Below are 576,716 nucleotides of genomic sequence, written 5' to 3'. Positions count from 1 at the left end.
ACAAGGTGACTGCCATGGTTGTCATGTTACTTGCTTTTTAAAACATCCTCTCAAACATTTGTTTTAAAACTGCACTTTCTGATTTCAGATCACAATTAATAAACGTGCAAAATAAAAAGTTACTATCCTTACACTTCCTCTCATTTACATCAGAAGCTGGTGGTTTCATGCCTCAGGGCGGCACAATATTGAGGAACATGTGCATTGTCAGTCAGATCAAATATTGAGCTAAACCTATTTAGATGAACCTAAAAAAAAATCTATGGTAATATTCATGGAAAAGCAGAAGGATTTCCAAAAGTTTGTGCCAATATTCTTTCTTCAATTAAAATCATTAATATACTAGTCATCCGCTTTTTAAAAATCATTTATTGTCAGGATATGGGCAGACCTAGTTTATTCTCTAACTTAGAGATAGCAAAATTTTCAGATGCTGGAATTAGGGACAACACAGTGTAGAGCTGGAGGAACACATCAGGCCAGCAGGCAGCATCAGAGGAGCAGGAAAGTTGATGTTTCAGGTCAGGACTGTGTTGTCCCTTATTCCCTCGCTGCCTAAGGAGAGTGATAATGGTGCTCCTTCATGGACATTTTGAGTCCTATCTCTGATGGCGCTCCAACTATGGTATTAGGTGGAGACATCCAGGGTATTGAATCAGCAAGCAAGGAATGACAATGTATACCCAAATTTGCATGATATGTGACCTAGTCATGGATTCAGACCTGATAGTGCTTCCATTATGTTGCTGCTCTTTTCCTTCTTGTTAACAAAAGTTACAGGATTGGGATACGTATAACAGTGAGTGGTGTAGTGCATCCTGTAAATAGTATGTCCAGGAGTTAGCTGTGGGAAATGCAGGGTTACAGGGATAGGGTGAGGTCTGGGTGGGATGCTGTTCAGAGGGCTGGTGTAAACTTGATGGGCTGAATGGCTTGTCTCCATACTATAGGGATTCTCTGATTCAGATTGAGAGTGACATGCCTCAAAAGTAATTCATTGGTTAGGAAATACTTTGGAACAGCTGGGTGATGTTACTGGATGCCAAATCAATGCACTTGGCTTGTTTTGTCCTAATAAATGATTGAGATCAGATTTTATTATTTTACACTTTATTAGAAGACCTCATTAATAGTTTTTTGTTTCTTGGTGACTCTATGTTTAAAGGACGCATACAGAAGTAATTACAAAGGGTCATGAACAGAGTTACCCACCATAATGAAGGAGTTTAGGCATACTACAGGCTCAAGTAAACAACACATTAGCAGCATCTATACTGGAATAAATGTTGCAATGGACCTAACGTCGTTGGTAGTGTGTTATCAAGCACTGTTAGTATTGATCAAGAAATGCTTACTCACGTCATGACGGGCAAGTTGTTACCTTAACACACCAGAGCAATGACTTGGTACTCAACGCAATGTCAGACTGTACAATAAATTTCAAGCTTATGGTGCAATTGTGATCGTAATTCCATTCTGCAGTTTTGAAAGCTGTCGATAGGTTTCACCCAACCATCGCAAATCTATCTTGCTTATCAAGCGAGAAGAACAAGAAACCAATTGGGAGGTGCTGAAAAGTGGAAATTCAGAATGTTATCAAGGCATTGCTAAAAAGAAAATGGACAGTTCCTCTGGGACATTAAATGGATGGCAATTACATTTTGTAAGCATATTCTATGTGGCAGATTCAAACACAGCGAAGATTTCTAGGATGGGAAGAGGAAACATTTTCGGGGTTTACCAAAGCATGACCTGAAGTTGTGTTGTTGCAACATAAGAATGTGTGAGATAGGTGAGGGAGAATACCACTTCACCTATTGAACCAGCTGCACCATGGTCCCAGTTGATCTCAAGTTCAACTTCATCTTCTAGCTGCCCCTCATATCCCTTGATTCCCTGGATGATGAAAAATCTTGTGTCTCAATATATTTGAAAATGGCCAACTACAACTCTCTGGTGCATAGAATTTGAAAGAATCACAGAAGTTTTAGTAAGCAAATATTTCCTAAATGACCCTTCCTCTAGGTTCCCCAGCCAGAGGAAACGACTCCACAATGTCTTCCTTGTCTCCCTTCATCCCAAATGCTTCAATGAGATCATCTCTTGTTCCTTTTTAATATCAGAGAATATAAATCCAATCTACTCAGTCCCTCATTATAGGAAGACTGTTTCATTTAGTGACCAGTTTAATACCTGTTCTCTGTACATCCTCCAATGCAAGTATATCGTTTTTATTTAGAAATGGAGAATAAATGTTGTACGCAGTATTTCAAGTATGGTCTCTTCAAAGTCATTAGAAGTGTAGCAAGACTTCTTTGTCCTTATATTCCAATCTCCTTACAAAAAGGACATCCACTTTCTTTCCTGTTGTTTCACATTCTTGCATGCTAATTTTTTGTGTTCCATGTACCAAATGTCCAAGTTTTTGGAACATTATCTCCAAGTTTTTCTCTTACTTTAATATTACTAATTAATTATTTCTCATGCACAATACTAGATCTAAAATAATTTTCACTCTAGAGTAGACTATCTTTTGTAGTGTTGCTCAATTTTTGATTCTGGACTGAAATGGAAAAAAAAGACTGCTTTAAAACAAAGGATTGCCACACTTTTAAAAATCATTGCAAGTTGTGTTTGTACTCCTGCTTTGTTTGAATCATAGAGGTGGCTCGTTGTAGATAGACTGGCACCAGGAGTTGTGCATAAGGTGAGATTTGGCTGGGAACAGGTTGATGATTGATTTGTGGGGTTCTGACCAGATGCAGGTACATCAGTCTGGCAACAACTATCTGAGATAATGGGAACTGCAGATGCTGGAGAATTCCAAGATAATAAAATGGGAGGCTGGATGAACACAGCAGGCCAAGCAGCACAAAAGCTGACGTTTCGGGCCTAGACCCTTCATCAGAGAGGGGGATGGGGGGAGGGAACTGGAATAAATAGGGAGAGAGGGGGAGGCAGACCGAAGATGGAGAGTAAAGAAGATAGGTGGAGAGAGTATAGGTGGGGAGGTAGGGAGGGGATAGGTCAGTCCAGGGAAGACGGACAGGTCAAGGAGGTGGGATGAGGTTAGTAGGTAGATGGGGGTGCGGCTTGGGGTGGGAGGAAGGGATGGGTGAGAGGAAGAACCGGTTAGGGAGGCAGAGACAGGTTGGACTGGTTTTGGGATGCAGTGGGTGGGGGGGAAGAGCTGGGCTGGCTGTGTGGTGCAGTGGGGGGAGGGGACGAACTGGGCTGGTTTAGGGATGCAGTTGGGGAAGGGGAGATTTTGAAACTGGTGAAGTCCACATTGATACCATTAGGCTGCAGGGTTCCCAGGCGGAATATGAGTTGCTGTTCCTGCAACCTTCGGGTGGCATCATTGTGGCAGTGCAGGAGGCCCATGATGGACATGTCATCTAAAGAATGGGAGGGGGAGTGGAAATGGTTTGCGACTGGGAGGTGCAGTTGTTTGTTGCGAACTGAGCGGAGGTGTTCTGCAAAGCGGTCTCCAAGCCTCCGCTTGGTTTCCCCAATGTAGAGGAAGCCACACCGGGTACAGTGGATGCAGTATACCACATTGGCAGATGTGCAGGTGAACCTCTGCTTAATGTGGAATGTCATCTTGGGGCCTGGGATAGGGGTGAGGGAGGAGGTGTGGGGGCAAGTGTAGCATTTCCTGCGGTTGCAGGGGAAGGTGCCGGGTGTGGTGGGGTTGGAGGGCAGTGTGGAGCGAACAAGGGAGTCACGGAGAGAGTGGTCTCTCCGGAAAGCAGACGGGGTGGGGATGGAAAAATGTCTTGGGTGGTGGGGTCGGATTGTAAATGGCGGAAGTGTCGGAGGATGATGCGTTGTATCCGGAGGTTGGTAGGGTGGTGTGTGAGAATGAGGGGGATCCTCTTTGGGCGGTTGTGGCGGGAGCGGGGTGTGAGGGATGTGTTGCGGGAAATACGGGAGACGCGGTCAAGGGCGTTCTCGATCACTGTGGGGGGAAAGTTGCGGTCCTTAAAGAACTTGGACATCTGGGATGTGCGGGAGTGGAACGTCTTATCGTGGGAGCAGATGCGGCGGAGGCAGAGGAATTGGGAATAGGGGATGGAATTTTTGCAGGAGGGTGGGTCGGAGGAGGTGTATTCTAGGGAGCTGTGGGAGTCGGTGGGCTTGAAATGGACATCAGTTACAAGCTGGTTGCCTGAGATGGAGACTGAGAGGTCCAGGAAGGTGAGGGATGTGCTGGAGATGGCCCAGGTGAACTGAAGGTTGGGGTGGAAGGTGTTGGTGAAGTAGATGAACTGTTCGAGCTCCTCTGGGGAGCAAGAGGTGGCGCCGATACAGTCATCAATGTACCGGAGGAAGAGGTGGGGTTTGGGGCCTGTGTAGGTGCGGAAGAGGGACTGTTCCACGTAACCTACAAAGAGGCAGGCATAGCTGGGGCCCATGCGGGTGCCCATGGCCACCCACTTAGTCTGTAGGAAGTGGGAGGAGTCAAAAGAGAAGTTGTTGAGGGTGAGGACGAGTTCAGCTAGGCGGATGAGGGCGTCGGTGGAGGGGGACTGGTCGGGCCTGCGGGACAGGAAGAAGCGGAGGGCCTTGAGGCCATCTGCATGTGGAATGCAGGTGTATAGGGACTGGATGTCCATGGTGAAGATGAGGTGTTGGGGGCCAGGGAATTGGAAGTCCTGGAGGAGGTGGAGGGCGTGGGTGGTGTCACGGACGTAGGTGGGGAGTTCCTGGACCAAAGGGGAGAAAATGGAGTCTAGATAGGTGGAGATGAGTTCGGTGGGGCAGGAGCAGCAACTACTATCTGATTGGCTCCTGAATAGCTGAACATTTTGTGGGTGCTCACAGTACTGACAGAAGCCTTCAGAGAGCTGCAAGGGCAGATGGTTCGTCTTTCTCTACAGTAAAGTTCACAAAGCCTGAAGAAAACCAATCTATTTTCTCTCAGTAGTTGCTGAAAACTGTGGCCTTTAACCAGTAACTAAGAGACTTTGCAGTTAGTGTCCTAATCATCTGAGCCTCCTGCAGATAAGTGAAGAGAACCTGAAGAAGAGAGGATGAAGAACAGAAAATCCTGACAAGCAGAAAGATCATCGTAGTGAACTCTGTGGACTGAGGTAATTGAAATGCCTCCCCAGCATTTTTTCTGCTTCATCCATAATATCATCTTTTTGTCTGTTTGTGATATGTGGTAAAGGTGATCGTAAGTGAGTTTGACTTGAATTAGTCAACCTAATGCTGATAGTTCACATTTAATTACCTGTGGTTACAATCAATATTTTTGTAATAAATGGTCATTCTTGTTAAGTGCACAGATGATACTTGCTGTTAGCCTGAGTCTAGCTGACAGGGAAATTGGGGACTTAGAGTACTTTGACCAAATTTAGTGCTTTTGTGATGATTTTGGAAATAGTGGGGCTTGATTTGCAATGCAGTGTCCCAGTGATCTGCGACACTAGTTTATTCCGTAGTATAAGAAGTAACATGTACTGTGGACAAAGGTAGATATACTGCAGGTAGATATTAGGCAAGCAGATAAAGGTATCACATCAAATATTATTGCAGAAATTACATACTGATGGTGTAGATGGTAATGTATTGCCACAGAGATAGATTGGCTAATGTAGGGTTCTGATTTGCAATCAGTAATTTGCTGATTTTAGGTGGTTTGAATACATTTAGGTCCCTGGATATAGACACTGGACTTACTTAGGAATGTGAAATGAAGAAGGCAGTACACAGGTGATTCAGGGCAAAATAATCTCAGTTTATTAAAAATACAAAACATAAGTATATTAGAAGAAGTATAGGTAAATGCAGTAAACAGTGAAATTAATACAAACAATTACGTAAAGGACAGTAATACAGTTAAGAATACTATCAGCTAGATTGAACACTATTAGAACTCAAAACAAGGGTTTTAATCACAGAAACTTTAATCAGGCTTCCTACCCGTGGAGTTCCTGCACTGTCACCGCTCACCTTTCCTTCCCTGCTACCTGAGTTGGAAACTTTTAGAGTCTCAGGAGTTTAAGCTCAGCACTGAAGGAAACACGATTTTGAAGTACAGCTGGCTGTTCCCGCTTGCCGTACCCAAAGCCAAGATGAAGACTCCGGACTGTAAAGGCCTTCAATCTGTGTTGAATCTATTGATGCGGTAGGATGCCTGGTGGATCTGGATGAACACAGTAGGCCAAGCAGCATCTCAGGAGCACAAAAGCTGACATTTCAGGCCTTGACCCTTCATCAGAGAGGGGGATGGGGAGAGGGCTCTGGAATAAATAGGGAGAGAGGGGGAGGCGGACAGAAGATGGAGAGAAAAGAAGATAGGTGGAGAGGAGAGTATAGGTGGGGAGGTAGGGAGGTAGGGAGGGGGTAGGTCAGTCCAGGCAAGATGGACAGGTCAAGCAGGCGGGATGAGGTTAGTAGGTAGGAAATTGAGGTGCGGCTTGAGGTGGGAGGAGGGGATAGGTGAGAGGAAGAACAGGTTAGGGAGGCAGAGACAAGCTGGACTGGTTTAAGGATGCAGTGGGGGGAGGGGAGATTTTGAAGCTGGTGAAGTCCACATTGATACCATTCGGCTGCAGGGTTCCCAGGCGGAATATGAGCTGCTGTTCCTGCAACCTTTGGGTGGCATCCTTGTGGCACTGCAGGAGGCTCATGATGGACATGTCGTCTGAGGAACGGGAGAGGGAGTTAAAATGGTTCGCGACTGGGAGGTGCTTCACACTTTGTTACCTTGGATTCTCTAGCATCTGCAGTTCCCATTATTTCTTATGCCTGGCGGATCTATTGGGTAAGTACTCGGTTTCCCTCACTTTCTGGTGGTTTTGCAGGCCCGATTTTCACCTCAGCATGTCTCTGAGGTTTTGTGGTGTCAGTCAGGTCAGTGATTTTTCGGAGTTTGTCGGTTCTCGGATCTGCTGGTCGTGGTTATTTGTTGTTGTTTTGCCTGGTTCAGAACAGGCTTGTGTCAATAGCCCTTGGAATTGCTGTCAGGGATTGCTGCTGGTATTTCTTCTGGAGTTTGCTGCCTGAGGTGAGGCCTGCAATTGTAGCGATTGTGGGTCCTTTATGTTTGCGCCAGGTCTGTGCTCACTATTGTGTTTCTGACATTCCTTTTGAAGTCAGTTAGTTTCCTGATCGGACCCTGGAAAACATACTACACAGTCGCCCTTCAGTTGTCGTCTGGCTCAGCCCCATATTAGATCAATCCAACAGCTTACAGCTTGCACAAACTTTAGCCCTAAACTCTAAATGAACAATATGCACTCAAAGTGTACAATGCCACTCCACAGGTGGCCTGGTTAGAACCTAACAGTTCTGTGCTTCCTGCAGCCTCTGGGCAGCCTGTAACCTGGGGACCACAGGGTCCTCAACCTCTCGGCTCGAAGGGTTCAACGTGGGGCTCCCTCTTTACTTAATGGCACCCGCCCCCCATCCCAGACAATAGGAGGGATAGTCTGGCCTGAGGGGCTCTTGGCTGCCCCTTGCCCTGTGGGCCGATGGCTACTCCCTTAGGCTTCTCCACTGTTTATGGCTGCTGCCTGGCTTGTGACCTCCCCCCAGAAGCTCTCCCCATTCTGGGCCAGCTGCTTGACCTGTAGCTTGTGGCCTGCCCTGGGGGCTAATGGGAATCTCCTGAGTCCTAAACTATGGGTGGGTTAACCTGCCCTGTGGGGCAGCTCAGCAGCCTGCAGGACTTGGTGAGGGTGAGGGCTCCCCTGGGGGCTGTCCACAGTCCAGGGCCGTTGCTTGGAGTTCTGCCCACTTATCATGGCCCACAGCTCCCAGTTACCTTGTTATTATGTGTGGGCACTCTACAGTCTCTTTCCCAGTCAGCATTCCCAGAAGAAAGTTAAGGATGGGGATCCTGTGCATCGATTGCCATCGGGTATGGGGCCATTGCTACCCTTTCAACCCCCTCACCCACCCCCATCCTTGCCAGCTGCTGTCGGGCCTGAGCAACACGGGTTCCAGCAGGTATCTATATGGTCGTCTTCCTTGGCTGTGTGCCAGCCAGGTGGTTACTCTCAGCTCAGGGTATGGTCGTTCCTCTTTCCCCTGCCTGTACGGTCAACCCAGGAACTTCCCTTGCTGCCGACCCATCTACACCTTCTTTGGGTTCACCTTGAATCCTTTCAGCTTTAGTCACAGGCTGGGTTTCTGGTGTGGGGCAGTGGGGGCTCTCAAACTCGCTGCCATGGCTACCATCGTTACCCATGTGAGTGCGGCCTGGAGCAGCTCCATAAACCACTCAAAGGAGTTGGGGAGCCTTTCACTACCAGACCTGGTTCCTCTACAGGCACATCTCCTCACTCTTCTTCCATGGGTTAGGGCAATCCCTTATCCAGTGCCCCCTCCTCCTGCACGCAGCGCAGATGCACTTCTTATCGTGAGGGCTACCTCCCTCCTGGTGCCTCTCTGGGTGGGCTTCAGCTCAGGCTGACATTGGGTGGCCCTTCCTTCCTCTGGCCGTTCCTAAATGCTAGGGACAGCTGCCTCACTCCTGTTTTCTCGGTAGTCTGGAGGTCTTTGGGGTCGAATCAAAGCTCAGCTTTGGTTTACAACATTGGTAGGCTGCTGCCCACCAGGATGCAGAGCCAGCGGGTCCAGCTGGCCCACCGGAGGTTATCCCGGTCAAAGTGCCTCCACAGGCTCTCGTGTAACCAGGCCACAGCCTATCCACAAATGCCTGTGGGATTTCCCCTGTGATCTGTAGGGTATTCTCCACTTGAGGGAACGGGCTTCCATCATCGATGTCCATGGCTTCCAGCATGTCTTCCTGGTTGGTGGCGAACATATTCTGCCCCTTCTTGCTGTCAGCCCAGAGGGCTTTCTACAGCTTCCTGTCCAGCAAGAACAGCAGCAACTTGGCCGTCTTGGAATTGTCAGAGCCATTTACTTCTCCTGCCTGTTCCACTTCCATGAAGTGCACAGATGGGTCTCCTATATCTGTCAGCTTCTCCAGGTGTGCTGCCATCATCCTGAGCCACTGGATTCCATGTGGAAACAAAATGTGCACCATGGCCCCTACCCTTCTAGTGCTGGCCCTGCTCCCCCATCTACCTACTGCCGGACCAGGACTAATCCCAGCACCACAGGGTGGCAATCCAGTGATTTCCCCTTGCCCTGCAATCTATTCAATCTCCCTGCTGCCACACTGCCTGCCACCATCCTCCAACACCAAAGGCTGACCGAGTGTCCCTGACTGCCCCATCATCCAGTCCTGCCTCACCCCCTTGCCCTTCCCTGCCTGCCTGGTCCCCACCCAGGCTTATCTGGCCTGGGTCACAGCTAGGCTTAGTTTACTGATCAGTTCCTGGCAGTAACCGTGGTCTCCCTTCTGATACTCCTCACTGCAGGCCACGTTGTAGACTGCCTGGATGTCCCTTAGTTTCTCAACCTGTACTGTAACTTGCATCCCCAGATGGCGATTTTTCTCTTTCAGTGCCTTGGCTTCAGTAATCTGACACCGCTGGCTTCATTCCTATGTCTTTCCCCTGTTTGCTACCTCTCTTGCCTCTCTCGCTGCAGGTCTGTGTACAGCATTTCTCCTGACCTGGTCCTCATGCTAGAGCCTTCCTCTGACTCCCTTAACTCTGCTTTCAGTTCCTTGACTTTCTTATCCAGTCCCCAGATCTGTCATTGAAGACAGAGGAGCCGGATTGCCTTCTGTATGGAACATTTACGCTCCTTGCTGTCAGTCCACTGGGCTGCTGCTTCCCCTGGATGCTCAGCTTGCAACACATCAAGGGCCCCTTTCTTAGATATATTCACCTTTTTAAACACATAGTGGGTGATCCTCTCCTCCATCAGAGACTTTGCTTCTGAAACACCATCCACCACCTCACATTCCCTCTGCTGGTGCGCTGCCCCGGTCACCATTCTTTGGAGTCTGGTTTGCAGTCAGCATTTTTTCTGATTTTTAGGTGGTTCAAATCACCTCCAGCTCCCTGGTTCTGGAATTATTTAGGAAATGTGAAATGAAGAAGGCATTAAAGAGTTCTTTTCAGGGCAAAAGAATCTCTACGTTTATTTACAACTCAAAAGGAAAGCATACTAAAAGAAATATAGGTAAATGCAGTAAACAGTCAAATTAATACAACCAATTATACACAGGACAGTAATACTATTAAATATACTATTAGCTAGTTTGAACACTATTAGAACTTAAATCACAGAAACTTTTATGAAACTCCTGACTCATGGGGTCTCATGCACTATCACAACTCTCCTTCCTCCCAGCTAGCTAAGTAAGAAACTTTGGGGTCTCGGGATCTCCATGGAAAAAAAAACACTATTTTGTACGGCTGTTCCCGCTTGCCATACCTGATGCCTGGCAGGAGACTTCGGATTCCACTGGCCTTCAGTTTGTGTTGAGTCTGATGATGCGGTAGGACGTGTAGTGGATCTATCGGGTAAGTACTCAGTTTTCATTACTTTCTGGTGGTTTTGTGGGCCTGGTTTTCACCTCAGCATTTGCCTGATGCCTTGTGGTGCCAGTCAGGTCAGTGGCTTTTGGAGCTTTTCAGTTCTTGGATCTGCAGGTCATGGTTGGTTGTTGTTGTTTCCCCTGGTTTGGAACAGGCTTGTGTTGGTCGCTCTTGGAATTGCTGTTGGGATCCCCCTTCTGGAGACAGCTCTTGGAAATGGCCATTGGAATTAGCAGTTGGGATTCTTCTTTTGAGATTGTTCTTTGTTACACTGCTGGGAATAACTCCTTGAGATCCCTCTTCTGGAGACATCATCTTGGAACACTCCCAGAGATCACTGCCTTAGGTGAGGTTGGGGCCTGCAGTTATACTGATTGTGGACCCCTTATCTTTGTGCCAGATCTGTGCTCGCTCTTGTGTTACTGGTGTTCGTTGTGAAGTCAATTGGTTTGTTAAGAGTATATATGAATGGATTTTGATTGAAGTTTAATTCCCGGTATCTCTGCAAATGGATTTTGATTGAGGTTAAATGCTCGGTATCCGTCTAGGCCCCAGACTGTCTGTGCTGAGTAGCCTGAGTTGTAAAAGTTAGTCCTGCTCTAGAATGTTAGATTTGGTTGATCGTTCTCCGAGAGTGGTGGTATAACTTGGAATTCCAGGCTGAAATCATTCTGGCTGTCTTGTGTGTTTACTTGAGCCTGGGACTTTGTCCAGTATTTTAGGTGTTAGTAAAGTCCAGGGGTCTTGTCCAGTATTTTAAATGATGGGGATTTTTGTTCAATCCTACAGTAACTAACAGGAAGCAAAGAAGGTAGTTAGATGTAGTGACTTTCAATTGTGTTGTTTTCATTATGATGGGCTTTACTCTCTGATGCACAATTGACATTAAAATTTTTGTTCCTTCTTGTCCTACTCTGTATTACAACTGTAAAAATGATCAGTTGATGGAAGTCTTGTCCATTACACCAGAGACTGCTCGTAGACTAAAAATGGTTTTTAAAATTACAAATACTGACTTAAAACGGCTGCTGTTATCATTTGTACAGATTGATGTAAGTTCAGGGAACTGACATAGAATTTTTATTCATTCATGAGATATGGGTGCTGCATTTATTGTTCATTCCTAACGGCCCTTGGGAAGTTAATGGTGAGTTTTTTTTATTGAACTGCTGTCCTCCTTTTGATATAGGTACGCCTTCAATGTTGATGGGGAGGGAATTCCAGGAATTTGACCCAGCAAATTGAAGGAGCAGTAATATATTTCCGAATCAGGATGACACGTGGCCTGGAGGGGAACCTGCAGGTGGTGGTAGTCCACATATGAGATTTCCTTGCATTTTCACCAGGAACAAGGGGGAGGTAATGGCCTAATGGTGCTGTTGCTAGACTATTAATCCAGAGATCCAGGTAGTGTTCTGGGAATGTGGGTTAAAATCTTGTCACAGCAATCTGAATTCAATAAAAATCTGGAATTAGGGATCTAATGATGACCATAAAGCCACTACTGATTTTTGGAAAAACTCATCTGATGCACTAATGTCCTTCAAGGCAAGGAATTGCCATTCTTACCTGACATCATCTACATATATCTCCAGACACACAAAAATGTGATTGACTCTTAATAGTCCATTGGGCAATTATGGGTGGGTAATAAATGCTGGCCAACCAGCAATGCCCTCCATGAATGAATAAAAAAGGACCAAAGTCTTTCAATTCTCTTTTCTCCACAGGAGACAGCAAAACCCCTGACAGTTGGGGTAGCCAGCGAATTCATTCAAACTAAATCAGCAGGAGTAGCAAAGAGGCCACTCATTGAGTGAGATCCAGAAACCCAAGATGTGGCTGAAATCCAAAGTAAAGCATCAGAAATAGTCAGGGCAGATCCAAAAAAGATTAAAAATTCCAGAGCTAGGTCAATAATCCCAAAAGAGAGCCAGAAAGGGCCAGCAAAGGTGACAAGGGATGACAGGCTAGAGCCAAGGATCTGGTTATCAGATGGCTTCATGATAAAATTACAAAAGGATTAGTGGAGCTTCCAAAAATGTCATGAGGAAATGCAGGTGAAGTGGAAGAACCACTTGTGAGTTAAACACAGAATTACTCATTGAGGAATCCAAGAAACAGGACTCTGATTCACCAGTCAAATCTAATTGATGTAAAGTTAAATAGGCCATTCTGGACCGTTGAATGTTATTTATCTTCTTCCTACACTGCTGGACCTTCTTCCAGACAGCTGAGACAGCACTAAGCTGAGTGGCAACCTCAGACCAGGGTGGCGGAGTCTGGGCTTGCAGCCTTCTCTGCCAATCCATGGAAAGAGGACAGCTCTCCTGTGCACCAACATATCGACCAGGAGCTCCAGGTTGCTGTTAGTAGCATGAGGTGTCAGTTTCCCTTTATCTGCCATGTCTAGGGCAAATATCACATAATGTGTCAGGCAGCTTCAGAATAACAGGGCTTGCCCGGATGCAGAATGACTTTTTAAAGATCGTGCCAGTCCACTAAAGAATATCCCAGCAGTAGTGGGTTATTCCGGGTATGACAAGTGATAGAATCAAGTTAGCATCACATGAGAGGATCTGTATTGACACAGGGTAAGTAGTTAATGAGGTGAGCTTGAGATGTTGCTCACTCGGCCTCCTGGAGACAAAGTCTCCACAAAACTTGGTCCAGTTGACAAATTGCCAAGAAACATAAGATTCAGGTCCTATCCTTTAAAATTGACATTAGTGCCTAGCACAAAAGTAACCTGGGATAACAGACATACACTGAGTTTGCAATTAGCTTAAAATGGATCAACCTAATATTTTCTGGCTAGTTTAGGGGCTAGGTAATGACTCTATTATGCATTTTAACTTTGATGCTATCAATGAGGTACCAGAGTAACAAATTTTTGGGGGAAGCAGAAAAAAATCATGGAACAACTTCTAAGTTTCTGTGTTTAACTTCTTGTGGTGCATGGCATTGTTGTCCAATTTATTCCATAATAACAGAGAGCACTGATAACTTCACCATTACATCTACTGCAAAACCCAGGTCATTAGGCAGCATCAACACAAAGTGCAAGTTTTGAATGAGTTGAACCAGCTCAAAAACTGATATAACCCATTATTAAATCTACCTGTTTTCCAGTTCCATTTAAATCTATGGCAGTACCAACTCAGAACCTTCAAATACAGGTGGCAGATCTATAATGTCAGTTTTATGCCAAACTTTAGAATGCAACATGTATCAAGGAAAGTGCCACAGTTGCTGCACAAACAGGTGGCTGAAACAGCTATCGTTTCATCCTCATCCCAGTTTGGTTTGGAACCCAATGCATGAAGTAATGAAGATCACAGAAGGGCCTGTATTCCATTTGCCTCTCATTCTATCAGAAGGTAATGATGCAAAGATGAGTAGATTTTAAGAACTAGGCAATTGAAGGTAGTTAGGAAAAACATAACCTCTGTAAATGCTAAATATCTCTGGAACTGTCACTGACTTAATTTCTCAGATTCTGGCATTTGTACAAATGTACAACAGCCATTCCCCATGAAGAGAAACAATTTTTCATGATTAATGGATTCCAAATGTACAGTCAGTTCATCCTTAGTACCAAGTGAATACATTAACATTCTACAGTGCTTGCAATTGCCCATCTTCATCACTGAACAACCTGCTGTAGAATCCCTGTACAGTTCGGTGCTGCCTTGTTGCACTGACAAGCTTTTACATTATCTCATCATTGAGGCCAAGACTGATCAAAGGAATATTACACACTGACAGGTGCATTCATTCTGTCAATTAAATCAGACGGTTAAGTCAAAATTTGCCCCAAATCTCTCTTGTTTGTGATATCCATATTGGCATTCCTTGGCTGAAGTTCAGTGACAATTGGCAGCAGGCCCAACTCATATAGAGTTGTTTTCCTGTATTTTGCCAGCAAAATTTCCAGGAGCATGTAGTATTAAGCACAGATGTTGCAAGGGACCTTCTGTAGCAAACTCTTAAAGACCAACAACAATACATTCATGGCCTCTTTCAACAATGGTTAATGGCCTGCCCAGACATGTGTTCCTGAAAAAGGCCTAATTTGAACAAGAATTAAAGTGATTTGTTAATTTAGTTTTGTTGCCCTAAATTGAAATAGTATCTTCAATAAAGCAATTGTCCTTAAATTTGCAGCAGCAGGGTTTTACCAAGTCCATGTAGTTGCGGATAGAGTAGGATGACAAGGAAAATTAGATAAAATGCGTTCCCATCTCCTCGCATTTGCTGGAAGTGTTTTTTTCTGTGCACTGACAACATTCTATGCAACAGTGGTCAGAAGCCAATGTTCATATAACAGGCATTTTCTGAGGGCAGTGCAATATCACCAGTGTAGCATGTGGTTCCAACAGTGTTTTCAGTTTGTCAACTTACAGCAGGTGAGTGCAGAGTTGGAGATTGGAGCACTATGAAAATAATATACAATCTGTACACTGAAAGAACAAACCAGCAAGGCTGAGATTGCACTTGTAAGATCATCTCCTGGAGAATGACCTGGCAGGGGATACCATGGGCAGCACTGGTGGTGAGGAAATGTTTGCAATTTTGTGGTTATATTTAATCTCATCCTCTCATCCCTTTCAGCTCAGAAGCTCTCCCTCCATTAGCAGACATGGTGAAGGTTGCTGACTGCTCATGCCAGCCCATGGCCTGAATCACTTGCCCAACTCCTTAACCCGCCTGCCATCTCCAAATGTTCAGTCGAGATGCCCATTCAGTTGGATTACTCCTGGAAGATTGTATTGGGAGTTCTGTTGTTGCAACAAAAGGGTTTACACCTCAAATCTGGTTGGCTATTTCAAAAATATCTAACATGGGAAAGTGAGCTCTTTATCTCTTTTAAAAAAAAGCTTGTAATATTGTGAAACAAAATTTCAGCTAGAATATAGAACTGTTGTCCTAATAAAAAGAAAGCCAAACAATCACTGTCTGCTTAATTCTCATCAAGTGGCAGCAAATGTTTTTACATTCTCATGGCCTTGAAGTGCTTTCTGAATGTTGCACTTTGTCTTTTTTCCTGTAACTATTCATAAATGTTTCATTTTTCTTAAGTTTTTAACATTTTTTTTTGTTTCTACAAAGTGTATGCAATGCATCTGCACAACCTTTTGCACCCAGGGTATGTATTACACAGTGAGTTTTAATAATTGTGCAATTGAATGAAGAGTTATGTTTCCTTTACTCCAGAAACACACCTCTACAAAATGTCAAAAGAACACTATACATGATAGTATTGGGAATGCCTCCATTTACAATGCTAGCCACTTCTACGGCCTCTCCACGTACAACTTCCCATTTAGTAGTTTCTGGGTCAGGTTATGGGCATTTTTATGTTGTGTATTCTAAAAATCCTTTTTATGTCCACCCTTTATAAATGAAGTATCTGTTCTATTATGTTTCACCTCGCACTTCATCCGTTTCTCAGGATTCTTTTCGAATTGTGTGTGTTTAATTCAGAAAGTGCCATTCGGATATAAAATTCTATTCTTAAAAGAGGCTGGCAGTGATACAGATTATTGCATGCTTACATTAATAAATACAATGGAATTATTTCTGTTTTATACGCATCCTTGAAAGATTTAAATACTTATAACTGCCACTAATGAAATAAACAACTAAGGTTAGATTTTCCCGAAATGGGGAAGGAGGGATAGTGATGGCTGTGGAAAGTGGGATTACCTTTGTCTCTTGAATTTATTCTGAAGGGCAAAGCAGTTACACATATAATTTTCCATACAGACAGCCAATTGATGATCAGAGAGCTGGTTCACTGTTTAAGTAAGCATTCTAGGAAGACTGTTAAAACTAAATGGAGCAGTAGGCTGTAGATAAGTAATACAGAGGGTGCTTTAAAGTGGGGTAGCACCTCTCCAATATTTATAACTTGTTCATTGAAAATTGGTTTCAGAACCAGGCCACTAGTATAGGGGAGGGGATGGGAAAGTGTCGGAGGTGAGGAGTCCCTCTACAGGGTCACATGCAGCTGCTCCTGCACACATGCAGGTGGGGGGAGGGGTCTTTAGTCCAGTTTGGAGCGCCAGCCTCCTGGCTTATCACTGGATACTCCAGGCACCTAACCTGCTGGGAAACTGGAAGCAGACTGGAAAATTCCAATTGGCATCTTTTACTTGGCCTCAGTTGTGCTACTAACATAATCATAAATCATATCAGAAACCAGCCTACGTTTTACAGGCATTGAGACCCCGGTCCAATGTTGCAGATATGACCTGGGGATGGGATGCATGGTACTCCCTGGAAGACCAATATTAGCCTTATGTGTTTTTTGCCACATAGGGTATGGAAGGTTTGAGTTAGGCTGGAGAGGCTAGGACTTTTTTAACTGGAGCATAGGATGTTGAGAGGTGACTTTATAGAAGTTTATAAAATAATGAGGGGTATAGATAGCGTTAACAGTTTTTGTCTTTTTCCTAAGATGGAGAATTGCAAAACTAAGGGGCAGATTTATAAAGGTGAAAGAAAAGAGATTTAAAAGAGACATGAGGGGCAACTTTTTTTACACTAAGTGTGGTTCATATGTGGAATGAACTTCCCATGGAAGTGGTGGATATCAGTACAATTACAGCTTGAAAATACATTTGGATAAGTACATGAATTAAGAAAGGATTAGAAGGATATGGGCTAGGAGCAGGCACATGGGACTTGTTTAGTTTGGGATTATGTTCCACATGGACTGGTTAGACCAAAGAGTCTGCATCTGTGGTGTATGACTCTATGACTGTATATGCCAGTACATGGTAGTGTTTAAGAGTTGATTGAACTAGTTTGCATCCACCAATCTCCCTTTGTGTGTGCTTTGTCTTTGGTCTATCTAGTGATTAGTATTGAAGGATACACAGACTATGCATTGTCTTTAGGTAACAAAAAAGGTTTACTGCATGAGAGCAGTAAGTACCACTACATTAAGAAAGCATAAGTACTAGCAGGTTAGGGAGAAGTGGTACATCTGCTCTCTTTAGAGGTAAAAATAGAACTTACCACCAGCTGCAGATTGTGTGTGGCATCTGGAGAACAGGGAAGAACCAATGTAACATGAACATTAACCCTTTCAGGACCATTATGTTAAAAACCAAATGGAGTTAGGGAACTGAACTGTTAGTTGGTGGAAATGATTTTCAATTTCACCCTTCTTGTGTCCTAGTTTTGGCTAAGGCAAATATAAACTTTTTTTTTAAAATCAGAGACTGCCATGCATAAATTGATGTTTTGGCATTCAGTAATACTGTGTAAAGAACCCCAACTGACAGCACCACAATAAAAGAATGATTTATATTTATACAGTGCTCTTGACAACACTTAAAGTCCCCGAATACTTTACAGCCAATGAAGTGTCAGTGCTGTGGTTAAGTGGGATATCTAATTGCCAGGGCATTGTCTGTAAACAGCGACATGATTATGACAAACAATTTGTTTTCAGTGATGTTATCTGACAAATAAATATTGGCAAGAAATCTGAGGAGAAATTCTCAATTTTTCCAAGAATAGCACCATGGAATTTTTTATTTCCGTCAGAGATAGCAAACAATTCCAGCTTCAATGTCAGACTTTCCAGCCACAAGTCTTGCTGAAACTAGTTGAATTTGTAACCATCTGTATCATTGCATCTGATATCCATGCCATGTCTTGCATGATCACAACATGTGGTGACATGATTAAATGTTTACTTACAGTGGAGCTATAGCATAGTTTTGAACCACTCTGATGAATGTTTTGATTTAGAATAACATAGAACGAAATAGAATGTAGATTCAATCCCAATGTTTGACAATTCAATATTTAACTGCATGTTATCTAACTCATTGCTTTTATTAAAGTACCTCATTTTTTTCTCCACATCTCTCTTCTCTCCTGTCAAGTGTATCTTCTTATCCTGAAAGGATTTATATTAAAACATAATAAAGAAATTCAGTGATATCACATATGATACAATAAACAGATACTCTGACTTCAAAGATTCCTGTAAAGGTTAGGCAAACCAGTTTGTATTCTATGAATTCCTTGAAAAACACTCTTGAATTTTTTAGCTCCAATTTTAATAAAGCCCTTCTGACAGGAAGGTTTTTGTTCACAGTGCAGTTTCCTGTTAATATCTTAACTGATCAGTTTTACATTACATCCTAGACTGGCAAGGACATCATGAGTATTTTAAAATCAGGCCTCCATAAGACTAAAATGGCATTTGACCACAATGCCATTTTAGCTGTAAATCTCAGAAGCCTTGCCGAGTATTTGATATGCCCCTAATATTAAAAAGCGATGCACTTGATCGTTACAGAGACAGTGTTTAAAAGGCTGTTCAATCACAAGTAAATAGATCGTAGGAGCTTTTGCCTGGTTTCCAGGAATAATTCCAGTTTCTTTGTTGCTCCTTTTGTCCTTTGGTTTTGACATGACGCAATCTGTTGTCTGCTTATTATTATAGGTTACTTTATTACTGATTTCAGTCGGTTGGTGAAACACTCGAAGATGAAGGAGCCCAGACATTGACTGCACCTTTCACAAGGTAGAAGGCACTTTCTAAAGTGACTACAATACAAGTAATTCGCTCACCTTCTGCTCTGAAGACAAGTATGGGATGAGGAGCCGTGGCAACAAAGTGAAAGGATAATATTTGTTTGTGTGAAAAGATGTAGAATTTTTTGTTGGATATATAGTTTTTAGATTTTCAAGCACAATGCAGCATGGTCATTGACCTCATGGAGAAGACAGGAAAGGAACATTTGGAGGCTTTAACGACTGGTGACAAGATGTATGACACATCAGATTCTAATGACCACATTTTTTAAGTGATTGAGGCTGAAGAGATACATCCGCACATTAAATAGGTTTTTGCGGAGAATTGGCAAAACGTGTGTGCGTCTGGGTGAGTTACGAGGATCTGGGGCAATTGGAAAAGCAGCCTGTCACTCAAGTGGAAATGAATATCAGGAATTTAAAATAGCATAGAATTCACATCTTGGGTCTTTAATTATGGCGTCCACTTCATCTTTTACAAATTGCCCATTTACTGTTTGCTCTGAGGAAGACAATCTATTCATTTCCTCATATAATATCTCAATTCTATTCAATTTTGCATTGACACAAATAGGTTATTTCAATATTGCCTGAAATAACGGTAGAAACGTTAGTCAATTTCTAGAGAAAGTCAGCAGCATCTGTGAAGAGAAAACATGTTAATGTTTTGAGCCTAGTGACCTTTCTTCAGAACTGACAGCAGCAAGGAAAAAGGTGGTATTTATGTTGTGCTGAAAGCAACCCATTTCATGACAGGACCTGAGGTATGGGGGTGAATAATGCCCATGAGATACGTGACAACAACAAAGATAGGGTCCCTCTGGTCCTCACTTTCCACCTCACCAGTCTCTACTTTCAAAGGATTGTAAGCTGCTATTTCTGCCACCTCCAAATGGTAGATATATTCCCCTCCCCTTCTTTGTCAACATTCTGCAGGAACTGTTCCATTCAGGACACCTTGGTCCACTCCCTCTCTATTCCCAAACTTCCCACCGGCATCTTCCTGTGCAATTGCAGGTTAATCCTTACCTGGTTACTTCCTCCCTCCACACTATCCAAGGCTCCAGACATATCAGCTAGGTAAAGTAGTAATTTACCTGCACTCTCACAATCTAGTTTACTGTATTTGCTGCTCACAGTGCAGTCTCCTCTGCACTGGGGAGATGTAACAAAGACTGAGTGACTGCTTTGTTGGACACATACACTCTGTCTGTAATAATGACCCTGAGCTACCAATGCTCTGCCACCTCAACACACCACCTTGATCCCTGGCCAAAATTTCTATCTCAGATGTGCTGCTGTGCTCCAATGAAAGCAGGAAGAACAGCACCTCGTCTTCCGTTTGTCTTATTACAATCTTTATAACTCAGTATCAGCTTAATCATTTTAAGTTCTGATCACCTCCTTTCATGATGATTACCCAACCTCAAAATCCAGAGTGCTATCATGAAACGGGTTTCTTTCAGCACAATGAACTCATTTTACATTTACTCATAACTCCCATTATCACCTATCTAGCTTCTCCTTCCTCAGCTTACTATCAACAATCCTTTTGTCTGTCCACTTTGCTGTCTCTCTTTCCCCCTCTCACTCTCTATCTCTCTGGACTCCCTCTCCAACTATCCCCTGACACTTCCACCAATCCTCCTCAATCCTTCACCATCACCCTGTCATCAGCTTAAATATCACCTTTTCCTGGCTGCTGTCGGTTCCGAAGAATGGTCACTAGACTCAAAGCAGTAATGCTTTTTTCTTCACAAGCACTACCAGACCAGCTCTGTTTCTCCAGCAATTGCAGCTTTTGTTTGTTTCAGATCTTCAACATCCACAGTTTTTGTTTTATTTTAAGTCAAATTCACAGGTTATAGTGCATTATTTATGGCTAGATCAGTGCTGTGATTCCAGTTGTACAAAATTGTACAAAACCTTTTGACTTTCCTAACGAGTGATCCTCAGTATTCAAAGTAGACAGCAGGTAAATGAAGCCCTCAGTTACATTTGGAAATCATTCAGTGCAAGTTCTATACAAAGTATCTGGATGTGGAAATGAGCTCCATCCAAAGCATAAGCCTTACCAATAGAATCTGGCCATTGTAAATGCAGATCTTCAGAACCAAGTGATAGAGTCTTCAATTGTTTATTTTGAGATGATAAATGTGTCACTGAGTCTTTAGAAGGTGTACTAAGCGTGTATGCAGCAAATTTTGTGTCTCTCCACAGATGAATAGAGGGTTTGCACTATAGCCCCAGTGCTGGAAGTTGGCTGCAAAAAGGCTGTGGCTTGTCCTTCATTTGAATAAAAAGGACCATTGTTGCTGTGGTAGATCAAAACCTGCATTCAATAGATGGGGCTTGTCAAAAGAAACTCATGTCTTGTAGATCTTGCTCAAGAAAATTTCTCCAAATAGGATGATAATATGAATGTAGGTGGATTGAACAAGCTAGTCTTAGTAGTAATTGAATGAAGGATGGAGTCAATCGCACAAGAAGGAAAAGAATGGGAAATGAATCCAGAGTTTCCTGTGTGACCAAAAACATTGTTATGAAAATGTCTCATCCTGAATAATAATTCAGAGGATAATTGATTGGATATATACATATATCTCAGACTTTCTGGAAAGAATGCTTTGCAAAACAAAGCAGACTGGCTAATGCAAGGAAAATGTTGCAGTTGTGAAAAAAAACACAAGATATTCAACTGATATCGCTATGTCTATAGTACTTTCAGAGCGAGGTCCCATGACCCAGTTTGAGCGTGTAATAGAGGAGACATTGAAGGGAGCGTTCCAGATGGCCACTATATTTAAATGGAATTCTGATGAAGAAGTAGAGACCTCTTCACAGACCTGCAGATGAAGAGTCGGATGGTGGTTCACCAGATAGTGTGCTATCTAAAACATCATCAGGAGAGATGAATGATGGCCTATGAAATATGTACAGCATGGCATGTATGGATCTGGAAGAGTTACACATGTGTAAGTCAAAGTTTTTACTGGCCAGGTCTTCACAACAATATGGTACAGTTTTGTAAAATGTGCCATAGCTGCCAAATCGTGAGAAAGCCTGTCAAACTGACACCTCCAATTCCCATACCATCTTTGAGGAACTATTTGGTAGATTATTGGTAGGCTGTGTGCAATCATTACCATCTCAAAATATGACACCACTCTTATGAATATGGTTACTTGACCTCCCAAAGGTCAATCCCTTGAGAACAATTTCTGCCAAGGTAGTGGTAGGGAATTTAAACTGGTGTGGATTATCATTTGGGATCCAGTTAGAGTAACGTTCCAATTTTGTACATAAAAGTTTGCAGGATGTGTTCAGATGTGTGTGTGCAACATAATTAAAACTCTTAGCGTACGATTCAAAAGTCCAAGGGTCTTTGGAACAGTATAATCAAACCTTCAAGATGATGCTCAGCACAAACTGTCATGAATATCCCCATGATTAGACCAAATGTTGGAATTGCTTTTGTTTGCCACTCAGGATGCACTGAATGAGTTGAGCACTTTCAGTCCTTTTGAATTAATTTATAGACATGTTGTAAGAGGCCCTCTGAAATTAATGGCAAGTATTTGGAACAGAGCAACAAACTTTCTTTCAAAATGAAAGCAAAATGATCTGGATACTAGAAACCTGAAATTTAAAAAAAACACAAAAAAATGCTGGTGAAAGTCAAATATGGCAGCATCTGTGGAGACAGAAGCAGAGTTAATGTTACAAGTCAATACGGCATCTTCAGAACTTCAGATGAATCTTCCACATTAGATTACAAATCCATGTTCTGGGAGCTGCTCACCAAGAGCCTGAAAAGTTATTCTGGAACCTCTTCAAGCTTCACAAATAACCATAAAGAAATGGGCACACACGCATTGATAAGAACCATTCATTTCAACACAGGTGGTGATGTATTTGTATTACTGCCTTTACAGGCTGAAAGTACAGTTCAAAAGAAAAATATAGAGTGGTCAAAAGGTTTAGCAAAGTAAATTATTTAATTGACACCCTAGAAAAATAATCAGCTGTGACACAAAACAATGTCACTACTGAGTGAGATATTGATGATGAGGCAGAAGGAAGCCTGTAGAATTCCCAAATTGAACCTCCTGTAGTTTTGTTAACTAACACAGAACTGTTAGGAAAGTTAAACACCCTGCTGTCATATTTAGATTAGGACAGTGAGTAAACTTAACGTGGTTACCCACAATAAGGAATCTGTCAAGACAAAGCGGAAAGCCTAACATGAAGTGGATGCAGCATAAAAGAGCATAACCACCTAGCCGAACCCAGTCAAAACAACTGGAGTTTCCCGGTCATGTTAGTGTTTAAGCCTTCAACCAGATTCTGCATAGATGACAACGGTGAATGCAGTAACAAATGTAGATTCTATAGAATTTCTTGCTTGAAAGATTATGTTGACAGAGTTGGTAGTGTCATATTTTTTACCATAATAGGTTTTTTTTAAAAAAAGATATTGGCAGATTCCTTTAACATCCCAAGGTAGAGAAGTATCTACTGCAAAACCTTATAGAGAAGTATCAGCTTTTGTCCCATCAGAGAATCTTTTCCAATGCTGAATGATGTCATTTAGGCTAATAAAAATATCCTGGCAATTTTCTAGATACTGATGAACCAAATAGTAACCAGTGTTCCTGATGGTTTGGTTAACCTTGATGATATGGCAATATCCAATGATGTTTGGAAGGATGCTCCTGAATAACTAGAGACTCTGCTTAGACAATTACAGTGGGTTGATTTGGTGACAAATCTTGCCAAACGTGAGTCTGCAAAAAGTGAAGAACTGACCAAGGCAGATTGTAGGGTAAGGACAAGTGCAGCCACAACTACAAAAGTACACACATTGGAGTTCATTGTCCCTAAGACCAAACCAGAAATATTGAGGTCTTGGAAATTTGTGGTTTCTACAAGTTTTTACTGAATTTCCTCAGTATAACTGTTCCATTGACATATTTGCTGTAAAAGGAATTAAAGGCAGCATAGCCAGAGAGTGCAAAGACTTGTTTGAGAGATTAAGATCAACTTTAAATCAATAAATCAGTGTTCACTGCCCCAAATTTCAATGTCAGTCTGTCCTCCTAGGTAGGAACTGATGCTGGTGTAGAACATTCCGAGTGGTGTAGAACATTATCCCTCTACCCACAGATGTGTCTATGATCAAAAGAATAAATGGCGCTTAACATAGTGTGAACATTAACTCCTTCAGAATCATTATCTTATATAAGACATACCCCAAAGTTAACACTTCAGGCAAACATGCATGTAAGTATTTTACTTTTATCATTGCCCCATTTTGCTGCTAGTCTCTGACTTCACAAATGCAAGCCACCTGGACAGAACGTATTCTCTTCAGATTTGTGAGTGTGACACATCTCTCACTTGAGGATCTTTAACTTTGGATCTAATTTGTGAATTATTTCACCACTAGGTGTCCTTATATGTCTTGAATCTTCTTTGCATAGGATATGGTCCTTTGTAGACCTTGTCGTTCATCCATTTCCTTATCTTAAGGATCCTTAAGCTTCAGAATTCCCATCACAGATGAACTCCTTTGTTTATTCAGATATTTGCCACATAGCATTATCTGGGGTAACTTAAAGTGATGAACATCCATCATGGAAGACAGCTGCTCTGCTGAAACAAGTCTTTTCTTCCTTGCCAAATGCCATATTTCTGGACCAGGTAATACATAGAACATTACAGCACAGTACAGGCCCTTCGGCCCTCAATGTTGTGCCAACCTGTCATTCCGATCTGAAGCCCATCTAACCTACACTATTCCATGTACGTCCATATGCTTATCCAATGACGACTTAAATGTACCTAAAGTTGGCGAATCTACTACCGTTGCAGGCAAAGCGTTCCATTCCCTTACTACTCTCTGAGTAAAGAAACCACCTCTGACATCTGTCCTTTATCTTTCACCCCTGAATTTAAAGCTATGCCCCCTCGTGCTCGCCGTCACCATCCTAGGAAAAAGGCTCTCCCTATCCACTCTATCTAACCCTCTGATTATTTTATATGTTTCAATTAAGTCACCCCTCAACCTGCTTCTCTCTAATGAAAACAGCATCAAGTCCCTCAGCCTTTCCTCATAAGACCTTCCCTCCATACCAGGCAACATCCTAGTAAATCTCTTCTGCACCCTTTCCAAAGCTTCCACATCCTTCTTATAATGCGGTGACCAGAACTGTACGCAATACTCCAAGTGCGGCCGCACCAGAGTTTTGTACAGCTGCAGCATAACCTCTTGGTTCCGGAACTCGATCCCTCTATTAATAAAAGCTAAAACATTGTATGCCTTCTTATCAGCCCTGTCAACCTGGGTGGCAACTTTCAAGGATCTGTGTACATGGACACCGAAATCTCTCTACTCATCTACACTACCAAGAATCTTACCATTAGCCCAGTACTTTGCCTTCCGGTTACTCCTACCAAAGTGTATCACCTCACACTTGTCTGCATTAAACTCCACTTGCCACCTCTCAGCCCAGTTCTGCAGCTTATCTTTGTCTCTCTGCAACCTACAGCATCCTTCGTCACTATCCACAACTCCACTGACCTTAGTGTCGTTTGCAAATTTACTAACCCATCCTTCTACGCCCTCATCCAGGTCATTTACAAAAATGACAAACAGCTGTGGACCCAACACCGACCCTTGCGGTACACCACTAGTAACTGGATTCCAGGATGAACATTTCCCATCAACTACCACCCTCTGTCTTCTTTCAGCAAGCCAATTTCCGATCCAAACTGCTATATCTCCCACAATCCCATTCCTCCACGTTTTGTACAATAGCCTACTGTGGGGAACCTTATCGAGCGCCTTGCTGAAATCCAGGTACACCACATCTACCGGTTTACTCTCATCTGCTTGTTTGGTCACCTTCTCAAAGAACTCAATAAGATTTGTGAGGCACGACCTTCCCTTCACAAAACCGTGCTGACTATCCCTAATCAATTTATTCTTTATGTTTGGAATAATTACTGTCTTTTCACAGTCCCCATGTGGATAAATCAGATTGTTTTTTTCATCTTCGTCATACCCTAAATCTGTAGGATGTTGGTCTGGCTCTCATGGAGTCAGATGTAATTGATGTTCTTTAGTCTGTTGATCAGGTTTGGTGTTTAATCATCTCCTGCAGTTACTTGATTGTGAGCTGGACTTTCTCACAACCTCAGTTGTCTTAGTGCAGAGAGCACAGCAATCTTGCAGTATCTTTGACACTGGTATTGAAGATTCTGGTATAGCAGTTTGTTCACCTACTTTTTGTTGTCTGAACCATCAAAGGGTCTTGAATGAGATCAAGTGTTTTGTACTGCCCATTCTTAATCTCAATATGTGTTTCTTCCTGCAGACCTTACTGAGTTTCATCTACTGATATGTCTTCACTGGTGACAGGCATATTTTCCAAAGGAGATAATCCTGTACAACTGTAAATTTCACAATGAGTTGTGAGATCTTCAATGTCTTTTGAGATCCCTGCCCACCACATCACAGTTTAACCCCTGGCATACATGCCTGGCAATATTGAAATGTTATTTTGAATACATTTTCCTAAAGGGAAAATAGAATAACTATTGTTTTCTCTGTGCCCATCCAGAAGTGGCTATGAAATGGCATGAGGTGAATCAAGGATCCACAGCCTCCTGGAGTAAGGGAGGAGGGATGGAACTGAAGAACAGTCACATTGAGAAGATCAAAGTTTCTATATTTTCAACAATAGCCTCTTCCTCCTAAAGGGGGAGGCTTAATAGACTGGGAGTTATTTTCCCAGGAGCGTCGGAGGCTGAGGGGTGACCTTGCAGAGGTTTATAAAATCATGAGGAGCATGGATAGGGAAAATAGACATGGTCTTTTCCCCAGGGTGGGGTAATCCAAACCTAGATGCAATAAGTTAAAGGTGAAAGGGGAAAGATTTAAAAATGACCCAAGGGGCAATTTTTTCACACAGAGAGTGCTGCATGTATAGAACGAGTTGCCAAAGGAAGTGGAGGAGACTGGTACATTTACTTCATTTAAAAGGCATCTGGATGGGTGCATGAATAGGAAGGGTTTAGAGGGATTTGGGCCAAATGTTGGCAAATGGGACTAGATTTATTTAGGATATTTGGTCGGCACGGACAAGTTGTATGTATATCTCTATGACTCTATTATTCTAATTCATTGTGGTTGTGCTTTGAAAGAAGCCCCAAGGGCAGGACATTGCTCCATCGCTCTGAACTTGCTGTGCCCTCTTTCTGCTCTGTACCAGCTATTTCAACCTTGTCAACAAACTATGAGCAAAAAAGAAGTAATAGAAAGGATATTGATTCTTCTGTGCTATCTACATTGTTGTGGGTGCTGTAATTTCTATTCCACTTGCAGAGCTATCATTCTCTTTAGTGTTTCTTGCAATGAAAAGCTCCTCAGGATAAAATTAATGCTTACATGGCCTGAATTTCTGTGATGAGCATAGACACAATTCAGCCAAAACATGATTAGTTGTGCCTCCTGACATTCTGCAGAGCTGATTGAAACACTCTATTTGCATATCCATTAGAGGATTTATCGGTGCAAATCCCGTGTAAATTGGGAGTGGTCTGCTGGGATGTTTGGAAATTACAGTGTAGCTTTTAATATGTCACTTCTGGCTGAAAATTGCAGCCACAGACTTGGAGAGCAACAAATAAGTGATAAGTGATAATGTTCTTAGCTCACTGAATTCATTCTGTTAGCTTTGCTTAGATGCCTCATGAGAGTTTTGGTGTCACTTTCAAGAATGCCTTTCACGGATTTATATGTCAAAGGATGTAAAAATAAAAGAAAATAGCATGGTGCAAAGTTATAAAAGAACAGCCCATAATTTCAACAAGACAAGATTACAAGTTTTCTGCTCTGTGTTTTTGTGATTGAACTGTGCTTGGTCTCTCAAAGCAGCGCTACTTGAGCCCATGGACCTTTCTGCAAGTCTTCGATTACAATTTGATCTATATGCACACATTATCTCACATGAGTCAGAGCTTCTGCTCCCCTAACCTACTCTACTTAATCATGTGACTCTGACAGTATCATTATCATTATGTATACTTTTGGTGAGAGTCCCATTACACTGCACTTTACTCACTGAAACACTGTAGGCGACAGTCAAACTGTCATCCGAAGGATTCGAAAAAGGCAAATGTTGGCTTTGCTTTGCCAGCAATACAAACATCTCATAAAAGAGTAAATAGTAAAAATACTCCCACAAAGGCACAAACAAAGCTTGAAGCATTTGGGCCACTCAAGGCATGTCCATCCAGTAGAGATTATGAAGTAGCCTGAGATGTATGCAGGATCTACCACTTGCTCGGAGGAAGGGCCGCACAGATTGAGCTGATAAACAGTCCTGTTGAGTAGGTCAAACTTCTCTACTTTCCACAATAGTTACTTGCTCCCTGTACTCAGTTGCATCTCAGCAAAGCTAACAGAATGAATTCAGTGAGCTAAGAATATTATCACTTATTTGTTGCTTTCCAAGTTTGTAGCTGCAATTTTCGTAATAAGATTGACATAATAAAAGCTGCACAGTATTTTCCAAACATCCCAGCACCACTCCCAATTTACACAGGATTTGCACCAATAAATCATCAAATGAAAACGCAAATATAGTGTTTCAATCAGCTCATCAGACCCTCGAGGACTGTAATTTTAAAGAAAATAAACTGTAGGCCCCAAGAGCAGGTCATGGCCCCATCACTTTCAACTTTCACGAGGAATCCTCACAAACTGTCTACCACACTGTGAAACTGGAGATGGCACTTGCAGTAATGTCTGGTGCCATTTGAACAATCAGATTCCTTATCAGTGCCATAAAATGTTCAGGGTAAGCAAGACAATATTGAATCCATTATCTGCCAACTTTAAAATCCTGACACCAGCATATTTTGTCCCATTCAACAATTGCTTAAGTTAGCGCTTAAGCAAACACTAACTCGCGATCCTATAATGTGAACACCCATTTCCACCAATGGGAATTGTTTCAATACATAATATTTAAAAGCCCTCCCTCAATCATTTCTTACTTCAGCCATTCAACAAGTACACATCCCCCAGTTGCTAGCCTCCCTCCAAGTCACTTAATCATATTTTGGGAAATACTTGCACACAATTCCCATAAGATGCAGACTACTGGATGAAATTATCTCCAATGCAGACCATGGAGCAGATGAGGAGAAACTCTGACCCAGTCCTGGAACATGATGAGATTTGGAGCACAGTCTGCAAGATACATTGTTGCACAACCTTATGAGCACATCACCACAAACTTCTATCACCTTTTCTGTCACTGTATTCCAAATCGGTAATGTCCTCTAACTTTACACTTCCTTTCTGGATATTTATCAAACAGATGTGAAGATAATGTAAACAGTTAAAAAAAGCACAGAAATTTATAGGGAAGCTGAGTGACATGAGCTATGGTGAGATTTGAGGAAGAATTGTATAAGAAGTCTGATGAGGCCTCTCTCAATGTTGGGAGCATCTTGCTCCATCTTTTATGCTTTTTTACAAGAGGCAAGGCAAGATTCTTGCTGGGCAGCAGCAAGTTGCCGATTAAGCTGGATTATTGTTTGTTTTGTGCCTTGTTGACAGCCCAACTTTCGTATTAATATTCAGCTTGCTATCTTTCCAAACCCATCTAACAAGCTAGATGTCAAAAAAAAACTTGACATAGAAACCAGAGCACATACTTGGCAGTTTCAGCTTATTACTTGTTCTGATTGCCTTGCAGCTCAGGGCATAATCCACAAGCACCAGCCACATGTGACCCAAATTCATTGATATCAGCATGTGGTTTTTGCCAACTCTTTACAGGTGTCATGGCACCATACTGATAAATTTGTAGGTAACTTAGGAAACAGAAAGTCATACTGCAGGGCACACCAGAAATGAGAATTGAAACAGTGAAAGTGGGAAAGTGTGTGTGCATGGATAGGCTCAAGCTCAAGGATTGGACCATGTTGCGTCTCAGGGCTGTTCACTTGTTCTCTTCATGTTTGGTCATGTAGCATCGATCCGCATGTTCGCAGCATCCCTGCCTTGAATGGCCCTGCCTTCATGTTGATGTATTGATGTTTTAGTCACAACCCAAGATTATCACAACTTCTGATTTAAAGCAGATTCCCAAACGTATTTGGTGCAAGATCTAAGAACCTGCTTTACTCCTGTTTCCATTTTAGGTCATTTCCTTTAGGTCCTCAACCCTGCCAATTAGGGCATGCTGGTCACTGTGGCTGCCTACCAAAGGTGGGAAAAGATGGATGCAGGAGGACCAGGAGTGATGGCAAATTCAGGAGCAGCAGAAGACCCCCTTGGAGGATTAGGTGCCTCCAGCTTAGGGAGAGGTCAGAGCTACAGGGTCCATCAAGATGTCTTGCAGTGCTGACATGCCAATGCTGTTCTGGGTGCACAGTTGCCTTTTTAAGATTCTACAGGCACAACAGATGCTAGTCCTTAGTCAAATATCTGCTGAGTGGTACATTGTTCTGGGCACCACTGATGGTAGAACGGGCCCGAAATGGACATGAGCAACTCCATTAGGACAGTATATGTTGTTATGTGGTGAATGTGGTAACATATGGTGTGAAAACGCATGCGACCTCTCAACAGAAATCCTCCATAAAGCTCAATGCAACTGGGACTGTTCCAAAGATGATAAAAGGGTAATGACTTCATCATCCAATTTTGTATTACTACCTGAGCTAAATCTCTACTACTCTCCAATGTAGTAACATCAGGAAAACTTTCTCTTTACCGCACCAATCAATAGAACACACAACAGCTTCATCGTCAGCTACAAGTTCATTCCCTTAAATGCACTTAAGGACTAATCTCTGCCTTTGCCTCAGAACCTCATACTACAGTTCTTGTGGCAATAAAGGAGAGGCAATTTTGTCCCTATCAGGCTGCAAGATCTGACAGTTGCCATTAAATCTAGATGTGAATGAAACCTCTGGCCCACCAATAAATAAGCGGTCATGCACTGTGTGCTCCAGGAAGATGATCTCCTATCATTGGATGCTAAAGGTTTTGATGGTGCCATTTACTGTGCTCACAAGAGGCCTCCATTTGGAGCTTGCTTTCTCAGAAATTTGTGGCTCCTTTGCAGATGATGGTATCTTGCCACTTTCTGCAGGTCAGAAAGTCTCTCGCATATCACTGCGGTGATGTCAGATGGGTAATACTGCCTATTCTTTGACAATAACTGTAATCAACTCAAAGTCACTTGCAACTGCTTTTTTCTCCTGCATTATTGTCACCTAAACATAACACTGGTAGATCCTGATACTTACTCACACTTTTAGAAAGTGGCAGGGCTCGAAGCTTTCCCAATTCTTAAGATTCCACACCTGTCACTTTCATGTGCTCCTCCTCCTGTAATTTGCATTTCACCCCATGCTATTGCTTCAGACTCATTAGCTGAAAGCTCTAGGGTGCTAATAATGGTGTTTCAGCATGGGACAAATGAAATGATTTTGCAGGTTTTTATATCTCAGAAATAATGTACAAAATCAAAAGCGCGGCATTTTAAAATGTATTCATAAGCAAGGGCTTCCAAAACAAGAGAAATATGACTATGTTAGTGCAGAAAGATATGAGTAACCTTAGGTTCTGTTGCCATAATTTCAGTATCTACTAAAAACATAAAGAATCTGAGCAACTGAAGGCTGCTTTATTGGTAGCAATACAACAAGGTGTCCTTGTCAATTGCCTTTACAATTTCTATCCTCATCTCTTCAGAGTTGGTAAGTTGTTTCAGTAATACTGGGTCATCTCCTGTCCTGGTTCCCTTCGTTAATCTTGTGGACACGATCTCTTGCCGCTAAGTTATGCTCTTTCGGTGTATTCTGTTATAATGTGTTGTTTTTGGTATCTTTTTCCAGTTCTCTTTTAAATGGCATAACAATCCATGCCTCAGCAACTATTTGTCATGAAACAGAAGGGCATGGTCGCACAGTGCTTAGTACTGCTGCCTTACAGTGCTAGGGACCTGAGTTCAATTTCACTCCTGGGTGACTATCTGTGTGGAGTTTGCATGTTCTCCTTATATCCAATGTAGTCATAGCATTAAGTGCCTGTCATTATTGACAGTTTCAGGATTTATTTTAATAGAGATCTTGATTTTTTTTTCTTTTGTTTTTACCAGTCATTTTAGAGAATATTTTTGCTGTAGTAATAACAGAGTCATCACAGAAATGGAAAATACCAAATTATTAAAAGATTGAGTTTTGCAGTCATCACAGTACTTTGTGACAATTGCAATACTGACGGTTAATTGGACGATATTCTAAAAAGAGATCTGAGAAATATTGAGAAAATAAGCACAGGAACATACTTAATGAACAAAGTGGAATTGTTACAAATAATCAATTACCAGCTTATGCATTTCAAACATATTGCGTAAATATGAGTGTAATGGAACATTTTAACAAATCTTGAGTTGGTTTCAGAACAATGTAAAGTTACAAGTTGACCAAATACCTCATATATTTCTAAAACATTATGGTGAAATCTCAATAAATCTACTTGTCATAGTACTAGAAAATATCCATTCACTAGGAAATTTTAGAAATCAATGATATTTCATTGGAATTGCTGTTTATTTAAAGTGGGGTTAACAGTTATTAATGAAAGGAAGAACTAGTATCCAAAACCCAAACATTTTTAAAAGGCAATTCTGTTCCTAAATGTGACTTCATAATACAGCAGTTTATCCTTTGCCACCAATAGTTTAATTGCTGGTTTAGAAAGCAATTTGTTTTGAATGTAAGACAGTCGGGTCAGAAGGGCGGAAGGTTAACTGTTATATATGCTATGAATCCGGTAATTTCAGTTTTGACCTTAGCAAGGTCTGCAATTTGCCTTTGATTCAGTCAGACTGGATTATGTCTCAGTTTCTGTTGTCTACCCTGTAAACTAACTTGAAAGAAGCTCTAATTCTGCCTTTGCTCACCATTGCTGAAAGAAAAGCAAAGCTAAAGAGCTGCACCAACTTCTAATCATTAAATGTCAATTATATACTTCAAAATTACTAACCACTGGTGCTTATATGTGACTACAAAAGAAGACAATGTCATAGAATCAAACAGGGGAGTTTTAACAGGCAAGAATGGGTGGGCTAAGGTCAACTGTTGCCCATGATCTTTCCGTCCATTTGTGTTGCTCCCTGTAGATGTAGGAAGCTCACCAGCACCTTCTCCAGGGTAACCAGGGATGGTCAATAAATGTCCACATCCTGTGAATGTTTAAAAGCAGGACTGGCACATTGCATATTTCTATTTAGCCCAAGAAATAGCTGTTCATCTCTATTCATTTTTTTAACATTTCTTGGCAAATGTTGTATAATTGTACCTCTTGTCCTTTTAAACTTATTCTTCAAATTTGCTGGAAAGCCTATTTTGTAACACTTTATCAAACACTTTTTGAAAGTTCATATGCACAACATCATTTGCAACAGCTTCAATAATGTACTACTTCAAATAATTCAATCAAGTTAGTTAACACAATTTGCATTTAACAAATCTATGCTGGCTTTCATTTATTAAATCATATCATCTGAATGCCAATTAATTTTGTCCTAGCTTATTGTCTCTAAAGGTTTTTCTGTTACTGAGAGTGGGCTCACTGTAGCTATAGTATCTGAAATTTCCACCTCTATTTCCCTTGGCAACCACGGATGCATCCTGACCAGATCTCTCTACTTTGAATACAGCCAAACTTTTAAGTGCCTCCTTTTTGTTTTTAACCTTTTAAATTTTTCTATTATGTCATCTTTCCCAGTGGCATTAGCAGTATCATTTTTGTCCTTGCAAATTTCATAGCAATGACTGTAACAACGCTTGTCTATCTTCTCATCTATCAAATCCACCAGGACAACTTCATTTCTACACTCCATTGTGTCATCTGTATCCTGTTCTCCAATGGGATCATGAAAGTAGTCAAATCATCAGTGTCCTGAATTGTTGCCTCTCTCATTGATATTTACAGTACTGAAAAGTGGCAGTCCTGGAGCATTCTCGCATTAACTAATTGCAAGATGGTTACCACTTATTATTGTTACCAAGAAGCTTCATATTGAATTTTGCTTGGCATCTTACGTTTTGAATTATTGTGGCAAATATTGATTTATTTCATGTTTTGTAGACATACCTGGTGTGATTTCTTTGAAAGAAGTCATTGAAATTTCACTGTAGGCATGGCTGTATTTTTTAAAATCGAGGTTTCCTATAAATCATATTACTGGTAATAATTCTTCATTTTGCTGTAGAACCCTGCTGGGGCTATTTATAAATAGTGACCGGCTTGGAAAGCTTCTTGTTTTGTGTGGTTCAGTCAAAGGCAAGTTTACTAAAAACAAGTGTATTTAGAGGAAATCCTGCAAAGAACAAGCTGCCCAGTTGATTGTTCTCATTTCTGTGAAGAAAACCCACTTATTGAATTCAGTGAGAAAGAGTGATTGGAAAAAAAAAGTTTCAAGATTGTATTTCCTAAGCAAGCTGTGTTTAAAAAGATTTCTGACGCAGCCATGCAAGATTAATGACTTGACCAGAATACTACAACAACAGACTCTGGAACATTCTAGACTATTGGGCAGAGTCGATAAAATGTGCAGCTGGAAGGGCAAAGCAGGTCAGACAGCAGAGGAGCAGGAAAAATGATGTTTCAGGTCCGGACCCCATTACTTTTGTCAGAAAGAATGTCTCTGCAGAAAAATCTGGACTTTGTTTTTCCTCTTTTGCTGAAGTGTTTGTGTGTATTTAGGATATTCGAGGCATAGGCATATCGACTTCCATAATAGTGACTTTAAATGACAACCAATTATTCAATCTCCATTGAATAAATTTTATTTTGATAATAGACCAATAATTGTGTTCATTGAGAACCATGGTTGATAGCTCTGACTGTTTGGAACCTGAGATAGTAAGATATTTAATTAGGTAACTTAATAACTGGAAGTAAAGTTATTTATTTTTCATGCCCCATGGTGTAATGAAATTAGAACTATTAAAACACTCCTCCAGCCTTACTCATAAGACTACCATCCTGAATTCTCTGTGGCTGCAGGGTGACAATTGTTCTTTGATGAGTGGCAAATGACCAAATCAAATTTCAGTATCATGCTAGTTGGTATGTTTGAGTGATTTGATGTTCGTGTCTCATCAGATATTTATGGGGCATGTAGGGGACTACCATATACACACCTTTCTCAGCATGAAGTGCTACATGGGACAGACTGGGAGCTGCTGGAGGTGCAGCACTTCCCCCTAAAGATCATACAGCTTCCATAGCCGTACCTCCTGTGCCCATACAGATTTGAGTTATGTGCCCAGTGGGTCCATTGGGTCCACTAGGAAATATAGACCATTGAAAGATTTGGTCATCCATCTAACTAGTTTCATCTAATACTTGTCAATCATATACTTGCTCAAATATTTATCCAAACCTCTCTTAACATTTTCCACACCATTGGTCTTTTAGCTCTGTACACTCCAATGTCCTGTTGTTCTAGAATGTGCCTTTCACAAATATATTTCTGCTGATTTAATTTTAGCAAGCACTTTAAATCAACCTGGACTTAGACTGTTCTTGAAAATGCCTCACTTTGCCCTGTGTGAGATCCTCTTAAATTACTGTGCGACATTGCACGATGAATCACCTTTGGTAAACGGTCTCCTCCTTTTGACTTGAATGCTGCTTGATGTATTTGAAATGAGAATCCAAATATGATGAGGACCTGTGATCTGATATGCTACATTGTGTCATTGATGTTGCTTTTCATTTATTAAATGAAGATGGAGCTCACTAAAGAGGAAGCTGGGAAATAATCAGATAGTCCAGGGCACAAGAGAGGGCTCAGTGCTTAACAGCTGTAATAACTTGCAGCATGCACTAATCACATCGATTCTGCCAGGGATCAGGTGTGGAACTTCAGCAATAACAAGAGTAGAATAATTATACCGCCATATCTTTATAACCTAAATCCCAGAGTAACTTCTATATATGGCATGTTGTTGTGTGTTTCAGAGATTTCCTGAAATGTTAAATCGTTGAACTGGGAAAATTCTCAGCTTTATAGTGCTGGCCAGTTAGAAAGAAATAAAGCCTGAAAACCTCCAGTGACAGTTCTAATGTCTTTGTTAATTATGAATTATATGTAAATGTTCAGGCACACAGAAAGGTTACTAGGGTGCTAAAGGACATAATTAATAATTCTCAAAAAGTCTAAAATAATTATGGAGATTGTATGTTCACATTATGGAATAAAAAATGGATTGCACAGCCGATTACTTATGGATATATCTCATCTCTTACAAACTTTTATCCTTTCCTTTTAGGATACAAATTTTGCTTTAATTTATCTTACTTAACTATTTTCTGTGAATAAATGCAACAACAAAATAAGTAGGTAGTGGGGTTGATCAAGAACATGTTTTTTGTCTCTCTGTAACAGTACCATCATATAACTGTTTCTCTTCTTCCGTGGAACACATATTTAAATGACTGACTACGATCTTATTGCAGCATTACTGAGAAGGCAGGCTTGCTCTTTACTTATCTTGTCCTTTTACATTCCAAGAAAATCTAAACTCACATTTGGAGCAGTGATGAGAACCTTTACGAAATATTTTCAAAGAGTTAGGCTCCTAGAACCAGGTGTGTAATTAGTTCAGGTATTCACTCCACTGACACATCGGTCTCTGTTGACTGAACATTTCATCACTTTGAATTGCAGCAGCTTTGTGAACACTATTTTCGAAGGACTGTCATAAATACATTACCTGTGTATAAACTGCAGGGATGTTGTGGTGTTATTAGAGTCAATACTGACTTTTTGTGGCGGATTAGGGGCACATAAATGATGAAAGCCACTTTGTAATTCTTTTTTCTTTCAAAGTGTTTCTCACAAATTTTCACTTCTCCTATTTACAGGATTCTGTCTCCCTGCAGCTATATTTTCTGCATTCCTCAGATCCTGTCCTTATCACAAGATATCCCAGTCATAGAGTTGATAAAGCCTCTCATACATATCTAAGTAAAATGCAGCAGTGAGACTTCAATCTACCTCCATAGACCTAAATTTCACAGTGACTCACAATCAAATGGTGCCATTGAAAAAGAACAATGTTCCCTGTTTGGTTTGTCCAAAGACTGAGCGCAGGTTTACATAATGCAAAAATAAACAGAATAGCAGATGCTAAAAATCAGAAATAAAAACAGAAATTGCTGGAGGAACTCAACAGGTTTGGCAGCATATGTGCTGAGGAAGCAGAGTTAACCTTTCAAATCAAGTGACTGTTCTTCATAAGAAATTTCTGGTTTTATTTAACATATACCTGCAATGCTGCTTCATAAGTCCAGCACTTTGAGACCTACTGCACAAACATATCAGAAGACAAATGGTGAGAACATGTATCACCTTAAGGGAATAGTATTAACGCTTTGCAACAGAACTAAAAGTTTACTAGAAATTTCATTAAACTTTTATTTCATTATTGAAACACTGCCACAGAATGGTTGAGGCAAATATGGCTAGCGGGACCTCATAGAATAGGAGTTCCCTGACTGGGGATATGAACCTGGTTCAATCAGGGGCCGCTGGCCGACAATAAAAGGGGGAGTGTCAAAGATATTGCCACTCTGATTGCAGACTTGGATTGAGTCAAGGACTGTTCATGCGTAAATAAAGAGTCACTCAGTGATGGGATACTGGCTTCTATAGAGTTAATTCAGATGGATAAATATTTGAAGCAGAAAATAATGTTAAAGCCAGAGAGAGTATTATTTATTGCAAGAGGAATTGAATGTATAAGTAGTGAGGTTACACCTCAGTTATACAGGGCAATGGTGAGACCACATCAAGAGAGAGCTGTGTCAAGTACAAGTGTCTGTATTTGCAGAATAGCATAAGCAGTTGCAAGCATTTCAAAGAAGGCTTACTAGATTAATACCTAGAACTAGTAGATTGCTTCATGAAAAAACCTAGACTTGGATTTGTTGGTGTTTAGAATAGTAAGGGGTGGTTTAATTGAAATATATAAGATGCTGAGGGGTTTTGATAGAGGAACACAGTAAGAATGTTTTCACTTCAGGGAGACTGTGAAATGATCAGTCACTGTTTAAAACGAAGGGATCACTCACTGAAAACAAGTGAGGTGAAATTGTATCTCTCATACTTACAAGCCTTTAGAACTGTCTGCCTCAAAAGACAAAGGAAACTGATTCCTTGAATAGTTTTTAAGGCAAGGATGGATTGATTACTGATAAGCATGAATGTGAAAAGCTATCACAGGACAGGCAGTAGTGTAGATCTGAGGTTATAATCAGATCTGCTGTGGTCTTATTAAATGGGAGAGCAGCCACGAGGGGCCAAATTGCCAACTCCTTCTCATAACTGATTTGCTTATATCAGAGTATGCATAGATCCAAAAGATTTTGACAAAGCTTTAAAGAGGATTCAGTACCCCAGGGAAATCACTGAGAGATTTTGCCGCAACTTGCCAAGGCAAATATATTCACCACCTTCCCATGTGAAGTTTGGTTTCTGGCAAGTGAAATGAAATGAAAGCAGCTACTTTGTAACTACATTTTCGACACCATTTGAGAGATTGAGATGGTTTTACAAGCCATTTATCATTTCCATTCCTGCTGAAGTGTATCAATAAAGACATTACAAGATAGTGATATTCCTGGAGTGAAAGCTATTGTGGATGATCTGCTCATATCTGCGTGTGGCAACAGAATGGAAGAAGCCATCGTAGACCACAATCAGAACCTAGCAAGATTAGAGAAATATTTCCAGATAATACTGAAGCTGAGCAAAGAGATGCAATTGAATTTACATAAAACAAACCACAGAGGTTGTATGCGAGCGAAGGGACTTCACCCAACTCTGACACCGTGAGAGTTGTAGCACAAATGCAGTTAATAGTGTAATGGTTTGCTGGATTCATGAAATATTTAGCAAAGTTCTTGTCTAATTTGTCATCAGTGTGTGAATCTCAATGCAAGCTTACATTGGTATTAGGGCACAGAACAAGAAGCAGTTTTTACTAGAATCAAACAATTAGTGATGACAACAATTGTACTGGTGGGCTACAATATCAAAGTTGAAGTCAGCTTGCAATGTGACATCAGTACGAAAGGACTTGGAGCTACCCTGATGAAGTAAGGACAAGCAGTTGTATTCGCACCTGGGGACCATTAATGCAATCTGAATGATGCTATGTTCAGTGTGAAAAAGACTATCTGGTAGCAGTCTCCATTTGTGAGCATTTTAGTCAAAAGCTATTTTGTAAAAACAAATTGACATGGAATCCAAAACACTAGCCATTTCATAGTATCTTCCTCAAACCACTCTGACTTGCTGCAAAACATTTGCAAAGAATCTTACTTAATTTACAGACATAACATGTGGATGTGATATACGAGTAGAAGGAGCAGATGTATGTTTCTGACACATTCTCAAGAGAAGCATTTGCTATAACAAAGACTGGGGAAACTGAGTCACAGTGTGAAATCTTCCAAATTCATAAAGAAGAAATAGCCCAATATGCCTGGGAATTCATCAACCTAACAGATCCAACAGAGACAGAGACATTGAAACTGTCTTCCTCAAATCAAGCATACTACGCTACAAGATGCAACTCTCAGGATTCTAAATACCAGCATAATACTTAAAGTCCAGCTAGATATCAGGTCAAACACTAATAGTCAGATGCTGCCTTAAACTGTACATGCAGTCAAAGGGATTCAAAACGGAATGCTTCTCAGTCCGCATAGGTGGCACGCCTGATACTTCATTACAAATGCAAATACATATTCATAAATCTACTGCTATTTTAGAAACAAATTGCAGCATTTACTCATCATTAGCCTCAACCTGTCGTAGGTCTGTCGAAGGGCATGCTTCGCTTTCCCAAAGCCCAGTGTAACTTATCACTTTCTCATTGATCACTATTTGACCATCACATACAGGGAGCCATCAAATAGTTGAAAAATATTCATTTATATACAGTAACAGCAAAGAATCAAAAGAAGAGTGGAAGCTCCAATTCCTTCTGGGAACAGATAGTGACTGATTACATCTCAAGCACCACCAAATTCACAGTCAATGAACGATCACTGCACCAGGCTCCCACCTCCTGGAACTAGGTGCCACTTAAGTAATTTCTGGCTTGTTGTGCTTGACATTACAGCACTTTATCATGCATGAAGTAATGTTCCTCCTGTTCACTATCGCCATTCTCCTCAGAAAACTGTTGCCACTCTCTCAGCTCTTCAGGGTCCATCACATCACCTTTCTGCCTGTTCTAGTTCTGTAGAATACAGCATTCTAGGTCTCTGCATTGTATTCTGTCTGGCTTGTCCTACAAGACACCCTCAGACCAATCCAAGTGTCAGAACATGACCTTCAGCAGACCTATCATTGGCTCCAATGACAGCCTTGGTCAAAGACTGGGCTGCACTGTATCCGTGCTTGGCCTCAGTTGGAGCTGGCATAACAGAGACATCTACCACAATTGGAAAGAGAACCCTTTTCTCCCAGTAACCATTTTTTGGTTGGAATCGAACTTGGGTCCCTGGTGCTATGAGGCAGCAGTGCTAAGCACTGAGCAAGGTGCCGCCCTTTGTGGTTTGCTGACCAGATATCCTAAATAAATCTAGTAACAAATTTGAAATCAACCCATTCAGGTGTGCTATATTATATGTCTCTGGAACAGATGGGACTTGAACCCAAGCTTTCTAGTCCAAACGTAGGGACACTAGCTATTCACTATTCCAATATTTGTAATCAAACTGTTCAGAAATGTTTTTACTCACCTCTGGAGAAGGTGGGACTTGAGCCCAGGCCTCCTTGTCCAAGGGTAGAGATGCTACCACTGTGCCACAAGACGGGCCCTAATATTCAGTCTTACAGCTCTTTCCACACACTGAAGCCACCTGGTTCCCCCTATTTATCTACTCAGTCAATTAATGAACAAATTGACAAATCAACCAACTGTTGAGCTTCTTGCAATATTAACAGCTGCAGCCACCATCTTGACCACCAGCCTCTGCCAATGTGAAAATGGGGACCAGTAAATGAGAAATGATTACAAAAAAAGTCTTAGTTTTAAACGATGGTTTTTGAGAATTTCTTTTTCGATGTGGCATTGCAGAAGTGTTTATAAAAAGTGCAGGTCTAAGCATCTGAAACCTCTGTGATCAATTGTATGACCAAGGAAAGGGGAGGCTGGCAAGGTCACAGGCAGCTGAATGGAACCTGGAGGATTGGGATTTAGAACGGGAGAAACATAAACAGTGGTGGGGGAAAGCCTTGAAGGGTCTTGCAGACAAGAATTATAAATGTAATTAGCCAAACCCTCAATATTGGTTGTGGAGTGCTTAGCAAATGGGGGGATTTTGATTAAAAATATCAGATGAGTATAAACAGGTTGCATAATCGGAGACTGCTTATTTTACATCCCTGCTAACGTTGAAGGTTCTGCCTAATATGTTGAGGAATGGAGTAATATAAATCAATGCAATACAGTGATTAAAAATACAGAAATTAAAGCCTATTTTAATACAATATAATGCAAGCTTTCTCTTTGATGCTAATACTTACAATAATAAACTAATGACTCAACTACAAATGGTTGAGTGCTGTTCAATCATAAATTATGTCAATGGACCAGTCTTGACATAACTATAAAGAACATGTACTTGTAAAAATAAATGGTATACATGACAGAGTTGTAGTCAGAGGTAGAGAATAGAACTTATAAAGTGAGGGTATAATCTAGATGAGTAAATGAATCGGCTAATTCTGGAAATGCCACAAATTATGAGGAAAATGTCATCTCAGGGTTATATCTAGTCAAGATGTAAAAATGTCACTTTTATGTGCTGTTACAATTTTGTCACATTTGTACAAATGTAGCGTTGTAATCCCCAATTAATCAGAGCTCCTGTGTTAATTCTATATAAAATGTAAAAAGAAATACCAACATGCAAAAGTTACACAGGATTAAAAAAAGTGATTGATAGAAACTTATTCCAAACAACAGAGAAAATTTATGGGCCTTGAAATTGCACTGTGGGATACAGGCATGCAAATCCTTCGTACACACATATGAGTTTCCTTGCTGTTCTGTTATAGAGCTGTTAAACCATTTATCTTAAATAGATTAACACCTCTATTTATCTTAAATGTGTTAAATGCTTCTATTAAAACAGTAGAAGGAGGAATGTCCTGCACATACATTAATAGTTCATGCACAATAAACCACAGTGTAATTTCAAGGCCATAGTAATTAAAAGAAAACACCAATCTGGGCTGTAAATTGATTAAAAGTTAAGTGACACTACACTTGCTGCACAACTATAGCCTTAACACATCATTAATATCAATAAGAGCCCAGGAACACCAAAGATGCTGTTTGAAATAGTACATAACCAAGGTATACTACCAGCCTTGTGTGTCCTCCAATCAGGGAAAGCTACGTTATGAAGAAGGATTACTGGTCCAAAAATGCTGCCAGACCTGGTGAGTTTTTCCAGCAACTTCTGTTTAGTTTCTGCTTTTCAGCATTACAGTTCTTTTGGAATTTTTTTCTGAGATTGCTGTTTGCATTTTAATTTTAAGATGATCCATTTTTGTATATTAGAAGTAAGGAACTTCTTAATTTTCATTTCAAAAAAGTCTACAAAGCAAATATGGTTACTTCTCTTGGCCTTTTCGATCCAAAATAACCTGCTTTACTACCTCGATTATTCTTCCAGATTATAATCACAGATTCATAGTCATTAGAATATTTACACTGATGATGCTGTCTAAATTGGCTTTTGGAAATGTGTCAGAAATAAAGAAAAGAAATGTTTTTCTCAATTATTTAAATTATTGATAAAATTGTAAACAATTATTTGGTATCAAATTAATAGTCACATGGGAAAAGGTGGGTTGATTAGAATGAGCGAGAATGGACTTCTAAAAACTAATAATGTTTACTGGAAGTTTTTGAAGAGGTAACCGAAAGGATCAATGATGATAATGTTAGATGAAGTGGTCAAGAGGACAGACAGCATGCTTGCTTTAATCGGCGAGGACATCAAATATAAAAGTTGGCAAGTTATGTTATAGCTGTAAAACTATAGTCAGGCCACATTTGGAATACTGGGTGCAGTTTTCGTTGCCACACTACCAAAAGGATGTGGATGCTTTGGACAGGGCGCAGAAAAGGTTTACCAAGATGTTGCCTGGTCTGGAAGGGTTTAGTAATGAGGAAAGGTTGGATAAACTCAGATTGTTTTCACTGGAAAGACAGTGGCTGAGGAACAACTTGATAGAGTTCTACAAAATTATGAAAGGCATAGATAGGGTGCATAGTCGGAGACATTTTCCCAGGGTGGAAAGGTCAACTACCAGAGGGCACAGATTCAAGGTGAGGCGGGGAGGAGTTTATGGGAGAAGTGCAAAGAACATTTTTCACAGACGGTGGTGGGTGCCTGGAATGTGCTGCCAGTGGAGGTGGTAGAAGCAGGCACAGTGCCAATGCTTAAGACATATCCTGATAGAGACATGAATGGAAGTCAAACAGAGGGATAGAAACCATGGATGGGCAATAAGTTGTGGGTCTAAATAAGGATTAGAATAAGCACAGACTTGGGTGGTGCCAAAGGGCCTGTTCCTGTGAGGTACTATATTGCAATATATTGTTGTATTGTGGTATACCTGGACATCCAGAAGTGTCCAAAATTGATACAGTACCACACAGCAGACCCAAGAGTAACGTTACAGCTTATGGAATATAATAGATACAAAATTAGCTGAGTGATCAGAATCGGACAGTAACGTTAATTGGATAATTTTCATGCTGGAGGGAAGTTTGTAGTGGAGTTCCTCAGTGTTCGGTATTGGGATCCTTGCTTTTCCTGCACTATATTAATGAGCTAGATCTTGGCGCACAGAAGACAATTTCAAAGTTTGCAGATGGTACAAAACTTTGAAGGATGTAAACTGTGAGGGGGATAGTGTGGAACTTTAAAAGAACATAGGCAAATTGATAGATCAGCAAATAGGTGGCAGACAAAATTCAAAGTGGAGAAATGTAAGATATATTTGGTAGGAACAATATGGGCAGGCAATTAAAAAAAAATCAAGGGTACAATTCAAAAGGTTGTGCAGGAGCAGACAGACCTTAGCGCATAAGCCATTAAAGATGACAGGGCAAGGAAGGAGCAATTAGTAAAGAACATAGTATCATGGGCTTTATTAATAGGGTCATAGAGTACAAGTGTAAAGATAATGAACTTGTATGAGATATTGGTTAGACCTCAGCTCGAGTATTTGGTATAGATCAGGGTGCCATGCTGTTGGACAAATGTGAGCATGTAGGATAGAGTGCAAGAGAGATTTACAAGAGTAGTTTGAGTGATAAGAAATTTTACTTATGAACATGAAGAGGAGAAGTTGGGCCTATTCACTTTGGAGAGAAAAAGGCTAGGGGAGATCTGATAGAAGTTTTTAAAATCATGGGGTGTCTGGATAGAGTAGTTAGGGAGAAACTGTTCCTGATTTTTAATAAAATCAACAATGAGAGAGGAGAGTTTGAAAGTGATTTGCAAAAGAAGCAAAAATGGTGAGAGTGAAACCTTTTTCACATAACCGGTGTGGATCTAGAAAGTACTGCCTGGATGTATGGTGGAGGTAGGTTCAATTGAAACATTCAAGAGGGCATTTGCTCTATTTCAGGAGGCAAGAGTGGGGACAGACCACGTTTCAGGCACTGGTGGCTTAGGGAGGCAGTGCGTCCATTCGAGTCAGAGGTTTGCATCTCTCACGTGCGAAACCTAATGTGTGCAGAGTACACTTGGTCCAAGCAGTTTTGAATTTTGTGTATTTGCAGGAAAAGTCAGGATATTCCTTTGGAAAGCCAAGGCACCACTGTGGAATTAACAGTACACTTGTATTCACTGACCCAAAGTGGCACAAACTTAATTCGACCTGTCTGCCTTTAATCAAAGAGACCATGGGTGTTCTCAAAGGGAAATTATTTTCAGGCCCTATATACTCTTATGGCTGTGTGCTAAGAACTTTGACCTTGTGAAGGGCTCATTATGTCCTGTGGGAAAGAAGAAACAAGATGGGCAAGACACATCCTGACAGAGATGCCACACAAAGTCAACATGCGCAGGCAGAGGCCGGAGGAGAGCAGAGGACAGGAAGAAGAGAATGCACAACAAATATCAGGAAGGAGGAGAGGAAGAGATGAATGGCATCTAGACAAGTGGATAGGTAGAGATGGAGATGGAGCCCAGAGAGATATGAAAGGGTAGGTAAACAAGGAGATAACTGATAGCTGGCCAGGAAATAAGAAAAGCTGAGTAAATGATAAAAAGTGACAAGAGTAGGAGAAAATGGGTGAGCTGTGCTGTATGCGACCCTAATGATGTCATAATGGACCTAGGAGTTAAAATATCATTGGGGATGGGCATATTCATAGATCCTCTTGCTCCAGTGAGTTGCTTAAATTCCACCATCATTCGCAACTGGATGTGGCAGGACTGCAGAACTTAGATCAGATCCATTGTTTGTGGAATATCTTATATTCCTGAACACCACATGGATGCTCAGTCTTGAGCTGCAAATGTATTCAAAATCTAGGGGGAAGGGTCACCGAACCCGAAATGTTAACTTTGATTTCTCTTCACAGAGGATGCCAGACTGGCTGAGATTTTCCAGCAACTTCTGTTGTTGTGTTCAAAATTTATCCCATACAGCATGGTGGTAATGCCTCACAATACTGAAGGACAGCATTCTTAATGTGAGGACAAGACTATTTCTCCACAATGACTGTGGAGGTCACTCCTGTTGATATCCCATCCTTTCCTCGCTGCTCTTGTGTTCGACATTTTGTAAATGACAAAGTTAAGCTACATTAGTCATGTATAAACCACATTACACTGCTCTCATTCATACGTGTGTGCTTACATGCACAAAATGCTTCATCAGTGAACACTGCAAATGATGGAATGGAGAGAATAGCTCTGTTGCTGTTGCTGTTTGCCATGTATGGTGGGACTGTGGATGCTAGGTGGCCTGTTGTCCTCAGTGTCCACAAACAACCCAACTGCTTTCCTCCCTCTAAGTCAGACCTATGTCATTATATAGACATGGGGGACTTGGACATGGGTCCACAGTAATGGGGACATTCTAATAGATAAGAGACAGTGAATGGGATCAATCATCTATTGAGTCTAGACAGCATAATGTCTTTACCAGGTAGTGGAGAAAAGGTGATTTCATTTCTGTGGCTGTGTTTTGAGAAAGATCTCAGTGGATCAGGGCAGCAGACCTTGATTTGGCAGCTGGAATGACACAGAGAATGACACAAGCAATACACAGAGAAAAAATGAGCTATGAAGGAAAACTTGCCAAAAATATAAAGGAGGATAGTAAAAACTTTTTTTAGGTATGTGAAAAGAAAAAAAATGGTTAAGACTAAAATTGGGCCCTTGAAGACAGAAACGGGTGAATTTATTATGGGGAACAAGGAAATGGCAGAGAGTTGAATAGGTACTTTGGATCTGTCTTCACTAGGGAAGACACAAGCAATCTCCCAGATGCAATAGTGGCTGAAGGACCGAGGGTAATGGATGAACTGAAGGGAATTTATATTAGGCAGGAAATGGTGTTGGATAGACTGTTAGGTCTGAAGGCCGATATGTCCCTGGGACCTGATGGTCTACATCCCAGGGTACTTAAGGAGGTGGCTCTAGAAATTGTGGACACGTTGGTAATTATTTTCCAAGGTTCTATAAATTCAGGATCAGTTCCTGCGGATTGGACGGTGGCTAATGTTGTCCCACTTTTCAAGAAAGGAGGGAGAGAGAAAACAGGAAATTATAGACTGGTTAGCCTGACATCAGTGGTGGGAAAGATGCTGGCGTCAATTATAAAAGATGAAATTATGACTCATTTGGATAGCAGTAATAGAATAGGTCAGAGTCAGCATGGATTTACGAAGGGGAAATCGTGCTTGACTAATCTTCTGGAATTTTTTGAGGGTGTATCTATGAAGATGGATAAGGGAGAACCAGTGGATGTAGTGCACCTGGGCTTTCAGAAAGCCTTTGATAAAGACCTGCATAGGAGATTGGTGAACAAGGTTAGGGCACATGGTATTGGGGGCAAAATACTGAGTTGGATTGAAAATTGGCTGGCTGACAGGAAGCAAAGAGTAGTGATAAACGGGTCCCTTTCGGAATGGCAGGCAGTGACCAGTGGGGTACCACAAGGTTCGGTGCTGGGACCGCAGCTATTTACAATATGCATTAATGATATAGATGAAGGCATTAAAAGTAATATTAGCAAATTTGCTGATGACACAAAGTTAGGTGGCAATGTGAAATGTGAGGAGGATGTTATGAGAATACAGGGTGACTTGGACAGGCTAGGTGAGTGGACGGATGCATGGCAGATGTAGTTTAATGTGGGTAAATATGTAGTTATCCACTTTGGTGGCAAGAACAGGAAGGCAGATTACTATCTCAATGGAGTCAAGTTAGGTAAAGGGGAAGCACAACGAGATCTAGGTGTTTTTGTACATCAGTCAACGAAAGCAAGCATGCAGGTACAGCAGGCAGTGAAGAAAGCTAATAGCATGCTGGCTTTCATCACAAGAGGAATTGAATATAGGAGCAAAGAGGTCCTTCTGCAGCTGTACAGGGCCCTGATGAGACCACACCTGGAGTATTGTGTGCAGTTTTGGTCTCCAAATTTGAGGAAGGACATTCTTGCTATTGAGGGAGTGCAGCGTAGGTTCACGAGGTCAATTCCCAGAATGGCCGGACTATCGTATGTTGAAAGATTGGAGCGACTGGGCTTGTATACTCTTGAGTTTAGAAGGATGAGAGGGGATCTGATTGAGGCATATAAGATTATTAAGGGATTGGACACTCTGGAGGCAGGAAGCATGATTCCGCTGATGGGTGAGTCCAGGACCAGAGGACACAGTTTAAAAATAAGGGGTAGGCCATTTAGAACAGAGTTGAGGAAAAACTTCTTCACCCAGACAGTGGTGGATATATGGAATGCTCTACCCAGAAGGCAGTGGAGGCCAACTCTCTGGATAGTTTCAAGAAAGAGATAGTTAGAGCTCTTAAAGATAGTGGAATCAAGGGTTATGGGGATAAGACAGGAATAGGATACTAATTGTGGATGATCAGCCGTGATCATAATGAATGGTGGTGCTGGCTCGAAGGGCCGAATGGCCTACTCCAGCACCTATTGTCTATTGTCTATTTCCCTCAGGGAAACCCCATGATGGACCATCTATTCCAGAGATGGATATTCAATTTACAGCTGCAGATTTATGTTATTTACACATATTTGCAGCTTTGACATTCACCTAATGACTCAAAGTTTTATCCCACAAGGCACAGGCAGTCTATCATTGAAGAACAACCTCTCAAACAGGCCTTTCAAAAGGGCAACATTTTCTGTTTGTGTCCAAGTTGTCCTGCCCATGCCATATCCACCTCCAACTCAAGACTATTTCTGGATCACCCAGCCTGATTTCAAATCCAAGTGACCCACCAGAGTCTAAAATCAGAAGTTCAAATAGATATTTATAAAGGAAATCTCCTAACCCTGCACATGAATATCATTCATGCTGGTTCCATCTCCCTTTCAAAAAGTGCATTCCAGATAATAGATACTTGCCGAATTTTTTAAAAATCCCCTTGTCACCTTTGGTTGTTTTGTCAATAAACTTTAAACCTGTACCCTCTAGTTTGTAATAGTTTGACTGTTAGAACAATGAAATGGAAATATATGCTAAGCCACTATCTTGTAGTAAATCTTTGTTTAAGTGGCATTCTTTGAGTCTTTTCCAAATGTAGAATTAGATAAACTTGTCTTTCACTTAACATTACAATCAGCTCAACTCAAGTCAATTATGTGAACCGTTCAATATATCTATACAGCATTTGAACAATTGCTGGGACTTAGTAAACATAATCAGCCAGATTTAAAAGTAACAAATTTGTTCAGTTATTTGAATTACTTTGAATTACTTGCTATAATGTTGATTTTATTTACATTGTAAAAATTAAAAAATGCACAAAACCATTGCTTTCAATGCAACATGGTTTTACCATCATTAGTTGTTAAGCTATTCTTGTTAATTGAGTAAATATTGCTATACTATTGTGTTTTTGGGGTTTTCCCATGTCACCATAGAATCTTCAAGCAGTGACCAATCCTTGGAGCTATTGATAGTCTGAGGCTTGGAAGTGCCAAAATACTCTAGTGTAAACTAGTACAACACAACTTTTGAAAATATTAGCTTATTTAGCTATGAAGTACTAACAATCACCATTAGTGTGAAAGGTGGATTTGAAAGGATTTTTAGGATGATTCTGAAATGTATCTCCTCTGCTTATGTTATCCTCTGCTCCATTACCACAAGAGGTAAAGACCCAAATTTCTCCTCAAGACAGCATCCTGCACAATAGCAGAAGTGCTGAAGCCTCAAGCGTGATTCAAAAGTCCCTCCTTTACCCAAACAACAATGAGAATGTGATAAACTGGGATTTTTTCATTGAAGCAAAGGAGGTTGAGATAAACCTTATAAAGGTTTATAAAATCATGATGGGCATAGATAAGGTGAATAGTAAAGATTATTTCCCTAGAGTAGGAGAATTCAAATCAGGGTATAATTTTAAGGTGAAAGGAGAAAGATTTAAAAGGGACCTGAGGGGCAATCTTTTCACACCCAAGCTGGTTCATATGTGGAATGAACTGCCAGAGGAAGTGGTAGATGTGAGTATAATTACACCTTTTAAGAAACATTTGGACAGGTATGTGAGTAGGAAAGGTTTAGACGGATATGGGCCAAGCGCAGGCAAATGGGACCAGTGTTTAATTTGGAAAACTTGATTGACATGGACAAATTGGACTGAAGAACTTGTTTCTGTGCTGTATGACTCTATGAGTAACAACTAAAGCAGCCATCCTGTCACAGTCAGGAACAGAAATATTGCACATCATTTTTACAGAGTGCAACACTTGTAGGAATCGAAAAAATAAGAGCCGCACACAATGTAGCCGCTAGGCTTGCTTTGCTATTCAATAATATTATAACTGTTTGTCTACCTTCTACTTGCCTTATCCCATATCTTTTGATTCATTTCTGTTCCTCTGTACATTGTCGTACCCAGTTGCATATTTGTGACTTTCAGTTATTAATGAGTAAGATTAGCATTTCTGTCCTGGTGCATTTGGGGACTATGACAGGGAAGATGGAAAGGCAGCATCTGTGAAATCATTTCTATAAATATTCTTCAATTCAACATGGCGAATTAAAAATGTCACTCTGGGTCTTGTGTGGATGCCAATTTATACTTATAATTGCCAATGCGGAAAAAGTTATTTCCATAGGTCAAATGGTTTACTTAATACTAATGAAGATGATAATTCAAAGATGTAACAAAGTCATAGAAATGTTGATGTTAACATAATTTGACAATTTTCAGTCAGAAATTGACAGATTACTTAAAAAAAATAGTAAAACAATGTAAAGTTATATTTTAAGTTATAGCATCGGAGAAAGACTGGGATCATGTGAAGAATAGGAAAGTGGAGGAGAGTGAAAATGAAATAAGAAAAAAACCCTCCCTTAGCATACAATTCCAAACGCTCAGAATTACTTGCACTCTTTCAATTCTGGTATCTTTAGTATCCTCAATTTTAAACATTGCATTCTTAAAGCTGCGTTTATAGGCTGCAAATCATAAGCTCTGTCATCCTCACCCTAAATCTCTTCACCTCTCTTTCCAATTGATTTTCCTCCCTTGGGCTACTCCTTAAAATCTGCTTCTTTTGTTGAACTTTTGTTAATTTGACATTGTACAACAGAGGATCATGAAAAAAATTATGAAAAAGAAGGAAATTGTTTGTTCAATGAGCCTACACCAGCTATTGTGGAGAAAACAGTCATCCTCCTTCTCCATCCATACAGTCCTGAACATTTACGTCCATGAACTGCCGGTCTAATTTTCTTACAAAGTCATTGGTCGACTTTGCTTCCACCACCTTTGTGAGCAAAAAGTTACAAATCTTTACCACCCACTGTATTAGGAAGTCTTTTCCCCACATCCACTGCAACTCTTGCCCAGAATTATATACATGCCACTCTGTCCTTGGACCATCAATTATTGGGAACAACTTTCCTGTATAACTTATCAGGTATAATCCTGTAAAGCTCAATCAAATTTTCTCTCAATTTGCTTTGCTGCAAGGAGAATAAATATAACTTCTCCAACTTAATATCCTAAAATCCTCCCATTCCTGAAATCATTTTATTGAATTTTCTTCACATCCTTTAAAATCTCCTCACGTCCTTCCTCAAGTATGATGATCAGACTGGACACAGTATTCTAGATATTCCCCAATCAGAGCTTAATTCAGGTTCAGCATAAATTCCCTGATTTTTCCTCAGTGCCTTTATTTTATAAAAGCCAAGATTCCACATTCTTTGCTAAAACACTTTCAAGGTGCTTGCCACCTTCAAAGATCTGTGGGCATGCAACCTACTGGATTTGGCCTGGTGCACACTTGAAAATTTCACCTGATATGCATTGTACATCTCTTTTATTTCGTTTTAATATAATTTCTCTGTTCCTTGTCATCTAAGTTGCTCGAGTTTTAATTCGCCTACCTTTTACTTTTTTTGGCTGTAACTCGCCTGTACCTGAGAATTCTGTTTTTTTCAGATTGACCATTATTCAGTAACAGTCTTTCCTGTCTGCTTTGAATTCAATATTTCCCTGGCTAGGTCACTTCTAGACCTATTAAAATTATGCCTATTTCAATTCACACAGTGAACTTTGGGTGCTCTCTTGTTTTAATTACTCATGAAAACTTACGATAAGACAACCACTCTTATCCAAATGGTTTCCCATTGACCCTTGGTCAATTTAGCTCACCTCATCGCTAAGCACCAGATCCAGGGGGGCCTCCTTTCTACTTAAACAGCAAACATTCAATTGAACATTCTTGACTCGAATGTCTTTTTTCAATTCTTCCTCCTTAACACTATTTACTTTAACATTATCCCAACTGATCTTTGGGTAGTTGAGGTCCCCAAGTATCACACTACTCCTCAGTTCTTGCTCATCTGTGATTTTCAACAGATTTGCTCATTTATATTATTCTCCCACTATCTGGAGACCTATAGTATACACTTAATTGCATGATCATACTGTCTTTGAATCTCAACTTGAACCAAATAGAATTTGTCTTTGCTGTCATAAGAGCAACCCCTCTTTTCAATGTTATAATGTCTTCTCTAAGCAGTACTGCAATCTCAACATTGTTTTTTTCTTCTCTCTCTTTATCTTTTCAGAAGACTTCATATGCTTCAATGCATTCATTCCCCACCATTTTAGACCAAATTTCCATTATTGCTATTATATCGTCACACTAAATAATGAGTTTTGAGAAGATTTGTAGCTCAGGTTGAGGTTCTGGATTTGAGTTTGCTCGCTGAGCTGCAAGGATCGTTTTCAGACGTTTCGTCACCTTTTTTTTATTTGAAAAAAATATACTTTATTCGTAAGATGTACAAAAAATAAAACATATTTATACACCTACCCAGTCATGCAAGCCGCTCCGGGTTACCCAGGGGGTACATACACCAACTAAAGGAAAAAAACAAAGAAGGAAAAAAAAACAAAGCAAAGAAACCACCCCGGCAGTCGTCACCCCGCACAGTCCCCGTTGGCCCCCTGACCAGTTGGGGAAGGCGCCAGCTGGGCCCGGTTACCAAATAGGGTTCTTTTTTCTATTCTGGACGAGGGGTTTCATACGGTGGTCTTTCCCCACCGTGCCTTGGCGGCGGCTGCCCCAAGCTTTAGCGCGTCCCTCAGCACGTAGTCCTGGATCTTGGGGTGTGCCAGTCTGCAACACTCGGTCGGGGTCAGTTCTTTCAGCTGGCAGACCAGCAAGTTGCGGGCAGACCAAAGAGCGTCTTTCACCGCATTGATGGTCCTCCAGGCGCAGTTGATGTTGGTCTCAGTGTGCGTCCCGTGAAACAGCCTGTAGAGCACCGAGTCCCGTGTCACGGAGCTGCTCGGGACGAACCTCGACAAATACCACTGTATCCCCCTCCAGACCTCCTGCGCATAGGCACACTCCAGAAGGAGGTGATCGACAGTCTCGTCCCCCCCGCAGCCACCTCGAGGGCAGCGTGCAGTGGTGCAGAGATTCCGGGCATGCATAAAGGATCTCACTGGCAGAGCCCCTCTCACCGCCAGCCAAGCAATGTCCTTGTGCTTGTTTCAAACTTCTGGCGATGAGGCATTCTGCCAAACGACTTTGGCAGTCTGCGTGGGGAACCACACGACGGGATCCACCCTCTCCTTTTCCCGAAGGGTCCGGAGGATACTACGTGCTGACCACTGCCTGACGGCCTTGTGGTCAAAGGTGTTTCCTTTCAAAAATTTCTCCACGAAGGACAGGTGGTACGGAACGGTCCAACTACTCGGAGCGTTCCGCGGCAACGAGGCCAGGCCCATCCTTCGCAACACCGGGGACAGGTAGAACCTCAGTAAGTAGTGACACTTGGTGTTTGCATACTAAGGATCTACGCACAGCTTGATGCAGCCGCACACAAAGGTAGCCGCCAGGGCGAGGGTAGCGTTTGGTACGTCCTTTCCCCCATTTCCCAGGTCTTTGTACATGGTGTTCCTGTGGACCCGGTCCATCCTCGACCCCCAAATGAAGTGGAAGATGGCCCAGGTGACTACAGCGGCGCAGGTCCAGAGAATAGGCCAGGCCTGCGCCACATACAACAGTACCGAAAGCCCCTCGCACCTGACAACCAGGTTCTTACCCGCGATGGAGAGGGACTGGAGCGTCCAGCTGCGCAGCTTCTGCTTCAATTTGGTGATACGCTCCTCCCAAGTCTTAGTGCACGCCCCAGCTCCACCAAACCAAACACCCAGCACCTTCAGGTAGTCTGTCCTGACGGTGAAGGAGCGGTCGTCCCAGTTCCCGAAGAACATGACCTCGCTCTTACCCCTATTGACTTTGGCACCCGAGGCCAGTTCAAACTGGCCGCAGATGTCCAATAGTCTACTCACCGACCGACGATCGGTGCAGAAGACAGCGACATCGTCCATGTACAGGGAGGTCTTGACCTGAAGGCCTCCGCTGCCTGGGATAGTCACGCCCTTCAGGCTCACGTCCTTCCTGATGGATGCGGCAAAGGGCTCCACACAGCACACGAACAAGGCAGGAGAGAGTGGGCAGCCCTGCCTGACTCCAGATCTAACAGGAAAACTGTCTGATTCCCACCCGTTGATCGAGACTGCGCTAACGATGTTGGCGTAGAGCAGCCGGATCCAATTGCGGATGCCCTCACTGAACCCCAATTTGGAGAGGACGTCCCTCATGTAAGCATGAGAGACCCTGTCGAAGGCCTTCTCCTGGTCCAGGCTGACAAGGCAGGTGTCCACCCGCCTGTCCTGTACGTAGGCGATCGTGTCCCTGATGAGCGCAAGGCTCTCAGCAATCTTCCTGCCCGGCACAGCACAGGTTTGGTCAGGGTGAATCACTGACTCCAGGACAGACCTGACCCGTTTGGCTATGACCTTGGCCAGGATTTTGTAGTCCACGTTCAATAGTGAAATGGGACGCCAATTCTTAATTTCTTCCCTCTTCCCCTTCCTCCTGTAAATGAGGGTGATGATGCCCTTCCTCATGGACTTGCACATTTCCCCTGCCCGAAGCGCACTATCATACACCTCCAGCAGGTCCTGGCCGACCAGGCCCCACAGAGCGGAATACAGCTCGACCGGTAAGCCGTCGCTTCCGGAGTCCTATTCCTCTCCGAGGACTTGGGGGCTCTGGTCAGCTCGTCCAGGGATATCAGCCGGTCCAGCCACTCCCTCGTGCCGTCGCCTAAGACCTCCGTCATAGACGACAAGAACGACTCGGAGGCCGTGCTGTCCGTGGGCTTCGTGTCGTACAGTCCGGCATAGAAGGATCTGCTGATCCTCAAAATGTCGGGCCGAGACGACGTCACCGAGCCGTCGGCCTCCTTCAGCCAGCTAAGCAGAGAGCTCTCTTTGTGCACCTTCTGAAAGAAGAAACGCGAGCACGTCTCGGCCTGCTCCACGGAGCGGACCCTGGACCGGAAGATTATCCGGGACGCCTCCGCGGCGAAGAGTGAGGCTTGCTGGCCCCTCACCTCACGGAGGTCCTCCGTGACATCAACCCCCATCAACTGCAGAAGGAGCAGGTTCTGCACCCTTTTCTGGACTCGTGGCAGCTTTCCCCGCCTCTCTCTTGCCTTCTGAACACCCTTGAGGACAAAGAACATCTTGATGTTCTCCTTCACCGTCTCCAACCAGTCGCCAAGAGACTCAAAGAGGGGTTTCACGGTTCTCCAACCGGCGTACTCCCTCTTAAGTTCCTCGACGTTCTCTGGGGTCAACAGAGTCGTGTTGAGCTTCCACGTTCCCTTGCCGGCCTTCTGGTCGTCCTGTAAGTGACAGTCGGCCTGCAGGAGGCAGTGGTCAGAGAAGAACACCGGCTCGACACCGGTGGACCTGACCGAGAACGCCTGTGACACAAACAGGAAGTCTATCCTTGAGTGGATAGACCCATCTGGCCGCGACCCAGTGTACCTCTGCTGCGCTCTGTCTGCAGGGGTGCTGAAGACATCGAGCAGCTTGGCGTCCTTCACCATGCCCATCAGGAATCTGGATGTGACGTCCAGTTGACTCCCCCAAGCCGCTGTCCCCACGCCGGATCTTCCATCTGCATTGATGATGCAGTTGAAGTCTCCGCCTAGGATGACCGGCCTGGACGTAGCCAGCAGGGGTGGAAGCCGCTGCAGGACGGCCAACCGCTCACTCCGTACCGCTGGGGCGTACACGTTGATCAGCCTCAGGGGAGCGTTCCTGTAGGTGACGTCAGCCACTAGGAGGCGCCCCCACCCCCCACCACCTCCTGAACTTGAGAGATGGTGAAGTTGCGCCCCCGCAGCAGAATAGCCAGGCCCGAGGAGCGACAGTCGTTACCCCCAGACCAGATTGAAGGCCCACAGATCCAGGCGCCGGACCATTTCCCGTACCTGCCGTGGTGCGGTATCCCGCACTCCTGCAGAAACAGGAGGTCCGCCTCGAGGGTGGTCAGGTAGGCCAACGTGGATACACATCTTGCGGTGGGCCTGACACTGCGCACATTAATGCTCGCAACTCGTACCCCATTGTGGGCAGTGACCGCAGTACCCTCCCCAAGTCCAAGGTCCAGCCCCTCCATCTGTCCCTTCATGCCTATTGCCTGGGCTAACTGCTGGACGCTCTCCGGGCTCAGGAAACCGTCCGTGCTGCCTTCCGGGTGGCATCCCCCTGTCAGGGGTGCGGAGGCAGGAGGGTCCAGCTCCGGGTCAGGCAGGGGACGCGCTGTTTCCTCCTTCCCACCTGGAAGTTCCGGGGGGCCCTCCAGTGCCCCAGCGGCACTTGACTGGGTGTCGGAGGGAGCCTCAGGACCCTCCCGTCACCTGGAAGCGGGGTGCTGTTTTCCTTCTCCCTCGAGATCTTTAACGTCTGCTTCGGGTGGGCCCTCTCCGAATCCCCCTCGTCAGAGGAGCTCTTATAGCCCCCCTGTAGCTGCCTAATCCCGCCTGATGGTTGCGGTTCCTGGGCCCGTCGACGCACCTTCCTCCTCGCTTTCCGGACTGTTGTCCACTCCCCTGGGTTGCCTGTCGCTGCCTCCATCGACTCCGGGTTGTCGGGGGGGAGCGGAGCCTGCAGGGGTGCTTTGCTGGCCTCGGGCCCATCCTGCGGGACTGGGCCCTCCTGCTCATTAGTGGGGTCCTTGCTGGGCCCTGGTGCCTTCCTCTCCTCCGGGGACGCTGGCCCCGCATTGACCCTGCCGGCGACCTGGGCGTAGGTGGTCCCCCGCTGCGGGCATGCCCTATAGAGGTGGCCCGCTTCCGCACAAAGGTTGCAGCTTTTCTCTTGTGGGCAATCCTTTGCAAGGTGCCCCTCTTCCCTGCAGATGGTGGCTTTGTAGTCGGCCGCCACGTGACCTGACCTACCACAGGCATGGCAGACTTTAGGTTGCCCTGCATAGGTCAGGTAGCCCTTGCTCCCGCCGATCGCGAAGCTGGACGGTGGGTGTACGACATTCCCGTCCGCGCCCATCCTCAGCGTCACCTTGACCTGCCTCTTACTCGTTCAGATGCCAAAGGGGTCCATGATGTCAGTTAGGTCCCCTTCCACCTTCACGTACCTTCCGAGGAAGGTCAGGACATCAACTGCTGGCACATGCGGGTTGTACATATGTACAGTCACCATACGGCTCCTCTGCGCTGGCATCACAAACAGTGGGACAGCGGTCAATACAGAGAGGGGGCACTCACCTCCTTTCTCCTTGAAAACCTCCAGGAAGCACTCGCAAAGCTTGGCACTCCGGAAGATCACGTCGTAAAAACCTCCTCCGGGGAAATCCTGCAGGCAGTAAATGTCCGCAGCAGCGAACCCACAACAGTCCAACAGGACCCTCTTCACGAAGAAGGTGCGGTCCACAGGTGCACCTTCATCCACCTTCTTTACAGAAACACGGATGGTGTTCCGGACCCCCTGACCTGGGGCACGAGCACTTGCCGCAGCCATCGTTGCAGGTTGGCTGCTCCCCTGAACCAGCGTTAGGCCGAAGCCAGCATTAAGATCCACTGGTCGCAAGGGTGCACAGCCAACCCGACGTCCTCCTTTCACCTCCAAGACAGCACTCTCGTCCTCTCAGTCCACAAGAGAGTGGGTCTTTATTGTGTTCGAGATGTAAGCTGGTTCACTGAGCTTGCCGGTTTGTTCCCAGATGTTTCGTCACATTTTTTTTTTATTTGAAAAAATATACTTTATTCATAGAATGTACAAAAAAAAACACCTACCCAGTCATGCAAGCCACTCCGGGTTACCCGGGGGTACATACACCAACTGAAGGAAAAAAAACAAAACAGAGAAAAAAAAACAAAGCAAAGAAACCGCCCCGGCAGTCGTCACCCCGCACAGTCCCATATGGCCCCCTGACTTGTTGGGGAAGGCGCCAGCTGGGCCCAGTTACCAGATAGGGTTCTTTTCCCTTTTCTGGACGAGGGAGCTCATAGGGTGGTCTTGCCCACCGCGCCTTGGCGGCGGCTGCCCCAAGCTTTAGCGCGTCCCTCAGCACGTAGCCCTGGACCTTGGAGTGCGCCAGTCTGCAACACTCGGTCGGGGTCAGTTCTTTCAGCTGGCAGACCAGCAAGTTGCGGGCAGACCAAAGAGCGTCTTTCACCGCATTGATGGTCCTCCAGGCGCAGTTGATGTTGGTCTCGGTGTGCGTCCCCGGAAACAGCCCGTAGAGCACGGAGTCCCGCGTGACGGAACTGCTCGGGACGAACCTCGACAAATACCACTGTATCCCCCTCCAGACCTCCTGTGCATAGGCACACTCCAGAAGGAGGTGATCGACAGTCTCGTCCCCCCCGCAGCCACCTCGCGGGCAGCGTGCAGTGGTGCAGAGATTCCGGGCATGCATAAAGGATCTCATTGGCAGAGCCCCTCTCACCGCCAGCCAAGCAATGTCCTTGTGCTTGTTTCAAACTTCTGGCGATGAGGCATTCTGCCAAACGACTTTGGCAGTCTGCGTGGGGAACCACACGACGGGATCCACCCTCTCCCTTTCCCGAAGGCTCCGGAGGATACTACGTGCTGACCACTGCCTGACGGCCTTGTGGTCAAAGGTGTTTCCTTTCAACAATTTCTCCACGAAGGACAGGTGGTACGGAACGGTCCAACTACTCGGAGCGTTCCGCGGCAACGAGGCCAGGCCCATCCTTCGCAACACCGGGGACAGGTAGAACCTCAGTAAGTAGTGACACTTGGTGTTTGCGTACTGAGGATCTACGCACAGCTTGATGCAGCCACACACAAAGGTAGCCGTCAGGGTGAGGGTGGCGTTCGGTACGTCCTTTCCCCCATTTCCCAGGTCTTTGTACATGGTGTTCCTGTGGACCCGGTCCATCCTCGACCCCCAAATGAAGTGGAAGATGGCCCGGGTGACTGCAGCGGCGCAGGTCCAGGTAATAGGCCAGGCCTGCGCCACATACAACAGTACCGAAAGCCCCTCGCACCTGACAACCAGGTTCTTACCCGCGATGGAGAGGGACCGGAGCGTCCACCTGCCCAGCTTCTGCTTAAATTTGGCGATACGCTCCTCCCAAGTCTTAGTGCATGCCGCAGCTCCACCAAACCAAACACCCAGCACCTTCAGGTAGTCTGTCCTGACGGTGAAGGGGATGAAGGAGCGGTCGTCCCAGTTCCCGAAGAACATGACCTCGCTCTTACCCCTATTGACTTTGGCACCCGAGGCCAGTTCAAACTGGCCGCAGATGTCCAACAGCCTACTCACCGACCGACGATCGGTGCAGAAGACGGCGACATCGTCCATGTACAGGGAGGTCTTGACCTGAAGGCCTCCGCTGCCTGGGATAGTCACGCCCTTCAGGCTCACGTCCTTCCTGATGGAGGCAGCGAAGGGCTCCACACAGCACACGAATAAGGCAGGAGAGAGCGGGCAGCCCTGCCTGACTCCAGATCTAACAGGAAAACTGTCTGATTCCCACCCGTTGATCGAGACTGCGCTAACGATGTTGGCGTAGAGCAGCCGGATCCAATTGCGGATGCCCTCCCCGAACCCCAATTTGGAGAGGACGTCCCTCGTGTAAGCATGAGAGACCCTGTCGAAGGCCTTCTCCTGGTCCAGGCTGACAAGGCAGGTGTCCACCCGCCTGTCCTGTACGTAGGCGATCGTATCCCTGATGAGCGCAAGGCTCTCAGCGATCTTCCTGCCCGGCACAGCACAGGTTTGGTCAGGGTGAATCACTGACTCCAGGACAGACCTGACCCGGTTGGCAATGACCTTGGCAAGGATTTTGTAGTCCACGTTCAAAAGTGAAATGGGACGCCAATTCTTAATTTCTTCCCTCTCCCCCTTCCTCTTGTAAATGAGAGTGATGATGCCCTTCCTCATGGACTTGCACATTTCCCCTGCCCGAAGCGCACTATCGTACACCTCCAGCAGGTCCTGGCCGACCAGGCCCCACAGAGCGGAATACAGCTCGACCGGTAAGCCGTCGCTTCCGGGAGTCCTATTCCTCTGCAAGGACTTGAGGGCTCTGGCCAGCTCGTCCAGGGATATCGGCCGGTCCAGCCACTCCCTCGTGCCGTCGTCTAAGACCTCCGTGATAGACGACAGGAACGACTCGGAGGCCGTGCTGTCCGTGGGCTTCGTGTCGTACAGTCCGGCACAGAAGGATCAAAACGTCGGGCCGAGACGACGTCACCGAGCCGTCGTCCTCCTTCAGCCGGCTAAGCACAGAGCTCTCTTTGTGCACCTTCTGAAAGAAGAAACGCGAGCATGTCTCGTCCTGCTCCACGGAGCGGACCCTGGACCGGAAGATTATCGTGGAGGCCTCCGCGGTGAAGAGTGAGGCTTGCTGGCCCCTCACCTCGCGGAGGTCCTCCGTGACATCGACCCCCATCAACTGCAGAAGGAGCAGGTTCTGCACCCTTTTCTGGAGTCGCGACAGCCTTCCCCGCCAGTCTCTCGCCTTCTGAACACCCTTGAGGACAAAGAACCTCTTGATGTTCTCCTTCACCGTCTCCCACCAGTCGCCTGGAGACTCAAAGAGGGGTTTCACGGTTCTCCAACCGGCGTACTCCCTCTTAAGTTCCTCGACGTTCTCTGGGGTCAACAGAGTCGTCTTGAGCTTCCACATCCCCTTGCCGGCCGGCTGGTCGTCCTGTAAGTGACAGTCGGCCAACAGGAGGCAGTGGTCAGAGAAGAACACCGGCTCGACACCGGTGGACCTGACCGAGAACGTCCGTGACACAAACAGCAAGTCTATCCTTGAGCGGATCGACCCGTCTGGCCGTGACCCAGTGTCCCTCTGCTGCGCTCCGTCTGCAGGGGTGCTGACGACGTCGAGCAGCTTGGCGTCCTTCACCGTGCCCATCAGGAATCTGGACGTGACGTCCAGTTGAATCCCCCCACCCGCTGTCCCCACGCCGGATCTTCCATCTGCAACAATGATGCAGTTGAAGTCTCCGCCTAGGATGACCGGCCTGGACGTAGCCAGCAGGGGTGGAAGCCGCTGCAGGACGGCCAACCGCTCACTCCGTACCGCTGGGGCGTACACGTTGATCAGCCTCAGGGGAGCATTCCTGTAGGTGATGTCAGCCACTAGGAGGCGCCCCCCCACCACCTCCTGAACTTGAGAGATGGTGAAGTTGCGCCCCTGCAGCAGAATAGCCAGGCCCAAGGAGCGACAGTCGTTACTCCCCGACCAGATCGAAGGCCCACAGGTCCAGGCGCCGGACCATTTCCCATACCTGCCGAGGTGCCGTATCCCGCACTCCTGCAGAAACAGGAGGTCCGCCTTGATGGTGGTCAGGTAGGCCAACGTGGACACACATCTCGCGGTTGACTTGACGCTGCACACATTAATGCTCGCAATTCGTACCCCATTGTGAGGCAGGAGGGTCCGGCTCCGGGTCAGGCTGGGGACGCGCTGTTTCCTCCTTCCCACCTGGAAGTTCCGGGGGGCCCTCCAGTGCTCCAGCGGCACTTGACTGGGTGTCGGAGTGAGCCTCAGGATGCCTCCCGTCACCTGGAAGCGGGGTGCTGCTTTCCTTCCCCCTCGAGACCTTTAACTTCTGCTTCGGGTGGGCCCTCTCCGAATCCTCCTCGTCAGAGGAGCTCTTATAGCCCGCCTGTAGCTGCCTCCTCCCGCCTGATTGTTGCGGTTCCTGGGCCCGTCGACGCACCTTCCTCCTCGCTTTCCGGACTGTTGTCCACTCCCCTGGGTCGCCTGTCGCCGCCTCCATTGGCTCCGGGCTGTCGGGGGGGAGCGGAGCCTGCAGGGGCACTTTGCTGGCCTCGGGCCCATCCTGCAGGGCTGGGCCCTCCTGCACATTAGTGGGGTCCTTGCTGGGCCCTGGTGCCTTCCTCTCCTCCGGGGGGGCTAGCCCCGCATTTCCCCTGCCGGCGACCTGGGCGTAGGTGGTACCCCACTGCGGGCATGCCCTATAGAAGTGGCCCGCTCCCCCGCAAAGGTTGCAGTTTCTCTCTCGTGGGCAATCCTTTGCAAGCTGTCCCTCCTCCCCGCAGTTCCTGCAGATGGTGGCTTTGCAGTCGGCCGCCATGTGACCTGACCTACCACAGGCATGGCAGACTTTAGGTTGCCCTGCATAGGTCAGGTAGCCCCTGCTCCCGCCGATCGCGAAGCTGGAAGGTGGGTGTGCGACATTCCCGTCTGCGCCCATCCTCAGCGTCACCTTGACCTGCCTCTTACTCGTCCAGATGCCAAAGGGGTCAACGATGTCAGTTAGGTCCCCTTCCACGTTCACGTACCTTCCAAGGAAGGTCAGGACATCAACTGCTGGCACATGCGGGTTGTACATATGTACAGTCACCATACAGCTCCTCTGCGCTGGCATCACAAATAGTGGGACAGCGGTCAATACAGAGAGGGGGGCCTCACCTCCTTTCTCCTTGAAAACCTCCAGGAAGCGCTCGCAAAGCTTGGCACTCCGGAAGATCACATCGTAAAAACCTCCTCCGGGGAAATCCTGCAGGCAGTAAATGTCCGCAGCAGCGAGCCCACAACAGTCCAACAGGACCCTCTTCACGAAGAAGGTGCGGTCCACAGGTGCACCTTCATCCACCTTCTTTACAGAAACACGGATGGTGTTCCGGACCCCCTGACTTGGGGCACGAGCACTTGCCGCAGCCATCGTTGCAGGTTGGCTGCTCCCCTGAACCAGCGTTAGGCCGAAGCCAGCATTAAGATCCACTGGTCGCAAGGGTGCACAGCCAACCCGACGTCCTCCTTTCACCTCCAAGATAGCACTCTCGTCCTCTCGGTCCACAAGAGAGTGGGTCTTTATTGTGTTCGAAATGTAAGCTAGTTCACTGAGCTTGCCGGTTTGTTTCCAGATGTTTCGTCACCATTCTAGGTAACATCAACAGTGAGCCTCCGACGAAGCACTGGTGTTATGTCCCACTTTCTATTTATCTGTTTAGGTTTCCTTGGGTTGGTGATGTCATTTCCTGTGTTGGTGATGTCATTTCCTGTTCTTTTTCTCAGGGGATGGTAGATTGGCTCCAAATCAATGTGTTTGTTGATGGAGTTCCGGTTGGAATGCCATGCCTCTAGGAATTCTCGTGCGTGTCTCTGTTTGGCTTGTCCTAGGATGGATGTGTTGTCCCAATCAAAGTGGTGTCCTTCCTCATCTGTATGTAAGGATACTAGTGTTAGTGGGTCATGTCGTTTTGTGGCTAGTTGATGTTCATGTATTCTGGTGGCTAGCTTTCTGCCAGTTTGTCCAATGTAGTGTTTGTCACAGTTCTTGCAAGGTGTTTTGTAGATGTTTTCTTGATTAACCACTGCTATTTTGTTGTAGCTGGCACTGAATCAAGATTTGATTTCCTTTTACAAGCGCATAAGAGGAAAAGCAACAGCTCAACACCTAGCAGACCAAAATGCTAATTACTAATTTCTTTTGTCTTCACTATATTTGATGCAGACTGACATTTATGAAAACTAGTATAGTGGATTCACGTACTCCACAGCAGTCAGGGTTGACCATTACTGAGCTCATAAAATGGCTGACAACTGCCCCTGACAAATCTGCAGAACATGGCTGACTGTAGGTAGAAAGCCTTGAATAAAATATTTTCTTTATTTAGTCTCAGCCAGTCAAACAATAGCAAAGAGATAATGGGAACTGCAGATGCTGGAGAATCAGAGATAACAAAGTGCTGAGCTGGATGAACACAGCAGGCCAAGCAGCATCGTAGGAGCACAAGATGTCTAATCAAGGTTACTGACTGGGATGGAATGTACAGCTGCAATTTTTTTACATAGGTTACAAAATTTTATTATAAGTAGTTGTTTTTCTTGAATTATTTGATGAACCTGTTAAAATACTAACAGTAGGTTTTAGTTAAGATTCTTTAGATACTCATAGATATAGATTCCATAATAGCTGTAGATCCTCATATATTTTTCAAAAAAAAATCAAAAAAGATTCAGGAAGTAGAAGTGCCCCACTTCCCTGCTTCCACCCTCTCCCCCCTCCATTATTATTAAAATCTGTGAAAACACCATGACCATGGGTGCATCACCAGCCTGTCCATCTCTCTAAAGATACCGTACCAGAGAACCAATCACAGAAGATAGCCCAGCACCACTGACCAAATGTATCAAAAGTGGGACACATGCGCTCTAAGTTTTAATTGTATACAATCTGAAGTTTTTGTGTGCCTTACTGTGAAGGAGATCTGAAGCTGTCACAAAGTTGTACCAAAAATGAAGTTGCATCTGAATCTGTCACCAAACTCCGACTTTCATTGGAAAATATGAGATCTAACAACAGCTTTTCATTCAGACCATCTTTACATTGGCTAATAGGAAAATATGCTTCACACTACAGTTTGGGTGCTAACACCTAATACAGGACAACTGTTATGTGGCAAGGTCTCCATAGCATGTGTTAGACCCTCTCGGCACAGTGCTGCACCCATCACATTCACAAATAATTATTTTAAGAACACCTATAAACACAGTAACAGGACACTACTGAGAAAAAAAAGATGCTGGAGTGTGTGATTCACAGGTGCTGCAATACAGTAAACTTCCTCTTTGTTGTTTTGGCAATCTTCATTTAATGAAATGTCTTTAATGTGGTGCAACATCTCCTTTGTAAAAAGGGTATTTTTAGAAGTATTCAAATGATTGAATACATTAACCACTGAGGATTAGATAGTTTAAATTCAATTATTTGGAACTTGTCAGTAAATCAGTGAATGTCAGCTAACTCCTGTTTTAACAATACTAATCAATCTGGAAAGATAGCATGGCGCTACACCGGAGAAATGCATACAGTGAAGAGCAGGCTGCTCTTTTCTTACTGCGTGCAGTACTTTATATTTAACCATGCTAACTTCCTTCTGCCATTGCTCTGCTCACTCACACAATTTATCCAATTTATTTGTTAGATCCTTAACTATTTCCACAGTTACAAGTGGTCCCATCTAGTTTGGTATCATCTGTGATTTAACCCCATCCACAGAGCTTGTGAAACCAAGTAGCTAATGTAAAATAGAAACAGTAAAGGTTGTGCAATAAGTCTCAAGGCAGCACCACCTCTTCATCAACATTCTCTTAACTAACCATTGCATCAAAATAATCAGTTAATCCTCTTTTCCATCCAACATTTTTGTTTGAATCCCGTTATTCTAAACTTAAGTAGTAACATTTCATGTAGAATGACTGCTGTGCAAATTCTCATGCTGCCTGGTGTAGAATACTCTCAAATAATTTTTGTAAGCCTAGAAACTCCAAATTGTTAGATTTGCCATACTGCATTTGGAAAATTGTTTCTTTAAAAACATAGACAAATCTTGCAAGACAAATCCTCTTTCAAAGCTCTTGCTGCCTAATTTCTAATATTTTGCCACCATACTGACATAATTGTCTTTAGCAATTTTGATCACTGACGTAAACAAAATACCACATTGTTATTTAAATGAAAATTTATCAAGACAGATTGACACTGAACTCTTCTGAGTTCAGTCACCTTGCCAAACTTGCAACAATTTTATTTTCAGAAAAATTGAGCTCTCAGTTCTAGCAGAGTTTGGAACTGTTTATGTTATCTATTTGTCAGTCATGAGTTAACCCTTTGCCCCAGAAATAAAAAAAACTACGAGCTTGTTGTGATCTTGCCACTGAGGCACACATGCTAAGTCATATTTTTTATCATGTACTTCTCTACATGGAACATACATTATCTGTGACATTTATATTTACAGTGACATTGCATCCTGTTTGGGAGAATGTCGCCTCAATTTGCACAGCTCTTCACTTTTATTTTCAAATGGACTAGCTGATATCTCTAGGTTCCCCAAGATTCACTCAGATAAAGCAAACTCACTGGATTGCTGGCCCTTTTTAAAAAAAATTCGCTTGTGGAACATGGGTGTCACTGGCTGGCCAGCATTTCTTGCCCATTCCTAGTTGCCCTTGAGAAGGTGATGGTGAGCCTCCTTCTTGAACCACTACAGTCCATGTGACATGAGTCAGTTTCGGTACTTGGCTGGATGGCTGCTTTGCGATGTCATTTATAACTTAAACTCATTCCTTCATCCAAATGGCAAAACTGTGGTTCCCCCATTTTCTTTTGGGCCCACAATCCTAATGTGTAGCTCATGCTTTTACACATTAAAGAATGCAGTCGATTAAAACAGACCTGCAAATCGGCAACCGGTTACACTACTTAAGTACAAAAGTGTACTGGCATGTACGCTTTTCCACAGAATACGAACAAAGTAAAATTAATTGAGGAACAAACTTTCGATCTGATCCCATCAGCTTCCCACCGGGCAAGTTAGGTTTAAATGAGGCTAATGTTTCTCTTCTGATATGTATGTCTGGAGACATTGAAAGAAAGAGTCTCAAACAGTCTCTCATATTAGTTCTACTTCCAGCCTATCTATCCCCCTAAGGATGCTTCAGAAGATGCTGAAACAGTAGAGATTCATTTTCAATCAAATTTCTGATGTCAAAACAAAAGCTGTGATTACTACACAGGGGAGGACCTATTACTGACTATTTGGAGGTGCATGATATTCCTTTCACGTCAAGCCAAAAGAATTTACATCCTTGGTCTGAAAATAAGTTGCAGATTGCAAAGGCCCCACAGGAGTTTCTTGTACGAACGTTAAAAATCGCAAGGGTTGTTACTCTTAAAAGTCAGCACTTTGTTTGATGAAAATCCCACATTGAGAGATTTAAGTGAAAGGTATATTCAGAGGATAAGAATTCAAATTCAAGAAAATGTCTTCCATCAAACTAGCCAAAGTAATAGTCTGTAGAAAGAGTTCATAGAATGGAACAGCACAGAATGAGGCCTTTTAGCTCATTTGTTTTTTGAAGAGTTTACTCCCTTGCTTGTTCCACGTAGCCTTCTGAGTTATTACTTTTCAAATATATACTATACCATATTAGTAAATTTTGTTTGGAGCCTGGGACAGCTTCAACATGCTTCCTGAAGTGTGGCCCCCAGAAAGTAATACAATACTCTGACTTAGACCTACAGAATGATTTTTAGGTGTTTATCAGCACCCTTCTGTGTCTCTATTTATTAAGCAAAGGACCTTGTGTTTTTTATAAAGGTGTTACCAACTCACTCCACCACCTTAAAAGATCTGTGCCTGCGAACTCCCAGCTTCTCTGTTCCTATAATCCTCAAAATTATACCACTTAATTTATATTTTCTCCTTATTTACCCCATTTCTTTATACTCCTTTACATTACATTTCATCTGCAGTTAAACAGTTGAGCATTTTGAAAAGTATCAAATTTTGGATTTCCAGCAGCCAAAGACTAGCTCCAACTTTGAATTTAAGAAGTCCAATTACTTTTGAATGAATGATTTACTGTAGTTTTTAGCAGTTTTACATCCAGATGTCTATTGCCCTTACAAATGTTCATGTTCTAAATGAGCTCAAAGTGGTTTAATTGAATCTATTCCAATTCCAATCTCTTTCCTACTTACTTCTCCTTCATTCTCCAGAGACTGTGGCATTTTCAATTGTGGGCAAACATGAAACCAAAGTAAATTTTTGAGCAAAACAAATGGCACTGGAAGAGCAAAGTGAAAGGATGAGCTATTACATGGATGTTGTAATCACAAAACTGGTGGAGAAAGCAATGCAATTTTAAAATGCCATCTAATTTAAAGGGCTAAATTTTAACTGAGTAAATTAGATGTGTTTGAGCAGAATTGGAGTGTTAACTTCTCAAAAAATGTGGTTGTTAACTCAAATCATGAGATCTCCAACCTCTTCACATGCTAGGATTGACAAACTGTTCCATTGCCCCACTCCTCAATTACTCCCTTCCCTTTATTTCCCCCAATCTATGGCACTCCCTTTACCAATTATGCCTCTAAATCCTGGTTAGCATGCCCATTCAAGCTGAACTCTTGCTCCAGACTTGGACTAAACCTGCTGCTCTGGCTGTTAATCATGGGCACCTAATTGTAGGCCTGGACCTCACTGTCAGATTGGGCCTCTCGGCTGGGTTTCAGACACGAGAGCATAATTCCTTCCCTAATAGTATTGTGGGTCAACCAACAGCAGGAGGACTGCAGTGATTCAAGAAGGCAGCTCACTAACACCTTATTAAGGGCAAATAGGAACAGGCAAATAAAAAAAAACAAAAGAACTGTGGATGCTGTAAATAAGGAACAAAAACAAAGTTACTGGAAAAGCTCAGCAGGGCTGGCAGCACCTGTGGAGGAGTTAACGTTTCGGGTCCGGTGACCCTTCCTCAGAACAGGCAAATAAACGCTGGTCAGCCGGTGATGCCCGCATCCCACAAATTATTGTTTAGAAGTAAGGAATTCCCAAAAGATGAGCTGTTCCCCACCGCCATGCCCCCTCGATTTTCCGACTGCTTCCTGTGGGTCAAGTCAGTGTAAGTTCTGTACACAGCCTTCCAACCCCAGCGAACATGCCTCCTCAGAAGCAGAAGCTCGCTTGATGTTATATTGACATTTCAAAACAGGTATTATTAATGGAGTAAGGGACAGAATGAAGGTCCTTCTTCCAGGGGACGGCGGCAGGAGGCCATTCCATGAAACCGTCTGGCCTGGACCAAGATAACAGTGAATTGTGCCAATGCCCCTCATGAACACACCTGGCATTGGTGCCACAAGAAGGTGAATAGTCTCCTGTACTTTTAGCCTAACTGGCACCATCTTCTCTGTGCAAGCCTCACATTCACATAGGCATCACTGAGTCTACTGCACAGGGGTATCACACTGGAACAAAAACAGAAGTTGCTGGAAGAGCTCAGCAGGTCTGGCAGCATTAGTGAAGACAAAATCAGAGTTAACATTTTGGGTCTGGTGACCCTTCCTCAGAGCTGACATGGGTTATGCCTTTTTATTTTCATAAATGTTGCCAGATCTGCTGATTCTTCCCTGCAACTTCTGTTTTTGTTCCTGATTTACAGCATCTGTAGTTTGTTTTGTTTATTACTCAGGGTACTCAGCTTGAAAGCCTCAGCATCATACATATGATACACACTCAAATCATCGTTCTCAAACTATTAACCCTTCCTGGGTATTGCATCTCCTACTCATGGGATGGTTCACCATCTCATATGGTTATGCTTTCTCCCAAATTAGGCTAGCACCCAATGCCATCATATTCAATCCTCTTTATCTTATTGCAGAAAAAGCTGGTGTAGAAACACACAGAGAGGACCAAAACTGGTGGCAAGGAGCTGGACGTAACTATCCTCAACCCTCTGAGCTAAGGCCAAGACCAGGATTATTCCTGTGGGAATGAGAAGACAGGAATGGACCAGGAACCAAAAAAATTACATTCTGCTCTTGTTGGATGGGCCAAAAATACATACATTGATCTGCGTAAGTCTTTGTGCTTCTTCACAACCTGATACTTGCTCTTTTCTTCTGTAGGCCCTAATGGCACACAGGAGACAGCTGAGCAAAAGAGGCTACAGCCTGACCCCTCTGAGGAGGAAGCCTGTAAACCCCTAGAGGATGCCTGCCCCTTCCACCAGTACTGTGACAATCACCTTGCTGGGTACCCTGGTTAGATTAGACTCAAGGACACAATCTGATGAGCAACACATCAGTGATACATGTCCACAGCCAGTGGAGGAAGAAACAGCTGAGGTCTCTGACACTCCGAAGACTGCCAGAGACCAGGCACCTGCTCAGCTCCATTCAAAAGACATGCCCCATGTCAGCTCTAGAAGGCCTCCTTCCAACCTTAAAGCCAGCTAACTGTCCTCAACTGGCTGATACTGCTGGGTGGGAGAGTCAGGAACCTGGCATGAAGAGTCAAGTGCTTATGTTGGGTTCCTGTCCTTGGACAGAAAATACAATCCACTATTCTATTATGGAAATGCTTGCAGATTGAGCCTGCAGTAGTTACTATCCATTGATCAATTAAGTGCAAGGAAGTCCTTGTTTCAAGCATTGTTAATGTATAACTTGTGCTGCGTAGGTTATGCACAAAGTTTGACAATATTGTAATAGGGTAGTATATATCAAATAATCACTAAACCAGACCTAAAATGCTACAGATTTTGAAGTTAACAGTTCAGTGTCAATATGGAAAAAATGGCCACAGAAGCAAAGCACGACATCTGCTGCACATCAGTAACAAGCGCAGGAAGTCAAAAAATACTGAAGTTTAAAGTTTAAAAAATACAGAAGCTCCAAATGTTTAACCTTGAGGTTTCAAATTGGCTATTTTTTAAAAAAATGTTAACAAGTCTTCTGCAAGTCAGAAGCCAGGAAACAGTCCAGCCTTCATACTTTCCAATGTAGACTCACCATGTCCCTCAATCCTTGGAGAACAGCAAATGCAGCCGTGTTTCCTCATTCACATATCTCTCTCAGAAATTCTTCCAAGCTGGTAGATCTAAATGGATCATTGGAAAATTGACATTTCTCTCTACAAACTGCTGCTTTTTCAAGAGTTCATAACTAAGGTTTGTTTGCATCTCGCCGCGCAAGCTGAGACCCTTATTACCATAATGGCTTAATTTGTACAGTGAGGAAAAAAAGGAACATTTTAACCATGATGTTTTCAAAATATTGGCAGAGAAGGTACTGTGATTGAAAGGCTACTTCTGAATGTTTGTGAAATTCTCTCTACATATGATTCTATTATCCAGAGACAGTTTCTACCAATTCCTCTCTGATGAAGGGTCTAGGCCCGAAACAGCAGCTTTTGTGCTCCTGAGATGCTGCTTGGCCTGCTGTGTTCATCCAGCTCCACACTTTATTATCTTGGATTCTCCAGCATCTGCAGTTCCCATTATCACTTCTACCAATTCCTGTTTGGTTGTGAGTACAGGCTTGACTACAGACAGTAACTTGCTTTTTCGTTGAAATCCTGTGAAATTTGGGGAGGCAGTGGCCTAGTGGTATAATTGCTGGACTGTTAGTCCAGAGATCCAGGTAATATTCCAGGGACCCATGTTCAAATCTGACTAAGCAATTTGAATTCCAGATTTTTAGTGAATTAGGAGTCTAGTAAGGACGGTGGATCTATTGCCAATTGTCAGAAAAAACTCACTTGGTTCACTAATGTCATTTAGGGAAGGAAAATGCTATCCTTTCCTGGTCTGGCCTACATATAACTCTAGATCCTCAGCAACGTGGATGACACTTAACTGCCTGCTGGACTGTTAGGGATGGTCAATAAATACTGGCCTAGCCAACAACACCCTCATCCCCTGAATTAATTTTTTAAAAATGAAGAGAGCACAAAACATAGTTATTCCATCATAAATTCAAATGTATAGTCAATAGTCCAAGATTATTATATCCACTTTGTATTATTATAATAGGTTGTTATCCCAGTGACTATAATTTCAAACAGCTACTCTCATATTATTGTCAAACTTGAGGTTAATAAAATTTTATTGTTTAAATATATCTGTCAATCATTTGGAACCAGATCAATATTTCATTATATAAATAATTGTTAAATCAAACCAATAATCAAGCAAAGCAAGAATACAAAGTAAAGTGCAGACCTTGGCTCCGTACAGCAAGCAAACAAACCCAACTTTTTTCCTCAATTATTCATACATTGCATCCCAATTTTGACAGTCATAGACCTCTGGCTGAAATCAATAACCCACAATTTGTAGTACTGGAACATAAGGTGTCAATGAAAAATGAAATACTCATCATAAAAGTATGAGAAAAACTATAAATGCTCAAGCACAAACTTTTTCTTAACAGGTAGAAAAATGTTGGAAATGGTCAGCAGTTTGATTGACAACTAAAAAAGATGGACAGATGAATGAGGGATTCTCAATCAGACTGACTGTTAATCATAAGAAATGAAATGCTCTGGTTTGTTATAGATTGTGTCATGCAATGACTGATTTACTTTGTTTTAAACTAGCCAGACATATGGTGCTACCACATTGTCAATTTAATGTAAAGATAACAATGCAGTATAACAATGCTGTAAATCTTTATATATAATGAGCAATAGTAAACAATACATATAAAGGAAATTCACAAGGCTAATTGAACTGTTAGAGAAAATAACTGCTCCATATAGTCTTGCCTTATAAGGTAAGATGTCATGGCTAAGAGCCTAACCTCACAGCTGTTCAGTCTGTATACTGTTCTGGAGGTCAAAGTATGTCAAAATCCCTGTACAAGGTAACTTGTTTCCAGTAACCTCCAGAGCTGCTACTGTCCACACAGTCAGAACAGATCAGTTTTCTGACACTCTCCAAAAATCCCCTGCTATGTGCTGTCATACACCTTATGATCCTTTCTAACAGGTGCATTCATATCAGTGGGAAATATTGCACCAGACCACAACCCAACATGTCATTATTTTATCCAGGAATTAATCAAATTGGTCAAACTTTGAAAACAACGTAGATTTTTCTCAAGCATTATTTCAGTTAAATCTAGCAAATTGCAAGAGCAATATTTTGCATTGAAAAAATCATTGTGGTTAAAAATCTATGAAAATGATTAATTTCGATGGAAAAATCTCATCTTAGGAAACCTTATATTTGCCCCCTTTGAGTGTTCCCAAATCTGTCTTTGTTAAGCATTAGGAGAGGTTTCTGGAATTCAGCATTGTTAGACATGTTTAGGACTGCAAGCGGCATTTCATATCTATTCTTTTTTAATTTTTAATGCTGTGAAATATTGATGGCAAGAATAGAGACACTAACAGTGGTATCACTGAGAAAAAGACACCAAACATTTGCAGAATTCAATGCAACTGTTTTACACGGAAACTTTGTCTAATATACTTGCTTAATGTAAGTGCTAAATTATACATCATTATTAGATACTGTTTTATTTGTTCATAATCTTTGACCATGTACTATATTGCTGTGTTTTTCATGTAAAAATCAAAAATAGTTAGTAAAAACAGACCAATCACAACACACACTGTTCAAGCAATACTGTTATTGCAATATAAATGATCATTATAGTAATTTGAAATAATTTTTCAGAAGCAGAACAGCATAATTAATGCTGTAATGGCCATATATTGGATTATCCTGACATATTTTGCTGTCTAAGAGTTAGATTTAATATCAGCGAATATTATTTAATCTTAGTGAACTATTAAAAAGGAAGGTCTTTACTCAAAGAAGGATCATTTGTCTGAAACAACCATCCAGATGGGTTAATAGAGGTTAGAATACTTAAAGGCTATTAAAAAAAATTGTTGAATGTCATGATGAAAGATTTAGAATAAAAGAGGAATGAACTTTAATAGGTTTAAGAGGCATTCTGACATTTTTGCACTTTCAAGAAAATAAATAAATATTAGTGTGTGTTACCCCATGTAGTTTCGACACAGCTAGATCCATTAAAGATGCCAGCTGCCACTGTCCACATTGGCACATTTCAGACCTCTCTGACTAATTGGTCTGCAATCAGTCAATGATATCCAATGTGATTTTTCAAGTCAGATTTGCTTTGATCAGAATGACACCTCATTTATTGGGTTTCCAATCAAGCAACAGAGAAGAACAAGAGAGTTATAATGAATATTGTTGCCATTGTCGCATTCCCTGTATCTGGTAATCTGTAGACTGTATAAATGTATTCAATTGCTGAAACTGTGCAGGACAACATTATTAAGGAAAGATTCCCATCTATTCATACACAGGTGACAAAAAAAAGTGATATATGTGCCAGTTAACCTGGCACCTCCCATGGCTCAATTATCCTTGCCAATTCTGAACTGAGCAGGAGGTTATAGATGGAAAACTAATTGATGAGCCTCTTTGGTCTTTCCTCTCATGGCATTCTTTATGACAGATTACGGAGGCTGCAGTATGTCACTGTGGCACCTGACACCAATTCCAAATCTGTAATACCAAAGACAAGAGAGGCATAATTGTCCATGTTTTACTGCAGAGCATAGCGAAAGACTGTACATTTGGCCTGTGAAAGATAAAATTCAGCTGTTTTGATTTTACAGGGGCAGATGGCATACAGTAAGAGAAAATTATTGCCAGTTGCATTCTGCACAGAATGCTAATTTTCTGAGGTACTATTGCTGACCCAGAGATGGGAAAAGGTGTGTGCATAGCAAAGATAGACAATAGATATAATGCACTTAACTGCACACACATTTTTTAATAGCAAGATTTATGCAGTTTTAAAATATTAAACCTTGCAAGGGAACAAGGACAGAGTATGTGCACATCCATTTAGCTACAGAGAGGGAAAAATGGGTATTCTTAAGAATGAAAAGCAGTATAAAGGGAAAGAAAAAGTGTTATTGTCACCTAGAAATTGATTTTGCACACAACTGTATAAGAAACAGCTGGACAAGCCCAAATATTGCTAACATCAGCAGCAGTATATTTTGTATGCAACAACTGTACAGCATCATCATCATTGGCCATTCCTTGTAGACAAGGATGACTCTTTTCCACTCTCAGGGTGAGTCTGTAGGTAACTGTACAGTCCGATGCAGCTTCCCCAGACTCTGCCAAACTTGGGACAGGTAGTGGTCATGGGAGAGGGTGGGTGGGGCATTGGTGTGGCAGTACGCTCCTTATGCTATTTTCACCTGGTTTTGGTTTCTCCCCGATGGAAAGTCTCAAGATGCTCAACAGCTTCCCAATTGCTCCTCCTCCACTTTGGCTGGTCTTGGGACAGTGATTCCCAGGTATCTGTTGGAATGCTGCACTTTGCCAGAAAGGCCTTGGGGGTATCACTGGCGTGCTTCCTCTGCCCCACCTGGAGCTCGCCTGCCTTATCAAAACTGGGATTAGAATGCCTGCTTGTGGAGTCTCCTGTTGGTATATGGATAACATGCCCACCCCATCGTAGCCAATCGAGGGTGGTCAGTGACTCAGTGCTGGGGATATTGGCCTGGTTGAGGATGTTGGTGTTGGTGCATCTGTCTTCCCAGCAGATTCCAAGGGTCATGAGCCAGCCTGCGGTGGTGGTACAGTTCCAGCACCTTGAGATATCTGCTAATAAATAGTACAGCAAACTGACCATTGGACCTATACATACAAGATCAATCAGAGCTCTGATGAAAGATCAAAGAACTGTTACATTAACTTTTGCTACTTTTTGCACAGATTGTGCCTGATTAGATGAGCATTTCCAGCATTTACTGCTTTTATTTCAGATTTCCAGTGTCTCCAGTATTTTATTTTAGCAACAAGTCAGATACATTTTCACCAGAAACTTGTGCAAAAGACAGTGTTTTTAAGATAATGGTTCTGAAAGGGTTAACGTGTATATTGTTCTACCCATTCTCCTAATGCTGCGCACGGTCTGTGGGCAGAGACAAGGGTCACTGGACCGGAAACATTAACTCTGATTTTTTATTCTCAGATGCTGTCAGATCTCCTGAGCTTTTCCAGCAACTTCTGTTTTTATTGTTGATAGAGATAAGGAGTTGTACTCTAGTTTTCACAGGAAGCAGGTGTATTTTTACCAACTCCAAAAAAGGTCCCAATAGTATGTCTGACCAAATATAGCTGTATTTATTGGTATCAATGAAAAAAAAACCTTATTATCTAAAAATAGTGCCTCTTCTGTAGATTGACTATGGTGGTTATCATCTGCCAAAAATTACTGTATAGGTCAAAGACAAAGATTAAGGAACGACTTCAAACAGCCTTCAACTAGTAATGCAGATGGATGGAGATGGTAAATAGCACAAGGTGCCAGCAGTGGCCATTTGACATAATACAACAGACAGTAGGCTATAGGTTTACGTTGTAATTTTGCTGGGAAATGCAAGTGGATCTTTGCATTCATTCGATGTGAAAGCTTTAAGGCAGTATATGAACTAGAATTGCATTATAAATAAAGGTGCAAAAGGTGCTCCTATGGGAGCCATAAATAACTTGCCACATTTTTGAAAATCCAATAGTCAATGTATTAATCATGGTTAATTGTATGCAAATAGTGTGATTCAACAAAATAGACTGGACTGAAACCGTGGTGGCTAGGAGGGGGTGGGGGGGCATGTGTTTATAATATGTATCCTCGTAAACAAAAGTTTAAAGACACTTTGAAAGATTGGATCCAGTTCTGAACTTCGGCAGCTAACCTTGGGATTTAACAAATTAGAAACCAGGAAGCAATGTTATAATTTTTTTTGCTAGTTACTTAAAGGGATGAAGGATTGGGTAATCACAAATAAATATTCAGCCATTTATAGATAGCTATCTAACTGCTACAGCTGACACTATCGCACTATCTTTGAAAAAAGACAGAAGCTTACCTGCTCTGTATTAAAAGTTAATTCCAAGGGTTACTTCATCAGCCTTCGCTAGTTAGTCATGTTTTACTATGAAACTGTGCAAACAGCATAGCACTGACTATGGACTGTGCACCTTTCGTTTCATTTAACATTCTTTCTCTGTTCATGTTCATGTAGCTCCACTTGATAAAGGGACTGGAATGGCTGAAACAATCCTGACCATTCTGTCAATTTAAAAATGGCACTTACAACATGATGAGTTGATAAAGATGGATATTTTAAGGAGTTGGTTAGTTAGTGAAATCTGCAGTGGGAAAGGCCTTGTGTGTGATTGCAGATATCTAGACACACCACTTGCTCCCAATTGTGGGTGTTATAATTGCAACTGAGCACAAGTAATAAGCAAAAGGACAAGCTGCTGGCATGGCGGGGGGGGGGGGGGGGGGGGTGGTAAAGAGTAGTCAGCATGAAGTCTATGTAATGAAGATCTTCTAGAAGAACTTCTCTTAGCTCCACCTAAGTTGTCTGTGCATCATCTGGTTTTTTGCAAATGAAGTCCTCACAGTACTCTGCCACTTCTTGCAGTGAGAGCTGAATGAGGATCACACTGCAGTGGTTGTAAAGTTGACAATGGTCCTGAATTGCTTTGGTGTCATGATATTTAAAAGCTGCAGCAAGTGCCATAACAGGCATCTCCCAGTTCACCATCCATTGCTACAATGGAGAGATGACAGACATTCTATGTTAGGATAGGAGAACTCGTTGTATTCCCTCGGAATTGAAAACAAACCAACGGAGCACACATATATTAAACACTGTTTCAACAGCCTGTTCATGGTGGAAGTAAAAAAAAACTCCATGGTACCAAACCAAGAATAGCTCTCCTGATAACCGGGCCAACTATTAAACCTCACTCAATGTGATTTAAATACATTTATCTCATTGCTATTTCTGGAGTTTTGCTAAGTACAAATTGAGTACTGCATTTTCACATATCATAACACTGACTATATTTGCAAGGTCATTAATTAGTTCTGAGATTATGAAAAGCAAAGTTTAAACACTGATTCAAACCTTTGAAATGGACTTGTATGTTTTTCGTTTAATGGTATGCTTAGTTCAATTCAGTCTTTCACCAGAATCTGCATCCTTTTTGTGTAATCCTCACTGAGTGTTATCCTCTGAAGAATCTAAATTACACCATTTAGAGCCATTTTGAAATGCTGTGATGATGGCAACTGGAAATCATCCAAGGAATGTTTGTAAGGAAAATAGAAGTGAAGGTTAAGACCTTTCTTCATCGCTACCATCTTTTAATTAAGAACATAATTTCAGGTCTATACCGCAACTGCATCATGCCAAACACGTGCGATCAGTGATTTTACCTGAACTGTTTTAAATCACATTATTTCAGATTTTTACACATTCTTGAGAAACAGAACGTCTTAAAATGCATATGTTTTTACTTGATTTAGAAAATATTTACAAACATATTAGCATATGAGCTTAGAGATGGCTTTTAAAATTTAGGCTGATTTCCAACACTTTGTCTCATGTTCACAGATAAGAATTATATACAGTAATGTGCCTTAGGTTAATAACTACTTTTTAATTACAGTACAACCATTGTAGGGGATCACACGAATGTTCATTAAACTTTGTCTCTTTTGACTGACAGAAAATATCATGACCTGGATTTTGCAGTAACAATTACGATGAAATTGTCAGCATTTGCAACTTACAATCTCTGAAAATGACAACAATTTCAAGAATCCATACATGTGCAGTTGAAAGGTATTTCATTAATTCTGTGCTTCTCCACAAGGAGCTCAGTTTAAGACTTGACATTTTTTTCTCCTGAACCCAAGTAAACCCATGTTAGAAGCTCCAAACTGATAGAATGTGGGACCACAATTTTAAACTTAATAGGCCATTCACGACAGATATCATTTCCCCCTGAATAGGAAGTGTGGGGCAGGTGAAGTGATGCTGAGGATTGTTAAACAAGATAATGGTTCTTAAAGAGTCAGATCTGAAGATGTCATTAAGCTCCATCCAATCCAATTTATGCATAAGAACTTAGGTGGGGAAAGTCAGAATAGTTTGGAAGTTTGAACAAGGAAACCCTACCATCTAGGTTTCCTTGGAGTCTCTGTAATCTGTGTAAAAATGTCCATTATAGCAAAGCAACTTGCATCTGATTGCTATCATGCAATCAAGTGATAAAGCAAACAGCCTCTTTTTGTTACAATACCTAGTGTTTCTCCTCTACCCATTTGACAAAGCAAGCATTGTAGATACCCACTTAAGAGAAGGTTAGTGGTAACAAATCTACCTTGTGGTGACAGAGTCTAGCAACCTCATGCAACATGGTGGGAATGAGGGTCTTCTGAAGATTTGATTTAGAAGAAGCATCACAACACCGTATGCAAAGGTATGGATTGTCATTGGATTTAGCTGTAACAGAATGAATTCCAATAAACCCAGAAGAAATTTCCAACGGTAGCTTTAAACGTGACCTGGGGAGACAATGAGTCATAATAGGAGCTGACTAATCAAGCAGCTACCAGAGAAACCTCTGCCAAAATTTGCCAGGGGAAAATTTACAGTTAATTCTAAAAATACTTCAGATCCTGTAAGAGAAGCACAAAAGCCAATGTAGATACTACATGGAGCTGCCACAGTCTACTTGAGCAGTTACAGATTGCATTGGGTGCTGATTGACTTTAAGTTGAGATTCAAGAGCAAATCACAGTGAGCATTGCCACGACAGCAGCCAGATACTACAAACCATGTCCACAGAAGGAAATTCAAGGGCCATAGAAGTAATTTAAATCAAGCCTACAGCTCTGGGAGTGTGATAATTAAAATGATAATGGAGCAATTTAAAAGCCTAAGCAGAGAATGTCTAACATAAGAATAAAGTAAGGAGACGATTAAGGCCACAATAAGAGCAACAGATCCATAATTGGAGCCATGGCTAAAGCAGGAAGAATTTATGAAGGCCTCAGAAAAAGTAAATTCATTTGGGAGCTGCTGCTGTGAGACAACAGGCATTATTAGGAACACTACAGATAGCATAAATCATCTAGGTAAAGCTGTTCAACAAATGGGATTCATCTTTAAGGCTACAGGGTTTATTTAATCAAGCCATTAAAGAGGATGGAAATCATTTACTAGGCCACAAAAGTGGGAGTCCTTCATTTTTTCCACAAAATTTAGGGAAGCCCTCCAGTACAGCTGTGCAACAAAGCAATTTGGGAATACTGCACAGTTAAAAGACTTAAAAGCCTGGTAGAAGTGTGACACTACCAAATTGCATGCTTTGTGAAGTCAGAAACTTGGGCGAGAGTGGGATAATGGGGTAGTGGTACGTGTAATTGTAAGCATGCAATTATTAATATAAACAATTGGAGGGATATCATTGTACAATATAGTTCTGAAAGTATTAAAGCTGAAGGCTGCATTAAGATCCACCCAATCTTATTATGCCATAAAGATTTTGGTGGGAAAAGGTGGAACAGCTCTAGATCCTGAAGGAGGCACACCTCCCATTTGGGACTTGCTATAAACTTTGTTACAATGTAACTTGTATCCATTTGCTATCATGCAATAAACTACATTTTGTCTAAGATGAGAGCTTCTTCTTGTTAAACCATCTAGTAATTATCCTCTATCAGAAGAGACAAATCAGGCCCTGTAAATCCAAAAATAAAAGAACAATGGTGACAGAAAATCTACTCTTCAGTAACCAAGATTCCATCTAGCTTATACTAATGGTGTTAGCAGTGAGCATTCAAAATTCAGTTTAACTGTACCATTATGACAGAACTTGTTGCTTAAATACCTGCTATATTTCATTTTTTTTTTCTTGCCACTGGTATCTTCGTTGGCAATGGAATTCAAAGTCAGTAAGAACCATGCCTGGGAAAACAATTTTGAAATGCAGAGATGACCTGCAGTGGAGACAGGATACATATGACAAGTTGTTCTTAAAATATTACCCATTACAAGTGGTACAATCGTGATTGATGACTTTAATATGCCTTCATTGCAATAATTGATTATAGGAGTCTATCATTAAAAGATAAATGACTATTAAATTGGCCAGCATTCTTCCTATGCATTACAATATTTTATGAAGTGGATTAAATGCTCTTATGCATTTGATAGTTTGATGAATCGGATTTAAGTGGATCATATTGACATTCTGGTTTGGGGTATACATGCAGTTAATGTCCAAACATCTCACGCGTCTTTTCCAAAATCTGAACAAACGGTAAATACATTTGATTGAAAATCCATTAAGCCATTGAAAAAGAGAGAAGATGGCTGGAGATCTGATCAGACAACTTCAAAGATTCCAATGTATTGTGTTGTGTAGGATCTGTTTATTCAGTCATACAATACAATTCAATTTAGAACATATGGCTGAGTTATAAACATCACAAATTAATTCAATTCATTAAAAGTTGTCTACACAACTGTTGGGATGATTGAATGCTGTGCTTGGCTAAGTTTCATGATCAGATTGTGGGATTAAATATTTTGAAGAGGATTTTTAGTGACTGTTTTGGCTACTTTGACAGATTGAAGAACACCTGAGATGAAAGGGGACATTCACAAAGAATATTTCAATGGCTGTTGCGAGATTGACGGTTTTCCAAGCTTCTAAAATGTATGTGTTTTTTTCCATTGGTGCATGAATGACTTTTTTTTGTTATTTCCTGGAATTTTAAATAATTTTGACTGTCATTATATGGACCACCTGTTCACTATGTAGCATATACTGGACGACAGAACAACAGAAACAACACAATTAGATAGAAGGGTTGTGGATGATATTGCTAATGCTGGGGCATGGAGGATTATGAGGATATAGGGAGACAGAATATAGGATACAGCAGGGAACATATAAAATTCATGGAGATCAATGGCAATTGGGTGGAAGAGGTAAGTGCTCCAGAGCAATAACAACCATTGTTGGTTGTTGGTTATACCAGTGTTCCAATAAATGAATGTAAGCCTCCTAACTTTGCCAGCCTCAACTTTTACTCACCTCATTTCTACCTTAGTCATGTGTTAGGAGACGCCGGTCATGACTCCAGCCCAACCCTCAATCTGGAAAACAAAGCTTCCCAGTAAACAGGCTGACAATCAGAATGCAATATTGGGAAATTTCCTGACTTATGTTTCTGACTCAAAGGGGAGGTCTTGCCCTAAATCTCCCTCAGTATTGCACTAAGAGTTTTATTTTGTGCTATTAATCTTGCTATAAAAGCCCTTGAAAAAGTTATACTTTGTTGATTGAGGTACCTTTGGATATTTAAACGTGTATTTAGCCTTAGTCACTGCTGAACAGCCTCATTCGTTCTAAGGAGATCATTTATAGTTGTAGTGCGTTAAATTTCTCATTATGGTAAAAGCATTCAGATACTTTTTTCTGAAAAAAAGGGAGAATTTCCCCATTTTCAGTTGAAATGTTTTTGAGTTGCTGAGGTTCATGACACCTATTCTGCCCATGGCTTAGAGCAATATTGAACATTTCTTCCACCCCTCACCTAATTCATTATGGAAAAGGCTTTCATGTGCCTTTCTCAGGAATTCAGTGGCAGAAGAGGCAGAAGCGCTTGTCACTGTCAGGCTCCTCCAAGATGGACACCTGTGGCACACCACTTCAGTTTCTGCTGCAAGCCAGGAACTAGCCTTTAAACTGTTGCACTTGACTGTTATCACTGAAAACATGGCTCAGAGGAAAGAATCATAGAAGCACAGACGATAGCAGCAGGAATTGGCCATTTGAACCCTCAAGCCTGCTCTGTCATTCAATATGACCATGGCTGAAAGTCAAGTTCAACACCCTCCCCGTATATCCTTTGATTCCTTCAGCCACAACAGCTATATCTACCTCCTTCTTGAAAACACACAATGTTTTGGCCTCAACCCCAAATTAATTCCATGGGCTCACCACTCTCCGGGTGAAGAAATTCCTCCTCATCTCAGTCCGTTATCCTTAAATAATGACCCTTGCTTCTGGACTCCCATCTTCTGATGTCTAAACTGTCTAGTCAGAATTTTATAGGTTTCCCTGAGATTCCTCGCGCACCCCCCCCCCCCCCCGCCACCCCCACCACAGTATTCTAAAGTCCAGTGAATATAATCCTAACTGAACCAATCTCTTCTCATACATCAGTCCTGCCATCCTGGAATTAATGTGATAAACCCTTAATGCAGTCCCTATGTAGCAGGAATATCCTTCTTGAAATAAGGGGAACAAAACTGTACACAATATTTCAGGTGTAGCCTGACCAAAATGCATGTATAATTGCAGTAGGACACCCTTGTTCTTGTACCCTAATCCTCTCACTATGAAGGCCAACATACAATTTGCCACCTTTACTGTCTGCTATACCCTAAAACCAAAGAGCCATAGAACTAAAACTGAAACTAAATAAACAGGAAGAAAGGAGGAGAACACACTCCCATCTACATCAATGGAACTGAGGTTGAGAGAGTGAAGAGCATCAAGTTCTTCAGAGTGACAATAACCGACGACCTGCCCTGGACTTCCCACATAGATGTGACAGTCACAAAGGCACAACAGTGCCCCTTTTTCCTCAGGCGGCTCAGGAAATTTGGCATGTCCCGAAGGACCCTCACCTATTTCTATAGATACACCACTGAACGTGTACTGTCCAGGTGCATAATGGCCTGGTTTGGCAACTACTCTACCCAGAACTGTTAAGAAGCTACGGAAGATGGTGTCCATAGGCCAGAAGATCATGGAAGCCAACTTTCCATTTATGGACTCTATTTACACCGCTCACTGCTGTGGAAAGGCGGCCAACCTCAAAGACTCATCACACCCTGGTAATGATCTCCTACAACCTCTTATGTCAGGCAGGAGATACAAAACCCTGAACACACAGCCGAGCAGGTTCAGGAACAGCTTCTTTCTGGCTGTTACGTTCAATGGACTTCAGCTTCAAACAATGTAACCTGTACGCCTCTAAATCTTTTTGATCTGTACATCCTTTGTTTGCTGTGACCTGCCTGTACTGCTCGTTAACAAAGCTTTTCACTGTATTTCGGTACATGTGACAATAAATCAATCCGCACATTTACTTTCAGTAACCGGTGCATGAGAACACCCCAGTCTCACTAAACATATCCCTCTTGCAATTTACAGCTATCCAAATCATAACTTGCCTTTGTATTTTTGCTACCAAAGTGGATAACCTCCCTCATTATACTGCATCTGCCATGCATTTGCCCACTCACTCAGGCTGTCCAAATGGCACTGCAACATTCTGCATCCTCCTCACAGCTTATCCTTCTATCCATTTTTGTGTTTTTTGTAAATTTTGAAATATTACTTTTAGCCCCTTCATCTAAATGAATAACATATATGTTGTGAATAGCTGGGATCTTAGTACATATCTCTGCATCACCGCCTGCCTTTCAGAAAAAGACCCATTTATTCCCACTCTGTTTCCAGCCTGCTAACCAACCCCCTTCCATCTCAATACACCATCTAATCCCATGAGCTTTAAATTTACTCATTAATCTCTGAAGTGGGACTATGTTAGAAAACCTTCCAAATGTCCAAATAAACCAATTCACTAGCTCCACTGATTCATACTATTAGTTACAAACTCAAAGAAGTTCATTAGATTTGTCAAGCTTGATTTCCCTTCTTTAAATCTTTTTGAATATGTTTGATTCTCAGTTTTCTAAACCCTCTGCTATAAAATCCTTGATAATGGATCCCAGCATCTTCCCCAATGCCAATGTCAGACTCATGTGTCTAATTCCCTGAGGGAAGTTCAGTCCCTGGAGATGCTAATGGACGGACGGTTCAAGAGGAATCCTTTTTCCCCCACTGGTCACCACCAGATCAAGTGACTCAGAAGCCAAACCGCAGCCTGCATCAGTCTGTATCGAGTGGAACTGGATATTCCAACAAATCAGGAAGTAATTCAATGATTTTCTGTGCTCCATCTGGATAACTGCCAATATCATCTCAACTGCTAGCTCATACTCATAGAACCACCATTCATTCAAACTCTGTCACTAACACACAAATCTCACCAAGGCTTATGGATTACTACATTCACTACTGCACCACTCATGACTCTCATTCACCACAGGATTCCAAACTACTAACCCTTCTGGGCCTCTAATTCCTACTCACTCTCTGGGGTCTCTTCACACTTCTCCTATATCCACAATAACTACTAACTGCTCTTCCATCCACTTCAGATGGATTCAATCCCTCTGTCACTTTTTCCTGCAATGAGGCATACAAAGGACCAGACTAAGAGGGCCAAGACCAATACTCGGGGCTTAGGTTCAGACTCCTCACTCCCTAACAACAGAAAATACCAGATATGGCCAGAGAAAGCCATGAATGATCACGTGGGCAAGGAAAGAATTCAATCATTAATGAATCCAGTGAGATTCATCATTCTGTGTAGTGCTGCTGTTCCATTACCATCAATGCTAACCACTCGTAAACTGTACAAGCTTTTACCCCTCATTGACAACAAATTTTCTCTTTGTCTTATGCAGACACTTGAAGCACTCAGTGCAACTTCACCAAAAAAAAGGCCAGCAGCTAATATCCTCAGATCCACGTCCACTTCTGAGTATGATGTCAGTAAACTGTGGATGCACAAGCAAGCCCCTCACCTGCGGCTCCACCAACTCTGAGAATTTCCCATCAGAGCGTTCTCTATCTAGATTAGACCCAGGAGCACAATCTTGTGAGGTAGTTACAGCCACATTCTGGCAACTGTTCATGAGAGAAACACACTAGGTCATTCACATTTGGAAGTCTGCCAGAGACGTGGCAACTGCTCAGCCCGAAACAGAAAATGGTCCTATATTCTCGGCCATTAACAACTTCAGCAAACTACGCAGACAGTTACAGGAATAGCAGACAGCTTTGACAGAGACACTTGGTAAATTGGAACAAAGGATGGAGGAGTCAAACAATGTTAGAACATAGAACATAGCACAGTACAGGCCCTTCAGCCCTCAATGTTGTGCCGACCTGTCAATGTTATCAGCACTATACTGGCTCTGGCTTGTACGTATCTGGTTGCCTCCAAGAATGTGTTAGCAACAGCCATGGAGACGAAAGGTAATGTGCATGGACATGCACTCCACCGCTCTAGCCATAGGTGGTCAGGGTCAATGTCAAGGCAAGAGAGAAATGGGGGATCCTGACCAGGCCTGTATGGATATTACATATATATGTGAAAATAAAGAGTGTTAAAGTATTGAACAGAGAGAGAGAGAGAGCGCTCGAGGCAGAGCACGAGAGAGTGCGCCTTAGTTTGGGATCAGTCACTGGGTCAAAACCCTGGAATTCCCTCCCTAATGGAATTGTGGGTCACCTCACAGCAGGTAGACAGCAGTGGTGCAAAAGGACAGCTCAACACTACCTTCTCAAGGGCCACTAGGGATGGGCAATAAATGCTGACCAGACCCACATCCTGCGAATAAATAGAAAAAAAACCATGGGGAAGAGGATTAAGCAGATATTTGAAAATGAAAAATCATGCAACATGACCAGAACTCACTGAAGTCATCTAGCATTGCTTTGTTCCATGTTTTGTGTGTCTCATTGGAAGGGTGGGACATGAAAACTTGCTCCATAGCGGTGTCACATTTGATCAGGTTGATTGACAATATCTGCACCTTATATGAAATACTTTTACTTGGTAATCTGAAGAAAACTTAATAGCTCAACTATCTAAAATTTTTGCCTTCGCCAATGGAGTACTCACAGTGGAGTCGGAGTCTGATTTAAATTGAACTGCCTTTCATTTGGTTTCCCATGATCAAGAAATCATGCAAATAAGCATGAACTTGCAACCAATGATAGAGGGTAATTTTATTTTGGAGTACTTCTTAAGAGTCGGCAGGGTGTGAGGTACTGCCTCAGCACCTCAAGCTTCTCTGCCACTGTCACAATTAACAAAGTGTCCTTGCAACCCTCAATCATCTCCTGCCCCATGATCAGTAAAAGCCTCTCCCTTCCCCTTCCTTCCCTACTAAAAGCTTCCTCGCAATCACACTGCCCCGTTCTGACCCCATGCTGCAGGCTCTCCCACCCAAAGGCTAATCTGTAACAAAAGCAGCTGAGTATAAAATAGAAAAAACAATGCACCACCATGACATCTTGCCATTAAAAATGGCAGTAGCACCCTCCTGGGATAAGCGTGCTCCTCAGCCATTCTGCTCCCATTAAATATCAGACCCTCATGGAACACAGACACAAAATAGCAATTCTAAAATTATTATATTTTTAAATACTAAAAACAACTCTGCTGCTTTTCCTCCCAATGCAACAAAGAAATTATTTTCGCCTGTACACTTGCTTCTCTGTATACGCAGAGTTGCCATTTCTTTAAACAGGACAGAAGTACTCAAACCTGAAGTAGTTCAACTGGCTCCAAATTGGAAGAAAACTCAATTTTGTTATTTATTCTTTACAAGTAAGGATTACTTAAGACTTGGTCTTTTGTTATCGAACAATACAATTTTGGATGAATTCATTGCAGAAGAATAACCTATTTTGGCTGTCTTTGGGTAGAAGGCTCTTGTGGTGCTATGAGAGTGTCTGTACTGCTAAACCAGAAGGCTTGGGTTCAAATCCAACTTGCTCCAGAGTGGTGTCACATTTGATCAGGTTGATTGACAATATCTGCACCTTATATGAAATGCTTTTACTTGGTAATCTGAAGAAAACTTAATAGCTCAACTATCTAAAATTTTTGCCTTCGCCAATGGTACTGAAAAATTGAGTATGTAGAATTACAACACTTAAAAACACAGGTGGATTTTTAAAATTAGATCTGATAAAGTTAGAAATTCCATCTACCTGACTTTCTTGGGAATGCACATAAATGCAACTACTCAAAGTTGCTATTCACTGGACTCCACTTAAATATATTTAAACGTTAAATTAGTAATAGTAATTAAGTAGTCATACAGTACAGTACTTAATTACTATTATTAATTTAATGTATAAATATATTTAAGTAGAATCCAGTGAGTAGCAACTTTGAGTAGTTGCATTTACTGGACTGGAGGGCTGTCTTACGAGGAGAGGTTGACTGAGCTCGGACTTTTCTCTCTGGAGAGAAGGAGGAAGAGAGGTGACCTGATTGAGGTGTACAAGGTAATGAGAGGCATGGATAGAGTCGATAGCCAGAGACTTTTCCCCAGGGCAGGATTGACTGCCACGAGGGGGTCATAGTTTTAAGGTGTTAGGAGTAAGGTATAGAGGAGACGTCAGAGGGAGGTTCTTCACCCAGAGAGTTGTGAGCGCATGGAATAGTTTACCAGTGGCAGTCGTGGAAGCGGAGTCATTAATGACATTTAAGCGACTGCTGGACACGCCCATGGACAGCAGTGAATTCCGTGGAATGTAGGTTAGGTTATTTCATTTTTGGATTAGGATTATTCCACGGCACAACATCGTGGGCCGAAGGGCCTGTACTGTGCTGTACTTTTCTATATTCTATTCAGACAGCATAGAAACAGACCCTTTGGGCCAACTAGTCCAGACTGACCATGTTCCCAAACTAAACTAGTCCCACTTGTCTGTATTTGACCTGTATCCGTCCAAACCTTTCCTATCCATGTGTCATCCAAATGTGTCTTTTAAACATTGTAACTGTACCTCCAACATTTTCTCTGGCAGTTTATTCTGCACATGAACCACTGTAAAAAAATAGTTGTCCCTCGTGTCCTTTTTTGAATCTTTCACCTCTCACCGTAAAAATATATCGCCTCGTTTTAAACTCATGCACCCTCGGGAAAAGACTCTTGTCATTCACCTTATCTGTGTTCCTCATGATTTTATAAAACTCCATTAGGTCACCCCCCAACCTCCTTCGCTCCATTGAAGAAAGTCCCAGCTGGATCAAGACCCAGCTTATCCAGCCTACTTCTATATCCTAAACCCTCCAACCCTAACAACATATTGGTAAATCTTTTCTGAACCCTCTCCAATTTAATAATATCCTTCCTATAGCAGGAACCACTCAGGTCCTAAACTCTTTACAGCATTGGTTCAAACATGGAAAAAAGAGCTTAATTCCACAGGTAAAACAAGAGCAACTGCTCTTGATATCAGGCCACATTTGACCAAGTGTGGCATCAAGAATTAGCAAAACCAAAGTCAATGGACATTAGGGGAAAAGCTCCATTGGTTCAAAGTCATACCAAGCACAAAGGAAGATAATTGTTGATGTTGGAAGTCAGTCACCTCTGCTCCAGAACATTGCTGCAAAGTTAGAGTCATAGTGTCATATAACATGGAAACTGACTCTTTGGTCCAACTGGTCCATGCCGACCCTATTCCCAAACTAAACTAGTCTCACCTGCCTGCATTTGTCCTATATCCCTCCAAACCTTTCCAATCCATGTAGTCATACAAATGTCTTTTAAACAATGTAACTACACTTGCGTCCACCACTTTGTCTGGCAGTTCATTTCAAACACAAACTACTCAATGTAAAAAAGTTGTCCCTCGTGTCCTTTTTAAATCATTTTCCTCTCACCTTAAAAATATGCCCCTAGTTTCAAAAGATCCTTATCATTCACTTTATCTATGCCCCTCATGTTTTATAAATCTCAATAAGGTTACCCCTCAACCTCCTACATTTCAGCCTTTCTGGTTTACTTTTAGATCTCAAACCCACTATTCCCAGCAACATCCTGTAAATCTTTTCTGAATTCTCTCCAGTTTAACGATATCCTTCCATTAAAACAGAGATCAGAACTGCACACAGTACTCCAGAAGAGGCCTCAGCAACATCCTGCATAACCTCAACATAATGTCCCAACTCCTATAATCAACTGTCTGAGCAATGAAGGCAAACATTATAGGAGCCTTTTTAACCATTTAAGTTCCTAAGAGTAGTGGCTAATAGCCCAGCTATCTTCAGCTGTTTCATCAATGACCATCCCTCCATCAGGTAGGAGCAAATTACTGCCCATGCTGGAATGCTAGAGATCACATTGGAACAGACTGCATCCTTGGAGAGAGAGCAAGCTAACGTTTTGAGTCTAGATGACTCTTCACATTACTATCCCTACCTCTGCTGCAGAGGTTCACAGTAACATCTTTGAACAGGTTGATTACAAAGATATTTTTTAAAAAGTTCAGAACACTCCGAATCAAATAGCTGTTGCATTGGAATCACACTCACAGCTAAATGTTCCCTTTAAACAGGCTATCCTCCACAATGCGTCCAAATAAATGGAAGAATTAATGTAACTGAAGCTTATATGTACATCCATTTGCTTTCCTCTTCAAAATATTCTGTGGGCAATCTCAGAAGCAGAACAGGACATTGAGGTGGGGCTCAGTGCCATTCCAGAGATGGAAGGGAATGTTATACTGTTACACATAGCAACACTAAAATCAAATGGAAAAAGAAATGAATGTTTTAAAATAAGGCGAAAAATCAGCTCCGTGGGCTCTGATTGCTAGTCACTGGCACAAGGACATAACCGACTTGGGATGGCATCACAAACAAAACAGAATAAAAGGCAAAGCGATCGTATTGCTGAATCCCGGAAGGGCGCTGGGAAGTGGTCACAGGTGATTGTCATGTGTGATAATTATTATTGCTGTACACCTGCTCCTCCGCACTAATTAACTTTGGATATGCAAATCCTATTGCATCATGCCCCTGCTCTCCTCCCCTACAGATAAGAAGATGTTCATCTGCTGGATTTAATTAAGATAATGAACGGCAGGCCCACTGTGGCTTGGCAGGGAAGGGGGAAGCTGTGACTGACCTTTTCTCCCAAAACATTGACATTTTCCTCTCTTCTGAGTGCTCTGAGTCACCTCAGTGACTCAGATGCTGATAGGAATGGATTGATGAGGTGTCATTAGAGGAAAACACCATGACACCCGTGTTTGCTTGGAGACTACCGCAGGTGTTCTGACAAGGACACGAGTGTTTGCTGCTATTTGCCAAACAATTCTCTTGATTCAGTAAAGTTTGATAATTACAGAAAGGTCTTGCAAGAGAGATGCGTTTCAATAATGTTTTCTGCTGAAAAGACAAGGGCACAGCATTTCCTCTGCAGCTCAGAGACCCCAGAAATGGGTAAATGAGGAGCGCACAAAATTCATTTATGGCTATCACTGAATGGTAAAAAAAGAGGCAGTAATAAGAACAGCTTTTAACCGAAGCATCAGGGAGTTTGCATCATAATTTGAATCATTACAAACCAATTCTGTATGCACTTAGAAAGATGTTAGTGGTAGTGCAGAGGAATGTAACATGTCTTTTGAAACCAAAATTAGGCTGTGTTACAGTCGGAAAAAATCCTTAGGAAATTAATGTACATTCAGAAGTTGTCCCAAATACCAGGTCTTTATTAGAATCTTTGTTATGATCTTTTCAACCAGCTGGATTAAGCATAATTTTACATATGTGCACCTGTGTTTCATTGTATTAAAAGTTTTAGTGACTTAGGATAATATGTCTGGTAGCTTTATTTCCTGAATATTACAGTTTTGATGTCAATAAACACCACTGTAATATTTAGAAAATAAAACCTTGAATTCCACATTTCTTAACTTATATAAAAAAATGCAACTAAAGCTTTCACGCTAAATAACATTTCAAGTAAAATCTCTTCATCAGGATGTTGCACTCGATTGTAATTTCACATAATATCCTGTAGGGATAATATAAACTGATCAGGTCATTTAACTTGGGGCAAAGTCTCTCAATGTAACTCTGGCCCATGTCATGAACTGTATTTGTTGGCACACGTCTAAGTCCTGAAACAAACTCTAATGACAAATAATGACTTTTAACAAAATGCTGAAAACTCTCAGCAGTATAATTTTATTCTTACTTATTTTGTGTAACATTCTCCTTATTGTCAGGATTTAGAGAAAGAAACAACTTCCACTGAGGACTGGCAACTTGGAATCGATGTTAATCTGCAAAATGTTTCTGAAGATCCTGGATAATGATCTGATTGGTTTAAATATTTGAAATGTGAGAATGGAAGAGTCTTTTGTGTATTTGTTATATTTGAGCCATGGCAAGTACGTGTATGTGGAAGATTTAATTACAATATTAAGTAAGTGGGTTAATCCATGATAAAGAAGGAATTCTACACAGTTTGCACAAGGACTAACTTATTAGACTGAACGACCTTTTTCATTTTATTATTTCTTGAGCTATATTTAAATGTCTTCAAGAGGATTCAACTGTGCATTAAATTTAATGGAGCTAACATTTCTGGGGAATCACAGCTTAAATCTAGTGAAAGAGTAACAGAACACCCTGAAAACTGACAAAAGCCTGAGTTTGCATATTATTCAGAAGCTCTTAATTTATCTTCTAGGAGTTGGAACCTCTGTCTGCCCCTTTACAGTATAAAATTAATCAAATTGAGAAGCTAGGAATAGAGAATCCTTACATGAGGTTCTCACTGCTTTTGAATAAACTAAATTTCTTTATGAAGGTCAGTACATTGGGTGCTGAGAGATATACAAATTTCAGGTCCCAAATACAGGTCCTACCACTCCAGTTCAGGACAGAAAAGTGACCTGAGCCACCAAGAAAAAGCTGCATCATTTTCAGTAAAAGAAGCTGAGGACGAGTTTTTCCTCTCCTGGAGTTAGAGAGGAAGGTGGTGAAAACAGCAGATAATTGAGCAAGTTGGTGAGATGGATATTCACCTCCCTTCTCACCCGGTCACCAATTAAATGCTAGGCAAGAACATCATTAACAAGTCAATTGGTGGCTGCTTAAAGGCCTCAATACACATCCAGTCTTATTACTGGTCTTCCCGACTGGTGAAAACAGTGTATGGGCTCCTGATTAGGAATCCTGGCAGACCTGCCCATTGGATGGTGAGTGGGGGTTCTCATTTTCCTCAGCCTCAGCCCAGTCATAGCAAGGATGTGGGGACATGTTGTGGGGGCAGGGGTCAGGGAATGGGGTAGGAGTTGCATGGCTGCCAAAAGCCATACCTTGCACTTGCCTCCAAATCTCCTAACTCAGATTCTCCTGTGAACCTCGCCCACAAGGCCCAAAATGACTTACCTTCAGCTATTGGAACCCTTGATGCCTAAGCCTCCAGTGAAGATCTCTAGAAGCCATAGCTGGCATCTAATTGAAGGGCTCCTTACAACACCTACCACTCACAAGAAGCTCACCAGTCCACTCCGAGCATTCTTATCAGAGCTCAATTTGGCAAGCTTCCTCTCTCAAGATGGCGGTGAGTCAGTCACTATTGAATTTACCTACTTCCCCCAACATTTGGCTGGAAAATGGAAAATCATGGTATTGCAGAGAACAATAGAGAAGGCCAAGGGCATGGTAGACTTTAGAAGGGAACCGGGCCAATTCTGCTCTCCCCATGCTATGCAAACGCTGGATGCTCAGGTGAGCACTGAAGATGAATCGGCAATAGCATTTAGGTACCCCATACAGGTGTGATCCTGAACTTAACTGCTAGGACCCAAAATATTTTAGTACTATTCAGTTGTATAATTCAATAACAAAATACTAAAGATGCTGCAAATTTTATCATAAAATGTGGGAAACATCAGATATGGCAGCATCGATACAGAAACAAATAGGAGCTTTGGTCAGAACTACTCTGTATTATGGTTACTTTGAAATTAATTGTCAATAGCCATTCTAAAAGGAGATCAACTTAAATTCACTTTCAAATCTATTTGATTTGGAAACTTCCAATTCCTTCAAGAGATTTGCACAATTGCTGAGCATTTCCAGTAGTTTCTGTATTTTTGTGACAGCTCTATCGTAATTAGGTTGTGAAGGAGATGAGACAGTTTATTCAGTCAATCTGAAATCAGAAATTAACAATTAATAGTTGTCTATCTTTTCAAATATTCTATTGATTCAAGTAATCAAGCGAAAATGTCATGCTGAAAATGCTAAACATCAATCACTGCAATTATTATTATAACAGCAATTTCTGAGTGATCTTTAGCTGAGTTAATCAGTGAATTGCCCAGTGCAAACCCAAAATGATACAGAGCAGAAAGCTCTTGGTTTATTATAGTAAGTTAGATGATTTTAGTTGGGTTGGCAGTGGGGAATCTTCTTCAGTGCTCTTCATTTTTAAAAAAAGGGTAAAACAAATTAACTAGAATTCTTACTCTTGATTAATATTAATTCTCATTGGAAAGCCTTTGTGTGCAGAATTCACAAGAAAAAAATAGTTTAGGCTTGGCTGTGAACACTGTTGAAGCTTCAAACAGTTATGGCTGGAGAATTGGAGGGGAGTTGGATGTTTGAACATGCACACAGAAAAACTTCATCAGTATATAATCTTAAACAAATGCTATTGTTTCTATCAGGAAGACAGACATTAATAAAATATGCCTTGAAGGAATGAAGAATCTCCAGATCAAATGAAATTTGAAAATGAAACTGAATTAAAACTGACACCTTTTCAAAATGACTGCAAATAATTATTTTCTGATCAAATGTAATGCAATAAGCAAAAGAACTGCAGCAAGTTATGTTGGTCAAATGTGGTGAAATGTTGTGCTTCTGGTGATCACTTGTTTAAAAAAACCTGACATTTTGGCACCAGTGTATCATTGTCACATCATCACCTGTATACTTTCATAGCTCACCTTATATGATTACCCAGGCTCCATGACAGTTTTAATATATTGTGTCAAATGGCTACAGAGTTCTGTGTTGACAGATTGCATAGCAAATTAACAAAGCAGCTATATAGGCACAAAATCTCAAATTAGATGGTGGAAAGTAATGCAATCTGTTTGCTCTTTGGGAAAATAAAGATTTTGTGTCTATAGTCATTGACATTTATATCTAAAGTCCTTTGATCCAGGGCAAAGTATCTCTTTGCTGAGACTTTTGTCTTTTGCAATATTATTTATGGAGTAGATTGAAATCATATTATAGGTACAGCATTCATTTTAAAGTTCTAAAGTCAACTCTGGCTTAAATATAGAAAAATATTCTTAATTTGACTTTAAAGATCTCTAATTCTCATTTGGAAAAAAAAAACAAATTCCCCATTTCACTGACTCCATGCTGTTTATTCTAACAAATGGTAATTCAGTTGATACCACAAATAAACAAAAGAAAAACAAAGTTGTTGTTTTGATCTAGGATTATTTTTAAAATTCAAGTGTAATAGTCTTAAGTACTAAGCTGTGGGAAGATTGATATGGCTACTCCCAACCCTAGCTAGTTTGAATTTGTTAGGTAAAAGCAACTGAATGGTTCTATGATAAGAAAGAAAAATACAAGGCAATGATCTGCTATAGCTCCTGATTTATATCAGCTTCACATAATCGAATGAGCACAATTCTATATGTAACATTATGTAAGGAGATTTTTATTTCTCTCGCGAGAAATCAGAACTTTTTCTTCATACTTTTTCAAAGCAGTCTTCACAAAACTAAAATAAAAAAATCAGAGTCATTGACAATTTCTGGTAAAATGAGAAAAACAAAAGGGAGAAATGTTGATAAAATAACAGCGATCATTTAGGTTTAACAATATTCTATGTGGTTTCTTTGATTTCTTACACATGGTGGAACTGCTCAATTAAAGTATTGGAAGCTTCTCAAGGAAGGGGTGTTTTAGTTTGTATTAACAGAATTGTATATTTTTAACATAACAAATAAAAATTGAAAATTAAACAGCTGCTACAGCAATACATTTACAGGATCCACAAGAAAAGGAAACCATGATTTCAGTATTAAAACAATGTGTCCATGCTGAACGTTAGAACGTAAATCAACAGTTTACAAATTGACATTACTTACTGCACATTGATTCTGAACATCTAAAATCATATTAATGATTACTTAACTATTCAATAGCTTTTCTAATGTTATATTTCATGTACAGAAAGAATATTACAGCACAGAACATGCCCTTCAGCCTATGATAATATTTTGCCATTGACAATGCTCACTGTTTTAAAACTTCTCTGTGCTCTTTAAAAAAATCTGCTTTTGAAAGATTTATATAATTGCTTTGAAAAGAATGAGTTTACTTCTGCACCCATTTACAGTTGAGGATATTACATTCTAACCATTCCCTACAAAAGGTATTTGTCCATCTACCCTCTTAAATCTTTGCAATTATCTTAAATTTGTGCTTTTTCATTTCTGTATTGTAAACCAGTTGACGCAGTCAATCATTATTTATCTTTTTGTAGCTCTTCATTACCTTGTACACCTCCTTCTCAGTTCCCGCGACAAAAAAATTTACATATGTCTTCCTTCATAATGGTGACACATCACCTGACACAATTGTTTTTCTCTTAAAAAGACAGTGTGATCAAGAATAATCTTGTAAAAGAAATCAAATGGTTAAAAATAATTCTGATTGGTATTTCACATAGATTTAGAGAGATATGATTTATATTTCCTCTGGTAGATGAGGGAAAGGCAGAATCTATACTTTAAAGTCCTGGAGATGATAAAGAGAAGACCCATGCAGTCAGATGACTGCTTTCTGAGGAAAGACTATAAATGACAGAAGTCTGAAGGAAGGGATTAGTGAAGGTTTCTTTATTGAAGTTTGAAATAGTAAGTGATGAAGGATATTTAAACCACAAGAATAGGGGGAGAAAAACATAAATGCTCAAGGTGGTACAAGACATATTTTGGATCAAAGTCACAGGGTTGTTGTTCCTGTCCCCACGTAAAGAATGTTCAACATGTCCAGGCAATAACAAAGTTCCATGCAATGAACTAAAACTGTTATACAATGTGCTGTGGATACAGTAGGTTCGCTTTGATAGAAATGATCTATTTCATTACGAGATAATGTTGAAAGGAGGCAAACATTTATTTCACTGTCAAAATGCACTAACATTCTGGGCTACCAAGATTAAGATACCCTACAATCTCAACTTCTCCTGTTCCTTTGCATGCTATTGGTCTTTTTGAAGCTATCTGCACCTTGTTAGCATGTGTAGTATAATCACAATCTGTGCATGTACACAATACTAACATTTCTTTGCTCCAATTCTTTTTGTTGCTCTTCATCAGAGCTTAGTGCCTTTTCTTGGGGATCACCGCAGTTTATGATTAATTTTTGCTTCCTTCTATTTCAGTTGGTTTTCCTACTCATTACCATACTGAGTTTATTAGTGAATGCTGTTCATGATTTTACCCTGTCATATGTTCCATAGGTACAGTAAATATCACTTATCTTGTAATTAATATGCATATCCTCTGCACTAATTAAACTATGGACCCCCAACCAGCTGAGCTTTCCTACTCATTCCAGCTTATCCCAATAATGGACTTACAGTAATCCAAAACTACCTTTTGAATATTGTTCATAAAACAAGCAGAATGACTTTTAACATCTGTGATGACTGTAATAATATTTGTGGAACTTGTTAATAACCAAGAACATTATGAATTGTGCGAATGTTAATTAAACTTTGAATCCATTTGGAGACACTTCTTAGAAAAAGATGGTTCTATGATGTCTGAAAAAAAAATGTCATTTTGCTTCCTGTAGTTCCTGGCTTTTGTTTGGGGGGAATAAATCAGCAAGAATGTCTGCCCAGAAATAGCTCTATAGCAATCCTGATCCTCTTGGAAACATTATTCTTAACATGCAAGCTGCATTCATTTATGCAGTCCAATGTGCATTCGGGCAGTCTGACATTATCTTTTAGTTTTGAAGTGGAATTCAGGTAAACTCAGCTCCCAACTGCCTGTATTAAAACCTCCCTAAATATTGTCAACTTGGCAAGTATATAGTGCAGCACCTGCTATATTCAGTTCCACAATCCCAAAGTGCCTGTTTCTAATTAAGCTTTTACAGGTAAGTTAAAGTGTTCATAACCACAGCCACAATTACTATGGTGATAATTTTGCCATTACAAAAGCTTCCATTTAAATTGGGGAAACAGCTTCAGGCATCTGCCACATGATATTGTCCTTTTAAATATGTCAGAAATGTTTTTTTTTCCCAAGGAACAGAAGCAGCAGTGCTGCCACCACACCATTCAATCACATTCTTAATGTGTTTTTTTTCTAAGGATGCAGGTATTCCTTCCATCTATAGGTTAGTTCACTTCATGAGGAGACAAAGGCAGGAATAAAGTAAAAAGGCACAATGCTCTGATACTGCCACTAGTCTATGCTGTTGTACAAAATATTATTTCAAGTCTTCAAACATTGTTTCGAAAACTTGCCCATTTCATTTTGTTTCAAAATGCAACACAGCCTAGAATGAAAAAAAAGTAGTGCGATGCAAAACTCCCAGGCTTCTCACACAGCAGCAGAATCTTGTTGAGGAAGAGACCTAGCCACTGTCCTTCCGGGAAGCTCGCTAATTTAAAAGCCAATCACCCATGCAGATGCCAGTGCTGGAGTTTAACCTGGCATCAAGATCCTGAGGGGATCACCTTGACAATTTGCCCACCAGAGGCTGGCAGCTTTTTTTCTGCTCAGCAGTGCTACTAGGGAGGTTGTGGCAATTCTAGAGGCACAGGCATTGGAGTCTGACGATCACACTACAACCTAGGTTTTGGAGTCAGAGTGTCATGCAGCGCAGAAACAGACCCCTTCAATTCAACCAGTCCACACCGACCATGTTCCCAAACCTTTCCAATTCGTGTACTTATCCAAAGTCTTAGGTTGTTCAGTCCTTAGAGTCAACTGGTCGTTTTTAAACTTGAGGGTCACCGTGTCTCAGGTGAAGGGGGAGATTGAGACACCAGTACCTTCATGGTGACCTCAGCTGTTATTGAAATGTTAACTCTATTAACCTCTCCACAGACATTGCTAGACCTTCTGTTTTTATTGCCATCTTCCCATTTGCTTCTCAATGTCTCTGTGCCACTTCATGTTGTCCAACACATGATGCCATTATCCTCCCCACTTCCCAATAGTCCAACTCACTCCTGGTCTGACTCATTTTATAAAGATGATCAAAAAACACCAAAGCTTGAGGCACACCAGCCCCAACCCATCCTACAATCCTTACCTACAAGTGGTCACCGTTTTCAATCAAGGATAATTATTTTATCAAATTCCCACTTTTTCATCCAATGTAATCAAGCATTCATTCAACTAATTTCCTACTGTCCATGGGGACAGTCTTTGTCTTTAATGTGGAACAGTGTGGAGATCACATGTGAGTAATTTGGGGGGGGGTGGGGGGGGAGAGACAGCAGGGTTGTAGGATGGGTATGGGGTGGAGTGTTTGGTTTGTTGGGGTATGGGGGAAATCAGCAACAAGGGCAGCAGGGTGGCTGTCAGGGTGCCCACATGGCCTCCTGTTGTCAAGCTCCTTGATTAAGCACAATCCGAGGGCACTGCATCATGGAAGTAGCAAGCCGACCGGATGATCGTACAAGGCACATGGTGACAGGTCCCTCTGAAGTGAGGTTAATACCAGTGGAGAAGGAATGAGGCTCTGAAGTGGTCATTAATTGGCTCTCATGGTCCACAAGTGGAGGAGCGACAGGGAAGTTGACCATGGGCCTTACTGGCAAACTAATTCTGGCTGAGGTAAGAACTTGGCAAGATACGAATGTGTTCACAAGCAGCCTAATTATATCCCCTCTCCACCTCCAAACTCACCACTACTAACAGCTGAAGATATGATCTAGCATTTTCCACTGGCAGAACAAACTCACTTCTCCTCCCTAGTCACAGTAATTAAAAGAGAACCATCCTTACAATCCACCAATGCACCTCTTATAAACAAATTAGGGTTGCAGTAGCAACAGGTCAAAGAACAAACCATTGGTTTGGCATCCCAATGGTGCATGTTTTAGTGCAGGAACCTACAATGCCAACACAATTAGCAGGCTGTGCTATTTCAGTCCTTGCATCATAGATGTTCATACTGGAGACAGCCAATATTGTTCAACAGCATTTCTAATTGTTATCATGCAAGTAGTCAAAACTCAAATTCTTCCCTTGCCCACCCATTCAAGGAATAATTACCATTCATTTTCTTTATTAGACGATTACTTAAATCTTGAAAAATCTAAAAAAAAATTCTTGCTATACTTCTGTGTTCACTCAGTTTACAAATAATTATGTTTTTTAACCTACTTCAGCCACTAGGCAAGAATTAAACATTGACCATCTCAGGTTTAAGAAGGTTTCCGCAATATTTGTTTTGTACTTCCCTAACTCACATTGCCCATATTGGCGCTGTGTACATATGTGTTTTGGCTTTTTCCTATAATCTAGATATTGGATGGGTGGTGTACTGCTCAATTATTATCAAACACAGCTTACACAAAGCACAAATAAGGGTATCTATCTTCTATTTGTTAAGTAACAAATGAATTATTGAATACACCATAAATCCCTAGTTTAAAGGTGTTCAATATTCTACTGATAGAACTTATTGTAGTACCTTCTGTCACAAAGCACTTATTTAAATTTCATTTTCATAATATAATCCAATTTTAAAAATATTTTCAGTAAGCATCATTACAGTGGTGTTTTACACAATTTACTCTTAGCAAAAGTAAAAAAAGACTGAATGGTGACAACCAGTTATGAAATAGAAAGCGGGACATAACACCAGCGCTTCGTCGGAGGCTCACTGATGATGTTACCTAGAATGGTGATGAAACGTCTGAAAACTAACCTTCCAGCTCAGCGAGCAAACTCACATCCAGAACCAGTTATGAATCTGCTTATTGTCACAACATAGGGAACACAAGCATGCATCACAGTTGAGGCAATTTAAAGAGAGATACATAATCCTACAAATCAGATAACTCAAACTACCAGAATTCTTCCATAAATTCCTCAACAATATTATGACTTGTACCTGCCACCTACTCATAAACATTAGGAAGAATAACCAAGCAATTCACATACTTTGTAAGGCATGATTGTTTAAATCTTATTGCGCTTTGGAGGTGATTTTCAACTTTGTTTCAGAGCTTTCCTTTATAAAAGGTTGAGAAACATGCACAGGAAAGATAGAGATTAAATTGTCACATATTACCTCGTCTTTGCCTTCGGTGTCATTGTCAAAGCTGAATGTACCAGCACTTTCCTTAGGATAGGCCAGCAAGTCAGTAACAGCAGAATTGTGTGTCACATGGTAAATGAGAAGAACTGCAGAGCAAAAGGTTGCTGCTGTCAGATAGGGGTCACAAAACAACAGGAGATAAAAATAACAATATTGCCCTCTACATACAGATGTGAGGAGCAAAGTTCAGAGGAACAACTGACTATACCAGTTGGTACAACAAAACCTTGATAAATGTCTACGCTTGTAGCTGTGGACTCAGAAGTTAACATGTATTTTATAAGAAAAGTGTTATGGAGCTGACCTGGCAGAAGCAAAAGTGGACAGGCTGATGTGTTAGATGGGGACAGCTCTAAAATAATTGCCATTATAGTGTTATAATTAAAAAATCAGTCAGTTCTAGCAAGTTGATTCCAAACAATATTCAGCTCCTTTCTGGGAATAAAAGGAGTCACCTTAACATTTAAAAAAAATTGAATGATAAGAGGTTGGAGGAAATTAAAAATCTAATAAGAGCCACATTTAAAATGATAAAGTTGCTTTTAATGTCAATAGCAATTCCATTACCTTTCAGAATGTGACACCTTCAATTGGTCAGGAATGAAAACTTACATCAGAAATTCACAAAGTTAAGACTGGCATAGCTAGTGGAGGATAATTCATGGATTCTTTGAATTGCTTGTGTTTGATTCTCAGGATTTATTTTAGTAAAAGCCCTACACCCTTACAACACCTTCAGGAGATCAACACTATCCACAGTGCGCCTGGCAATATTTGATAACTGAGATAACAAGGTGTAGAGCTGGATGAACACAGCAGGTCAAGCAGCATCAGAGGAGCAGGAAAGCTGACGTTTCAGGCTGGACCCTTCTTCAGAAATGGGGGAAGGGGAAGGAGGTTCTGAAATAAATAGGGAGAGAGGGGAGGCAGATAGAAGATGGATAGAGGAGCAGATAGGTGGAGAGAAAACAGGCAGATCAAAGTGGGGATGGTGCCAGTAAAGGTGAGGAGTTAGGGAGGAGATAGGTCAATCCAGTGAGGGCGGTCAGGTCAAGGGGGTGGGATGAGATTATCTCCGCCCTAACTCCCCACCTACACTCACCTTTACTGGCTCCATCCCTGCCTCTTTGATTTATCTGTCTCTCTCCACCTATCTTCTCCTCTATCCATTTTCTATCTGCCTCCCCTCTATTTATTTCCGAATCCCCTTCTTCCCCATTTCTGAAGAAAAGTCGCTTGGCCTGCTGTATTCGTCCAGGTCTACGCCTTGTTAACTCAGATTCTCCAGCATCTGCAGTTCCTACTATCTCTGAAACAATATTTGTTAACTCTTCTATTCTTGTTTGGTGAAAAAAATCGTTATTACATTAAAGGCACCCAATGCAGCTGCGACAGTTACCAAGGCAGAGCTAATTTCATGTTTATCCAAAAATGATCCAACTGAATAAAAACAAAATACTGCCGACGCTGGAGATGTGAAATAACAATTCTGCACGTCTGGCAGCATCTGCGGAGAGAGAATCAGAGTTAATGTATCAATCTACTATCACTTCTTCAGAACGTAAATCAATTCTGCGTCTTACGGGTCTCAACATTTTTTTCCCTCTCCCTCCATTAATGATCGAACCAAACTCTTGGAAACATTCTCATTAACCAAAATAAAAAGCAGAGTAGTCCTTACTGCCCTCAGTATGACTCTGGCTTTGCACAACCATTTCACCTAACTCACCTGACTATCTACAACAGCACTGTGTTGCATTCACTCATCGGAGCCGCTGCAACTCTGAGCAGTGTCCCTAACCGACGAGAAGTCAAATTTCACCTCCTAATTGCACAGTCGAAGAAATTGACTTCCTAATGTGATGGTTTCGTTACTTTATGTTTCAGTAGCCTAGGTTGAAACCAACGTCAAAACGCTTTTCATCTGCCGTTTTGAGGTGGGGTTTGAAAACTGTGGACAGCAAAGAGTATTCTTTCTGGCCCTTCTCTCTACTTAAGTGATTCTCCCCGTTCTAAGAATCGTAAATGCACCCCCTTTATTTTACAGTGCAGGAGTCTCCTTGGAAACAATACATTGTTGCTGACCGCGAGGTGTGTAGATTATTCAAGGCAATAAAAATGCACGTTTCAAAACCGATTCCGTTAACTGAATTGGTCATAATTGGTCAGATTTGTGTACTCTTCCTAAAAGAGATGCGCTGCACCCTGGCCGAAAGCTGATTGTAGATGCATCCAATAGTATTTAGACATTCTTCTGAAAAGAAAAGCCACATCAATGCTCTGTGTGGTTCTTTTATCTTATCTTTTATTTTGCATTTTGTTTTGCTGGCTGCCAAGAGACATGTGGCCGCGTAGCAGAATAATGAAGTTGTCTTTAATTTAGTTATACTTTATTAATGTCAAAGATGCTCACCCATTAATCAATTAAAAACACGGCTGTGCAGGAAAAAAAGCTTCACTGCGCTTCCTTTAGTAATAAGATCACATGCATTTTAAAAAGGAGTGCGATTATCGCAATGTGTTTCTGAATTGAAGTTAAAAAATGTAAAACTGATTTTCATTCCAAAACTAATTAATATGCTAAATTATTCAAATTAGATTGTAATTAAGCATCCACTCTGTAGAAAACCTTTTCATGATAATTTATGATAAAATTGGTAGTAGCGATGCTTGAGATTAATTTTTTTTTGCGAAGCTTAGTTCCTGTCATGAATGCAAAAAAGCACCTGAACAAATATTTTTAAACACCTAATTTCATTTCGCATTCTAATTATGTCGTTATTTTTTTCTCTAACAAACACCTCCACTGAAATGGAGGAGCAGCAGGCTGAACTCACAGGAAATTCTACCCAGGCTGCGAATGACTTTCTCTGGCGTCGTCTTGTTTTGTCACTTTTGCTTCTACAAGCTGCCATTTCTTTCTCAGCGGTCTCCTCTCAAGTTGCTCGCTGCTAACTTCCCGCGCAGACATTCTTTCAAGCCACTTCGACGTTGCCCTTAAGCTGAATAAAAGTTTACATCACGGTGTTAACATCACTTAAGGGTTGTCCACGCAGCTTTTAGAATTTCACGCACGAACAACTAAGATTTTCTTTTAAAATAAGAAAAGGTGAGATAGTTATTTCCTGGTAAATGTTCTAAATCCAAAATACAATTTCCAACCAAAATGTTTACTTCATACACCTTGCTCTTATGCCAATGCTCCTGTGCGTCATTCCTTTTGAATATGACTTTTTACATTATTGTTCACGCATACAGAATAGCACTTAAGTTCCGGTGAACATGTACATTTAGATTTCAAAACTTCACTAATTCCCCATGCCTTGAGTCTTGATATTAATATTCCATAATTTTACTCCATAACTTCATAGTTTTGCACTAATATTCCATACCACGATTTTAACATTACATAAATTTAGACTGAAGTTTTTGTACATTCATAGTAATGTCTTAAATGCAGTAGCGCATTTTCAATTCACTTTGTAATCTTGTTTGTGGATTCAGTACTACACAAAATAGGACAGGTAAATATGCAAGTTTTTTTTCCAGATCAAGATATAGTTTTTTTGCAGCTCTCTATTGGAATATAATTGTATTTGGGTTAGAAGGATGAAAAATATCCAGATAACCTTTTAATTTAAGGACAATGTTAACCAATGCTGGGAGAACTCTGCTGCTGTTTAAATATTGTGCAGGAAACTTTCACATCCAACTGAGGTTGAAAGACAGCACCTCAGGTGGTGCACCACCCCCTCCGTACTGCACTGAAGCATCAGCCTAGATCTGCTTAACTTGGACGTTAGTGTTAAAATGGTGACAACAAATTATAAGATAATAAAATGTGAGGCTGGATGAACACAGCAGGCCAAGCAGCATCTCAGGAGCACAAAAGCTGACGTTTCGGGCCTAGACCCTTCTTCAGAAATGAAAAATTCATCTAGGCCCAAAATGTCAGCCTTCTTGCTCCCCTGCTGTGTTCATCCAGCTCTACACCTTGTTATCTCAGATTCTCCAGCATCTCAGTTCCTACTATCTTGCTAATTTGCTGTAACTCATTTTGTACCACACCCTATGACAAATATCTACCACCAAATGTTTTGGAGTGGCACTTGACTTTCAGACTTAGAGATAGGAGTGTTCCAGTTAAGCACAAGCTGAAACAAGATTAGAAACCTTAATATGTGGTGGTCCAATTTACCCTATTGTGACACCTTTCTAAGCTGAACAATTTATGTGTATTAGCAATAACAATGCTGCAAAGTACAGTTGGGGCTTCCAGCCATTCCAGATTCTTTCATTGCAAACCACGGCTTAAACTCAGTTCAGGTTCAAACTGAATCCAACGCAATTCTGCTGTGCTTAGGCATCACTGTGCACTGTTACATTGGTGCTCCAGAAGGAAATAGTTCCACACACGATTAGAAGATTACAAGAAACTTCTCTACAGTGGAGCTGACGCATAAAAGGATTATTTTTCCCCTTTTAAGGAGCTTACTTTGGTTAAATTGAATTTTATAAAATTTTTATTTTGCAATTGTTAATTTCAGATTGTTGTTAAATTTCCTCGAGCACTAATCACTTTTTAAAAAAATATAAATTAACCTATGTTTTCCCTCATCAATCAGTTCAGAGATGTTATCACATATCTCTGAAGCAGGTGGGACTTGAACCAAGGACTCTCAGTCCAGAGGTAGGAACATTATCTCTGCACCACAAAAAGAGACCTACACTTTGTTATTTTGCCCAAGTGACAGTTGATGACATACGAGCATGGACAGCAAGGGTCATCAAGTTGGTCCTTGATCGGAGTCCTGGAGAACATTTCTTGTCAAATCTAAACAAGCACACAAAACAATGAATCAAACCCAGTGCATCAATATCAACAGGCCGAATGGTTGATCACAATTAGTCTTACTGATGATAGAATGCAGATAAAGACAGATTCATACAAATAACAAATAACATTTTATTTTATTTTACGCTACAACCCAGATTACTTTGGCTGGTTCTTGCGAATTAATTGGCTGTCCTAGTGGGACAAGTAATTGTGTTACAGAGCACAAGCCATTCAACTCCTGGAGAGCTCCAGTCGGCTTCTGGTGTTAGCAGCCATCGAGGATTTCACAGGTCAGGCTTTCGATCGATACAGCTAAAAGCTGCAGGGACTATAATGTCGACAGTCGACTTCAGAAAACGCGGTAAGTGCCAGCTTGTTCCCTCTCGCACAGCCGCTGAAGACAGCTTAATTAACCCTTGGAAAATACAATTTATCCAGAGGCTCAATGGGGCTGTAATAGCTGGACTGATGGCTTGAAGATCTGTCAGGTCTGAATTCTCTACTTCCTGCTTTAACAGGTTACAGTTAAGATGCAAAGACTTGTTTTCGGTAATGTGCGTACATTGCCTCCTACAGAGAGTACTAGTGAAAATCACGGGGGAAAGAACTTAAAAGATTTCACGTGCAATGTCTGCAGAAGTCTGGCCTAACAGTTGCACTGTTCGCTCATGTCCTGCGCTGTGTGTGAGGGAATGCCATTTACTACTGTTCAGTATTCTTTCAGCCTTCCCCTTCCTGAGGTGCTCCCTTGTTAGTTGTCTATTTTTACTGTCTTTTAATACCCTGCAGCTAACCTGGAAAGAGACAAGGTCGGGGTTTGGCAGACCACACCACATAAAAAGAGCAAATATTTTCCCTACGTTGTGAATATTTTAAGACTAAGATGATGACTGAATTTTGTTCTGTAGATGCTAGATTCATTGTGGGTTCAAACTGCAATTTCTGACTAACAATTTAGTCACTAAAAAGAGGGTTCAAATCTGGATCACCAGTTCATTTTCACTTGTTGCAGGATAAAACTGTGCTAGAAGAGTTTAACATCATCACAAGCAACAGCTGCCCAGAGGCTTGTGAATACTACTTAAAATGCATGCCAGTACATTTAAAGACGTTCCAAGGCGTTTTGTTGACTGCCAAAGTTTAAGGTAACACCTTTGTCCCAACTGTGTTTGGGAGTAAGCATCCATTGACATTAGATTTCAAGTACTGTTTAAAGGGATACTCAGCCTATGTAGGCAAAGTTACCACTTCACAGTCATTATTGCTGCAGCTGAGGAAAGAACTTTTGAAACTCATGAAGAGACTTTCTGGTAAGACTTCATCAGCACCTAAACAACATTTCTGCTGGAAATTTTCTGAGGAATTTCCCTAAAAACGTGAAGTGCTGTGTTACTACACCTTATTAAGCATTTTATAGGCATCATCATGAGAAAGGGAATGCCCCTTTGTCATGGGCATTTTGTTAAGGAGTGCTCTTAACCTGAATGCAAAATGGAAGGAGGACATGAGGCCAGCCAGAACAGTGCCTGCAAAAGAGCATGGTGCATCCTTAATAGGTACATGACATCACTCCTTCTCTGGACTTTCACCATCAGGCTTATGGGGCATAAGCAGCCTTCAATCCTGAAACACTCCAAAATGAGTGTCTATGTGCCATTCTGAGAAATTCCATACCTTCAGTGGAAGAAGGTCACATATACTATCTAATAGAAACTTACAAGATAATGTATGGTTTAGAAGGGGTGGACGCTAGGAAGTTGTTTCCGTTAGGCGGGGAGACTAGGACCCATGGGCACAGCTTTAAAATTAGAGGGGGTAAATTTAAAACGGAAATGAGACAACATTTCTTCAGCCAGAGAGTGGTGGGCTTGCGGAATTCATTACCACGGAGTGCAATGGAGGCAGGGACGTTGGACACCTTCAAGGCAGAGATCGACAAATTCTTGATCTCAGAAGGAATCAAGGGCTACGGGGAGAGTGCAGGGAAGTGGAGTTGAAATGCCTATCAGCCATGATTTAAATGGCAGAGTGGACTTGATGGGCCGAATGGCCTTACTTCCACTCCTATATCTTATGTTCTTATACTGCTACATGAAAATTGCCTCAAAGCAGCTCTAGGGCACTAAATCTATACATTCCTGGATTACCTCCTATAGGCATGTTTCAAATTCTGGTAATCAGTAGTTGGGGTGAAAATAATATGTTAAACCCAGACATTTGTGTAAATTGGCCTTGGCAGCACTACACTCATTCGGGACCTGTTTTTAACCCTCGGGACAAAATAACCCCCATTTCTGTTTCATGAGAACAGCAGATGATTTGTACAGTATCCTTTAACATGTGACTTTTTTTAAGAATTAAAATTGCATTGAAATATCAGTGGATGATTGGAAGGAAAACCAGAAAATACATTGTTTTTCTCTGAAGATTTATATCCTTAATGATTTTCCGCAAGTGTTTAAGTATTGGACTGATTCCAGGGATGTTAGGTCTGATGTATGAGGAGAGATTGACTAGGTTGGGATTGCTTTCACTAGACTTCATACGAATGAGGGGGGATCCCATAGAGACTTATAAAATTCTGACAGGACTGGACAGGGTAGATGCAGGGAGGATGTTCATGATGGTGGGTGTGTCCAGAACCATGGGTGACAGTATGAGGATTCAGGGTAAACGATTTAGGACGGAGAAGAATGATGACCCTGTGGAATTCATTACCACATGAAGTAGTTGATGCCAAAACATTGAATGTATTCAAGAAGCAATTAGATATAGCACTTCGGACAAATGGGATCAAAGATTATGGGGAGAAAGCGGGATCAGGTTATTGAGTTGGACAATCAGCCACAATCGGGAAGAATGGTGGAGCAGGCTCAAAGGGCCGAAGGACCTCTTCCTGCTTCTATCTTCTATGTTTTTATGTTTCTATTATAGTAAAATTGTTCATGAAGTCTCGTTCAGCAGAGTTACAAAACTAAGACATGAAGGAGTTAAGAACTTGCAGTCTTACATATAATACAATGCAATATTTGATGTATACCTCTGCAAACTGCTGAACTGTAAGAGTGAACAAGCTGCAAACACTCCATTCATATTCTTGTATTTTTCCCATTCAAAATAATAGATATTCAGCTCAAGTTCCTCTTACTTTTGAATTGCTGCCAAGGTTCTGAGAATATAGTTGCATAAAGTTGAATACTTTTGCTACATAGAACAAGTCTCCTGGGTGGATTTTTATCTTCACTGCCCAGTCAGTAATCTGGCAGAGTAAGGTAGAAGTCTGTGACTGAAACCACCAAATGTTCTTATCATTGTTTTCAATGGAATGAGGATAGGTGCAGGCTCCACAATGGTTGGGAGATTCACTGTACCAAAGCACTAAGTACTGAAGACTCTTTATTCCAAGCCCCATCCTTTTTTCCAGATATCTAAGCAAGTACAATACCATTGTATCTCACCTTAACGTTTTGCCTGACTCTAAGATAAGCAGCAGTTTACACGTCTAGTCCTTCATCAAGATGAGCAAGTGTAATCTTCTATGTTTATTGAATCCATATTGTGTGGAAGCAGGCCATTCAGTCCTTACCCTCCAAAGAGCATTCTACCCAGCCCCACTCCATCCCTGTAACCCTGCACTTCCCTAGAAACTATGGGCAATTTGGTGCAAGCGATCTACCTAACCTGCACATGGTTCAACTGTGGGAGAAAAGCAGAGGAAACCCACACAGTGGCCTGAGGCTGGAATCAAACCTAGTTCCCTGGTGCTAACCACTGAGCTACAGTGCTACCCCGTACCATCTAACTCAAACTTGTAACTTCCTAAATCGCTTCTCCTTACATCTCTCTATACCTACCTCCTCAAAATCTCTTGCTGTGCTTTCACTTACCTCCAAAAGCGCTCCTCTGCCCCCACAAGATCTACATCTTGAGACAGCTAATTATTGTAAACATGTTATATAAATGCAGCTTAATTTTGAGGATTGAAACCATTACTGTCCATTACACATGTTCAATCTGTTGAATTTTCACTGCACAGCAGTTTCCTTCTTCAGCCAGGAATGCTGGTCCAAATATATATCCCATCATGTCGTCAGCATTACCTGGTACGTGGTGAATAGGATGTGCACATCCAACAATTTCTCATGTCTCTTTTGTATTGAATGCTTTGTACAGATCCATGGTAAATAATCAGGCATATTTTCTATCATAAAATACTGATGTATCAAATATATTGTCACTACATAAGGGCTGTATTCTAGTCAATCAGGAATTCGTGCTACATTCAGTTGAAAATCACAGTTCTTTTTAAGACTGGGTGTAAGACAGTGAAAGAAATCTGATTTCAGAAGTCAAATTGAAAGTACTATTTGAATGTGTAAGTTGTGCATATCTCCTTAATAGGTTTTTAATACTGCGTATACTATGTGTTAACACGTTATTGTTTAACGTATAAAATGTCAGATGTGAGAAATATACTAACTTCAGTCTTTCAAAGATTTGGGTTTAGAGTACATGCAAAGACTTTGGCACCATGCCCCAAAGGAGCACAAAGAGGATTTTCTATAAAATCCAATTCATTTGTGTAATTTCAACAATCTTTAGATCTGTTGATTAATGTGCAAGAATTATCAAACATAAATCCTATGCATCCGCATTCGCCTTTTCTAATTTTTTACTCTTGACTTTGTAACAAATTTAACACTCGTTTCTCGTGGATCAAAAATATTTTGAGTTTAAAGTGTAGTACTATTTAAAATTGTTGATATATTAACGAGCTTTGAAGTGTTATTGATAGCCGCTGTGTCTTATAGTGCTCTGGGCACCGGCTTGAGAAAATGAAGACATTCTTGAATGCTTTGCAATTGTTACTTTTTTGCTCTGCAACTGAAGGGAATTAAAGAGTACTAACATGATGATGATTGCTGGTCTTAGACCTGTCTAAAGTTTAAAAAAAGAATTCATTCCAAATCGATTAACGATAATTTCTATATACATTTCAGCAAGACTGGACTCCTCTTCAAATTTCTGTCTTACAGAAATTTAATTATTCAATTCAGTGCAGAATGGCAAAAGCTGTTAAGTGGTTGAAAGATAGACATTGACATTATTTTTCAATAAAATTGAAGTGTTTAACTTGCATAAAGAGCCCAGATGTGACAAACACAAAGCACATGCAATTAACAGCTTTTACTATTTAACTTGTTTATCTAAATGCTTAAGCAAATTTCTTGCTAAGACATTGCTGAATATAACAAGTCATATTTATGGAATTAATAGAGCCATTTTCAATTTTAGTGAACTAGCTTAAATTGATGGTAGCAGCGGGAAGACGGTGTCTGGCCATTTCTATCTAATTCACAATGCTCCTCAGGCCACCTTAACAAGGACCTTACGATTTCAGGAGGCAGGTGACTCTGGACATGCAACTCGCAATTCTGAGTGTACTTCCTTATATCATAACATATGGGCATTGTTTGCAAACATTCTGTTTTGAATATATGGAAAGTATCTATAAAATTTGGAAATAAGTCATCTGGATATTTAGATATACAAGAACAAAACCTAAGGGTGGGGTGGTTAAGGTAGCAAAGCCTAAGTCAGAGGGATAGGATCTGTGAAATTTCTCTCCCTAAAACTCTGTTTTTCAGTGTTACATTTGCTATTTTGCTTCTAAAATGATGTCCACAGTGTATGCAGATACTTCTGATACAAGCCATGGAGGATTGTATTTTGGGATGGGTGCAAGTGAATTTTCAGGGACAGTCGTTGTGAAGTATACTGTGCAGGTAGAACTTGAAGTTAATTGGCATGTAATGCTGATTGGATCATAGCACTGTGATTTTAGAACTTAGCATTTCAGTTATTGCCCAGCCAAACCTAACAGAGCTGAGCATGTGTTCAGTAGCAGAATGAATCCCCCACCAGTGAGCTGGCATCTGCGCTATCCTTGCCCCCTGCTCTAGCAGCAGGCTACCTGTGCCCTGTGTCGCATGATGTGCAGATCCACCTCAAAGCAATCCTTTAAGGTAGCAATTCTCAAAGTGCATCTGCACATCCCAGCGTGTCCATGGAAGTCTAACTCGGGATTCAATAAATAATGTGAAGCACAAGCAGGAACCCGGAGTTCAGTTCAACCACCAAATTCATGGAGCTAAATGACTAACTGTCTCCCTTAGGAGGGGAATGCACCAGAAGAGATAAATTCTGCAGTAAGAAGAAGGCACACATATTTCATTGATAGCTGTAGTTCCCCTGTTTTCTTGAAAGTATTATTAAGGCATTGTTTCCGTGCATCTGGTTCATTTTCTGAATACAGTACTGAATTCTAATTTAGATGGAAAGGTTTTTTGATTACCACTATATTTGAAAAGTTTGAAAATCACTGGTCAATATACTTGAACATATATTCTGCGCTCTTAATCATTGGCAGGAGGTAATTGAATTGTTTTCCGAACAATATCTAGGTCTTCTAGGCCCTTGGCACTAACCTTCATGGTGATCTGGTACCCCTGCTTCCATAAATTGTATTTTGGAGGGTGATCCGGCACATAATGATCATTGTCATTCCTTCCATCCAGTTCCAGCACCAAGTACTCAAGTACAGTTATGGCTAAAATCTTGCAGCCTTTCTTCAGCATATGATGCCAATACTGAGTGTTTCACATGTCAAAATCATTTTAAAATACCTTCTGGTATTTGCTCACCAGATTGTACAAATCCCACTGAAGAAATGCACACTGAGTTTAATTAATATAGACCAACTTTCACAACTTTTCACCCTCTACGTGGGGGTGCAGCCAAACAACGGTATACTTTGCATTGGTTGCAGGCTACAATAATTTAAATTATAATGAAATTGGCATGCTACCTGTATTGAAAGTAATGGACACAGTGTAACACCACACTGCAATCATTGCACCTATTTCTCAATCCCTTTTACGGCCAAACAGTTAAACTGGTAAAGTAAGGTTTCCCACAGGCAATGCAAAATTATAATTAACATAGTTTATCAGCATGCTTCAGTGTAGTATGGATAAATATTTTCTAAAATGTGCTAATTCAACAGATTGTTAGCATTTTCCTGAATCATACTCTACAATAGGTAAAAACCTTCCATTTTTATTAGCATGTTGAAGGTACAAACTAGCAAATGAGTTTAAGCTGCAGAGAAATGGCCTGTCAATGTAATTACCAGAAAAGATCAAATTCCTGCACTCGCCTATTGCAATTTCAACCTATTGTCAATATCATCAGCTTTTGCTGAATTTGCAATTTCCCGCAACAACTTTAAATTAGCCACTAACTTTTGCAATTTTTAAAATTAATATTAAAGTACTGTTCTATCCTTGAATATCTGCATGAAGGGATAATTACCCTTTATCCATTGGCTTTCCTCATTGAAGCACAAGAGGTGAGGAATTGAAATAATTTATCTCTGAAATAATTTATACTCAGTTTTTGGATCCAACAAGTTCCTTTAGAGCTTCAAGTTGCAGCCATGATATGGGAATAAACTTGTCAGGAATATTGTACCAGGTGCCATCATGGTGAAGGTGTTAGCATACATGCGGTGAATGGGCACTGAAGTTATGCAAAGCATACAGATCAAATTATTAACCAGTGTCTCACACTGAATTGATGCCTGTGATGCTGTTTTGCAGCGTACCACTCCAGCTAATACCTTCTCTTACTCCATACAGATGAAAATTGTTCATCAGGAGGAAGGAATCCCCCACCAATAAAAGGATTATCAACGTTTCACAGTCCATCTGCTGATAGATTTTATTTTGGCCTTTGCTTGAATTCTGTATGTGTTTGAAGCTGTTTAAAGTTATAAACTTCTACAGAGAATGAGCTGCTGATGCGTTTTTTTTATCCTTCCATGTGATGTGGCCATCACTAGCAAGGCCAGCATTTATTCTCCATCCCGAACGGTTGTGGAGAAAGTGCTGGTGAGCTGGTGTCTTGTACTTTCTCAGTTCTTGAGTTGAAGTGGTGGTGTTCCCATGCAACTGCTGCTCTTGTTCTTCTAGTTGGTGGAGATTGCAGGTTTGGAAAATGCTGCTGAACAAGGCTTGTCGAGTTGTTTCAGTGCAATGTGCATACGATACAGACTGCTGTCACCACGTTGCATTGGGGGTGGAGGGGGATTGAATGTTTAAGGTGGTGAATGGGGTACTGATCAAGTGGGCAGCTTGATGATTTTGAACTTCTTCGCTGCTACTGATACTACACTCATTCAAATAAGTGCTGAGTATCCCAGCACATTTCTGACTTATAAAGGCAGATTATGGGAGCCAAGAAGTGATTACTCAGAATGATGCACAATTCCTATCCTTTGACTTGATTTTGAAAGCACATCTTTTGTCTGGTTGGTGCAGCTCAATTTTTATCAGCAATGGGAACTGGACTACTGAGCTGCACCAACCAGAATGAATGGGATCCTCCAGGATGTTGATAGTGGGGACTTCAGCAATGATAATTTTGCCAACTATTAAGCAATATGTTTAGATATTTTGTTGTTGAAGAATGTCATTGCCTGGCACCTTTGTGGTGAAAATATTACTTATTATTTAAAACCCTTGCATATGTTCCAGATCATGCAGCACATGAACACAGAGCACTTCAATATCCAAAGAGTCACCAGTGATCCAGAAAATAATGCAATCATTAGCAAACATAAGTACAACTGACCTTCTGATGGAGGGTTGGTCATTGATAGAGTAGCTAAAAATAGTTGAACCTAGGCTACTACTCTGAGGATATTTTTGCTGAGCTTGAGATCTTTTTCTGAAATGAGTTACTTCCAGGCACAGATACGCTTGTAAGCAATCCTCTTACAGTATGAATTGAATGGTATCAACAAACAGAGGCAAATCAAAAATACATGTGTCATGAGTGTTGTTCAATCTGTTTGTGTGATGTGGTTTCAATAGACAGCAATGTGTAGAATCTATGAGATCCACGTGTCATGTTTGCAGTAAAGTGTGTGAGGGTGATCTGAGGACAGGTGTGAGGCCAGATTGTTGGTGGTTAAAAATATTGGGGGCTGAGAAGTGACCTTATAGAGGTTTATAAAATGACGGACATGGATAGGGTGAATAGAGAAGATCTTTGCTCTGGCCTGGAGAAGGCCAAAACTAGACAGCATATGCTTGATGTGAAAGGGAGAGATTTAAAAGGGACTTAAGGGGCAACTTTTCTTCATACAGAGTGTGGTACATGTGTGGAATCAACTGCCAGACGAAGTGAGGGAGGCTAGTATCATTACAGCATTTAATTGGCATCTGGATGGGTGTATGAATAGCAATGGTTTAGAGGAATGTAGGCTAAATGCTGGCAAGTGGGACTAGATTAGTTTAGGTTATCTGGTTGACATGGATGATATTGACCGAAGGGCCTGTTTCCAAACTGTACAGCTCTATGAGTGGTCAGGTAAAGTGAGGAGTGTCAGACTCCAGTGGTGGACTTAGTTTGAAATTACATCTGAAGATGCACTCACTGGTGTTTTACTCATGGTCAAGGTCAATGAACATCTTGCAGCAATGTATCCAGGACCACAGGGTTGGATTCCTGGCATTGATCTCCATGGCTACCTGCTGCTGCTGCCTTCTGTCAGAAAGGTCTCTTGCTTTTGTTTCAGAAAAGTCAGCAACATCTCCATTCTGGATAATTATCCAGTGGTGGATAGTGACATAAATATTGGGTGAAGGCAGAATCACAGTCAATGTGGTCACTGAAAGTATGTGAACAAGCACCTTCAGGAGTGAAGTGATGGCCAGAAAGCACAGCAAAACAATGTCAACTGCTTATTTGTCATTTTAAATGCAAGCATTAACTTAACTTATGCAAGTTGTGATTAGACTAAACCATGAATCTAAATTGAATTGAGGTGATTCCTGTCTCTGCATGTTGTTACAGTTCGGAAGGTCATCAACAGAAAAAAAAGTAAAATCCCTTGCAAAGATTTCGCTAAAATGATTGAACCCAGAATGTAATGCAGAAACCTGCTGTGAAAAAGCAAGATAGCTTTCAGAAAGAATATTGAACATTGTTAGAGAAGAAAAATTAATGAATCAAATATTTCAGACTGCAACAAATTTACTTTGGAATTGAAATAAATGATAACTTACATCAAGCAGATGGACCTTTTTTGTTTGGCAGATGGCCATCTTTTTACGCTGAACCAAACAATCTTGTTTGAATCTGATAAGGAAAACAGCTCAACTGCATTCCAATGAGGTGCAAATTGTGCAACATGTACTGAAGGCACTGAAAGTAAAACCTACCATGCATTAAACCTAGATGTCTTTTCAATACATATGAAATTATCCTGATGCTTTTGTAGTCCTATTCCTGAGAAAGCCATGGTGATGACTGCATTCGTCACAAAATAAAAGGAAGTGCAATGAAAATTTGTAGTGGCATGCAATATGAGACTGAAACAGAAATAACCTAGAACAGTTTAATTTGTTAGCTGCAAATAATAGTTTTTGCTATCACTTGTAATCTTGTTCATATACATTAAAGAATAATAGCTAGGTGGTAGAATAATAGCAATACACCATGTAAAATCGCAAATCCTTAATTTTAATTTGCCTATTGTGTTGTGTCATTCTGTGATATTATGAATAAAGCAAATAGATGCATTTGTTTTACATAGGACTTTCTAACATGCAAACAACAAGCTGATTGGCACATCATTGAATGCAGCTATTGGCTTTAAATCTGATCGGTTGTTTCTAACAAAGCTATTTTCAAACAGTTTACCATTGCAGGTTTCATCCATGGTCTTCCAAAAGGAAGCTGACAATGTTTTAAAAATAAACAATGAATCGGCAAGCATAAACAAAAACAGAAATTGCTGGATAACACAGCAGGTCTGGCAACACCTGAGGAGAGAAAGTGGGGTCAACATTTTGTGTCCAGTGACCCTTCAGAACATAATGTTCAAACCCTTCAGCACAATGTATTGAAAAGTGTGCACAAATATATTACTGTGCTGTACACACTAGCATTAGCAATACAGTGAAGCCTGTCTTAAGAAATCCCCACAACTCCTCATCCCCTGTATAAGCTGATAATATCACTCTAAATACAAAAAAAATGTTTTGGTACATTGCGTGTTAGACCCGAACTAGATCTAGACAGATAAGAATGAAAGAATTTTCTTCCTTCTTGTCAAGAAAAGGGCTAATTGAAATAAGTTTGAACAGGCTCAATCTTTGTTTCTCATAGACATGAGCCCAAAGCACTCGACATGTCACACTCGACATTTGCTGTCTAGAACGTACTTTCTAAAATAAATTATAAGTATATAATAACAAAGCCAAAGCCTAATTATCAAATTTATACAGAAATTGTAACTAAAGCACATGCTAGATATTAATTTTGGAATTTACCAAAAAGGCCCGGTGTTATAAATAAGTAATAGAGTCATGAAAGATTTATATTCTTACTAAACCCCTGAGAGAACGAGAGAGAGAGAAATCTGATCTTCACACACCAGTGTCAGAGATTGTTTGTTTACCCTTGTCAATATGCATTATGTTCAAAGCCCTGTACTTGCATTTCCCCACACTGTGAAGAATTCCTGAGGTAGATTGGTTAAACTTGAAGCATGTGCCATACATTAAGAATTTTATGCATAGTCCACTTCTAAGGATTTTTTTGCGAAGTACCAAATTTACCTATAAGGTGTCTGTTCTGCCTGGATTTCCTGGTGATAGTCCTGTTACAAACTTAGGGTCAACTCAATTATTTTGGAAGGCAAGGTATTAGCAGTCTCTTTTATCAATGAATTGTATGTTCCTTATGATTGGAAGTTTACCTTATTGTGTTCTCACACGAAACCGGAACAAGTAATTATAATTAGTAGGAAATGAGTGACCCTTTGATTTAAGAAGCTTTCATAAAACTCTCTAAGTGGTGTGCCATGGTGGGCTTGTTTTGTGACACTTACATTGGTCACGATAACTATGTTTAGGCTAAAAGTACAAGAATTGCTGCTCCTATATGTTAGACAAATTTCTGCCCAAGTGTTTGTTTTTATTTTTTGGTTTAAGTAACAGCAAATCTTGTTTATATTGTCAATAAAACCTAGGATTTGATATTTTAATTTTCACTGATGTAATTACCTAGATGTGCAGCCAAAGAATGAATTTTCCAGTGGGTAAGAGGAGCTTAACTTTGGACTAATATTGTAGTCTAATATTGTAGACTAATATTGTATGATACCTATGCTCTCTGCATACCATCCAGTGCAACCTTTCATGAGGCAACTCCCTAAGTGCTCACCTCTGTGCCCAGAGAGCTGCTTTGATGTTGGTAAGGTAATCTCTTTGGAACAAAATGGCCCATAATTTGGCCCTTAATTGTTCTACTAGGTTGCCTGCCTCTGGCCAAAGGACAGCAATCCGATCGACAGAATATCCTCAGGGAAGTACCCCACCAAAGTGAGAACACACTGGGAATCCACCCTGATAAAACTACCCCCATTTTGGCTGCATGGGATTGAGACAGTCCAGCCCAAGGTGGTGCAATTTTATAGAAAGTACTGGTTCATATTCAATGATTTTCAACACAACCAAAATGAGGAAAGACGTTAGATGTTCCCTTTTTCAGAATTCTTTGAGGTTGCCAGTTGTGCACTATTGAATCATTTCTCAGCTGCATATTAAAACTGTCAATTCAGGTTCAACCGCAAGTACATTAAATTAACTTTCAACCCTCCTTCTGCCCCACCTCAGGCTTATTCTGTGGTAGACAGGGAGAGGAATTCAACCAATGAGCTGTTTCACTGCTTCCCCACTCATTCTCAAAATATATGCAGAGGATGTTTGATGCTGGAACAGGCTTTAGAAGCATAATTTTAATAGAAATGGGCAATTTTGGTGGGTTTCATGGGAAGGTTTCTCTCAGTGAGTCCTTGGGAAATTCCTCATACAATTTTCCAAACTCACCTCATTTCTTAGGCACCACAATCTTATGGCACCCCATTCAGATATTCTCCCACTCACCACAGGCAGAAATGTTGACTATAGCCAGGATCTCCTGAGATTCTTGGCAATGGTGCCATCTTTAAAGCCCCCGTGTACCTGCTGAAGCACTGCCAGTCCACTGCTGCCAAGCAAGGTTCCTTTCAAAGTCCCCAAGCATGTTGGACATAGTGAATTTGGCAACCTGCTTTTCTGACCAGGATATGGTCAGAAGAAATGCCCGAGACCTAATAGAAAGAGAGAACAGATGATAGTTACAATAATGATTAACTGTGTGTGAATTGGTCATAAACAATAGGGAGTTAATAATCATAGGGTGTTTTAAAGAGTATGGTTAACTGAAATAAGGCCGTCACTGAAACTGTGGACTTGCACTCTGTTTAAATAGTTATCCTCTAATGTATAACACTGGTGCTGCTGGTGGACAGAGGGGTGTGTGTGGCCACTGACCATGGAGTGTGTACTGGGATGTTGGTGAGTGATGGTAGTCCAGAGGACCAAGTAGCTGGCATAAGCCTGACTTTCACGTCAAGAATTACTGCCATCTCATTTCCATCTAGTGGGTGGGAGAATGGGAATCTGCATATCATTGAGGCAATTTGAAGTCATAAGGCACACCAATGTATGAAAATAGACCTTTCACCATTTAATAGCAGGAATCTCATCTCACCATTTACTGTGATTGAAAATAGGACATTTTGCTCTCAACATTGGAAAGCTCCCTACTACTGATTTTGTGCAGTTCTCCCAACTTTCCTGCCACCGTTCAATTCATTCAATGGGTGAAAAATTCAGCTCATATGTTACCTGCTCAATGCATATTCAATATAATTCTTTCTGCAGTTTGGAAGAGTGAATTAAAGCATGATAACGGTTGGTCATTATTTATCTCTGGACATTTGAACTTTTTATTTACAGAATCCCTACAATGTGGAAACAGGCCTTTCAGCCCAACAAGTCCACACCAAACCTCAGAGCATCCCACACAGACTGATCCCTCGATAAGCCACCTAATCCACCCATCCCTATGGACAGTTTAGCATGGCCAATTCACCTTGCCTGCACATTTTTGGACTGTGGGAGGAAATCGGAGCACTCACACAGACACAGGGAGAATGTGTAAACTCTATGCAGACAGCCACCGGAGGCTGGAATTGAACCCAGTTTCCTGGTACTGTAAGGCAGCAGAGCGAATCACTGAGCCACCATGCTGCAAATTTTTAATGATGGTCTCAGATCATTTTTATTTACATTTTGAAACAATTCACAACCCACTCTGTCTGTTATAACTGCTTTTAATGGTGCTCTGAAAATGGATCTTTGTTGAGTTCCTCAATGGAAATTGTGCATCCATTTTATACTGAACCTTAAATGAAGGAATCAAGGCTTAACTCACAGTCATCAAAAAGCAATCATTACTCACCCTCTGAGCTGTCTGATTCTTATTGAATCTAGGGGAGCTCTGTGAGTCAAACAAAAGTTTACTAACTTCATTGGCCTCAGTAATAATCAAATCGAAGCCAGAAGACTTCATTATGGGTTTGTCCATGCCAGAAAGCCAATACTAATGACACTGTGGTCAATATGAGATGAAAGTTGGCTGCATCAATCTACAATTACCCATCAATCTATTCTTTGTTGCCTTTAACCTGCAATGAACAGAGGACAAGATCTCTTAATATTAGCAAAATAAATCCAAAAAATTCTTTAACAGCAAGTGTTTATCAAGAAAAACAAATTTAGAAATACATTTTTCTATTTCATTGCTTTTCCTATCCCAAGTCATCTTGCAATTTAAGAGAAAAAAAACAAAGTAATTTTCTGCAAATAATCAGTGTGCTTCCTTATATAGACATGTGAAATTCAAGCCAAATAAAAAGCCCTTAAAAAGTGCGTAATCACGGCCCACTTTTCACCAATATTGGCTGCAATATCAGTACATTGTTAAGTATGTGAGCCTTGAGTGGGATTTACAAATGGTTCAGCTGTCTGTGCACTAGATGGCAGGTTGGTACTGTGTAACCACTTTAAAGTGAGCTTAGCATTGTGCAGACAAATTTTGTTCTGTATATATTCCTTTCATGATTAAATATAATAGGGAACCAGCAACAGGACTTTGCTGCTGAAGTTCTTTAGATCTGTTACTTCAAACCAGAAGCCTATTTTATAGCAGATTTTTTTCAGTGTGATTTAAAGTGTTAAATATCCATCTGTCCAGTTTTCAGAACTTAACTGCATAACAATAATCAAGACTGAACACTTTAATCACAATGTAATAAATTGGATACTTCCATATGAATTTGACACTGCTTAAACATTTTCAAAATCATGTGGCAGTGCACAATTTATTGAAACATCTAGGAAAATTAAAAATAGTTGTTTTTTTAAAGACAGCATCTACTTTATAATTTACTACCACATGATACAAGGTTGATAGAACTAACTTCTCAAATCCCTCTTCACAATACACTAATAAAGTCTCAGTTGTATTTTGCCAAGCTGCCCCCATTTAGCTGAAAGCGAGATTCAAGGGAACATATTACTGCCTGCTACTAATTAAATGACCATTGGTGGGGCTGTGTCAAATGAAGGGTAGTGACCAAGAACCATAAATAGAAATAGCTGGAAAAGCTCAGCAGGCTGGCAGCATCTGTGAAGAGAAATCACAGTTAATGTTTCAGATCGAGTGATCTTTCATCAGAGCTGAGGACCTCGGTGACCTAAAGCTCTGTTCAAAGCACAGGTCAGGCAGTTTAGCAGTGCTGCTGCTAGCAGTGAACATTTCTGAGATTGTAGCTGCAGGGACTGAATGCCTCAATGGTTGGGAGCCTTTTGAAGAACTTTAAGCAGGGTTTGGTGTGTTCTGGACCAAACACGTAAGTGCTAGAAATAGGGGGATAAGTTGCTGTTGAATGCCAAGGTACCATTGCTGCAAATGTGGCTGTTGTTGCTGGAAAACCCATTTATGGGCCAAGGAATGTCCCGAATGGATGGCACCTACACTCCTGGGAGGCTGCAGGTTCCCTCCTAATATCAGCAGACAGTTCCAACATTGCTAAAATGTCTTCAGCTGCAGGAATTGACCCTTAATTGCCCTTCAAGTAGCCAAAGAGCAGGAAGCCAATCCATCAACTTCCCTGCTCCTGTCAACATGGCATGGCATGGCAGCAATGCACCATCCTGAACACTTTTCCTTGTCACTTTGTGAGACTTAACATTTCTTAGTCCATTTTCAAAGGGCTGATAAATAATTCAGCTCTGGTATCTTTCACACACCTCTATACACGCAGTTGCCTTTTCTTGAGCTACTTCTTTTGTTTTTGTGGTCTGAAGTGGAACAAACACCTCCATCAAAGGTTAAAAAAAAGGTTGTTTCTCTCTGTAAGCAATGGTTTTCTAACAAAAGAAAAACACAAACCACAAATTTCTGAGGATTGCTCCTCATGAGAGTTCAAGGTGAAGTTTTGCACTGATAGGGAATATGTAAAATCCATGAAAAAAGTCTTACTTTCTTCATTGGATCTAGTGAAGGGCACAGAAGGCATTTGAACAACAGGGAAGCCTTCTTTGAGGACTGCCATCTTGTACTAAGGATTTATACTTTTTCAATACATATTAAATAGGGCCGTTACTCTATTAAAGAAACTTACTATCAAGACGGTGCTTCCGTGAAACTGCATGATTTGAATGTGTAGGAACTGTCAAAAACTGGCAATAGTAGGTGAAATCTCACCACCCAGCTATGGGAGATCAGTTTAATATCCTGTATACTTTTATTTAGTACAGGTATAATTTCTCACTTATTTAGACCATATAGGTCTAGTATTCTTACTGACTGTGCTAATTTTAAAGACAAAAGGACTAGCACCTCTTAATTATACAAGCTCGGACTGGGCAGACATTCTAATCCCATCAGGAGTAACAGCCAGCCTTTAGTAAGTGCTTAAACTATCTCCTGCTTCCCCAGGACAGAGGTCATGCAAACGTGTGTACAATAGGTACAACTGTGTGACACTATAGTGTTAAAATTTTCATTTCTGTACAAACTGTATAAAAGAGGCAACTATAAAAGTGTGCTTTGGATTATGTCACCTCTTTGAACTATACCACTGTGGGTGCTCCATAAAGGGGCTATTTTTCACCACTTACCGATCTCAGTTGCTATTGAACATGATCCACACGGAAAGCAAGGTTACCAACAAAGCTATGGTTTGAAATGTCAAAGAAAAAGCCGAGAAGTACAGAACTCAGAGGACAATTACAAGGGGACAACTTCAAGTCATGGATGACACACATTTTGGAAGTGTTGTGAACTTTGAGGAGGGTGGTAATGCACTTCAAGGGAACACACTGGCTGGAGACTGTAGAAAGCTATGAAGCAGAGGGATTTCATATTCCTTGTCTATGAATAAAGTTCAGCATGTAATGGGGAGGCAAATGGAGTGATGGAGGAAATTAAGGATTAGCCCATCTGAGGTTTAAACTTTCTGCATAATTGTCGTGAATGTCTGTGCACTGCCACTTCCTTTTAAGTTCCTGATCCACTTTCCCCATATACTTCCCACCTGGAAAACATAACATTTGGGCCCTTGGTTCAGTTTTAGCTGCAGGATTGTGTCCAATTGTGGGAACCACCCTTTAGGAATGATATGAAAGCAGTTGAGAGGGTTTAGAAAAGATTTGTGAGAATGATTCCATAGATAAGGAACTTGAGTTATGTAGACACATTGATGAAGGTGGAGCTGTTCTTAGGAAAGGGAAAATTTGAAAGAGATTTGACAGTATTATTCAAAATCATAGACAGAAGTAGGGTGGTTGGAAATGAGAACAGCTGTCAGAGGCAGGTCCTTCCTGATGCTTGCTGCATTATTTAGTCAAAGAGAGCTGTTGAACAAGGAACTCCCAGATATAAACAAACATGACAGGCCTCCTGCAGCTGCGGTTTGAACACCATGCAGAGATTTAAGGAGGCTCTTATGTGGATATTCATTGAGAGTAAAGGGGTGGTGGTCATGGTGGGGCTGTAGTGAAGGTTGGAATACCTTGCTTTATACCTGCCCACCCAATCAAACAGCACTGTTTCCAGCTCAAAACCCATGTCCAAAGAAGCATTAATTTCTGTCCCATGTTGGATCTAGACAGAGACTTACCAATACTTCCCAGTCCTATGTGGAAAATGGCTAGCGGGATCCACTACTTATCTCAGTCCATCACAATACCTTTCACTCCAGCTCAGATAATGCCCTGCTGGTAATCTGTCAGGTTTTCCTTGATTGGCCCTTTCTTTTTCACCACCCTGTTGATGTTCACTCTGCTATCACACTGGTAGGATGTACGTATGGGATGCAGAAAGTGTAACCTGCCGCAGTCAGTCATTTCTCCATCACAATATTCTGTCGGTGCCTCCAGCAACAAGCTGTCCCCATTGGGTGGATAGCGGAGAACCAGAGGACACTGATCTAAGGTGAATGGCAAATAAATTGATTGATTGTTGTCACATGCATTGAGAACCAAAGACGTTGTAAAGAAAAACATTTTCTCACAGCCTATGGTTAGAGGTGGAATACACTACTTGAGAGTATGGTGGAGGCGGTTTCAGTTGTGGCTTTCAAAAGAGAATGAGAGTTGGAGAAATGTTACAGCATGGGTAAATGCCCTCCAACTCATTAGTTCAGTTTTAGCTGCAGGATTGTGTCCAATTGTGGGAACCACCCTTTAGGAGTGATGTGAAAGTAGTTGAGGGTGTTTTGGAAAGATTTGTGAGAATGATTCGATGGATATGGAACTAGCGTTATATAGATACATTGCCCTGCCCCTGATGTTCATCAGAATCTTTTTCTTTATTCATTCACCAGATGAGGGTGTCACTGGTTAGGCAGCATTTATTGCCCATCCCTAATTACCCAAAGGCAGTTAAGGGTCTATCACACTGTTGTGGGTCTGGAGTCACGTGTAGGCCAGACCAGGTAAGGATGGCAGTTTCCTTCCCTAAAGGACATGAGTGAACCAGATGGGTTTTTCCCCCCAACAATTGACAGTTGATTCATGGTCATCATTAGATTCTTAATTCCAGATTATTTTTTTGAATTGAATTCAAATTCCACCATCTGCCATGGTAGGATTTGAACCTGGGTCCCTAGAATGTTATTTGGGTCTCTGGATTAACAGCCCAGCAATAATACCACCAGGCCATCGCCTCCCACCTATCTGATCTATCTGTTCCAAATCCCATTTTCCAGCACTTGATCAATAGCCCTGTTTGTTGTGGCATTTCAAGTGTTCATCTAAATGGTTCCTAAATATCATAAGGGTTCCTACGTCAACCACCCTTTTAGGCAGTGAGTTCCAGATACCCACAAGCCTCTGGGTTAAAAATGCTCTAAACTTCTTGCTTCACGATAAACAGGCTCCCCCCGCCCCTCACTGTTATTGACCCCTGTACTAAGAGGAAACATTTCTCGCAAACTAACCTGTCTATGCCCTCATAATGTACTCCCCAAGCCATCTCTGCTCTGAGCAATGAAACCCAGCCTATCTCCCATTATAGCTGAGTTGCTCCAGCCCAGGCAGCATCCTGGTGAACTTCCTCTGCACCTTCTCTAGTGTGATCACATCCTTCCTTTAGTGTGGTGACCAGAACTGCAGACAGTACTTCAGCAGTGGCCTAACTAACATTGTGTACTGCTTCATCATTACCTCCATGCTCTTATATGCAATGCCTTGATAAAAATGGTAAGTATCCCACATGTCTCTGAACTAACTCATCCATTGGTCCTGCTGGCTTCAAGGATCTAGGGACACACACACCAAGGAACCTCTGATCTTTGGTATTTCCTCGGGCCCAAGGTATTTGCTTGGCTTGTTAATAATCCAAAAATGCATCACTTCACTCTTTTCAGGAGTAAACTCCATTTGCCACTGTTCAGCCCATCTGACCAGCCCATTTCTATCACCATGCAATGTAAGGCTTTCCAACTCACTAAAAATAAATAATTAAGGGCTATGAGGAGGTGGCTAGGAAGTGAGGAAGTGGCTGATGCATATATCCTGGCCTAAATGGTCTCTTTCTGTCATTCTACAATTCAGTACCAAGACAAGCAACTCAAACCCTAATGAAATAAATTTGATGTTCATTATTATCTAGGAAATCTGTGCACTGCTAAGTTTTTTTTTGTTTAGTTTATTTGTAATTTTTTTTGTTTGGTTATTGGACAGAAGTTATTGAATATGCTCATTCTCCCAAGGTTGCATTGAACTGTCAAGAAGGAAATTAGCAATACCTAATATTATGGGTGCTCATTCTTTTGTACTTTGTTGGTCAGTTCATCAATGGCTTGTTTCTTTATCAAACCTACAATGGCATAACAGTACAGGTAAATATAGCATGTGGTAGCACAGTGTTTATGTTGCTGGGCTAGTAATCCAGAAGCCTGTGCTCAAAGAAGGAAAGCCAGTAAAAGTGGTGAATGAGACACACTGGTCTGACTCATTCTGTATGCTTCAAAATGGAAATCTAGTACATAAGAACCGGGAGCAAAAGAGAGCAATTTTCTGAAGAAGGGCTCAGACCAGAGTCATCATCTTTCCTGCTCCTCTGATGGTGCCTGGCCTGCTGTGTTCATCCAGGTCCACACTGTGTTATCCTTGACTCCAGCAGCGGCAGTTCCTACTATCTCCAATTCAGCTCCATGTCTGCTCCAACATTTAATCTGCTTATCTTATCTCAGCCTCACCTCCACTTTACTGCCTACTCTCCATTATTCTGTTACTAATTAAAACTCTCTCTACTGCTTAAATGTATTCAATGTCCCAGCATTCAGTGGACTCTGGAGTGGTGAATTCTACAGATTAATGACCCTTTGAGAGAAGTAATTTCTCCTCATCTCTGTTTTTAATCTACCATCCTGTAGCCTAAAACAATGACCTCTCATTCAATAATGTTAATCCTGTCAGCATCTTATGTATTTCATTTAGGCCTCTTGTCCTTCTAAATTCAAGCATGTGTAGGCCAGAACTGCTCAATCTCATAAAATGAACCCCTCGTCTCTGGAATTAATCTAGTGAATTTTCTCTGAAATGCCTCCAATTAAATCTTTCCTCAAATAAGGGCCCCAAAACTAGCCCCACAAATATATTGAATAAAAACATTATGTAGAATCCCTACAGTGTGGATGCAGGCATTTCAGCTCATCACATCCACACTGATGGTGTGAAAAACATCCCACCCAAACCATGTAACCCTGCATTCCCCATGGCTCCACATCCATGGACACTATGGGCAATTTAGCTTGGCTGATCCAACTAAGCTGCACATCTTTGCAATGTGGGAGGAAACTGGAGCACCCAGAGAAAACACACACAAACACGGGGAGAACATGCAAACTCCACACTGTTATCTGAGGCTGGAATTGAACCCGGGTTTCTAGCACTGAGAGGCACTAACTACTGAGCCACTGTGCCACCCCCAGTAGTATGCTCATTTCCAAGTATTGCTTTTTCTTATTGTACTGTTCTCTCAGAAATTCTGACACTTTGAGAGTTTAATTTAGTTTAAAAATCTGGAAGTAAGAAGATCATGTCAATAAAAGTGGTCATGAAGGTATCAGATTGTCATTGAAATCCCAGTAAAATCACTAATGTGCTTCAGGGGAATGAAATCTGTAGTCATTGGTATGACCTAGTAATGTTAATGTACAGGATAATATTCTTCCTGTCATTAAAATACCTGCATCTGGTAGTTATTTTCATTTCTAGGAGTGTTTTTTGTGAATAACTAATTTCACTGAGGTATATACTTTGCTGGGTCAATTGCACACAACGGCATAGCCTTATTCGGACCCAGTAGCCAAATATGTTCATGTCTGGAGTGGAAAAATAGTCAACAAAAGCAATGCTGTAAGACTGTGACATACTTTCTAAGTTTAATCCTTTGCTGCATGATCATGTTCCCACCACCTATGGCAAAATGAGCACTTGTTGATCCTTCCTTTACGCCTCTCTAGTTCCTGTCCATACCATTGCTGCAGTGCAGGCTGGAAGGGAAGTATGACTAAGCTTCAACATTTTAATTGTTAATTGGTGTTCAATGAACCATTAACAAGCCCCAAAAAACATCAAAGCTGCCTCAGTACATTAATATTAGTTCAAGCGGTTTCATCCTGAGTAGAATTTTGCTTCATTAATGCTACCCTGCCAAATTATTTCACATTAATTCAAATGCTCTAAATTAATGCAAAGAGGAATTTTAACTCCATCACGGTTTAATTTGAAAATTGAACAGTGCTGACAAGCCAGCTATGTATTGCAGTTGCAAGGAACGGCCCCAAACACACATCAGTATACATTGTTAAAAGGATAATAAAAGCTATGATAAAGGTCATAAAGTATCAATGTTAGCCAAGGTTGAACGTGAACATGACAGTGGTTCATAATGAGGACATAAGTCTGCGAGTTGTTTTGAATCTGAAAAGCCCAACTTCTCTCGGTTCTTTTAGCAACTTTTTAAGAAAGAGAACTACCAGACTCTGCTTATCATCTAATGTGGACCTGCATGGTTAAAGCGAAATACACCTCCCAACAACATGCAGTTGCCAATAAATACAGTGCACTGAATTTACTTCTCCCTGGCGAGGCATGCCTAATGATGAGAAAGGTGAGAGAAACTGGTAAGAATGAAAAGAAATTAAATTCTCAAGGGGGAAACTTTTCCCCCACAGCTTCAGAATCTCATCATTGATATGTGGTGAATTTACTTCCATGAATCTGTTCGTTAAACCCACAACTCACTTTACCTACACCATTTTTAATTCTTCTCTTTATCAGTAAGAAACTAGATGGTATAAATTCCTGACGCCTAAATCGGAGCAAGGGCAGATCACTTTGCTTGTCATAGTCATCAAACAAGTGGTACTCCACAGTAACGTCCCTGCATGTTCCAAGTTGGCTGGACAGTGGATCATAGGGGGTGGCACAGTGCCTCAGTGGTTGGCACTGCTGTTTCACAGCGTCAGGGACCAGTGTCCACTTTCACCCTCCAATGACTGTCTGCGTGGAGTTTGCACGTTCTCCCTGTGTCTGCAAGGGTTTCCTCTGGGTGCTCCGGTTTCCTCCTGCAGCTCATAGAAATGCAGGTTAGGTGGATCAGCCATGCTAAATTGCTCACAATTTCCAGGGGTGTGCAGGCCAGGTGGAGTAGGCTTACAGGGAGAGTGTAGTGGGGTGGGTCTGGGTGGGATGCTGTTTGGAAGGTCGGTGTGGACTTTATGAACCGAATGGCCTGTTTCAACACTGGAGGGATTCTATGATAACACCAGATTCAGGTTTTAAGTGCAGTAGGTGATTTTTGAAAAGGAGACATACAAGCCAAAAAGATGACTAAGAATGTAAATGCAGAGGCTCCTGAATAATTGGTTCAGTGGGTAAACCCCTATGTGGATTATATGAAGTCTTGGGAGAAACTATAGACAGTCACATCTGAAAAACATAAAGCAAACTTTATAGAACAACATTTCATAAGGGAGAGGATGCCATTTAAAAACTGAACAGTGAACTCCTGTGGCTTCAGAGATGGTAGAATTGATCAGATTCCTCAGCAGAAAAGTCTCTCCTGTGAGTTGTGTCCCAGACTATGAACATGATACAAGTTGAAAGAAAGGCCGAATGTTTTGGATGAAAGACTTCCTTGTAGTTTACCCTTAAAGGAATATACAAGAAGGGGATTAAAAAACACTAACAGATAGTTCTGTTATAATGCATATTTCGTTAATGCAAATTGGCTGTGATGCAGTTGATGAAGAGTGGATGCTGTTTGGATAATACAAACTTTCTGCTGCACATGTACAGCAATTTCTCTATAATGCGATTTTCTATGACACGAGGGTGCAACCATCTTGGTACAGGAGAACTACCCCTAAACCTCTTCATTTTTGTGTGCTAGAGTGCTGGAATACTTGTACGTTGTCTTGAGGTTCAGGTTCCACTGTGCTAAAATGTGCTGTGAATTGAGGTCATTCTGCCCAAACTGTGACCAAAGGGAAGAAATTCCAAACAGAACAATTCATCAGTTTTTTTTTCTTCAGCTGTGTTTACTCTGAGTATGATTGATTTTTACAGTAAACCAATAAGGTTTAGAGATATTAAACAACACTGGACTGACTTTTTGTTTTGGAATGGGAAAGAGAGTTGGAATGGTTCCCGGTGCCACACTCACAGGGGAAATAGTCTTTGAGATTTCAACAAATGAACTGCTTAATTGGGACAGAGATGATTTCCTTAACTGATTCAGAGTGTGTTGGCTTTTGTTCCTAACTTCCCTGTTCATCGGATTTACTCTAGATATCAGTAACCCAAGACATTCCCAACAATGGGGTATACCCCAACAGTTCATTTTTAGAGCAAGGTATATTACAAAATACTGCAATAGCAATTCATTACAAAATTGCCTGCACAATACTTACAATCAAAAGTGACCCCATTTAACGTGGGCTTGTCAAGGATCAGACTGAAGCAGGTGATCAGCCTCCTCTGTCCCACCTTCCAGTTAACTCCTGTTCCTGAGCTAGTTATCACTCCGGGGCACATTCTTCTTATATGCCTTTTCATGCAAGAAGCCTGCGAGATCAATCCTTGACACTGTGTAGTCTTCAGCAATTGATCAGTGTAAAAACAGGCAAATGTCACAAATCCAAACTATTTAAGGAGGTCATGGATAGTTTAGACATCCAACGTTTTAAATCAAGTGCGTACTGACCCAGGGAGACCCTGAAGAACATGCTGAGGGCTTATTTCCAGGATTACCCAGATGATTGGGCGGCACGGTGGCTCAGTGGTTAACACTGTAGCTTCTCAGCTCCAGGGACCCGGGTTCGATTCCAGCCTCTGGCGACTGTTTGTATGGAGTTTGCACATTCTACGTGTGTCAGTGTGGGTGTGCTCCGGTTTCCTCCCACAGTCCAAAGACATCCAGGCTAGGTGGATTGGCCAAGCTAAATTGCCTGTAGTGTTCAGGGCTGTGTGGGTTATGGGGGAATGGGTCTGGGTGGAATGCTTCAAGGGGTGGTGTGGACTTGTTGGGCCAAATGGCCTGTTTCCACACTGTGTCGGGAATCTAATCTAATCTACCACTGTCTGTTCATTGTTCACTCACTAGGACATCTGCTTGTTTTCTGTAGAAGGAGGCCTATCTCTTAGTTTTGACAAACCTTGACTCTAGGCTATACTGCTCCCATAAACTATTTCCTTGCAGCTTTTATGTCGTCCAATCAACAGTAGGATATTTACACAGCACACGATGCAGTCAATTGCACTTCATTTTGCATGTGGTCACATCTCACACCTGATGCCCTGCATCTGGTTTTAACAGAGATTGTCTAGACAATGTGTCACCCTGTTGAGTTACAACACTTAAACTAAACACTCATAACCCTTCAGAAAATACAGAAATCAAATTAGACACATCCCAATGATTTTTAAAGATTAGGTCACCATCCAACTGACTGACCTTTCAATAAAATAGTCTTCAAATGTCTTTTTTCTAATATCAGCTGACCCAGCAAATTTAGGGTTACCAACTTGAAACAGCGGGTGGGTTCTCTGAGCTGGACACTTCACCGTGTCGGTAATCCCTCCACCAGTTTTCTAAATATTTCAGTAAGAAACAAAAAAAGCTGCCAGGCCAGCACTGTGATGAACGAAGCCTTCTACAGAGATAATGGGAACTGCAGATGCTGGAGAATTCCAAGATAATAAAATGTGTGGCTGGATGAACGCAGCAGGCCAAGCAGCATCTCAGGAGCACAAAAGCTGACGTTTCGGGCCTAGACCCTTCATCAGAGAGGGGGATGGGGAGAGGGAGCTGGAATAAATAGGGAGAGAGGGGGAGGCGGACCGAAGATGGAGAGTAAAGAAGATAGGTGGAGAGAGTATAGGTGGGGAGGTAGGGAGGGGATAGGTCAGCCCAGGGAAGACGGACAGGTCAAGGAGGTGGGATGAGGTTAGTAGGTAGGAGATGGAGGTGCGGCTTGGGGTGGGAGGAAGGGATGGGTGAGAGGAAGAACCGGTTAGGGAGGCAGAGACAGGTTGGACTGGTTTTGGGATGCAGTGGGTGGGGGGGAAGAGCTGGGCTGGTTGTGTGGTGCAGTGGGGGGAGGGAACGAACGAGGCTGGTTTAGGGATGCAGTAGGGGAAGGGGAGATTTTGAAACTGGTGAAGTCCACATTGATACCATATGGCTGCAGGGTTCCCAGGCGGAATATGAGTTGCTGTTCCTGCAACCTTCGGGTGGCATCATTGTGGCACTGCAGGAGGCCCATGATGGACATGTCATCTAGAGAATGGGAGGGGGAGTGGAAATGGTTTGCGACTGGGAGGTGCAGTTGTTTGTTGCGAACTGAGCGGAGGTGTTCTGCAAAGCGGTCTCCAAGCCTCCGCTTGGTTTCCCCAATGTAGAGGAAGCCGCACCGGGTACAATGGATGCAGTATACCACATTGGCAGATGTGCAGGTGAACCTCTGCTTAATGTGGAATGTCATCTTGGGGCCTGGGATAGGGGTGAGGCAGGAGGTGTGGGGACAAGTGTAGCATTTCCTGCGGTTGCAGGGGAAGGTGCCGGGTGTGGTGGGGTTGGAGGGCAGTGTGGAGCGAACAAGAGAGTCACGGAGAGAGTGGTCTCTCCGGAAAGCAGACAGGGGTGGGGATGGAAAAATGTCTTGGGTGGTGGGGTCGGATTGTAAATGGCGGAAGTGTCGGATGATGATGCGTTGTATCCGGAGGTTGGTAGGGTGGTGTGTGAGAACGAGGGGGATCCTCTTAGGGCGGTTGTGGCGGGGGCGGGGTGAGAGGGATGTGTTGCGGGAAATACGGGAGACGCGGTCAAGGGCGTTCTCGATCACTGTGGGGGGAAAGTTCCGCCTGGGAACCCTGAAGCCATATGGTATCAATGTGGACTTCACCAGTTTCAAAATCTCCCCTTCCCCTACTGCATCCCTAAACCAGCCTAGTTCGTCCCCTCCCCCCACTGCACCACACAACCAGCCCAGCTCTTCCCCCCCACCCACTGCATCCCAAAACCAGTCTAACCTGTCTCTGCCTCCCTAACCGGTTCTTCCTCTCACCCATCCCTTCCTCCCACACCAAGCCGCACCCCCAGCTACCTACTAACCTCATCCCACCTCCTTGACCTGTCCGTCTTCCCTGGACTGACCTATCCCCTCCCTACCTCCCCACCTATACTCTCTCCACCTATCTTCTTTACTCTCCATCTTCGGTCCGCCTCCCCCTCTCTCCCTATTTATTCCAGCTCCCTCTCCCCATCCCCCTCTCTGATGAAGGGTCTAGGCCCGAAAGGTCAGCTTTTGTGCTCCTGAGATGCTGCTTGGCATGCTGTGTTCATCCAGCCTCACATTTTATTATCTTGGAAGCCTTCTACAGGTTTGGTTGCACCTGCACCGAAACAGGGCTTGTAGGTGAATGGAGTGCTGCCGCTGACTCTATCACTAGGCAGTTAAACTGCCCCCCACCTCTGCTCCAAAAGAGGAAACTGGAGATTGATTCAAAAATCCCAATTTTTTTTTAACTGGACTTACTGCAGCTCTTGTTGAGTTGAATTATCAATCAACCCCATCAAAACAGACTTGCCATCACCTGCCAATATGCTGGATACCTGACTCCATCTTTGCCCCTGATCCTACCTCAGTGACAATGGCTCAGTGCCTGGAAAAGGTTTGGGAAATTGGCATGTGGTCAGTACCAGCATTTTTGGGCCCTGGCCAACTCCAATCCTGATCTTCAATGGATCTCTAAAACTCAGGCTGATGACTTTATTTCGACAGATAAAAAACAATACATGAATGACCTTTAAGGTCTTTCTTTTACCTGGGATTCTCAAGATTCAGTTTATAAACATATTGATTAAACGTGACTGGTGTGGCTTAACAAAAGTTTAATAATGTGGCTCTTAGTGTTATCAGGCAAAATGTCCAAACTGCAGACTACACAGTTATGTAAAACCTGACTTAAATGAAATAATAATTTTATAATTAGTATTTGTTATCTTAAGATTTATTTTGTTTCAAAAAGATTTTCATTGTTGGGAAGTGAGTGAATAGAAAACAAGAGAAATTTGATTGTATTCATGATAAAAATGGAAGTGATATCTGTATAACATCCCTGCAAAATCAGACTGAATTACAGGTTATTATAAAGTCCAATTTCTGTTTGCTAAGTTCCTGCATTTTGACTGGAAAGGTATATATTTTATCCTGCTTACACAAAAAACAGATTTTGAAAAATATCTCTTTGGAGAAGACAGGAGAAACTTCACCATAAAAAATCAATTTAAAAGTATATAAGGCAATTTCTATGGCCCAGTAAAATATAGTAGTTTATTGTGGCAATATTAACTGTTCTTTTGCTTTGCTAACCTTTCAGGATGTGGTACTGGCTTCTTAAAAGCCATCTCAGAAAATATAACACAGCTGAGAGATATTTTTCTAATTTACTGAATAAAATTCTTTACTTGGTGTACTTTAATCATATTTTGTATTTTGTATTTTGATTAAAGTAATTTAAAGTAGCTGATGTTTTCTGAAGGCTTTGACACTTAAAGATTCAATTCATTATAAGCAACTCAATACAGTGAATAACTAACTTCAATGATAAAGAAGCCGTGTGAGACTTTTCATACAATCCCGATTTGTAACCTGTATTTATAGAATCAATATACATCACGTGACTGTAATGAACAATTGCTGATAAAAGTCACATAAACTTCATGGTTGAACGTTCGGTTTCAGGAATAATTAAGAATAAGTAATCTTTATATAATATTAACATTGTATATATAAAATTGATTATATGATGTATAATCCCTAATTTAACTTTAACAGTTGCTACATGGGGTATGCAGGGCTTGAAAATGCCAACAGTGAAAGGGACATGAGAGCTGTTGGCTCTTATAGGTCAGGGATTTTATTGCAATCTTTGAGACTCAGGAGGAGCCGATATGTTCTCCACAGTTGGCCAAGGAACTTAGGAACTTCCAGCCTCCTTTATCTGCCCTCTTAATTGACAGTCTCTCTCTCTCTCTGTCTCTCTCTCTTTCTCCTTCTCTCTCCCTTTGACAAACTCAAATAGTAACCTTCTTCCTGAGCCCCTGAACTGCAACCTATCCAGGTATATCATACTCAAGACTCCGATAGAAGAGAACAAGAGCCAAAATAATAAGAGTTGAATGAAGGTACACAGGCTATCAATCTTGCTTTTCCATTCAAACAATTGTGGCTGATCTTCTAATTCGGCACCGATCCTCAATACTTTTGATTCCCCTAGTATCTAAAAATCTGTTAAATGTCTATCTTGAAAACATTCACATAACTGAGAACAAGACAGGACAAAGAATTCCAAATACTCGCAACCCTTCAAGTGAAGTAATTTCTTCCCATTTTGGTCCTGAATGACCAATTTCTTATCCTGAAATTACAGGCTGACTATTTCCAATCCTGAGGAGATATGGTTGGAGGCAAGTCTGAGAGAAAGTTTTGTGAATCTTCATTTGAGGTGGATTCCCAAAGGAACTTGTTCCAAGTAATCTTGCTGGATTGGCTTCCAGCTGGAAGGACAGGGGTCCATTCACTCAGTAGTGCCAGATAGCAAATTGAGTTTGATTAAGCCCTACTTGAGATCAAATTGGTGACACCCACAGTTATAACCAGAATACTTAACGTAACTAAATTTGATTTGATTGTCCCTTCTTTCATGTAATGGTTGTGCTTAAATGACATAAAGATATCTATACCTATTTTTCTGAAGAGGAGATTTTCTGAAGGAAACACGATTGTTTGGAAGACAGCCCATCTCTTAAGACCCACATAGATAAGGTCTGTATCTTAAGGTTGCCCAACCTGGAAATATGTTTAATGCAATGTTCATTATGAAACAGAAGAGCAGGATTCTTCCCACGAAATGGAGGTAGGTCTTTTAATCTGTTAGCACTGGAGTTAGGCTGCCTCTGTTTCCACTTCAGATCTCCATTAACAACCAACAAAACCATCTCCAGGCCAGTTGAGGCCCTGACACCCAAAAGAACCACTTCTTGGCAGGCTGATGGCAGAGGTGGCTTTATGATCTGGAATTAGTGGGAGACTACAGCCTTTTTTGCCCTGTTTATAGTGAATGTTTCTAACTTGCTTTGTATCATCAAAAAACTTGCATTCATTATAGTTGGTCTTTTCGTTTAAGCCATTAATATAGCTTGGAAATAACTGGGGCTCCAGCACTGATCCTTTGGCACACTGCCTCAAAAGCCTGTCAAGCTGAAAATGAACAATTTGTCACTATTTTCTGCCCTTTAACCAACTCATGATCATAAGTTTATCCTTACCTTATGATCATCTATCTTGTGTAGCAATTTTTTTTGAGTGGCACCTTGAGTGCCTTTTGAAAATCTAAATATGCGATATTCATTAGTTCCACTTCAGTTATCCTACTCATTATATCCTCAGCAAATTGATAGATTGGGAGCATATGATTTTCTTTCATAAACTATCTTTGCTCTGTCTAATCGTAAAATTTCCTAAGTCCCCAGTTACGACTTCCTTAGTAACAGGGCTTTTTTGATAACAGATGTAACTAACAGGCCCATAATACTCTGTTTTTTCTCCCTCCCTCCTTTCTTTAAAGCAGTGTCATGTGTCTACTTTGCATTGGGGTTATTCAAGAAACTGGGGCATTTTGAAAGATCACAATCCTTATGTCCAGTATCTCTTCTCTCATTTCTTTTAAACTCCTAGGATGCAGACTTCATGTCCAAAAGGATTTGTCAGTTATAGCCCTGATAATTTCTTCAGTTTTTTTTAGTGATTTTTGTGTCTTCTATGGTGAAGCCAGACAAAGGTTTGATTAATGTTTCTGCCATTTCTCCTGTCTCAGCCTCCGAGGGACCCATGTTTACTTTTACACTTACCTTCCATTTTACGTACGTGCAGGAATTGCAACAAAAAAACATTATTTTTAAAAAACTGTTAAGTTCTCCCTCTTAATCAATTTCTTGGTCATTCTTGGATTCTAAAACTCTTCTAAACCTAATCTTACTATTATTCTTTGCAACATTGTATGCTTTTTTTATTCAGTCATTTGGTAGGACAGAGCTTGAATATTTATGAAGAGAGATGCATTGCTGAAGCTTTTTATGTCACACTCATCAGGACTTACACAAAAATGCTAAATTTCAAAGCAAACAATCATACTAATTTATAACTTAGGACAAAACTGTGCTGTTTGGCAGGTTACTGTTGATTGTGGACTCGGCTATTGTCAAGGGGAAAACAGGGCAACCATAGGCTCTATATGCTCTGGGTGATTCAGAAAAGGCACAAGGCTTGAACATATTCCTTTTGTTTGCAGAGAACTGATCCTTCAGGATGCATGTATATCACTTCCAGTATGTGTAAATGAAGCATGTTTCAAACTCAACTGATTATCTTAAATGGATTACTAGTGTATGCAGTGGTGCAAGACAAATGGGCATAATGATAGGCTGAGTGAACTGAACCACATGCTCCATCAGTAATAGTTGGGGTCCAAACTATAGTCAACCAATCCACATTTGCAAAACAGAACATCTACAGTTAAATGTGATGCTGTGTTTGAGCAACACTTGCTGAACAATCACTAATAGCTGTACCAAGGAATTTTTAATAATCAGTAAAACTTGCAACGTGATACATTTATACATGCTAGAACTAACATAAATAAACTAGACAGGGATTCATCTCTCAAATCAAAAGCAATATATTTAAGCCTTGCTACTTTTCTAAAAAAAAAGTACCCAGAAGTTGTAGGAGCCATTTAGTTACATTTCTTTTGCTAGGGCCACACCTTGGCCGATCAGAATTGAATTGTTACTGGTGGCACTATAACTCAGCGGTTAGTTAACAATGCCTTAGACCTGGCTTTGATTCCGGTCTTAGGTGACTGTGTGGAATTTACACATTCTCCCTGTGTCTGCTTGTGTTTCATCCCGCAGCCCAAAGATGTGCAGGTTAGATGGATTGGCCATGTTAAATTTCCCTGTAATGTTTAAAAATGTGCAGGCTAGGTGGATTAGCCACTCAGCAGCCTTTTTCTCCTGTAGTAGAAATTGTTGCAGTCATCTGGAAGTTGGCATTCTTGTGCGTTGTCCTCATGACAAAATTTCTCTCTTTTCGGCAAGATTCTTTTGATCTAACATTGTCCTTAACCTCTTTAATTAGCCATGAATGGACCACCTTTTACATGGACATTTTATTTCTGAATGGAAAGGTTATTCATTGAAAATGATATAAACATTCATAATAAGATCCTGTCATTAAATTCGGCAGAAACCCTCCAAGCCCCTGGCCTTACCTAGATTCCCAACTCAAAAAGAAAATCACCCTCACCAAAAAATTACATTCTCTTCACAGTCCTGTAAATAACAGGATTCTCTAAAGCGCTGCAGCTATCTGTGTTATAAAAATTGGGCAAAGGCATGCTGAATAGCTTCCAAACACTTTCACCAAATTACAATAAATATAGTGTAGCAACAAACTTACTGTCAATGAATGTAAGTATTTTAAAGGTTATTTTCAAGGCACTTGTTCATTTAGGGACAAAATAAGCATAATAACTATTATTATCAGTCAGTTTCGGTAATCTGTCAATGCTTTTCTACAGTTGCAAGCAAAAATGTTTTATATTGTTTTGACAAAAGCTTTGGAACTGATCATCAGACTAGTTGTTTTTAAACAAGCAGTTGGGAACAGGATTTTTTATGTATAGCAGCAAGTGGTGGAAAAGGGGCATGTTTCACAGCACTAAAATTAACAGCAGGACAGAACCCCCTTCTGACTGAATTTCCACAAATTAAGCTACGTGTGAGCCAAGTCCTTAGGAGAGGTAGATTGTTAATTTCAGTTTGTAAGTAGCGCATTAAGGGGCATTTTAGCATTGGCTTTAGGATATAACTGTGTGTGCACTTGTTCCCAGGTTTCCTAGGACACCCAGTGAAAACAAAATGAGAGCACAGTGGTAACCGAGAGGATTGGAGAAATGACAATTATAAGTTCCCATAAGTAATCTCTGCTGCCTTACCTGTGTAAATGGCTATACCCCGCAGCACATGTTCTGTAAGGTGGCTTTTTGGAGGTTTCTAAATTGGATTTATGGTATGCAACTAAGACCAGTGTGCATGTCATTTATATATAAGGCATGGACCTCAGAAGAGGACCAAAATGACAGGGACCCCCAAAAACACTAACAGCAGAACGTATGCAGCAGGACCACCACCCACACCACTGATAGAAACAGCAGCAATCTTTTCTGCAAAAGAGGATCATAATAGGAGCACAGAGTACAAAAACAAATGGGTTAATTTGAACTTGAATGAGACAGTAGTTTATCAGAGTATTTGTCCAGTTCCGGCGCCACACTTTTGGAAAGGATGTGAAGCATTGGAAGTAGTGAAGAAGAGATTGGTCCAAGCTTGAGGAATTGGGAAATTAAAATAATCGGAAAGGTGGGACTGTTTCCCTTGGAGAACAGAAGTTAAGAGAAGTGCTGATTAAAATATTTGAAATCACAAGGTCTGGACAGAATAAATAGGAGAAAATGTCCCCACTCAGAAAAGGATCATGAAGAAGAAAAAAGGAAAAGTTCCCTAACTCAATGAATATTTAGAGTCTGAAATGCATTGCCTGAGAACGTCGAGGAAACAGATTCAATCAAGATACTCAAAAGGATGCTAGATGGTTATTAGAAAAGGAACAATATGTGTGGTCGAGGAGGAAGGTAGGAGCATGGGACTAAGTGAGACACTAAACTTGACCAGTGCAGACACAATGGGCTGAATGGCCTCATTCCGTGCTGTAACATTTCTGTGATTCTGAGAAACAAAGAACGGAAGGCGTAAACAGAAAAGATTAGCTCCCCCTCCATCAATCTACAGATAATGTGCACCACAGAAAAGACCTCAATACAACTGTGCACAAAATTTCCAAGTAGTTCACTGATGTTTTCATCCTGTGGCAGTTTACTCCATGATCTCTTCACATCTTGGAGTAGACAGTCGGAGAGAAGAAGGGATACCCATTTAAATTTTGGTTGCTGACAATGAAAGTCATGGTGAAAAATAAATCTCTCGCTGAGGGAGTCATTGTATGTTGCTTGAAACTTAAAGAGAAATTTAGCAATCTAACATTGGTGAGGATCACAGCGTGGATGCCATCATACAACAGGTGAAGGATTGGTGTTGAATTTTCTTAGGCAGGCACTTATGAGGAGGACACCCCATTGTCCCCCCTAGTTGACAAAGATCTTTTGTGACTTTTAAGAAGTTCGTACATAGAATCTGCTGCAGTTCTCTGCACTTTGCTTGAGTTTGTCTTGTTGCAAAGATCATGTCCACTGAGCCACCTTATGGCTGTTACAACTTACAAACTGGGCTCCTGACCCATTTGTGGTTTCAACCACAGTGGTTTGCTTTCTCATGGTGGTATTGGGTCTTTAGTGCAATTTGTGATGCATGAACCAGTGTAAGAGGAATCCTGAAAGGGTAGGTTTCTTCTGAAATCTCTCACCACCAGACAAAATGGTATGTGGGAGGAAATCCCTGTTAAAATGGGTTGCTAGGTTGGGGACAGCTCTATATTTTGTACACAAGATACAATCCTGAATGCAAAATGGCCAGAGGATAATGGCACAGGATTAGGAATACTTCATTCTGTATTGATGACCAACAATGAACAGATTCATTTGGACTGAAACAGCTGCTCTCGGGGAAAAAGCTCTAAATGAAACATTTATTCTGTGATCCACTCTTTCAGTTGCACAATGCTTATTTATACATGGTAAAGAGGTATCAAGTGCTTCTTGTTTTTTCTCTTGATACTTTAAATTGGCTGGATTATTAACACTTTTACGGGGCTGTTGTAAAAGTAGCACATTACTAAATTTATCTTTAAAGTCTTTTCTGTATATGCCTTGATTATAACACAATTTATTGATTCTGAACAGATTATATACTGGGAGAATGACCTATGAAATGCAAGATACTGGCTTGGAGAGTAGGAGGGGACAAGTGTGGGTAAAGGGGCACATATAGGGTCTGAGGAGCCAGTGCAATGCATAGAGGGACATGAAGTGGCTTAGACAGAGCATGAGTTGGGTACGAGGCATGAGGTGATATGAGGGGTAAGGGCTAAAGGACTGATTTTTGACTTATTGATTTTATTATAAGGCCCAGAGCAACAAGTCAAGACCACATAGACGAACACACACACACACACACACACACACACACACACACACACACACACACACACACACACACATTCATATTTGACAGTTACTGAAAATGAGCTAACATGAGATGAGTTTTTGATGCGATGTGGCTGTGTGCTGCCTAATTGTGTAACCAGGCAGATGGGAGGTTCCCATTTCTCCATCTCTGATGGTCAGACTCTACTCATCTTCCGTAAATAGTAATAATAAGATTGATACAGGAGCAAAGCCGTTATTTCTTCAGTTGTTTTGTGCTATCAGCTTCTGCAAGGAGGGAAAAGGAGATCGAGAAATGAGAATTATGGTGTATAGCATTTAATGGATGAATGTCAACATTTGTTGAGAGTGAAAATGAGGGAAATGCATGGTATTGCCTTCAATGATGAATGAAAGAACAGCTAGGGATGTGAGGAAGTGCACAGACAGACAGGTTGTACCTGCAAGGTAATTTGCTGTGAGGAGTGATGAGTTGGAATTGCCTTCGCAAGCCTGAATATGGGGATTTGCTTCTTTGTTCTTCTGAAGTGTGACGCTATTACACACTTCTGGACATTTTTTGTTGAAATCACCATGCAATCTCTCATGTCAGAGTGAGGAGATTAAGGTGATAAGGTTATCAGGTTGTAATTGAATGTTATATTGCATTTACTTTTCTCAACCTGTTTGTAGGTCATTAAACCACTCAGATGCTAGATGTAGAAGCATTTCTGCACTTTCCTGATGCTGCCTTCTTTGTTCACATCTAGCCATCTCTTCTTGGTTTCACTGGCAGGCTTCTTCCCCCCATCAGCAAGAAATATCATCTCCATTGAAAACCTTTGTAGCCCCCAGCGTCGCATTGAGGTATCAGTAAATTGCAGCGTAGATGTGAAACATTGGCACTCCATTCTGATAGGTCCTTAATAGCTTTTCCCACCTTCAGAATTTAGAAACCATCATGGCAATGTTCCTTTAAATTTTCATTGGCTGTCCCTCGATTCGAGGATGGTATCAATTCAGGGTTATGGTTTTCTGCTATGGGTCCTCATGGGACCAAACAGGCTGATTTATGAGCCACATATCTTCGGGACAGCACCATTAGATATGAATTGCTGAATTTGGTAACTTTTTACTTTGCTTCTCTGCTATTGTTTTGCCTTCATCATTAAGGCTTATGGACTCAAACATGATTCAGCTTGAGAGACAGGTTGTCTCATTTTTCATAAAACCCGGAAAAACTGTGGATGCTGTAAATCAGGAACAAAACCTGGTTGTGAGGAAGGGCCACTGGACTCGAAAAGTCAACTCTGTTTTTTTTCTTCACAGTTGCTGCCAGACCTGCTGAGCTTTACCAGCAACTTTTTTGTCCCATTTTTCATGATTGGTAACCAGCTTCTCCCAGGAAAACATCAGAGTATCACTATAATGTTTTCTTTGTTCTTTCCAGGGAATTATACCCATTTGAGAGTTGAGAAAACAGGACCTGGCAGGAGGGATGCTTTTCAGCCAGCAGATCAGTATTGCCGGAGAGCTGACTTCAAGGATGCTAATGTTTGTTGCGCAATCATTCCCTGTTCATCCCAGAAAATGTGGTGGAGGTATTTCTGGTAGAATGTCACTGATACACAGTCCAGGTCTAATTGCAGTATGAGAGTATGGTGGTGACAACTGTTCTGTACAATGGGATTGATGGTGACTTGCAGAGGTCTTTGTTTACATGTATTACTGTAGTGTCTAGAAGGCTAAGCAAAGCACAGCTGAACTGTTGAATCCCTTTGTCAATGGTGGCCTCTGAGAAAGGTACCTTCCATTGGAAATTATTCAACACATATGGGAGTTGGAATATTTGACTGACCTGGACTGGTTTGATATTTATGCTTGTTTTGACAATGTTCAAGGACAGGCAGAGTCTCTTGAATGCAGAATTGAAGACATCAAGAATGGCTTTCAAAACAGGTGCAGAGAGGGCAATGTTACCACAGGCGTCTGCATACAGTAGGTCATAGATATCTATGGTGGTTAGTTCTGTTTTGGCATGGAGGTGATTGAGATTGAAGAGCTTTTCATCAGGTATTGAATACTCACATCAGAGCGCAGTTGATCTTTGATGGGGTGAATAACTACTGTCAAGGAGATTATAAATAGTATGAAGGTTAACAGTCATGCTTGTGCACTTGTCTGGAATTTGAAAGTGTTGGTTTCAGATCTCTGATTCAACGCAATTGCAGTCATATCAATGTGTAGCAGCAGCAGGATGAGTTTTCTTGGACACCCAAATTGAAGGAGAACATTATTCCAAGTCTCACAAGCCTCTGAATCAGATGCTTTGGCCAGGTTGACGAGCGCAGTGAAGAGCTCCTGGATAAGTATTAGAGTTAAAGTTGATTCATATGCACTATCACCATTCAACCTCATCGTTTTGGAAGCCCAGAAATCAGATGCATATTACTGTATCTGGGTAAAAAAGCCACGGTTAGTTCTTTTGCATCCAATTCTGGGCTTCCTGCATGTGAGCAGAATACTCCCTCGAAACCTCAAGTGCACCTTCAAATTAAAATTCTCCTTTGGTGTGAAGTTTTCTATATGTACCAGAAAGGAAGCTCATTAATCCTACGATTACAGTGAAGATTCTGCTTGGAGGAAGCATCGATTGCGAGGTAAGGGCACAACGGTCTAGTGCGAAAATATAGGAAGCATGATTTGTAAGTTTGTGGATGACACTGAAATTGGCAGCATAACAGACAATGAAGATGGTTTTCTAAGACTACAACGGAATCTTGATCAGGTGGGCCAATGGGCCAAGGAGCGGCAGATGGAGTTTAATTTGAACAAATGTAAGGTGTTGCACTTTGGTAAGATAACTTAGTGGAAGTCTAACACAGTTAATGGTAGGACCCTGGGGAGAGTTGTCAAACAGAGAGACCTAAGTGTACAGGATTTTTGAAGGTGGTGTCGCGGGTAGACAGGGTGGTGAAGAAGGCATTTAGTATGCTTGTCTTCATTGGTCAAAGCATTGAATATAGGAGTTCAAACATCATGTTGTGGCTGTACAGGACATTGGTGAGGCCACTTTTGGCGTGCTGTGTACAATTCTGGGTACCGTGCAAAAGGAAGGATATTATTCGACTGGGAAGAATACAGAAAATATTTACAAGGTTGTTACCAGGACTACTAGATAGCTTGAATTATAAGGAGAGGCTGGATAAAAGTTGGGACTTTTTTTCCCTTGAGCATAGGAGGTTGTGGAGTGATCTTATTGAGGTTTATAAAATCATGAGGGGCATAGAGGAGGTAAATAGTAAAGGTCTTTTCCCTAGGAAGGGGAATTCAAAACTAGAAGGTGTAGGATTAAGGTGATAATGGGAAAAAATTTAAAAGGGGCCTGAAGGGTCACACAGAGGTTGATGAATGTAAATAATGAATTGCCAGAGGAAATGGTGGATGCAGACATAGTTACAATATTCAACAACATTTGGACAGGTGCATGAATAGGAAAGGTTCAGTGGAATATGGGCCAAACATAGGCTAATGGGATTAGTTTCATTTGGGAAACTTGGTCAGTATGGACAAATTGGACCTAAGGGTCTGTTTCCATGCTATGTAATTATAATACCAAAATCTTGAAAATATTTGAGTGAATGAAAGAGAACTTTGACAATCTAGGCAATAGGGGAGACTGAAAGGGAAAAGTCACTGTAGGTTTACTGATAGTAACAAAGAACATTTTAACAATTTGAGATGCAACCATGTGATTTAGGATTGGGTAGTAAAATCACACGCATTAATTTGAACATGATTGGATGATATGGTTGTATGTACCAACTTGGAATGTGAACTGTGTAAAATCAATTGGGTACACAATTGAGAAGAGAAAATGTATAAGTTGTAACTTATCTGTAAAAATAGCATGAAGCTTTTGTTCTTGAAATAAATTTTGACCTGTGCACCATTTTCTTGAAGTGTATGTCTCCAAAGCAGGCAGGAATAAACATTTTAATAAAGAAACAATTTCATCTGCACTAAGAGGAAATAAAAACGGTTAAACTCACCCTTTCAATTTACTTCACACAGAGAATGGATGTAGCCAAAGAGCTACCACCTGACAGCCACAGCCATTACAGTGTACATAATGAACATCATCCCACAATTATATGCACATACCTGCAATTAAATCACAGCATCAACTCATCACAACAATACCAAAAATATCACATAAAGCTGCTTGGGTAGATTTGGAGCTGGAAAGATGCTTTAATATCATCTCTAATTACTAATGGATGACCACAGATTAATAAATTCAAATATTACAATTTATCAGGATGACTCTAACCCTAATGAGAGCATAACAATGAGGGGTTTGCAATTTAGTAGCGAACCTTTGTAAAACTAATGATAGTGTTTTTTTTACCTCAAGATCTACCATCATTTTCTGATACTACTGCTATTCTACAGCATCACAGATAACAGGGGGAAAAATGAACACAATCTACCACAAAGAAGTTCAAACCCCTGTTTATTTGTGAATCAACATGGCAACATTAGTTTTTGCATACTCCTTTGTCAGATTGGCACCAAGTGAACTAAGACTCTAGGTAAACATAGGTATTTGCTGACTAATTTGCAATGTGCCATGTGTTTCAAAGTAGATGAACTGTCCCACTGCTGACCAACTTACGTTCATAAAAACCCCCCACTCACATGAATAATCAGTATTCAGGCTAGAATACTAATCAGTTGAACATATATATGTAGTATTAAGTAAGCTGTGAGTATCTTGCTAACTATTGTTTGGGCAGGAGATTTAAGTCCATTATTTGCCACATATAAACATTTTCTGCAGACTGTATGATAGGTGAAAAGCTTATTTAATGATTGAGCAGAAGTGTCCAAATTAAATGCTTGCTGAAGAAAAAAAGACAAAGAGCATACTGTACTTGAAGGAATTCTCATGACTGAGTGGAGCTTCAGTAAATATATTTCATATGAGACATTATTCTAATACTTGCACATCATGGGGATTTCGAAGCTCCCTTTGCTGTTAATTTGATATGCTTCACCTGCATTCACAAAGATTCTGATTCATCCCTGACAAATTCAAATACTACCTGTCTTGTGCATCCAGTACCAATGAGTTGCTGATCTAGCATAGACATGATAGCTTGCCATGATGCTTGTAGTCTTAAGACTTCTTGCCATTGAAATTTAATTGCCATGATATCCCTTTGCTTTACCCATGACTGCAATATTGCCAGCAATGCAGATACAATCAGATGCATTCTCAGTAATCCTGTCCATGGGGTGACCTGGTGACTCAGTGGTTAGGACTGCTGCCTCACAGTACCAGGGGCCCAGATTCAATTCCAGCCTCGGGAATTGTCTGTGTGGAGTTTGCACATTCTCCGTGTCTGTGTGGGGTTCCTCTGGGTGCCCTGGTTCCCTCCCCCAATCTAAAGATGTGCAAGTCTTTCCAATTGTGCACCAAACCCAACTAAAAGGAGAAATGACCTTCAGGAGCTGATAAAATTTGTTCTTTGGGCTTCCCGTTTGACACATTCTCTCCTCCTGCCGGTCCAATATCAGCAGTGATGGGATGAGGCCATTAAGTGGACATTAATTTCCCACTTACATGCCTTAATTGGTGTTGGCCACCCCTAGTCCATGTGCTGCATGGTGATTAAATGCCCCTCCCCTTCCTAGGTCCAAACTCACCACATTCTACCCAATGCATACAAAAGCAAGGAAGTTATGACGCTTCTTTGCAACACAATGGGTTCACCTTAATGGGATTACTTTATTCAAGTTTTGACATTCAGCTTTGGTAAGGATGCAAAGACATTGTGAGAATGACCTCTAGAGATCAGCATCTTCAGTCATGAAGGCATATTGGTAAAATTGGGACTGATTTCTTTAGAGGAGATGGTAAAGAGAGATGGGATATAAATGTTCAAAATGATAAGGGGACTGGACAGAGTAAATGGGGAAAAAAATGTTTCCTCAAGAGAGGATTTGAGAATCAGAGGGCACCAGTTCAAAGGAGAATGACAAAAGAACCAGACGAGGCATGAGCAAAGGTCTTTTATGAAGTGCGTAGTAAGAATCTGGAATTCGCAGCCTGGGAGTAGGGGAATTAGGTAATTAAGTAAAGAGGAAGAAAACTACATAACTATGGGAAATAGGAGGGAGAGTGTGACAATGAGAACTGCAGATGCTGGAGAATCCATCCCCCTATCTGATGAAGGGTCTAGGCCCGAAACAGCAGCTTTTGTGCTCCTGAGATGCTGCTTGGCCTGCTGTGTTCATCCAGCCTCACATTTTATTATCTTAGGAGGGAGAGTGTGACTAGTTCAGTAGATCTTCAAGAGAGCTAGGATGTATACAACAGGCTAAGTGGCCACTTCCAGTTCTGTACCATTCTATGATTCTAAAATAAGTTCTAACTGAATTTAGTTTCAGAAAATGGTCAACTGTCACGTCAATATTCTGTTTTGGCTAACGGAAGAAACTATTTCAACATTCTCACAGAATAGCCAACAAGCATTATTTTAAATATTGGTTTTGTGGTTGACCTGATGGCATCAAAAGGAAAATAAAGCGATTGGATTGATTTTAACTGATGATAGGGAGGTTGGCGAGAGAAACAGTTAATTTCGTTCAGGACTCTTCATTGGAGTCCAGCTGACTTTATCTGCCGGGACTTGTGAATGTGTTGCTAGGCTCTTGTGGGGCAGTGAGAATGAGCTTGTCTGTAGACCAGGAGTCCCAGGCTCAAGCTCCACTTGCTCGTGGAGGTGTATAATAACATCTGTGAATGGGTAGACTGGAAAATACATGAATGTGGCAGCAAGTTATATCAAGAAGTGTAAGTTTTATCCAGACTTCATAGATAAGGAGGATGACAGGGACTGCAGAGGTCTGCACCTTCCTTGCAGAATGTCAAGGGAAATCTTTGCAATTCCTCGTGGCCCTCCTGAAAGTCCTTTGACAGACTGAAGAGGGCTTGGTTGTTACCTGACAACTTTATTTGGTGAACTATCTATGAAGGTGTTAGGAATAGGTTAATTTGCTGTCAGAATCCCATGTGCATCAAAGTCTTATATACATTTAATAGTGAGACTGCCTCCCTTGTTTTCTGCCAAAGCCAGCATCATTAAAATGGCAAATCAGCAGGAACAGAGTGAGAAACGAAGCTGCTCCATTTTAACTGCACCCCTGTTCCTTTGCTGCCGATGGGAGGTGGGGAACAGTAATCAATTAGAAGATTGTGCACAGATGTCTTGCAGACTGTGAAAAAACTGCAATGCTTGTTTAAAGCAAAGAATAGCACAGATTATGTTATTATATTACCTTGTTCAGTGATAATCATCAGGCACAGAGGAATATTATAAACATTCACCTGTGCCCTTGACTACAGATTCAACTATTCCAAAGTTTACCGAGTCAGCCTTTCAACTTGTTCCCTGAAAATGCTTAAGCATATGCATAACTCAATTTGCCATATCGTAACTCACATTAAGAACCATTCACTGATCACCCCTCTGTTGCAATGGCTCTCAGTTTTGCATTATCTTTAACTTAAAACATTTTATCTTTGTTTTCTAATGTCTCTATGGCTCTTCCAGTATTATAATCTCTACCAGTCCCAGATCGTTCCAAGAACAGTGCATTCCTCTAAATCAGCAATCATGTGTATCCCTAAAGCTTTTTACTTTTACTTATCTCCTCATTTAAAATCCTCCTTATAAGTTATTTCTTTGACCAAGAGATAAACACAGAGTGCTGGAGAAGCTCAGCAGATCTGGCATCATCCATGAAGAGAGAAACAGAGTTATATTTCAAGTCCACTGTGACTCTTCTTCAGTTCTCTAGCATTCTGTGTGTTTGTTTCAGATTTCTAGCATCTGCAGTATTTTGCTTTTCTTTGACCAAGAATTGGATCGCATCCAGTAATATTGCCTTAGGTTCTACCCCAGTTCAGCAATATATCGCAAAAATAAAGAGAAAAGAGTGTAGCGTTTTTGAGATGTATTGTGTTTTGCGCAGGGGTAATGACACATTTTCTCATTTGCAGTTAATGTGATTTATTGAGATTCACAGCAGCTGGTCCAGCAAGACTAAGAGCAACTTTTCTCTCACAATCTTCTACTCTTCCCCTCAGCAATTAAGCAAACGATCTTCGCAGCTCCCTTTTTGTTGACTTGCGTGGCAGGGAAGGCTGAAGTGCTCAGTACTGCCAGAATGTGCCAGTGTTTACGCTGCTGGCACCATACTTCAAACCCAGCTGCATAGCTCTTCAGATGGTGCAAGCCAGGCCTTAGTCCTTTCACTGTGGCACATGACCATTATCACTGAGGATATGGCTCAGAAAGGCCAGCTAACTTTGCAGATAGGAAGCTGGAGGTGCTGGTGGACAGGGCTGGGAGAGGAGGACTGTACCTTTCTCCCTAGACCACCAAAGGAAGGCTATTCCACCAGGCACAGCCAGCCTGATCACATATAGCAGCTTAGGTCAATGCTGTGACCCAAGATAAAGAGAACGCACTGCAGAGGAGCATGAAGCTAATTGATCTTCTGAGCTCTGTGATAGTAAATGCCACAGTCTTCTCTCAGCTATCTCACATTTTACAAGGCTGTCACTCATTTGAACGCTGCCACTGCACAAGCCTCTCACCAGGATTCATGAACTACAACTCTCATTGATAACATCATTGGTTGATTCCCTCTCTTTTTCTGAACTAGAAAAATTTCTCAATTTTGCTTCCAATTCCTACCCTACCCTCACCTGGTCCATCTCCACCTCTTCCCTTCTCTCCCTTGACATCTCCAGTTCCATTTTTGGGGAATGGTTGGCCACTGATATATAAATGCACAACTTCCGCAGTAACCTCAACTATACATCCCCACAACCTGCTTTCTGTTAGATTCCATCCCATTCTCCCACATCTGTTTGAATGAAGCCACCTTCCACAGGAGGTGACGGCCCTCAAATGTCCACCTTTCTCCTTGATTTTCCTCAACCAACAATTCTCTGCAACCATAGTCAACAGGGCCTTTAGCCATGTCTGACCTATTTCCTACACTTCTGCCTTCATTCTTTTCCTTCCATCCCACAACAATGATAGGCTCCCTCTGGTCCTCACTTAACTGCCCACCTATCCAAAAGAATGTATGCCAGAATTTCTGTTACTTCTAGTAGAATGCTGCCATCAGAGACATATTCCCCACTCCTCCCTTGTCAGGAAGCCACATGGACCAGTCCCTCTGGGATATTCTGGTTCACTCATACTTCATTCCCAAAATCTCCTTGCACTCCTACGTAACCTTCCCATGCAATCACAGAAGATGTAATGCCTACACATTTATCGTCTAAGGCCCCAGACATACCTTCCAAGTGAAGCAGCGATTTACCTGTACTTCACTCAATCTAGTCTACTTTATTCAATGCTCACAATGTAGTCTCCTCTACGCCGGGGTGATAAAACACAGGCTGGGTGACCATTTGCGGAACACCTTCGTTCTGCCCACAAAAATGACCCCGAGCTTCCAGTTGCCTGCTACTCCAACACACTACCATGTGGCTGTGCCAACATTTCTGTCACAGATCTGCATTATTCCAGTGAGCCTCAGCGCAAGCTTGACGAACAACATCTAATTTTACACTTGGGTCCCTGCAGCCTACATAACTCAATATCGACTTCAATAACTTTTAATCCTTCTTATTCAGTTAATTCCCTCTGTTCACCAATGCAGATACCAATAACATCCAACGAACTTTTAGCAAGTAGAATCCAGTGTTGGAGACCCTTAGCTCTGCCTCTAACTCAAGGAAGAAGCCATTGAACCCTCTGGGGATGCATCGGCAAGACTTAAACCTTCAACTGCACCCTTCACAAGTCACCAGATCAGCTACTTTCACCTTGGTGGCTATTCTTTCTACATGAGATTTGGGAGCACAAGCCAGTGAGCACTTCACTGATGTAGCTCAGCTGGCTGAGGAAGAAATACCCTTGGGTCCCTGACCCTACCAAAGACCAGGCATCAGCTAAGCTGCTGGCAGAAGATGATGATCACATGAACTTGGCCATCACTGACTTCACCAAAATGCACAGAAACTCATGAACAGCAGGTAGGTTTATCAGAGACAGTTGATAAACTACATCAAAGGATGGAAGAGTCCACCAGTACTATCAGTACTCTGCTGAGTCTGGCAAATATGTGTTTGGCTCCTGGAGAAATTGGAGACTGCTGTGGAGACCCAATGCAGGAAAGCTTAATGTCTGCTGCATATATGTTTATTGACCTATAGACCATTGCTCTAGCTATCTATGGCAAAGGGAGAGAGAGACAACTGACCTCAAAATCACCCCCAGAAGACAGGATGGTGCTAGCAGGCACTCATAGAGTTCAAGACTGACAGACAGGGTCCCCACCAGCTTCTTCTAGGGACACTCCAGAGATGCCCCAAACCTCCAAGTCCCTACTCCTGCCTGAGATTTCAAAGTCTGCAGTTGTCGAAGGTGAGAAGGGTGTTACTAGATCTGGGCAGGACACACTCAGGTGGCCTGGTCCCCCTACAAACATAGGAATGCACAAAATAGGAGCAGAAGTAGACCATTCGGTCCTTCAAGCCTGCTTCAACATTTCAATAAGATTGTTGTTTATCTGCTTGTTTGTCGAATTCTACATTCCCACCTACTCCTGATAACTCTTCATTCCCCCGCTTAACAAGAATGTCTTCACCTCTGAATATTTTAAAACAATGACCCCATCTCCACCACCTTCTGAGGTAGAGTTCCAAATTCACACAACTCTGAGAGAAAGGATTTCTGCCCAATTTTGCCCTGAAAAAGTGACCCTTAATGTTAAAACAGTGCCCCCTTGTTGCGGACTCACACACAAGTATAAACATCCTTTCCATGTCCACTCTGACAAGAACATTCAGGATTTTGTCCACCTCAATCAAGTCGCCCCTCACTCTAAATTCCAGTGAAAACCAGCCTAACCTCACTCGTCCATGTATTAAACCTTTTCTGAATCACCTCCAGTACATTTCCATTCTTACTCTAATATGGAAAGCAAAATTGCTCACAGTATTCTAAATGTGATGTCACAAATACCCTGTATAAATTAAGTATAGCATTCTTACTTTAATGTTCAATATTTCTAATAATAAAAGAATAGCTTGCAATAGCCTTTGTGATTACATGCTGTACTTTCAAACGTTTTGTGATTCGTGCACCAGAACCCCTAAATCCCTCTGCAGAATTCTGCAGTCATTCTCTAGTTAAACAGTGTTCAGTTTTTTTTAAATTCTTTCTGCCAAAGTGAACAACTTGACATTTGAGCATATTATATTCCATCTGCCAGATTTTTGCCAACAGATGGAGTATGATGTGGGAAAATGTGAAGTTATCCATCTGCAACTTTATTTGTTCTTCACACTATACTTCCTTGTCTGTCTTGGTGCCGTCCTTTGCTTCCCTTGTCTAAGTATTCATGTAAATTGTAGAAGCTTGAGGCTCCAGCACAAACCCCTACGGAACTCCATGCATCAAATTCTGCCATTCTGCCAAAGACCCATTGTGTACTTTGTTCTGCCAGTCAGCTGATCTTCCAAACAAGCTAATCTGTTACCACCTATACCAGGAACTTTAATTTTCTGCAATTACCTTTGTGCCACCTTACCCAATGCCCTCTGGAAATCCAAGCGTAGCAGAGTATGTTCAACAGGCTTGCCTTTATCGTCAGTATTTGTTGCTCCTTCAAGGAACTCCAATAAAATGGTTAAGCATGATTTTACTTTAACAAAACTCTGTTAACTTTTCAACTGCCTTGATTTTTTTCTGAGTGTATTATTTCTTTCATCAGCAATTCAAACACCTTCCCCAAAACAGGCATCAAGCTAACTGGCCAGGGTTTCCTGGTTCTGCCACCCTCCCTCCTTGAATAGTTGGGTTATGTTTGCTAATTTCCAGCGTTATGCAACCATTCTGGAATATAACAGTGCTTGAAAAATTAACACCAGCAGTTCCATCAGTTTGTGCAGTACTGCTTATCTTGTGATTATCATTTCAACAAATTCCTCCCTTATTCCACCCCCCGATTTACAGATAATACCAGAATGTTCCTTGAACCCTCTGTTGTGAAGACAAAAGGAAAATATTTGCTCTTTTTATCTACTATTTCCTTTCATTGTACTGTTAACTCTTCATACTCACTTTACAGAGGACCAACACTCACTCTAGTTTCTCTTTTCATGACCTGTTGAAAGTCTTGCTATCCTTTGTTACATTCTGAGCTAGCTTTCTTCCAGAATTAGTGATGATTCTCTGCATGTCTGTAGGGAAGTATCCATTCTGTCACCTTTTCAAGGCAACACACTGCCATTCAAGGCTGCGAGATGTACAATGAGCAGTTCACATGTCCATTCTCCCTCATAGCTCAGACACATACCAAGAGGCAGTGCTCTTCCCAGTAATTCTCACTGGGTGAACAGTGTCCTAAAAGATGCTCAAACATTTCAGGACAACTTAGCAACCTACATGTCCTCTGAAACCTCAAGGTTACCCGATGATGGAGGGGTGAAAAGGAAATCCCCTGGATTCCTCTCAAACTGCTAGCTATCAGGAGAGACTTCACTGCACAACACTCCGGTATGATATACTGACAGATCAGATCAACTAACATTTGCACCATGTGATATTACTTACACTGTCTCACTTACTACTGCTTTTTCTTAACATTCAGTAAGATATATAGTGAGTAGGTACTTGAAAATGAGATAACACAAAGATATTAACCGCATAATGAAATGATAAAATATTCTGATCTGCAGAAATAACACGGTCTAAATTTTCTTTGCACTGAGCAAAGACTAGCTGTTTAATTGTCTAAAATTCTGTTAGTAATATGGAGAAGTCTTACTCATCCCGGAAGCTGACTGCAATGAGGTTCTCCCTACTTTCTCAAGTTTGACAAGGCATTTTTCTATCACGGTCTCCATCGTGTCCTGATGCTTACCTTCATCCTGAAAAGATTGCTGTCAATTCCTGATGTCTCTTTCATCCATGCTACACTTGTGAAAGTCACAGCATGCCACACTGAGTTGGCACACTTTTCCAGACTCTTCACTTACTAAAGTGGGTCAGGCATTGAAGCCTCCTCTGAAGGAAGCCTTGTGTCCATTCCACTATGGACCTGAACACAAACCACCTTGTATCTTATTACTGCAACAGTCTGAGGGTTTTGCGAGAGCCCTGTTTGGAGCAGGTCACCCTGGTCTCCCGGTTGCTGTGCTGTATGTGTCTCTAAAAGGAGTTCTGAGATATGTGACAATCAATTATATACTGCAGAACAAATTTTTCATGCTTCAGAGAGGGAGTAGAATTCTACCTGTAAACCAACAAGATAGCATTCCAGTTGAAAGCCTGGAAGGATGCTGCATTTTGCAAGTTCTCTTGTGTGTAAGAGTCAGGGCAGCTCCCAAGATATCTGCCACAGACTTCCAAGGCATAGCTTCAATAGCCATAGGTAATTGGAACACTGATGAAATGCAAGCCTTTTATTTTGAGAAACTTTGCAAATGGTGATAAACCATTCTTAAAAGAATGTGGATGCAGTTGATACTGTCCTGGACCTGGGGGAAACCAGTGTTGATGGAGAGTCTCAGTGGCCAAATTGCTTGATTCACATGAAAGCAGAAGGAACTGGGGAGCTATGCTTGAAAGAAAATGACTTCAGTGATCTCTCAGATGTATTTGAGATGGAGGATTGGGGGATACCGCATGGGTTTTTGCTGTTCCCCAAAATGTGCTGCTGGGTTGTAGCTGTTAGCTGGATGGCCACAGGGTAGGATTACCACATAGCCCTACTAAGAACAAGCTGTCCTCTAGATAGTGAGACTGTTCACAGGTAATAACCTGGAACACCCTAAAACAAAACAGTGCTTGTACTGACTTCTAAAGAGTTGGAGAAAATGACAGCAGGAATATGAGATCTCATCATACACCTCCATCTCTTTCGGTGGATCTTCACCTGCTTCTTCTTCCTGTGGACACTGTGTAACACCTTCTGTAGTTTACTGTTCTCATTGACCTTGCTGACAAACTTGTAATTGCTTTCTCTCTCTGCAACGTCTTTGCATTTGAACCGGGGCACAAGGATTCCACTTACAACAAGGTCTACTTTAGATAACTAACCATTAGATGCATGTGCAGATAATCTTTAGACATCAGAAGGATAGCGGACTCCTACTGAAGGAATTCCTGGGTACTCACATCTATCACAAAAGAAGAAGTGTTGTGTAATTCCCCTACAGAATGGCATGTTGGCATGGCAGTGAGATCAATGCAGCGCCTCCAAAAGGAGTTCTGAGATATGTGACAATCAACTAAATACTGCAGAACAAATTTTTCATGCTTCAGTGAGGGAGTAGAATTCTACTTGTAAACCAACAAGATAGCATTCCAGTTGAAAGACAAACACATCCTTGCAAATCACAGACGACACTCTTGTATGTTTCAGAGATAATGGGAACTGCAGATGCTGGAGATTCCAAGATAATAAAATGTGAGGCTGGATGAACACAGCAGGCCAAGCAGCATCTCAGGAGCACAAAAGCTGACGTTTCGGGCCTAGACCCTTCATCAGAGAGGGGGATGGGGAGAGGGAACTGGAATAAATAGGGAGAGAGGGGGAGGCGGACCGAAGATGGAGAGTAAAGAAGATAGGTGGGGAGGGTGTAGGTGGGGAGGTAGGGAGGGGATAGGTCAGTCCAGGGAAGACGGACAGGTCAAGGAGGTGGGATGAGGTTAGTAGGTAGCTGGGGGTGCGGCTTGGGGTGGGAGGAAGGGATGGGTGAGAGGAAGAACCGGTTAGGGAGGCAGAGACAGGTTGGACTGGTTTTGGGATGCAGTGGGTGGGGGGGAAGAGCTGGGCTGGTTGTGTGGTGCAGTGGGGGGAGGGGATGAACTGGGCTGGTTTAGGGATGCAGTGGGGGAAGGGGAGATTTTGAAACTGGTGAAGTCCACATTGATACCATATGGCTGCAGGGTTCCCAGGCGGAATATGAGTTGCTGTTCCTGCAACCTTCGGGTGGCATCATTGTGGCAGTGCAGGAGGCCCATGATGGACATGTCATCAAGAGAATGGGAGGGGGAGTGGAAATGGTTTGCGACTGGGAGGTGCAGTTGTTTGTTGCGAACTGAGCGGAGGTGTTCTGCAAAGCGGTCCCCAAGCCTCCGCTTGGTTTCCCCAATGTAGAGAAAGCCGCACCGGGTACAGTGGATGCAGTATACCACATTGGCAGATGTGCAGGTGAACCTCTGCTTAATGTGGAATGTCATCTTGGGGCCTGGGATGGGGGTGAGGGAGGAGGTGTGGGGACAAGTGTAGCATTTCCTGCGGTTGCAGGGGAAGGTGCCGGGTGTGGTGGGGTTGGAGGGCAGTGTGGAGCGAACAAGGGAGTCACGGAGAGAGTGGTCTCTCCGGAAAGCAGACAGGGGTGGGGATGGAAAAATGTCTTGGGTGGTGGGGTCGGATTGTAAATGGCGGAAGTGTCGGAGGATAATGCGTTGTATCCGGAGGTTGGTAGGGTGGTGTGTGAGAACGAGGGGGATCCTCTTGGGGCGGTTGTGGCGGGGGCGGGGTGTGAGGGATGTGTCGCGGGAAATGCGGGAGACGCGGTCAAGGGCGTTCTCAATCACCGTGGGGAGAAAGTTGCGGTCCTTAAAGAAGTTGGACATCTGGGATGTGCGGGAGTGGAATGTCTTATCGTGGGAGCAGATGCGGCGGAGGCGGAGGAATTGGGAATAGGGGATGGAATTTTTGCAGGAGGGTGGGTGGGAGGAGGTGTATTCTAGGTAGCTGTGGGAGTCGGTGGGCTTGAAATGGACATCAGTTACAAGCTGGTTGCCTGAGATGGAGACTGAGAGGTCCAGGAAGGTGAGGGATGTGCTGGAGATGGCCCAGGTGAACTGAAGGTTGGGGTGGAAGGTGTTGGTGAAGTGGATGAACTGTTCGAGCTCCTCTGGGGAGCAAGAGGCGGCGCCGATACAGTCATCAATGTACCGGAGGAAGAGGTGGGGTTTGGGGCCTGTGTAGGTTCAGAAGATGGACTCTTCCACGTAACCTACAAAAGGCCCTCCGCTTCTTCCTGTCCCGCAGGCCTGACCAGGCCCCCTCCACCGACACTCTCATCCGCCTAGCGGAACTCGTCCTCACACTCAACAACTTCTCTTTTGACTCCTCCCACTTCCTACAGACTAAGGGGGTGGCCATGGGCACCCGCACGGGCCCCAGCTATGCCTGCCTCTTTGTAGGTTACGTGGAACAGTCCATCTTCCGCACCTACACAGGCCCCAAACCCCACCTCTTCCTCCGGTACATTGATGACTGTATCGGCGCCGCCTCTTGCTCCCCAGAGGAGCTCGAACAGTTCATCCACTTCACCAACACCTTTCACCCCAACCTTCAGTTCACCTGGGCCATCTCCAGCACATCCCTCACCTTCCTGGACCTCTCAGTCTCCATCTCAGGCAACCAGCTTGTAACTGATGTCCATTTCAAGCCCACCGACTCCCACAGCTACCTAGAATACACCTCCTCCCACCCACCCTCCTGCAAAAATTCCATCCCCTATTCCCAATTCCTCCGCCTCCGCCGCATCTGCTCCCACGATAAGACATTCCACTCCCGCACATCCCAGATGTCCAACTTCTTTAAGGACCGCAACTTCCCCCCCACGGTGATTGAGAACGCCCTTGACCGCGTCTCCCGCATTTCCCGCGACACATCCCTCACACCCCGCCCCCGCCACAACCGCCCCAAGAGGATCCCCCTCGTTCTCACACACCACCCTACCAACCTCCGGATACAACGCATTATCCTCCGACACTTCCGCCATTTACAATCCGACCCCACCACCCAAGACATTTTTCCATCCCCACCCCTGTCTGCTTTCCGGAGAGACCACTCTCTCCGTGACTCCCTTGTTCGCTCCACACTGCCCTCCAACCCCACCACACCCGGCACCTTCCCCTGCAACCGCAGGAAATGCTACACTTGTCCCCACACCTCCTCCCTCACCCCCATCCCAGGCCCCAAGATGACATTCCACATTAAGCAGAGGTTCACCTGCACATCTGCCAATGTGGTATACTGCATCCACTGTACCCGGTGCGGCTTTCTCTACATTGGGGAAACCAAGCGGAGGCTTGGGGACCGCTTTGCAGAACACCTCCGCTCAGTTCGCAACAAACAACTGCACCTCCCAGTCGCAAACCATTTCCACTCCCCCTCCCATTCTCTTGATGACATGTCCATCATGGGCCTCCTGCACTGCCACAATGATGCCACCCGAAGGTTGCAGGAACAGCAACTCATATTCCGCCTGGGAACCCTGCAGCCATATGGTATCAATGTGGACTTCACCAGTTTCAAAATCTCCCCTTCCCCCACTGCATCCCTAAACCAGCCCAGTTCATCCCCTCCCCCCACTGCACCACACAACCAGCCCAGCTCTTCCCCCCCACCCACTGCATCCCAAAACCAGTCCAACCTGTCTCTGCCTCCCTAACCGGTTCTTCCTCTCACCCATCCCTTCCTCCCACCCCAAGCCGCACCCCCATCTACCTACTAAGCTCATCCCACCTCCTTGACCTGTCCGTCTTCCCTGGACTGACCTATCCCCTCCCTACCTCCCCACCTACACCCTCTCCACCTATCTTCTTTACTCTCCATCTTCGGTCCGCCTCCCCCTCTCTCCCTATTTATTCCAGTTCCCTCCCCCCATCCCCCTCTCTGATGAAGGGTCTAGGCCCGAAACGTCAGCTTTTGTGCTCCTGAGATGCTGCTTGGCCTGCTGTGTTCATCCAGCCTCACATTTTATTATCTATACTCTTGTATGTTTATAGCTCAGTGTGCAATTGTGGCAGCTACAAAACGTTGTCTTCCGGTCCCAGCTATGCAATGTTCTGATGCGAAATATTCAGATGTGCTTTTAAGTATGTTTATCTGAACACATCTGCTTGGATGGCATGACACAGAAGCAGTTAGTGCCTACAATGTAAGGATGAGGATTGCTTGAGACCACAGCTCTTATTGTGCAGTGTTGAACCTGAAGTGAGATAGTGGCATTACTGAATCATGGCTATCATGATTATTGTAAAATTGACCCTCATGGAGCCTGAACGTACAAGAATTTTGCTCTACCCCCAAGGTAATAAAAAATCCCCACCCACGGCTTGCAGTGTCAGCCATTTTGTGCAGTTGAACTTCAGAGATGGCACAGTTTCAACTATGCATTTTGAGACAGAGTTGCAGGCTCTGCCTGAGATGCAAGTTGGTTTCCCATCCTTTATGTTCCCTTTTCTATTGATGCCCTTGTGGACTTTCAGCTTCCCTTCCACTTCTGTCAAGCTCCATATCTGTACCTATAAATGCCTCCACATCTTTCGGTCAGAACGGCTACTCTCTTTTTGTCTGTGTATTGCTTTCTGTTCGCGTTAGCTTGAAATTGCAAATTAAATTGAAATTGCTGAAATCAATATCTTACTGTGTCAGTCCTGAACTTTGGCTTTGACTACCAACACCATTCAATGGTTGGGACTGTGACATTGCTTGATTAGCCTGACTCACTTTGTGTAACGAGTGGATTCTACACTACCATGAAAATTCGAGTTTTTTTTTTACTTTGATTTTTTTTTCTCTCTGGTGCTCCTGAGACTGTAGGAAGGAATTACAGTCCCATGTAAGATTCCTTGTGCTCTCTTTTTGTCAAATCCCCTGTTTAAGCCAGTGATCTACATGACACTGATGGAGTCCTTCTCCAATCTTATCTAGATATGTGAATGCTTCTAGAGTCTTTACAACAATTTCTCATCTCATGCAAACATCTCATTATCATCCATGTTTTCTCACCATGATCTTCTGACCAGCACTAAACTCAATGTTTGATGTCTGGTGTATCATAACTCGTTTTCACCGTGTCTTGTTTTCTCTGACAAGAAAAACAACTAAACCCTGTCCTAGGAACTTTAGACTGTGACTTGTAGGGTGAGCAACCTTTTGTTGATTATGCAGTTATTCTGTAAGAGAAAAGAAAATTCTCCGGCTGGCGAAAAAAATAACTGTTTAGTTTGTTCCTTAGTAAATACTTCCAGAAATCTGTCTCCTTTTGCAGAGCCATTTTCATTTTACTGGGTAGTATCATAGCATAAAAGAGTATGTTTGAGTCCATTCTTATTTAGAAATGTTTTAAAGTCTTCCAAGTAAAATGTGGACTGATAAACATACAAATTGAAACACTTTACAACTTATCACCAACTCTTCAATATTTCTATCTCACTTTAACATTTAAAAATGACTCTTACCACTGCTTTCATACAAACAAACCCCACATGTTCTTATCAATGAAGTTCCTCTAAGAACCTCTCTAACACCTGACAGAGTAATGACTCGTTACCCCATAGGGTACAGCTGTTGTGTACAGTCTTTTCATTTTTATTATATATACACCTCCAAATTCTCATCAGCACAGTCTTTAGGTTAGCCATTCAGGATAAAATTGATCATTTTGCTGAGTACCACATCCTTGTGTGTGCGATTATTAATTTTTCAGGCAGAAACTGGAACGTCACTTGTGTATGTAAAATAATTTACATGTAACTCAAATGAATCCAGTTGTCATGAGAAAACTAAAAAAAAATGTGGCCCACATTTGCATGATTTTCTGACTTGACATTTAGTGGATGTGAGTTTGCTCGCTGAGCTGCAAGGTTAGTTTTCAGACATATCGTCAATTTGTTTTATTTGAAAAAATATACTTTATTCGTAAGATATACAAAAAAAAACATATTTACACACCTACCCAGTCATGCAAGCCGCTCCAGGTTACCCAGGGGGTACATACATCAACTAAAGGGAAAAAACAAAGAAGGAAAAAAAAACAAAGAAAAGAAAATACCTTGGCAGTCGTCACCCCGCACAATCCCCGTTGGCCCCCTGACCAGTTGGGGAAGGTGCCAGCTGGGCCCAGTTACCAGATAGGGTTCTTTTTTCTATTCTGGACAAGGGGCTTCATACGATGGTCTTTCCCCACCGCGCCTTGGCGGCGGCTGCCCCAAGCTTTAGCGCGTCCCTCAGCACATAGTCCTGGACCTTGGACTGCGCCAGTCTGCAACACTCGGTCGGGGTCAGTTCTTTCAGCTGGCAGACCAGCAAGTTGTGGGCAGACCAAAGAGCGTCTTTCACCGCATTGATGGTCCTCCAGGTGCAGTTGATGTTGGTCTCGGTGTGCGTCCCCGGAAACAGCCCGTAGAGCACGGAGTCCCGCGTCACAGAGCTGCTCGGGATGAACCTCGACAAATACCACTGCATCCCCGTCCAGACCTCCTGCGCATTGGCACACTCCAGAAGGAGGTGATCGACAGTCTCGTCCCCCCCGCAGCCACCTCGAGGGCAGCGTGCGGTGGTGCAGAGATTCCGGGCATGCATAAAGGATCTCACTGGCAGAGCCCCTCTCACCGGCAGCCAAGCAATGTCCTAGTGCTTGTTTGAAAGTTCTGGCGATGAGGCATTCTGCCAAATGACTTTGGCAGTCTGCGTGGGGAACCACACGACGGGATCCACCCTCTCCTTTTCCCGAAGGGTCCCGAGGATACTACGTGCTAACCACCGCCTGACGGCCTTGTGGTCAAAGGTGTTTCCTTTCAAAAATTTCTCCACGAAGGACAGGTGGGACGGAACGGTCCAACTACTCGGAGCGTTCCGCGGCAACGAGGCCAGGCCCATCCTTCGCAACACTGGGGACAGGTAGAACCTCAGTAAGTAGTGACACTTGGTGTTTGCGTACTGAGGATCTACGCACAGCTTGATGCAGCCGCACACAAAGGTAGCCGTCAGGGCGAGGGTGGCGTTCAGTACGCCCTTTCCCCCATTTTCCAGGTCTTTGTACATGGTGTCCCTGCGGACCTGGTCCATCCTTGACCCCCAAATGAAGTGGAAGATGGCCCGGGTGACTGCAGCGGCGCAGGCCCAGGGAATAGGCCAGGCCTGCGCCACATACAACAGTACCGAAAGCCCCTCGCACCTGACAACCAGGTTCTCACCCGCGATGGAGAGGGACCGGAGCGGCCACCTGCCCAGCTTCTGCTTCAATTTGGTGATACGCTCCTCCCAAGTCTTAGTGCACGCCCCAGCTCCACCAAACCAAACACCCAGCACCTTCAGGTAGTCTGTCCTGACGGTGAAGGGGATGAAGGAGTGGTCGTCCCAGTTCCCAAAGAACATGACCTCGCTCTTACCCCTATTGACTTCGGCACCCCAGGCCAGTTCAAACTGGCCGCAGATGTCCAATAGTCTACTCACCGACCGACGATCGGTGCAGAAGACGGCGACATCGTCCATGTACAGGGAGGTCTTGACCTGAAGGCCTCCGCTGCCTGGGATAGTCATGCCCTTCAGGCTCACGTCCTTCCTGATGGATGCGGCGAAGGGCTCCACACAGCACACGAATAAGGCAGGAGATAGCGGGCAGCCCTGCCTGACTCCAGATCTAACAGGAAAACTGTCTGATTCCCACCCGTTGATCGAGACTGCGCTAACGATGTTGGCGTAGAGCAGCCGGATCCAATTGCGATGCCCTCCCCAAACCCCAATTTGGAGAGGACATCCCTCATGTAAGCATGAGAGACCCTGTCGAAGGCCTTCTCCTGGTCCAGGCTGATGAGGCAGGTGTCCACCCGCCTGTCCTGTACGTAGGCGATCGTATCCCTAATGAGCGCGTGGCTCTCAGCGATCTTCCTGTCCGGCACAGCACAGGTTGGGTCAGGGTGAATCACCGACTCCAGGGCAGACATGACCCGGTTGGCTATGACCTTTGCCAGGATTTTGTAGTCCACGTTCAATTGTGAAATGGGACGCCAATTCTTAATTTCTTCCCTCTCCCCCTTCCTCTTGTAAATGAGGGTGATGATGGCCTTCCTCATGGACTTGCACATTTCCCCTGCCCGAAGCGCACTATCCACTCCCTCGTGCCGTCGTCTAAGACCTCCGTGATAGACGACAGGAACGACTCGGAGGCCGTGCTGTCCGTGGGCTTCGTGTCGTACAGTCCAGCATAGAAGGATCTGCTGATCCTCAAAATGTCGGGCCGAGACGACGTCACCGAGCCGTCGTCCTCCTTCAGCCGGCTAAGCACAAAGCTCTCTTTGTGCACCTTCTGAAAGAAGAAACGCGAGCATGTCTCGTCCTGCTCCACGGAGCGGACCCTGGACTGGAAGATTATCCTGGAGGCCTCCGCGGCGAAGAGTGAGGCTAGCTGGCCCCTCACCTCGCGGAGGTCCTCCGTGACATCGACCCCCATCAACTGCAGAAGGAGCAGGTTCTGCACCCTTTTCTGGAGTCGCGACAGCTTTCCCCGCCTCTCTCTTGCCTTCCGAACACCCTTGAGGACAACGAACCTCTTGATGTTCTCCTTCACTGTCTCCCACCAGTTGCCCGGAGACTCAAAGAGGGATTTGACGGTTCTCCAACCGGCGTGCTCCCTCTTAAGCTCCTCGACGTTCTCTGGGGTCAACAGAGTCGTGTTGAGCTTCCACGTCCCCTTGCCGGCTGGCCGGTCGTCCTGTAAGTGACAGTCGGCCAGCAGGAGGCAGTGGTCAGAGAAGAACACCGGCTCGACGCTGGTGGACCTGACCGAGAACGCCCGTGACACAATCAGAAAGTCTATCCTTGAGCGGATAGACCCGTCTGGCCGCAACCAGGTGTACCTCTGCTGCGCTCCGTCTGCAGGGGTGCTGAAGACATCGAGCAGCTTGGCGTCCTTCATCGTGCCCATCAGGAATCTGGACGTGACGTCCAGTTGTCTACCCCCACCCGCTGTCCCCACGCCGGATCTTCCATCTGCATCGATGATGCAGTTGAAGTCTCCGCCTAGGATGACCGGCCTGGACGTAGCCAGCAGGGGTGGAAGCCGCTGCAGGATGGCCAACCGCTCATTCCGTACTGCTGGGGCATACGCGTTGATCAGCCTCAGGGGAGCGTTCCTGTAGGTGACGCCAGCCACTAGGAGGCGCCCCGCCCCACCACCTCCTGAACTTGAGGGATGGTGAAGTCTCACCCCCGCAGCAGAATAGCCAGGCCCAAGGAGCGACAGTCGTTACCCCCCGACCAGATCGAAGGCCCACAGGCCCAGGCGCCGGACCATTTCCCGTACCTGCCGAGGTGCCGTATCCCGCACTCCTGCAGAAACAGGAGGTCCGCCTTGATGGTGGTCAGATAGGCCAATGTGTATACACATCTTGCAGTGGACTTGACACTGCGCACATTAATGCTCACAACACGTACCCCCATTGTGGGCAGTGACCACAGTACCCTCCCCAAGTCCAAGGTCCAGCCCCTCCATCTGTCCCTTCATGCCCATTGCCTGGGCTAACTGCTGGACGCTCTCCAGGCTCAGGAAACCGTCCGTGCTGCCTTCCGGGTGGCATCCCCCCGTCAGGGGCGCGGAGGCAGGAGGGTCTGGCTCTGGGTTAGGCTGGGGACGCGCTGTTTCCTCCTTCCCGCCTGGAAGTTCCGGGGGGCCCTCCAGTGCCCCAGTGGCACCTGACTGGGTGTCGGAGGGAGCCTCAGGACGCCTCCTGTCACCTGGAAGCGGGGTGCTGCTTTCCTTCTCCCTCGAGATCTTTAGCTTCTGCTTTGGGCGGGCCCTCTCCGAATCCCCCTCGTCAAAGGAGCTCTTATAGCCCCCCTGCAGCTTCCTCTTCCCACCTGATGGTTGCGGTTCCTGGGCCCGTCGATGCACCTTCCTCCTCGCTTTCCAGACCGTCGTCCACTCCCCTGGGTCGCCTGTCGCCACCTCCATCAACTCCGGGTTGTCGGGGGGGAGCAGAGCCTGCAGGAGCGCTTTGCTGGCCTCGGGCCCATCCTGCGGGGCTGGGCCCTCCTGCATGGCCTGGCCCTCCTGCACATTAGTGGGGTCCTTGCTGGGTCCTGGTGCCTTCCTCTCCTCCGGGGGGGTGCTGGCCCCACATTGCCCCTGCTGGCGACCTGGTCGTAGGTGGTCCCCCGCTGCGGGCATGCCCTATAGAGGTGGCCTGCTTCCCCGCAAGGTTTGCAGCGTTTCTCTTGTGGGCAATCGTTTTCAAGGTGTCCCTCCTTCCTGCAGTTCCTGCAGATGGTGGCTTTGCAGTCGGCCGCCACGTGACCGGACCTACCACAGGCATGGTAGACTTTAGGTTGCCCTGCATTGGTCAGGTAGCCCTTGCTCCCGCCGATCGCGAAGCTGGACGGTGGGTGTACGACATTCCCGTCTGCGCCCATCCTCAGCGTCACCTTGACCTGCCTCTTACTGGTCCAGATGCCAAAGGGGTCCATGATGTCAGTTAGGTCCCCTTCCACCTCCACGTACCTTGACCTGCCTCTTACTGGTACAGATGCCAAAGGGGTCCATGATGTCAGTTAGGTCCCCTTCCACCTTCACGTACCTTCCAAGGAAGGTCAGGACATCAGCTGCTGGCACATGCGGGTTGTACATGTGTACAGTCACCATACGGCTCCTCTGCGCTGGCATCACGAACAGCGGGACAGCGGTCAATACAGAGAGGGGGCCCTCACCTCCTTTCTCCTTGAAAACCTCCAGGAAGCGCTCGCAAAGCTTGGCACTCCTGAAGGTCACATCGTAAAAACCTCCTCCGGGGAAATCCTGCAGGCAGTAAATGTCCGCAGCAGCGAACCCACAACAGCCCAACAGGACCCTCTTCACAAAGAAGGTGCGGTCCACAGGTGCACCTTCATCCACCTTCTTTACGGAAACACGGATGGTGTTCCGGACCCCCTGACCTGGGACACGAGCGCTTGCCGCAGCCATCGTTGCAGGTTGGCTGCTCCCCTGAACCAGCGTTAGGCCGGAGCCAGCATTAAGATCCACTGGTCGCAAGGGTGCACAGCCAGCCCGACGTCCTCCTTTCACCTCCAAGACAGCACTCTCCTCCTCTCGGTCCACAAGAGAGTGGGTCTTTATTTTGTTCCAGATGTAAGCTGGTTCACTGAGCTTGAAGGTTTGTTCCCAGATGTTTCATCACCAGTCTAGGTAACATCGTCAGTGAGCCTCCGACGAAGCGCTGGTGTTTTGTCCCACTTTCTATTTATCTGTTTAGGTTTCCTTGGGTTGGTGATGTCATTTCCTGTGTTGGTGGTGTCATTTCCTGTTCTTTTTCTCAGGCGATGGTAGATTGGCTCCAAATCAATGTGTTTTTTGATGGAGTTCCAGTTGGAATGCCATGCTTCTAGGAATTCTCGTGCGTGTCTCTGTTTGGCTTGTCCTAGGATGGATGTGTTGTCCTTCCTTATCTGTATGTAAGGATACGAGTGATAGTGGGTCATGTCGTTTTGTGGCTAGTTGATGTTCATGTATCCTGGTGGCTAGCTTTCTGCCTGTTTGTCCAATGTAGTGTTTGTCACAGTTCTTGCAAGGTATTTTTTTTTCTTCTCAAAACTCGCTTGACATTTAGTATTACACTGGTGACAAATAGTTAGTATCACTTGGTGCTCTTTGTTTACAAGACCACTTTGTGCTGTCTTAGCACTTGAACAGATCTACTTTTAAATAAGTTAACTCAGTTTGACTGCAATTCCTCAAGACAATTACCTGTCAAGATGACTTAGTTGCCTCCTAGTACCACTATGGCAAACAATGGGTTCATCATACTTTTCTTATTCATTCATGGGATGTGGGCATCGCTGGCTGGGCCAGCATTTATTCCCCATTCCAGTTGTTTTTGAGAAGGTGGTGGTGAGCAATCTTCCTGAACTGCTGCAGCCCACACACTTTTAGATATCTCCACAATGATTTTAGAGAAGGAATTGCGGGATTTTGACCCAGCGAAAATGAAGGAATGACGATATATTTCCAAGTCAGGATGGTAAGAGTGGCTTGGAGGGGAACTTGCAGGTGGTGGTGTTCCCATGCACCTTCTACCTTTTCCTTTTAAAAAGAAATGGTCATGGGTCAAATGGATGCAGTCTAAGGAATATTGAATTTTTGCATGGCACACATGGCTGCTACAGAGTATCAGTGGTAAAGGGGGTAGCAATTTTGGATGTGGTGCCAGTCAAGCATTCAGCTTTGTCCTGGATGGTATCAAGCTTCTTGAGTGTTGTTGAAATTCCACTCATCCAGAAAAGTCCAAAGTAATCTCTCACAATCCTGATTTGAGGCATATCGATTGTGGACAAACTTTGGGGAAATAAGAGATAAGTTATTTGCTGCAGGACTCCTAGACTCTGACTTCTTGTTAAAGCCACTGTATTTTTATGGCTAGTGTAGTTTAGTTTCTGGGCAATGGTGATCCCAAGGATGTTGATAGTGGGGCTGTTTCCACCCTGTGGTATATTGTTATTGGAATAATTAGTCAGTTTCAACTAGTTTTTCACAAGTGACTTTGTTATATCAGGAGGAGAATACAAGAAATCACAAACATGATAACTTAAGTTCTGAATCTTGACATCCATTTTTACCATAAGTACTGGAACTGTATCTGCAGCTCATTTGCTCTCACCTTCCATGTGCAGTTTTTCTTGTTTTCTGACTGACCGTAACTCAATCTTCCTGACAGATGTAGAAAGCGAAGCCAATGCTAGCAATTATGTGTGCATTTGAGGAATTCTATACTCCTAAAGTAGGTTTCGATCTACCACAATATTGATCTGGTGCAGGGCTGTAATCTGTGGTTTTGCCACAGCCTGTATACTATAGGACATGACCAACTTAGACATAGCAATAGTTGGTAGCTAATATGACAACCACAACATCTACATTTCAAACTCCAGAATGTGAATTTTGCTGTGTTGTATGAAATAGCTCCACAGAGGCTGGTGTCCTGTCATCAAGTCACCCTTTATTTACATGTGGAGTGTCCTTGCCACTGATCCAGCTTCCGCAGAACCAGCTCTCAGAGTGAACAGAACCTCTGACAGTCCTGTTCATATCGGTCAGCCAAGGTTCCATGATTGGGACTGTTAATCTGGTCGAATCAGGGAACTTATACTATGAGGTCCATCTATCTGACTTCATTATAATCATTACAGTCTGGACCACTAAAATCTACCGCTCATTAAGCTGATTCCTTTGTGAATTGTAACAATCCATATATGTCATTTCTTCAGGCTGTGGCCTGACCACGCCCTCCCTTCACATTACTTAATTGCCTTTGATCAAAACATAAGTTTAGATTCTATTGTTATTTTGGCCTCCTACATACATACATCCAAGCTGTTTTCCATTTTCAGGCCATGCCTACAGTGACAGGAGTGTCTCTTGAAACGAGAGACCTGCAAACATTTGTAGCAGTCTCACTTAGCAACTGTTTCCATTGATTGAACATAATTCCCAACGCAGTCTCATTTGAAGTTGTGCCGTAAGATGAATCCATAAAATCACTGATTTCAGAGGAGCTTATAGTGCTGGGGTCTTCTGGGAAACCCTGGTTAGACAGCAAAAAGCATCTGGCCCCATCAGCAGGAGAAAATCATTTACTTTACCCTCATCCCTTATTTTATTTATTTTCACCAAATGTTTGTAATTACATCGGTCTTCTGTTCAGGTTGAACCCTCACCCCCACCCCCACCCCACTGTCCCTAATTACGTCTTCAGTGTCATATTTCAGTGTACTCTCTGCCGACTTGCTGTGTATCTGAATGCACTACATACACTGGATTGTCAAATTAATCAAACTTTCTCAAAATCAACAGGGGTTGCAAAAATGTGTCATGTTCTTCAGTCCTTAAATTTTTCAAATGTATTGTAATAATTCCATTCCATCCTTGGCACCATCCTTTTTATTGCATGTTGCATTGAGAGTAACTCACCACATGGTTTCCAGTAGTCAATCATGATTGAACTAACTTTATTACTAACACCACCCACGGAGAGGACTGTATAGCAAAATGCTCAGAGCTTGCAATATATGACTAGGTGTACAGCATATTTTAAGAAATAACTTTAAAAAGATATGAAAAAGCATTGTTTTGGAAAAGGTTGCTTTTTTGCAACTGATGAAACACCATTGGTGCAAACCTGTTGAATTAAATGGGTCCAAAAGATATCCATATCAAATGTTCTGAAAGGGTAACTCTAAATGATTCGTTCCAGATCTGCAGCAAATTAATATATGGAGATCAAGGGTAAACTCATCAGTCTTTTAAAAAAGCATTGCTATCAGAAATATCAGGCTTCCAAGCAATACAAAGCATGGCAATAAGTTTTCCAGATTAATAGCACTATGTGGCTTGATGTTCACCGTGTGCTATTATTAATGAACTAATTTATCACTTCACCACAAATAGCAAACAATCTACTCCATATTTCATTCTTTTGTTTTCTTCTAAAGACAATAACTCATATTCGGATAGAGCAACAGCTTCTCAGCACCTTACCCAAGTGGCTGAATATGTGACCTTAGGTAGAGAACATCAGCAAACTATTTGACTGGATGGGTCGTCACAGCTGAGTATGAGGCTGTTCTCACTTGTCTTGTATGCTCAATCATTCTCCATTGCAAGTCACAGAATAAAGCTCAAAGACAGGAACTCTGGTTAAATGAGCATTTAGACAGCCAAGATATACACCATTTCTCAGCATTTGAAACTAAACCATCATTTTAAATTTCTGCATGAAATTATGAACCCTGAAATTTAAATTGATTTAAAAAATTGACCATGCCTTATACCAAATGAAATTTTTATAGTTTAATGATATGAAGATACGTCAAAGGAAATAAAATGTGAGGGTAGACTAGATGGATCAAGGACCTTCTCCTGATGTATGTTCATACATAACTATGCTTATAAATTATTGATGGTGTAATCAGCTGAGCTCTTTGTATAACATTATTTTGTGTTTTAACGTAAGTATTAACCAATAGGCCATAAATGGATCAATGCCACCACTAAAATAGCACAGAGTGATGTAATTCATAAGCAGAATGCATTTGCCTGCAGCATAACTTATAGGGTAAGTGTTACTGAATTGTGTACTTAAAATGTCTAACAGACTCTCAGCTGTTTGGCAGAGAGATGCCAGTATTATTTATACTAAATAGACCACTTCTAAAGACAGAAAAGTGACTGGACCTAAAACATTAACTCTGCTTTCTCTCCAGAGATACTGCTAGACTTGCTGGAATTGCTGCTGTAATTTTTGTTTTTGTTTTTGTTTCAGATTTTCAGCATCTACATTGCTTTGTTTTGCTTTAGCCCTTCAAGACATTGCAAATGTGTAATATTGTAATAGCAATCAGATGATTGTATCCCTAAGAACATTGCATCCCTGGTTACCTACATTCCAACCATGATTAGAATTCTAATGTACCTCACTGTCTGTAAAGCACTTTGTGACATCCTACACTTGTGACACGTGATTGCAAGTTTTTCTTTCTTACAAAGAACATTGTTACCAGTATAGATATTCCTAAAGAAAAACAACACAAGCCAGGTTATTTCACAAAAATATCATAGCCTGTGTCTTTCTCAATCTGAAACTTTCCACTTGGCTTTGTATTATCAGAAAACTTACATATGTTAATCTGTTTCTTAGCCCAAGGCATTAACGTAGATTGTAAATAACTAAGGTCCCAGAGGGAGTGAAAATCCAAGATAACAAAGAGATGCTGCTTGGCCTGCTGTGTTCATCCAGTTTAAACACTTTGTTATCTTGGATTCTCCAGCATCTGCAGTTCCCATTATCACTGATACAATTTTAACCTCACTGCGAAGCCTCTTCCAGGGATGCCTAACCTGAAGAAGTTACCCTCCTCCCTCCGGACCAACCTCAGGGAATCTCTCTCCCACTGCAACTCTCTTGTCCTCTCCACCTATCTTCTTTCTCTCCATCTTCGGTCCGCCTCCCCCTCTCTCCCTATTTATTCCAGAACCCTCTCCCCATCCCTCTCTCTGATGAAGGGTCTAGGCCCGAAACGTCAGCTTTTGTGCTCCTGAGATGTTGCTTGGCCTGCTGTGTTCATCCAGCTTCACACTTTGTTATCTAAGGTCCCAGTATGGACTGTTGCAGTTGTCCACTATTCACGGAATGCCAACCTAAACATGTCACATTTATCTCTACTGTGTACTTCCAGTCCATTAACCAATTCTCTATCCATGCTAATATGGCACCTCCAATTTCTTAGCCCTGAGCATGTGAAAGGTTAATATTAATGATAACTTACCAAATGCCTTCCAGCACTCTAAAGTATCCATCATTCCCCTTTATCTATCCTTCCAGTTATATTCTCAAAAACACTTAAATCAGTTTGGCAAGCAGGATTTACTTTTGTAAAATGATGCGCACTTATTCTCATAATGCTATGCATTTCTAGGGATATTGAGAGATTTTCTTCATAACAAATTCCTGTACATTCCTGATGACAGATATCAGGCTAACTGGCCTATTGTTTTAGAGATAATGGGAACTGCAGATGCTGGAGATTCCAAGATAATAAAATGTGAGGCTGGATGAACACAGCAGGCCAAGCAGCATCTCAGGAGCACAAAAGCTGACGTTTCGGGCCTAGACCCTTCATCAGAGACCTCTCTGATGAAGGGTCTAGGCCCGAAACGTCAGCTTTTGTGCTCCTGAGATGCTGCTTGGCCTGCTGTGTTCATCCAGCCTCACATTTTATTATCTTGGCCTATTGTTTTGTTATTTTTAGATAAGTGTTACATTTGATAAATCACCATTTTCAGGGACCATTCCAGAATCTGAGAAATTTTAGAATGTCAAATCCAGCACATTGCTTTGCAATCCCTTTCACAGTCCCTAGGACTTAGGTCATCAGACTATGGGGATTTATTGGATTATAGTCCCTTGAATTTCTCCAGTTTCTCTGTAGACATTAATTGCTTTAATTTACTCACTGATGATTTCTTTGATTTTTTTGGTGTATGTAACTTGCATTTTCTACAGTGCAGACAGACAAAATAAAATTTGTTCAATCTCTTATTTTCCTCATGTCCATGATGATTTCAACTTTCTCTGCTCCTGAGAGACCAATATTTAATTTAGCTACTCGCTTACTTTATACACAAACATACAAAATCTTACTGAGATAATGAAATGTGAGGCTGGATGAACACAACAGGCCCAGCAGCATCTCAGGAGCACAAAAGCTGACGTTTCGGGCCTAGACCCTTCATCAGAGAGGGGGATGCGGTGAGGGTTCTGGAATAAATAGGGAGACGGGGGAGGCAGACCGAAGATGGAGAGAAAAGAAGATAGATGGAGAGGAGAGTATACGTGGGAAGGTAGGGAGGAAATAGGTCAGTCCAGGGAAGACGGACAGGTCAAGGAGGTGGGATGAGGTTAGTAGGTAGGAGATGGAGGTGCGGCTTGGGGTGGGAGGAAGGGATGGGTGAGAGGAAGAACAGGTTAGGGAGTCAGAGACAGGTTGGACTGGTTTTGGGATGCAGTGGGTGGGGGGGAAGAGCTGGGCTGGTTGTGTGGTGCAGTGGGGAGAGGGGACGAACTGGGCTGGTTTTGGGATGTGGTGCAGTGGGGGGAGGGGACGAACTGGGCTGGTTTTGGGACTGTGTTGTTTTTATTTCTGACCAATACTTTCCTTTCCCCTACTTTATTGTTACTATTTGCTAGTTTCTAAAATACTCCCAATCTTCAAATTTAAATCAAATCTTTGCAACATTGTAAGCCTCTTTTGACCTAATATTAACAATAAACTCCTTGGTAATGGCTCTTTATCACAGATTTTGGTTAACAGTAGAATGTGTTTTTGTAGAACGTTTTGAATTATTTCTTTACGTGTTTCCCACTGTTTATTTAACACCAATACACTTTTAGTCAAATGCTGGCACAACCACACCCATGTGTAATAATATCCTTTTGTTATCTAAATGTAACACAAATGAGGCACATTGCTTCTGTTTACTTGAAGGCCACTGTTAGGTTTATTTAAAGCTAAACTGATATACACAGATTAAAATCCAAACAGACTCTCTTGCCTTGGGTGCTGCACAGCAGACAACATGTGGCTTGTAGTAACGTGTGGGTACTTGACTCATATGCATGTTGATTTCTCATAAGGAATATCATAACAAAGGTGGTTTTTTAAAAAGCGCCATTTTTACTGCAAAAATAGCTCTTGGTTTTTTTGATTTATTGTCACATGCATTGTACTTGTATGGTGCAAGTGAAAACAAATAAATATTGGGCAATAGCAAAATTTGTTAAAGAGATGTATGGATGTGAAAATTTAAGTATATAAAATTTAAGAGGGTCCATTTATCCATTCTGTGATTTGAGAACTTTTCCAGATCTTAGGGTGTAACTTTCAGCAAATGTTTATTTAGTCCTTGTCTATTGATTTGCAGGCAGGCCACTTTGTTGATTGTTGTCCTCTGGAACATTCTTTCATGTTTACTGTGCACAATTGGCATATTTTACACTTTCCTTAATTGGCTTCTGTTCCTAAGAGTTGCTTTGCTCGGTGTTGTGATTTCATAAAACCTGGTCTCACTGTGTACTTGGAAATTTCTGCAGGTAATCAACTTCCCATTCCAGCATGTTTGTCTTATACATTATGAGATAGCCTGGCATCTGAATGCCAGTCACGTATCTTCATCCTTGTTTTAAGAACTGTATCATCCACCTCATAATTGTGTGTCTCGGCAGAAGTTTTTCTCACTTGCCTTCCAAATACGATCTCTGCTGGCAATGGTAATGTTTTATCTAGTAGAGTCAACAAGGCAAAACAAAAACCTTGTTTCATCATCTTACATTCAGGGCCAGCCATTTCACAGTACAGACCATTACCCAGATCAAATGGTCTCTGTGTGAATGTGGTGAGGAAAACACATGTCATACTTATCTCTGAAATCCTGCCCATGTGCCGCAGCCCATTGTTAAAAATGATTTCGTCAGGTATACCAAATAGATGGCTATGATATTCAATGTGCCTGCCACAGATGGGCTTGAAGTGTTCGTTCCCTGGTGATTTTGGATGAGGGGACTGATGGAGTCTGGTGTAGGTATAGAAGGTCTGTACTTTGCTGTTGCTGGTGCCTCTGGAATGCCACACATACCCTCATTAATTCTGATGTCACACTTAATCTCTGGCAATGGATGCTATCACATGCAAGTTGTCTCATCAACTCCATCCCATATTTGTTCTGAGGTAGTTGTGACAATACTGTGGGCACAAGTACTTGAAGAAGACACATTTTGAGACACTGACGTCATCTCTTTAAGGCCATAAGTATCTGGAATGTATGTGGCAGGTTTTTCAATCGCATCACACCATCCTCCAGATATTTTTAAAATCAACTAATTCAGAGACATTATTACTTTCAGAAGGTGGGGCTTGAACCCAGCCTTCCTGGCTCGGAGGTAGGGCCACTAACACTGTGCCACAAGAGATGTGAGGACCGATGAATACTCTGGACTTGGCCAGCAATGGCGTTTCAGGAGTGCATACATGGTACTAACCCTCAGGCCACCCTTCAATGATAACATTCCACAATGTTTTCAGTTATGAATCGTGAGCTGTTTCCACTTGACAGTAAAGGTGGTTATTTTTATGCTAACCAAAGTTCAATAAATTTAGGTAGAAATGTGTCAAAATCGATGTTCCTGCAGTTGACTTGTAGATCCAGTGGAGTGTCTACATCTTGTTGGATTCTGTCATCTGTTTGGTTCCTCTGAGGTGACCATTTTGGTACTAGGTTTATAGCAAATGGAATAGGATTTATATATTTTCACCAGCACTTTTTGTAGTTCAGTAGTGCAATTATCAGTAGTTTGTACCAAGTCATTTCTAATAGATTGTAATTGATGAGCAATTCACTGTGCATACAGAATTTTGTGTTATCAAATACGTGAGCAAGTTTTTCATATTATGGTGCTGTGATTGAATTACACCCAAAATAGACTTTTTGATCCAAATGTAATTGGCTAACTATCTTGCATGATGTATGTTCTTAGCCTTTTCTGAAAAACCTTGACTTTCAAGATTGTCATAGAATCGAATCCTTATTGTAAAATACCTACAGTGTGCAAACTGGCCCTTCGGCCCAATAGGTCCACACCGAACCTCGTTACCTGTTCCCCTGTAACTCACCTAATCTACACATCCATGAACACTTTGGGAAATTTAGCATGGACAATTTCTCTAACCTGCACATCTTTGGACTGTGGGAGTAAACTGGAGCAGTCGGAGGAAACCCACACGGACATGGGGAGAATGTGCAAACTCCGCATACATAGTCACCCAAGGCTAGAGGTGAACCTGGGTCTATGGCACTATAGGGCAGCAATGCTAACCACTGTGCCACCATGCCACCATTGTCTTCTTCCTTGCTTGGTAGTACTGCTTTCTAGTAGTAATTTTTGCTGATTGTGCTTGTTTGATAATTCTGCCATATGCATGGTCATCTTTGATTGTATTTTGGGAGCCAGGTCTCTTGCAAAAAAGTGGGCCCAGTGCCCTCTTGTACAACACATCTAATACAGATCTTGGAGTGCAGAACAGCTTCACAGTGGGTGGGATTGTACATGCTACACCATTTGATTTCTCTTCTGAGTCCTAACTAGTGTCGAGAATGTTTGCAGTACTTCATATATGCAGATCTTGTCGTCCAGCTGCGACAATTTAGCATTTCCTGCCGTCTGCTAGCAGTGAATCAATTCTGTGACCTTTCTTTGTTTCCAAGAGGACTTTCTGCAACATTTTAACAAGTGTTGACACAACTACCATCTCTATTGTGCATTCCAAAAGCTTAGCTTCTGCAAAAATCATACAGTATTATTTTCCCTCGACGCGCTATCTTCTGACAAATTGATCCATTGATTCCTATGGTTTTTGTTTGAGGGACATTGATTGTAAAGTTGATTGTAAAGTTGACTCTTGTATGCAGCTAGTTTTCTCTGATTTTACATCTTTGCACGGTCTTTATGAGCTTCTTCAAGTAAACTAGAAGTCTTGATTCTGTGCAACTCCACAAAAATAACTACAATTAGGAGCTTCACAGCTTGCTTATCTGGCTCTGCACTTGCGTGTTCTCAGAAGTGTAACTGCATCCTTTGTTTAAAAAGTTTGAATTTGGGTAGTAGGTCTGTAGCTTTCCAGTTTTTTTTCCCCTTCATTAACAGGACAAGGTGGTCACTGGCTTGGCGGTATTTATTGTCAATTGTTTGGCAGTTCAGAGTCAACCACATTGCTAACATTAGTGAACCAGGTAGGGTTTTCCCCAACAATTGACAATGGATTCATGGTCATCATTAGATTTTTAATTCCAGATATTTTATTGAATTCAAATTCCACCATGGTGGGATTCAAACCTGGATCCCCAGAATGTTATCTAAGTGTCTGGATTAACAGTTCAGCGATGATACCACTAGGCCATTCCCTCCCCTTGTTACCCCCTACTGTAGTAGTGCGCTAGAAATCAACCTGTGCTTTCTGAGAATTATCACAGATTGAACATTTTTTAAAGTACATTGGCAAATTGGGAAATTCTATATTTCAAACCCAAGTTTACAGAAAACATGACTATATGTTGTACTTGAATACTATTCATTGCAAGTAAATAGATTCAAACTGCAAATAAATAAGTATCAACCGTAAGCTCATAATTCCAGTAGTTCAAAACTAAAAGGCACACACATGTGCACGTGCACACGGATGTTGTCAGCAGAGAGAAAGAACAGAAAGGCAATTCAGTGATGCTGGTCCACGGGGTTTGCTAAGTTGATTTTTTTGCTGATCAGAACACTGCTTCTTAATCTTCCTTCTCCAGGTGCTTTCAGTTTTTTGCAGAGAGTACCGGATGATCAGTTCCCATTTATAATGGTCTCTGACTTACTAATTTAAAAGGTCACAGCTAATACCAATTGATAGGAAATAAACTAGCTATCTTCAAGCTTGAGACATGTTTTACTGCAGAGCCAAAACAATTTCTTCCCTTCAAGGTCTGATGGCTTTGATCCAAGCATTCACACCCGCAAACTGTTCAGCCAGTTGATAGAAAATCACATACTTGTTTGCAGCCGGGAAGCTTTTGACATCAAAAATTAGTCAAAATTTCACAGACTCATCAGCTATATGTTGCTAGCAGTATCCCCATTCATGCACACCCTTGGCTTGAGCACATCCTTAAGTAGGCTTTCCCATTTCTTGAAACAACAGATGCATTAATAACACTTACAATGAACGTCAGGTAACTTGCTTTTAGAACATGCAGCAATCCTTCAACACTGCTTGGTTTATAAGCAAATCCTTTTCCCAGCCCAGTCTGCAATCAAAAATATGGAAAAATAAAAATATATGATCCTTGCAGTTCATAGTTGGTGATTTGGTATTCATTCTTTAGCTGTTCTTTTATCTTGCACTTTCATATTTGATTTAATGCATTCTTTCTGAGGTTCCACACTGTATTTTAGGATTTTTTAAATTTGTTTGCAGGACATGAGGGTCATTGTCTAGGCCAGCATTTGTTGCTCATCTCTAATTGCCCAGAGGGCAGTTAAAAGTCAATCACATTGCCTGTGGATCTGGAGTTACGTGTAAACTCGAACTAGGTAAGGACAGCCATTTCTTTCCCTGAAGGACAAGAGTGATCCAGATGGAAATCCCCCCCCCAATGATCAACAACAGCTTCATGGTCATCATTTGACTCTCAATTGCAGATTTTTATTGAATTCAAATTTCACCACCCACTAATGGGATTTGAATTCAGATACCCAGAATATTACCTGGGCCTCAAATTAACAGTCTAATGATAATACCACTCAGCTATTACCTTTCCTCAAGCTTTCCCAAGTTCGGTTGTGGGGGAGTATAGTCGAGAATTTTCTGTTGCATTTTTCACTTGAGCCTTCTTAATGTTGTATTGAAGTTTGGGGACACTGTTTTCAAGCCATTAGATAAGAGCTAACAGTGAGCTGCTCGGAGATGAGACGGATAATTGAACCCATCATTTTTACAAAGTTTCCCATTTATTCTCTCAGATATCTGACAAATATACAGAGGAAAAAGATCCCTTCGTTTTCTACCCTGTTTAGGTATGGCTTATAAGTTGTTTTAGGGCTTGTTCTCTTGGCTGAAAATATTGCTGAATTTAGCATGTTTTTTAGTTTAAATTTAGGCATAATTTCTCTTAGTTCAGCATAGGGCTGACACTTGACAGTCCTATAAAATTTAGAATAGGTTCAGATCAGCTGGCTGCCCACCTGAAACCAGCCAAACTGGAGCATCTTGCAGATTATCAAGAAATCTTATTTTCTTCTGTGAAAACTTATGGATTGCTGCTGTATTTTGTTTACTACCACTTCCCCTGCTTTCTTCTTTGTTTGATTTTAGAAGAGAATCACACTGTGAGCAGGTAATGATGCTATATTACCTAAATGCAACAACTATTGTGCCTGACTTCTGTTTGCTTGAAGATCTCTAGTGAGTTTATTTACAGCTAAATTGACAGATACAATAATCTCCAAACAATTTGTACCTCAAATGCTGCAGAGCAGGGATCAACTGACCTCTGGCCAAGTGACATACCTGGTACTTGGTGAATTTGCATCCTGCTTTCTTAAAGCAACATAACCCGAAATGTGACAAAACAATTATCCTCATTTAAGATTTTAACTTTCTTGGTTTTGATCAATGTGTCACTTTCAAATTTAATGCACAATTCAATTTTACTAAAATTACTATTTCCTAGTGGATGTTTTTTACTATGGCGTCACTAATTAACTTTGCATCTTTGCACAATACTAGCCCTAAAATAAATGTACTCAAACCTTCCTTGAGCAATATGTTGTGGAAACAATCACAAAAGCATTCTACAAACTCATCTTTCAGATCACCCTTGCCAATTTGATTAATCAGTCTATATGAAAATTAAAGTCCCCTGCAACAATTACATTGCCTTTGTCACAAGCTCCAATAATTTCTTATTAAGTGCTCTACCTAACAATATAAATACTGCTGAGTATATAACCTATTTCCATCAGCATTCTGATCTTTGCTAATCCTAATTTCCACCTTTTTAATGATTCTGCTTGTCCATTTTCTTAGCCAAAATCCTTCATTAATCAGACACCCTTAATTATCAGGACTAACCTGTTTCACCCCCCACCTCCCATACTGTCTGCCTTTTTTTTAACTATTGTATGCACTCGAATATATATTTTCCAACCCTGATCAGCCTGTAGCCATGTGTCCGTATTGGCCATTTATTGTAAATTATTTATTTCCAATTGTGCCACTAGTTCAACTATCTTGTACAGAGTACCTACATATTTGGATAAACTGACTTCAATTTTATTGTTTTCCTATGATCTCCTGCATGTATTTTTTGTATGCAGTATTAGAACTCACTGTACCTTTTTCTGTGACTACCTTCATCCACATCAATGACCTTTTCTATTAGTCCAGTGTTTATCATTGGACTTCTAAAACCTCCCTCCCTTTGAACACTCCTCCCATTTATTTGAAGCTATTTTGTCCAACCTTTTCCATATTTGCTAGCACACTTTCAAAAACTCTGTATTCCTGTCACAATCCAATTACCATTATCTGGACTTACCTTGCATAGTTCCATTCTCCCTTCTGTTTAACCTTCCCAATCTGCTATTATGCAAACCTTACTCCCACTTCCTTTGATATTTGTTTAAACTCTGCTCTGAAACAATAATTATAGAATTGCCAGGACACTGGTTCCAGTGTATTTTAAGTGAAGACTGTCCCAGTGATACAATTCTCTCTTTACCCAATATTGATTCCAAATTCAGTGAATTTCTCTCACAATAATCTTTGATGCATATATTCAACTCCCTGAATTTATTCCCCTTATATAAATTCGCTTGTGGCTTAATTAGTCATCCAGAGAATCATTACATTTGTGGTCCTGCTTTAGCCACTTGTTGCTAAATACAGGCAGTCCCCAGCTTGTGAACAGGTTCTGTTCTTTTCTCTCACAATTCCATCCGTACACAAGTCAGAACACAATGTAGGATGATATAAATTAGTGGTTTGTAAGTGCGGGAAACATTCACATCTCAGATCTTCAAAGTGACACTCCTGTATGGGATCACATTCATAAATACACGCCTTCAGAAGTTGGACATTTATAAATCTGACACCTTCTGTATTCCTCAGCAGAACACCTTTCTTCAGTTGCTAATTTCATTTGTACTGAAGTGAAGTATGAAATTGGATCCTTCCCGTCCCACTTCTGTTCCAACTGAAAAATAATACATCTTTATTACCACACAGGGTACACTGCCTTCAGGCAGTCAGCAGGACTCATGCTGTCAGCTGCAGACAAGAGTATCTATGCCCCCAGCCACATTAAATTTTATTCCCTTCACTTGAATGGTTACTTACTACGGAGCTGCGGTCAGTAATCTCCCTTCAGTACTGCTCTCATTCACACAAGCTACAAGAGCCTTGAACCTGTTAGACAATTGCAAGGACTGAGGCTCCACCAACTCTACTGAGTCCCCATAAGCATCTCAGTCACAGAAAGCCCCACCTATCCCTAATCATACATCTTATATAATGATTACTACCTTCCAGAAAACAAAACAAAACGTGTCCAGATAACATTCTTCTCCCTTTTGCACTATATTGTTTGAAAGTCAGACACCAGCTTATCTGCTCCTAGCTGAAATTCCTCAAACTTCAGACACTTAAACAGATGTTGTTACTATGGATTACACAGATGCCCACCAGCCCCCATACACAATAGCTGAAACAAATCCATTGCCCAGTCTTCTTTGGGTTTTATTTAACAAATTAGGTTTCAATTCTTACTCAAATGTTTTCTGTAGCTAACTAATGTAACTAGTCAAACTATAACTTTCATGCCAGAGTTATAACTTCCCAATATCAGTTTAAAATACATGGATAAATTAAGTAGATAAAATATAATAACTCAAATATTCACCAGTTGCTCACAGAAGCAACTGCTGACTGATAAACTAAGTGTAAACACAACAATTCCTTTCCCATCTAACTTCCCAAGTTGGAGCTCATTTCTCTTAGCTCTCAAAACGTGTCATTTCCACTTATGCTCCCGTTATGAAAAGGCAGAAGTGGGCTCATAGATTCTTGAAAACAATTCTTCTATTAACGTTCCTGGCAGTTTAATGTGCAGAGGTGGGAACTTAAAATTGACTAATCTGTTTAATCCTCACACTTGAAACAACTGATAATACGTTTTTTTTCATAAGTGGATTTCAACCACCTTCAAAAACATTCTTACTTTGAAAGGAAATATGACTAAATGTTACCATGACTTGATGTGTGATTATGATGTTCAAACATAAGCCATTCCAGCATGGCTTGGAAAGAGTGGAACATGAGAAACCTAAATCAAATGCATAGACGAAATTAAACTCTCTTTCTCATTCCAGTTCAGCGGAAATGTCAAATAGTGAGAGGAAAGGACTCTTGAACAAAATGGTGTTTGAGTCTATTTTAATTTCAATTCTCAGAACAATTTTAAAGTAGCTACTAAAGTAGCTCTTCTTGTAATGAAACGACTGCAGGCAATCCTGCCATTGGCATTCCAAGCACTGAGAATCGAGCTCCACATTTATGTTCAGAATCCTGGGTGATATTAACAGACATTCTTAATTATGGCACACTTACAATCAACTTCCAAGTTTCCTTGCAACTTAGAACAGATATTGTTCTACAACAGATTATTCTACCATCCTTTTCATTTGAGAAGATTGAAGTGAGCTATTTGTGCAGGTTCTTCCTGAAAAAGGATGGGATTGATTTATGGTGGCTTTGCTGTTCATCTGTTTCAGAACTAGTTGTCATTTTATTTTCAAAAATGACTGCTTTTGCCATGCATTGTAAGTATTAGTAGCAAGAGCTAAACTAACCACAAATTGAAAACAAATCAGTCTACTATTGGCTGCTAATATAATGGTGAAACCAGAAGTGTTGAGTATTTGATTCAATTTGAGCTGCTCTTGAGGTCTCTAACTTCGGAGTTGCTTTGTCAACTCAATTCACTCTATATGATGTCACGAAATGACTAAAATGGATACTGTAAAGGCTGTGGGCCCTTACAATATTTCATGAATAGTACTGAAAATGTGTTCCAGAACTAGCCCCATCCCTAGCTATGTCATTTCAGTACTGTTACAACAATGGCATCTGTCTCACAATGAGAAACATTGCCTAGGTAAGTTCTGTCCATAAAAGCAGGACAAATTCAACCTGGACAGTTACTGTCCATCACTCTACTCTCAATCATTGTCGATGGTGACTCCCATTACATTGCACTTGGCAGCTTTGGCACTTACTGAACAACAGTGTCCACACTGACACTCAGTTTGAGTCCCACCAGGCCCACTCAGCTTCTGACTTCATAACAAACTTAGTTTCAACATGGTCAAAAGAGATGAACTCAGAAGGGAAGTATGGGTGACCTTGACATCAAGGCAATCTTTGAATCAGTGCGACATCGAGGAACCATAACACAACTCCAGAGAGAATCAGGGAAAAAGTTTCCATTGCTTGGAATCCTACTTGGCACAAATGAAGTATGTTGTACAGTAGGGTCTAGACAACATTTAGACTTGTGCCAATAAATGGCAAAAAAAACATACCACATAACTGCCACACAATGTCCATCTCAAACAAGAAAGAATCCAACCTTCTCCTCCCGACAGTGCAATCACTGAATACAATACAATGAACACTTTCAGAGTTACCATTGACCAGAGACTAAACTGGATCAGCCATGTATATAAATACCATGACAAGAACAGTAAGTCAGACACTAGGAATTCTGTAGCAAAAAGCTCATGTCCTAAATCCCCAAACCTGTCCACAAGGCACGTCAGGAATGTGATGCAATACTTGCCATTTGCCTGAATGGGTGCACCTCATAAACCTCAAAAGGCATGGCACCATCCAGAACAAATCAACCCAATTGATGGACTCCTCATCTGCCACCTTAAACACTCACTCTATTCACCACCAACACCATAAGACCATAAGACATACGAGCATAAAATAGGCCATTCAGGCCATAGAGTCTGCTCTGCCATTCAATCATGACTGATTAGTCCCTAAACCCCATTCTCTTGCTTTCTCCCCATAACCCTTGATCCCCTTGATAATCAAGAACCTATCTATCTCAGTCTTAAATGTACTCAATGATCTTTCCTCCACAGCCTCCTGTGGCAGTGAATTCCATAGATCACCACACTCTGGCTGAAGAAGTTTCTCCTTATCTCCGTTCTACAAGGTCTTACCTTTACTATAAGGCTGTGCCATTAGGTCCTAGTCTCTCCTATAAATTAAAGCATTTTCCCAACATCCACTCTGTCCAAGCCATTCAGTATTCTCTAAGTTTCAATTAGATCCCCCCTCATCCTTGTAAATTCCAATGAGTATAGTCCCAGAGTCCTCAAACGTTCCTCATATGTTAAGCTTCAGTCCCCAGTATGTACCAGTTTCAAATTGTACTGAGATACTTCACAAGTTTCTGAGATAGCACCTTCTGAATCTACGACACATCATCGAGGAAGACAAAGGGAGCAGATGCTTTGGAACATCACCAACTGCTGATTCCCTTCCAAGCCATTGACCATGCTGACTTGAAAATCAATCGCCATTCCTTCAGCGTCACTGTCAAAATCTTGGGACTATCTCCCTAATAGCACAATGGGCATCCCCATTCTAAGAACTGCAGCAATTCGAGGAGTTAGCTCACCACCACTCTCTCAAAGCAATTAAAGACGGTAAAGCATTCTGCCTTAGCCAGCTATGTCCGTATCCTATCAATCAATAAAATACCAAAAAAAAGCACCGAAACATGTCAGTTGCCGGTGTGGAGTCATTGTCCTTCAGATTATAATAGTTGTTGGAATTTTAAAAAATGTAATATTTATTATTTTCCCCTTTCTTTTGTCTTTCTCTTAAGGCCATTTTCCCTCTCGACAATCTGGATCTATGGCAGAAATAGGGTAAGTCCGATAGTGCTCATTACTTTTTATGCATAAATCAGACAGCAAGTTGAGAGAAATGCAGTTAAATACAAAATCCAAATTGGTTCAAGATGTCGTGCTCTGACATTGCCAAAAATGACCAGAATCTTCTGGCCCCCTATTTAGAAGTATTAAATGATGTGGACTTCTTATACACACATGGTAACTACAGACTAACCTTGCCTCAAGGTTAAGTATTGGACATTTTCAGTTCAAGTATCATTATTAGCCATATGTTGTTACTTGCTATCAAACAACATCTTTAGCACTGAAAAATTACTTTATCAAATATCAAACCCACATTCCTTCAGATTTTGATTTCAGTTTAATTTTTTTTCTTTTCTATTGTCTCTTCCTCTTGCTCCCATCTTTCTTTCTCTCTCTTTAGATCCTAATTTGATGTTGAGTTTAATATTTCTATGGGACACTTCCTGTTTCAGATTCTGCATTGTTTATTTGTGATTCCTCTATATGATCGATGAAGAGATACTTAGTCATATGACATGTTCAGATAGCTCCCCAACCTCTGATAGAATATGTTTTGAACTCAATTTTATTAACATGTTCCACATTTCATTAACATGGTTCATTAAATAACATTTTCATTCTGTACCTGATTTGATGTTGAATTTGTTCTCTCTAACATAGACTTCCATGTTAATCATTTTGATGTTTATTTCACAATCCTCCAACCTGATTCGTTAAGGAGGGAGCCAGTTGATTGTACTGTTCGTAAATTCCTGAGTACCATTGCTGAGAGATTGTCAGCTTACGTTTTCAACAGCATGTAACACAAAATATCATTAAGCTTGAAGAACTGCCTTTCTGCAGCAAATTGCTGGCTATTCATTCTTCAGAAAAAAAAAGCAGGTATAAAAATAGTAACTTTTTGGAAGCAAAACAATTTTGTCTTAATTATGACATTGGCAGACAAGGGCAGCATTCACTCACATTTCTGGTACTTTTGTATATTAGCCCTACTAGTGATGACCATCAGATTCACTGATGGGCTAATCTTTAATGTAAGGGATCTCACCCATGTAAGGTGGGGCAAAAATCCCCATCAGTTGTTGGACATACCCTGGGCTTAAAAAACCTCTGAAGGCCAAAGTTGTGGGAATTGTATTATATTGAATTAAAGACACTGGAACTCCAGAAACGATGGGCTGCAACTGATCCAGGAAGTGCTGCTCCACCCACCACCCCTACAACCACCAGCTCTGCAGCCAATGCCAGCCCCAAGCCCTGCCAGGTCTTCACCATCATCCTCTCCCCTCCCAGAGACCTCCCCCTCACTGAGGACAAACGGCTAGTTTCCAGTAAATGACTCACCCGAAAATCAATGAATACCGCTCACACTTGGACGTTGAACAGTTTTTCACCACCTCTGCCTCCGCACCTGTTTCTTTAACCGTAAGTCTAACCCACACTCTACAGACCCCTTCTCCCACCTTCAACACACCCCATCCTCCTGGACATCACCACAAGGCCGCCTACCCTCCCTCGACCTCTTGATCTCCAATTGTCATCGCCACATCGTTCGCCTCAACCTCTCCAGTCCTCTCACCCACTCCAACCTCTCCCCCACGGAACACGTAGCCATCTGCTCCCTCTGCTTCAATGCTAATCTCACCATCAAACCCATGGATAAGGGAGGCGCAGTTGTGGTATGGCGTACTGACCTTTACATAGCCGAGGCCAGGCGCTAACTCTCTGACACCTCCTCCTACTGTAACCTTGATCATGACGTCCACTCCGATCATCAGACCATTATCTCTCAAACTGTTCATAACCTCAGCACCTTAGGTGCCCTCCCACCCACAGCCTCCAACTTCATCGTTCCCCAACCCCACACTGGCCATTTCTATCTTCTTCCCAAAATCCACAAACGCAACTGCCCTGGTCAACCCATTGTCTCAGCCTGCTCCTGCCCCACTGAACTCATCTCCACTTACCTTGACTCTGTTTTCTTCCCTCAGTCCAGGAAATGCCCATCTATGTTCAAAACACCCCCAAACCCTTCATCTCCACTGAGACTTTCAGTTTCCTGGCTCCCAACATCTTCACAATGGACGTCCAGTTTCTGCATTCTTGCATTCCCCATGTAGATGGCCTAAAAGCCAAACATTTCTTCCTCTCCTGCAGGCCCAAGAAGTCCCCGTCCACCAACACCCTTATCCGCTTAATTAAACTCATCCTTGCCCTTAACAACGTCTCCTTAAACTCCTCCAACTTCCTACAGTCAAATGGGGTGGCCATGGATACCCGCATGGGCCCAAGCTATGCTTGCCTCTATGTGGGTTACATGAAACAGTCCCTCTTCTGCAGCTACACTGGCACTAAACCCCATCTCTTCCTCCATTACATCGATGATTATATCGGTGCCACCTCGTCCTGCTCCCACGTAGAGCTCAAACAGTTCATCAACTTTACTAACACCTTCCACCCCAGCCTCAAGTTCTCCTGGACCATCTTTGATACGTCTCTCTCCTTCCTGAGCCTCTCTGTCTCCATTTCTGGTAACCAGCTCAAAACTGATATCTATTTCAAGCCCACTGATTCCCACAGCTACCTAGGATACACCTCCTCTCACCCACCTGCCTGCAGGAATGCGATCCCCTCCTCCCAATTCCTCCGCCTCCACTGTATCTGCTCCCAAGATGAGGTGTTCCACTCCCGAACATCCCAGATGTCCTCATATTTCAAGGACCACAACTTCACCCCCTTCAGTGGTTGGATACGCTCTCGACCGCATCTCTTGTGTTTCCTGCGCCTCAGCCCTCATATCCCCTCCCTGCAACAAGAACAAAGACAGAATTACTCTTGTCCTCACGTGTCACCGCATTAGCCTGCAGATTCAATGCATCATTCTCGGCCACTCCCACCACCTGCAATCTGACTGCACTATGAAGGATGTATTTCCCTCCCCACCCTTATCTGCCTTTCAGAGGGACCACTCTCTCCACGACAACCTCGTCTACTGCACACTCTCCACTAGCCCCAGCACCCCGGCACCTTTCCCTACAACTGCAGGAGGTGCTACACCTGCCCCTATACCTCACCCCTCACCTCCATCTCAGGCCCCAAAAAAACCTTCCACATCAGACGTATGTTCACCTGCACATCCACTAATGTGGTCTATTGCATCCATTACTCCCGATGTGGCCTCCTCTACATCGGGGAGACCAAGCAGATGATCAGAGATCGCTTTGTACAGCACCTATGCTCGGTTCATGCCAAACAACACCTCCCAGTTGTGAACTACTTCAACCCATCTCCCACTCCTTGGACGACATTTCCATCCTGGGCCACCTCCAGTGTCACAACGAGCCACCCAGAAACTGGAGGAGCAGCACTTGATATTCCACCTTGGGAGCCTACAGCCCAACGGTCTCAATGTGGACTTTACTAATTTTGATGTCTCCCCACCACCGATCTTAGTCTCATGACCAACCCTCTTTCTCTCATCTCCACTCCTTGACCTATCCGTCTTCTCTCCCACCTATCTGCTCCTCCCACCTCACTGACCAACCCCCACCAGTGCCTACCTGCACTCACCCATCACCATCCAACCTACCTTCCCCTTCTCAACACCCACCCCTTCCCTCCTCTCCCCTCTCTACTTATTTCAGAACTCCCTTATCCCTCCCCCTCCCCCATTTCTGAAGAAGGATTCTGACCAGCTCTCTGATGAAGGGTCTAGGCCCGAAACGTCAGCTGTTGTGCTCCTGAGATGCTGCTGGGCCTGCTGTGTTCATCCAGCCTCACATGTTATTATTCTGACCAGAAACATCAGCTTTCCTGCTCCTCTGATGCCGCCTGGTCTGTTGCGTTCCTCCAGCTCCACACTGTGCTATTTCTGACTCCAGCATTGGCAGTTCTTACTATCATAGTCTGTATAATTGCTGATCCTGATCTGGAAGAGTGAAAGCCATCTCCACAGCTACCAACAGGAAGCGGGATCTCAAACAGCTACTCTCCCGGAGAATTATCTGCACAGCTATCTCCCTGAAACCTACCGGGGCTATTCTGTACCAGGGGAACCAAAGGCAACCGACCACGACCAGCAGACCTGACGAACAACAACTTCTGAAAACCATCAACATGACTGACAAGGCCTCAGACACATCCTGAGGTGAAAACCGGCTCACAAAACCACCACAAAGTAAGAGAACCCAAGTTCTCAAACCAGACTGAACACTGTCTGAAGTCTTCAGTGAAGCATTGGCTACAGCAAGTGGGAATGGACAGCAGTATTTCAAAATTGTGTTTATCCCCAGTGGTGAGCCAAAGTATCGAGAGCCTTCCTCAAGACCCAAAGTATCCAACGTAGTTAGTAAGGAGGGTAGGTGGGTTGGTGACAGTGCAGGGAACCTCGAGGTCAGGAAGTCTGATTATCTGTGTTTGAAACTACTGTTCAGTTCCTAATAGTAATTAGCCTATGTTGTTAATAACTGATAGTCAATTTCACTGCTTTGAATTTGCCTGTTTAACTCTTGTATTTTTATTCACATTTGTGTTATTTCCCTGATTATTACTTTCTTCCTTTCTTTTCTTGTGATATACTCACCTTTGCATTTCATAAACACAGAAATCCTTTGCCCTGAAACACCTGTCTACTGCCTTCTTCAATTCACATTCCTCATGGGAGGCAATGGCCTAGTGGTATAATCACTGGACTGTTAATCCAGAGACCCAGATAATGTTCTGTGGACCTGAGTTCAAATCCTGCTATGGCAGATGGTGGAATTTGAATTCAATAAAATATCTGGATTTAAGAATCTCCTAATGACTATGAATCCATTATCATTTGTTGGGGAACATCCCATCTGATTCACTAATGCCCTTTAGGGAAGGAAGCTGCCATCTTTACCTGGTCTGGCCTACATGTGACTCTAAAACCACATCAATGTGGTTGACTCTTTAGAAAAAAGACTACCCCCTGGGCAATTAGGGATGGTCAATATGTGCTGCCTGGTCAGTGATGCCCTCACCCTATGAATGAATAATAAAAGAAAATTTCAGTCCACTGTCAGAACTTGGGATCTAGGGGGTGATTCAAAGCACCTAAAAATCAGCAGATTACTGATCGCAAACCAGAATCCCTACACCCATCAGCCAGAAAGATGCCAAGACCCCCTTCTTTCAAGAAGGCCCACCACATTTTGACACTTAAATGGACAGAAACGGGTCTTTTCCAAGATCAAGGGCACATGGATGGAAATTCCGTTGCTCTAAGAGCTGCTGGTCAAACAGAGAGTGGGCATTTGGGCCACAGAATAAAGAGGACAGGATGAGGGTTACTAGGCAGGAGAATGTTGGCAGCAAAAGGCAGGGGGGTGACTCTCAAAAAGCACTTGCCCTCCTGATCAGGCACTGAAGGCCCCATTCGTTCCCCACACTGCCAGAAATCCACATGTAACCGGAAGAGGCTTTGCCTTTTTGGGCTTCCTGTAAGGCCCATCCTCTGCTTACAGCTGGTTAAACCCTTTGAATGAATATTAATTACCCATCTAAGGGCAATTAATTGACAACTGGGTGGGATGATTGTCATTAAGCCAACACGTTATGGAGTTATTTATTGCAGGGCAGAAGGTGACAAGTTTGCATCTGCCATCCTCCAGCCCAAGCATATACCCTCCTGCCTCCGACTTCACTTCGGAGGTGGATTTATAAAATACTCACAGTCATGCTAATCTGTCACAAAATAGAAATTCCTTTTGATGTACAAAAAAATAAATTACTCAAATCTCTGAATTGACATTATAAAGTTACGGATTGTTAGGGAAAGAACTTTTATGCTGATAAAAATTGCTTTTATTATCTTAGTAAAAACAAAGTCAATACCAGAAAAGTTAAAAGCACTAAAACTAGACTTCCGTTTTCACAAAGGAGCATAATAACTGCCCTTGTGGCACATTGATCTGAAGGCAGTTAACAGAATGAGAGTGTTAAACTTGCACATATGTTCTCTGAGATAACAAGGTGTAGAGCTGGATGTACACAGCAGGCCAGGCAGCATCAGAGGAGCAGGAAAGCTGATGTTTCGGGTCTGGACCATTCTTCAGAAATGGGAGAGGGGAAGGCGACTCTGAAATAAATAGAGAGGGCAGGGAGGTGGATGGAAGGTGGACAAAGGAGCAGATAGTTGATAGCAGATAGGCATATATGTCCTCTATATGTTTTAATTCCTTATGGAGAATTGGCTAGATGTAAAAGTATAAATGCAAATCAAGATTGCAGGGAATGTTCAGGGCCTGGCTGTTTCTCCCCCCACTAATTGAGCCATATAATTTTTATAGCATGCAATAAGACCCTTCAGTCCACGGTGTCGATGCTGGTCATCAAGCATGTGTCTTTTCAAATTTCTTTTTCCAACACTTGGCCCATAGCCTTGTGGATATTTTTCATCAACCTGCTCGTAGCTGTTATGACACACCTCTGCAGCAGGTGCAACATGAACCCAGGCCTCCTGTCCAGAGGTAGGGATATTACCATTACACTGCAAAAGCCACCCCAAAGCCTTGTATGCTATGACATCTCAACTGCTCATCTAAATATTTCTTAAATCTTAAGGGTTCCTGCTTCTACCACCCTTTTAGGCAGTGAGTTTCAGATATCCACCACACTCTAAGTGATAAGACATTTTTCCTCAAATTCTCTCTAAACCTCCTGCTCTGTACATTAAAACTTTACCCCCAGTTATTGATCCCTCTACTAAGTGCTAAAGAATCTCCCTATCTACCCTGTCTATGTAATTCATAACTCTGTACACCTCAAAAAGGCTTCTCTGCTTCAGGGTAAACAATCCCAGTCTATCTAGTCTCTCCTCACAGCTGAGTCACTCCAACTTAGGAAGCATCCTGGTGAATCTTCTTTGCACCCTCTCGAGTGTAAATGTTCGGAGTTTTTTTTACACTTTTATCCGTACACTTTGTGAGGCATCAGACCTTGTTACAAATGTGTGCAAATTTGTTTTCTCGTGTTGCATAATATTGGATATGGAAACAAATGTTTTGCTTTTGCCAAATGTCCAAATAAGGTTGACAGTGTACAATAGAAGAATACACTGACCGTCATGGTTACATGGTCTGCAGAAGCTAATTACTTTCCATGTTGTAATATGGTGCACACAATTGTCACAGGTACCATGAAAAATACAAGGCTAAATGTAATAGTTCTAATGCAGCACTAATACTAAAGACGATGTGAAGGCAATAAGGTAGACATCTAAGATAACAAAGTGTGGAGCTGGATGAACACAGCAGGCCAAGCAGCATCTCAGGAGCACAAAAGCTGACATTTCGGGCCCAGACCCTTCATCAGAGAGGGGGATGGGGAGAGGGAACTGGAATAAATAGGGAGAGAGGGGGAGGTGGACCGAAGATTGAGAGAAAACAAGATAGGTAGAGAGGAGAGTATAGGTGAGGAGGTAGGGAGGGGATAGGTCAGTCCAGGGAAGATGGACAGGTCAAGGAGGCGGTAGGTAGGAAATAGAGGTGCGGCTTGGGGTGGGAGGAAGGGATGGGTGAGAGGAAGAACAGATTAGGGTAGCAGAGACAGGCTGGGCTGGTTTTGGGATGCAGTGGTGGGAGGGGAAGAACTGCGCTGGTTTTGGGATGCAGTGGGGGAGGGGGAGATTTTGAAGCTTGTGAAGTCCACATTGATACCATTGGGCTGCAGGGTTCCCAAGCGGAATATGAGTTGCTGTTCTTGCAACCTTCGGGTGGCATCATTGTGGCACTGCAGGAGGCCCATGATGGACATGTCGTCTGAGGAATGGGAGGGGGAGTTGAAATGGTTCGCGACTGGGAGGTGCAGTTGTTTGTTGCGAACCGAGCCCAGGTGTTCTGCAAAGCGATCCCCAAGTCTCTGCATGGTTTCCCCAATGTAGAGGAAGCCACACCGGGTACAATGGATACAATATACCACATTGGCAGATGTGCAGGTGAACATTGCTTGATATGGAAGGTCATCTTGGGGCCTGGGATAGCGGTGTGGGAGGAGGTGTGGGGGCAAGTGTAGCCCTTCCTGCGGTTGCAGGGGAAGGTGCCGGGTGTGGTGGGGTTGGAGGGGAGTGTGGAGTGGACAAGGGAGTCGCGGAGAGAGTGGTCTTTCCGGAAGGCAACGTATCATCCTCCGACACTTCTGCCATCTACAATCCAACCCCACCACCCAAGCTATTTTTCCATCCCCACCCTTGTCAAACAACTACACCTCCGCTCGGTTCGCAACAAACAACTGCACCTCCCAGTCCCAAACCATTTCAACTCCCCCTCCCATTCCTCAGGCGACATGTCCATCATGGGCATCCTGCAGTGCCACAATGATGCCACCCAAAGGTTGCAAGAACAGCAACTCATATTCCGCTTGGGAACCCTGCAGCCCAATGGTATCAATGTGGACTTCACAAGCTTCAAAATCTCCCCTTCGCCCACTACATCCCAAAACCAGCCCAGTTCTTCCCCTCCCCCCACTGCATCCCAAAACCAGCCCAGCCTGTCTCTGCTTCCCTACCCTGTTCTTCCTCTCACCCATCCCTTCCTCTCACCTCAAGCCGCACCTCTATTTCCTACCTACCACCTCATCCCACCTCCTTGACCTGTCCAACTTCCCTGGACTGAACTATCCCCTCCCTACCTCCCCACCTATACTCTCCTCTCTATGTATCTTCTTTTCTCTCCATCTTCGGTCCACCTCCCCCTCTCTCCCTATTTATTCCAGAATCCTCACCCCATCCCCCTCTCTGATGAAGAGTCTAGGCCCGAAACGTCAGCTTTTGTGCTCCTGAGATGCTGCTGGGCCTGCTGTGTTCATCCAGCCTCACATTTTATTATCTTGGATTCTCCAGCATCTGCAGTTCCCATTATCACTGATACAAGGTAGAAATTTAAGTTGTATACTGCTTCACTTCTTAAAATTGTTTTGTGTTTTAGCCCTATTAACAGGCAATGAAAATAATTTCATTCATCTTGAATCAGAAATCACAAAGGAGATATTTGTAGTTGAACATACAGAGGGAAGAGTGTGTAAAAAAAAGCAACACAGATATCATGTTGTTTACTTTAATTTAGCTTTAATTCCACCATATAAAAATTTAAGGGGAATTCTGGAATTGAAAACAAATTAACAACTGATATCATGTTGTGTAGGTTTAGTGTATGAATGTTTAATGGCTTCACATGAAAATTTCTTGTTTGCCAACATAGTGAAAGCGCTCACCTGTGTAAAATAAACAGTTCAATGGCATATGTGCACTGATATCAAACAATACTACTTTCACAGTTTAAGTGTGAGGTGGGAGCAGACCATGACAAATGAGAAAGGACGCTTCCCCACTAAGGTTGTGTCTCCACCTTCCTAATAATATTTGCTGTGCTCTCTTATTAAACTGAAATTATATACAAATGACTCATACCCCACTCACTGTACATACATACAGAATGACAGTGGTGTTCCAGTGTGAGTATAACTTATTCTGGTTGATTGGCTGATCTAATTATGTGGTCAGCACAACATGATTTAAGAAAGAAGCAATTTGTACCCTGAGGTGGGCCGTTTTAGATGCGGGTGTTCAGTACTGCTCACAGCATCTTGTTTATGTGGTAGAACCTAGGTATCCCGTCGTCATTCATTTATGAATCTGTCTCAATAATACTTGGCTCAGGGTTCCTGTGTTTCTGTTGCCTCAGGCTTTTGGGTACATTTAGGGCTGGAAAAAGTGAATTCCGTTCAGCTATAACTCCATATAGCAGAAATGAATGTTTATCACCACTTAGCAGTTGCCTCATTAATGACAAAACTGTTGCTTGTTATTGCTCATTGGATTCATATAATATGATTTGTAATAACATTTTCTGTTTGCTATTCATACTTGATTGTAATATAAAAAATCATTTGACACCAACTGAATTAAGAAAAGCTGTATACAATTATATGGAAATCAATGGCTTTTATATAATTTAGAAACTTCAATACGATTGCTTATTTATAATTTTAATATTCTCTAAACGTTTTTTTTAATTCAAAATTTAATCAAAATTATTTTAAACATCTAAACCATGCTACTTGCATACTCAAGATTTAACAGATCATATGAATATATTTTCTTGAAAAGAATAAAAAAATGTTCTGGTCATGGAATGTTTTTCTCAGGATTTCCCAAATCAAATTGATGCCCGATAAATTAAGTGTAGGCTTTGGTATTTTGGTCACTAATCTGTAACCTCAAGATCCCACAGTCAGAAACCAAATAAAACACAATGGGGGGAGTCTTGTGCCTCTCCCTTAGTGAGTTTAGTGAAAGGGGGCATTTGATTGAGTGGGAGAATGAGGTTGGAATCCTTACCACCTTCCTGCCGCTACCCTAACTGAGTCTGGGATGAGTAGGACCACGGATAGCTTTTACGTGTCCTCCCCAGGCTGATATTTGAGGACATTGAGTAGGTAATTAATCTTGTCACTACTGGTATGAACAAACTGCTCTCGGGGCTTGAGGGAAGGGGGTCTTGTCAAATGAGTTTCAGTGGACAGGAGATGGGGACTCAAAAGTTGCACATTGGAAGGCATTCAGTGCCTGGCCAGGGGAACTGTAATTGGGAAGATGAAAGTTACGACCCCTGCACATGTTTTCAATGTTCTCCTCTGTATCCCCTGTCTACTTATCCTGAGCTTTCATCTTTTTCACAATTCCTCACCTCCTTGGTCTGGAGCCTTGGATGGATCTCATACAGTACCAGCCACTGCTTCTCTAGCTGTACTGCTGAGTACAGAGTAGCTATTCTCCACCATCAACACTCCCAAATGGTGGCAGCAGAATAGGCAGCATCCAGGCTCTGCTTTCCATCTGCTTCTCTTTCCTTTTCTTTCTCCTTTTTTTCCACAGCTGGAGATCTGGGAGACCAGAGCGGTCAGCCTGTCACAGACGGTGGTCAGCTGCTTGCATGCCCAGTTGGAGTTGGCTCAGCCCTGAGGAGAATGAGACTACATGTGGAAAGCCCTTAGTCTGGTGTGACTGTGGGTTATAGAAAGACTACAATGTCTATATTTTAACTTTATTTCTTTATTTCCTAAATTATACTATGAAGAATTGTAATATAGAGCTTATAGCTTTTTCCTTTAATTCCCTGTTTCCGTACCTAATCTATTTTGGTATCTAAGATGGTGCCATGTGTGGTGACATTGTACACTTTTCACTGTACTCCTGTTCTTTTGTACTTGAGTACACATGACAATAAAACTTAATTCTAATTTTATTGGCCTTTGAATAACTGGCAACTTCTGAAGGGTGGGACTTTGACTCCCGGGAAGCCTGCTGCCACTCTGTTAAGTTCCTGAGTGGTATGCAAAATGGCAGACTTTCTTGCAAAGATTAAGGCAAGGTTTTGCCAGTTCGCAAGATGATAGACAAAACTCCTGTTACTTCCACAAGACTCTAGCCCCAATTTGTTTCTCTGGTGTTAATTCAAGTATATCAGGATAACTGCACTGCCTTTTACTAACTGTGCAAATTGATCTTTTACTCCCACCAGAGCAGGCAGTGTGGACCTTGGCTTAAAGTTTCACCTGAAAGACAGTATCTCTGGCAACACTGCACTTCCTCAATTTAGATTATGTCGACAAACCTTGCCATGGGACTTGTACCCTCCATATTCTATATCAAAGGTGAGAGAACAACCACTGAATCAAGCTGACAGAAACATTACTCATCAATGCAGTGTGGTTTACTGATAAAGAAATGTGGAAGGAATACATTTGGCAATTTTGGATAACATTAGTTGAGCTCAGAAAGAAAATATGTTGTAACGGCTAGCAACAAAATGTGGGTTGTTTTCTCCGTATGACAGATCAGTGAGACTAACAGCATCTTTAACCAGTCATAACATCTGTTATTTCCAAGCCTCATCCATGAATTGATGCAGGTTTCACCATTTCTGCAGAGAGTCTTTTCGGTATATTGTAATTCTTTAAGGTGAAAATTCATCTTTGAGTTTCTGACCTCGCGTGATCCTTCTTTATGTTCTACAGTTCTCTGATCACAACCTGCTTAAATCCTCATTATTTATCTAAGCATTTTGAAGAACTGGATCGTATCATTCGTTGATTTTCCTTCACCAAAAAAGAACTTTCCTTTGTCAGTGTAATTTCATAACTTTGATTCCTAAACTTTTTTGTTGTTCTTTCAAATCTCCACTCAACAGATTGGTCTGTTTTCACTGGTACAATACCAAAACTGCACCCTTTTAACATGTAACAATGTGATCAATTCACACCAGGAATATGACCATCTGTAAATTTGATTCCGGTATCAATTTACTCAAACTGTTTCAACTTAAATCGCAGAACCCTACAATACAGAAGCAGGCCATTTGGTCCATTCTGACTCTCTGAAGAGCATCCCATCCACCCCTACCCCATTCCTGTAACCCATGCATTTCCCATGGCAATCCACCTAACCTGCACATCTTTAGACTGTGGGAGGAATCAGGAGAAAACCCATGCAGATGCAGAGAAAACATGCAAAGTCCACACAGACAGTCACCCAAGGGTGGAATGAACCTGCGTTCCTGGCACTGTGAGGCGGCAGTGTTAACCACTGTGCTGCCCCAAATATTGTGATATCTTTTTCTGAAGTCATTCCCACTTTGTTATTCTCTTCAGAAAATGGTGACACATGTAAATATTGAAGAAAAGATTTCCATCTGAATGTCTAAATGTTTATATTTATCCATGTAAAAATGCAATTTGACGCATTCATTGAAATCGATTCCATGATCTTCAATTGCTATCAAAGCCATCAAGATGACCTTGTTCGTGAATTAATGTAAAAAACTAACCTAAAAAACTTATTTCTAACATTGTTGGTATTCCAAATACTTTGGATGTCATTGTCTCATTTTATTTCTCTTGTAGAAAATTTCCATATGGCTTTTAATTGGTAACTATATTGTATGACAGTAAACACAGTCCAAGAGTTGAAACAGAAAATCAATTGGTCTCCGATTTTAACAAGGAATCTGACTTTCTCCATCATGTTTCAAGTCTGCTGAACTGTGCAATTCTTCAAATCATGGAAAAAACAAACTCTACAGGATCTGTGAAAACAAGATGCCAACATTTTTCTGTTATACCTGACAATGGCTTTTCCCATCATGAAAAATAACTCAAATGGCTGCACCAAATGAGCTGAGAAACCTGATGTGCAAGATCCAATACTGTGGGCATTCATCCTGAACAGGAATACACCACCATTTGGCAGCAGTCACAGTCCTAAATTTAACTGCAGACCACATTATTAACTTAAAAAGGAAATAAGCCACAATAGCTAAATGATCACTTCAATGATATTATTACTTTTTTCTGCCTTTTTAATTATTGACAATGTTTCTTTTGAAGCCTTAATCCTCTGGCCACAGCACTTAATTCTCCTTTATTTAGGTTAAATATCTTTCGTACCAAGGTTTGAGAGTAAATTTATTGTGGTCTTACAGGTTCTGACAATGATTTTGTTATTTTAAATGAGAATAGTCCATTGAAGTATGCCATTAGATAATGGGCTGCATTTTTCTGAAATTGCCCCAAGGAGGGCGGATCGAGCTTCAACCTATTGTCTCAATGTCATCATATCTCCTCGCTTGGTTTCTTCCTTTGGTCTCATTAAATCTGCAGGCCAGACTACCATTAGGATCCCTGATAGCTATTGTGAGTAGGGTTAAGGCAAAATATATTAACAGGCAGCATGTGATAAGTAGTATTCCCAGAGATCAATGTTGGAGACTCAATTTCTGACATGCATAACAATGATTCAAACAAAAGGATAGAGATTTCTATGTATAAGTTTGCAGATAATACTCAATTAGGTGATATTGTAGAGTGTGGGGAAGTTGAGGAGATCTATCTCTAATCCAAGACACAACAATCAATCAAAACAACATCATAAAGGTGATAGGCTACAAATTGTGGAGGAGCAAAAGGTTCCTGATGACCAAATTCACCAACCTCTTAAAACCTACAGAATATTTAAAAATTGAATAAAAATTGCTATTGGATTAATGTCCTTTGTCTGCTAGAGACTGGATAACAAAGACGAGAAAGAGATCCTTCAGTTGTACTTGGTCATATCCTATCTTGTTCAGTTTTAGACATCATACTTCTGGGTGTGTTCATGGGCTTGATGGACTACAGCAAAAATTCACCAGCATTATACCAAGTCTTCTGCCCACCACCATTGACATTCTCACTTGCATACTTCTCAAGTCATATGTTCCTTTTGATGGCAACCCTCACTTACATTGGGGTTTGCCAACCAAGCAGAAATCGAGGATTTACCTGGGTCTCCAGCCCCATGGTTCCTCAGTGTTGGGGACTGCCTATAATCCCAACAGTAGCTGTTGTTCCCAAAGGCAATGCTGGGTTTAGACAGCTGCTGGCCATTTCATTTGACCTGCAGCTTTCAGAACATGGGTATTCCCCCTAACAGTGGCAGAAATCTCACCATGAGCCTATTTATGGTTCAATAACAAGAAAATTACTGTGGGTCAAATTGGACAAGCAGAGGTGGTCTAGCCACTGTATTTTTTAAGTCAGTGGGGTTGAAGTGATGGGTTGGGGCTGAAACGTAGTTCTGTGTAAAATTGCGTCCAAGGGGGAAAAGATATTTAAACATCAGGTATACCTTTCATCGAATCGGGAGCACTTTTTCATGTAGGAATATAGGAATATGAAACTGCACCACAATAGAGCAACAGGTGCTGGATCACTGTAAACATTAGAGGATTTAAAGAGGGGGAAAGATTTAAAACTGACCTAAGAGGCAACTTTTTCATGCAGAGGATGGTGCATGTATGGAATGAGCTGCCACAGGAAGTGGTGGAGACTGGTACAATTACAACAATTAAAATGCATCTGGATGGGTACATGAATAGGAAGGATTTAGAGGGATATGGGCCAAATGCTGGCAAATGGGACTAGATTAATTTAGGATATCTGGTTGGCACAGAGAAGTTGGTCTGTTTCTGCACTGTAGATCTCTATGACTTTATCACTTTATGACTCTCAAGTTAAGACAGAGTCTGGAGAAAAGCCAGGCCAGAGATCAGCCATGATCAAATGAACTGCCAGAACAAGCTGGAGAAGGTAAATGACTTGCTCTTGCTCCTGTGATCATGCCAACAAACTTCTTGTCTTGATTTCATCATGTTTTCCAAGATTATTCCATCCAACTTGTATTGTGAAAATGTAACCCAAAATGTAAAACATATCTGAACAAGTTGGATCAATATAAATCAATAAACACAAAATGGTTTATACAGAATAAGAAGAGAAGGCTACAAAAAGATCACAACAATTAAAATGGACAGAAAGCAGAATAATGAAAGTAATGATTTCTCCACGGAGGATTAGTCAGTTGTAAAGCTGAACTTATGTTATTTAATATTGCTGATGAAGTATAGTTTGTTAAGGAAGCACAACTCTGTTGTGAACACCTGCACATGATGACTTGCTGCAATTTCTTAATGATGCATCCCAGAGATTGCAACATGGGCACTGACCTTCTGGTCTTTTATAATATGGGAAGGTGAGGAAAATAATAAAGTTACATTCAAGATTTTTAAAGTCTTGAAGCTCCATTTTGAAATTAATGCCTCTTAAACTGTACTCCCTTAATTTAATCAATATAGATGCTGATGAAATGTGTTATATGTATTTAAAGAAAAAGTTATGACACAAGCAATTTAATTTTGATGAGAAGAAATTTATTCTTTCAGAGGGTTGTGAGTCTTTAAAACTCCTTTTCACAGGACGACATAGGGGCAGAGTTCCTGTGTTAGTTAAGGCTAAAACAGATAGATTCCTGATGAGTCAGAGAATCAAGGGTTATGACAAGAGTGCAGGAAGATGGCTGTGAGGCATATTGAATCAGCCATGATCCTATCGAGTGATGGAGCAGGCTTGAGGGGCCTTATTTCTTATCAGCTTGTGGAGCACAAAATAAAACAGTTATTATTTCAGGTTTCAAGTTCACATGAATTAAGTTATTAGCAATCAGATCAAACCGCTGCGCCAGCTACACAGGTTTCACCTAGAATGTTAAGTGTTATCTCAATATATTTTGTGTTTAACAGTAACAGAGAGAAATAAACACAAAAATTCACATGCTTATGCTATTGCTATTACAATGAAGAATACTAGTGTTGCTTCTTTTTAAGAAAAGGACCCCCATGTGAAAACCATTTCAAAATAATTTGAAATGTACTGCTTTTGTCGAGATAACCTACACCTGTTGACGATTCTCAAATACAAGATCAATATTCAAAATGACATGAATACTAAGAATTCTATTCTGTATAAGCATAAAACATGTCTACTCATGAGTAAAAACTGATATTCTGGAATCTACCTCATGAATAGCTCACTTCTGAATTCTGAAATCACAATCAATAAGTGAATAGCTTGTCATTTAAAAAAAGGATTGTTGTGGTATTTAGATACTTCTGTTCTCTTGTCATTCCTGGAATAGCTTTAAACTTCTATTCCTTGAATGTTAACATTTTAAGTGGTGTCAGCTTCCACCTCCTTTTTCTTGTTCTGAAACATTAAAATTGTTCGTACTTTGACCTCGTTATCAGTGTTGAAGTAGCAGAGCTCATGTATACGTTGCAAAAAAGTTATCGCTTAAAAACCTAGCAAATTAAAGCTTCTTGCCATCCATATCCAGTATCCATTAGGTCTGGACATAGCACATTAACTGGCTCATTATCTGCTTCAAAACATATGGGCTTGGATTTGGGTGGGTCACTGATGATTTCCTAAGGTGCTTGCCTAATTATTGCAATTGTGTTTTCTCATTCACAGCACTAGCTACAGATAACAGTGCCATAACCTTGGAAAATGGGTGTAAAATACTCTGACAATGCTGAGCTGGGGGAACTGCTCTAAAAATGTGTTGATCTTAATAAAGTAATTACCTGCTAAACAGTTTAAAAGAGATTGTCATTCTCCAGTTCACATAAGTTCCCTAAATATCATAGTACAGCCTATTGTGTAATAGTATTTTGCAAAGCCCATGGTTGTCAATGGGGACGGGGTGTGGTATTTTGTTGAGGCAATGGGAGACTTGCTTGCTAGCTGGAGGACTGATAAGAGCTTCATGTGGCATCTTTTCATTAATTCACCCCATTTTGTGCCACTCAGGGACCCAGCAGTGCGTGCCCTTCGTGAACCTCAGGATGGATGACTCAGCTGTATGTAGCTGCTGCCCAATAAAAGGCTGGCAGCTATTCTGTACTCAGCAGCACCACTGGCAAGGCGATGGCTTCTGCCAGTATGACACCTAACCAAAGCCTCAGATCAAAGAGAGTGACCCAGGCCCAAGTGAGCAAGGATTGGTAGGAGGTCCTGGGAAAAGCGGCAGAGGACCAGTAGAAATGGTGGGGCAGGGGGGTGGCTTTCAAATTCTGAAAGAGGGCCTCTCCCCCTAGGAGCTGAAAGCAAAGATGCCAGGGAAGGACAACCTGTCAACAATGAGCCTAGCCACTAACCCACCCTCACCTCAGACATAATCAGGGAGAAGGCCGGAAGATGACAGTGTCACAAGTTGTCCCCCATCGCCAAACTCTCAATAGAGGATAGCCTCAGGTTCCACTCGATATCACTGACTTCACACTGTTATTAAAGATCCACACCCTCAGTGTTACTTAGATTAAATTAGTTGTAACAGTTGAAATAATTACAATAGTATGTTATTTGAAAGCAACACATAAAATACAGAAATTAGTTTGCAAAGTGATTTTCCCCCTCAACATTTCCATAATACTATGGGCTGAGCGTTACCACATTTTGACAATCTGTTATTTACATTGAGTTTCAAGGAGGATTTCACTCTGCGAGGCTATCATACCAAACTCACCTCATTAACTACCCAACATGTGCCTATGGTGTCCCCTCATCCAATGTGAGCCTAATTCTCCAGCACGCGATCGCAACTGCCCAGATATCCCCCAAGAGACTAGTTTGCCTGGCTCCAACTCCATATTGAAAATGCCATGATGCACCCAGACAAACACTGGCATTTCAGAGCTGCTCTGCACAATTGGAGACACTTTCTTTCTCCTATGGCAGACAATGGAAAATTGGTAACCCACTTTGCAGAAAGGTGGTGTTGGTGAACAGGATGGTACGGATGAGTGCTGCTCTCTTCCAAGTGGTCTGCCAAAGGAGAATATGCTACCAGACCAGGCCAGCTTTGTACAAGGTTGACAGCTGGGTAAGGCCAGTCTCTGTGGTCTGGATGAATACATAATAAAGCCATAGGAATGTCAGTTACCTCCTCCGCTCTGCGGGGCAAAGTGTCAATGTCTACTAACCCATACTCATTATATTCACCTTCCAACTCCACTAATCCAGCATGGACGCTGCTTCCATCTTATTAATTCAGTACATCTCACCAGCTTTTCCCCAACAACACCAGCTCTAACAGCTGACCCACACATTCAAGGAGAGAAAATATTTTGTGTGGAGTCGTTGCTGATCAATGTAATCCTTTACAGCACTCTCAAGTAGAATTAGGCAGTAATGCAGACGATTATTAATGTGTGAATAAGACTGATATAAAATCTAATGTCTAGTAGAACTGTTGGGAGATGGTTCTACTGAGAAGTCTTTTGTCATGTTTCTCATTAGAAGACAATGCACATTAAGAAATAAGGTATACTGACAAGCAAACCTCCTACAGCCTGTAGCAATGTCAATTCCAGACACAGCCAAATGACAATCACAGTGAATGCTAAGAGACCGCTTCAGTGTGTAAAAGGACAGCAGGGTAAAGTGCAACCATGCAGAGACAAAAGAAGACCGATGATCCAAAAAGCATGTGGAGCTCAGCTACAGTAAAAAGATGCAAAGGCAAAGATCTTGTCTTTACTAGTGAGATAACAAGGTGTTGAGCTGGATGAACACAGCAGCCCTAGCAGCATCAGGGGAGCAGGAAAACTGATGTTTCTTGTCTTTACTAGTGTTTTGAACACATATAGTGTATTTTTACCAGGCCCTGAATGATGTGGCAAAGGTGAGTGAATTGGGAAAATAAAGCAAAAATCCGCAGATTTTGACATTGAGAAATAATGGTTTGATTTGTTGAAACAGCAGATACAGTGTTTTTGGAAGAGAGCCATTAGCTTCTACTTAGGCTTGTGAATAGTTTCTGGATGTGAGTTTGCTCGCTGAGCTGGAAGGTTAGTTTTCAGACGTTTCGTCACTTTTTAAAAAAATTTTTTTATTTGAAAAAATATACTTTATTCTTAGAATGTACAAAAAATAAAACATTTATACACCTACCAAGTCATGCAAGCTGCTCCCGGTTACCCAGGGGGTACGTACACCAAAAAAAAACAAAAGAAGCAAAATAAACAAAGCAAAGAAAATACCCCGGCAGTCAGCTCCCCGCACAGTCCCTGTTGGCCCGCTGACCAGTTGGGGAAGGTGCCAGCTGGGCCCAGTTACCAGATAGGGCCCTTTTTTCTATTCTGGACGAGGGGTTTCATACGGTGGTCTTACCCCACCGCGCCTTGGCGGCAGCTGCCCCAAGCTTTAGCGCGTCCCTCAGCACGTAATCCTGGACCTTGGAGTGCACCAGTCTGCAACATTCGGTCGGGGTCAGTTCTTTCAGCTGGCAGACCAGCAAGTTGCGGGCAGACCAAAGAGCGTCTTTCACCGCATTGATGGTCTTCCAGGCGCAGTTGATGTTGGTCTCGGTGTGCGTCCCCAGAAACAGCCCGTACAGCACGGAGTGCCATGTCACGGAGCTGCTCGGGATGAACCTCGACACATGCCACTGCATCCCCCTTCAGACCTCCTGCGCATAGGCATACTCCAGAAGGAGGTGATCGACAGTCTTCTCCCCCCCGCAGCCGCCTTGAGGGCAGCGTGCGGTGGCACAGAGATTCTGGGCGTGCATAAAGGATCTCACTGGCAGAGCCCCTCTCACCGCCAGCCAAGCAATGTCCTTGTGCTTGTTTGAAAGTTCTGGCGATGAGGCATTCTGCCAAACGACTTTGGCAGTCTGTGTGGGGAACCACACGACGGAATCCACGCTCTCCTTTTCCCGAAGGGTCTTGAGGATACTACGTGCTGACCACTGCCTGATGGCCTTGTGGTCAAAGGTGTTTCCTTTCAAAAATTTCTCCATGAAGGACAGGTGGTCCGGGACGGTCCAACTACTTGGAGCGTTCCGCGGCAACGAGGCCAGGCCCATCCTTGGCAAAACCGGGGACAGGTAGAACCTCAGTAAGTAGTGACACTTGGTGTTTGCATACTGAGGATCTACGCACAGCTTGATGCAGCCGCACACAAAGGTAGCCATCAGGGAGAGGGTGGTGTTTGGTATGCCCTTTACCCCATTTTCCAGGTCTTTGTACATGGTGTCCCTGCGGACCCGGTCCATCCTCGACCCCCAAATGAAGTGGAAGATGGCCCAGGTGACCACAGCGGCGCAGGTCCAGAGAATAGGCCAGGCCTGCGCCACATACAAAAGTACCGAAAACCCCTGGCACCTGACAACCAGGTTCTTACCTGCAATGGAGAGGGACTGGAGTATCCACCTGCCCAGCTTCTGCTTCAGTTTGGTGATACGCTCCTCCCAAGTCTTAGTGCACGCCTCAGCTCCACCAAACCAAACACCCAGCACCTTCAGGTAGTCTGTCCTGATGGTGAAGAGGATGAAGGAGCGGTCGTCCCAGTTCCCGAAGAACATGGCCTCGCTCTTACCCCTATTGATTTTGGCACTCGAGGACAGTTCAAACTGGCCGCAGATATCCAACAGCCTATTCACCGACTGACGATCGGTGCAGAAGACGGCGACATCGTCCATGTACAGGGAGGTCTTGACCTGAAGGCCTCCGCTGCCTGGGATAGTCACGCCCTTCAGGCTCACGTCCTTCCTGATGGATGCGGCGAAGGGCTCCACACAGCACACGAATAAGGCAGGAGAGAGCGGGCAGCCCTGCCTGACTCCAGATCTGACAGGAAAACTGTCCGATTCCCACCTGTTGCTCGAGACTGTGCTAACGATGTTGGCGTAGAGCAGCCGGATCCAATTGCGGATGCCCTCCCTGAACCCCAATTTGGAGAGGACGTCCCTCATGTAAGCATGAGAGACCCTGTCAAAGGCCTTCTCCTGGTCCAGGCTGACGAGGCAGCTGTCCACCCGCCTGTCCTGCACATAGGCGATCGTATCCCTGATGAGCGCGAGGCTCTCAGCGATCTTCCTGCCCGGCACAGCACAGGTTTGGTCAGGGTGAATCACTGAGGGTGAATCACTGACTCCAGGACAGACCTGACCCGGTTGGCTATGACCTTGGCCAAGATTTTGTAGTCCACGTTCAATAGTGAAATGGAACGCCAATTCTTAATTTCTTTCCTCTCCCCCTGCCTCTTGTAAATGAGGGTGATGATGCCCTTCCTCATGGACTTGCACATTTCCCCTGCCCGAAGCGCACTATGGTACACCTCCAGCAGCTTCTGGCCGACCAGGTCCCACAGAGCGGAATACAGCTCGACCGGTAAGCCGTCGCTCCTGGGAGTCTTATTCCTCTCCAAGGACTTGAGGGCTCTGGTCAGCACGTCCAGGGATATCGGCCAGTCCAGCCACTCCTTCGTGCCGTCGCCTAAGACCTCCGTGAGAGATGACAGGAACGACTCAGAGGCCGTGCTGTCCGTGGGCTTCGCGTCGTACAGTCCGGCATAGAAGGATCTGCTGATCCTCAAAATGTCGGGCCGAGACGACGTCACCGAGCCGCCGTCCTCCTTCAGCCGGCTAAGCACAGAGCTCTCTTTGTGCACCTTCTGAAAGAAGGAAAGCAAGCACGTCTCATCCTGCTCCACGGAGTGGACCCTAGACCGGAAGATTATCCTGGAGGCCTCCACAGCGAAGAGGGCCTCTGCTGGTCCCTCAACTCGCAGAGGTCCTCCGTGACATCGACCCCCATCAACTGCAGAAGGAGCAGGTTCTGCACCCATTTCTGGAGTCGCGACAGCTTTCCCCGCCTCTCTCTCGCCTTCCAAACACCCTTGAGGACAAAGAACCTCTTGATGTTCTCCTTTACTGTCTCGCACCCGTCGCCCAGAGACTCAAAGAGGGGTTTCACGGTTCTCCAACCGGCGTACTCCCTCTTAAGCTCCTCGACGTTCTCTGGGGTCAACAGGGTCGTGTTGAGCTTCCACGTCCCCTTGCCGGCCTGCTGGTCGTCCTGTAAGTAACAGTCAGCCAGCAGGAGGTAGTGGTCAGAGAAGAACACCGGCTCGACGCTGGTGGACCTGACTGCGAACGCCCGTGACACAAACAGGAAGTCTATCCTTGAGCGGATAGACCCGTCTGGCCGCGACTAGGTGTATCTCCGCTGCGCTCCGTCTGCAGGGGTGCTGAAGACATCAAGCAGCTTGGCATCCTGCACTGTGCCCATCAGGAGTCTGGACCTGACGTCCAGTTGACTCGCCGCAACCCGCTGTCTCCTCGCCAGATCTTACATCTGCATTGATGATGCAGTTGAAGTCTCCGCCTAGGACGACCGGCCTGGACGTAGCCAGCAGGGGTGGAAGCCGCTGCAGGATGGCCAACTGCTCACTCCGTACCGCTGGGGCGTACACGTTGATCAGCCTCAGGGGTGCATTCCTGTAGGTGACATCAGCCACTAGGAGGCACCGCCCCCCCACCACCTCCTGAACTTGAGAGATGGTGAAGTTGCGCCCCCGCAATAAAATAGCCAGGCCCAAGGAGCGACAGTCGTTACCACCGACCAGATTGAAGGCCCACAGGTCCAGGCACCGGACCATTTCCCGTACCTGCTGAGGTGCGGTATCCCACACTCCTGCAGAAACAGTAGGTCTGCCTTGACGGTGGTCAGGTAGGCCAACGTGGACACACATCTTGCGGTGGACTTGACGCTGCGCACATTAACGCTCACAACTCATACCCCCATTGTGGGCAGTGACTGCAGTACCCTCCCCAATTCCAAGGTCCAGCCCCTCCATCTGTCCCTTCATGCCCATTGCCTGGGCTAACTGCTGGACGCTCTCTGGGCTCAGGAAACCGTCCGTGCTGCCTTCCGGGTGGCATCCCCTTGTCGGGGGTACAGAGGCAGGAGAGTCCGGCTCTGGGTCAGGCAGGGGACACGCTGTTTCCTCCTTCCCGCCTGAAAGTTCCGGGGGGCCCTCCAGGGCCCCAGCGGCGCATGGCTGGGTATCGGAGGGAGCCTCAGGACGCCTCTCATCACCTGGAAGTGGGGTGCTGCTTTCCTTCTCCCTTGAGATCTTTAGCTTCTGCTTTGGGCGGGGCTCCCCTGAATCTCCCTCGTCAGAGGAGCTCTTACAGCCCGCCTGTAACTGACTCTTCCCGCCTGATGGTTGCGGTGCCTGGGCCCACCAGCGGGCCTTCCTCCGAGCTTTCTGGACCGTCGTCCACTCCCCTGGGTCACCTGTCACCTCCTCCATTGACTCTGGGTTGTCGGGAGGGGAGCAGTGCCTGCAGGGGTGGTTTGCTGGCCTTGGGTCCATCCTGCGGGGCTGGGCCCTCCTGCACATTAGGGGGGGTCCTTGCAGGGCCCTGGTGCCTTCCTCTCCTCCGGGGGGGGCTTGCCCTGCATTGCCCCTGCCAGCGACCTGGGCGTAGGTGGTCCCCCACCGTGGGCATGCCCTATAGAGGTGGCCCCGCTTCCCCGCAAAGGTTGCAGCTTTTTTCTTGTGTGCAATCCTGCAGATGGTGGCTTTGCAGTCAGCCGCCACGTGACCTGACCTACCACAGGCATGGCAGACTCTAGGTTGCCCTGCGTAGGTCAGGTAGCCCTTGCTCCCGCCGATCGCGAAGCTGGATGGTGGGTGTACGATGTTCCCATCCGCGCCCATCCTCAGCGTCACCTTGACCTGCCTCTTACTCGTCCAGATCCCGAAGAGGTCCATGATGTCAGTTAGGTCCCCTTCCACCTTCACATACCTTCCGAGGAAGGTCAGGACATCAACTGCTGGCACACATGCGGGTTGTACATATGTACAGTCACCATACGGCTCCTCTGCGCCGGCATCACGAACAGCGGGACAGCGGTCAATACAGAGAGGGGGCCCTCACCTCCTTTCTCCTTGAAAACCTCCAGGAAGCGCTCGCAAAGCTTGGCACTCCTGAAGGTTACATCATAGAAACCTCCTCCGGGGAAATCCTGCAGGCAGTAAATGTCCGCAGCAGAGAACCCACAACAGCCCAACAGGACCCTCTTCACGAAGAAGGTGCGGTCCACAGGTGCACCTTCATCCACCTTCTTCACGGAAACACGGATGGTGTTCCGGACCCCCTGACCTGGGGCACGAGCACTCGCCACAGCCATCGTTGGAGGCTGGCTGCTCTCCCGAACTAGAGTTAGGCCGAAGCCAGCATTAAGATCCACCGGTTGCAAGGGTGCACAGCCAACCCGACGTCTTCCTTCCACCTCCAACACAGTCACGGTCTCCTCCTCTCATTCCACAAAAGAGTGGGTCTTTATTTTGTTCCGGATGTAAGCTGGTTCACTGAGCGGGAAGGTTTGTTCCCAGACATTTCGTCACCTTTCTAGGTAACATCAACAGTGAGCCTCCAATGAAGCGCTGGTGTTATGTCCCACTTTCTATTTATCTGTTTAGGTTTCCTTGGGTGGTGATGTCATTTCCTGCATTGATGATGTCATTTCCTGTTCTTTTTCTCAGAGGATGGTGGATTGGCTCCAATTCAATGTGTTTGTTGATTGAGTTCCGGTTGGAATGCCATGCTTCTCGGAATATTCCTTGATAAATAGAAAGCGGGACATAACACCGGTGCTTCACCGGAGGCTCACTGATCATGTTACCTAGAATGGTGACGAAACATTTGAAAATGAACCTTCCAGCTCAGCGAGCAAACTCAGATCCAGAACGTCAACCTGAGCTACAAATCTTCTCAAAACTCTCTTATGAATAGTTTGTAAACCATGTCTCAGGATTTCTGCTTTCAATTCAGACAGGCCACAAGCCATTGCTTGGTCTATTAAATGCAAAAGATTAGTAAAGAGTCCATGAAGAGTGCAGACATGTAGTTGGAGATGGATAATATTTTAAGTATGAATATTGTTCTTTGGACTTGCCTGCGACCACCATAGGGATTGGTGCTGGGTCCACTTTTGTGACTTATAATAATTTATTTAGATGACAGTATATAAGACATGGTTAGTAAGTTTATGGATGACACCACAAATGGTGGTGTAGTGGATGGTGGAGAAAGTTATCTAAGATTACAAAAAGATTTTGATCAATCGATTCAATGGGCTGAAGAGTGGCAGATGGAGTTTAATCTGAATAAATGTGAGGTATTGCATTTTGGTGAAACAAAGGTGGGACATATACAATTAATGGTAGAGTCTTGGGAAGTGTTGTAGAACAAAGAGACCTAGGGATATAGGTGCATAATTCTTTGACGTTTGCATCACAGGTAGACAGGGTCGTTAAGGAGGTGTTTGGCACACTTCCCTTCATTGCTCAGACCTTTGAGTATAGGAGTTGAGATGTTGAGGTTGTAGAGGACATTGGTGATGCCTCTTCGGTCGTAGTGTCCAGTTCTGGTCACCCTGTTTTAGTAAGGATATTATTAAGCAGGAGAGGGCTCAGAAGAGATTTACCAGATGTTGCTGGAAATGGAGAGTTTGAATTGAAAGAAGAGACAAGGCCTTCTGTTTCCAGAGAAAAAGGAGGTTAAGGTGACCTTACAGAAGTTTGTAAAATCACAAAGAGCATAGTTAAAGTGAATAGCTAGGATCTTTTTTCCCTAGGGAAGGGGAGTTCAAGACTAGGGGGCATATTTTTAAGGGGAGGGGAGAAAGATTTTAAAAAGATATGAGGGACAATTTTTACACAGAGAATGGTTCATGTGTGGAATGAACTTCCAGAGGAAGTGGTGAATGTGGGTACAGGTGCAACATTTAAAAGACATTTGGATAAAGTACATGAACAAGAAATGTTTGGAGGGATATGGGCCAAGTGCAGGCAGGTAGGACTGGTTTATTTTGTGATTATGGTTGACATGGACTGGTTGGACTGAAGGGTCTACTTTCATGCCGGTACGTCCAAGGGGAAAAAAATACAGATAAGATTGGGTACGTTATCACATGGTTAAACAGCAAAGTCTGAACAAGGTAACAGGAGATTTTGCCAAAGATATATAGACTTGTACATTATTGATCATCGAATGTTTGACAGCAACAACATCATCATGTTTAAATGTGAATCAAAACGCACAAAAATCTGATGAAAAATATGCTTAAATCCACAAGTACTTCATCAAAGGATGCCCACAATATATTTCATGTAATCCTGTTCTGCTAGAATATTTTGAGCAATGAATACATCTCAGGATGACTTGCTGATTTATGCTGAGAGATTGGTCATACGTGGAGTGCTCCAAATTGATATACTTCAGAGGTTACATCAGAGTCACGCAAGTGTCAGCAAGTATCTTGCCAGAGCATCGAATTCTGTTTGGTGACCAGGGTTCTCAAAATCATTGGAAGAAAAAACATTTCCAAATGCAGCATGCATGTTATCCAGCGATAGGGATTTCTTTATATCCATTCAGATTGTGGGAACATCTGACAATGGATCTTTTTGAACTTAGAGGGAAGAAATTTGTGAAAATGATTGACTAATGACCGCACGGTCATATGTCTGAAACCATTGACTTGTGAAGTTTTATTTCAGATAATGGTCCACATTTTGCCAAAGAATGCTTCAAGTGGGTCACAGAATCTGATGAGTGTATCCCTATGAATAGCTCACCCAGATATCCACAGCTAATGGTGAGGATGAGAGGGGAGGGAGAATGGTAAAGGCATTATGAAAGAATTATGTCAACCAGGCACTGCTGAGTTCTCATACTGTACTGCTTTGGATTCGTCTAGCTGCATATGCACTTCTCATGTAAAAGAGCTGCACAATCAAAATATGGCTGTAGAGCTGTGAGACCTGCAGTACCTTTTTTTAAAATTGTAGTTGCAGTGAAGTTCCACAGCACCAATGCTGGCCTTTTAATCAGCTCATACTCAATCCCAGATATGCAGGTTAGTCCTCCAAGGTTGTGTCACAAAGCTGGAAATTTTCCTTCTTCCCCCTCTCTGTCTTGCAGATTAAAATCAGACTCCATAGTTTTGAGAGATGAGTGTAAGAATAGTATGGCAAATTTCATGCAGATCAAAGTGATTAAAGGCTTTTAGTCAAGCCGGTGGCATGGAAGGTGTCTACTAATCTACCCAATTGAGGACAGAGTCAAAACTTCTTAATCACAAGTGACTAATTAGTTTAGATGGTGGATTAACAAGAAAAGGCAGCTTGTACTGAAAGGCAGAAGAGAGTATAGCCATGACACGTTAGGAGCTACACAGCCAATTCAAAAATCTGCCAAGAAGTGCAAGAATACCTCAATGCACAATCTATAGGTAGGTAGTTGGTACATGGGCATCTGTCAAGCAGATGCTGGAGATCTAAATTAGAAACAAATGGCAAGAAAGCACACACCAAATTTGTTATGTTAGAGGGTGTTTTACTGAAAGATAGAATTGGAACTAATGTTTATAACTTCTACGAGCATTTTGTTGCAGATTTGCACTTTACGTGCATAGGATTTACTTGGGAAACTTCACTGACGCCTGAGCCTCGCTATCCCAGTGTCATCACAAAAGTTAAGATTTAATCAAAGTATGTAAAATCTTCAATCCACCTGTCAGATACAATCAGAAGATATTCACTTAATTCTTTACTTAACAAGAACTACTGTTTGATATAAACAGGTATATTCTGGTTGCAGATAAACAAATGTATGAACTATCAACCAATAACTCCACTAGTTAATTGTCCCAGTCTAACTTTGCTTTTCAAATTCCTACACCGACACAGACAGATAATCAAAAGGAAGGAGTTAAGGGTGAAGGAAAATATACAGGGGAATCATAGTTCAATAGCACTATTTCATATGCTTTGATGAGGTGTTTGTTTTTTATTCCCAAGACTTTTCCTTCTCCAATCTCTTTCCTTAATTTTTATAAATTGTGTTTAATTGTACACTTAAATATAAAATTTACAGCGTGTCATCCGCAAATCACTTAAGAAGGAAGGTGATTACTTCTAGCAGAATGCAGCCCAGTCACTAAAGATGAAAGTCACACGTGTAAAGTTATACATCTATTTCTGTCCATTCTTTGCATATTGCAAAGCATAATTTGTACTCTAATTATAAAGAGTCTCGGTTACTGCTTAAAGGCAACACCTTACAGCAATTGGTGAGAGAAAATAACTGTCTCCAGGCTTGTTATTTTGCTACAGAGCGATAGAGACAGATCCCGTTGCTCCCATTCTAGAGACCTGCTTTTATATTGCTCACAGACACCAGCTGTTTAGCCACCCAGGGGCCAATCAGAGAGTTGTTATCAGGCTGATGATCTCTGTCATCTACAACTAGTCAAAATTAGCACAAACTGATCAGCAATCTGTTGTTGGCCAAATCTTGCTCTGCACACCCACCCCAGTGATGTGCTGTTCTCTCTCTTCTCGCACATTGCCTACAAACATAACATTGATGCCCAGTAACTTAGTTTAAAAGTGCACAATTCTTGTCATGGTGTTAAAACAGTCTTTTTCCCAATTAAGTTCACAACCAAAAGAAGAAGAAAAATAAAGGGATGAACTTTATTCATACGCACAACAATTACAATGTTAGCTTGCGTTCCTATGCCTGCTTACATACAGTTTATACGTCTGTCTTTTTATAGAGGTGTAGATTAATTTCCAATTAATTCCACTACTTTGTATACAATTAAACACAATTACTATAAAATTAACAGCGTGTGTCATCCGCAAATCACTTAAAAGTAGTCAAATAATTAGTTCTAGCAGAATGCAGCCTGGTCACTAAAGATGAAAGTCACACATGTAAAGTTATATATCTATATATGTCATGATTAATTCCATAGGGGTGAATAAATTCCTGTTGTTTTACTCCTAAGGTTGATGAAAAAGTTTGAATTTTCAAATTTTTAAAAAATTCAATACGTATTTGACCATCTGTGAAGCTATGAAGAAGCAAGCCAGCTGGATTTCTTGAATTAGCAAATTGTTTAATTTTTCTTAAAAAGGTCACGTATTTGAAAGTATGAATATTACTAAATGGTGAGGTCTATCTTGAATCCCACAACATAGACACATATAGACGTGAAAGCAAACGCAAGAAATTAGAAGGTGAGAGGAGGTAGAATTAAAAATAAGTTAAAATCCATAATAAATATGTTCAGCTGTTGGTCTTGACTTGTTGTGGGTGCAGCCAAGCTAGTTAGTCATCTAAAGACAGTCTCTTAAATTGTAATCATTCCTTTCCAGAGTGGGTGCTGTGGCATTTGAAATTTCTTTTATGTGTTTTAATTCAATATCAGTGATGTTTTCCAACTTGCAAGTGATAGGGTCAGAGCTTTTCATCAAAAGATATTGAATCAGAGAACTGCTCTCCATCACATTCTACAGGCTGTCTTAATGTCACTGCCTTCTGTAGCCCACACAAACTTATAACTGTAGCTTTTCTTGAGGGAAGAGTTTCAATCAATTGATGGCCGACTATCAGAACATCATGAATATAACCCATGTTAATGAAGGAGTTCTAATCTTTCATTGTTAAAGCTATCAAGACGCCATCAAAATGGTGAGGCATGGTAGAGCATAAAGAGTTTTGGTAAGGTTCATTTTATCTCTGGCCATTTCTCTTGCTTATTATCAGTTCCCACTTCCTAATGCAAATTAATTCCTTAACTGTCATTTAGGCATCCATTTTGAAATTCCCTGTAACGCCTGCAGCTTTTATGTCAGATGGCTATTGCAGCCATTTTAAAGTAGAGTGACTTGGCTCATTTATTACCTAGAACATTTGTTTGGCACCTTAAATCAGTTGACGGATTTAAAGATTAATAGTCCATAGAGTGCAACATCATGACAACAGAAATCTCAGTATTGTAAAATGAGACTCTCCTCAAGGAATGGAGTACATAATTTAAAACAGTTAATTCAGTTATTTTTCAACAGTGAGCAATCATGGAGTCAAATGAGACAGTAGAAAATTGGACTCAATTCTCACCTTTTGCCTGCAGATGATGTTGGAAAGGTGCCACAGCAAAGATTTGTGTCTTGAACTCTGGAGTTGACATTTAGGAATAGGGAGATAAGTTATTACTAGAGATGCACTGTGGCTGAATTAATAACAATAAGGGTCGAATCAGCATGGAAAGTTCTATACAACTTCACAGCTGCTGAGAGATGATGGTACATTTTATCAAATGCTGGCAACAAGATGGTGACAGCAAGTAAGGAATTGCACACCTTCCTTACAGCATATGATGTTGATGACTTTGGTCAGAGCCAGGAGCAAAAGCCAATATGGAGGGATTCCAGCAGGAAATCTTGAAAGATACAGACACAGAGTTGACAGACAAAGATAACATTCCAGGGACAAGTTAGAGCTGGAGCTCTTTTAGAGCTGAAGTTGATGGGAATGAAAAGGCTAAGTGGATTTGGTGTGTGTGTGTGGGGGGGGTAATGATTGATGACAGCAGATTTAAAAGGAAAGCCAACAATACATCACCAAAGAAAATTTAACTATCAAAGTTGAAATAAGTAAAGATAAATTTTAATGAATTGGCTGGAGACGGGATCAAGGTGAGTATCTTGAAGAAGATATTGCACAAAAGTGCATGCAATGCCCTTTTTACAGCTGAGATAATTTTACTGAATTAGGGAGGCAAACTTATTGTTGTGTGGGATCATTTTAAAATACTTTCTGTCAAGGACTGTTGGAGAGCACAAGTGGATATTTCAGAAAAAAAAATTGCAGATTTTAGTATAGGGTGTTGGAAAATTCAGTAAAACTGAGATGCTTTGGCACTGATGATTATATTTCCTCCAATAATAATTAATAAAAACTCATGAGTTGACTGCTGTTATAATATTTCCATTTGTGCTTTGCTTGGCATCTCATTTCAATAAAACACACCTAAGAGTTTAACAAAGTCTCTCATAACCTTAATTTCCTTCAACTCACCCAATCTGGGATCATCTAGATGACATTGTAAAGCTGTAAAATAGTGAGTGCACTTATAACTTCAGTTCCTTAGAGATGCATCCCTCTTTCCAAGATGAATTAAATGCACTGTATGCCCTTCTCATTGTACTTCAACAGGGAAAAAATTACACTGTTCTCCGGAGGTTTCCTACCAACTCTTAAACGTCAAGGCTCGGTAGTCCTTTGACCACTATTTTTAGTACAATGGTTAATGATCTTCCATCAAATAACCGAGTCTGCTATTTTAACAAAATCATTAATTCAGTTTAAATGAGGTAAAAACTTAGTCTGAACTGCATACATGGGAAACTGATACAAAAGCATTAATCAGTCCACTAAAAATAGTGGATGCAGGCATTTCAAACTCATTTTTTCTCAAATCTTTTCATAAAATTCTTCCATGTCTGTGGCTGATGATGGCAAGGCCAGCTGCTTTCTTCCTCAACATTTATTTTGCTGCAATTGAAGAAACACTAAGTTGTAAATTATCACATGAAATAAAGAGCAACACTTTTATAAGGGAAAAGTTGTTAAGCTGAGATCTACTAAAGAACAGAAAAATGATGCACATTATTTGCAACTTAATTTATGAAGCTTCATGTTTTGTAAAATCCCAAATTTCAGCACACATTACTGAACTCAAGCAAACTTGCATTATATACAATAGGGTGTTAGCATGATTCACTTTGTAAAATCTCAATCACTTTGAAACTTGTGAAATATGATTAATACTTAGGTAATTCCTTTATGTTTTTTCTGAACAATTGACAATACTTAATGAAGTCAAAAATGCAAAGGCTGCAGTCAGCAATTCAAATAAATACACAGACAATGGCTCGATTTATTCACAATGAACAAACTAATAACTGGTTCAGGATTTAGGATGCTCTGCTTTCATTGTACAAGACAAATTTCAAGTTTGAGAATGGGTCATACATGTCAGTAACAGTTCCAGTTAAGCGAAATAATGCTTTGGGGTATAGTGGCACAGTAGTTATGTTCCTGTGTTAATTATCTAGAGTACGAGAGTAATAATCTGAATGCATAACTTCAAAATCCACCATAGAAGCTGGGATATTTAAGATTAGTTAAAGAAATAAATCCAAAATGAAAAAAAAATGTTAACATCATTAATGGCAGTGGGAGAAGTGTTTTAAACATCCATCTGATTCACTGACACATTTTAGCGAACAAAATTGCTATCTGGTTGAACGGCCTACTCCTAACTCGAATGTTCTATTCTGCCATTATTATCTGGTCTGACTTTATATGTGACTCCACACCCACAGCATTGTGTTGACTCTTCTGTACGAGAAGGCTTAGCAAGCCACACAGTTATGTTCAGGGGGAATGAGTGAGGACTGAGAAATGCTCACCTTGCCAGGACCTTGTGCATTTTCTAAATTATAAACAACTACTCTTCTGTTGCTTTTTGATTTCTGTCCTAAAAACATAAGCAAACTCTGATTTAAATATTTTTGACAGAATAGCAAACAGTTTGAATGGGAAGTAACCCAGAGGTATGGTTATCTCAATTAGAGATGTTAAAAGCATCCAACTATTTGAAGATCCTTGATCAATTGTGAAGATATTGATTTTGAAAATTATTAGATATTATTTCTTACAGAAACGCACATTCAAGTTTTCTTCACAAAATTTCGCATCACATATAGAAATAGCGAACATATGAGCTGGATTTCCATAGTTGACATGTCTGTGGAGATTTGTTCTACTAATTTAAAGCATCTTGTTAGGATTGATTTTGCAGGCAACATTGGTAAACGCCCACAATATTCAGTTCTTGCTTCTTGTATCACACCGTCTAAAGTGTAGGAAAGTTGAGATGGATAGTTTAAGTCTAGCATCATTTCCACAAAAACAACAGCTTTCAAAGGTCTCAATGGCATGACCTTAACCTGAAAATGTCTTTATGATAACTCTGAGAGAAACTGATGATGGTCTTTGTCATAATATTGCATCTGATTTTATCACTGTGTTACCACTTTTGTTACTATTGAACAGGATCCTCCATTGGCAACAAAGACTGTACATTAAGTTTGTCAACAACTGACCTTGCTTAATGCCTCTGTCAACACTGGATAAATGATAGACTGTTGGTTCTCTGCTTCATTTATTGCAGTTTGAAATTGCCTAATGTTCTGTCAACAATTGTTGCCACATTTGTGTGTACAATAGTCAAAACATTACCGATACCCACGAGTGTATCAGAAGACTATAAGGATCTCAAGGGGTTAAAGCAATATTTTATGGCAAAATGGAACAGAATAGCTAATAGAAAGAATAATAAGCGTGGCTAAACTTATGTTGGCTTATTCCTAAATGGCAAACCTAAATGATGATCCAGAAATAAATCTATTTCCTCTTAATACCACACTCAAGCATGTTCATATCAGACAAAAAAAGACATCTCTGCTGGAATTGTGTTTTAAAAAATGAAAGAGTAAAACTACGCCTTCGGCCAAGAGTCTTGAAAAAATTATGAAGTACAAAATGTGATGTCTTCACAAATCCAGTGGATTTTCTGCTGGTGAAATTGAATTGCATGTACAGATTGAAGTCAATTATCCAACTTCTCTTCCAATCAACTTGGATTTGAGTCACTGTGAATTGGTCACAGTTCATCCCTTCATGTTTTACCAGGTAGACAGAAATGTTGATACTTGAAAACTCCAACTGGTTCCCAGGAAGTTCTACTGAGTAAAGGATTTCAGGAGAGAGGCTTCTGTAGTATCCTCTTTACACTCACTCCTGGGGCTACACAGAATAGAATCCCTACAGTGTGGAAACAGGCCCTTCGGTCCAACAAGTCCACACCGAACTACAGACCATCCCACCTAGACCCATTCCCCTGTAACCGACCTAATCTACACATCCCTGAACACTATGGGCAATTTAGCATGGACAGGTTACCTAACTTGCACATCTTTGGACTGTGGGAGGAAACTGGAGCACTCATAGGAAACCCAAGCAGACATGGGGAGAATGTGCAGACTCCACACAGACAGTTGCCTGAGGGTGGAATTGAACCCAGGTTCCTGGTGCTGTGAGGCAGCAGTGCTAACCACTGAGCCACCTTTAGAATTATAATATAATTCTAAGACTAAAAACAATTTGTTAGACAACCAATAGAATAGAGGCCCTACCCTTTTCAAAGCCAGATTTTCCAATAATTAAGACAATAAACCCCACCACAGCCGGCACCTTCCTCTGCAACCGCAGGAAGTGCTACACTTGTCCTCACACCTCCTCCCTCACCCCCATCTCAGGCCCCAAGATGACTTTCCATATTAAGCAGAGGTTCACCTGCACATCTGCCAATGTGGTATACTGTATCCATTGTACCAGGTGTGGCTTCCTCTACATTGGGGAAACCAAGTGGCTTGGGGACCACTTTGCAGAACACCTCTGCTCGATTTGCAATAAACAACTGCACCTCCCAGTCGTGAACCATTTTAACTCCCCCTCCCATTCTTTAAACATGTCCATCATGGGCCTCCTGCCACAATGATGCCACCCGAAGGTTGCAGGAACGGCAACTCATATTCCGCTTGGGAACCCTAGCCCAAAGGTATCAATGTGGACTTCACCAGCTTCAAAATCTCCCCTTCCCCCACCGTATCCCAAAACTAGCCCAGCTCATCCCCTCCCCCCACTGCATCCCCAAACCAGCCCAGCCTGCCTCTGCCTCCCTAACCTGTTCTTCCTCTCACCCATCCCTTCCTCCCACCTCAAGCCGCACCTCCATTTCCTACCTACTAACCTCATCCCACCTCCTTGACCTGTCCGTCTTCCCTGGACTGACCTATCCCCTCCCTACCTCCCCACCTATACTCTCCTCTCCACCTAACTTCTTTTCTCTCCATCTTCGGTCTGCCTCCCCCTCTCTCCCTATTTATTCCAGAACTCTCTCCCCATCCCGCTCTCTGATGAAGGGTCTAGGCCCGAAAGGTCAGCTTTTGTGCTCCTGAGATGCTGCTTGGCCTGCTGTGTTCATCCAGCTCCACACTTTATTATTTTGGAAACCCCATGTCATGTCTTCCTGGAAACTTTGCCTGACTACTTTTCTAAACTCACCTGATTTCTTGTGAACAGCAAGTAAACCATTAAATATTGGTTTTATTTAGTAGAAGAAAAGAACATTTTATGTCCAGTGAATGTCTAAACAATTCAAAACCTTATAGGCATATTCCGGATAGTCATTAGATATAGGTATGCATTCTCAACATTTCGGGCTCACAGACAGGCTGTCTGTCAGCTCTGCAAATACATCAAGTTTCTTGGTTCTTTATTATATAATGCCATCGAAATCCTTGTTGGAGCTCTCAGCTATGACTTCATATCCAACCCCCCAACTCACAGAACTAAGTTTTGATGAATTATCTTTCCCCCGGCCTGACTCTAGCCCACTTGTCGTTGGAGACTCATACTTGCAGATTCTAAGTATATATCAGACTGTTAAGGTACGTATAATGCCAATAGATGAACTTTGTCAAACATAGGCTAATTATTCGTTATAGAGAGTTCTACGGATGGTTTTTCTCCCCACATGTTCAAGTGAGCATTCTGATGGAATTCTCTGCTGCTTACCTCATTATGGACGCACAACACCCCAACAGCAGGATACCTGAGAGTTACAAAGAGTTATCATCAAACAATAAAGTAACTCCATGTTCTTCAAATGAGACAGGCAAACAACCTTATAGTAAGGGAGACAGGAGCAACCAAACTATTTTGCTGGTGAAAGATATACCTTTTCCACTGGAGAGTGTACTGTGCGCCAATTTTCATAATAACTGCTGATACAAGAATTAAGCTAATGTATACTTATCCTTAGGACCATACCATGTTTTAATTGTATTAGCATTGAGTAAAGACCCACGTCTTTGTATAAGGTCTAGCTTATGTATGCCCCAATGTCTAGAAAGGTAGCTGTAGGGGTTGTCCGTAATGTACCTGTAGACAGAGTTGAGCTACTCCTGGGAAATGATTTGGCAGGAGCGAAGGTTGTAGCCTCTCCAATAGTCACAGAAAGAGCAAATGAAGTCAAGGTAAGGGAGAAATGACAAGAAAAGGTTCCAGAACTTCTTTCTTCATGTATAGCAAGTCAACAAAAAGGTCTGTTGCGCGAGGTCAAATTGGCACCCCAGATGGACATTGATTATTTGTAACTTTCTTTCAGGATTCAGGTAATCTGAAAAAAAGTCTTCTCTGTTGAAGGCTCAGCAAGTTAATTGAGAGTTAAGTAGTGCAATCAGCTCAAGCTTGAAGCAGAAGCAGTGGAATTTCTGGAATGCTGCTGCACTGAACCTGGGATTCTGACGAAGAAGTTGAGACCTTCTTACAGACCTGTAGTTAGAGTTAATAATGTTCACTACACAATGGTTCAGCACAATTACCATCAATAGATATCAACGTTCCAATTTTATGTCAAAAATTTTAAGAAATTTACAAGTAATCTGGGTACAACCTGACTCTCTCGCCGCCAAAACTATTTCCTGACCTGACCCAAATATCCCCTCAAAACACCTCTTTCTCTCACCCTGACTCAACTCAATTTTCTCATTCATCATCACCAACCAGACCTGGCCTGACAATCTTCCCCAACCAACATCCACCCTCTCCACACCTATACACTTTCCTACCACCAACACCCTAACCTGACCCAAACTGAAATTGCTGGGAAAGCTCAGCAGGTCTGGCAGCATCTGTGGAGAGAATCAGAGTTAACAGTTTGGGTCCAGAGGCCCTTCTTCAGAACTGATGGTAGCCAGGATAATGTTGGTTTATGTGCAGAAAATAGGGTAGATGGAGGGGGTTAAGGAGTAAACAATAGTTGGGGATAGAGCCAAAAGAGACAGAACAGTTGGACAGACAAAGGAGCAGAGAACACCTTGGCTAGGAAGGTGAATAGCTGTTAATGGGACTCTTCGTGGCTAACAACGGGCAGTGGGTAATAGCAGGCTATGTGATAACAAGCTCAGATATAGTAAGTAAAAACCAAAAGAACTGCGATTGCTGTAAATCAGTCAGAGAAAGTAAGAACTGCCGATGCTGGTGTCAGAGATATCACAGTGTAGAGCTGGAACATGGCAGGCCAGGCAGCATCAGAGGAGCAGGAAAGCTGATGTTTTGGGTTGGGACCCTTCTTCAGAAAAAAAAGGGTCCTGATCTGAAACAGAGATAATGGGAACTGTAGATGCTGGAGAATCCAAGATAACAAAGTGTGGAGCTGGATGAACACAGCAGCCCAGGCAGCATCGCAGCTGCAAGAAAGCTTCAAGTCTAGGCCTGAAACGTCAGCTTTTGTGCTGCTAAGATGCTGCTTGGCCTACTGTGTTTATCCAGACCCACACTTTGTTATCCTAATCTGAAAGGTCAGCTTTCTTGCTGCTGTGATGCTGCCTGGGCTGCTGTGTTCCTCCAGCTCCACACTGTGTTATATGTGATAACAAGGCTGGTTGCAGGGGTAGGGGTAAGGACACAGGGGATCTCAGGCTGTAAAGTTATTGAATCTGATATTGAGACTGGAGGGTTGCAGGGTCCCCAGGTAGAAAATGAGGTGTTGTTATTCCACCTTGTGCTGAGCTTCGCTGGAGCACTGCAGCAAGCCTGATTCAGAGATTTCGCCAGGGAACACTGCATTGTGTTGAAGTGGCAGGCAACTGGAAGTTCTGGGTCTTCTTTAATGAACAAAACCCAAGTGTTCTGCAAAGTGGTCACCCAGCCTACGCTTCATTTCCCTAATGTAAAGGAGATCACATTGTGAGTAGCAAATGCAGTAGACTAGATTGTTGAGGTGCAGTTAAAGCACTGCTTCACCTGGAAGGTATGTTTGAGCTCTTGTGATCATATCATATAGACCTGAAGAGGTCCTTCATTCCGTTGATCGGTACTGCCAAAAATTCACCTTCCCCCATGGGCCCAAAGCCTTGAATGTAATGAAACTTAAAATATTTATCCAAGTACATTTTAAAAGGTTGTGAGTTTACTTGTCTCAACTCGGGTTACTCACTATAAGTAGGATTGCAGGTGCAGCAGGTAATTAAAAAGGCAAATGGAATTTTGTCTGTCATTGCTAGAGGGATGGAGTTTAAAAACAGGGAGGCTATGCTGCAGCTGTATAGGGTCCTGGTGAGGACACACCTGGAGTACTGTGTGCAGTTTTGGTCTCCTTACTTGCGAAGGAATATACTAGCACTGGAGCGGGTGCAGAGGAGATTCTCTCGGTTGATTCCAGAGTTGAGAGGGTTGGATTATGAGGAGTGACTGAGTAGGCTGGGATTGTACTCATTGGAATTCAGAAGAATGAGGGGAGATCTTACAGAAACATATAAGATTATGAAGGGAATAGATAAGATGGAGGCAGGGCGGTTGTTTCCACTAGCAGGTGAAATTGCCTCAAAATAAAGGGAAGCAGATATAGGGCTGAGGTCAGGAGGAACTTCTTCACCCAAAGGGTTGTGAATCTGTGGAATTCCCTGCCCAGTGAAGCGGTTGAAGCTACCTCGCTGAATGTTTTTAAGGCAAAACTAGATAAATTTTTGAACACTAAAGGAATTTAAAGGTTATGGTGTGCGGGCGGATATGTGGAGCTGAGCCTTAAAGATCAGCCACGATCTTATTAAATGGCCGGGCATGCTTGAGGTGCCGGATGGCCTCCTCCTGCTCCTCGTTCATATGTTCTAAATACCCTCTTAGGCAGTGCATTCCAGACCCACAACCACCCTCTGGGTGGAGTTATTTTTACACAAATCCCCACCAAAGCTTCTTTAAAAGTGCATCGATACATCTGAATTCACACAATTAGTTCCTAGCTCTTTACAGGTAACACAATACGGTATGTGCTGTGAAATGGCAGTTACCAAACACTTCACTGGTAGAGATATACCGAATGAATGATCCCTCAACTTTGCTGTAACCATAAGCTCAGAGTGAGACCTGCATTTGTATTAGTGATACATTTCCTCCTTTTTTCCAATCCAGAAGCAATTCAGAAATTCTAGTAAACTAGGATTAGAGCAATGGGGAACAAAAATAGAAGTTGCTGGAAAAACTCAGCAGGTTTGGCAGCATCTGTGAAGAAAACAAAAAATCAGAGTTAACGTTTCGGTTCTGGTGACCCTTCCTCAGTTCTGCTGAGCTTTTCCAGCGACTTCTGTTTTTGTTCCTGATTTACAGCATTCGCAGTTCTTTCGGTTTTTACAGGAGCAATGGGCCTCACTTTTCATTCAACCCGTTAGGCTGGGGAATGGCACGACTCCGGGTGGAGGACCAGAGCGGAATAAATGGCCTGCTGTGTTCATCCAGCTTCACACTTTGTTATCTCGGATTCTCCAGCATCTGCAGTTCCTATTATCTCGGAATAAACGGTTTCTCCCTGCAACTCCCCGACTCGCGATGGGAAGGAGCTACAAAAGTGACGTTCCCGCCTGTCCAGTTTTTCCCTTCTCCGCATTCCGAAGAGGCGAGGTCCCGGCTTCAGTCATTTTACTTTCACTTTCGCATGGGCTCATTCCACTGTCACAGACATTTGCTGGGAGTAGACACACACACACACACACACACACAAACCAACAACCACTCATACATCACAGGCCGGCATCTGGGGCCCTGGGTATATACAGTGGAGTTCTCTCGACTGCTCGGTGAAGTTGTGTATCGGAGTTCCTTCACTTCCCATCCTCAGGCTGTTTGTAACGTACACGTTTATTCCATTTATCTTCTGCCTATAAAAATGCTGTCTGTAAAAATGTGTTTTTTTAAAAAAACAAACATGCTGTTGAACAAAACGAGACCACTGGAGAAGGCGAGGGAGGGGAAAGTTCTTTCAAATGTGGCTTAAAGTGGAATTTACACAAATTCCCAGCCCTGTAAGCTTGTACTTTAAACTGGTCCGGACAGAGCCACCTTTTCAGTTTCTGTGAAAGAATTATGAATTTTGCAGCAGCAGGGCAGGCTTGAATGCCTCTAATTTATTACTGACCTGCTGGATTCATACGGCCAAGTTTTGTGTGGGCATATTGTAATGATCATTGACGGAGGCTGCACAGTTGGTAAACGCATAAGGGTCATCGGACCCGAAACGTTAACTCTGTTTTCTCTTTCACAAATGCTGCCGGACCTGCTGAGCTTTTCCAGCAACTTTTTGTTCACTTACCTGGGATAGTAGGAACTGCAGATGCTGGAGAATCTGAAATAACAAGGTGTAGAGTTGAATGAACACAGCTGGAAGGGTCTAGGCCCGAAACGTCAGCCTTCCTGCTCCTCTGATGCCGCTGCGTTCATCCAACTCTTCACCTTGTTATCTCTTCACTCATCTAGGGTTGGCCAGGTTTATGGGCGGGAACTGGTTTGCGTATAAAGGCTCCTAATGGTTGAATGTAAAAGATTGTGAATATTTGGGCCAATTGTAATTGTAAGCATGTCTGGAGTTTACTTTGGATTATAGCACATATTACCACTCTCCTGCCTAGGCAGTTGAGTCTGGGAACAACTCGTCAAATAACAAAAAGGAACCGTGTTGTCGAAGAAAGCAGTCCTACAGTGCCAAATCGATGCCCAGATTTTGTGGTAGGCAGAATATATGAGGATATATCAATTAAGGGTTAGTGTTGCATCCCTGAGAAGAGCAATTGCTGGTAATTTATAGTCTTATGGTAATCAAGCTGACAACTCCACAAAGTTGTACCAAAATGGTAGATGTCTTATTTAATCATCAAACTAATCAGTTTGTTTCTCTTATTATTGTTTTCTTGGGGGAGAAAGAAAGGAGCCTTCAACTAGGTTTCTTCAATAAATTCAAAAATAATTTGTTTATTAGAAACAAACATATCCCTTAGACAATAAAATGTGAGGCTGGATGAACACAGCAGGCCAAGCAGCATCTCAGGAGCACAAAAGGTGACGTTTCAGGCCTAGACCCTTCATCAGAGAGGGGGATGGGGTGAGGGAACTGGAATAAATAGGGAGAGAGGAGGAGGCGGACCGAAGATGGAGAGTAAAGAAGATAGGTGGAGAGAGTATAGGTGGGGAGGTAGGGAGGGGATAGGTCAGTCCAGGGAAGACGGACAGGTCAAGGAGGTGGGATGAGGTTAGTAGGTAGATGGAGGTGCGGCTTGGGGTGGGAGGAACGGATGGGTGAGAGGAAGAACCGGTTAGGGAGGCAGAGACAGGTTGGACTGGTTTTGGGATGCAGTGGGTGGGGGGGGGAAGAGCTGGGCTGGTTGTGTGGTGCAGTGGGGGGAGGGGACGAACTGGGCTGGTTTAGGGATGCACTTGGGGAAGGGGAGATTTTGAAACTGGTGAAGTCCACATTGATACCATTCGGCAACAGGGTTCCCAGGCGGGAAGGGTCTGGGCCTGAAACGTCAGCTTTTGTGCTCCTGAGATGCTGCTTGGCCTGCTGTGTTCATCCAGCCTCACATTTTATTATCTTGGAATTCTCCAGCATCTGCAGTTCCCATATCTCTGATACTAAATCCCTTAGACAAGTGGCAAAACTGGTTAGCAGATAACCTGTGATGCAGAATTAAACTACATTACCTGAGACTTAAATGCACACATTTATATCCAAGACAAAACAGCAAAGCTGTACAGAGATAGCATGTCTTTGGGGGATAAAAAAGCAAAAAAACCCTGTCAAGTTTCAAATTCACATGATAAAATGGATTTGCTTTCAATAATTCCTTTGATTTCCTGTCAACAAGATCCAATTGCTGGGTACCAGTTAGAAACCTTGATATTTAAATTTATCAGCTTTCACAAATACTTTACTCAGAAAGAGGGCTTTCTGGTGCAACTGATATCCCAGCTCAGTGAAATCATACAGCAACTTCATTCTCGTACACTGCTGTCAAGCAGTGAAAAACATAGATTGAAGGCTCCTCTATGTCTCTTGGTCCTGCAATTAAGCAGTCAAACCTACCTCTTTGCTGTTCTTAAAAACTTTGGGTTCTTTCTCTGAAAAGTATTTGATTTTCCTTTAGACAACAGTTATCTTTGACCTTTTGACATTTTGCTTTCATGAAATCATTTGATAGAGCTTCTTTAATCCAGAAACGACCAAACAGTTCCATATTCCAGTTTTTCATAGTCCATAAATACATATGTATTCCTTACACATTATGCATGGAAGTAGATCAATCCATCATCTCAGTTCAAACAACCCATGTCTGTTTTGCTTGCTTTAACGTGTAGAATTCTGGATGAATGATCAATTCCTTTGCTGTTTTGGCATTTCAGCAAAAACAATGTTGTTCAATATTGATCAGAACTGTTGACCATGTGCCTTTGCTAATTAGCCAGGAATTTCTGATTGATCGAACTGGTTTTCTCAGTTCAATCTGGCCAAAGGTGACATAATCAAGGCTCACAGCATATTTAAAACTATTGCACAAGAAGTAGGTGTCGCCAATAAAACTGGCCAAGGACATGCCAATACAACCAACCAGGTGGTCGCCTAGGCGGCAGGTTTTGAGGAAGGTGGCAAAAATTTTTTTTGAATAAAAGCATAACTTAAAGCCAGCAGGAACCACATAAAACTTGTCACCAATATCCCAGTGACCAAAGAAAACATTCTGGAGACTGCAAACCTAAGCTCTAAAGAAATTAGTCCCAAAATGGTGTTATCAGAAACCAAGGAGAAAGCATTCCCACCTGCCAGCTTCATGGACCTTGCCGCAGCATGATATTATGTCCAGTACTGTGTCGCACAATCAAACTTAAACCAAAAAGATGCCAAGAGGACTCTGGCTGGGATTTTTTGACAGGGTGCAAATGGGTGGCACAGTGACTCAGTGGTTAGCATTCTGCCTCATAATGGGTGTATAGAGTTTACATATTCCCCCCACATCTGCGTGGGTTTCCTCCCACAGTCCACAGATGTGCAGGTTGGGTTGATTTGATGATGGTAAATGCAGGGTTAGAGGGATATCGTGTGAATCTGGATCTGGGTGGGATGTTTATCCGATTGTTGGTGCAGAATTGATGGGCTGAATAGCCTTTTTCTGCTCTGTAGGGATTCTGTGTTTCTATAATTGGTCAGTCTGTACTTTCATTGAGGGATCAGGCATGTTGTAGTCTGAATGATGGACATTTGGAGGAACACTTCGTTTTGGATTAAATCAATGATTTGTTTATAACGTTGTTTCTGTTGTATAACTGTGACTGGCAGACAAACAGCAGAGCTTTAACACAAGGGCTGCTTGTTGCTTCTGTGTGTTTCTACAGCAGGGTTTTACTTCCTGCTGTGGAGGCATTTCAGTTACTTAAATTTAGTTCACAAAAGGCCAGTTTACCTTCATATGCAGATTTTTTTGTTGGATGCTGGTTTTTCTTCAGTACGATGAACATCCGCACTATGTTGCAAGTTGTATTTTATTGCTGACCTCAGTAAGGGCAGCTTAAAAGCTCCTGGAAGATTTTTGGAAACAGCACATAAATTTCTGTGAGAGTGACAGAAGAAAAGGGAACTTCCTTTTTGATGTCAGAAATAGCAAGCACTGCAGATGCTGGAGTCAGAGACAACACAGTATGGAACTGGAGGAACACAGCAGGCCAGGCAGCATCAGAGGAGCAGGAAAGTTGATGTTTCGGGCCCGGACCCTCGTTTGGAAATGGGGAGGGGGAAGGGAACTGGGAAATAAATAGAGAGGGGAGAGGTGGGTTGGGGATGATAGGTGGGATGGTGATAGGTGAGTGTAGGTAGGCAGAAGTGGGGATTGGTCAGTGAGGTGGGAGGAGCAGATAGGTGGGAGAGGAGATGGACAGGCTGTGTCAGGTCAAGGAGATGGGAATAAGAGGAATGGTTGGACATGGGATGAGGCTGGGCTGGGGAGATTTTAAAACTGGTGACTTCTATGTTCAAGCCATCGGGCTGTAGGCTCCCAAGGCGGAATATGAGGTGCTGCTCCTCTAGTTTCCGGGTGGTGGCATTGTGGATCTGGAGGAGGCCCAGGATGGACATGTCACCCAGGGAGTGAGTTAAAATGGCTGGCGACTGGAAGGTGTTGTCATTTGTTGCGTACAGAGCGCAGATGCTCTCTGAGTCTCCACTTGGTCTCTCTGGAGTTATTTTAAAATGGTCAGGCTGAGTCGGCAGCACAAGTTGTAAAAGAATCATAAGGAAATCAAGCAAATTCCATACATTGAATGTAATACTTGCGTGGAGAAACACATCTAATGAAGCCATAGAAAATAGACAGGACAAAGACTAATTTCATGCTGCATCCAAACTACTCTTCCAATAACAGATATACTGTGCTTGCAACTGCAACACATACCCAACTGGAGAAGTTATTTCTCAATTGCAAGTGGCAGACCAGGATAAGGTCATAGAATCATAGTATTAAACAGCACAGAAATGGACCCTTCGACCCAACTCGTCCATGCTGGTCAGATATCCAAAATTAATGCTGTTCCGTTCACCAGCATTCGGCCCATGTCTCTCTAAATCCTTCCTATTCATGTCCCATCGAGATGGCATTTAAATGTTGTAATTGTACCAGCCTCCACTATTTCTTGTGGCAGCTTATTCAATACACACACCACCCTCTGCGTGAAAAAGTTGTCCCTCAGGTCTGTTTTATAGCTTTCTCCTCTCACCTTCAACCTGTGTCCTCTAGTTTTTGACTCCCCTACGTTGGCAAAAATAATTTGGTTATTCATTCTATCCATACCGCTCATGATTTTATAAACTTCTACAAGGTCACCTTCAACCTCCGCTCCAGATAAAACAGCCCTGGCCTATTCAGCCTCTCCCTACAGCTCAAATCCTCCACCATCATTATAAATCTTTTCTGAACCTTCCTAGTTTCACAACATCCTTCCTGTAGTAGGGAGACCAGAACTGCATGCAGTGTCCGCCACTGCCCAGATGACACATCAACAGTCGGTATCACATCAACAGTCGGTATCACAACAACAGCAAATGACACAGGAATGACATTACCTGGGGGAAACAACATCTCCCAAATGAACAGCCATGACAACAACACGGACACATATCGTTATGAAACCAGCGTGATTGACAGACTATGTGTTCAAAATACTTGCTTAGACACACAGGAGGAACAAATTGCTAGAGTGTAAAATCTAACGTCCATATATTTGAAAACTTGGAAGACTTTAAAACTACATGACAATGCATATTTTTTTTCTTGCTTCTATGTATGGAAAGGGGAAAGTTTGAATTGAAGTATACAAAAGTCCTTCCTCATCTACACAGATATGTGATCTCTTGCCATGAGCCATAGCTGCTCCAGGCAGAAAATTTCAGTAAATATCTTCTTTTGAACACTGCTATATTATTGACATGAAACCCTACTTGCTGGATGGTTTACAATGTCTTTTTTTTCCATTCCACGTGTAATCTGGGTTCTATCATTTCTTCCTCGATTGTATGCAGGGTGAGGGGTGGACAATATTAAGCTCAAGGTTCACCTCAGGGTGGCAAGTGGGCTTGCAGCAGTCTGCTCAAGTGTGAATTACTAATTGCACTTGACTTTCAGAATGACTCTACGAATTAAGTTGACACCTGAAAGCTTTTGAATATGATGTTTGCTTTGAGTTGCTAAGATACTGATTCTTGAACCTCAAGATAACTAGCAAAAAGTTCTATGTATTAGTAAAAATTGAATTTTTGCATTTGTATTTGGGGTTTTTGAACCTATTAATTGGCATTGTGATTAAAATACAGTGATTTTCTGTGAAAAGCCTATTTTCAACTATTTTAATCATGTCTCACCAAGGTAATACATGTAAATATGTAGACTTTTTAAAGCGACTGGAAACATGCTAAGGCCATGCTCAATTGTGCTGATTCACGGCAAACTTTTTTTGCAATATACAAATAAGCTTGAACAGCCATGGTTTTATGGAAAGCAAGGTTTGAGGTGATCAATGGCCTACCCCTGCCCTCTCTTCTTAGTTGTTATGAAGATGGAGAGCCAAAAATGATCAGAAAGTGAATAATTTGTGCCAAAATCAGCCAAGAATTAGTGCTTTCATTCTCACCAAGAAGCTGGCCAGAACGGTATAACTCATTTAGCCCAGTCAAGATTGAAAGAGGTTTTGAAGTCATTCAGCCATTGGAGTTGTATCTGTAGGTGATCAGGGATAAAGTTAATTTACAACGAGAGTTGCTTAGTTTTTCATGCCAATTTTGTCATTCTCCTTTCCTCTCTTAAAAATTGGATTGCTTGTTTGGATATGCATGTCAATGTTTGCCAACGTGTGTCAGCAGCTTTTCAATTCCAGTGGACATTTCCAGACAAGCTGAATTCTGATCTTTGATATCCTCATGCACATCCATCTTGGGTCACTTGATAGTTAGCAGGAAGAGGATTGTTGTCAATTTTTCCTATCTAACTCAGGAATAAGAATGTTGTATGTTGGATCTTTAAAATTACACCCAAGAGTGGGATCAAATTCACAAATACAAACAGTCATAAGTAGGGCATAAATCGGGGATTTCCTGTTTTTCATCTGTCAATTGAAATTACAACAAAGAAATAAAACCAGGACAGTATGGAAATGGCTGCATGTAGTAAGTGGAGATGGCTGCACTTGGAATTTGTGGAAAGACAGACCAACTTGCTCATTTGCTTAGAAATGTGGGTTTGGAGGAGAATGAACAGAATCTGTTTGTAAGAAAAAATAACAAATGATGAGAAACTGGGGCTAGTGAGCGAGTAATTTATTATAATAAAAATAGGAAATGTCTGTTTCTTCAAATACTCATTCATTGTCTGTAACCTTTAAACTGCTCTTGGTACTGTTCTGAATGACCTGTCAAATAATTTGCACTATGCTTCTCCCTGTTGTTGGGCAAAATTAAATATTACAGCCTAACAACCCTTCGATCTATCTATTCCATCAGTGTTCTCAGTCAAAGATTGCTGGTTTGCTCAGTACAAAAATGGATACAAATAGAGGATTTCATCAGATGGTACACTCCTAATAGGAAGTCTTACCAACTGGTAGAAATTCAGGTACTCGTTAAATTCTATGGTGAATAACCAAGCAACTTAGAATAATTGAATTGAATTGTATTCGTTTGAAGTTTCTGATTTTAGGAGAAAAAATTTCTGTCCCAGCTTAATTGTTTTGTAAATATACCATGGAGTCAAACAGAAAATCATTGAATGTTAATCTGACCTCAGTTTTCTTTTCACTGGGCTATAGATTTCTGATTCGGCTAGTTTTTATGATGAATGGCAAAATATTATCGCATGCTACTGACGTTGGAGATAACTGCCCACAAAGATCTGGTGACTTTGTGTGCTGACTTCCTCTTTCCTGACAGAAGTTTAAATGTGGCTGCAGTACAAGGGGACCTCCAGCCATCCAGCTGTTATAATGTCAGTGAATAGCATAAGCAGTCAAACACATTGCGGTATTCTCTTGTACAGCCAACTAGGAAGTTAGAAGTGTTGAATTCCCCCACTGGTCAATTAGATTTAAAATAGTGAAAAAAATGATAGTGGATTATGATAAAAGCTGAAAGAAAAATAAGAATACTTTTAAAACATTATTTTAAAAATGTCAATTCTCATTACAATGGAGAAATTTGACGCAACTATGAAAATAGACTTCAGAGTTGGTGAAACTGTTGAGTTGTAATTATGAAATGAATGTACTTTAAAACAATTCCATCATATTCAACCAGAAGATTTTTTTTAAAGGATTTTTACAATGTGATCAACAGTGTAAAAGTGAAAGTTTGTCAAGCCACTAATTTGTGGAATCTCTGGTACTGGGGTGCAGTGTGGGGAGGGAGAATTTATCATTACCCCCCCCATGGTGGGGCATAGCATTATTGTCAGCAACTATATCTCCAAATTGCGAGTGTATCCATTGCACAAAACAAAGTTGCTGTCGGACCTTCATGGGTATTTCATTATTTTATTATATTCTTTATAATTTTTAGTTTGGAGATCTGAACTGTGAGCTGAGAGCGGAAGATAATCTTTGGACTTTAAACCATAGATTATATTTAACAAAAGATGAAAACAAACAAATTGATATTTGCATTTAAGGTCAGACCTGAAAGTTAATTACAGATTGATTCTTATTTAAAAAGTGCACTATAGATGCTTTGGAGAGGCCTTATGCTCAGGCAGATGGCAGATGTTGAATATTAACTCAGACCACACGGGGAGAAATCAACAGGGAGAGACTGGAGTTTGAACTGGTTGTGTTTCGGTCATAAAGATTGCGCCTGTGAAAGTTAGAGAATGGAGGTTTGATTGTGCTTGCCCTTTCATTATCAATGTCTTGTAACTTTGGAGAATAGAATCTTGTTTATAAGAAGTAAATGAATATTCCTCAGACCCTTCTGAAGGGATTTGCATGCATTGGTGTCATGTGCAAGCATTTGTGGTATCAGAAACCAAGTAAGTACTATGTGTTGGTGAGGTTATAAATCATGGAGTCTGTTTACGTGAACTGGCCAGTTACATCTTATTTATTTTTCCTTTAGATTTGTCCCTTAACTGTGTCTGTTTGTCTCTGTCCTTGTGTGAGAGTGGTGGTTAGAATGAAAAAGGATTGGGTTGAAATCTTCATTCATTGGATTACTTGTTTCAATTTGCCCTCCTAAAGTTACTGTATTATTAATAAATTGTTAAATCTTTTGTTTCAGCTATAAACCCAGAGTGTATCATAATTTCGATTATGCGCAAAATCTGGTACTAGTTATTCAAAAAACTCTGGTTAGAAATCACTGGAGTCAATTTTGAGGGCTTAATTTGAGTATTTAAATTTTTTACTGTGTTGTGAATACAGGGATAAGGAGGCTAATGTGATTTGGCTGGCTGTCTCCAGATTGTAACACAAACTCTGATCACCATCTCAAAGGTTGATCTGTTTTTATAATCATATATCTTAGATATATGTGACCACCACTATTATCACTTGAACTTGATCAGTTATTTTGATAAAAGAAGGCATAAAGATGTGTGGAAAAAGAAACTATGATTTGTTTTATACTTTCATATATGTGAATAAAACATGCCTTCCATTCATTAGGTCTGATGCCACCCAAAGGCAACATGAAAAAGAAGCTTCCTGAGCCTCTTCCTATAGGCTTGATCCTTACAGATTTTGAGAAGAAACACTGGAAACTTGGGAAAATTATTGGAAATGGTGGATTTGGGCAGATACATTTGGGTAAGGAAGCATAATGAACAACTTTTTGTTCTTGGCTGATAAAGCCTAAGCTTTTGAAGGTGGTTTACTTAGAGTGAATAATAATTGGATTGGACGAAGGTTGTTTTGCACAATAAGCTACTTAAGCACATAAGATCCAAATACAAAGATTTTTGGAATTTTCTATTTCAGTTCAACATGTTTTTTTAAAATATGTATCCTAATATTTTAGTGATTCTGTTATTTATTTAAATTAAAATATTCACATCTTGTTCCCTTGCTGAAAACAACAGAAGTAGGAATATGAAGACTCGTCTCATTTTGCCCAGTGCATGACACATTTGTCCTGATTTCTATTTACTCCATTACAGAATGTAGGCATCACTGGTTATGTCCAGCATTTACTGCTCATTCCTAATTGTCTTTGAGAATATGCATGAGCCAGCTTCTGGAGCTGATTTCTTGGCCTGTTGCAGTACATAAATGCACTAACACTGCTAAAAGGAAAGTTGTCCCAGAATTTTCACCCAGTATTGGTGCAAGGACAGTGGTATGGTTCCAAGTTGGAATAGTGCATTGCTTGGAAAATAAGGTTGATGGTGTTCCCATGCATCTGTTGCCCTTGTTTTTCTAGCTGATAGAGTTCGCAGGTAAGGAGGATGGGCTGGCTGAGCAGCCTTGGGGAGTATTGCAGTGCAATCTTGTAGATGGTATGCACTGCTGTCACACTGTATCCGAGGTGAAAGGACTGATTATTTATGGTGGTGGATGTGGCACCAATCAAGTGGGCTGCTTTCCCTATCAGCAAATGTTAACATCAGTTCCGTGTTTGATAATCCCTGAATGTATCAGTGCATCAATTGAAATCAAATGATGTCATTTTGGGATGAATCTTGATTTACATGCTCAGTGATCATGATCCATGAGGCACATTCAAAACTGTTTGTAGCTTTGTTAAATTTATATACACATCTATTATAGGTATCAAAATGTAGTTTCCTGTAGGTTATGGAAGAAGCAAAAGTAAATAAATCTTTGTGCATATTTCCAAAATTTTCCCAAGTGCTTTCCTTACCCCTTCTATTTCAGCCAGCATGTTATACTTCCTCTGATCAGTTTCCTGTGTATCTGTGCCCCTTCCTTCAAAATGATTTCAGTACCCATTCCGCAAGAGTGACCCCGTGCCCACTCCTCCAGAATGACCTCAGTGCAGGATCCGACATTGTGATCAACTCTGTGGAAAAACAAGGGATGAGGAGTAGGAGTACGGGGTGTGATAATGACATAGCCAACAATGTAAATACAAGAGAAAAAAGAAGGCAGTGAAATTAAGTTTTTTTAAAAAAAGTAACATAAGTTGTGAGCTAGTGACCTGCCAATCAATGAAGACTCCTTTAAAAACAATTTCCAAATCAACATTCTCTACCATCTGGAAGGGCAAAGGAGCAGATGCTTAGGATCAAGTTTCTCTTCATGCCACTCACCATCCTGATTGACACCGTTGTTTCTTCACTTTCAGTGGGTTTAAAAAAAACAGGAACTCCCTTCCTTATAGCTTGTATCTACTTGGCCATTGTTATTATGTACCGGAGCCCAGAAAGCTGGAGGGTATTGTGAGCAGGACATTGAGATGCATCACCCCATCTACATCAGCAACTTGTCATCACTGATTTAGAACTCAACAAGCTGTCCCTGACAGGCTCACGCATCCTCACACCACCCTTGCACCCACCTCCCATTTTCCGAAATCAAGACAGGACTGGATAGTTTCATCAAAATTTATTCTTTAAATAATGCTGACAGTGCAGCTCCATTACTAATATTTCATGTGAAAAAAATTACACCTCACTAGGAAATCTAGACCAGCCGTCTGCCTGGATTGAGTTGGCCCTTCTACCCAAAATCTCACCCCTGACACTCTAGGCCAACTCTCTCACTCTTCTACTTGATGTCTCACCTACCTGCAAACTCAGACCCAACTTCTTAACCCCTCCCCACCAAAACTCTAACTATGCCACCCAACTTCTCACCCCAACCATGGACTCCTAAACCTCCCCACACCCACGACAGAATTCCTGAACCGACTTCCAACCTAATGTCCCGATCTGGTCACTGCCTGATCTGGAAAGGGAGGTGAACATGAACTGACTGAGGAAGGAGGTGAATGAGGAAGAGAGGAGGAATCATGGAGAGGGGGCATGGGTGGAGAGGGAAGATGGGTATAAGACAGAGGGGAAATGGGTGAGAAAGAGAGGAGGTGCAGTGAAGTTGAGGTGGGCCCTTGTCCTAGAGAGTTGGGACAGACCCCTGGTCATGGCAGTGTTTGGAGTATCAGAAGCGATGAGGCGGCTTTAGCTGAGGTGAAGTTCTGACCCTGGTCAGCGGCTTTGGGGGCTGCTTCAGCGTGTTTCCGCCTTGGTGTTACAGCCTCAGGAACAGGTTTGGGAACTGTGGAGTGTGGCTACTTAGGATCAGTGAGCCACGGATGGAGCAAGAAATGAAATTTGTTGTAACTTTACATGATTTATTTCTTTTTATGTATGTATATGTAATTAAAATGGTGCTGGCTTATGGTGACTTATACAGATTTTACTGATTTTCATAAATATATGTAACAATATATTACAAACCTCAGAATTCCAGGACCTAGAGCTCTTCTTGTACCCCGAGTATTTATATAAAATCCCTACAGTAAAGAAAGAGGCCATTTGGCTCATCAAATCTGCAATGACCCTCCAAAGAGCATCCCACCCACGCCCAGCCCTATCCCTGCATTTACCATGGCTGTTCCACCTACCCTGCACATCTCTACGCACCACAGACCAATTTACCATGGTCAGCCCATCTAATTTGCACATCTTTGGACTGTGGGAGGAAACTAGAGGACCCGGCAGAAACCACACAGACACAGGGACTCCACACAGTCACCCGAGGGCAGAATTGAACTTGGCTGTCTGGTGCTGTGAGTCAGCAGTGCTAACCACTGTGCCACTGTGCCACCCATTGGATGGCTGGTCGATTAGCTTCTGGACAGTAATAACCCTCCAAATGTTGACATAGCGGATTCAGTGATTGGAATGCCATTGAACATCAAGGGCTGGTAATTAAATTCTTGCTTGTTAAAAATTATCATTGCCAGCAGTTAATGGTGTGTATGATACTTGCCAGTTACAAGCTTAAGTCTTATAGGTACCTTCTAAAGTTTTTAAATGTGAAACAATATTCACCATGACAACAAGCTGGATCGAATGTACAAACAAAATTAATAAACGATGAACAATTTTGTTCATCATTTTCAGTTACTTAAAATCAACTTACTTATGTGTTAGACTGTACGCTCCTCAAAATGTTTACTTATTCTCATAAATCACTTTTAGTTATGTTTGTAAAACGAGAACCTGATTGCCACCCTTAACTATATCTGTGAGTAATTTTCAATACAAGGCAAAGAAAAAACAATTCCATTCCAAACCTTTGCCGAAATGCACTGGATAATGGAAGATTTTGCTTTGTGAAGCTCGGCCAATTAGTTTGAGCAGAAACTTGAACCATAACTTAGTTTGAGTCTGAAATTTGTGACTGGATTACTAATGTCGCCCAAATAGTAAACTATCCCATTGTCTGTAGTTTTGGGTACCCTTTCTGTTTTGGGAGGGAGAGGTAGCCTTTGAGCAGCATTTACAATTGATTCTCCAGGGAGATACCTGAATTTAAGTGACTGAAAGAATGTGTTTTAAAAAGGACCATGCATACCTAATTGAGAAATAATTGTACTTAAAGATTATAAAACAGATGAGAGAAATAAGACTATCCAATAATAAAGCAGGCTAGGTGGACTTACTAGCCTACTCCAAATCGGCTGTTGATATAATTTTGACTGATAATGGACAGAATTAAAACATACATCATGTGGCTCTCTGATGAAGGGTCTAGGCCCGAAACGTCAGCTTTTGTGCTGCTGAGATGCTGCTTGGCCTGCTGTGTTCATCCAGCTTCACACTTTATTATCATGTGGTTCCACTTTTATTTGTACAACAATCCCTATCAGCATGAGATTCAACAAGTATTTCACAGTAATAACTTGATTAAAGTCAAGTTTCTCATCTGGTTATGGATGGACTGCTTCCTTATCCTTTTACAAACAGAGCATTAAAAATACTGGTAGTAGTAGTTTATAGTTGGAGCCTGCTAAATGGTCGTTGCTACATCTCCACTAATATCTTGACTGGGATCAATTAATATTACGTAAAATGAGGGATCTAATTTTAAAAGTTCTCTGCACTGTTTGGTTACAGTCTTATAATATAGTGTTCTGACGTACTCCCCATGAGCAAATATTGTGTGCTTTCTGTTGAGTGAGCACACTGGACTGGAAGATGCCTTGCAATCCATCACTGCAGTGCTTTGGCTTCTCAGTGTAAAACAGTTAGTAGATACTTACAAGCGTATGTAGGTGATTAGGCTGAGTTGGGCAAGTTCCACTTTAGAAGCATTAGAGTATAGTAACTGGTGTCAAGCTTTGATTTCACTGTTAACCTTCAATTGGCAGTCTACTGATGATGTGTTGTATTGATTACTACTTTTGTTCTGATCTTATTGCCTTTATTTAGCGGGTCATAGATCATGCAGCACGGAAACAGATCTTTCGGTCCAACTTGTCCATGCTGTCAGATGGCCTAAACTGATCTAGTCCCATTTGCTAGCATTTGGCTGATATCCCATTAGTTTAAATTATTTATAATATGCAATTTCTTCCAAATTATTTCCAGCTTCTCCTGCAACAGAGAAGGATGTTGGAGATGATGCCGTGTATGCCATTAAAATAGTAAGTACTCTTAGAAATCTTCAAGCTGTGATTTAGTTAAAATTGTAATCAACAGCAAGAACAGATTATATTTATATTGGGCATTTAGTGTAAGAATGTCCCAGACCCTTCAGAATTATTCTAAAATGAATTATAACATCAAGCCACCTAAAGAGATGAGATTAGGTGATGAAAAGTGTGCGAAAGAGGTAGTTTTTAATGTCTTAAAGGAGGAAGATGAGATAGAGGTGGAAAGATGTAGAGTGTATGACGCAGAGTTTAGAGCCTGAATACCTAGAGGCACAGCCAAGGGGGTGGAACAGTTGCAATCAGGAGTGTTCAAGTGTTCAGGATAAGAAGAATGCAGATATCTCAGTGGGTTGTGGGCCTCGAAGAGATTCCAGAGACAGAGAGAGTTGAGGCTATCATGGCATTTTAAAAACAAGGGTGATAATTTTAACACCAAGATGTTGTTTGACTATGAGCCAATGTATGTCCATTAACCTAGGAGTGATGGATGAGTGGGACTAGGTGCAAGTTAAGACTTGGACAACACAGTTTTGAATGACCTAATGCTTATGTTGGGTAAAATGAGAGACCCATCAGGGGTACCACAGAATAGTTAAGTCTAGAGATTACAAATCCATGAATGAGAGATACAGCAGCAACTGAACTTAAATGGAGGCAATGCTGGGCCACGTTATAATGTTCTGGGTGTCCTATCATTTTTTCCCCCTAGATGAGCTATACTTTATTTTAGTGTAGTATTACAAAGACCAAAGCCATCATCTTCAGCCTCCCAAATACGCCATGGACAGAGTCCGGTCAACTTGTCAGCTCTGATGAAGAGTCACCTAGACTTGAAACATTAGCTTGCTTACTGTCCATGGATCTGCCTGACTCACTGTTATCTCCAGCATTTTTGTTTTCAGTACAGATTCCAGCATTTGCAGTAGTTTTCTCCTAAACTGTCCCTTCCTTCTGACCTATGATCACCTGAACATGAGGTGTACAGTCAATGAGTGAATGTATTCCTCCAGTGTCTTACCGAAGTAGTTTTTTTTGTGTGTGAACCTATACAATAAGGGTCAGTAGATTTTATGTCTGTTATAACATCAATCACAGTTAATTGGGATCCTGGATAATAAAATGTGAGGCTGGATGAACACAGCAGGCCAAGCAGCATCTCAGGAACACAAAAGCTGATCTCTGATGAAGGGTCTAGGCCCGAAACGTCAGCTTTTGTGCTCCTGAGATGCTGCTTGGCCTGCTGTGTTCATCCAGCCTCACATTTTATTATCTTGGACTCTCCAGCATCTGCAGTTCCCATTATCACTAATTGGGATCCTGTCCTGATTGACACCCACATAAGTGTAATTTACAATAGTAGTGGTCAGATACTAGTAAAACTTGGAGATGTAATAGCAGAAACTCATAGATATTGAGGTCAATTGTTGTGCGAGATCAGCTAACTGAACATGGATCATGGTATGAACTTTGAAGTCTTCTAGTTTGTATAATAGTTTGATAATATGTAGTTTTTCACTAGGACACAAGCAAAATTAGAACTTGAATGTTACTACTTTTGTGTAATAAAAGTGAGACAGGAAGAGCCATCTGCTTATTTGATGCCCAATTCTGTTAGTTTTCTTATGAACACTCTATTATAAGAAGTATCTCTTGTTTTCAGGAGTACCAGGATAATGGACCCTTGTTCACAGAGCTGAAATTTTATCAGAGAGTGGCGAAGTCTGAGCACAGTGGGTAACTATGATGTAGGGTGCACTAATTGCTCATTGTATTTGTGGGACTGTACTTGTATTTAATTAGGAGAAATTTATGTAGTGTGATGCCTTTGTACAGCTCATTTTAATTACCGCAACAGTAGATTCAGGGTGAAAATCTGCATATCATCATTGTCTTTATTCTATAGATTAAGAATGAGGAAAATAATAACTGAAACATAATTGCAGCAATGTTATTAAGATCATACATAAGTTCATTTTGCTTTGTTTATAGAAAGAATACACAATTATTTTAATGAAGTTTCTCTTTTGAGGTTGTAGACATGCTTGCCAAGCTGGTGGGTTTGGTTGCAAATGTTTCGTCACCCTTCTAGGTAATATCATCAGTCCACCTCCCATGAAGTGTCGGTGTTCTGTCCCATTTGTTATTTAAATGCATTGGTTGGCCGGGGTGATTGGTATTACTTCCAGTTTTGTTTCCCACTGAGAAACAAAGCCAGAAGTAATGCCAACCACCCCAGCAAACCAAGGCATATAAATAACAAGAGGGACAGAACACTGACACTTCACCGGAGGTGGACTGATGATGTTACCTAGAAGGGTGACGAAACATTTGCAACCAAACCCACTGGCTTGGCAAGCATGTCTACAATCTCATCCACAACCCAAGTATCAAGTCTTCTTAAACTTCAAGTTTTTCTTTTGTTTGCATATTTCTTTACCAGTAAAGAAGTGGATGAAGGATCACCAGTTGAGTTTCTTAGGAATACCTGCTTACTGGGGATCAGGGTTGGTTGACCACAATGGGAAAAGGTGAGAAAGTTCCACGTTTATTGCCAGTATATGCCAGACAATTCCTATCTCTTTGAAATGTTGACTTTTCTTGTCTTTACAGCTATAGGTTTATGGTATTAGACAGACTTGGTATAGATTTGCAAAAAGTGCTGGAAGCAAGTGGAAACCAACTGAGTAAAGCAACCGTTTTGCAGATAGGCAGTGGACTGGTAAGTAGTTGGACACGCATGTGATTGGGTGATATATTGTACCAACAGGAGACAGAATCACAGTGAACGCCAGGCTTTATTTGTCACTGTGAATGAACTGAATATTCTACATGAAATTAATACCTGGTAAATGAGACAATCTGGCCAAAATCAGATGGATGAGGACAACTGCTGATATAACCTGGTAGACAAGCTGCTATGTATTTGAACTCTTTCATGGCCAATTTTAACCCCTTTAGGGTTCCAAGTATCAGAGTATTTCCCAAAGAATCTTTTTGATCTTGGGAAGAAATGCATGACATAATATATAAATGATAAGTCTGATCTTTCTATTTTACTGGGCTTTCAGACAAGGCAGGCCATAGAGTCCAATGATTTCCTTCTTCACCATGGGCTCGTGGGAAGGTTCCTGCTGTGTATTATTTTCCAATAACCCCAACTGCAAAGTCAGAAGCAGTGTGATGGGTTCTAGAGGTGAATCCAGTAAACCTGAAAATAATAGCATTGGACTGTACAGCAATTCTATTTTAAGGTATGCAAGACCAGGTTAGAAACCCAAACTAGTCATTTTTTTTAGTTTCTTTTTAGTTTAACTATTTATCCTTGGATGGTAATATGATAGTCTCCTACTTCTCGTGCTGCACTACAACTGAAAGTTGAAAAACTGACAATCTCACTGTTATTCAATTTAATAAACCTGATTAGCAGCAGAAATGGCATTGTGATCTGCCAGATGGCTGTTTAAATTGAATTGATTCAGTCAGGACCTTCAGGGAAGGAAATTTTGTATCCTTGACTGGCCAGGTTTTCATAGACTCCAGTTTTGCACTAATTCGTTAACTTTAAATGATGTTGCAATCAATTCCTTTTAAGGGAGCGGAGAAATTCAGGTATCTGTGAATTTTAGACTTCTCAGATTGTAGAGTGTATAGGAGAGTTTTGAAGATGAAGTTACTAAATTGCATTTTTGTAATGCAGCATCTTAATATTGATTATCTGCAAGGGTACTGCAAATGTTTTGAAAGAAACATCCTGTAAATTGTTGTACTCCTGATCGACTTACAGTTCTGATAGTATTAAAATCTCTTTGAAAATGTGGCTACTTAAAGTGAGGAGAAATGAAAACCACACCAGCTCAATTCAAATGTTGCACATTTATTAATTATCTAAAAATGATTAACACTAGTGAGGGTTAAATGCAAGCTATGTAAGGAAATATGTTTAAACCTTTTATATGTGCTGACTTGCTATCAGCTAGACTTGCAATGGACGTGCTAATGTCAGTGTGGGTTTTTGCACAAACAGAATTAGCCATTGTGTCAGATCAGAGGACCACCAGAACCCTTGCAGCAAAATAGCAACAGGGTTTACTAATTTTGCAAATTTCTTATTACTAAGACTTTGAAAATGAGGCTGTAAGCTAAAATATATTTCAGAGGCCATTTGGTTTGTTCTTGGACATGACTTGTGCAGATACAGTGGGTAGAATCCCTCGCTCTGTGCTAGAAGCTCTGAGTTTAAGTCTTGCTTAGGAACCATTGGCTAAGAAATGTACTTAGAGCATAATAATTAGGTGTCCACTTCTAAATCCTTCCAGCATATACCAATGGTCAGTGACAAGAGCAGTCAAGATTCCTGGTCAGCCACATGATGGAAAGAAATTGGAGCTTCTACAATCAGTACTGACTTTTGTGTGAGGGATAAAAAAAGAAACATTTTAATAAATGTGAGAGATTGTGGAGTTGTAAGATGCAGAGAGATCCGGGCATCCCAGTGCGGAAGATTAGTGTGTAGGAACAGAAAGTAATTATGAAAGCAAATGAAATGTTATATTTATTGGAAGAACAATTGAAGACAAAAAGAAGGGATGTTATGCTTCAGCAGGAAAGGACATTGATGAGACCATATGTGGTAGTCTCCATATTTAAGGGAGAATGTAAATGTGTTGTAAGAAGCTGTTCAGACAAGGTTTACTAGTCTAATCTCTGTAATAGGAAGGTTTTCTTAAGGAAAGATTGGACTGCTGTGGTTGAATCGTCTGGCATTTAGAACAGTGAGAGACAATTTTATTGAAATATATGAAGTCCTGAAGAGTTTTGATAATGTAAATGTGTAAATGATTTTTTTCCCCTTGTTGGAGATTCTAGATCTCAGGGTCATTTATAAAGTAAAGGGTAATCCATCGAAGACAGAGATGAGGTGCATTATTTTCTTACAAAGTGTCATGTGTCAAAGATGGAAGAAGCCAACTCTTCAAATATTTGTAAGGCGGAGGTGGATAGATTCTTGATAAACAAGAGGGTGAAAGGTTACTGTAGTTGGGTGGTAATGTGGGTCAACCAGGTCAGACATGATCTTTGGAATGGTAGTGCTGGTTCAAAAGAATAGCCTAGCCTTGCTTTGTATATTTCTACTGAAAGTTGCAAACCTCAGCATTTCAAACTATCTTGGGAGGTAGGGAGTTGGCTGAGTTAGCTGCATGTTTAGTGTGGATCAGCTCATTATTATATTAGCTTATTATTATGATTATTAATTCACACGCAACATGAGTAATGTAACCTACCGTGTGTAGGAAGATGCATTGTTCCCTGTATCTTGCAGACTGACATCTGTTAAAACAATTCATTTCTGCAGCTTGATATTTTGGAGTTTATTCATGAACATGAATACATCCATGGTGATATCAAGTCAGCAAACTTGCTTCGAGGCTTCACAAATCACAAAGAGGTATTGTACACCATTGTGCTGATAACAGTTATGTTTTTAATTTGCTTAATGAATAAAGGAGAGAAATAAAGATCACAAGAAAATGCTTAAATATGAAAGAAATAAGCTATTTGATGTGACTGATTTCGAAACCTGAGTCACCTTTTTTCAAATGTATGGAAGCTGTTATAGTGGACATAGAACATTTGTAGCCTGTTGAATATATCACATCTCTCATTGCTGGATTCTCAAAGCCTTTACTTCATAAATATTTATAATTTGCAAGTCTTATTGTCACGTTATTTCTTGTACTGTAACACGACACAAATAAGTTGAACTGGAATATGCAGTCTGCTGTGGGGAACTGTTGAATAGAGAGTAAATGGAAAATTATTGTATTTGAAGCAATAAAAAAGTGTAAGAATATTAGTGAAGACAAATGCTGAATCACTTGAATGATGTGAAATTGTAGTTTAAGGAAAATGTGATGTCATCAATGTCGTCAGAAAACTGGAGATATTGCAGCTTATTGTAATACCGTATTTTTTTAGACTGTATTTTAGGAGTGCAGTGGCAAACTGGCAAAGTTTACATTGAGATGTTTAACATTTGTCATCTTACATAAGAATATAAGAACATAAGAACTAGGAGCAGGAGTAGGCCATCTGGCCCCTTGAGTCTGCCCCACCGTTTAATAAGATCATGGCTGATCTTTTTGAGACTCAGGTCCACTTACCCGCCTACTCACCATAACCCTTAATTCCTTTACTGTTCAAAAATTTATCTAGCCCTGCCTTAAAAACATTCAGTGAGGTAGCTTCAACCTCTTCACTGGGCAGGGAATTCCACAGATTCACCACCCTTTGAGTGAAGAAGCTCCTCCGGACCTCAGTCCTACATCTGCTTCCCTTTATTTTGAGGCGATGCCCTCTAGTCCTTGTTTCACCTGCTAGTGGAAACAACCTCCCTGCCTCCACTTTATCTATTCCCTTCATAATCTTATATGTTGCTAAAAAATCTCCCCTCATTCTTCTGAATTCTAATGAGTATAATCCCAGACTATTCAGTCTGTCCTCATAATCCAACCCTCTCAACTCTGGAATCAACCGAATGAATCTCCCCTGCACCCCGTCCAGTGCTAGTATATTACCTCTCAAGTAAGGAGACCAAAACTGCACACAGTACTCCAGGTGTGGCCTCACCAGGACCCCATACAGCTGCAGCATAACCTCCCTGTTTTTAAACTCCATCCTTCTGGCAATATCAGACAAAATTCCATTTGCCTTTTTAATTACCTGCTTCACCTGCAATCCTACTTTTAGTGATTCATGCACAAGAACACCCAAGTCCCTCTGCACAGCAGCTTGCTGCAATTTTTTTTACCACATAACACATAGCCCATTTTGCAGTTATTCCTACCAAAATGGATGATCTCACACTTATCAACATTGTACTCCATCTGCCAGACTTTTGCCCACTCATTTAGACTTTCTATATCCCTCAGCAAACTTTCATTGTCTTCTGCACACTTTGCTCTAGCACTTACCTTAGTGCCATCTGCACATTTTAACACACCGCACTTAGCCCCCAACTCCAAATCATCTGTGTAACTTATAAACAATTGCCGTCTCAACTCTGATCCCTGAGGCTCACCACTAGCCACTGACCGCCAACCAGAAAAACACCCATTTACCCCTACTCTTTGCTTTAAGACACCACTAAGGCAAGGGACACCTCCGCTCGGTTCACAATAAACAACTGCACACCTCCGCTCAGTTCGCGATAAACAACTGCACACCTCCACTCGGTTCGCGATAAACAACTGCACCTCCCAGTCGCAAACCATTTCCACTGCCCCTCCCATTCTGTAGATGACATGTCCATCATGGGCCTCCTGCAGTGCCACAATGATGCCACCCGAAGGTTGAACAGCACTCATATTCCGCTTGGGAACCCTGCAGCCCAATGGTATCAACGTGGACTTCACCAGCTTCAAAATCTCCCCTTCCCCCACCGCATCCCAAAACCAGCCCAGTTCGTCCCCTTCCCCCACTGCACCACACAACCAGCCCAGCTCTTCCCCTTCACCCACTGCATCCCAAAACCAGTCCAGCCTGTCTCTGCCTCCCTAACCTGTTCTTCCTCTCACCCATCCCTTCCTCCCATCCCAAGCCACACCTCCATCTCCTACCTACTAACCTCATCCCACCTCCTTGACCTGTCCGTCTTCCCTGGACTGACCTATCTCCTCCCTACCTGCCCACCTATCCTCTCCTCTCCACCTAATTTCTTTTCTCTCCATCTTCGGTCCGCCTCCCCCTCTCTCCCTATTTGTTTCAGTTCCCTCTCCCCATCCCCCTCTCTGATGAAGGGTCTAGGCCCGAAACGTCAGCTTTTGTGCTCCTGAGATGCTGCTTGGCCTGCTGTGTTCATCCAGCCTCACATTTTATTATCTTGGATTCTCCAGCATCTGCAGTTCCCATTATCACTAAGGCAGGGGATCCTGGCAAATGGGTCAGGACAGCCTTTATACCATTCCAGGGGCTTGGACATGATCAGATGGCTGCTGTTTGTCCCTAGGAACACCTTGACCTTCAAACATAGTTCAGTCAATATCCAAATTATTTGTTTGTGTTGTTGCTTATGCTCAGAGCTCTTCATAGACCAACCATCCAGTCTAATTGTTCCACTTCCTGAACAAAGTAATTACTAAAAAATGATTCACTATTATTTACGAAAACATCTTCTATTCTCCTTTCACACAGGATAATTTCTACATTTTAGCAAACAACTTGTTGAACAAGTTAAGTAAGAAAGCTAATGTAATTCTATAATGTAGAGGTCTAAAGAAGTATTGCCTCAAAACACTGGATGGAATGTTGTCTTCCTTGGTGTGGTGAGAGTAAGGGTAAGATTGCTCTAATTTCCTACCTTTCTATAATCTCTGGATTACTTGTTGCTGTTGGGATGGTACTGGTGTCCTTCACCATGAAACCTGAAACACAACATTGATTTAATGACTCTGCCATTTCTGTGTTACCCACCACTGACTGGGGCATTAGTATTGGGACACTGGTATCATCCCAGTAGTGACAGATAATGCAGAGGTTGTAGAAAGAGAGGAAATTAGAGCAAGCATCACCACCAGGGAAAAAGTACTGAGCAAACTCTTGAGATTAAAGGCAGACAAGTCTCTAGAACGTGATGCCTTATATCCTAGGCTCCTGAAGGAAATGGCACCTGAGATAGTGGGATCCATTGGTTATAGTATTACAAAATTCCCTGGATGTGAGGAACATTCCACTGGATTAGAAAAATACTAACATAACACTCTTATTCAAAAAGGCTGGGATGCAGAAAGTAGGAAACTACAGACCACTCAGCCCAACATAAAAGTCACTGGGAAATTGTTCGAATCCCTTATTAAGGAAGTAATAACAGATCATTTGGAATGTCAAAATATAATCCGTCAGAGCATGGTTTTATGAAGGGCAAATCATATTCGACTAATCTGCTAGCATTCTTGGAAGATGTTACAAGCTTTGTGGACTATGGTGATTATTTAGATATGGTATATCTGACTTCCAGAAGGCATTTGATATGGTGCCACACAAAAGTTTCACGTAGGAGGCAAGATCATATGGGGTCAAAAGTATTAGTTTGCATGGATGATTGGTTAATCAACAGAAAGCAGAAAATCAGAATAAATGAGTCTTTTTCTGCTTGGTAAGACGTAACTAGTGGAGTGTTACAAGGTTCGGTCCTCAGGTTTCAACTTTTACAAGCTGTATTAATGACTGGATGCAGGGATGGGAAATACCTTGGCCAAATTTACATATGACACTAAAATACGTGGGAAAATGAGTTAAAGAGTCATAGTGTTGTACAGTATGGTACAACTTGTCCAAGCCGACCAGATATTCTAAATTAGTCTAGTCCCATTTGCAAACATTTGGCCCATATTCCTCTAAACCTTTCCTCTTCATGTTCCCATCCAGATATATTTTAAGTATTGTAATTGTATCAGCCTTCCCCCCCACCATGCCACTGGTAGCTCATGTCATGCACACACCACCCTCTGTCTGAAAAGTTTGCCCCCTTAGACCCCTTTTAAATCTTTCCCCCTCACTATAAACCTATGCCGTCTAGTTTTGCACTCTACTATCCTAGGAAAAACACCTTGTCTAATCATCCTTTCCATGCCCTTCATGATTTCATGAATCTCTATAAGGTCACCGGTCAACTTCTGACACTCCAGGGGAAAATAATCCCAGCCTATTCAGATTCTCCCTATAGCTCAAACCCTCTAAACCCAGCAACATCCTTGTAAATCTTTTCTACACCTTTTTGAGGTTACCAACACCTTTCCTATAGCAGGGAGACCAGAACTGAACGCAGAATTCCAAAAGTGGCCTAACCAACGTCCTGTACACTGCAGCATGAACTCCCGACTCTTATACTCAATGCACTGACCAATAAAGGTCAGCGTACTAAATGCCACCTCACTATCCTGCTATTTGCAATGAAGATATAAGAAATTCACAAACTGGTGTGGATAGCTTATGAAACACAGCCAAAATTCAGTAGATGAATTTTAACATTGACAAGCTTAGGGTTATTTTGGTTGAAGGAACAAAAGGTAATGTGTTATCTAAATTGAGAGAACCTCCAGAATGCTTCAGTACGGAGGGATCTAGGTGTGCTCATGAATGCATCTCACAAAACGTGTCTGCAGGTACTGCAAGCAATAAGGAAGGCAATAAAAATAGAATTTGCTGGAGAAGCTCAGCAGGTCTGGTAGTATCTGAGGGAAGAAAGCAGAGGTAATACTTGAGTCCAGTGACTCTTTATCAGAACTGTTAACAACTGGGAAGGAGTGGTATGTCTGATAAGGACAAAGTAGCTAGTGGGTATGGAGATGATGGGCGTATAGGTGAGTGGATACGTGGAGACAGAGCCCAGAGAGAGAGAGATAAGAAGGGTAGGTAAACAGAGAGATAATGGATTGCAGGCCAGGAAGGAAGAAAAGTGGAATAAGTGACAATAAGATGGATGCTTTCACGCTGACGAAAACACTCACTGCTGTGGCTCTTAACTTACTTTCTCAAATTGCAACTTTATTACTTTCTCAGTGCTCACTTACATAAGCACTTGTTTGGAGGCTGCTGGCTTCTCCTGGGTCACATTGCCTTCTTAGCAGATGCTGACCTGAGCATCAAGTTAAGGGTTTCAGCCAACGTGTGTATGAAATTGCTTTCTTCGTGCACAGTGTTGTTAATGCTCAGTTACAGACTTCCAGTCTTTGTAGTTTGGCTTGCTTTTTGGTACACAGAGACAGAGGTAGGCATTTCATCATGGTACAGTAAATCTGTGTCAGCCAAGTGGAAGTGGACCTATTGCTGTACAGCAGTATACCAAATCAAGGTTGCAGCATGTGCCAGCAGCTTCTGTGGAAAACACATTGGATGTGCTTCAAGCAAATGACCAAATCTGAAAGTCTAAGGGAACCTATCCTTAGTAGTGTCAAGTTGGACAATGGTCTGTCAGGGGGTACTGAAACAGTCGGGTAATTAGCTTTTTGGGTTCTTACCCAGGGGATTGTCCGCAGTCAGTTATGGATGTAGTCTTACCTTGTACAGAGGTAAGTGTCTTTGCAATCGGGATTGGACCACGCACAGTCCTACAGCTCAAATACAAGCATTCGGAGGATTTCTGGTAGTTCAGTCTGGGTTTTCACAGAGAAATCAGTCTATCCATAGCCCCTGATCAGTCCTGGGAGTTTGATCAATCATGGTTAAGGTCTGCACATGGAATCCTGAAGAAAATGGGCAAAACAAGTCTGGGGATGGCTTTACCGTATTGCAGTCACTGACAGAATATTTGCTGTGAGAAGGGGGATAATTACACACAGTAGGGTGGAACCTCATAGTGAATGGGAGGGGACTGGGAGCTCTGGAAAATGGAATTTCAACAATTCACACTGATTCTGAGGGGTAGGACCTGGAAAATCCTGATGTAGAAAAGTTGAGAAAAATAACGTTTCTTTCAAAATGACATATTTTTCATCTTTCAGATATATTTAGCAGATTATGGCCTGGCCTTCAGATATCATCCTAATGGAGTTCACAAACAGTATAAGGAGGATCCGAAGAAAGGCCATAATGGGACGATTGAATTTACTAGTATCGATGCTCACAAAGGTGTAGGTAAGAATGACGTCGATTCAGTTACTGTGCAACTACACATGTAGACTGCCAATTTGGAGCAGAATTTATATTATGTGTCTTGTTTATGTGTCTGACAATTTAATCCACCCTGCTGAGCTACAGTGGGCTATCTGCTGTACTGGTTATGAAAGCTTATTGCTAACCTAGCAAGAATTGGTGCCATCCATAAAGCACATACTTTACTCCTCTGGTAATGCAGATCTATAATAATCTTGAAAATAATGATTTTGTCACATCTGATAGCATTACATGGAAACTGGAATTGAATTTGATTTGTTTCTTTTCAAAACCCTTTCAATCATTTTAGCTCTTCTGTCAGGCCCTTCAGCTAGGGATTGTTTTTAAAAGTTTTTCTAATGTAACTCATTTTGGAAGTCTTGGAATAAAATACTTACATTCAAAAGGCAAGTGATCATTTGAGTGTGGCTTGAGCCAAAGTAAAGTAACTGTGAGATAACACTGAATGATATCTCAGCTGAGATATCAATGGAATGCATTTTTGAAATTGATATTGAAAATGCTGAAGTACCCAAGAAAAAGAAGTGAACTGAAGAATTGTTCACTAAAGTAGACAGATCAATTAAAATAGAAGTATGAATCTATCCAGTGCCTAGAGGGCAAAGAAGAGAAACTGGGAGGATAACTATGATTGTTTGGAACTTGGTGGTTCACTTATGAGATTCCTTGAATGTCTTTTGTTGGGGGAAGACTATAAGTTAGTGAAATTGGAAGGGCTTGCTTTAAAATTTGTCTCCTTAATGAGAATGCGGGTCAGCATGACAGTAGTGGGATCAGGACCCTATGGCTGTAGCAACTGGATTTCTAACAGATTTGAAAAGTGATTTTGTACAAACCTTTATTTTGTACTTCCAATTGCATGCTGACACAGATGGTTATTTTAAATAAGAAACAAGCGTATACAGTGTTGTGCTTTCGGCTAATGTTATATATTTCTTTCCAAATCATAATGTTAAAGTGTTTGATGCTTATGTGAATGTTCACAGTTTTAATGACACAACTTCTTATTCAGAAATGCTGACCTGGGATTTTTCAATGTGTGTTGAAATGAAAGGCTGAGACTGAGTCAGTAATTTAGTAGCCTCATAGAATTTCTAGCTGTATGATCTGGTACAATTTCTCATAAATGATGTTTTGAAATGTACTTGAGTACTTAAATGAGGCAGTGATGACTTGACAGAACACATCCCATTGTTCATTGTACCTGCTGGTGTTAGTTTAGAGTCAAACTAGCTTTAAAAACTGCACAGGTTAATTATTTCTCCATAGATTTAGAAAGTAGATATTTTCCTCATCAACTTGCTCAGTTGTTACACACCTCTGGAGCAGGTGGGACTTGAAACCAGGCCTCTTAACCCAGAGATATGGATGCTACCACTGTACCACAAGGGCCGTTTGATTTACATAGCATTTAAAATTGTTTTTGCTTCTGTTAATTACATTTCTATTTGAATTATGCTGAGTCCATGAGGTTGTCTAACTCCCACCTTCTTCGTGATCGTTCTAAATTCCTTGACAACTTGATAATTCAGACAGCTGCTCCTGCCTACCTCAGAAGGAGGAGAAGCACAGCTGATATGGACTAGCCCAAACCCTCTAAAAATGCATTTAGGCAACAGCCTAGAACCTAATTTTCATTATTTTGAAGGTAAGCATAGGGGTCGTGTTCCAGATACAATTTTATTGGTCCAAGTACTCGAATTTAAGAAAAATGCACTTTACTTTTAGACAACAGTTAAATTATAAACAAAATAAAATTTCAATTGTAAATTGAAAATTGTAATTACCTGTAATTGGGCTGAAATGTTTAACACAATTACATATAAAAACTGTTAGTTAACTGTTCCAATAGAGTAACATCCCATAAACACACCCTTGGCAAAGGCAAATTCAGTAAAGTCAACTGTCTCACATGCAATTCGAGCAGCAGGAGGAGACCTCAGCTTTTATCTATGACAGAGAGAGGAATGAGAGCTTCCAGACTCAACTTTAAGACACCAGGAACTGCTGAAAGCTACAACTAAAAATCCTGGTTTGGTGGGAGCTTTACCCCATCCATTCAGGCTGCTTCTTTTGTTCCAACTTTAAAATAGAACCCAAAGCTTTGAACAGACTGTTTTGGTGCCTTTGTCTCAACTGTCTTCATTTTAAAAAAAAGTCAGGACAAAATACATCTCTTAAAGCCATAGACTCATCATATAGCATCCTGCCAAGGATACAGAATTGAACCTTTACAAAAACTGAAGTTGCTGGAGAAGCTCAGCAGATCTAGCAGCATATGTGAAGAGAAAATCAGAGTTAATGTTTCAGGTCCAGTGACCCTTAGAACTGGGCTGAGGAAGGGCCACCGGACTAGAAACATTAATTCTGATTTTCTCTTCACAGATGCTGCCAGATCTTCTGAACTTTTTCAGCAACTTCTGTTTTTGTTCCTGATTTACAGCATCCACAGTTCTTTTGGTTTTTATTTAGAATTGAACCTTTACTTGGTTGTGAAGCACTTGTTCACCACTCTGCTATAAAGGCTGCTTCTTGATGACCACATTTAGATTCTCCATTTAATCTTGCGCTTTAAAGATCAACAAGGTCATCTGTGCGGGATCACAGGAGATGAATGAGGTACTAAACAAATATTTCACATCAATATTTACTGTGGAGAAAGACATTGAAACTAGGGAACTTGGGAAATAAACTGTGATATCTTGAAAAGTGCCCGGATTGCAAAAGAGGAGGTGCTGGAGGTCTTAAAAGGTCGGTAAATCCCCAGAACCTGATCAGGTGTATCTCAGGACATTGTGGAAAGTTAGAGGGGTGGTTGCTTCACCCCTTGCCGAGACATTTGTATCATCTACAGTTTCGAGTGAGGTGCTGGAAGACTGAAGATTGGTAATTTTGAGAAATTATTTAAGAAAAGCTGCAAGGAAAGGCTAGAGATCTATAGAATGGTGAGCTTGACATCAATGGTCATTAAGTTATTGAAGGGGATTCTGAGAAATAGGATTTAGATACATTTGGAAAGGATTGATTGGTGATAGTCAACATGGATTTGTGCATTGGAAACAATGCCTCACAAACTTCTCTTTGTGTCTGTGTGGGTTTCCCCTAGGTTCTTCCCACAGTCCAAAGACATGCAAGCTAGATGGATTGGCCATGCTAAATTGCCCACAATGTTCAGGGATGTGCAGATTAGGTGGATTAAAGGGGGATGGCTGTGGATGAGATGCTCTGAGAGTCGGTGTGGACTGGTTAGGCCAAAGGGCCTGTTTCCACACTGTAGGGATTCTTTGATTCTATGGTGCCCATCTAGATAGATGAAGGTAGAGCGGTAGACATTTTCTGCATGGACTTTAGTCAGGCCTTCAACAATGTTCCACATGATAGACTGGTTAGTAAGGTTGGGTCACACGGGACTCAGGGAGACCTAGCCAGTTGGATACAAAATTGGCTTGGCGGTATGAGACAGAGGCTGGTAGGAGAGGATTGTTGTTCAAACTGGAGGCCTGTGACTAACAGTGTGCCATAAGGATCAGTGCTTATTCCACTGAGGTTTATCATCTGTACATATACGATTTTGATGAGAATTTAGGAGGCATGGTTAGTTAAGTTTGTGGATGACACGAAAATTGATGGTACAGTGGACATTGAAAGAGCTTATCTAAGATTACAATGAAATCTTGATCAGCTGGGCTGATGGACCAAGGAGACATCAGATGGAGTTTCATTTTGATAAATGTGAGATGTTGTATTTTTGGAAGATAAACCAGGACAAACACAGTTAATGGTAGGGCCCTGGGAAGTGTAGTTGAACAGAGAGGGGTAAGGGTGCAAGTAGATAGTTCCTTGAAAGTGGTGTCAGAGGTAAACAAGGTGATGAACTAGGTATTTAGCATGCTTGCCTTAATTGGTCAGAGCATTGAATATAGGAGTTGAGATATCATGTTGCAGCTATATAAGACATTGGTGAGGCAAGTGGGAATTCAGAATGATTCAGTGAGGTAGGAGTGGTTAGAATTGGAGTTTTGCAGGCAAGTCGTCCATCTTTTTACAAATTTTGGATGCTTTTGAGACATAAAGAGGAGCAAAAAAGGAACAGCTCATTTTGTCCTGCCTTATAAAGTAAATGGTTTACATTTTGTATTGGAACCTGACTTTTTGGTATCTCTAAGTAAAGCAGCTCCCTATGAATGTACAAAAGCAAAATGCTTCATATGCTGGAATCCAGAAAAGCAAGGGATGATGGTTGGAGTATATAAGATCTTGAGGGACCTTGACAGGAAAACGTCAACAGGCTGTTTTCTCTTGTGAGAGAATATAGATATACAGGTCATTGTTTAAGATAAGGATTTAAGACAGAGCTGAAGAGAGTGTTTCTCTTTTAGATGATCATGAGTCTTTGGAGCTTTCTTCCTTGAAAGGTGGTTGAAGCAGAGTCTTTCAAAACTTTTAAGACTGGAGTCAATAGATTCTTAATAAACAGGGGCAGGAATGTGAATTTATCAGATCAGTCATGATCTTACTGAATAGTGGATCAGGCTTCAGGTGTTGAGTGGCCTACTGTTACTCCACATTTGTGTATTTATAATGCAGATTCAGGAAGTATCCAATATTTAAAGAAAAACAGGAAAAACTTAGTACATTTAGCAGCATCTGTAGAGAGAAACAGAGTTACTTGCTTGAATGGAAATGTTAATTATATTATTCTACAAGGTGCAATTTGCCCTCTTGACGATTAATAAATCTCCTGAATACAAAGCAAATTACTGTATATGTTGAAAAAACTAAAATTAATAAAAAAAACAGAAAATCTAAGAAATACTAAATTGTCCAATTGACAGAATAGATCATAGAGAAAGAGCTGTTAATCAAGCAATATTTTCCCTTAGATGCAGCTCTTTCAGCAGGCTAATAGATGTCTATGCTCTCAGCCAAATCTCATTAAGTATTCTTGCTGAGAATTGATACAGCTGTGTCCAAGTCAAAATGTTGGTTGACAGCTTTTTCTGTGATCTGTTTGGCCAATCATATGATTGCTAATACAAGATAGGGAGGTGTTATGTGTTTTTAATTTCTGCCATTGAAACATCAAATGATTATTTGATTAACTACACTTCCATTTAAGTTTCAAAGACTTTTTTCAAGAAAGTTTGAAGTTATTAATTTTTTTCTCCAGCTTTATCACACATGCTACTGTTGAGCTACAGTTCACTGGTTCTATATAAAGTCAATACTGCGTGAAAGAGTGTAGAATGCCATAAGTTGGCATGGAGTATATCTGGGCTGTAGGTGGTGAGTGGAAGCCTTAGTTTGGTAGAGGGTTTGGGTAACATCTTTTGGATTTGCCTATCAAAATGTTCCCTCAGAATGACACCTCCAAGAACTGTGAACCATTACACCTCAAAGTTGGCTTGAATACATGAAACTGCAGCAAGTTCATGGTCTGCATAGCCCACATTATTATTCTGCTTTGGTGAAAATTTGGGATTCTAAGAATCCCAGAATTGCTGCTATTTTTAAAGATCAGGGGAGTCTCCCTGTCTTCACAAAATGCAGCCCTAAATCTGAAAAAATAGCAATGTTTGATCCTGTTTGTAGAAGTGGGAGGAGAAAGTTGTAACAATAGCTGCTACAGACAAGTTCAGGTAGAAATATACAAACATCCTCATTTTTTTCTAAGTTTAACTTTTTTTCCATATCATACAATATTACTTTAAATTATGATGGATGATAGGTTTAAGAATATTTTCCAAGCTTCTGTTTAGTGCTTTTTGACACACAGCAGCTCTTCAATGAATGAACATTTTCATTGAACACTGTCAGACTTCCATTTGGTCCTATGAATCAGATTAGGAACGGGGGAAAAAATGCCTTTTGCGTGACATGGTAGAGTACCCCTGATAAAGTGTCATTCAATTAAAATATCTCTGAAATTCAGCTAATCATGTGCAAACAGTTTTTGCTGTAAAATACTATACAGACACTCCAAACCAAAGTTATTTGACCAAAGTGTCATTTAGAAATGTTATGTGCTCAAAATGTAGCTTTAATGCCCAGTGTTGCCACTTTGCTAATTAGTATTGATTGGCACAACTAGTAATGAAACTGAACAAAGGTTACACCCATTTGGGAGACAAAGCTACAAGGAGCTCAAGCTGGGAGTGACATATTCAGGCACCTGGGACTTTGTGAAAGCACAGACAGGAAGGAGAGAGTGGTGGGAGGATTAGTGCTGTTAGTACCAGATGGAATAAGTAGGAAAGCAAGAAGTGGTTTTGAATTGGAAGATGCGGAACCGAGGGGCCCCACCCAGGGTCGAGATTTTTCACAGGTAAGGGCGTGGAACGCCCTGCCTGCCAATGTTGTCAATTCAGCCACATTAGGGGCGTTTAAACAGTCCTTGGATAAGCATATGGATGATGATGGGATAGTGTAGGGGAATGGGCATAGATTAGTTCACAGGTCGGCACAACATCAAGGGCCAAAGGGCCTGTTCTGCGCTGTATTGTTCTATGTTCTATAACATTTGCCTGTTGTTTTAGGCATCTACGTTGGAATTTAGTAGTGGACGTTGTGCCTTTGCCAATAATTGAGCAACAATGCCAGGGCCATCTGAAGTGACGTAATGGATTTGTGTAGTGTTTGTTTTGCTGAGGACCTGTGCCCATATCCATGCCTTTGTTGTCTGCTAGGTTGTCTAGGCAGAATTTAATCCAGGCACAGTGGCTCAGTGGTTAGCACTGCAGCCTCACAGCACCAGGGACCCAGGTTCGATTCCAGCCTCGAGTAATTGTCTGTGCAGAGTTTGCACATTCTCCCCATGTCTGCGTGGGTTTCCTCCAGGTGCTCTGGTATCCTCCCACAGTCCAAATATATGCAGGCTAGGTGGATTGGCCATGCTAAATTGCCCGTAGTGTTCAGGGGTGTGTGGGATGCTTCAAGGGGCAGTGTGGACTTGTTAGGCTGAAGGACCTCTTTCCACACTGTAGATAATCTAATCTAATCAATCTGGAGCTTGCCACCTCCTGGAGAGCCGATGAGAGCCCTTAGATATGTCTGGGGGGAAAGGTCCATTGTGCTAAACTAAGGAAGACTTTAATGTTAACTATTACCTTTTATTTCTTTATTTTTCCACTTATTCTTTGAAGGTATTGCTTAACTTTATAACTCTATTTCTCTTACTACTTTGCACCCAAGCGTTTTGTAACTACGTACCTTTGTACCCCAGATGGTACCATGTGTTGCGATGTTATTCACTTTTCACTGTACTCCTGTACTTGAGTACTCATGACAAATAAAATCTAAATCTAAATTACTACCTTGCGAAATGAGAAAACTTCGAACAGATCTAGCGATTCAAGCCAAGCATCGATAAGATGCTATGCACCATCAACAGCAACAGAATTGTACTCAACCGTAATTTGTAATCTCAAGGCCTGGCATCTACCCCATTCTACTGTTATCATCAAGCTGGGAGGTGAACCGTATACTGTGAAGAGTGTGGGAGGACATGCCCCGAGTGGTACCATAAATGCACATCTACAAATGAGGCTTCAATCTAGTGAAACTACAACACAAGATTAATTGCATTACAATGTAAGCAGCATTCAGGAGACAAAGTGATCCAAAAACAAACAGATCAGATCTAAACTCTGTCATCCTGTCACATCCAATCATGAGTGGTGGAAGACATTTAAACAACTAACAGAAAGTGGAAGCTCCACAAATATCCCAGCCTCGCAAATAGAATGGTCCACTATGTCAGTGCCAAAGTCAAAGTGGAATCATTTGCAACAATCTTCAGCCAGAGCTGCCAAGTGGATGATCCATCCTGAGCCTCCACTGTCATAGACATGAGTCTTCAACCATCTTGTTTCATTCCATGTGATATCAAGAAATGGTTGAAGGCACTGGCAACTGCAAATGCTCTGGGTCCTGGTAACATTCCAACAGTTGTACTGAGCCACTCATGCTCCAGACGTTCCAGTAGAATTACAACACTGGCATTATGGGAATTTGCCCAGCTACGCTCTGTATGCAAAGACAGAATAATTGGCTGGGTTGAATTTACCTATCAGTCCATTTGGATCTTTCATTGAAATGCTGAAGGGGGTTGTTGGCAGTGTTATTAAGTGGCACTTGTACCTGCTGGCTGACACTGAGACTGGTTTCACTGAGACAGGCCACTCAACCCTTGTCCCCTTGCAGCTAGCTTTGGTTCAAACCTGGATAAAGGATGTGAGCTGCAGAGGTGAATTGACAGTGATTATTCAGAGATAAAGGAACCCTAATTAATCTGACATCAATGGGAATCTGGGAAAAAAGCTCTCCACTGGAAAAAGATAGCTTTTATGCATTTGATGAAGATTGAGAAGGAATCGAACAGAACAAATTTTGAGTTCCCAGAGCAAAAGACAAAGGGAGTGCCTATGATGATGAAGGAGAGATAGAGATGTAAAATTTAAAATTACCTGCAGTAATTGTAAAATGTTCACAAGGTGCTCGTGGATGACCTAGTGAAGTGCACCCAAAGATCTCTTGAATCATGAGGAAAGAATTTGCTCCCATCTCTAGCATCCACTATTCATTTTGTCCCATGATTGAAAACTATATATCTGAGATTGTGAAGCCTGCAACACTGTATACAAGAATGGTATAAAACAGGACTACAAGGGTGTGCAGCTTGGCTTGGACAGTTTATTATGGAACTTCTGACATTTAGGGTTTTAAGCCAATTTATACTTTCTAAAACAAAAAGGAGGGATATGTTTTTTATTAGTTGATTTTGTTTTGTTTTCTTTGCTAATCTTCCTGCTGCAGCCACAAGCTAGGTATGATCTCTAGGCTGTACATTGGTCAGGCTGAGGCCTGGTGCACTGCCTTCATGGTAAGGGCAGATATGCCTAAGTCATAATTATATTTTCTAGCCTCTTTATGGGAATTCCTTTGGGGATCTCAAAGGCAGTGAAATCCCTAAAGAAACTCTGACGCTGAGCTATTTGGTTGCTGCAATTAAAATAGCAGCTGGCAAAAATGTGCAATATTTAAGTTTTCATATCTTTAATATTTATTTTTAATGATTAAGGAGATCCAGTCCTAAGTACCTGTTACTTTGAAATATTATTGTTCCATATTCATTTTTAGTTTTGTTAAAGTCAGCTGTTTAGTGTACATGAATAAATTAGTGCCATATTTTGCCCCAGGTAACTGTTCTACCTGTATTCTTAATTAAACCTTAAAAATGTGAACTTCCTCGAGAAGCTCATTCAGTTTATTCAGTAAATAGAAGAGCTGTAAGGGTAAAGCCACTACGGTCTTACAAGACCATAAGGCTCCTCCCTCATTAGAGAGGGACAATGGGTGGTGGTTTAACTTGAGGGTTATCTCACCTCAACATCGAAATATAGAAGATGGGAGCAGAAGGAGGCCGTTCAGCCCTTCATACCTGTTTTGCCATTCATCACAGTCATGGCTGATTGTCCAACACAGTAGCCTAAATCTGCTTTCACTCTGTAACCTTTGATCCATTCACCCCAAGTGCTATATCTAGCAGCCTCTTTGCGTACATTCAGTGTTTTGGCATCAACTACTTCCTGTGATAATGAATTCCACAGGCTCCCTACGCTTTGGTTGGAGAAATGTCTCCTCATCTCCTTCCTATATGGTCTACCCCGAATCCTCAGACTGTGACCCCTGGTCCTGGACACACCCACCATTGAGAACATCTTCTTTGCATCTACCCTGTCTAGTCCTGTTAGAATTTTGTATGTCTCCGTGAGATCCCCCTTCATTCATTTGAACTCCAGTGTAAACAATCTTAACCTAGTCAATCTCTCCTCATATGTCAGTCCAGCCATCCCTGGAATCAGCATGGTGAACCATTACTGCACTCCCTCGAGAGCAAGAACATCCTTCCTCAGAAAAAAAGACCCAAATGGCACAAAAGTGAGGAGAGAGATTGGAGTAGAAGAGTCCTTCATGGTAGCCTGACTCAGTTCAAGAAATAAACTCACACTGTTGGTGTCTCTCTACGTTACAAACCAGCTTTCCAGCCAACTGAGCTATACCAGCCCCCAAGCAGAACAACAGGGTATAAAACCTGGATTCCTGACTGAACAGTACTGCAGAAGTACTTTAAGTGTTATGAAGGCTCATGAAAGTGGCTCACTGTCACTTTGTCAAGCGCAGTTTGGAATGAACAGTAATTGTTGGCCTTGCTAGCAGTGCTCACTTTCTATGAATGAATAAAAAAATGTCAGGATGGCTATTTCAAAATTGCACAAAGTATGAAAGTACTACTATGCAAAATTGAGCTCTGAAAAGCAATAGGAATTGATGCAACCCAAATAAACTGTAAGACAATCTATAAACAACAGGCCTCCTGTAAGATCAGCAGTAAAATGTTTTTAATGTGTTTTCAGCAACTGTATTTGACTAGGCCAGACAATCAAATTATTTCATAAAAACTGAAAGAAGTCGGATGCTCAAATGGACCCGAAATGTTAACTCTGATTTTTCTCCACAGATGCCACCAGACCTGTTGAACTTTTCCAGCAACTTGTTTTTGAATAAAATCATTTCATCAACTTGATTTAGAGAAGCAGTGCTCCAAAGAATGACTTCCCTAATATTTAGGTATTGTGATGACATAAAGTAAAGACCTGCAGGTGCTGGCGATATGAAAGAGTTGATATTTCGACTCGAATTTAACTCTGTTTTCTCTCCGCAGAAGGTGCCAGGTCTGCTGAGTTTCTCCAGCAATTTCTGTTTTGTTTGTTCAAGATGCAATTGCTCTCCATCACAGTACCATGTTTGAATCGAATTATAAGATGTAACCAGGATCCAGTAGACTCAGAATGAGGCATCTCAGTAGATAAGTGAACTTAAGCAGAGCTCCAATCCTTTGACGTTGATTCAGGATTCATGGGCTTTAATGAAGCAGCACCGCAAATAAGTTCTGGCCTGGTCAGCCATTTGAATGAGGTGGAAATGTGTTGATACTAATGCCTTATTTGTGCTCAGGTCAACGGGATAACCTGCAAGTACTGCAAAGTACTTGAAAAAATTGTCCATACAGGTTTATAATCCAGCATTCCGGAAACCAAGGGATCACTGACAACAGAGATAATGAAAACTGCAGATGCTGGAGAATCCAAGATAACAAAGTGTGAAGAGGGATGAACACAGCAGGCCAAGCAGCATCTCAGGAGCACCCTCTCTGATGAAGGGTCTAGGCGCGAAACGTCAGCTTTTGTGCTCCTGAGATGCTGCTTGGCCTGCTGTGTTAATCCGGCTTCACACTTTGTGATCACTGACAACAGACCAGTGTTTCATTTTAATGATTTTAGGAGATATTGGGCCAAGGATTCACCACAATCCAAGTTGTCATTTTAAAAGTTCCTGAACTTTGCAATCCATCAAATGTCCTTCCCTTACTTTCTGGAATGAGGTTGCCCCAGGATACAATTGGACTTTTCACATATGTCTAATATCCAGGCATATGAAGGTTGGGTGAGCATGGTGTTAGCTTGTCCAGTTCAAGTGTAGAGGGATACAGAAAATCAGCCTCAGGAGATTCAGTAAATTCAGAGCACAACCCAATCAAGGGAAAAATAAAGATGATGAGATTAACAATTGTGTTTTCAAATCTTATTATTGCTTAACATGACCTTTTACACATTTTGAAAGCAAATTCCTGTGACATTGAGGAGCTAACATGGTGACTGTTATCTGTTTAGAAAATAGTTTAAAGTTGCTTTTATTTTCTCATTAATTTTCTAATTGCCATCAATACATTGGCCAATTCAACAATATTTGTGTTTAAGCTTTCAAAGTGAGTCTTTTCTACTTATTTAACTGCAGGACCACACTGCTTCTGATTCTGTTTGAATCACGAGAGTTGCTTTGGGCAATGGTCACTGTAATCTTATCAGATTATAACAACCTTTGTTGATTTCAGCTTTTTGTTGTTAAATCAAGGAAGACCAGATATCTCAGTGGGGACAGGAGATTAAACCTGTAATCTTTCTGATCTGTTACCTACTGCTGCCCACAATAATCTCGCACAGTTAGGGAGATGTTTTCTTTGCAACGTTAATTAAGAACATCAGAATAACATGATTTGGGGGAAATTATTACAACAATTTGTTCGTGTAGGCTAAACGGTTTATTAGCATCAAACACAAAGAGGGTATTGAATGGCAGAGCTTCACCATAACAGTTATTTAAGGCTGGATACTAGTTTTCATTCAAAATAAACTTTAAGCATTTTAACATTGTGATAAAGCTGTATCTAATATTATTATGCAAGTTTTTGACTCAAACACAACACCAATGGCAAGGTTTGCAGGATAATCAACTGGGAAGAGAAGTAGGAGAGAACATAACACAAGAACATATGAAATAGGAGCAGGAGTAGGCCATCTGGCCCATCAAATCTGCTCTGCTGTTCACGAAGATCATGGCTGATCTCTTCCTGACTCAGGTCTACTTAACCACCTGCCCACCATAACCCTTAACTCCTTTACTGTACAAAATCTGCCTATCTTTGCCTTAAAAACGTTCAGTGAGGTTGCTTCACTGGGCAGGAAATACCACAGATTCACAACCCTTTAGTGAAGAAGTTCCTCCTTAATTCAGTGCTAAATCTGCTTCCCCTTATTTTGAGACTATGCCTCTTAGTTCTAGTTTCACCCACCAGTGGAAACAACCTCCCTGCTTCTGTCTTATCTATTCTCTTTATAATTTTAGATGTTTCTATAAGATGCCCCCTCATTCTTCTAAATTCCAATGAATACAATCCCAGCCTTTTAAATCTCTACTCATAAGCCAACTGTCTCAGCTTCGGAATCCACCTAGTGAACTTCCTCTGTACCTCTTCCAGTGCCTGTACGTACTTGCTCAACTAAGGAGACCAAAACTGCACCCAGTACTCTAGGTGTGACCTCACCAGCACCCTGTATAGCAGAAAGAAATTCTACTGCAGTGGATGCAAAATTTCATGGCGTTTTCCATAACTATGGAATCAGAATATTGAAGTTATTGTCTTTTGTTTTCTATGGACATCTGTCCACCTCTCAGATATAGACATATTGGTAGAATTGCTACTACAATAGGAAAATCAGTGCAACTACAAAAATAGTTGGTGTGGAACATGGTAAAGGACACCACTGTGGTCATGATCAGAAACAAAGACAGAAATTGCTGGTAAAGCTCAACAGGTCGGGCAGCATCCGAGGAGAGAAATCAGAATTAACATTTCAGGTCCAGGGACCCTTCCTCAGCACTGAATATATAGTCAAGATAAGCCCTGATTCTAGGATGATGGTATGTTGTTAGAACAGCTTATAATACCTGATCTGGAAATGATCACTGCTTTCAAAACAGGGATTTTCCACAGAAGTAATTTTGACCGCTGTTAGTAACGACAAAACTTTGTTAAACCATGAATAGAAAAACTGCTTTTTCTGTGTTTCGTTTTATAGTCCACATGTTGAAGTTCTTGGATGTGCTTTTATTAGAAATTTTAGCAAAATGTGGAAATAAATTATAGAGCAAGTAATGCTAGATGAAAATCACTGACCAATTATTTGTTCTTTACTGCATTGTTGCAAACTAATTCCCCCACACCAAAGAAAAGTTAAAGTAGGTTGCTGAACAGTCAGAAAATATTGTTTTTAGTAATGCTGTATTGAGTCATTGTTGATGAACTTCTTTCATCCACCAAAGCTGCAGAGTCACATTGAAATGGGAGTATTTTTCTGCAGTTAGGAATATAAAAATATGCTTTTGAAGTACCACCTGACACGTGACTAGTGCAGAGGAAATACCTGTGTTCTAAATACTGGAGGCACTGATGGTTTTATTACATTAGAACAAAAGGTGAAGGTGTCTCAGATTGCAGAGACACATGAGGACGACAGCTCACATGACACTTTGGTCTTGCTGACAGTGTACAGTCATAGATTGTATGTGCAAGGCATGGCTCAACCAAATACTCCCTAAGATGTGGTGCTGATGGATGCTAGGCAGAAATTAGGTGTAGCTGCTGTTATTCTAAGATTCTTTATACCAAGGAGAATAGGTGATAAATACACAGGTATCTCTTGTTCACCTACTTTGTTATATTTTCATTGTGTGGTATAATTCTACTATACACCATATATGTGTTTCTGGATGTGCTGATGCAACACATTTTAAAAAATCAGTAAAATAAATGATAGTTACCATCAGTTTAGTTTACTCTTTCAATTTACCCAGCCTTAGACTGAATGACGGCACATTCTCTAAATAGGCGACATAGTGGCTCAGTGTTTAGCATTGCTACCTTAGAGCATCTGGTTTGATTCCAGCTGAGGCTGACTGTGTGGAGTTCACATGTTCTCCCCCTGTCTGTATGGGTTTTCACTGGGTGCTCCAGTTTCCTCCTACAGTCCAAAGATTTGCAGTATAGGTGGATTAGCCGTGAGAAAATGGGGCTGGGGTGTGCTGAGCCTGGGATACTCTTCAGAGGTTTGGGCACAGACACAATGGGCCGAATGGCCTCTTTTTGCACTGTAGGGATTCTGTAACTCTATAAATCTGCCAGTGCTGAATTTGAGGTAGATCAGGATGCTTTGTTCCACAATTCATTATTGCCTTTGTCATGTTTGGTCATAATCTAAACTTCTGAGATGATGTGAGAGAGGCTTCCTTTGAGGTCAAGGGCAGGATATTGGCATCAATATGGAGAAAGCAATAGGTTGGTGAATGTATGTAGAATTTCCTGTCAGCTGATTTAATCTGTTCCCTGCCGTGATCCTGTTGCCAGCTTTTTTCCTAGCTAAATGAAACAATGCACAGCTACATGCCTGCAAGCAGTTGGTAACTTGCTGAGTTATTTAAAAGCCCAATTAAGGCGATTGATCAGAAAATTCCAGGCAGCCTGTGGGCGCAGTGAATGACTGGACGTGGCCTCTCAGAAACAGCCAGAGGAACCAACTTTACAGGATCACTTTGAGGCCCCCCATTGATTACGTTCAAAGTGCTGAAATGGTGATTCATGGCAGCCTTTGTTTCCTTTGCCTGTGATAGCAGCTGGAGCTCCTTCAATACTGAATATTTTACAGCATTGATAACCCATTTGCCATCCTTAATTAGATGATAACTGCACTGTCTGACAACTTAATTGACCAATCCAGTGAAAATTAATATAAGATTACTGCTCCCATCACAGTGCAGGGTGCATTTGATCCTGATGCGGGACAAAACAACCCAAAACAAAATGTCCTGCCCTAAGACTGTAAACTGATGGATGAAGCAATCAATCTCAATTACGATTTAATTTTTAAAAATTTATTTAACCTATTCTTCTAATCAACGTGTTCAGAGATGTTATTACACACTTTTGGAGCAGATAGGACTTGCAATTGAGTTGTTTGGTCCAGGGGTAGGAACATTACCACTGCATCACAAGTGACCCTCAAAGCAATGCCCAAACAGGAACTTGAACCTTGCACCCGGTGATTAAAAGTCTGATGCTTTACCTGCTGGGCTATCCCTTTTTTTTTATTAACCTATTTTCCTAATCAGTCTGCTGAGACATGATATTACAGACCTAAGGTGTAGGTGGGATTTGAAATCACTCTGTTGGTTCGAGTGTAGGGACTTGATAAGGAAACTAGATTCAGAGACTGGAAGCATTCCTGCAATAAAAGAAATTGGTTACAATTGATGGAGGCCAGGTATTTGGTCCGCATCTCTATATTTGTGAATGAGGTGATTGACTTTAAAGGAGCTTTGGACATAAGTTAATTGGAAAACATGAGTAAATTACTGGTGGTGGTTAATGGATGAAGAAAAACACCAAGGTTGATTTGATGATGGAGAAGAAAATGTTTAGTTGTGTGTAGGAGTCCTTCTGGATATAAAAATTAACATGGATAATGTGGAAAACTGAAAGGTATTGAACAGTTTGGACATTTTCTGGATGAAGCAAGGCTTTGAATAAGGTATGAAAGTCAACCATTTAAGATGGGCTGAAGTCTTGTTGCTAATTAGAGACAGTTGAGATTTTGGAAAAATAGCAAAGTGAATAAGAAATGCCCATCTTGAAAAAAATTTTCTCCTCTCTCCAAAGAGAGCTCTGTGAGTCTCTCTCCCACTGCAACACCTGGTCGTTGCCTCTGAAGCTCTTCGAACACATTCTGAAGCAATCCCACTACTACAACCATGTCTCCTTCTCAGTGCCTGTTTATGTGACTGGCTTATCCCTTATAGACTCCAAATAATGCTCAAGTCATCACAATTGGGACCCAATGATGACAGCTCTTATCTACAGCACTTCCAGAAATGGCCATTATGCACCCAGACAGTATGTTTTCAATGGTGCGTCTGTAGAAGTTAGTGAGGGACCTTGTGGACGTGCCAAATTTCCTGAACTGCCTGAGGAAGAAAGGCATTGTTGTGTCATCTTGACTGTCGCATCTACATGGGAAGTCCAGGACAAGTCATCAGTTATCGTCACTCTAAGGAACTTGATGTTCTTCACTCTCTCAACCTCGGTTCCATTGATGTAGATGGGGGCATGTTCTCCTCCTTTCTTTCTGAAGTCAATGAACAGTTCTTTAGTTTTGCCGGCATTGAGGGACACATTGTTTTCACTGCACCAAATCACCAAGCCCTCTATCTCCCTTCTGTATTTTGATTCATCATTGTTAGGTATCCATCCCACTATGGTGGTGCCGTTAGCGAACTTGTAGACAGCATTCGTTTGGAATTTGTCAACACAGTTGTAGGTGTACAGGAGGGGGCTGAGGTTACATCCTTGTGGAGCTCCAGTGTTGGGTGTTATTGTGGAGGAGGTGCAGTTACCTATCCTCACTGATTACGGCCTATGGGTCAAAAAACTCAGGATCCAGTTGCAGAGGGCGGAGTCGAAACCAAGGTCACACAGTTTAGAGATCAGTCTGAAGGGGATAATTGGTGTTGAAAGCAGAGCTGTAGCCAACAAACAGGAGTCTGACATTGTCCAGATGTTCCAAGGTTGAGTATAGGGCTAGGGATATGGCATCTACTGTGGACCTGTTTTGTCAGTAGGCAAACTGTAGGGGATTAAGGCAGGTTGGGAGACTGGATTTGATGTGAGCTATGACCAGCCTCTCGAAGCACTTCGTGATTATTGAAGTCAGAGCTATTGGGTGGTAGTCATTAAGGCACACTGCATGTGTGCTCTTGGGTACGGGAATGATGGTGGTCTTCTTGAGGCAGGTGGGAACTTCGGCTTGTAGGAGGGAGAGGTTAAAGATGTCCATGAATGCCTCCGCCGTTTGCTCTGCACAAGATCTGAGTGCTTACCCGGGGACACCGCTCATAAACAAAACTTTTCACTGTATTTTGGTACACGTGACAACAAATCAAGCAATCAGATAATTAATCAGGAGGGCAAAAAGAGGCATGAGATACTTTTGGCAAAGAGAGTTAAGGAGAATTGAAAAAGATTATATATATTAAGTAGCTGTGGAGAGAATATTGCCTGTTAAGTTTCAATGTGGCTAAGTATGTGTGGGACCATAGGAGATGGATGAGATAGGACATGAAAGCTAGGAAACTTGGGAAAATAAATAGTGATCTTGAAAAGAGTTCATATTGCAGAGGATGATGTATACCAGGTGTCTTAAAACACATAGCAGCTGACAAATCCCATGGACAAGAGCAGGTGTTTCCCAGAACTGTGTGAAGCTCGAGAAGAATTTCTGGGCTCCTTGCTGAGATATTTGTATCTTCAACAGCCACAGGTGAGGTGAGGAAAACTGACAGTTGGCTAATGTGGTGCCATTATTTTAGAAAGGTGGTAGAAAAGCCAGAGCACTATAGACCTGTGAATCTTGTATCAGTGGTAACTAAGTTGTTGGTGAGTATTGAGGGACAGGATTTACATGCATTTTGAAAGGCAAGGATCAATTAGGGTTAGTCAGCATGGATTTGCTTGTGGGAAATCATGTCTGCCTAATCTGATTTGAGTTTTTTGAAGCAGTGACAAAATATTGATGAAGGCAGATCTGTAGATGTTGTCTTTATGGACTTCAGCCAGGCTTTCAACAAGATTCCACATAGTAAACTGGTTAGTATGGTTAGATCGGATCCAATTGGATACAAAATTAGCTTGAAGGTAGGAGACAGAGGGTGGTGGTAGAGGGGTATTTTTTTAGACTGGAAGCCTGTGACCTGTGGTGTGCCACAAGGATCAGTGCTGGGTGTACTGCTTTTCCTCATTTATATAAATGATGTGGGTGTGAATATAGGAGGTAGGGGTTTTTAAGTTTGCAGATGACACCAAAATAGGTGGTGTCATGGACAGCCAAGAAGGGACCTTCATCAGATGAGCCATTGGGCCAAGGAGTGGTCGATGGAGTTTAATTTAGATAAATGTGAGGTCCTGCATTTTGGTAAGGCAAACCAGGGTGGGACTTATGAAGTTAATGGTAGGGTCCAGGGGAGTGTTGCTAAACAAAGAGATGGAGGGGTGCAGGTGCATAGTTCTTTGAATGTGGAGTCCCAGGTAGACACGGTGCTGAAGAAGGTGTTTGGCAGCTTGCCTTCATTGGTCAGAGCATTGATCATAGAAGTTGTGATGTCATGGTGCAGTAGTGCAGGACATTAGTGAGGCAGAATACTGCACACAATTCTGGTCTATAGGAAATATGTTGTCAAATTTGAGAGAGTGAAGAAAAGATTTACAACGTTGTTGTTGAGACTAGAGAGTTTGAGTAATGCAGAGAGGCTGAATAGGCTGGGACATTTTATCCTGGAGCGCCAGAGGCTGAGGTATGACCTTCTAAAGGTTTATAGATAGAGTGAATAGCCAAGGTCTTTTTTTCCTAGGGTGAGGGAGTCCAAAACCAGAGGGCATCGGTTTAAGATGAGAGGGGCAAGAAAGGGACCTGCGGAGTAACTTTTCCACTCACAGTGTAGTGCGTGGATGGAATGAATTGCCAGAGGAAGTGGTGAAGGCTGGTACATCTACAACATTTAAAAGGCATCTGGATAGGTATGTCAATAGGAAAGGTTTAGAGGGATATTGACCAAATGCAGGCAAATGGGACAATGTCAGATTGGGATGTCTGGTTGGCGTGGATGAGTTGGACCAAAGGTTTTTTTTTCATGCTCGATGCCTCTATGGCTCAATATTTTGACTACCTTTTAAACCTCGAGAAGCTGAACGTCGATCACTTTCGAAAGCCTTGAAACTACCTTGATTTTCAAGCTAACCAGAGCTTGTTTAGAAGATATTCTAGCCGTCTACAACTGTCAGTAATGCAGTTTTACCATTAAGTAACCTGATGGACTGTGAGAATTCACAAATTCTATATTTTGCTTTTCAGATCATTGGTCAATAAGGGTGTTTTCTTCTTTTGCCCTTTTTGAATTTGCCGTGCAGAATTTTACTGTCTTGTAGTGTGAGGCTGCATTGGGATTAAAAAAGGATATAGTTTTAATTGCAGATCATAGCCTAGATGTTATCTAGCCTTGTCACTTGTTTTGAGAAATTAGATTTATCTTCTAACAGTATTGCTTTGAGTTCAGTTAAGAAACCTAGTGAAATTGTCTTTTATTCTAGGTAGCAGAACAAAACAGGAATAGTTGGCTATTTTAGTTATTGAACCAAAACATTCATACCAATGATGTGACTTTTCGAATAGTGGGTTTTCATTATCAGCACATTCCTCCCATCACAATCCTAACACAGTTGTCAGGCCAGGGATATTTTACCATTGCCATAAACCCACCAGAATATTTTCAAATTATCCTGTTCAAAGATGTTATTGCATAGCTGTGGAGTAGGCAGGACTTGAACCCAGACCCTCCTGGCTTGGAGTTAGAGACTACACTGTGTCACAAGAGTCCTATAGGTGCAACCATCTTTAGCAGCCTTCTAAATAACCTTCCCCCATTATAAAGTCAGATGCAGGACTGATTTAGAGAACGTTTGCATAAAGTTCAGCTACATTTGGGGCACCTGTCAGATAGTGAAGCAGTCCTTGCACAAAGGCAGAGAGATCTGTCCAAGATCCTCAAATGTAGCAAATAACACTCAGACAAGTACTAGGCAATGATGACAAAAGTAACAGAGAGCATGAATATTTATTTTGATATTCAACAGCATTGCCAATGCTGAGATTCCACATCCAGCTTCCTGTGGGTGGGGGGGGGGGTTACTCTTCATCAGACACTAAACTGGACTAGTCACATAGTAACAGTGGCCACTTCAGCAATGAAGATGCAGAACACTCTTCAGCCAGTGACTTTCCTCATCACTTTCCCAAAACTATCGCCAATAAAACTATCACCAATAAGGAATGTAGAACAACTGTATTGGCAAAAGCTGTTTGGAAAATCCCAGACAAAGCTTGTTTTCCATGCTTGCAAGTTGGTCTTCCTCAGCTTCTACCATTGTATCAGTGAGAGGAAATTTTGTGCTTTTGAAAAGTCCAATAGATTTGGGCAGTTCACTGCATAGATTTAATTCTATGTTTCACATTCAGTTTTGGTTAATAACAACCTTTAAAACTTGAATGTTACTGTTATTTTTTGCCAGAATATGAAGTTATTAATCTTTTTGCTCTCCTGCATTCTCTGTTTGCACATTATGTTGAGCAGTAATAAAATTGCTTATGATACAGTTAGAGACTGCAGTTCTGTGACATATTAGTTTACTTGAACTGATTTTCTTTACAATCTACAGAGTTAACAATAAAATGGGGTAAAGCAGGTTAGTATGCTGTCTGCCCGACTGATGAGTGTCTTAATGGTCACTTTCAGTGTGGAGTAAACATGAATGTTCATGTCAGTGTTCTAATACAGTACACCCATTACACAGACAGACTAATTATAGTGTTGCCCATTATTTTCACATATCATTTGAAGCAAACCAGAGGTCAAGCTTGTTCTGCTTGATTTATCATGGAGCAAAATACTTTATTGTTGTCAATATTACAAGCAAATTACCAAAGAGCACAATGAATAACTTTGTTAATTAAAATCCTGCATTGTCAGCTTTTGTATAATTACTGGGAATTATTACTGTATCTGAGTTCTGTTTGAACTTTTAAACATTGTTAGTGTCACTGGAATGGTAGTGTCTAGATTAATGCACAGACGGCTTTGCAGCCGTATTTCTAGTCACTGAAGCATGTAGTCAATATCTAATTTCTGTAGAGATACCAGTGTATTACCAAAATGAGGCATTTTTAAAAGTATTGTCTATTTGCCAACATACAAGTCAGGACCTATTTTATTGGTTTGATTACTAGAGTCTGCAGCACTGCAATGAAAGTCTGGTCTAGCAGAAATAGCTTTATACTAGAGTATTTGGCAGGAGCCATTTTATGGTTCTTCTGGGTTCCATACTGGAGCAAAAAGCTCCTTTTTAATGAAGTGAATCAAATGCATGCTGTATACAATTTACAAGCATGCATTCTTCTGAAATGCTAGCGCTGAGTTGGGGAACTAGGTGTTCAGAGGCTCGTAGCTTCAAACCTAAACATGCTGATAGCCGTAACTATATGGCATTGTTGAGAAGTCTGCCAACCCAATAGCCACGTGAAATTGTGGCATTTATCCTCATCAATCCTGAAGCCAGGGTTAAAACATTGTGAGGTTCAATCTTGTTCATCAAGTCATAAACTGGCAGAGTTGCCCTATACACAGGTGTAGTTCAAAGTAAAACCATTTCATGCATATTTTCTTGACTGCCCACTGTGGATTTATTTCAGCATGCTGCTCAAAGGATATTCTTACCATTGAAGAACCAAAGGGTTTTCTGCTGAATCACCATACATTGTCAGTTTCATCCTATGGGAGTCTGGTTTGTAATCAGTATTTTGCTGATTTTAGATGGTTCAAATCACCCCCACATCCCTGCTTCTGAGATGACTTATTTAGGGAATGTGAAAGCAAGAAGGCAGTAGACTGGTGTTTGACGGCAAAAGAATCTCTGTACTTATTTAATTACAAAAGGTAAATATAAGACAAGAAATACAAGTAAAAGTATTAAACAGTGAAATTAACACTATCAGTTATATGGAGGACAAATAATGCTCATTGCTTATTAAACACCTTGTGTGTGTTCAACTCACGCTCCAAAAAGCTCCGTCTTGCCCAGGGTGACACTGCAGAACAGTGTCCAGCACCAGCTGCACGTACCCTTCCACCACTGACATTGCTATCTGGAAGCAGAGTACCAATCTGGCATCTCCCAGTGCACTGCCCTCTCCCTCCCTGTTGAAGGACAGACTGGTCTAGCAGGGCTCACTGGCAGCCAGCAGTGTACAGCTTCATCAGGAACAAATACAGCACTGAGGTATGAACCAATTGCAGGGCGTGCCTCGGGGCTATTGTCTCACTCTTTTCACATGCATTCACCTGGGGTCTACCAGAATACCTGCAGCACACCTTACCACGGTACAATCCCACAACCAGGCACCTGGCTGTGCTGGGAAGCAGTCCTCACTGAGAGCACACCCATCTTGCCTCATGAGATTCTAGTACCTACTCCATGTAGCCTCCATGTTCATGCCAAACACACAGCATCTGTAGCTGACATATTTCTGAAAATTGTGGGAGTCTTCCGTAGTGTAGGATTCAACAGTAAGTGGGACCCCACACAATTAGTCAAGAGCAGCCTCCTGTACCAGTCCTGGGCATCATCCATTTACAGGTGCCCAGTCAGGGTGACGTTCCACAGGGTCTTATACCTCTGTGCTCCAGGAGATGGTTTGTTGTCAACCCTTTGTGTCGACAAGGGCCAAGCAGTGGGAACAGTGTGTTTTTTGGGTACATGGGCAAAGGAAAAGCTGGGGAGACTTTGGGGACAGGTATACAGTTATAGTCATGTGTGCACAGTTTGAATGAAATGTGCAGGTTGTGGAGTTGGAATGGGCACTTAGAAAGGACAAGGTGATGGTAGGTTTTCAGTAGCATTTTAATGCTGATGTTGAAAGCCGTCATTCCAATTGTGAAGGAAATGGATGGTGAAAATGGACAGGGTAAATTGGAAATGGAAAGGGAGGTGGACTGCATTTCCAGCAGGACACTTGGCCTTTACAGGGGGAACAGCATTGTCCTACCCATATCATGGGAATACAGGCAAGAAGAGTCCTTAGCCTCTGGCAATTCTGCGGCATTGGTCATCTCGATTACATTCCTTACCACTCATCGCTGGGCACCTCCCCCAGATGTATGCTCCTGTGCTGACAGCCAGCTGAACAGTAGACAATGAGGACTAGGGGTGGCGGATGCTAAGGTGTTGGAGTGAGTTAGTGCTATTCACGCCCCTGCTTTGTCATGATGGATTTGGTGACCATAGCAGCCTGCCCACCCACCCACACTGTGCCTCATTAACAGCTAAGCAATGATGCCACAGGCTGCTACGAAGTGTTTAGACCCTGCTCGGTGACAGGGACAGCCATAATATTGCAGAAACACAAGGGTTCATGAAGTGAAAAAGCTATTCACATATCATTGTGTGCAAAACAAATGATTTGCCTGTCACTTTTAACCACCACATCCTGTAGTGCCACTAGCACAGGTTTCTCCTCCTCTCCCTTCTCTGTGATGTTCTGAACTCCTTCCTCTCTGTAGATTGGTTTTCGGGGTGTTGCCTGCTCCATGCTGGAACGCATTGGCCCTGTAGGTTTGATCAGGTTTGACCTCAGGAACGGTTAGGCCTGAACAGGCCAGCCGTACAGAGGGTTAGGAGGAGAGCCGAGGTGGAAATGCTCAGTCACCAACCCACCCCAACAGGCCCCTGAGGGGAGATTGTCAAGGGGCCTTATTCAGCCAGGTGCTTCATGGCACCACTCTATCTCCTTGTGTGGACTGGGCTTGAGGCCTCCTGTCCCACTCTTGCCCCGCCTTCAGGCCTGAGCATCCAATGTGTGGAGTGATTTGTTATTGACTCTTCAGATGCACCCCACCCTGAGGTGGCGGTGGCTGGGCCTTTGTCTCCAGGGCAGTCAATAACCTGACCATACTGACAGATGGGTGGTCACAAGACTGCATTACAGCTGCAGTGTGTGAACAAAGACACGCAGTGCGTCAGTTTGTTTGCTGCAAATTCTTAGCAATGCGGGCAAGCGCGTTCTGTACATGTGCCAGCTGCTGCTGTTGCTCCTCTCTGTCCAAAATCTCTCAGTGCTGAGACCACAGCCTCACCTTTTGCTGGGGTCTCGGCAAGTATCTGATCTCCTGCAGTCCTCTCACTACAACTGGCTGGGCCATTTCTCCCTCAGTCATACACAGAGCTGTCAGTGTCTGCAACTACCTGTGTGCCCTTATGGCATCATTATCCAACAGGGAGTTCTGGATGATAGTGTCTTTGACATGTTCACACTCCCTCTGAGGGAGACAGGCTAGTCCTTTGGAGGATGGTTCTACCTGTAATAAATATGAGGCAGAAGACATTGCAGCCATGGAGTTTGACACATGGTTAATGTTGCATATGCTCACTTGTGTGTCACCCTCTTGTAATGACACAAAAGGGCTGAATGAGTAGGATGCAAGTGGCTGACACAGGTCTTAGGGCTGGTATATATGGGGGGAAAAGTGTTGAGGATTTCCAGGGGAGTGAGAACATAGTGCAGAGGCTATGCACCATTAATATTCTGCGAAAATGGAGGGGGGTGACAAGTGTTAAGTGAGAGAAGGTGTTGCACTATAACAGAGGGGTGGTAGAGCTTAAGCATTATTGGGAGGTAGATGTGGTGGCACAAATAGTGTGAGGCAACAGAGAGCAGAATGTTGCACATACGCTGGCAAAGCAGAGAAGACCATTGACCCACACTGCTTTGTGATCTTCCTTGTACTGATTGTAGTAAAGTCAGCCAGGTAGATCTCAAAGAACATGAGTTCCCTGATAGGGGCTGTTAGTCTAGTCCAGTCAGGGAGCCCTGGTTGACAGATAAGAACAGGAATGTCAGCGGTTCTGTTCACTCTGACAGCTGGCTCTGAGGAAGCTGGATCAGTGTCAAGGAATCTCCACATGTAAATAAAAGAAGACTTACTGATAGGATACTAGCCTCTGTGGAGTTATTTCACTCCTTAACATGGAGATGGCACTGATCTGTCTGACAATTTCTGGCCACTCTGGCAGAGTCTGGTGGCGTGGCTTTCCACTGCTGGGCCTCCAGAAAGAGCAGTCCTCTCAACTGTCCCATTCACAGGGACTTCTCATGGTGCCAACTTCCCCATCTTTGTCTCTCCTTAATCCTTCCACAGCTGAGCCCTACAGCTTCCAGATGGCAGCACCTCTCGGGGTATGCAATGGGCTTTAAAAGATGACCCTGTTGCAAGGGATGCTGGTCTTAGGCAGGATCTCTACTGAACAGCAATTTGTTTTGTGAATGGTGCGCAGCACGATGGGGTGGAATGTTGGTGTGATTCTCACCATGAGGGCTCAAACGGCAATTAATGCGGTGAGGTTGGTAAGATATGGCAAGAAAACTTGCAAGGCCTTACAGTGTGAATTATTCCATATAACATGATGTGACGTACAGTTTTCCAAAACAAATGTTAAGACTCAGCCCTTTGTTTCTCTTTATCACAACAATGTGCTTAGATGTCATTTGATATATCCTCTGGTCTATAGTGAAAACTTTAAAAATAACTCCAGACACTAACTTACCTTTATGACAGACCACCATCGATTGTCCCATTGCGTAAAGTGAAGGAAATGAGAGGGTGTTTGCTCAGTTGCCATCTAAGTTATTAGGAAATGGAGTATGAATGATTATGGCTACTCAAGAATATTTTGCTCCCCAGTTTGAAATAAGTTTCAAATTCACTGTAGGATGAAGCATTCTGGGGGGATTGTGTGTTGGGGTGAGAGAAATGAAGAATGGAGGTGGGAGCTTGGAGCTAATTGAAGCAATATGGCTGCAAAGAGTTCCTTGAATTAAAAGTCAGACAACAACATGCAATCCCAATAGATCACCACGTTGAGTATCTGACGTGAACTCTTAAATATGTATGTTGGCAAGTGATTGAAGGACATGAGATTTTATATTCACAGCCATTGAAGTTTGAGGCAGGTATGCTGCTGTGGCCTACCAAACCTGTGCCTTCCAATTTTATGAATGTGCAACTTAGAATTTACTGGCAAATTCTCAAAATTGTCCGGGCAGAAGGAAAGTCTTTTTTGAAATGATTGTCTCTTGATTCTGAAAGTAAACTCTGGCATATTCTGGACTTTTTCTTAATCTGGATGAACTAATAATAGTAGAGGATGCTTCCAGATTAAATAAAAATAGAAACAGCGCAAGTCAAAAATAGGCCGACCCAGAGCTATGGGGAGAATGAGAGAGAGACAGAAAGCTTTGGGGAGATTAGGTGGGAGAAAGAGCCATGCTGAAAAGGAGGAGAAGGGAGAAAGAAGGTATTTTTATATGTTTTAAATGTATTAACAAGTGAGCACTGAGTACTAAGCAAACTAAGAGATCGGAAAATTTGAAGTCATGGAGATAATGAGCTACTTGCAAATGAGTGTAGTACCCTCAGTTTATGGCTATTTAAGAGCTGCTGTATGGTGAAGACTGTAATGGATGCAATTGTTATGGACACTGAGTCAGTTATTCTATTTAAATCTGTGATTGAGGCCTCAGATATAGTTTCACAGAGGTAGTAAATCCCTGTGTAAAATAGTTCAGCTTTGTGCATATGCAACAGAAGTACCTTAGCTGTGCCATCATACCATGGAAGGTGCATTTTGGGTAATGGCTTTTTGTGTGTAGAAGTATACGTAACTTATTTTGAAGAAATGCTTTTGCTAATTTACGTATGTTTTTTGAGCTGGTTTAAAATTCTGTGACATCTCGGAAACTAAAGCCTTCCTTGTGTACTGAATCTTTAGGTTTAAACAGGTTGATACTTATTCAGAATATTGCTGAATACTTTGAAGTCTGCTTATGTGCAAACCCTAAATATCAACACAAATATAGAACCTAATGTCACAATGTGATAATGTTACTTAATAAAGAAATCAGTGATAATGAAAACATAGTCATAGAGCTGTAGAGCATGGAAACAAACTCTTCGGCCCAATTTGTCCATGCAAACCAGGTGTCCTAAGTTAAGCTCGTCCCATTTTCCAGCAATTGGCCCATATTCCTCTAAACCCTTCCTATTCATATACCCTACCAGATGCCTTATAAATGTTGTAATTGTACCATCCTCTACTGCTTCATCTGGCAGCTCCTTACATATACACACCACCCTCTATGTGCCCCTTAGGTCACTTTTGAATCTTTCCCTCTTCTAACTGTTCAGTACATCATCAATTTTGGTTACCAATTTTGACAAACTTACTAACCATATCTCCTACATTCACATCCACATCATTTATATAAATCACAAAAAGCAGCAGACAGAGCACTGATCCTTATTGCACAATATTGTAAACAGACCTCCAGTCTGAAAAGCAAGCCTCCACCACCTCCCTCTGTCTTCTATCTTCGAGCCAGTTCTGTATCCAAATGGCTAGTTTTCCCTCTTTCATGTGATCTAACCTTGCTAACCAGTTTACCATGAAGAACCTTGTCGAATGCCTCGCTGAACTTCATATAGATCATGTCCACCTCTCAGCCTTCATCAGTCCCTTTCGTTACTTCAAAAATCTCAATCAAGTTAGTGAGACACGATTACTCACACACAAAGCCAAATTAATCTTCAGTCCTTAGCCAAACAAGTTATTTTGTTCAAGCTCCCTCTTGTGAGCTCTCCAACTACTACTATCAATCAACATTAAATTATTTAATTACTATTTGGTAAGGAATATGATTCCTTTAATCAATGATGCTATCCTTCACCATGGTGATGTAGTCTTAAAACTGTTGCTTTCAGGGTTGGCAGTTTTAGTTGACCATCCCCTTCCCTCTCTCTCACTCTCTCCCCAAATCCCAACACCACCACTAACCACCCAGGTCAAACAATTTGTGGGCACCAACGTGCACAACATAATAGAGGTAAAGTTGCCATGTCCTACCAGACCGTAGGGCTGCTCTCCTATTAGAAACAGAAATGACTGGTGATGGTTTAACCTGAGGGTCACAATGCTTTAGGTGATGGGAGATGTTGAGAAGGACTGTAGCCTCAAATAATGTAACCTGTATGTCACTAAGTATTTTTGATCTGTACATCCTTTGCTTGCTGTGATCTGCCTGTACCATTCATAAACAAAGCTTTTCACCATGCGACAATCAGTCAATCATATAGGGCAGATATGTATGCCTTAGAGAAAATGCAGCAAGAGATTTCTGCAATGCAGCAATTGCTCCACAAGGTGAGATTATCTCATTGAACAATGGAGCAAGCTAGAGGGACCTGTTCTTATTTGTTATGTTCTTAATGACTAGGAGATGTAACATCCCTTTTCACAACTCTGAAACTCATCCTATCCATGCTTCTGAAGATAAAGTCATTTTGACAAAATGATGTAATGCCTTGCCCAAACCTCGAACAATAGAAATGATAATCAGCGTCAGTGCATCAAGGTATTACAATTTCTAATCTAGCTCAAACTCCGTAAAACCAAGACTATGCAAATGGACAAAATAATATACCTGGCGATAACAATTCACATCAATGTCAACATAGTGGACTGAAATTTTGGTCCAGCACTGGGACCTCAAAGCCGGGCTGACATTCAAGTCCAGATTTTTAATTGAAAGGTCAAAGAGTGACCAAAGGGAGCTCTCACCATTCAGTTAAGAGTAGCAGGGAGTCCCGCATGCTGCAGGACTGTATAAGAATCTGTCCAGCTGTGAAAGAGCTGTAGCCAGTTTTATTGGTGTATGTGTGTGTGTGAGAGAGAGAGAGAGAGAGAGAGACAGCCTACAGCCGCTTTTAGGTCAGCTGAATAGGTCAAAGCTTGAAAAGTGAACTGGAGCTTGCATTCCTTTTCTACAACCTGGAAGCCACCTGTTTTTTGCTGGTTGTGTTTTGCCTACTGCAGGGCACCTGCTGGCAGCAAACCCCCAGTTGATGCAGGAGAAGGGACTATTAATGCCCTTCAGTGGCCTCAGCACTCAAGACTCTTGGTGGGCAACCAACTCATATCTTACCCAGTGTCTTTAAAAATGGCTCAGTGGCCGGATAAATGCCAGCTAGAGGCAGAACTTTCTGTTCCTTGGTTTCGTGTCTGTACGAAAAGGCACTTCCAATAGTGAAGCATTCCTTCAATACAGTGCTGAAGTGCCACTTTAGATTATGTGTTCTGATCCTCAGAATTGGCCCTTGACCATGCCACATTTGACTCAAATAAAAAGAACTGCCATCCTGCCACAGCCAAACATCTCAAAACAACTCAGTTGGATTTAATTTGTTTACAAGATTAGGTATCATTGGATTGGATCAGGTTATCCTATGACGTTATTTTCCAGTAGTTAAGTAGTTTTTGGAGCTAGATACTGTGCAGTAGTGGCGACGTTTGTGGAGGAGGTTATATGATCACATGCTATTATAAGAAATGAAACTCTCAGAATTGAGATTCAATACTGAGCTGCCATTCTATCCTGCAGACAAAATTAGATATTTTTAGTTTTGCTAAAGACTTGCTATCATCAATTCATAGAATTGGTACGGCACAAAAGGAGAGATTTGGCTCATTGAGTTGGTGATGGCATTAAACTAATTAGCTCTGTGCACGAACAGCCCATCCTTATTATGGATAATACAATCGACAAGATGGCATTATGTTTTGTGATATTCCGCATTTCCGCCCTTCTTTCTACCTCTCCAATATATCCTGTGTCAAATAAGGAAAATACTCCAACCTTATACAGGTCCTATACACTGTTTAATGTTCCCAACAATTAATTCAGAGCAATTAATGCTGCACATTCCAATGCTTTCTCTTTATGTTGGTGTAGTTTATGGTTTCTAGTCTATGATGCAGCATTCATAATGGGAAAAGTAGCATGGTTTCACACTACTCTTAATCAGTGAGATTCAGATGTTAGTGCCTTGGACATTTTTGGAGATCCCACCTGCAGAGCAAGAGTACTCCACATTCAAAGGGGGATTCTAGGACCCTGTGAAGTTGTACTTTTGGATTGCAATAGTTTTAAAAAATGCGCAAATATCAATTCGGTAGTTGTTGAACTAGATGTGGAATAACAGATTTAAATCAAGGGGTTATCATTCCACAAAATAAAAGAAGACCTGTAGCCTGAAAAGTCCTCACAAAATGGAGTTACAATACAGGGTAAATTGGTTGTAATGTAGGAACCATGTTCCATGACTGGCTATTTTATCCATGTCAGATTGTAACAACAGATAATAATCCTCCCAAGGGATTGTGTGTTGAGTGTTAAGGTACAGAAGCCGGCTTTGGTGTATCCTAGTAGATTAAGAGTTAGGATAAAGTTCTCCAACATTTATGCTATATAAAATTGCATTTTCAATAAACATCAATTGGTAGATTTAATACAATCAAATGAGTAATTCCTGTGCTCGACAGTTTAATTAATAAACAATTTATTTATTTGAAAGATGTACTGAAAAACCGAACAAATCACCTTAAGTATTATTTTTTGTCATTTCTATTCTACACTAGATGGCAGTTTTGCCATTGCCTCAAACTTTCAGCATTTGTATAGTAAAGGAAAGGCCATCACTGTTTAGTCTGTGAGCGGGGTCTCTGTACGGGTGATTCAGATCCTGTGGACTTCCTGCAACATATGTTAGTAATTTAGAAGCAGACATTTATTTCTTTGTTTTACTGCTGGCTCTTTGAGCAAGTGTTGGTGCTGGATTATGAGCTGTCTGGATCATGTCAGAGGCCACTGGGATCAAGTTCATGTGACAGGCCAGACTAAGGAAGGATGAGGTTAAGGGAGGTAAGGAAACTGACCCCTGCTTTTACTGCACAAGTCACAGCCTGTCTATGAACCACAGCCAAAAACCTGGGCGTTCCAACTCCAATACAGCTGAACAAACAAGACACTTGCCTGCTTGAATTTTACACATTTCATCAACAGGAGTTAAATGAAAGCTTTCTCTATTTTTGCCTAGAGTGACTTTTAATCCTTCATTCTTAATTCCCTTTCCTTAATCACGTTCCCTTAGCCCCATCCAGACGAGGTGACCTGGAAATCCTTGGCTACTGCATGCTACAGTGGCTGTGTGGCAAGCTGCCCTGGGAGCAGAACGTGAAGGATCCTGTAGCAGTTCAAGAAGCTAAAGTCAAGTATGAGTTTTGTAATAACTGTCTCAAGGTTTACTGTAATGGATTCAAAAACAAAACTTGAAAGCTCATCTGTGACTTTAGACAATCCCTTTTCACCTCCAGGCAATCCAAGTATTATTTTCACTTGCAATAATAATTACTTCCATTGTCATTATAAATACTGTAGTAATTTCAAAGTATTTAGTGTTTTTGACAAAGTTACCTGCAAATTCTGTTCCATTAATGTGCACTTAGATATATACACTTTTGAGTGACATTATTTAGAGCACTGAAACAGTATGTAAGTTCTTGACACCGTCAATTTCAGGAACACTGTAGTTTCTTTACATTCAAATAGAAGAACTAAATTAAAGATGATGTTTATTTAAGATATGAAGAAATTAGATGATTTATTCTATGTTCCTTAAATTTGTTATTTAAAGTTGAAAGTGTTTCAAAACCTTTCCACCATTATATTTAAGTTGTTTCGGAAAGTGTGAATAAGTCTGAAATAAGAAAGAAAACAGAAGCAGGTACTTGAGCCTTAATTAGTAGAACAGAATCCTAAAAACAAAAAATCTTGAAAAATTGTCGTAGATAGCATAAGAATTTCAAAGTACTTGGTAGTTGACAGTGGTCGCCAAGATACCTTTAAAGGAGACATTAGCCAGTAGAATTTGGAAAATCGAAAGCAGCTCTTAGAGACTAGCTGCACTCAGAAGGAAGTAAATGAAGATGAAAGCGGGAGGAATAATGTTTTTGAAAACTGGGGAAAGTTTTTATTTAAATAATGTCACAAACAGGTGCGGAGAATAATCATGAAAGCTAATAGAATACTGGCCTGTATATCTAGAGGACTGGAGTATAAGGATGCAGAATTTATGCTACAATTATCCAAAACCCTGGATGGACTTTACTTGCAGCGCTGTGAGCAGATCTGGACCACCACCACACTTTAGGAAGGACATTTTGGCTTTGGAGGGAGTACAATGTAGATTTATACAACGATGCCTAGACTTTAGATGTTAAGTTATTAGGAGAGATTATACTAGTTAGGTTTGTTTTCTCTAGAGTTTAGGAGGTTCTCTGATTGAAGTCCTCAAGATATTAACAGGAAACGACAGGATAGATAAATTATTTCCATTGCTTGGGGATTCTAGAACTAGGAGGCATAGTCTCAGAATTAGGGCCAGATGTTAGAAAGCATTTCCACATGCAAAAGGTTGGTAGGGGTTTGAAATTTTCTCTTCCATCAAACATCAGTAGATGCTGCATCAGGTGTTAGTTTTAAATCTCAGAAAAAATTTGTTCAAACATTTGAGGGATTTTTGCCAAAGGCTGCTTGCAAGGAGTTAGGCCAGAGATATGCCATGATGTCGTAGAATGTTGTAACAGGCTCAAGGGTCCTTTTCCTGTGTTCCCTTGTTCTTATTTGTCCTTTAGATCACTAAAAATGGAAAATAACTCAAAACTCACTAGATGAAGAATTAAATCTGGTAACCCGTGCACGTATCATAGTTAGCATGTATAAACTCCATATCCAAAGTCTTAAAATTGCATTGTGATGTAATTTTTGTGTGTAAAAATTTATTGTTTAATTAGAAGTTATCAAATCTAGAGAGAGATTTTTAAAATATGGATAATAATACATATTATGTGTGATATCCTAAGTCTCTCCAAGCCCAGCATTAATGCAGATAATTACAATGACTAGGTTTGCGGTAAAACATTTTAACATGAAATAGCAAGAAAAGCTTAATTTCATGTTTTTGAAATGAAAATTAATATGCTTCAGCCTTTATGACATTTTTTCTATAATCCGTAATGAAATATTAAATACACTGAAAGACTTATGATAATTAGAGTTGAATTTAAAATATTCAACTTTTACATGTTTTCTTGATGTTCTGAGATTTTATAGCTAACAACCTTTTAATGTCAGAAAGTTTACTGTGACTTACTATAATGCATTTGCTATTCTTCTTTCAGATTTATGAAAAACCTTACTACCTCTGTGCGTCAGTGTTTCCCCTCTGGATCTGAAAGCAGTAAGTGCATCAATGTACAAACACACTAGTGTATTTCTAGTACTGTGCAATGACATTCTTCAGTAGTCTGCTTCAATTTGAATGGGAGTTCCTTTTAGGATGTCCAATAAAATGATTATATCATCCTTTGCTGAGCATGAAAAAATTTCACTGTCCTCCATTTATACCCATTATTAGATAAATTATATCATCTATTTTTGGGGAAAAAAGCATAATTAGCATTTAAAATGCAACTCTATTGATTTGTTTAAGTAGATACCCTAATTAGATTTTAGATTAAAAATGATGACTTGAATGACTGAGGAAAATAAACAATGTTATTTCCCTTTCCATTTCTGTTGATCCTTGAGATTTGTATGGCAGAGAACTCTTTCTCTAAAACCATTGGTAGTATTCATGCTATTTTCCAAAATAATGTAATGTCTTTTACCTCCACCTGTAAAGTAACAAAGCCTCAGTTTAATGTCATATCCAAAAGGTGCTGCATCCATAAGTGTAGGTCTAAACCAGTACTGAATTTGGGCTTTCAGCCTAGTTAACACAGTCTAGCTTGTGCTATGGAACTTCAACTCAATCTTTTAAACTCGTAAATGAACGCAGCCACTGAACTTAGGCTGACACCTCGGAGAAAGAAGAACTCTTACCCAGAATTCTTGTTCAGAATAGTTCACAAATGAAAAAAAATGACAAATAATAGACTGGCGCTGATGTGCCACAAAAAAGTCTTGCTCTGAATCAGTAGACTCCTGTAGCTCTAAGTGAGTTATGCAGACCTACATGAATTCATTGGGTGAGCTATTCCAAGCTTTCAGTCTTCTCAGTTGTTGTTTTGCATATCAAATAATGTATGTTCTTCATTCACCATTTATCAAGAACAAAAAAATTTGGTGCTTAGCATTTGGAAAGGAAATTTAATGACATCATCATTACCTGTGCTGACGCATGTTCTGATACTGCTGTCCCTCATTCAGGCAACTTTTCATTCCAAGTTTGTTAAATATGAGTCTGGCCCTTTTGCAGCTTCGGAAATTCACACCCACCGCACATCTGACTTTGCTTGGGATTCTTGATTTCACATGCAAGGGCAATGTGCAGTTTACAAGCCACAATACAGTGTGCTAGGAGTGAGAGTACCGAGGTGGGTTGGTTAAAAGGCCCATCATCATTATCACCAACAACAGTCTAGCTGCCAGCATTGTTCTTGTGGCTTCTGAACTTTTGAATCTATGAATAAACAATTTAGGAGAAGTAGATTATTTGGCCTTGTTGGGCCTGCTCCACCATTCAGTAAGATTGTGGCTTATCTGATTGTGGCCTCTGATTACATATGAGCAGGTAATGGCCTAGTAGTATTATTACTGTACTATTAATCCACAGACCCAGGTAATGTTCTGGGGATCTGAATTTGATTCCTGCCATGGCAGATAGTGGAATTTGAATTCAATAAAAATCTGGAATTAAGAGTCTAATAATGACCATAATTGTCAGGAAAATCCTATCGGTTTTACTAATGTCCTCTATAGAAGGAAACTTCCAACTGTGTGACTACAGAACCACAGCAATATAGTTGCCTCTTAATTGACCTCTGGGATGGGCAGTAAATGCTTTCCCAGCTAATGAGTCCCTCATGCTGTGAATGAACTTTCAAAAAAAGACATTCCTGCGTACTATCAATAAGCATCAATTCCTTTGTTAGTCAAGAATCTACCTACCTCTGCTGTAAAATTATTCAATGACTCCTAACTTGTAGTGATATCTGGGCAAGTTAGTTCAAAAGATTTACAAACTGGAAGAAAAATAACTTTCATTTCCATTTGAAATGGGAGGCCCCTTATTTTTAAATTTTGTTGTCACATCCAAACTCCTGCACTGTGGTTAAAGTTTAAAGACTATCAATTGCCATTGGCCTTTATACCTGCTGTACCATTTTTTGCCATACACCATCTTCCCTGGCCTCTCATACCCCATCTGGCCCCAGTCATTCCCAAGATCCCTTTTTGCTTCTATGGCACTCAGTACTGACTCGTAACCCCACCCACCATCCTTTACCCTTCCTTTTGCATGTTGACTGATCTATTATCCAACATTGGCATGGCTGTGCTCATTGGAGGAAAGAAAAGTGTTGCAATTCTTAAATTTCTGTGCAGAAGACTACACTATAAGAAAAGCACACTCATGCATAAATATGCATCTTGACACTTCTTAATAGGCTGACACCTGTTGGCACTTCTTGCTAAGCTGGACAGTTCCAGGAGATTTATGTATATTTTGCACAAATTCATCTCCACAGTTCACAGTTCCAAAGGGCACCTGATTTCTCCAGCCCTCTTCCGTCCCTAACCTCCAGGCTTTTGACACCGTCCCTAAGGTATGATACGAAGGAGAGATTGAACCCCTTCTGAATAACCAAAACACCCAGAGAGGCTTGCCTTGGTTTATAATCTGTTAAAAGAATTGTGAAAAGTGATATAACCTGCCTCTTACTCCCCCCTTCCAAAATCTGTTATAAAGGGGAAGTTAAATGAAGTGAACTCCTGACAGTCACTCAGTTACTTGTTGATTACAATTTACTTACCTAACTCTAACAGTGAACAAATTAATGAAACTACTAATAAACCCAGTGATTTCTCCTTAACCACTAACTATTCTCAAATAAAACAAAACTCTGATGGTACACTGTTCCAATAAATACAGGTCTCACTTATATAAACTAAGATTAAAAAAAAAATCTTGATCTCTCAAAATTGCAGCCAGGATACATCTTCTGGAATTCTCCACACCCTCGGAGCTGATCTCAGTCAGGAACACCTTTCTCCATCAACTTCTTGTGTCAGGAATATTAGCTGAGAGTGCTACTACACCTTTAGTTAGATGATAGCTATTCTGAGGACTTAGCGATTCTGTGAAAGCTGATGGGTTGTTAACTCTAGAACTTGGCAGTTGCTCTCACACCAGTTCTCAAATATTCTCTTCTTTTATACCCTTGATGACAGATCAATTTCTTTTAATGGGATTGGTCCTAGGCTGTCAACACCATCAGATTTAAATTTAATTGTTTTTTTTAGTCTCTAAGTTTCTGGTTTAAATTAATTGGTTGATATTAGAACTGATTGCCTGAACAAACTACTACCTGGTTACTAATCACACAGCCTACTGTTTCAATTTCAGGAACTCTTTGTACAGCTGTACTTTTAAAAAAAAATTTCTAAGCCTAGAAAAAGCACATCATCTTTTAAAGGGACCATGTACTCTTTTCCGCCTATCATTTTACAATCATCAAATTCTAACTTCATGCCTTCCAATCCACAAATACTCTACCCAACTTCACAACACCTCCCACCTTAATAAAAATAAATGATTCACCATGAAGAAAATATGTTTTTCTTCCTCTAAATCTTAATGCCATTATTGCTAGATCCACAGGTCATTAATTTAGAATTACACCTTTCATATGGATTCTATATACATATATAACATTGAATACTACCATTTCCATCTGATGTACACATTTTTCTTTTAAACCCACACATCCGCAATAATATTTTCATGACTTGCAACATGTATAATCTATAAAATAAATATCTGTAGCAGAAGACTCCAATGAAATAGTCTCATGTACTTGTCTTTAAATCTTTCCAAAAATGTCAATGGGTTGTGATCAGTGTACACAACTGTCTCTGATACCTTGTCCGCAACATAAACATTAAAATGTTGTAAGGCCAGTATCAAGCTCAACAACTCTTTTTCAATTCTCGAGTATTATTTCTGGTGAATATTGAATTTCTTTGAACAATACTTAATTGGCCTTTCAATTCTACAGTCATCTTCCTGTAACAACACAGCTCCAACCCTATTTCGTGTGTGTTGATAGTGACTTTAAAGGACTTCAAGAAATTTGGTGTGGGTAAACCTGGTGTGGCGGTTAACACTACGTTAAAACTATCAAATGCTTCCTGGCATTGTTCTGTCCACCGGAATTTCATGTTCTTCTTTAACAAATCTGTCAACGGTGCCACCTCGCTACTAAAGCATAAATTTCCTGTAGAAACTACTCAGTCCCAAAAATCACAGCACTTCATTCTTTGAGGAGTGTCTTAGAAATTCCTCAATGGCCTTTGTCTTCACATTCCTTGGTGTCATCCGTCCACATCTGATGTTGTGTCCTTAGAACATCATTTCTGCCTTTGCGAGTTCTGTCATTGCCAAATTTATGACCACCTGGTCTGTTAAAAAGTTCTGCCAAATGCACCATGTGATCTTTCCATGAATAGCTAAAGATTACTAAGTCATCTATGTATATGACACAATTAGTCAATCCTGCCACAAATCTGTTCATAAGTCTTTGAAATGTGGCTTGTGCATTCTTCATTCCAAAGGGGTTACAAATGCAGAAACTTCTTTCACTCCCTCTGACAAAGCTACTTGCCGATAACTGCGAAGTAGGTCTAACTTTGTGATGTAAGTGGCTTGCCCTACTTTTTTTACACGGTCTTCCAGTCTTGGAATTGGGTATGAGTCAGATTTGGTCATGGCATTGACCTTCCAATAATCTATGCAGAACCATTGCATGCTGTCAGGTTTGGGGACCAACATGTCAGGCAAACTTCAGTTGCTTTGACTTGGTTCCATGCTATCTTCTTGGTGCATCTCTTCCTTCCGTTCCTGTGCTGCTTTGAGAGGATTAAGCCTGTAGGGGTATTCCTTTATTGGAACAGCATTTCTTACGTCCACCTCATGTGCTATAGTATTAGTCCTACACGTTCTATTTCTACATCTGTCCTCATTGTACTGCAACGAGCCTTTCAATTCAGTTCTGTGTTCCTGAGACAGATAGCTTACTATCCTATTCCATTTTAAGGACTTCCTCATTATTCAGTTTATTCAGAAGCACATCAAAATACAAATTGTCTGGATTTGATTCCTCACTCTGAGTGCCAATAACTAATACCTGCCTGTTCAGTTCCCATTTTTTGTTATAGCAAGGTTTCAGCATGTTCATATGACATACCTGATAATTGTTTTTTTCCTATGTGGCATCTTGACCAGATAATTCACCTGACTTAACTTCTTTTTAATCTGGTAGGGATCACAAAACGCTTCTTTGGAAGAATCTCCTACCAGTGGTAAAAGCACCAGTACTTTATGAATTTTTGATTTCTTATCAGTTTCTTGCTTCATTATATGCTGTGCAAACTTCAGATGTTGTCTAGCTAATTCACCTATGCTGTTTAATCTTTCTCTCACCTCAGTTACCTAGTCCAGCTATGGGATCTCTGACTTTGGACCTATCAACTTTTCTTTAATTAATTTTAACAGCCCTCTTACTTCGTGGCCAAATATCAATTTAAATGCACTAAACTGAGTTGATTTATTTGAGGCATCACTAATGGCAAACAATATAAATGGGATTCCTTTATCCCAATCATTTGGGTAATCTTGGCAATAAGTCCTCAGCATTGTCCTTAGGGTCTGATGCCAACTTTCCAATGCTCCCTGGGATTCAAGATGGTACGCACTTGATTTAAAGTGTTGGATGCTTAAACTATCCACGACCTTCTTAAACAACTTGGCAATAAAATGGGATCCTTAGTCTGACTGAATCTTCCTTGGTAGTCCATACTGGGTAAAGGAAGAAGCAAATCTTCTACAACCTTTTTTGCCTTGACATTCCATAATGGAATTGTCTCCGGAAACCTGGTAGACATATCCATTATGGTGAGCAAATATGGGTTGTCTTTTTTGGTTTTAGAAAGGGGACCTGGACAATTAATGATAACCCATGTAAAAGGCCCTTCAAATTTGGGAATTGGAATCTAAGGTGCTGGTTTTATTACCCTCTGTGGCTGTTCTACCATTTGACATGTATAACAGGTACGGCAAAATTCAACTACATTTTTATGTAATCCAGACCAATAGAAATGTTTTGGTATCTTAGCCTGAGTCTTCCTCACTCCTAGATGACCTCCAACAGGTAATTTGTGTACTACTCTCAATACTTCCTGTCTGTATGCTACAGGCAGCACAATCTGGGGTAAACCCCTGCCCACGTCCCCTCTGCTGAGGTCTCCATTTCTGTCTTAAGATTTTATCCTTAAAGTAATAGCATTCTGGAATACATTCTGACTCCTTTTCTGAGTAGGCTTTATGATATAAATCTTTTATCGTCTCACCTTTTTGTTATAAATCCAGAACTCTTTCAGAACTAAGCACCTCTGTCTGATCCTCTACCTGCTGAGGTTTTCCTTTACCATTTCGTGAAACTGGATGTCAGCTAATCGGACTTCAAATCTTTTGTCTTTCTCTTTGGTTTTCCCTTCTTGCTTTAACCAATAACTGTGGGATCTTGCCACATAGTCTGGGAAAATTCTAGGATATTTTTCTTTTAACTCCTCAGTTCCCTGATTTTCTTTCAGCTTCTCCACTACAAGGGGCATCAATCCCACCTTTGATCTGGCCAGGTCATTGCCAGGAACAAACTGTAATCCTGGAATAAAGACTCTTATAATCACTCCCACTGTCGCTTCCCCAGTCTTGATTGGACTTGCTTGCCTTATCTTACACAGGGGAATGGTAAATCTCCTTCATTTATTCCACCAGCTATCACCCTCTCGAGCAACATTTCAGAAGGGGTGCAAATACTTTCATCTCTTACTATTATAGACTGACCAGCTGCTGTATCTCTCAATGTTTTAACTCCTTTACCTTCTCCCCCATTCTACCTGAGTAAACCTTACCCATACAGGTGAAGTCTTTGAAGAGATCGGGCACTATTTCACTTCCCAGCCCATGAATGGGCTGTGCACTGTCCTGCAGCTCCTTGACTTCTCTTGTGATTTCCTTCGCTGCCTCAATTAATTCCACATCCTTCTTCCCAGTGCCTTTCTTAAACCACCAGCACTGTGACTTTGTGTGTCTACTTTGCTGCAGTGAAAACACCTGAGACCTTGCACCACTTTTTCACCCTCTTGAATTTCTTTTTTCACGTGGTAAGCAGTGAGATCTATTTTTTTGTTTTTCATTGGAGGATCCCCCTTTTTCCCAACTTCTATTCCTCATTGAATGAAATTTCTGTCAGAAGCTAGATTTCAATTTATGCACTAATGTGTATTCATCTACCTCTCGGCAGCTCTTCTTATCATTTCTAGAAGTGAGTTTTCAAACTCCACCAGCAAAATAATCTCTCTAGGATCCTCATATGTCGTTTCTACCTTTAATGCTCTCATCCATCTATCAAAGTTGCTCTGTTTAATTCAGTCAAACTCAATATAAGTCTGACCTGGTTCCTTTTTCACATTTCTGAACCACTGTCTGTATGCTTCTGGTACCAAGTCGTAAGCCTGTTTTACTCCCTCCTTAGTCTCTGATATTTCCTCTGACAGCACTGCAAACACCTCACTAGCCCTGCCTACCAACTTGGTCTGAATTAACATTATCCACACAATCTCTGGCCAATTCATCTGTTTAGCCAGTTTCTCAAAGGAAATGAAAAAGGCTTCTACATCTTTTTCATCGAATTTTGGTAAGGTTTTGACTTACTTGTATATGTCTCTAGCAGGTCTTTGGCTACAATGGGTGTGCTCATCATCACTCTCCTCCTCACTAAGCCTATCTTCGAACTTCATCTCCATCCTTTTGACTTGACTTTTCTGTGTAATTTGCAACGTCTGAATTTCAAATTCTCTCTCTTTCTTCCATTCTTCTCTCTCATTCTTTTTGTCTTTCCTCTGCTTGTAACTGTAATTCAAACCATCTCAGTTCCCTTTCTTCGGTCTTTTTCCTTTCTAACTTCAATTGTCTAATTTTTAGCTTCATTTTTTCTAACTCCAATGCACTTGCCTGTTTCTATGATATACCTTAATGCTTGACCAACTCCCTTACAGTGTCAGCTTTCTTCTTATCCCTAGTTAAACCCAATTCTAGCCTGTTTGATCAGTCTAAAAGTATATCCTTCCTCTGTCTTTCTTGGCAAATTTAGGAAGCATCTTCAAACCCCAGAACCTCTTTAGCAATGTTAACAGCCATATTATCCCACTTTTGATTTAACCAACCACAAGTAACTGAAATTAACAGGTTTTTCACTGCTCACCTAAGTTTCACTTAAAGATCTAGAACACTAATCCCAAAGTCTGTTTATATCTGCTGGGTCCTTTCGTATCCCGAATCTGTCCAGATCCTTTCAGATCTGTTCAGATCCTGTAAATGAACTGGCCAGATCGCAGACTTGAGCCCCCAGTTTCTAAGGAAGAGGAGGTCAACCACTCCCTGAATAACTTAAATGGAAACTTCCAGAAAGGCTCGCTTAGCCTCGTAACCTGTAAAGAAATGTGAAAAGTGGTATAACTTGTCTCTCACCTACACCGCCCCCAAATCTGCTATAAAGGGGAGTTAAATGAAGTGACCTCCCAACAGTCACTCTATATCTAACTCAAACAATGATAAAATTAACGGAAAACTAACAAACTAAACAGTTATCGCTTACCGACTACTGATTCCCAATTAAAACAGAACTCTGATGGTATGCTGTTCCAATAAATAAGTCCCACATATATAAACCAAAATTTTAAAGAAAACTAAAAATGTAAAAGCTTAATCCCTTGAAATTGCAGCCAGGGATATGTCTTCTGGGTGGCTCTGTGCCCTCTCCATTGATCCTCAGTCAGGAACATCTTTCCCTGTTGAATTTGTATGTAAGGAACACCTTTCTCCATCAACTTCTTATGTCAGGAATATTAGCCAAGAGTGCCACTATACCTTTAATTAGATGATGGTTATTCTGAGAGCTGAGAGAATTCTGTGAAAGCCAGTGATTGTCTCTTTAGAGCTGATGGGTTGTTAACTCTAGTAGATGGCAGTTGCTCTCACACCGATTTTCAAACAATCTCTTCCTTTATACCCTTGATGACCTATCAGTTTCTTACAATAGGATTAGCCCTAAGTTGTCAACACCATCATATTTAAATTTAATTGTTTTTTCAGTCTCTAAGTTCCTGGTTTAAATTAATTGGTTGATATTCAAACTGGTTTCCTAGATAAACTAATGACTGGATTGCTAACCACACAGCCCCGATACAAATTTCAGGAACACTCTGTGCAGCTGCACATTTTCAAAAAAAATCTCTAAGCCTGGATCATGTACTGTTCCCCTGCTATCATTTACAAATATCAAATTCTAACGCCTTGCCTTCCAATCCACAAATACTCTACCCAACTTTGCAACAGTTGTTCTAGGAAATCTGCTTGGATGTCTCCGTTATCTTGGCATTTTAAAAGAAAAGTACTAAGAACAGATCTGCTGTTACCTGGCTTAATCTCTACGCAGATAGTTGAAATGGTCAGCAGCCTTCACGTACCAGGCACACATGAAGCACAGCATGTCCTTGCAAATGTGAGAAATGCTAGGTTTCGGTGCAGGCCTTGGCTTTCCAGACTTCAGCATTTTCATCATGGTGAAAATCAGAGTCTTTTTATATGCTGCAATACAATGAGAACATTTGAAAGTCTGTGACAAGTACTAGTGATTCACTGTGATTTAAGTGGATCGCTGATAGAAGTTATGGCCTGTACTATTGAAGTGCTAAGAATTATAACTAAATGCTTTTGGAATGCAAAAATTGTGAAAAATAGCATTGTTACAAGTGTAGAAGACAGAATAAGGCCACATAGATTGATAATAGTGATAACATCATTTTATTCAAAGATTATGGTCATTACTGGCCCTGAGGTGCTCATTACCATCCCTTGCTTCACTTGGTCTAGTAATGAGTACCTCAGGGCCAGTTATGCCCACACAAGATGATGATATTGCTATATTATTGTTAAGGAGCAACTCCATTTTAATTATAATCACAGTGAGCTGAAAGGTCACTTGCCATTATGATCAGTTTTTGTGTGTGTCCAGCTGAGAAACGATGGATAAAGAGAAAACGTAATGGTTGCAACTCAAAGTTTTTGTACTGACGACAACAGCACTGAATGTTTTACTTAAAGAATGGTTTCCTGAAAGCACATGCTGTGGTCAGCAGAACAAGCATATAGTATACAGGCATGACCGGTCAAAAATATAGAGAAGCTGTTGCAAGATAAATTGCTGAACAAAATGCTGCTTAACATCACAGATACAAAAGAAACAAATGCTTGGCTGCATTGGATTAAAAGAATCATGATAGTCCTATGCCATTATTTTTAGAATATGTTTTCTTGGTTTATTTATTTTTCATATTTACGATGCTGTGGTGTTTTAGATTTGACATTTGGCAGCTTTGGGTCGAAGCTGCTTTCAAATCCCTTGCTCACAATTTAGAATATTTCTGTAAATTAGACGCAGGTGCAAAAGACTTAGGAGCCCAGTCCCCTGTTAGTTTCAACTCGTGATCAATTATTTGCATGTTTAATATCTTTTTGTTATTGCATTGAATCAGATGTCATGGCACAGTCTTGGGCTGACAAGTCTTATTTATGTAATTCTCTAAGGCATTGACAATCGCTTTTCATTGAATTACTAAATGTGGTAAGGTTAGCAGCTCTTATTCATGGGTATGAATGTAAATACTGCCTTACACATTTAAGCATCTAAAATCTTCTTAATTGTACTGACAGTGATATGAACACATCATGGATAACATACTGCCATGTTTCAGCTTGGCAGGAGAATTCACTACCAGAATAAATGGATAGTACTAATTATAACATGCACCTGTTAAGTCAGATATTTGTTTTCCTAATTTGTATCCTTGAATGGTCTTACAGGTGAAATGATCAACTATTTCTCTTATGTGAGCACTCTGAAATATGAAGAAAAGCCACAATATCAGAAACTACGAAACATCTTATTAAACAGCCGATATAAGTGCATGGATTCTCAGTTTCTACTTGATATTGAAAATTTTAAGAACACACCTTCAAATCACAAAATTCAAAATGTAAGCAGCTGCATATTATTTCAGCTTCATAGTATGACAAAATTAACGGAAGGGCACTTTCTGATGTACTTTGTCGCAGTTTATATATAATAATACAGCACAGTGTGCCTACACTTTCACCAGGTTTTTGATTTTGCCTGCTATGGGATCCCCAAATATTTAGTTCCAATTTATTGAGGACCAAAAGACTTTTCTACTTTAGTGAGGTAGAAGAGGGAGTATCCTTTTTGGAATACTGAATGCGGAGATGGTCAATATAATATGCTTCTTAGAGAATTTAAAATAGAATAGTACTTGCAAATGTTCAGGAATGAATGATCAATGAGCAACATGGGGCACCTCAAGAACGTGAGCCTGGAAATTACAATATAAGATATTAATGTTAGGGTCATTAACACATTCATTTGTAATTCCTTTCTCTTCTACTTTAGCCATAGTGTTAACCCGTTTCAATCTTAGACTTATCTGGAGCCGTTAACCTAATAAACTTCTCAAAACTTCACAAAGTAATCAAATAGCTGAACAAGTGGCTAAGGCAGTCAAAGAGTTAGGTTCATGGAGATTGGCTGAACCATTTGGATTTTAACTGTTTGCTATAAATCATGATATGCCCCAGAACTGCGGAAAACATTTTGAGAAACTGCCTGTTATACTTATGGAGTAGTTTATCAAGTTTAAAGGAGAGCTTCCATAATTGAGATCATTTCCAAAATTCACAAGTAAAAAAAGTAATTAACTAGGAACCAATGTTTTTCGATAGTGCTGTTTAGGAAAACAAACTTGTTTAAATAATGTATATTGATAACATCAAGAGAAGGACTGAATCTTTGTGACCAATAACGCATTTTCCTAATCTCACACATTTTTCCTCTCACTCATTCAAATTTGATTATTGTACCTAGCGAGTTTTGAGAAGATTTGTAGCTCAGGTTGAGGTTCTGGATGTGAGTTTGCTCGGTGAGCTGGAAGGTTAGTTTTCAGACGTTTCGTCACCTTTTTTTTTATTTGAAAAAATATACTTTATTCATAGAATGTACAAAAAATAAAACATTTATACACCTACCCAGTCATGCAAGCCACTCTGGGTTACCCGGGGGTACGTACACCAACTAAAGGGAAAAAAAAACAAAACAGAGAAAAAAAGAAACAAAGCAAAGAAACCGCCCCGGCAGTCGTCACCCCGCACAGTCCCAGTTGGCCCCCTGCCCAGTTGGGGAAGGCGCCAGCTGGGCCCAGTTACCAGATAGGATTCTTTTCCCTTTTCTGGACGAGGGGGCTCATACAGTGGTCTTTCCCCACCGCGCCTTGGCGGCGGCTGCCCCAAGCTTTAGCGCGTCCCTCAGCACGTAGCCCTGGACCTTGGAGTGCGCCAGTCTGCAACACTCGGTCGGGGTCAGTTCTTTCAGCTGGCAGACCAGCAAGTTGCGGGCAGACCAAAGAGCGTCTTTCACCGCATTGATGGTCCTCCAGGCGCAGTTGATGTTGGTCTCGGTGTGCGTCCCCGGAAACAGCCCGTAGAGCACGGAGTCCCGCGTCACGGAGCTGCTCGGGACGAACCTCGACAAATACCACTGCATCCCCCTCCAGACCTCCTGCGCATAGGCACACTCCAGTAGGAGGTGATCGACAGTCTCGTCCCCCCCGCAGCCACCTCGAGGGCAGCGTGCAGTGGTGCAGAGATTCCGGGCATGCATAAAAGATCTCACTGGCAGAGCCCCTCTCACCGCCAGCCAAGCAATGTCCTTGTGCTTGTTTGAAAGTTCTGGCGATGAGGCATTCTGCCAAACGACTTTGGCAGTCTGCATGGGGAACCACACGACGGGATCCACCCTCTCCTTTTCCCGAAGGGTCCTGAGGATACTACGTGCTGACCACTGCCTGACGGCCTTGTGGTCAAAGGTGTTTCCTTTCAAAAATTTCTCCACGAAGGACAGGTGGTACGGAACGGTCCAACTACTCGGAGCGTTCCGCGGCAACGAGGCCAGGCCCATCCTTCGCAACACCGGGGACAGGTAGAACCTCAGTAAGTAGTGACACTTGGTGTTTGCGTACTGAGGATCTACGCACAGCTTGATGCAGCCACACACAAAGGTAGCCGTCAGGGCGAGGGTGGCGTTCGGTATGCCCTTTCCCCCATTTCCCAGGTCTTTGTACATGGTATCTCTGCGGACCCGGTCCATCCTCGACCCCCAAATGAAGTGGAAGATGGCCCGGGTGACCGCAGCGGCGCAGGTCCAGATAATAGGCCAGGCCTGCGCCACATACAACAGTACCGAAAGCCCCTCGCACCTGACAACCAGGTTCTTACCCGCGATGGAGAGGGACCGGAGCGTCCACCTGCCCAGCTTCTGCTTAAATTTGGAGATACGCTCCTCCCAAGTCTTAGTGCATGCCCCAGCTCCACCAAACCAAACACCCAGCACCTTCAGGTAGTCTGTCCTGACGGTGAAGGGGATGAAGGAGCGGTCGTCCCAGTTCCCGAAGAACATGACCTCGCTCTTACCCCTATTGACTTTGGCACCCGAGGCCAGTTCAAACTGGCCGCAGATGTCCAACAGCCTACTCACCGACCGACGATTGGTGCAGAAGACGGCGACATCATCCATGTACAGGGAGGTCTTGACCTGAAGGCCTCCGCTGCCTGGGATAGTCACGCCCCTCAGGCTCACGTCCTTCCTGATGGAGGCGGCGAAGGGCTCCACACAGCACACGAACAAGGCAGGAGAGAGCGGGCAGCCCTGCCTGACTCCAGATCTAACAGGAAAACTGTCTGATTCCCACCCGTTGATCGAGACTGCGCTAACGATGTTGGCGTAGAGCAGCCGGATCCAATTGCGGATGCCCTCCCCGAACCCCAATTTGGAGAGGACGTCCCTCATGTAAGCATGAGAGACCCTGTCGAAGGCCTTCTCCTGGTCCAGGCTGACGAGGCAGGTGTCCACCCGCCTGTCCTGTACGTAGGCGATCGTATCCCTGATGAGCGCGAGGCTCTCAGCGATCTTCCTGCCCGGCACAGCACAGGTTTGGTCAGGGTGAATCACCGACTCCAGGACAGACCTGACCCGGTTGGCAATGACCTTGGCCAGGATTTCGTAGTCCACGTTCAAAAGTGAAATGGGACGCCAATTCTTAATTTCTTCCCTCTCCCCCTTCCTCTTGTAAATGAGGGTGATGATGCCCTTCCTCATGGACTTGCACATTTCCCCTGCCCGAAGCGCACTATCGTACACCTCCAGCAGGTCCTGGCCGACCAGGCCCCACAGAGCAGAATACAGCTCGACCGGTAAGCCATCACTTCCGGGAGTCCTATTCCTCTGCAAGGACTTGAGGGCTCTGGCCAGCTCGTCCAGGGATATCGGCCGGTCCAGCCACTCCCTCGTGCCGTCGTCTAAGACCTCCGTGATAGACGACAGGAACGACTCGGAGGCCGTGCTGTCCGTGGGCTTCGTGTCGTACAGTCTGGCATAGAAGGATCTGCTGATTCTCAAAACATCGGGCCGAGACGACGTCACCGAGCCGTCGTCCTCCTTCAGCCGGCTAAGCACAGAGCTCTCTTTGTGCACCTTCTGAAAGAAGAAACGCGAGCACGTCTCGTCCTGCTCCACGGAGCGGACCCTGGACCGGAAGATTATCCTGGAGGCCTCCGCGGCGAAGAGCGAGGCTTGCTGGCCCCTCACCTCGCGGAGGTCCTCCGTGACATCGACCCCCATCAACTGCAGAAGGAGCAGGTTCTGCACCCTTTTCTGGAGTCGCGACAGCTTTCCCCGCCTCTCTCTTGCCTTCTGAACACCCTTGAGGACAAAGAACCTCTTGATGTTCTCCTTCATCGTCTCCCACCAGTCGCCTGGAGACTCAAAGAGGGGTTTCACGGTTCTCCAACCGGCGTACTCCCTCTTAAGCTCCTCGACGTTCTCTGGGGTCAACAGAGTCGTGTTGAGCTTCCACGTCCCCTTGCCGGCCGGCTGGTCGTCCTGTAAGTGACAGTCGGCCAACAGGAGGCAGTGGTCAGAGAAGAACACCGGCTCGACACCAGTGGATCTGACCAAGAACGTCCGTGACACAAACAGGAAGTCTATCCTTGAGCGGATAGACCCGTCTGGCCGCGACCAGGTGTACCTCTGCTGCGCTCCGTCTGCAGGGGTGCTGAAGACGTCGAGCAGCTTGGCGTCCTTCACCGTGCCCATCAGGAATCTGGACGTGACGTCCAGTTGAATCCCCCCACCCGCTGTCCCCACGCCGGATCTTCCATCTGCATCAATGATGCAGTTGAAGTCTCCGCCTAGGATGACCGGCCTGGACGTAGCCAGCAGGGGTGGAAGCCGCTGCAGGACGTCCAACCGCTCACTCCGTACCGCTGGGGCGTACACGTTGATCAGCCTCAGGGGAGCATTCCTGTAGGTGATGTCAGCCACTAGGAGGCGCCCCCCCCCCACCACCTCCTGAACTTGAGAGATGGTGAAGTTGTGCCCCCGCAGCAGAATAGCCAGGCCCGAGGAGCGACAGTCGTTACCCCCCGACCAGATCGAAGGCCCACAGGTCCAGGCGCCGGACCATTTCCCGTACCTGCCGAGGTGCGGTATCCCGCACTCCTGCAGAAACAGGAGGTCCGCTTTGATGGTGGTCAGGTAGGCCAACGTGGACACACATCTCGCGGTTGACTTGACGCTGCGCACATTAATGCTCGCAATTCGTACCCCCATTGTGGGCAGTGACCGCAGTACCCTCCCCAGGTCCAAGGTCCAGCCCCTCCATCTGTCCCTTCATGCCCATTGCCCGGGCTAACTGCTGGACGCTCTCTGGGCTCAGGAAACCGTCTGTGCTGCCTTCCGGGTGGCATCCCCCCGCCAGGGGTGCGGAGGCAGGAGGGTCCGGCTCCGGATCAGGCTGGGGACGTGCTGTTTCCTCCTTCCCGCCTGGAAGTTCCGGGGGGCCCTCCAGTGCTCCAGCGGCACTTGACTGGGTGTCGGAGTGAGCCTCAGGACGCCTCCCGTCACCTGGAAGCGGGGTGCTGCTTTCCTTTCCCCTCGAGACCTTTAACTTCTGCTTCGGGTGGGCCCTCTCCGAATCCTCCTCGTCAGAGGAGCTCTTATAGCCCCCCTGTAGCTGCCTCTTCCCTCCTGATTGTTGCGGTTCCTGGGCCCGTCGACGCACCTTCCTCCTCGCTTTCCGGACTGTAGTCCACTCCCCTGGGTTGCCTGCCGCCGCCTCCATTGGCTCCGGGTTGTCGGGGGGGATCGGAGCCTGCAGGAGTGCTTCGCTGGCCTCGGGCCCATCCTGCAGGGCTGGGCCCTCCTGCACGGCCTGGCCCTCCTGCACATTAGTGGGGTCCTTGCTGGGCCCCGGTGCCTTCCTCTCCTCCGGGGGGGCTGGCCCCGCATTTCCCCTGCCGGCGACCTGGGCGTAGGTGGTACCCCGCCGCGGGCATGCCCTATAGAAGTGGCCCGCTTCCCCGCAAAGGTTGCAGCTTCTCTCTCGTGGGCAATCCTTTGCAAGGTGTCCCTCCTCCCTGCAGTTCCTGCAGATGGTGACTTTGCAGTCGGCCGCCATGTGACCTGACCTACCACAGGCATGGCAGACTTTAGGTTGCCCTGCATAGGTCAGGTAGCCCCTGCTCCCGCCGATCGCTAAGCTGGACGGTGGGTGTGCGACATTCCCGTCTGCGCCCATCCTCAGCGTCACCTTGACCTGCCTCTTACTCGTCCAGATGCCAAAGGGGTCCACGATGTCAGTTAGGTCCCCTTCCACCTTCACATACCTTCCGAGGAAGGTCAGGACATCAACTGCTGGCACATGCGGGTTGTACATGTGTACAGTCACCATACGGCTCCTCTGTGCTGGCATCACAAACAGTGGGACAGCGGTCAATACAGAGAGGGGGCCCTCACCTCCTTTCTCCTTGAAAACCTCCAGGAAGCGCTCGCAAAGCTTGGCACTCCGGAAGGTCACATCGTAAAAACCCCCTCCGGGGAAATCCTGCAGGCAGTAAATGTCCGCAGCAGCAAACTCAACAGTCCAACAGGACCCTCTTCACGAAGAAGGTGCGGTCCACAGGTGCACCTTCATCCACCTTCTTTACAGAAACACGGATGGTGTTCCGGACCCCCTGACCTGGGGCACGAGCACTTGCCGCAGCCATCGTTGCAGGTTGGCTGCTCCCCTGAACCAGCGTTAGGCCGAAGCCAGCATTAAGATCCACTGGTCGCAAGGGTGCACAGCCAACCCGACGTCCTCCTTTCACCTCCAAGACAGCACTCTCGTCCTCTCAGTCCACAAGAGAGTGGGTCTTTATTGTGTTTGAGATGTAAGCTGGTTCACTGAGCTTGCCGGTTTGTTCCCAGACGTTTCGTCACCAGTCCAGGTAACATCATCAGTGAGCCTCCGATGAAGTGCTGGTGTTATGTCCCACTTTCTATTTATCTGGTTAGGTTTCCTTGGGTTGGTGATGTCATTTTCTGCGTTGGTGATGTCATTTCCTATTCTTTTTCTCAGGGGATGGTAGATGGGCTCCAAATCAATGTGTTTGTTGATGGAGTTCCGGTTGGAATGCCATGCTTCTAGGAATTCTCGTGCGTGTCTCTGTTTGGCGTGTCCTAGGATGGATGTGTTGTCCCAATCAAAGTGGTGTCCTTCCTCCAACCCACCAACGCACTGAAACAGCAGCTAATGAACTTAAAAGACCCTATACAGACAACAAATAAAACAAACGTCATCTACAAAATACCTTGCAAGAACTGTGACAAACACTACATTGGACAAACTGGCAGAAAGCTAGCCACCAGAATACATGAACATCAACTAGCCACAAAACGACATGACCCACTATCACTAGTATCCTTACATACAGATGAGGAAGGACACCACTTTGATTGGGACAACACATCCATCCTAGGACAAGCCAAACAGAGACACGCACGAGAATTCCTAGAGGCATGGCATTCCAACCGGAACTCCATCAACAAACACAATGATTTGGAGCCAATCTACCATCCCCTGAGAAAAAGAACAGGAAATGACATCACCAATGCAGGAAATGACATCACCAAACCAAGGAAACCTAACCAGATAAATAGAAAGCGGGACATAACACCAGCGCTTCGTCGGAGGCTCACTGTTGTTGTTACCTAGAATGGTGATGAAACATCTGGGAACAAACCGGCAAGCTCAGTGAACTAGCTTACATCTCGAACACAATAAAGACCCACTCTCTTGTGGACCGAGAGGACGAGAGTGCTGTCTTGGAGGTGAAAGGAGGACGTCGGGTTGGCTGTGCACCCTTGCGACCAGTGGATCCTAACGCTGGTTCAGGGGAGCAGCCAACCTGCAACGATGGCTGCGGCAAGTGCTCGTGCCCCAGGTCAGGGGGTCCGGAACACCATCCGTGTTTCTGTAAAGAAGGTGGATGAAGGTGCACCTGTGGACCGCAACTTCTTCGTGAAGAGGGTCCTGTTGGACTGTTGTGGGTTTGCTGCTGCGGACATTTACTGCCTGCAGGATTTCCCCGGAGGAGGTTTTTACGACGTGACCTTCCGGAGTGCCAAGCTTTGCGAGCGCTTCCTGGAGGTTTTCAAGGAGAAAGGAGGTGAGGGCCCCCTCTCTGTATTGACCGCTGTCCCACTGTTTGTGATGCCAGCACAGAGGAGCCGTATGGTGACTGTACACATGTACAACCTGCATGTGCCAGCAGTTGATGTCCTGACCTTCCTCGGAAGGTATGTGAAGGTGGAAAGGGACCTAACTGACATCGTGGACCCCTTTGGCATCTGGACGAGTAAGAGGCAGGTCAAGGTGACGCTGAGGATGGGCGCAGACGGGAATGTCGCACACCCACCGTCCAGCTTAGCGATCGGCGGGAGCAGGGGCTACCTGACCTATGCAGGGCAACCTAAAGTCTGCCATGCCTGTGGTAGGTCAGGTCACATGGCGGCCGACTGCAAAGCCACCATCTGCAGGGAGGAGGGACACCTTGCAAAGGATTGCCCACGAGAGAGAAGCTGCAACCTTTGCGGGGAAGCGGGCCACTTCTATAGGGCATGCCCGCGGCGGGGTACCACCTACGCCCAGGTCGCCGGCAGGGGAAATGCAGGGCCAGCCCCCCCGGAGGAGAGGAAGGCACCAGGGCCCAGCAAGGACCCCACTAATGTGCAGGAGGGCCAGGCCGTGCAGGAGGGCCCATCCCTGCAGGATGGGCCCGAGGCCAGCGAAGCACCCCTGCAGGCTCCGATCCCCCCCGACAACCCGGAGCCAATGCAGGCGGCGACAGGGGAGTGACAACAGTCCGGAAAGCGAGGAGGAAGGTGCGTCGACGGGCCCAGGAACCGCAACAATCAGGCGGGAAGAGGCAGCTACAGGGGGGCTATAAGAGCTCCTCTGACGAGGAGGATTCGGAGAGGGCCCACCCGAAGCAGAAGTTAAAGGTCTCGAGGGGAAAGGAAAGCAGCACCCCGCTTCCAGGTGACGGGAGGCGTCCTGAGGCTCACTCCGACACCCAGTCAAGTGCCGCTGGAGCACTGGAGGGCCCCCCAGAACTTCCACGCAGGAAGGAGGAAACAGCACGTCCCCAGCCTGACCCGGAGCCGGACCCTCCTGCCTCCGCACCCCTGACGGGGGGATGCCACCCGGAAGGCAGCACGGACGGTTTCCTGAGCCCAGAGAGCGTCCAGCAGTTAGCCCGGGCAATGGGCATGAAGTGACAGATGGAGGGGCTGGACCTTGGACTTGGGGAGGGTACTGCGGTCACTGCCCACAATGGGGGTACGAATTGCGAGCATTAATGTGCGCAGCGTCAAGTCAACCACGAGATGTGTGTCCACGTTGGCCTACCTGACCACCATCAAGGCGGACCTCCTGTTTCTGCAGGAGTGCGGGATACCGCACCTCGGCAGGTACGGGAAATGGTCCGGCGCCTGGACCTGTGGGCCTTCGATCTGGTCGGGGGGTAACGACTGTCGCTCCTCGGGCCTGGCTATTCTGCGGGGGCACAACTTCACCATCTCTCAAGTTCAGGAGGTGGTGGGGGGGGGGCGCCTCCAAGTGGCTGACATCACCTACAGGAATGCTCGCCTGAGGCTGATCAACGTGTACGCCCCAGCGGTACGGAATGAGCGGTTGGCCGTCCTGCAGCGCTTCCACCCCTGCTGGCTACGTCCAGGCCGGTCATCCGAGGCGGAGACTTCAACTGCATCATTGATGCAGATGGAAGATCCGGCGTGGGGACAGCGGGTGGGGGGATTCAACTGGACGTCACGTCCAGATTCCTGATGGGCACGGTGAAGGACGCCAAGCTGCTCGACGTCTTCAGCACCCCTGCAGATGGAGCGCAGCAGAGGTACACCTAGTCGCGGCCAGACGGGTCTATCTGCTCAAGGATAGACTTCCTGTTTGTGTCACGGACGTTCTCGGTCAGATCCACCGGTGTCGAGCCGGTGTTCTTCTCTGACCACTGTCTCCTGCTGGCCGACTGTCACTTACAGGACGACCAGCCGGCCGGCAAGGGGACGTGGAAGCTCAACACGACTCTGTTGACCCCAGAGAACGTGGAAGCTCGACACGACTCTGTTGACCCCAGAGAACGTCGAGGAGCTTAAGAGGGAGTACGCCGGTTGGAGAACCGTGAAACCCCTCTTTGAGTCTCCAGGCGACTGGTGGGAGACGGTGAAGGAGAACATCCAAGAGGTTCTTTGTCCTCAAGGGTGTTCAGAAGGCAAGAGAGAGGCGGGGAAAGCTGTCGCGACTCCGGAGAAGGGTGCAGAACCTGCTCCTTCTGCAGTTGATGGGGGTCGATGTCACGGAGGACCTCCGCGAGGTGAGGGGCCAGCAAGCCTCGCTCTTCGCCGCGGAGGCCTCCCGGATAATCTTCCAGTCCAGCGTCCGCTCTGTGGAGCAGGACGAGACGTGCTCGCGTTTCTTCTTTCAGAAGGTGCACAAAGAGAGCTCTGTGCTTAGCCGGCTGAAGGAGGACGACGGCTCGGTGACGTCGTCTCGGCCCGACATTTTGAAGATCAGCAGATCCTTCTATGCCGGACTGTACGACACGAAGCCCACGGACAGCACGGCCTCCAAGTCGTTCCTGTCGTCTATCATGGAGGTCTTAGGCGACGGCACGAGGGAGTGGCTGGACTGGCCGATATCCCTGGACGAGCTGACCAGAGCCCTCAAGTCCTTGGAGAGGAATAGGACTCCCGGAAGCGACGGCTTGCCGGTCGAGCTGTATTCCGCTCTGTGGGACCTGGTCGGCCAGGACCTGCTGGAGGTGTACGATAGTGCGCTTCGGGCAGGGGAAATGTGCAAGTCCATGAGGAAGGGCATCATCACCCTCATTTACAAGAGGAAGGGGGAGAGGGAAGAAATTAAGAATTGGCGTCCCATTTCACTTTTGAACGTGGACTACAAAATCCTGGCCAAGGTCATAGCCAACCGGGTCAGGTCTGTCCTGGAGTCAGTGATTCACCCTGACCAAACCTGTGCTGTGCTGGGCAGGAAGATCGCTGAGAGCCTCGCGCTCATCAGGGATACGATCGCCTACGTACAGGACAGGCGGGTGGACACCTGCCTTGTCAGCCTGGACCAGGAGAAGGCCTTCGACAGGGTCTCTCATGCTTACATGAAGGACGTCCTCTCCAAATTGGGGTTCGGGGAGGGCATCCGCAATTGGATCCGGCTGCTCTACGCCAACATCGTTAGCGCAGTCTCGATCAACGGGTGGGAATCAGACAGTTTTCCTGTTAGATCTGGAGTCAGGCAGGGCTGCCCGCTCTCTCCTGCCTTGTTCGTGTGCTGTGTGGAGCCCTTCACCGCCTCCATCAGGAAGGACGTGAGCCTGAAGGGCGTGACTATCCCAGGCAGCGGAGGCCTTCAGGTCAAGACCTCCCTGTACATGGACGATGTCGCCGTCTTCTGCACCGATCGTCGGTCGGTGAGTAGACTATTGGACATCTGCGGCCAGTTTGAACTAGCCTCTGGTGCCAAAGTCAATAGGGGTAAGAGCGAGGTCATGTTCTTCGGGAACTGGGACGACCGCTCCTTCATCCCCTTCACCGTCAGGACAGACTACCTGAAGGTGCTGGGTGTTTGGTTTGGTGGAGCTGAGGCATGCACTAAGACTTGGGAGGAGCGTATCGCCAAATTGAAGCAGAAGCTGGGCAGGTGGACGCTCCAGTCCCTCTCCATCGCGGGTAAGAACCTGGTTGTCAGGTGCGAGGGGCTTTCGGTACTATTGTATGTGGCGCAGGCCTGGCCTATTCCCTGGACCTGCGCCGCTGCAGTCACCCGGGCCATCTTCCACTTCATTTGGGGGTCGAGGATGGACCGGGTCCGCAGGGACACCATGTACAAAGACCTGGAAAATGGGGGAAAGGGCGTACCGAACGCCACCCTCACCCTGACGGTTACCTTTGTGTGCGGCTGCATCAAGCTGTGCGTAGATCCTCAGTATGCAAACACCAAGTGTCACTACTTACTGAGGTTCTACCTGTCCCCGGTGTTGCGAAGGATGGGTCTGGCCTCGTTGTCGCGGAACGCTCCGAGTAGTTGGACCGTTCCATACCACCTGTCCATCGTGGAGTAATTTTTGAAAGGAAACACCTTTGACCACAAGGCCGTCAGGCAGTGGTCAGCACGTAGTATCCTTGAGACCCGTCGGGAAAAGGAGAGGGTGGATCCCGTTGTGTGGTTCCCCACGCAGACTGCCAAAGTCGTTTGGCAGAATGCCTCATCGCCAGAACTTTCAAACAAGCACAAGGACATTGCTTGGCTGGTGGTGAGAGGGGCTCTGCCAGTGAGATCCTTTATGCATGCCCGGAATCTCTGCACCACCGCACGCTGCCCTCGAGGTGGCTGCGGGGGGGAACAAGACTGTCGATCACCTCCTTCTGGAGTGTGCCTATGCGCAGGAGGTCTGGAGGGGGATGCAGTGGTATTTGTCGAGGTTCGTCCCGAGCAGCTCCGTGACGCGGGACTCCGTGCTCTACGGGCTGTTTCTGGGGACGCACACCAAGACCAACATCAACTGCGCCTGGAGGACCATCAATGCGGTGAAAGACGCTCTTTGGTCTGCCCGCAACTTGCTGGTCTGCCAGCTGAAAGAACTGACCCCGACCGAGTGTTGCAGACTGGTGCAGTCCAAGGTCCAGGACTACGTGCTGAGGGACGCGCTAAAGCTTGGGGCAGCCGCCGCCAAGGCGCGGTGGGGAAAGACCACCGTATGAACCCCCTCGTCCAGAATAGGAAAAAGAACCCTATCTGGTAACTGGGCCCAGCTGGCGCCTTCCCCAACTGGTCAGGGGGCCAACGGGGACTGTGCGGGGAGACGACTGCCGGGGTGGTTTCTTTGCTTTGTTTTTTTTTCTGTTTTTTTTTCCTTTAGTTGGTGTACGTACCCCCTGGGTAACCCGGAGTGGCTTGCATGACTGGGTAGGTGTATAAATGTTTTATTTTTTGTGCATTCTATGAATAAGGTATATTTTTTCAAATAAAAAAAAAGTGACAACATCTGAAAACGAACCTTCCAGCTCAGCGAACAAACTCACATCCATTACTGTACCTCTCACTCATTCATTTACCCTCACACTCAGTTTCTACTCATTCACTCATTCTCATTCACCCACTCACTCCTCCATTTATCCTCCCTTTCACTTATACATACTTCAAAATAAAACACACACCTTTCTGATGCTGTAACATGCTAGGTCCGTAATGATATTAACTGATGTTAATTGAGCTTCAGCAGACTGTCAGAATCATAAGGTAATCTGCTGCAATACAGCTGATCTTGTCATCAGGATTAAATTCTTAAACAATTACAGTCAAACAAATTAACAGAAATAGACAAGGAATGTAAACTGGCATTTGGATAATTGTAATCCTGAATGACAGTTGAACTTTTAAAAGGTGCCCTTATTACAACATTTATTCCTTGTTCTCATCGGTAAAGAACAGGCTGCATATGGTTCAGTATCTGGAACTTAACAGTGATTGGGGCAAATATAGACAAGGGTGACACTTGAATATCAGTTATCATTAAAAAAGATAGCAGGTTCAGAAAACCTGACTTTAGAGTGATGGCTACAGAAGTGGAAAATGCTGAATAAATATGAAATTCAAAGGTTTTTCAAGGAAAGAGCAAAAGTTTTCCCAATATAGATTAGAAAATAAGTATCACATTCCAGGGTGATGTAGTTAAGTGGAGAAGTTGAAAATATTAACTTAAATTAAAACAGACCTGACTAGATCGAAAATGAATTTTGAATTAGGTAGTTGGGTGATGCTTCTCATACAATCAAAAAGGATTGGGATTCAGCTGATGTGAATTTCTTTTAGGTTAAATGCCTGCAGGAGCAAACTCCAGTGTAACAAGCTGGCTTTCATTTTTTCTGGAAATTGTCTAAAGGTCTGTGGTCTGTGTACAGCAGGATGTCTTCCAGTTTTTGTATAAGATCTCATAGCACTTCTCTATCCACATCACCTCTGAGTTAATTTTTTGATACTGTCTTTCTGTTTGTGAAAAATATAACTTTTTTTTGTTTTATCTTTCTGTTTCAAAACAGGCTGTGGTGTGTTCTCCTAAACCCCCTGTTTGTGGAGTCCAATTTTTACAGCATCTAATTTATAATCCCTGAACTGGTTGCATTTGATCTGCAGGACCAATCGTCAACTGCAAAGACATAAATCCACAGCCACAGGCCCAAATACCTGGCTGTCCATAGCTAACCCTCTGGTCTGGAATTATTCTACTAAGGGCTGCTTCTAACACTTCCACACAGTGCTATTTGCTTCAAGCTTGTGTAGCATGTTCTCAGTGGAAGCTGCTGGCACGTTCTACAGGTGAGACATTGTTGAAACACAGCACTGAACAATGGCATGTTCAACCCCTTGACTGATCAGTGGTCTGAACATGACAAGCAGCCCACCTACCCCTCAGTGCTAAAAAGCAATGCAAGGGGCTGGCAGCCTCCAGGTACGCAGAAGGTCAGTGGCAATAAGAACAGAAGCTAGGAGTTGGAAGATGTAACATATATCGATACACTAAATGTGTGCTTCTTGCTGCGTGCATAGTGAAAAAGCACCTGTTCTAAGTATCCCTGAGTGAACTCCTGATACGATGTGAAGTTGATTTGAGATCGGGCTGAGGATCGAGGTTGGCTGATGGTGATTTGTGAGAATGAAGGGTGGAAGTTGACAATATCTGTGGGGCATGCAGGGACATTGTGAGTGAGAGCAGAGTTGGACGAAAGCCTGGAGAAATTAGTGATTAACTGCTGCTGCCAGGTTACTGCTCTGACCTTCACGTTGGGAACTGGTACTGTCTGGTTTCTTAGGGAAGGAGGGGGGAATTAGGAACTACAAAGAAATAAGGTAACTTCAGCTAATGACAATATGTCTCATTAATTAGATTCCAACATTTACATCTAAAGGGGAAATTGCATTTTTTTTTGTTTTGGTTATGATAATTTGACTTCCTTAAAAAAATGTCTCCACATTTTCTCAACTTTCTTGCCATTGCTAACACTGCTCATGGGAAAATTCCGTCCACTGTCGGTTGTTCCTTTGTGTAGGGTTATTGTTCATAAAAATATGGGAAGTATGACATACCAGAAAGACAAAGCGTTACCTTTTTTCTTTAGAGTTGCTGCAAGTTCCTAAAAGCAGCCAACTGGCTTATGCTGTGTTTCCACCAGCCATTTTATATTCAGCAAGACTCTATTTCAAAAGTTAAATGAAAGCATAGTTCCTTTTTTTAAAACTTGGGATCTCACTTCATGCCTTGTGGACCTGAAATTAGTTATTTAAAATTAAAGAGTCACTTTTTTCCCCGAATTTCTCAGGAAGTGGTGCAGTACTGGACCATGTAGACCAAGGATGTTCCGAGCTTGATTCCTGGGACAGATTAATGTGGATTGAATAAAGTGTGCTGGTGAATACGCATAAACAGTCATTAAGTGAAAACAGTATTAGGTTTAGCTGCAGTACAGTGTGAAACCTTTTAATCCATGCAAAAAGGTGGAAACAGCACATGATTAGCAAAGCTAAACAAGCCCACAACCAGTGAGACAAATCAAAGACCTGTAGTCCTGCCACATCCAGTCTTGGGGGTGTTGAACGTTTAAACAGCCAATAGGAGGAGGATTTTCCACAAACATCTCCATCCTCAGGATTGGGGAGCCCAGCATGTCATTGCAAAAGATGAGGCTGAACATTTGCAACCAACTTCAGCCAAAAGTGCTGTGTGGATGATTCATTTCAGCTTTCTCCTGAGGTCAGCACCATCGCAGTTGCCAGTCAGACAATTTGATTAACTCCGCATTGTATTACAAAATGTTCAAAGCACTGGATACCGCAAATGCTGTGGGCTGTGACCATAATTAAAAAGTACTGAAGATTTTTGCTCCAGGATCAGCCATACCCCTAACCAAAGTGTTCCAAAGCTGCAACATTGGGATCTACCCAACTTTGTGAAAAATAGCTGATGTGTATCCTGTCCATAAGAAGCAAGACAAATCCAACCCGTCTGATTACTACCCCATTGGTTTAGTTTTGATTATCAGCTCAGTGATGGATGATGTCATCAATAGTGACATTTGAGTAACATTTACGTAGGATTAACCTGTCGTGGGTTCCAACAGGCCTATTTGGCTGCAAACATTGGCCCAATCTTAGACAACAGAGCTATATCCCAGAGGTGAGTAAAGTGTGACTGTCCTTGACATCATGGTAGCATTGACTGAGCATGGCATCCTGAAGCCCTAATAAAATTGAAGTTTGCTTGCTATTGGCATTAGCAAATCCATCCCTGCCCGAATTCATACCAGGCACAAAGAGAGATGGCCCAGTTATTAGAGGCTAAACATCTCAATCCCAGGACACCTTGACAGCAGTGTCTAAAGTCCATCCAACTTCAGCTGCTTCACTATTGACCATGCCTCCATTGTAAATCACAAGTGGAGATGCAAAGTGATTGCACATTGGACCATTGTAGAGTCCAACAGTGATTCTACTGTGTCGGTTTAAGTAGTACTCAAAATTCATCATCAGTGGATGTTTAATCTCAAACACAGTGACATGTCAAACATCTTGACTGTTCAGTGCTCCAAACCACGACAAGCTGCCCACCTCTCCATCTGTGCTAAAAGGCAGTGCATGCTGCAGGGGCTGGCACCCTCCAAGTAAGCACGAAGTGAATGGGCACTAAGAACTGGAACATGAGTCATCCTTATGCTGAGCTGTCTCTTTAAGAACACTGGCTCCAGAATTTTAAGTGGCTCTCACAAGCCTCTGGGCAGCTGTTGCCAGCACTGACTTCTAACTCCTCTGGTACAGAGGTACCCTGCACTCAGTGTAAACTTAAATGGGTGACAGCAAGAACTGCAGATGCTGGAAGTCAGTGTCAGTACAGTGTGGAGCTGGAGAAACACAGCAGGTCAGGCAGCATAGAGGAGCAGAAAAATCGATGTTTTGAATTGGGACCCTTCATCTTTATTTGGCAGCTTGTACATTATCAGAGTCTGATTGTCTCTATGTTTGCTTCTATGTCTTATTCTTTTGTGATGAGTTCTAGATGAAAGTGAAGTGCTCACTTTGTGTTAACTTCGGCAAATGTGTGTTTGCTATTTTATTTGGGTGTATGATAAATCTAACTATGTAACTTTGCCAACGCATCACATCATACTCATGAGATAGAAAACTTGTTCTTTTTCTAGTTGTAGATTCCTTTACTGTGAATCTTGACTCTGGACTGTCTTACCATTAACTTCATACATTTGCTTGTATTTATGTTGTCTCTGGTGTGCTCCCAGTGTGCTGCACATACTTGCTGCTTGGTCATATCTTATTGTAACCTTTTGGTTCTACCTCCAGTACTAGTGTATGTATGAACATATGAATTACAAACATAAGTAGACCACTTGACTCCCAAGCCTGCTCTGCTATTCTATAAGATCATGGCTGATCTGTTACTCCACATTCTCAAATACCCAACATAACCTTTTTGGCCCCTTGGTAATCAAGAATTTATCTACCTCTGTGTTAAAAATATTTAAAGGTTCTGCTAAGACCACTTTATAAGGAAGAGAGTTCCAAAGGCTAATGATCTATGTAAAAAAAAAACTCCTCATCTCTGTTTTAAGTGGGAAAGCCTTACTTTTAAGCATTGACCCTGAAGTTCTAGATTCTCCCACCAAAGGAGATATCCACCCTTTCAAGACCTTTTAAGATCTTATTTGTTTCAATTGAGTTACTTCTTGCTTTACTAAACTCCGGTGGATACTAGCCTAAGATTATCTATCTGTTAAGCCATGAGTCTGGTAAATCTTCTCTGAACTGTCTTCAATGCATTTACATTCTGCATTAAATAAGGAAATCAACACTATACACCATATTTCAGATGTAGTTTCACCAGTGTCCTGTATAACTGAGGCATAACCTCCCTCATTTTATGCTTATTTCCATCACAGTAAATGATAAAACCTCCCTTATTTTATATTTATTTCTGTCACAGTAAATGATAACCTCTGTTAGCCTTCCTAACTACTTAATGTACCTGCTTAGTAACCTTTTGTGATTCATGTATTTGACACCTAGATCCCTATGCATCTGTGTTCTGCAATGTCTCACCATTTAGATTAGAGTAGATTAGATTCCCTACAGTGTGGAAACAGGCCCTTCAACCTAACAAGTCCACACCGCCCCTTGAAGCATCCCACCCAGACCCATGCATCCCTGAACACTACGGGGAATTTAGCATGGCCAATCCACCGAGCCTGCACATTTTTGGACAATATGCTTTCAATAATTCTGGTTGAACTGGACAATTTCACAATTTCCCACATCGTACACCATCTGTCAAACCTATCTATATCATTTTGTCCCCTCCTTATGTCCTCCTCGCAACTTATTTTCTTACCTTCTTTGTGTCATCAACAAATTTAGCAACTGTACCTTCCAGCCCTTAATCAAAGTCATTATATGATTTGTAAAATGTTGAGGCCTGCATCACTTGTTACAGCTTGTCAACCAGAAAATGAACCATTATCTGGCAAATCTTCTATCCATATCAATGTTATCCCTACACTGAGCGTTTGTTTTCCTCAATAACCTATGATGGGACACCTTGTCAAATGCCTTCTGGAAATCCAAGTAGAGAGGTTCCATTGGTTACTTTCAGTCACAGCATGTGTTATTTCCTCGAAGAACTCCAAGTTGGTTAGGTATGATTTCCTTTCACAAAACCAGGCTGGCTTTGGCTGATTTCCTGCAATGGTGAGCTCAATTTTCTTTTGCCCCTTAGTCTTTGCACATGTCTTAGAAGACAGGACAGCTTCTTAGAGAATGTGGGAGACTGTGCTTCACGCATAGCTTGTTCTCTGCTTATCAACAGTAATGTTAACACTGCTATCTGCACCCAGTGCTTTTCGGTGACATCATTCAGCTAGAATAGCTTTATATTTTCTGCCATCTTTCAGCAAGCAATGTGTTAATATACTGACTTGTCTTCTGAAAAAATATTAAATAGTAAGTTTTGACTTTCATTGAAGCTATGGCAATGTCTATTATCCAACTAGATAGCTCATCATTGGCAAATCACAGTTCTGATCCGTATCACCGAACTTGCTGATTAATTGACCAATTGATTCTCGTGATTGCCTGTAAGCTGTTAGCTTGAATTGATGCATTCTGAAGTTCACCTTTTATCCAAACATGATCCTCCAACATATTCCATGGCAGGTCCTTCTGATCCTCCCTAGACAGGCCTAAAATGTTGACTTTATGGAATCCCTCTTTTCCAAAGGTTATATTTATTTTTATTGCTTGTTGTCCTATTCTGTGATAGATTGGTCTCAAAAGCATAATTCCAATATTTTGTTTAAACAGCCTAAATTTAAATGGACCTTCCAATTTAAAAAGTCCCCACAGTGTGGAGGTAGGCCATTTGGTCCTTCACGTCCACACCAACGTTACGAAGAGCATCCCACCAGACTCACCCCCATCAGACTGCATTTCCCATGGCTAACCCACCTAGCTTCCACATCCCTAGGCACTATGGGTAATTTAGTACAGCCAATCCATCTAACCTACATATCTTTGAACTCTGAGAGGAAACTGGAGCACCCAAAAGAAACAGATATGGGGAGAATATGCACCCTCCACGGGGACAGTTACCTGAGGCCTGACTCAAACCCCGGTCCTCCATGTTGTGAGGCAGCAGTGCTAAACACTGAGCCACTGTGCTGTCTTAATTCATGGTAAGGAATTTGATGGTCACCTTTCTGCTCACTCCTAACCCATACACAATATGCAGTCTCTCAAAACCATTGGGTGATTCAGTAATGCAGCTGTAGTTTTAAATTCCTTTCCCTCTTTTTTTTTTTCTCTCTACGGTTCAGGTCTTCACCACATCCTTCCCAGTGGCACTATTCTACCATTTTCTGCACTATTGTTTGCAGAGGAATGGGTCAATGGCCCTGTAGCTTCCCTGCTGAACTCAAAACCAATTGCACTGCACACACATTGCTACCGGTCACCACTGATCTAGTTACCTATAAAGCAGGTGTTCATCTTTTAGCAAAATATCATATGCAGAGGGACTCTAAGATAACAAAGTGTGGAGCTGGATGAACACAGCAGGCCAAGCAGCATCTCAGGAGCACAAAAGCTGACGTTTCGGGCCTAGACCCTTCATTAGAGAGGGGGATGGCGTGAGGGTTCTGGAATAAATAGGGAGAGAGGGGGAGGCGGACCAAAGATAGAAAGAAAAGAAGATAGGTGGAGAGGGGAGTATAGGTGGGGAGGTAGGGAGGGGATAGGTCAGTCCAGGGAAGACGGACAGGTCAAGGAGGTGGGACGAGGTTAGTAGGTAGGAAATGCAGGTGCGGCTTGGGGTGGGAGGAAGGGATGGGTGAGAGGAAGAACAGGTGAGGGAGGCAGAGACAGGCTGAGCTGGTTTTGGGATGCAGTGGGGGGAGGGGACGAACTGGGCTGGTTTTGGGATGCGGTGGGGTGGGGGAAGGGGAGATTTTGAAGCTGGTGAAGTCCACATTGATACCATTGGGCTGCAGGGTTCCCGAAAATGAGTTGCTGTTCCTGCAACCTTCGGGTGGCATCCTTGTGGCACTGCAGGAGGCCCATGATGGACATGTCATCTGAAGAATGGGAGGGGGAGTTGAAATGGTTCACGACTGGGAGGTGCAGTTGTTTGTTGCGAACCAAGCGGAGGTGTTCTGCAAAGCGGTCCCCAAGCCTCCGCTTGGTTTCCCCAATGTAGAGGAAGCCACACCGGGTACAATGGATACAGTATACCACATTGGCAGATGTGCAGGTAAACGTCTGCTTCATATGGAAAGTCATCTTGGGGCCTGGGATAGGGGTGAGGGAGGAGGTGTGGGGGCAAGTGTAGCACTTCCTGCGGTTACAGGGGAAGGTGCCGGGTGTGGTGGGGTTGGAGGGCAGTGTGGAGCGAACAAGGGAGTCACAGAGAGAGTGGTCTCTCCAGAAAGCAGACAAGGGTGGGGATGGAAAAATGTCTTGGGTGGTGGGGTCGGATTGTAGATGGCGGAGGTGTCGGAGGATGATGCGTTGTATCCGGAGGTTGGTGGGGTGGTGTGTGAGAATGAAGGGGATCCTCTTTGGGCGGTTGTGGCGGGTGCGGGGTGTGAGGGATGTGTTGCGGGAGACGCGGTCAAGGGCGTTCTCGACCACTGTGGGGGAAAAGTTGCGGTCCTTGAAGAACTTGGACATCTGGGATGTGCGGGAGTGGAATGCCTCATCCTGGGAGCAGATGCGGCAGAGGCAGAGGAATTGGGCATAAGGGATGAAATTTTTGTAGGAGGGTGGGTGGGAGGAGATGTATTCTAGGTAGCTGTGGGAGTCGGTGGGCTTGAAATGGACATCAGTTACAAGCTGGTTGCCTGAGATGGAGACTGAGAGGTCCAGGAAGGTGAGGGATGTGCTGGAGATGGCCCAGGTGAACTTGAGGTTGGGGTGGAAGGTGTTGGTGAAGTGGATGAACTGTTCGAGCTCCTCTGGGGAGCAAGAGGCGGCGCCGATACAGACATCAATGTAACGGAGAAAGAGGTGGGGTTTGGGGCCTGTATAGGTGCGGAAGAGGGACTGTTCCACGTAACCTACAAAGAGGCAGGCATAGCTGGGGCCCATGCGGGTGCCCATGGCCACCCCTTTTGTCGGTAGGAAGTGGGAGGAATCGAAAGAGAAGTTGTTGAGGGTGAGGATGAGTTCGGCTAGGCGGATGAGGGTGTCGGTGGAGGGGGACTGGTCGGGCCTGCGGGACAGGAAGAAGCGGAGGGCCTTGAGGCCATCTGCATGCGGAATACAGGTGTATAGGGACTGGACATCCATGGTGAAAATGAGGTGTTGGGGGCCAGGGAATTGGAAGTTCTGGAGGAGGTGGAGGGCGTAGGTGGTATCACAGACATAGGTAGGGAGTTCCTGGACCAAAGGGGAGAAAATAGAGTCCAGATAGGTGGAGATGAGTTCGGTGGGGCAGGAACAGGCTGAGACAATGGGTCGACCAAGGCAGGCAGGTTTGTGGATTTTGGGAAGGAGATAGAAACGGGCCGCGCGGGGTTGGGGAATAATAAGGTTGGAGGCTGTGGGTGGGAGGTCCCCTGAGATGATGAGGTCATGAATGGTGTTGGAGATGATGGTTTGGTGCTCGGGGGTGGGGTCATGATCAAGGGAGCAGTAGGAGGTGGTGTCGGAGAGTTGGCGTTTGGCCTCGGCGATGTAGAGGTCAGTGCGCCATACTACCACTGCGTCACCCTTGTCTGCGGGTTTGATGGTGAGGTTGGGGTTGAAGCGGAGGGAGCAGAGGGCTCACCGTTCTGCAGGGGAGAGGTTGGAGTGGGTGAGAGGGGTGGAGAGGTTGAGATGGTTAATGTCTCGATGGCAGTTGGCAGTTACACCAACACCTTCCACCCCAATCTCAAGTTCACCTGGGCCATCTCCAACACATGCCACACCTTCCTGGACCCCTCAGTCTCCATCTCAGGCAACCAGCTTGTAACTGATGTCCATTTCAAGCCCACCGACTCCCACAGATACCTAGAATACACCTCCTCCCACCCACCCTCCTGCAAAAATTCCATCCCCTATTCCCAATTCCTCCGCCTCTGCCGCATCTGCTCCCAGGATGAGGCATTCCACTCACGGACATCCCAGATGTCCAAGTTCTTCAAGGACTGCAACTTTCCCCCCACAGTGGTCGAGAACGCCCTTGACCGCGTCTCCCGCATTTCCCGCAACACATCCCTCACACCCCGCCCCCGCCACAACTGCCCAAAGAGGATCCCCCTCATTCTCACACACCACCCCACCAACCTCCGGATACAACACATCATCCTCCGACACTTCCGCCATCTACAATCCGACCCCACCACCCAAGACATTTTTCCATCCCCACCCTTGTCTGCTTTCCGGAGAGACCACTCTTTCCATGACTCCCTTGTTCGCTCCACACTGCCCTCCAACCCCACCACACCCGGCATCTTCCCCTGCAACCGCAGGAAGTGCTACACTTGCCCCCACACCTCCTCCCTCACCCCTATTCCAGGCCCCAAGATGACTTTCCATATTAAGCAGAGGTTCACCTGCACATCTGCCAATGTGGTATACTGTATCCATTGTACTCGGTGTGGCTTCCTCTACATTGGAGAAACCAAGCAGAGGCTTGGGGACTGCTTTGCGGAACACCTCCGCTCGGTTCGCAACAAACAACTGCACCTCCCAGTCGTGAACCATTTCAACTCCCCCTCCCATTCTTCAGATGACATGTCCATCATGGGCCTCCTGCAGTGCCACAATGATGCCACCCGAAGGTTGCAGGAACAGCAACTCATATTCCGCTTGGGAACCCTGCAGCCCAATGGTATCAGTATGGACTTCACCAGCTTCAAAATCTCCCCTTCCCCCACCGCATCCCAAAACCAGCCCAGTTCGCCCACTTCCCCCACTGCATCACACAACCAGCCCAGCTCATCTCCCCCCACTGCATCCCAAAACCAGCCCAGCCTGTCTCTGCCTCCCTAACCGGTTCTTCCTCTCACCCATCCCTTCCTCCCACCCCAAGCCGCACCTCCATTTCCTACCTACTAACCTCATCCCACCTCCTTGACCTGTCCGTCTTCCCTGGACTGACCTATCCCCTCCCTACCGCCCCACCTATACTCTCCTCTCCACCTATCTTCTTTTCTCTCCATCTTCGGTCCACCTCCCCCTCTCTCCCTATTTATTCCAGAACCTTCACCCCATTCTCCTCTCTGATGAAGGGTCTAGGCCCGAAATGTCAGCTTTTGTGGTCCTGAGATGCTGCTTGGCCTGCTGTGTTCATCCAGCTTTACACTTTATTATCTTGGATTCTCCAGCCTCTGCAGTTCCCATTATCTCTGCAGAGGGACTCTGCCTGCCTGGATTTCAATGCATGTATAGGGTCTACAGAGGTAAATATTATATGTTATTGTAGTCGTCTATCCCAATGAATACATATACAGGCTCTTTTATCTTTTACGTTTTCTGTAAATGCAGGTTAAGAGGTAAGCAAAGGAAGGATGTGAGTCGATTTTTGAATAAGGTTGTGTTTCAGTGCAGCATTTCTGTCTGCTAAATTAGTTAATTTGTAATCATAGTGTCAATTACATTGAAAGGTGTTAGGGTCTGAAGTAGTTAAGTCGATTTTACACTGTAATTTGTTTTTTGTAGACAAGGGCTATTACGTTCTTCCTATGTGCCTATAAGTTTAGGATACCTAGGTTTACTTTGCATGTAGCCAGTGTATTATGGCCAGGGTAAAGAGGGGGTGAGAATATATTATGTTCTATCAAGTCTGTTGATGAACTGGGAATGCAGGAAAGCAAAGGTCAGTGGATGTTGGTTGAGAGAGACTCGAATTTTAATCTAATTCTTAAATACATTCTTACTTACTGGTGTTGCAGGGTGGATTTTTCATTTCACTCAGTCACTTGGCTTTTTACAGAAGGTCTTAGTACACATTGTATAGACCTTTTCTGATGAGAATAAAGATATTTATTTTGAATTCAAATTGAAATTAGAAGTAATTGTTGTAGACAGAGTTGAAAGAAAACTGAAACCATCATATCCTTTCCCGTATATGTGTGTGTGTGTGTGTGTGTGTGTGTGTGTGTGTGTGTGTGTTTACTAGCCGCTGGAATGGGTGTGATCTTCGTAAGCTTTAATGGTTTTAAATAAAGAGGATTATTTCTTCACTCATCATCAAAAATTCTGACAGATCCATTACTCATATTTGCACAAACACACAGAGACACGCGCACACAGACAGACACACGGACACACAGAGACACACACACACACGGTTACACAAAAAAGCTGCACTTTAAGAGAACAGCACATCTAACAAGTTGTAGGTAGAAGAATACTAATAGCTGTTCAGTTGTAAAGAACATACGTTGCTGAGAAACACCATATTTTGTTGAAGCTCTTTGCCTTGTGCTCATCAGGATGTTTTGCAAGAATACCAATTTAAGGGACACCCATTATTTGTGCTGTATCAGAGGACAGAGCTTGGTTGGCTAATAAATCGCTCTGATTGGTAGAGGCATTATCATAGAGAATGCATGGAGAGTGAGTGAGTGGTTGGTTTTGTGTCTCAGGGCACTGGAGTACTGAGGGGTTGTGAGGTTTATGGATGGTGGGGAGAGGTGTAGTTCTGGGGGTGTCAGGGTTACATTGGGGGATCAGGTTAATAGTTACCCCAGAAGTTAAAATAGGTTCATAATTACCCAATGTTTCCCGGGTAACTGCTATGGGAAACAGAATCCTTCGAATGTCCAGTCTTCATCTGACTTTTTCAGAGAGTTCCAAATGTAGGGGAATTGCTGATTGGAATCTTAATTTCCCAAGCAATTCCTATGGAATTAGCTGTGCCTGGGATTCTGCATGGTCCTGATGCATAACTCCAGTCAGCACTGCTCCAATGACTAACTGCCCATTGCAATATCCAGGCCAATGCATTCTAGCACTTTGCCAATGATTTGATGTTATGTTGATAGTTGGCCTGTAATTTCCTGCTTTTTATCTCTGTCTTGAATAAGGGTCTTACAGTTTTCAAATCTGCTTGGGCATTTCCAAATTCTAGGGAATTTTCAGGATTACGGCTACTACACTCACTAGCTGTGCAGCCTTTTTTCTACCCACTTTGTGATGTAGTCCGTCAAGTCCTGAAAGCTTGTCAGCCTTTAGTTTTGCTGGTACTTTTTCTCCATCAAGGGTGATTGTTTTATGTTTTACTCCCTTTTTTGAGATCTTTATTTTTCCAGTAATATTCGGGCACATTTAGTGTCTTCTGTGACCATAAAACCATAAAAAAACAGGAACAGGAGTAGGCCATTCTGCCTCTAGACCCTGCTCAGTGATTCAGTAACATCATGACTTATCTGACAGAGATAGAAAAAACTGCGGATGCTGGAGTCAGAGTCAACTCAATGTGGAGCGGGAGGGACACAGCAGGCCAGGTAGCCTGATAGGAAGGGGGCCGGGAAATAAATGGAGACAGGAGGGGTGGGGCTGGGAGAATGTAGGTGGGATGGTGATAGGTGGATGCAGGTAGGGAGTTGTAGGGATTGGTCAGTGGGAAGGGTGGGATGGACGGCTGGGGAGGAAGACAGACAGTTTGTATCAGGTCCAGGAGGTGGGAATGAGAGGGAGATTTGGACGTGGGATGAGGCCGGGGATGGGGAGATTTTAAAACTCGTGACCTCCATATTTAGCCTATCAAGCTGTGGGCTCCCAAGGTGGAATATGAGGTGCTGCTCCTCCAGTTTGTGGGTGGTGTCATTGTGACACTGGAGGTGGCCAAGGATGTACATGTCACAATTTAACAAGTTGTAGGTAGAAGAATATTAATAGCTGTTCAGTAGTATAGAACGTGTGTTGCTGAGAAACACCATATTTTGTTGAAGTTTTTTGCCTTGTGTTTATCAGGATATTTTGCAAGAATAACAATTTAAGGGAAAACTGTCATTTGTGCTGTATCAGAGGTCCGAGCTGAATGGTTGATAAGTGGACTCGAGTGGGAGACGGAGTTAAAATGGTAGCGATCAGAAACTGTTGTTGATCATAACATGCAGAGCGCAAACACTCCACAAATCGATCCCCGAATCTGTGCTTGCTCTCACTGATGTGGAGGAGAACACATTGGGAGCAACGGATGTAGTAGACCAGGTTGCGGGATGTACAGGTAAACCTCTGTCGGATAAGGAAAGTATGCCTTGGCCTTGGAGGTGAGGGGGGAGGTGCGGGTCACTTGGATAAAGAAAGTGAATGTACTGGAGCCAAGATTACGGATGACTCAAATGTAGGTGGAAGTTTAAGTGATGGAAATTAGAGTGCAGAGGGAAACAGACATGTAAAGTGTTACGAGATGTGCCTTTAAGAAAGCTTTGTTCTGGCATGTTTCTTTTGAAAGCAAGTGTTGTAAACTTGGAGCTGAGGTATCTGCTAAGCCCAGCAATGTAGCTAGGTTTGTTTTAGCAGTCAAAAGGAGCTCATGTAGACTCAAGAACACACAGACCCAGAGTTTGCAGGTCTTGTTTTTCAGTTGATGAAGGTAGAATTTTTTGAAGAAATCATTGCTGTCTCTCTCTCTTTCTCTCTGCAATGCTTATTTTCTCACCTTACTGGAACCTACTGGGTTCGTCTTTTTGAGTTCTCTGGAATTTGCCATTAGCAAGGATATTTATAGGATGCTGCTATATTGGAACAATTAATTAGCAGTAGTTAAATGATTTACTGCTATGTTAAGTATTTTCATAGAGTTGTAGTTAAGCCAATTCCTTTTTTTATTTTATCTGTATTTCAACTGTCAAATAAGGAATAATGTGTGTTTTGCTTAAAGCTGAATAGTTTGACCAATTGTGTTGCATCTGGAACATAATGCCTGGCACTAGCCTTTAAAATAAGAAAATGTTAGGGTCTAGGCTATCTACTGTCCTTATCCTTCAGATGATAGTACTCATAGTTTGGAAGGAGCTGTTTGAGGAGATTTGAAGAATTTCTGCCTTGTGTCTTATAGATGGTACACGCTGCTCCCATTGAGCATCAAAGGTAGAAAGAATGAATGTTTGTGAATGTGCTGTCAATTAAGTGGCTACTTCAATCAAGATGGCTTTAAGCTTATTCAGCACTGTTAGAACTGCACTCATCCAGGCCAGTAGGGAGAAATCCAACACATTTCTAGATGGTGCACAGGTTTTGTGAGTCAGGAGAGAAGATATTTGCTGCAGGATTCTATGCTTTGGTACTGCTTTTTGGCTAGTTCATTTCAGTTTCTGATTAGTGGTAAATGCAGGTTAATGTATAATAGAGGTGTCAGTGATAGGTATACCATTGCATGTCCAGGGACAAGGGCTAGATTCTCTCGTTAGATTGTCATTGCTGGAAGCTTGTGTGGCATGAGTTTGTTACTTGCCAGCCCAACCCTGGATATTATCCAAGTCTTGCTGTATTTGGACAGGGGTAGCTTCAGTACCTAAGGAGTCATGAATGGCATTAAACATTGTTCAATTATTAGCGAACATCCCCACTTCTGATCTTATGATAGAGGAAAGATCACTGAAGCAGCTAAAGATAGTTGCATCTAGGTCACTACCCTGAGATTCCTGGAACAAAAATGATTGACATCCAATAACCACATTCATCTTCCAGTGTGCCAGGTATAATTCCCATCAGTGGACAGTTTTACTCCTGCTTCCCCATTGACTCCAGTTCTGCTAGGGCTCCTTGATAACACACCCAGTCAAATATGGCCTCAATGGTCAAAGACTGTCATTCACCTCACCTTTGGAACTCAGCTATCTTGTCCATGTTTGAACCAATGCTGTAATGAGATTAGGAGCTGAGTGGTCCTGTTGAAACCCAAACTGGGTGTCACTGAGCAGATTATTGCTGAGCAGGTGCTGGTTGATGGCACTGTGATGACACCTTCGATCACTTTACTGATGATTGAGATGATGGGGCGATAACTGGCTAGGTTGGATTTCATAAAATCAAAGGATCCCTACAGTTTGGAAGCAGACCATTCAGCCCATTGAATGCACACCAACTCTCCAAAGAACATCCCACCCAGACCCATTCCCCTATGCTATCCCTGTAACTCTGCATTTCCCATAGCTACTCCACCTAGCCTGCACATCCCTGAACACTATGGGCAATTTAGCATGGCCAATCCAACTAACCTGCACATCTTTGGACTGTGGGAGGAAACCAGAGCACCTGGAGGGATGCAGACACAGGGAGAATGTGCAAACTCCACACAGGAGGTATTGAACCTAGGTCCTGTGAGGCACCAGTGCTAACCATTGAACCACCATACTGCCCTATCTGTTCTGTTTTTTGTATACAGGACCTATCTGGGCAATTTTCCACATTGTCAGGTACATGCCAGTATTGTATCTGCACTGCAACAACTTGGCTAGGGGAGTGGCAGATTCTGGGATGAAGGTCTTCACTATGTTGCCGGAATGTTGTAAGGGCCCATAGCCTTTGCAGCATCCAGCTATTTCCTGATATCACACAGAGTGAATCAAATTGGCTGAAGATTGGCATCTGTGATGCTGGGGTCCTTGGGAGGTGGCCAAGGATCATCCATTTGGTACCTCAAGCTAAAGATTGTTGAAATGCTTCAACCTTGTCTTTTGTACTGATGTGCTGAGCTCTCCCACCATTGATGATAGGGATATTTGTGGAGCCTCCTTTTCCTTCATTGAGCTGTTTAACTGTCTACCACTTTCACTTGATGTGGCAAGACTGCAGAGCTTGGACCTAATCCATTTTTTGTGGAACCATTTAATCCTGTTTTTTCACTTCCTGTATATTCAGTTTGGCACACAGATATCCTAATCTGTAGATCTACCAAGTTGACCTGTCATTTTATAAATGCCTGATGCTGCTGCTGGCATGCCCACTTACACTTTCCATTGAACTCGGCCTGATCCCTTGGCCTGAATGTAATAGTAGAGTGTAGGTATGATTGAATAGGGGACTGCCTGGTAATCAGCTGCAGGTTTCCTTGCCTGGTTTGACCTGATGCCTTGAGAACATCACGGTGCCCAAAATCATTTTTGAGGACTCCCAAGGGAACTACCTTCCAGTTGTATATCATTGTACCATCACCTCTGCTGTACCTGTCCTTCCAGTAGGACAAGACATATACAGGGATGGTGATAGTGGAGTCTGGAATATTGTACGTAAGGTATGTTCCATGATTATGACTGTGTCAAACTGTTTCTTGTCTAGTCTAGTTTTGACTCCAGCCTTCAGATGTACAAATTAGATGAATTAGCCATGTTAAATTGCCCATAATTTCCAAGGATGTGCAGGCTAGGATTAGCCATAGGAAATACAGGGTTATGGGGATAGGGTAGAGGGTGGGTCTAGGTGGGATGCTCTCCACAGGGTTGGTGTGGATTCGATAGGTCAAATGGGGCCTACTTCCACAGCGTTGAAATTCTATGATTCTACACTTTTGTGGGTCTGGGATCATGTGTAAGTGAGGACAGCGTTTTTCTTTCCCTAAAAGGCGTTAGTGAATCGGATGTGTTTTTACATCGACAATGGTTTGACAGTTATCATAGAGGTTTAATTGCAGATTTTGCAGCAAGTGTTGGTTGCTGGAAGAACTCCGGATCAGAGTAAATGATCTGGAATCTGAGCTTCAAACTCTACGGCACATCCGGGAGGGGGAGAGTTACCTGGACACTTTGTTTCAGGAGGCGGTGTCACCCGGTAGATTAAATAACTCAAATTCAGAAAGTGTTCAGGGACAAGGTGTGACTGTAACTGAGGTAGGTAGGGGGATTCAGAGTTCAGGAGTGCAGGAGCCTCAGCCCTTGACCTTGAGCAACAGGTATGAGATTCATGCTCCCTGTAGGGTTGAGGAAAAGGACTGTGGACAGGATGAGCCAGCTGACCACGGCACCGTGGCGCAGAAGGTCATTCAAGATGGGGGAGCAAAAAGACAGGTAGTTGTTATAGGGGATTCTATAATTAGAGGGACAGATAGTATCCTATGCAAGCCGGATCGGGAGTCCCACATGGTGTGTTGCCTGCCCGGTGCCAGGGTGCGGGACATCTCCGACCGGGTTGAAAGGATATTGGAGCGGGAGGGGGAGGATCCAGTTATTGTGGTCCACGTTGGGACTAACAACATAGGCAAAGCTAGGGTACAGGACCTGTTCAGGGATTATGAAGCACTAGGAAAGAAATTGAAGTACAGGTCCTCAAGGGTCATAATCTCCGGATTACTGCCTGAGCCACGTGCCAATTAGTATAGGGAAAAGAAAGTTAGGGAAGTAAACATGTGGCTAAGGGATTGGTGTGGGAAAGAGGGATTCCATTTCATGGGGCATTGGCATCAGTTTTGGAACCGGGGGGATCTGTACCGTTGGGACAGTCTCCACCTGAACCGATCTGGAACCAGTGTTCTAGTGAAAGGGATAAATAGGGTGGTCAGTAGGACTTTAAACTTGTGAGTCGGGGGGAAGGGAAAGTGAAAGAGACAGGGAGTATGGAGTTAAATGGAAAGATAAGCAACAGGATAGCATGTGTACAGGTGGATTTAAGCTCGAGGCAGACTAGGAATACAGCAAAAAGGAAGGATAGCTTAAGGCATCTTGGGATTTCCAACCTCTCTAATAATGATAAGAAAGTTAGCATTAAGGCACTTTATCTAAATGCTCATAGTATTCGCAACAAAGTAGATGAATTAACAGCACAAATCCTCTTGAATGATTATGATGTGGTAGGCATCACAGAGATATGGTTGCAGGGAGCTCAGGACTGGCAGTTAAACGTCCAAGGATTCACAACATATCGAAAAGACAGGGAGGTGGGCAGAGGGGATGGGGTTGCATTGTTAGTTAAGAATGAAATTAAATCTACGGCACTAAATGACATAGGGTCAGAAGATGTGGAGTCTGTGTGGGTGGAATTGAGGAACCACAAAGGCAAAAAAACTATAATGGGAGTTATGTACAGACCTCCTAACAGTGATCAGGACCAGAGGCGCAAGATGCACAGGGAAATAAAGAGGGCATGTCAGAAAGGCAAGGTCACGGTGATCATGGGGGACTTCAATATGCAGGTGGATTGGGTGAATAATATTGCTGGTGGATCCAAAGAAAGAGAATACATGGAATGTTTGCAGGATGGCTTTTTGGAACAGCTTGTGATGGAGCCCACAAGGGAGCAGGCTATTCTGGACTTAGTGCTATGTAATGAGCCAGACGTTATAACAGAGCTTAAAGTAAGGGAACACTTAGGAGGCAGCGATCATAATATGGTAGAGTTCAGTCTGCAGTTTGAAAGAGAGAAGGCAAAAATGGATGTAATGGTGTTATAGTTAAATAAAGGTAATTACAGGGGCATGAGAGAGGAATTGACGAAAATCGACTGGAAGCAGAGCCTAGCGCGAAAGACAGTAGAGCAACAATGGCAGGAGTTTCTGGGTGTAATTGAGGACACAGTACAGAGGTTCATCCCAAAGAAAAGAAAGTTTATCCGGGGTGAGATTAGACAGTCATGGCTGACAAAGGAAGTCAGGAAATATATCAAAGAAAAAGAGACAGCCTATAAAGTGGCCAAGACCACTGGGAAATCAGAAGATTGGGAAGGCTACAAAAACAGACAGAGGATAACAAAGAGAGCAATAAGGAAGGGGAGGATCAAATATGAAGGTAGGCTAGCTAGTAATATTGGAAATGATAGTAAAAGCTTCTTTCAATACATAAGAAACAAATGAGAGACAAAAGTAGATATTGGGCTGCTCCAAATTGATGCTGGAAGGCTAGTGATGGGAGATAAGGAAATAGCTGAAGAACTTAATAAGTACTTTGCGTCAGTCTTCACAGTGGAAGACATGAGTAGTATGCCAACAATTAGGGAGAGCCAGGGGGCAGAGTTGAGTATGGTAGGCATTACAAAAGAAAAGGTGCTAGAAAAGCTAAAGGGTCTAAAAATTGATAAACCTCCTGGCCCCGATGGGCTACATCCTAGAGTTCTGAGGGAGGTGGCTGAGGAAATAGCAGAGGCTTTGGTCGTGATCTTTCAAAAGTCACTTGAGTCAGGGAAAGTCCCAGATGATTGGAAAATTGCTGTTGTAACTCCCTTGTTTAAGAAAGGATCAAGGCAAAAGATGGAAAATTATAGGCCGATTAGCCTAACCTCGGTAGTTGGTAAAATTCTAGAACCCATTGTCAAGGATGAGATTTCTGAATTCCTGGAAATGCAGGGTCAGATTAAAACAAGTCAGCATGGATTTAGTAAGGGGAGGTCGTGCTTGACAAACCTGTTAGAATTCTTTGAAGAGGTAACAAGTATGTTAGACCAGGGAAACCCAGTAGATGTTATCTATTTAGACTTCCAAAAGGCCTTTGATACAGTGCCTCCCGGGAAGCTGCTGAGCAAGGCGAGGGACCATGGTGTTCAAGGTGAGCTACTGGCTTGGATTGAGGATTGGCTGTCTGACAGAAGGCAGAGAGTTGGGATAAAAGGCTCTTTTTCGGAATGACAAGCGGTGTCCCGCAGGGTTCAGTGTTGGGGCTGCAGCTGTTCACCTTATATATTAATGATCTGGATGAAGGGACTGGGGGCATCCTGGCAAAGTTTGCCGATGATACGAAGATAGGTGGACAGGCAGGTAGTACTGAGGAGGTGGGGAAGCTGCAGAAAGATTTAGACAGTTTAGGAGAGTGGTCCAGGAAATGGCTGATGAAATTCAATGTGAGTAAATGTGAGGGTTTGCACTTTGGAAAAAAGAATACAGGCATGGACTATTTTCTAAACGGTGAGAAAATTCGCAAATCAGAAGTGCAAAGGGATCCGGGAGTGTTGGTCCAGGATTCTCTAAAGGTTAACTTGCCGGTAGAGTCCGTGATTAAGAAAGCGAAAGTAATGTTGTCGTTTATCTCAAGAGGGTTGGAATATAAAAGCAGCGATGTGCTTCTGAGGCTTTATAAGGCCCTAGTTAGGCCCCATTTAGAATACTCTGTCCAATTTTGGGCCCCACACCTCAGGAAGGACATATTAGCCCTGGAGCGCGTCCAGCGGAGATTCACACGGATGATCCCTGGAATGGTAGGTTTAACGTATGATGAACAGCTAAGGATCCTGGGATTGTACTCATTAGAGTTTAGAAGGTTGAGAGGAGATCTAACAGAAACTTACAAGATAATGTATGGCTTAGAAGGGGTGGACGCTAGGAAGTTGTTTCCGTTAGACGGGGAGGCTAGGACCCGTGGGCACAGCCTTAAAATTAGAGGGGGTAAATTTAAAACTGAAATGAGACGACATTTCTTCAGCCAGAGAGTGGTGGGCTTGTGGAATTCATTGCCGCAGAGTGCTGCGGAGGCCGGGACGTTGGATGCCTTCAAGGCAGAGGTCGACAAATTCTTGATCTCAAAAGGAATCAAGGGCTACGGGGAGAGTGCAGGGAAGTGGTGTTGAAATGCCCATCAGCCATGATTTAAATGGCGGAGTGGACTTGATGGGCCGAATGGCCTTACTTCCACTCCTATGTTTTATGGTCTTATGGTCTTTACTGAATGTAAATTCCATTACTTGCTTTGCTGGGACTCAAATGTGGACCCCAGCTCATTACCTGGGTATCTCGATTACAGGTCAGGCATGAGTCTTGCAAACAACTGTAGTTAATTATTTTCCAGCATGTTGTTATGTTGAGGTTTAGACCCCTCATGAATATGGTGGTCCTAATGAGAAAGAAAGACACTGCAGAAATCAATATATTAGGATGGGATTGTCTTGATCCTGCACTGTAAGTCATACACCTAAAGCAACTGTTGGACTTTGTGCTAAATTGTTTTCGAATACTTTAAGTCCAAAGTAAATTTTCAGTTGTGAAATTCTATAGGATCGTTAATTCCATTGAGTCATAAAATGCTGCAGTAGAGAATGAATGACAATTTGCTCAATTGTAACTGAGCCAGTTTTTTTGGAGTTATACAATTAATCCCATTCCTCTGCTTTTTTTCCCAAGGCTGTGGAAAAATAGCAATCTCTCCAAGGATTTATCCCATTCCCTTCCCTAAGCTATTATTGAATCTAGTTTCACTACCATTAAGGCAGTGCATTTCAGATCATAACAAATCTCCGAATTATTTTTCTTGCCTCTCCTATGACTTCTGACTGATGGCTCATACCTCCAATAAGTGCCGTCCAATACACACACAGGGAGGATATCCAGAGCTAAAAGAGAGTGCGGAGATTTACTGTTGTGGTACCAGGGCTGAAATGTATCAATTTTGTTAAGAGGCTAGAAAATCCTGAGTTGCTGCCCTTGAAGTAGAGAGACAAAGGAGTCATTTAGTTTAGGTATTCAAAATCACAATGGTTGTGATACTGAAAGTAAAAGGAGGAAGTTTCTAAATATGGGGGGAGAAATATCAGCAATCTGATTGTTTGCAAAGTTAGTTTAGAAATTGATGCTTGGGCTTCATTGTATTATTCAATTTAGGGAGTTTTTTAAGCAAACTTCAGCAAAACCTACATTTACACATGAGCATGTTTCTAATTTCATTTGCATACTGTCCATTTCAGACCCTTGAAATGTCTTGGGTGCCGATATCAATATCACAGTCACTACAACCTTAAAGAGCTTTTGTTTTTATAATAACACTGGATTGAAATATTAACTTTAGACCATTCAGGTCTCTCAGTATCGAATATGTTATTCACAAATTTGACTGATTAGTGGTGAGTATTGTTAAAAACATCTCTCCACAGATGGTGCTGATTTTGTTTTTTTTGTAGCTGCAGTCATAAATTAGCTTATTCAAGGACGAACCTTGGCATTCATCCAGTGGAACTTTCAGCCAACAGGAGATATTTTTCTGAAAAATTGCAGTATTGATATTCACAGACCAATTTGACAATTACTTAATTTACAATGCACAGAAATATATTAACAGAGGAATATACATGAATGGTTGATAGTGCAAAAATGGAATTTTACTTGGTCTTTTGGGAGAGACTATATTAAATCAAGCAGTTGTTTGTTTATCATTGGATCTGTTCTGTTTTCTAAACAAATAACAAGCAGGAAATTTATTAGGATTGTGACTATAACTTAGATCTGTTAACTATTTGAATTGATTTCATTAACTTTGTATGTTTTGTCAACTTGTAGAACCACTACATACAAGCTAGGACTAGTATTAAACTGAATCTGGTATATGTGGACCCAGTAATTAAATCATAATTTGAACATGCTGTATCACAACAAAATCCTTTCTGCGCATCAACCCTGAAATGTGATGGTAGAATAAAATTGCACAAACACGGAGGAGATATACAAGGTAGTATTGTGAATTTGATTACAAATTTTTGCCCTTGAGATCTAGTTTGAGAAACAATCATTTATTGGTATGATTTTGTCTCTCCATGATTGTAAGGTCTTCAGGAAATAAGAACCTTTCTATGATTCGATTTACAGTGGATTAATGTGTAAAATAAAGGGTGATTTGCAGTTCTATTTTAATTCTGCGCTGAAACTGATCTGACACAAGGTAGAGAAAAGCATCCAGCTTCCCAAAATGCTATTTTTTAAATTCATTCAAGGGATGAGGGTGTCGCTGACTTGGTCAGCATTTATTGTCCACTCCTAATGGCTGTGGGTCTGGACTCACATGAAGGCCAGACCAATTAAAGATGGTTTCCTCCCCTAAAGGACATTAGTGAACCAGATGGGTTTTTCTGACAATCGACAATGGGTTCATGATCATCATAAGATTCTTAATTCCAGATGTCTATCTATCTATCCCTCAGCTTAGTGAGAATGAAAACAAACAATGCAAATAAGTTTTCATCTTTTTTATTCCTGTCAGAGTTTTGCCTGCTAGAAGCATCAAACATTAAAACTAATCCCACTTTTTCATATTCAAGAAATATATTCAAGTTATTTGAACTGTCACTAAGCTGTAAGAGCAATTAAGATAATTTGAGAAAATATACTTGTGTTAGAGTATATGACTGTATGAAGACAAGTGTAATGTCTGTAGCTTTACCTTCCAGATGTGACAGGAGGAGTTCAGTGTGGTCTTGTGGCACATTTGAAGACAGGGAATATTTGATAACCTGGAGAGGGTGCAAGTGAAAGATCTCCCCACTCCTGATTCTCTTAATTAGGGTCCGAGTGAGAAGGATGGAGGGTGGTCAATTGAAATCGTAATAGGTCTTAGCATCCAGTGGGGATGTCGACAGGCGATCTAACCATACTTGTAACTTTTGTGTCCAAGCAACAGACCTGACATTGGGAATGTGTTGGGTGTTGCAAAAATGTTTTTGGGGGTCCCATCAATTTTCTAACTGGTGGTTGTGAACCTCACCCCAAACATTAAATTCCACCCAGTATCTTAGCTATGAGCAAGGACTGATGTATTCTAACCACAGAATAATTTTTCTGTTTTAAGGACAAGGAAAAGTGCGGGGGCTGGAGATTTAAAAAAACCCTGGAACACAGAACTTCAGTATAACAGGTTTAATTGTGACTCTGAAAAGGAATTAGAAAAGCATCTGGAAGGGAAAACAATCAAGTCCATGGGAAAGGGCAGGAGAGTAGGCCTTGGTCAGTTGGTGATTTGTTCTTATGTAAACCCAATATGGACTCAACAGGCTGAATGACAGACTCCTTCTGTACTGTAATCAGTCGATAATGTTATAAATTGATCCTGGACTCTGCAGAAGCAAGGTTAATATTACAGACAACATATGAGGTACTAAGTTGAGATTTCAAATGTGTCATAACTGTAGGATGCCAAAATATAAAATGTGACTTTTTTTTCTGTATCATAATACATACTGGCAGAAGACTCTTGTTCTAATTGTGAAGAATGTCATGAAGGGTATAGATAAGGTGAATGTCAGGTGTCTTTTCCTTAGAGTGCGGGAATTTCACATCCAGCATATGTTTAAGGTGAAAGGAGAAAGATTGGAAAATGATACAAGGAGCATTTTTTTTTTACACAGAGAGTGGTTTATGTGTGTAATGAATTTCCAGAGGAAGTAGTGGATGTGGGTGCAGTTAGAACATTTAAAAAGTATTCAGATAACTACACGAATAAGAAATGTTTGGAGGGATATGGGCCAAGTGCAGGCAAGTGGGACTAGATTAGTTTGGGATTATGGTGCACATGGACTGATAGGACCAGATGGTCTGTGTCAGTGTTGTATAACCCTTTGATTCTAATTAATATAAAAGTATAATGATAAACATCACATTAGCACAAAAGATGGATGTTTTGATTTTGCAGTAGCTATCATGGCGTTGCACGATGGGGAAAAAAGGGGCAAAACCTTCCCAAGCCCTGAATGATGCATGCAATGGCTGTAAGAGGGAATACGGCTGTGGTCAGATATGCTGTGTGGCCTAGTGCTAGAGGTAGGAGCATGCAGTTGCGTGTGCAAAGAAGTGTCAGCTGTGCCAGATTGATGGTAAAAGGCAACTATGAACTGTCACTGCTGTACACGGCTGTGGGTCAAATTTGTCACTGGTGCCAGCAGTCCTGGAATATCCCAGCAGCCGTAAGTACTTCCAGCCAGCATTGGATGAGAGAGGCTTTATGGTGTGGAGCCTTGTGACATGGGTTAATGATCCCATGAGTAAACTTGCTGGCCATCACAGAGAGAAACCTTCCATGAAACTTGATGAAACCCACATTTAGCCAATTTCTAGTAAGATTCAATCCACAATTTCTAATTTGAGAAAAGGAAGACAAAAACTCTGCCATGAATTTGAATACATTTCACCAACATTGAATTGGCAATGATTTTATGTTAGCAATAGTTTTTGTTTTATACATTGGGCACCAATTGCTGCAATTTCATTTTTGCTGTAGTGCAAATATTTGAATTTATAGAGGGCTTTGTTTTACACATCAGTTTCAAACCTGGAGTTATGTCCATTTTTTTTGTTAGTAAATTGAATAAGAACAACCATGTACAAGATAATAAAAGTGGAGGAAGGCTGATTTACTTGTCTTTGCAACTGCAGAAATCAAGAGCCTCTGAACTATGCCCCTCATTTGTCACGCTTTGAAAAAGCACTGAAGTTGAAACTACTTCAAAGCTGTCTAGACCTTAACCAGCTGAGTGCAGGCCCTCAAAGGTTACAATACTTATACCTGACCTCGGCTCACTTGTGTCTCTGTGGTCATTATCTATTTGGAAGTGTGCCATCTAGAATCCTGAGCCTGTTATTTATCAACCATTATCCTCGCTTGAGGTTTGAACTTCTATGAAACTGAGCTTCGATCAAGTATCAGTGTTGGCTTAGGCACTTCTAAAGATTGGGTTTGCTTTTCCATAGCAGGTTGGAAATGGCTGTGCATGTATTTGCCTGCAAAGGTCAACGGTGCATTGGAAGTGATTTAGCTTAAAAAAATCAAAAAAAGACATTTGTGTGGTGCATGTGGAGTTCATTTACTGGAATGTTAATGCTTTATAAACACTGGAGACAGAAAATTAAATTCTTTATGCTGCCATGTCTTTAAAACTCTGTGCTCTTATTATAATCACAACAGGATATTTTTATGGAACTGTTATATTCAGATTTACTTTTTTGCAGAATAATAGTTAATCCCACTTACTTCCATGGGAGAAAACAGATGGCTAATTATCTGCGTGTCAGTGGTCATTTATGAGCTGGGTTTAGAATGTGACAGAATGAGAAATAAAAGTGAGTCTGTATTTAACCAGGAAGGTTGTTTATGGACAACTAGAGAAAGGAAGAGTTTTGCAAAAATTGGTCTTTCTGTGCCTCTTTTCTGGACTTTGCCTGGATTCAATACCATGCACAGAGGCTTTACCATCCGGCGAAGCATTGCTTGCCAAGAGTATAAAGATAAAAATAACTATTTGTCTGAAGCTAAATTAAGCTGCATTGCTCGCATTTCCTAGATTTCTTGCCCTGCTAGTTACTTCAGAGAAACCAGGCCTAATGATCATGTTATGCACTGAAAAGATGACAGTACTTAGCTGAAGATAAGAGCTGGGATGTATTCATGCTAATCCCCCATTAACGGTACTGATTGCCTTCACTCTCAACCATGAGTCACAGCCATGGAACTGCTATCCCCAATCCTTGGTATTGAACCCAGACCCAGTTAATTGAAGGCTCTTGTGACGCCAGTAATAACCTGACATTCTATTCTTCTTTGCTTTTGGGCTCTGTCAACTCACCATCTCCATTCAAATGAAACCTGTGATCCAGTATAGTAAGAGCTCATCATTCAGATATAGGGGACGCCATAGAATGTTGTGTGCAGGGATATTAATTAAATAAATAAAAATTGCATTTGGGAGATGTTCATTACTTGAAGTGATACAAATTGGATACATCTGACAAAAGGAATGTCAGTTAGATGTAAATCAGTTGCCAACTTTAGAATTAGCTGAATGTTTAGCAATGTAATTGACAATAAGTGAGCATAACACAAAGTAAGGCTGAGTCAGTAAAGGTTATTATCAGGGTAATATATGTCACAGTAGAAAAGAAATCAGAAATGGCCAACTGAAGAAGAAAATGCATTTAATTATTGACTCATGCGTACTCATGTTAAATTAGGCATGACTGAAGTGTAAATTCAAAAGATTAGCTCAGCTGTTCATGTAAAGGATATTTTTTGTAAAGTACAGACCTTTACATTGTAATATATAAAAGATCCAGTAAGTGGTGTTTGCTTCCAATGAGGGGAACAGACATTTGTATTAGTGACATTGTAGTTTGTAATTATATTACGCACAGCATCACAACCAAACAATATTAAAATTCAATTCAATGGCCACAGGTTAAGAATTTTTTAAAATTAAGTTCAACTCCAACAATACTTTTTCAACCCATTGACTGGGTCTCTGACAGCATTCATTTCAAAAATTAAATGGTTATTTTGTTGAGAAGTGGACAAAAGCTTTTAAAAGGACTGGGTACTTACTGCCTCATGGTCCTTGGTTTTGATTTCCTGTCTCGTGTGGGTTCGGAGGAGTAACTTGAACCTCACTTGTTCTTCTTTATATCTGGGCTATATTGGGACCAATCCTGCAGGATTTCTTGCCACAAGTGTATCATACTTGCTGAAAGTACAACCTGGTAATGAGGAAACAGAGCATCAGGAAATTTGGCGAATAACAGCACCATAAGCTATTCTCCAAAACCAGCGAGACTTAAGAATTGAGAAAGAAATAGAGGAACAAATGAGAAGGAGGGTGATTAGAGTCAAATTAGATCCCCCACTACCAACAGCCTGGGGGTTTTCATTGATCAGGAACTCAACTGGATTCACTACATAAATGCAGTGGCTACCAGAACAGGTCAGAGGCTAGGAATACTGCATTGAGTAACTCCCCTCCTGACTCCCCAAAACCTGTCCACCATCTACAAGGCACAAGTCAGGAGTGTGATGGAATATTCCTTACTTGCCTGGATGAGTGCAGCTCCAACAACACTCAAGAAGTTTTACACCATCCAAGACAAAGTAGCCCACTTGATTGGCACTGCATTCACTCCTCCACCACTAACACTCAGTAGCAGCAGTGTGTACTGTCTACAAGATCTACTGCAGAAATTCAACAAAGATCCCCAAACAGCACCTTCCAAGCCCATTACCACTTCCAACTTGAAGGACAAGGGCAGCAGACATATGGGAATACCACCACCCTCAATTTCCCTCCAAACCACTCACCATCCTGACTTGGAAATATGTCATTGCTCCTTCACTGTTGCTGGATCCAAATCCTGGAATTCCCTCCTTGAGGGCATTGTGGGTCAACCCACAGCAGGTGGACAGCAGCAGTTTAGGAAGGCAACTCACCACCACCTTCTCAAGGGCAACTAGGAATAGGCAATAAAGGCTGACCAGCCAGCGACGGCCACGTCCCACAAAATTTACTAAATAAATAAAAAGGTAAAGAGGGAAAGAAAGACTGAATTGAGAGAGAGGTGGAAGGAAAAGCAAGTTCTAAAAACTATAATTAAAACAAGCTTACCGCATGCAGGAATGGAATTCAGCAGTATAAATTGCCCTTTTACTGGAACAGAAATGTTGAATAACTTACATTTAATAACCTTCCCATCATTTAATGGATTTTACATCTGAGATTGAGAGAGTTTAGTGGGAAATTAATGTGCAAATCCAGCATGAACTTAAAAATACTGGTTTATTTGTAAACACAAGCTTTCGGAGTCTCGCTCTAAAATCTGAAGAAGGGATAAGACTCTGAAAGTTTGTGTTTTCAAATAAACCTGTTGGGCCATAACCTGGTGTCATGTCATTTTTGACCTTGTCCATCCCAGTCCAACACTGGCACCTCCACATCATTAAAAATACTGTGGCTGTTGGAGATCTGAAATAAAAACAGAGTCAGCACAGTGGAAACTCAGCAAGTGTGACAGCATCTGTGGAAAAAGACTCCTCACTCCCTCTGCTATCCCTCGCTAGACAAGGCACCTCCTCAACGTGTGAGCGTGAGAGGGCAGAAGTCTCAGAGGAAACACTGGCAAAGCTGCCCCCTGCACCCAGATCAGCCCCGATAAGGTCACTTCAGTGGGAATGTCAACCTTAGAAAGAGTGGGAGCACAGTCTGGTGAGCACCTCACTGCGACAGCTCTGCAAATTGCTCAATGGTCCAGGCTGCTGGCACTTGGAGACGAGGCACTTTCTCAGGCCCAGGCAGGGGCAGACACTATGTTGTTGGCCATCAGGGACTTCAACCACAGGCACAAAGAGGAACAGCAGCAGCAGTTATATTTGCACAATGGCCCCTCATTTCACGGAGGATGTAAGGTTTACCTACACTATCTGCACTCAGCTGCCCCAGGCATGCAATTGCCACAGAGACTTTGGTCCCTGCTCTCCGTGTCTGCTGGGGAAGTGTGCACACCAGTCATTGGGCCTCAGGACTGTAGGCGTGGCAACAGTGGGATAGGGAAATCTGACACATTTCTCAGGGGACCCCTTTATCACAAGTTGTTGGGATGATGCAGGGTGAACATGGCATACTGACACCATTGTCCCTCATGCCAAAACATCCCTATTCTTTCCCTGCCTCTGTGTCAAAGTGTGTTAGTGTCAGTGAAGTGTTCATTGAAGTCTGGGGCAGGGAGGTGCACAGCACACAGACAGTCGGTGCCTGAGAATCACCAGGTCTGTGTATAGTGCTTGGGGTCTGTTTATGATGTTGTTTCCCTCTAAGAGCCTTAATTCAGTGGGACTTGCAACCCCCTTCCTCACTATCTCAGGCAGAGGCACTTAGCTCACCCACTGTAGCTGTGATTATAGCATACTTTCAAATTCCAGCATGAGGAAGGTGACAGTGAAAGCTATTTGGTCAATGGCTTTCAGCCTCTACGTTTTTTTTATATGTTCTTGAGGACCTGAACATACAAATTCCTTTCCACTGAGATCTGCCTGTGAACCCCCGAGGTTTTTAGTTTCCCCAGGTTCTCACCAAACCTGTCCACTTGAGCCTTCACCTGTGCATCTTTGACCCCACAGCCCCTGATCATTGCTAGGGGTGGTCAAACACTGTCTTCCAATTGATACCAGGATGCTTCTGATCGTGACTTGATTTGATTTGGTTTGTTACTGTCACTTACTGAGATATAGTGAAAAATATTGTTTTGCGCGCTATCCAGACAAATCATACCTTCCATAAGTACATCAGGGAATATATAAAATAGTGTTACAGATACAGAGACGGTGCAGAGAAAACTTTAATACACAAGAGGTCTGTTCAAAAGTCTGATAACAGTGGGTGAAAACTGTTCTTGAATCTCTTGGTACATATTTTCAAAATTTGTAACATCTGATTGATGGAAGAGAATATAACTGGGGTGTGAGGGTCTTTGATTATGTTGGTTGCTTTCCCAGAGCAACAAGAAGTATAAATGGAGTCAGTGGAAGGACGACTAGTTTTCTTGATGGACTGGAATGCGTCCACAACTCTCTGTAATTTCTTGTGGTCTTGAGCAGAGTAGTTGTCATACCAAGTTGTGATGCATCCAGAAAGAAATGCTTTCTATGATTGATCTATATATAAACAAAAAATCCATAAGAGTCATTGTGACATGCCAAATTTCCTTTTTGTGTACAGGATAGATTGGGACAATGTTCCGTATTGTCAAGTTGATGCCAGTGTTGTAGCTGTTTCGGGATATTGTGACCAGTGGGCAAGTTCTGGAGAATACACCTTCAGAACTATTGTTGGAATGGTGCCAGGGCCTATAGTGTTTTTTGAATCGAGTGTCTCCAACCATTTCCTGATATCACATGAGGTGAACTGAATTGGCTGAAGACTGCCATCTGTCATTACTGGGGATCAGTGGAGGAGAGCAAGATGGATCATCCTCACGGCATTTCTGGCTGAAGGTTGTTGTGAATGCTTCACTTATTTTTTGCACTGATATTGGGCTGTTCTATTAGTGAGGATGGGTATATTTGCACAGCCTCCTACTCCAGTGAGTTGAAATTCTATTGGTATATAAATAGTAAGAAAAATGGGAAAACCAGTTGGACCAATTAGACATTTACACTTGGAAGTAGTGTGTAAGGCTTAGATATTAAATGAATACTTTGCATGCCTTTAGCAATGAGGGTTTGCTACCCAAGCCATGCTGAGGTAGAAATTGTTTAAAATTGATGAGGAAAGAATTTTGACAGATGCAGTACTTAAAGCTGACATTGCACCAAAACTGGGTAAGATGCAGCCAAGCATCTTGAAGGAAGTGAATGCAGAGACTGAAGCTTCCAATCTTCCCTAAACTAGGCAGAACACAAAAGAGATGCTTTAATTAAGAGTTTACAGAAATAATTAATAATCTTCAAAATGCACAGACACTTGCAGATGAATTTCAATGCGGAGAGAAGTGAAGTGAAGTGATGCATTTTGGTAGAAGAAACATGGAGAGATAATACAGCCTCAAGTTGAAATAGTTGTTAAGGCAGCCAATAGATTCCTATAATGAGAGGCATAGGGTATAAAAACATAGAAGTGATACTACACCTCCACAAATAAACGGCCAGAACACATTTGGAGTATTGTATTCCATTTGGTCACCTTATTTAAGGAAGGATGTTAAATCCCTGGACTGAGTGCAAAGGAGATTTATTAGAATGAGACCGAGAATGAGGGCTTTTAGATACAAGGACAGACTAGAGAAATTGAACTTATTCTTCTTAGGGCAGAGAAAATTAAAAGGTAGACCCTACTGAGGCTACAAAACTATGAACAACTTTGACAGGGTAAAGAAGGATGTTGTGTTTCCACTAGTTGTTTAAAGTATGCAACAATAGTGTGACAGGAACAACCATCACACTGCTCAACATTACTAATTTTCATTGCAGTTTGTCCTTCATCTAGGACAGCTTTTTATGAATATTTACATTTTAAATGTTTCCCTTAATTGATCATAGTTTATCGGTGGGACTGCACATTCTTGCTCCACAGCAGATTATTTTTTTCTCTCCCCAAAGGGTTTGTTATGGTCTTCATTTGCCCAACAGACTACCTGCCAGGTTTCCAAGACCCCCAACAACACTTTTCTGGCCTAGGCACATGTTGCAGCTAAAATTATGTTGGTTTGACCAATTACCCCAAAATGTTGTCAGCCCATGTTCCATCTAAACTGCCGTTATGCACTAATCCAAAAGCTTCACACAAGTTGGCCCCTTTATGTTGCCATACATAATAAGTTAAAAGGACAGCACACTAAACAAGTCACCTATACACAACAAGAACATTAGAGGGTGTGCCAGTCCCAGTGACTGCCACGTCACATAAGCAGAAAGCCCTGTCAGAATGCCAATTTTCCACTTAAACTTGTATTATTGAGGATGATTTCTGTGGAAAACTCCAGCATTGCCTTCCATCAATTACCAATATTCAGTATCAAGTCTGAATTCTGAGGAAGGGTCACCGGATCTGAAACGTTAACTGTTTTCTCCTCCACAGCTGCTGCCAGACCTGCTGAGCTTTTCCAGCAACTTTTTTTTTGTTCCTCAAGTCTGAATTACTTGGACAAATCTAAAAGTTGACTGCAGTGGAGCCCTGGAACTGCAGGTGTATCTCCTTACACTTGGGTTGGATTTTCTTTTGGAATTTTGTTTAATCAGTGTTCTTTCAAGCATAGATGGGGAAACTGCAGGAAGGTCATGTCATCTCCCCCATGGCAGACCAAGCAATTCGCCGTATTCAACTTTGTTCGAATACAAAACCAACACCAGTGTTCAAGTAGGCACCTAAGTTTACATCAGAAAATGTGTGATTTCAATGGAATGAAATCAGGTGGGTTTATTAGCTGCCATATGAAAGTCTCTGCCAGATTACTGCCCATGGTGAATGTTTGATGGTTATATTAAAAAAATGTAAAGTTAATCCCCACCATTTTTGCTGCAGCTGTTATCTTTCTGGTGGGTGGCAGATTTTAAAATTTCTTGAAGATCACATAATGATATTCAACAGAAGGGCAAGTATCTAGCCACCATTGGTACCTCTGTCGATATCAAAGCAGGTATAAAAACAGGAAAAAAATGCTAAAACTACTGATTAACTCACTTAATGATATTGCCATAAATTGTACAGTAATAAGTATTTGTACTGCAAAAACTTGCAGCAGGACTAAAAATAAATATTCATCCTCTGTCACTTGAATTTTCTTTTTAAGCCACATGGAGTTACAAGTTCATTCTCGGTGGTATGGGGGTGGGGTGGTGGACTTGTGATTGAAGTAACTGTAGGGAATGAAACATGTACAGGGTACCTGACAATCAATTGATTTGATTTAAACAGAAATTGAAACTTAGTGCAAAATTGCAAATGTATATACTAAAATGCTAATTACCCTTTGTAGCCAAAACTATATTAGGACTTAACAACAATTTAGGAGTCGACTGGGCAGAGATACACCTTGCCTGCTCTGTCCGGTTTCAGCTAGTGGTGTAGCTGAACTGGTCAGGAGATGATTTTTAAATAGCTTTTGTGCCAAGATAATGCCCACTGAAGAATCTAAGGGAGAATTTAAAATGTTTTGGGATCCTAATAACTTAATATTGCATTTCCAAAACCTATAGAAAGCATCTCACACACAAAATTTTACAAATTAAGACATTCACTGCACAGGCACTAAAATCAACATAAGCTAAACATTATTTAATAGGCAACTTAATACATTAAACTGCAGAAAGAAAATTATATTGCATCTCAATGAATTAACAGTCAAAATTGTTTAGATGTTACAATATACACTAAACAGATAGGTATCCTTGCAGGTACAGTCTAAACCTCTCCCCATAGGCTCCCTTCTCCCCATCACATTAGGGTGTACCTTCTGGTGTTCTTTACAATGCCACTTTACCCAATCTCCTGAATTTCAATGAACTGCCTTCCAGTGGCAAGGGGTGCCTCCTTGACCTCTATAAAATTTTATATCTTCAAATGGAGAATCATTTTACATCAGCATTCTGCTGATGGTAAGATTTTCCTACAATTTATGTTTTTGTTTCAAAATGTCTTCTTCTCCCTGGTATAAAAGTAGCTACTCTTGGTCTACCTGTCCAAGTATTTCTGTTTCACTCCAGTGCCTCTGAATCTGAAAGTCTGCAATCAAAAAGACCAGCTAATCTTTGTGTCAAAGTGGGAAAATAGGTAGTTGTGGTTTTATGGGATTTGACCAGGGCCTATGACCCTATCGCAACTAAATCACAGGGGAGTAATTCCAGACAGAATTTAGGATGGTTAACATCCCCCTGTTTAATTCATGTTTGAACTCTGGTTTGAATTTATAACTCAGGTCCAATGTCACTTTTAGGTAACCTACTGCAACAGGTCTAACTTATACCCCATTGCCTGAAAAGGACCAAAATGCAAGGAATTAAGATGATTCCTATGTCAGATAAACCGAGCTGAAGAGTGCACCATTGAAATTTAAAAATTGCCACTAAAAATACATGCAGCAAGAATTTCCTCAGACTGTAATTTTGTTGGAAGCACAATGGAAACCTCATTAATGCTCATTAAAGGGGTATCTAAGATTCTTCTAACAGCAGGAAAAATTTGAGGTAATACCCAACTGTAAAGTTGCTTTTCTATGAATCTGTTGAGCAATTGAATAAACAAATTAATCCGTAAGTCTTTTTATCCAATATAATTCCACAGCTATCTTATTTAAAAGTTGGTGAGCTACATTCTGGTTATGGTTGTCCATGTCACATTGATTAGTCAATTTTTGGTCTTTTTAACATTAATTTATAATCTTAGAAAGATTTTTTTTCTTAACTACAGTAATATCATTTTGTGACCTTTCTTTTATATAGATTTTCTAAAAGAAAAATAAAATGCAAGATGTCTCTGGTAACATTTTAAGAAGAAAAATACACAGAGAAGTCTCAATATTAAAATCAAAGTCCTGGAGTAAATCATGAAATGAAACTTCTCTTTTTGCAGCATTAAATATCGATTTGTGAATTGGGAGGTGTTATTTTTTCAGCTTGTTTGAAGATGTTGACGAAGATGTTGACCTTTCATGACTGAGAACATCCCTAATCAATTTCCAATTTGGAAATATAGTCACAGCTGTAGATACAAAATATGCAGTTGGCAACTTGCTGCAGCAACTCTTCAGATATTTCCACAGAATCCTATACTTCTGCTGGAGATGGGACAAGCAGCTTCATTTTAACGTGAACATTTTGTTTTTACATGGCAGCTCCAGCCACATTTGCTGAGTGTTACTGTCAACTTTGATTTTGTGATCGACTCAATTGAACACACACACCCTTCTCAAGCTCTACTGACTATGCTTGCGCTTATAACTATTTGCCGTACATTTTCAAAGATCAAGTGAGAGATCTCAAAATTGCTAATAATCACAAAGCCATTAGTAGCAGATGTTGAACTCGTGAAAATTTGATAGTTCAAGATGGTCTTTTAGCTTGTTAAAGGTGAACAGACCATTCTTTTCTGCAAAAACAAAGTACCTATGTCTTGAATTAAATGTATTTGACATAAGGTGAGGGTATGATAGGAATATCCTCCATTGCTTTTCATCACTGTTTCTTTAATCAACACTAATTGGATCAACTTCATCAACATCTTCAAACAAGCTGAAAAAATAACACCTCCCAATTCACAAATCAATATTTAATGCTGCAAAAAGAGAAGTTTCATTTCATGATTTACTCCAGGACTTTGATTTTAATGCTGAGACTTCTCTAAACTATGTATTTTTCTTCTTAAAATGTAACCAGAGATATCTTGCATTTTATTTTTCTTTTAGAAAATCTACTAGGTACTCATCAACTTGAGCTTTTAAAACATTTGTCATATAAATCTAGAATCTTTATAGTAATAGAAGTGCTGCATTTTTTTTTCTGAAAAAAAACAGTAGCATATAGTTAGAACATTCAAACCTTGGAGTGGTATTGTTAAAATCCATTGCATGTGGAAATACAATGTTCTCAAATAACTTTAGATACAATGTGAAGAAGTTACAACAACATTTTCTATTTATTAATAGTCCCAAGAGCACAACCAAATTCGTTAATTCCCTAGTATAATTTTCAATGACATCTATTATTTTACATTGTTTTTTCATCATTTTAATGTGTATTATAAATTTCTTTTCCAGGCAGCTGTAACAAGACAAACAAGAAGACAAACTCCACCTGAACCAAAATCGACTAAAGAGAAAAGCAGCATGTTGCAAAATGTTGAACATCCAGCACCATTGAGCCTGAGGGACAAAAAAGCAGAGGTCAAAATGATCGTACAAAACAAATTAGTAATAACTGGCTCAATTGAATCTTCAACAGCACCTCAGGCCAAGGTTAGAAAACCAGAAGTCACAATGACTGTTCAGAACAAAGCACGAATAATTGGTCCAACTGAACTTCCAATAGGTCCTCAGCTCACATACAGTAAACCAGTGGTCATGGGGAGTGTTCAGAAGGAAAGTAGAGCGATTGGCCCAACAATACCTTCTGTCAAGTTCGAGAATCAAATCCAAGTAAAATCAGATATCTTACAATATGGTTCTGCAGTTCTTGTCTTGGTAGTATCAATAATCCTAGTAATCTTGTTTTTTTAAGTACTGTACAACTTATTGCTGTCACTCTTTCTGTGCCATGTAACAAGTTAACTTTGCAGATGGTTTAACTGCCACTTTGCATAAAACTATTGCATAAACAAACTAAATTTAGCAACATTAAGCAGTTTAAAAATATTATACTTTTATTATAATAAAAATACTATACTCAATATTATACTCAGACAATCAGTTTACTTATGGCGACAATAAATCTGATTCAGCTTTTGTTACATGGGCTTTGAGATTCTTTTCATCACAAGAATTTATGACTATTTGCAGTTATGGCAAATTAGTGTTTGCGATCAGTGTTCACCAAGTCAAGTTTGTAAACCATCAGATAATACAAGGTTAATCATCCTAATGTACATTGTGTGTCAATTTCTTAGAAACTAGACATCTTGTTTACAAATATCGATATGAGGAATCTTCACTCTTCCGTGGTTAGGATTTCTTGATAGTCATCTTTACAGTAATTGGCTAAAGAAAAAGGAAGTAAAATTAAGAATGGAAACTTTACAGTAATAAAATGATGTGATAATGATTTCATCTTTAAGGACTGGTAATTTGCTGTATGACAAACTAATTGATTTGTCTGGGTAAAGTAATTTGAACTCAGGATAAAACAAGTCCTTGATGTTATGCCAAAAAAGTCAATCTTCTTGTTCATAATGTATTGACAAATGGCTAACTTTTTAAAATAAGAAATTTAAACTCTGAATTGCAGTCTGTTTATTTGCTTATAGTTTGATTAATAAGCATATAGCATTCTACGGTCACTATATTTTATTTCCAAGCAATCTTAAACTTCTTTCACAGAATGTGTAAAGCATATAAAATGCAGTTCTTTTAAAAAGTTGGCAAAAATATAATTACTAATAAAGGAGCAAGCAAGGTCATACTTTTATGTTACACAAATGTTTTGTGGAAATGCTAAAGATTGATTATGAAGGTATTAGTTGTATTTAAATTACTTGGATTTGATGGAAAAGATTTGATTATAAAATGCTTTGCACTTATTAAAAAAAAAGCAAGATGTGTTTAACAGCAACTAAAAAGTTATGTCAGTTAACTTGAGTACAATTCTCAACAGTTGGTACAGAAAGGGACGGCTTTAGATTCCTGGAGACTGAGAGTGTTTCTGGGGAAGGTAGGGCCTGTGCATGTGAATTGTTCTGCAACTGAACCAGAATGGGACCAGCACCCTTGTCGGTGGGTTTGCTGATGCTGTTTGGACGAGTTTAAACTAGTTTGGCAGAGGGAAGGGATACAACATTAGTACAATACGGGTAAAAGCATATTATAGTAAAGGCACTGAGGCAGGAGTTCAGCCATGTTGAGTTTCAAACCATATTGAATTTCAAGCAATATTGTTGGTGCCACAGAGATTTGGTTGAGAGAGGGGCAGGATTAGTAACTCAACATTCCACGCTACAAAATCTTCAAGCAGAACAGGAGGGTATAAAAGTAAGTAGTCTCATATTATTAATTAAGGAGTTAGTGACTACAGTAAAGGAGGACATCATCTTGAAACAGTCTTTGAAAGAGGCTTTATGGGTCCAAATTAGGAATAAAAACGGGAATCACATTTCTTGATGCAAAAGTAATAATAACAGGGTAATTATATTAGAGAATTTCAACTTCCCTAACATTAATTTGAATAATCAATAGTGTAATGAGTTTAGGAGGGGATGAATTTCTTAATGTATTCAACTGAGCTCTTTATGTCAACATGTGGAAGGTCCAACAAGGGTTGGTGCAATGCTGGACCTAATTCTGGGGAACGAAGCTGGACATGTGGTCAAGGTGGCAGTGGAAGAGTATTTTAGTGAAAGTGACGAGAACACATTTTAAGTTTGTTATGGAAAAGAAAAAGGTGGTCTGTGAAAAAAAGTTTGGACTTGTGAAGGTAGATTTTAATTAAAATAAGGCAGGATCTGTTCAAAGTAGACTGGGAACAAATATTTATAGGAAAATCTACTGCAGAACAGTGGGAGGCATTTGAAAAAGAAATGGGAGACGACAGACCCATAATGTTCCCTTCAGGATGAAACAAAATGGCAAAAACCCTGGATGTCTAAAAATATTCAAGATGGGATAGGAAGGCAAAAAGAGGCTTTTAGTATGTACGAAGGCAGCAAATCAATACAGGTCCTAATGGAGTATGGAAAGCGCAGGGGAAGGCTTAAACCAGCAATTAGAAGAACGTAGAGGGGGCATGAAGAAACATGGGAGTGAAATTAGGGAGAATCTCAAGATAGTCCATAAGTATATTAAGGGGAAAGAGAATAACCAGAGAAAGAGTAGGGCCTATTGAGGACCTATAGGATATTGTGTGTGTGGAAGCAGAGGACATTGGCAGGGTGTTAAATGAGTATTTTCTACAGTCCTTCCTCAGGAGAAGAAGGACGTAGATACAGAATTCAGGAAAAGGGACTATGAGGCTCTTGAGAGATTGAAATGATTGAGGAGTTATTGGAGGTTTTGGTGAGGTTGAAAGTTGTCAAATCCCTGGTCCAGATTTGTTGTACTCCAGGCTGCTGTGGGAAATGGGGTGGAAATTACAGGAACTATGTCCAAAAGTTACTAGAGATAAACCAGGGAATTCCAAACTAGCAACTCTCACATCAATTGCAGTGCAACTATTGGAGCAACTACTGGAAAATTCATCCCTACTTCGAGAAGTGAGGTTTGATCAGGAATTAGTCAGTGTGGCTTTGTCAGAGGGAGGGTAAGCCTAACAAATCTGATGAAAATGTTTAAGGAAGTGATCAGATGTCTACATGAGGGTACATTTGACTATTTATATGGATTCGTGGAAAACCTTTGTCAAGTTTCCACATGGGAGACTAATGGAGGAGATAAAAACCACATGGGATCCAGGGTAACATAGCAAGTTGGATTCAAAACTGACTCCATGGCAGGAAATAGAGGCTTGTGGTAGAAGGCTGTTTGTCCGACTGGAGGCTGCGTACAGTGGCAAAGCACAGGAATCATGCTGGATCCCTTACTTTGCATAATGTACGTGAATGATATAGATGAGAATGTTGGGATGGTTCATAAGTAAGTTTGCAGATGACACAAAGATTGGCAGTGTCGTTAGTCGTGGGGAAGACAGTCATAGGTTACAGGAAGATGTAGCTGGGTTGGTCAGATTGGTGTATCATTGGCAGATGGAATTTAACCCCAAGATGTGTAAGGTGTTGCACTTTGGAACAAATAACAAGACAACAGTGTACTCAATGAATGGCAGGATACTAGGAAGCTCTGAGATCAACAGATTCCTAGAAGTGTCATGGCAGGTTAATAGGATAGTTAGGAAGGCACATGGAACAGGTGCATTTATAAGTCATGGCACAGATGATAAGAGCAGGATATTAGGATATTGCCTGGGATGGAGTATTTTAGGTATAATGAGAGGCTGGATAAGCTATGATTGTTTCCTTTAGGGTACAGAAAGTTGAGGTGTTTTAAGGTTATGAAGAGCATGGACACGAGAATAGGAATTTTCTGCTCCCCTTAGTTGAAAGGTCAATAAAGAAGGGAAATAATTATAATGTGAAGGGCAAGTTTAGAGGGAATATGAGGTGAAAAAAAAAAGGTCGGTGGGAATCTGGAATACACTGCTGAGAAGGGTAGTAGAGGCAGGAAACCTCAATCTTTATAAAGTACTTGGATGGCAGTTGCAGTCTATTAAAGTTCAGGCTGTGGGCCAAATGCTGGACAATGAGATTGGTCGCCACAGCCTCAATGGACTGAAGGACCGCTCCGGTGTTGTGATTCTGAGAAAACATCATACAAAAAACCCACAAAAATAGTTGTTTTCTTCATCTAATTGAATTGATAAGCCAATTTTGTTATTTTAAAAACCCATAAATACTTTAATTGGCTAAAACAGAAGTTGTACAAGTGCTGCGGGCTGGGACATATTGTTCAAAGTAATGAAAATATTGAATATTACAACCGAAAATGAAAAGCAAAAGCTGCACATTTTCTGCATAAACCAGCTGATCCAACTTCTCTTTTTCATTCTCCATACACCTTCAACATTCATCTAGAATATATGACTTTTTAGAAAGCAATACCAAGTCAACATGCAAATAAAATACTAATGGAAAGTGTCCATGTTTTTGTAGATTAAGACAGCAGACGTTTGCACAGCAAGAATGCACATTAAAATCTAGAGTTGCAGATGGATAATAATTTGGGGGTGGCACAGTGATTCAGTGGTTAGCACTGCTGCCTCACAGCGCCAGGGACCTGGGTTCAATTCCACCCTTGAGTGACTGTGTGGAATCTGCATAATCTCCCTGTGTGTGCGTGGGTTGCCTCCAGGTGCTCCGGTTTCCTCCCACAGTCCAAAGATGTGCAGGCTAGGTGGATTGGCCGTGATGAATTGCCCATAGTGTTCAGTGATGTGGGTTATAGGGGGATGGGTCTGGGTGGGATCCTCGGAGGGTCAGTGTGGATTTGTTGGGCTGAAGGGCTGTTTCCATACTGTAGGGATTCTATAACATTTGTAGGTATACTAAATAACCAAAGTTTACGCCATTTTTAGGTAATTGATCAAATACTGATCAGTATTGTCTTTGAACAGAAAGTAAGTTTCAATAAGCAACCAACTTCTTCCCCCACCATGCAAAATCGTAGTATGAAAGATGCTGTATACAGCAAGAGAAGAGAGGAATGAACTGAAAGCAGAGCATATAATAAGTGGGCATATCTTTCTTGAGATTTCAAGGTGCATTCCTGGCATTTTACAGTTGAAGGCTAAGCATTCATCTTTAATAATAGATCAATATTGTGACACATGTTAGAAATGTATTTGTAATGTTAAATATTTGTAAACAGCTAAAAAGTGAAGAACATATCCTTTGAATATGCTTTTCAGGTGATTACTTTCCAATTCTCATCAGAACATTTACTTTAGCCTTGTTCTTCCTGCGAAAATTTCCACCCAGGCCAATATCACAATTGTCTATATTTCACCATTTTTGTGACAGAGAGTGAAATGGCCACTCCACAGAAAAGCCTAAGAACTAAAACACAAAATTTTCCACTTGTACACACTTGATATAGAACCCCTGACAACAAGATGCACTTAAATGACTGAAACCGTTCATGCAGATGAATCCCACATTTTTGCTTTCATTCATGTTAATGAACAGAAAATGATGTGCGCATCAAAATGATTTTTTCACATGTTCCAGGTCGGTATGGCTCCAGGTTAGGTAAACAGAAATTTTACGCTAAGTTTTAGGTCGTTCTTTGGACAATCTTAACTAAAACAGAATGATTTGGGCACATTAATTAGGAAGTTTTTTTCTCATTTATTCATGGGATGAGGGTGTTGCTGACCAGAATAGCATTTATTTGATTACACTCACAATGTTGTTAGGGAGGGAGTCCAGTATTTTAACTCAGCAACTGTGAAGGATTAGCAATATAGTTCCAAATCAGATGGTATGTGGCTTAGAGAGGAACTTGCATTTGGGTAGTATTCCCATGTATCCCACTACTTTTATCCATCTGGATAGTAAAGATTGCGGGCTTGGAAAGAGCTGTTTAGCCAATCTTGATGAGTTGTTACAATGCATCTTGTTGATAGTACACAATACTGCCACTGTCCATGGATGTGAAGAGAGAAAATGTTGAAATTGGTGGATGGAGTGTCAATCAAGTGGGCTGATTTGTGCTGGATGGTGCCAGGGACTTGCGTCTCACAAATGATGAACAATCTCTGAGGAATCAGGAGGTGACTTACTTTTGGCAGAATTCCCAGCTTCCAATCTGCTCCTGTAGCCACAGTACTTAAATGGCTGGTCCAATTCAGTTTCTGGTCAATAGGAACACTCGGAATATTAAAAATAGGATTTGGGAGATTGTTGGAAGTGGTTATTGCTTGGCACTAGCGTGGTACAAATGTTACTTCCCACTTATCAGCTCAAGTCTGAATATTATCCATTTCTTACTGCATGTGGGGACAACTGCTTCACCATCCAGAGCCATAAATTTGCTGAATATTGTGTGATCATCTGTGAACATCCCTAATTCTGACTTTACAATGGAGGAAAGTTTATTAATTAAGCAGTTGGAGCAGGTTGGGTCTAGGTTACTACCCAAAGAACTGCTGCAGTGGTGTCCCGGAACCGAGATGATGGATTTCCAACAACCAGCACAGCTCTCTCCTGATTACAATTGGCTCTATTTTTGATTGAGCTCCTTGATGCCACACTCGTTTAAAGGTAACTTTGATGTCATGGGCAGTCATCCTCACTTGAGTTTGACGTTTTTGCCCATGTTTGGACCAAGTTAGTAATGAAGGCAGGCACTGAGTGGGCCTGGATGTGCCCAACTAAGCAATAGTGAGCAGGTTATTGTTACATACGTGCTATTTGATAACACTGTTGGCAGCACCTTCCATCACATTTCTGATGATTGAAATTGTGTCATAATTGGCTGGTTCTGTGAACAGGATACACGCGAATAATTTCCACATTGCTTGGCGGTGCCAGTGTTGGAACTATGCTGAAACAGGTCACACAGAGGTGTGCTTGTTCTGGTGCAGAAGTCTTCAGTGCCATTGCTAGAATGTTGTCAGGGCTCATAGCATTTGCAATAAGCTCAAACGTTTCTTTATATCATGTGCAGTGAATCAAATTGGCCGAAGGCTAACATCTGTGATGTTGGGGGGCTCAGTAGGAGGTAAGACTAATCATTCTCTCTTATCAGTTTATCTTTTCACTAATCTGCTTGTCTTGATTCTTGCTTAGCTTATTATTAATCTGTTCATACCTTATTGCAATAAGGACATTCACCAAAGATGACGTTAAAGCTCTGTCTTGAGTAAGGCAGCCCCCGTAACCACTGCAGGATTAAACATTTCAACGATTATCAAAATAGTGTCAGATAATATGTTAAGAAGCTTAATGCAGTCCATAAAGAAACAAATTATAACATTTGTTTTTTTGAGATGTGTTTTAAATTCTACTCACTTCATAAAGGCATTCTTGATGGAACGGCTGACCACAGCGTGGATCATCACATACTTGATCTGGTATGGATGAAGCCAGACGATATGCATAACAGATTCCACATTCCACACTGAAACTCTGTCAAATAAATAAATATTGTCAAGAAAGTGGGCTTCTTTTAAGAATCCACACTGCCTGGACTATAAACGCCGAAGAACAAAATCACTTTGCTAAACACAATATTCTACATACATTAGGTTTAAAAAGTACTGACAATGTCTGTTCCCTCCCACAAACTTCAAATAGCATTGACAGTACTTGGAACAAAAATAAAGTTGGCGGAAAAGCTCAACAGGTCTGGCAGCATCTGTGAAGGAAAAAACAGAGCTAATGTTAACTCCAAACCTGAAAATGTTAACTCTGTTTTTTCCCTTCACAGATGCTGCCAGACCTGCTGAGCTTTTCCTGAAACTTTGCTTTTGTTCCTGATTCACAGCGTTCCCAGTTCTTTCAGTTTTTATTTTGATAGTACTTGGGCTCTGCCTAGAGGACAAGCAGAACACCTCAAATAATTTCTCCAACTTTTTCCATGTAACTACAGCTTGCTCATATGCTTTTCACCAACATAATCATAACAGCTTCCCAAGAACCACTTTTGGAAACATCTGTTTTCACAAATAAAAAACAGAGAATTTGAAGACTTTTTTGCCCAACATGAAAGTATTAAGGTGAAAACTATGAAAAATCTAAGTGGACTCAAAGCTGAATGACCACAAAACAGTCAATAGTTGAATGATTATTTCATCCAAGTGACAAAATGATCAACAAAATCTCCCCATTTTAAGGTAAAATTAACTGCTTTGATAAGTGGAAGAACCAGAAAGAATACAAAACAATTCATAACAAATGTATTCACAGACAAAAATTTAGTTCTTCACACCCCATGTCCTGCAAGGACTCAATGCAATTCTCCCAGTTTCTTTGTCTACATCGCATCAGTTTGGATGGTGCAACCTTCCAAAACAGCATTGCTGAAATGGCTTCCTTCTTCCATGACCGTGGTTTCCCACTCATTGTGGTTGACAGGCCCCTCAACCACATCTGACCTATCACCCGTGCTTCTGGCCTTTCCCCTTCCCATCACTCACAACAGCATGATGGCAACATCCTTGCCCTCACTTTTCATCCCACCAGCCTCTACATTCTCCACCATTTCAGGTACCTCCAGAATGCCACTAACACGCACACCTTCCCCTCACTCCACCTGTCTGTACTTCACAGGGATTGTTCCCTCCGGGACACTCCAGTCCATTCCTTGAGCACAAACGCGACCTCTCCTTCCCAAAGTACCTTCCCATGTAACTGCAGAAGGTGCAACATCTGCCCCTTCACCTCTTCACTGCTCTCCAGCCAAGGGCATAAACAGTCTTTCCAGGTGAAGCAGCTCTTCCATCTTATGTATTGTATTTGCTGCACCCTATGTGGCCTAATCTACATTACAGAAACCAAACATAGACCGATCTGCACACGGGCATGACACCAGCCTTCCCACAGTTGGTCATTTTCACACAACGTCATGCTCACATGAGCAATTGTCTATCTTTTGCATGTTGCAGTGTTTTAGTGAATCACTGTGCAAACTGGAAAAAACATCTCATCTTCACAACTAGGTACTTTACAACCTTCTGGTCTCAATATTGTGTTCAACACATTCAAATTGTGAATTAACTCCCACTTCTTCCCATTCTTTTAGCTTTACCTGTTACATTTTCTGTCACACCATTGTTTTGCCATTCTCACACTCTGATCACTTAATCTGAACTATCAACATCTTTTCTCCACCAGCACTCTACACCCCATCACTGCTAACTCCCACTCCCAACTAAAGCATGAATGCTGCACCCTCCAGGCTTCACTTCATCTCTGACGAAGAGTCATCCAAACTCAAACATTAACTTAAGATAATAAAATGTGAGGCTGGATGAACACAGCAGGCCAAGCAGCATCTCAGGAGCACAAAAGCTGACGTTTCGGGACTAGACCCTTCATCAGAGAGGGGGATGGGGTGAGGTTTCTGGAATAAATAGGGAGAGAGGGGGAGGTGGACCGAAGATGGAGAGAAAAGAAGATAGGTGGAGAGAGTATAGGTGGGGAGGTAGGGAGTGGATAGGTCAGTCCAGGGAAGACGGACAGGTCAAGGAGGTGGGATGAGGTTAGTAGGTAGATGGGGGTGCGGCTTGGGGTGGGAGGAAGGGATGGGTGAGAGGAAGAACAGGTTAGGGAGGCAGAGACAGGTTGGACTGGTTTTGGGATGCAGTGGGTGGAGGGGAAGAGCTGGGCTGGTTGTGTGGTGCAGTGGGGGGAGGGGACGAACTGGGCTGGTTTAGGGATGCGGTGGGGAAGGGGAGATTTTGAAACTGGTGAAGTCCACATTGATACCATTAGGCTGCAGGGTTCCCAGGCGGAATATGAGTTGCTGTTGCTGCAACCTTCGGGTGGCATCATTCTGGCACTGCAGGAGGCCCATGATGGACATGTCATCTAAAGAATGGGAGGGGGGAGTGAAAATCTTCCCTGGACTGACCTATCCCCTCCCTACCTCCCCACCTATACTCTCTCCACCTATCTTCTTTTCTCTCCATCTTCGGTCCGCCTCCCCCTCTCTCCCTATTTATTCCAGAAACCTCACCCCATCCCCCTCTCTGATGAAGGGTCTAGGCCCGAAACGTCAGCTTTTGTGCTCCTGAGATGCTGCTTGGCCTGCTGTGTTCATCCAGCCTCACATTTTATTATCTTGGATTCTCCAGCATCTGCAGTTCCCATTATCTCTCAAACATTAACTTGCTCCCTCTCCATGGATGCCGTATGACCCCACTGTGATCTCTGGCATTTGCTGTCTCAGTACAGAATCCAGCATCTGTAGCAATTTGCTCCTACATAGTGCTGAGTGTGATGAACAAGAAGCTCTAAAGTACTGGCTATCATAATGAAGAAGTCAATGGGAACAGAGAAAGCATCCTTGGATTGTAAACATGGTACCCATATTGAAATAGGATGACAAAGCAAGCTTGGGTAACCTCACTTACTTCCAATCCACATCAAATAAAGGGTTGTGGAAATAATCTCGACTATTATCTGTAGGTAATACATCAATTAACTGGAACTTGAAAGAGGAAATCCGACCTCACCAAACTCATCAATTTCTTTGAGGAAAGTGATAATCCAAGTCGATTTATGACAGTGCACATTTTGACTAGATTTTCTGTGAAAAGCAATTAATTTAACTCAGGTTCACCTCGATGTAATATCTCATTAATGTGTTTTGATTAAGATATTAAACCAAGGTATCATTTGCTTTCCCAAGTGGACCCAAGATTCTAGGTCATTATTCAAAGAAAGAAGGGGATCTCTTCTCAATTACAGGTTAATACTTATCCATCAGTAAAACTGAAGAATTGTTCATTGTCCATATAACTGCCTGTCAGATCTTACCCCGCCATGTCTAAGGTAACAATTAACAGGACTTTGAAAGTAGTCATTGGTAGTACAAAACTTGATTATTGTTGAAAGACAGATCTTGTTGAAGCTTTTTGTCTTACACTCATCAGAACAACATGCATGAAATACCAAAGTGAAGAGAAAATAACATTTATGCTGCACAAGACAGGCGGGCTAATTGGTTGGCAATTTGTTTTCTGATTGATTGAAATATCACCATGGAAAATACACCAATTAATCATGACTACGATTGTAGAAAGCTCCTAACTGATTTCTTAACAAGACTATCAACAAAATGTGTATTTTACTTTTCCCCAACAATACTTAAAAAGTAATTTATTTGCTACTAAATATCTTAGAATATGTAATGAAACTGAGATATATATTGTATTTTAATATCTTCACCGCAGGCTGGGGTTCTTGGAATTCAACCTGAACCATATGTGTTTTTTCTGTGCTTCGTTAACAATTGGCTTTAAAAAGTTACAATAGTCATAATTCCAAATGAGAGAAAGTCACACAAAGTTTCTAGGGAACTATTCAGAGGAGCTGGGGGAAATCTTCCCAAACTTGACTTTCACACTTACTCTGTGCTGGGAGGTTGTTCAAGAATGAAATAGGTGTCAAGCGATGAAGTGCTGAGAAGTCTTTTGATGCAGTGACACTTGCTACAGCAGCATTCCAAAATAAAGGAGTTTAAAAGTAATGAAATTATCTCAGCATAAAAGGTTATTATTAATTTCAGACCAGAGTATTGGGATACAGTTGACAGTTGGGAAAATTAATGAGGTTAAGTTTTTGAAGTTTTAAAAGAAAAGAATCAAAAGCTATGTGAGAGATAGGACAGCACTTGAAAGAAGCTAAGTCAGAAGCATAGTAATAACAATTAGGAAATAGTTATCTATAATTCCAGCAGATGAGTCGAAATTTTAATTACTTTAAGCCCATCAAAGTATTACAAAAAAAAGTATCTCTCTCCCTTGGTATTGAGCTAGACAGCGTTTTGCTGTTGGCAAAGCACAAGATGTTCTAAGAAGCACAAACGATATTTGTACAACATACCAGTGCATACTGATTACGATACAAAACTGTCGTTTCTGTTCAATTTATAATGAGTGCTTGGATTATTTCTAATTTGTATTTAAAAATCTTTGAATCAGTGTTAAGGGAATAGAACTGTTTTGTTTCTTGTTTATCCTAGTGTCTGCAGTTAATAAACTTCTGTTTAGTTTTGTTATTAAAACAAAGATTGAAACATTGTATGCTTATATTTTATTGAAAGATCAATTTCATTACAGAAATTACGATCAAGCCAGCCATGTCCCGGTCAGGAATCTGACTCATCTGGTAAAATCATCAACTAGGTTACAACTGGAAGCAGCTGATCATAATTGAATGTCACAAAGATGTTACAAGACACACTACATAAATGTAAGCTTTTTGTTTACATCTTGGCTAAGAAACTACTTATTAGAAATAAAACATCAGAGGAGAATCAGATAACAAGTGAGATGATTTGGGACTTGCCACTATTATTTCTCAATCACAAAGTGCCCTGATCGAAAACATAGGCTAGATCATATGTTGAGGGTAGGCTCCATGCACCTCTGCAAAATTTCAGGGGAGAACATGCCTCTATTTAGTTGCCTCATACGGTTTTACTTTCCCAGGCAACGACCCTTTGATTCTCCACAAGGATGTTCCATTTCATGGAGCTGCTGGCCTCAATTGAAGGCTGAGCCCTCTGTACACTGACAGCACCTGGATAATTAGAGAGATTAGTGCTACATGCTAAGGAGGTGGTTTTGAGTGATGGACAAACTTTAGTTATGTCTGGGATCTCATTGTGACATGCCCAAGAAAGAGTGGGGCGGTGGGTATATTGGTGGGCAGGTGTGAGGACATGGTTGTGCAGTTTCAGAAATGCAAAAAGGGGCCTCTGACTGACATTTGCAACCTGGCAAGAGGCAGCTTACCTCTTTATAGCAGATCAAATGGCTAAACTTGTAATTTGAGTGCAGGCCTTTCTTGCTGGCCATTAAATCAGTGATAGCAGGATGAGGTCTTACTTGGACATTAACAGACCACTTAACTCAGCCAATGTCAGATCATCCATTCAGTGCCTCTGCCATTACTTATAAAATTGCAGTGTGGGTGGGGATGTATGGCCTTATGGTCTGCGATGCCAATGCATGGTATTTTAAATTACGGATTGACCTGGTCTGCTTTCCCACTCACAGATGACCCAAATTCAGCCCAATTTACAATTAGTCAAACTGGTAGGTGGGCTAGTTGGTAAATGGGATTAAAATGCTTTGGAAAGACAAAGAACAAAGTTACATTTACATTGTGCCTTCCTTGACCCAATGATGACCCGAAATAGTCTATGAAGCAGGTTTAATGTATAGCAACTTGTAAAGTGATCAATCTGTATATACGAAGGTAACATAAGCAACAATATGAAAGTGACTAGATAATCTATTTTATTAATTTTTTTATTAATTTGTGGGATAAGGGCATCACTGGCTCGGCCAGTATTGCCCATCCATAAAGTCCACAGGGCTGTAAAGAATTAACCACACTGTTGTGGGTTTAAAACCACATGTACGCCAGACCAGGTAAGGATGGTAGATTTCCTTCTCTGTATGGCATTTACTAATCAAGTGGGTTTTTATTGACAATAGGCAGTATTTATGCTCACTATTCGGCAAGCTCTTCATTCCAGATTTTTAAAATTGAATTCAAATTTCATTTTCCGTCATGATGTGATTATGAAAACCATTATCCCAGGGTTTTGGCTCATCAATCCAGTGATATTACCGCCACAGCACTGATCCACCATACTGCTTTTCCAGGATGTTGGCACAGACATGAAAGATTGAATGACCTCTTTCTGACCTTTAACCATTCTATGATTCCGTGACCAATGTACAGGGAACTGCCAGCTCCAGAATATATAAATGGTATTAACAAATGTAACGTAATATGAGTCAAGTACTCTCAAGTAGGAAGATACACATACCACAAACGATCTTTCAATTCCTAAGAAAACAAATTAAGCAAACCTTAGGGAGTCTTTGTTGACTCCATGATAAACATGTTGAACTGCAAACACCAAAGCCTGTCGAATGTGGAACAAATCCAAGCCAGTTGATTAGAAGTCAGAAGACAAGTAGTAAAGCATCAGTGCTCTAGTCAGATTACAGCTCGAACACCGCATACTGTTCTAACCTCTAAATAAGACAGACCTGAAATGAGGGTTGTGTTGGGATGCATGCGAGGTTCAAGTCGGGATAATTTTATGAAAAAATGGTGCTTCTGAGATGGCAAAGTTGAAAATCTACCTCCTTTAGAGTTGGAGAAATGTGGGAAGCCAAAGACTGATCCATATCAAGTGTTAGATTTAGCAAAAAATGCTCGAGAGCTAGGGACTATTCAGTCTAAAAAGGAAATGGAACACATGATCTCACAAAAAAGTTACTCATTGGACAGAACATGAGTTAACACATACAGAATATTATTTTAGTTTTCAAGAGCCGAAGTGAGGATCAGAGATTGAATCTAGTAAAAGGCTAACATTAGAACTGAAATCAAAAATCATCCTTCACACACATACACAGAGGTTGCTGAACATGTGGAATAAGTCCCAATTTTATGCTGATAATGTCTTGGAATAGTTGAATGCAACACTGGAAGGACTTAAGGAGCTTTCTAGATCGATGAGGAAAAAAACAAATTACTTCCTGATCTGTAATTACCTTCCACCCTTTGAACATGATGCGACAGCGAGAAGCATTTGATTTCAGCCGAGTAGAACAACAACTTAATGGGCTTAAAAAGCAATTCACATTTCACTGGCTAGCTAGAAGGAAAAAAGTCACTTTTGACAAATTATATGGCAAATGTCAAGGAAATAAGTACTCCAAGGGAAATAAATATAAAGTATTCTGAAAATCAGCCCTTTGCCTAAGGAGCATTATTGTCCAGAAAGCATGTAGGTACATTTGAGGTTTAACTTAATCCAAGGCAGCATCAAATATTAATTGAATATTAAGCTAATAAATACATTTTCCAAAAGCCTTCTTTGGAGTTATGCTCCAAAAAGTTCTAATTTTAACTAAAAGTATTTCAACTGCATATGCATTTTAGTGTTTTTATAAAATACAGATTTAGGAGCTTATTCCATGCACAAAGTTTTTCTAGATTTGTAATAATAATTGCATTTGTTTCCATAGAAAACTGCTAGATACATAGTTTGCATTTATAGTTTCTGTAGAATGGAGAAATATGCAGACATTTACCATGCACCGTTGCTATAAGAGCATCCAGTGATCAGATATCAATGCCATTTCCTTACTAGCAAGAAGGTATAAAAGAAATTTGTACTTGAAGGCATTTTCATCCTTGTGAACGTAGAGTTTAGTATAGAAGCGACCAATCTGTGTGACTAGCAAGGTTTTTCTAATTATGCATCTTTGGAGTGGTATACTGCCATGAGACTGGAAGTGAGAAATGAAGTGATAAAGCTTCTATTGGGTTCCCGCGACAAGATGTCCATTTTGTCAGATATAAATTAAATCCACATTCACATAATAATTTCAGCCTACTTATAAGATTGATTAATTATGTTTGTAGCATAAAACTTATACATCTTTGAGAAGTAACACATTTGCATGCAGTGATTACAGCCTCACTTTATATCAGCAACAATGCTAGGATACTTCAGTTCTGAAGTAATCATACCAGACTCAGAACATTAACAGAGTTTCTTCAGCATTCGATGTTTGTAAGCATGCTTAACTGACAGACTAAGAATTTTGCTTTGACAATAACTTTTAGAAATGAAAACACTTGAATATATGATGAACAGCACAGGCTTTGGACATACAAAACATTTTTTATTGCTTCAAATAGCCTATTGCCTTTACTTTATCTCAATTTATACGAAAGGCTATTTCCAGTTTTCAGGTGATGCTTACACAAAATATTACCCTAATGAGAAACAGTTATACAAATACTTTTAGAGTTTTGTGTACTCCCACTATGTTTTTATTGCTGCAATAATTTGCAAAAACTTCATGAAAACTTTAGCCATCTTTCACACCATTGAAGCCATATACATATTTTAAAAGCTGGATACAGCCCCCAGTAAACTGCATTATCTGCAAATTTTAGCTTTCTCTAATGAATGATCAGACAGCAGCTATAACTTACAGACTTCTCATGGGCGTCTGGGGATGGAAAGTCTACCTCCAACATATTCTTTAGATTTTCCAGCACGGTGCACTCTGGAGACCTGGAAAGCATATCCTGTATTTAATTGCAAAGATATTTTCCTTTAACAGTGAGGTGCAGAAGACAATTTCTTTTCATCAGCTGCTCTGATGAGACCAATATTTGAACACTGCTTACCAAAGATGCATGTTGGTGTTCAGCTTATTTCTCAATGGAGTTACCACTAGGATCAAATCAATGATATTACTTTACATTTTGAGAGCAATATGCAAAAAAATGTGAAAAGCAGAGCTTATTTCAAGAGGGTCACATACCATGATCAGCACCAAGGAAGCAGCATTCAGGCAACATTTTAGGATGCCTAGGATCTACCTCCACATTTATTGAAACATTGTTACCTATGAAATCCAAGAACAAGTAATTAAAATTGTTAACTAATTTAAAAAAAAACAAACTTCAAACTACTGACAATGCTGTCATAAAGCAAGCAGTGTAGTAAGACTACTTATATTGGAGTCTCTCCATCTCTTTGACCAAGCTTTTGGTGATTTGTCACAAATCCTTAGAAGGCACTGTTTAATTTTATCTGTTAACTCTCCGAGGAAATAACCTGCAACTTTTACGAATGAAGGTGCTATTTAATTGACACTTGCTATTGAGCAGATCATAACATTTTATAAGAACTGCCAGAAAATTGAGTAATAATTTCAATGTTTCACTTGCATACACTCAAGTGCTAAGAAAATTAGTGTAATATGGACCTGGTGTCAGGGACCTGGGTTCAATTCCAGCCTTGAGCAAATGTCTGTGTCAAGTTTGCACGATCCCCTAGTGTCAGTGTGGGTTTCCTCCCACAGTTTCCCCCATGCTGTCCAGGGATGTTCAGGCTAGGTGGTTTAACCATGGTAAATACAGAGCTATGGCAATAGGCTAGTGGGCTGAGTCTGGGTGGGATGCTCCTTGGAGGGTCAGTGCAGACTTGATGGGCCAAATGACCTCTTTCCGCACTGTTATAATTAACTTGACTTTCAATGTTTCAAAAGGGACAAAGAATTAAATGGGCAGAATTTTCTCACTCTAAACAAAGCAAGCAACACCGAAGGTTGGAAAGTCTGCAAGAATGGAAAAATCAGATTCATGACGTTGAGAAAAAAGATGTTAACTTTCTGCATTTTCAATGACAAGATGATAATTTCACCGATGGGTGACAAGGAGCCCATCTGCGATATCAACATCTCATTCTTACCTAATCTCACCTTGTTCAAATGCAGGCTTCTACTTTCCCAAGTACAGGAGAGAAAACAGAAGATGCCAATTCCAGATGTAAAAGTCAGTGGAGGTACCGGTTAGCTGCAGCTTTATGTTGTCTTTTATGGGCATCCACCTTGACCAGAAATCCTCAGCATCTGAGTACAGTTCTTAGGAAGTAGCTGTTTGCACCCTCTATGCAAACAGACTGGTATCAGCCATGGACCAGCCTCACATCCTCATGGCTCATCATCGACTCAATTATTATACATTTCATCACTTCATTACCGCACTTTGGAGCTCATTGACACCATTCATAGTAAAGTTGCTGCTGTTGCTCCACACAAACTGCCACATATCCAGCTCATACATTGGAAGAGGGTGCATCTCAGAATTCTTTGCTCTCTTAGCTCACACTCACATTGTGTTTACTTGAATGCTCACTGTAATTCTGCTCTGCCTTTTTACACTTTGCTGCCTCATTCAGAACTACAGGCTCACAATACTTCAACATTATCTCTACTAAAAGACACAAATCCAGGCAGCGCATCAGGTTTGCTAGAACAATCAGTCAACAGAGCAGACAAATTGCTGTGTGGCATTAGTGCATTAGTTATACCTGCAATGCGTGCCCGTGACTTAAGCAGCCAACACAGTAAATGGGTTTCAACCAAATACCTAGTCTCAAACTTTAAGAGGCATGAATGTCAGTCAGATCAAAGGGGACTATGGTCAGTCAGCTGGTACTGGTACAGTAAGTCATTATCTAACATTACCACAGGCATTGGACATGGTCTGTCAATCAAATGGAGTATTTACAGTCATGGGTCCCATATCCTTACAGTCCATGGAGTGGACTACAGTCAATCCTGGGTATTGAGTCCAACCAGTCGCGGAATGAGCAGTAACTTAGGCAGGGAGCTGCAGGTGTCAGTAAGATGCTTGGTCACTCATCAGACGAGGCTGTTGTTCCATATCAGTAGAGGGGTGTGTCATGTTCAATCCTGGGAATGTGTTCACAAAGTCAAGGGGCATAGCTGCAGTAGTCAACTTGGGAAATTAATTGTGAGAAATGGAGGCAGAATGTTGGGGTCAGAGGAGGAACACATACAAGCACCCTATTGTCCTCCATCTTAGAGACCTTCATGTCAAATATTAGGTGGTGATGGTTTAATGTCATTTGTCTGCTGCAACAGCTGACTGATCACATTACTGAGGATCTGCTTTATTTCTGAAATTCTCCAAATAGCCTCACTCAGACAGTCAACAATGGATCCAGGCACAGAAGTTGTTGTCATTTCAGTGTTCACTGCACAATGGAGGTCCAGGCAAACCAATGATGAAATCATGCATCTGGAAGCACAGGACCAGCAACAAACTCTTGCAGATGTGAAACAACGTCTCAATGCAAAGATCCCAGCAAAAAGGTCCCCTAATGATGTGGAGGAAACATGCAACATTACACAGTCTCTTGTCTTTGATAGACTGATGTTGAGATGAGAAAGGAACAGTGGTGCTGCCAATGAGGATGCCCCTAGACACAAGCCTGTGTAATCTGCTGCAGCATTCAAGGTGTATGGTGTAATAGTTTGCACAGAGGTAGTCTCAATGTCATGTCATGAGACTAGCACAAATGCAACACAACTTTATCTTCTGCTTGTGCAATGAACGTCTCCTCAACATGAGGATTCCATGTTTGATTCGGTCTGAGGGTCCATTAAAGTACAGCATAGACAGGAGATGCTACACAATCCTCTGGAAACCGAAACAAGCTGCAAGGATAAATATAGATGTTGCAGATTTGTGACAGCTGCAGCATTTGCCCCAAGTAGAGACAGCAGAATGTTCTGCAATGCAGCAGCTGCTGTCACATCAACCCATACAGGACTTCTTTCGCAGCCACTTCAAATGAAACTGAAGTGGGTGAAGACATTGCTCACTGACTGTAGATGAATTGATGCTGGAGACGAAAGCATCCCCTATTTAATCCCAACTGCAAATGCATCTTTATTGTTCGTTGTTTCTTAACTTTTACCAAGCAACAGGAAGAGCAAAGGTTGCTAACTAATGGAAGCCTTCAGAACATGATACTTTATAGTATTTTATGCTAGCATGGGCACTACAGAAAGAACAGTTATCCTTCAGACAGAAGTTATAACATTTTGTGGTGCTAAGGATGGCTACCCTCTCTACCATCATTGTTGAAGCTGCAGTTAAAATGACAGATGATCACACAGGTGATCTAACAATTACATTTATTTACAAACATGAAATTCTATTTATAATTAAATTTCACCCATGTTAACCACGTGCTCTTGTAAGATATTCTTGCTTTTCCTCCAAACACGTCTGGGTGCAGCCTTGGGAGTAAGCAGCTGGGATAGAGGGTAACCTCTCACGTAGTAGAACTCATTGGCCTTAGGAATTCTGTGCGAATGTAAGGGCATTTGGGGCTTGTTCTGGCTCCATGCTGGTTCACTCTGCAACTTCAAACTTCCACAAGGTTGAGGGTTGCAGGCAGAGTGAAAGCGCCAGGTGTCTCAGGAATATCCCAAGTGTAGACTTCAGTAAGTGGATCTTTCTCAAGGTGGGTGTCTACTGACACCAGACTATCTCCTTGTGGGGAAGAGGCACCGGGGTCAAGGTTCCTTGCCGCCATCACACTCCACCCCCACCCACTCCACCCCACCAATTTCACAGCATATAAGACATGTAAGGCAAGTGATGAAAGACTAAAGCATCAGAAACCAAGAGTAACAGTAAATACAGTATGATTATCATTATTGGAGGTGCCTTACATAGAATCATATAGAGATACACAGCACAGAAACAGACCCTTTGGTTCAACTCGTTCATGCTGACCACATATCTTAAACTGATCTAGTTCCATTTGCCAGCACTTGGCCCATATCCCGCTAAACCCTCCCTACCCATGTACCCATCCAGATGTTATTTTAATGTTGTAACTGTACCAGTCTCCACCAATTCCTCTGGCAATTCATTCCATATAGGCAGCACTCTCTGTGTAAAAAAGTTGCCCCTCAAAGGTCCTTTTTACATTTTTTCCCTTTCACCACAAGTCTTTGCCCTTTAGTTGTGGACTCCACTATCTTGGGAAAAAGACCATGGGTAGGTGATTGGCAATGCCCCTCATGATTTTATAAGCATCGAGAAGGCCACCCCTCAGCTTTTATTTAAATAAAGAGCAGCATTCCTATAACCATTTTGTTTAAGGAAATGCTGAATAGCATATGAATATCGCAGATACAGATATATTTTCTCAATGTCACTTCAGAACTAGTCAGATAGATCCATTACATATCATAAAAGATACGCACCGATGGCAATTCTGCGTGTTGGGATTGCACGTGCTGGCTTTTCTGGTTCCAGTACCCAGGTTTTCTCATCAATCTCATCCATAACATCCCAGAATTCCTGCAGTGACTCCAATGCTGCCAGAAACTGACTGTGAAGGTGTACTAAGCAGCTCTGAAACAGAAAAAATCTAACACTGAGTTATATGATGAAGCAATAGAGAAGGTTAACGAACATAAGTGCTGATGATTCGAATATGAACTATAAAGCACCACATAATAAACTGTTAGCAAAATTGAAATCCATGGGATTAAAGGGACAATTATAGTCTGGATACTAATTTGACTTAAAAGACAGAAGGCAGAGAGATTTGGAAAATGTCTGTTTTTCAGAATAGAGGTGTGTATACAATAATAGCCGCAGGAGGAAATGTTTGAGACTGAAATATTATTTCCTGACTGAAATAATTTCAAAAATTCCAGGCAAAATACACACAATAACCCCAGTAGTAGTGTGGTAACAGAGACAGAATAAAGGCCTGGATTCTGACGTACCTCGGGGACATTTTATTGGATGGAGAGTGACACAGGGATCCCTGCTGCTTTCTCACTGTCAACTGAATTAAGTCCATGCTGGAAATGACAGATTTCAGTGTTTCCCCTGTGCTGTCAATGGAGGCCCTTAACGGGGCAATTAATGGTTACTTAAGGGCACCACCATGTCACCACTTCTGTTAACCCAGTAGTGCACCACAGGCTCTTTATGCCAGAAGCAGGATAAGCAAACTTTGTGCCCATTTGCTTACAATCTCCTGGAGATGGATGCCACTCAAAGGCAGGGTTGAGGTGCCCAACGTGTGGAGAGGGAGGTACTCACTAACAGCCACCCCAGGTTCCTGTCGCCTACTCCCCTCCACTGCACTACTGCATTCCTGCAGCCTTGAATCCACTGTATTGGTTGACTGTCACACTAGTGGCAGGCACTGCCTCCCTGGTAGCAATGCCATTTATTCGAGTTACTGATGTCATTTGCTGGCAGTTCCTGGCAGGGTGTGACTTCTACTCCAAGCGTAGGCCAGCCACTATCCAGTTAAATGCCCACATGTCACTTAATAAGTTGGTCTTTCCTAAAAATAAGCAAATGTTCTCGCTGGCTTTCCAGCCTCCTGGCAAGATCCCCAACACCTCCATTAAATACCACCTACATGTCTAGTACAACATAAGAAGCCTCAAGGCTTAAGCAGAGCAGTGTCAAAGCTCTGTCAAACATCATTGCTTGTATTAGAGGGACTGAACCACAGGAAACACCAGAGGAACTGACTGCTCACAGAGAATGTGTGTGAAGCATGTGGTGACAAAATGAATCAGATGCAAGGGGTCTAACTGTGTTGCTTTTAGCAGTATCAACAGGAAAAGGCAACTAGTTCCCTAAATGCTGTTGCTTGTGACTCAGGAGAAACTAAACATTCAAGTGCAGTTCACCGATGTGCAGCCACCTGGTATTTATAACCCACAGGCAATGTACTTTGGCTGCGACCTCCTGATCCACTGTTAGTTAGCGTGTTGCCCTTCATTACTGATTAAAAGCAACATGCTGACAGAGCAACCAAGGATTATTTGGAAAAATAACTGCCAAACAGGCAGTAGAAACTGGAGAAACAAAAACAAAAACAAAAACAGAGGGATAGAGACAGAGACAGAGACAGAGACACAGAGAGAGAGAGAGAGAGAGAGACACAGAGACAGAGACAGAGACAGAGAGACACAGAGAGAGAGACACACACAGAGAAAGAGACAAACAGTGATAGAGTCAGAGTTATACTGCATGGAAACAAACCCTTCTATTCAACTCATCCATGCCGACCAGATATCCTAAATAAATCTAGTCCCATCTGCCAGCATTTGGCCCATATCCCTCTAATCTCTTCCTACTCATGCACCTATCCAGATATCTTTTAATTGTTGTATACAAAGCAAGACAAGTGGCAAAGGTGTCAGTGGGGGGAGCACTTTAGAGTAAGCGCTCTTAATTCTAGTAGATTTAAAGTAGTCATGAAAAAGGATAGACCTGATCTAAAATGTCACCTGATCAGTACTTGGAACTACAATGCTGTGACCATTACGGAGACTTGGATAACACAGGGGCAGGAATAGTTGTTGGATGTTCTGGGGTATAGATGTTTCAGAAGAAATAGGGAGTGAGTTATAAGAGTGAGGGAGTGGCATTGTTAATCAGAGAAAGGGAGGTTGTGGAGGAGGGTCAGTATGGGTGAAAATCAGAAACAGGAAAAGGAGCAGTCACTTGATTGAGAGTTTTCGATAGACACCCCCATAGCGACAGAGACACTGAGGAGCAGACTGGCAGGCAGATTTTGGAAAGGTGCAGAAGTAAGAGGGTTGTTATCATAGGCAACTTCAACTTCCCTACTATTGACTGGAACCTCCAAAGTGCAAATAGTTTGGTTGGAGCAGATGTTGTTAGGTGTGTCCAAGAAGGATTTCTGACTCAATATGTAATTGCCAACTACAGGGGAGGCCATATTGGATTTGGTGCTTGGCAACGAACCAGGCTAAGTGTCAGATCTCTTGATAGGAGAGCATTTCAGCAATAGTGATCACAACTGCTTGATCTTTATTACAGTCACAGAAAAGGAGAGGACCAGACAGTATGGGAAAGTATTTAATTGGGTGAGGGGGAAATTACAATACTATTAGGCAAGAACTACGGAGCACCAATTGGGAATCAGACGTTCTCAGGGAAATACACAACAGAAATGTGGAGGTTGTTTCGGGAGCAGATGCTGCAAGTACTGGCTAGGTTTGTCCCACTGAGGCAAGGAAAGGATGGAAGGAACCTTGGATGACAAGATATGTGGAATACCTAGGCAAGAGGAAGAAAGAAGCTTACTTGAGGAAGCAAGGATCGGACAGGGCTCAAGGTAGCCAGGAAAGAACTGAATAATGGACTTAGGAGAACTAGAAGGGGGTATGAGAAAACCTTGGCAGGTAGAATCAAGGAAAACTCCAAGACATTCTATACTTACATAAGGAACAAGAGGATGGCCAGAGTGAGGGTAGCAACAATCAGAGATTGTGGAGAGAACTTGTGTGCAGAGTTGGAGGAGGTAGGGGAGGTCCTTAAATGAATACTTTGCTTCTGGATTCACCAATGAGAGGGACCTCGATGTTTGTGAGGGCAGTATGAAACAGGCAGATATGCTCAAACAGGTTGATGTTAGGAAGGAGGATGTGCTAGTAATTTTGAAAAACATGAGGATAGATACATCCCTTGGGCCAGACAGGATATACCCAAGGTTTCTACAGGTAGCGAGGTAAGAGATTGTTGCCCCTTTGGCAATGATCCTTGCGTCCTCACTGTCCATTGGAGTGGTACAAGAAGATTGGACGGTGGTGAATGTCATTCCCTTGTTCAAGTAAGGGAATAGGGATAATCCTAGAAATTACAGACCAGTCAGTTTTACTTCTGTGGTGGGAAAATTATTGAAGAGGATTCTAAGAGATAGTATTTATGGTTATTTGGAAAAACACAGTTTGATTAGAAATAGTCAGCAAGGCTTTGTGAAGGGCAGGTCATGCCTCACAAGCCTTATTGAATTCTTTGAATATGTGACAAAACACAATCGAAGGTAGAGCAGTGGATTTTAGCAAGGCATTTGATAAGGTTTCACACGGTCGGCTCATTCAGAAAGTAAGGAGGCATGGGATTCAGGGAAATTTGGCTGTCTGGATACAAAACTGGCTGTCCAAGGAGGGTGGTAGTAGATGCAAAGTATTCAGCCTAGAGCTCAGTGACAAGTGGTGTTCTGCACGGATCTGTTCTGGGATCTCCGCTCTTTGTGATCTTTATAAAATGACTTGGATGAGGAAGTGAAAGGGTGGGTTAGTAGGTTTGCTGATGACACAAAGGTTGGAGGAGTTGAGGGCAGTGTGGAGGGCTGTTGTAGGTTTCAACGGGATATTGACAGGATGCAGAGCTGGGCAAAGAAGTGGCAGATGGAATTCAACCCAGAAAAGTGTGAAGCAATTCATTTTGGAAGGTCAAATTTGAATGCAGAATACAGGGTTAACGGCAGGATTTTGGCAGTGTGGAGGAGCAGAGGGATCTTAGGGTCTACGTCCCTTAAAGTCGCTACACAAGTTGATAGGGTTGTAAAGAAGGCGTATGGTGTGTTGGCTTTCATTGGCAGGGGAACTGAGTTTAAGAGCCATGAGGCTATGCTGCAGCTCTATAAAACTCTGGTTAGACCACACTTGGAATATTGTGTTCAATCCTGGTCATCTCATTGTAGGAAAGATGTGGAAGCTTAACAGAGAGTGTAGCGATATACCAGGATGCTGCCTGGACTGGAGGGCAGGTCTTATGAGGTAAGTTTGAGGGAGCTAGGGCTTTTTTTCATTGGAGCAAAGAAGGATGAGAGGTGACTTGATGGAGGTGTACAAGATGATGAGAGGCATAGAGTGGTTAGTCAAAGGCTTTTTTCCCAGGGTGGAAATGACTATTATGAGGGGGCATAATTTTAAGGTGATTGGAGGAAGGTATAGGGGAGATGTCAGAGGTAGGTTCTGCACACAGAGTGTGGCGGGTGTGTGGAATGCACTGCTGGCAGTGGTAGTGGAATCAGATACTTTAGAGACTTTTAAGCGACTTTTGGATAGGCACGCGGAGGATAGTAAAATGTAGAGTATGCGGCTAGTTTGATCTTAGTAGGATAATAGGTCAGCACAACATCGTGGGCCAAAGGGCCTGTACTGTTCTATGGTCTATAAAAGATAAACTTTAAATTGAAGTAAGTCCACTTTTGAAAGTATTAGGCAGGAACTTTCAAAAGTTGTTATTTGCCTTCAAAAATGAGATAACAACAGCTCAGAGACAGTACGTTCTTGTTAAGGTGAAGGGTACGGCTGGTAGGTGTACGGAATGCTGGATGACTGCAGAAATTGAGGCTCCACTCAAGAAAAGGAGGATGCATGTGTCAAGCATAGACAGCTGGGATCAAGTGAATTCCTAGAGGAGTAGAGGGTGTAGGAGTATACTTAAGAGGGAAATCAGGAGGGCAAAAAGGGATCATGAGATAGCTTTGACAAATAGGGTTAAAGAGAATCCGGAGAAATTCTACAAATATATTAAGGACAGAAGAATAACTGGGGAGAAAATAGGGCCCATTAAAAGATCAGCGAGGCCATCTATGCGTGGAATCACAAGATATGGGTGAGATACTAAACAAATATTTCACCTCTATTTATTGTGAAGGCGGACATGGAAACTGCACCTCCCAGTCGCAAACCATTTCCACTCCCCCTCCCATTCTCTAGATGACATGTCCATCATGGGCCTCCTGCACTGCCACAATGATGCCACCCGAAGGTTGCAGGAACAGCAACTCATATTCCGCCTGGGAACCCTGCAGCCATATGGTATCAATGTGAACTTCACCAGTTTCAAAATCTCCCCTTCCCCTACTGCATCCCTAAACCAGCCCAGTTCGTCCCCTCCCCCCACTGCACCACACAACCAGCCCAGCTCTTCCCCCCTACCCACTGCATCCCAAAACCAGTCCAACCTGTCTCTGCCTCCCTAACCGGTTCTTCCTCTCACCCATCCCTTCCTCCCACCCCAAGCCGCACCCCCAGCTACCTACTAACCTCATCCCACCTCCTTGACCTGTCCGTCTTCCCTGGACTGACCTATCCCCTCCCTACCTCCCCACCTACACTCTCTCCACCTATCTTCTTTACTCTCCATCTTCGGTCCGCCCTCCCCCTCTCTCCCTATTTATTCCAGTTCCCTCTCCCCATCCCCCTCTCTGATGAAGGGTCTAGGCCCGAAACGTCAGCTTTTGTGCTCCTGAGATGCTGCTTGGCCTGCTGTGTTCATCCAGCCTCACATTTTATTATCTTGGAATTCTCCAGCATCTGCAGTTCCCATTATCTCTGATATCTTGAAAAGTGCCCATATTACAGAAGAGGAGGTACTATAGGTTTTAAAACACATAAAAATGTAGTTAAATCCCCAGGATACGAACGGGTGTATCCCAGCCCTTACAGCCCTACAGAGAGGCAAAGAGATAGACAAATAATATTGTACATTATGACCCCAATGAAATAGACCACAACCCCAATACGCCACGTGTGCAAAAGAACACAGAAATCCAGAGGCAGGTGTTTGTTCCTTAGGTTTCCGAACAAGCTGCTCTCAAAGCTACCAAATCACTGAAATCAGTGAAAACTTCAACTTTTCTTCACCTTCATCACTGTTTGAAACCTCATCACAAGTTGGACCTTGTATTCACTCAGATGCAACTTGGTTTTTATCAGCTGTGATTAATAACATTTGACAAACAGAAATTTGCCACAAAAAAAATCGAAGTGTTGAATGTTTAGATATTAAAAAGTCTGTAAAATAACTTGTGTTTTTTTCCCCAGAATCTATTAGCTTCTGCCTTCATCTCATTTTAAGTGCCAATCTTTAACTGTCTCCAAGTAATTTAAAAAAGTGTTTTTACATATTTTAGTGACTGTCTCCTGGTTAGAAGTAGCAATTAACTTTGCTAATCCTTTCATATCACAGGCTGCTTCATAACATCACTCCAGCTCCATGGTACGAATGTTCAGTTGTGATGTAGTATGAGATTTATATAAATTTTAATATCAAGGTGTGGAGCTAGATGAACACAGCAGGCCAAGCAGTGTTTTTGGAGCACAAAAGCTGACCCTTTAGGTCTAGGCCCGAAACGACAGCTTTTGTGCTCCTAAGATGCTACTTGGCCTGCTGGTGTTCATCCAGTTCCACACTTTGATATCTCAGATTCTCCAGCATCTGCAGTTCCCATTATATCTGATCTAAATTTTCATATCATTCATTTGAGACTCTGGCCTTTAAACAAGTGGCATGTGGGCTTGATCAGTGTCCATGAAGAGTCTTAATGATAAATTTATAAACGTTTCTGTAGCCATGATAATTTCTTAGCTATATAGAAATGGAAGACACAGATTAAAAATTTTCATTAGGTTAATTTTGACAGTGAGCAGAGTAAACAGTTATGCATTAGGTTTCAGTTAGAAACAGCCATTGCTTGAAGAAAGCCATTTTGGTTACAGATTTGAATATTTGGCTGAAGCTTGATGTGTAAGACAGTTGTGCCTGAAGAAAGGGGATAGTTTAGAATTGATAATTTATCAGTTACCTCATTATAATGAGTTTAGTTTTAAGCTATCAGATCAGAAAAGTTTGCTTAAAACCGTGAAAGATTATTTGAAGCTGATTTAGTGAAAGGTTACCTTGTTAACCAAACAAAAGAGACTCAATATGATCTATCAAGCCAGATTTCAGGCTTGCTCACTGAGCTGGCATCATGAACAGTCCAGTTGAGGGCAGTACTGCTACATAGTGCTAAAGGTGAAATTTTTGCAAGATTCCTCAGAGATATACCTGCTTATCAGCCACAAATGCCCTAGCGTGTCCAAGGACCACAAAGGTCAGCCTAGTTTATGTTTTACGACAACAGTTGGGCAGCTTTGTAGCTAGCCCAGAGAGCTAAGGTTGAGCTTTCATGCTGGGTGAGGGAATCAGTGGACTGAACTAGATATGGTATTGGTATCATTCCATGCTTTTGTATCTTGCTGAGTTATGGCAAAACGTCACTGAACTGTATGGAGACTTCAGTTAGAAATTAATTCAGTGTTTCTCATCATAGTTGATAAAAACATAAGAACCAAGAGCAAGAATAGGAAATTCAGCCCCTCAAATTTGCTCCATCATTTAATATGATCATGGCTGATTTCCACTCTACCTCAATTCCAATTTCCTGCTCATCCTCTATAACCCTTCAAATCATTGCTAATTTAAAAAAAAATCTGTCTATGTCCCACATTTACCACTATGGAGTCGTGAATTTCATAGATTCACGACCCTTCCTTTTGCTCTTTCAAAATCAACCATCCCTGATCCAAAAACTGTGGCCTCTTGTTCCACATCCTTTCTACATCTACTTTGCGAATCCCCTTTAACATTTTAAGCACCTCAATTAGATCTCCACCCATTCTTCTAATCTCAACAGATTATAGGCCTAAATTGCTCCTCTCTTTATAGAAGAAACCTCTCACTGTAGGAATCAATTATGTGAATCTCCTTTGCACTGGCTCCAATGTAACTAATCCCTCCTTAAGTAAGGGAGCCAAAATTTTACTCTAGACTCCAGGTGCAGTCTCACTAACATCTTGTAAAGTTGCAGCAACACAGGAACCTACATTTATACTCTATTCCTTTAGCAATAAGTGCTAAAATTCCATTTGCATTCCTTATTACCTGCTGCACCTTGATACCGTACTAGTTCTCTGCAATTTAAGCACATGGAATCCAGATCCTTCTGCACCAAAACACTCTGAACTTTCTCTCCATTTAGGTAATAACTTGTGTTTCTACTCTTCCGATCAAAATGGGTAATCTCGCACTTTACTCATTAAACTTCATCTGCCAAATTTTGGCCTATTCACGTTAAATCAAGGGATAAATCAAGAAATTTAAGTCAGTCTAATCTTGGTGGTGGGGAAAATTTTGGAAGTAATTTTTAAAAGGATATAATCAATCCTCACGTGGAGAGGGAGGGATTGATCAATAACAGTTGATATTGTTTTGTTAAAAGGAGGTCATAAGCCCATTGGAAATAGATACAAGAGCTGGCCATTTGGCCCTTTGAGCCTGTTCCACCATTCAACAGGATCATGACTGATCCCATGTCTGATCAACTTGACTGAATTTTTCAAAGAGTAGCCAGGTGAGTAGAGATGGTTTTTGATGTAATATACATGGACTTCGGTCTGTTAAGATCCCACATGGGAGATGGATAGCAAAGATAAGAGCCCAATGGATCCAAGGAAATTTGACAAATTGATTCCACAATTGGCTGAGTGGCAGGAAGCACAGGGTGAAGGTTGAGGTGTGTTTTGCTGATTATAAGTGTGCATCCACAGAGTCAGTGCTGGGGCCTTTGTGATTTGCAGTTTATGTAAATGATTTACAACTAAATGTAGGAGGGTTGATCCGGATACTGGCAGATAATAAAAAAAAGGAGTGTTAAATAGTGACGAGGATAGCTTTCATTTACAAGAAATAAAATACAAGATCAGTGTAAATGGAATTCAATCTAGATAAATGTGGGGTGATGCACTTGGGCAGGACAAACAAGTCAAGAGAATACATGATGAATAATGGGATTCTGGGAAGCGCCGAGGATCAGAGAGATCTTAACTGACTTGCACACCGAACTCTTAAGGTAACAGGGCAGATGAATAAAGCAATTAAGAACGCCTATTTATTCGCTGAGGCAGAGAGTTCAACAGCAAGTAGGTTATGCTAGAACTGTATAAAACATTGGTTATGTCACAGCTAGATAACTGTGTGCAGTTCTGGAATCCATAATTATAAAGCAAGGTAAAGTTGCCATTGTCTCATCAGATCATAGGGCTGCTCTCTCATTAACAAGAGATGACTGGTGGTGGCTAAACTGGAGAGTCACCACATCTCATGTGAGAGGAGAGGATAAGAAAGAGAATCCTTTTTTGGTAATCTCAGCCAGTGCAGGAATTGAATCCATACTGTTGGCATCACTCTGCATTGCAAACCAGTTAGTTATTGAGCAAACTGAGCTAACTGAACCCCTATACACATTATAGAAGGAATGGGATGGCATCAGACAGGATATAGCGATGATTTATCAGGGCGTTGCCTGAGCTCAAGAGTTTCAGTCTTTAAAACAGATTAGACTGTCTGGGGTTGCTTTGCCTAGAACAGATGAGATTGTGCAGTGGCATGATTGAGAATATATACCCTTTTAGATTGTCTTGCAATAAACTAAGGAATGTTCTATGTTCTATGTTCTTTCACAGAAGTAGTCTTTTGATAAACATTACTTATCCTTAAATCTTTCTAGTTATATGTGTTCTCTGGTTATAAATTGTGCTGTTCATCTGAGTACAGAACAAGAAGTTAAATATTTTATTCTGAATTTGTCAAAACTACAACACTCAATCAGCTAAGGTAAATAAAAGATTAGTAACCATGGGAAAATGCCACATCATCAAATGCCATGACAGCAAATGTCACTTGATTAAATCTCCAGGAAATACATCAAACCAGTACTGGCAACTCCAAACATATCATCTTCATGAAGAGTGCTAGTGGGGCTTACTCGCAGGGGGAAAAAGGGAATTCTAGCCATAAGATAAGTTGGCGCAGGCCAGAAAAATGGTTTGATTTCTGAAGAAAAAATATAACTTAAGAAATGCAGCAGCCAACAGGTACATAGCAGAATCCCTGACATTGTAAATGGCAATCAAATATTGGATAAAGTTGAATAAGGTCAATGCAATCTCTTGGACTGAACATAAATGCCAACCTAATCACATATACAAGTCTCCAACATGAGGTCTTGAACCAGTAATAACATTGCAACTGGCCGGGCTGGCATCCAAGTTGCCAACAAAATCAAAGGCCATGTGGTGCAGTCAGCAAGACTCTACTTCCAAGGTTTGGGTGCAAATACTTGCTCAACTGGCTATAGGACCTCTATTAGTTCGCATATAGTTCCAATAATTCTCATTCACCAGTACACTCAATGTAAATTCAAGTGAGTTTGTCGGCATATTGGGATTTAGCAATGCTCTGGAACTTATATTGGGCTGTGACAAGAAGGCTAATACATCTACTTCTATGTCAGCTAGCATAATTAAAAGCAAAGCCAGTATGAATAGTTACAGAGATAGCAGGAACTGCCAATGCTGGAAAATCTGAGATAACACTGTGTGAAGCTGGATGAACTCAGCAGGCCAAGCAGCATCAGAGGAGCAGGAAAGCTTGACGTTTCGGGTTGGGACCCTTCTTCAGAAATACATTTCATAAATTTCCATTTCTGAAGAAGGGTCCCGAACCGAAACGTCAAGCTTTCCCGCTCCTCTGATGCTGCTTGGCCTAATGTGTTCATCCAGCTTCACACCCGTTATCCCAGTATAAACAGAATCTGTTCAGTACATTTCTGCAGAGGCAGCAGATCCACAGAAATATTCCAGGCATGCATTATTGGGTGAAGAATATTCTCCTTTACAGCCTTTCTTGCTCCTTCCAATGGACTGTGATCACCACTCTCACTTTTCTCATGCAGACAGCACTTATTGCAACATTTTGTAAATTCTTCTATCATGTTGGGTATTTGGATGTTCCACCCATCCTTAACTAGGGCAGTGGAGAAGTATTAGATTTAAGTTTGTTGATTTCCATTTAAGCAATTGGACGTGCTATACAAGTTTCCTGACAACAATTTAGAATTATACTTTAAATCATACCTTGGCATGTTTTAATAATTTGTTCAAATTCAGCAAATGCATTTACAAATTAAAGGCAACATCACAGTTTCAATCAAAACACATTCATTATGTAAACTTTTACACATTTAAACAAAACGTATGATTCAACTTTTTACAATTCTTTTCCTCCCACCTGCATTCTGTTGAAACCAATGACATGACAAAGGAATACACTCAAATTTACTATGCACTTAATGTCAAGCTATAGAAGGGCAGAATCCTTCTCTAAATGCCTACTGTACTTGTCAATCGCAAAGCAGACTTCACAAATTAAGGCAACTGTTTGCCCCATTGCTGCTCATTTGAAGGGAAATCAAATACTTGCATCCATCTACATCCAATATCTCCATCTCAATCACACTTTCTTATACTCAAGTTGTGAATCACATAAATGATTGACAGCTGATGGTGTCTGGCCCAAAGCCAGTAACCCTTGTCAGTATGACAGACTGCAGATCCATGTTCTTTACTTATCCATTCTGTCGCAGCTGCATGCTTTTGCTTTAATGTAAACTATCCTGAAAGGTTTAGTCTGCCTCAGCAATTTCTACTGAAAGTTTATTTATGGTTGTATTACAGTAAAGTGGCTCCATCTGCTGTGGAAGTCCAAAGTAAATAGTTCAACACCAGCCCCCCACCCCTTCCACTTGCAGTGCGTAACTGGGCCAAGTAGCATCAAAACTTACAAACTGCATGATCCTCTGTGAACTTAACACTGACTCATTCAGAATTTGTAAGGGCTTTCTTTCTTCTTTCATTTTAAAAACAAAAAGTTTATCTGAAACTAAACTTTCACTGCAACCTTGCCAACCATTCCAGCAGGTTAGATCATTAATACCTTAAATTTGAAGTACTGTATGCTACCATTTAGCTAAAGTGTCGTTTATTTGCACATACCTTATAAAATATCAAATTCCTCCCACCATTACAGACAGATAACTAATTGAGCTCTGCAGTATTTACATTATCAACATTCCATTTCAACTTCACTGATTTTTTTCAGATATAAATTTCCAAATAATCACTTTCATTTTCAACTTCAAGGCCTTGAGGCAGTCAGGTGCTTGACAGTTCATCAAACATAGCTTAGTTTCCACAAATAAAGCATTTATGCTACATATGTTTAAATTCATCTTTTAAAAAAAACTCTTCTTTTTAAACTCGCAAGACTGAAGATACGTTTGTAGATAAAAATAAATGTAATACTTATGACAGGTTAACTAAAAATCAATATTTCTATGGTTATCTTTGTGGTGCAGATGACGGACTGTTAATTTAATACACAATTCAACCATTACATTTTCTAAATCACACTCACAGAACATCACTAAAAGTGTGATTGTATAAGCATGAGAACTAACAACATGAAGATCTGCTTGAGTTGAAAGTCAGACCTCACTATTTTGAATGCCTTTAGCATACAGCCTGACTTTTGAACATGTAGTCACATTTTATATATTCAGAAGCACAATAAGAGGAAGGTGCATTATTGTCCTGATCTCCAGGAAAGCTAATTTATTTCTTAATTAAGAGAGACCTCAGAATGTTAACAAGGTTGTGATCAAAGATTAGTCTGTAGGAAATTAACCCTTTACCTTTAGGTGGCATTCCATGAGGAAGTCAGAGGCTTCAATTAATATTTTTACTTTTGTTGCAGTTGACAGCAAGAGGTTAACTGCCCTGTCACTAGATAAAGCTGTCCAGTGAGATAGCAGTTACATATGGGCATAGGCCACTTTGCCCTTGATGCTTATTCCTCACTAGTCAAGATGTGCCATCTCAGCTTCAAACCACTGGCTTTATCTGATCATGCTGTGAAACACCTGCACTGGTGATCAGGCTTTGGCTTGATGTGCAAAGATCTGCCATCATCTGCTTGACATTGCACAAGTTATAATTATTCATCTGAATGAATATGTCAGAGCAGCAGCAGCAACCCTCTCATCACGGCAGCAGAAAAATACATCAAAACATTATCATCCCAGCAGGAAGACAGGGACCATAAGGAAAATTATGCATTTCAATATGGATGCCATGTAAAAATGTCAAGCTATAACTCTAGCAGTGGAAAGAAAATCATATGCCTTAATTAAAAATATCTTCAAATACTACTGCCTAACACTTGGCAACAAATACATTGATCAAATCTACAAAATAAACAAACGTAGCCAACAGTTACAAAATACATGTATTTGTAAGAAAATACATGTATTCTGTAACAATTTTTATTGTAATTCATATATCTTCCAGTAACAACAACTTGGCAAGTTATTTATTTTGAAACAATTAAAAGCAAAAAAGGGATATAAAGATAATATACTGGTTTATACAATTTACTTCAGATTCAAATTAATTTGTGTTGAATTGTAGATTGTGTAACAAAATTGATCATCAGGTCTGCAAAACGCCCTGTGACTCATTAGACTGCATTTGTATAATTATTGAAACTTACCAGATCTCAATATTTGACATTTTCCTTTTTGGTACCCTGTCACATTTCATGTACTGGCTTTCATTAGATGGTAACTTTTGCAAGTTTTAGTTATCTGGCTTCCATTCTGTACATTCTTATGCTTTTCCTACATTCTGCCATTTCTGCCATCTGTTCATTTAATAGAAAGTCCCATATGCGTAGTCTTTATTTTAGTTTTGCTGCTTAGGGAACAGGATGCAGTCTTTGGTTAAAAATGTGCTTCATCATATTGGTGATAACACGGTGTGTAGCTGGATGAACACAGCAGGCCAAGCAGCATCAGAGGAGCAGGAAAGCTTGACGTTTCGGGTCGGGACCATTCTTCAGAAATGGGGGAGGGGAAGGGAATTCTGAAATAAATAGGGAGAGTAGGGGTGGCAGATAGAAGATGGAAAAGGAGAAGATAGGGGGAAGAGGATACAGACAGGTCAAAGAGGTGGGGTTAGAGCCAGTGCAGGTGAATGTAGGTGGGGAGTTAGGGAGGGGACAGGTCTGTCCAGGGAGGACAGACAGGTCAGGGGGGCGGGATGAGGTTAGTGGGTAGGAGATGGGGGTGGGGCTTGAGGTGGGCAGAATGGTTACGGAGGCGGGGACTAGCTGGGCTGGTTTTGGCATGTGGTCGGGGGAGGGGAGATTCTGAAGCTTGTGAAGTCCATATTGATACCACTGGGCTGCAGGGTTCACAAGTGAAATATGAGATGCCGTTCCTGAATCTTTCAGGCGGTGTCATTGTGGCAATGCAGGAGGCCCAGGATGGACATGTCGTCCGGTGGTTGGGGGGGGGGGGGGGGGGGGGAGTTGAAATGGTTTACAATAAGTGTTCCGCAAAGCGGTCCCCAAGCCTCTGTTTGGTTTCCCCGATGTAGAGGAGGCCACAACGGGAACAGCGGATACAGTATATCACATTAAAGGACTCACCTTTGTCTCCCTCCACCTGCACATCAATGAATATAACTCATTTGGACAGTGAGCAGTTTTTCTGCCGCCTCCACACTTATTTCTTTAATCGTGAGACTAACCCTCCCACTACTGAGCCCTTCTCCCGCCTCCAACGCACCCGTCCTCCCTGGACTGACCTATCCCCTGCCTAACTCACTACCTACATTCAGTTTCACTGGCTCTAACCCCGCCTCTTTAACCTGTCTGTCTCCTCTCACCCTATCTTCTCCTTTAGCCATCTTCTATCTGCCTCCCTGTCTCCCTATTTATTTCAGAATCCCCTCCCCCTCCTACTTTTCTGAAGAAGGGTCCCGACCTGAAACGTCAAACTCTCCTGCTCCTCTATTGCTGCTTGACCTGCTGTGTTCATCCAGCTTCACACAGTGTTATCTCAGATTCTCCAGCATCTGCAGTTCCTACTATCTCTACATCATATTGCTATTCACACTATAGTCCTAACAAGTCCCATTCCAGGACTTTGTGCTCAAAGCCTAGGCTTACATTTCAAATAGTGGTACCATTTTCAGATGTGATAGGCCCTGTTGGTGTTCTTGAGCATACATCAAAAATACCACAGCACTATTTGGAAACAAAATATGCAAATACTAGGTATCCTAAGGGCACAGTGGCTAGCACTGCTGCCTCAATGCCAGTGACCTGGGTTCGATTCCAGCCTTGAGGGACTCTCTGCGTAGGTTTCTTCTGAGTGCCCCAGTTTCCTCCCAAAATGCAAAGACATATAGGTTCGGTCATAGAATCGCTATAGTGTGGAAAGAGGCCATTCAGCCCATCCAATGTGCACTGACCGTCTGAAGAACATCCCATCTAGACCCAGAACCCTATCCTATACCTGTAACCCAGCATTTATCATGGCTAATCCACATAACCCGCACATCCCTAATCACAATGGAGAAATTTAGCCTGGCCAATCCATCTAACCTGCACATCTTTGGACTGTGGGACGAAATAGACGTAGACACGGGGAGAATGTCCAAACTTCTCTCAGTCACCCAAGGCTGGAATTAAAGCCAACGGTAACCACTCAGTGCTAACCACTGAGCCACCGTGTTACCCTGGTGGCCAGGCCATGCTAAAAGTTGCCTGTAGTGTCCAGGGATGTGTAGCTTAGGTGCGTTAGACATGGTGAAATCCACATGTTCGATTACGGGGATGGGGTGGGTGGGTTGCTCTCCAAACTCTCTCTTAAGAGTGTCAGTGAGAAGCTGATGATGCCATGTTTAGATCTCAGATAGAACCAACATGACATTGTCAAATGCTCCACCTTCAGGTTCTAACTAAGAAATTAAGGAGAAGTTCTACATCGATCGCAAAGTCTTTGCTTCCATTTGCAGGGACAATGAGGTCATTCTCCTAGGAGAATTACTTGAAAAATTGGAGTGGATCAACATTAATGGCAACTTACATTTGCCCAAGAGTGCCAACATGGAACAGATTGTTATAATCATGGTCTTTCACCAAGCAGCAGCTGAAGGCCACATTAAGGCCCCAGAGGTCTGGGCATGGTTATTGTTCAGGAGGTGCCATTGTCTGAGGTATAGAACAGGTGTGTCAGAATGGCCACGAAGGGTTCTGAAGATAACTGTTTTGATCACTGCCACGTGCACTTAGCAACAAACATACACCTCGTGCCAAGATACTGGAAAACCTAAGGATCAACCAGAGAAAGCTGTATATTATGGTCATGAAGAGCCAGTGGAAAGAGTTTCAGGGACATTGCATAATGGACTTGACCACTGTCAAGTGCCCATCACTGATGTGACCTCTATCTAGGGATACTGGGATCAACTGAAGTCTGCCATCATAGAAATATGCATTGAGACTCTGAAGTTTGCTCGGTGATAAAAGCACAGTCACAAGTGGAAGGAGGCAAACTCTGTCACTTGGCAGAGCTACCCACATTCCCAGCGAATGACAGCAACATACCAACAGTTGATGGCTGATATCAAATGACGCATTGATGATGTGAAGAACAATTAGTGGGTGGAGAAAATAGACAATAGGTGCAGGAATAGGCCATTTGGCCCTTCGAGTCAACATCACCATTCATTATGATCATGGCTGAGCATCCACAATCAGTATCCTGTTCCTGCCTTATCCCCATAACCCTTGATTCCACTATTTTTTAAGAGCTCTATCCATCTCTTTCTTGAAAGTATCCAGAGACTTGGCCTCCACTGCCTTCTGGGGCAGAGCATTCCATATATCCACCACTCTCTGGGTGAAGAAGTTTCTCCTCAACTCTGTTCTAAATGGCCTACCCCTTATTTTTAAACTGTGCCCTCCGATTCTGGACTCACCCATCAGCGGAATCATGCTTCCTGCCTCCATAGTGTCCAATCCTTTAATTATCTTATATGTCTCAGTCAGATCTCCTCTCATCCTTCTAAACTCAAGCGTATGCAAGCCCAGTCGCTCCAATCTTTCAACATATGATAGTCCCACCATTCCGGGAATTGAACTTGTGAACCTACGCTGCACTCCCTCAATAGCCAGAATGTCCTTCCTCAAATTTGGAGACCAAAACTGCCCACAATACTCCCGCTGCAGTCTCATTTGGGCCCTGTGCAGCTGCAGAAGGACCTCTTTGCTCCTACACTCAATTCCTCTTGATATGAAGGCCAGCGTGCCATTAGCTTTCTTCACTGCCTGCTATACCTGCATGCTTGCTTTCATTGACGGATGTACAAGAACACCCAGATCTTGTTGAACTTCCCCTTTATCTATCTTGACTCCATTTAGATAGTAATCAGCCTTCCTGTTCTTGCCACCAAAGTGGATAACCACACATTTATCCACATTAAACTGCATCTGCCATGCATCCGTCCACTCACCTAGCCTGTCCAAGTCACCCTGTATTCTCATAACATCTTCCTCACATTTCACCCTGCCACCCAGCTTTGTATCATCGGCAAATTTGCTAATATTACTTTTAATGCCTTCATCTATATCATTAAAGTACATTGTAAATAGCTGCAGTCCCAGCACCGAACCTTGTGGAACCCCACTCCCCGAAAGGGATCCATTTATCACTACTCTTTGCTTCCTGTCAGCCAGCCAATTTTCAATCCAAGCCAGTATTTTGACCCCAATACCATGTGCCCTAATTTTGCTCACTAATCTCCTATGTGTGACTTTATCAAAGGCTTTCTGAAAGTCCAGGTATACTACATCTACTGGCTCTCTGTTGTCCATCTTCATAGTTACATCCTCAAAAACTTCCAGAAGATTAGTCAAGCACGATTTCCCCTTCTTAAATCCATGCTGACTCTGACCTATCCTGTTACGGCTATCCAAATGAGTCGTAATTTCATCTTTTATAATTGACTCCAGCATCTTTCTCACCACTGACATCAGGCTAATCGGTCTATAATTCCCCGTTTTCTCTCTCCCTCCTTTCTTGAAAAGTGGGACAACATTAGCCACCCTCCAATCCGCAGGAACTGATCCTGAATCGATAGAACATTAGAAAATAATTACCATTGTGTCCACGATTTCTAGAGCCACCTCCTTAAGTACCGTGGGTGCAGACCATCAGGTCCCAGGGACTTATCGGCCTTCAGACCTAACAATCTATCCAACACCATTTCCTGCCTAATATAAATTTCCTTCAGTTCATCCATTACCCTAGGTCCTTCAGCCACTATTGCATCTGGGAGATTGGATCTGTCTTCACTAGGGAAGACACAAGCAAAGTACCTATTCAACTCTTCGGCCATTTCCTTGTTCCCCATAATAAATTCACCCATTTCTGTCTTCAAGAGCCCAATTTTAGTCTTAGCCATTTTTTTTCTTTTCACATACCTGAAAAAGCTTTTACTATCATCCTTAATATTTTTGGCCAGTTTGCCTTTGTACCTCATTTTTTTGTCCACGTATTGCCTTTTTAGTTATCTTCTGTTGCTCTTTAAAAGTTTCCCAGTCTTCTGGCTTCCTGCTCATCTTTGCTATGTTATACTTCTTTCTTATCTTTATGCAATCCTTAACTTCCCTTGTCAGCCAGGGTCACCCCTGCCTCCCCTTAGGATCTTTCTTCCTCTTTGGAATGAACTGATCCTGTACCTTCTGCATTATATCCAGAAATACCTGCCATTGTTGTTCCACTGCCATCCCTGATAGGGTATCGAACCATTGAACTTCGGCCAGCTCCTCCCTCATAGCTCCATAGTTCCCTTTGTTCAACTGCAATGCTGACACTTCCGATTCTCCCTTCTCACTTTCCACAGCTATAGGAGCCAGAGGCACCATCAGTGTCCCGGACCTCCCACGTCATGCATGAAGCACACTGAATCAGCTTGGCAGTCATGTCTTCACCCCCTTCAACGGTGGTGTAATCTCCTCACTCAGCCTCTTCACCAAGACACCAGTGCCAAAGATGCACACTTCTCTCACCAGACACTTCCCTCAACCCCCTTTTTTTTTGCTGCAAGTCTGTGGACTCTTAATTAGGTTAGAGGAGGAGGAGGGTGGGAGGGAGGCCCTACCGTGTAGGTCCTGGGGCCTAGAACACGCCTACTTAAATAGCACTCACCAACCTTCCCGACTGCCTCTGTGCTGTGACCTCACTTCCGCCTGGCTCCCGCTACTCTCTGCTGCAAAAGGGACCGCTGGCTTCGAGGTAAGTTCTATGAGAGTCAGACTTATGCTGACAAGCATGACATGCACAACCTTTTCAGGCTAACAAGGCGACTGAAGAATTGCATTCGACCAGACAAAATCCTCTCCATTCACTGGATGGCTCCTAGCACCTCAAGGACACCAATGACATTCTTCAGCATTGGAAAGTGGTCTTTGAACTCTTCCTGAACCAAGAGTACACCATTTCAGAGGGGGGTTCACAAAGTTAATCCATAACACCATAGAGGATTCTGTCAGTGATCCACCAATGAGCTTAAGTAGACCATTTGAACTGATGAAAACCAACAAAGTGAGACTGCCAGATGGTATAACCACTGAGGTCTACCATGCTGGTCGCTATCAGCTCATGCTATAGCCCCCTCAGCTCACCCTCCATCTCTGGCGCCAAGATGACATCCTCAGGGATTTCAAGAACGTGGGCATCATGATGATCTACTTGGGGGAATAAACAGGATTTGCAAGTTGCAGGGAGCTTTCCCTCCTGTCCATCGAAGCCACGATCCTGGGCCGACTTCTTTGTCCTGTCGCCGAGAAATTCTTCTGGAAACGCAGTGTGGTTTTTGGCCATCCAGAGGTACTCCAGACTTTGTCTAGGTGGCCAGAAGACCCAGGAAAATGTCAGAGCAAAAATCAAGAATCATTCCTCTCCCTCATTGATGTGACCAAGGCATTTAACTCCCTAAATCATAAAAGCCGATGGAATGTCCTCCAGTATGCTGGCTGCCTATTGACAATCATCATCATCATCATCCGGAGACCTTTGTAGGAAAATGACCGTCACTGTCCTGAGAGGAGGATCTGAAATTTGACATCTTTTACATCAAGACTGGTGTCAAATAAGGTTGCGTGATCACTCCTACATGTTCCTCATCTACTTGAGCATCATTGTCCACATCATCCAAGGTGAAATATCAGTGCTGTCAGATTCAACGTCTTCTGGACAGGAAAGTTTTCAGACCAAAACCACTTTAGACTTTCACAGCCTTCAGTTTTTGGATGACTACTGCAGGGTGGTTTACTCGGTACAGTAAATACAAAGGATGCTCTAACTTTTCAATACCTTGAATAAGATACTAGACCTGTTCTTAAACAATCACTGAGACAAAAAGGTCCTCCACCCACCTTCCCCGGTCAGTTTAGCATCCCTGAGCCACATACATTGGCAAGGTGGCTCTGGAGTGAGTGTAACGCTTCCCATATCTCTGCAGCCACCTCTCCCAAATCACTGAAGAAATCCAGCACTGAGTCAACTGTTCCACTGCTGCTTTCTCCAAGTTGGGTTCATCTTTGACACCAGGGACTTGTGCAAGTTACCAAAGGTCCTGCTTTAGAAGACTGCTGTGTTGACCAGCTGCCTGTATTGCAACGAATCCTGGTCCATCTACTAACATTACATTAAGAATTTTGACAGCTTTCATCAATAGTGTCTATAGTGATCAAATGGGACGGCAGGGAGGACAACACGCTGATCTTCTGCGAAACATCGTCTGCCAACACCAATGACCTGTTCCTGAAGAACCAACTTCAATCTATAGGCCAATGCATCCCAACGTCCAAGATCACCTTGTGCAGCAAGTTTGCTTCTCAGTTTTCCATTGATCAACACTCAATGGGTGGCCTAAGGAAGCGGTATATATACACACTTCAGGTCACCCTGATATGATGGAGGTATAGGCATCTCTGGTAAAGAAGAGAAAGCTGCCAACTGCTTGTCACGGTACCTCCTAGTTTATTAAAGCACAAGCCACGAAGAGGCTCAGCAACTCAAATCGCGAGGTGGAACGGTGGCAGAGGAAAGAAAAGGCAGTAAATTCAGGGCTATGAATTACCATCTCAATCTTCAACTATTAAAAGAATTTTAAATGTTTAATGTGACAGTTTCTTGACTTCCCTAGAAGGTAAGTTCACAAAATCAACAAAAAAGGCCATTACAAATGCAGAATTCATGAAATCATCTGGCAAAGAGAGAGATCCTGGCATCTTCAATTATGTTATAGTTCCATGAAGAGCTGAAATATGCAAAGGGCTGCAAAGTGGCAAAGTAGCATTGAGTGAAGCAACAGGCCATGACCCTTTATACAGCACTCCAGCGGAGTTCACGGATCATGGGGTGTAGTCAGGAATCAAGGAGGGAGTTGGGGTTGGTGCTAGTGATTGGAAAAAAAAAAATCAGTAGAAAAGTTACCCAAATAAGTCACATTACAATTTATCTGTCTATTGTCTCGTGCATAATCATCCAGGTAAGTATACTGAAACCTAACTGGAGTCTCTGATTTTAACCCAGAGTAAGAAACATTTTAGGAGGATCCCAGAATGCAATGAAATGGTCCATTGGAATCAAATCCCTTCCCATAAAAATCATCGCATCAGACGAACGGGAGACGTGAATATCTGGGGCACGACTTTTTTTGAGTCACAAATCAATCTGACACATACATTTGAATGGCACAGAAGGTAGGGCTAGCTGTCTAAGCAAACACAATAGCAGGATGCTTGCTGCAAATTTCAGGAAAACAGAAACTTTCTTTTCAAAACTGCAAAGATTTGGTTTATTGAAACACGACCAAAGAACATGCCACTAAGCCATATAATCAAGTGCTCAGGCACAATCGAGACCTAATACAGCACAAAATAAAGAAGCTTCCTTTGACATGCGTATGTCACTAAGTTCTAGTGGATGCCCAGTTGTCTGCAGACATAGAACTGAGGAATACTATCTTTTAAACTGAAGAAAAGAAAAACAGCTTCACTTGCTATACCAAATTGACTCTGGATTCTGTGATTTTTAATGTGAAGTACTTTGAAGGGCTAATGGAGAAATTGAGGCAGCGTGGTGAGTCAGTGGTTAGTACTGCTGCCTCACAGCACCAGGAACCTGTGTTCAATTCCATTCTCAGGCGATTGTGCAACCTCCACATACAATCTCTCTATGTCTGCGTAAGTTTCCTCTGGGTACTCAGGCATCGTCCCACATTCAATAGATGTGCAGGTTAGGTGGATTGGCCACTGGAAACTGCCCACGGTGTCCAGGGAGGTACAGCTTATGTGGATTAGCCATGTGAAATGCTGCGTGGGGAGACCATGGGAGGGGTGGGATGTTCTTCAGAGGGTCTGTGAGAACTCATTGGGCTGAATGGCCTGCTTGCACACTGCAGGGGTTCTATGATTCTATAGACAACTGGATAATGGAACTAGCATTTACTTACATAAAAAAGCCAGAATTCCATTGGTTCTATCTTGGCAGATATCAATTAATAAGAATTGTATTCAATTGGTTGTTGTCTATTGGATGAAAACAACAATATTCGTTTTGACTTTATCAAGTACACTGATTTTTCCTCCTCTTGCTGATTTACTTCTCTTTATTTCTTCATGGATTCATTCCTGGGTCCAATCATGGTCATAAAGCATGGAAACAGGCCCTTTTGTCCAACTAGTCCATGCCAATCATGTTCCAAAACTAAACTAGTCCCACCTGGCTGCATTTGACCCAGATCTCTCCAAACCTCTCCTATATATAAATATACTTACCCCATTACCTTTTAACTGTTGGAACCTTAACTGCATCCACCACTTCCTCTGGCAGTTGCCCCTCATGTCCTTTTAAAATTTTCTCATTTCACCTTAAAAACATCCCCTCGATTTGAACTCACCCACCCAAGAGAAATGCCCTTGCTATTCACCTTATCTATGCCCCTCATGACTTTATAAACCTCTACAGGGTTATCCCTCAACCTCCTATGGCTCTGTGAAATAAGTCTCAGCCTATTCAGCCTATTTTTATAATTCAAACCCTCCATTCTCAGCAACATCCTGGTAAAGGGTGGCACAGCCTAGGGCGGCACGGTGGCTCAGTGGTTAGCACTGCTGCCTCACAGCACCAGGGACCCAGGTTCGATTCCAACCTCGGGCGACAGTCTGTGTGGAGTTTGCACATTCTCCCCGTGTCTGCGTGGGTTTCCTCCGCGTGCTCCGGTTTTCTCCCACAGTCCAAAGATGTGCAGGTTAGGTGGATCGGCCATGCTAAATTGCCCGTAGTGTTCAGGGGTGTGTGGGTTATAGGGGGATGGTTCTTGGTGGGATGCTTCAAGGGGCGGTGTGGACTTGTTGGGCCAAAGGGCCTGTTTCCACAATAGGGAATCTAATCTAATCTAAATCTTTCCAGAACCCTCTCCAGTTTAATAATATCATTCCAAGAGCAAGGCAACCAGAACTGTACATAATACTCCAGTAGAGGTCTCTCCATTGCCCTGTACAACCTCAACGTAATGTGCTCACATGAGTGACTTTCATTCAAATTATCCAATAAAGCCTTCACAGTTTTTGATTAAGGACGCTTCATCACAGCTTAGGACATTTCCTCACTCAAAGCCCACCCACATGTCCTTGCAGCAAACATCATTGTTACAATGGCCGATCCTTAACCAAAGTTACCAGCACTTTGCCTAAGACCAGGTAAAACAATATAGATCAGGAATCTTCCTCAGCTGATCAGTTCAGCTAATAGGTGAATAAACTCAGCAAACCAAAAGCAAGGTTCAAACAATTGACTTTGAAATGTTTTCACAAGATTGTTCTTCAAAACAAGATGTCCGTTTATCTTAACAGTAGATTATAAACAATTTGAACAATGTGTGTAGCTAAAGACAGAATATTTCCTTGACAAGAACACCATGGTATTCAAGAACAAAACAAGGAACCGTTAAGACAGCATTTATGGAATTTGACTTGTACCTGTTGTGTCCAAGAAATCACAAATGGAACAGGAAAATCCGTGGAACAATCAGGTGGTTCAGCTGGGTACTGAAGATAAACAAAAAGATATCAAGTAAAGATTAGGTTGTTGATGCCTGTAAAAGTGTCAAAAACCTAAAATGATCAAATCTCTTAAATCCCGACTTCAATGCAAGAGCTCGTTGGAACAAACATTTGCTTGCAGAAGAACTTACAAACAAATTGAAATAATTTCAAAGAGAGAATAAACAGAGAGTTAATTTTTTCAAATCCAGTGACCCTTTCTCCAAACTGAATCACTAGATTCAAAATGTTAAACTCTGTTCTTCTCTCGACTGATGCTGCCCAATCTGCTGAGTTTCTCCAGCATTCTCTGTTTTTGTTCCAGATCTCCAGAATTAACAGTTCTTTATTTCATTGCTGTAACTTCATACTCATTTATTACAGAGTATAGATTAATTTTCAAACCAACCTGCCAATGCAACTCTGCATGCATGATTTACATTGAATAGTTACATCTAAAATTGACGCACTTCTATTTAGTTTGGTCAGAATACACACTCATTCTCTTGCACCACTTCTAAAGTCAGTGAGCACTGCACACCCAGCCTAACTTTAGACTGATAAAGTAAATGCAATGCATTAAAATTCCTTGGAAAAATGTAAATATGAAGAACACAAGATTTCTTAAATTATCTACTATAACAATCAGAAAACTTGTGTTTTTGTAATAACTCTTCAGAGGCTAGCATCCCATCACCCTTTATTTAAAAATACAGAGCCTTGGACAGTAGCACCGCCTCACACTGTGTCAAGCATTCAAAGTTTCAATATGCCCGACATTTATTCTTCTTCGTCACCCAGGTGTCCCTGATTGGACCACATTAACAGCACCTGAAATTCTCTGGAGGTCTGGATCACTGGCTTTGTTACAACCACTACAGTTTTAAATACAAGTGAGCTAGGAGTTCACCAGCCTCAATAGTTATGTCTGGTCTAAAAAGAACAAAAACAGGTCCTATTTGATTCTTGGCATCTCTTGACTTTTGTTGCAAAAAAAAGTTCAGACTCCCAATACTAGTCACTTCAATTATCTGCATTCTTATTTCAATGAATAAATCAGGATAGAACTCTGTTGAATTTCCCTGATGGTTCCTGCGAGAATGACCACATTTAAAATTATCAAGTAAGTATTACCAGAAATGTCAGTTTTCTCCATCCTCAGAGTATTTATCTGTGGAATATACTGTCTTCAAAAGTGGTCAAAACGTTGCCCAACACCTACGATAAACATTCCTTGCTTTTAAGTAAAGAAATAGACAAAAGGTCTAAGTTGAGTACTTGCCAAAAAGAAAAGGACCTGCTGGGATAGTAGAAACTGCCAATGCTGGAGAATCTGAGATAACAAGGTGTAGAGCTGGATGAATACAGCATAGTGTTTTAGCTTTTATTAATAAAGGGATCGAGTTCCAGAACCAAGAGGTTATGGTGAAGCTGTACAAAACTCTGGTGTGGCCGTACTTGGTGTATTGCGTACAGTTCTGGTCACCGCATTATAAGGATGTGGAAGCTTTGGAAAGGGTGCAGAGGAGATTTACTAGGATGTTGCCTGGCATGGAGGGAAGGTCTTATGAGGAAAGGCTGAGGGACTTGAGGCAGTTTTCGTTAGAGAGAAGAAGGTTGAGAGGTGACTTTATTGAAACATATAAAATAATCAGAGGGTTAGATAGGGTGGATAGGGAGAGCCTTTTTCCTAGGACAGTGACGGCAAGCACGAGGGTACATAGCTTTAAATTGAGGGGTGAAAAATATAAGACAGATGTCAGAGGTGGTTTCTTTACTCAGAGTAGTAAGGGAATGGAATGCTTTGCCTGCAACGGTAGTAGATTCGCCAACTTTAGGTACATTTAAGTCGTCATTGGATAAGCATATGGACATACATGGAATAGTGTAGGTTAGATGGGCTTGAGATCGGTATGACAGGTCGGCACAACATCGAGGGCCGAAGGGCCTGTACTATGCTGTACTGTTCTATGTTATATGTAACACAGCAGGCCAAGCAGCATCAGAGGAGCAGGAAGCCTGACGTTTCGGGCCTAGACCCTTCTTCATTTCTGAAGGGTCTAGACCCGAAACGTCAGTTTTTCTACTCCTCTGATGCTGCTTGGCCTGCTGTGTTCATTCTGTTCTACACCTTGTTATTTTAATACTCTGCTGGGTACAGTTTCAAGAAAATTCAAGACAAATGCCTGGATTCCATCTTTCCTGTTTGCGGATAGGGCATACAAAAAGGACACAGTAATACTAACTCGGTCAAAGCCAACCAAAACTTGATAATGGGCTCTTAATTAAGTACTGCAGTACTTCACTGATGTTTTCCCAATGTGAACCTAATGTAATACCTTAGATCTATGTGATCCCCAGAAAGTAAGTTTGGGGTGGGGTAGGGCAGGAGACTTGCTGTGTGGGGAATGGGTGGCTTCAGACTGCAGTCACTGAGCAGAGACAGGGCAGCTTTAGTCTTTGATCGATTGGGACAATGATTTATGGTGGGAGTAGGAGTGGAATAACAGTCATTGATGAAGTAGTAGAATTTCACCAAAGAAAAAAGCCTGCCTGTTTCTAGGTCTTTTCTGCAGCTGTAACTGGGCCTCACAGAGCATTCCACTGTCCACCAACAAAGTTGCAAGCATTTTTGCAGGCCTCACAGCTGTCAGAAATCAGCTCAAGTTGCACTGCAGTCATTGCAGACACTGAGGTCGAGACCCCAAAATCTTATCACAGATTTTGGGAAGCCCTGTTCTACAATAGGAAGCTTAAAAAAAACAGCAATTTCTCATTCCATAAAGAATAAGATTTATTTTTGAAATATACAAGTAAATATTAAAGGCAGAGGCATACCCTGAAAAATTAGGGCATCTACACAAAACTAGATTTAAAATATGTCGTGTGAGGCTGGATGAACACAGCAGGCCCAGCAGCATCTCAGGAGCACAAAAGCTGACGTTTCGGGCCTAGACCCTTCAGAGAGGGGGATGGGGTGAGGGTTCTGGAATAAATAGGGAGAGACGGGGAGGCAGACCGAAGATGGAGAGAAAAGAAGATAGGTGGAGAGGAGAGTATAGGTGGGGAGGTAGGGAAGGGATAGGTCAGTCCAGGGAAGACGGATGGGTCAAGGAGGTGGGATGAGGTTAGTAGGTAGGAGGTGGAGGTGCGGCTTGGGGTGGGAAGAAGGGATGGGTGAGAGGAAGAACAGGTTAGGGAGGCAGAGACAGGTTGGACTGGTTTTGGGATGCAGTGGGTGGAGGGGAAGAGCTGGGCTGGTTTTGGGATGCGGTGGGGTGGGGAAGCTGGTGAAGTCCACATTGATACCATTGGGCTGCAGTGTCGGAGGACACTTCCGCCATCTACAATCCGACCCCACCACCCAAGACATTTTTCCATCCCCACCCTTGTCTGCTTTCCAGAGAGACCACTCAGTGACTCCCTTGTTCACTCCACACTGCCCTCCAACCCCACCACACACGGTACCTTCCCCTGCAATCGCAGGAAATGCTACACTTGCCCCCACACCTCCTCCCTCACCCCTATCCCAGGCCCCAAGATGACTTCCAATTTAAGCAGAGGTTCACCTGCACATCTGCCAATGTGGTATACTGCATCCATTGTACCCGGTGTGGCTTCCTCTACATTGGGGAAACCAAGCAGAGGCTTGGGGGCCGCTTTGCGGAGCACCTCCGCTCGGTTCGCAATAAACAACTGCACCTCCCAGTTGCAAACCATTTCCACTCCCCCTCCCATTCTTTAGATGACATGTCCATCATGGGCCTCCTGCAGTGCCACAATGATGCCACCCAAAGGTTGCAGGAACAGCAACTCATATTCCGCTTGGGAACCCTGCAGCCCAATGGTATCAATGTGGACTTCACCAGCTTCAAAATCTCCCCTTCCCCCACCGCATCCCAAAACCAGCCCAGTTCGTTCCAAATGAAACAGTGTGCAAAAATGATTTCCCACTCCCAGGAAATGTATGTTCCATACAGAAGTTAATGTTATTTTAAAGAAAATAAAATTTGGGCATTTTCACTTGCTAATATGTTCTTGTATTATGAGCATTGGAAAGGTGTCATGAGCCTAGGTACAGCAATTCCTTGGGACCAGGAAACAGTGGAGGTGGCTCAAAAATGGTTGAAACAATCAAGGCATAATGGCATTTTCTGATACCCTTGAATATACAGACCTTGGAGTGTATGTTCATTGTTCTTTGAAAGTGGAGTCACAGGTAGATAGGATAGTGAAGAAGGTATTTGGTATGCTTGCCTTTACTTATTGGAGCATTGAGTATAGCAGTTGAGAGGTCATGTTGCAGCTGTACAGGATATTGGTTAGGCCACTTTTGGAATACTGTGTACAATTCTGGCCTCCCTGCCATAAGGAGGATGGTGTCAAACTTGAAAGGATTCAGAAAAGATTTACAAGGATGTTTCCAGGGTTGGAGGGTTTGAGCACTAGGGAGAGGCTGAGTAGGCTGGGGCCATTTTCCCTTGAGTGTTTGAAGCATGAGAGATAACCTTATAGCGGTTTCTAAAATCATGAGGGGCATGGATAGCGTGAATAGGCAAGGTCTTTTGCCCAAGGTGGGGGAGTCCAAAACTAGAAAGCATAGGTTTAAGATGAAAGTGGAAAAAGATTTTAAAAAGGGACCTCAGGGGCAATGTATTCATGCAGAGGGTGGCATGTGTATGGAAGGAGCTGACAGAGGAAGTTGTGGAGGTTAGTACAATTACAACACTTAAAAGGCTTCTTGATGGATATATGAAAGGAAGGTTTCAGAGTGATATGGGCCAAATGCTGGCAAATTGGACTAGATTTATTCAGGATACCTGGCCAGCATGGATGAGTTGGACCAAAGCATCTATTTCCATGTTGTACATCTCTATGTCCCTATGACACTGCATACTGACAGAATGGTAGCCCTATGGTCCAGTGCATTTCTCCATTAATGTACAGGACCTGCAAAGCCAGATGTGTACTACTGATAGGACTCTACACCTTTCAAAATCTTGCTAACCTGGCGAAGGCATGTGTGCACTTCTCCTGTTTTTCTCTGGTAACAGACAAAACCATGACATTGTTCTATGTTCTATTACTGCTCATGGTGTATGTGGCCTTCAACATGGCTGTCTGTTGCTGCAATTCAGAAAACTGTTGACTACATTCCCTGCTTCTGCTTGGAAAGATTTAAGTGCATTGAAATTGAGAGTACTGAATTCAATGGCATTGCCATCCTTACCCTCTTGGCTCACTGCAGGTCCTATTGATGCAGGTGGCCTAGTAGATTGACCATATCCTTCTTGAATCATAGATTCCTCAGACAATGCTTATAGCTGAAGTAGTGATAGGAGGTGTGCTCTGTTAAGACCATTAGTTGGTAGGGCCTGTAACTTTTGCACACAGCCTCCCTTCTCGGTGGCTTGCAATCAATGCCCCTGGCATATCGCAATTCAAAATAAACTATGGCCATTGATCCTCAATGCTGTAAGGTTCTTTGCTAACTAGGCATAAATCTCCTCTGGCCACTACCAGGATGCGGCAAACAAAAATGTGACTATCCTGAGAGCACTGTATATCTATGAACTTAGTTACATAAAGAAGGTAAGTCAAATGCACCATATTTGCAGTTCCATATAACTCTAAGCTGATCCTTTATATAACTCTAGGGGAGGCTGGTGGTGAGAGCAATGGTTAGATGTGTGGACCTCTTGGGTGCATACAAATGAGAATGATAATAAAAAGATGTTAAATTGACCTGTATTATCAGAAATTAGCAAAGCAGACAGACATCGAACAGGTCTTCAGAAGTTGTTTGAAATCATAAGTAGTGCTCTTTGTGTGCTACTGCAATCTTATAAACACAGGGTGCCACACGGGTCCTTTCAGAATAATATCTACTTTTTATGGTTGATCCGGCTTCCATGGCATTGGCCCTATAGCATTGCAACACCTAAACATTAAACTCACATTGTTCAAAATTCTAATTCTTTCTTCCCTTAAGCAAAAGTTTTGCATCATAAAAAGGTGTTTCTGCATGCTTAGGACAACATTTGCATCAGATCAACCCATGTGCTCTATCAGACCTTTTCATTGATCAAGCCCAATTATTCCATGCACAAATAACTACTTTCTGCTTGGTTCAAAGTTAAAGCCATCAACACTTGTTTTTTCGTTAAAGAACAACTTTTCCATTTCAAACTACTCAAGTGTCAAAAGTATCAAAGGCAATATCTAATTCACGAATTTTCTGTTTAATGCTTATCCCAACTTTCTGGTAGAATTGTTATTTGCTGCCAACAATATAATACTGTACGTAATAAGTGTCACTGCAGACTTAGGTGCAAATACTAATGTTGTTCTGAAAAGACAAAACAAGGCACCACCAAATAGATGCAATCTGCAAATTATTTTTACTGATATTTTTGAATCAACTTGTTTAGATATGTTGCTACACACCACTAGAGCAGGTGGCTCTCGAATTCAGGCCTCCTGGCTCACACTACCATGTTTCCACAAAAGCTGTAATTTTAACAAAATATATATAAAGACCTATGTGAGAACACAGGCAATATTTCCCTCCAGCACAGTGCAAATTCTGTGTTAGCTCCTAATGTCACCTACTGCTAGGTTTAACATGCAAGTGCTCTGGTTTTATGCTTCATAAATCAACAATCACTGGCAGACACAACTAAATGACATATAAAGGGTATTAAGAACAGCCAATGCTGGAGTCAGAGATATCACAGTTTGGAGCTGGAGGAACACAGCAGGCCTTCAGAGGAGCAGGAAAGCTGACACAAAGCCGTGACCCGAAACATCAACTTTTCTGTTCCTCTGATGCTGCCTGGCCTGCTGTGTTCCTCCAGTTCCACACTGTGTTATAAATGACAAACAAGAACTTTTTTTCTTACTTAATGCTGTCAGTGCTATACATAAGGTTATTTTCTTAAAGGAGAAAATGTGTCTTTTTCCTGCCACCACAAAACAAAACATTTCATGGCTTGTCAATTGTGGCGAGAGACAATAACTGCAAAACATTTTCTTGAACAATATATAGAACAGTATGTAGAACTGATGATATGTAAAGTCAAGGCATGGTGTGACGTACACAGTAGAGAGTCTGGAAACAATGCATATTATACACTTTTTAAATTATCCAAGGAATTACTCTTCTTTAAAAAAAAAGTACATAACCTTATAAAAACCACCTATGGATATGTCTATTGGTATCCCTTAAACATTTCTTAAATAATTCTAGTTCTTCTAAATGCACTAAAGTAACTCAGAGGCTTCTTTGACAGTATCCTCTAATTCTGTGGTCTCTACAACCTAGAAGGACAGGGGCAACAGAAGTACAGGAGCACCACCACCACCTGAAAATGCCCATCCAAAACACACACACACCATCCTGGTTTGGAACTGTAATTGCAGTTCTTTCACTGTTTCTCAGTCAAAATCCTGGAACTCTCTTCATAAAAGCACTGTGGGTATTCTAGAAGTTAATTCCAAGTAAAACTTGATCACCCAGGAACAAGGCAAGAGTGACTCTCTTGACATAGACCATGTGTCAAGGAACCAATTACTACAGTCAATGAGAATCAGGAGGGGAGAGAAGGAGAAGGAATTTTATGTTAGTTGTAACCATTCCTAGCATAATGGAAGATGGCTGTTTGTTAGAGGTGCATCAGCTCAGCACTGGCACACAACTACAGGAGTTCCTCAAATGTTCTTAACCCAACCATCTTCAGCTGCTTTGTCAATAACCTTCCCTCCTTCATAAGGTCAAAAGGAGGACGTTGGCTGATGATTGTGCAATGTTCGGAATCTTCTCAACTCCTAAGATACTGAAACAGTCAGTTTCCATTTGCAGTAGGACACAGACAACATTCCAACTTGGGCCATCAAGTGGCAAGCAACATTTGTACTCCGCAGGTGCCAGGGAATGACCCTCTCAAAAGAAGAAAGAATGTAACAGTAGCCATTTACAGTGAATGACATTACCATTGTTCAATCCAAACCATCAATGTTCTGGGATTTACCACTGACCAGAAATTTAAGTCAACTAGCTGTATATGGCCCGTGGCTTCAGGACAGGTCAGAGGCCATGGACTGAACAAACAGGAACTTGCCTCTTATTTCCCAATACGCATTCATCATCTGGAAGGCACAAGTCACAGTGAGGAAATTCTCTTCATTTACTGGGATGGGTACAGTTCCAACACTTAAGAAGTTTGACACTATCTGGGACAAAGCAGCCTGCTTGATTATCACCTTATCCACTACCATAATATCCCTTCAGCATACATGCACAGTGGCAGCAGTGTGTACCATCTACAAGATGCATTGCAGTAACTCAGAGGCTCCTTTGAAAGTACCTTCTGATTCTGTGCCCTCCGCCACCTAGAAGGACAAAAGCAGCAGATGCATTGGATCACCACCACCTGTAAATGTCCATCCAAGACACACACACACACACACACACCTTCCTGTTTTAAAACTATAATTGTGTTCTTTCACTGTTCCTTGGTCAAAATCCTGGAACTGTCATCCTGAAAACACTGTGTATATTTTTACATCCCAATGGCTACAGCTGTTCCAGAAGTCAGCTTAGTGCTACCTTCTCCAGGGCAGCTGGGGATAGGCCAAAAATGCTGGTCTAGATGTGGATGCCTAATGAATGAATAAAAATAAACCTTATGTTTGAGATCTTGAGTTAGCATTAAATACTCAATTGATTAATGAATTATGTTATACTGAGCAGTTCCAGCTTTTGTCTAAAGCAACAACTGTCCGAAAACAAATGCAACTGTGAACAAAGCCATCTAATATCACAGATTTCAAACCTCAAACTCTTAGGTAGGATGAAATGCAAGACCAAATAATAACCAGAAACAAGTTGCCATAGTAAAATAAATCCATCTCCTTGTATCTATATTGATTTTTTTTAATATACAAAATTACTGTTCAAAAGGAATCCCAACACTATATCTTTGAATCCATTATCAGTGCCTCACCTTTGATTTTAATTTAATTGTGATCATATGCTCTCGACCTGCAGAATCCTCAGCCTTCAGCTTAATGGTTCTGAACTCTGCGTCCATACAAGCAAGTCTGAGAAGAAAATATATGAAAGGTTTATGAAATCAAAGTCTACTAGTGATTTGATGTGTTTGCTTTACCCCTATTAATCTGAAACTAATATCAGAAAGACAAGGTCTTGAGTGCCAAGCATTTCTGCTGTCACAGATTTACTGCTGTTAATACACCAGTCAGCTGTTTAATGTGTTCATATATCACAAAGTTATTTACGACCTGTGTCAAGGCTCATGCTGTGGTCAGTGAGCACCATGTTTCAGTTTTCCATCATGGAAACCTTTGGCACACACAGCAGGTTCTTGTCAGCCTTTACTTATGTTCACATAAAACTTTCTGTCAGGCCTTTGATCAATTTTTGCAGTTTTATACTGTGTTAGACCAGCCGGAATTTTTTTAAGCCCATTAATATTATTGGTTTTTAATCTACTCTTTCTCATTAAATCTTTCACCCTGAAAATTATTAACATTTGCAATGAATAGCACCATGTATGTATGTGTAACATCTACGTTTTGTTTTGTCAGAAATTATGTACAATTCTGGGTAGGAAGCTCATTAATGTGCCTTCCTTAATTGGAGAACTACATCTGTAAACCTGTTCTAGCTGCAGACACTCAACTGCTTAGATTGGCATTTTTAAATAAATTTTAAATGGCTCTGACAAAAGTTAGTGATTAGAGTTTAAAGAATTCAATGTATAAAAATTAAGGAACTTGGTATACCCTTGGTGAGACACCAAGTCAAACTGACCATTCCATCCATGGCTTTCTTCACTTGCGCTGAGATAGACAATTTTGGTCAGTGTGGTAGCAAAGTCACTGCAGTCTTAGCCTCCTTTGGTTAATGAGAAAAAGTGAGAATTTCCCAGAATCAGACTGCTGGTCAATTTCTCTTACAATTGACACAACTGCAATTACCCACACGTAAAATTCCAGAGAGATCTCAACAGTCATTGGCAGAAGTATATATATTTGGAAGACCTGGTTTTGTCTATTCTCTACCATTCCTTCTGAAGCTACACAAGGCAGATAGAAGTTTTTGCTCTAGCTGCGAGATGTAAATCCAGTATAAACATGGTAACTGTGTGCCAAGAAGTTTAAAATAAAAACAAGTCTTGGACATTGGGGAGTAAATGTTATTTCATTATTTTGTTGGCAAGACCAGCATTGAAAAGGGTTGTGATCAGTAGCCTTCATGAACCATTGCAGTCTAGGTAGGTGATTGAAATGCTGTTAGGATGGCTCCCAAAAGTTGAATTAACCAACTCACTTTGGGATTAATCAAAAACAGAGATCAGTAGGTTGAGGAAACCACTTAGCCCCAAACCAGCCACCAAGAAGCGTACACTGTGTCCTGGTAACCTGGGCAGGCAAGTGCCTTGTACCCACAAATCCATGGAAATAATGCACCCTTCCACTGACCTGCAGATGTCAGTATGTGAAGGCATGGCCTGGTGGACCAGGAAATATGATTTATTTACTGCTTATGAAGCACGGTCAGATTTTGACAGATTTCAAAAGAATGAGGATCGTACAACATAAGTATATGAAACAGGATTCAGCAGATTGCAGAAATTTCATTTGGAAGCATATAGAAATCAAGACTGCAGAAACTTCACTTGGAAATTCCCCAGTCTCTCTGGCATGAATTATGTGTTTGTGCCGAAGTAACACGTATGGGCAGACTTCTAGGTTTGACACGAGTTAAATTTGTGGATAAACATACACTGCCAGAATAAAACGTTGAACACATGAAGAAAAATTCTGAGAAATGCATTACTTTCCAGAAGTGTCCACAGTACAAAGAGAACAATCTGTGAAATGACACAAAATGGATGACACAATGTTAAATTGGTGAAACTGTCTAGATACAAGTCACAGGTATACAAAAATAAAGAACTGAAAATCATAGAAGTGAAGGCAGAAATATTATTGATAATTGTTAGTGAGGTAAATTTGTGATTTAAGAGAATGACTACACCCTAAACATTTCTTGAGTTCAATGCTTCAAGTGCAATCCAAATTATTATTGTCATGAACTGTCCCAAACAGTATAACAAGATCCAAACTAAGCACGAATGGGAAGCTTCAAAAAGCAATGGACATATAAATCAAGGAGAAAGCATTGTAGTGTTGACAAGTTTCACCACAATGATTAATGCGTTGGTGGCAGAGTTTTTCCACTGTGCAGTATTAGACACTGGATACAGGTCTACCGTGTGGGAAATAGTGGCTAAAATGCTACCTAGAATCTCCAAGGAATAAGGATTGAGACAAAGTTAGGGAATATGAGATTTTCATCACTTTCAGATTTGGAGACCATAACACACTTTGAAAATAGTGATTAATCCTTGTATATAGGGGAATCAATCATTTTATTAGCACTAATGTTATGTCCAGTGAAGTATCATTGTTATTAAATAAGCCAGAGAAGAAGTCACAAATGAAGCTGGATAATGACAAAATTATTGTGTTTGAAGTTCCAAGTTATGCAATCTGGATACTTGTATTCCTTTAAAGAAACATATCCTCTCCACTAAAGAAGTTTAGAAAACAAAAAGTCTTACTGATATCAGGGGTTGTGAATTAGAAGACAAAGTGAATTGTGTTATAATTAACTAAGCGATTTGAGAAAGGAATTGGCTAATGATGAATTTGGAAATATGTATATGACTACTAACAATTACAAATTTGGCAGCAGGAAAACCTTTTAAAACTGTTCATTTAATTTTAATGGATCATCCAAAACGTAAATTATCATCTGAACTAATATGGGTTGTCCATGACAAGAATTTGTTGCAAATGATTGGACGATATAGCCCATATCAGTTAAATTTTAATAGGAATCCTGAAGTTCCATCAGTAATAAGTGATCCGTCCCCAGCTTAGGCGGGGTGTATGATTAGCCTAACTTTCTCAGTGTATTTAAATGTTCTGCATGCAGGCAGAAAGGCTTGCATTAAAGCTCCAGTCTTAGAAAGAATTCAGAGAGCCTTCAGATACAAGGTAAGGCCATTGGAAACCAGTTTCAATCAGGGAGATGTGGTTTGCAATAAGACAGGGGCTTAAAGACTATAGAAGGTTGGGGAAGGTTACTGTTGAAAATAGAGTAATAATGTTACTGTTCAGATATACTCTTCGAGGTTGCTTGGTATGGATTACAACTTTGCAGATTCTAAGCATTTATGGAACATAACAAGGCTCCAGCTCTCAAACCCAAATGTTGCACAGCAAGAAGCATCAAAATGCCGCAAATGACAGCTTGTCCAATAATAGACCAATTCTGAGGGTAAATATGAGGTTATTGGTTCCAGAGGACAACTGTCAAAAGTGGGTGCCGACAGGAAATATTTACCAGAAGGGGCTGTACAATGGAGAAATATGACTCCATATGAGCATGAAAGACCTCTGGAAAACATAACGGTTGGGTGAGGTGCAATAGATTAGGTCCATGGACGAATACAGAAATTGAGGGCAATCAAACTCATACAGTGAGTTTGTAAGTTCAAACAATGGATCTGGGAGCAAACATGTCTCTAAAAAAATTATTATAACCATTGAAAGAAATCAAATGAATAGGAGGTCAAAGAAAAACAGGTCCAGAAAGGGAAAAGCAAGAGAGGCCACATTTTAACTAGGTTAAGAAATACAGTACAAACCAGAATGTCATCAAGACCCGAAGCTCACGCGATTGGTAAAGTATCTTGGAGCCAAGTTAACACAAGATGTCAAACAACAAGAATTACAAAAGGTGGAGAGAATTTGTGATTTTAGTGGTATCAGATAAGGGACAAACAGCCTTATCACACAGGTTTACACACAGAAGTGTCTCCTAATGGAACATACAGGATTAATGAAAGCCTAATGGTACAAGATTTTGAAGAAAAACTAGGGATGGCAATATGAGCAATTGTCAGCAATCACTTTTGAAAATTTTCTTGGCTTTGTTGGCAACAAATGCTTGGGAGTGTAAATCAATTGATATTAAAGCTGCAGTTCTGCAGGGAGATAAATTCAAGTGGGAAGAGTTTCTTTGCTCCCCAAGAGGCGTCAGATGCAATGAGACAAGCTGGAATTTAAATATATAGATATGGCCTAAATGATGCCTGTAGATTTTGGCACATCTCTAAGATCGGTATTAATAAAATTGGTTGTTTTTAGTTAAACTTCTGTGTTTTATCAACACCAATGGGTAGCTTTCAGGCACCTTTAAGATGTACATGGATGATTGTTTTTACAGCAGTAAGTTTTTGTCATAAGATGAGCCTAAAGCAGAATTCAAAATTAGAATTCAGGATTCTGAAGCTTTTAAAGTTTGGAAATCAGACAGAATACATCAAATGTCATTTTGCATTAGCATTCCTGTTTGAAAAATTTTAACCCCAATGCTATTAGTCAAAGTAGGACCTCACAAAAAAAAAGATGCTGCAGCATTCAAAATTGAAAAGGTACTGCAAAGTCTCATTAAACAGCTGAATTGCCTGGGCATTCAAGCGAGGTGCCAATTTTGAAGAATTAGAGCAAAACTAAGAAAAAACCCCAAAACAGAAGTAGCTGGAAAAGCTCAGTAGGTCTGGCGGCTTTGGTGAGGGGAAATCAGAGTTAACGTTTTGGGTTAGGTGACCTTTCCTCAGAGCTGATGGTAGGTAGCAACATGTTGGCTTATATGCAGAAGATAGGGTGCAAGGAGCAAGGGTCAGGAGTAAACGATAGGTGAAGATAGAGCCTAAAAACAGAAGAGTTGAACAGAAAAAGGAGTGGATAACAATCTGGCTAGGAGGGTGAATAGCTGTTAATGAAGGCAGTGACTCAAAAGAAGTAGTGTGTAATGGCAGACGATGTGATAACAAGGCCTGGAGTGTGGGGTAGGAGGCTAGGAATAGGGATGTTCAGAGCCTGAAACTGTTAAACTCGACATTGAATCTGTAGGGCTATAGGGTCCCCAAGCGGAAAATGAGGTGTTGTTCTTCCGGCTTGCACTGAGCTTCACTGGAACACTGCAGCAACTCAGAGACAGAGATGTTGGCCAGGAAACAGGGTGGTGTGTTAAAGTGGCAGACAACTGGAAAGCTCAGGGTCTTTTTTGCAGGTAGAACGTAGATGCTTTCCAAAGCAGTCACCCCAGTCTATGCCTTGATCCCCCAATATAGAGGAGACTATATTGTGAGCAGCAAATGCAGGAGACTAATGTTTGGGCCCTTGGATACTGGGGACAGAGGAGGTAAATTGGCAGGTGTTACATCTTCAGTGGTTGCAGGGAAATGTGATATGGGGCTGCGGTGAGGGGTTTTGGGGAGTGAAGAAAGAGTGGACTAGGATATCCTGATATGAATTGTCCTGGAGGTAGGTGGACAAGGGAGGGGAGAGGAATAGCGAGTTTTGAGAAGATTTGTAGCTCAGGTTGAGGTTCTGGACGTAAGTTTGCTCACTGAGCTGGAAGGTTCGTTTTCAGACGTTTCATTACCATTCTAGGTAACATCAGTGAGCCTCCGGTGAAGCGCTGGTGTTATGTCTCGCTTTTTATTTTTTATCTGTTTAGGTTTCCTTGGGTTGGTGATGTCATTTCCTGCATTGGTGATGTCATTTCCTGTTCTTTCTCAGAGGGTGGTAGATGGGCTCCAAATCAATGTGTTTGTTGATGGAGTTCCGGTTGGAATGCCATTCTTCTAGGAATTCTCGTGCGTGTCTCTGTTTGGCTTGTCCTAAGATGGATGTGTTGTCCCAATCAAAGTGGTGTCCTTCCTCATCTGTATGTAAGGATACTAGTGATAGTGGGTCATGTCGTTTTGTGGCTAGTTGATGTTCATGTATCCTTGTGGCTAGCTTTCTGCCCGTTTGTCCAATGTAGTGTTTGTCACAGTTCTTGCAAGATATTTTGTAGATGACGTTTGTTTTATTTGTTGTCTGTATAGGGTCTTTTAAGTTCATTAGCTGCTGTTTTAGTGTTTTGGTGGGTTTGTGGGCTACCATGATGCTAAGAGGACCGAGTAGTCTGGCAGTCATTTCCGAAATGTCTTTGATGTAGGGGAGAGTGGTTATGGTTTCTGGGCAGGTTTTGTCTGTCTGTTTGGGTTTGTTGCTGAGAAATTGGCCGACTGTGTTCATTGGGTACCCGTTCTTTTTGGGGAGAGGAATATGTATCTGATGGCAGCATCTCATTGCAGGTGGTGGAAATGGTGACTGATGATCTTCTGGACATAGATGCTGGTGGGATGGCAGGTAAGGACAAGGGGAATCCCATCGCTGTCGTGGGAGGGAAGAAAGAGGGCGTGGGAGATATGTCTGACCCTGGAGAGGACCCTGTCAAATACAGTGCTGGGGAATCTTTGTTTCAGGAAGAAGGCAGACATTTTGGAGGCTCCCTTGTCAATGTTGGCCTCATTAAAACATACGTGATGGAGGCGGAGGAATTGGGCAAATGACATGGAGTCTTTACAGGAAGCAGAGTGCGAGGATACATAGTCCAGGTACCTGTGGGATTCAGTGGGCTTATGGTGGGTATTGGCAGCCAGTCTATCCCCAAAAATGGATGTCAAGAAAGGGAAGTTAGGAGTCAGAGATAGACCAGGGGAAAGTGAGGGCCAGGTGGAAATTGTAAGTGAAATCAATGAAGCTTTTCAATTCTAGAACAGAGAGGGAAGCAGCACCAATAATATCCTGGATATATTGGACAAAGAGTTGGGGGGATGGGAGCCTGAAAAGGACGGGTTCAAGGAATGTTCCATGAAGAGACAGGCATAACTGGGCTCCATCTGGGTACCCATGACCATCTTTCTGATCTGAAGAAAACTGAACAGATAGTTGCTCTCTCAGTGCCATGAAACATCACACGCACACTCGTGACCTCTCTCTTCGATGGCACTGTATCACACTTGCTCAGGGCTGCACCACACCCCAGTTTTACTTCATTGTCCGGTCCCTTCGCTGGGCTAACAAGAAACTTTCCTTTCCGGCATCAAGGCCCACAAGATGCAACAACTCAAAGATACTCAAAGCCCTCTGGAACCTTCCTTTCCTCCACTTCCGTCTGAATTCACTCACCTTCCTCAACCCATCTCTTGTTGGGCACTGGCCATGCCTCGTAACCTTCTGCTCTCTAATGCTGAACATTCTTTACTCAGCAAAGACCTCAGTTTTGGCCCTGTGTGTTCCCCACATTAATGAGTTTTGGGCACAGCATGACATCAAACTCTTCTCAGATAGTCTTCGCCTCCGTGCCCATTTGTTTAGGCAAAACTCTTCTCCCCATCCACAGATTCCTTCACCTAGCTCCAACACTCTTCCCTCCACCTCGACCCCTCCATCTGGCCTTTTACCTTCACTCGATCCGTTCACTGAGAATTGTCAAAGTGATCATTTCTATGCCCATCCCCCACCCTCACCCAAGCCAACCTATCTTCCTCTGAACTGAGTGCACTCTGTGTGCTTAGATCCAACCGTGACTTTGGTATTAAGCCTACTGATAAAAGTGGTACTTATCTGGTCTGGTTTAGTGACCTCTACATTGTAGAGGCTGAGCACCAGCTCTCAGATACGTCCTCCTATCTTCTCCTGGAACATGACACCACCATGCCACAACACACTATTGTATCCACCAGTCACTGACCTCATTTAATCCACCAATATCCCCCCCCAGCTGCCTCCAACCTGATAGTTCCCCAGCCCCACATGGCTCACTTTTACCTCCTCCCACAAATCCACAAATAAGGCTGTCCAGGCAGTCCCATTCTTTCAACCTGCTCCTGCCAATAGAGCTCATCTCTTCTTACCTTGACTCAGTCTCAGTCTTTCTCCCCAGTCCAGTCCTTGACCACGTACATCCGCGATTCCTCTGACGCTTCACACCAGTTTCCAAAATTCCAGGTTGCAGGTTCCAGCTGCCTCCTCTTTACTATAGGCGTGCAATCCCTTTACACATCTATTCCCAACGGGATGATCTCAGCGCTCTCCGCTTCTTCGTGGAGCAAAGGCCTGAACTGTTCCCACCCACCACCACCCTCCTCCTCTTGGCCAAGCTCGTTCTCACCCTCAACAACTTCTTTTTTAGCTCTGCTCATTTTCTACAGGTCAGAGGAGGGGTCAATAGCACCTTCATGGGCCCGAGTTATGCCTGTCTCTCTGTGGGGTGTGGGGAAACATCTCTTATTCCAGTCCCAGTCCAGCCTCCCATCACCACACTTTCCCCGCTTTATCAATGATATCATCAGTGCTGCTCCTCACATCCAGAAGTGGAAAAATTCATTGATTTCACTTCCAATTTCCACCTGCCCTCACTTTCATCTGGTCTATCTCTGACTCCTTCCTTCCCTTCCTCCGGATAGACTAGCCACTAGGATCCACTATAAACCCAACAACTCCCATAGTTACCTGGAATATATAGTTTTAATCCTGCTTCCCGTAGAAACTCCATTCCATTCTCCTGGTTACTCCATCTCGATCACATATGTTCTGATGAAGTCAACTTTGACAAGGGAGCCTCTGAAGTATCCACCTTCTTCAACCAAAGATTCCCAAGCGCCATTCTCCACACGGCTGTCAGGTGGATCCCACCCACCTCCTGCACTACTGCCCTCACTCCCTCTCTTTATTTCTGCAACAGCGATAGGGCTCCCCTTGTCCAGAAGATCTTCAACTGCCATTTCCACCACCTCCAGCGAGATGCCACCACCAGACACATATTCCCCTCCCGTCCCTTGTCCACCTTCTGCGGGACCATTCCCTTCAGGACACCCTGGTCCATTTTACCTTCACTCCTGACAACTATGCATCCACCCCCCCATACCCCTACAGCACCTTCCCCTGCAACTGCCAAATGTTTAACACCTGCCCATTTACCACCTCCCTCTTCAATAGCCAAGGGCCCAAACTTACCTTCACAATATGGTCTCCTCTACATTGGGGAAATGAAATGTAGACTGGGTGACTGCTCCACAAAACATCTACATTGTGCTCGCAAAAAAGACCCTGTGCTTCCAATTGCCTGCTACTTTAACACACTACCCTGTTCCCTGGCCAACATCTCTGTCTCTATCTTCCTGCAGTATTCCAGCAAAGCTCAGCATAAGCTAGAAGAACAACACCTCATTTTCTGTTTGGGGATCCTGCAGCCCTCTGGATTCAATATTGAGTTTAATAACTTCAGGGCCTAAACTCTCCCATGTCCAACGCCCCTACCCCACACACCAGGCCTTGCTATTACATTTTCTGCCATTACACACTACTTATTGTGAGCCACTAACAGTCTCCATTAACAGTTATTCACCCTCCTAGCCAGATCAATATCCACCCCTTTGTCCAACTGTTATTTTCTCTCTGGGCTCCATTCCCACCTATCGTTTACTGCTGGCCCCCTCCACCTACTCTATCTTCTGCATATAAACTGGCACTTTCCTAGCTACCATCAATTCTGAGGAAGGGTCACCGGACCTGAAACATTAACTCTGATTTTTTCTTCACAGATGCTGCCAGACCTGCTGAGCTTCTCTCCAGCAACTTCTGCTTTTGTTTCTGATTTACAGTATCCACAGTTCTTTTGTTTTTTTTTAAATGAAAAGACCGAAGATGTAAGATATCACTTGATGAAACAAAACACTGAAAAATTTTAAAATACAGCATAAATTGTATTATGAAGTTTCCACCATTGGGAGCTACCATAACCATAAAATTTAATGCTTTTAATAATGCCTCTTATGTAAATTAGTGATACTTCCTCCAGCACAGGGGATTTTATGACTTTCCTTAAGGGAAAGGGTGGTAATTTTGAACCTTTGGAGGCAAGAAGGATCAGCAGAGTAGTAAAAAGTGTCTTTACAGCAGACACTCTCACTGTTGAGGCAATAGACATGGCTTTTATCTTCATGGAGAAACTGGATGAAATTTCAAAAAGGGATTCAGCATCAATACCAGTTGCATGCTACATCTCTAGTAAATCACTGTGGAATTATGTATACTCAACAAAATGAGTGTAACTGGAAGAAGACGGAGGATCAATGACGCAGTTTTAAGACAGATACTGAAGAATAGATAAATTTCCAAGCTGAAGTTGGCAGATAGCAGTGTCCAGCTTTCAGATTGTTTTACAAAGAAAGTGACAAGCTCAAAGAAATAGTTAGATGTATTGAAAAAGGGGCTGCTGGAACTTTACTGTGCAAAGAAAACAGAAGCATATGTTGTAATTTTGTATATTGCTTGTTTTTAGACATAGATAAAAACTTAACTGAAAGAGGGATCTGTTATCAATCATCATGTTACCAATAATCAATTCAATAGTCATGAAGTGCTTCAAGAGGCTGGTCATAGCAGTTTGGGAGACAGGAGATGATGTGGGCCTCGATTCCCTACAGTTTGCCTACCAATGTAACAGATCTACACAGAATGCCATATCCCGAGCCCTGCAATCATCCCTTGAATATCTGGACAACAAGGACAGCCACACACTACAGCTCTGCCTTCCACACTATTATCCCGTCCAGACTGATCTCAAAACTGTGCAACCTTGATTGTGGCTCCACCCTCTGCAACTGGATCCTCATCTTTCTGATCCACAGGCCATAATCAGTGAGGATAGGTAGCTGCACCTCCTCCAGAATAACATCAAACACTGGAGTCACCCGAGGATGTATCCTCAGCCCCCTGCTGTACTCTCCATACACCTACGACTGTATTGCCAAATTCTGAACAAACGCCATCTACAAGTTCGCTGACAGCACCACCGTAGTGGGACGGATACCTATCAATGATGAGTCAAAACACAGTAGGGAGATCGAGGGCTTAGTGACAAGGTGCAATGAAAACAAATCTGTCTCTCAACGTCAGCAAAACTAAAAAAACTGATCGTTGACTTCAGAAAGAAAGGAGGAGAACATGCCCCCATCTACATCAATAGAACTGAGATTGAGAGAATGAAGAGCATCAAGTTCCTCAGAGAGACGATAACTGACAACCTGTCCTGGGCTTCCCATGTAAATGCAACAGTCATGAAGGCACAACAATGTCTCTTCTTTCTCAGGTGGCTCAGGAAATTTGGCATGTCGATAAAAGGTGCCTCACCAACTTCTACAGATGCACGACAGAAAGCATACTGTCTGGGTTCATAATGGCCTGGTATGGCAACTGCTCTGCCCAGGGCCGTAAGAAACTACTGAAGGTGGTGCGCACAGTTCAGACCAAAGAAGCCAAATGTCTGTCCATGGACTCTATTTACAGGGCTCGCTGCTGTGGAAAGGCAGCTAACATTATCAAAGACCCATTGCACCCCGGTAATGACCTTCTATAACCTATTCCTTCAGGCAGGAGATGCAGAAACCTGAGCTTATGCATGATTAGGTTCAGGAACAGCTTCTTTCTGGCCATTATCAGACTGTTGAATGGACTCCAGCCTCAAATAATGTAAACTGCAATGTAACCTGTATGCTTCGAAGTCTTTTTGATCTGTACATCTTTTATTTGCTGTGATCTGCCTTCACTGCTCGTAAACAAAGCTTTTCACTGTATTTTGGTACATGAGACAAAAAAATCAAACAAACAATCATCTAACCCAGGTCTGAAGGGATGCCCAAGACCCAATGGAACAAGGGTATCGGTGATGGATATATTAAACAGGGTTTAATTAGGTGTGAACTTGTGTAAATGTGGGGAACTTATAAACAATGGGGTAAGAATCTTATGTAGTACGATTAAATTGGTCTCTCTTCAGAAACATTTATCATCTAGTGTACAACAATCAAGAAGCATTTAACAGAAAATATGGTGGAAATTTAGAACTGTCACACTGAAGTTGGGATTAAAAAGACTATGAACTCATTTAAATCCTTGCAAGAAAATCTAGACACACTCTACCGTGCTGAAGGTGATATTCCTTCTGCTCAACATCCTCATCTTCTTCCTTGGAAAACAGTTGCAGCCCTCCCAGATCTCCAATTTTAATCACATCCTCTCCTTGCCTGTTCTAGTTGTGCACAGCTCAGCACACAAGGATTGTGAGATTATGTGATTACGCAAGAATATCACCACCTTCAAGTTCTCCTCCAAGCCACTACCATCCTGAGTTGTAAATACATCACCATTCTTTTACTATCATTGGATCAATATCCTAAAATTCCCTCCCTAATGGCATTGTGGGTCAACTCATAGCAACTGGACTGCAGCGGTTCAAGAAGGCAGCTCACTACCACCTTCTCAAGGGCAACTAGGGGCAGACAATAAATGGTCAGCCAGTGATGCCCACATCCCACAAAAACGCTCTGTAAGTATACTGCAAGGACATCCCACAGCATTGGAAACTCATTTTCAGGGAGTCTATTGCAATGGACCTGGTAGGAGAATGCATTCACACTTGGTCTTGGTCAGGATGTTGTGTAATGGAGACATTGGCCATAGCAGCACAAGGCAGCTCTGTAATCCCAGAACCTTCCTGGTGAGGCAACTGATCTTTGATATGAAGCAGGGACCCAACATTTAAAGTATATAGGCGACATCGGAGTTCCCAGAGTTTCTGGCACAGACCTCTAAGATGTGGGAGTAATGAACGTAGATGCCTTGGATATTAATGGGAAATGTTTCCAATTGGTCAATGAAGAAATGGACTGCCTTATGTGATAGTGCTCCATGTCAAGTTTATAGTGCCCTGCACCTGCGGCAAGCCAGTAATGTTAGCAAAGACTATAGCCCAGGGTATAGAGAAAGATGATGAAATGGCTCGATTTTGTACAAACTGTGTGGCTAACACAGTCACTGTGGGTTCATAGGTTCAGGCTTAAAAAGACCTCAAACAGGTGCACAGTGGATCCGTGAAAGCAGTCCATCACATTAAATTTAATAACGAGCAAAGAATGTTGGAGAGATTCAACATGCATAACAGCATCTGCAGAGAGAAAGAGAGCTAATGTTTAAAAGTCCAGCACCACAATGCTTCAGACTGGGTCATTTCTGAAGAAGAACCATACAAGACTTGAAATATTACCTTTGTTTCTTTCTTCACAGATGCTGTCAATCTGCTGTGTTTCTCCAACAAATCTTCATTTGCTTGAAACTTCCAGCATCTGCAAAAACTTAAACATTTCTGTCCACTTGGCAGGCACTGGGATAGGATGGCCACCACACCTTCAGGTCACAAATTCTGTTCCAGCAGATGGCACAGCTCACTCACAGTCTCCTTGAACATCCTCATTGAGTGGTCACTGAGCTTCACACACCCGGAGGAAAAGAACAGCAAGTCTGTTAACCTCATCGTCTGGAATCTTCCCTGCAACCCGAGGGGATCTTCTTGTTGTTAAGGCTGCTCAGCAGCCACAAGTTGCTGCTGACCCTGCATTTGCTGATATTTTGCTTTTCCTTAATTTCTCTGCTCCTCCGTTTCACTCTGGCCATAGCGACGATAATACCTGCTATGGCTGGATCCATTAAGGCAGCAAATGATTGAGACAAGTCGGCAGTCACAGTAGACACAAATGAGACTTTAAACTCACTACATTAGGACATGGAAATTACTGACAATGGGACACCTCCACATATACCTCTAACCCACCAGGCCTTATTCACATATACATGGAACAAGTAATGTCATATTAAGACGAGAGGAAATACATATGGCAGGATTACTGAAAACTCGGCACCAAATCCTCACCTCTCATATAATTCAAGGAACACAACAGTCCGTTCTTACCTACAGTTCAATGCGAGGAAAGCAATTCTACTCCTTGTCAACCATTAAGACTGTGAAACGTATTTGTAAATTGTGGCCCACACCTAACACTTAAAAGGTTGACTGATTCACTTTTATTTCAGAGATTACTTTGTCATAATCAGTAATGTGCTCAGGATTTGTAATCTACATAGTTGTTTTAAGTTTGAGGTTTGTGATTGCAGATTCCCTTAATCTCAACCTGGTCCATGAAATTTCACATCAAAGGACCTCACTTGCTCTACAAGTCGAGCTCAGGTCCCTCAGACAAAATGAAACAAAACTTACTCTGACCACACTTCCACTCATGTTGGTTAGGCAGTTGAGATTCAGTTGAAGACAGATGGGTTTCCAGACTGTGCTTGAGAAAGTATTTTTAGACCCCATCTGTTAATCTCTGTGCCCATCTCCAAACTTCTTTTTCTTTATATACTGCAGTCCCCATCAATCCGGTCAGCTGTGAGCACTTCTGCATTCCTATTGAATTCTTTTATTTAGCTGTTCCTCTAGCCAATTTTCCCCGGCCCCCAGGGCAACTACATAACCACACACAACAGCATGTTCCAGTGACATCCGAATCAAACCAAGGGTAGTGGCAGCTATTGAACCCTTATGTCAACAGTTGCGCCCATTCACTGTGACTGTCCTTTCTCCACCCCAGCAAAATGGTACTAATCTCTCCAACATAGAACTGTCTCCTGATAACTCCTTTGACATTTAGTGCTCAAGTCACCTGGACTGACCATGGCCCAGTTTCCTGCTGACTTGGGAGGGCAGCTCCTTGACTGACTTTCCACTAGTCACTGGACTGGTTAGAAATGGCCTGTTAGGACTGATTGTGACCCAAGAGTGTAAGGATACAAATCCCGGAACACTGATCACACCGAAATGCTGGGTGGTCAACTCGTGGACTGAGATCAGATGATGCCTTTTAATGACTGCAGCACCATCCCTGACTAACCACAGTCACCTTTCACTGGATGAAGGGCTATTTGGTGAATACACAGGTAGTGTGTTTGCCAATGTAACTGCAGGTGCACACCATAGGTGTGGCACTGACACAGCACAGTCACAGTACCATACAGCAACAGGTCTTCTCAACCTTGACTTTTCAGTGCTGCAAACACAAGTGCCCAGTTTTCTGAGCAGTAAAAGTAAGGCTAGAAAGAACCATTGACAGACTGTAAGTTCTGACTGTAGTAGCAATGTTCTGGAAGGCAATGCAAGCCAGAGATGCTGTGGGCATCCAAGTATGCACAAAAAGTTCGTGAGCCAAAGTAAGGGCCCAGGATGCACCAGCAGATGGGTGTATGCCTCTGCAATGCAAAGCAACCTGGAAGCAGTACTACAATGTAAGGTATTGATGAGTTCCAAAGTGCAGTACTTAAGTGCTGAAATGTATGATAAGGGATTCTGAAATCATGATCAGTTGGTGAGACTGGTACTCTGCTGGAAAGTCCTCTATGGAGAAAGGATGCAGATGGTCACTGCCCATAGAGTATGCCCTTGAGGTGTGGGCACTGCTAGTCAAGGAGGAGGCCAATGAGCTGCAGCTGGCAGGGACTTGCTTTGAATTTTAAGTCAGGACTTGGGTGCCCTCTAGCTTTTCACTGATGCCTCAGAAAATACCTACCTGCATTTCAATGTGGTGAATTTCATAGTAATGAGATGCTCGTGCATTCAAATATGACTCTTGCCACTCACCAGCAAAACTGTCATTTGTCACTGAACCCTCAAAAGGGAAGTCAGACTTTTCTATCCTCGGTGAGGAGAACCTCATTTTTCCATTTTCACAACTTGCTGCAATTTCCTTTTATCATTCAGAAGCCAGAGAAACATCCACCTCTCATTATTTCTCCACAGACAGTGCCACAGTATTCCTACTAATGTATGTTTCCACTATCAATCAGTTCAACTATTGCGAAGATACATACACGTGTACACACACATACACACACACACACAATTTCCTTTTTCAAAAAAAATGTAAATTAAAAATAAATATTTTATACAGGCAATAATAATGAAATTTGATAGTTATAAATGCACATGAATTTAATCATAATAACTGAATTGAAAGGAATTGCAACTTACTTATCCCAACCCAAACTTTCAATCTCTTTAATAAGCTGTGCATAATACTGTGGAGGAGGAGGAGCTGACAGGTCATTTCTGTTCCTTAATGCAATTTCCTGCAAAATTAAGAAGTCATTGTTTAGTAATTATCCACAATACATTTACCATTCCAATCTAAATTCTAGAGATTACAAAACAGTAGTGAACTCGGTCGACAGAATGACCTGGCAGCAAACAAATTGAAATTATGTTTTGTTATATACATAATATCTCAAAGCAGATCAATAACTCTCAGTTAAATAACTGAAATACTTTATTGAGTCAGCAAGTTATGTTGCTTCAGAGGCAATCATTGTTGGTCTTGTTTATTTAAAAAAAACACAGAAGTTGTTTTCTGTCTTCCAAGAGTTGAGGGAAGTATCAACTTTATAGAAGCCTTTGAATGATGAGCACCTAATAGCTTGTGAAACCTCCAAGCAAACTATTCTTTCCTTAGGGAATCTTAGGGGTCACAGTCCAAGAATAAAGAGTTAGCTATTGAGGTTTATGTGAAAAAAAAAGTGTCTTCTCAGGATGTTCATTCATCAAGTCTTTCACATTAGAGATCAGTAGATACGAAGGGAATTGAATCATACTGAGGGAACATTGACCACAGATACAGCAGCTCTGCTTCAGCTCAATGACAGAGTAGGCTTGAAAGCCAAGTAGCCTTCTCCTACCCCTATTCTTTACACTCTTACAATGATTTGTTTCTGCATTCAAACTTGGCAGCCTTCACTGAGTAACTTCAGTTCTTGATTTAACTGCTGGATGGCACACTTTGGAGCAATATTATAGCAATTCTTCAGAAAGTCTCAAAACAAACAGGCAGGGCCAGCCCCATTTCATATGAGACAGCATACCTGCCAACCTACAAAATGAATGACAAACTGAAGAAGTTTACATTCAAAAAAGAAAACTTGACAACTGAAAAAGACTAGAGTGGCACATCTATCAACTTACATTTATAATGTGCCTTGAATACACAACATTTGTTTACAGAAATATTGCAGCACAAACCTTAATACTGAACCTCACAAGGTGGTTATCAGGAAATGTTAGCAAAAATTTGGTCAAGGAGTTTCAAGGTGCGAATTAAAGGACGAATACTTAGAAAGTTAAAAGACTTAGGGAGGAAATTCCAAAGTCTAGGGGTCAGTGCAATTGAAGACACATGCAATTATGAAGACTTAAAGATTTTGGATGATCAAAATAGGCCAAAATTGAAGGAGAGCAGATGTCAAGGAGGAGTGAAAAGCTGGACAAGGTTTGAGATAGAGAGGAGCAAAGTTATGGAGGAAATTTAAAAGAAGGATGAAAAATCATGAAAATCAAATCAGTATTAGGCTAGGAACCAATGCAAATCAACAAGTACAGACTGATAAACGAACAGAACTTGAATTAGGCTCAAGGTAGGAAGTACAATTTTGGATGAGCTCAATTTTACGAGGGCAGAGGTTTAGTGGCCTTCCAGGAGGTAATGGCTGAGTCTCCAAGCTAAGGACCCACTTTTAAGGTTAATCTCAGTATCCTGGAGCCTGCTGTAAAATTCAGCCCTCTACATTTAATGACATACAATATGGAAATATTACAATGGGAACACAGTGGGACATGAATCAGTCATAAACAAAGTCATGGGTTATAAGCAATTGTATTGAAAGGAGGGAAGGCAGGAACAGTAAGTTTTATGGGAAAGGACAAAAGATTTTTTTCAAAACAGCAAGTGAACTTTGACAGTTTAAGACTCAATTCCTATAAAACTGGATGCATACAGCTCCAAGAAATATGGATTTTTTGGAATTGTTTTGCCATATTTTAAAAGTGACGTGATACAAAATTAGGAGCCAAAAGTTATGCTTCGATGGATACATTTTAAATTGTACTTTTAAACGTAACAAATGCATTTAATCTGGGCATGGATAGTAACATTCAAATTATTGATGTAAAACTTGAGGAGGCTAGAACACAAAGATGTTTTAAATTTGAGGAAATTTTTTTCCCCCCCAATGTAAATTATTATAGTGAAACTGCCTCATTATTAGAATTCTTTTTATGTCTCAAATTTGTATTGTTGAAGTTTGTGAGCTAATTGATTGATTTATATTGTAAGAGTATGTAGGCAGCTATTGCAAGCCGAATCAAGAAGAAAAAGGAAGCATCATTCAAGGCTAGGAGGCTGGGAACACACAAAGTAAGGGTGGAGTAGAAGGTAAATCGAAAGAAATTTAAGCAAGGAGTCAGAAAGGTGAAAAGGGGTCATGAAAAGTCATTGGCCAACAGGATTAAGGAAAATCTCAAGGCTATTTATACATATGTTAAGAGCAAGAAGGCAGCCAGGCTGAAGGTTGGGCCACTTAAGGACAGATATGTGGAGCCAGAGAAAGTGGGTGATGTATTAAATGAGTACTTTACATCAGCATTCACCATAGGGAAGGACTTGGTGAGTGATGAGTCTGGGGAAGGGTGTGTAGATAGTTTGGGTCATGTTGAAATCAAAGGGGAAGACAAATTGGGGTCTTGAAAAACATTAAGGTGGATTAGTCCCCTGGACCTGATAGGATATACTCCAGAATTCTGAGAGAGGCAAGACAGGGGCCTTGACACAAATATTTGTATCCTTAAAAGCTACACTGGTCATCCCAGAGGACTGGAGAATAGCTATTGTTCTTTTGTTTAAGAAGGGTGGCAAGGATAATCTAGCTAATTACAGGGCGGTGAGCCTTACGTCAGTGGTAGGGAAAAATTATGGGGGAGGATTCTTTGAGACAGGATTTATTCCCACTTGGAAATAATTGGGCATATTAGCAAAAGGCAACATGGTTTTGTGAAGGGGAGGTCATGTCTCACTAACTTGATTGAGTTTTTTGAGGAAGTGACGAAGATGATCGACGAGGGTAGGACAGTGAATGTTGCCTGGACTCCAGTAAGGCCTTTGACAAGGTCCCTCATGGCAGACTGATACAGAAGGTTAAGTCACATGGGGTCAGGGGTAGGCTTGCAAGATGGGTAAGTGGAAACTGGCTCAGTCATACAAGACAGAAGGTACATAGAACATAGAACATTACAGCACAGTACAGGCCCTTCGGCCCTTGATGTTGTGCCGACCTGTCATACCGATCTCAAGCCCATCTAACCTACACTATTCCATGTACGTCCAGATGCTGATCCAATGACGACTTAAATGTACCTAAAGTTGGCGAATCTACTACTGTTGCGGGCAAAGCGTTCCATTCCTTTACTACTCTCTGGTAGCACTGGAAGGGTGTTTTTCTGAATGGAGGGCTATGAATAGTGGCATTCCTCAGAGGATACAGCAGGATATAGAACAGTTGATGACTTGGGCAGAGAGATGGCAGATTGAGTTTAACCTGGAAAAATGTGAGGTAATACATTTTGGAAGGTCTAATCCGTACGGAAAATATACAGTAAATGGCAGAGCCCTTAACAGTACTGATAGGCAGAGGAATCTGGGTGTACAGGTACATGGGTCACTGAAAGTGGAAACACAGCCGGAGAAGGTAGTCACTAAGGCACACAGCATACATTCCATCATCAGCTGGGGCACTGAGTTTAAAATTAGCAGGTAATGTTGCAGTTTTATAGAACCTTAGTTAGGCTGCATTTGGAATACTGTCTTCAATTCTGGTTGCCACACTACCAGAAGGTTGTGGTGGCTTTGAAGAGAGTATGAAAAAGATTTACCAGGATATCGTCTGGTATGTACAGCATTAGCTATGAGGAGAGGTTGAAGAAACTTGGATTGTTCTCATTGGAATGAGAGAGGTTGAGGGGACGACCTGATAAAGTTCTACAAGATTATGATGGACATGGGCAGAGTGGAATGTCAGAGTTTTTCCCAGGATGGAAAAGTCAGTTACCAGGGGTCATAGGTTTCAGATGTGGGGGGCAATGTTTAAAGGTGATGTACGAGGCAAGTTTTGTTTTAAACACAAAGGGTGGTGGGTACCTGGAACTCACTGCCAGGGGAGGTAGTTGAAGCAGATACCATAGCAGTTTTTAAAAGGCATTTTGACAAATACATTAATAGGATTGGAACAGAGAGATATGGTCCCCGAAGGGTAGAAGAGTTTAGTTGCGACGGGCAGCATGTCAGTGCAGGATTCAAGGGCTGATGGGCCTATTCCTGTGCTGTAATTTTCTTTGTTCTTGACTAAACTAGCAATTCTCTGGGAGAAAAATCTAGACTTTGTGCAAGAGTGTAAAACGGGTGGTATAAAATTGGCTGTCCATTTCACATCCCTAATTTTCACCTACAATCTTCCAACGAAATTTTTAAAAATGCAACATGTAAAAGGGGACAATATTGAAAGCTTGATTAACTTTTCTTCTCAAGGGTATATTCATTTTACACTCCTACTTTTGCTTAACAATCACACTACTTCTGTCTTCATCTGACCGATATAATGTAAACTAAAAAAAGTCATCCTTAGGCTGGTGAAGATATATCAGCCCAGTCTTTCAATATTTTATTCAAATTAACAGAATTTGAGAACATTGCATAAGAAATGTTTGAATAGATGACTACAATTTAAGGAGACAAAAAAAAAACCAAATACTGTAAATGTTGTAAATTTAACGTAAAAAGTGAAAATGCTGAAATCTCTGCAGGTCTGGCAGAATCAATGGAGAGAGAAGCAAATTTAACATTTCAGGTCTACGGCCTTCCATCAGACCTGAAATGCTTTGTTTTTTCTCACCACAGATGTTGTACAACCTACTAAATATTTCCAGTATTTTCTGCTTTATTATAGTTTTAGTGGACATTGTTATGACATGTTAAAGAGTAACTGACATTTGGTGAAAAACTGAACTTTGTAAGACAAATAAATTCATTTTCAATGACTGCTGGCAGTATAATTGCTACATTAAGTTGCCCAAGCATGCATGAGGCATTGCCTTCCTATTAAACAAAACTCTATAATCATGGTTAAGTCAAGTGTAGAAAATCACAAGGAACAATTCAAGTTCCAAGAGAGGTTAATTCTGTAAGCTGTGATTCTCCTTGCCATGACACAGGTAAGAGAGTTTTTCAATGTGGCCATCTTCAGCTCTACAGCTGATTAAACTGGGCAAGTTTGAAAAAAACCAGAAAGCATACTTAAAAAAAATACAATTTACTGATTAAAACAAAGTATTTTTTCCACATGTTTCATACTATGGAATAATTCACACTTACAGTTGCAATTTTTCAAAGTGTTCTTGGCTAACCCTTCTGGTGAGGCATTACACAACAGAGAGGAAAGGGAAAAGGAAGAAAAATGTTTTCCAATTTGGGTCACCTACAGCAAGTTCCTGTGGCAAAAACTTCAAAGCAAATCACCAGCAGTTAATCATAGTAATAATTCATACAATTTTTATGCGATAAATTTAATATTTTAAGAATGTAAGCAATTTGCCCACATTTTTAGCAACTTTAGTTTTATTTTACAAGAGACTTTTGCTAATTGCTTTTTCAATTCTCTCTTGTTGGAAAGTTTTATTTTTGAATCGCTTTTCATGCAGTATTCAATTGCACCAGAGAGCAGTACCAACACATCATATTTAGTAGTCAAGAAAAAAACAGAAACCAATGAGGTTGATCAACATGTGACTGTAATGCAAAGAATAGGTCAGTGCATAGGAAACATACTATTCAATAATTCTGTGGAACATCTGAAGTGATTGAAAAAGAATGGAAGTGTTCATTTCCAAAAACAGCCAATGTACAAAAATGAAAACATTTCCCACTTTTACTAACCAAATTGATAAGTTTTTTAGCACCTAGGGTTAAATTTAGTTAGGGCCATCCAGTTGTTACAGTATTTTAAATTTTTGGAGGTTTACAACATTAATTTAGACTTTTCATAAAGGTTTGAACATTGCTTGCACCTTTTGTTGCACCTGCATCCAAATTAAGAAAAATACATCTTCCAATACTCACCTAAAATACTTCATATTTTTAAGATGACCTATTTGACTACATTCATCTATGCTGCTTGTATTTAAATTTTTCCTTAATAATCACAATTTAATCAAATAATAAAGCTGATCTCACAAACGCAATTGAAAAATTAGGGACTGCCTTATATGGAATGGGAGTTTCTGCAAATGTTGTATTACCCAGAAGGGAAGACATTGATCATAAAAGTAGTTACTTGCAAAGAGTTTTTTAACCTGGGAAACAAAATACCAAATGCAAGTCAAATAAAAATGCTTGATGTGGTTAAATTTGCCGCGTTTGCTCATCAGTTACAATCCGCTCACCCACCCCTTTTAAAAACAGCACTTAAAGATTGAAAAGTGACAGAAATATTTTGGAACCAGTCATCTTTTTTCTCCCCACTGTGATATGTCAAACTTTCTTCCAGGAATGATGAATATGCGGAAAATGTTTCAAGACTGGAAGTCATGACAATATATTGAAAATCTATATCACATTTAAACATGGATTTTTTTGAAAAACAAGGTAATGGTACTGATTTTCTGATTTAGCTGCACTTGGTAATAAAACATAGCCCCAAAGTCACATATTGAAATGTAAATGCAGCAAAACCTAGAATGAGAATAATATGTTTGTTTCGCCCCTGCATTCAAAGGAAAATCTAAAATCTGAGTTATTTTTGGCTGCAGTGTAGAAGTGGCTAATCACATTGTTGAAAAAAAAAAGCAAAATATAAGAATGCAGTTTATTTTACAGTTCTGTGCTTTACGTTCCACCCGTAACACTCACCAAAACAGTCTTGAACTCCAACATGAAACTGATCAGGTCAGAGCTGTGTTGCAGTCTCTGGTGGAAAAAAGAAAAATGGTCAAATGTTCTTCCAGTGTCTGGTGGTGCAATACAGCGCATAAGATTCAAATGGATAATAAGTATCTAATAGACATGCTGCCTTCTCCACCTGTTCCGTTTGTATTTTCTAGCCACTGATGCTGTGGCCATTTCGGAGACATGGATAGAGCAGGGACAGGAATGGTTGTTGCAGGTTCCAGGATTTAGGTGTTTCAGTAAGATCAGAGAAGATGGTAAAAGGGATGGAGGTGTGGCATTGTTAGTCAAGGACAGTATTACAGTTGCAGAAAGGATGTTTGGGGACTCGTCAACTGAGGCAGTATGGGCTGAGGTTAGAAACAGGAAAGGAGAGGTCACCCTGTTGGGAGTTTTCTATAAGCCTCCGAATAGTTCCAGAGATGTACAGGGAAGGATAGCAAAGATGATTCTCGATAGGAGGGAGACAGACAGGGTAGTTGTCATGGGGGACTTCAACTTTCCAACTATTGACTGGGAACACTATAGTTCGAGTACTATAGATGGGTCAGTTTTTGTCCAGTGTGTACAGGAGGGCTTCCTGACACAGTATGTAGATAGGCCAACAAGGGGCGAAGCCACATTAGATTTGGTACTGGGTAATGAGCCTGGCCAGGTGTTAGATTTGGAAGTAAGTGAGCACTTTGGTGACAGCAATCACAATTCTGTTATGTTTACTTTAGTGATGGAAAGGGATAAGTGTATACCACTGGGCAAGAGTTATAGCTGGGGGAAAAGGCAATTATGATGAGATTAGGCAAGATTTAGGGAGCACAGGATGAGGAAGGAAACTGCAGGGGATAGGCACATTAGAAATGTGAAGCTTATTCAAGGAAAAGCTCCTGTGTCTCCTAGATAACTATGTACCTGTCAGGCAGGGAGGAATCTGTAGAGTGCGGGAGCCATGATTTATGAAGGAGGTGGAATCTCTCTTCAAGAGGAAGAAGGCTGATGTTAGGATGAGATGTGAAGGCTCAGTTAGGGCACTTGAGGGTTACAAGGTAGCCAGGAAAGACCTAAAGAGAGAGCTCAGCAGAGCCAGGAGGAGACATGAGAAGTTGTTGGCGGATAGGATCAGGGTAAACCTAAGGCTTTCTATAGGTATTTAAGGAATAAAAGAATGACGAAAGTAAGATTAGGGCCAATCAAGGACAGTAGTGTAAGTTGTGTGTGGAGTCAGATGCGATAGGGGAAAGCGCTAAATGAATATTTTTCAACAGTATTCACTCTAGAAAACGACAATGTTGTCAAGGAGAATATTGAGATACAGGCTACTAGACTAGGTGGGACTGAGGTTCACAAGGAAGAGGTATTAGAAATCCTACAGAGTGTGAAGGTAGATAAGTCCCCTGGGCCGGATGGGATTTATCCTAGGATCCTCTGGGAAGCCAGGGAGGAGATTGCCGAGCTTTGGCATTGATCTTGAACTCGTCATTGTCTACAGGAATAATGCCAGATGACTGGAGGATAGCAAATGTGGTTCCCCCGTTCAAGAAGGGGAGTAGAGACAACCCTGGTAATTATAGACCAGTGAGCCTTACCGCAGTTGTTGGTAAAGTGTTGGAAAAGGTTATAAGGGATAAGATTTATAATCATCTAGAAAAGAATAAATTGATTAGGGATAATCGGCACAGTTTTGTGAAGGGAAGGTTGTGCCTCACAAACCTTATTGAGTTCTGTGAGAATGTGACCAAACAGGTAGATGAGAGTAAACCGGTTGATGTGGTGTATATGGATTTCAGCAAGGTGTTCGATAAGGTTCCCCACAGTAGGCTATTGTACAAAATGCGGAGGAATGGAATTGTGGGAGATATAGCAGTTTGGATCGGAAATTGGCTTGCTGAAAGAAGACAGAGGGTGGTCGTTGATGGGAAATGTTCATCCTGGAGAGCAGTTAATAGTGGTGTACCGCAAGGGTCGGTGTTGGGTCCACTGCTATTTGTCATTTTTATAAATGACCTGGAGGAGGGGGTAGAAGGATGGGTTAGTAAATTTGCAGACGACACTAAGGTCAGTGGAGTTGTGGATAGTGACGAAGGATGCTATAGGTTGCAGAGAGACATAGATAAGCTGCAGAGCTGGGCTGAGAGGTGGCAAATGGAGTTGAATGCAGACAAGCTTGAGGTGATGCACTTTGGTAGGAGTAACCGGAATGCAAAGTACTGGGCTATTGGTAAGATTCTTGGTAGTGTAGATGAGCAGAGAGATCTCGGTATCCATGTACACAGATCCTTGAAAGTTGACACCCAGGTTGACAGTGCTGTTAAGAAGGCATACAGTGTTTTAGCTTTTATTAAAAGAGGGATCGAGTTCCGGAACCAAGAGGTTATGGTGAAGCTGTACAAAACTCTGGTGCGACCACACTTGGAGTATTGCGTACAGTTCTGGTCACCGCATTATAAGAAGGATGTGGAAGCTTTGGAAAGGGTGCAGAGGAGATTTACTAGGATGTTGCCTGGTATGGAGGGAAGGTCTTACGAGGAAAGGCTGAGGGACTTGAGGCTGTTTTCATTAGAGAGAAGAAGGTTGAGAGGTGACTTAATTGAAACATATAAAATAATCAGAGGGTTAGATAAGGTGGATAGGGAGAGCCTTTTTGCTAGGATGGTGACGCAGCGCACGAGGGGGCTTAGCTTTAAATTGAGGGGTGAAAGACATAGGACAGATATCAGAGGTAGTTTCTTTACTCGGAGAGTGGTAAGGGTATGGAACGCTTTGCCTACAATGGTAGTAGATTCGCCAACTTTGGGTACATTTAAGGCGTCATTGGATAAGCATATGGACGTACATGGAATAGTGTAGGTTAGAAGGGCTTGAGATCGGTATGACAGGTCGGCACAACATCGAGGGCCGAAGGGCCTGTACTGTGCTGTAATGTTCTATGTTCTATATTCATGTGGGGAGACTATTGCTGAACACCATGAATACAGTAAAATTTTTCTGGTTTCCAATTCCTTCATAGACAAAAAATTCATTACATGATTTAGACAAGTCAACTGACAAGCTTAGATAAATACAGTTACTCATCAGCACAGAACTTTCCTTTTTAATGAGATAAATATCATTACACAGAAACAGCAACACTGTCTCAGGGCTATGAACTCTTTCCTTTGATGTGGTCGGTTATCTGAACATGAATAGGGATGTGTGCTAACTGAAGGGATTAGTGCAGTTTAACCTACAAATAGACAATGAAACATCCATTTATTATGCTGATAAATAATAGCAAGAAATGTTGAAAGATGAAACACAAACACCTAGCTACTACTTCTGGCTAAAAACATTGAACACATTGTTTTATTTCTCAGATGAAATATTAAGATCTAATTACAAATACTATGTCTTCAAGTAGCCCCTCTGATGCTGCTGGGCCTGCTGTGTTCATCCAGCTCTACACCTTGTTGTCTCAGATTCTCCAGCATTTGTAGTTCCTACCATCTCTGTTCAAGTAGCTTTTTAGTTTTGATTCACATGTGGCCTAGACATCAGCCTTCGTATGCAAAAAGCATGGCACAAAGCATGGCAGCACAACTAAATGTCGTAAAGAAAATACTCTACCTTAACCTGCTATAATCTAAAAAATTCTGATGCTTATTAAACTTTCTGCTGTTCGTGGTCTTCACATTAATGGAGCTTCAATTTTGTTTTTAAATGAGTACTTCTCCTTTAGTAACGTAAATTATATTCAAATAGATCATTTTTCCTTCAGAGACAATTTATAGCAACCTCTAAATTTTTATTACACTACTGAAGCCATTATTTTGCACATTACCTGCTTTACTACATGCTGGTATCCACGCAAGATTTGTTTTAACTGCCAGCTGCACTGAAGTCTTCAACAGATTAAAAGCATAAAAATAAAAAAAAATGAATTTTGTAATTTTCAAGTTATAAATTGCAGCGTTTTGAAGCAATACAACAACATATAGGTTTCATCACTTCAGAAAGGGAGTATAAGAGGTTCGTAACTCATTAAGGCATTATCAGTCTACAGGAAGAGAAACCTTACAATAACGGTCAAAAACATGGTCTTAGGAACCTGACTAATTGAATTTGGATTTGACTTTTCAGCCCTTAGGCAGTCTGGGATATTATTTTAAGTTAATTTCAAAATAAAAAACAGAATTCATTGCATTTGAAAACATTCCAAATCTAACAGGTTTTGATAGTAATCCAGTTTAACGCAATTCAAAATGACTGAATGTTAACATTTCGGGTCAAGACTGGCCAATAAAATTTACCTGTTACTGCAGTTAGTGTACCTGCTTTCTGACAAAACCAAACATCCCCAAAAGGAATGGCAGCAAAGATTTAATAAGATTCTATTTCAGCTCTCACAGTTAGCATACACTCAAAAAGGTCACTATGGTTTTACCTAGTCTATTAAAAGTACTTTTAAAAAAAACTCAAACTTGATTACTTTTCATAAAACATATAATCATATAAATGGTAAAATTTTGCAGGAAATGAACTTCTGTATTAGTAACAAATGTCAGAAGCATCAACTTTCATCTTTCCCTTCAGTTGTTTATTTATAATTTTCACAATAAATTAAATTGTAAATTCATGAATTTTAGTTGTATTCCATTAACCATTTTCCACTAAAGTTTTCTGCCTATTCGAATAATAAGAAAAATTATTCTCCCAAGATGTAGCAACCAAGGTAGTTCTGCACAAAATCTGCATAATGCTTAAAAAAAAGAGCATTGGTCTCAATGCCCCCTTCTCTAGGCTTCCAAATACGTGAATGTCTATACCCAGCCTCCCATCTTCCTAAACAGCTTTTATTTTAAAGATTGTCAGGAGTGGCAGTTTTCTTTCTCAGATATTCCTTGGATCGATTTTTATGCTAGGAGCCAACAGGTTTGGTTTTTCTATTTTGAGTTGAAGTGCTTTATCAAGAAAGATTCAAGGGCTGCAGTGAACATTGGATAAGAGTAGTGGTTGTGAGCCAATCATCTACTCATGACTGCATTAATTATGCAACTACCCTCCTTAATACACTTCTGAAGGAATCAAGAGGCGGACATGCTTGCCACTGTCAGGATCTTGCTGTTCACACTGCTGGCATCATAGGTAAAGTTACCATAATCTCAGAGAACCATAAGGCAAGCGTCATTAGAAAGAGGCAACTGGTAGTCATTCTATCCTGGGGGTCATCATGCCTCAGGCAAGGTCTGAGGTCCAGAAGGTGTGTCCTTCATGTTGACCTCCACTGGCACAGGAATTGAACCCATGCTGTTGGTGTCACTCTACATCATAAACCAGCCACCTGGGCAACTCCAGCTGTGTCCCAATTCAACTCCAAGCCAAAAACAGCACGTTGACTTCCCACTTCACTGACAGGAGCTAGAGGTGCTGGTGGATAGAGTAATGGAAAGAAGGGCAAGACCTTTACTAGTAGAGCATGAAAGGTAGCCACAGCGCCAGACAACAACCTGGAGTATGATAGGGGCCCAGATCAGTTCAGTGGCCTAGAAGAAAATGGAATGCAGTGCAATGAGATGAACAATACCCTGTGCTCCTCAAATTACTATCAATCTCTTGTTGCTACCACACACACACACAGGGCCACCATGGTCATTGTGTCACTCTGCTGCTGCAAACCTACCTCATTGAGCTCAGGGACTAAAAATTTCATTACTGCATGCATCATTCCTACTCAACAGCTCTCATGTACCTCATCCTCTCAAATAACAAATCCCTTGCTGCCTGCTGTGATTTCTACTCACACGCTGGAGACACCTCACTACATCACCTGGGTAGGCTTCCAAAAACTGACATTAATGATCACATACGATTTGAATACTGATGCAGTGGAAAGCTTTTCTGCTTATGAACTCTGCAGGCTGACGATACAACACTCTCAAAGCCACGCACAGTATGGTAGCCTGCACTAGGGACAGGCGAACAATAGTGGAGAATCCCACTGCTGACGCTGCTTGAACCTCTTTGTCACAGGGGAAGAATACCAACAGCAGGTGATCTGGAGAAAAGAGCATCAGTAACATCACAGATGGATTCATAGATCAAAGATTGGGAGGTGTCATACTAATCACCAATTGCTCCTTGAAAAGAGTCTCAAAAATTCAAGGCAGCTGTAATATTGATGGCCACCATGACGGGATGGCTACCAACAGTCCTTCTCAGCTACAAGTGTGCGCAGCCACTCCAGTGTTCCACACATAGCATGGTTAGTAAGCTTACAGATGACTCAGAAATAGGTGGTCTAGTGGACTGTGAAGAAGATTATCTCCGAGTGGAACAAGACCTTGAACAGATGGGCCAATGGGCCAAGGAGTGGCAGACAGAGTTTAATTTAGATAAGTGTGAGATGCTGCATTTCGGTCAGGCAAACCAGGGCAGATTTGTACAGTAGATCATAGGACATGGAGGAGTGTTGCCGAACAAAGATACTTAGGGGTGAAAATGCGTAGTTCCTTGAAAGCGAAGTCACAGGTAGACACGGTGGTGAAGAAGGTATTTGGTACACTTGCCTTCATTGGTCAGAGCAGTATAGGAGTTGGGACATCATTTTGCAGCTGTATAAGACATCGGTGAGGCCACTTATAGAACACTGCATACAATTCTGGGTGTCCTTCTATAGGAAGTTATTAAAATTGACAGGCTGCAGAAAAGATATACAAGAATGCTGCCAGGACTGGAAAGTTTGTGTTATAGTGAGAGGCTGAAAAGGCTGGGGCTTTTTTTTCCCCCCTGAAGTGTCAGAGCTTGAGAGGTGAACTTGGAGAGGTTTATAAAATAATGATGGTCATGGACAGAGTTAATAGACAAGAACTTTTTCCTTAAGGTGAGGAAGTCCAAAACTAGAGGGCATAGGTTTAAGGTGAGAGGGGAATGTTTTAAAAGGACCCAAGGGGTAACATTTTCTACACAGAAGGTACTGCGTGCATGCAATGAGCTGTCAGAGTAAATGGTGGAGCATCTGGATGGCTATATGAATAGAAAGGATTTAAAAGGGATAGGGGCCAAATGCTGGCAAATGGGACTCGGTCAGATTGGGATGCCTGGTCAGTGTGGACGCGTTGGGCTGGAGGATCTGTTTCTGTTTCTGTGCTGTACGACTTTATGTATGGCGCTAACAGCGTTGTAGAGGGACCTATTCACCCATAATGGAATGGTTCAAAAAGACAGCTCACCATCACCTAGACAAGGGTAATTAAGGATGGGAGATAACGAAATGTGAGGCTGGACGAACACAGCAGGCCCAGCAGCATCTCAGGAGCACAAAAGCTGACGTTTCGGGCCTAGACCCTTCATCAGAGAGGGGGATGGGGTGAGGGTTCTGGAATAAATAGGGAGAGAGGGGGAGGCGGACCGAAGATGGAGCGAAAAGAAGATAGGTGGAGAGGAGAGTATAGGTGGGGAGGTAAGGAGGGGATAGGTCAGTCCAGGGAAGACGGACAGGTCAAGGAGGTGGGATGAGGTTAGTAGGTAGGAGATGGAGGTGCGGCTTGGGGTGGGAGGAAGGGATGGGTGAGAGGAAGAACAGGTTAGGGAGGCAGAGACAGGTTGGACTGGTTTTGGGATGCAGTGGGTGGAGGGGAAGAGCTGGGCTGGTTGTGTGGTGCAGTGGGGGGAGGGGACCAACTGGGCTGGTTTTGGGATGCGGTGGGGAAGGGGAGATTTTGAAGCTGGTGAAGTCCACATTGATACCATTGGGCTGCAGGGTTCCCAAGCGGAATAGGAGTTGCTGTTCCTGCAACCTTCGGGTGGCATCATTGTGGCACTGCAGGAGGCCCATGATAGACATGTCATCTAAAGAATGGGAGGGGAGTGGAAATGGTTTGCGACTGGGAGGTGCAGTTGTTTATTGTGAACTGAGTGGGTTCCCCAAAACCAGCCCAGTTCGTCCCCTCCCCCCACTGCACCAACTTTTAACTGTTGCAAGAATGCCTCAAAATTTATTTACTTTGTCAGCTTGGAACAGACCACTTTTCACCTTTGTGGCAACCTCTCCATAAAAAAAGGACAAAATATACCTCGTAAAGTCATGGTATTGTCACATTACCTATAAATAAACACAACTGCTTGCATTTTACGTTCTCTGACAGATTTACAGAAAAACTTACTTATTACTGAAAAATGTCATAATCTTCATACAAGGCTTTTTGGAGTTGTTTTGACTGTCACCAAATGTAGAAGCCAATTGGCACAGAACAAGTTCAGTGTATTTGTGGTGGGCAAATCAGGGGTCAAAACGATGAGGAGCACTCTATTTTATTCAAGCACTCTTCAGTCATCAAAGACAGCCTAGTAGAATTATGTTACCGCTGATTCAGAAGAATATGGGTTCATCGTCCGTTCCAGAAATTTGAATCCTATTGTGTATGCCAATGTTTTAGGCACTATGAAGGGAATGCTTCCTGACATGCCATCTTTTGGAGGAGGCAATCAGACCGAGTCCCCTCCTATTTTCTCAAGTGGCGGTCAAAGTTCCCATGTCATTAAATAGCACAGTTCTCCTTGGTACTCTCTCTACCCTTCACCTAGCAGCAAAAAAAATTCTCTTGTTATTGTATCATTCAGGAACTTGCTGTGTGCAAATTGGCTGACATGCTTCCCACATTGTTACATTGAAAGACACTGCAAAACCAATACACTGACTGTAATCTGCTTTGGGGTGCCGCCAGGCAATGAAAAACGACAAATATGCAAGATTTTCTTTAAAACAACAAATGTCACTGAATCTTCAGCAAGAACCTGAACACTTGGATGGGCCTATTATTTAGTATCCAAATGAAGGATGGTACCTACCAATGCAGTACTCCATCAGTATTGCACTAAAACGCCAGGCTAGATTAGGTCAAAACTTGAGGGGCTTAGTAACTAAGCCTAGGTGGCAAATTTCAAAACACAGTGCAAATGCTGTATTTGAAATAAAGGAATCCATACCTTGCATTTCTCAAACATTTCTGTTCTGGTAACAGTATTCTTATACGAAACTCCTTGTCCTGGAAAGATGCAGTCAAAAGAAAGAATACATTTAAAAACATTATCTAAACTTTTCCCTATTTGTTATCAAAATCTTACATAATAGGGAAAAGTATTTTCTATTCATCAATGAGATGTGATCATGGCATATGAGATTGTCACCAGAAATATGATGAAAAGGTTAGAGTTATATTTTGTTAAATGCATATTTTGGGACATGTTTTGCTGTAATGGGTCAGTCTGAGCAAAATGCATTTAAAAGTAATTTCATAAATATTTGAAAAGGGAACCATAAAAGGATATACAGAAAGGGTACAATCATGGGACAATAGCTTTCTTTCAGGAATGACAAGCTGAATGGGATTCCTTGTGCTACAAAACTCTAGAATTTTGGGTTGGAGTGGAAAAAGTAGGAAACAAAGAGAGAAAGCGAGTACAGTTACCACATATGTCCTCTCATTGGAATGCTTTCCACAAACTGCAATTCAAACTTGTTAGTGATGCTGGTATTAACCAACCACATTTTAACAGTGACTGTACCTTAACTGTAATGAAGCCATCGAACACGGTCTTCTGTTTGTTCTGAGGTATCAGAAGTGGACACTCATTGATCAAACCATTACACTCTGCCATGGCTTATCAAAAATATAGAGACCTGAAAGATATTAATAGGTCTCATAATAATGATACATTTTGCTTACCAAATTATTTCAAAAACTCGAATACAATCGCAGACTTAAAATGAATGATGAGGAGAACTTCAAAAATAAGAAATTGTATTCCATTGGCATGTGACATAAAACAAGCCCACAACACCACCATTCTCCCTCCCCCACCATCCTAAATAGTCCACATTAATCAAGAATACCAATTATAAACATTCATGGAACAAGTTTTAAAAGTTCTGCTCAGTCTTGAAATATCATACACAATTTTATATTCTATATCATGCACACGAGAAACAAAACAAAATGGGATGAAATCGAGATGATTTTGTAATAAACTAAGAACAATGCTATTTGTTTTAATCCTTCCATGATCATGATAAGTGAAGTATACAACACCAACAGCTTACGTCTACTCGTGTCCACCCGTAGGAATTGTTCTATGAAACTCCAACCTTCTCTGCTGGCATGGCAATGGGATTGTTCCAACACTACTAAGCTAAAAAAGGGCAGAATTTTCTGCTCCCTTGAGTGGCTTGGACAATGGTAATAAAGTTGGAAAAACAATGCAAAAATGACAAAATATACACCTCTAGTCAAGAATCTTTCCTCCCAGTTTTCTCCTGGGAGTTTAAATGGGAAGATCAGAGCCTCACTAAGCAGTTTACTGCCATGCTTTTGTATCCCAAAAATAGCTCAACTGTCCTCATTTCTATGCAGCTAGTAGTTCTCTTCTCCTTTCCCGAAAAACCACAGCAACCGTTTCTCACTTGAAATTCAGATCAAGAACCACTTGATCGCCTGCTGCTACTTTGGGCCTTCATCCAATTTTGTCTTCATTGTAACTTCCCTTCATGCTCCATGGACACTGTTTCCTCCTCCACATTTCACCCACACAAGTGATGTTCAGTAGATCATCAAAAACACCATGTTATCATGCCCACTATCAGACCAATTTACATACTATCTTCATCCCTTCAGGACTTCACCTATGACATGCATACTTCGGCCAGATGGCTTTGCTAACAGGGATACACATGTATCTCATGCATTTATACAGGTGCACTTCTTTTTAAGTACTCTTCCACTTTGTAGTTACTTCTGGCTGTCAGCTGTTACGGCTTGTGTTGCATTTCAGTGCAGAGGGAAAAGCAACCTGTAACATTTCAGACAATCAAACGGGTGGACATGTTGCTGCATAGCACAATGCTATGTCAATGTCACACCATCAACACAGGCAGCAGCTTACAGAGTAAACATACTGCATGGCTTCAACCATGTCAGACATGGCCATGTCTGAAAGTCAAAGGAGACTGCTCCTTAATGGCACCAATGAGACTACAAAAAAAAATCCAGATCAGGAGTTAGGTATGGTCAGCCTCACAGATCAATTGCAAATCAGTTCAGACATTACAGCCAAGTCAGTTAGGGTGCAGTGGAACCATCAGTTTGGGAGTTGGATCAATGTTTCCTGCAAAGCTCAAATGGAGTTTAGTGGAAAAGGAGTTAATGGTGATGCACAAGTAGGGAAGGTGGTATGATGGCCCTAATGACTGAGTAGAAAGTGGAAAAGACTGGAGGGGTTAGTGGTTTGGGAAGAAGAGAAGGGCAAGAGCCACTATTTGGACATTGGTGCATGCAATCACGAGAGCCTTGCAGAGCGCATTATTCATCCTACACTGCTGAGCACTTCATTTCACCCAGGGCATTGCAGTCTGGGTTGATGCAATCTTCATCCAGGCTGACTGAATCAGGTGATGAGACTCCATTGTTGCTAAGTTTGCAGATGATAGTTGGAGAGACAGGTAGCATTGAAGAAGTAGGAAGGCTGCAGAAGTGGACAGACAGGCTAGGAGAGCGGGCAAAAGTGCTAAATAGAATAAAATATGGGTAAGTGAGAGGGTATGCACTTTGGTTAGAAGAACAGAGGTGTAGGCTATTTTATAAATGGGGGAAGGCTTCAGAATTCTGAAGCACAAAGGGACTTGGTGGTGGTGGTGGTGGTTGGGGGGGGACGGGGGGGGAAGAGTCCTTGTTCAGGATTTTTTTTAAGGTTAGCATGCAGGTTCAGATAGCAGTTTGGAAGGCAAATGCAACATCAGCATTAATTTCAAGACTGCTAGAATACAGGAGCAGGAATGTACTGCTGAGGCCGTAAACACATTTGGAGCATTACGAGCAGTTTTGGGCCCTGTATCTGAGGAAGAATGTGCTGGGCTTGGAGGCGGTCCAGAGGAGGTTTACAGAATGAACCCAGCGATAAAGAGCTTGTCATGTGAGGAATGGTTGAGGATTTTGATTTATACTCAATGGAGTTGAGGCAAATGAGGAAGGAACCTGATTGAAAAACTTACAGAATACTGAGAGCCCTGGGTAAAGTGGTCGTGGAGAAGATGTTTCCATCAGTAGGTGAGACTAAATCCTGAAGGCACAGCCTCAAAGCAAAGGGATGACCCTTTAGAATTAAGATGATCAGAAGTTTCTTCAGTCGGAGGCTGGTGAATTTGTGGAACACATTACCACTGAAGGCTGTTGGAAGCCAAGTCACCGAGTGTCTTTATGACAGAAACAGATAGGTTCTTGATCTATAAAGAGATCAAGAGTTATGGGGAAAAAGTAGGAGAATGAGGTTGTGTAACATAATAGCCATAATCAAATGATGGAGTAGACTCAATGGGCTGAATGGCCTAATTCTTCCTATATCTTAAGATAACATTACAAGACCTCAGCGTGCAGAGCAGTTCTGGCTTGCAGCATCAGAACTTAATGTGCAACTGGCATTTACATGTGACGTCAGCAGTGATAAACAACTGGAGATCCTGGCAACAGGGAGCGCTTCAGCTTCATACGCTGCCTGATTCTACAAGGAGGGTGCTAGAGAGACTGGCTGGATAGCTAATGGTTTGAATAGCTGAATACTGATACAGAAAAGTCATGAGGGGGCATGACAGACTGAGTTCTCTGAATACAGCCCAAAATAAGAAAAATTCAGTCCAATAGCCTCACTACTAAAGTCTTTTTTTCCCCAGAATTCCTATTGCATTATGTAAGAAATTGACGTCCAGTTGCCACTTCCGCTGCAAAAAAAAATCCAGTATGCCATTAACTTTTAGGGAAAGTTCTAAGGGACTGCCAGCCCCTGTGCAACTGTACTCAGCAAATTTCAGGCAAGACAAGGAGCAAACATTGATATTAAAAAATTATTAAGTTGCAGAACAAGCCTTGATTCCTTACTTATTTTGAGAATTGTAATTATTATATATTGGTACAGCCTTCTTCACAAGAATATATAGGAGCAGGAGCAGGACATACAGTCCCTTAAGGCTGTTCAACCTTTCTCTAAGATCTGCAGTGAATTTTACAAAAGTTCTGTTTTCCTATCCGACTCCTTTATACCTCAATTCCCTTAGTCTCCTAAAAGGTCTTTTGATAATGCTCAATAATGGAATACCCACAGTCCTCTTGGATAGAGAATTCCAAAAGATCCACACAATCTGTTCAAGTGTTACAGGTGCCATACAAGCTCCCCGATTTATTTTACTATCTGATAATCTTTCCCAAATATCAACTCATGTCAAATCATCCTTATTGATACATTTTTAAAAATGTGCTATGCCGAATGAACCTTGCAAAATTGTTGCAGCCTTAAAATCTGTTGTTTTCTTCTTTCCCCAACAGTCTCTTCGGAATATAACAGTAAATACTATATTTGTCACAATGAAGGATGTCAGTACAGGGAAGCTCCCCATTTCTGACAAAAAGGTCAGTGTGAAATAAATCTACAAGTCATTTGTAGAGTGGCAGTCCCAAATCCTCTTCTCCCATCATCACCATCCACCAATTACCCCTCCCTACCTTAAATGGGTTGCAGGCTCAGATCTACAGTGACTGAATCAGGGCTACACAAAAATCTTTGAACTTCAGATCGTAAAAGCTGAAGTAAAATGGAAAACTTTCCACCAATAGCTTACTGGATTTGAATCAGTGTCCCAGAGGTGAAAAAAAAATATTGTGCTGACCCATTCAATCTACCACCCCAGCCATTCTTACAAGCCAATTCTGACAGGAAATTATTCCTGACAGGAATTATATATTGAACAATTCCCATTAATAATTACAGCACAAGATCTGCAGAAATCTTCCTAACTAAGCATTTTCTCATATCCATTGTTTGCTGTCCTAGATCCATCAAGGAACAAATTGACCCAAATTTTGAATTCCACTTCTTGTATTACAAAATATTTTAACTGTGTGATGGCAAATTACGAGAGAAAAACCTGCAATGTAAGAATTCCTTTTCTAAAAACTGATGAAAAATCAACTATTACTTATACAAAGACACAGTAATCAGTTACGGCAAACAACGACAAGGAGTCAATTCCATTATAGAGCCCAAACACAACAATGCATCCCTGCTCTAAGCAATACAAGCCAGCTGCAAGCAGTAACTATTCACAACATTGCCAGCATGCTGGCATGTCCAGCCAAGCTGCCTCAGGAAAGTGGCCAACATAATCAAAGATTCCTCCCACCCCGGTTATACTCTCTTCCACTTTCTTCCATTGGGCAGAAGATACAAAAATTTGAAAACACGTACCAACAGATTCAAGAGCAGCTTCTTCCCCACTGTTATCAGACTTATGAACAGACCTCTCATATTAGAGTTGATCTTTCTCTGCACCTTCTCAGCAGCTGTAATTCTATTCTTTGTTCTATTACCAGGATGTATTTAAGTATGATTAGTTTGGATAGCACACAAAACAATACTTTTCACCAGCTCAGTCCAAACTTCTCCAATCTACCCTCATAACTGAAGTTTCTCATCCCTAGAATCATTCTTGTAAACTTCTACTGCACTTTCTTCAATGAGCTCACATCCATCATGAAGCGTGGTACTCAAAATTGTATACAATACTCCAACTGAGTTCTAATGGGTGTCTTATACAGGTTCATCATAACTTCCTGCTTTTGTACTCAATATCCTGACGAACAGGAAATCTTGCCCCCCTCCATCTCTCGTTATGACTTTACCAATTTGTATTGGTTAATTAAAGCTCCCTTTATGACTACACTATAACTTTTGTCCCTCTCTGTAACTTCCTTACGCCTTTGCTCCTTTCACTGTTGGTAGGCCGTAAACCACACTGACCAATTGCACCATTTTTGATCTTTAGCTCTCGCCAAATAGGTTCTGCCCTTGAAACTCTGGAACATCCTTTCTCTCCCAGCACCACAGAGTTCTACATAACAATTCTGCACTCCAGCCTCCCTTTTCATCCTTCCCGAATACTTGCATTGAGGAATGTTTAATACCTAGCCCAGCCCTTTTTTTCAGCCAGGTCTGATTGCCATAACATACTGGCCAGATTTTCCACTGACTAAACACTTGCTTTTCCAGCATAGATGGGAAGTGCACGAGAGGACCCTGTGGAATAGCCACTCTAGCAGACTCTGAAGGAATTGCCCAGGAAATTAGAAGGTTCCACTGCGCAATTGCTCGACCCCAAATCTCCAAAAGTTTTCATTTGGTTTTGATGAATTCAGAGGGTTTTGATGAAGTTAAATAGCAAGTTACTCAGGAAAGGTTAAACTTTAAAATACACACTCCAACTCCTAAGTATTTATTCAATAGACCCCACACTTACCACACACATCCATCTACTCCTTCCCAATTACAAACCCCCAGATCGTGATTAACGCATACACCTCGAAATTAGTGAAGCACACACATAAACACATGCGCACAAACAGCACACACATTCCACCTACTGGCCAAAATTTGACCCCTGATGCTTCCGCTTGACACAACCTGACACTTGTGCACCAGATCTGACTTGACTGACGCCCAGCCCAACATACCTCCTGTAGCTAGACCGACCATCTCTCACCCCCACTAGAACTGATTTCTGCTAGCCACCCTAACTAACTCCAAACACTGCATCATTTATCTGTCTCCCTTGTTAACTTGTATCCTGCACCCAATTGAATTGGTATCTTATCTACCTGTCACTCTCCCTCCTCTCCAGTGGAAGCCTACTTAGCTGGAATGTGGTACCCTACCCACTCCCCAGCTGGCAAACAAACCACCTAGCACCCACTCCTGACCCATCTAGCACCCAGCCCCATGGTACTCTACCCCTCATCCTACCTACCTGGCACCAGTTACAAGGGAAGCTAGAGCTGTTGTTCTCAAGGAGGGGAACATTGAGACGAGGCTCATTATTTGAAAGAGGTATTTAAAGTGCAGTGCAGATGGTAAGAGAAATTATTCCCATTGGCAAAGAGAGCACACCAGCTTAAGATAATTGGCCCAACAACCAACAACAGTTTGTGTGTGTGTCTGTCTGTGTGTGTGTGTGTGTGTGTCTGTCTGTGTGTGGGGGGGGCTGAAAAGTGATGTCAAAGGAAGGCTGTGATTTAATTGGCTAACAGCGAATCTGCTAAATTGGAATCTGTGTAAAATTATTGGTTATAACTCGCATGTAGATTGAGATAATAAACAGAGACATAAAAAAAGTTAAAAACTGAAAACAAACCAAATTCAAAACTAGTTAAATAAAATGAGGATAGAAGGGCAGGTGGTTCCTGCATGATGTGGGATCTGGTGGATTCCACTGTGGAAAACGTTGCTGCTCAAGGAACTCCGGCTCAGAGTTGAGCTGGATTCTGAGCGTCAGGCATTGTGACACATCAGGGAGGAGAAAGAGTTATTTGGACGCTGTGTTTCAGCAGACAGTCACACCCCTTCAACTAACTAACTTGAATTCAGCCAATGGTGAGGGACAGGAGGGTGTGACTGTGAGTGAGGCAGGTAGAAGGATCCGGGAAGTAAAGTTGCAGGAGCATCAGCCCTTGTCCTTGTCCAACAGGTTTGAAAGTCTTGCTTGTTGTGTGGACAGGAATGGGGACTGTAGGGAGGATGAGCCGACTGACTGCAGCACCATGGTGCAGGGAGCCATGCAAATGGGGGGACAGAAATGTAGTTGTAATTGGGAATAATATAGTTAGGGGTATACACTGCTCTCTGTGACCAGGATCGAGAATCCTGAAGGTTGTGTAGCCTACCTGGTGCTCGGGTTCAGGATATCTCATCTGGGCTGCAGAGGAACTTGGGTGTGGGAGGTTAAGATCCAGCTGTTGTGGTTCACGTAGGCACCAATGACATAGATAAAACTAGGACAGAGATTCTGCTAAGGGTGTATGAATAGCTAAGAACTAAATTAGAAAGCAGAACCAAAAAAGGTAATAATCTCTGAATTACTATCTGAGCATGAGCGAATTAGCACATGGTCAATAAGATTAAGCAGGTAAATTTGGGGCAAGAAATGGGTTTCGTTTCATGGGACATTGGCACTGAGGAGGAAGGGACCTGTTCTGATGGGACGGTCTTCATCCGAATCGTGCTGGGACCAGAGTCCTAGCGAATTGCATGACTAGGGCTGTAGACACGGCTTTAAACTAAATGGAGAGGGGGGCAGTGAATGTTTCAGTTGTAGGGGAAGTCAGAAAACCCAAATTAAAGGAGGAGGGGGTAAGAGTGCAGGTTAGCGATATGGCAGGTGGTTACCAGACATTAAAAGGGAAGGGACAGGGCAGGCTTCATGCATCAAGGATTTATAAAGCAGTAGGGAAATTTACCAGTGGAATAAATTTAAAAGCTTTGTATCTAAATGCACAAAGCAATCAAAACAAAAGTAATGAGTTAATGGCACAACTAGAAACAAAAAAGGGTATGATTTGATAGCAATTACTAAGATATAGTTTCAAGGAGACCAGGTCTGGGAATTGAATATCCGCGGGTATTCAGCATTTTGGAGGGATAGACTGCAAGGAAAAAGGAGGTGGTGTAGCTTTGCTGGTGAAGGATGAGATCAGTGCTGTAATGAGAAATGACATAAGCACAGGAGATCAAGATGTGGAATTAGTCTGGGTAGGAATAAAGAATAGCAAAGGGAAGAAGTACTTGGTAGGAGTAATCTATAGGTCCCCAAACAGTAATTCCGCAGTTGGGCACAGCATAAACCAGGAAATATTAGAGGCTTGTAAGAAAGGTCCAGCAATAATCATGGGTGATTTTAATATGCACATAGACTGGAAGAATCAAATTGGCAAAGGGTAGCCTGGAGGCAGAGTTCACTGATTGTATTAGGGATTGTTTCCTGGAGCGGCATATTGTGGAACTAAGCAGAGAGCAAGCTACTCTGGATTTGGCGTTGTGCAATAAAGAGATTTTAATTAATGACATCATAGTTAAGGATCCTCTAGGAGGTAGTGACCATAGTATGATTGAATTCAAAATTCAGTTTTTGCGTGATAAAGTGCAGTCCCACAGTAGTGCTCTGGAATTAAACAAAGGAAATTATATAGACATGAAGACAAATTTGGCTCAAATAGACTCGGCAAGGAGTCTAAAAGGTAAGACAGCGAATGAGCAGTGGCAGTTGTTTAACGAGCTACTCAATTCCTCACAACTAAAATATATCTCTGTAAGGAAGAAAGATGGTAAAAAGACAATAAAAAACATCCATGGCTAAACAAGGAAGTCAAGGGCAACATAAAATCAAAAACTAAGGTATACGATATCGTAAAGACCAGCGGCAGGCTGGTGGATTGGGAAACTTTTAAGCATAAGCAAAGGGATACTAAAAAGATAATGAACAGCTAAGGTAACTTATGAAATAAAATCTAGCAGAAAATATCAACGAGGATTGCAAAATAACTTCTGTAGGTATATGAAAGAGATAAGAGTCGCTAAAGCGAATATTGGTCCCTTGGAAGGTGAAACCAGAGAGTTAGCAGTGAGGAACAGTGAAATGGCAGAGATGTTAAATCAATACGTTCCTCCAGTTTTCAGTTTTCATTGTGGAGGACAATAGTACCATTTCTATTGGAATGGGCAAGTCTGAGGCAATAGAAAGGCTAGAACTTAGACCAATCAACATTGATAGGGAATAGGTGCTCAGCAGACCATTAGGATTGAGGACAGACAATGGATTTATGTACAAAGCTTTTAAATTTGTTCCACTGGTAAATTTCCCTATTCTTAGAGACAAGATGGTTTTATGAAGGGCATATCACGTTTGACTAGTTTGCTAGAGTTCTTCAAAGATATAACAAGTTAAAGTGGGTATTGGAGATCTTGCAGACATGATATATCTGGGCTTCCAGAAGGTGTTTGATAAGGTGGCACACAAAAGGTTAATTCACAAGGTTGGATCATACAGGATTACAGGTAACTTATTAGCTTGGATAGATGACTGGCTGGTGGACAGAAGACAGAGTGCGGATAAACGTTTTTTTTTCCCCTGGGTGGCAACAAGTAACTAGTGGGGTGCCACAGGATTCGGTCCTGATACACCAACTATTTACAATCTACATTAGCACCTTAAGGGTAGAGGTATTCAAGATAACAAAAGGTATAGATAAAATACATGTAGAGTAGATGCTTCCTCTTGTAGAGTATTCTAGGAAGACAGGTCATAGTATTAGGATAAGGGTTAGCAAATTTAAAAGAGGGTTGAGGAGAAACTACTTGTCCCAAAGGGTTGTAAATCTGTGGAATTCACTACCCCCAAAGTGCGGTGGATGCTGGGACAGAAAGTAAATTAAAGGAGTTAGATCCTTAACTGGTAATGGATTGAAGGATAATGGGGAGAAGGCAGGATAATGGGAGTGAGGAGCATATCAGCCATGATCAAATGGAGGAACAGGCTTCAGTAGACCGAATGGCCTAATTACACTCCTATATCTTCTGAACCTATGACCTCACAACATCAGGAAAACCTCCTGAAAAACCCACAGAACATAGAACAATACAGCGCAGAACAGGCCCTTCGGCCCTTGATGTTGCGCCGACCTGTGAACTAACCTAAGCCCCTCCTCCTACGCTATACCATCATTATCCATATGCTTATCCAAGGACTATCTACATGCCCCTAATGTGGCTAAGTTAACTACATTGTCTACAGCAAATGGTTAGCATTTGGAATGCTCTGCCCGACAGTATGGGGGAAGCTCGTTCAATCCTCAAAATGACATTAGTTAATTATTTGCAAAGAAAAGTGCAGAGCTACTGGGAAAAGGTGGAAGAGGTGAACTAGTTGAGTTGAGAACGGTCATGAAAGGATAGGTTGAATGGCCTTCTTTCTGCTGTAACCCTCCTATGGTTCACATGGTCTACCACCCAAGCCCACTAAATTTTGCCCAGTACCCAATCTAACAGCTCTGATATAATCCAGTCTCCTTTGTAAATTTCCTGGACGCTATAATTTACACAACAGATTACTACTTAAGTTGCTTCACTAACTGCTATGTCTCTTCCCATCGACTTGGGTTCAGGTGAAATAATTCAGCAGTTGTATCCTGTGATATTTTATGAACCCCAGAGAGAGATAGCACCTACCTTCAAAGCTGGGTAGTTAGAATTTTATTTTTGTATTCATTGGTAGGATGTGGGTGTCGCTGGCTGGCCAGCATTTCTTGCCCATCCCTACCTGCCCTTCATAAGGTGGTGATGAGCTGCCTTCTTGAACCACTGCAGTGCTCCTGCTATGCATTGCCCACAATGCTATTAGGGAGGGAATTCCAGGGTGTTGACCCAGCAACAGTGAAGGAGCTTGGACCAGGGGCCTGTCGGGAAGCCGGTGAGTCACTGCTTTAAAAACTTACCTCGTGAATAGGTGGAGTGCACACTGAGCAGGAGCGGACACGGGACTGCTGAGTAAGTGAGGTAATATATTTGTGTGGTTGCGTTACCCGAAGCACGACTCGGGTAGTGTCTCCCACCCATCCTCCTCCTCTAACCGAAAAAAGGTTCCGTGCGACAGATTGGTAAGGTAACTAGTTTATTTTTTATTCTTCATTTTTCAGTCTCTTTGGGAATTTAGAATAATGGGAATGGAGTTCAGGGCAGTTGAATGTTCCTCCTACAAAATGTGGGAAGTAAGGGTCACCACTAGTGTCCCTGCTGACTACATCTGCGGGAAGTGCAACCAACTCCACCTCCTCGAAAACCGCGTTAGAGAACTGGAGCTGGATGAACTTCGGATCATTCGGGAGGCAGGGGGGTTATTGAGAGGAGTTACAGGGAGGTAGTCACTCCTCAGCTACAAGAAAAAGCAGATGGGTTACAGTCAGGGGACGGAAAGGGAACCGGTAGGCAGAGCAGGGATCCCCTGTGGCCATTCCCCTCAACAATAAGTATACCATGTTGGATACTGTGGGGGGGGGGGGGGGGGGGTGAAACGACTTACCAGGGGAAAGCAGTAGGGCACAGGTCTCTGGCACAGAGTCTGTCCCTGCTACTCAGACGAGAAGGGGGAAGAGGAGCAAAGCAGTAGTCATTGGGGACTCCATAGTTAGGGGGACAGATCGGAGGTTCTGTGGGGATGAGAGAGACTCACGGTTGGTGTGTTGCCTCCCAGGTGCCAGGGTGCGTGATGTCTCTGATCGTGTTTTTGGGATCCTTAAGGGGGAGGGGGAACAGACCCAAGTCGTGGTCCACATAGGCACCAACAACATAGGTAGGAAGAGAGATGGGGATTTAAGGGAGAAATTCAGGGAGCTAAGATGGAAGCTTAGAGCTAGGACGAACAGAGTTGTTGTCTCTGGTATGTTGCCCGTGCCACGTGCTAGTGAGGCAAGGAATAGGGAGAGAGAGGAGTTGAACACATGGCTACAGGGATGGTGCAGGAGGGAGGGTTTTGGATTCTTGGATAATTGGGGCTCTTTCTGGGGTAGGTCGGACCTCTACAAGCAGGATGGTCTTCACCTGAACCAGAGGGGCACCGATATCCCGGGGGGGGGGAATTCGCTAAAGCTGTTCGGGTGGATTTAAAAACTAATTCAGCAGAGGGATGGGAACCAAAATATTAGGTCGAGCATAGAAAAGGTTGAGAGTAGGGAGGTCCGAAATAAAGTTTCAGGGACGCAAGATGGTACCGGCAAGCAAGACGTTGGTTTGAAGTGTGTCTACTTCAACACCAGGAACATCCGGAATAAGGTGGGTGAACTTGCAGCATGGGTTGGTACCTGGGACTTCGATGTTATGGCCATTTCGGAGACATGGATATAGCAGGGACAGGAATGGTTGTTGCAGGTTCCGGGATTTAGATGTTTCAGTAAGAACAGAGAAGACGGTAAAAGAGGAGGAGGTTTGGCATTGTTAGTCAAGGACAGTATTACAGTTGCAGAAAGGATGTTTGGGGACTCATCAACTGAGGTAGTATGGGCTGAGGTTAGAAACAGGAAAGGAGAGGTCACCCTGTTGGGAGTTTTCTATAGGCCTCCGAATAGTCCCAGATATGTAGAGGAAAGGATAGCAAAGATGATTCTCGATAGGAGTGAGACAGACAGGGTAGTTGACATGGGGGACTTCAACTTTCCAAATATTGACTGGGAGCACTATAGTTTGAGTACTATAGATGGGTCAGTTTTTGTCCAGTGTGTGCAGGAGGGCTTCCTGACACAGTATGTAGACAGGCCAGCAAGGGGCAAAGCCACATTAGATTTGGTACTGGGTAATGAGCCTGGCCAGGTGTTAGATTTGGAAGTAGGTGAGCACTTTGGTGATAGTGATCACAATTCTGTTATGTTTACTTTAGTGATGGAAAGGGATGGGTGTATACCACTGGGCAAGAGTTATAGCTGGGGGAAAAGGCAATTACGATGAGATTAGGCAAGATTTAGGGAGCATAGGTTGGAGAAGGAAACTGCAGGGGATGGGCACATTAGAAATGTGGAGCTTATTCAAGGAAAAGCTCCTGTGTCTCCTAGATAAGTATGTACTGGTCAGGCAGGGAGGAAGCTGCAGAGCGCAGGAGCCATGGTTTACGAAGGAAGTGGAATCTCTGGTCAAGAGGAAGAAGGCGGGTTATCCGAGGATGAGATGTGAAGGCTCAGTTAGGGCACTTGAGAGTTTCAACGTAGCCAGGAAAGACCTAAAGAGAGAGCTCAGCAGAGCCAAGAGGAGACATGAGAAGTTGCTGGCGGATAGGATCAGGGTAAACCCTAAGGCTTTCTATAGGTATTTAAGGAATAAAAGAATGACGAGAGTAAGATTAGGGCCAATCAAGGATAGTAGTGGGAAGTTGTGTGTGGAGTCAGAGGAGACCGGGGAAGCAATAAATGAATATTTTTCAACAGTATTCACTCTAGAAAACGACAATGTTGTCGAAGAGAATACTGAGATACAGGGTACCAGACTAGGTGGGATTGAGGTTCACAAGGGAAAGGTATTAGAAATCCTACAGAGTGTGAAGATAGATAAGTCCCCTGGCTGGATGGGATTTATCCTAGGATCCTCTGGGAAGCCAGGGAGGAGATTGCCGAGCCTTTGGCATTGATCATTAACTCGTCACTACAGGAATAATGCCAGATGACTGGAGGATAGCAAATGTGGCTCCCCTGTTCAAGAAGGGGAGTAGAGACAACCCTGGTAATTATAGACCAGTGAGCCTTACCTCAGTTGTTGGTAAAGTATTGGAAAAGGTTATAAGAGATAGGATTTATAATCATCTAGAAAAGAATAATTTGATTAGGGATAGTCAGCACGGTTTTGTGAAGGGAAGGTCGTGCCTCACAAACCTTATTAAGTTCTGTGAGAATGTGACCAAACAGGTAGATGAGAGTAAACCGGTTGATGTGGTGTATATGGATTTCAGCAAGGTGTTCGATAAGGTTCCCCACAGTAGGCTATTGTACAAAATGCGGAGGAATGGGATTGTGGGAGATATAGCAGTTTGGATCGGAAATTGGCTTGCTGAAAGAAGACAGAGGGTGGTGGTTGATGGGAAATGTTCATCCTGGAGACCAGTTACTAGTGGTGTACCGCAAGGGTCGGTGTTGGGTCCACTGCTGTTTGTCATTTTTATACATGACCTGGATAAGGGCATAGAAGGATGGGTTAGTAAATTTGCAGACGACGCTAAGGTTGGTGGCGTTGTGGATAGTGATGACGGATGCTGTAGGTTACAGAGACATAGATAAGCTGCAAAGCTGGGCTGAGAGGTGGCAAATGGAGTTGAATGCAGACAAGTGCGAGATGATGCATTCCGGTTACTTCGACCAAAGTGCAAAGTACTGGGCTAATGGTAAGATTCTTGGTAGTGTTGATGAGCAGAGAGATCTCGGTGTCCATGTACACAGATCCTTGAAAGTTGCCACCCAGGTTGACAGGGTTGTTAAGAAGACCATACAGTGTTTTCGCTTTTATTAATATAGAGGGATCGAGTTCCGGAACCAAGAGGTTATGCTGCAGCTGTACAAAACTCTGGTGCGGCCACACTTGGAGTATTGTGTACAGTTCTGGTCACCGCATTATAAGAAGGATGTGGAAGCTTTGGAAAGGGTGCAGAGGAGATTTACTAGGATGTTGCCTGGTATGGAGGGAAGGCCTTACAAAGGAAAGGCTGAGGGACGTGAGGCTGTTTTCGTTAGAGAGAAGAAGGTTGAGAGGTGACTTAATTGAGTCATATAAAATAATCAGAAGGTTAGATAGGGAGAGCCTTTTTCCTTGGATGGCGACGGCGAGCACGAGGGGGCACAGTTTTAAACTTAGGGTGAACGATATAGGACAGATGTCAGAGGTGGTTCCTTTACTCAGAGAGTAGTAAGGAAATAGAAAGCTTTGCCTGCAACGGTAGTAGATTTGCCAACTTTAAGTACATTTAAGTTGTCATTGGACAAGCATATGGATGTACATGGAATAGTGTAGGTTAGGTGGGCTTCAGATTGGTATGACAGGTCGGCACAACATCGAGGGCTGAAGGGCCTGTACTGTGCTGTAGTGTTCTATGTTCTACATAAGGAATGATGATATATTTCCAAGTCAGGATGGTGAGAGGCAGGGAGGGGAACTTGGAGGTGGTGGTGTTCCCATATTTTTGCTGCCCTTGGCCTTCCAGATGGAAGTTGTCGCGCAATTGCAAGATCCTGTCTGAGGATCTTTGGTGAATTTCTGCAGTACATCTTGTAGATTGTACACACTGCTGCTACTGACCATCGGTAGTGGAGGAAGTGAATGCTTGTGGATGCAGTGCCAATCAAGCAGGCTGCTTTGTCCTCAATGGATAAAGACTTGTTGGATCTTCCTTTGCATCTCATCCCCATTAGACTTATGAATAATCATGGATTGCATCTTTGAACCAGGAACACAGTTTCATTATTTTCTGTGCTGCTTTTAGATTATAAGACCATAAGACATAGAAACAGGAATAAGCAATTCTGCCTTGGTCTGTCATTCAGAAATATCGTGGCTCATCGGACATTCCTCATCCATTTTCCTGCCCTTTCCCCATAACTCTTGATTCCCCTCCTAATCAAGAATCTATCTCTCTCAGCTTTAAATAGACACAAAGGCTATGCTCCCACAGCTCTCAGGGGCAACATGTTCTAAAGAATCAGAGATAATGGGAACTGCAGATGCCGAAGAATCCAAGATCACAAAGTGTGGAGCTGGATGAACACAGCAGGCTAAGCAGCATCTTAGGAGCACAAAAGTTGATGTTTCGGGTCTAGACCCTTCACCAGAAACGGGGATGAGGAGAGGATTCTGAAATAAATGGGGAGAGAGGGGGAGGTGGACTGAAGATGGATAGAGGAGAAGATAGGTGGAGGGGAGAGTATGGGTGGGGAGGTAGGGAGGGGATAGGTCAGTCCAGGGAGGACGGACAGGTCAATGGGGTGGAATGAGGTTAGTAGGTAGGAAATGGAGGTGCGCTTGAGGTGGGAGGAGGGGATAGGTGAGAGGAAGGACCTGTACCGTTGGGATGGTCTCCACCTGAACCAATCTGGAACCAGTGTTCTAGTGGTCAGCAGGACTTTAAACGTCTGAGTCAGGGGGAAGGGAAAGTGAAAGAGACAGGGAGTATGGAGTTAAATGGAAAGATAAGCAACAGGATAGCATGTGCAGAGGTGGATTTAAGCTCGAGGCAGACTAGGAATACAGCAAAAAGGAAGAATAGCTTAAGGCATCTTGGGGTTTCCAATCTCTCTAATGATGATAAGAGAAAGTCAGCATTAAGGCACTTTATCTAAATGCTCGTAGTATTCACAACAAAGTAGATGAATTAACAGCACAAATCCTCTTGAATGATTATGATGTGGTAAGCATCAGAGATGCATGGTTGCAGGGAGTTCAGGACTGGCAGTTAACATCCAAGGATTCACAACATATCAAAAAGACAAGGAGGTGGGCAGAGGGGGTGGGGTTGCCTTGTTAGTTAAGAATGAAATTAAATCTACGGCACTGAATGACATAGGGTCAGAGGATGTGCAGTCTGTGTGGGTGGAGTTCAGGAACCACAAAGGCAAAAAAACTATAATGGGAGTTATGTACAGACCTCCTAACAGTGATCAAGGCCAGGGGTGCAAGATGCACAGGGAAATAAAGAGGGCATGTCAGAAAGGCAAGGTCACGGTGATCATGGGGGACTTCAATATGCAGGTGGACTGGGTGAATAATGTTGCAGGTGGATCCAAAGAAAGGGAATTCATGGAATGTTTGCAGGATGGCTTTTTGGAACAGCTTGTGATGGAGCCCACAAGGGAGCAGGCTATTCTGGACTTAGTGCTATGTAATGAGCCAGACTTTCTGAAAGACCTTAAAGTAAGGGAGCACTTAGGAGGCAACGATCATAACATGGTGGACTTCAGGCTGCAGTTTGAAAGAGAGAAGACAAAAATCGGATGTAATGGTGAGAGAGGAATTGACGAAAATTGACTGGAAGCAGAGCCTAGCGGGGAAGACAGTAGAGCAATGGCAGGAGTTTCTGGGTGTAATTGAGGACACAGTACAGAGGTTCATCCCAAAGCAAAGACGTTTATCCGGGGTGGGATTAGACAGCCATGGCTGACAAAGAAAGTCAGGAAATATATCAAAGAAAAAGAGATAAGTGTGAGGTGATGCACTTTGGTAGGAGTAACCAGAAGGCAAAGTACAAGGCTAATGGTAAGATTCTTGGTAGTGTAGACGAGCAGAAAGATCTCGGTGTCCAAGTACACAGATCCTTGAAAGTTGCCACCCAGGTTGACAGGGCTGTTAAGAAGGCATACAGTGTTTTAGCTTTTATTAATAGAGGGATCGAGTTCCGGAACCAAGAGGTTATGGTGAAGCTGTACAAAACTCTGGTGCGACCACACTTGGAGTATTGCATACAGTTCTGGTCACTGCATTATAAGAAGGATGTGGAAGCTTTGGAAAGGGTGCAGAGCAGATTTACTAGGATGTTGTCTGGTATGGAGGGAAGGTCTTACGAGGAAAGGCTGAGGGACTTGAGGCTGTTTTCATGAGTGAGAAGAAGGTTGAGAGGTGACTTTATTGAAACATATAAAATAATCAGAGGGTTAGATAAGGTGGATAGGGAGAGCCTTTTTGCTAGGATGGTGACGGCGAGCACAAGGGGGCATAGATTTAAATTGAGGGGTGAAAGATATAGGACAGATGTCAGAGGTAGTTTCTTTACTCAGAGTAGTAAGGGAATGGAACGCTTTGCCTGCAACGGTAGTAGATTCGCCAACTTTAGGTACATTTAAGTCGTCATTGGACAAGCATATGGATGTACATGGAATAGTGTAGGTTAGATGGGCTTGAGATCAGTATGACAGGTCGGCACAACATCGAGGGCTGAAGAGCCTGTACTGTGCTGTAATGTTCTATAAAGTGGCCAAGAGCACTGGGAAATCAGAGGATTGGGAAGGCTACAGAAATAAACAGAGGATAACAAAGACAGCAATAAGGAAGGAGAGGATCAAATATGAAGGTAGGCTAGCTAGTAATATTAGACATGATAGTAAAAGCTTCTTTCAATACATAAGAAACAAACGAGTGGCAAAGGTAGACATTGGGCTGCTCCAAATTGATGCTGGAAGGCTAGTGATGGGAGGTAAGGAAATAGCTGAAGAACTTAATAAATACTTTGCATCAGCCTTCACAGTGGAAGACTTGAGTAGTATGCCAACAATTAAGGAGAGTCGCGGGCAGAGTCGAGTATGGTAGGCATTACAAAAGAAAAAGTGTTAAAAAAGCTAACAGGTCTATAAATTGATAAATCTCCTGGCCCCGATGGGCTACATCCTAGAGTTCTGAGGGAGGTGGCTGAGGGAATAGCAGAGGCTTTGGTTGTGATCTTTCAAAAGTCACTGGGGACAGGGAAAGTCCCAGATGATTGGAAAATTACTGTTGTAACCCCCTTGTTTAAGAAAGGGTCAAGGCAAAAGATGGAAAATTATAGGCCGATTAGCCTAACCTCGGTAGTTGGTAAAATTCTAAAGTCCATTGTCAAGGATGAGCTTTGAAAATTCCTGAAAGTGCAGGGTCAGATTAGAACAAGTCAGCATGGATTTAGTAAGGGGAGGTCATGCCTGATAAACCTGTTAGAATTCTTTGAAGAGGTAACAAGTATGTTAGATAACATCTACTGGGTTTCCCTGGTCTATCTAGACTTCCAAAAGGCCTTTGATACGGTGCCTCATGGGAGGCTGTTGAGCAAGGTGAGGGCCCATGGTGTTCGAGGTAAGATACTGGCTTGGATTGAGGATTGGCTGTCTGACAGAAGGCAGAGAGTTGGGATAAAAGGCTCTTTTTCGGAATGGCAACCGGTGACAAGCGGTGTCCCACAGGGTTCAGTGTTGGGGCTGCAGCAGTTTACCTTATTTATTAATGATCTGGATAAAGGGACTAGGGGCGTTCTGGCAAAGTTTTCCGATGATACGAAGATAGGCGGACAGGCAGGTAGTACTGAGGAGGTGGGGAAGCTGCACAAAGATTTAGGCAGTTTAGGAGAGTGGTCCAGGAAATGGCTGATGAAATTCAATGTGAATAAATGTGGGGTTTTGCACTTTGGAAAAAAGAATACAGGCATGGACTATTTTCTAAACGGTGAGAAAATTCGCAAATCAGAAGTGCAAAGGGATCTGGGAGTGTTGGTCCAGGATTCTCTAAAGGTTAACTTGCAGGTAGAGTCTGTGATTAAGAAAGCGAATGTAATGTTGTTGTTTATCTCAAGAGGGTTGGAATATAAAAGCAGTGATGTGGTTCTGAGACTTTATAAAGCTCTAGTTAGGCCCCATTTAGAATACTGTGTCCAATTTTGGGGCCCACACCTCAGGAAGGGCATACTAGCCCTGGAGCGTGTCCAGCGGAGATTCATACGGATGATCCCTGGAATGATAGGTTTAACGTATGATGAATGGCTAAGGATCCTGGGATTGTACTCATTAGAGTTTAGTAGGTTGAGGGGAGATCTAATAGAGGATAATGTATGGCTTAGAAGGGGTGGACGCTAGAAAGTTGTTTCCGTTAGACGGGGAGACTAGGACCCGTGGGCACAGCCTTACAATTAGAGGGGATAAATTTAAAATGGAAATGAGACGACATTTCTTTAGCCAGAGAGTGGTGGGCTTGTGGAATTCATTGCCACGGAGTGCAGTGGAGGCCGGGACGTTAGATGCCTTCAAGGCAGAAATCAACAAATTCTTGATCTCATAAGGAATCAAGGGCTAGAGGGAGAGTGCAGGGAAGTGGTGTTGAAATGCCCATCAGCCATGATTTAAATGGCAGAGTGGACTTGATGAGCCAAATGGCCTTACTTCCACTCCTATGTCTTATGGTCTTAAGGAAGAACAGGTTAGGCAGGTTGGTTTGTCTTATCCCCTCCCTACCTCCCAACCCATACTCTCCTCTCCACCTGTCTTCTCCTCTATACATCTTCAATCCGCCTCCCCCCCCCCCATTTATTTCAGAATCCTCTCCCCATCCCCCTTTTCTGATGAAGGGTCTAGGCCTGAAACATCAGCTTTTGTGCTCCTAAGATGCTGCTTTGCCTGCTGTGTTCATCCAGCTCCACACTTTATTATCTATGTTCTAAAGAATCTCAACTTTCAGAAAAAATAAACTGTCCCTCATTTCAGTCTTTAATTGGTGCCCCTTTGTTCTGAGATAACGTCCTCTGGTCCTGACTCTCCCATGAGGAGAGATATCCTCTCAGCATTTACCCTGTCAAGCTCCTTAAGAAACCTATATGCTTCACTGAGATCACCTCTTATTCTTCGAAATTCTAGTGAGAAGAGTTTTAACTTGTTTAACTCTTGCTCATAAAACAATCCCCGCATACCAGGGATTGTCTCAGGTGAATATTCTCTGAACTGCCTACAATGAAACAATATCTTTCCTTAAAGAAGTGGGCCAAACTTTCCTTAAACACTCCAGATGTGCTCTTGCCAGCACGTTATATAGTTACGTAAAGACTTTCTCACTCTTAATGTCCAAACCCCTTGAAATAAGAACCAACAATCCATCAGCCTTCCTGATTGGGTTATAAAAAGATAGCTTGGGACTCTTCTCACTGGAGCAAAGGCAGTTGAGAGGTGACTTTATAGTGGTTTATAAAATCATTAGGGGCATAGATAAGTGAATAGCAAAGATCTTTTCACAAAGGTGCCGTAGGTCAAAACTAGGGGCATATTTTTAAGGCAAGAGGAGAAAGATTTAAATAGGACATGAGGGGTAATTTTTTTTGCACAAAGACTGGTTCATGTGTAGAATGAACTGCTAGACATTGTGGTCAATGCAGGTAGTTGCAACATTCAGAATATGTTTGGGTAAGTACTTGAATAGGAAGGGTTTGAAGCGATATGGGTCAAATGCAGGCAAGTGGAATGAGTTTGGTTTGGGAACATGGTCGCCATGGACTAGTTGGACCGCAAAGTCACATAGAATGGAAACGGATGCAATGTGACAATAATAAATCAAAAAGATTATTAAAATAAGTACAGGTCATGGAGATCACATGCAGGTAGCATTCCAAACAATGTTCACAATCTTAACCTTTCATAAATCTCCATGCCTGTTTTGAAGTTCTGTTAAAATTTAACTCTAACTCTGTTTTGGGGGCTTCATTCAAAATACAGCTGACTTGAATTCCTGTCCTAAATTCCAAGGCCCAATTTATTTACACAGACACCAGGATCTACAGGGGACAGTCAATGATACTCAAGCCAACTCATCAGCCTGAATCAGTGATCCACAGCCACCTCCCCTAAAGTCCTGAGGCACATCAGTTGCCAAAAAAAACAAGATGAAATTCCCAACCTATGTTTTTGGCTTCTCAGTAGTTGTTCTGCCACAAGGACTGATTGCCTTATGCAGGTAACATTTGGGTCTTTCATTCAAATATGTACCACTGAAATAAGTACCAAATGGGTATAATTTCTAGAAAAACCTTTAACGTGGGCAGCAAGGAAAATCCCCCTTTAACCGTTCCCAACATAATTTCAAAAGGCTAATGAAAAAGAAATCTCAACAGCACCATGTTCAGCCCCAAAATCCAGGGTCTCCTGTGCAGAAATGAGATTGTATGGCTAAACAAAACATCACAGGGGCAGATAGCAGAAGTGTGTGTGCTACCCACTTCCTGAAGCGGTTGGATCTGTTTTGGTCACTGAAGCATACCTGCTACTAATTCAGAAAAGTATCGGATGAATGAGATATGAAAAGGCTTTCACTCAGCTGGTTATCTGTTCTGAAGTTTTGCAAATCCATTCCTGACTACTGTTTTGTTCAACCAGTTTCTGTAGTCTCACTTTAAGTGCTTGTTTCTGTGAAATGTCCTCTTCATGATTAAACCCATGTGATGATTGAGGAAGAACCAACTTAACTTCATTGACGAGAACCCTGCCCTCACAACAAACCTTAATTGCTGAGGTTTTCATTTCCACTGCAAATGAGATGAGCTTCAGAATCACTGTATATGGTTGAAGTGGAAACTGGATTTGCCTTTTGTGTAAAGTTCAGCTTTCTCCCTTCAGAAAAAATCTTGAAGGTTATACTGTACATAATTAACTTTAAAACAAGTTAAAATTTATTATATTTAGAGACTTACAGTGAGCCTTTGACATTAGGAAGTAATTAGTTTACATCAAGGTATGTCCGGAGGAAAAAAGGAGACTTTTTTTAAAACAGATTGGAATTAAGATGTCAATGTGGATGTTAAACTTACTGAATGTGTGACATACAGGATGTGGGTCATCTTGGATCTGCAAAGAATCCAAGGGGGATACACTTTCATAAGTTCCACGTAATTGATTCCCTCAAGAAATAAATTTCTGGACTGAATAAGCAACTAGCTACGCTGACTACCGCACACAAGCAGAAAAAGTGTCTGGAAGGGATGTTCTACAAAGACTGTCTTCACCTATATGAGAGAGAGACAGCAAACAATAATAAGTTGGCCGTAGTCAATGAAGCAGGCAAACAGAGCAGAAAGAAACAGAAATCAGAGCCTGAGATATCCAACAGATTTTCTGTACTGGAGATAGGCAAAATTCAACAGTAAGGGATGAAATACATGAGCAGGTTGAAGAAGCAGGCAAGTACATGGTTGCTCAAGGGGAACAGGGAACAACTAATCGTGTTGCAAGCCGCTTCCATGGTGTTTGTCCCGATAATCTCTAGTTTCTTATTTTCCAATAGCACAATTTCATCCAGTCAAGCTTGAACCCTGATAAAAAGGCAGCGACAACCTACTTGGAATGCTGCTTATGTTTGTGAAAGATTCTGTTAACCTACACTCAGAACATCCAAAGGTTGCTAGTGGAATTACTTCAGATCACAAAGTCACTCAAATGTATTTTTAAAATTCATTGCAATCAGGCAACATACTAGTGAAATAGAACATATTGCGAATGCAGAGATAGTAGGGACTGCCAATGCTGACGAATCTGTAATAACAAGGTGTAGAGCTGGACGAACACAGCAGGTCAAGCAGCATCAGAGGAGCAGGAAAGCTGTCATTTCGGGTCTGGACGCTTCTTCAGAAAAGAAAAAAGACTGGAGAAGGGTCCAGATCCAAAACGTCAGCTTTTCAGCTCCTCTGATGCTGCTTGACCTGCAATGTTCATCCAATTTACACACCTTGTTATCTCATATTGTGAATCCATTCCAGTTAAACCATTCTGAAAAGAATGCAACCTCAAATTACTTGTGAAACTAACCTCAGCGTGAAGTGTTGGGGGCGAGGACGGGGAGTTGTGTGTGAGCTGGAGACATGGTTGATGGAAGGCATAAGAAATTGGGAAGGACAAAGTCACATTCATCAAAACCAGCTCTGGGCACAAGGTGCAGCTTATATCTGAACAAATTACCTAATTTCTTTAAGGCGCTTTCAATTCTGGGTCCAGATTTTCCAATGGCTGGATAGTCATATCAAGTGCATGGGGAAGGTTTAAGGGGTTATGGGCCAAAAGTAGACAAACCAGGCTAGTTCAGTTTGAGAAACTTCATCAGAATGGACAAGTTGGAGTGAAGGACCTGTTTCCATGACTCGATTTTTTAAACAACCTTGATACCAAATTCTCTCCCCAACCAGCACCCTTCGACAACTCAACATCCCCTAGGCCCTGACATTTAGCCCCTCACTGCTGCCAAACTTGACAACCCTACCTCCCAGTCCCCAATATCTCCGGCCAACTCAACCTTCCCGAAACACTGTCACTTATCAGGCTCTTTCGCCTCCTTGATAACTGGCACACTACTTACGTGGCACTCTAAAAGACAAATTTTAATTGTTTGCTCCACTATCGCAACCTGACCTGCTGAGTATTGCCAGCATTTTTTGTTTTGTTTTAAAAATATCCAAAATCTGCAGTACTTCAGCTTTTGTGTAGCTTTGAAAACTGACTGCAAATCTCAGGGGAGTAGGTCAACATTGGCAAAGAACCTTTTGTTGTAAACCCAACATTTCCCCATCCCCTGTCCCTTCTCTTCAGTTGATGAATTTGAACTGCCCTAAATTGAACATTATTTGGAATAAAGCCAAAAATAGCAAGGGATCAGAACATATTGTGGTTGGAGTTCAGCGTCTGTCAAGAACATGGACCCAGTAGCACTGTCACAGATAATCCTGGGTATAGAAAAATTATACTGACAATCAGTTTGGATTTAGCAAAGTTAACAATTTCAGATCACAACTATTTTGCTCCCTTTCCTTTGCATGTGTCAATCTTAATCTTGTTTGTATCTTTTTTGCTTTTGAATGGGAGCTGTTCATTATTCCGCTATTTACATGTCCTCTGGGCTTATCTTTTGTTTACTTACTTGCCCCATCGCAACTTGCTTTGGTCTGTCTCACAAAAGCATTGTCACTTTGTATTCTGCTTCGCCACAGATTTTCCATTTTGTTTTTTTTATTTCCCAGCCTGTCTCTTTCACTTCTTGAATAAAACGCTACTACCTTTATGTCTTACACTTCTTGTGAAAAGATCACAATCTGGAGAAAGAAACAGTTCATTTTCAATGGTGCCAGATCTGCTGAGTGTTTAGGTAAATGGATCATTTAAAATTCATCTCATTTTCACAGCCAGTGAAGAATGTAAATCAAATAGTGCAACGTAAAGCTCGAAGATTGATTTAAGCTAGCTTTAGAAAGACTAGTTTTAGTACTTGCTCTCTGTTACAGGAATGTAACAGGTATGACTCAGAAGATTAAACGTGGGAGGCCAAATTACTAAGGGTGATCCAACAGGTGTTAAACATTTTTGTTAGTTTGAAGAATTTAGATCAAGGAAGATTGTTCCATAAGGTCCAGAATTTACAGACTTCTTGTATTTTATTTATTCATTCACACAAAGTGCGCATAACTGGCTAGTCTAGCATTTACTCCCATCCTTCGTCATTGTCAAGAAGGTGGCAATGAGTTGCTTTCTTTAACTGCATCAGTCAATTTTTTGTTGGTAGATCCATAATGTCATGAGGAAGACAGTTTGAGAATTTTTACCCAGTGACACTGAAAGAATGGCGATATATTTCCAAGTCAGAATTGCAAGTGGTTTGGAAGAAAACTTGCAGCTGGTGGTGTTCCCATGAATCTGCTGTCCTCATCGTTTTAGATGGGAGTAGCTGTGGGTTTGGAAGAAGCTATCTGAGAAACCCTGTTGAACTGCAAAAGCGCATCTTGAAACACATTGCTCAGCAGCAGCATTAACAGTGGAGCAAGTGAATATTTATAGCATTATACAGCCACAGAGATATACAGCACGGAAACATATCCTTCAGTTCAACTCATCCATGCCGACCAGATATCCTTTATAAATCTAGTCCTATTTGTCAGCATTTGGCCCATATTTCTAAACCCTTCCTATTCATATACCCATCCAGATGCCTTTTAAATGTTGAAATCATACCAGCCAACACCACTTCATCTGGAAGCTCATGCCATACACGCACCACCTTCTACATGACAAAGTTGCCCCTTAGGTCCTCTTTATATCTTTCCCCCTCACCTTAAATCTATGACCTTTAGTTTTGGACTCCCTCACCCTGGGGAAAAGACCTTGCCTGTTCATGATATCCAAGTCCCTCAAATGCCTTCTTCACTATCCTATCTACCTGTGACTCTACTTTCAATGAATTTTGAACATGCACTCCAAGATCTCTTCATTCAGCAACACTCCCCAGGATCTTACCATTAAGTCCTGCCATGATCTGCCTTTCCAAAATGCATCACCTCACACTTATCTAAATTAAACTCTGTCTGCAACTCCTCAGTCTATTGGCCCATCTGATCAAGACCATATTATACTCAGAGGTAACCTCCTTCACTGACCATTACACTGCCAATTTTAGTATAATTTGTAAACTCACTAATCATATCTCCTATGATCATATTTGTACAGATGACAAAAAAAGCAGTGGACCAAGCTTGATCCTTTGGCACACCACTGATCATAGCATCCAGTCTGAAAAGCATCCCTCCACCACCACTCTGTTTTCTACCTTTGAGCCAGTTCTGTATCCAAATGGCTAGTTCTCCCCGTATCCTGTGATCTAACCTTGCTAACTAGTCTCCCATGAGGCACCTTGTCAAACACCTTGATGAAGTCCATGTAGATCAAATCCACTGCTCTGCCCTCATCAATCCTCTTTGTCACTTCTTCAAAAAAAAACTCAATCAAGATAGTGAGACACAATTTTCCATACACAGAGCCATGTTGGCTATCCCTAATCCATCCTTGCTTTTCCAAATACATGCTAATCCTGTTTCTTAGGATTCCCTCCGACAACTCGCCCACCACCGATGTCAGGCAGACCAGTCTACAGTTTCCTGTCTTTTCCTTAAATAGTGGCACAACATTAGCCAACCTCCAGTCTCTAGCATCCCATGTACATCTATCGATGATTCAAATAATATCAGCAAGGGGCAAAGCAATCTCTTCCCTCACTTCCCAGGGTACACCTGATCACGTCCCAAGGATTTATCCACCTTTACGCGGTTTAAGACGTTCAGCACCTCCACCTCTGTAGTATCGACGTTTTTTGTTATTTATTTCCCCACGTTCTCTATCTTCCACATCCTTCTCCATTGTAAACACTGATGCAAAATACCCATTTTTAGTATTTGCCCCACTTCCTGTGGTTCCTCATATAGATGGCCTTGGTGATCTTCAAGGGGCCCTATTCTCTACCTAGTTACCCCATTGTCCTTAATGTATTTGTAGATTCTCTTTGGATTCTCCTTAACCCTACTTGTCAAAGCTATTCCATGTCCCATTTTTGCCCTCCTGATTTCCCTCTTAAGTGCACTCCTACTGCCTTAATATTCTTCTAGGGATTCACTCGATCCCTGTAGTCTATATCTGACATGTTCTTCCTTCTTTTTCTTGACCAAAACCTCAAATTTGTCTAGTCAACCAGCACTCCTACACAATCAGCCTTTCCCTTCAGCCTAACAGGAACATACTGTCTCTGGACTCTCATTATGTCACGTGTGAATGCTTCCCAATTTCCGGCCGAACATCCACCCTCCCCAATCAACCTTTGAAAGTTCTTGCCTAATACTGCCAAAAATCATGGACAGGCTTTTCCAAGAGATAATGGGAACAGCAGATGCTGGAGAATTCCAAGATAATAAAATGTGAGGCTGGATGAGCACAGCAGGCCAAGCAGCATCTCAGGAGCACAAAAGCTGACGTTTCGGGCCTAGACCCTTCATCAGAGAGGGGGATGGGGAGAGGGAACTGGAATAAATAGGGAGAGAGGGGGAGGCGGACCGAAGATGGAGAGTAAAGAAGATAGGTGGAGAGAGTGTAGGTGGGGAGGTAGGGAGGGATAGGTCAGTCCAGGGAAGACGAACAGGTCAAGGAGGTGAGATGAGGTTAGTAGGTAGATGGGGGTGCGGCTTGGGGTGGGAGGAAGGGATGGGTGAGAGGAAGAACCGGTTAGGGAGGCAGAGACAGGTTGGACTGGTTTTGGGATGCAGTGGGTGGGGGGGGGGGGGGGCGCGGGGAGAGAGCTGGGCTGGTTGTGTGGTGCAGTGTGGGGAGGGGACGAACTGGGCTGGTTTAGGGATGCAATAGGGGAAGGGGAGATTTTGAAACTGGTGAAGTCCACATTGATACCATATGGCTGCAGGGTTCCCAGGCGGAATATGAGTTGCTGTTCCTGCAACCTTCGGGTGGCATCATTGTGGCACTGCAGGAGGCCCATGATGGACATGTCATCTAGAGAATGGGAGGGGGAGTGGAAATGGTTTGCGATTGGGAGGTGCAGTTGTTTGTTGCGAACTGAGCGGAGGTGTTCTGCAAAGCGGTCTCCAAGCCTCCGCTTGGTTTCCCCAATGTAGAGGAAGCCGCACCGGGTACAATGGATGCAGTATACCACATTGGCAGATGTGCAGGTGAACCTCTGCTTAATGTGGAATGTCATCTTGGGGCCTGGGACAGGGGTGAGGGAGGAGGTGTGGGGGTAAGTGTAGCATTTCCTGCGGTTGCAGGGGAAGGTGCCGGGTGTGGTGGGGTTGGAGGGCAGTGTGGAGCAAACAAGGGAGTCACGGAGAGAGTGGTCTCTCCGGAAAGCAGACAGGGGTGGGGATGGAAAAATATCTTGGGTGGTGGGGTCGGATTGTAAATGGCAAAAGTGTCGGAGGATGATGCGTGTATCCGGAGATTGGTAGGATGGTGTGTGAGAACGAGGGGGATCCTCTTAGGGCGGTTGTGGCGGGGGCGGGGTGAGAGGGATGTGTTGCGGGAAACACGGGAGACGCGGTCAAGGGTGTTCTCGATCACTGTGGGGGGAAAGTTGCGGTCCTTAAGGAACTTGGACATCTGGGAAGTGCGTGAGTGGAATGTCTTATCATGGGAGCAGATGCGGCAGAGGCGGAGGAATTGGGAATAGGGGATGGAATTTTTGCAGGAGGGTGGGTGGGAGGAGGTGTATTCTAGGTAGCTGTGGGAGTCGGTGGGCTTGAAATGGACATCAGTGACAAGCTGGTTGCCTGAGATGGAGACTGAGATGTCCAGGAAGGTGAGGGATGTGCTGGAGATGGCCCAGGTGAACTGAAGGTTGGGGTGGAAGGTGTTGGTGAAGTGGATGAACTGTTCGAGCTCCTCTGGGGAGCAAGAGGCGGCGCCGATACAGTCATCAAGGTAACGGAGGAAGAGGTGGGGTTTGGGGCCTGTGTAGGTGCGGAAGAGGGACTGTTCCACGTAACCTACAAAGAGGCAGGCATAGCTGGGGCCCATGGCCACCCCCTTAGTCTGTAGGAAGTGGGAGGAGTCAAAAGAGAAGTTGTTGAGGGGGAGGATGAGTTCAGCTAGGCGGACGAGAGTGTCGGTGGAGGGGGACTGGTCGGGCCTGCGGGACAGGAAGAAGCGGAGGGCCTTGAGGCCATCTGCATGCGGAATGCAGGTGTATAGGGACTGGACGTCCATGGTGAATATGAGGTGTTGGGGGCCAGGGAATTGGAAGTCCTGGAGGAGGTGGAGGGCGTGGGTGGTGTCACGGACGTAGGTGGGGAGTTCCTGGACCAAAGGGGAGAAAATGGAGTCCAGATAGGTGGAGATGAGTTCAGTGGGGCAAGAGCAGGCTGAGACGATGGGTCGACCAGGGCAGGCAGGTTTGTGGATTTTGGGAAGGAGATAGAAACGGGCCGTGCGGGGTTGGGGAACAATGAGGTTGGAGGCTGTGGGTGGGAGGTCCGCTGAGGTGATGAGGTCGTAAATGGTGTTGGAGATGATGGTTTGGTGCTCGGGTGTGGGGTCATGATCGAGGGGGCGGTAGGAGGTGGTGTCGGAGAGTTGGCGTCTGGCCTCTGGCCTCGGCGATGTAGAGGTCAGTGCGCCATACTACCACTGCGCCACCCTTGTCTGCGGGTTTGATCGTGAGGTTGGGGTTGGAGCGGAGGGAGTGGAGGGCTGCCCGTTCTGCGGGGGAGAGGTTGGAGTGGGTGAGAGGGGTGGAGAGGTTGAGGCGGTTAATGTCTCGACGGCAGTTGGAGATGAAGAGGTCGAGGGAGGGTAGGAGGCCTGGGGGTGGTGTCCAGGAGGAGGACTTGTGTTGGAAGCGGGTGAAGGAGTCAGTGGAAGGAGGGTTAGGTTCCCGGTTGAAGAAGTAGGCATGGAGGCGAAGACGGCGGAAAAACTCTCTCCACACTGCCCTCAAACCCCACCACACCCGGCACCTTCCCCTGCAACCGCAGGAAATGCTACACTTGCCCCCACACCTCCTCCCTCACCCCTATCCCAGGCCCCAAGATGACATTCCACATTAAGCAGAGGTTCACCTGCACATCTGCCAATGTGGTATACTGCATCCATTGTACCCGGTGCGGCTTCCTCTACGTTGGGGAAACCAAGCGGAGGCTGGAGACCGCTTTGCAGAACACCTCCGCTCAGTTCGCAACAAACAACTGCACCTCCCAGTCGCAAACCATTTCCACTCCCCCTCCCATTCTTTAGATGACATGTCCATCATGGGCCTCCTGCACTGCCACCATGATGCCACCCGAAGGTTGCAGGAACAGCAACTCATATTCCGCCTGGGAACCCTGCAGCCTAATGGTATCAATGTGGACTTCACCAGCTTCAAAATCTCCCCTTCCCCTACTGCATCCCTAAACCAGCCCAGTTCGTCCCCTCCCCCCACTGCACCACACAACCAGCCCAGCTCTTCCCCCCCACCCACTGCATCACAAAACCAGTCCAACCTGTCTCTGCCTCCCTAACCGGTTCTTCCTCTCACCCATCCCTTCCTCCCACCCCAAGCCGCACCCCCAGCTACCTACTAACCTCATCCCACCTCCTTGACCTGTCCGTCTTCCCTGGACTGACCTATCCCCTCCCTACTTCCCCACCTATACTCTCTCCACCTATCTTCTTTCCTCACCATCTTCGGTCCGCCTCCCCCTCTCTCCCTATTTATTCCAGATCCCACTCCCCATCCCCCTCTCTGATGAAGGGTCTAGGCCCGAAACATCAGCTTTTGTGCTCCTGAGATGCTGCTTGGCCTGCTGTGCTCATCCAGCCTCACATTTTATTATCCAGGCTTTTCCAATTCAGTTTCTGGTCAATGGCAGCCTTCAGGATGTTGATAATGCCAAGTTCAGCGACGGTAATGTCAATGAACATCCAGGTAGTGATAACTATATTCTGTCTTACTGGGGAATCCTAGCCTCGCATTTGTGTGGCACAAGTATCATTTATCACTTAACAGACCAAACTTGGATATTGTCTTGCTGCATTTGTATACTTACTGCTTCAGTGTCTGAGGAGTCACAAATGGTTATAGAGAGTCAGAGACACGTTTTACAGCATGGAAAAAGGCACTTCAATTCAACATTACTGTGCTGGTCATTAAACATCCATCTGTTTAAATCCATTCTCCAGCACTTGGTCTTAAAATGTTATGGTGCTTCAACTGCATATCTAAATAGTCCTCCAAAATGTCATGAGGATTCCAATCTCTTCCATCCTTTGAAGCAGTGAGTTCCAGATGTCTATCACTCTCTGAGCTGTACATCTCTATGACTCTGTGACTGAGGCTGTGCTCTCAGGTCCTAGTCTCTCTTACAAGCAGAAACATCCTATCCATGTTAATTCTATCCAGGCCTCTCAGCATTCTGCAAGTTTCAATGAGATCTGCATCCTTCTGAACACCATCAAGTAAAGGCTCAGAGTCCTCAACCACCCTTTAAATGATAAGCCTTACATCTCCAGTGGCATTCTTGAGAACATACATTGGACTCCTTCCGAGATGCAAGGTTCAAAATTGCTCATAATATTCTAAATGCATTCTAACCAAAGCCTTACACAGCCTCAGCAGTACACATCTATTCCTGTACTCTAGCCCTCTCAAAATGAATGCTAACAGTGCAAATGCCTTCCTAACTGCCAACTGAAGCTGTATCTCAAACTTAAGAGAATCCTGAACCAGGACTCCCAAGTCTCTTTGCACTTCAGACTTCTGAAGCCTTTCCCATTTATAAAACAGTCTGCACTCAGATCATCCAACCAAAGTGCATCACCTCACACATTCCCCACTTCATATTCAACATGTCACATCTTTGCTCTCTCTCCTCATCTGTCCAAGTCCTTCTTCAGCCTCCCTGCTTCTTCAGCACGGTCTCTCCATCGATCTTTGTGTAATCTTTTAGTAACAATACTAAATAACGACAGTTATTTTCTTCAGATCATTAATATATAAAATGAATAGTTGTGGTTCCAACACTGACCCCTGCAAAAAGTCACCTATTGCCGTCCTGAAAAAGACTCATTATCCCTATTCCCTGCCTTCTGCCAGTCGGCCAATCCTCTAATCATGCCAGTACCTTGCCCTTAATACCATGAGTTCTTATCTTATTTAGCAGCCAACTGTGCTGCACCTTGTCAAAGGCCTTCTGAAGTCCAAATAGATCCAGTCCACTGGCTCTCCTTTGTCAAATTTGCTCATTAACTCCTAAAAGAATTCTAACAGACTTGTTGGGCATGACTTGCACTTGACAAAGTCATGCTGACTCAGTCCTATTTTGAGATGCACTTCCAAGTACTCCTCAATCCTATCTTTGATAATGGACACTAAAATCTTACCAATATATGAGGGCAGACAGACCAGTCTATAGTTTCCTGCTTCCACCTCCATCCCTTCTTAAACAGGGTGTTACATTAGCCATTTTTCAGTCTTCTCGGGCCCTTCCAGGCTCCAGAGATTCCTGGAAGATCACCACCACTGCCTCTATAGTCTCCTCAACCTTTTTCCTTCAGAACGCTTTGGCGTTGCCTAATCAGTCCAGGTGATTTGATTACCTTCAGACCTTTCAGCTCTACCAGCACCTTATCCTTAGTGACGGCCACTACACTCACCTCAGCCGTGTGACTCTCGAAGTTCTGGTATGTTGCTGGTGTCCTTTACTGTCAAAACTAATGCAAAATATCTATTCAGTTCCTCTGTCATTTCTTTATTTCCAATTATTACTTTCCAGCCTCATTTTCTAGTGGTCCATTGTCCATATATGCCTAAAAGATACTTTTTAGATATCTCAAAAAAAACTCCTACTATCTTCTTTTATATTACTAGCTAGCTTACTCTCAGATCAGGTGGCATGGTGGCTCAGTGGTTAGCACTGCTGCCTCACAGTGCCAGGGCCTCAGGTCACCATCTGTGTGAAGTTTATGCACTCTTCCCATGTCTGCACGGGTTTCCTCCCACAGGTAGGTGGCTTGGTCAATCTAAGTTGCCCATTGAGTGCAGATAAGGTCGGTTAGCCACTGGAATTGCAGGGTTACAGAAACAGGGTAGGAGTGTTGGTCAGGGTGGAATACTCTGCGGAGGGTCAGTGTTGACTCGATGGGCCGAATGGCTTGCATCTACACTGTAAGGATTCTATGATTTCATATTCTCTATTTATCTTGGTTTTTTGAAGGCTTCCCACTAATCATCACCAAATTGTATGTTTATCATTTGCTTTTATGCTAGCCTGACTACCATTGTTAGCCACAGTTGCTTCATCCTCCCTTAGTGTGTATCTTCTTACTTGGGATGATTTTCCACTGTGCCTCCAGAATTACCCTCAGAAAACTCCTGCCATTGCCGCTCCACTGCCTTCCTAGCTAGGCTACGCGTCCAATTAACACTGGTCAGCTCCTCCTTCATGTATTTGTAGCTACTCAACTGGACATTATTATTTTGGATTCCAGTTACTCCCTCAAACTGCAGGGTAAATTTTATCATATTATGGTCAGTGCCCCCTAGAGGGTTCCTTCACCTTCCTAATTAAATCTGCATCATTTCACATCACCAAATCCAGGATTTCCTATATGTTAGCGGGATCCATCACAAGCAGCTCCAGAAAACCATCTCATACAGGTAGTTTTGTGTGTTTCATCAAAGCAAATTGGCTATAATGTAACTGACAAATTAGAGGACCCTGTTTGGCTAACATGAGCTTTCTGCTGTATAGGTATGGCAATCATCTATAGCGCAATTTTCTACAGTTCAGTTACACGGGAACACAACAAGTCATACCAAAACTACCTGCATACGTTTCAAGAATTCCTTTTCTTGAGAACCTTACCAACCTGATTTGCCCACTCCAACCACATATTGAACTTTTCCCGTGATTATTGTCATAGTGCTTTTCTATCTCCTGATTCTTTTTTCCTCCACTTCCTGATTACTGCTACACAGGCCTGTACACAACTCCCAACACGGGTTTTTTTTTCCTTTGCAGTTTCTCAACTCAATCTACACAGATTCTATGCCTTCCAAATCGACACCCCTTCTCGCTATCGATTTAATTTCATTTATTAGTAACAAGGCAATCCTTTCCCATTTGCTCACCTGCCTGTCCTTTAAATAGGATCTGTATCTTTGGTATTTTGTTCCCAACTCTGATCCTGTTGCAGCCATGTCTCTGTGATGCCCACAACATCGTACCTGCCAATTTCAACCTATACAAGTTCATTTATCCCAGTTTGAATACTGCATGCCTTTCAGTACAACACCCTCAGTCCTACATTGACTGCCCTTTTTAAAATCAGAAGTTTGAACAGAGTGAGGATGGCAAAAGAGAAGCCAAGGCACGCACAAAAAAAACTGCAGAGGCAGAAAATCTGAAATAAAAACCGAAAATTCTTAAAATACCGAGCAGTCTTTGCTGCAGCATGGAGAATATGGCAACGAATCTTTAAGGAGCAACATCCGAAAAACACCACTATGATTATAGCCTGTTTTCGCGATACGTTGATGAATCAAGAATGATCAAGGGATAGCATTTCAGGAAGTCATACCTTCGTCCCTCAACAGAGAGGAATTGTACCCATTACCCACTGACACGACGACGGTCTGCTCCCCACTGAGCCACCAAACACATCTTGAAAGGCCCCAGCCACGATAAATTGACAAGAGTTGAGCACAGGAATTTTCAATAACCATGAACTCATGGACTGCTAAAAACTGAAATAAGTCAATCAGCGCTCTAGATACAACCAGTCAGAGATTTCTCAGTCTCTCTACCTTGGTTCCAATGCTGACTGAAGCGAATTCCCGAATGATTACTTACTTGTTTCGTACTTTTGCTGAATCTCACTTCTATCGAGAACACCTCTGTTCTTTCATTTACAATGTCGCGGCCCGCGCCCACCTTAGCCAATCACAGACTTTGTCTATTCCAGCCAATCGAAAACACGGGTGTGGCCAAAACTAACCAATCCAATCGGACATTTAGCCACATCCGCCCAATCACAGACGTCACAGCTCTGGGCCAATCGCACCAAATACATTGTTCTTCCAATCTGACATTCCGATTAGTTACATTAGGCCATGCTCGAAGGTTTGTTTCAGTCTGAATCACTAAATGATTTTCTGCAATATGTGTCCGTTTGCATCAATAATATCAAAGCAAATTTACCACGAGAAGAAAAAGTTTCAAACATCTCTCAAATTTGGTTAATCTCAAACTGTTCTTAAATCTTAACTCTCTTGAAACTCACTGTTACAGAAGTAGACAAATGACCCCAAACATTGTACATTGCATTGCAAGTTCTGCTTTAAGGTATTACATGAAACCAGCTTTCTAATATTTTATAAATTTGTCAGCTTCATAACCAGAAATCAGAACACAGCTCTGAGGATTATTTCAGGATCCCAAAGCTTCTATGCCAGTTTGAAATTTATGGCTGGAAAGGAACAGAAGTCCTTTAGCCTCCACTGAACAACCAATAAACTCCTTTAAAAGTCTTTTACTGGGCTTTAGGGGTGAGCGAGTTTTTCAATGCACAGACTGGAGAATCTGAATAATTGGCACACATTGGTTTGTATCTGATTTATTGCAGGAACATCAGAAAACTTATTTCAGTTTGTGAAAAACAAATACTTGATGAGCCAGATTATGTTGAATGAGTTCTGCACTTCGACTTTGCATCCATGGGCACTCTTCTCTATTTCAGATCATGGCCCTCTAAGGAACAGTCTGTTCTAATCAACATACATGGCCTTTTTACCTATTCCGGAAACTGAATTCTACCCTAAGCTTCAGGACCTGAGTAATGAACAAAGGACAGAACATGCTTTTGCCAACAGGACGAGTTCCGCAGTTTTACCAGAAGCAGCCTCTTAAGCAGCTATTTGTGAGCCTATTGTCCAATCTGAGAGCTAGAAACTCTGAAGTCTCAGTAGCACCTTTAAGAGAACTTTAGCCTCCAAATTAATTAAAATATTGAAAAAAATCAGGTGTCTGAGTGTCAGGCGGGTAATCGCTCCAACTAAATTGTTGAGTCTATGGGGACCACCTTCCCCATCAGTAGCCCCCTATTTGAGCCTTTCGTCATGGAGACGTTAACCTGGAGACTTCCCCACCAGGACGCATCCCTGTTATTGACTAAATGCCAGTGGCTCCAAACATCCACCATAATATGCCTTTAAATATGTAAATAAGTTAATCTTGGAATATGTCTGGAGCTGGTAGCCATTCCTCATCTAGTTCTGTTACTCTGCAAGTGCCCAACAGGAGGACTACATTCGAAAGTAGTCACAATGCAGCTCCCAATTATTTTAATCATTCTCTCTGAAATAACTGCGTGGAGGCCAGTATCCTGACACCAAGTCACCCCACAGAGACATGGCTGCAACAGGATCAGTGCACAGTACACTGGCTGTGATCAACCAGCTTGGAGTCAGTCCCCAAGTCAGGAGACTCTCTGAATCCCTGGTTTATATTGATCAGCCAGGGCTCCCTGATTGCCCCAGGCTAAAAATTCCAATCAGGAATCTCATAGTCAATAAGATCTACATGGTTCCAATCACTACATCCCTCCTCCCGCTAAATCCGGAATGTAGGCCTGGTCTGACTCTGGTCATTTCTTCTGGGGTGTTTTCGCCCTAGGTCTGGTTCTTCTGATTTGAACTTGCCCACGGGCAGTGAGTACTGGGCCATAGCCCATCTATTGCATCCCAAGTGTCTCAGGAAGTTTCCTCCTATTCTTCCGGCAGTATTTCATTCCAACCTCACTCAGGCAACCATTTCCCGCTCATAATTGTTGAGTCATTCAAGGTGAATCATCTTCAACCAATTTCACCTCAAAAGGCTTGAATCCAAACCTCTCTCTATAATCAGTGGTAACTGCACCAACTGCTTCTCATTGGAGACCGGAACTGAAGTCACACTCTTAATCTGTAACAGTTGCCCCGTTTATGTTCTCAGTCTGGCCAAGGTCTTGCACAAACGTAAGGGTTGAAGCCCAGAACAAATCCTGTGAAAGAGAAATTCTGCAACCACAAATATTGCTGTACTGGTATCGATCTCATTGAGTGCTGGTATCAATCTCATTGAGTACTGGGTGACCATTTAACCAGACATTAATTTTAATTGGTTCTGACTTGGATGTTGCTAAGCAATTTAACTGTTCCACCCCACATGTAGGTGAAATTTCCAGGGTGTGCGCTCTCCTGAATACCAGCATATGAGTTCTGGTACCCAAGTGAGACCTTGTAATACTCCTTTGTTGTCTTCAGTCTGCATACTGGCAGCAGCTACAACGGCTTGTTAGCCCAGATCCTGAAGAACATTTTAGCCATTTGACAAGGCTCGGCTTTGTTTTGGGGTGTTTTGCTTTGGACTGTAGTGAGGTTCCCCTGCTCAGGATATGCCCTGCAATTGTCTACACTCAAGTGGGGTTCCCCAAGCTCAGTCGGACAGGCGAGGGTGTCCACTTCCATTGGGATGCCCCGTACTTCACATTCTCCACTTGCTGCATTTTCTAATGACATGAACAGTGGTAGTGCCTATCTGAAGTGCAGTTGGGATTCAGCTACTAGATGCTTTTGCGTGGTTACGTCACCAATCACGCATACCAAACGGTCTCTTAGCATCTCATTCAGTGTTAACTCAATATCACATGCCTCTACCAGTCATCACAAACTCATCAAAAGTCCCAATTCAGATCTCCCTGGTTCACAAACAGCTGAATAAAACTGATAGCTTCTCAGAATTAGAGGAGACTTGGGTCGTATTACTCCTTAACCAAATCTGTCAGCTCTCAGAAGGTTTCTGTATCTGGTGACTGTGGGAAAGTTAAACCACAATATCTGAAAATTCTGTGGATTCACAAGCAGTCATTAGGATTACTTGTTGCTTTTCATCTGACCCAATGTCATTTGCCTGGAATAAATATTGCATTCTTTCCACATACTGGGCCCAGTCTTCAGCAGCAGGATCGAATGAGTTAAGTTTCCCAATAAAGGCATGATGCCAGAAATGCTTATTCCAACTCAAAGACAACTCTTGTAAGCAAATGATCTTCAGGCATGTTCTGTTTTCTCTGTCACCACTGAAAGAACTGCTCAGAGGCCGGTATCCTGTCACCAAGTCACTTTTTATTTACATGTGCACAGTGTACTGGCTGTGACAAATTTATTGCTATTTCCAAATTCATGCTGGCTCTTCTAATTGGCTCGTGTTTTTCAAAATTTCATTCTATGTTCTTTAGTAACAGATTCTATTAACTTGCTCAGCAGGATCAGATTCGAATTTCTTTTACTCCAGAGGTTTGAACAAGATAAGATAAAAATACCTGCACTGTTCATCAGCACTCAAGGTAAAAGCCAAAGGTTTCAAGTAACTTGCACTCAACTGATATTAGACTAACAAGCTTTTGTTTCCTAATTTATCTCTCCTTCCCTGCTTCAATTCTGGATGAAATTGGTAATTTACTTATCTCAGGGGCAATATTTTCATCAAAGAGTTTTGAAGACAAATGAATATTGGCTTACCTACCTCTTTTAATAAGTTGGGTTGGAAACTATCAGGTCCTATAGATTGTCTACCTTGACCTCATTAATTTCACTAGCATTCTCACTTCCCTATATTGAAACTAAGTAGTAACTTTACTTGAGAGATAGTAGGAACTGCAGACCCTGGAGAATCTGAGATAACAAGGTGTAGAGCTGGATGAACACAGCAGGCCAAGCAGCATCAGAGGAGTGGGAAGGCTGACGTTTCGGGCCTAGACCCTTCTAGACCCTTTTCTGATGCTGCTTGGCCTGCTGTGTTCATCCAACTCTACACCTTGTTATCTAGTAACTTTACTTGATTGATTTTTAGCTCTCCTTGTAATCAGGTTTCTATCTGCATTCTCTACTATGATGACTGATTCAAAAGTAGTTAGTTAGTGTGGCTATCTTCTCCTGTTTTCTGACTACACTAACACCTACATCAGTTATTTAGCAGCTCATATTATTCGTAAACACTCTTAAAATATTTGTAAAACCCTTTAGAAACGTTATCACCATTCTTTGCAAGCTTTATTGTCTAATTTCTTTTTGCAGCTATTACCATTTTCCTTATATCCATTAGCAGTTATTTGTACATTTTTGCAAAATGCAGGAAGCTGTTCTACTGTTCTTTGCCTTTTTATAAACTCTTTCAGTTTCGTACTGTGAGCCATTTCCCTCATGGATCAATGTTTTCCTATTCTTTTCCTGGGACCCAGTTCTAACCCTGTTGCTGCCAAGACAATCATATAATGTCCATCCCTAATTACCTTTGAACTGAATGTCCTACCAATTCACTTTAGGGGCTAATGAAGAGTCAACCATTATTGTTATAGATCTAGAGTCACATTTAATTCTGACCAGATTATGATTGGGATATTCTCTTCCTTAAAACATATTAGTGAACCAAATGGGGCATTATATCATTCACCAATAGCTTTACAGTCAATAGTTTAAACTATAGATTCATTGGCTAATTGAATTCATATTCCAGCAGCAGATATGGTGGGAGTTGAACCCAAGGCATTCATTATTTTTAGGAGGCAAAATTTTCATTTACTACCTCTTGACTCTGAATGCCTTAGTTCCTTGTTCTTCCAAGCTAATCTACTGCATACTTTCTTTTGGCAAAATACTCTGAGGACAACTGTAGATTTTTCGCTATCTTCAAAAAGGCAATCTTCCAGCTCTCTCTTCCTTATGAAATTTACACACAAATGAAACCCTATTCACACTCTGTGGAGCAAATAAAGTTTTTTTTTCTTTGTTTACAGTGCAGGCCTAACTTGGTCAGTTACATTGGGTATTTTCTATCAGTGAGTTACAAACTGCAACTAACTCACTCACCAAACATTGGACAAACTGAAACCAGAGAAACTAACCTCCACCCAACTCCATGTCAACATAGATGTTGAAGGAGCTCTGAAACAAAATATTAAGTATCCATGTCTCAAAATGTCTTCCTTGTTTTGATGAAATAAATAGATTTTACAAATCCTTCAAGATTCATTGAATACTTTTAAACTAATTTAGCTCTAACTTTTAAAACAAGAACATTTCTCCAGACTGCCCTTACTGTAAGAATGTAGATATCACATTTCCAGTTCTTTAGCTCAGTAATCCCACTTGCTGCTTTATAATCATACCTTCCAAACTGTTGGTTTCAGAAACTAACATCACCTCAAACATTTAAATGTAATAGATTTCAAATCTGTTTTCATTGCAATTACTGCACAGCTGCTTTTACCAGTTTTTTTAACCAGATATGCAATTTTCTACAAGCAAAACATTTATTTCTAAAACTAACAGCTATATTCTAAAACACAGAAACAATAAGCTTGATATTCAGAGGACACTTCCTGAATGTTTTAATAATGTCTCTCATCAATATTGCTTATCCTGTATTTTCAATTTTCATATCTTTCCTAAAGATCTCATAACCTTGAATATTTATCTCCCAGTTATGCTCAGTTTATAACTGGCTGTCAGTGATGGTCCTTCACCATATTCTCCAAGATGAATTTGTCCTTCTAAGAGTTTCTGATTGAGCAAAAAATACCCTGTTCGAACCTTAAACTCTAATATTCTACTCATATCCCATGTTCAATAAGGATGTAATATTTCCAACTCAGCAGTTTTCCAGATTGTGCCAAAACATGTGTGTACAGAACAAGATTCTGGAGAAGATTGGAAGATTATCACAAGCCCTTCCTTTATCCCCATAATATAAAACAAAAAGGTGCTGGAAATCTCAAACAAAAACAGACAGTGTTTGAGAAACTCAAGTCTGACAGCATCTGTAGAGAAAAAGATACAGTTAGCATTTTGAGTCCAGAGAATGGAATTTTTGTTTATGTTCTTCCTTTATCCCCACCGCTACTTCCCTAAAAAAGCCCAAGCTACAAGCCATTCAGGCCAAGCAACATATCCAGTCTAAGAATGGTCAGCCTTTTTAGGACATCCTGCCTCATAATTTTCACTCTATCTGTTACCTGTACAATTTCCACTTCTGCAGATATTTTATCAGAATCATGTACCTGAATAAGCACAAAGTATTCATGTAGTACTTTTGCCTTGGCTTGTGCCTCTAAACCTGTACTACTTATATTATCCTTGTTGATCTTGTGGTACAGTGGTGATGTCCCAGACTCTAGGCCAGAAGGTCTGAGTTCAAGTCCCACTTGCCCTGGAAGTACAGCAAAACATACCAATCAAAATAATTACATCACTGATTCGACCTCACCTAACTTGTTACAAGCTGAAGATGACTCTTAGATTCCCTTCTATGGTAACTGTCATTCTATTCTCATATTTTCACTTTGCTGTTTAAACTTTCCTTTTCATCTCACCACCTGTCTTTTGTTGATTCAATCCACCATTGATAAAAATTGGTCATTCAGCCAGTCAAATCTGCTCTGCCATTCATTGAGACCACGGCTGATCTGATAATCATCACCTTCATTTTCCTGCCTTTTCTCCATAACTCTTGATTCCCGTACTGATTAAAGAATCTATTTCAGTTTTGAACATATATAAGGACCCAACCTCAACAATCCTCTGTGGTAAAGAATTCCACATATTCACAAATTTTAGCAAAAGCTCCCTACTTCTTTGCTCAATTCCCCCCAAAATAAAGACCAAAATTCCACTTGTTTTACCTGCTGAAATTGGATGCAAGCTTTTTTTTGTGAATCATGGTTCAGGACTCTTCATTCTTGCTATTATGCAGCTTTCTGCAGCCTTTCTCCACTTAAATAATAGTCAGCCCATCTATTATTCCTGCCAAAACGCATAACCTTACATTTCTACACATTATATTCCATCTGCCAATTTTTTGCCCACTCACTGCACTTATCTAAATCCCGCTGCAGCCTCTTTGTGTCATCTTCATCATTTGTCTTCTCACTTAATTTTGTGTCAGCCACAAACATGGCTATAGTACATTCATGCTACTCACCCAAAATATTAACTTATATTGTAAATAATTGTGGTCCCAGCTAATTGTGGCACGCCACTAATTTCAGGTTGCCTTCCTGAAAATGCCCCCTTTATGCCAACTTTCTGTCTTTTATTATTTTGCCAATCCTGTATCTGTCTTAATGTACTACCTCTGACACCACAGGCCCTTATTAAGTTGCCTAATGTGTGGTACTTCATGAAATGCCTTCTGAAAATCCAAATATACTACATTCCACTGCTTTCCTTTATCTATCCTACTGTTACTTCCTCAAAGGATTTAGCAAGTTTTTCAAACATGATCTTCCCTTCATGGAGCCATGCTGACTCTGCTTATTATGCATTAAAAAGCTGTTCTGCTATTATTCCTTTATAGAAACAGAGACATGGAATGTAGGAGCAGATGTTGGCCATTCAGCAATTCAAGCCTGACCCCAGCATTTAGCATGTTACCCTGCTCCTGCTTTCTCCCAATACCCTTTGAAACCTTTGAACTCTTTGTCTTAAGAGCATAGCTACATCTTTTTGAAATCTTCAATGATTTGGCCTCAACAGTTTCCTGTGGGAGAGAATTCCACCGGCTCACTACTCTCCAGGTGAAAAAATCTCTCTTTATCTATGTCATTAAAAGCCTACTGCTAATGCTTAGATTGTGAACCCTGGATCTGAACTCCTCAGTCATTGAAAACATCATTCCTACATCTACACTGTCTCATCCTGCTGGAATTTTATAGGTTTCTGTGAGATTACTACACATGACCCCAACCTCACCCATCTCATTCTTCTAAACTCTAGTGAATTTAGACCCGACTAATCCAGTCCCTCCCTCCTCCCCCACCCCCACACATTGGACCTGCCATTCCCAGAAATCAGTCTGATAAATCTTCATTGCACTCTCTAAATAGCCAGAATGTCTGTCCCTAGATAAGGAGTACAAAAATTGCATATAATTCTCCAGATGTGGCCTCATGAAGTTGCAGCAAGATATCTTTGCTCCAGTAGTTGAATCCTCTTGCTAATGAAGGCTAATATACCACTTGTCTTCTTCACTGCCTGTTGCACTCGCATGCTTACCAACAGCTACTCGTGGACAAGAACACTCAGATCCTGTTATACCCCTCTTTTCTCAATCCATCTATTATAACAGATTGTAACATTTACCCAATAATAAACATTAAGTTAACTGGCTTATAGTTACTCAGGTTTGTCTCCTTCTTTCTTTAAATATAGTGTTACATTGACAGTTTTCTAATCATCTGGGACTTCACCAGAATCTACTTGGAACATTGTTACTGTTGCATCCATTATAGCCACATCCTTTAATATTCTAGCATACATTCCCACAGGTCCAGGGAACATATTAGTCTTGAGACCCATCAAATTCCCTAGCACATTTTCTCCAGTAATGGTAATTGTATTTATTTCCACTCTGCCTTTTCCCTTTGAATTTTTAGTAATTTTGGGATGCTATTAACGTCTTCTATCATGAAGTCTGATGCAAAGTACTTATTCAAGTCTTCTGCCATTTCCTGGTTTCCCATTATTATTTTCCAGGCCTCATTCTGTCTGTGGCCTATGTTAACTTTGGCTCCACGCTTCCTTTTTACATATATAAAGAAGTTGTTCTGTTGGTGTTGATATTACTTGCAAGTTTACCCCCAAAAGTTTATTCTTCTGCCTTTTTATTAATTTTTTTGATTATCTTTGGTAATCATTGCCACATTTTATTTTGCAATCTGTTGCTATTCTTACCTTCCCTGGTTAACTACAGTTAGTGTATCCTCTTCCTAGAATCCTTCTTCCTCGTGTATTTGCTGTCAGCCATGAACTATTTTCTGAAATATTCCTCAACTGTCATTGCTGCTAAAGTTCTTCCTTCTTACAGATTGTAACATATACCCAATAATGGACATTAAGTTAACTGGCTTATCGTTACCCATGTTTGCCTCCTTCTTTCTTTAAATATAGTGTTATATTGGCAGTTTTCTAATAATCTGGGAGTACAGCTAGTTTTGCCCTCATTCCTTTGTAATTATCCTTATTTAAGTTTAACACAGTTGTTTCCAACACGGGTTCATTCCTTTCAAGCTGAATGTTAAATCCTATCATGTTATGGCCACTGTTTCTGAGCACATATTTTACTATATCATGATTTATTAAATCTGACTCTTTTCATATCACCAGATTCAAAATAGCCTGACAGCTGGCTGGATCCACAACTTATTGTTCTAGGAGACTATTTCGTATGTGCTCTGTAAATTCTTCCTTACGGCTTCCTCTGCTGAGCTACTATCCAAATTTACATGAAAATTAAAGCCAATCATGATTAATCTACAGCCTTTGCTACATATCTCATTATCTCCTGATTTATTTACTGTCCCATTGTACAGCTACTGTAGAGGGCATATAGACTCCTCCTACCTGTGTTTTTTCCCTTTTTATTACTTAGCACCACCCATATGGATTCTGCATTTACCAATTCAAGATAATGTTTTGTTATCAATGTTTGTTCTATTCAGTAGCAGATATGCTATCCCTTTCAGAAAGTAGCACATCCATGAATGTTTCATTCCCAGCTTTGATCTCCTGTGACCATGTCTCTGTAATGGTTAAAAGTTCATTAAAAGGAAGCCATTTTCCTGTATTTGTGTGATTTATTCATATATTTTGCTCTAAATCCTCTGCACTTTCAAGTACAGAGCCATTAATTTTGCCTTTTTAACCATTATTTCCCTTTTGATCCCATTTTCTGCTTTCCCCCCATATTTGTATACTCTGGGTTTCATTATCCAAATAGCTGCCCTGTAGTTCTGTGATATGCTCCTGCTTTTTATGTCTGCATTTCATCTCAAAATGCAGCCTTGCCCCAAGCCACACAACCTTCCAATTAGTTTAAAGCCCTCTCTACTGTCCTAGTTATTTAATTTTAAGTTCAAGAATGAGTGACCTGCATTCAGTCCTTTCTGCAAAAGGCAAGACTGACATCCCAGAAAGTCTATAGTTCATTGACTGGTATTGGAAAGGGAGGATTTGAAAGCAGCAAGGTGAAACCAAATATCAGATTGAGCCATTACACAGACATGCAGGAGATGTGTTCAGCTGCAGCTCCTGACTGACTGCATGAAGCATCTGGAGGTGGGGATGGACTCACTATAGAACACTCTTCATGCTGAGGATGTCTTGAATAGCACATTTAATGAACTGGTCATACCACAAGTAAGGGCTACATGGAGAGAAAAGCATTGGGTAACCACCAGGAAGACCAGTAGGCATTTACAGGCAGTCCAGGAGTTCCCTATGGCCATCCCACTCTTAAACAGATATACCGTGTAGGATATTGTCGGGGGTAGCCTCTCAGGGGAAAACAGCAGCAGCCAAGTTTATTGGCACCACAGTTGGCTCTGGTGTACAGCCGGGAGGAAGAAGACTGGGAGAGCTTGAGTGATAGGGCACTCAATTGTAAAGGGAACTGAAAAGTGGCTCTGTGGCCACAAATGAGACTCTTGAATAGTATCAGAGATAATGGGAACTGCAGATGCTGGAGAATTCCAAGATAATAAAATGTGAGGCTGGATGAACACAGCAGGATGTTGTTTTTCTGGTGCCAGGGTTAAGGATATCTCAGAGCAGCTGCAGGGCATCCTGACAGGGGAAGATGAACAACCAGCAGTCCTCATACAAGTGGGTGCCAACAACATGGATAAAAAAGCAAATGAGGTCCTGCAATAGGAATTTAGAGAGAAATTCTATGAATATTGTTATCTCTGGATTACTTCCAATTCCATGTGCAGATGAGTACAAAGAATGGGAAGATACACCTTATGAACATTTGACTAAAAGTATAGCATATGAGGGAAGGCTTTAGATTTTTGGATCAATAGGACAGTTTTTGGGTAGGTGAGACCTATTCAAGCTGAAAGGGTTGCACTTGAACTGGAATGGGTCCAACATACTTGCTCAGAGGATGCACCTCCTGCTGTTGGGGAGGTTTTAAACTAATTTGACAGGGGTATAGGGCACAGAGTGCTTAGAAGGAATACTAGGACAGGACAGCAAGCATGGAAGACACAATCATGATAAGGCTCATGGGAACACTGTGAAGCTAAATTGTATCTATTTTTAGTCCAAACAGCTTGAATGGTAAAGCAGATGAACTTAAACTGTTGATTAGCACATGACAAAATGATATTTAAGTCTCTGAGACACGGTTGAAGGAAGGGCAGGACTGGCAGCTCAACAGTAAGGGTATAGAAGTTTCAGACATGATTGGGGTGGTGGTGGTGTGATATAACAGAGTTGGGTGCATTGCATTATTGATATTGAATTTGTTGCAGAGATAGAAGGAGATGCATTTTTTGTCTTTAATGTTTGTAGAGTTTGTGCCAGCTTGAGGCAGTAAATAATTAAAGTGCTTTTTCAGTACTTCAGTGCTTAATGCAAGTTGGTGAAGAAAATTTACAAGAAATGTAGATTACACAAATACAAATAACTCAAATTAAGATGTCAGGGCAGATGATGTATCTGAACTGCAGTATATGGGAGTTTGAGGACAGTGAAACCATTCTGAGCTAACACATCACTATAGATATCTCCATCTCGAATCTCTGTGGCTCAAAGTTTTGACCTGGATTGTGAGCTGGAAACATTCTGACATATAAAGGAGGAGAGCAGTATTTGGGCAGTTTGCTCTAAACTTCATTTACACCCTTTACAGGGATGCAGACTTAGAACAGAAATAATGTAACAAAGTTTGCATAGAGTAAGGGTATCCAAATGAAATCAAGAAAGAGAACCTTCAAAAGTTGATCCCATTCAACATTACATTGTACATACAACTTTTGTACTGACTCAAAAAAAGAACAGCAGGGCAGCCTGAATACAAGCCACAAAGCCATTCAAAGGATTAAGAGGAGAAGGAGGAAGGAAAGCATAATTTGGTAGTTGGAGAGGATGAAATAATTAGAATCGTTTGAAAGCAGAATGATGAGTCCCACATGATATGTTGCCTACATGGTGCCAATGAAGTTACATCATGAACCAGCTTGAAAGGATTTCAGAGAGAGGGAGAGGATCTCATCATTGTGGTCTATGAACATGAGATAAATACACAGTACAAGCCTAAATTAAAGAATGGGACCTTAAAGGTTATGATTTATGTATCATTACATAAGTCACATCTCAACTAGAGGAGAGATGAGCAAAACTGGAAGTGAACCCTATCTAAAAAAGTTGAATGGGAAAGATTTGTTCCATTTTATGAAACACAGGTATCAGTAATAGGGACAGGAAGGAATTATACCATTAGGATTGGCTCCACTTGACCAGAACTGGAGCCAAAGTCCCAATAAAACAAATAGGTGGTCACAAGAACTTTAAAAGTATAGCTGGTGGAGAAAGGGCTTCAGTGAGAAAGATAACAGAAACAATACTACAAAAACAAACAAAATGGAACACACTGGAGTAGCAATCAGAAATTCTGCTTAGGCAAAGGGAAAACTTAAAAATAGTGTAAAATGATTCAACAGAGAAATAGGAAACATTTGAACTGAGAAGAACCAGTTAGAGTGCTAAGCCCAAGTGAGGATTGTTTCACAACTCTTGAATGTAAGGAATGAATGTGAATTACTGGCATAAATTTAATTTGGATGGTCAATATTTGGCATTAAATATATCAAGTTCAACTGGGTTAAACCAGAAAGATAGATGGAGGGGAGGATTAAAATTAAAATCATTTCAATGATAAAGTATGAGACAATGATAAAACAATGCTAAGTAATAGAGACCTTGTGGATAGAATTGCAGGAGTACAGGGAAAGAACAGGAGAAATAGGGCCATTTGAATTGTTCTCACAGAGAACTGGTGCAGACACAACAGACTTACAGGGCTGTTTCAATGCTGTAACAATTCTTTAATTCTTTTTTATGACCAAAATTGGACTTGTGTAAATGATTGTAGCTGTGAAGTGTTGGATTGTATAAAGGTTAAACAGCCATGCTGTTAAGTAAGGGCCATTTAATGGACATTTTAACTGCCTTATAGATTTAGAAATTCAGACTGGCAAGCCAGAAAATAATCAATTTCTTGACTGTATATGATCCTCTTTTCTGAAGAATTATATCCTACAACAAACAAGGAACTATATTATTATTAGATTTATTGACACATCAGATTTAGTTAACAACTTAATGGTGCATGAGCATTTAGCTAATAGTAAAGATAATAAGATTGAGCTTAATTTAGTGTTCAGGATGAAGAAACACAGATCAGTTGGAAAGAACTTGAAATTAAATAATGCTGACTTGAATGTGTTGAGACAGAGATTATGCACAGCAAACTGGCCAAATCTATAAAAGGCTAAAATGACAGACACTCAGTGGATGGCATTCAAAAATGTCAATGTTACAGACAATCAATGTGGAGCTGGAAAAGTGCAGCTGGTCAGACAGCATCTGAGAAACAGGAAAGTCAAAGTTTCAGGCCCAAATGTTGACTGTCCTGCTCCTTGGATGCTGTTTGACCTGCTGTGCTTTTCCAGCCCCATATTTAATGACTATAGCTTCCAGCATCGACAGTCCTTACTATCTCCAAGTCACTGTTATAGAACCAGTTTGTAACCAAAGGACAAAAATTCTGTCAGCAAAATTCTGTGGATGATTAGAGATACTATGAGACTGAAGGAAAAAAAAATCTTTTCTTTTCTGGATGAGATGTTGGCACTCTTCAACCCCCAATTTCAGGCATCCTGTCTCTGGAGGATACTCTTCTTCAGCTCCTTTACAATTATGTCCGTCTATCTCCTCCTTGGTATTCCTTACTTCTGCTTTTCTGGTATGGCTCATTGAAATGTCTTTCTTGAGATGTGACTTTCTGGACTTTATTTGAGGCACCCATAGCATCCCAGTTTCCTCTCCTGAGCTATCTCATTATTTCAGACTCCCTGACTTTCTCCCAGATGTTGTCTTTTTCAGGTCTGGTTTCTTCTCAAGACATGAGGGCTCCACCACGATATCCTATCTTGCCAAATCTAACTTTCTTTCTGGCACTTTCTTGAAAGCCAAGTCTTGAAAAAGTGATCAAAGTCTGCACAAAAGCTTACAATAATAAAACAGAAATTGATGGAGAAACTCAACAGGTCTGTCAGCATCTGTGGAGAAACAGAGATAATGTTTTGAGTGTTGTCTGATTCTTCTTCAGAACAAAAGAGTTTACAATTCTATTAGGAAGAAGAGAATGTTTGGCACAATGTTAACTGTGGTATTGCCGATGAAATTAAGAAATGCATCAGTATTTATAGTAGGGAGAATGATCAGCATGCTGGAATTCTTAAAGAAACAAATGTTGAATCAATGATAGGAAATCACCATTATCAGCATAAGCAAAACAACTTAATAAAGAAAATAATGCTACTTGAATGACAATTCCACAGATGCAGATACCCCTCATAAAGGACTGCATGTAAAATTGAAGGTAATGAAATTTATGATAAATTATTGACAAGTTTAGAAAATTGCCAAGGGACAGACAATAGAGATTATGAACTTGGGTACTCTAATTGGCAGGATGCGATTTGTGGCGCCTCACAAGGATCCATATTTGGGCTTCAATCATTCACTGTACTTATTAATTGGATGAAGGGAAAGCAAGCCATATTTGAAGATGTCCCAATGAGAGATGACATTGTATAGAATAAGATGAAAAAAAATAACATGAGAAGATGAGGTAAATATGATCCATTTTCATTGATTGAAGAGTCCAGGACTAAAAGATACTGTCTAAAAGTTAGAACCTGACCTTTCAAGAATGAAATTACAAAACATTTCTATACACTCGTTGAGGTTTATAAAATCATGAGGGGCATTGATAGGGTAAATAGGCAAGGTCTTTTCCCCAAGGTGGGGGAGTCCAAAATTAGAGGGCATAGGTTTAAGGTGAGAGGGGAAAGTTATAATAGGGACCTAAAGGGCAACATTTTCATGCAGAGAGTGGTGTGTATACAGAATGAGCTGCCAGAGGAAGTTGTGGGAGCTGGTATGATTATAACATTTAAAAGAGTCTGGATGGGCATATGACTAGGAAAGGTTTAGAGGAATATGTCCCAAATGCTGTCAAATGGTACTAAATATATATAGGATATCTGGTTGGCATGAATGAGATGTACAGAAGGGTCTGTTTCTGTCCTGTGTATCTCTATGACTCTATGGCAAAGGATTATAGAGGTTTAGTACTTCTCTGAAAATGGTAATTGATGCTAAATCAATTGACCGTTTTAAATCTATACATGGAAGATTTGAATACTGGAATAAGCTCAAGGGCATAAATGGTTAAGTTAGAAAGCATCACCTTATTGGAGCTATCTGAATGAAATTGGTAAATCAGAATCTACGATGTGCTTGGCTGTCACCAATTGTTGGCACAAACTTCAGCTTTTTTTCAGTCTGCTGTGAGGAATTGGGTTTATTTTTAATTGACCCATGCAAAGTTAGCATCACTAGCATGGCAAGCATTTATTGCCCGCGTGTAGTTCCCTTGAGAAAGTGGTGATGAGCTGGTTTCTTCAAGCATTGCAGCCCATATGTTGAAGGTACACCCACAATCCATTAGTAAGAGAATTCCAGAATCTTGACCAAAATACATTAAAGGAATGGTGATATATTTCCAAGTCAGGATGGTAGGTATCTTGGAAAAAAATTTAGGTTTGGAGGGTGGTCTGTAAGTATCTTCAAGGAATTTCTGCAGTGCATCTTGTAATTGGTACGCATTGCGGCAATTAAGTGTTGGTGGTAGTTGGAACAAATATTTGTGGATGCAGTGCAAGTCAAGTGAGCTGCTTTGTTCTGGATGATAACAAGCTTTTTGGGTGTTGTTGAAGCTGCATTCATCCAGGCAAGTGGCCAGTATTCCATCACAAACTTGACTTGTGCCTTGTAGATGGTTGTCATGCTTTGGGGAGTCACGAGTTACTCACTGCAACATATCTAATCTCTGATTTGCTCTTAAAGCCACTATATTCATATGGCCAGTCAAGTTCAGTTTCTGGTCAAATGAAACCCCCAAGATGTCGACAGTGGGAAATTAGTGATGGTAACAACATTGACAGTGTGTGGCATGAATGTTACTTGCCACTTTCTAGACAAGCCTCAATAGTGTCCAGGCCTTGCTGTTTTTGGCCATGGGCCACTTCAGTATCTGAGTTGTTGTAAATGCTGAAATTCTGTAATCATCAAACATTCCACTTCAACAAAGGTCATTAATGAAGCAGCTGAAGATAGTTGGGCCTGGGACACCACTCTGCGGAACTCTTGCAAAGATGTTCCGCAACTGTGATAACCGACTTCCGACAACCACAATCATCTTCCTATGCATGAGATATAGCTCCAACCAGCAGAGAATTTTCTCTTCAATTTCCATTTACTCCAGTTTTGCTAGGCCTCCTTGAGACCACATTTTATCAAATATGGCCTTGATATCATGGGCTGTCACTCACTCCCCTCATGGAATTTAGCTCTTTGCTCGTGTTTAAACCAAGGCTACAGGAAGGTTGGGAGTAAGCAGTTCTGGTAGAAGTCAAACTAGGCATCAGTGATCAGGTGCTGCTTCAGGGTACTGTTGCTGACACTTTGCATCACTATATTGATAATCAAGAGTAGACTGATGATTTAGCAATCATCAAATTCAATTTGTTCTTTTTTTTGTGTGAAGGATGTACCTGGGCAATCTCACACATGCCAGTGGAAGTGTGTGTACATCGAGGGTAGAATTTGCTTCTAATTAGAGTTACAACCCAAGTTTGAAAATGGCAGCCTTTAACTTCCAAAAGTTATCCTTTTAGAATTGTCAAATAACACCTGCATCAATGATTGAACATTGTCACTAAAAAATGTCATTGGTCTTTCCATTAAGGAATACAGCAGAATCCCTACCTGTTGGTGTATTTTTATGTGTTTGCACTCACACAAAGTCTAGAAGTAACATCATATGATATTCTGGACTCTTGGAATGCCTTTCATGGCAATAAAATACTTTGCTCTACATGGAATCCTCCTGTCATTGGGAATATTATAAAGGTATTCTTCTGCATAAATATCACATCAACAACTTTCTTTAGAGGTATGAACCATAGAATGGCTTATTCAGCTGATATCCAAGCAGTATACAGCACAGCACAGAAATAGACCCTTCCGCCCAACTTGTCCATGCGAACCAGATATGCAAAATAAATCTAATGCCATTTGCCAGCATTTAGCCCATATTCCTCTACGCTCTTCCAATTCATGAACGTTCAAGATGCATTTTAAATGTTGTAATTGTACCAGCCCCCATCAGCTCCTCTGGCAGCTCATTCCATACACGCACGATGTTCAATGTGAAAAAGTTGCCACTTATATCCAGTTTCAAAGGTCAACGTTGCATAAAATCTTCATTCCATAGTTACTTTCATGGCTATGGATACAGCATCATAATTGTTGATGTTCTCTGTGAAACAGTTGCAGCAAGGAACAAATCTGTTGCTACTTTTAATGAGGTGAAGTTGCTGAACTTACTTGCAGAACACAAATGGGAACCTTTAAGGTAAAAAAAATGCAAGCAGGTAGAGGGCAAAAAAAAAGAGGGGATGACCGGTAAAGAATGCCTGTGAATGAACAATCACAGAAGATTTGCAGGTTTTAACAATGACTGGGAAAAGAAATGGCTTGGGAAGAACTCCCCAGAGGAAGAGTTAAGTGATAGAATACTGGACTTAGCTTGTGGACAGAAAAAAATGTGAAATATACCAAGGTGAATTTCAAAAGACAAAGGATGTGAGAATGTATATAAAGGTACAGAAAATTGTACAGCTAGTTCAATTAAAAGCAAGGAGGACTGAAAAACAAAATTTCAATGCCACACATGTATCTTAGATAAGGCAGGGATGGTGGACAATTGGGACCAATACAATTCAGCTTTATGAGTTTGTGTTTTGAGATGATGCCTTTGATATAGGATAAAGAGTAACGTATGATCTGTTCCGAAATTTCCCTGCCGACTGGCTTGGGTGATATAACATTAGAGATTAAAAGAGACCCAGGTTGTACACTACAAATAAGCTGGAAGGTTTTCACACTTGAGATACAATGGCAGCAGCATCTGTATTTGCTGTGGTTTGACCACCAGTCTCCAAAATCTCAGAAATAGTTGTTCTTGTAAACTATCCATTTACTTCCAAAATAAATGAGACTTGAAGATGACTAGCCAGTATTTCTTCCTGGATACAAGGCCTATGTGATTCATAATGCCAAAGAAATGGGCTTTGAAAGAGGAAAGATTTCTAAGATGCCCCTGTAAACTCAGAGACATGAATGTCTGCCAGGATCCAGGGAAAACAACTAGAAGTTGTAAGTTTCAGTATGTTTTCTCACATATGGATACAAATGAAAGCTCACACTTGGACTAAAAAATAATTGAAGGAAATTAAAATGAGACTGAACAATTTGCCTTACATGAGAATCTTCAGGGAAAAAGAAAACTCACATCAAATGGGGTTATTAGCTATTAGGTTGAGAGAGAAAAAGAGAATAACTAAGCCCTCAGGAGATTAGAATCATTTTGTTCTGGTTCAAAGAAAATTGAATGTCTTCTTAAAATACAATGCAATATACAGTTTTAAAGTGGCATTTTCTTGGTTGTATTATCAGTAAAATGCCAAGTTCTGTTCTGTAATTTAATGTATAAATTGGCCCCCAAAATATTTAGACAGTACAGGGGATCCCTGATGTATGAACATCTGACTTACGAATGCTTGTACTTATGAGCATGATTCCATATGGAGGTGTAATTTTAAAGATCTGACATATTAATATTTCCTGTACTTACGAACAGCTGCTTTAGACTGAGCTTCATTATGTACCAACTTGTGTATAAATCAACTTGTGAACAGATTCTAGAGTGGAATCAGTTCACAACCCAGGGACTGCCGGTTTTTGGTAAGTTTGTCATAGTTAAATTCTGTAAGTGGGAAATCTTGTTGCATTATCTTTTCAGGTAATGACTTTTAAAAAGTCATCTGTCTCAACAATGATCATAACCAGACCTACAATGAAACAATATATAAGTATCTACACTTTAATCAAATTGCAGTTTATGGAGATAGCAGAATAGATGATCTGCAAGGATACTGGAGACAAAAACAGAGAAATTGCTGGAGAAACTCAGCAGGTCAGGCAGCATCTGTGGAGAGAAAGCAGAGTTAAAGTTTCAGTTCCAGTAACATTTCTTAAGAACTAGGATACTGGAGGTATTGGCTTGCACAGTACATAAAGTGAAGCATCTCATGATCAATGCGATTCTATTAACACATTTGACCATCTCTGAGGGTTACAAGGATATACAAGAATGTTTGCATGTTTTAATGCAAGCTTGACTAATTTACTCTTATGACCACATGAAATTCAGACTAATGTTCAATATTGATTTAAATATTTATAACAATTCATCTTGAATTGATTCAGTAGTTCAATATATTGCAAATTATCTGACTACACTGAAAGGACTGTGTTTTGCAAGTGAGAAATTTCTATTACTTTGCCTCTAAATTTATCCAGTTAGCTTGTTAGTAAACACATCAGGGTGAATTCTGTGCAACAGATCAAATTACTAACAGTATGTAGAGACGGTTCCACAAGGACAAGTTCCAGGTTTTCATACACATATTGTGAAGTAATGCTGAATAATGAACTACAGAGCCATTTCTATTCCTATAGGCATCTACAGGAATACATGCAATTATGTTCCAGTCTTAATTGGCAGAAATCTTGCAGTTGAATAAATCTTTTCAAAGATAGAAAAGATTGTTGCAAAGTTAGGTAGAGTATTTGTGAATTGGAAGGCGGGACGTTAGAATTTGACGTTTGTAAAATGATAGGGGAGAAAGAATGTGTGGTCCCTTGAAAATATGACGTGCCTTTTCTGTGTTTAGGGATTCAAGAAAAAAGTCTGTGGGCAGCTTGAGGGTCTGTGCTCCTGAAATTGAAACATTTATATCAAAGGCTTTATGGTTAGCAAGTTTTGTTCTGTTAGCACAGCAACCAGTTTGAATAACAGCCAATTAATTTAAATGAGGCACTTAGAGACTAAAAACCAATTAAACTCAACTTTTTAAAAGTTTTGACAATTTAGGACCAATCCTACTCTAAGAAACTGTTATGTCATCAAGGGTATAAAAGAAGACAGCATTTGAAAATTGGTGTGAGAGCAACTGCCATCTAATAGAGTTAATAACTCATCAATTTTAAAGAAAAAAATCACTAGCTTTCACAGAATTCTCTAAGCTCTCAGAGTAACCATCATCTAAATAAAAGTACAGCAACACTCTTGACGAATATTCTTGACACAAGAATTGGACAGAGAATGGTGTTCCTGAAGGAAGATCAGCATAGAAGGCACATCACATTCCAAAATATGTATCCCAGCTGCAATTTTGAGAGACTACATTTTAATTTTTAAAATTATTTTGGTTTATAAAAGTGGTATTTCTATTTATTGGAACAGCACACCATTACAAGTGCAGTGGAGTTAAAAAAAATTAAATTGCAGATCAGACAATTGGAGTTAGAAGATAAAGGGGAAAAAAAACATTTCTAGCTGAAGGAAAAGGAAGGATAACCAGAGGAGAAGAGAAAGGGCAAAAAGGTTCCCAGACGAATAGGCAGAAGAGTTTGAAGTTCAAAAGTTGACAAATAGACAGGAAAGTCAATTCATAGGATGGAGACGAAGATAGAAGACAGACTTAGGGAGGAGGAGAGTTATGATGAGAAAACCCATCGTAACCAAAGGCCTGGTAGGGATATATGTTATCAAATTTCAATGAAAAAGATGGAGAAGCTTTTTTCATTTCATTTGAAAAACTGGCTAAACAGATGAGCTTGCCAGAGACTGTGTGGGTAATGTTAATTTGGACCAAGTTGGTAGGCAGGGCTTGTGAGGTGTTTACAGTGCTGTCAGAGGAGGTGTCAAGGGAATATGAATAAGTAAAACAGGTTTTTTGATTCCCATGAATTGATACCAGAAGCATGTAAACAGTAGTTCAGAAATATAAGGAAGTAACCAAGTCAGACTTATGTCAAGCTTCAAAAAATTAAAACAGGAATTTCATTCGGACAGTGACAGCATTAAAGATAGAAAAGGCCTAAGAGGATCTTAAAGATGTTATTCTGCTGGAGGAGTTTAAAATCTTACTTCTAGCAATGATCAGGACTCATGTTGAGCAACAGAAAGTTAAAACAGCGAGAAGTGCGACAAAGATGGCAGATGAATACGCATGAGTGCATTAATCAAAATCTACCTTCTGACAGCAATTTCATTCAGTGAGGGATAGAAATTGGGAAAGATGGAGATTTTTCAATGTAAAACAAAACAGATCACACTGGGAACAGTTTAACACATGAAAAAAGAAACTCAAGAGGGTGGAAAAGAGATGAAAGACCTCAGGTGTTTTCACTGAAGTAAAGTGGACACACAATGTCACAGTGCTAGTGATTTAAGCAATGCATTGGAAAAAGGATGTGGTAAACGAGGCTAAATCAGTGCTAGTAGTTGAGGTAGTGAAGGAAATACCAAGAGAAGTCGAGATGCTGCAGGAGTGTGCGCATCCTAGTCACAGGCTGAACAGTAAAATGGCACTGGATCTCTTTTAAAAATTCACCTCTACTGATAAGGTTTACTCAGGTAGAATAGGGGGAGTAGGTACATAGGGCAAAATAGTGAGATATATGGAAGCTGGTCAGTCCAAAATAACAAGAGATGAAAGTATTTGCATTCCTTCTGAAATGTTGCCCAAGAGTGATAATCTGTGGAATAAATGGTTTTGCATCCCTTGTAAGACGAGAAAGTCCAATCAAGACTTGCAAGAATGCATATTCCAGGAATTCAGTTTGTTCTTGGAAACGATGTAGCTGGATCAAAAAGTGGGAGTCACGCCCATTGTAGTGGAGAAGTCAAAAGAAAACCAGGGAACTGAGTACCTAAAAATACCCTGGAAATATTCTGGACTGTGTGGTGACAAGATCCCACAATCATAAGTTAAAGCAAGATGGAAAAACCAAGGAGAAAGATGAAGGAGTTGAGGTCCAGTCAGCTGACACCCTGTTTGATGAAATGGTCAAGGAAGAATCTGTGCAGGTAGAGAATCAGACAAAGGTGTTTAGTTCTGAAAGATTACTAGAATTACAACAAAAAGGTGACAGAATAAAAGATTAATATCATAAAGCTTACTTGGAAAAGGAATCAGAATGTATTCCAGAATGTCATTACGTTAAGAATAAAACCTTAAGGTAAAAATGGAATCTTTGGCAGGTTAGTGCAGATGAGAAATGGACACATGTTCACCAGATTGTGTTGCTGGTAGAATAGAGGCAGGAAGTATTGACGGTAACACACAAAATACCTGTAGGAAGTCATCTAGGAGTGAAGCAGACAGAGACTAAGAAACAGAAGCATTTCTATTGGCCTGGATTACATAAAGCAGTGGTTGAACGTTGTCATACATGTCAGATGGTAGGAAAGCCACTGGCAGTAATAAAACCAGCACCTTCGATGCCAATTCCCATGTTTGAAGGAACTTTCATGCTGGTTATGATTGATTGTTAGGTCCCCTCCTTAAAACTAAAAGTGGGAACCACTATTTTCTAACCATAATTGATGTGTCTACAACATTTCTGGAGGCCATGCCAATACAATGTGTCAAGGCTAAAAGGGTTGTGGAAGAGTTAGTTGCTTTCTTTACACATTATGGTTTACCCAGGAAGATTCAGTCAGACCAAGGGTCCAATTTTACTGCCAAACTAATTAAGGAGGCCATGGATATTTTAGCATCACACTTTAAATCAACTGCGTACCATCCTGAATTCAACGACGCATTGGAAAGATGGCATCAGACCACAAAAACCATGTTGAGGGCTTATTGCCAGGATTATCCAAATGATTGGGATAAAGGTATCCCATTTATATTGTTTGCCATTATAGGTGCCCTAAATGAATTGAATCAGTTTACATTTGAATTGATATTTGGACACGGAGTAAGAGGGCCTTTAAAATTAATTAAGGAAAAGCTGACAGGTCCAATGTCAGAAATGTCACAATTGGATTATGTATTTGAGGTGAAAGAAAGATTAAACAGAATAGGTGAATTAGCTGGACAATACTTGAAGGTGGCACAGTAGATAATGAAGTAAGAAGCCAACAAGAAACCTAAAATTCGTACATTTGCCCATGGGAATAAAGTATTGGGACCATTACCAGTGGTAGGAGATCATTTCAAAGCAAAGTGTAGTCATCCTTATCAGATTGAGAAGTAGTTAAGTCAGCTGAATTATTTAGTAAGGATACCAAATAGTAAAAAAAAAGGTATGTTGTGTGAAATATTACTATGACTGGGAAAAGGAACCAGAGAAACAGGAGTAATACCATTCAGGCTGAAGAATCAAGTCCAGATAATTTGAATTTTGAAGTGCAACAGCATAAACTGAAAAATGAGCAAGTCCTTAAAGACTGGGATAGGGTCATGAACTACCCATCCCAGGAAAAGAACTGAAAGAATTGTTCTAGCACTGTGAGGATATACGTAGAAATAGAATGAGGAGATCTAATACCATAATAGTGATAATGGGAACTGCAGATACTGGAGAATCCAAGATAACGAAGTGTGGAACTAGATGAACACAGCAGGCCAAGCATCATCTCAGGAGCACAAAAGCTGACGTTTCGGGCCCAGACCCTTCATCAGAGAATGATGAAGAGTCTAGGCCCGAAACATAAGCTTTTGTGCTCCTGAGATGCTGCTTGGCCTGCTGTGTTCATCCAGCTCCACGCTTTGTTATCTCTAATGCCATAATACATGAGGTTGATGTAGGGAATGCTGTTCGGATGAAACAACACCCCTATATGTTTAATTCTCTCAAAGCAGCACAGGTACAGAAGTAGAAGTAATTCTCCAAGAAGATATCATTGAGCTGAGTCCAAACACGTGGAGTTTGCCAATCATGTTGGTTCCCAAATCTGACAGTACTTAGCAATTCTGCGTAGATGATTCGAATGTCAAAACCATGACCAAATCAGACTCATACCCAATTCCAAGGCTGGAGAATTGTTTGGAAAATGTGGGACAAGCCACTTACATCACCAAGTTTGACTTCTTCCGTTGTTACTTGGAAGCACCTTTGTCACAGACAGCAAAAGACATTTCTGCTTTTGTAACCCCCAAATAGGCTATATCAATTTAAAGTTAATGCCCTTTGGAATGAAAAAAAAACTCACCAGCCACTTTTGAAAGACTTATGAACAGAGTTGTGGCAAGACTGACTTATTGTGCTGTTTATATGGATGACTTAGTGAACTTCAGCCATTCACGGAAAGATCACAAACAACATTTTCCACAGCTATTTGAGACTACAGAAGGCAATGTTGGTCATAAACTTGGCAAAAACAGAATTCACAAAGACGTAAGTGACATTCTTAGGACACAACATTGGACACGAACAGACGACGCCAAAGAAGATGAAGACAAAGGCCATCAAGGAATTTCCAAGACTATCCTCGAAGAGGGAAGTGCTATGATTTTTGGGAATGACCAAATTCTACAGGAAATTTGTATCAAACTTTAGTAGCGTGGTGGCACTGCTGGACATTTTGTGAAAGAACACAAAATTTTGGTGGCCAGTACAATGGCAGAAGACATTTGAGAAGTTAAAATCAGCATTAACAACTGCACCAATTTTAACCACGTTAGATTTCTCCAAACCCTTTAAATCACCATTGACAAAAAAGATGTAGGGATTGGCGCTGTGTTGTTACAGGAGGATAATTGTGGAATTGAAAGGCCAATCAGTTGTTTTTCAAAGAAACTCGACATCCACCAGAGAAAATATTCAACAGGTGAAAAAGAATTATTGTGTCTGGAACTGGCCTTACAACATGTTAATGTTTATGTTGCAAACAATGAGTCAAGAGTCAAGTTGCGTAAATTGATCATAATCCTTTGAAATTTTTGGAATGATTTAAAGAACACCAGGCTGTTTCGTTGGAGTCTTATGTTACAAGCATTAATTTACAGATTGAACATATGTGTTGCAAAAAATTTATTGCAGATGTGTTATTGCGGGTTGAAAAGAAAAATGCATAGCTAAGATAGAAGCAATATATAGAATTAGTATGAAATGTGTAACCTTAGATTAACGAGCTATGGATCTAGTAATAATGGCATTAAGGTTTGGGAAAAAAAATTGAAGCCAACTTTTCATCATGATGGTTCATTTTTTGGTAAATGGGGAGCGTTGTGAAGTTGGGTAGCGTATTTGTGGGTTGCTAATATTAGCTAATGTTCCTGACACAAGAATTCGACGGAGAAAGACAGTCCTGACTGAAAATCAGCAGAGAAGGTACAAATCATTCTAGCAGTGGTATCCTAGCTATAATTTCCCAAGGCTGTTTTTTTTTGGTTTATACATGTAGGATTTGTAGAACAGCATACTATTAGAATTTAGTTTTATTCAGGAACAGTTAGTAGTTAAGGGGGAATTGTTTGGCTTGTTAACAGTTCACTTAATTTGTTCACTGTTAGAGTTAGATAAATTGTTGCTTGTTGATTATAGAGTAAGTGAAAGGAGTTCATTTCATTTAACCACTCCTTTATAACAGCTTGAGGGTAAGAGGCAGGTTATACCACTTTTCACTTTCCTTTCACAGATTAAGGAGGGAGGTGAGCCTCTCCGGGTATTTCGGTTTTAGTTATCAGAGGAGGGATTGACCTCTGTTTTTAACAAGATAAACTCAGGAATGAAGGTGGCCCCTTCATCAAGGTCAGCGATATTAACAGCAATTGACTGTGTCCAAAAATAGATTTTTCTCATTGTCTACCAACCAGGATTTTAACAGTCTATCACTTGGTTAGATACATGCTGTGTGAAATGGCTAAACTGCTGACGCAGAAATCTTCTTTATCATCAATTTACTTAAGCTTGGTAGATGCAATGGCCTGGTTCAGCAGCTGGTTGAAACAGAACTAAACATAGAAACGGACAATATTATCAAGCCTTCTTGACAAGTTGTTGATCTGGTACTTCAGCTCTTCAGATATGATGTCAATTTCTTTCAACAGATCATAGTGACATTTTCAAACGAATTAGTTGTCAAGCACAGTATGGACTATAATTTTACACATCTTACGAACAGGAAGTAGGCTAATGTCAAATCTTAATCACATTTAAATATTTACTAAGATATCTAACATTCACACATTTTAAATATTAACCATCTGCACACAGAATAAATTAACACTTCGCTAACAAAAAATGCATCGGATTATATATTAGAGTTTGAAAGGTTGAAATGCAACATGAAAAGTGCAGTTTTAAATGGAATGCTCTATGCCAAGCGTAAAACAAAACATTAAATGAAGTAAATAGGACATCAATCTTGTGTCAAGTGACTGCCCAATTGCAGCAAATTCAACTCTTTTCATTAAAAGTGACACTGAATCATAGAAATAACAAATGTAGAAATTAACAATACTGTTGTGCCCTATCAGAACAGCTGACTTTTGCCAGTTAATAATTTACAACACTGGTTAATAAGTACAACCATACTTCCATTTGAGGGTTGCAGACCACTTGGGCATCATTATTTTCTATAATGGCAACTTGAATTCCAATTGGTCATTCAGCAAGACCATCAAATTTAAATATTTCTACATTGTTCACAATAGTAAGGTTGCCGACGAGTTGGTAGAAAGTACTTCAATGTTCTGACACCCCTAGCCTCCAGGCAGTCAGATATTTTTAGGATTTCAATCATTAATATCACCTAACTAATTTCAAGAAAGTGACTTTTTGTAGCCCCTCTGGCTGTTATGGCTGAATTGACGACAGTACTTGAAGCATTAGCACTTACACATCAGATAAGCTGCCTGTAATAGATTTATTATTAAATGTCATGAACGATGGGCACCAGCTTCTTTATTCTTCAGAAAGCCAGTACTCAATCACCACTTGGTCTTGCAATTCAGTTACAGAATGGGGAATGGACGACACCCCGCAATTTCCAGCCGCCACTTCATTCTCCAGGGAAAGTGCAGGACTGACTATGCCCACCAAATCCTCCTTGTGGATTGGAGCCTCTGTTGCTGCTGGTACCAACCTGGCGTTGGTATCATCTGCCCCCTGAGCCCTGAACAATGTGATTGGGGGGCGCTCTCTGACTGCAGCGCCTCTCTGCGCCGCCGCCGGACAGCGGGGTTGCTCCCATTTGGATCGGCTTTCCTCGGTTTCCTCGATGTCATCGGAATCCGGTACCACGAAGTCGACCCGACACCTTGGCCCTGGCACCTTCCCAGTGTTGGCGCCCTGTTCCCCGCTTTCCACAGACAGGACCGGCCCGGCCGCCCCTCCGATAGCCGGACTCGCGGCATCCCGAGGACGGAGGACCTCCTTGACGAACGGGTCCCTGAAGAGGGCCGACTCCTCGCTCGACACACCCGCCCTCCTCACCGGCTCCAAGGCGTGGTGGCTGGCGGCATGCGAGGCCGCCAGGCGAGCGAGAGGCGTCGGGAAGAAGTCCGAGTAGAAATCCTCCAACATGGCGCCCAGCCGCTCGCCAAGGCGCCAAAACACAAACTCCGCGAGGGCAGCGCGAGGACAGCGCGGGACCGATTCCACCAATCACAGAGCGGGCACCGCCAGCACCTGCACGAGCGATGGAGCACGTGGCTGGGTACCAGTGCTTCAGGCTGGCGGGCGAAGAGACCTGCACTAATGTAGCGCCAAACACGGACCGCTCCATAACTTGACCACGCAAATTGAACGCAGTTTTAACTTATCAATCCGTGCAAGTTGGATTTTCCAAACCTTGGCGCCTGGTGTGAGAACAAAAAGCCTCCGAAACTAGCCCTGCCCATAAAGTTGGCATACCAGCAGAGTGAATTACACCATAGCTGGTTATTGGGAATTGCACTTATTTGTAGGCCTTCAAGGAGACTCTCAAAATGAAGTCTGATCTTTTAGGCACGAGGACTGTATGATACATGTCTCAAATGTTCAAATGCAAAGAAACTGCTTAGAGTACAATAGAATAGCTGATAAAGTACCTGTGTTATTTTTCAAGATCATTTACAGCTGCTTAAATCCAAGTTTCTCGAAAGGTATTTCACTTGACAGTGTGGTTGAAATGCGTTTTTTGCCATAAGTCAACGTTCAGCATAAACTTCAGCTGGTTACTATTCTTAAGTTCTTTTTTCTTTTTTCTTAAAAGCTACCTCTTTTAAAATTAAATTTTAGAATTCTGCCTAATAGTGCTGGCTTGTGGTAGTTTTTGAATTTGGTCATCTGCTTTTGAGTTTCTGTGGAAATTTGAGAGAAAAATAAACTTCTAAACACAGATTTAATTGTGAGTACAGTTTGAATTCCGATCATCAAAGTTGACCAAAGGAACACTTTAAAATTTCTCAACCTGTTATTTGAGAAAATATTTTTACTGCTCTTAAGTTGAGTGTATCAGATATCTCTCTAAAGGCATGTGAAAGGCAAATTATTGCTGTATAAGTGCTGGTTGATAGCATTGTGGATAATATCATTCATCAATTTGCTGATGATCAAGAGGAGACTGGTGAGGCAGTAATTGGCTGGTTGAATTTGTTGTGCTATTTGTGGACAAGTCATGACTAGGCAAATATCCATGTTGTTTTGTAGATACAAGTTGTCACTGTGCTAGTGGTATGGCTAGTTGTGAAGCACTGTCGTTGGGTTTTGTGTGTTTCCTTGTTTGACAGAGACATAGAATTGGTATGTTCGGTCCTTGATGCTGAATGAATGCCAAAGTTGTGCTGTGTCAGAATAGGTTTCCTTCTGAGTCAGCATTTTGGTGAACTTGGTTCCTGAAATCAGCAGTGGCAGTGAAACCATTTCAGTAGCTAGTAAAGATGAATCAGGTGGTGTTCCGGCAAACCCAGTGAACTTCATAGCAATGAAGGAAATAATTGCAGTTGCTGAGATTGCAATACCAGAGCCGCAAATGAATGAAGGAGGCATGCATAATCCTAAGCACATTGTAAGAAAGCAAAACATCAAAACAAGCAACATCTGTATATGTTTTAGCTCTCAGCATTTTGCACTCCTCAAATGAAAATGAGACGATATCTGCGTTAATTCTTCACTGAAAACAAGACCTTGTCTCTGGCAGGGGCTTCTTTAGCTTAGATAGCTGGATTTTCTATTCTGGCAATGGACAGTGTTGCTAACATTGTGGGTTCAATACCTACATGTGCAAAGGCTACCATGAAAGATTCCCCTTATCAACCCAGCACCTTACCTGAGGCATGGTGACCTTCAGGTTAAACCACACCAGTTGTCTCTCTCTCGCCCTATGTTCTGGTATTCACCTTCTGAGTCTTGTCTCCCAGTTTGTCCTATGTAAAGGAGGTGAAATTCAAGGCATAGTTATTCCAGACTAGTTGAGGAATTCTTGAAAAATTATTTTGGAATTGCATTATTAAATACCTGGGAGGAGGACCCCTATTTACTGCTGCACGTATTGAAAAGAGTTGTAAAATGGTTTCAGCCCTCAAACCAACAAAGAGTTCACTTGCAAAAAAGAAATACCATTTAGGTGATTATGACTGTGCATTTGTGTAGAACAGAAATCAACTGCAGCAACTGGATTTGTTTTTTTCCCCCAACTTTTATTTCTGTTTAGTCAATAAAAATTTTGAAAGGAGAGATATATAAAATGCTGTGGATTCACAATCACCAATTTTAGACTGTCACACAAAGTCAAAATTATCCTAACGATTCTAAAAATAGAGTCGTAAAATCATACAGCATGGAAACAGACCCTTTGATCCAACTTATCCAGGCCAATGAGACACCCCAAACTGACCTAGTCCCATTTGCCAGCATTTGGCCCATATCCCTCTCAACCCTTCTTATTCATTTACCCAGATACTTTTTAAATGTTGTAATTGTACCCGTCTCCACCACATCCTCTGGCAGCTCATTTTATACATGCACCACCTTCTGAATGAAAATGTTTCTCCTCAGGTCCTTTCAAAATCTTTCCCCTCTCACCTTAACTCTATGCCCTCTATTTTTGGACATCCCCACCCTAGGAAAGACCATAGCTATTCACCGTTATAAACCTCTGTAAAGGTACCCCTGAATCTCCAATGCTCCAGGGAAAAAAGCGTCAGTCTATTCAGTCCCCTCCTATAGCTCAAATCCTCCAGCCCTCTGACAACATCCTTGTAAATCTTTTCTGCACCCTCTCAAGTTTAACAACATCCTTCCTATAGCAGGACAACCAAAATTGTATGAAGTATTCTATAAGTGGCCTCACCACTGTCCTGTACAGCTGTAACATGACATTCCAACTCCTATACTCAATGTTCTGACCAATGAATGCAAACATGTCAAATGTCCTCTTCACCACCCTGTCTACTTGCAACTTTCAAGGAACTATGCACCTGCACCCCTCGATCTCTTTATTTGGCAACACACCACAGGGCTATACTATGAACTGTACAAGTTCTGCTCTGGTTTGCCTTACCAAAATGCAGGACCTCACATTTATCTAAATTAAACTCCATCCTCCACCCCTCGACCCATTGGCCCATCTGATCAAGATCCCATTGTAGTCTGAGATTATCTTTTTTACTGTCCGCTGCACCATCTATTTTGGTGTCATCTGTAGACTTACTAACCGTGCCTCCTGCATCCACAATCCAAATCATTCATACAAATGACTAAAAGTAGTGGACCCAACACTGACCTTGTGGCACACTGCTGGTCACAGGCCTCAACTCTGAAAAGTAAACCTGTAGCATCACCTCTGTCCCCTATGTTCAAACTAACTTTGTACCCAGTTGGCTGGATCACCCTGGATCCCATGTAATCCAAACTTACTAAACAGACTTCCATGTGGAAACTTGTTGAACATTTTGCTCTCCATATGGAAAACATCTGCTGCTCTGCCTTCATCAATTTTCTTTGTCACCTCTTTGTACAATCAAGTTCATGGGATATGATTTCGCACATACAAAGCCATGTTGACTATCCCTAATCAGTCCTTGGCTTTCCAAATGGATGTAAATCCTGTCCCTCAGAATTCTCTAAACAACTTATCCACCACTAACACAAGGCTCACTGGTCAATAGTTCCCTGGCTTTTCCTTACAGGCTTTCAATAATGGCACCACATTATCCAATTTGCAGTCTTCTGGCACCTCACCAATGGCTGTCAATGAGACAAATGAGTCAGCAAGGGGCCCAGCAACCTTTTCTGTAGCTTCCCACAAAGTTCTGGGAAACACCTGACCAGGTCTCAGGGATTTATCTACCTTTCTGCAATTTTAAGAATTCCAGAACTTCCTGTTTTGTAATATGAGCTATTTTCAAGGCATCACTACTTACTTCCCCAAGTTCCCCATCTTCCATGTCGTTCTCCACAGTATATAGTGATGCTAAATATTCATTTAGATCTCACCCATCTCTTGTGATTCGAAAAATAGATGGTTATAGTGATCTTTAAGGGACTCTATTCACTCCCTAGTTACTCTCTTGCTCTTACTGTACTTAAATGTTACATTTTAACATGTATCCATTACAATTATACATAATCTCATTTTGTACTGACCCAGTTTACCTTTCATAACATACTGAGGGAAATTGTATTGTTTGAATTACTGTACTGAATTCTGTAAGTTTGGCAAACATGCCTTAAAATATTTTACAACCAGACAATTTTGTGAATTTCAGTTTTGTATTTGAAGTAATGTGGGGAAAACAAATTATAGTTTTGAAAACATGAAATATATGGTGGCAGCAGAAGAGAAATAGGAGTACAGAAGAAATAATAAAAAGCACAAAGAAGAGGACTTAGAACATCCTGTGTGAAAAATTATTAAGGTAAAATATTAAGTTAGCAGGAATATTACTGAGCAAAGAAAATAACTTAATTCCTGTTGATATTAAGTTTCACAATGTCCTTCGTGTTCAATAATGGCATGTGGAGTTTAAGCTAGCTGAGGTGGTGGCATTAGGTCATATCACACCATGCATCCAGCATGTGCTTTGCCCTTACATTTATCATAACAGTTGTCTATGTGTATTTGTGAAAGCAATCTTTGATCGTTTTCACAATTTTCAAAGACAGGTATTTCTAAAAATTGAAGTTGACGTTTTCCAGATTTTGTTGTAACGGATTGTCTTATTTCATTGTGCCATAGATAAGGTATGTTGGTTGTTATCACAGCAGTAGCTACATGGAAAGAGTAATAAGACTTTTAAACTGAGGACTGTGCAGGCTCAGTAGAAATGGTAGATAATCAAATAATTTTAGCACCTTGACTTTTAAAGTTTCTCACATTTCCTTTAGCTTTGATTTGAAAAGTGTACAAAATTAAGTTGAGATGGCTCATGGCTTAAACTCACAGAGAACAGACCATTTGAATTTTATGCCAGATGCCCTCTCTCTACTTTATGTAGGTTTCTGTCATGAGAAGGTTGTATATAAAGTTGTCACTACACTTTAGAAAGAAGGCAAAGATGCAGGCATGTTAACCAGAATGTTTCTAAGAATGAGTAAATTTAACTTTAAGGTCAGGTTGGAGAAGGTGGGGTACTTGAAATAAAGAAGACTGAGGGAAGATCTGGTGGTGTATGAGATGACAACAGGTTTAGATAAAATGGTGGGCCAGTTATCTTGGTTGGCTGGATGGTTAGTGTGTGAGGTGTGTGTCAGAGATGGTCCTTTTACAGGAGTCAGCTGAATGCTACTTCACTACTTGCTGGATAACTGCAGCCATCCCCTTCATCCAAGTCTTTAACATAGATCATGAATAGTTGAGGCCCCAGTTTTGACCATTGCCTGCCAACCTGGAGATGACCCATTTATCCATCTTCTATTAGCTCATCAATCCTCTACCCAGAGTTAAAATCATCTCTCCATGCTCATGCCTTGTATAGTATTCTGTTATGTGGTATATTAATGAATGCTATTTGGAAATTCAAATGCACTATAACTACTGCTTTCTCTTTACCCATTTTGTTTACTAACTCAAATAACATTAATTTCTTCAACTTAATTTTCCTTTTACAAAACCATGTTGTTTCTATGTGATTGTGATTCTCTTGAACAATGGATTGTCGCATTTTCCAAATGGCAGATATTAGGCTAACCACCTATACTCTCCTGTTTTTTGAGTCTCTGTTTTCTTGAACAGTGATATTGAGTGTAACTCAATAACATGTTTCCAGAATCGAAGGATTTTTGGAAGAGTAACAAGCAATACAACCATTATCTTTGCAGCCTTTTTTTAAAGAGCTTAGAATGTAAGTCATCAGGTTCAGTGAATTGTCAATTTATCATCTTGTTAGTTTCCCAAGTACTTTTTTTTAGCAGTAGTGATTGTCTTAAAAACTTCCTCTTTCTTTTTTGCCACTTGATTTTCAACTATTTTAGGATTATTTTTCCTTTTCTACTGTGAAAACAGCTGGAAAATTTGTGATGAAAACCATAGCCAGTTCTTACTTTCCCAATGCTAATCCCCAGTTGCAATCTTTAAGTGACCAATGATTATTAAATTTACTTTTGTATACGTATAGAAAGTTTTACTGTCTGTTTAATATTTCTTGCTTTTTTTTCTCCCCGTGCGATAATGTCTCCTTTTTTTAAAAAAGTCATCCATTTCTAGTTTCTAAAACTTCCCCAAATTTTGGATTTACAGCATTTCATTTTTTTTTTATCTTGCTATCCTTGATTTCCTAGCTAGTGACAGGTGGCACATTGTTCTGGCTGAGTCTTCCTTCTTAGTGAACTATATCTTCATTGAGAGCCATAAAATTTATTCTTAAATATCTATCATTACTTTTCTACCATCTTGCCTCCAAACTTATTTATTTAGTTCACATTAGCTGATGTTGTCTTTGTATCCTTGTATCTATTTGTCTTTATAAAACAGTAGCTTTCCATATAATCCCTACAGCGTGGAAACAGGCCCTTCAGCCTAACAAGTCCATACTGACCCTCAGAGCATCCCATCATGATGTATCCCACTATAACCCACCTACTCTTCACATCCCTGAACACTATGGCCAATTTAGCATGACCAATCCACCAAGCCTGCACATCTTTGGATTATGGAAGGAAACCCGTGCAGACACAGGGAAAATGTGCAAACTCCATGCAGATAGTCGCCTGAGGGTAGAAATGAACCCAGGTCCCTGGTGCTGTGATGGCCCACCATGCTGCCATTAATTAAGGACTGACATTTCTTTGTCTTGAACTGAATGTGAAATTCTGTTATTTTATGATTACTCTTGCTGATGGATTCCTTATTACAAAGTTTTCATTTAATTCTGTTTCAATATATATTACCAGATTTAAAATAACCTAGTCCTTGGTAGATTCCAAAGTATATTGCTCTGTGAATTTCTCCCAAATACACTGTTAACTCTTCCTCTAGGGAACATTTGTCTATGTGATTTATCTAATTGTTGTAAAAGTTAAAATCATCCATAGCTAATTCAGTATCCATCATGTAAGTGAATGTTATTTCTTGTTACATATTCTGTCCTATTGTGCAGCCACCTTTGTGTAAATCACTACTATCAGTGACTAATTTCTTTTATTTTGTTATTGCTACCCAAACTGATTTTGTGCACCTTAGTCTTCTCACCCTTGTACAAATCTTGATTTTATTGATAGAGTTAATCTACAGCTTCTCCCTTTCTTCCTGACCAAAGTTAATATTTCAGCTTGATGATCTTTTATCAGAATCTGAATAGCCTTGCATTCCAAATGTTAAACTTTTCAATGAATACTAGCGGATTATGATCCTTGTAAATTAATATTTCCTTGTTCCCCTGTTGAGCAAGACATCAAAGTATTGAAGACCCAACAACAATCCTGCTTGGTTTGTGACAAACCACTACACCTCCCAATTGCGAACCACTTCAACTCCCCCTCCCACTCCTTGGACGACATGTCCATCCTGGGCCTCCTCCAGTGCTACAACGATGCCAACCGAAGGTTGCAGCAGCAGCACCTCATATTTTGCTTGAAAACTGCAGCCAATGGTATCAATGTGGATTTCACAAGCTTCAAAATCTCCCCTCCCATGACCGCATTACAAAACCAGCACAGCTCGGTCCCACCTTCCTAAGCTCCCCATCCTTTCTCCCACCTATCCACTCCTCCCATCTCAAGCCCAACCCCACCTGTTACCTTCCAGCCTCATCCCTGCCTACTTGACCTGTCCATCTTCCCTGGACTGACCAACCCCAATCTAACTGCCCACCTCCACTCACTTTTACTGGCTCCATCCCCACCTCTTTGACCTGTCCGTCTCCTCTCCACCTATCTGCTACTTTATCCATCTTCCATCCTCCTCACCCCCCTCTCTCTATTTATTTCAGAATTCCCTTACCTTCCCCCATTTCTAAAGAAGGGCCCAGACCTGAAACGTCAGCTTTCCTGCTCCTCTGATGCTGCTTGGCCTTCTGTTTTCATCCAGCTCTACACCTTGTTAACTCAGATTCTCCAGCATCCGTAATTCCTACTATCTCTAACAATCCTGTTATTTAATTTTCTACAATCGGTTATTTCTTCCGATGCTGGTTTCTTAGAGACGTACCCCACTGACATCTCTATTGCTGACTTATCGTCTTATTTCAATATGGATTGATACCCCCATGTCATTAGAATCAATCAGCATTTTGAAAGTTCTGGAAAGTTCAGAAGAGGCCCACCTTAGTTCATTTATTATGATTGTTTTCAGCTTCTCAAAAAAATTGCCTTGTTTTCAAACAAATTAGGTAAGGGTACAACTGTCATGTTGAAATCACACAAAGGTTTCGATAAAATCCAGACAATTGTAAAAATCTCATTTCTTGTTTAGTTTTAGGAACGAGAAATTCTATTAGAGTCTTCCTTTTCACGGTGGTTGGCAACACTTGTCCTTGTCTTAGGTAAGTTACTGGTGATTTTCCAGATTCACTTTTGGCTAAATTTATTATTAAGCAGCCAATTGTAATTACTTAAATTGGTCATCTACTTGTTTTACGTGTTCTTTCTTTGTATTAGTACATATCACAACATTATCGAAATAAACCACAGAGCTATGAACCTCAGCTTTAACTTAATTCATATGCCTTGAGAATGTAGCTTGGGCATTTTTTAACCCAAACGGCATCACTTGACATTCGTATAACCTATATGGTGTAACAAAAGCAGGTGTTTCTTTAGCCCTTGATGTTAATGTCATTTGCTAATATCCCTTCAATAGAACATTCCTACCAATGAAGGCACTGCCAACCTTATCAACGCAGTCTTTGAATTGTGGATTTGGGTACAAGTGACTGCATTTACCCTTCTATGATCAGTACAGAATCTGGTTGATCCATTCAGTTTAGGATCTAACACTATCAGTGATCCCCAGCTACTTTGACTAAGTTCAATCATGTTTTTCTAATATGTACCAAATCTCTGTTTTCACCTCAGCTTGTTTCTCCTTACTCTACCAATTAGGATGCTATTTCGTTGGGCCCGAGTCTCCAACATTTACATTATGTCGAGCTAATATGGTACAAGATCATGGCAGAACGAGTAGCGCACCTCCTGTCTTCCCAGTTCTTTCATCACAGACAAGGCCTAATTCAGAATTGTGATGGAATACTCTCCACTTGATTGACACCTCATCCATCTGCTGCAATATTCTCAGCCATCACTACTGATGCACAGTGGCAGGAACATACGTTATCTACAAGGGACACCACAGTAACTCACTAAGGTTCCTTTAACAGTATATTCTAAACCTGCAACCTCTACCACCTAGAAGAGCCCGAACAGCAGCTGTATGAGAACACTATGACTTTCAAGTTTCTCTCCAAATCACACATCATCCCTTCTTTGATTTGTATTGCCATTTCTTCACTGTTGCTTGGTGAAAATCCCGGAACTCCCTTCTTAAGATTATTATCTGAATGGCGATGGAATGGGAAAGGGGGAAGTACAATGAAATCAGTGTGTCCTTGTACACCAGTTGCTGAAAGTAAGCATGCAGGTGCAGCAGGCAGTGAAGTAGGCAAATGGTAGTTTATCCTTCATAGACAGTGGATTCAAATGTAGGAGCAGGGATGTCCTGCTGCAATTATATGTGGTCTTGGTGAGATCACACCTAGAATATTTTGTGTGTTGTTTTGGTCTTCTTACCTGACAAAGGATGTTCCGGCTATGGAAAATGTCCAACAAAATCTTTACAGACTAATTTCTGGCTAGACAGGACAGATGTATGAAGAGAGACTTAATTATTTGGGACTATATTTGCACAAGTTTAAATGAATGAGAGGGATCTTATAGAAACCTATAAAGTCCAGACAGGAATAGCCAGGATAAAAATAGGAAGGAGGTTCCCGATAATTAGAAAACCCAGAGCCGAGGTCACAAACTAAGGATATAGGGTAGGCCTTTTATAACTGAGATGAGGAGAAATGTCATTGTCAGGAAGTGGTAAATTCTCTGCCATAGAAAGTGGTTGAAGTCGTTGAGCTAAAGGGATCAAAGTGCATCAGGAGAAGGCAGGAAGAGAGTTGGATGATCAGCTACGGTCATATTGAATAGTATAGAAGGCACAAAGGACTGAACAGCCTACTCTTGTTGCTGTTTTCTCTGCCGATATTTCTAACAACACTGTGGGTGTTCCTATCCCAAGGATATCAGTGCTTCAAGAAGGTGACACACCACCACATTTTCTTAGGGATGGGCAATGACTGGCTGGTCTAAGCAGTGACACCCATATCTGTGAATGACTGAAAAAAGAGACTTCCCCCACAGCAGAAGTATGTTGGGGCTGCCTTTACAAACTTACAATGGGACTTATATCCCAAAGGGAAAGGAAGTTCAGAATCAAAAGCTGCTAAACAATCTGTTTGACTGCAAGTGACTAGTCCCAGCATTGCCAGGACTCAACAGTGATTGCTGTTCAGACTACATGCAGCCTGAGAAGATCCATGGATCTGGTTTAGTCAGAGTTTATGGATGACAAAGGATTAGGGATTATAATGCAAGGTAGCGGTTATGGTGCGATCAGATTTAGGAGGCTTTGGTGGAGGTGCTTATTGGGGTACCGTCATTAGCTTGTGCCTGTAATGGGCACAGGCCAAAAATTTGTGTTACCCCTGCTTCCTTCATATCTTTTAGCCTGAGAGGAAAGTAGCAAGCTAGCCTGATACATTAACTGCCCAGCATAACTTGGGGATAGTTCTGGAGTGGATAGGAAGCTGGTGAAGTAGTCACCTCTTTTATTTTACGTGCCACCCACTGGCAAATATGTCGGCTGTGGCAGAGGGCTCACTCCACATTTATGAAGGACAGAGTGTGAGAAACCAACCAGGGGTGCAATGAAATAGTTTAGTCTTGATGCCACGTAAGCATAGATGAGAGGTTCAGTAGCATCTGAGCAGAAACAGGGATAAGAGTCAGACATCGCTCAAAGGTTGAAATAGGGAGGTAAGATTAATATGAGTTTGGAGGTTTATCTCAGATCTAAGGCTGTAAACAAACTGGCTTAATCTCATAGACTATTGACAGAAGAGCTTTGAATTGACAGTGATGGAGTGATACTGTGATATTTGAAGCAGAGATGAAAGGCATTGGCTTCAAATTTCCCAAAATTGGTGGAAAGGTTTGCTCATCCAGCACTGAATGTCAGTTAAGCACTCTGATAATTTAGCAGGAGTGGAGGATTGGACAGTGGAGAGATGGAGCTTGTTGTTAGCAATATACTTGTGAAAACTACTGCTGTACCTTTGGACAATATTGCTAGCGGGCAGCAAGGATTTGAGAAATAGGAGGGGCTCTTGTGAGACATTAGAGGTGACAGTGTAGGAGCAGGAAGAAAAGGCACACAAAGTGATAATCCAGCTATAATCTAACAGGTAATAATGGAAAGGAAAGGCATTGGAAGAACATAATGTGGGCAACCATGTCAAAGGCTGAAAGCAGGAGGAGGGTGATGAGGAGGTTAAATATACTTTGTCCCAGCCACAAAGCGTGCCACTTATGTCCTTGATAAGAATCATTTCAGTACTGTGGTGTAGAGGAAACACAATTGGAGGGATTCAAACTGAGAGCTCCAGGAAAAATGAATTCTGATTTTGGTGGCAACAACTGGCAAGTACCTGGGGAGAGGAGGCATTCGGCAGAAGTTTGAAAAAAATCTTATTTCAATTGTTTTAACACATCCGTATAGTAGACATCAATGCCAAATAACAGTTGACTTTGCAGAAAGTCCCACTGAAGCTGGAGACCTAGCATTGATTATACCTTATTTCTGCATATATTCATATTCTCGGTTTTCCTTGACAAAGTACTTTTCCCGTTTCCAAACTGTTGAGTGTGCGGCCAACCATATCTTCTCAGTGAGTGGGTTCTTTAAGGGCTTTCGTGGTCTTGTGAATGCAAGGGTAGCCACTTTATTGTTTACTGAGACGAGTCTTATAAAGTACAAGATGTAGTTTATTGCTCCTTTGCAACTATTTAAAGATTATAGGAATATCTCTATATTACTACAAAGACTATTGAGAGGACCTTATCCCATAAAAATCCTACTTTACCGTCCTCCATATATTTATGACATCTTCACAGTGAGTGGTGCTTACTGCACCCAATCTAATACTGATCCTTCCAGATGCAGACACAACACTACCTTTATTAACAACATGTCATTGTCCTTGAAAACTTCAGAAGAAAGCACAATATTCATTTACATGTAGTCTACACATCCAACTCAAATAGAATCTTTTGTTAATTCATAAAATGTATGGTCCTACATACATAACCAGGATACATATTTATTTGTCAATCGTGGGGAAATATCCTCTCATTATTCAATCCATTAAACTGTTCATAATTTCATATCCTTCTGACTGTTTTTACTCCAGTAAAAGTATTTTATCCCACAAAGTCATGAAAAAGTCAAATCTTTGAAAGCTAATTTTATAGGCAAAATGTTGAGGTGTTGGCTTTTACTTGGGTAATGCTTTCAAGAGCTTACTTTCAGCTAAAGGGTAATGTAGAAAGCCATTGCTGCAATGTTTGGAAACATCCAATCAGCATTCTTATCCTGTGTATCTACGTATGTATCAACGAGCAGTCCAAAACTATGAAACTTACCTTTGCTTCCATACCTGGTGCGAAGGTTTAATTGGCACGTGAAGATTCTTTTCCCAACCCTTTAAATTTGAATGAGACACCAAACTACCAATCCTTCAGATAACATGGTACTTGGTGACAGAACGATCTGATTTTATTGTGTTCACTGAGTGTCAGATGTTAAGTGTTCAGTTCTCCCACCAAAATCCCATAGAGGCAAACTCAAGCCTCAAAGTGTGTGGGGTTTTATCAGTCTGGACTCTTTCTTCAGGGAATCTCACCAGCCCTCCACATCCTGAGAGAGGAAATTAAAAATTCTTTGACCAAAATGTCAGGTGTCAACTTTAACATAAAATCATCACTGGTTTTTTATCACTAGCCTCTTACTGTTAAATTTAGCCTTTACATTCTTCATGGCTGAATATTCTTTATAAAATAAAATACTCAAAACTGCATACTACTGTACAATGTAACCTAACCATTACACGTGCAAAGCATATTAATAAGGTTGAAATTTTGACCAGATTTACTTTATTAACTTTGTATTAAATTGGTGCATGGTTACAGCTCTGACAATTCCATGTAATTATTGTACATGTTTTTGATTTTGGGAATGTAAAATGGAGCTATTTTATACAGAGATGACAATCCATGACTTTTGCAGGTGTGACGAAAATACAAGTCAAAAGATTTCAGGAATAATTCATTTAAATTATTAATGCCTCCAGATCAGCTATTTTCAAAGCCTGGACTAGCATAATAAAAATTGAAATCATTACAGACAATTTTGCAGAAGAACTTAATAGAAGACTCCTATGGTTGTTGTGGATAATGTAACACCAATATGTGTTTCATAGTGGATCTGAGGCACTTCTACCAATTAAATCAGATCATTTGTGCTGTTACTTCTATCATTCATTATTTATTATGTGCAAATATATTTTATTACGTGCACAGATTATGTGCAAAGCAAGGGAGACTGTAGGCTGAATTCTCCCATTTTTGGGAAAGTATTTTTTGGGGTAAGATTCATAATTGGCAGTCTGCCTTATCCCAGGTTGACTTTTCTCACTCAATCTTCTGCTCTTCAGCTTACTAATTACGTGCACAGTCTTTTCAGTGTCTGACCCATGGCATCACATGGTGGGGGATGTGGAAGCCCTCCTCCTGCTGGGACTTTATGATGCTTATGCTGTTGGTGCTACATTTAAACTTCAGCTCCAGGCACTTCAAATCCCAGTTTGACTGTCATCACTAATGACCTGGTCCATCAAAGGGATGTTACCCTCTCACTTTGCTGAAATCTTTTGAGTCTTGATTGTTCTGGATTCCTGAGAGCTGTAGATAATTAGGGCGAGGTTGGTAGATATTCATTCATCTTCACCTCCTGGGGTATTGTCACCTGCAGCATTTTTTCCCCTGGAAGCTGCATAGCAGCCGTTGGAGGTTGCTGTTCTGGCTGGACTTTCTGGCAATGTTACAAATGCTCTCTCATTTGTTGTCTTTAATTCAGTGTTGTCATTGAGTCATGCCAAGACCAAAAGGAATCCCCCAACTATGGGCTCTGTCTCCAAAATCCATTAGAAATGTCAGAAATAGAATTGCATATCAGTGATGCAAGTCAAGACCTTAAGTCACTCACAATGAAGTGCCATGAAAAGTGCTGACAGAGTGTGCAGTGGAGACTTTGTAAGGAGATCAATGTCATGCCTCCATAAGGAGCTTCAAGCTGTATAACATTATCTATATGTATGTTGCAGAACCGAAGTCCTGAAGCTACACTGGGGGAGTGAAATTCAGGCACTTATCCACCATGATAACATCTCCTGACAAAAAAAAAGACACCCATGAACATCACAAACCATGTCCTTGCATTCTTACCATTCAGTGTCTGAATATGGCAGCTCTGAAGCATTATCATGCAACGTCAATGTGAGAAATTACATAAAAATGGAAAACCTACGTAAGACTTAAGTTCACATCTACATAATTTGCCGGACAAGGAGGCAGTTGATGCAAAACATTTAATTGTCATATTACTTGAGGCCATTACTTTTAGTGATCATTCTTTTTGCAAGAATGATCCACAGATGGATTGCAGTTTGCTTCCAAATCGGTGGCATATTTAATATAATTGTCCATAGCAAGGCCTCACATTCAAAGCTTTATACATTGCCACTCAAGAGAAAAACAGCACCGTATTCCATCCACTCTGTATATGGTGGCAGCTGTTTTATTTGATTATTACAATTGGGTTTGGATCAAAGATGGCAAGATTTCAGTTCTAGGATCTCATGACTGACTTTCAGACTTCACCTAAGAGTGATGCTACCATCTATCTTGTTCCTTTTTAATTGCTTTTCCTACATCACTGATCTTTTAGCTCATTTGCGATTATTCCCTTTATTTAATGAATAACGTCCCCAATTTACTCCAAGCCCATGGCTTTGAGAATTGCCATATCCTTGTTAGCTATATACTCTCCTCATGTAGAGGTTGAAGAGATTGTCACTTGTGAAAACCTTCATGTTCCCACAGCTTCCCATCTAATGCTTGCTCTCAGATCCCAATCTTCAATCTTGAATTGCTCCCTTTCAATAAAATGATTCCCTCAGCACACTAGTCCAATACACTATATCAAGGCATGAACTTCTAGTTTCCCCACAACTCTGTGGACTGGTCCCATTAAACTCTTAACCCTAAGTACAGAAATCCCCAGCACTAAACATGATCTATTCCCTGAGTAACTTGATAAAATAGCATTGACTGAACATGACCCAGGGCACAGACAGGTGTCTTTACAAGGCCACGTTAATGTAATCATAATCCCCGAATTTGTTGCAGCTGACATGAAGGACTGACTTTGGCCTGCCAGCTCATGGCCACCATAATTAAACTGCATGCATAGTTATTTCTGTAACTTTTGAGGCTTTTGATTCCAATGTTAGTATTCTGGCCAATGGTAGGAGCAATCTCTAGTCAATCAGCAGTTTGTGGCTAGCAAATTCTAGCAAATTTGTCAAACACGATTTCCTTTCCACAAAACTGTGGTAACTGCTCAATTATGTTAAGCTTTTCTAAATTCCCTGCTATTTCTTCCTTATTAAAAGATTTTAGGATTTTCTCATAACAGATGTTAGGTCTTTTGGGCCATATATTCTGTTTTCTGTCTTCCTCCCTCCTTAAACAGGGGCACCACATTAGCAGTATTCCAATCTACTGGAACTTTCCTGAATTCACTACATTCTAGAACATTATGCGCAATGTCTGCATTATCCCTGCAGCCTCTTTCTTTAAAATGCTTGGATGCAGACCGTTAGGCCCTGATGACTTGTTTGTCGTCGGTCCTATTAGTTTGTTAAATACTTTGTGCCTTATGGTAGGGACTGTCACTGGACCTTGCCTCCCATTAGCACCTTGTATATCTGATATCTTTGGGATATTTATTGTGTCATCAACCATGAAAGCCGATGCAAAATATTACCTTATCTGCCTTTTCCGTTATCAGTTCCCCTCTTGCAATCTTCAAGGCTCTGCACACTTGCTTTGATTACTCTTTTTCTTTTGATGTACCCATAGAAGCCGTTGCTGTTTCTTTTTATATTTCTTGCCAATTCACTTTAATAATCAATTTTCTTCCTCTTTATTCGCAGTTTGGTTCTTTAAAAGAAATCTATTATATTGTGATCATTACCCCTTTAAAGGATCTTAACTATGAGACTTCTTGTAAATCCTACCTCAATACACCTTAATATTTCTAAATTACTTGTTCCCATGTAGATTGTGTAAGTACTAAAGTGTAAGTTCGGAAAGCTCTTCCCTTTACTCCAAGGCTCTGTCCTTGGGTCTTAGTCTCTCCTACCAATGGAAACATCTTCCCAACATCCACACTGTCCAGGCCATTCAATATTCTGTAATTTAAATTCACAGAATACTGAATGGGCTGGACAGGGTGGATGTTGGGAAGATGCCTCCATTGGCAGGAGAGACCAGGATCTGAGACACAGCCTTACAGTAAAGGGAAGACCTTTTAGAATGGAGGTATAGAGAAATGTCTTCAGCCAGAAAATGGTGCATCTGTGGAATTCACTACGACAGAAGGCTGTGGAGGCCAGGTAACTGAGTGTATTTAAGATGAAAATAAGTAGATTATTGAATGTCAAGTGGATCAAGGGTTATGGGGAGAAAGTGAGAGAATGGGGTTGAGAAACGCCTAAACTCCTATTTCTTATGGTCTCACTGCTCTAAGAAGCAATCACGGATGTACATTTAAAGTTTCTCTTCCATCTCATGCTTGCTTACCTAATTTGACCAGTCAATGTGCAGATTAAAATCACCCATAAAAAGTGTCGTGCCCATCTTGCAAATCTCCATTATTTACTGATTTAAGTTTTATCCTACAGTGTGACAACTCTTTCAGGGCTTTTAAATGATTCCCGCCTGCAATTTTTCCTTGGCACACCTCTTTTCCACCCAAACTAATTCCACAACATGATCTATTTGCATCAATATTGTGACTCACCATTGCACTGATACCTTCCTTTATTCACAAAGCGATCCCACCTCCATTCATTTTCAAAAAAAAACTTCTGGAATATTAAATACTTCCAGTCTTAGTAACTCCGTAAGCACACGTCTCCATACTAGCAATCAAGCCATAGAATCACAGAGCTGAGCAGCATGGAAACAGATCTTTCCGTCCAACTCATCCATGCTGATCAGATATCCTAAATAAATCTAGTCCCATTTGCCAACATTTGGCCCATATCCCTCTAAATCATGTACCCAACCAGATGCCTTTTAAATGGTATAATGGAAAGACCCTCTATGATTTCCTCTGGCAGTTCATTCCATACATGCATCACTCTCGGTGTGAAAAAGTTGACCCTTCGGTCCCTTTCAAATCTCTTCCCTCTCACCTTAAGCCTATGCCCTCCAGTTTTAGACTCCCCTAACCTGTGGAAAAGACCTTGGCTGTTCACCCTAACCATGTCCCTCATGATTTGAAATCTCTATAAGGTCACCCCTCAGCCTCCGACACTCAAGGGAAAACAGCCACAGCCTATTCAGCTTTTCCCTATACATCAAACCCTCCAATCCTGGCAACATTCTTGTCACTCTTTTCTAAACCCGTTCAAGTTTCACAACATTTTTCCTAAAGCAGAGAGACCAGAATTGCACACAATATTCCATAAGTGGCCAAACCAATGTTCTGTACAGCCACAACTTGACCTCCCAACTCCTATGTTCAATGCACTGACCAATAAAGGCAAGCATGCCAAACACCTTCTTCATTAGCCTGTCTACGTATGACTCCACTTTTAAGGAACTATGAACCTGGTCTCAAAGGTCTCATTGTTCAACAACACTCCCTTGTCATATTCATTTATTCCTGTTTGTGCTGTCAACTCACCTACCTTGTTATCCAAATGCACGTAGCATTTATAAAGAGCCTTCAACCTTGCCTTTAGACCATTATTATTTACTCTGAATCAAATTTCTGCTGTACTGGTATTTGTATACTTTCTACCCCTTCCCGTAACACTTTGATTATCATTCACTTCTTCACTATCCTGCACGTCTGCTCTCTTGTTTCTTTCTGATTTTGTTTTAAACTTTCCTTCTATTGAACGATTCCCCCAATGAACTAGTTTAAAGCCTTATCTACAATTCTAGTTATACAATCCGCCAGAATGGTTCAATTGAAACCCATCTCAATAGAGCAGCTGTCTTTATTTCAACTGAACTAGTACCAGTGTTCTACAAATTGGAAACCATTTCTCCCACAAACTTTAAGCCACATATTTAGCGCTCTAATCCTGTTCAGCCTACATCAATTGGCATGTGGCTCATGTAGTAATCCGGAGATTATTACCTTGTGGCTCTGCTATTTGATTTAGCCTTGTGCTGCTCGTAATCCCACATCAGAACCTCTTTTCCAGTCCTAGCCATATCGTTGATATCTATGAGGGACCAAGACAACTGGATCCTTCCCTTCTCCAAGTTCCTCTCCAGCCTATAAGAATCATCTTTAACCTTGGCACCAGTTAAGTAACAAAGCCTTCAGGCTTTTGTCTTTACTGCAAAGAACAGTGTTTATTTCCCTAACTATGCTGTCTCTCATTATCACAATATTTTTCCCTACCACACTTCCCCTCCCCCACATAAATAGCACTTTGCTGCTAGGTTCTGGATCCCCACACTTGCCTGACTTGCAGCTACACCTGTCTGTCACTGATCATGAACCAAATCTGATGTAATTAACCTAAGGTGTTTAACTGCCTCCTCAAACTGTGTCCCGGTATCTCTCCCCCTCCCTTATGTGTTGCTGGTTCCTACTCCTCAATTCTGAGCTAAAGTTCCACAAGCAGGTGACATTTGTTGGAGATGTAGTAATCTGTACTGTGGTCCACCAACTCCATATACAACAGCAAAAACATTCGGGCTGCTCAGCCATCTCTATTCAATTCAATTAATTTGGATGTGAAATATTTTAGAAGTTAATTTCTTAACGGTGCTCTTCAGTTGTAACAATGTCTTTGATTTAAACCAATTAGCCACTGGAAAATTACCCACCAATCACCTGTTTTACTGTGAGGTCACACTTTGGCTCTTACAGGTTGAAGCAGGTTGAAAGGGCTCTCTGTTGCTGGTTTTTAATCTCCTGCTGCTTCAGCACTTCTAATGCAGGTCTTCTCTTCGCAAAGTTGTTGACGGTCTTTCTCTCTCTCGTTTTTCATGAAGTTGTTACACCTCCTCTCTCTTGTGCTGTTTCAGAAGCACACACTCCTCTCTCTCTGCTTCAGTCATCCCAAAGTGCTGCACACTCCTCCCAGTCTGCTTCATGGTGATGCCTACAGTTGCACACTCCTCCCAGTCACTGCTGCACAGTCATTCAATTTGTTACCTCTCGGAATTGTTCAACTCTGTTTTTCTCTCCACATATGCTTCTGAGAGCATTTTCTGTTTTTTTTTAATTTCAGAATTCTTGCATCCACAATATTTTGCTTTTAATTAACTCTTAAAGAACTGCACTATGTGCCTTCTTCCAGTCTGGTAAGCAACAGTTCATCAGTACTCTGTTTCCTGTCACTCATGCTGTTCTTTTTGAATCCACGAGTTTTAACTTTGTAGACAAGCCTGTGAATTAGCACATTATCTCACATCTCGCACCTTGTGGAAATCTAATATACACGATTATCAAAAGTATTACAGTCAACAGCTTTCTCTGTTACCTCATGAGAAAATTCGATCATGTTAGCTAAACAAGCTTAATAACACCGTGGTGGCCTTCCTGAATTAGTCCTCTTCAGTCCAAGTATGTGTTAATGTTGTTCTGGATTAAAGCTTCTAAAATCTTTCTCACTGCCAAGTTTAAACTTACTGGTCTGTTATTGCTGGGCTTATACTTACACCCGTTTTTGTACATGGCGTAACATTTGCCATTTTCCAGTCTGGCCATCTAGTTCTGCTTTCACTGACTCCTATGAACAATAGTGGAAATATTATGTGGTAGCCCCTCTCAGGATAGCAGAACATCTTCTGTCATGCCACTCATTCAATCAACACAGTACATTTGAAAGTCAGTTGAGTCAGGCTTTCTGCCACCAGGGATATCACAGTCTCCAGGCTCAGCTTCCTAGTCTTGTGTTCTTTTAAACTGAAAAGTAAAGCTCCCTTGATACTGTGTCTGTCAAATACTCTAAGGACAGGTACAACTTGGGGATAAATACAGAGTGAAGCTTCCTCTACTCTTTTAAGCTGAAAATAAATCACTTGATACTGCCCCCAACAAATACACTCTGGTGGACAGGGGTAAATTCCGTAGTGTTATTTTCACCTTTCCTGGAGTTAATTTCATTTTGTTGTCAGCTCTAGGGGAATCTCTCACGTTCAGCAGCAGTGATATCATCACAAGCTAGGCAGCCAATCACTCTGAAGACGTTTCACAAATAGCAAACCAGGTGTTACTGTAATTGTACCGACGGCAAAAAAATGGTTGAGAAAAATAAAATGGAATTAAGGTAACAACATTAACAAACTTAAACTTTAATTTGAAAAATCTATTTGACTTTTGTCAACAAAAGAGAAAAAAATGTTCCACAGATGGAAGATAATAAAATGTGAGGCTGGATGAACACAGCAGGCCCAGCAGCACGTCAGGAGCTCAAAAGCCGACGTTTCGGGCCTAGACCCTTCATCAGAGAGGGTGATGAGGTGAGGGTGCTGGAATAAATAGGGAGAGAGGGGGAGGCGGACCGAAGATAGAGAGAAAAGAAGATAGGTGGAGAGGAGAGTATTGGTGGGGAGGTAGGGAGGTCAGTCCAGGGAAGATGGACAGGTCAAGGAGGTGGGATGAGGTTAGTAGGCAAGAGATGGAGGTGCGGCTTGAGGTGGGAGGAAGGGATGGGTAAGAGGAAGAACAGGTTAGGGAGGCAGAGACAGGTTGGACTGGTTTTGGGATGCAGTGGGTGGAGGGGAAGAGCTGGGCTGGTTGTGTGGTGCAGTACGGGAAGGGGACGAACTGGGCTGGTTTTGGGATGCGGTGGGGGAAGGGGAGATTTTGAGGCTGGTGAAGTCCACATCGATACCATTGAGCTGCAGGGTTCCCAAGCGGAATATGAGTTGCTGTTCCTGCAACCTTCGAGTGGCATCATTGTGGCACTGCAGGAGGCCCATGATGGAAATGTCATCTAAAGAATGGGAGGGGGAGTGGAAATGGTTTGCGATTGGGAGGTGCAGTTGTTTATTGCGAACCGAGCGGAGGTGTTCTGCAAAGCGGTCCCCAAGCCTCTGCTTGGTTTCCCCAATGTAGAGGAAGCCACAGCGGGTACAATGGATACAGGATACCACATTGGCAGATGTGCAGGTGAACCTCTGCTTAGTATGGAAAGTCATCTTGGGGCCTGGGATAGGGGTGATGGAGGAGGTGTGGGGGCAAGTGTACATTTCCTGCAGTTGCAGGGGAAGGTGCCGGGTGTGGTGGGGTTGGAGGGGAGTGTGGAGCGAACAAGGGAGTCACGGAGAGAGTGGTCTCTCCAGAAAGCAGACAAGGGTGGGGATGGAAAAATGTCTTGGGTGGTGGGGTCGGATTGTAGATGGCGGAAGTGTCGGAGGATGATGCGTTGTATCCGGAGGTTGGTGGGGTGGTGAGTGAGAACGAGGGGGATCCTCTTAGGGCGGTTGTGGCGGGGGCGGGGTGTGAGGGATGTGTGGCGGGAAATGCGGGAGACGCGGTCAAGGGCGTTCTCGACCACTGTGGGGGGAAAGTTGCAGTCCTTGAAGAACTTGGACATCTGGGATGTGCGGGAATGGAATGCCTCATCCTGGGAGCAGATGTGGCGGAGGCGGAGGAATTGGGAATAGGGGATGGAATTTTTCCAGGAGGGTGGGTGGGAGGAGGTGTATTCTCGGTAGCTGTGGGAGTCAGTGTGCTTGAAATGGACATCAGTTACAAGCTGGTTGCCTGAGATGGAGACTGAGAGGTCCAGGAAGGTGAGGGATGTGCTGGAGATGGCCCAGGTGAACTGAAGGTTGGGGTAGAAGGTGATGGTGAAGTGACTGAACTGTTCGAGCTCCTCTGGGGAGCAAGAGGCGGCGCTGATACAGTCATCAATGTAACGGAGGAAGAGGTGGGGTTTGAGGTCTGTGTAGGTGCGGAAGAGGGACTGTTCCACGTAACCTACAAAGAGGCAGGCATAGCTGGGGCCCATGCGGGCGCCCATGGCCACCCCCTTTATCTGTAGGAAGTGGGAGGAATCGAAAGAGAAGTTTTTGAGGGTGAGGACAAGTTCAGCTAGGCGGATGAGGGTGTCGGTGGAGGGGGACTGGTCGGGCCTGCGGGACAGGAAGAAGCGGAGGGCCTTGAGGCCATCTGCATGCGGAATACAGGTGTATAGGGACTGGACGTCCATGGTGAAAATGAGGTGTTGGGGGCCAGGGAATTGGACGTTCTGGAGGAGGTGGAGGACGTGGGTGGTGTCACGGACGTAGGTAGGGAGTTCCTGGACCAAAGGGGAGAAAATGGAGTCCAGATAGGTGGAGATGAGTTCGGTGGGGCAGGAACAGTTTGAGACAATGGGTCGACCAGGACAGGCAGGTTTGTGGATTTTGGGAAGGAGATAGAAACGGGCCGTGCGGGGTTGGGGAACAATGAGGTTGGAGGCTGTGGGTGGGAGGTCCCCTGAGGTGATGTGGTCATGAAGGGTGTTGGAGATGATGGTTTGGTGCTCGGGGTGGGGTCATGATCGAGGGGGTGGTAGGAGGAGGTGTCGGAGAGTTCCCGTTTGGCCTCAGCGATGTAGAGGTCAGTGCGCCATACTACCACTGTGCCACCCTTGTCTGCGGGTTTGATGGTGAGGTTGGGGTTGGAGCGGAGGGCTGCCCGTTCTGCGGGGGAGAGGTTGGCGTGGGTAAGAGGGGTGGAGAGGTTGAGGCGGTAATGTCTCGATGGCAGTTGAAGATGAAGAGGTCGAGGGAGGGTAGGAGGCCTGGGGGTGGTGTCCAGGAGGAGGACTTGTGTTGGAAGCGGGCAAAGGGTCAGTGGTGGGAGGGGCAGGTTCCCGGTTGAACAAATAAGCGTGGAGGCGAAGGTGGCGGAAAAACTCCTCTATGTCCAACCGTGACTGGCATTCGTTGATGTGTGGTTGTAGGGGGACAAAGGTGAGCCCCTTACTAAGGACTGACCGTTCGTCCTCTGTCAGTGGGAGGTCTGGGGGGATGGTGAAGATGCGGCAGGGCTCAGTGTCGCTGTCTTCTCTGGGGTTGCTGGCGGTGGAGGTTGTGGGCGGAGTGATGAGGTGTCAGCCGTTTGCGGGGTTCCGTCGGCGTCGGCCGTGGTTCCGTCGCCGTTGGCCGTGGGTGGGGTTCCGTCGGCGGTGGGAGGAGCAGGGTGGGCGGCAGCAGCTGTGGTGAGTGTGGTGTGTGTGGTGTTGTAACTGGAAGTGGAGGCGGTGACTGCAGCAGCGGTCCCGGAAGTGGTGTGCCTGGCGGAGGCGGATGTGACGTCATCGGTGGGGTCTCCGGCCGTGTCCTCATGGTCAATGGCGGTGGGTGCATGGTGGGGGAGGGGCAGGGACAGGCTCGGGATTTGGGAAGCGCAGGAATCCTCTTGTGTGTGGCTGGGACCAGTGAGTTTGTTGTACTTACGATTTTTGGTGCCCAGTAAAGCTGAGTAAAACTGGGTGTTCAGTCTGTGGATCCTGCGGAGGATAAAAAACAGCAGAGGTCCTTTGCAGGTCTGGGAGAGGGAGGCTCTGAGCTAGGGCAAGCTGGATAGCAGTGCCTGGAGGTGCCGGCGCATGGCTGCGAGTGTCTGTTTCAGGACTCGCAGGGAGAAAGCCCTCCAACCCCACCACACCCGGCACCTTCCCCTGCAACCGCAGGAAATGCTACACTTGCCCCCACACCTCCTCCCTCACCCCCTATCCCAGGCCCCAAGATGACTTTCCATATTAAGCAGAGGTTCACCTGCACATCTGCCAATGTGGTATACTGTATCCATTGTACCCGGTGTGGCTTCCTCTACATTGGGGAAACCAAGCGGAGGCTTGGGGGCCACTTTGCAGAACACCTCCGCTCGGTTCGCAATAAACAACTGCACCACCCAGTCGTGAACCATTTCCACTCCCCCTCCCATTCTTTAGATGACATGTCCATCATGGGCCTCCTGCAGTGCCACAATGATGCCACCCAAAGGTTGCAGGAACAGCAACTCATATTCCGCTTGGGAAACCTGCAGCCCAATGGTATCAATGTGGACTTCACCAGCTTCAAAATCTCCCCTTCCCCCAGCGCATCCCAAAACCAGCTCAGTTCACCCCCTCCCCTTACTGCACCACACAACCAGCTCAGCTCTTCCCCTCCACCCACTGCATCCCAAAACCAGTCCAGCCTGTCTCTGCCTCCCTAACCTGTTCTTCCTCTCACCCATCCCTTCCTCCCACCCCAAGCCGCATCTCCATCTCCTACCTACTACCCTCATCCCACCTCCTTGACCTGTCTGTCTTCCCTGGACTGACCTATCCCCTCCCTACCTCCCCACCTATACTCTCCTCTCCACCTATCTTCTTTTCTCTCCATCTTCGGTCCGCCTCCCCCTCTCTCCGTATTTATTCCAGAACCCTCACCCCATCCCCCTCTCTGATGAAGGATCTAGGCCCAAAACGTCAGCTTTTGTGCTCCTGAGATGCTGCTTGGCCTGCTGTGTTCATCCAGCCTCACATTTTATTATCTTAGATTCTCCAGCATCTGCAGTTCCCATTATCACTTCCACAGATAGAAATTTCTTTTGACTTAGTGCCAGAGCAGTTACTTGGTAGTAATTATGAATTTCTACATTGTTGAAAATCAGGTTACACCTCACTGTGGCATAGGGATTTTCGGCAGTAGGGGTGCGGGGTACGATGTGGTGGGGTACACAAAGTGGATGACATAAAATGGGAGTTTGTATCAAAGCAGTGATTTCTAATAGATTTTCAATTGTGCAACAGCTACTAGAAACTTCTGGATTTTCACATTTAACTGCATTTGCAGATTTCAGAAGTTACTGTCTTTCACAAAGTAATCGCAATGCACACTAGTAATTTCACCATCACCACACGATGAAGACCACTATATTGGTTACGAAACAGGAAAGAAGGACACTTTGAAGTGACAATGGTGAGAGATATTAGATTAACAAGCTGCTGCAAATCTGTAAATTCAATGATTATAATAAAATGTTTCGCCAACAATGGTGTCATGTGATCAGCTGTATTGGTTGGTGTTCACAAAGTTGTTAAGAGACAAGGGGCTGTATACTGAGCATGCATGCAGGCTACTCTTTCAGGACTTCAACTGGGAGATGTGAAAATACTTCTACAATTCTGCCTCCAGCATAGAAAAATCGAATGGAGTTTGTGTTCCAGATTAAAGGTTGCCTCTAAAATCAGGACTTGTATATGCCGTTATTGCTGTAATATCATTTACTCATTCAATTACTGACAAACATTTGTGCAATTCAGCACCATAACGTACCATGGGATTAAGCTTTCATTTATGGCGCTGCTTTACATGTGGAGGATGTATATGAGGAATTAGCGCATATTCTTGATTTACGGGTCCATGAATTTTTATTCAGTTATTTTTTTAAAAATTGGGACTGTGAATCTGAAATCCAGATAATGGGTGAAAAAAATGTAAAACTTTAGATTGGATTAGATTTATTGTCACATTTACTGAAAGATAGTGAAAATTATTGTTTTGGGTGCTAACTGCAAAGTGTTACCATTCTCCAGTGCCATCTTGGATCTTTGTTTAAATTGAATAATAAATCTAAAATAGTTTGCTTTTTTTCCCCACAGTGTCCCGTTGTTGTTGATCCAAAGATTCAATTCACAATTACCCACTTGGCTGTGACCTCCTCCCTGGCCTCTTCCTCTTTTTGTTCTTCCCCTAATGCTTATCCAAATGCTGCCACAGAACATCGGTCATTATTTTGTCAGAAACTCCACCCAACCTCGACTGCTTGCCTAGTCTGAACCAGTTGTACATATTTTCTTAATCAACTTGCTCTTCACTTATGCACTCCTGTCACAGGTAGGACTTGAATCAGGGTCTCCTACATTAGGGACACTACCACTGCATCACAAGCAGCTCTTTTTGATGTGCTCCCTGTAGTTGAGTTGTACCCCTGGCTCCTGCAAGACAGAAAGAGTTATTAACTACCATATACAATCTCATAATACTATTTAAACCTGATTCACTTTAATAGTTTGCCTTCACTTGCGTTTCATAATGATGGCCTGATAATTGGTCCTTTTAGGAAATAGTAAAAAGTACAGATGCTGAAGTCAGAATCAATGCAGTGTGGAGCTGGAAAAACACAGCCGATCAGGGAGCATGAGAGGAGCAGGTCCTCCAGCTCCACACTGTATTGACAATTGCTCCTTTTACATTGCTTGATTGCTTAAACCTGTAGGTAGTGCTACTGAGTCAAGACGAACTTCACAGAGAATGTTCCAGAGAGCTGGGATCTAGCAAAACACATGCATGCTGAAACTTCTAAGTTTATAAAAAAAAATTTGGATTAGGAGCTTGAGTCACCCCTGCATTGCTCCGAGATAGATAAATAAGATGTACAACAATTCAATCCTAGCATCACACAAGGTAAGGAGTAGTTAAAACACATGAAAATGAGGATATTGGAGAACAATTGCCTACAGGCCCCAGCAACATTCCTTTGTTCGTCAGCCCTTACTCTGAGAGTGATAGCTTTGAGGGTTCAAGACCCATATGATCAGAACGGGAAGGACAGTTTGAAAAGCTGTAGTCTGTAAGAAAACCATACTTGTACTTTGACTTGGACCAGAAGTCTTTCAAATATTTGAGGAGCTAAGAGAAGATGCATCCTACATTTGATATATCAGAAAGTATTCTCATAAAATAGGCCAAAGGAAAGTGAAATAATTGAATAATGTTTTCTGTCAGTGATCCCAGAGAAATTGTGAGCCCATCAAATAAGATGTAGCATTGCGGCAATTTGTTTCTGCACGTAATTTTGGCAAATAACTTTGCTTTGTGACGAATTGATTGAAAAACTTAATTCCACAAATTAGAGAAGTTTTCCTCGAGGATGATTTTGTAGTCTTGTTAATGACTGCAACTTTGGTAGTCCAAATCAAATCTACTATGCTTGATTGCAAGACATTACTCATGAAAGCACCCTTAAACCCACAGTCACAGAAAATGCTACACATTCAGTATCATTGTAAGGGTAATGACAAAGAGATCTCAGTAAACTCATGCTCTATCACTGATACCATCAGAATGCTGCCAAAACTATGGAAATGCTCATCAAGTCACAACACCATGCTGACCAGAATAAGGGAAAAAAAAGTGTAACTCAAGCTCAAAGCAGAAACATTTTGCAAAACTGTGTAGGCAGTCAATGAAGACATCATCAAATTGACACATTGCAGAGTGCTTTCCCTGAGATTGAGATGTTACTTGTATATACCATTACAGCAAGTAAAGCATCATGTTATTTCAAAGATAGCAAATCTTACATGAATGGGATTATCCCCAGAAATGTGTACGTGAAAGAGAGACCATTCCAGCACAAGGCATGTTAGGATTTATTTCGGATTCCCTTCTTGCTGTACTGTGATCTGCTAATGCACAACAGTGAACAATCCTACAAATATGATCTATGTCATAATGCTTTTGGGACCCCCACTGTACTTAAGAATCATTAAAAGACATACTGAAGAGAAGTAGAAGGTTTGTCCATATTGTAGCCAGAAAGCTGCCAACAATGAAACATTATGTGTAAACATTTGGGGAATGCGTAACAGTGCTCCCACTGTGGCAAAGCTTTCAGCAAGGATGATAGATTAAAGATACATTTTAGAAGATGTACACATGAGGAGAGACCTTATCAGAATAGAACAAGATTTTACTAGGAATAGAATTCTGGGGAATATATGAAGACATAAATGATAGGGTCTTAGCCTTTGTGTACCACTGACCATTCTTAAGCCATTGATACAAATTAATGGGAATGTCAGAGTGTAAGTAAATGAGATAACAAGGAGACATATTGAATTCCAAGTAATGATTAATATTTTTGCTATTTATAGCAATTTAATTGAAAATAAGGTCTTTAGTTAAAATAAGAAAAAAGTGTCCTGTTTAATAGTTAACTTTCAGTGTTTTATTACGCCCACCTTCCAACTGATCCATGTACATTGCTTGATTGCCTAAGCCTGTGGGTGGAACTTGTGAGTCATCATGCAGACTCCACAGGGAATCATCTAGAGACCTGGAAGATGGAAAAAAAATGTGCAGTGCTGAAACTTCTGTGAAGTTCTAAGATGCTTAACGCTCTGTAAATAAACTGTCTGGATTAAAAGCTAGAAACATCTTTGTAGTGTCAGAGATAATGGGAACTGCAGATGCTGGAGAATTCCAAGATAATAAAATGTGAGGCTGGATGAACACAGCAGGCCAAGCAGCATCTCAGGAGCACAAAAGCTGACGTTTCGGGCCTGGACCCTTCATCAGAGACCATGTCCTGAAGCAAACCAGGTACCACAGCCACATCACCTTCCTCAGCACCTGCCTACGGAACCAGATCATCCCCAAGGGACTACAGTCCACATTTCAGCCTTCCCAATTTTTCCCCAACCGTGACCACCTCTACACCCAGAATATTCAGACCCTTCAGAAGCGTTTCTCCCTGCGAGTCCTGAAACAGACACTTGCAGCCATGCGCCGGCACCTCCAGGCACTGCAATCCAGCCTGCCCCATCTCAGAGCCTCCCTCTCCCAGACCTGCAAAGGACCTCTGCTGTTTTTTTATCCTCCGCAGGATCCACAGACTGAACACCCAGTTCCACTCAGCTTTACTGGACACCAAAAATCGTAAGTACAACCAACTCACTGGCCCCTGCCACCCACAAGAGGATTCCTGCGCCACCCAAATCCCGACTCTGTCCCTGCCCCTCCCCCACCATGCACCCGCCGCCATTGACCATGAGGACACGGCCGGAGACCCCACCGATGACGTCACATCCGCCTCCGCCGGCCACAGAACTTCCGGAACCGCTGCTGCAGTCACCACCTCCACGTCCAGGTACAACACCTCACACACCATCCTCACCGCAGCTGCTGCCACCCACCCCGATACTCCCACCGCCGACGGAACCCCGCCCACGGCCGACGCTGACGGAACCCCGCCCACGGCCGACGGAACCCCGCCCATGGCCAATGGAACCCCGCCCACAGCCGACGACCTCATCGCTCCGCCCACAACCTCCACAGCCAGCAACCCCAGAGAAGACAGCCACACTGAGCCCTGCCGCATCTTCACCATCCCCCCAGACCTCCCACTGACAGAGGACGAACGGTCAGTCCTTAGTAAGGGACTCACCTTTGTCCCCCTACAACCACACATCAACGAATACCAGTCACGGTTGGACATAGAGCAGTTTTTCCGCTGTCTTCGCCTCCATGCCTACTTCTTCAACCGGGAACCTAACCTTCCTTCCACTGACCCCTTCACCCGCTTCCAACACGAGTCCTCCTCCTGGACACCACCCCCAGGCCTCCTACCTTCCCTCGACCTCTTCATCTCCAACTGCCATCGTGACATCAACCGCCTCAACCTCTCCACCCCTCTCACCCACTCCAACCTCTCCCCCGCAGAACGGGCAGCCCTCCGCTCCCTCCGCTCCAACCCCAACCTCACCATCAAACCCGCAGACAAGGGTGGCGCAGTGGTAGTATGGCGCACTGACCTCTACATCGCCGAGGCCAGACGCCAACTCTCCGACACCACCTCCTACCGCCCCCTCGATCATGACCCCACACCCGAGCACCAAACCCTCTCTGATGAAGGGTCCAGGCCCGAAACGTCAGCTTTTGTGCTCCTGAGATGCTGCTTGGCCTGCTGTGTTCATCCAGCCTCACATTTTATTATCTTGAACATCTTTGTAGTGCTCAGTTATAGATTACATCAATAAGAGATATAACAACTCAATCCAAAAGTACCAATAACTTGATTACTGTCACCTCCTGAATCTGGTACCCCAAGTGTCTGTTATGCTCTTTGAATAACATCCACTCTCCAAAACAATAAACAAATGTTTCTAAGCTCTTATGTACAAATTCCTGACTTGGATTATTTTCTGCAAACCTCTAACCCTGCATTCAGTTTATCAGTTCCTTAGCTCCATATTTCGCATCCTGTTCTACAAATCCTCAGAATACTCATGCAACGCTACATCGACAATCCAATGGAGTCATCTGTGCTTTTTATAACTCTTATTCTGGTCTTTATTTTCCTGCTGGATCCCCTAATATTGCTGGGACAGCTTGCTCCAAATTCAGTGCTACTCTGCAATTTCCTCCTAATCTTTTCTAAAACTTGCTGTCAGTACATTTTAAAAGTTTCTTTAGGATCTGCTTATATGGCCAATCCTTTGATAACTTCTCATTTTCTGTGGCTCTGTGATCAGTCCTTCCTTTGCTGAAATTATTCGGTAAGACTGGCATTTGCACGCTTACAGAAATAAGTTTTAGTGCTTGAAACAATGTAAAGCAGAAACATGTGGTTCTAATTGATAAATAGCAAATTTCTTTATTATGTGCAGACTATACGTCTGCTTGTTCACGCAATGTTATTCTTCCCCAATACTCAGCAGCCTACTGTATCCATTATAATCTATTGTGTCTTAATGCACTCAAACTGCAATGGCAAAATAATATTTGTACATCTCATGACCTTTGAATACTCAATATCCCTACAGTCATATTCTAATATTGAAAATGCTAAGACAAAAAATCAGTAACTAATGGTCTTCAAAAGGATTGCCATGATAGGTCATAATAAAAACTAGAAGGTGATGATCTCTGAATTATGTTGGGCTTAACTGACATCTGTTGCTAAATCTGAAAAGTGATCCAAATTCCCTTGTATTTTTCTTCCTCATATTGGAAATCGGAAAATTCATACATAGTGCTAGATTATTTTTATCTAAAAATGGATAAAGAAATATGTACTTAAGAAAACTGAAATTCAGACGTCAAGGTGCAATTCAGTTCCATGTTTATTTCAACTTAATAAATTAACTCAGAATAAACTCAAAGCTGTTTGTGCTGAAACTGTTAAATGAAATGAAATTGTTGAGTATATGTCACAACAATTTTTGTAACTATAAATACAAAAGATATTTAGGGTGAAATCCAATTTAATTTTAGGTTTAATAATCTCCATCGTAAAATTAAAAGCATTTGTCAATGTAGAATGGAGTTAAGGTACTATGTGAGCAGATTATGGAGTTATAGACCATCCCTTAAGAGAAACTGAGTTCCATAATACAATTGACTTTGGATTTTCAATATTGGCAGTTACTTCACCTCTAGCAATGATGTCTCTTAGGCAAGCAACATAAAGGGTCAAACCATATCTAGCTGACAGAAGATTAGAAGATCAATATCAGTAGTATTATAATTCGCCACAAACTGTAACTTGGGTCAGTTACCAAGTCAAGGTCATTTATAGACAATAAAACCTAACCCAATGTGTACAACATTGTCCTAATTCTGTGAAATATGGTAAGCTAAATATGCTGAGGGTGATTGGTTGCTGATTCTAATACAATCTCAATAATGATCTGTCTCAGTTTCCAAATTTATTTTTTCCAGTGATTACAAGGAATGTTTAAATAGGCCATGACTTCCATTTATACTTCATAAAACATAGCTGTGTTGTTTTCAAAATAATTGATGTACCTTTAAAATGTTGTGGATATAGTCATTGAACAAAGGATTCATTGTTAAATTTACATACAAACAACTTGTATTTGAGTTACATGTTCTTGTTTTCTTTGCAAATAATCATGTTCTCTGTATAAAATACTGTTTTTTTAAACATTACATGTAACAACTTATATAAGGCTGAAGTTATCTAATTACACACAGTAATTTATATGAAACACACTTTTAAAAACTCTCCCCTAATTTTCTCCATTAACTCTTCAAAGCTGAATCTACCCCTCAACCACCTGAAAAATCTGAAAAATCATCCTCACCCACCTGAAGCATACTAGCAGCAATGATTCTCAATCGGGACTGCTGCAAAGGTTGCAGTGGCCATTGCTTCTAATGGCAAGCTGGGACCAGAGAACTACTGGCTATTTGATTAGCTTGTGCCTCTCAGAGGCGGGAGTCTCATCTCTAGCCAATTAACTGTTTAAATATTAAATCAGTGGGATACAGCAGGGCTCAGTAGGTATGGCTGATTGCTCACTGTTGCCCACTCCATCTGCTTATTCATGTAAAATTCTGCTTCATGATTCCTCTAGAATTTCATCAACTCAGCCTCTTGCTAAGGGTAATTGTTACGTAATCTTAAAACAATGGTAATTAGGATAGGAGATAACATGGTGTAGAGCTGGATGAACACAGCAGGCCAAGCAGCATCAGAGGAGCAGGAAAGCCAATGTTTCGAGTCTAGGTCCTTCTTCAGAAAATCAATTATGATAGATCAGTTTGGTTCATTGAAAATTTATTTTGCAGCACTCTCCTTCAACATTCAGGAATGTGCAGCACAGTCTACTTTAGCTTGCTATTTTCAGCAATTCCACTGCAAAATTATCCTCAACATTATTGTTTGATGAATCTTCTTTATTTGTAATAAAAGCAATTAGTTTCATTCATCTCAGTTTGTTGTCTTCTGATAATTTAAATTTTTGCTGAAACAACCTGTCCTACACTCACTAAAGTTGATAGTAACATTGTCTGTTTTATTACGCAATGCCATGTGCTGTGCCCAGAGAATGTTATGTGCCATCATAGTTAATCAAATGAAGGCCATCCATTTCCTTTAAGTAAACAGCAGGGATTTATTAGGTTTATCAGTGAAAGTTTTCCATTGAAATGTTGCTGAAGAGATTTACATTCTGTATCGTGCTAAGCAAGTGCTGCTTGATAGGACAGTTGATAAGCATGTCCGCCATTGTGTGGATGATCAGGAGTAGACTGATGGGATGGTAATTAGTGGGGTTGGATTTCGTTCACTTTGTTTTTGTACAGGACATACCAAGGCAATTTTCCACGTTGAAGAAAAAGTTACTATTGTATTAGCTGCACTGGAACAGCTTGGCTTGTGCCCAGCTAGTTCTGGAGCCCAAGTCTTCAGTGCCATAGAATGTTGTCAGGGCTCATAAACTTCGCAGCATCCTGTCCAAAGCAGGGTTCAATCAGGGATTGAGCCCAATGTTTGTGGCACCAATCTGGTCCACACTAAAATCCAACCAAATGACCAAACAACCAAGCAGACCAAGTTGTTGTGGCAACATATACTTTTACATGCATGGCTTGTTATCTGGAGTTGTGGGTAATGATGATTCATTACATTGCATGGCTGATCAGGAAACTCTCTCAATTTCATAGACTGCATTGAACGATTGACAAGTTTATTGTCAACCTGTTTAACCTCGCTATGAACGCACTTTACTTCGTCACCATGACCTGGAATGTGACTTGAACCCTGAGCCTCTGGCTCAAAGGCAGGGATGCTACCATGGTTCCATATGACCACGTACGAACTATGTTCTGCATTTGTTAACAAAGCAACATGCAATGTAGTATCAGTCATCACAGTACAATCTTTAGTGTAACAGTGCTATTTAAAATTCAGAGATTTCCTGTTAAACAAAAAAAAATTTACTGCTTATATATGTAAGTGATCTCTGGATTTTCTCTAATAACTTTAAACCAAAACAATTAGCCCCATGCGTTTCCCTTTAAAATGGTTTTCATGGAAGCAGCAGCTAAGAGCATAAATTTCAGTCCTTTTTAGAGAAGAATTAGTTTCAACATAAACGATCAATTCTTCTCTTATTAAACTTAAGTTGACCAGTGCACAGTAATGTATTCAGCATTGATCGTTTCTGTTGATCTTCTGTTGCCAGTTCACTCCTTACATACAAAATTTGTCAATGCAGTGGCCCTCCATGAAAGAAAGGGAGATTAAAAAAAAGAAATTAGGCTCTAAATCAACTACTTTATTAGTGAATCAGCTTTTTTTATTCTCAATGTATCAATAAGGGCCTCCAATTACACATTTTCAAAAAAAGTCTGTTAATTGATATTGTAAAATATTACACCCACAAATAGGTTTTCAATAATTTGAAGTATTTATAAGTAAAATTCATATATTTTCACCTTGGTGTAGAAATGCTGTCATTAATCTGAGAGAGCTAAAGCTAAATTCAATGTTGGATTTTGTTTACTGCTGTGACATATGTATATTATTGAGTAGATATGAGCAAATTAAGCTGACAACACAGGATGTAATGATCCAAACAGCCAAGGTCATTTTACTCTGCCTGTGGGCTGAAAAATCAATAACTAATCAATATCTTTTATTAAAAAAACAAAGCAATTCTGATGTAATTAAAGTAAACAAAACAACTATAACAAAAACCTTAATTGATAAGTTTAAATATTTCATAGTGAAGAATTGCTTTGCAAACTTCTACTTAATTGCAAAGTCATATTCAAAATGTGACTTGTTTAGAAGTACTACTAATACTAAACACTTGAACAAACCATAGACTGTTATGTTTTGCTATGTGTGCAGGAGCTTGCTGTTTACACTTACAGCTGCCCTCCAATAAAGCCCCAATTTAACGCTTGACAGGCAGGGACCAAGGTAAACAGCAACCTGACCCAATGTCAACATTTTGAGGTACAGGCCTCATCCACCTAGGCCTTGTCAGTCACCCTCTTTTAACACCTTCTTAACAGCAGCTGGTTGGCAGGTGGAAGTATACGTCAGTTTTAAGGAGGTTGCTACTGGGCATGGCCCATGCCTTTTAGTTAAGCAATTGGTATGTAGCTTGGTTAAAAGATCATTTAACTAATCTTAACATTACCTTATCTACAGTTATATAGTGCTCAACTCCTTGTTATTTTTGTTTTCCTTTATGATTTAGCTTTGTGCTGAAAGATTAGTGTGCTTATATTGTTTAGGTTATGGCCAAAGATGCACTTTAATATATTTCTGTTTAAAGCTTTGATAAAGATTTGTAGCTGGGATTATGGATGAGGTTATTTACTTGCTCGCTGAGATGGCTTGGCTTTGTTCAGACGTTCTATCATCATGCTAGCTAACATCATCAGTGAGGCCTCCGATGAATCGATGTTATTCTACTCCACTTGGAATTCATACTGCCTGGTCCATTATGGTGAGTACTGTCATTTCCAGTTTTGATTTGTATGGGTTTATATGTTAAACATAGACACATAGGGAATTCCTAGAGGCATAGGACCCACACATACTTCAATCAACAAATATATGGAATTGGACCCCATTAACAAATGCATACAGATCAAAACTGGAAATGACAGTACTCACCAGAACGGACCAAGCAGTAACATCACTTCATTGGAGGCTCCACTGATGATGTCACCTAGTAGGGTGACGAAACATCTGAACAAAAAAACAAGCCAGCTCGGCGAGCAAGTCCACAACCTTATGTTTTTATGTTACTTTTTTGGTCATGCAATATAGTGTTCTACTATTACCAACGGCACAACAAATCCTTTCAAAAGAATTAATGAGGCAATTACCTATTCACTTCTTGTGGAAGAAAACATTAATATTGAATGTACAAATAAAGAGCATGAGTAGACCATTTCAGCCCCTCATATCTGCTCTATCATTTAATAAGATCATGACTGATCTCATTGTAACTTCAAATCCTTATTCCTGCTACTTCTGCCAGCCTTTCACACTCTGGCTTAACAAGAATGCATCCATATCCACCTTAAAATATTCAAAGACTCTGCTTCCACCACCTTTACAGGAGGCTGTTCCAAAAAACTACAACTTTCTACATGGGAGAAAAAGGCCTCGTCTCTGTTTGAAATAGGTGATCCCTTATTTTGAACAGTGACCTCTCCTTCTAGATTACCCCATAGGAGAGAACATCCTCTCCACATCTATTCTGTCAGTGTTTCAATCAAATTGCCTCTGAGACATCTAAACTCCAGCAGATACAATCATATCCTTAAACTTTCCCTCACTAGACAGCACACCCATTCCATGTATCAGTTTGTAAACCTTCCCTGAGTCATTTTCGACACATTTACAGCTTACCAATTCCCAGTAACAATGAAGTGGAGGTGCAGATGTTGGCTTGGGGTAGACAAGGTCAAAAATTGCACGACACCAGGTTATAGTCCAACAGGTTTATTTGAAAACACAAGCTTTCAGAGTCTCATTCCTTCTTCAGGTGTTAGTGAGAGAGGTGGCATCAGACACAGAATTTACAAGCAAAAGATTAAAGGGTCATAGAACTGATGTGAATGTATTGAACAAACCTAAGATAGCTGTCAAATCTTTAATTAATGAGAAAGGAGATGCAGGGTTCAATTGATTAATATGTAATTCCCAGAATTTCTTTCAAGTCACTGCCCCAAGATAACTAAAGGCTTTATCAGTATGCCAGAGGTGACATCTCAGGTCAGACAATGCATTTTAGGTGAGAGGCCTTGTTTAGAATTTGTCTGTGTTTAAACTTGCAGTCAGACTGGTTTTATTTCCAAAGTAGGAATTCATAAAATTGTCTTATTGTCTACAAGTTGTGTGCTTTTTGAACAAATGCCTTTTAATTTTTTTTCCCACCAAAATGAGCAATTTCACATTTTCTGACAGTCGTCTCCATTTGTCAGATCTTTGCCAGTCACTTAAATTATCTGTGTCTTGTCATGGAATCCTATGTCACCTTTACAAGTCACTTTCCTATCTATTTTGGTTAATTAGCAAGTTTGGCACCACACCTTCTGTCCCTTCGCACAAATCCTTTATATAAAATGTAAACATTTGAGGTCCCAACACTTCGGCACACCAATCATTACATTCTGCCAACCTGAAAAGTACACATTTACATCTATACTGCTTCTGGTTAGCCAGCCAATCTTCTATGCATGCCAATATGCTACAATCTACACCATAAGCTTTGATGTTCCGCAGTAGCTTGCTGTGGAATGTTATCACGTGCATTCTGGAAATTAATATATTTACAACACACTCCCTTTATTCGTAGCATGTTAAATCCTCAAAGAATTCCAGTAAATTGGTTTAACATGATATCCCTTTCAAAAAACCATGTTGATTCTGCCTAATTACATTTAACTTATCTAAATGTCCTGCTATAAGTATATTTATAATGGTTTCTAACATTTAATCTTTGATAGATAGATGGAATTATTCATGACCATTTCAAAATCTTTTATAATTTTGAAAGTTGCTATTAGATTTCCCTTTTACCTTTTCTAATTCAAAAGGTAAAAACTCTCAGTCTTCAATCTTTCATCCCTATAACCTCTAATTTCTGCTTTCAATTAGTGAATCTACACTATCATCTTTCTGTGGCCTACAATCCTTTCTTCTAAGTACATGATAATCCACCAATGGCCTGACTAATATAATAAAAAATGGAGATTTCAAAATGATAGATCAAAGCACTTTCTAAACAATTGGATGTTGAAAAATGTGAAAATCTAAGGGGCCCAGGTATGCAAATGATTAATATGTTTCATACAAGTACAGAAAATAATCAAGAGATCTGTGATGATAAACTAGTTTCTATATATAAAGCTTTTAAAAATTGGAGGGCAAGGTAGAAGGTACGTGACAGTTGTACAAAACTCGCTAGTTGTACAAAACTTTGGGTAGATCTCACCTGGAATACTAAACTCAGACTTGGGCACTAGAATATGGGAAAGATAGAACAGCTTTGCAGTGAGTGCAGCACAGATTTACAGAATAATACACATTGCAAGGCCGCCCTAAATTCTGTGCCAATCTCCAGGCCCGTTGTCTTATTGATGTTTGCTTTGTGGGCTTGATTGGCTTAATTGGATTTCCGAAGCTTGGAAGGAGTATTACTGGTTCTGAAAATTGTTGGAGAATGGATGTTTGTTACAGTAGGTCTCTTGGCTCCATACTGTCTCCGTAAGTATCTTCTATGGGCTGTGTGGGGCCAGAGGTGTGAAAACCATCTCAGCGCCGATTGCTTTGGTTTTGGGTTACTTGCCTCAGATGCAATTTTTAATTGTAAGTGCAAGGTGTTTGAATGAGTCAATGTTCCTGGCTAGACAATCATTTCTTAGTTGTTGCCTCTGGAATACCTAGACCCTGTTCACAGGTCAATCGATCCATCTGCTTGTGTTTTTTTTCTCCATTATTTACTCAGCAGTCTTTTCTAAGAGTTTTAAAAAAAAGTCTAGAGCTCTGTCCATACATTTCTAAATCTGGGGATTTTTGTGAAATATTCCAAACTCAGTTGGACTGGCAGCCGCCCCTTCCTCTTCTCCAGACCTTAAACCTCCCTCCAGTTGCTTTGATCTTGATTCTACCTTTTCATTATCCTGATTCTCCCCTTGCTTCACCCTCATCCTATCCTTCCCCACTCACCCTGACTCTCGAGCCAAAACCTTCTACACCCAGACTGACTCACCCTTCGCCAACCCAGTCTCACTCTAAGACCTGAACCTTCCACCCCTAGGGCCCAAGCCCCCGTTCACCTGCTGCTGGACCTAATTTGCTTCCCTGGATCACACATTCACCCTCTCCTGCCTCCTCTGGACCTGATTTTTCCCAACCATCTTGATCTACTCAAAACAGTGCATCACGGACCTGGTTCACTTAACACCTTGCACTTTGTCATCCGACTCACTGGTACTCTGCCTCCTATCCATTCGGCATCCTACACACCTTGCGCCCTGCACCCTGGTACTATTTCCCCTACCCAGCCAGACTTAACCCAGCTGGCACCCTACATACCTGACACACTCACAGCTCACTCATCCGGCACCCTACTCTTTCACTTGCCTTATATAAAAATAAGAATGGTTGCCGGTAATTCTGTACCTCTATGTGCTCTGTCCTATAAGAGAACTGTTGAATGTAAGTATGGCTCCGCATTTCTGAGGGAGACCCGAGCAGAATCACCTCTCAAAAATGCAGAAATCTCTCCTTTCACAGGAAAAGAAATGGCAGACTGGCAATCTATGGGAGGCTACCAATCCTAACCTTGGCATTAAAGTAGCAGTGAGGTATCCTGACCATGCAGATTGCATGACCAGCAAACCCTGTTACATTTGCTTACCAGCTCCCACATTGGGACCCTCATTGCCTCATCAGGGGACTCAGTATCATTTTGATGAAAGATCACAGACTTGAGATTTTAACTTCTGTTTTTCCCCGTTGTAGATACTGTCAGATTTGCTGAGGGACTCACTATTTGTGCATCTGCTACTTGAAACTCAAACTACAAATTTCACACTTGGTCAATCTAGGAGATCATTTTGAAGTTCTATTCCCCCACCAATGATTGCAAGTCAGAAAATTGTGCTACAATTTATGACCCTGTTTCTACGATCACGATCATCTCTATACCAGGAGATGACCTTGCAGTGTGATGCTGCCACAAAGTCTACATTTGCCTGCATTATGTATGATGTAAGTGAAGTCTGTTGGAGTGGTTGTTAGAGTTCAGTTCAGAATTTGTTGCAAAATCATAAATGTATTCTGTATATTCTGACTTATGATTTCAATACAAATTGTGAATAAATGATTTTTCTCCATTCGCAATTGCTTAAAAATATATGTTTTGTGATGAAAACCTCTCTCCTCTTTTACTCTGTATTGTTTCAACAGATCTTTCTTTATCACACATTTGCTTTTTTTCACTGCCCGAATGGTTCGCATACTGCAGAATTCCATGCTTTTAATGAGTATTTAGGGATGAAATATGAGTATTGTTATTTTCTTGATACTATAATTCTTCAAACATCCAAATAAACCAAATCCAATCACTAATGTATAATTTATGGCTAAACATAAAAAGGACACGACCATCTGTGTTAGTGTTTTCTGTGGTCTCGTAATGTACTCATTGTAGTGATCCACAGTGCCCAAGAGAGGGCATTAGTTTGTCTTCTGACAATAGCACATAAACATCAAAGACTAAGAAGCAATTGAAATTTAAACCGGAAATTCTTTCGAATTATCAAAAGCTATCTCACTGCTGGCCTCCCTCATTGTGAACCTGCAAATATCTCTAATATAACACAGATAGGTTTTTTATAGTTCACTATTATGAGAGCATATTATTTGTTATATTAATGGGATTTTAATTTATGGCATTAACGTTTTATAATTTATTTTGAGGGAAATATCAAGGAAAAATCATAGAACCAGTTTTTGTTTTCATTTTTACATGTATTTCTAATTAGTTTTTCTTGTAAATTAATTAGTTGTAAGATACGCAGTAGAAATTATATTACATCAGCACTTATTTCCATTACAGTCTTAGATTGAGTTCACAGTTACGGCTCATGGTCATATGTCAGTACACATTCAAGAGACATGTTCATGATATCGTTGCTGATTGAAAGCATGTGATTTGAGAATATAAAGGTCCCATTCACCACCTTTCCCTGGGATTTGCTGAACATGATACATTGCAAGATGCTTGTTACTCAGTTGTATTTTAATGTTTTTGTATAATAGCTAACAATAGTAAACATCAGTTGGATTCTTCAATATCATGATACCTGCATCCTAGTTTCTTATATTTTGAGGGGTAACGTAAGTGTTGCCACATTCACCTAAATTACTCCACTAGAGGGAAACTCACATCACAAAAACTGAAATACATTTGGGACATTTTCTTAAAAACCGAAATAACTTGCTGCAGAAAATCAAAAACAAAAATAGAAATTGCACGAAAAGCTCAGCAAGCCTGGCAGCATTCGTGGAGAGAAATCAGAGTTAATGTTTTGGATTGAGTGACCCTTCCTCGGAACTATCATTCTTCAGAACTGCAGTTTTGAGGAAGGGTCACTCAACCTGAAAAATTACTTCTGATTTCTCCCCACAAATGCTGCCAGACCTGCAAGGAGGCTTTGTTTGAGACATTTTCTTTTTTTTTATTTGAAGTTTTCAGTTTACCTCCCTTGTGTTTAAAGCAGTATTTCACATTATAGTACAGCTCTGAAAACATTAATTAGTTGTTCATCATTAGGGATTGGGATTGGGAGGTATGGCAATTTTGCCTAACTCTTTCTTTATCTCACATCTACATGCATAAAATTTCAGTAGCTATTTTGCATAGGAAATTGTAACCAGTATTTCATTTCCCAGACTGAAGATGAAGATTTGCATATAGCACAAGCTATAAATAATCAGGCCTGGAAATGCCCCAATTAGTTATTTACTAACTGAACAATTGATAATGGAATAGTTCTGTGTTCATCCCACACACTCACTAGTTGTTAGGGTGACACCAAACAAGCTCATTTTAGTCATAACCCTTAGATACAGCAAATTGAGGAAACTCTCATCCCATTGAATTCAAAAGAAGCTGGCAGAGTTCAAATGAACATATGGATGCACTAAGCCAGCTAGTCCCTGGGAATTTTTAAAAAAATTTACAATGTATTTAAAGTACTGTATATATTTATAGCAGCGAATCATTAATGAACAGTGACTCAAAGAATGTTTTGGAATTTCTTTGACATTAATTAGGAAAAGAAAAATAATAATAGTAGAACATCATCTGCAATTTAATTTAACAACATTGTACATGTGGAAACAAAATGTAACACTGAATAATATGTATAATTAAATTTACACTTATTAGTAAGTACATTAAGACCACAATAAGCAAGGCATATATTTACCTTTCTTTTAAAACAATACCCTCTGAGAAAATTAATTTGATAACCAGCTGAGCATCAAGCAACTTGAAAAATCAACCCTATACTACATAAAACAATTTATTGTTAGTTGAACCCTGCAGTCTTTTCATTTAGTGTATTCCATGTTGTAACCTCACTCTATTGATAAATGCTAATAATTAAATCTATCAAAAACACTGTTTGAACGACCGGGAGTATAAAGATGTAACCTTGGTGGAAGGCAAGGAGTATTAATTTAGTCTTATAGCGCCATAAGAAAACTTTGGATTCTTTATGAATCTTACGTGCATCTTTATGATACGGCGACAGATTTGATAGTTCAGATTTGTTGAACTGTAGCCATCCAAACCTAAACTTTAGCAAGCCAAAACTGTTAAGACTATAAAGTGAAGAGTTCTAAAGTGGCTCCTCAAGCATTTATTCAGTGGTTATCAATTTTTACTATTGTATTAAAATACAGTTTGTTACTACATTACATTGAAGTGCTTTCTCAGAATGCATTCAAGCTTATATCATTGTTTTGCAGTCCTTTACACATAGAAATAAACCTCGTACAAAGATCTTAAATGCTATACTTCACAAGGATTTTCTGACAAACCTCTTGTGCTTTCTCTTCTTAGATACATGGGCCTGAAAATTCAGCTTCATAATTTAGAACTGGTGTTTCAGAATCGGGACTCTATCAAATAGCATACTCCCAGCCTCTTCCACTGTGGTCAATGTTAATGCTGATGTTGTGGAAGGAGCTTTGGATGTGTTGTGTGTGCACCAGAAGAATTGAAAGTGGACAGTGAATCCTGACATCAACCAGTCTTTCAGACTAATTTGCAACAAGATTTGAAATCTTTGATTGCTCATATCCAAAGAATGCCGTATCCTGGTGGCTCCACTTCTGAATGGGATGATATAACTTAATTGCAAAAGGGTTCTACTCCATAAATGTACAGTGTTTGAGCGACCTTGATAAACAGTAGGGTGGCTACTTGAAGACAAGTGCCTCCCCTGAATCACATTCATGGTTCATGACCTTTCCGAAGAAGAGTCATACAGGTCTCGAAATGTTAACTCTGTTTTTCTCTTCACACATGGCGCCAGACCTGCTTAGTTTCTGCAGCAATTTCTGTTTATATTTTGTGACTCACCCCATCGTTTGACCATGCAAGGTCAACGCACCTACAATATGAACCTTGCTGCCAAAAGGAATGTGTGAAGCAGAACAATGGTATTCTCAAACAATGGCTCAAACCATATAGGGGAAATCCAGAAAACTATCTCAAGCCTGTCACCAAATTTTTGGTGGTCTGCTGCACCACGTCATTATGATGGCCAAATCTTTGTCATTGAGCATATAAAGTAAACTTCAGAGGAAGATGAGGCAGTCAGAACAGACCCGCGAACCCTTCACTCTATACAAACTGCCTGCAGTTCCTTTGGGCCATTATTTCCATCACCACAATTGCCATACTGCACCTTTCAAACATTTTTCTACATACCATGTGAATAATATGCGTAATTAAATTTATACTCCTTAACCAAAATCTTGAGTTAAAAGTTATCAATGAAAAATCATTCCATGATAAGTTAACCCAATAAGGCATCCAATTGTACATACAGACATGAAACTATTTGTCCCTTTCCATTTCCTTAGTGCTTGCTTTGGAGGTATCTTTGCTTGTTTCAGTGATGATACATCCTATGCATATAAGCAGCTTCAGACATTATAATACACACTGAAGTGTGCACGATACCAGAATTTGAATAAAGACAGTGAACATTGGATCAATTACAATGCTCTTCCTCAGATATTTGCATCAATTCTCCTCTTTCTTTATATGGAACTGCTGAAGTTGGCCGAGTGACAATTTTGGAATATCTGAAAACATGATTTTAGAAGGAGATGGGTGTGATAAAGGAAGAAAGGAGGATTGGAAGGCAAGACGTCCATGGTCATACGACCTACAGCTTACATTTCATGCCAGATAGCAGACTCAGAGTGAAGGTGAATTTGAGAAGTTGCATAAGCAAAATAATATTGCAATCTTAAATGCTATCAGCTGGCTAGGTGCAATGACCTATGCCATAGCCATCCCTGTTTCTCAGTTTCGTGCAAAAATCAAAACAGATTGAAGGCATTGAAAATTAATGTGTAGAATTGCCTCTTTGAACCACGGATGTGCAAAATGTGACCCTCCTCATTTGCTCATGTGAAGATGTTGGGGGCCAGGTTCAGTGACCAAACTTCTGGATTTGAGCTTCCAACATTTTTACCAAGCTAAAAATCAGGTCTGAATGTTCTTGTTCTGTGGATCCCAGCCCAGAGTCTTTGAAAATATTTGACTGATATCACAGATTTTTCCAAATATTTGTAACGGTATCCCTCAGTTCTACATTGGAGCCCCAGCCTAGATTATACACTTAAGACTTTGGCGGGATGTGAATTCTAATCATCTGACTGAAATATGCAGTTTTATCTCAGGTCATGTTCTCAAACACCTTGTAATTAGCTGGAATCAGAGCAGAGATTGTTCAGGTAGTCTTTCCTTCTCCCTACCCATTTGTCTAATACTTCACCAGGAACATCTTAATTAGAGTCAAGAGCTTTTCTGACCTGAATTATTTTCATGTGGACATTTGCTGCCAGTGTTAAAATGATGCTGATCAGAAAATTTATGATACATGGACTCCAAAGGATAAATAACTTGGATGTAAAGCATTTTCTAATAAAATCATTTGTATGTTTGTTTTAATTTGTTGACATTCAAGACAATATTACAAAATCTTTTCCATTTAAAATAATCCATTTATGATGGATTGACATATTCTTCATCTTTAGAACTTAACTGAATCATTACGATAATTTTGTTTTCAACTTAAAGTGAAAATTTATCCACTAACAATTTAAATCCTTATGGCTCAGAATCACATAGAAACATGGCCATTCAGCTCTTCAAGCCTGCTCCACCATTCTTCATGGTCATGGCTGATCATCCAACTCAATAGCCTAATCCTGCTTTCTCCCCATAACCTTTGATTCCATTTGCCTCAGGTGCTATATCTAGTTGCCTCTTGAATACATTCAATGTTTTGGCATCAAATACTTCTTGTGGTAATGAATTCCACAGGCTCACAACTCTTTAGGTGAAGAAATGTCGAGTCACCTCTATCCTAAATTGTCTACCCTGAATCCTCATACTGTGACCCCTGATTCTGGACACACGCACCATCGTGCGCATCATCTTTGCATCTACCCTGTCCAGTCCTTAGAATTTTATAAGTCTCTATGAGATCCCTCCTCATTCATCTGAATTCTGGCAAAAACAATCCCAACTGAATCAATCTCTCCTCACACGTCAGACCTGCCATCCCTGGAATCAGCCTGATAAGCCAACTGATTATATATAAATCACAATAAGGATATGTTAACTTATTTGGGATAAAAAAAACAAATAATTAAGCACGTATAAGTGTGTTCTTATATTTAAAAATTCTCAACAATCAAACATCTGAACAATCACAAAATATACTTGCTAGCAGTCAAAAGTCCTATTTGTTTTGCATAACAGCAACAAACATAACCATATAATTTTTGATACCGTACAGTACTGAATGTTATCACTTGGACAATTTTAGGGAGTGATGAAGCATTTTAATACCTGTTTCTTTGTTATTGCATATTTGAACATCTATTGAACACAATGTAACTTTGCAATCAAATGTAGCATTTCTTTTTGTTGTTACAGTGGTTCCTGCATTGTTTCCATCCCGAATCATGAAAGAAATAAATGACAATATTTCAGATGTATTGGACATCATTTTCTAAATTTACTGGCAAGAAAGTGGGGATTTTGGAATTATTGGACATTTGGCTATGTCCGAATCGTGCAGTTTGCTTTTCAGAATAAGTTTATGTTGCCAGCTTTCCTTGAGATAGTTTCTTAAAACACATTGCCTGTCTCTGTTTAGCCATTGAAATTGCCTATTGTAAGGTCAATCTAACTGACCATCAATTGAGGTGGATTTTCAAAGTGATGAAAGGAATCAAGGACTCCACCTCCAGATCTGCAAAACGTGGTAACTATGAAATATGATAATGCAGGCCGAGAAATTGGACAGCACAAGGACCCAATATGTGTGTAAGCGTATCACATTTATGAAGAAATTAATGCACAAATCAAGAATGCACATCAGACAAACATAAAAGAAAAACTAAGTTGTTCAGATGACAGTTCTGCCCTGGTGCTATGAGGTGGGGTATATTGTGAAGAAGTTCAACTAAATCAGAACTCCAATTCCCTATTCATCAGAAATCCAGAATGCATTGCTTTGGCTTTTTCCAAATATCAACATTGCATTGCTCTTTTTTCCTCTGCACATTGGTCTTCATTTGAAGACAATGCTGAACATAATACCAAACGTAAACCAAAGTTTATCAAATAATGTATCTCATTCTTCATAACAGTAAAAAAAGTCATTCATTGTCATGAATTCTTTTGTTCCTGTCTTGATCTGATCTGTTTCCCATGTAGTACTGAACTGACATCGTGATGCAGGCTGTGCCTTCAGCAGAGTATTTATTCCTGATGCAGCAATGCTTATTTTAACTCCTGAAACATAAGAACAAGATGTGAGTACCTGGAATTGAAAGATTCAACAGACCATCAAACCAGCTCTTGATATATGTGTACACATTACAGTTCCAGACACTTAAGTGTCTGGGCTAATATTGTACCATCTGAATATAAAGAATAGCCTGTTTTCATCAGTATGTCATGTTTGAGATTTGCGCAGTTCAAAGACCTTCTAAGACCTTCATACCAACAAGTCACACGCTATGATACAGTGATGATATCATGAACTTGTCTCCAAAAGCTATAATGTACTGTGAGTCAGAACGCAGCAGTTATAACTGAGGAGACAAAATGCTGCTGAATGGCCATTGAAACAAGGAGTTGAGGAATGACATCAGCAAAACTATACCTAGAGAGATGTTTTGTAGACAGTATCATTTCAACCTAGCCTGTAGCTTTTTGGAACAGTCAGCTGGCAGCAGGCAATAGCTGGTGGGGAAGGTAAAAAGTAAACAGAAAATGCTGGGAGAGCTCAGCAGCGTTTATGAACAGAAGGCAGAATTAATGTTTCTGGTCCAGTGATTTTTCTTCAGAATTGTTTTTGTTTCTGATTTCCAGAATCCGCAGTTCTTACAGGCTTTTTTTTTCTGGTAGGGAAGGCACCCATGCTGTCATACTGAGGAAGTACAACAGCTTTCTCATTCATTGAGTCATTATTATTCCCTTCGGGTGATGCCATAGAACTGTTAGTGTTCTGTTGGCCAACAGTGCACTGGAGAGATTAAACCCTCAAAAGTCCATTTCAACAATGGTTTCTAGAGTCAAGATTGCAGCCATCTGAGCTGCCAGATTCATCATGAGGCTCTTTGCCATAGTGAGCATCATTGTGGTGCTAAGCTTATGAACATTTAGAATAGTTTGGCATTGTGTCCTGCACTAAACTTCAAGCAAAAGTGGAAATAGACTTCTGCATGCTACATTTTATCAAGTACAAGTTCTATTTACGAAGTATTTATATGTGCACTTGTGATGCCAAGGTATACAAGGTTATGGGTCAAGTGATAGAAAATGGGCCTAGAATAAGTAGCTGGTTGTTTTTGACTGGTATAGACTTGATGGACATTTTTGTGTGCTGTACGATTATCTGGCAGTTAACCCAATACTCTAAGCCCTGTTTTCCCTTTGTCTTTCTTTTGTAACCCATCAAAGTCAGCATTGAAATCTTCTGACTGACACGTGGCATCAGAGTCTGATTAACATCATCTGTGGCCACATTTCTTCCTGCCCTAGTTCCTTTGCACTTGTGCCATGTGAATCCTGTGCCTCGTTTCTGCTTGTCTTAAAGAGTGAGGGAATTGAAGGTGAGTGAAGAGAAGGAGGGATAGGCCTAAATAAATCCAACTCGACATGACTTCCAGCATTGATAGTAACCACAGACTCTATTATGCTCCATTACCCTTACTTAAAGAGCACAATCTCTTTAATGGGAACAAGCCATGTTGACATGCTTGTTTTCCACCTGTGGTTGCCTCTTCATTCGCCTTTTTCACCACTTTCTCCCTCACAGAGACAACTGTGCTTATGACAGCCTTGTAAGATGAATGGGTAATATGGTTGGCACAGTTGAATAGAAGCATGTGTGTGCATGAGACTGTGTGTGTGACATATTAGTTTTGGATGCAAAATGTGTAAGTGTATTTAATGTGAGAGGGTAGCATAAATATGTTTCAGTGAAGTTTATTGTACCATTTGCAATAGAGTGCAAGTGTTGGGTCAGGGAGATTTTAGGGTGTTTCATTCAATTAAGTTGTGACTAGAAACTAACTGACCAGTGTTCTTACCTAATATAGTTAAGTATCAATTAAGATTAATATTCAAACATTGTAGAGGATAAACTTTGTTCTACTGTCCCATGTAGAAGAGGCCATTCTGGACCTTGTACTGGCTAATGAGTCTAGGTAGGTGACTCACCTTTCAGAGGGACAGCATTTTGGAAACAGTGATCACAACCCTTTAAGTTTTGAGATAGCTCTGAATAAGGATATGCCATGACTTTGTGGGAAGGTGCTAAACTGGGGCAAGGCGAATTACATCAGTTTTGACAGGAACTAAGGAGAGTTAATTGGGAAGGGCTGTTGTCAGGCAAGTCCAAATTTGACATATGGGAATTGTTTAAAGACCTGTTGTTGAGAGTTTCAGGAATGGCATGTTTCAGTAAGAAGGAAGGACAAAGATGGCAATGTAAGGGATCCTTGAATAATAAGGGAGATTGTGAATTTAGTCAAAAGGAGAAAAAGAAGCATATGTAAAGTTTAGGAAACTAAAATCAGACAGGAATATAAAGAAAGCAGGAAAGAACTCAAGCAAGGAAATAGGGGAGCAATAAAGGGCCATGAAATGACCTTGGCAAGTAGGGTTAAAGAGAATCTCAAGGCATTCTATACATACATTCAAAATAAGAGGAGGGAAACTGTGCTTGGAGGCAGAGGATGTGGATGAGATCCTAAATGAGTACTTTGTTTTCTACTCACCTAGGAGAGGGAAATGGAGGATGGTGATATTTGTGTGGATCATGCTAATATGCTAAGTTTTTTGGAGATGAAGAAAGAAACAGTGTTGGGTCTCTTGAAGAGCATTAAGTCCCCATGGCCTGATGGTATTTACTCCAGGTTATTTAGAGAGGCAAGAGAAGGGATTGCTTGGGTTTTGACCAAGATCTTTGTATCCGCGCTAGCTGCTGGAGATGTCCCAGAGAATTGGTGAGTAGCTAATGTTCCTCTGCTCAAGAAGGGAAACAGGTATAATCCAGGAAACTATAGGCCGGTGAGTCTCATATGAGTGGTTGGGAAGCTATTGGAGAGAATTCTTATGATCGGATTTACGCACATTTAGAAAAGCATAGCCTAATTAGGAACAGTCAGCATGGCTTTGTGCAGGGCAGGTCATGTCTTACCAACTTGATTGGATTTTTCGAGGAGGTGAAAAAGGTGATTGATGAGGATAGATCAGTGATGTTGTTTGCGTGGATTTTAGAAAGGCTTTTGACAAGGTTCCTCATAGTAGGCTCATCCAAAAGATTAAGATGCATGGGATCCACGGTGACTTGGCTGCATGGATTCAGAATTGGCTTGTACATAGAAAACAGAGGATAAAAGTGGAAGGGTTTTTCTGGCTGGAGGCCTGCGACCAATGGTGTTCTGCAGAGATCCATACTGGTATGTGTGAAGTGCTGTACTTTAGGAGATCAAATGTTAAGGAAAAGTATACAGCTACTGATAGGACTCTGAACAGCATTGATGTATAGAGCGGCCTTGGGCTTCAAGTCTGTAACTCCCTGCAAGTGGCCACACAAATGGATAGGGTGGTAAAGAAGATGAATGGCATGCTTGTCTTTGTTGGTTGGGGAACTGAGTACAAAAGTCAGGATGTCATGTTGTAACTGTATAAGACTTTGCTTAGGCCACACTTAGAATATTGCATTCAATTTTGGTTGTCTAGTTACAGGAAGGATTTGAAGGCTTTGGAGAGGGTCTGAATGGGTTTACCAGGATGCTGCCTAGATTAGAGGGTATGATCTATAAGGAGAGGTTAGAACATTTTGAATTGTTTTCTCTGGAGTGGAGAAGGCTGAGAGGAGACTGGATAGAAGTCTATAAAATTATGAGATGCAAATTTTGCATAGAACAGAACTTGATTATTGCTTAAAAAAATACATTCTGTCAGTTTTTAAAAGATTTAATACTCACCAGGACAGTTTCCAAGAATTACCAAAATATGTTTTCCTTTTGTTTTGATAATTCTTGCAAATTGTCCTGATGAGTGCTATGTTTAAAACAAAACTGACAAAATGTGTTTTTTTTCAGCAATACTATAAAATTACTATTTACTTCAATTTTCATGCAAAGAAGTTGAATTAAAAAGGAGGAAAGACAGACAGTTAGATAGAGAGATAGAGAAAGATAAGTGGTAAAATAGATAGGAAGAATAAGCCAATTTTCAGCAGCAAAGACGTTGGTTGGAATAAACTGAGACATGCCTTGCTGTTAAAAGATAACAAAGTGTGGAGCTGGATGAACGCAGCAGGCCAAGCAGCATCTCAGGGGCACAAAAGCTGATGTTTCGGGCCTAGACCCTTTATCAGAGCTCTGATGAAGGGTCTAGGCCCGAAACATCAGCTTTTGTGCTCCTGAGATGCTGCTTGGTCTGCTGTGTTCATGTAGCTCCATACTTTGTTATCTTGGATTCTCCAGCATCTGCAGTTCCCATTATCACTATCACCATGCTGTTAAAAGTTGAGTTGCACTTGAATGGAAAACCTTTAACATTTTCTCGCATTGTTAGTGGCCATCTCATGGACACATAGGTAACTTCACACCATTTGAATGCTATGTGTTGGCAAGATACCAGCGTAGTGAAGCTTGTACAGGAGCAGAGCAAAACAAAAAGAAACTTGCTGATTTTTGAGTTTAACTGAGCATGTGTAGTTGTCAGAATTTGCTGCACAATGTGCTCCTTCATAGCAATACCAATGGCCTCATGATATCTGATTGCAAAACCTAGGTTATTATAAGTACCTGCAGCACTTATTATTCCTGTATGTTTTGCAGCAATGGGCATTTTTGGTTTGATGGTGTCACAAAGTGTAACAGGATGGCTACAATTTAATGGATTTGTTGCTCTGAAACTGTGCAGACAGGTCATCAAGATGTCATAAACTGGTCAGTATGTTTTATGAAAATGATATCAGCTACTATTTTTTCTACAGTCACTGAACTTTTCTAATACCGTCGTTACAAATTTAAATGATATTTAAAGTTACAAAATTTAAAAGGTCCAGATAAAACTATGCGCTAATTTATTATTATGAAGTATCATCATGGACACTATTTCCGGAAGGCCTCTACTCGCTTGAATGGCTCAGTTGAGATGTGATGGTTTTGATTAGATATACGATCTCATGAATTTGGATTGTGCAGCATAATTATATGCTTCAGATCCAAGTTTCAAAGCTCCAATGGTATTGTTGAGTCAAATGTATTAATGGATATTTTTTCTTAACTCCCCGGTCACTCTCGCCCACTAGATAAGGAAAGTAATTTTGAAAAGAAAGCCAAGGGAGAAACATTTCAAAATCTTTTCTTTACATTAAAAGGAACACATACATTCTCTCTCCCTGTCTTTCTCCTCTTTAATTTAACCATTCGCATGAAAATTTAAGTAGTCATTTAGCATTATAGAACTTGATTATTGCTGAAAAAAGAAATTCTGTCAATTTTTTATTTGCATATTTTGTGTGTGAAAGAATGGCAAAATGTAGAATATTTGGACTGCATGGAAATTGTTTTTTTATTTTGTCAGTCACAGGAGGTGTATTAAACTTGAAGAGAGATTGGGAATGAGAAAGAGAAAAGTTGGAACAGTGAGTGAAATAACTCCCCAGAGGCTGGTATCCTGTCACCATGTTACCCTTTATTTACACATGGAGAGACCTTGACACTGATCCAGCTCCCTCAGAGCCATCTCTCAATGTGAGTAGGATGTCTGGCACTCTTGTTTGTATCTGTCAGCCAGGGTTCCCTGATTGAACCAGGTTAATAGCCCCAATCAGGAAACTCATCTTCTATAACATCCACCTAGCAGAACTCATTACAATCACTGCAGTGATGGGTTTGGGGAGTTTGGGGGGAAGGAAGTGTGCAAACTTCAAATGTCAGTGAAAGTTTGAGTTTGAAGCCAACCAATTATCTATTTCTCTGAATGATGAAAGATCAACGTCAATTGCATACAGAGATCTTCTGATGTTTTTAACTCCCTCTTACTACAGTAATGGAGATAAAGTCACAACATTGGACTGATGGTTTGTCATCCTTCTGCCAACATATTTTGTTATGTGTTTTCACTAGCTCAGATGCCACAAGGGAAAAACTCATGAACTCATGCGAGCCATAGTTCTGATCCGTATTTAGATCTCTAAATGTGATTTGAAGGGCTACTGGGCTATGTGCCTACTGTAATGTTCACTTAGTGCAACATCAGAGAATAGCAGCAAATGTTGAAATTAATTTTAGGAAGCCAAAAGGAATAGGATTGCTACTCTGAGCTTCCCTAGAATAACATGGGCTGCTGCTACCTCTGACTGTCCCTCTCCACCACTGCGAGAGAATGGAAATGCATGCAATTTGAGGAGCATTTCAGAAATTAGAGTGAGACTTCCCTGCAAGAACAAATCCCAATGTAGCGTGTAGTCACTGAAGACTCTTTTCCCTTTATAAAACCAACTACTTTCCAGCCAAAGAGAAAAGATGAGGAGAGAAAAAGGTGATAAAAAAGAACACCAAATAAAATGTTTGCAGTAGAGTGTGTTTTAATATTTATCAGGCAGGATATCCATAGCGGTTAACATGATACAGGCATGAGATTAATATCACAATAACGAGTTTCTGCAATGACACATAACATTCTGCCCTACCATTGTTTGATGTTGTCCATGATCGTAGAATCCCTATAGTGTAGAAGCAGGCCATTTAGCTCATCAAGTCTGCACTCACCCTCCAAACAGCAACCCATCCAGACCCAGCCCCCTACCCTATCCCTGTAACCTTGCATTTCCCATGGCTAATCCACCTAACCTGCATATCCCCGGACACGATGGTCAATTTAGCATGGCTAATCCATGTAATTTGTACATCATTGGACTGTGGGAGGAAACCAGAGCACCCAGAAGAAACCTACAAGACATGGAAATTCTACACAGACGGTCGCTCAAGGCCGGAATTGAACCTGAGTCCCTGACGCCATGAGGAAGCTGTGCTAAGCAGTGAGCCACCGTGCTGTGCTGATGGTTTGCCAATTCTGCATATGGATTTGCCTACACCAATCTTCAATTTGCAGAATTTGCTTATTCCTACCTAAATCATCCATTAAGCAGTATTTTTTGCACTCTTTGCCACTATCTTCCCTTGGCCATTCTTTTCATCCCTTCTGCCTCTTACCAAAACCTTCCAATTTCCCTCTCTTGCTTTCCATTTCTCTTCTCTTGTAGATGACTCCATCTTTCCCATTTATCTTCTTTCTCCTCTACCCATCTCTACCAGGTTGTTATTTCTCACATTCTTGCTTGATGTGAATACAGTGTTGTGTTTTGATGTCCTGAGGCCAATAACAACCCAGTTCAACTAGAACATTATATTAGGTACAAGTGCCTTGCTTTTTATTGACAGGTCTTACAAAGATCTGCAGTAGTTGTTGCTCCTGTAGGTGGGAGAATGATAGACCTGTTCAATATGAAAGTTGCTGTGCTGTGTGACATACAATTTCTGGTACTTCACAGTGATAGAATATCACCCTGTGATTGTACTGTCTGGCAGGTAGCTTCACACAAAACAGTCAAGACGCATTTTGATTGTCTAAGGTTACAGCTGAAATTTTTTCAATGAAATTCCCAAAATCCAAAAATACAAGTTCAAATAAAATTCAAAAAGTTACATACTTGAAGGTTTTAATGGTAGAAGAGTCAGTTAGATTGTGTAACGCTCAGGAAATTGATGAAACTAGATTATAATACATGGAGTGAAGTCCAGAAGTTCTTCTATTAGGTAGTCCTTCAAGATTGAGGATAATTTGCCTCCAATCTGCCTCATTGAGTTCTGAGATAACCAGTAAGTTCAGTGCACGATCTGCAGAATGTGCTACATACAGGTGCTGAGCTGTCATCTTGAACTGCTCCAGTCCTTGGAGTGTAAGTATGCCCAGGGTGCTGTTAGAAAAGGAGATCTAGGATTTTAAACCAGTGACTGTGAAGGAATGGTATAGACTCCAATGGTGTGTGGCTTGAAGGGGAACTTGCAGGGGATGATTCTCCCATGCATCTGCATGAATAAGGAAAAGGCCTATGAGTTGAGAAGTAGCAAGAGAAAGGATCATTGGATGAGGGGGAGTTCAGGAGAACAAGCAATCAATTGGGTTGAGAAAGCATGGAATGCTGGCAATGAGAAGATAACAGACAAGGGCTACATTTTCCCTGTAATCTCATTCCGAATACAAACTTTGGGCCTTTCCCAACTGCAGAACATTAGCAAGCCTCCTCACCCTGCCACATACCCCACACCACCTGCAAATAAAAAGCAAAGGAAAAACAAAAATGTGAGAAAGTAGGTAAGATGGAGGGGGCAGGAAAAATAAAACTAAAAAAAAGGAAGGAAAAAATGAAAATGAAAACCAAAATAAGATGAGAAACAGAGTTACAGTAATAAAAAGGCATCAGAAATGGATGACAGTTATCATCCTGTCTGTTCTACTTACCCTGGATTGTTCAGATGGCTAAGACTCCTTATGATATTGAAAAGAAGCTGCCCACAAGGTTCATGGTATTAACAGGCAGCTTATCAATGAGGAAGTTCTCACCCGGATTGCTAACATCCTCATCATAATGTGAGGATATTAATACTCCAGTAATATGGAGGATTTGTGGCATTATGGGTAGCAGCCTGAGCTCTGGGCTTGAGTCCCCCTCAAGAGCTTGATGACAATGGAAGATGTGTTTATAACACAACTACACAAGGCGCTTATCATTCAATAAATCCATCCAACTGCCCTGGGCAAGCAGTAAGTGGAGGTGAGTTTCCTGCTCAGCCATGTCTAATGCATACTGTCACCTCCTCAAGTTATAACGTCTGGTGGCAGGTTGGCAACCTGTTCCCAGGAAGATTACTCATTGAAATAGATAAAAATACATGTTTTGTCTGTCTTAGGCGTTATTAGAAATGGGAATACTCCTTTGTCCAGTACTCTGTGGGGAGGTGATGACCTTGTGCCCCTATTGCTGGACTGTTAATCTAGGTAACGCCATGGGGACCTGGGTTCAAATCCTGTCATGGTAGATACTAGAAATTGAAATCAATAAAAAAAAAATCTGGAATTAAGAGTTGAATAATGACGCTGAGTCCATTGTTGAATGTCAGAAAAACCCATCTGGGACACTAATGTCCTTTAGGAAAGGAAGCTGCAATCCTTACCTGGTCTGGCCTATGTGTGACTCCAGACTCACAGCAATGTGGTTGCTTTTAATGGTTAGGAATGGACAATAAACGTCGGCCTAGTCAGCTATGCTCTCATCCTATGAATGAATTAAAAAAAGGTTGAATGAGTAATGGAACTAGGCTCGTCCTACTCGAGGCCAATATCAGCCACTCTTGTTGCCCTTATGACAAGTAAATGGCACTCACTACATATCGCTGCTACATGGATGTACCGGGGAGACTGTGTTTAATTCTTCTATTTTCCAATGACATCCATTGCTCCACTTAGGCGAATCCTCCACATCACTGTCCTACTTTGGGCTCACATGTAGAAATATAGCTATTTCACATGAAGCAGGGCCAAAGGGATGTGGCAGCAACATATTGCTTCAGGTGTATGGTGGCATCTTTACAACCATCAGTCTCTCTTTGATTGATGCCTACTATATCCCCAAAGGGAAATCATGTTTGATATGTTTGCTATTGATCTTTGAAAGAGATGCATTAGATGTGGTATATTTGAAATTCCAGAAGGCATTTGATAAGGTGCCACGTAAAAGATTATTTCCGAAGATAGGAGCTCATGGTATCGGGGGTAAAAATATTCAAATGGATTGAGGGTCGGTTAATCCATATTGGACAGAGAGTCAGAATTAATAGATCTTTTTTAATGTTCGAAAGATGTAAGGAGTGGAGTGCCACAAAGATCTGTCCTAGGGGTTCATTATTTATTTATAATCTAAGTTGATGACTTGGAGGAAGCGCCAAAACTTCTCAAAACTTAATTACAAAACACATTTATTGTCAGGTAAAAACATTATGTGCATGAGTATAACATTTCTGTATCGTCAAAGATGTTAAAGAATAATTCATCCAGTGCCCAAAATGTTTAAAATTTTACTAATATTTCATAGACTGTTGTATAAATCTTGTACAAAAGCATTGGTTGAAATAATATCTGTAATATTAACATAAGTAGGTCCATGAACAGGTCTCAGATGATTGGTTTTCTTTAGTTGCAATATATAGTCTGTATCTCAAATATTAATTGTACAGGTGATCAGCTAATTACTTAGAATAGGTTGGACCCTGAAAAAAATTAAGAGTAAGTTAACTCTTGTTTGTAATACAAAGAAGCAAATGTCCACATTAACTGAAAGACTCTTCATAATACATTGCAGACAAATGTGCTGATAAATTAAAAGTGGTGTTGAAGTATTCACTGTTCAATGTTACAGATGATTAATACCTTTGAAGTAATTAAATTCCATTAGACTGGGTTCAGATGCCCAAGGAATTGGTGCCAGGCTTTAGCAGTTCTCCAGTGAGGACAAAAGACTAATGCTTTCTAAAGCCGTGTTTCACAATTAAAATCCCAGGGAAGTCTGCATTAACTTAGGACATCTGCTTGTTGTGATTGTTTGAGCTATTGATGCATTGGATCATTAGCAGGGCAGCATGAACTAGTGTTTTCCTGTTGACAAGGATCTCTCACCAGGAGCTGGAGCTGTTGCAGGGAAAGAAGCAAGGCAGAGCAGCCAAGTCATATCTTGCACATTCACTTTGACTCATAGAATTATTGCTAACTACAGTCTCTGATGATAGGAAACAGCATTTTGCCTCCAGCCATTTTCACCAAGATCAGAGCCAAAGTGTCTCTGGCTCCTGCTGCTTTGTAACTGAGGAATCTTTAAGGCTGGCATTAGTGTAGACATTGAACAGTTTGCCCCTTCAGATGGCCACAGTAATGACCCACATGGGAGTCAACAGTAGGGCTACATTATCAATATGACCAGGTGCTGCAACATAAGCATTTCATTAAATATTGAAGGATTTGTTTCTGGTTATAGTGGTAAAAAAAAGAAATTTGGCCACAATCCAAAAGCAACTAAAAATGTGTTGTCTGTTTTTTTTTCTTTTGGCTTCTTCTAATCACATTCTGGTTTGGTGTGACCTTTTTTGCTGCTAATTAGCTGTGTTCTTGAAGAGCATCATGGGTAATGTGTCCTAGGTATTACATGCTGTCACTGTATGTGTTGTTGATCATTCTTAATATATTAATGATTTATTTACCATAATACTTATGCCTCATAAATAATTTGTGCAATAATATACCTATTTTGATTTGCTAACACAAGATTCATGCAGAATAGACACATATTCAATTCAACAATTCAAGAAAACTAAATTATTGTGATTTTTTACAATTCTTTCTGATATGAATACATAGAACAGCAAACCGCAATGGTTTTATCCTATTTTAACACATTGTCCTTGACACCGCACAACCTGGACATGAATCTCACCCGATGAGAGAAGTTGATGATTTCTTCTCATTGATGCCTATTCGAGAGCCCAATAATTTGTTTTAAATAGATATAAATGGTTCCTATTCTGTTGGGAAATTAATAAGCACCTTAGTCTAAACGACAATAATGAATAGATGGATTGTGTTTGATCTAACTGAATGCCATAGGCATGACGCTGATATAACAGTTTATCTGTACGTCCCATCTGTCTCTTCTGGTCTGTGTAACATAATTACCATTCAGATGTAAAAATACTCAATATACCTTTTGTTACCAGTATTTCACATTTTTATATATGTCAGTCATGCTTGCTATTCATTCACAGAATCAAACCTGTGACAATCCAGGTCAAATTTGCACATTTCTTCATAGACTGTATCACATTGGTGGAAGAATATTTTAGATACTACAGAAACGCTCTATACTATCCCTATGGGTTTTTAGCCTGTAACTGAGAAGAATGGATGAAAAGTTATTATTAGTGTGTTGGGGACCTAGAGCATGTGTGTTTATCTAGAATGTAACAAAATCTTCTGCATTTCAGTAAACAAGAGCAGGTTAAATGGATCACACCTGTATAAGAAAGTACAAATAAAATGTTTCCAAGTAAAAGTATACATGCGTTGTTTCAGAAAGGTTGTTTTCCACTTCATAGGTGAAATCACATTCAAGCCACATGATGGAACAGCCATTAATTATCACAAGTTTTTGCACATATTGTCATGATACTGACCTAATCATGACATCTCAACAAGGAAATAGGAGTCTGATATTATGTGTTGGAACTAGTGCATGCACATAAGCAGCAGCCTTATTATGATCTAAAATTATATCAGATGGTTAAAAAAAAACATTAAGGTCAATGCTGAGACAGGTTGTTACTTGCACAGATAGTCAATTCTCAGTTAAATGTCCTGCTGCAGCTAATAGTAAGGTAGTAAATTGCAGCAATGATTTCCTTCTTCAAAACTGCAAACTTTTGGTCTGTTGGCCTTTTGGAGATGAATTATTAATTTAATGTGAAGATATAAAATGAAATGAATGATTGCTAGTTGGATTATGTAGATGCAGTAATATTTTTGAGTACTTTACCATCTAAGCTCTTATTTATTTAATGTTAAAATGCTAACAATGAAAATCTCAATGTGGTAGTGACTGGTCATATTTCACTGCAAAACAAATGAAGAGAAAAACATACTAAAATCATATTTATGTCATTTTTCTGATTAAAAGAAAAAGATCATAGAATTCTGTGTTAGTGTTAAAATCTGATCAGCTTTAAAGTAAAAATTGAATGCAGAACAATCCTGTTATATGGAGGGAATAAATGTTTGCCAAAAGTAATTTCTTAAGGGTAAAAACGCCCAAATACTTCATCAAAGTAATGCTGTTAATTTTGCAGTGATAATGAAATGCTGGTGTACTGGAGGTAGATGGCACTGTAGTTAAATACCATTTTGACCTTTTCAATATACTGTACTTTCATCTTAATTGCATGCATTAGTGTATGATCCAGATGATGATAATAGCATATCAAGATTATTTAACAATTTGCCAAAAATGTTGAATTATGTCCCCAATATTCAGTGAAAAGCAAACATGTATTCACTTTTTTAACAAGCTTATAAACTCCAGCGTGATTTTGGACTCATCCATGTGAATTTACTGACGTAATTTGGATAGAAATGAATTCATATAATAGTAAGATAATTCTTATAAAAAAGTGATAAAATGTATTTATAAATGTAAGAACTATTTCTATGCAACCTACACCTTTTAAAGTGAATTAATTTTGTTATACACTTACTTTGCACCTATCTTTTGATTGGTTAATATAAAGTGTTCTGTAGGAAGAATTTGCAGATAAAATATTGGCACAATGGATTTTTACTAACAAATAATATTAATATCTGTCTAGTAGACTAAAACCAAAAGGTAAACATGAAATTGGTTTTATTGCACCCTGGTGTGACCAGATTGTTTGTGACAAAGCAGGGTGAGAATGAAAAATCAGATACTCGACATTGAGAAAATGTTCCTGACTTCCCTTTCACACCGTAAACGCTGATTTCTGCTGAGAGGCAACCACCTTATTTCCATACATTTTTATTTCATTAAAATTCCGACTCCTTTTTACATCTCACTTTTAATTCTCCTCTCAGTTACCAAGAAACTAGATAGCACACGTTTCCAGTCAGTAAAACAGAGTGGTATACGAAGGCAGCAGATCAGGAATACCTGTCCCAGTTATCATGCCAGTACTTCTTCTGCACAATGTCCTTGTGTCCTCAATGGCCACCATTTTCCACTATTCCACTTCATTCACACACAACCCACACTGGCAAACTGTCAGCCTCATCACATCATCGTGCTTGCTTTTAGACCAACTAAGGCACTATTTCAGGCCTTTAAGACTCTATATTGGGGCTGAGGAACACCCATGACTTGCATGTTCCTGCCAGGTAACATAGTGTGGAGGGGCAGCCATACATCTTGTCCATCTACAGAGTATGCTTTTGGACTTACATGTCTTATGGTTCTTAGCTTGCCTTCTTAGCATTCACTGGCTTCGGCACTAAGTTACAGATTTTCAACAGCTGTGTCATTACATTCTGATATTAGTGCATTGTACCTCAGGTGCTCAGTTACATATTGTCAGATTCTGTGGTTTAGGTTGCCTTTGAGCGTGGAGAGTGAGAGGCAGGCAGCTTTTGATGGTGGGGAGCACTAAACAGTAAATACTTCAAACAGAGAGGGGCTTGCCAAGTCACTGTAGTAAGGCACCATTCTACATTAATGTCATAGCCACAGTACAAGTCAGCAGCTTGTCTGCATGTTCTTCAAGTAAATGACAAATTGGAAAAAAATAAAAGGGGAAGACTCCTCAGTTGGCAGTAAGAGGAAAGTCAGGGAATACCACCTCAGTTAGTCAAAGGGCTAATCTGGTTACATTAGAAGGGATGGACTAGGTAAGTCCTGCGGATCAAATGGAAGAAATAAATGAGTGCTGTCCTTGGTGGATGTGATGTAGCCAAGAAAACATAATGGCATTTACCCTTGTGGAACACAGAAGACCAAAGACTTTTTTGTGCTACTGCTGGACATCCTTTTCACTTGGGATCCAGCACTGACCTGGGTTCAGGAAAGCTGAGTCCACTGGTGTGTCTTCTTTAACAGTCAACAGGAAAAAGGACACATCCTGTCCACTCACCCCATCTAGAACCAGACCCCGATCTCTGTCCTGCAAATGGAGAACTGGTTTGTCCTTTCTTTGGAATATTTTTAACATCAAGCACTAATGTTTGAGAATTTGCTCTTAGCCTGCAGCGTCTGAAGTGGTACCTAGCTGGAGTCTAAATAATACACCAGAGATGTGTAAAGCATTATGTGCCCACAGTGGCAAACATGCCTGTCTCTCCGGCCACGCGATTCCCTGAGTAATGTGTCCAACTGCTTGGTTCCATTATCAATGAGGTGAAAAACAGACAATTGCCTGAGAACTTTGCAAATGGGAAAATTCTGCTCCTTATACTGACAAGTTAATCCCAGAAAATTATATTCAGCAAATTCACTGTTTTGGGACAAAATTTAGATCATGTAGCTAACTGAACAGTTTAATCTGTTACATGCCAAGGGTTTATAATTTGAATAGCAAAATTTTGTCCTGGCTTTTATCTGTTCTGCAGTTATTTTATTCCCAGAATTCTAAACAAATTTTAACCGCTCATGACTCAATAAAAATAAAACGCAAGTTAGTAAAAATCTATGGGCAGAATCACGCTGGGGTTTGAGAGCTTTGGCAATGGTGAGATATGGGGTGAAAAGGAGAACAAATCAGGCAAGGCCCATCCTGATGAGAACATCATCTTGCTCCGTCTTTATGCTTTTCACAAGTGGCGTGGTGAAATTCTCACTATGCAGTGGTGAGATGCCAATTGATGGTTCTTATTAATTACCAAAAGCCTTGCTCAGGCAAACACTTGCCTCATTCATATTCTTATACCCACTTTGCCAAACTTGCCAAACAAGCTCAATGTCAGGAAAACCCAATAAAGCAACCAGTGGTACCTAGTGGATTCAGCTTGCTGCTTGCTCTGAACAACTTTCATGTTGGACACCTGGCACCAGCATCTCAGGGCACAACCCATGGGCCCCACCTACATGCACCCCTTGGGTATTGGCATCCAACCATTGTGGCACATCTCCAATTCACTTATGGATTGCTCCCGCGCTTCAATGCTGTGGCTTGCGCTGCACTGACAACTATCATTGTAATACTGCAACAAGATCACTGTGCTTGGAGCTATGCACCTCCCCATGAACTGGACCAGGTTGCATCTCTGGATTATTTTTTCCCTTCGCTTGCTCTCATAGCACTTACTCACTCTGTGCACAACAGGATGTTCAAGGCATCCCTGCCTTTTCTTTTTGTGCTTTGCCCCTTCAGCAGAATTAGCAGCCTTGTAATACTTCTGTTTTGCTTTGCCATTTAGCACAGGCACAAAGCCAGGAAGCTTGTTACTTTTGTCAGCAGGCTTCAATCAAGTCAAAGGGGATATTCATCACTCAGGGGCTCATGGGCAACCTCTTATACCAGTCCAGGGGCTTGAACATGGCCATTTAGTGGCTCGGGCTGAACAGAATCAGGATACTGACTCCACAAGGGATGAGGAGCTGAATGACTGGCAACACTCTTGTACCTGCCTTGAATCTTTTTGCTTTATAGTGGGTTGTTTTCTCCCTGGAATGAGAGAGATGGGCAGGGTATTACTGGAGATGATAGAGGGTGGCAAAGTTGTTAGTCTTGTACAGGTGGAGAGGCATCCTGAGGGAATAAGTGACAATGCAGAGAGCATGTCAAGGTTGAGGGTGGGTGAAAGTGAATGGGGAAGATGTTTAATGTGATAATGATCTTTGGTGGGAACTAGGTACAAATAGCAGAAATGGAGTGAATGTGAGGTATCAAAGAGAAGATGGTGACATTTATGTTGGTGAAGTGGAGAAGGACATTGACCTTTTTCCTGCTGTGCCGGGTATTCTTCTATACGGCTGAGACTGCTTTAACCCAGGTGACAAGCTCAGACCAGGTAGGTATGGTCTGGTGCCCTGACCTCCATTTCCAGGTCTGGGGAGGAAGAAGTCAAGCACCTCTTCATCTGGCAGAACCTCCAAGTCCCTGCCCCAAAAGCGGAGCGCCGATTTCCTCCTAGCTACCATGGTGGCAGGGCAGTTCTGGAATGATAGTGCTTGATTGAATGCATAACAGAATTTAAAGATGGTACTAGTGCAAGGGATGCTGAGGAATTCTGGGATATCCACGGGTGATGAGCTGTTGTGGGAGCAGCATGAGGTCAGATGGTGAGGAAATCAAACCTGAGAGATGCCAAAAAGGCACTTTAGATATTTAATGAGGTGAGCTTGGTAAGACACGGTGAGAAAACTTGTTAGGACTCATTGTGATAAATCCTGCATAAAACATGATGCAGCTTGGACTTAGACAAAAATGTAAGATTCAGTCTGATGTAGTGTAATGTTGACAATGCTATTTGCTTTAAATTAAGCATCTTTGTCATAAAATTAATTAATTTATAAACTTTTTTGCTGTAGTGCCTAAACCTTGCCCACGTGTGAATGTAACGTATGAATCTTTTATGTGCATCTCGATTTTTCACATTGATCGATTCACAACACTTTTTAATAGTTCTGAAATATCTTGATAATATACAAGTCATTTTAAAGAATTTCTTCTATTCAGAAACTTTTAACCTTATAACGAGTGACACAAACAAAGGAGATAACACGAACTGGATTGAAATTTTGTCTAAAATTTAGTATGAACAGCTGATTTTCCATGGAAAATATTTTGTCTAAAATTTTTCAGATTCTTGATAAACTGTTAAACGTAATGTTGATATTGTTTTCAGGATTAAAAATATATCAGACACAAAATCAAATTCTAGTAAGAAATAAAACAGAACATGCTCGAAGTATGCATTAGGCCATACAGTGGAAGAGAGAAATACTTTTAATAGATTTTGATTCAAGACATTGGGCTACTCTGCAGTATTGTTCTCTCACACAAGAAATAGTTTGATGATTTTTTTAAAAAAACAATATTTAAAAAGGAACACGATTTTTTGTCATATGTTTCAATTTGAGAATAATGTCATTGGGCAATGATGGATATTGAATGTCCTAAACAAATAGAGAGTAAACCATTTACAATTTTGTGTTGCCATGCAATAAATGTACCTGGAGACTCAATTTTAATGTGTGCTCAGATGCATTTGTTGACAGATGCTGTGACAATCTGAGAATATTGTGACACTCAGCTGGACTTCTTCTGTGCTGACTTAACAGGACATTGTGAGAAATAAATGAAACAATATGAAGTCGGTATAACATGTCCATTTTCTCTCCAGCCCAAAGGATTATTAACAGCCCATAATGCATACTAATCATTAAGTTGGCAGAGGCATGCTTTCACAATCATGCATTCATTTAAGGAACTCTTTGTTTACTATCCTTTTCTGTAACTATAAAATTTTAATTATGCCACTGACAGGAACTGTGTGTGATACAGTGCTCTACATTTATCACTGGGAGAGGGCCAGTTGCATGTCTGTTTGACTTTGGAGAAATCCTGATGTGTCTGCAATGTTGAGCAGCAGGTGCCACATTATTATGTACAGAAAAGCAATTAGGAAGCATATTGGATGAGTGGGGAGTGCATTAATATTAGCAAGTACATTTGTCAGTGGTTTTGATGCAAGTCTTTTCTTTTCTTTATGCAACATTAAGATTGTGGCTATCATAAATTCTGTCCTTAAATTGCCATCTGTTCACCTGTCATGCAGCAGTGAGATGGAGAAAAGTTTTGTTGACAAAAAATGTATTTAATTAGTTTTATTTGAAGTACATGCAAGCAAGCATGTAAGTAATGCAGAAGTGTAGTCATGGCAAGTGAACTGATGAATATAAAAAGACCAGCATGATGTACAAGGTTTTAGTATCTTTTTACATATTAAGAGCATCATATCTAGGAGAGGATAATTTATTTTTCATGCTGTAAAGCCATTTAAAATAATGCTTTATTTTATTGTGAGACAGCTGGAGAATGCTGAGTCAAGGAGGCAATGCATAACAAAGAAAGCAGCGGTCCATTATATTAAATTGTGGGCTTGGAAATTCTGTTATACCTCTCTGACTTTTCAAAGTGTCACTTTACTCTGTTAGGTACAACATGCTGATAATTAAAATGTGTTTTTTTCCAATAAAAATTGTTTGTAAAAATAATTTTAAAAAAACTAAATGTGGCACCTAGTAGCAATGATACTTTAACACTTCTCAACGCAGTCAAAAAGACAACATATCTTCACAAATAGTTTCTCTTAGTCTGGTTATTAGATTTTCCAAATTCTGCTTTTAAGTTTTCTGGAGAAGAGTTTCACATGGTTTATTCTTCCCAGAAGATTCTACCATTGCTCACAAATAGTGAGGTGCAGGAATGGAAAGATCTTTCTGGTGTAAGAAGAAAAACTTCTTTGTTTCTCCGCAAACATTTGGTCAGACAAAGCTGATAGCAATTTGCCGCACAATATCAGCATATATCAAAATGTAGCAGACAGTATGGAAGAAGTTAATCTTTTTTTAAAGAAAGTGTGAGAAACGGCATTATTGTCAGGTATCAGGTCAGTATGGTTATGGAAACAGTGGAAAATTCTAACTTGCTACATTTGCAGTAAAAAAGCCACACAAAATGTGATGTTTGCAAAGATATGGCAAATAAAATGATAGGAAACCAAAATAGTGACATGACGCAATTGATATTACAAATGCCTTATTGGCGAAGTACAGAGAAGTCGAATTTTAATTATCTATGGTTTGGAGCTGTGAACAGTCAAGGAAGTGGGCCAGTTGCTGTATGTTATCGTACTATGTCACTTCCACACATGCACCGCATGTTGCTGGTACATGCTTACGCATTGCATGAGGTTCACCACCAGTGAATGTCAAAGTGAACGGTTCTCAGTGGAATTGAGGGGGACAACAGTCATTCGGTGCTCCACCCTATCAGTCAAGATCTTGTCCAATTGCACCAAAGGGGATAGCCATGTTCAGTCCTGCATTTTCAGATGCAACAAATCCAGGGATTGCAAGTACATCGCTTAGAGTGCTTTAGAGTATTCAGTCCAGAAGGTGGATGAAAAGGAATGTATTTTTCCTGCAATGAGATGAAGTGAGTGACTGAGTTTGATGGTGGAATAGCAGCATGAACAATAGAAATAGTAAGGTGTTCCCAGTGATTAATAGGAAGCTCAGAGGGCTGGAATATAAGATAAAATAGCTTGGGAGAATGAGGTGGGGCAGAGCCAATTAGTGGACATGTTGTATGCAACTGTAAGAGTTGTAGTCCATGAACCTTGGTGAGAAATGTGTGCAGCAGCAGAATTAGATTGAGTAGTTTTTCTATTAGTCTGAAATAGGCAATAGTGGCACTTTTTTTGGAAATTGTTGAAGATCCTTGAAGATCATTGGCCTTCTTGCTGCACTACTGTGCTTTGTTTCACCAGGCACACTACATTCACTTCGGCCACTAACTCCATCTATCCTGGCTGTATCTGGTAGCATGGACACCTTTGCTGGTTATCAAGAAAAAGCACTGCTCTCTTTGCATCACCCCATCTGTCAATACCTCCAGGTGTCTGTCAGAGAACCAAGAAGCTAATTTGCCTTCTGAGCCATTTCCTTTGGGATAATGGTATAGTTCCACAGCCTGAGGAACAATTATTAGCTTGTAGGGCCTGAAGTGGTGTGCAGCTGGAGTTTAAACATAGTGCCAGTGGTGTGAACACTGAAAGGTCTGAGCAACACAATTCTCTGAAACAGAAGCTGAAGTGGCCAGTTGCAGAATTAATGAGGTAAACAGTGTGAGATTGCACATAAAAATTCAACATGGGCTTTCGTGGTCCATCCGTAAAAAAAGACACACTGCCAAAATGTGAAAATTAAGCCCATGACCTGTACGACAGAAGTTTCTGGGGTCTTTGTTTTTTCGGGTGTCCTTGAGTGACTTGCTAAATTGAACAGGCACTCTTATCAATAGCTTTGCATCTAAGCCAAACCATTGTTATTATCATCAAGAATAAACATAAACAAAGTCTATTTAGAATTTACAATTTGTTGTCAAATTTCTTTTGTAAATTTGACAGTTAATTGAATGAGTGTTCAAAAGCTTAAGCAAAATTTGGTTACATAGCACTTTTCATAATGGCTGTATGTATGCAACTGTGCTTCCAATATGATGTGAACAGGACATGTGCATTCCACTAGTAATGGCCACATGGGATGCCATTTTGTTGAAAATGTTACCACAAACACAGGGAACATGCAACAAAAGTAAACTGAATAAGTATTTCTGTTATCAATCAGTATTCAATACTCAATTGACATCAGGATGATCATTTTTGACGTCAGTGCTTCAGCTAATAGCCTGTCTCAATCTTACATAGTTGAACATGCATTCTTGAAGAGGAAGGCATCCCACCAGCATTCAGTCCTGACCCTAAGGATTCGACTAAGACCACTTGCTTCCTGACATTGGTACCCTAATTTCTATCATCTTAGCTGCAACATGACAGGGAGAGTGAACAGAGGTGGTACAAAAGAAGACAAGTTTCCCAAAGAGACAGGAAGAGAAGGGCACACAGCATGAGGCATTATTTGTCCAAGGTCTTCAGGGAAAAATCCTCTTTTAACAACTTCAGAAGAAACTCTTCATCGCTATCACTTCATTAAGGTGGCTCTTTATAAAATCGAGCCCCTGACACAGCCTCAGAACAAAAATAGAAACATAGAAAATAGAAGCAGGAGGAGATAAATTGGCCCAGTGAATCTACTCCACCATTTAGTCAGATCATGCAGATCTTTTATGTCAACAACATTTTCATACGCTATTCCCACATTCCTTGATATTCTTAATATCTGGAAATCTGGTGGTCTCTGTTTTTAAAAAGGTCAATGACTGGGCCTCCACAGCTGCTCAGTTTGAGAATTTCTAAGATTTACTGCTCTCTGAATGGAGAATTTTCTCCTCATCTGATTCATTAATGGCCTGCTCCTTATTTTGAAACTGTGTTGCCTGGCCCTGGACTCCCATAGCCAGTTGAAACATTCTTCCTGAATCTTCTCTCGATCTTTTAAAACGTTTGTAAATTTTAATAAAATCACATCAATTCTTCTAAACTCTGGAGAACACAGACCCAGTTTCCTCAATCTATCCATCCCAGGAAGTAATCTAGTAAATAGACTCTGCACTCCCTCAATGGAAAATATATCCTTCCCTCACCCTGTGGGATCTGCATTTTAAATCTGAACATACTGCAAATGGAAAGGATTCAAATCTTTCAGTTGCAAAAAGGAGTATGATTGTACAAAGTGTATCTTGCAGATTAATTATTTCTGTGGCAAACTATCTGTATCTTACCCACTGTGCAATGCCTGTTGTACCCTGTAGAAGTTTGGCCTCATGACAATGCAGTGGTGGAAGCGGAATACTTGAATATATTCAAGGCAGACTCTTGGTAAGGAAAGAGTGAAAGGTTATTGGAGATAGGTGGAAATGTGGAGTATCAGATCAGCTGTGATCATCTTGAAAGCTTGAGTGTCTGAGCAGTTTATTCCCACTCTAATTTGTATCACTGTATACACTCACGTGCCTGCCATAAACTTATGGCATATTAGGAGACATCAAGTAGGTCAGCCGTTTCAGAAATCTCTCAGGAGAGCAGTTAATAAACAATTAAAGGCTTCATCCCTTTCACATTCTGATCTAATGGGCAGTGGGAGAGAGAGGTTTGCATCCAAAAATCAGCCGAGCAGATTTAATCGGGATGTTGCTGGTCAGCAACAGAGGAAATATGCTCCTTATGCCAATTTGTTGGGCCATGTTTCTAACAGGACTGGACAGGGTAGATGCAGGGAGGATGTTCCCAATGGTGGGTACGCCCAGAGCCAGGGGTATGAGGAAATGGAGTAGGATGGAGATGAGGAGACATTCCTTCACTCAAATAGTGGTGAGCCTGTGGAATTCATTACCACAGGAAGTAGTTGATGTCAAAACATTGAATGCATTCAAGAAGTGACCAGATAGAGATCTTGGGGTGAATGCGATCAAAAGTTATGTGGAGAAAGCAGGGCTGGGCTATTGAGTTGGACAATCCATGGTTGTGAAGAATGGCAGAGCAGGCATGTAGGGTTAAATGACATCCTACTATTCCTATCTTCAATGTTTCTATGTTACCCAGTTCCCAGAGAGATCTCAGACTCCACTGAATGTCCAGGTGTTTTGGTGACTGCCACCTCATGACCTCAGTACAAGAACGACCAGTGGCCACAGTCCCAGCTTCCTGCAGTGAGGAATGGGGAGCTGCTGGCCTCTGATTGACTGACATGAGGTCATACAGCCTCTTGGAGACAAAGGGCAGTCACCTGAAAAATTAAAGTGGGTCAAGCTGACTTAGTGGAGGCAGTTTCACCTCCAAATTGACAGTGGGTTAGTGGGAGGCTGCCCTCAGTGTAGAATCCATCCTGTTTTCTTCCGTCTACTGCTGTCCTACATGGCAATCTTTTGGCTGCAAAATTAAAATAAAACCCACCAAAATACAATACTTCCAAATCAACTTTATATAAATCAAACCATCCAACAATCCGTATGACTTTCAATTAGTTGCCCTTGTCTATTCCATTAGAGCTTGCCTTTCGAGTACCATTTGTTGCCCTGGTGCATTTATGACGTGTTACCCCAGTGGCTACAACATGGCTGGTGAAAGATTGCTGACCATCAGTGGAGGAGACCACAGATAGACTTGAAGGATGATCTTGGACAGCTAAGATCCTAGCAGGTCAGGTTTTGGACTGTACGACTTTTGTCCCATGGGTAGCAGTAGTTTTAGCTGGTTGAACGGCCCACATGGTTGGCATTGTACTGGTGAGATGGCGAATGCTGTCATCCTGAGAGTCTTGTGTGACATGGAGCCATGGCACACAGGATGCCCCTTTAGCAGTGCACCCCTTGTCCCACTTGCAACTTGTATATCAGGAGACTGCCTAGAATATAGGCAAAGTGTGATATGAGAAGAAGAATCAAATACAAGCATACTCTCATGTTTAATGGTTTCATCCTCTGGTCATGATCTCCATCCCAGCTATTGCAGTAACAATAAGCACCATCTCCTCTATGGTCAGGACATGCAGCAGTATCAGGCTGCCTCAGTTTGGTGCTTCATATTTTCATTTTACACCAAGAGGGAGTTGGTTGCAAGCTGCTCAGGTAATGTGGCTGACCTGGTTGAATAACTGGCACTGTGTGTAAACTGTGAAATGTGGGTGTGATGCTCGGAGCAGAATCAAGTGTCTGAAGTTGATGTTAAGCATTAAATGTGAGGTATGAGTCACAAGTGACTGAAAGTTCAGTAGCTCAGTGGTGAGGCTGTGGTGTATTGAGCAGTGTGTGAGGCTAATGGGTTCGTTGGTCAGAAATATGGATGCAGTGGTGTTGATAATGCATGTAAGTTCATTGAACTTCTTGCTGCATCCAAGTTCTTGTGAATACACTTGTGTCATTTACTGCAATGGTCTTATCATTGCCATCTTCTTTAGGGAATGGGCAACAAATGCTTGCTAGCATCATTTATTCCAAGAAAGAGTATTTTAAAAAGTGGTGATCCAACTGGTTTCACGATGTATGTCTGGATAAATGTCTGGCCTCTCTTTTAAGTTCCACCCCTGCACCAAGCCCTCCAGTCTGTCAAGTGACAGTTACTCATAGGATGTTAGATGTTGTTCCCCAATTACTCGCACCATCTATTCTGGCCACTGAATGTCAAGGGATAGTACATGGATTTTCCCTTGTTGGAGATGGTCATTACTTGGCACTTATTGTCCATGAATATTATTTGTCACTTAACAACCAAGCCTGGATTAGCTGTTTGAGTTTTTGAGGAGGGGAAAATCCTTGATGGCCAGGTCAGGTAAATGCTATCTTGATGTCAAGGGCAGTCACTCACACTTTATTTCTCGAGTTCAATTATTTTTTCCCGTGTGGGGCCATGACCACAATGGCTTTAGGAGCCTGAGTGACCTCCACAGAACCCAAAACCAAGCACTATCCCTTGCTATTCAGTGGCATAACCACTGCTGAATCCATGCTATCAACAGCCTAGGAGTTGTTGATTATAAACTAAAAAGGACAGTCATACAAACAGCGTGGATTCAAGAGAAAGTCAGAGGCTTGGAATTAAGTGGTGAGATGCCAATCTTCTGACTTTCTAAAGCCTATCCACCATCTACTAGCCTCAAGTGAGGAGTATGATGAAATACCTCCCACTTGCCTCAAGAGGTTTGAGTCTATCCAGGGCAAAGTAACTGCTTGTTTGGCACCTCACCCATTACCTTAAACATGCACAGCTTCTAACTCTAGCACACAGTGACAGTAGTGTATACAATTTACAAGACGCATTCTAAGTCTGCTTTGATGGCACATTCCAAAACCAGCGACATTTCCACTGAAAAGGGAAAGGGAAAGGGCAAAGGATACATGAGAACAGGATGCCTGCAAGTTTCCTTCTGTGCCAGTCATCATCCTGACTTGTGCTAGTCAATAATCTTCAACCTTTTTTCCTAATCCTATAGCTCATAGACTGCAATGATTCAACAAGCTGCTCACGACCATCACAAGGACAAGTAGAAATGGGCAACAAATACAGGTCATGCTGCCATGCACATAGCCCATGAAAGAGCAAGAAAAACATTTTTCTTACATTAAGTTGATGACAATTACATTTGTCAGTACACAGTATAGTACAAAGCAGCCAAGTCCAGTCTAAGGAATGGCTGGATTGAGGATAGAATCATTAGTCTTATTAATATTATCATTTTGTGATACGAGTCATAGATGATGGCTTCAATCTTAGCAGTGTTGAGCTGGAGAAAGTTATAGTCAACCAAGATTAGTTAACGGGTGAGTAGCTAAATAACAGATACACTGGGGAAGAATCCAGCAATGTTGATGATGGACATGTAGAGTGTATGTGACCACTATAGGTATGAAGTGTCAGATGCCTTTGTAATGATTGGAAACGTAAGGATGGAGCAAAGGAAGTGCAATCCTATGAAGCTAAATGTTAGACCAGAGGCATTGGAAGAGGATGGTGCAATTTACTGTCAAAAAAATGTGGAAAAGTAAAGCAGGGTAAAGCTGGTGGAGTGGCCAAAGCATCGATGATGTATCTTACTCACAGTAGAAGTAGATGTTACCATGACTTTGGCTAATTGTCAATTTTGCTCTAAGGCAAGGATAGGAACCTGTTTATAGGGATTTAGATCAGGAATTGTGGAAGAAATGTGCATGCTCTGGAAGGCCACAAAATGTTCAAATATCTCAGTGATGAAAAGGAGAGTAGAGATGAGACACTGCTTAGGGGTGAAGGATGTGTGCCTTGGTACAGTTAGCTCAGTTTTTTCATTCTTTCAGATAATTTGGGCAGTGCTTGGCTATCCCTAGATGCCCTTGAGAAGGTTGTGGTGAACCAACTTCTTGAATTACTGCATTCCATTCTGGAAGTACATCCTCAATGCCATGAGGGAGGAAGTTCCCAGCGATGATCCAGCAACACTAAAGGAATGTCAATATATTTCCAAGTCTGTTTGGTTAGTGACTTTTAGGGGATCTTGCAGGTGATGGTGTTCCCATGTAACAACAGCCCTTGCCCTTCTAGATGGAAGTAGTCATGGGTTAGGAATGTGCTGTTCAAGGAGCCTTAGTGAATATCTGTAATGGTAAAAACTGGTGCCCCTAAGCAGTGCTGAGGGAGGATGTGAAGGCTTATGGATATAGTGCCAATCTTGGGGACTGTTTTGTCCTGGATGGTATCAAGCTTCTTAAGTGTTTGGAGGTATATTCATCCAGGCAAGCAGGATGTATTACATCATAATCCTGACTTGGCCTTGTACATAATGGACAGGCTTTAGGGAGTCAGGAAATGAGCTACATGCTACAGGATTCCTAAGTTCTGACTTTCTGTTATGGCCACAATATGTATCTGGCTAGTCCAATTTAATTTTTCGTCAAATGCCATCACCAGGCATTGATGGAGGATGATTAAGTGTTAGTAATGTCAAGGGACCATGGTTAGATTCTCTCTTGTTGGAGATGGTCATTGCCTAGCACTTGTGTAGGATGAATGTTGCTTGCCAATCTAGGCCAGAGTGCTGTCCAGGTCTCGTTCCATTTGGGCATGGACTGCCTCTAGATGAAAACTCAATTATTGTTATTGCTTCAACAGATTAGTCTTTGTCGTTGCAACAACTCTAGAAATTTTGCAAAGAACAACATCAAACACATTGGAAGGCACTGGAAGTGTAATATCAGCCCAAACTTGAATATTGTCCAGGTGTTTCTCCATTTGAACATGGTTTGCTTCAGTAGCCAAGGATTCAAAGATGGTGCTAGATGTTGTACAATCATCAGTGAAAATTCTCATTATTGACTTTATTATGGAAGGATAATCATTGATAAAGTAACTGAAGATTGTTGGGCTCAGGACACTCTCCTGAGGAGAAGTCGCACAGATTTTCCTAGAGGAACATTACTGACCTCCAGCAACTGCACCTATCTTCCTTTGTGCCAGGTGTGAGTTCAACTAGTGGAGAGTTTTCCCACTGATTACCATCGACTCCACTTTTGCTAGACTTCCTCGGTTGTTGAAATACTGTCAGGGCCCATAGCTTTTGCAGTATTCAGTGCCTCCAACTATCTTGATATCACATGGGGGGAATTGAATTGGCTGAACACTGACATCTATGATGCTAGGGATCTCAGGAGGTAGCCAATACAGATCATTCACTCCACATTTCTGGCTAAAGTGCAAATGCTTCATTAGCTTGATGGTCCCTGCTTCAGAATAATGACAATAGCATGGAACCAATTCCCATTTCAGCTGAAGTGGACTTGGCTCCTGCCTCCTCATAGGAAAGTAGAAGGCAAGGACAGAGAACCACTGCCAAAACCTCCCAAGGTAATGGCTCATGTTGCAACTGCAGCAAACAATGAAACAAAGACCTGTGTTTTGGGAGAGCTTTCATGGAATAGGGGATAACATTAGCATGGACAGAGGATTGGCTAGTTAATAGACAGCAGAATATAGAAATAAGTGGGTCATTTTCAGGTTGGCAGAATATGATGAATTGTGTTGCTTGAGGATCAGTGTTGAGACCTCAAATATTTACAAATAATCTCAACAGCTTAGATAGAAGGAGTGAAATTATGGTTGCTGAAGTTGCTGATGAGACAAAGATAGGTAGGAAAGTAAGTGCAAAAAAGCACAAAGTATTGATGGAGGGATACAGACAGATTTAATAAATGGGTACAAATTTGTCAGATGGATATTAAGATGCAAAAATATAAACTTATCCACTTTGGCAGGAAGAGTAGAAAAACAGAATATTGTATAAATGAAGAGAGATGACAGAATCTGGTATAAATTACAAATAGTTAGAATGCAAGACCAGACAATTGTTTGGAAGGCAAATACAATGGTCTCATTTATTGCAAGGGAATGGGATATAAGATCAAGATGTTTTTTGACAGTTATAGAGAACATTGGTGAGACTACTTCAGGAGTATTGTGTACAATTTTGGACTCCTTGAGCTTGCCTACTAAAGATTGAAGTGAGGATGACTTTTATTTTCTCTCAGAAGGTAATGAGTCTTTGTGACTTCTTCAAAGAGCGATGGAGGTAGCATCATTCAATACTTCTAGTGGAAAGGTAGAAAGAGTTTCTAAAATAAAATGATCATGAGAGCAGACATCACTAGGTGGCCAGTATTTGTTTTCTTTCCCAAGTTGCCCTTGAATTGATTGGTTCTCCAGGCTATTTCCGAAGGCAGGTAAGAGTCAGTCACATTTCTGACTATCTGGAACTACATGTTGGGTGGTTAAGGTTGACAGATTTCCATCCCTAAAGGACAATATAGTTTTTATGAATTGACAATGGTTACAATTAGAAAAGCTTTTAAATTCTGCCAATTTTTAAATTAAATTTAAATTTCACTATCTGCCATGTTTTGGGGTAGGGGCTGATGGTGCAAACTCATGTCCTAAACATTACAATAGGGTTAGAGATCAGGATAGGGTTAGGATAACTTACCCATTGACATTATCACCATGTCTTGGGCTCCCCTATTGCATGTCTACAGTGACAGGTATGTCAGCTGGGTAAGGACAGCAGATGCAAAAACAGAGGTTGTTGGAAAAGCTCAGTGGGTCTGGCAGCATCTGTGAAGAAAAAATCAGGGATAACATTTTGGGTCCAGTGACCCTTCCTCAGGGCTGGTTCTGAACGAGTTCTGAGGAAGGGTCACTGGATCCGAAACATTAATTCTGATTTTTTTCTTTACAGATGCTGCCAGACCTGCTGAGCTTTTCCAGCAATTTCTGTTTTTGGTTCTGATTTACAGCTTCTGCAGCTCTTTCAGTTTTTATTATTATTATTGTTATTATTAATAAACATGGTATTATTAAACATGGCAGCCAATGTTTGTTGGGGATTGGTGGGAAAGTGTTGTTGAGGCCTCAATCAGATCAACCAGATCTTATTGAGTAATGAGTACCTTAAGGGGCCAAGTGGTCTATAGCTCTTAATTTTCATGTTTGTACATTTGTACTTAAATCAAGTAAGAGGTTTCTCTCAGCTTTATCTTTAGCTATTTCAAACCTATCAAGGAGTTTGTACATGCCCATACCTTATTTTTTCTTCCTCTGTGTGACAGTTTCAACATATTTATGCTCAATTTAAGTTGTTATCGTTCAAGTGTATGAATTCTTTCTCAAATTCCTTCAGCGGTTTTTGAGCTGCTTCCTTTGATTTCAATGGCCCTTCTTGTTTGGTATCTTTTGCAAAGTTGATCACTGTATTGCATTTGGAATCCAGGTCGTTTATGTAAGTCAGAGAAAATAGTGGCCTCAACACCAAACCCTAAACATTTTAGCCATACTTTCTAGGAGCAAATCACTGGAATCTGTACTGAAAGCAAAATATGCTGAAAATCGCAATGAGTCAGGCAGCATTTGTAGAAAGAAAGCAAGCTAATATTTCAAGTCTATACTCAAAACGTTAGCTTGTTCTGTGTCCACAGATACTGCCTGACCCACTGAGACTTCCAGCAATTTTTGTTTTTACCCATACTTCCCCCTACCTGTACATAACCTCAACTTCTACGTGGTGATTTTTGTTTTCTGCTCTTCACACAGGTTTTTTTTAAGAAGACATTTTTAGGGTTTACCATTAATTCCCATAGCTTTGAGTTTAGCTAATAGCCTTTCAGGTGGAACGTTGTCATATATCCTCAGGGAGCTGTAATGCATCCTACTGTAATGATTTCTACAATCACTTCCTCAAAAGCATGTGCTTGTTTTGTTACTATTTTAGAATTGACCTATTTCTTATCTGCTGACATCTTCCCACTGCTCAGTGATGCCTGCATAATAGTTGTCAAAGCCTCACGAATCCCTTGCTTAGATTCTCTCAGAATTCTGGTTTCTTAGATGTTAATCTACTGTGGTCATGTAGTAGTGACAAATAATATGTGCCACTCCTTGAGTAATGTCTAATTATCTTCTCAAACTTTCTATCAAAAAAGATAGGCTTGTTGCTCCGAACGACCTTTTTCTGTCACTGTAATTTCTCATGTTCTTATAGACAGCACATTTAGAAGGTTGTGGCTAAATAGTTCAATGTAGTACTGATTAAAATGCACTAATCGCATAGGTTTGTTCACTGTTTCTGAGTTACAGCCTTTCACTGTAACTTGGAGATCATGTTAGTTCATGATCAAGCCACACATCAGGCTAGACATGTTGTAAGAAGACCACAGTTTTCCATTTACTCAATGCCAAGTCAGTTTATCCATGATCTCTATACTTTACAGATTTGCATTGACTCCTGGTAAGCAAGTTTCATTTTTAAAATGCTCAGCTTTGTTTTCAAATCCTTTCATGGCCTGGCCTATTGATCCCTCTGTGCTGCACAAACATGCAGCTGCATATCAATCCAGAAGACACTGAGCAGACCAAGTCTAAATTAGCCCCTTTAAGTCACATAGAACACATTGTTGCATGAAAGGGGGCTGGGTACTTAAATCACTTTCCCATCCAAAACAATATACAAGGATATATTGGCTACAAGAAAGAAGCAAAGTGTTGGGTATCCTGTGTCAAGTGACTCAGAAAAGCCTGTTTACCATCTAAAAAGCACAATAGTTTATTGTGTAAAAAACATGGAAGGAATGTTAGAATTGGTCCGCTTTATCTCTATAATCTCCTCCTGTCCTGAAACCATCCAAGATATCTCTGGTCCTGCAACTCAGACTTCTTGAGAATCCTAAATTGTCATTGTTCCATTATTAATTGTGGGCATTCAGCTGCTAAACCCCTCAACTCCAGATTTCCCTGACAAAATCTCACTGCCTCTCAAAATTTCTTTACTACTTTAAGATACATCTAAAAATCTACCTCTGGCTAAGTTTTTTGTTATCTCCTTCATATCATCTTATAGGATTCAGCATCTAATTTTGTTTGACAAAATTTCTGGGCTGTTTTATTACATTGAAGGTGCTATATACATACAAGTTGTTGTTGAATGGTTTGCTGGTAAGACTGAAGCTAGGTATATGTTTCTACTTCCCATCTGTTAGTTCCATATTTTTTGGCAGGTAAAAAGCATAGTGTGTCCAGTAATGTATTTTTAGTATTTTGCATTTTACATCAATGTGTCTTTTCTAAAGAATCAGGAAAGATAATTAACATAATAAGTTGGCAATCAGGTATGCCATCCAAGGAATTGTAAATTCCAGAGCTTAAGCAGCCCCATAACAAAACCCATTCTCTACAAATAAGTTGCCATTTATCTTTCTCAAAATGCAGAGAGGAAATTCTCTCCCGCGAAAATTTCCTACACTCAGTGAGAGAAGCAGACCTGAGATGCTTACTTGCAGAGATGAAAGATTGGAGAATGAGCCAAGCTATGTCAGGATTACCCACCTGCTGGTTGCAGTCCACAAGATGCAGGCCAATTAGATCTGCTAGGTTAATAATCAGCAGGACGTACTGTTATTAAATGGGCTGCATCTTTTGCACTAAACGTCAAGTAATGCAGTCTTAGTTTCATGTTAGAATTGGAGGATGAGATCGTTGCTGTCAACCACCAATCTAATGACACAATGCAAGCTGTCTGTCAGTGAGTGTCTGAAGGCAAACACGACTGATAGAGCTGTAAGGAAATAAAGAAAACCTTGACAAGCATTTGAAGTTCACAAGCTGATTTGTGCCAGCTGCTCTCTAGCAGGTAGGACTAGTGCCAAGGCAGACACTGCCAGAGCAACACATGCCTGCTGGCATTGTCAACTTGTTAGTTTTTAATAGAGTTGTATTTTATACTGGAATAATTTAATTCTGATACCCGAGTATTAATATGCTCTAATTACCAGTTACCATAACTTGACCCGACACTGTATCTGTTTAAAATAAAAGATGATAGAAATGTTCTCCAAGATGTTTACAGGCATACATGTGAAAACTCAAAATATGTTTACATATCCATTCCTTTACTCTGATATTACTCCACATCGACTTGGCACTGAATTTTATTGCTTAAGGAAGATACTCCTTGTGACATTTTATCATGTAATTTGCAAGTTTGGATTATTCATTTGCACCAACTGTCTCGTCCTTCTGATGCAGAATCATGTTTTTAAAGTTCTATTCTATGTGAATTTGGAACTGGCACAGTGACTCTTCCTCAGCTCACTACCATAATAAAGGTGGCACTAAGATCTTAATCTTTTCTCTGTAGCTTTTCCATCAGTCCTTTGATAAGCACCAACTCATTTAACCGTGTCACGGAGTGCAATTTTTCTGAGAAAATTTCATTGCTTTATTTTTCTTTTTGATAGTGATGAGTAAATCATATTTAAATAAAGGTTTATGCACTGAACATAGAATCATAGAATCCCTACAATGTGGAAACAGGCCATTCAGCCCAACAAGTCCACGCTGCCGCTCCAAAAAGCATCCAACCCAAAACAATTCCCATATGCATGCATATTCCCACATCTAACCCACCTGACCTAAACATCACTGGACACTATGGGCAATTTGGCATAGCTAATCTACGTAACATGCAAATCTTTGGACTGTGGGAGGAAACCAGAGCACCCAGAGGAAACCCACACAGACAAGGGAAGAATGTGCAAACTCCACACAGTCACCTGGGAGTGTTAATTCCTCAATGGGACAAAACTTAGACTACTCACAACAGTGAAAGCAACAGGTTGTGTAACCAAACTGATATGATGTAACTATAAGCAGTTGTACAGAGGCACAACACTTTGCAACATAGCACTCTAGTAGATTAATGTAATAACCGACATATATTTCCTCTACACAACTATTGTTATGAGAACACTTTGGTATTTCTCCTTTTGGCAACTTGGGCAGACTCTTACAAGAACTGGCTGTCAAATTTGGCAAGTGTTTGGAAGGTTTCCGCCTATAAGCCCTAACGTATTTTCCCATGTTATCTTTTCAAACTTGCCTTATTATCTATGCATCACACCTCTATGGTGGCCAGATTGCCATATTCTTCTACTTACCAAAGGCAGAAGTATTAGCCACTGATGGGAGATCTCAGGATTTCTGGTGCTGGTGCCACTTTTAAAGTCTAACCATATACTTGCTCAAGTGCTTACTGTCATTTGCCCCAGAGCGAAATACGCATCCCACTATGCTGACAGGGACCTTTAGGTCCTGGTGGACCGCAGACTTTCTATGTGGCCACTGCCCGTGGAGATTTTGCTAATGTTGGAGGTCTGAAGGAGTGAGAATTGAGCTGGAGTTGTCAGTTTACAGCTCTGAATTATGTTTCAAAAAACTTCTACCTAGCAGCTGGGTGACTGGGAAACTGCACATCACTGAGGCCAAATATCACAATAATGAGAATATTAATTCATGAAAATAGGCCTCTCACCACTCACTAGCAAGAAACTCAATGATCTACATGTCTTGAAGATGGGAAAACCTTTACACTTTGAAATCCAGAAGCAGCTGGCCATCTCATGCAATTCTCCCAACTTTGTCCCCAGTGCCGACATCATTCATGGAGCGGGATGATTCCACACAACGTTTGAGGCAGGTAGTTGACTGGCAATGACGGAGAAAAATTTGCATCTTAACAACATTTAGCACATCTGTTACGACAACTCAAAATGTAGTGTTTCATTTATTATATTGACTAAATTGGTGGTTATTTTGCGGTGATGGCCAGTTGGCTGGTTTGCATGCATAGTGACATGAAAAACCAAGGTTCAATTCCCATACTGTCAGGGGTCAAGATGAGAGTACCGTCTGCTCAAGTTGTCCCCTCACCTGAGGCACAGTGACCGTCAGTTAAACCACTATCAGTTACCACATCCTAAAGCGAGAACGGTCCAATAGCAACTCAGCCTTTTCATTGACTAAATTATTTTGAGTTTTGAACTAGAGAAAATTAGCAATCATCTTGTATACTATAAGGTCTGACATACAACAATGTGATTAATAACCAATGGCTTTTTGTGTACATTGTTCGTCAGGGGAAGAATATTGGCAAAGGTGCAGCAATTATTAATGGTGTCAACCGGCTGGATGTCAAAGAATATGAGTTCCCTGATTGGGGCTGTTGATCTGGTCCAATCAGGGAGCCTTTGCTGACATGCAAAAAGGGAGAATGTCAAAGATACTGACACTCTGGTGCCTGACTCTGAACAAGACAGTACTAGAGTCAAGGATTGTTCATGTGTAACTAAAGGGTGACGTGGTGATGGGATTCTAGGCTGTATGGATTATTTCACTATTGCCATGACATTTAATAGGAGAGAAAAAGAAAGAAGATTTGGAACATGAATGAAATGGCTCACTTGAAGAATGGCCATTGTATTAATACAGGACTTTCTTAATATTGCACAGAAGTGTGCATTTATAACTCCAAAGAGGAATGATGAATTGAGAAAATAACATAACAAGACAGTGCCTTGCTGCAAAATGTTTCTTCAGTGTTTGTTTAAGTAGCAAGTGGATTTTCATTGACAATGTTCCATAATTTACAGTCAGGTGTTAAAGTAATTAAAACACTTTCAATTTAGTCATTCCACTATTAGAACATGATATTGCAAGATTAACAAACGAGAGCAATGATCAAGATGTGAGGAGGAAGGAAGGAGGAGTAGCAAAAACCTTATGTCTTAGACTAATGAGGTTCTTTGACTCTATTTAAAAAACACATAGAATTTTTATAACAATACAAACTAAGGGGCGGCACAGTGGCTAAGGGGCGGCATGGTGGCTCAGTGGTTAGCACTGCAGCCTCACATCACCAGGGACCCAGGTTCGATTCCAGCCTCAGGCGACTGTCTGTGTGGAGTTTGCACATTCTCCCCGCGTCTGCGTGGGTTTCCTCCGGGTGCTCCGGTTTCCACCCACAGTCAAAAGATGTGCAGGCTAGGTGGATTGGCCATGCTAAATTGCCCATAGTGTTCAGGGGTGTGTGATTTATAGGGGAATGGGTCTGGGTGGGATTCTCCAAGAGGCGGTGTGGACTTGTTGGGCCAAAGGGCCTGTTTCCACACTGTAGGGAATCTAATCTAAAACTGATGCTTGGGAGTATTGAATCAGATCTTTCCATTGACCTAAGGGTGAATTTTGGGATGCTCACTGCTGCTGAGTGTCAAGATGTAGAGAGAGTCCCAACATGTGCAGTTTAAATTTCTGACAGGCCGAAACACGTTGCATTGACCTCTGTATGGATCCTTCTGACACTGATCCTACTATTGTAGATTGGCGAATGATGCCCTGAACTTGCCCCAGAAAATTGCTACAGGTTTTTCACACCATTAATCATTGGTTTAGGACCTGGATTGAAAATGACTATAGGTAGAAACTGCACTGAAAAGGCCTCAAATGTACATAAAAGAAAGGTTGAACAATAAACACTTCATTAGTCTCTTTGGTTACTTTTATGAATGTCTATGTTCTTCAGCAAGGGTAGGAAACCCTTAAAGCTCCAGTTCCAGAAAAAGATATTACATTTACATAGAACCTTTTACAAGTATGAAATATGGACAGTCTTGTATCATAGGAGGTATGGCAACTAATTTAGATTCAGCAAACTCATACATACAGCAACACGATAATGACCAGATATCCTTTTTTGTGATGTTGATTAAGGGATAAAAATTGATCAGTTACACCATGCAGAATTCTCCTGCTTTACCTTGGAAATAATGCCCACATATTTTATACGCAGCCAAACAGGCAGATAGGCCACAGGTAAGGCCTTGTGTGAAAAAAGAGCACTCTGAAAATGTAATATTCACTCAGTTCGTACGGGAGGGTCATCCTTGATTGTTGTATTTGAGCCCTGCAGTGGGATTTAAACCCAGAACCTTATAACTCACATGCAACTGCACTCCAAATGAACCACAGCTGAGGCTTAAGGGTAAGGATGAAGTTTTAATCACAGTCAGCAGCAAGCACCATGGCATTGCCACTGATTGCAAGATTTGGGCCATTGTGCTGAAACTTATTAATTGGACTTCAGGCACTATCAGGATAACTCTGGAGTATTCAGATGTAATTTTTAATTTTGTCATTTTGAATGGCAAAGAAAGCACTGTGTAGCTTCTGTGCCCATTACAGACGTTGTTCAGTTTTCCTTTTTGTCTTTCAATAATTCCAGCTGGTGCAGTAAAGGATACCTCTTTCTCATCTGTATACCAGCTCTATTGATAAATGTTAGCAAATTCCATCAGCCATTTTCATTATATGTTATACCTCTGCACAAGGTTTTAGTCGTTTGTGTACCCGGGCATCCCAATCACTTTCTTTATCAATCATTTCTAATCACTTGGTATTGATAGGTTAGCATTCTTAGAGTATGCCATTGGGATCTCTGAGCATTAAGATCTTGTTCATAGAATCCCTACAGTGTGGAAACAGGCCCTTCGGCCCAACAAGAACACACTAACCCACAGAGCATCCCAACCAGACGCAGCGCCCGATCAACACATTCCTGAACACAATGGGCAATTTAGCATGACCAATCCACCTAGCCTGCACATCTTTGGATTATGGGAGGAACCAGAGCACCCAGAGGAAACCCATAAAGAAACAGGAAGAATGTGCAAACTCCACACAGACAGTCGCCCAAGGGTGGAATTGAACTTGGGTCCCTGGTGCTGCAGTGCTAACCACTGATTCATTGTGCCACCCAAACATTCAGACTTGGGGATTAACCCATGACCTTGGTGTTATTAGCGCCACACTCTAACCTTTTTTTGCTAACCAAGCCATGTTAAATTTCTGTATTGCACTCGAGCCAAGTAGAAAGGTTGTGGCCTTGACTCCTTTTTTCTGCCTCCCTGCGCATCCCCCAAAACATCACACAATGAACCATGACTCTCTTGTGAATCAAAAACTTGTCTAACCCAGCCAAATATGTGATAGATGCCCTTGAACAGCTCAGGAGTACAACGAAATCTGGACCACAAATGTTTTGCATTACTGCCAGAATGTTGTCAGGGCCCATAGCTCTTACTATATCCTATGTTTTCAACTCTTTCTTGATATTGTATTTCATGAACAAAAGTAGCCAAGGTCTTGCAGCTATGATGGTGAGGACCGCAAGAGGTCAATAATTGAAATAAAATGTTCATTGTAACTATGGCCTTACCTTGCTGTCCAGAGTTAAATTTAAAATTGTTTATGAAGTCTGCAGCCTCATTATAGTACTCAAATTGCCAGTCTGATCCCTCCAAGATGATTTGCTGCCAAGTTCAACCGTGCTCCATTAAAATTGAAAACAGTTGGGATTCATGTTTCTAACACTTGCACTGTTCACCTAAACCTCCATTTTTGAGGGATGACAATTCTCAGCAATATCTCAGGCAGATAGTTGCTCTGTGGCCGTTACTGAAATATGTTCTTTTTAAAAGTGTCTTTTGATAAACACTAACAGCCAGTTCAGGAATTAACTATAAATAGTAAAATCTATTATAAAATATGATTTTCAAAGAGAGCCCATATTTGTTCGATGTGCATCGGGTATAATATGCAGATAATCACAAAATAAATTATGTTTGAGGTCTGACATTGGACCATAACTAGGAATACATATATTTCATTACAAAACTAGTCAATCTAACTTTAGGTTGGGGATTACCGACAATGCATAACATGTTTTACATACTTATGTCATTTTCCATCAAATTGTGACATATTTATCCAGGAGCCTCGTTACGTAATATCTACCTTTGGCAATAAGTCTGAGTTTTTTTCACTACTGTGATATATCACAGTACAGGAATGATTAGGGTGTCTGGTGAATGGTCCAGGAATTAGCGCAGTATCAAGTTTTTGTGTTTTGCTTGCCCAAAATCATACTTGGAAAATCAATTCAAGCATCTGTGCTGAGACAGCTTTCTATTATGAGAAGAAAAGTACTGTAAATACAGTTCAGCACCTTGCTGTGATTCACGGGCACTCAAATTGGATTGATTTGCATTAGGTAATCTTCAAAATATGGATATTTAAGAATAAAATAACTTTCTTGTACTCATCATTTGACCATTATCTTTTGCTTTTTTCCTGTCTATATTAACTACTCCTTTGACAGAAATTGGACAAGATTAAAACTGCCTTTGCTTTGTTCTAACAATGCAGCCACACCCTGGGAACAGGCACACCAACTTCACCAAAAGAGATTTCCAGATGAATAAAATTGGTATAGTATCATGGCAGTTGTTTCAATGTTAGACTCAAATGGACTAGAAACTAAAGAGTAACCATGTGCACTAATTTCACTTGGATAGCAGGATGATATCTTCAATCCACCAATCTGTCCTGAGTTTCAATCGAGGTTTGTGAGGTGAAAGAACAGTTTTATGATAGTTTCCTGTCCTTACTCAAATTGTTTAATTTTTAACACTTTCAAAGATTGGGCCCTCAAAACTTTTCAAAGTTATTGTGCTTATAAGGATAATTTGACTGCCATTGAAATTGAGAAGTATTACCCATCTGAAACTTTTTAAAGTTTACATGTAGTTGTTTTAAAATAGAGAACAGTGAGACAAGAGTCGAGTTGAATTATCCAACTCTCAACTCTAAACATGCTGAGCTTTATCAAATAAAGGTATAGGATAAATCAAAAGAGAAGATGCAAATAGTTACAAAGATATAGTCACTGAACTGATAATGTTCCATGTAAGTCTATCTTATTGTAATAGCCAACATTATACAATCTACCTGATATTCCCTCCCATTGACGTCAATGCAAAAATAAATCAATCATTGGATTCACCGATGTCTAATTCAATATCACCCAACTCACACTAATTGTCCAAAAGTAAAATTACCCCCATAATTCTTTAAAAGTAGGTAACACACTGCTTGCATCAATACAAAAACATGGTGATCAAATGTATAATTTATTTGTTCAGCAATAAGCAAGTCAGATTGAACTGTTACCGAACTATGTTTTATTTTTTCTAACTTTGTCTCAATGAATGAGATGATACTGATTTTGTAACATATTACATGGTGATACACAAGGGAATGTAGCCTTGACTTTCTGTGGCTTTGCTTCTCTGCTTTGGAGTAGTACGTATTGGTCTTTGGGGTCTTCCCACTGTTACCGATAAACTGGAAGGTCATAATGTGGAGAGTTATTGTTTCAGGCTCACAGGAGAACAGTCTGGCTTGTCCTGTGTCTTTACTGAACTGGCTGTAAGGTAGATGCCTGCGTTGTCCCTCATAACAAAGGATAGATAACAACAGCAAACCAGGAGGCACTTTTATACAATATTGCAATGTTATCCCAAACATTTAACTTCCCACACCAAAAATTTATCTTTCCATCAAAACAAAGAAAGGAATGCAATGTGATTTGCTGTTGTGATTTACTCCAGTTATTCAATATGCACACAACTGTTCTGATGCATTATCAGCTCTTTATTCTCATCGGACTCTGCACATGCATTGCACATAGATATTTGAGTCTGACCATATTTTGGAAAAATTTAATTTTTCCAGGGCCATTTTCACTTATCACAGTGCTGGAAATTTTGTAAGAATTGAACTGTGATCTTGTGCATTCTACAACCTCAGTGGTAGTCATTAAAATCAATTGGTCCATCTTCCAGTTAACAGAATAGTAGCTTACAGTGAAAAGCTAATCACTTCTTGCAAGAATGAAGAAGTCTATACTCACAGCTTCACCCCTGCTCTATCTGGCATTTCATCTGTCACCAATGGCTGTCTAACTTGTTCAGCTTGGTAGTTATTGTAG

The 576,716-nt window shown here is 41.8% G+C and overlaps 2 protein-coding genes and 2 long non-coding RNA genes across 12 annotated transcripts; 1 reads left to right on the top strand and 3 right to left on the bottom strand.

Moving 5' to 3' along the window:
- Positions 1 to 8,595: 8,595 nt before the first annotated feature.
- On the bottom strand, positions 8,596 to 76,528 carry LOC125455087 (uncharacterized). Its single transcript, XR_007248134.2, has 4 exons — positions 76,421 to 76,528; positions 18,281 to 18,333; positions 10,312 to 11,207; positions 8,596 to 9,941 (listed from the first exon to the last, which is right to left on the bottom strand). It is a non-coding gene; the product is annotated as an uncharacterized LOC125455087 (long non-coding RNA).
- Positions 76,529 to 212,341: 135,813 nt separating this feature from the next.
- Positions 212,342 to 223,997, bottom strand: LOC132210009 (uncharacterized). The gene is made up of 3 exons (XR_009446147.1): positions 223,883 to 223,997; positions 219,313 to 219,349; positions 212,342 to 215,160 (listed from the first exon to the last, which is right to left on the bottom strand). It is a non-coding gene; the product is annotated as an uncharacterized LOC132210009 (long non-coding RNA).
- LOC125455026 (serine/threonine-protein kinase VRK1-like) lies at positions 223,158 to 343,446 on the top strand. Of its 7 annotated transcripts, none has more exons than XM_048536512.2 (12): positions 223,158 to 223,418; positions 232,753 to 232,893; positions 237,642 to 237,697; positions 239,367 to 239,436; positions 240,147 to 240,234; positions 240,317 to 240,425; positions 243,060 to 243,152; positions 249,205 to 249,337; positions 280,469 to 280,589; positions 282,558 to 282,616; positions 293,363 to 293,535; positions 342,200 to 343,446. In XM_048536512.2, the coding sequence occupies exons 1-12, from the start codon at positions 223,229 to 223,231 to the stop codon at positions 342,656 to 342,658; spliced, it is 1,692 nt and encodes a 563-aa protein (XP_048392469.2). In that variant the 5' UTR covers positions 223,158 to 223,228; the 3' UTR covers positions 342,659 to 343,446. The 7 variants fall into 7 exon arrangements, with proteins under 7 accessions (XP_048392469.2, XP_059504492.1, XP_048392471.1 ...); XM_048536514.2 differs by having other exon boundaries at positions 223,306 to 223,414; XM_048536515.2 differs by having other exon boundaries at positions 223,328 to 223,423.
- Positions 342,009 to 462,877, bottom strand: fancl (FA complementation group L). Of its 3 annotated transcripts, none has more exons than XM_059648510.1 (15): positions 462,799 to 462,877; positions 428,349 to 428,463; positions 427,770 to 427,828; positions 422,626 to 422,686; positions 418,779 to 418,835; positions 412,028 to 412,125; positions 396,174 to 396,270; positions 387,106 to 387,174; positions 362,949 to 363,099; positions 358,677 to 358,760; positions 358,540 to 358,585; positions 358,342 to 358,423; positions 349,651 to 349,767; positions 349,451 to 349,522; positions 342,009 to 343,135 (listed from the first exon to the last, which is right to left on the bottom strand). In XM_059648510.1, the coding sequence occupies exons 2-15, from the start codon at positions 428,439 to 428,441 to the stop codon at positions 343,100 to 343,102; spliced, it is 1,122 nt and encodes a 373-aa protein (XP_059504493.1). In that variant the 5' UTR covers positions 428,442 to 428,463; positions 462,799 to 462,877; the 3' UTR covers positions 342,009 to 343,099. The 3 variants fall into 3 exon arrangements, with proteins under 3 accessions (XP_059504493.1, XP_048392474.1, XP_059504494.1); XM_048536517.2 differs by lacking the exon at positions 462,799 to 462,877 and adding an exon at positions 428,884 to 429,205; XM_059648511.1 differs by lacking the exons at positions 342,009 to 343,135; positions 462,799 to 462,877 and adding an exon at positions 428,884 to 429,205 and having other exon boundaries at positions 349,445 to 349,522.
- Between the last annotated feature and the right edge of the window lie 113,839 nt (positions 462,878 to 576,716).

Source organism: Stegostoma tigrinum, chromosome 9 (assembly GCF_030684315.1).
Source record: "Stegostoma tigrinum isolate sSteTig4 chromosome 9, sSteTig4.hap1, whole genome shotgun sequence".
Lineage (NCBI taxonomy): Eukaryota > Metazoa > Chordata > Chondrichthyes > Orectolobiformes > Stegostomatidae > Stegostoma > Stegostoma tigrinum.
The sequence above is the reverse complement of the archived record's forward strand: the minus strand, read 5'-3'. Positions and strand labels throughout refer to the sequence as shown.

Excerpts from the sequence above, each read along its gene's own strand:
- LOC125455026 (XM_048536512.2), top strand. The coding sequence starts at position 223,229 with ATGGGCTCATTCCACTGTCACAGACATTTGCTGGGAGTAGACACACAC. Across the intron at positions 240,235-240,316 it reads GTTGACCACAATGGGAAAAG|CTATAGGTTTATGGTATTAG; the intron begins GTGAGAAAGTTC and ends TTGTCTTTACAG. Across the intron at positions 249,338-280,468 it reads CGATGCTCACAAAGGTGTAG|CCCCATCCAGACGAGGTGAC; the intron begins GTAAGAATGACG and ends ACGTTCCCTTAG.
- fancl (XM_059648510.1), bottom strand. The coding sequence starts at position 428,441 with ATGGCAGAGTGTAATGGTTTGATCAATGAGTGTCCACTTCTGATACCT. Across the intron at positions 387,175-396,173 it reads CAATTAAATTAAAATCAAAG|TACCCAGCTGAACCACCTGA; the intron begins GTGAGGCACTGA and ends GTTTATCTTCAG. Across the intron at positions 358,761-362,948 it reads AACACGCAGAATTGCCATCG|GTAACAATGTTTCAATAAAT; the intron begins GTGCGTATCTTT and ends TGGATTTCATAG.